Raw genomic sequence first — 526,663 nt, forward strand, 5'->3', positions numbered from 1 at the left:
CTGGATTTTAGTGATTTTTTTGGTTGAAATGGCATTTTAAGGATCAAATGCTAAGCAAATTATTATACACTTTCAAAGACATCCCATAACCACTGGAAACAAAATCATCCAAGAACATGAGTGTTCTCATTTCTATCCTGCCCTTAGTTTGATGCTCCTTCATAGGTCAACCTATAGGAAGAGGTTCAGTGGTGGGATTCAGCAGGTTCGCACCACTTTGGCAGAACCAGTTGTTAAAATGGTGCTTGTAAACAACCAATTGTTAAATTATTTGAATTCCACCACCGGAACCAGTTGTTAAATTATTTAAATCCCACCACTGAAGAGGTTCCACAGCAAAGGAACATTAATGAACAAAAGACATATTGCTCCCCCTTTCCTTTAGAGCTAAAGTGACTGGCTACGGTAGGTTGTACTTACTGTTTGCTCTTGTTGTGTTGAATAAGGTGCAGACCATACTGAGCACAGACAACCATACCTGCAGAGGAGGGTCCATTTCTTCTCCAGAATCAGCACCTTAACTTTGATTGCCTGGACTGAATAACAGGCTTCAAGCATTGTCCTGAAAAAAGAAATTACCCCTCTCCCTCTGACTGCTAAAATACTTTCTCACTGTTTATCAAAGTTGCTAGTATTGTCGAAGGCTTTCACGGCCGGAATCACTGGGATGCTGTGTGGTTTCCAGGCTGTATGGCCGTGTTCTAGCAGAATTATCTCCTGACATTTCGCCTGCATCTGTGGCTGGCATCTTCAGAGGATCCTCTGAAGACGCCAGCCACAGATGCAGGCGAAACGTCAGGAGAGAATACTGCTAGAACACGGTCATACAGCCCGGAAACCACGCAGCACCCCAAAGTTGCTAGCGTTTCTAGTTTAAACCATAACATTTACTGAGGCCCAATTTGTGTTGACAGAGAGATTATTTCCATGTGGAAATGTGGAAATAATTTCTATATGGAATTATTTCCATAGAGAAACTTCTAGTTATCATCAGGGAGAAAATATATTTATGATATTAGACTAGGAAATCTATCTGCTTTAAAAAAAAGAAAAGCTGAGCCAGCTGAGAAAATAATCCATATTTTCTGCTGGCTTTCAGATACAGTGTGAAATACTCAATGTGTCCTATGAATCTCCATCTGAGTATTGTGATTTGATCATGGATGGTCAATCACCGTGTTTTTGCCATTTGATGGGAATCGGGGCCATTGACCGAGGAGTGGCTATGGATATTTCCTAAACAGAAACTAATTGTTTGGAGAAGGTTCCCTGATGGCAATGTCTTTTCAAATGCAATTTCTATTGCTATTTAGAGAAGGAGTCACCCCTGCCCCCTCCAGCGAAGGACATACGAATACATTGGAAGAAACATTGGTTTGACTTCTTTGGAGAGAGAAACTGAAAACACACTGGTGGCACTGTGGGTGTGAGGGGGGGGCACAGCCTGGGACAGAGGAGACCTGTCGTGTGGAAGCACTGATCCTGCTGTGATTCAGCAGCAGTGCAGCAGCAAACTGGTGGTGGTTCACAACAAGATGGTAGCCCCTCCCTTTCCCCCTTTCCTTCCTAGACCAGATGATGGCTCTCCTTTCTCCCTCCCTTTCCCTCTAAGGTGGGTGGGCCATGTGTCTCAAGAAACAGCACAATTATGTCAATTTATGAACAAAAAATAATGCGGCTAGAGACTGCAGGAAGCCTGCTGCTGGCAGATGAAAGTGCAGTTGGTAGATGCCATGCTGAGTTTATGTTGCTTGCTTCTTGTTTTTCCTTATGTAGAAAAGATACTAAGCTTGTAATGAGCTAGGCCAGGGGTAGGGAACCTTTAACACTCAAAGAGCCATTTGGACCCGTTTTTCCACAAGAAAAGAAAACACTTGGAGCCGCAAATAATTTTTGACATTTAAAATAAAGATAACACTGTATATATTGGGTTTTTTCACCTTTTATTCTGCTCATTCTGAGAAGCACATGGATGCAGGATGAAGCCGGCAGCTTGGCCTCGCCGGCCGCCGGGAAAGCGCCCACCCCGCTCCAACGGGGCGGGCGAGAGGGGAAGCCCGTGGTGCGGCCCAGGCGACTGCGGGCAGTTAGTGCGCCTGCCCTGCTGCCTGCAGGGCGGGCAAGGAAGGGGCCGGCGGCTCGGTTCATGGAGCCGCAGTGCAAGGGCAGAAGAGCTGCATGCGGCTCTCGAGCCGCAGGTTCCCTACCCCTGAGCTAGGAAGAAGAACACAAATGCTGCTCTGCCTTTACATCAGTCGAGGGCCATTGCTTCTGTCCTTGTTTGCTGGAGTCACGCATGTAATGTTAATTCACTTCTAACTCCACTAAAATATTAAATATTTTAAAACTGCAGTTTTGTTGCTGGTTGAGCATGATTTTGCAAAATAGCTCTGAGTCCTCCTTTTTAACTATCTGTACATTGAAAACTGATTAAATGATCCCAAGCAACTACAGACTCCTCACAGGGATGGACTACAGGCATTTCCCTAAAAAAACAAAAGAATGGTAGCAGCCTGCACAAAATTGATATAAGGAATATCAATAATACATTTAAAAGACTAACCACCCCCCACCCGCAAACAAATCCGGCAATCTTCATTTTTGGCCTGGAAGGGAGCAACCCAGAAAGACCAAAACCCCAAAGCAAGAGGAAACATCGGGGTTTCTCCACTCTTGCTAACTATGGAGCTTCGGGAATCTATTGCTATTTGCTTACATTTAAGTTCCTTGAATGTAAGCACGTCTGCACAGAAATCTCTGCTGCAAAGCAAACTTTCCCTCACTGCACAGAAGAGCAGCAGCGTATAATCAGCCTTACATTTGAGTCCAGTATCATTTTAGAGACTAAAAAAAGCTTTAGGGTATAATCTTTTGAGAGTCAAAGTAACTTCAGTATTCAGGTGCCATCTAGTGGCATTCTAAAGTCCTTATGTGCACCATATACATGAAAGGAGGCTCTGAGGAGTAACACACTACACTGCCAATGTTGCCCTTCTCATTACTGCAGAGGACACAGGCAAGTCATTCAGGCAGCAAAATGGGAAAGCTGCCTGAGAACCAAGAGAGAGGTCTGGTCTATGAAGGCAGCAGAATCAGGCAATGGCATACCCGGAGGGAGGATATGGGGGGGCTTGAGACCCAGGTGCTACTCACCTGGGTCACACTTACCTGCCCTGCTCACTGCCTGCCTGCACGCCCACTTGCTGCTCACTTACTCGCCTGCCCTTACCTGTCCACACTGCTTGCCCAACCGCCCCTCTCACCACTCACCTGCAGTCCACCCCACTCACTCACCTGCCCCACTCATTTGCCCACTGTCCACCCCATTTGCCCACTGGCCTGCCTCAATTTGGCAAGGGGCACAATTTGGGGTGCATGTGTGTGCAATCAGTACTTATCCCTGGATTCCATTTCCTACAGATAGGCCACTGGAATCACGTGATGGAATAAATTGTACAGTTTCAAATCAGAGGATATTATTTACCATGTTGCCTTATACACTGAAAAGTCCTTGCAAATTGATGACGTGTACAGTAGGAGCATACTGTGATAGCGATTTTTCACTCTCAGGTTCTTTGTAGTATGGAGGGGAACCTTATCACAGAATTCCTCACCTGGAGTCTAAATAGCTCACTTATTAGAAATGGGGAATTTGGGACCTGTCCTACCTTTCAGGGGTGGCTTGCAAAAAGTAGTTCTACAGGTTAATAGTGCATCAAGATGGAGTTCCTAAGCTCCAGGGGAAATATCTTGTCAGTGGTTTAGGGACACAGAGGCAGCCTTGTTGTCAGTGATATAGCGTGGGTTGCAGTGGTGGGATTCAAATAATTCAATAACTGGTTCTGGTGGTGGGATTCAAATAATTTAACAACTGGTTGTTTACAAGCACCATTTTAACAACTGGTTCTGCCAAAGTGGTGCGAACCTGCTGAATCCCACCACTGGTGGGTTGCCAGTGCCCAGGGCAAGACAAATATTGAGCTCCCTAAACCTAAGTTTGCTGCTTCTCTAGTTCTCTGCCAAGCCTACCATTCAGATGCTTTCAACACTAGCTTGCCCCATTCTCATTTTACATTTTCAGGGATACATTAAATCTTAGGTATCCACCTGAAATCACAGGGCATGAAGGCACCTGTTATGTCTTAGATGGGCCTGTAAGAATTGTGCAGACCTGGTTTTCCCAGCCTTGTGGCAAAATCTCATTACCTGCATATGTGCTATCAAGTCACAACTGACTAATGGCGACCCCAGCAAGAGACTTTCAAAGCAAGTGAGAAGCCGAGGTGGTTTGCCGTTGCCTTCCTCTGCAGAGGTTTCTTTGGTAATCTCCCATCCAAGTATTGACCCTGCTTAGTTTCCAAGATCTAATGCGATCAGGTGATACTATGCTGCCTTCCATCTCAAAATCTCATCCATAAGTATAATATCTTGGGGGAAACCCTGCAAAGCAGAGCATAAACAATAACATTATGGCTGTTGCATGGATTCCATTACTTGTGCAAATATCAGTGGTACCTTGTGAATGAAACAGAGGGCTTTGCTACATTCTAGTTGAATTGTGGTCTGCAGTGATACAATGTCGGATAGGCATATTATGCATACAGATAGCATATTATGCATACAGTCTTCACACGCTGACGTGCAAATGTTCTGAATATTCTTTCAGCTAGCTTCCCCTTTCTCTTTAGTTTCATTGTTATTCTGTAGTACAACCTTTATATAAAGAGTAAAATTCCATCTAAAATAAAAAACAGAATGAATGAGAACTATGAAGGAAACACCCTCCACCACCCATGCACAAAAGCTACAGATTTTAAATGATAAACTCTGTTGGATGGTACTTACTGTTTGCTCTTGCTGGGCTAAATAAGATGCAGGATACACTGAACACAGGAAAGAACATCTTGAGAAACAGGTACATTTCTCCTCCAGAATTGCTCTTCAACTTGTGTTGCCTGGACTGGAAGAGCAGGTAGAAAGAACAGGCTTAAAAAGGAACTGCCCCTGACCACCTAAGCAAGGATGCAACAAACTGCAATTCCACTTGTCATTATATCATTATTATATCATTATATCATTATATCATTATATTATCATTTGTCATTATATCATTATTATTATTATGACTATTAGCTAAAAGGAACAGGAGATTTGGACCTAACCCCACGACTGAAAAACCATCCCAAAGTACAGTCAAAAGGTAATCAAGGGGTTTTAATTTTTCCTTTCTGGCTGATCTACAAATCATCAACCCTAACACTCAGACACCTCTGCTAATTTATTTTCCTTTGCCAGTTGGATGAATGACATAATGGTTGTTAAGTGAAAAAGGTCACTGTGGTTTGCTGTCTTTGCTGATATTTTTCCTTAAAAGCACTTAAAAAATTATTGAAACACATTAGCCATATAATGGGTACAGATGTCTTTGCTGTGGTTCAGAAATCTTAGCTGCTGGGATAACCCAAACTTGCTGCTTAACCCAAACTTGTTAGACCTTGGAAAGTTAAGCTCATGGTTTATACTTGGTTGGGAGACCGCCAAATAAGACTGGAGTTGCTATGCAGAGGGAGCCAATAGCAAATTACCTCTGCTTCTCTCTTGCCTGGGATGCCCTGAGATTGAGATCACTATGAGTGAGTCATCCTTCCCTCCTCCTCCTCCTCCTCCTCCTTTTTCTTCTTGCTTTTTCTTCTGTTTCTCCTCCTCAGTTTTCTTGGGGGTGGCCGACCTCAACATTTGAACCTAAGTTAATGACATCATTATTTTGAAATGTCCAGAGCTCTATCTTCAGTGCGTAATGTTTTTATTGTTCATCTCATTGATCATTACAAGGATGTTGAATTAAATCAACTTGTCCACCCATGACACCACCCATGATGCTACATATCTACATGTCTAAGCAGCATTTTAAGAGAAATCTTCCTGGTATCAGACACAATAATCTTCATTACACACCACACTGAGGCTGAATTGGAATTACGCTATACCTTGTAAAATACTATAACCATCATATAAGAATTAAAAGCTAGATAATATAATTAAAATACTACAAAGCAATGAGAAATCACATGAAAACCTCCACGGCTTTGCTAACTGCATGTATATTTCTTGGTTAATAAAACATTTTTTATTTCTCTTTCACTGTTGCAGTACTTCCAATAGTTTTTACCTGACATTTTTATCTGAACTTCTTGACTAAGAACTGAAACAATTTTCAAATACAGCACTTCATCCCTAACACCACAAAAATTCTCAAATATTATCAATTATATATAAGTTTGTATGGGGTGCTGTGTGGTTTCCGGGCTGTATGGCCGTGTTCTAGCAGCATTCTCTCCTGACGTTTTGCCTGCATCTGTGGTTGGCATCTTCAGAGGATCATATATATAAGTTTGTTCGTTTGTATTATACTATTTTATTGCATGTACTACCCTTAATATTGTAATCCTGTTCTACTGCTTTCTTGGCTATTCATATTATACTGCTCTGATTGCTATTTTAATTATGTATTCTACCATGATAATCAGGGAGCTGTAGCACAGAGGCGTATGGGGGCCATATGGTGCCCAGAGGCAAACCCTCCCTCTGGGCGCCCCCCCCATGCAGAGCACCACTTACTCGTGAGTTAGCCCTGCTTACTCACGAGTCAGGTTCCAGCCACTCTTCCCGACCCAGCAGCCGCAGTGTGACTTTCTCTCGTGCCCTGGCTGCTGGGCCGGGAAGAGGGGCTGGGGAGCCTGACTTGCGAGTAAGTGAGGCTTACTCATGAGCAAGTGCTTACTTTAAAAAGCACTTACTTGTGAGTAAGAGCCAGGGTCAGCCCCTCTTCCCAGCAGCCTCGTGCCTGCGCAAGCCGCTGCTGTAGCCTGATAGATACATCAACTGAAACTAAAATCTGAAGCACTCAATCAAATTGAAATTGTAGTTTACCTCAAACCTGAGAAAGAACATTTAGAATCATAGACTCAGAAGGGGCCATATAAGCCATCTAGGGAGCAGCAGTGGCGTAGGAGGTTAAGAGCTCATGTATCTAATCTGGAGGAATCGGGTTTGATTCCCCGCTCTGCCGCCTGAGCTGTGGAGGCTTATCTGGGGAATTCAGATTAGCCTGTACACTCCCACACACACCAGCTGGGTGACCTTGGGCAGGAGAGAAAGGGGGGATATAAATCCAAACTCCTCTTCTTCTTCTTCTAGTCCAACCCCCTGCTCAAGGCAGGATCAGCCTAAAGCATCCTGACAACTATTCATCTAGCCGCTGCTTGAAGACAGCTAGTGAGGAAGAGCTCATCATCTCCCTAGGCAGCCACTTCTACTGCTAAACTACTTCTACTGTGAACATTTATTTCCTAACTAGCGGGGCCCAGCCACGCATTGCTGTGGCAATTGTCCTTCTCATCACAGTCCGCAACCCACACAGATGTCTATGCAAGTCAAGTGATCCCAGCATAGCCTTTTGGGAGCAGCAGTGGCGTAGTGACTAAGAGCAGGTGCACTCTGATCTGGAGGAACCGGATTTGATTCCCAGTTCTGCAGCTTGAGTTGTGGAGGCTTATCTGGGGAATTCAGATTAGCCTGTGCACTCCCACACACACCAGCTGTGTGACCTTGGGCTGGTCACAGCTTCTCTGAGCTCTCAGCCCCACCCACCTCACAGGGTGTTTGTTGTGAGGGGTGAAGGGCAAGGAGGTTGTAAGCCCCTTTGAGTCTCCTGCAGGAGAGAAAGGGGGGATATAAATCCAAACTACTACTACTACTACTACTACTACTACTACTACTACTACTACCACCACCACTTTTGGGGTGGTCAAATGGAATCCCTCTTTCCCTTTTCAATTCACGTTATTATATGGGGCTGTTTTGGTTTTTAGTATAAGGTAACCCTTTCCATTCCACAACAGAACTGTCCAGAGTGCGAATCCCGCTGTCCATGAGGCTGGTTGACACGCACAGTCCTGGCTTGGGTAAGGCAGAACTGGGGCAAGAAGGCTATCCCAGTCAGGCAGCAGAGGCAGGGTGGTGAGGCGCTCAGATCGAGGCCAGCCTTCTGGGTTCTTAAAGGGCCACATGCAACAGAAGTGGAGCCAGTAATGTTGGTTCGCCCCCACGCCATGGATTTTCTTAGAAGAAAAAGGCAAACTCCAGCTTGCTTTTAGTAAAAGAGAGCTGTGGCGAATATGGGTGAGGAAGTGGGTAAGTAAGTGGTGGTTGGATGTGAGGGAGGGCAGAGTGCGGTGTGTGAGGATGAGCTGGATGTGTATTGTGTGGTAGCACTGGGTGAGGCACAGTGCGTGAAAGTTACCTGCGTGTGAGGGGGGGAACCCCACCTGACGTCTCACACGGCAAAGTGTGTATGTGTTTCACTTCCACTCGTATTACCTAACAGTATTACCTATTCACTGTTTTCACTGCTCATCTCTGGCCATCTCTGCGAACATTCTAAGGGCATACCAACCCCTCAGGCCACAGACAGGCTGCACGAACATTCTAAGGGTGACAGTTAAACAGAGCCAGCTTCATGGCCTGGTGCGCCAGGAAAAAGACGTTTTACCTGACTCAGGTATGGACTTTTGGCAATTTGAAGGTCTGGTTACCTGCCCACAACAGGGAGGGATGTCATGTGAAAATTTGGGGGCAATCCGTCCAGCTGTTTCAGCGTTAGGGCAAGACCAACAAACGAATGGTTAGCTTTTTATATATATAGATATCCAGCCAGTACCTTGCCACCCATAATGTAAACTGATATTGCAACTCCTATCTTCTGCTGCCAACAAGGACAGCTCCCTGCCCTCATCTGACAGCCTTAAGAGAGCAATCATGTTCCCTTTTAGCCCCCTCTTCTCCAGAATGAACATTCCCAAGTCCTTCAGCTTTTCCTCATATGTTTTGGTCTCTAGGTCTCTGATCATCCTTGTGGCTGTCTTCTGTACCCGCTCTATTCTGTCCTCATCCTACTTGATATGAGTCCTCCAGAATAATACATAGTGCTCCAAGGGTGGTCTGAGTGATAGCGGAGCCAGGAGAGAATCCCGCTCCTGGACTATGTCTGAATTAAAACGATTGGAGGATTTATTCCGTTTTGTATTTATTTAGGTAGAAACTGGTTTGTATTAGGTAGAAATAGGATTTGTAAGTTTCCCTGTATTTGTGATTGTATGGAACCTCCTTGGCCCAAGGCAGAGAGCCATCTCTGCCCCACCCGGACCCTTCCCATTCACGTGTAAAAGTCTCCTGATGCACGCGGACAAAGGGAAAACCTCGGTCGAAGCGCCTTGCCCTGCCTAATCCCGTCAGCAGGCAGATAAGGGGACTCACGTCATCGCTCTTTGCTTCCTGACCCCGGACACCTGGAGAAAACCTTTGTGTGTCCCCCGTCAGTGGACACGTCATCGCCTCGCCCTGCTCTGGCGCGAAACTTGAGAAGGGGATGCCTATCGGACACTGATTGGTTCCTGCATGTTGCAAATGAATGATTGGTTGTTTTGAATTTTGTTAATGAATGGTGGTGGGCTGTCTTTGGTTCTCCCGGGCCCCGACGGGAGAAAGTGTACTTAAGGGGTTGCAAGGCTGCTAGGCAGCGCAGTGTTTGTGCGGAAGGGAGGTGCTGACACTTAGGTCAGCATCTCAATAAATCACTTTTATTTATCCAAGCCTTGTCGGGTCTTGCTTGGGTTCCTGGGCGCTGCCGAGAGCGGGATACCTCTGGAACGGAAAGTGTTATCCTGAGCAGCGCGATAACATGAGGAATATGGTGTACAGTGTAACTATGATGTTACCAGACAGACCTGTGGTAGGATGGGGGGTGGGGTGGAGTGCTGTTTTCAGACAGTACTCTACCCATCCCCTCTAGAGGTGCTATGCACAGTACAGGCTAAGATGGGTGCCATAACCTGGACCTGGACTCTGGTGCTATTACGAAGGAACTGACTGGGCAAGTCCCTCAATCTCTCATTAGTATGTATACCTGCCAAGGACACCTTTCCTGCAGTCTCAGTAGCACTATTTAGAATACAATAGCCACAGCCATGGGAAAGGGCAACAGCCCTGAAACCAACACACTTGCTGTCTAGTTAACAAAAGATATGCTAAACCTAATACAATCAGTTCTTCCTGCCAGCTATTCTTACCTCACTAATCCTATCACACCCTTCCTGCCCTGCTCCCAGGAACCACTCATCCTTGCTTTGAATTGGAATACCTCCGGAGTTGTGATTTCATCAACTCCATCGAAAATCTAATCAACTGCTGGACACTCCCTGACTTTGACTCATCAAGCCTCTGTCCACTGCATTGTTCTCCTCAGAGTATAGCTGCTTGTGACTCTCTTTATACAGACTTGCAGATTTGGTGAATATTGGGTCAGAGGGTCAAATTTTGCTGGTCCCCAAATGAAGAAAAAAATGGTAACCAATAAAATACGAAAAAGGGAACAGCATATTTTTAATTATTTCCCTTTTGTCTTCTTCCAGAGTACTGATAGGCGTAGGAGGGATGCTAAAAGATTTTTCCTTATGTGAGTAATGAATGGCATTAAAGTAGTAAGTGAAAACACTTAGGTGGTTTGTTGCATTGAGGAAGTTACTAGATCTTTCTTTTCCAGGAGAATTTTTTTTAAAAAACCAAGTTTTTGGTAATGCATTAGGATACAGCAGCCTTTGCTATGGTTTTGAACATATCATTTCCAATAAAAAAGCTAATTCTTATTAAGGAAATGAAGTTATTCTTTTGCAATGCTTAGAGCGCTTTCTCCATGCACAAAGTGCTTTGTTATTAAACTAATTGAATCTCAGGAAAACATTAAGTGAAAATTATATCTAAATATTCTGAGAGCTTTGTGGCTCAGCTGGGACTTGCAGTTAGATCTTCCCGTTTAACTACATTTCCACTACATCAGAACTCAGGCCTGTCACAATTCCTTGTCTGAGTTTCTACTGCTGGGATACAAGGATATGAAGTAACTTCTTGGAGGAGTTTGACCTACCATTTAACCTTTATTCTTTGTGGTTTAGTACATAAAGATTCCCCACCACCCAAGGAGAAGTAAACGTTCCTGGGTCCAATTAGCTGGACAGCTATTATCCAGCAACAATAATCCCCAACGGAGAAATGCATGTTACTTTGGAGGGTTGGACTGTAGAAAACTTTCTTCTTCAATTAAAAAAGAAATCTTTCTTGACAGAGAACAGATCGGGGGAGGCAGGGGTAGCATGACAATTGCTCTAGAGCCGTGGTGGCGAACCTTTGGCACTCCAGATGTTATGGACTACAATTCCCATCAGCCCCTGTTATGGGCTACAATTCCCATCAGCCCCTTCCAGCATGGCCAAGGGGCTGATGGGAATTGTAGTTCATAACATCTGGAGTGCCAAAGGTTCGCCACCACTGCTCTAGAGCCTCACCCAACCATGCTTTAGAAATGCTAATGCAGACTTTTAGAACAGGAATATCATATCTTGTTGGGGCAAGCAAATAAATCATGCTCACCCCTCTCTGTCAGAATAATACTGGAACAGGAGCACATAGCCAAATATCTTGAACTATTAACTGAACCCCACAGAGATGGATTATCACAAGGGCCAGATCCAATACCTTCCCATCGGCCATTACAAAGGGTCGTTACTTATCCATCCCTCTCCAGGATCGGGTTTGTCCACACTGTAAAAATCAAGTGGAGACTCTTGCTCACATTATTCTTGACTGTCCGAGATATGTGGGCATTAGGAATTTCTCTCCCAGGCTGGCCCTAGACAAATCTGAAAGAGACTCTGACAGTTCTGTTGTGGAGCTTCTGTGACAGAACTTTCTAAGTAATGTATACTGCTATATACAGTCTTCCTGTCTGCGTTTTGAATGTACTCTTGATTTGTATTTCAAAAATGTCTGGCAACGCTCTAGAACCTATGTTAAATGCCAAATAAAGGTGGTGGTTGTTGTAAATGCTAATAGCAAGCTTGACCAGATATTGTGAAATAACTTATACTTTCAAGATATATTAGTCTAGTGTGTTCATTTGAAGACTTAAGGTCACATGTTCAAGTAGACTGTTCAGTTAGTTTAGAGTGCTTGCATGAACCTGTTAGAGTTATTCCTTAGATTAAAGCAATTTGATGGAACAAAAACAATCCGCTGCCAAGAACCAAAAGTTTCAGTGGCCAGATAGTGAGCATCAAAACCCACAATGTACATGTTTCAATAGACTTTTAAGAAGCAGAGCACGTTTCATTTTTTACAATTGCATAGGTGTTTTTACTATCTCCTGTGAATATGTCCAGTACTTAATGTATTGTTCATCTAAAATATCCAGAAATAACAGACTGAAAATCAATCTGAACACAATTCAACAACAACTTTTACAGCTTTATGTCCCTGAGACACAGTGAACAAAATGGCCTAAGTTCTTGTTCCCCACCACTATATGCCTTTGTAAACAAGGTTTCCTGAGGGTAGCCCTCATTTGTCAAGCAGTAATCACCTTTTATGGCCAGCCAGAATCATAAACTGGTTCATACAATGTTAGCAATTACCCTTTATTTGTTTCCATTCTTCTTGCCCTCCACTTTGCTTGAAACCTTATTGGAACTTTGCATGTGTACTTGAGATAACTAGTACTTCTTTGCTTGTAAGAGTTTTATTCTGGTATGTCCCTATTAACTTTTGATATTTTCTTTGTGTAATTGTTTTGCTCCTTGATATGTGTTTCACTATTATTTTAAGTTTGTATTTTAGTACGTCACTTTAATACATTAAAAAATTTTTTGGTGTCTTAGAGTTCCTGGTTCAGAGCCTTCGGTGCTCGGATGCTATCATCCTGAACACTGGGTGAGGTTTTCAAGAGCTTCCACCTCAAGTTTGTAGGCAGGCACTCCATGGCCTGGGGCTCAGACTTACACCACTCAGTCCATTGAGCCCTATGGAGGGCTTTCCGATGGCAAGGGTTTTTTTGGGGGGGAAGGGGGTTCTACCTCCCTGCATTGGTACAAAGCCCTTTGGAGGCAGTGGAGGCAGCACTGCAGTGGTGTCATCCTTGGCCACCTTGGGCTGAGAATTGTGCTGCCCATCATATTTTGGGGGAAATGCACACACTGCACCATTAATTGCTGAAAAGGTTGATAAAAAGCATCCTCAAACAATACATAATCCACCCTTAGCCTGAGTCATAAAGATAGACAAAGCAATTATCTTCTGTTCATCTGTTTTAGAATAGAAGACAGCATACCTAATGTAGCATTAGATGTGTCATAAATGGTAGTAATAAAAACACAGTTGGCTAAGAAACATATTTTAGGTCAATTGTGCTTACCGTAATGAATGTCTCACAGTTGTACCCTCATCCTTCTTGTTCTAAAGCTCAAAATAATGATGGTTTATACTTACTGTTTCCTCCTGCTGTGCTCTCTGACGAGCAAATTACACTGAGCAGAAAGAATATTATCTTCCCTTTGAGGCCCATATCTCCTCCAGAACTGCATCTCATCTTCTGCTGCAAGGGTCTGCCTGAAAAGAAACTCAATTCTGACTGACAGAGCAAGTATTCACTGAAATCTCATTTCATTCTCTATGTCCCCTTCCTTCTAAAGACAGTGGTGTAGTGCCCAGGGGACCAGGTGGGGTGCGACGTCCCAGGTGCGCACCTTGCAGGTGTGTGGCTATGATGTGGCGGGCGGGGGCATTCTGGGGGTGCAGGATGAATGCGCGCACTGGGCGCAGTTCCCCCTTGCTTTGCCTCTACCTAAAGATCCTTGGAATTTTCATGTAAAATAACATGAAACCCAGAGTGAACAGTACCAGATCACCTCAGCCTGTTGAGAGAGAGAGAGAGAGGCAGCAAAAGCTCTTGAATTTCTGTCATCTGGCTGATCCCAAAGTTTCACATTGACATTCTCAGGAACCATGCTAATCATTCTTTTTGTCACCAGGCTAACGAATAGCAGCACATAGGGCACTTTCACGCATGCAGAATAATGCACTTTCAATCCACTTTCAATGCACTTTGCAGCTGGATTTTACTGTGCGAAAATTCTGAAAGTGGATTGAAAGTGCATTATTTTGCATGTGCAAAATGCCCACAAGTCATGCATGAAATGACCATGTACTTTAGCATCTGCAAAGTCTTTCTTGTCTTCTCTCCCAAAAGATGCTTCCAAAACAAAAAGCAGATACATTATAATGTGGATTATGTATACAGGTGATGGGTTAAAAAATATTTGTTTTTGTTTTAAATGTATGAATTAAACTTAACAACAGAATAGATTTGGGCAATACCTGTTGCACTTCCTCAGTGCACAATATTTTTGGTAATTGTTTCTCACAACAAAACCTTAAAGTTAGTTTTATATATAATTTCCTTTGCAGGACAAAAACCAGCAGGCTGTTGATTCATTATTTATTTAGGGGTGGGTTTTTTCCCCCTCAGAAACAAAGTCCAAAATGAAATAAGTTTATGAGACCCCACTCCCCCTGCAAGATAACCTTCCACTTTACTTTACAGTTTCTACAGTTTTATTTTGTAAATTTAAACCAGCCTCTGATATAAGCAGGAGTCTTGTGGCACCGTAAAAAAGAAAAGATTTTTTATTTTAGCATAACAGTCCACGGACAGGAGCCTACTTCATCAAGAGCTTCACTTGATAGACAGAGACTTGTGGTCAGTTATGAAGAAAACAATTGTAAACAGCAGTGTTGTTACATGAAATGCAGGAACAACTAGGTAAACTTAAAATGTAATCAAGAGAAGTATATAGATTCTTTACAGTAACAATAAAAAATAACACAATTTTCATCATTTTGCAGTCTCATTAACTCCTTAGGTCCTTGTTCAGTTCTCAGGAGATGTTACTAAACTTCATGACCAGTTGGATGGCTGTCAAAACTGCTTCCCAAACTTCAATAGGAATGATCTATTCTCATCCTCTATAGCCCAAGCTGACAACTGGGCAAGGGGGAGAAGAGCATGGGGATTAATTGAGCTTCTAACGCACAAACGCAAATGCACATGCATTCTCTCTCTCTCTCTCTCTTTCAGGCTGGGAGATCAGTAGAACTTGACTTCCAGCTGATCCCTACAATCAGCTGAGAGTCAGCTCATGATTCCCTCCTAAGTAGTCTTCTGAGTATACAGCACGATTTGTACCTGTCCATCCTGACTTTCAGAAAGAATGGATTTTGACTGCTGGAGGATTTCAGCTGGAAGGGTAATATCTGATAATTTGAACCAATGCTATTATTGGTCAATCATGGGCAAGGTATCTGCTGAGTGATTGGGGTGGGTCGGTGAATGTCTGGCACAGCAAGATTTCTTGTATGGATGTATTTCCTAGAGACCCGCTTTCACTTTCCATTCTTTCCATGGCAAGTAAGACCACTTCTAGCATGACTTTTAATTTGTTTCTTGTGCAGATTTGCCAGTGAGCACAGCTTTGCCCCAGACATCTTTCCTTTGCCCATGGCCAGGCTACCTAGCTTCACCCTGATGTCCTTGTCTTTCCCCTCGCCCCACCTCTTCCATGTTGCTGGCTCCTTCCTGTTTTTCTATGTGCTCATATCGAGATATTGATATAATAATGGAGAAGTTTTTTCCAAAGCACAGTATAAGCAGCGTCTCTTTTGGGCTTCACTCCACCTCTCCACTGTACTTCCACCCTTCTCAATGATTGGGAGGGCATTTTAAAACTTATTTCACAGAAACCTCTATTTTAAACCAAGTCTCTCTCTTCTCCTGCAGCACAGACAGACAGACAGAGATAGGGAGGTGGGAGGGGGTAGAATATTTACTATAGCACATGGTCCCTCTCTTCAGCAGCATATTGCCCAGGAAATTGCTTGGCCTCTTTCATTTGTGTGTGTGGGGGGATTATTTTTGGGATTATGGAAGGACTACTATATCTATATAACTGCCATAACAGATATATCAATATAACAGCAATTTAAAGAGCTTTAACAAAGACAGCAATCTTGAGACCTGTGCCTTTAAGGCTAACTTGGTGGGTGGAGTTAAGAGAACCAGGGAAAGGAGAAGCCTGGCAGACTTCAGCAAGTAGCAGCAGGGTGGATACTGGGCTCCCTCCTCATGTGTAAGGAGAGAAACAAGGAGACCACACTAGAGCCCCAAGGTAAGTGTTCCATGTATTTTGTGTAGTATCACTCACTGTTTGTAGTATCACTCACTAATCTCTTCAGAAATATTTTTACACAATTTTAATAAATCACAAAGTATATCATGTGATGTTTTGTCTTCAGGTGGCTTCAATCTAACTCTTACCAGGGTCATTGTTTTGTGAAACTCACTCTGCAAGTGGTCTACCTTGCAGGGGTGACTTTCTTGGCTTTAATCCAAGGAATGTTTGAATCTTGTCCCTTGGCTTCTGGCTGTTTGAGTAGTGAAAAGTGGCAGGTGGCAGCTCCTAAGAATGAGGTGTAAGGATATGTACCCCAGGGATTTTGGTAGTGTTGTGTACTGATGGCCCATCCCCCAAACCCTTTAGCTTAGAAGTTCTTTGACACCCAGTGCTAATGCATTGCTGTTGTCACATTCCTTGACCCTGAATTGCAATTGTTACATTCCTTGGCCTTTGTCTTGGTGCTCTAGACTCCAAACATTACAGCACCATTTGTTCATCATAATTAATATTAAGTGCTTTTAGAGATTTCTTGGAAATAATTTGGCCATGCGTGAAAGTGCAGGAAATGAACTTTTGTTTAAAGACGGCTCTAATGAAGATTAACTCCCCCCCCTGCAAATTAGTTCAAAACCATAGCAAAGGCTTCTGTATCCTAATATGTTCTCAGAAATAATTCGTTTTTAGAGAAACCTTTAAATTGGGGGGGGGGGGGCAGTCACCAAACATTTTGTTTGAAAGCTACATCTAAGAAATGACAAATATCCTGTTACTCCCATGCCCATTACGTTACCTAGTTTTGTCTTGAAAAGAGAATATACACTAGGATGAATCGATCAGTGCAATATTGTTTGATGATCAGTGCAATACTTTTCCCAGGGGTTGGCAGTGATGGGCAAGCAGCCCTACTCAGACGAAGGTTTTGCTTTTTCCCACATTTGCTCAGACTTTCGTTTATCATATAGGACGTTCCCCAAGTCTGAAGAAACATCTGTTTTGCATAAGGGTGTCCCCTATCTGTGGATTTAACTATCTGCAGATAGGGAACACAATTCGGAATTAGGTATATAGATGCTAATTTAGCCCTATTTCCCCAAACAAAACATATGAACAAACTAGTCCAATATTACATTTTCCTTAAATATTATACATATTCCATTTTTATCCCATTTCTGGCTGATCCTGCCAATGGAACATAACCTGCTTCTAGCCTCCATTAGGCAGGGTCAGCAGGGGTATCTTATGCCCCAACATCCGAGGATCGACAATGGCTCTTCCGGGGCCCTGCCAGTGCCCAACCATGCCAGCCTCCGTTGCTGGCCTCAGAGCTCAGGGAACTTATGACACTGCCCCATCTTGCTTCTCTTTGTTATTGCACATACATAAAGATGTACGGCACAATCAACAGAAATTCTGGCAATTACAAGTGACACTATTAACTATAATTCAACATTTATTATCAAATAAATATTTTCATAGTACATGATGCAATGTTAGTCTCCAAACGAGATTCATGTGTTGTAGTTTAAATGCCGTTATTTTGAGAATTAACTGTACTAAAAGTTATTTCACAAGCCCGCATTACTCCTTTTTTGAAGGTTCTGATCAAGATGGCTAGAATTTCGTATGAGTAAGTTTTGCAGCTGTTAACAAGTTTAGTACTATTAGTATTATCTATATATATAAAAAGCTAACCGTGTATGTGTTGATGACAGGGTACCTCAGTAACTGCTGGGCCAATTCCTCTGAAAATTCCCAGCCACTATAGTCAGTCATGCGAGAGTGTTTTCAGATGTTCACATACCTGAAATTTCATACCTGGCCCAGGTAAAAACGCCTTTTTCCTGGCGCTCCCTGGTGAAGGACATGCCTGTGTATAACTGTCACTTTTAGAATGTTCGTGCTGCTTAGAATGTTCACTCAGACGGCCAGATATGAGCAGTGAAAACAGCACATAGGCAGTCACTCGAGTGGAAGTGAAACACATACACACACATACACATGAGGGAGAGGGAAGGAAGGGAGAAGGAGGAGGAGGAGGAGGAGTTTGGATTTATATCCCCCTTTCTCTCCTGCAGGAGACTCAAAGGTGCTTACAATCTCCTTGCCCTTCCCCCCTCACAACAAACACCCTGTGAGGTAGGTGGGGCTGAGAGAGCTCTGAGAAGCTGAGACTAGCCCAAGGTCACCCAGCTGGCATGTGTGGGAGTGTACAGGCTAATCTGAATTCCCCAGATAAGCCTCCACAGCTCAGGCGGCAGAACGGAGAATCAAACCCGGTTCCTCCAGATTAGATACACGAGCTCTTAACCTCCACTGCCACTGAGAGGGAGGGGTGGCATCAGAGATGGGATCCAGCAGGTTCTCACAGGTTCCCGAGAGTAGGTTACTAATTATTTGTGTGTGCCGAGAGGGGGTTACTAATTGGAGCTTTTGCCACGTGAATTGTGCCCTAGTTATGCCACTCCTATCAGAAGTAGCGCGCCGAAATTGGAGCAGTCTAGCAGGGCGTGCACCGGTGTCCTTGGCAGCCCGCGCCTGCATGCATCTCGTTTCCCACCCAAGGACCGGCGCAGCGGCTGTGTCCTTGCCACAGTCCTGCCCAGGAATGCCCCGCCTCTGAATATCCAGCCACGCCCCTGTCAGGTCTCCTCCGCCCAGCCCCATTGGTGCTACGCCACAGTTTGAATCCCATCACCATGGGAATCTGTTACTAAAATTTTTGGATCCCACCACTGGGTGGCATGCAAGGGAAGAGAAGGAGGGAGAGGAAAGGGATGGTGGGGGAGGCATGCAAGGGAAGAGAGAGGGGAGACAGTGTGGGGTGGCATGCAAGGGAGGGGAGGCAGGGGGCCCAACATCTTGATAGGACCCACCCACCCTAGCGGAGGGAAAGGGAAGGGAGGGAGGGGGAGGGGTGGCATGCAAGGGAAGAGAAGTGAGGGAGGGAAGAGAGTGAGGGGTGGCATGCAAAGGAGGGGAGGCAGGGGGCCCAGCATCTTGATATGATCCACCCACCCTAGCGGAGGGAAAGGGAAGGGAGGGAGGGAGGGGGAGGGGTGGCATGCAAGGGAAGAGAAGGGAGGGAGGGAAGAGAGTGAGGGGTGACATGCAAGGGATGGGAGGGAGGGGCCAGGCACCCTAGATTCCCTGAATCTAGGGTGCCTGAATACTGCAGTTACAGTTAAGAAAACCAGGCACGCATTACTCAGGAGTAAGCTCAGTACAGCCACCATGACATACTTTGAATGGCTGCGTTGCGCCCCTCAGAGGGTTTCCTCAGAAGCGACACCCATTGCCACCAACCAAACTTACTCCCAGGTAAAGGATCATGACCAGCCAGCCTAGATGTGTGGGAGGGGTGCCTTTCCATCCCCCCCCCAAGGAATGTGGGCACACACATCACTGACATCGCACAGTATCAGGCTGCGTGTTTGCATGAGCATGTACTGCTGGCCTCTGCAATTGATTTGCTGCTACTGTTCCTTTCCCATTTCACCACAATAAGCCACAGCAACGCGTGGCTGGGCCACGCTAGTACTGATATAATTTTGTATTGTACTGTTCATTCTGGGTATATGACATATTTTACATGATACTACCCAGCTTTTATTTTCATAACATTCTTTCAAGGTAGTGACTGTGTAAAGGTAACTCAGTCACCGAGGAGTTTATTTTAACAAGGTCTCCCTGGGCAAAGTCTAACTCATGAAGTCATACTGTCTCTTCTTATCCGCGAACCTCATTTGGAATTTTGCAGAGGTTTTCAACTCTGGAGGTCTTTGTTACACTAGTGAGTAGGGCAGAATGAGCCCATGTTCCTATTTGTAGGTAAAATGAGACAGGACTAGCTGATCGAATGTAAATGTTTAACCTTTATAGCTTCCCCCAAATGAAACTACATTTACCAATTATAAACTTTCAGTTACAACTTCCTTATCTATATTACAGCTGGTTCTGTGATAGTTCCTTGCCAATGAACACTCTGACCTCATGAGATAATGGGGATTTGAACCTGTGCCTGACCACATTCAGACTGAAAACATTACCCACTGTACCATACTATCCTCCCATTGCAGCTTCCAGTGTTGACTGCAAAAGTGGCTTCAGTTGACAGCATAATTGTGGCTTTCTGTTAGTAATGTTCCTGCCTTTTTTAGTCACTGTTTCCTCTATATCATCTTTCTATTTCTTTGAAGAGTTTTCTAGACAGTTGATGCCATGGCAGCCTCTAGTGGCCCTCGGGCAAAATTGCAGCTGTGCCAGATGAAATCAAGCCTGAACTCACCTGAGAAGCTAAATGGCTAATGTAGGACTATCATACTTTGGTCACATAATGTGTTCAATTGATTAATATCTCACCATCCTTCCCAATGGAGACCCAAACTGGTTTATGCCATTTTCGTCTCCTCCATTTGTTGCAGCTAGTCTGGGGGGTGGGGGTCAAAGGAACACATCATTGCAATGTCACTGTTGCCAGGTGTGATTTTGATGCACAATAATTGGTTTGATGCTTCAGTGGTCATATTCAAATGCATGTCATACACAACATTATGTGGATCCTCAACTATATTGTTTCCATGTTCTTTTACCAACCCCTCCCCCCCCAATGGATTCTTCAACTAGGTTTTAAAAACTATACTATACAAATTTAGTGTTTGTAAAGAAAATATAGGGCTGGCACCAAAGCAGCTAGGTCAGGGCATTTAAATTTATGGTTCATGTGCAGTGATTGTGCCACATCCTTGTTTACCAGGGTCTCACCAATACTGTATAATACACTTACTTAGGTTTTGTTATGCGCACTGGCTGAAACAAAATCTTGTTTGATGACACTCTAGGGCGTAATTCAGCGATATTCTATCTCCTATCAGCTATGGACTGTTCCATCAGCCTCAGCATTGGCCATTCTGGTGGGGGCTGATGGGAATTGTAGTCCATAACATCTGGAGTGCCAAAGGTTCGCCACCACTGCTCTAGGGTCATTTCGGCATGGCACAATTATACTGGGTTACAATCGGTATCTTACAAGCTGGGTCTATTTTATCCCGGTTTCGCCCTTTGCATGGCTGCCCGTTTCTGTGAAGGAATCGAGTGAAGACTGGGAAAACATAACTCCAGTTTGTTTCGCACGAACACATGCACAAACATCCTTGTTACCCTGCATTCTGATTAGCTGTTGCTTTTGGGTGGCAGCTTGAATGAACATCTCCGCTCTGCCTTTTGAATTGCTGGCCCACAAAAAGGCTGTGCTTCTCATTGGTCAACCCACAGCGAGTGGGGGAAAATGAACCTCCCACTTTTCCAGTTCTGGAGAGGGCCCAGTGCGGGCTTCAGCACGGCAAGTGGCAGCAAAAAACAATGGGGTACAGCATCACATCACATTCCCACTCGCATTCTTATATTTTTGTGGAAAACGAGAGACTCCCCTCCCCCCATGGTATGCCCACTAACATTTGACCCAAAATACACATCTCCCTAGCTGTGTGCTCCAAGCAACAGTACATGTACAGAAAAGAAAAAGGGGACATTTTGGGACTCCACTTCTGATTAACCCAAGCAAAATGGCACCCGGTCGATACTATGAGCCGAAAATGTGCTTGGGGGAACATTTTGGGAAGGGGGGGGCTGCAACAGTCGGCGGCTCAGCAGAGTTGAAAACTGACATGACGTCAGTAGGGAGATCAGGGGGGTGGGCAGTGGGGCGGGGAGATCAGGTGGCTGGGCATGAAAAATAAACTGGTTCTGCTCCCATGGTGTTTGCACAGTAGTGGGTTCAATGCGGGATTTTTAAAAAGAATCTCCAAATTGGTGATTTTTGAAAATCCCGAGATGAACACAGTACTCTCGGTGCGGTCTGACCAATGCAGAGTATAGTGGTACAATTCCTTCCCTCGATCTAGACACTATACTCTTATTGATACACCCCAGAATTGCATTGGCTTTCTTGGCTGCCACATCACACTGCTGACTCATGTTCAGTTTGTGGTCTACTAAGACTCCCAGATCCCTTTCGCATGTAGCGTTGTCAAGCCAGGTGTCACCATTCTATATCTGTGCATTTCAGTTTTTCTTCCTAAGTGTAGAATTTTACATTTATCTCTGTTGAAATTCATGTTGCTAGTTTTGGCCCATTTCTCTAATCTGTCCAGATCATTTTGAATTCTGCCCCTGTCCTCCAGAATTCAGTTACCACACGAAACAAGTAAAACTATCCCAAATATGAATGATTGCTTCACAATACATCGATATTGTCAATTGCAGCTACACTTTGGAATCTTTTGTACTCCCTGTACTAAAATAGTGCAAGTATTGATACAGGTTTCACTAAGCCACCAACTTATTCTGCATTCCCTTAACCCACCAACTTATTTATTGTGCAATAAAGCGAGCACACAAACCTCTTCTGGTAGCACTCCCAAAGTAAATAGTTGAGAAACTCTCATAAAAGATTACAAAGAAGTTTGAGTTACAAACCAGCAAGTGTTTCAAAAATCACGCAATGAGCTGGCTCTACAGACGTCTGGAAATGGAAGAGTACTTCTCAGTGTACAAAAGATCTTTGCTGCTTCATCCTTCCTGCTGCAGGCCCACCACATTCCCCACAACAGCAAACCATCATGAATAGTGCAGCAGAGTCTGCAGCATGAGGAAGAATCAGCAAGTATCACCCCCCCTCCCATATACCCACCTTTGCTCAAGTGGAATTGCTCTTCCAACCCAAGAGTACTCTCTAGTCTGGCAAAGGCAACTTGGGATTCAGTGAACTATCTGGGCTTTATATCATTTATGCCATTACAGTGAAAGAGTAAACATGTATGGAAGGTATATGTATGAAATGAAAACTAAGTGCTTTAAAACAGTCACATATACAAAATGACAAACTAGAATGTTTGGCAATATTGGTTTAGAACATCAACTTTCTACTATTTCTGTATTAATAGGTCTGTACTTAATGCTTTCAAAATATTATTTTTGAGCAAAAATTTGCTAGGACTGTGCCAATCTGCAGTAGAGTTCTGTTTTCCTTACTGATCTGGCAGATAGAAAAAGATGTGAGTTTAAGAGTTTTCCCTTCTGTGGGTTAACACCTCCATGATTGGTCTAGGTTTCAAAGAAGGAATTTTAGGTAAACAAAACTATCAGATTGTCTAAATTGTAGGGTAATAATGCATTATGTATGAATATGCACACAGATTAAAAGTATATAAATTTATTATTAGTTTTTAACCAAATGTCCAAAGTAGGAAAATAAAATATAAAACAGTTTTCAACACAGGATAACCAACAAGCAACAACTATATTTTTGGCTAATTCAAGATAATATTATGTTAAAATGCAAAATATATACATTTTACTTGTAACTGTTGAATTATTTTATGCAAAATGTATTTTGATGTTCACATACCGTGTTTCTCCGAAAATAAGACAGTGTCTTATATTAATTTTTGTTCCCAAAGATGCGCTATCTCTTATTTTCAGGGGATGTCTTATTTTTCTGTGTTCTGTTTGTTGGGCATGCATCCAAACAAAAACTTTGCTACGTCTTACTTTTGGGGATGCCTTATATTTCGCACTTCAGCAAAACCTCTACCACGTCTTATTTTCAGGGGATGTCTTATATTTGGGGAAACAGGTTAGAAAGGAACACAGAATGTCAAAGCTCACATTCATTTAGGATTCTTCCCATAACTACAGGTATTCACAAACTAAAACAGACTAAAATACTGCTGGTATTTTAACAGTAAACCAGTGCAGGAAAAACAATGTCATCACATAATTATTGTCAGAGAATTAATGTCAAAAAGGCAGTAATACAATATGTGAAAAAAGATCAAGTGCTATAAGCACCAACTATAGAAGAAACAGTTATTTCTTTTCAATTTTCAGGTGGCTGTTTATGATTTTGGATTTTTAAAAAAAATCTAGGCATTTTATACTGAATCAGACCTTTGGTCTATCCAGCTTGTACTATATACTTTTGTCTTGAGATTCTCTAACAGAGATGCCAGGCACTAAAGACAAGGCTTCCTTCCTGTCGCCAAGCCACAGACCCTCCCCTTTTTCTTCTCCTATTTGCTGAGCATCATTATCATCATTACTATCTATGACTCTCATGACCAAATTGGTGGATTCTGAAATCTGGAAACTGATATGACAGATCTTGCTACAAACCTGCAAAAAAGCTCTAGGTTTGCAGAAAAATCTGAAACAAAACACTGTGCGGTGAAAGTGGGATATATAGGAAGTAAATAAATAATGTAGCAGATAATGGCAGAAAGATAAAAATGTTCATTGATGGGTGGGTGCTTGGGAAGGAATAAAGAAGCACGAAAAGGAGGATTTGGAAGTTGCCATGAGGAGGGGATTGGGATATATGGGGGAAAGTGAGATGCCCTCTGCAAATCCTTGTGGATTCCCTAATAAGCTTAGCTCAGCCCAGCCCAGTGACTGGAACTGTTCATACTCTGCCCAGGGATGAGCTTCTGGGGAAGGGAATGCTAAAAAATGTTGTACAAACCAAAGTGCACAAGATATACATTTGTCCCTAGAGCAGTGGTTCTCTGTGGGTTGGGACCCCTTTGGGGGTCGAACGACCCTTTCACAGGGGTCGCCTAAGACTCTGCATCAGTGTTCTCCATCTGTAAAATGGATAAATGTTAGGGTTGGGGGTCACCACAACATGAGGGACTGTATTAAAGGATTGCGGCATTAGGAAGGTTGAGAACCACTGCCCTAGAGGATCATGTCAGTAGCTTCCTGTAGACACTATTACCAAGTGTACTGGTGCATGTATCTCTTCGACTGGTCCTGATCACTGACTGGCCACTGATGCTGCTACTGCAGGGCTCGGAGCTCTGTTTACCACACAGCAAACTTCTAAGTTGTTGCTGACATTCAGACGAAGCATAGTAGTAGATCAAAGGATCAATGCAACAATTTATGCTGCTAATACAGACGCAGAGCAGGTAAGCAAAATAGATATTTTCCAAGTAGTTGTTGTAAGAGAAATGTATGTAATGGATTAATAACAGAATATTTGTGGGACCAAAACATATAATAAAAACAGAAAACACAGATATAGACAAGAGTACAGCTCGGGTCTTTTTACTCTGCTTTGCAACGATATCAGAAGACTTCAGACATTGGATGATGCACACATAGCAGACAGAAGAAATGACAAATGGCACCAAAAAGAAAAGTGAAGAAAAAATGGTGAAAAAATGTAAGTAATACCCTTTAAGATCGAGTTCATCCAACACATCATGACAGGTTGTAATGTTCAAGTGACGTATTCTCTTTGTTTGTTCTGTGATAAGCAGGGGTACAACCCCAGCTATGGCTATAACCCAGATGGTAAAGCACACCATAGAAGCACGCCCCAGAGTGCGCCATGACAAAGCTTGCATTGGATACACCACTGCCAGGAGCCGGTCAATGCTTATTGCTGTCATCAGCATGATGGAACAGTACATGTTGCAGTAAAAGGCAGCAGTGACAAAACGACACATTTCTGGTCCAAATACCCAGTTGTTTCCAGAGAAATGGTAGGAAATTTTAAAAGGCAGCACGCTTACGAAGAGTACATCTGCAGAAGCCAGGTTCAGCATGTACACAACGGCTGGCTTTCTAATCTTCATTTTTACCAGGAACATAAGAATCGCCATTATGTTCAGAGGAAGACTCAGTGTGACTACCAGTGTGTAGACTGAAGGAACAAAAAGAGTTAGCCACGGACTAGTCAGGTATTGCTCAGCATCTCTGGAAATATGTTTAGGAAACTTCTTCTGCATTGCTCTAATGATCGTACTTTGATTTATGGATCCTGATCCAACATCTGATTCATTTTCAGTGTCTGAGTCTGTGTACTCCAATGGGAATCTTTCAATTGTTTCATCGCTTGAAGAATAGACAAATGTTCTTGGTCCAAGACTGTTATTCGTGGGAATAAATCCTAAGAAATCAAGAAAATGATTATATGCATTAGAAGGTGAGCTGGGGTAAATAAATTTCAACATTTTTGTGAGTTATAGAACTCGGGAAAGGCAGTTTCACTTAATTTACACTGTAATTACTTTTCTTGTTCTTTTGATTTCTTCTAAGGTCTAGGCAAGCCTGATTTTGTCAGATCTCAGATGCTAAGCAGGATTGGTCCTGATTAGTACTTGGATGAAGGAATAACAGGGGAAAGCACTGGCAAACCACCTCAGTTAGTCTCTTGCCTTGAAAACTCTATGGGGTTGCCATAAATCAGCTGTGAATTGATGGCACTCTAAACTCACGCACGATTAATATACTTTCTAAGTACTACATTTTTCGTTCTTATATTTTATCATTGTGATTTCTATGTAACATTCCACTGACATTCTTAATAACATACATTATGCTAGCAAAAAAATTTTTGACATCAAATCACAGCTGGCTGCCTCTGCATCATGACCCTGGTATTCTTTGGAGGTCTCCTCCAGCGTGGTGTAGTGGTTAAGAGTGGTGGATTCTAATCTGGGGAACTGAGTTTGATTTCCCATTCCCCCACTTCAGCGGTGGACTCTAACCTGCTGAACTGGATTTATTTCCCCAATCCTGCAGGGTGACCTTGGGCTACTTACAGTTCTTCAGAACTCTCTCAGCCCCACCTGCCTCACAAGGTGTATTTTGTGGGAAGAGGAAGGGAAAGGAGTTTGTCAGCCACCTTGAGTCTCCTTACAGGAGAGAAAGGCGAGGTATAAACCCAAACTCCTCCTCCCCTTCCTCCTCCTTCTCCCAGCCAAATACTAGCCAGGGGCGGGGCTGAAAGTATGTGAGTGGTCCAAACTCACGCAAGAAGGCTTCCATGGCCCAAATGGGGATTTCAGCTTGAGTTTTCCAGGTCCCAGTCCAATACCTCAACCACTATACCAAGTTCTAGTCCAACACCTTAACCAGCAAATATATACTCATCACATAAAATGCATACATAACTGGATATATTTAAGTACCAACGTTAAATTTCATGTGTTGTTGTGGCAACCCCACTGCCACTCTACACCTTTTTATCACTATGAGGCAGATTTTCCCACTTTTTTCCTTTTGGCCCCATGGGACTGAGTGGAGTTTCTGTTGGTGTGTGATGGTTTCAGGCTACAGTTCTAATATTATCCAATGCTAATGCCTTTTTCTTTTTAAACCAATCCCCTTTAAAAAGGCACTGAAGAACTGAGACAGGTTCAAACAAATTATGAGGAAAATTTATTGAACAAAGATGGATTATGAAGAAAATCAGCAGATGTAAATCAGGCAGGAATAAACTTTGTACAATCTTTGGTTTCTGCCACAGTCACAGGACTTTATCAAGCTTTCTCAGTTGTTATATTTCATATAAAGGTGCATTTTTGTCGAGTTATTCTTAGGTATTATCAACTTATGAATTCAAAAAACACTCTGGGTTCTAACAGGCTGATACCCTTTCTCTTGTACACACTGCCTCTCCACTATTAGACACCCGTTCTACAGAAATCTCCCTCATGAGGTAACTTAAGCAGATCACTGACATGGATAGCATGAAAGACTTGCAGTTCAACAAATGTAGTAGAGATGTAGCCCAGAGATGTTTCGCAAAAGAGGTAAGAACATAAGAACAAGCCAGCTGGATCAGACTGGAGTCCATCTAGTTCAGCTCTCTGCTACTCGCAGTGGCCCACCAGGTGCCTTTGGGAGCTCACATGCAGGATGTGAAAGCAATGGCCTTCTGCGGCTGTTGCTCCTGAGCACCTGGACTGTTAAGGCATTTGCAATCTCAGATCAAAGAGGATCAAGATTGGTGGCCATAAATCGACTTCTCCATAAATCTGTCCAAGCCCCTTTAAAAACTATCCAGGTTAGTGGCCATCACCACCTCCTGTGGCAGCATATTCCAAACACCAATCACACGTTGCGTGAAGAAGTGTTTCCTTTTATTAGTCCTAATTCTTCCCCCCTAATTCTTCCCCACCAGGGGCCTTCTGGTATCAACCCATGGTGACTCTGCTCATATCAACAGGAAGAAAAGGGGGTCTCCATTAGGAAAGATACTACAGTGGAAATACACCCCTTTCAATCTTGTTACAAACTGAGCTGCTTAAAAGGAAAAAACACGCACAAAGATTCCAATCCTAAATTCCAGCTGTATACTCTTTGTGATTTCCTGCTATCAGCACCGTTGTGTAAGAAACAGGAAAAGAACAGAAGAGGTTTGACAACAGGAAAGGAGAAAATGATTTAGCAATTCAAGTAGGAAGAAAAATAATGTAAAAATATTCATTTGGCTTCATTAAAACCCCTGTTCTATTCAATGTAATATTCAGAGGGTCATTAGTGAAGCTATACCTGCATTTTACATTAAAATTGGCTGCGATAAACTGTTTTCTAAGACAATTCACAATATAGACTGTTTACTAACTCAGCCATGCAATAAATAGCCGATAGAAGAAAGCTCATTAAGACCAATAAAGAGAATGGCATTCAAACTCCAAAAGAATGGATTAAAATATCACAAGAATTTTATTCAGCTTTTATCCAACTATGATTGCAATGACAAGCAAATTCAGTGTGATTGTAGACTGGTGGTTTTTTTTTTTTTGGCTTATCAGCATTCATTAACAATTGTGATTTTTCTCTGTAGCTGATAAAAGCCTCCCCCCCCACTCAAAACTAGTTGATTTCCTGTTTAAATGTTTCACTTTACTTTAAGCTTTACTTGAAAGTAAATGTGGCCAGGGAACTGTAACAGTGACATTTTTCTATGGTTTGTGCAGTGCAGAAAAGACAGGATGCTTCACAAACAACACCTACAACCTATTTCTTACAAAATAAGAACAAGTTGCTTTTGAATTTGAAATCTACTGCTTTATGAAATATAATTTTAAATAAAGCATATGCTGACTAAGGTATGTTGGTAAGTTATTTAATTCTACAACTAAATTTACACAGAGCAACAAATCGCAGTCTAATTATTTGTGCTCAACAAAAAAAATGTCCCACTTTATGGTAAATGCAGCTTGGTTGTTCCTCAAATCACATTTTATAACTTTAAAAACCCTTGTTTTTAATAGTTCTTGGTACTAAGAGGCTCCAAATGTATTTGACATATTCACTTTCAGGTGAAAAAGATATCTAAATAGAAATATCTACAGTGAAGTCCTATGTAGAGTTATACACCTTTCTAAACCCATTAACTTCAATGTTCTCAGACTGCTGTACCTGTTTATGACTGCACTGTTAGGCATTAAAGAACAGCATTCTAATTCTCATGTGAAAAGGGTATGAACAAATACAGAAAGGACAGAGATATTGTTCAAACCCAGACCTACAGATCAAGGCTATGCAAGTCTTGCACTGTACATGTCCAGGAATACACTCATAAAACATGAACATTTGCAAATTGCTGTTGAGACTACAGGCCAGGATGGTTAAGTTACAAAATATCTGTGGTTATGCACAAAAAAGGACTAAGGCTACTACTGTTTGGGACTTTGGGACTTCTTCCCATTCCACAGATGAGGTATCTGAAAAAAGCCATCATCCAGACTCAAACCAAAAGCCTATTCCTATTAGCCATTCATGCTCCAATGACAAATCTTTTAAGATTCTCTACATCTTTTTTTGTGCTTTTAAGTCATCATTGCACTGCAGGCAAGAAAGCATTCAGTCTAAGTATGATCCTTCACTTTAATTTATTTACAAACACTGATACTTCATGAGTGCCAAAACCAAGTTTACTAGGAGCAATTGCAAACACTCAAAAACAAACATAAACTACATGCCTGCCTGAACCAAGTTTCCAAATCCTCCTTCTTAATCTGAATATGAGGCCCACTGACTCATCAAGAGCAGTGCTGTGCTTTGAGTCAATATTTTCCCAATTTATCAGCAGTACAAGAAGTGCAACAACAATGGAGGAAGATTAGATAACAAGAAAGATTTTCGCCTTCCTATATCTCCATACCACTAACAGAAAGAAAATCCAGTAAACTCAGAGAGTGAATATGATTGTTTACCACCACAGAAACAACTTACAACTTTCCAAGTTTTAAAAGGAAAAAGGATTCCTTGTCTCTTTCAAGTAGCTCCTTTCCTGGTAAGATCCCGTATATTGCCCATGTATGGTACTATTTACTGAATAAGTGTGTGTTTATTCTCACAAACAAGCAAGAAAAAAAAAGAATACTACATGGATATCTATTTCTCAGTTAGTTGACTAGGCACAGCAAACAACTGATATCCAAAAAGTAAGAAAACAATCCCATGTTCCTCATCTGTTATGCATTATGATTTTAGGGCACTGCTCTACCTGGCTGTAACCCTGCAGTTTGGCTGGTTGCCTCCCGCCACCCACTCCGGAGACTGAGCGCCAGGAAAAGGGATTCCTTATCTCTTTCAAGCAGCTTCTTTCCCGGCCAGATCAGAACAGAATTGACTGTGACTCATTGAAGACATTTAAAAAACAACCCCAAAAACAAAGTATAAGGATTTGATGGGAGAGGGTACAACTAAGAAGCGCACTCCTACTTTTAACAACTTTTCAACAGAAACAAAACCTTCACAAACGCAGTTCTCTCGCTTCTCCTCGGGCTTTGTTTCAGCAGGTCAGCTTACTTTGGACACTGCAAGGAGCTTAGCTCGGGTCTCCAAACAAGACCTCCCCCCCCCCCACCCGGGAAAACATCGGGAGGGAAAGGAGCTGCTCTTCTCTCTTATCCCAAGCCTCTCTCAGCCTGCACTCGAAGGAAGCATATCCAGGGAACAAATGCTCGCCCAGGAACAAAAGGTGTCTTTTAGCATCTCAGTTGAAGGCAACATAATGGTTTGTGGTCTGGGGTGTCCCCTGCGTCAGGCGCATGAAGCGCGTTTTGAGTTGGCGGATACATGTTTGGGGCCAAAGACAGACAGACTCTCCTGCCAGCTGCATCTGAATACCGCGCTGTAGGAGCTCTCTCGCCTAGCTGCGTGTAAGGTGCGGTACCCAGCTTCCGTCACACCCAATCACCCACGAGGAGGACTTTCCAGCTCACTTGCAGAGCCCAATCCTAAACAGAGCGAGTGACCCACTGAGCTCAGCGGACTGCAGCTCTCTTTAGGGCAGTGCCGCGAAAAGGGGAGCCGCAACCCGAGCCAAGTGCTTTCACCAAACCCTTGCCCGGAAAAATGGCTGAACCGCCTTCCCCAGGAGCGACCCCTCCACAACGGAGCTCCCCGCCGACGCCACTTACCCCCTTGCCCGGAGGGGAAGGAGAACGCGAGAGAAACCAGAGCTGCGCTGCAGCCCAGCAATGGGAAGACCGGCGGCAACCCCATGGCCGCCTCGCCTCTGGGAAGCGCCCAGAAACTTGCAGCCCCAAACTTCTGCACGCGCGTCTGATGGGAACGCGACAGCCAGCCCAGAAAGCCCCCCCCCCCCCACCGCCGCGTGGTTGAGGAGGGACAGGGAACAGTCTCCGCCCCCAGCCGGCGTGAGAGGCGACGCGAGCACAGGGAGAATCCGCTTGGTACTTTCATCAGCCTCAGCCCTTCCCCCTTCAGAGGGCAGCAAACGGCCCCGCTTAACTTCTTGCTCATCTTTGCATTCCCTTCAGCATTAAACTGAATGCATTGATTCTAAATTAGTAATTGCTGAAACAAGCCCTGTGGGGATAGAGCTTGGAAACTAAGCAGGGTCAGTCCTGGTTAGTATTTGGATGGGAGGTACAAGTGACATTTTTAATGGAGGGGGGTTCAGGAAGGGGGCCATGCCCCACCTGCCCATGGAGTGTGTGGCCACGCCTGCCCAAGGCCCCCCCCCCCAGTGTTTATAAAAGCAGCTCTCCAAGGCCAGTGACGGCAGCCTGCCCTGCCCCCCCCCCCACTGGCTGGACTCCCCTGCCCCACCCCCCCACTGGTTGGACTCCCTGCTGGCAGTCCCTCTGCCCTCCCCTCTGGGCAGAGGCGTAGCTAGGGAAAATGGAGCCTGGTGCAAAATCTGAGATTTGCACCCCCGCCCCCTAATGGGCGGCTGTTGTGATGCTGGAATCCACCCCCAAACAGCATCACTTTCAATGGTGTTTAAGTTAGGGAGCCCAGATTCTCCTTTTAAATCTACTTGAAAGGGAGAATCTGGGGTCCCTAGTTAAAACAACATTGAAAGTGATGCTGTTTTGGGGTGGACTATCCCCGACCCTGAAACAGCATCACTTTCAATGTTGTTTTAACTGGGGACCCCGGACTCTCTCTTTAAATCCATGCCAAAGAGGTGGATTTAAAAGGAGAATCTGGGGAAACTTGCGGGGGGGTGGGGGGGTGCCTGCTGTCAGGGGTGAAATTGTTAAGCTAGCAGCACCAAACTTTCAGGATATCTTTAGGAGACTCTCCTGATGATACCACCCAGGTTTGGTGAAATTTGGTTCAGGGGGTCCAAAGTTATGGATCCTCTTCTATTAGCCCCCATCTTCTATTAGCTCCCATTGGAAACAATGGAGGATGGGACACCCCCTTTGGGAGTCCATAACTTTGGACCCCCTGAACCAAACCTCACCAAACTTGGGTGGCATCATCAAAAGAGTCTCCCAACAAATCCCTGAAATTTTGGTGCTGCTAGCCTAAAAACACCAGGTCTATGTACAGAGGAAGGCAATAGTAAACTAGTGAACTTTAGAGGGGGTCACCGATCATAAATCAGCTGTAATTTGAAAACACTTTGTGCACACATATATAATTGCTGCTAATACAAGTAAGAATCTCGTTTTGACACACTTGGTGAAATCAAGAGGTTGGGAGAAAGTCAGACACTTTTATGACTTCACCCTTACCTATTTCATGTTCTTGAAATTTATAAAGAGGACTCAGATAAGTGGAATGAGCCTGATAGGGCCAAAAACATTGAAGTGCAGCCCCCTGTTACTGTATTGAAATTACTGAGAATCAAGTCACACTCCTCTCCCCAACCCCAAATGGTGTTCAAAGCAGTTTGCCGCATTGCCAGGAGTCCGGAACAGGGTGAGGAGACTGAAATGGGTCCACTGGGTGACAGTAGTTAAATCTCCCTAAAAGAAGCTTGTAATTTCAGTCTAGCACCCCTTGAAGGTTCATGGAATCATTCTTTCTTCTATTAAACATTCACCCACCCCTGAACTGGTTCACAAATACAAGCCAGAATGGGCAATGGTTGAGCATAAATGTGGTAGGATGTATGTCCTGTCTTTGATTATACCAGTTGAACTTCATTCATAGAGACTTTGTAAGACTGCACTCCAGTTATATTCTGGGACTGACCTGCCATAACGGAGCATTATTAGAATACCCCTTTACTTCCTGTTTACTCATAAAAATCATGTTTCATATTTGGAATATTCTTCATTTTTCCCCATTACTTTCTCTCAAAGATGACAATGAAAATGTTCTCTGACAAAAACTGCAGAAGTACCCAATCACAGTGGGCAGCAGACTTGAACAGTAGTGGATGAAATTGAAAACTGCCTCTCCTCATCCCAAATTATCTAACTAATTTTTCAAAGGAGGTTGCCAGAAACAGTTGCTTTTCTTGCCAAACCAGTGATCAGAATACTATTAGAAATTCACATGGTAAATTAGTCCTGAATGGAAAATAGCAAAAACAGTTGGATGAAATGGACTGAAATGTCCACAGGTTTATCCTACAATTAATATTAGTCTAAAGAATTGCAAACCTCCCTTTTTGTTTTTCTTGCAACCCAGCTATCTCTCTGGAATGTGTTGAGTAACTAGACTTTGTCAAAGGGTCCAATGATTTGGCAAAAATGAAGAGGGGGTATTTTTTAAAGATCTGCTCGGAAGTATGTATACATTGACCTTGGTTTTGGTATTTTTGTCATTGACCCAGGGACAAGCTAGATAACAGTTAGATACTCTCCTCAAGAATTCTTGAACTTTCAATAATTCTTTACTAAAGAAATTCAATAAGGCAGTGATTTCTTGTATGGAAAGCCATGCAAGCATTTAGTAGATTTTTAACAGATATTAAGAAGCCAAACTTTTGACATGTTTTTATTCTCTAGAGGTCAAAGATCTCTTCCGAATCAGCTGTGCAGAGCTGTGAAGTACTCATTGGATTCCTTGATGACTACCCCAAAGAGAAAAGGCTGAGCTTTACCCAAACTGGTCTTGTGAAAGGAGTCCTCTGTAGAAGCAAAGAATAAGACTTCTTTAGCTTTGTACACAATCCTCACCCCTTTTAAGTTGTTAATGTTTCTTTGGAAGATGGAGTGAGACTCTTTCTTCTAGCAACATTTTGAGGTTCTATATTAGAATAGATAACTACACTACTCAGTTACAAACATGTAAATTAAATAATCAAATAATGTACAACAACAAAAGCAATTTAAAATAAAGTAGATGCTGATTTATTGCATTTTATTTATGGATTTTACCCCCTCTTTTCTTACAAAAAGACAGACACAATTTATTTCTCCAAAATACGTCAAATACATTGCAAAAAACTGATCACTATTTAAATTGCCCCTTTACACTTAAATTAAAAGGTTGTATATAGATGATTTTATTGAGGCAGTAGTGCATTTTTAGTAGGAATGAATTGCAAAATATATATTTTTATACAGTAAATGTTAAATTTATAATTACCTATAAAACTTTGAATTGCACAATAATTCACTTTACAATTGACAGGTTTCTGGAAAAAAGCAGTCCGCATTTAAGCGAAATATTTGCCAAAATATTTAGAGACACAATCAGGATTTTTCTCTACGAGTAATTGTCTAAGGAAAGCTATATTTGGGATATATTTTAGTGGAAAATGATTTCTAAATATTCTGTTCAAATAAGTGTCTTGCATACTTTTTTTAAAAAATCAGACATGCAATGTTTGGATGCCACTAAATCAGATTCTTTTAAATACAGTACCAACACCAGTGAGAAATCAGGAATTATTTAGGTTGATTTGAATGTTCTTATTTTCCTACTGTATTATCAAAGGACTAAAAAGGCACATAAGTACATTCCTCTGGACTTCCTTGAAGAAAACATCTGCTGTATAATAGCTTTGAATGGTTAAAAAGCAGAGACCCCAAACTGGGATCCTTGATTTGATTTGAAGATGAGTCCAAGTTCCCATCCGGCTTTATTTTCCATAGAATTTTTTGTTCAGGAGGAATATGAGAAGGTTTACATTCACTTTAGCTCTATCAAACATTTTCATTACAGAGACACCTTCGTACTGCATTTGAAGCAAATCCTACAATAAAAAAGAAAGAAGTTTAAGTATATATCTCCAAGTTTAAATTACATTTTTTTCATATGCTGTTACACATAAAAGAGAGAAAAATCTAGGTACACATAAAAGCTTCAAAGCCATCCCCTTTCCAAGTAGTAGCAAAAAAGTCAATATTTCCCATTCAAATCTCACATCAACCAAACTCAGTAGCAGTGCCATCCTAAGCAGAATTACACCTTTCTAAGTCCACTGACTTCAGTAGATTTAGAAAGGTGTAACTTGCTTAGGATGGCACTGTAGGTGGCTTGAGAAAAACTACCTATTCCAGTGGCTGACTCCTGCCCTAGTCTTCAATATCAGATTAATAGTAATTTATAGTATTACTGGAGTGATTATTGAGAAAATGTATATTTTCTAACCTCGCTAAAGGGTTGCAGTTACACTATCTATGTAAAAACCCAAAAATGGTGAGGCATTACAGGGCACTAGAGCATCACAACTGGCATTTAGAAGAGTGTGTTCATGGAAACATACATTGTAAAGGACCTTCTCCTCTCTCCTGTCACCAGGAGCCGTCCAAAGTCTTCTGATTGCCACCTTTTAGTTATTTCCCTGCTTTAGTTTTTCCCTACTTGGCACTTACTACCTGTTCCTTTTCCTACAGCGGTTTACACCTTGTGAAAAGGTTTTTCTGAAATGGTGGGGGACAGAATCTGTCAGGGCATCTTATTAGCAAGAGATTTTAATGAGATTCAAATGCGCAAGCATTTTCCTGAGGAGTGGGGGTAAATGGAGTTTTACTGTATTTTGTTTAGAACTTTAAGGCTGCTTGAAGCCCAAAGGAAAGCCACTACCAAGCAGCCAGGCACTTTAAATGGAGATTTTCTTTTCAAAGCAGGGGATTTTCCTTCCTATCCTTAATCTCTCGTAAAATTCAAACATCACGATTACCTCCTTATCCACCAAAGTGGCAAAGTGTACCTGTCGCAGAATCACTATTTACCTGAAAATGGAGCTGTACCTTATCCATGTCCACTCCCAAGAACTTTGCTTTGATATCAAAATCACCTACTTCTTCACCAGGCGTAATATCGAAAGTGACATTCTTAAATCTTAAAATAAAAATGACAATCATGTGCATGGATGAATATGTTTTATGCTAAAGTAATGAACAGCTACAAATGAAATAATAAAAATGACAAATTAAGCTGTTACCTAAAATACCTTATTTTTTTCAAAAAAAATCAGACCAGTTAATGTTTAAGTCAGTGGTTCTCAACCTTCCTAATGCCGCGACCCTTTAATACAGTTCCTCATGTTGTGGTGACCCCCAACCATAAAATTATTTGTGTCTCGGTTCCTAAGACCATCAGAAATATGTGTTTTCCGATTGTCTTAGGCGACCCCTGTGAAAGGGTCGTTCAACCCCCAAAGGTTGAGAACAACTGGTTTAAGTGTTGAGATACTGGGATGCGAAACTTACTGATTCGGCTGGACTTCATCAATTCCTAGTATAACCCCCTTTTCATGCAGCCTTGCTGCTGTATATTTCAGTGAAATGTTCTTAAGTTTGTTTCCCTTCTCTTCCGCCTTTCCACTTAATTTGATTGACCGCCGTGAATTTCTGTAAAACAAAGGATGGAAGCAGATGTTAGCCTATGAAAAACTGCATGTTTTTCCTTTCCCTAAGAAAGGAAAAGGTAAATAGATGTTATTGGGTTCAGATTTAGAATAACGAATAAAGGCAATCCCTCCTAAATTGTTTGTAAAAACATAGGCAGTTATATAATCCTGCAATACAAAATTTTGTTGGGATTATTGAATGCATTTCATATTCTTAAGTAAAATGCTGCTCTGAACCTCAAACCAATTAGCAGTTCTATTCACTCAGTGGCTGTTCTCCTAATCTAAAAAGGAGACTTTCTAAAATAATACGCCCTTGGGCTATACCTGCAAATGAATGATTGGTCACTTTTAGCATTTATTTTCAGGTAAAGCAAATGAGAAGAATATCAGCTTGTGTTGCATAGATTACAGCAAAACATTTGAATGTATGGATCATGAAAAAGCTATGGCGGGTTTTAAAGGAAATGGGTGTGTCACAGCATTTGATTGGTTTGATCTACAACCTGTACTCTGGACAAAAGGCTACTGTTAGGACAGAATATGGTGAAACAGATTAGTTTCCAATTTGCAAAGATGTCAGACAAGGCTGTATTTTATTTCCTATATGCAGAAGGTTATCATACAGAAAGCTGCATTAGAGTTAGATGAAGGTAGTTAAAATTGGTGGGGGGAACATTAACAATTTGAGAAAAGCAGATGATACTGCATTACTGGCAGAAAATAGTGTAGACTTTAAATGAATCCTACTGAAGGTTAAAGCAGAAAGTGGGAAAGCAAGGCTACCAGCTGAATATCAAGAAGACAAAATGGCAGCCCAATCCAGGGGCGGGCGAATCCCCCTCTGGAGGCTGTGTGGGCCTACACCAGCAGAAATGCCCTGCTTGGGGCACATACCCCAGCAAAGGAGCAAATTCACTGGCATCTGGTCACTGTGGGGTCCTATGACACCTGGCTACGGTGACCAGCTCTGTGTTGGTGCTCCCAAGCCATGTCGGCGTGGTGGGAACATGGTGGGGCATTCCTGGGGTGGAGCCAACGTTGGTTGGCTTCCACTTCCTGTTCAGTCCCCTTGTGCCAGCGGAGCTGGCCTCGTTGATATAAAACGTTTTCCATGGCATTTCTCTGCTTTCCCCTATGGGGCATTCTGGAGGGCTTTTAAAAAACCTTTGGGGTTTCCTGCACTGAGGGAAAGCCCTTTAGATGGGGCGGGGCGGCACCAGAGTGGTACTGTCCCTGCCTGCCAGCCCACCCGGATTGGGTTGCAAGACCTGAGCAAGGCTGTTAACAATAGCACATTTGGGAGGTAGTTAATTTATAGGGTCATTGTGAATCAGAAGCAACTTGATGGCACTTAATATGCACACAGAGCAAATCACATATTGATTTCACTTGCAGCCACCAACTACTCCACCAGAGGGAAGACCCAAATTTTGTAGCCACTTGGTCACTGAAGTGCCAATCTTCAGGTTTCTATTTTGTCTTTATGTATTTTACTAATGTTATTTATAGTCTACCTTTCTTGCTGAGACTCATGGAGGATTACACTGGATAATTAAATACAATAAACAGGATGAGATATCCAGTAGACAATGCAATAGGATAAAGTAGCTCTGATTTTTGTTAGCAGCTTACAGCATATTAATGAAAAACAAGATACAAATTTAAATAAGCGCATTTCGTTCATACATCTATGAATTATTCAAGACAGTTCAGAAGCATGGCAGGATAATTCAAATATATTCAGTAATTTATCCAAATAATGATATCTAGTATATCCATATTTTTATCTGCTTTGGATAATTTGGGTTTTACTTTCCATAATATGCTGAGAATGGAGTTTTATGCTGGTAAAGGATTTTATAATCTGCCTTGAGTCTCAGTGGGCTATAAGTGCAATAAATAAAAGCTCTACATATTCATTATACAAGAAAACAAATCACTCACTTCCTTGTTAAATTATCTAAACAGGTTTTAATGTAGGTGTTGTAATAATTTACTTGATCTTCATAGAAAGCTTTCTTGGAATTGAGTGCATTCAACGTCTGTTGGAGTTTTACCAACTCTGCTTTTCGATGTTGTCTGTATCTTCTTTGATTTCTAATATCCTAAAGTTTTGGAAAAACAAACTGTTCATGAATAATTTGATTTTTTAAAATCTTGCAAGTACAGTAATAGTTGGTCATTACTTAGTTGGTCATTGTCATTTAGTTACAGGGAAATGGCAAGAGCACAACTTAAACTCCTTGAGTAGTCCCACAGACAAATATAGTCAAACTAAGGTGTTCAGGAGTAACAGATAAATCACATAATTGTATTCTTGTGTTTTATTCAAGTGAAAGCATTAAGTGTTGAACAACGGTTCAGTTTTTATTTACGTTAACATGCAAGCGTACTTGTCAAATACCTATTTTCAAAGCCAGAAGCTTAACTCTAGAATACATAAAAACAGATGCAGATCCCTGCATAGCTGCAGTATTTTCTCCTTATTACTCAACAATTATAGAATCTACACTATAGAATCAGGGAGGTTTCATAATTAGAGCAAAATGTTTCTAGAGACTTGGGAGTTCCAGCATCTTTTCCACAAGTTAAACAGTGATGCTACACCCATAGCTCTGATCACTTCTGTTGTCAATACATTTCACAACTCACTACAACATCAGTGTGTTCCAGAGAAATAGACAACACTGTATTGTCAACGGCTTTCATGGCCGGAATCGCTGGGGTGTTGTGTGGTTTCCGGGCTGTATGGCCGTGTTCTAGTAGCATTCTCTCCTGACGTTTCGCCTGTATCTGTGACTGGCATCAGATCCTCTGGCATCAGGAGAGAATGCTACTAGAACACGGCCATACAGCCCGGAAACCACACAAGATGCCATAGACAACACTCATTGTCAAAGTTTACTGCTGAACATTGCATTTGAAAGTTGGAAACTTATACTCTCAGAAGAACTACCACTTATTAAATTAATTGACCTATCATTGTGTACAACTTGTTATTTTCTTGATAACAAATAGTAAATATGTTTTACAGGAATGTTGTGTTAACATGAATTTGTGCTTAGGGTAAGACAGCAAACATTTGGCGAAATGAAAGAATGTTCCAGCAACCTTTGCAATTTCATTGATGATTTCCTGGTATTTATTTTCAGATGAAACCAGTCCAGCCTGTTCCAGTGTCCTAAGGTTCCTCTGGATTTTCCTTTTCTTTTGTTCTAATGGTAGCTGCCCTTCTTCGAGAATAGATCTACTGTGTTTCATTTTCTCTGGTGTTTTAGAATCCAAGATTACACGTTTTTCCACTATTTTTTCGTGTTCAGCTTCCTGAAAGAAAAAGTAATCGACACATTAGTACAAACAACCAACTTTACTAATTATGAATTACAAAAATGGGAATCACGGTATCATTGTATGGGTTTGCCCAGTTTTTAGTGGAGATCACGCAGCTTGGAACTGTACATGTGTTTTTTCGGTACATGCATACCCAAGAACTGAAGTGGTGGATAATCTTTCTGTACTACAAGTTAAAATCCCAAATACTGCCATTCTTGGACACTGCAGTATAAATACCCTCCTTCCGGGTGTCCTGCTGTAAGTTTAGTGTGTGTCAGAGAGCATGCAGCAGTGCAGAGTGAATAAAACAGTGAAGTATATATCAGCCTTCTCTACTTCTGGTGAAGTGTAACCACAACTTCCTTCTTGTGGCATGCCTGATAGAATGTCTGATAGTAAACTTCCTACCCAAGTTACTTTTTTTAAAGAAGGGAAGAAATTATACACGCTTTTTAGGTAATCTGCTCATTACTCAAATGTTCTTGCAAACTCTTCCAAATTCCCAGCCAAAAGCTCCCTCTCTGCTTGAAATCCTTTGCTTCTGGTACTATTCTCAGAGAATATGATGAACAACTGTTCCTATTGCTCTGCCATGCTTAAATATAGAAAAATGGTCAGCATGTTCTACTTTAGTCATATGTGGTGGGTGTGGACCGTCACAGTACATCAGGAGACTGGAAAAATAATACATCAAATATCAGAGCTGAGTGTCACATTAACGAATTTCCAGATAATCAGAATATTTTGTACAGAGACATTATTAAATAAGTTCCTCATGTTAGTAGCTGAAATTCCTCCACTGTCTAAACATGAATGAGTGATATTAACTATTCTATGGGGGACATCTTCTGGATTCTTTAACACCAATTTGATAACTGAGGGACAATTAAATCAGAAATACTTGTTTTGCAACCTGAGTCCTTCTTGGAAAAAAATAACTGCAAAACATTTGAATTCTGTAATTTTGAATGTTTACACTCTGATATAATCTGCATGGATTACAAATGTTCTTATTAACATGATGCTGTATATTATGTTATATTATATTATCTATCTCTTCTTCATCAGATTACCCCCTTCTATTATATTTCTGCAGATAAACGTGTTTTACATTTCTTCAACAAAAAAGTATTGCAAAAAAAAATCCCTTTCTTAGCTGTTTTTTTTTCAGGTTAAATACACCTAATTTAATATATTTACTCTACATTTCACCTGAATTGGCTCCTCAGTTTTTAACCTTTCCCGTTATGATTAATCTTCTAGACCTTTCTTCCCAGACTTTTCAACCGCTAAAGGATAAACAGTTATTGTATGCTTGTTTTTCTACTGTGATTCTTGATGGTCATCATTGCAAAGTATACTGAAAATATAAAGTCTATGTCCACAGAGTTTCCACATATTCTTATATAATAATATATAATTAAAAATTACAGCATCACGTTAATATGAACATTTGTAATCCATGCACACTATATCAGAGCATAAATATTCAAAATTACAGAATTCAAATGGTCTACAGTTATATTTTTCCAAAAGTACTCATGTTGCAAAACTCATCATTGCAGAGGTTTCCACACAGTGTCCATATCTTCCTAGACAATTGCTTATGCTATATAAATAAACTCAAGTTCAAAATATTTTATGCACAAAGCCCATAAAAAGTTATTACCAACAAACATTTCGTGAAGCATCAGTTCAAGATGTTTTTTACATGTTAAAAACAGGAGTACAGTGTAGAATACTGGAAGAATCTACAATCATATTCTGAAGGCCTCAGAATTACAAAAAATCTCTTGGCTTTACAACCTCATCTTAAACATGCCCGCTTAAAAGTCTCACAGAAATAATTAAATTCAAAGAGGACATTATAGAACAAAACAAGGATGTGGATTTGAAGGTATTCTTAAAAGTTGTTTACAAGGATTATCTTTGCAAGTGACTTATTCAGGAATAATATTATGAAGAAATAGTGTGGAAAATAGACTAGAGTGTCAGACTACATCTAGGAGTAGTCAAATTCTTGCTTAACCAAGACAGTCTTACCTAACCAACCTTACAAGAACAATGAAGCACTTTCAAGACACATGTTTATCGTGACATGAGATTTTGCGAGCCACAGGTCACCTGACAAAGTAAAATCTAGATGATGAAAGTATGAGAAATCTTTCAAAGCCTTGTATGATTTCAGAGAAGTAGTAAGCAGAACCCCAATTTGGATAGTGGGTGGCAGTGCTGGGCAATAGGCAGAAGTGTAGCTGGGCAGGAGTGTGGCCAGGGCGCACTCTGTGTTTTCTGCCCCCCCCCCCCCGCCCCTTCCCCTGTAGCCCCCCACTTACCTTTTTCCAGCTGGCAGAAAACAGCTTTCTTCTAACTGAAAAAGACCAGGCTGGTGGTGTGGGGCCAGGCCTGGCAAGGCAGGGCAGGGCAAGGGGGTCAGGAGGTGATTTTTGCGCCGCCCAGGTGCAACGCATACACCCCATCCCCTTGTAGCTCTGCCACTGGCAATAAGTTAACCTTTTCCACCCACCCACCCACCCCCTGCTATCTCTCAAGGACAAAGTGTGCGGCTGGGGTGGATGGAGAGGGTTATAACCTCACTTGCTCTAAGGACTACTTATTTAAGACAGCTAAAAATCAAGGGACCCAAACAGGGAACTCCCATCTCCCATCCAATTAAATCCTAAAACAGCAATCTCTCCAGGATCTACTTAACCAGATAATTTATAAGGATAAAACTGGGGGTGGGGTGGGAGAGAGACACACAGTACACAAGTTCTCTGAATGAAAAAAGCAGTTACAGTTGTTCACTGAAAGGGCTGGGCTAGCTCTGTTATTTGAAAATATAAGTTTCATAGGGCTCTCTCTGGACTACATCATGATATTCAAACACTTAAAGGAGAAACAAAATAGAGAAATGTTAATTGATTTAAGTCCTGGTTACAAAATAACTAGTTACCTGATGTACAGTTGCAGGCGTTTCCAAGATTTTTGCAAGTGTCTCTCCTGGCTGAGCTCGTATCACATCAACAATAAGTCTTTTGGTCCTGAATCAGGAAATAAATTCTTTCTTAGATCCCTTTTTGTGTCATAGAAGATGACAGTCTATAACACGTACACACAAACTGAAAGCATCTTCTTGCTGGTATTATTCAACATATATATTCATAAAATAAATCCCTCACGTTGTGCATTATTTTACTTATATTCATAAAACAGATGTGTGTCTGTATATGTGTGTCTATATACACAATCTGTTATACTAATGGAAGTATCTAAACTGTAATAAACTAATCCAACAGTTTCCATAGGGGACTTTGCCTGGACGGTAGCTAACCTCTAGCTTAAACCCATGTAGGGTTCATTGGGATTATTTGCACCAGCACTGTTTCATAGAGTCTATTTTAAAAAACCTCCTGTGACCACATGGACTTGGTGTTTACACAACAGTAACTGTACAATGCTGGGAAGCCTGCCCCTTGTTTCCGCTTTCCTTTCTTCCCAGACTGTGTAGTAAAATCATTTGTACTTGTGTCTGACTCCCCTGCCACCTATTATGCAGAACCAAGTTATCAGAATTCTCCTGTGTTTCCCTATATAGACCCTCTAATGTCCACTATTTTGGAACTCCCTCCTTGTGGAGATCCATTTGCACCATGTTTCTCTACAGCTTTCATCATTAGGTCAAGACATTTTATTTCAAAAGGTTTCTAGCAGGGATGGAGAACTTATGACATGTGTGCCAAAGGTGACATGCCATGCCATTTTGGGTGGCACATCAGCGTTCACCAATACCTGACAACTATTCTCCCTATTTGAGTCTTAGCCATTTTTGTCATTATTTGATATTTATTTCTATAATACATAGCATTACATATGACTATTTTTTTAAAAGAATAAATGAATATGTAAATAATTTGTTTTTGACACACCAAGCCCAAAAAGTTTGCCATCATTGGTTTACAGGTTAGTTGCTTGCCATCTTTCTGTCTTGTGGCATTTTCTCAGTACAGGTCAGTACCAGTATACACATTTTTCATACAGAAATTCCTAGTTACAATCCCTAGAATCTCAGGTTTTGAAAAAACTGCTTTTGAAGATCTTGGAAAGTTGTCAGAAAAGGTGATTCTTATACTGACAGGTTCAGTGGAACTGTGACTAAAATGATACAACTGGTTATAAAAGCAGCACAAAGAACTTATCACATACCTAAGGCCCTTTCCGCATGGGCCAAATACAGCGTCCCAGGGACAGCAAAAACGCTGTTCCTGGGAGAGCGTTCGCACAGGATGCATTGCTGCTGTGCAGCAGCGCCGTCCTGGCTTTCCCCAGGTGGCATGAAGCCGCCCCTGAAAACCTCGCTCAATGAATTAGGGTATTGATAAACAGCGTCTTCCCGACGGTGCGGTGAGAAATGCACCGCCAGGAAGCCGCTGCTTTTCCCGTTGGCTCCACTCACCTTCTTGTGCAGCGTCCCTCTGGAGGGCTGCAGAGACCCATCCATGCTGCCATGCAACCTCTGGAGATCGCAGGGCAGTGTGGGCGGGTCCCTGCAGTCCTCCAGAGGGACGCTGCACAAGAAGGTGAGTGGAGGGGGACCACCAAGAGGCGGCTCCATGTGGAGCTGCCTCTCCGGCTGCAGGGGAAGTCAGGACTGCACACACACTAGCATGCGAAAAGTTCCTGACCCTCCACCGGCATACTTCATGCTGGTGGAGGTGCGTTTCCACACATGTGTGGAAAGGGCCTAAGAAACAAGGCAGAAAATGGATGACCAGTTTGAGACTCAATACTGGCACTTACAAAACCATCTCAAAGTGTCTGATGCTTGTCTGAGTCAAATGGGCGCATTCTTGAATCAATGTAACCAGCTGTACATGGTAACTCAGTGCCTCTTTTGATATATGTAACCAACTCTGCTATATGTAACCACTGCCATTTATGCATTCTTTCCTTGACTTGTGCTTTATGGCTTTGCATGCTTTATAGTAAAGGAGGCCTCCCCTGTCTTGCTTGTCCTGTGAGAAAAGTTACTGTGTTAGAATTCCAAAGCTCAAAAAGGATGAGGACTGCTGATCTAGTGTTACTACCCAATTCTCTCTGACTTTTCTGGAAACAGTATTGCCCTTTGCTGATGCTCTGCGGTAAAGTTAAGCTATAAAAGCAGCCACTGGCATGGGGCTTTGAAAGAAATTAAGAACGAGGAGATAGAGCTGTCAGAACATCCCTATTACTGGAAATGATTAAAGAACAAACTTGGGAGTTGAGAATGTTAATTTTTAAAAGAGCAAGTGTTCCGAAACTTCTGCTTGCACCACGTCAGTTAAAATGGCAGTACAGGATGAATGTGCGTGTATTAATTTTGGCCACATTTTGCAGAGTACATGTGCCTATTTTAAAAAGAGGCCACAGAATTACTCATTGTCTCCTTCTAGAAAAGTAAAATCCAAGACAGATGTTTCCCTCTGTTTCCTGTAATGCCTAATCTATATCCTAATGCTCAGCTTCTATTTCGTAAAAACCTTATCAGTTACTGCGTGTCCTTAATGCAGCTTTTCGAAGAGCATCCGGTCAAGGACATGCTCCGCAACGTCAGTACTGCATTTTGTGATATCAGCAGCACACAATGTGATTATAGTAGATAAAAAGCAGAGTGTTGAAACTGTTGTAGAACAGTCTCCAGATTTGGGTTTTGTGTTTGGGTAGAGAAGATAACCGTTATGAGAGCTAAATGTAAAGAAATTTTAGCATGGCAACGATTTGGGATAAAACCTCCAGTGATATTCTGAGGTGGAAGAAAATGTTCTATCTATAACAAGTCAAGAATCACAATGCATTCCAACTTATGTATAACCCTGAGACCTAGCCCATTTGCTGCAACACAGGTATTAGTAAATTTTAAAAGTTTCCTTAGTCAGACACAATTCTGGTTTTTGCCTAATGCTGCAGCAGCCTATGTTACTGAAGCCACCTTCAAGGACAGACATGGTAACAATGTTTTGCTATTTCATCTGCCACAGCTACTGTATTTTCTTAAAAGGAAGATGATCCTGAATGTTAAGACCTTCAATTTTAAACAAAAAGATATTTTTCATATTGTGTACACTTTTATGCAAAAATAAGCCAACCCCTTTTTTTTCTTAAGGGCACATCTGAAAAAAAACCTATTTTTTTCCTTTTGGACAAATACAACAATTCTCTACAGCTTTCATCTGACTACTAAGTACAAAATAACCTCTGGAGCAGATACCTGGAGAGGCAGGATATAAATGTAATAAAGCAAACAGCAATTCTGTACTGACATGGTTAAATAAGTAAATGTTATTAAATTTGAATTTTGATAGGACTATGTTTTATAAAAATATACATACTTCATCATCAGGCCTTTGATGTCCTGTTCTTCACCTTCCCGTAAGTCAAATTTCCTTGTCAGTGAAAGAGAAATTTCTGTCTTTATAAGCTGACTTAATGTATTCTCTTTGTTAGAGTCATTGGGATCAACAGCTCCTTCGCCTGCAGAAGGTGAAAAGACCAGTGTTAAAACAGAAAAGTACACATACCGGAATTGGATCTAAAACATGCTGTTCTGCTGTTTAGCAATGCTTACTTTACTACAAAAGAGTTGAACGTATAATTCCTGCTGCTTCCCTGCTCCCACTGTAGACCCCATACATGCTGTTCCTGAGACTCCCACAACCCCCCTAGGAGCAGAATTTCAAAGAAGGGGGGGGGGGTTACTGCATGGCAGGATGTGCGTGCGTGCGTGTGTGTGTGTGTACATGGGAAAGTCCCATTTGGAAAGCTTTGCTCCACTTGCAGTAATTTGGATCTAATCCAGTGTCTTTTCCCATGGTCTTTGAACATTCAGAAGCACATTAAAACAACAGGAATGAAAAGATCAAGACTCTATAGCAAGGTCACCCAAAACTAGCTACAGTTTATGCAGGCTTGCACATAGCTGTGCAATTTGTATAAATCACACTGCACCTGCTAATCATGGGAGTGACAAAGAACTGCATGGCACACAGTATCCCAATATTGTTCTTTTCTTTTAAGATTTTACCCACGCTGTAAACACAGTTTATTCAAATGACTGTAACAGTAAAAACTGGAACATAACTTAAAAACTACATAACTACATCCTGTATTTTTGGTATGGCCACACCATGGAATGCACACTGCCCTGACTTTGTTTTCTTTCTATCTACATAAAAGTTATAAGAACATAAAAACAAGCCTGCTGGATCAGACCAGAGTCCATCTAGTCCAGCACTCTGCTACTCGCAGTGGCCCACCAGATGCCTTTGGGAGTTCACACGCAGGACGTGAAAGCAATGGCCTTCTGCTGCTGCTGCTCCCGAGCGCCTGGTCTCCTAAGGCATTTGCAATCTCAGATTAAGGAGGATCAAGATTGGTAGCCATAGATTGACTTCTCCTCCATAAATCTGTCCAAGCCCTTTTTAAAGCTATCCAGGTTAGTGGCCATCACCACCTCCTGTAGCAGCATATTCCAAACACCATGTCCAGTTGACATTCCCAATTTCTTTTGTTTTAGGGGCTTACCAAGGAAAGTCTCCACATCAGGAACTTCCCCCAGCCCAGTCAGAAGTTCGTTTAAGACATCTTTTGGATCAGGAGCAATGGCATCCTGGTGCTCCAGCAATAACTGTAAAAGAGACAGTTTCAACAAACTTTGTTTGCAAAGCACATTGGACAATTTCCAGATTCCAGGATCTACTCACACATAAATCATCACAGAACTGGAAGAAAAACTGAAACAAGGACTGTAAGAAGGACCACAGGGGAAAAAATGGTGGAATCTCTCTTGGGGAAAAATGACAACATTAGGAAAATTGGCCCCATGTCACATGTGCCAAAGTAAACAAATCTCTGGAATCACACAAATGCTTAACAACACCTTGTGCAGCCAAAACATGATTCAAAACTACAAGATAGTGAGAATTCCAACCAAAACAGGAAAGGAACATATAAATCTGTAATCTGCTCACAATCTCATAACTGCTGTTGTAAAGCAGTGTCACAACTGTACCAGTACTAGTTCTCTCCTAGCTTAAAATCTCACTACAAAAGACATTTTGCTACAAAAATGCTCAACTGTTGTTAGTGCCTGTCCCCCCCAAAATCAAGGAATTACCATCAAGAAGAATTTTAGAAAAGCATTTTTATAAAAGCTTTCAAGAAAAGAGATGCAGTGAATTACATCCATTTCCAAAGAAACTTTGACATAAATTATGTTTTAAAATTAGCTTCTTGTAGAACAGCTGAAAAGAGGGAGTTATCTTAATGCTTCCTTAATTTCAGCTCCACAAGGCAACCACTTCTACATTCAATCTTTTTACCAAACAGAGCTGCTAATAGATCCTTTGGGAGTCTACCACATTTTTCATTCTGAAAGCGATAGAACTTCCCACAAACAGTGACAAAATCAAAATAGTCTCTTGAGTTCTACAAGCCTGTAAACTAACATTGCTGATATTTCAAACATTTCAGTATTGCTTCCACAGACTAAGTGATAAGCTTTCCAAATTCAGAAATATACTCATAATAATATAACTAACCTGATTAGACAAAATCTTCAGCAATTTGAACACTTGTCAGATAACTTCCACAAGATATCATAATGGATGTTACTAGGTCCTAACAGCTTTGTTAACATACAGGCAACTCCAACAGAAAAAAGTGATGATACATTTATTCTGTAGGCAAGAGTTTAGAAGAACTGAAGAAATTTCTGCCTTATGTAGAATAAACAGAAATTCAGCCAGATGGTTAATGAAGCTGGAAACATACATGAAGGATTCCTCTAATGATATGCTTTGCAAGTCCATGACTTCTTGACCCTGTTTGTCTTCAAGACAGATGTTGAGTGGCACTACACCTAGAAATTTTATTCCAACCATTTTTGGTCTTGTGGTGCTCTTTATTCCTTCTTAAAAGGACATTAGCCTACATTTAAGTTATGTGTGTGGCTCGTGCGTGTGTGTGTGTGTGAGAGAGAGAGAGACAGAGACAGAGACAGAGAGAGACAGACAGACAGACAGAGACAGAGAGAGACCACAATCAGCTCACATAACCAACACAAACCCAGGTACTAGCCCGAACAACTAATTAAAAATGCCACTTATTTGATCAATCTGGCTACGGTCTATACAACAAATTAATCTGAAGTAAACAAATAAGAACTGCAGACAAGCCTTAAATACTAATACAGGAAACATCTGGGTATTTCTGGATCCTATAAAATTAGAAGGCATTCAGGAACTAAGAATCGCTGTCCCTATTCTGTGTCTGTATTCAAAAGTCCCTAGAGGAGAAGAAACTGCCAGGATGGGTATAACATTCTGCTTTCACTCTAATCCATGAAATTCCATCACCTCTTTAAGAAAGAGATTCAACTTATGGTGTCCTACTAAGCTTGGGTTACAAGTGGCAGATCAGAGGCATAATAATGAAGGTGTTTGAGGTTTTAACAAATATGCAGCTGAAGATATACAGGAAAAGTGTCCTAGATTATGGTGTATTACAACATGTTCCATACAACTAAAAACAACAGTAACAGTTTCTCCACATTCACAGCATCTTATGCAGTGAAAGCAACTTTTCACGCAAGAGATTTTTCTTACTGCTGTGAAACTTCAAGGCTGTTTACAACTGAAGAAGGAAGAGATTACTAAATGCATGATGATAAACGAGAGGAATGAAAAGCAGCTGTGCAGGAAGATATAACTTTGGCATTGCTTAACTTTCAAAGAATTTCACTTGACAACATAACATATTACATATGGTAAAACATTGACTCTGTAGTCTTTCAAAAGCCAAAGGAAAAAAGTTTATATTAATCATATACACACGCACACGTTGAAGTTGCAGTTTAGTCAGCTTATCATTCATCTTCAATGTTCACAGACATAAAACTTGAATATTGTTGTCAACATCTGCATTGTTTTGCAAGTGAAAGATATACATAAATGTGCACTATTATTTGGTACTCTTAAATAAAACAGCACATCATGAAAGTGCAGGGACAAATGATTCTAAGAGTTTCATTGTGAGGCTACTCTGAAAGGAGCATACATGTTGCAAACCTAGGTAAAGAAGTCACGGTTTAAAAATGTTAATCTGTTTCTGATTCAACCCAAACAACCTACAGGGCATCAGTATTACCCTAAATCATTGGTGGTCTATGATGTAATGGCAGTCTGTAAACCCAGCTGGAGGATGTCATGTTATTTCTTCTAAAGGAAATGTCACTTTTCGCGCTAGACTCTTGCAAACACTCTCGGGAAAAACTGTCTGGATATTTAAACATTTCATCTTTCAGACAGTTCAGTCTGCTGAATCTGGTTCCCTTTATAATACTTTGGCTACTAAACGGTCTTAACAGCTGGACCTGCAGGACAAACAAACTTAACAGTGGACAACTGATTTAATTTTTAAAGAGGATTTATTTCCAACAAGATCTATGGTATTTTCAAGCCACTGAATCTTACATGCATTCTTGCCCAAGTGTCACTCCTCTCAAGTTAAAATACATAAATAAATATTTAATCGAAACTATGCTTTGTACACTTACTGAATGAGTGTTGATAATCTCTTCAATAGAGATATATATAACTGGCTTGCTGAGTGTCACCATGTCAGAGTATTCATCAATGTTGAATTTTTCTTCAGGTTCAGGAACAATACATGCTGTCTGAAAAAAATTCCTAAGAGGGAAAAAACACACATATTACTTTTCCAAAGGTAAGCAAACAATACAGCTCTCTTAACTATCACCCAAGTATTGCAGTTTGTACACCATTGCTCAGATTTCTATGTATGTTGCTGTTGTAATCTCCTTGCCCTGAAGTCTACTGTGTGGTTGAGAATACACAATATCAAACAGTGCATTGATCCAGTGCAAACAGTTACTTACAGTGAACTCCCTGGGATTTTCATCTGCCAACCCATATACAAACCTGTGAATGAGATCAATCTCCAGAGATATAGAACTGTTTACATAGTCAACTTCCTAGATGTTCTATTGCAGGAAGTGTACAATCTATATATTTACACAGGAAAAAGTGTCTTAGAGGAAGTGCTATCCTGCTCACCCTTGACATTTATATTTGTTCTGCAAATTATGACATTTAAATTGTAATGCAACACCACAAATATGAATATACATATGTTTAAAGAGATTATGTGGACTGAATACAGTCTTTCTCTTTATTGCCAGTTAACTTGAAGAAGAATGTTACTGCTATCATTTGAGCATGTTTTGATAACTTGGAAATGATAACATAAGAAGAGCACCACTGGATCAGACCAGTGGTCCATCTAGTCCAGCATTCTACTCATGCAAGTTACTATGAAGGGCCAAAATTGCTATCAAAAGTTGAGCATTGCGGAAGACCACAGGACACATTGACAAGCATGTTTGAAAATGTGGCAAAAATCTGTAAAGTTGGCCACCTCCCCTGAACAGGAGCATTTTACTGTGCTAGGTGAATGTGGTAGAAGATGGAGAGGGTTCTTTACAAGCAGAAGTGTGGCCAATACGGCAAGTCTTAAGTCTTCCTAGGTCTTTGGGAACAACCTAGTCACTCAACAGATCAATGGCTGGTAGAGCCAGATGGATGCTGTGATGTAGTTAAGATGGATGCTGTGATGTAGTTAAGATGAAATGATGACAAGGCAGGGTTTAATTTTTTTAAGTAAATTAATACAATGGAACATTTTGAGACACTATATAAGGAATCTGGCCCAAAGCATCTACACTTGGCCTTTTCTGACTAATCAAAAACAACTGACGGCACAGAGCAGACAGAAGGGAGCAAACAACAAAGCCAAGATTTTCAATCCCCCCATTGCTAATTACCTAGAAGGAGGAATCACTTGGAGGATATTTAGTATGTTTTGGTAACTGTTTTGGTGATTGTTATGAAAAAGTTAGAGTTAAGTACACAAGGACAACATCTTGCAAACTGGTCAAAGAATGTCTAAAGTATTCATTCAACACTTAAAATGTCAAGCAAAATCACACATACTGAAATAGTTGGCCCTTGTAGCATGAGAACGAGTGGCTAACAACAGACCTGATATCCAAGCTCCATAAAATACATTTCACTAAAGCTATTTTCATACAACATCAATTACAATTCAGACGCTAGAGAGTCATCCAGCTGTAGGGGCAAAGAGCACATTTTCCCTAAGACATATAAACAAAAATCTTTTCCTGCCATTGTCTAAAGAAAAGACAGATAATAATATCACTCAACTAGGAAGGAGTTGTGTATATCTTCCTGGCTGGGAAATACTTCCCTTATAAACAAACAGAGTTGTGTTATCCTTGAAGAAACATAACCTTTGTTATGACAATCACCAGGGTGGGATAGTTTATTGTTAAATATGAAAGTGAAGGAATGAATGTGTCTAGGTAGGAAAAAATGAAGTTTTTGATACATTCCCATAAAGGAAGTGGATTTCAGTAAGTAATCTTCAGGAAGTAGCCTTAAAATGATGCAACGACCACCTACAAAAGAGCACCACCCCCTTGACATACAGTTTATCCATTTGCTTCATCACTGGCACAGACCTGAATTTCTCATATGTCTCAGAGAGGTAACTGTTCATGGATGAAAGATGTGCGTTTTCTCCTTCAAAGAGATTGTTTGAGGCTGCATGCTGTAGAACTTTGGCCACACAACCTAAATTTCTCCTCTGATCAGGGTGGATCTGGCCTCCAGCTGTCATGTCAATGATGTCAAAACCATCAGGGGCAACAATGGCTGGGTTCATGTACCGGTAGTAAAGGAGATTCCCAATAATCTATAGGAAAAGGAGCATTTTCAGATTTTTCTCCTCTTTATATTCATCCCACTAAACAGCAATACTGCAATGGAATATGCATTATTACAAGAACAGAAGCAGAGAGAGTCCCAAGGAGATTATTTCCACCAACTCCATGGCAGCCCAAAACAAACTCCAAAATGTTGTTCTTGTGGGATAGCAGCCTTCAAAACCAGCTTAGAAAAATTAAAATATTCCCTGCAGGAGGGGATATTGAGAAAAAAATCCTTGCACCCATAGAAATCTAGGCAGGATCCAAACCAAAATCTAGTAAAAATTGTACTAGATCAAATATAGAAAGCATATGTACATCTCATAGCCTGCCTAAAATGGCATATACTTACAGCAACTGCCTAAAATGGCATAGATACTTAGAGCAACTGTAATAGTATAGAGAAATTATTAATGATGCATAATTCCCAGAAATTCTCTCCAAACAGTTCAGCCTGAGACTGATAATTTAGATTATCAGAGGTCGATTCCGCACAGGGTGTAGGACTCTATATATGTGTAGCAGATTTTTTTTAAAAAAAAGCAGAAGCATCTCTGTGCAAAGGTGTGAAAGCAACCTGGATTTTTTCCATGGGCTCCAATCGCTGCCTGCATGGCAGGCATGTGAATGGGAAAAAGGGAAATGGGTTCCTTTATTTTGCTGGTGGAATCAACCAGAGTTTAACTGCAGCTTCTCATGACACCCTCACAGGGACATAAACCCGTATATAACTAAGCGATATAAGTTCGAATTCTCGGCATTTAAGTCGGTGGGCACCTAATTTTACCACAAAAAACTGGGAAAACTTATTGACTCGCGTATAAGTCGAGGGTGGGAAATGCAGCAGCTGCTGGTAAATTTCAAAAATAAAAATAGATGCCAATAAAATTACATCAATTGAGGCATCAGTAGGTTAAATGTTTTTGAATATTTATTTCAAAGAAAAACAGTAAACTGGCTCTGTAAGTGGAAAAGAGGGTCAACAAGAACAATATGGTCTCAACAATAACTTTTAAAAGTACAAAAAACCTTAGGCCTCAACCAGCAACCACAATGGCCTAAAACACAAGAGTTAAAATCATCCAAAACTGGATTTCTCATCATCATTCACTGGCATCATGTCCAAATGTAATCCAACTTAGATTTTAAGAGGGATATTTATCAGAAATGGAAAATGCACTACTATTAGCTTCCATAGTAAACAATGGGGGATGGGGCATCCCCTTTGGGGGTCTATAATTTTGGATCCCCTGACCCAAACTTTACCAAACCTGGCTGGTATCATAAAGAGACTCTCCTGATGAGACCAGCCAGGTTTGGTGAAGTTTGGTTCAGAGGGTCCAAAGTTATGGACCCTCAAAAGGGTAGCCCCATCTACTAATAGCTCCCATTGAAAACAATGGGGAATGTGGGCACCTCATTTGGGGGTCCATAACTTTGGACCCCCTGAACCAAACTTTACCAAACTTGGCTGGTCTCATCAGGAGTGTCTTCTGAGGGTACCCTGAAATTAGCTAGCATAAAAACTGCGCCCCCTGCTGGCCGGCAAAGTAAAAACACACAAAATTTTTAATGACCCGCATATAAGTTGAGGGGAGCTTTTTCAGCATTAAAAATGTGCTGAAAAATTCGACTTATACATGAGTATATATGGTAATACACTTGCATTTACACATGCTCCCTTCTACTTCACCTCTCCCCTCATCAACGTAATGAACCCTGTCAGTGTTGAGTGCACTGACTACTCATCACAGCAGAATTGGGACCAGTGTAATTGTGAGACGTTTTAGAAAAGTATTAGAAAAGGCCTCTTAAATAGAAAGACCTAATCAACACATACTTAGTCATCTTTATCTCCGATGTATCTTTTGTTCCACACAAAGATAACAACAGCAGCTTTTAGGAAGAAGAAGAAATTTACAATCCATGGAATGAGATGGGAGGAAAGGGTTAAATGACCCCTTCCCTCAGCAAAATGCCCTTGATCAAATTGGCAGTCACAAGCAATGGCTTGGATGTAGCTTTAAAAAGAACCAGAAATCTTATCACAGATCTCATATCCCACAACTAGTTTCGGCCCTTACAGACTGCACATCTGCCAACCACATCATTTATGGGATGAATGGATTCCAAGAAGATTCTGCATCTCCTAAATATACCGGCTCTTCAGACTGGACAAAATGTCACATTCTCAAAGTATATATACACATAAACATAATAAAAAACAAGGTTATTACAGTATTTATTCTAATGCTATTATGATCATAGACACATTGATTTTTTTAAAAAATGCATTCTAGCTGGACCAGAATTTTTTTTTAAAAAACAAACTTACGAATCTACGAGGACTATGCTACTTGTAAAGGTAGGCATTTGATTCCTACAATGATAACATAGTCCATTTCCTTGTATTCCCATCCAAGGGTCTGCAACCTGCGGCTCTCCAGATGTTCATGGACTACAATTCCCACTAGCCCCTGCCAGCATGACCAATTGGCCAATTGTGTGGCCAACTGGTCATGCTGGCAGGGGCTGATTGGAATTGTAGTCCATGAACATCTGGAGAGCTGCAGGTTGCAGACCGACAGGAACAGCCATTGGTGATTTGTGATATTCCTAACCACAGTCATACTGCTCACAGATGAAGGGATGTGGATAGAGATTCTTAACATTTGTGAGGTCTGGAGGCACAGATGTTGAAAAGAAACCAGAGGAGGATGCTACAAGTTTTTTTGCAAAAAGGGTGGAGGGAGAACAAAAGCCTAAAACTGAACACTTTCTGAGAAAGCATTTTGTAAAAACGCATCTCCAAGTCTTTACGTAACAAAACATTGAGCATCTTCTCCCTATTCCTTGAGTTACCTTGTTTCCCAATGCAAATAATTTTTCCTTGCAGCATAACAATGAACAAACAACAGGCTAACAAATCCCCCTTGCAATCTACCTTTAATAGCTCATCTTCTGTTGCATCTGGGAATTTCTCATGCAGCGAGTTCTTCAGAACTTTGGCTATATATCTCATTCCATAACTATATGGAAAACATATGAAAAAGGAAAATAATGGGTGAAAGCAACTTATTCAAGTCAACCAAAAGGAAAATAGAGAGAGAGAGCGCATACACCTTGTACATTGCTTTCTTAGAAACAACTAAACAAAACATGACAACATGAGAAAAGGAAAATATATATGTGTTTAGATGTGAACTATTTGGTTTTGGTGATATGGAGAGACTGCTCCCCTCTGCTGGTGAACTGTTCTTATAAATCAAAACATGCCTTAATTAAGGCTGTTACTTAAATAAGAGAAAGATCTTGCTTTTAAAAGATTTTTTTTTAAAAAATGCATAAAGGGTTTTCTTCAGTCCCTGTACTTACGGCATTAAGTTCAGAGAAGAAAATATGGAAGCGAGAACTTTATCAGTTACTGCTATGAGGCTCTGAATTGAGGACTCCAGTCGATTCACTACTTCAGGATGCATCAATGCTTGTTCTGTTGTTACATCATAAGGTAATTTGCTACAAGAAAAGAAACAACAATAAGTAAACATGAATCACACTTTGAATATGTTATAACATAGGGTTCAATGTCTCCAGCAGCAGTGGCGTAGGAGTGGCGTAGCAGTGGCATAGGAGGTTAAGAGAAGTGGCATAGGAGGTTAAGAGATCGTGTATCTAATCTGGAGGAACCGAGTTTGATTCCCAGCTCTGCCACCTGAGCTGTGGAGGTTTATCTGGGGAATTCAGATTAGCCTGTGCACTCCCACACACGCCAGCTGGGTGACCTTGAGCTAGTCACAGCTTCTCAGAGCTCTCACAGTCCCACCCACCTCACAGGGTGTTTGTTGTGAGGGGGGAAGGGCAAGGAGATTGTAAGCCCCTTTGAGTCTTCTGCAGGAGAGAAAGGGGGGATAGAAATCCAAACTCTTCTTCTTCTTCCTCTGAAGAACAGTTCGGATAAAAGGATTTCTTATATTTATATGAAGAACAAAATCCAACAGGACACAGGGAGTTTTCATGTTCTTAAAGGGGAGTGGGTCTTTCTGCCACTTCTTGCTGCAGCAACAGCCACTTGAATATCTGTTTGCAGGGGCCAGATCACATTTTAAATGAAAGCACAGAAGGCATGATTAGCTGCTCAACCACTCCAGTGACATCCGCATCCAGAACCTTAAGATGAGCCAGTAACATAGAACTAAGTCAATAAAACACTGCCCAACACATTTCAGAGATTCATCTAACCTGATTGCATGTTAAAAGACTAAGATGTACACTACACGTAGGAACCAGACAACTGGTTCTCCCATAGTCACAGCAAAGAATCCTCCTCCATATTGCTAGAGGAAAGTACCACTGGAATCCAAAATCAGATGAACCAAACTTCGCCAAACCTGGGTGGTATCATCAAGAGAGTCTCCTAAAGATAACCTGAAAGTTTGGTGCTGCTAGATTAACAATTGCACCCCTGACAGCAGGCACCCCCCAAATTTCCCCAGATTCTCCTTTTAAATCCACCCCCTTTGGCATGGATTTAATGGGAGAATCCGAGGTCCCCAGTTTAAACACTGAAAGTGATGCTGTTTCAGGGTTGGGGAGAATCCACCCTAAAACAGCATCACTTTCAATGTTGAAAGAATTCAGACCCCAGATTCTCCCTTTAAGGGGGATTTAAAAGGAGAATCTGGGCTCCCTAGTTTAAACACCATTGAAAATGATGCTGTTTGAGGGTGGATTCCAGCATCACAGCGACTGCCCATGCCGGGGGGGGGGGGGGGGGGGGGGCAGGCACAAAACTCAGATTTTGCACTGGACTCCATTTTCCCTAGCTACGCCTCTGCCCAGAAGTGAGGGCAGAAGGAACTGCCAGCTGCCAGCTGGGAGCCCAGCCAATGGGTCGGGGGGCAGGGGAGTCTGCTGTCCCTAACCTCAGAGAGCTGCTTTTATAAGAACTGAGGCTGGGGGCGGGGCTTGGGGAGACATGGTCCCCCTAATCCCCCCAATAAAAAATCTATACCTACGTTCCTGACCAATAGTGAAACAAAGATGACAGAAAGTTACAGATAGAAAGTTAAAAATAGTTGTAGGAGTAGATAAGCCAAGGAATACAAGTGCGGTGGAGGAAGGTTTACACTACATGGGACTTGTGTTGATAGCGAAGGATTTGTCATCCATTATATCTTTCATCACTGGTGCCAAAAGATGTCGCAGAGTGTTCTGTCCTCTGGTACTTTGATTGATGTTTACAACCATCTTGATGACTGTAGGATTTCCAGTGACAACATCTTGAACCTGGTCTACTTTGGGGCATTTAAAGCATCAACTTCCTTAGCAGAAACTGGTCCCTATTCTCCACAGACAGAATATGTAGATATTAAAGGGGACCACACAATTTCCCAGAATGCCTACTTCATTCACTTTTTGACTAATGGGGGCCAAGTCTCCTGTCTGCAATTCTGGCATCAATACCTCTTCTCAAATATATTTCAATGATTTACCGGCACAGTTCTGATTATTTTATTTATTTATTTATTTATTTTTTCAAACTTATATACCGCCCAATCCCCGAAGGGCTCTGGGCGGTGAACAACATAAAATTCAAATACAAATAAACATAAAATCAAATGCCCCCCCCCCCCCCCGCCCACAACCCCCATGATTACATGCTGCTTTCCCATTATTGAAGCACAATATCTATGAATGTCTTTAATCAAAGGGAAATGGAATTTTACCACAGCTTGAGAATCTGTACCTTTGAATCAAATGCAAATTTCATGAAAATGTGTCAGCCAAGACAAATAAGATGAAATGTATTTCAGATTTTTATATTAGATTAGTCTAAAGATAATGACACTCTCTCAGAAAGAACCTTAAGGATACTGAAAATTGAGCTCAGTTGGTGCACTTACCTGGCTTCTCCAGTTTGCATTTCTAATTGGTTTACCCATGCCTTGTAAACTTCCACAGGACTTGTGTTGATAGCTAAGGATTTGTCATCCATTATATCTTTCACCACTGGTGCCAAAAGATGTCGCAGAGTGTTCTGTCCTCTGGTACTCCGATTAAAGCTTACAACCATCTTGATGACTGTAGGATTTCCAGTGACAATATCTTGAATCTGGTCTACTTTGGAACTGCAGTAGAGAAGATGACTTTTAAATATCATGACAAACTATTGGAAAATATCACTTTTAAATATGATGACAAACACTGTTGCTTTTGGCTGCACTTGTTAGTTCATTAGAAACCTGTTTTTCCCATTCATTTGCCATTAAATCTTTTTAAACTTAGCAGCATTTTTTAAACTTAGCAGCACTATTCTATTCAGCAGAAAATAGATTGACATAAAGATTTTTCTTGAGCTAAAATATAGAATTACAGCTTGAAAAAATCTGTTTAGGATTTATAATGTGATCTTGCATGTCTACTCTAAACTATAAAAAATCCTCTGGGTTGGATTCAAAAGGGTCCTGTTAACAACAGGAGCCTTTTCACAAAGAATACAGCACCTTTGGATCCAATGTCACATGACTAGTAACTAGTGTTTACCTTCCCCTACCTGCCATAAATAATGTAAAAACTGGCATTTTGGTTGAGCAGATACAACACTAACTTCCTGACAAAAAAGCTGAATATGGGGACTTTGGTTCATTTAATGTACACACTTTATTTCTTCTTCTAGAGCAGTTTTGAAGAGCTTCAGTAGCAAGTATTCTTCTCGCTGGTTAGATGCATAGTTGTACAGTGTGAAGATAACTGTGTCCATAAACTTGGTGGATTTATTCTGGGGCATCTGGAAAATCAGCTTTGCCAGGTAAGTTGGGTTGGTCTATGGAAAGAATAAAAGAATGACAGTGAATTCACATTAATAAAAATGTTCAAGTGTTGCACTACCTACTTTATCAACAATCAGAAACCTGAAGAATCTGCATTACACTTGCAATTCAAGTTTGTTTTTGATTGAAAACTTGCTTGCAGAGGGATTGTAGGTACCAGAGAAAAGAAAAGATACTAAGATACTGAGCATCAACATTCTGCAACAGATAGATAACTCTTCGGTTTCTTTCATCAGCCATGACTGATGTCAGTTGCAGTTCATGAACTGTTTGCTTTTGTTTTTTAAGTGGTATGAGTTTACTGACCAAACCCAGAAGCACTTGCTTGCATTACTAACTATGGCTGGCCTGCCATGACACCACCTCTTCTATCCACAGAGCTGCACTGATGGAAGTATGAGGAAAAGGCAACTTTTCTCCGATCTTCCTTCTAATTGTGGCCCCCTGAAGAATGTAGCTATAAGTCCACATGAGTCCCAAAACTCTAAGATGCAGCTTTTCTGGGATTGGAAAGGACTACACGGGGACACGGATCAAGAGATCCATGGATCCAATCCAGTAAAGTAATTTTATACAATAATACCAAAGGTTCACTTATAAACAAAGTAAGGCAAATGCAAAGATGTCAAATTTAAACAGGCCGCAGGTCTCAAACTCCCCATCTATGTGCCCAGGAGCCACACCCATAATTTCAGTCAACTTTGATAAAAGGAGCCCATGAATCAGATTCTAAAAATATTTTTTCCCTAACCAACCTCAATATGCTACCTTTCCATATCTCTTCACCAGCACTGCGCCACGCGAGGCCTTAGCACCCTCCTGCAGTTCACAACCCGGCACCATCTTTCCTTCTATTCTGGAACTTTTGTTGCTGGAACAGTCATATTTCTCCACTCCCGACAGACTACACATTCCCTTCATCAAAGTCCCTTTCCAGTCACCAAAGATTTATTGATGGCAAAGAGTGGTAAATTACAGATTCCACATGTCTTGATTAAAATGTAACTTCTAATTTAATTCCCAATTTAAATGTAATGTGAACAGAGGTTCAGGCAATAGTAGCCACTGATAAAGGCCCTTTGCCTTGCCAAGAACATTGTTTCCTCATGCTGAATTTGTTCCAATAATATTGTCTGGAATGTGGCAGCAGCATTAAAACTGCACACTGAGGACCCAATAACTTAATAAGGTCCTCTGAGAATTAGATCTGACAAACTTGCACTGCCTTTGAAGTAACTTAAGCTCAGTTTTTCATGAAATTGAACAAGAAGAAGAAGATTTGGATTTATATCCCCCCTTGATCTCCTATAGGAGACTCAAAGGGGCTCACAAACTCCTTTCCCTTTCCCCCTCACAACAAACATCCTGTGAGGTAGTTGGGGCTGAGAGAGCTCTGAAAAGCTGTGACTAGCCCAAGGTCACCCAGCTGGCATGTGTGGGAGTGCACAAGGCTAATCTGAATTCCCCAGATATGCCTCCACAGCTCAGGCGGCAGAGCAGGGAATCAAACCCGGTTCCTCCAGATGAGAGTACATCTGCTCTTAACCACTACGACACTGCTGCTCCTTTGAATTTGCATTTGAATTCCTTATATTGTATTAATAAGGGTTACCAGTGAATGAGAACTGATAGTGTTGTACCACCCCTGGTATATTCTGTGCTTATAGTTAGGGACCACAAGACAGCAAAGCTTGTGAAAATGGAAACATAGACACTTACAGGTAGGAGACAAGTTGCCAATTTTAAAAAACAAACCAGAATCTTCAGTAATGCAACAACTCACTTGGAGAAGGTAAAACAAGTGCTGATAGGCTTCCAACTTCTTCCTCCTCTCTTTGCTCAATCCTTTGATGCCCTGCTTCTCCCCAGTCACCATCTCTTCTGCTCGATTTTTGTTCTTTTTGTCCAGCTTCTTGCTGTGTGACACGACATCCTGTAAATACAATTGAGAATGTCAGATAATAGTCACAAATGTTAAGGTAAATGAAAACTGCAGTTACATCAGCACCCGAAGAGTAAAGAGGCAGAGGGAAGACAAATCAGTATTTGATATGGTTTATGGTTTATTAGATTTGTACACCGCCCTCCCCCGAATGGCTCAGGGCAGTGAACAACAGCTGCATAAAGATAATATCAATAGCATAACAGTAAATAACAACCAGCAAAAACATAACATCAATGAACATAGAATAAATAATATAGCATTATAACATGTCATTCTAGCTACAATGCATATAACAGTTCAAACCTCATGTTATATGGCCAACCATAGCTCAGGATACTGTAATTTTATGCGGTGTTCTGTTAAGAGAAGACTAGAATGGCAGAGACTATGAAATTATCGATATAATACTGTGTTATTATAATGCTTGCTTGGGTATCTTAGTTTTGGAATTTCTACTACATTAGCCTGAAATAATTGGTATGAATTAGCTTCATGGGAAACAAGAAATATACATTGAGCAGAACTTCAACCCCTTGTTAAAAGAATCAACATACACTATTAAATATTTTTTCTATTATAGCCAAGAAATATAACAAGGTACCTCAACATGGTGCCCAAGGCCACCTGGACACCTGCCAGTACTTCCTCTTGTGCCTACCAAGCTTTTCAGAAAGCGAGTGGGGTCATTTATTAATTGTAACTCAAACGAAATGGTATTCCTTCACTGCAATAGCAGCTGCACCCACTGGACCACCAGGGGTCCTTGTGAGAACTTGTAGTTTCCTAAGTTAGTATATGGTTCCATACTTCCTTCAGGCTTCTCCGCATTTCTTTTCATTCTTCCTTCTCTTTCTTACTCCCTCCTTCCTATGCTTGGGTTTTCTTTCATTTATTTTTATTCCTCTTCTGCAATATTTTGCAAAGTCAGAAGCAGCGTGATTGGCTCAGCTTGCAGCAGCCATTTTGGGGCTGAGCTCACCACCTCCTCTCAAAATTCCAAATGTGCCAATAGTCTCAAAAGGCTGCAGATCCCTGGCATATATCAACATGTGGATTGCAATTCAGGTCTCAATTGATTACATAGGTTGTTCATTAAATGTAATGGAAGGGGAGTAAAATACAAGCTTTTTAACTTGTAATTATAATAAATATAAACTTTATCATTTCATAATTATAACTAATTATGAGAAGTGTTGGAGTAAACTACTTTCCAGTCATTGCAGGAAATCTCATGCTGGGAACTCTAGTTGCCCACGCGGTCCATCTCACCATTGCCCCTGGGTTCTGATCTGGTCCCTCAAAGGCAAATATTCCTTTCTGAGAAGAGATAGCTGGAAGTTGTCTTAACGGTTCTCTTCCTAAGAAACCTTTGAAGCAGGAAACTTAAATTGATTAGGAAAAGGCTGCTATAAAAGAATGGTGACGAAGGGGCCATTTTGGTTGATGTCACAGTTCAAGTTTAATATTGGTAGACCCTATTCTCTGGGGAAGAGAATTATGGGAGTTTAGTAAGTTGTGATACGGAATTAGGCTTACCTTGCAAATCACCACTATATGGCTCTTCTAGGAAAAGCAGCAATGGCGAAAAGAACTGGTATAATTTGGTCTAGCCTTGGGATGTATGTGTTGTGCAAAACCAATCAAGCACAGCTGTAAAACCCATTAATGAAATAAGTATAGGAAAAGACAGAAAATACCAGTGGGTTTAAGACATCATGGGAAATCTTTAACTTTCAACAAGGTACAAAATTTTTGCATGTCCACATGTAAGAATAAAGAGAAAGTGGAACAGTGCTGACAGATCACAGTTGCAGACTACATGCACAAATAATGTTAGCAGAAAACCTGCTGAATTCGCCAATCTGCGGATGTCTTATTGTTCAATGTATCGTACTGGCAACTATCTCATTTTCCAGAACAAAGCTACTGAAACCTACCTGCAGAGTAATTCTGTTTTTCACCAACAGCCCGATTTTGATATCCATCAGGTTTAGATCCTTCTCCAGCTGTTGACTAGATCTGATATTTGTGACCACCTCTTCCCTCAACCGTGTGACTTCCAGTTCTTCTTGAAAGTCTAAATCACTCTGATCCATGAGATAAGCAAATTTGCGGAGGACATTCAAAGGTGGATTTTCAGAACCAGCTAGAAGCAAAGCACAGACAAGTCAGAAATTAAAGTCAGAACAACTTTAGACATTTGACTCTACATTTAAATTCAACAAACAAATAGTTGCAACCACACAGCTGGTGGTTGTGAAGGCATTTGCTACTAACTTAAATTCAGAAAATTAAATTCAGTACTTACTCAATGTTCTATAATCTTCCCTAGCTTTGTTTGCTTTAATAAAGGCTTGAATTTTCACAATTTCTTCATTCTGAAAAAGATCGAAATTATGCATTTTTAGACACTTTGGAATTGAAAATATCTATAATATGTATATAGCTAATTGTAATATCAATGAGCATTGTTACGGATAATTTTTCTTTCTCTAATCCACTTCCCCAGCTGTAACAAAGGCAGAGAATATGAGTTTTACTGTGAGGTGTTGTTTTTCTGAAGCCAAATTATGGCATTAGGGGCCAGAGGGTTTACCAAGTTTTTTTTTAATGACTTACATGATCTTTGAAGTACTGCAGTCGTTTTCTATATGCTCTTCTTGCTAACCACATTTTGACCCATGACTGAATCTGAAAGTCAGACAGGAAGGTAAAAGCTATTCAACTCAACAATAAGTAGCAGTGGCTTTTATTTTGCATTTTAAAAATTGAGTATCAACAAAAAACATATTGGCAAATCACACAGATTGCAAAATACACACCATGTTTTAACTCAAACTAAACTGATCATAATAGTTACTATTCTGAAAATTATACAGTACTATGGGAAGAGAGAAACTTCTCCTGCTGAGGCAGTGGCGATAGCAGAACGATATGACGGACATGCTACAGAAGCATGTAAACAGAAGAGATAGTTTAGGAGCCTTCCTCAGTATCTCCCCCGCCTCCACCGGCTGGATGTTTAAAATATCTGTACGCACAATTACTAGACTGGTTCCAAGTTTGTGAGGGGAGGCAGGGAGAGTGGCTAGGCCCCTCTCCTGTCTACTGTCACATCTCTGTTCAAAGCCCCACCCCCATACGTCTTTCCCCATCCATTGGCTTGTCTGCAAGCCCTCCTACTGCCTGCATTCCAAGTTGCATGCACACCTTTCCCCTAGTGGAACTGGACAGTGTATGAGGCTGGGAGCCACTGCTGAGCACCATTCACATGTCCATCCCCCTAACAATGCTACATAGCACATGCAACTGGAAGCGCAGATAGTAAGAAAAGGACATGCTGATAAGGATCATAAATGGGAGGGCAGCAGCTGTGAGCCCCACCACAAGCCCTAAGCCCTCACAGCTGGCTCACCTCAGAATATGCTGATGCCAGCCCTGAACTCCACTTACACATGAGGACAGATTGCTGCAGAATATCTTCTGACCCTTCAGCAAAACCCAAGTTGGGGGAAGGCAAAGATACAATTAAAATGTTTTATATAGAGGTTTGCCCAGACCTAGATAATCTAATGCCCTGAACAAACAATGAAACAAGTAGCCTGCGAATTTAAAGCAGAGGTCCCTAACCTATTGGCATTTTAGGCATTCTGACACAGTGTGATGGGCATAGCCACAAAATAGCTGTTGCGGGTGGATCCAATCACAAAATGCTGCTGTGGCTTTCCTTCATTCAACCAGTGAAGATTTTTGTGCTGTGGTGCGAGGTACTGCCAAAGCATTGTTCTTAAAAATCTGAACAACCAATCAAGTTTCCAGCAGCCAGTCAGAAGCTTTGCTAGGCAAAAGCCCCACCCACTTTCTAAAGTATTTGGCAATCACCATGAAAGGTGTTGGTGGGTGCCATGGTCCCCAAAGTTACCATATTGAGGACTCTTGATTTAAAATATAGACAGACACTATGGGGCTCTTGAATGAAGAGTATCCATTAGAACATGGAGTCAATATGGCTAAGTCCATATTCTTTTAAAGAAGCATATTCTTTTAAAGAATCCCAATCTAGGCTCCTTTAAGGCAATTTTCATATACTGTCCAATCTGAACACCACTACATAGCCCTCACTGTGACTGAAAGCTATGTACCTCTCACTATAATTTTCTCTTTCATAGCATTCCTTGAATATAGCTTCCATACATACGCCTACATTATAGAATTTTTAAAATTAAAGTTAGCATTACAATCCTCCAAATGCAGATTGCTTACCTTGATGATAGAGGCAACATTCTTTTGAAGCACCTCAAGTCTTTCAGAGTAGGCTTTCCTTTGCTTATATCCTTTCCAGGATGCCTTTTCAGGATTTTTTTTTAAAGAAGGAGGAGGAGGAAGATATCAGGATTATGATTCTAAATATTGATTCTGCCTAAATGTTTTTACAGTTTTGGTTGTGGAGAACCCCAAAACATATAGAGTGTTACTCAGCTTCAACTTCTACACCTTCAAGATTACACTCCCTGATCCAGTCAAAGCTCTAAAACCTATATAACTAACCATGACCTGTCACCAGATGCTGGAAGAGATGCTCTTTGCTTTAGATGACCAGAATACCACCTTGTTGAGCTGCCACTGAAGACAAATGAATGCTCCCTACAGGCACAAAGTCAACATCTTCTTTTTTCTGAAACCCTCCCAGAGAAGCAAGGGAAAGTGGAATGGAATCTTTCCTTTGGGAAGAGATTCCGTTTGCTTTTAGATTTTAAACAAACGTAAAGGTTTTCTCTCCATATAGTTGTGATGTACCTGTCTGAGATGAGCTCAGAACTTAGCCAGTTAGTAGTAAGTGACCCAAAGCTGTTTTTCCCCCCCTGTTCTATTCAAAACCCTTTGAATTTTTTTCTACAGGAGCAAATAATCAAGCAGGCTCTAGGAAACATATCAGTGACCACTGTGGCATCCCTGTACGCCACATTGAAGTTCTCTGGCCCAAAGAGTCACAAACATCCTCTGTCAATGTGCTGTAAGTATGATTCTTAAGCAGCACACAAGACACAGCCCTTATCAAATTGTAACACAGAGTCAGAGGTCAATTTGGACAAAAGCAAAGGCAGAACTTGCCAGAGTGTCTGGAAGGGGTCCCAATTAGCTACTTCCTGGCTATGACAGCCAGCAATTGGCTTTATGTCCATCTAATCCTTGACTGTCTCTATGATAAAGAACTCTAATTGTACAGTTATTAATGCTGTCTTACTGCATATATGTTTATGTTTTCAGATAGAGGCCTTTAAAGGACATTTTTGGCCTCAACACAGAGACAACTTGTACACTTAAGGCTACAAATGTTAGTCTGTCTAAACTCACTCAGCAATAAACTATTATTGTTTATTAACAGTCACATGCAATGCTGATGTTACTATAAATGACTATACCTGTATTTTTATCACAGATGGCTCCTGGCTTTGAATGTATTCCTTTCTTTCCTTATATTTTTTCCTTACTAGGAATCCCCTTGCTTGAGCTTGCAGTTGAATGATCAGGTCCTCATTTGCAAACCACAGCTGTTCTCTGTTGTAATCAGATGTAATCTGGCTAACAATATTCTAGGAAAAAATAATTGTGGGGTGACACATAGTATAAGAAGCCAAGAAAAAATTATCAGCCTCTAAATTGCAATTTTTCAGCTAAGACTAAAGCTCTCCACATGGCCTATACAACATTACTGATGATATGATTTTCTCATCTTAAAAATGATGCCAGGTCATTTATCAGTACATTTTACAACACCATGTTTCCCTGGTGTGTAAAAAAAACTTTGTATTGTTATTAGCTGAAAATGTCTGGTTGATTTTTAAGGCATAAAATGCTGCAAAAGCCAAACTTAAAAGTGCCTAGAGCTCATTGCAAATGCTGCATACTTCAAAAGTGATGAAACATTTCAGGATTAACAAAACACACCATAGCTCTGTCTTCAAGTCTGCATAATTCACTAATCCCAAAGAGTATTAGCCTGCCAACACAAGCTTGTATCACATCAATAGCCAAGACAAACCCACTTTTTAATAATGAGAACCTTCTTTCCTTGGCCACCTACAGGCAATCCTTATTTGCTACGGTCATTTTCAAGTCTGCAATAAGCTCTGCATAAAAATTAATAAGAAACTAGAACTGAAGAGAGATGAATGAAATCGTGTCTCACACTGTACTAATCTAGCAAATGAATTTGTACAATGGCATTTGTGCAGGATTTACACCATGAAAGCTATACAAGAATAAGCAGAGGATACTTCTAGTTTGCATTCTAGGTATCCATAAATGTTTATTGAAGGAAAAGTCATACTTTCATTTCCAAATGAAAATTATTTGCCTTTGCTATCAGTTTGCAAAAACTTTACTCTTCTTCAAAATATTTTTGAAGTACAGTTTTAAATCAGAAAAATTCTCAAGTACTTTCTGAGACAGCAGCAGCTTCTCTACAGTATGCTTAATAAAAAAAAGTTCAAAGCATGTGGAGAAATGCTCCTTACCCTAGAAACCACCTTGATGTTTTATTAATTGAGAGCTGCACTCTACACATGTCCCAGAGGCTTCACAGGTAGCAAAAGACTGGAAAAAGGAAAACTACTGGAGATGAGTCATCTCTCTTCCAAGCATAGAACACTCCAAATTTTAATTTGCAAATGGCTCTGGCTGAATTAAGAACAAGAAGGTTTAACATCTTACGCCTTGCTCGAATGTCAGACTTAAAAGGGGTCAGAGACTGGGGCCCCTTCCGCACACGCAGAATAATGCGTTTTCAAACCACTTTCACAACTGTTTGCAAGTGGATTTTGCTATTCCGCACAGCTTCAAAGAGCACTGCAAGCAGTTTGAAAGTGCATTATTCTGCATGTGCGGAATGAGCCTGGGATAGCAAGGAGCCACTATTTTTTTTCCCTCTTGAAACAAAAAGGAAATAGACTCCCAAAAGGAAAGCTTTTAATTTTTAACACATGAGAAAAATGCTGTCTTATTTCTGAGGCTCTTTTGTATACAAGTCATGAAGGACTAAGTCTTTACCTAGGGATTCCAACTTGATCATGTGTCAAGATCATGTGTCAAGAGAAAAAGGAAAGGTAATGATGACTTTTAAAAGCTGCATCTTCAAGATTTATTGTGTGCATATGTACATGCATGTGTGTGTGTGTGTGAAGCTTCCAACTTATGACGACTCTGTGAACAAAAGACCTCGGAAAAATTCTATTGTTAACTGTCTTGCTCAAGTCTTGCAAACTGATGCTGTGGCTTCCTTGATTGAGTCAAGTCCATCTTATGTAGGGTCTTCCTCTTTTCCTGCTGCCTTCAATTTTTTTTCTAGTATTATTGTCTTTTCCAGTGACTCACGTCTTCTCATAATGTGATCAAAGCACGCTAGTCTCAATTTAGTAATTTTGGCTTCTAGGGAGAGTTCAGATTTGATCGGATCTAGAATTGACTTGTGTTTTTTTTTCCAGGTTGTGGTATCTATAAAACTCTCCAAGGCTAAGATTTGTTAGCCTATGTTAATTAAACACTGTTCAGTATAAGAATGGAACACAGGGTAACAGGACTGCACATTGTCTCGTTTTCTTTGTATTCCTTGCCCAGCCTGATGCCTGAACAGAACAAGCATATTGTTTTCATTTTTGTTTATAAAACTTTCTTATAGTTTAAATGCTTGAAGCTTTATTTCTGTAAATAGATCATGCCTATTCAGTCTTGCCATTCAAACAGCAGTAAAGAGAAGGGCCACAGGTGAGTTTGCCATCTTTGGAGCATGAGAGCTTGAAATCACCAAAATGCAATGGATCATCCTGTGCTATCTAGTGAAGCAAAAGCTGAGATAACTAGGCAGGGCCTCTAAATGACAACACAGTCATATTCAAGGGGCCAAATGACAGCATCATTTGCAAACACAACAAGGTATTACCTGGATCTCTTCATCGGTCAGCCAAGACGTTTTTGGCACAATTCCTTCAGGGGCAACGCATGTATCCTCTCCTGTTTCCACATTAAAGTAATAATCATACACGCCTTGTATTGAAGATTTGATCCATGGGCCTTCATCGGGATCTAAAAACGTTAAAAGGAAAAGCTGTTATTCCATCATACCAAAAAAGTATAAATGTGCCTTTACCCATCTTTTTGCACTCTTCCGCCATTCCACAAGTCCATTCGTCTGCAGAAAAATGCCCATTCCTGGCTGAACAATGCTGAATGCAAATACAACAGCTAGTGGGTGTATTCAAGCTTCATGCGCCCTCCATATCAGAAAAACTCTGGAGGAGTATACAATCAATAATACAATACAATCAATTAGTAGACATTTATTTTGAAGCTATATACCCTAGCCTTTTGATCAACTCATCTTCAAAGGCAGTTTACAATGACAAAACAAACAATCCTAAATAAGAAGAAGTGTAAAAGGAGAGCAATAGTCTTCATTGCAGGAGCTGGACAGACATTGGAAAAGATGCAAATTTTTCTCAGGGCTATCATGTTTGGATTGTCTATCCTCATTCTGCGTTTATTCTGGGACCAAAAATCTAACAGCCTTTTTATATTATGTATTTAGTTTCCTTGGCTCCTTTCTAATTTCTGCTTCTGCTTCTTTTCATTTGATCTGCTTCCCTTATAGAAGGGTGTATTAACAGACATTGTACTGAAGCTACTTTAAATTTATCTTCAATGCAGTCTCTATACAGCAAGCTAACAAAGATCTGCCAAGTAGAGAGATATCTTTCCTCTGTATCATCACAAAGCTAAACGTAACTTTATTTTTTAATTTCTCCCCTTTTCAGTTCCTTCAAAAAATAGAACAGGAAAAAAGAAATAAACTTAAGAAGAATATGCACAAAGTAAAGATAAAAATATAACAGTAGCTGTGGTGGAACTACACATAGGTTTCTATAAATGGTTTCCAAATATTTAAAAATAAGTCCATGAGCAATTGCCGGCTATATGCCATCTATTCAAATATAGAATTTTAAGGTCTTCAATCTATCAGTTTGCCAGAGTTGGGCTTTTATATTCCTTATACCGTAATATGAGTCTTTTAGATGTAGTAAGAGCACACAAGGTTCATTTTCTTTGCCCATTTTTAATCACCAAGAAACAGATACATAGTTGAAAAATACATAAACATTTTCAAAAATTAAAAAAATATTCTAAGGGATGAGCCTGGTGAATTACAGTTTCAACAATCAGACACTTAATCCTTTGCTAAAGAGTCACTGTGGTGCCCAGGTACATCTTGAATACATTTTTTTTTGCTGAATAAATCTCAAAATAAGATCCATGGAGAGAGCAGGTATGTGCTTTAAGGCCATTTTGCTTTGGCAAAATAAGGCCATCTAGCTCCTTATTGCATTAATTCCTGAGATTCTGCATGCCATATTTAGTAATCAACATCACATATTTATAAACAAATATTTTAGGTTTTGTTTTCTGCCTTGATTCAACTGGAGCTTCCAGAAATGAAGGGGACTCTGAGACAATGCTGTAGGACTATATTTAGATACACCAAATGTTGCAGCTTTAATGTAACATTTACATTAAAAGGCAAGTAACATATAACCCTCTACTCAAAAAACAGCAAAAATTAATCGTGATAACCTATCAATTGGTCCAGTGGAAAAATTCCCCCTTATTGGTCCAAGCTTTCCACAGAAAAGATTTCATCCCAATTTTTAGATCTGGATTGGTCTATAATATTCATTTAGCACTTGCAAGTGTATCAAATTGATATTGTTGTGGCATTATACACTATAGTTCTCTAATTTCAAAAACTGCAAGAGGAAGGGGATCCACTCTAGCAAAGATACACAATGCATTCCACTTAGAGAGAGGGGGTCATGAGACAAGAAGTATCCAAAGGAGCCCAAGATGGAGAGTCAATTGCAAGGAGTGATCCCCATACTTAGTACAAGCTAAACAAAGATCAGGGAAACCAAATCCTACTTCATTAATTGGAAGTTGCATTCTCATTACATAAATTCAAGGTGGTGAGAAAGCCTACGTAAATTTCCAAAACAAAGTATTAATTTATGAATAAAGGAATTATGAATATAGAAAGGAATTAAACATAAAATATAAATAATCCTGGGTATAATATTCATTTTAACTTTGCCCCATAAAGATAAGTTAAACTTGTTCATCTGTCCAAGTCCAATGATAAATCAGCAATTAGTATACTGAAATGATCTCTAGGAAGCAGTATTCCAATATGACATCTGGGCATCACTGAAAATAACCATAGGCAGATACTCTCTGTGATATATTGTCTCTCCGTGGCATCAACTCAGATTTTGGCCAATTAAATGATACCCGGATAAGTCTCCATAAGTATTAATCATCTTCATTAATGCAGGAATGGAAGGTTCCAAAATAAATAATAAAAGAGCATCTGTATAAAGAATCATTTTAAATTCATAAAAATTATGCATAAAGCCACAATTATTATTATTTTGCCTAATGGCGCAGACCAGCGGTTCCAGACATAAATAAAAAATAAGAGTACAAAGACATCAACCCTGTCTAGCACCCCTATCAAGAGGGAACAGTTCAGAAAATATGCCATTAGCCAGCACCCAGGATCTAGGAGATGAATAAAGAATTCTAATCCACTTCAAAAATTCATGAGGAAACCTGAATGTAGTCAATGTAGCAAAGATAAATTTCCGGTACATTTTGTCAAAAGCCTTTTCAACATCAAGTGAAAGAATGGCAACTTGATCAGATATCATGCTATTTAAAGCAATCAGATCAGTGACCAGGGTAAGATCAAAAGCTAAATGTAACTTAAGAAGCTCAGCAACATTATGAACTGAGGAAAGCGGCTCAGTCGCAAATCCCTGTTCCAACTTCCTACATACAGCTAAATCAAAATGAAGACCAGGATGTTCTGCTTATATCTGTTGAAGGCCTACTGCTAGATGGATCAACAGAAAAGGAAGGGAGCAGATACAACCAAATACGATACAACAAAATACTCTCAATGAAGGCTTTCTGGCAAGACATAATGTCATAAGGTGCGTGTTTTTTTCCAATAAAACACAGATTTGGATAGGGATAAAAGAAGAGGCAGAGATCTACATAGCCCCCTGGGGTGAAACAGTGTCTGAGACCAATATCCAGAATTTTGCCTCATAGCTGCCATTTGCACCTCCACTGAAGTCACACCTCATATCCAATTTGAAACATTTGATCTCAAAGTAATGCTGACAGAAGTCAGAAACTGCTGAGTAGCAGTTAAATATTGCATTATTGTCCTGCACCTCTTGTTGCAGATATTTCACAAGACAATAAAAAGCTACTCACTGTGAGAAACAGGATGCCCTGCTAGATGACTCATTGGTTTGATCCAATAATATAGTTCCTATATTTTTCAACAGTCAGACCTATTTCTCTGTTATAGGAATTGCAGTTATAAAACATGTACACAAAATCCCTCAGACATTTAACTATAGGGGTGAATCTGTGGAGGAACAGACACAGCAGTGGGACTCTGGAATGTAGAACTCCAAATGTAGCTTTTCTGAGAAAACTTAAATGAGACCAGCTATGGAGGCAGCAAGAATTTACATGCGTTAAGAGCTACAAATCAGAACAGAGATCTGAATCTTAAGGGGAAAAAATGCTCTTTTCAATTTGTCCCAATTTGTTCAATTTGTGCACTTTTAAAATGGCAATATACTCCTCCCTTCCCCTGCCATAAGAGTATCCGGAAATATCTTACAGAAATAGGTGAAACATCAATGATATTTCTTTCAAGGACTTACAAACCCATTCATACATATTCAAAACAGCACATCATTAATGCATTAGAGATGTTAGTTATGAAGTGTATAAATCTAGCCATCCAAATCCATTCACCGTACTGTGAATAATGGCCAAGATTGAGATATTACCTTTGGGTTTCAGGCTCTTGTCTTCCAGTAGTCTATTGTAGTAGATTTCAGCACACTCTGGGACAGCTCTTAAATTGAAGTTAGGAGACTGTAATATGGCTACAATCTGTGCAGAATCTCCATTTTCCAAACACTGGTTTATCATTGTAGTGCCAGTGGCCACTAAAAATGACAGAATTGCATTTAATATTAGTAAATATGAATTTCAAGTGATGTGCCACAGATGCAAACCTATTTTCTAATGATGCAAAACTTTTCTAGTGATTTACCAAAGTATATTCTATATCAAGGCAGAAAATGTTCCTACGGATCAAGTACAAAAATAGCAAATGGAATTGAATCACCCAACGTTCCTCTTTCCTTCCCTTCCATGTCAAGCTTGGGTCCTGTTCATATTGTTTCTTTCTGCTGAAGTGGAGCTATCAGACAGATGGGAGGGAAACCAGTGTTCCTTAGATTAGAAAGAGGCAATATATCCACACACACACACCCATAGTTGAATGTGGTTGGAATCACAATTTCCCCTTCTGTTTTGAATAAACGAAATTCAACCCAAATGTGTGAATGAGTGCCCTCATTCACAAAATTTTCCTTATTGGTCTGATGAAGTCTGGCCTCAAATGATGGTTTTTAAAGGAAGGTAGAAAATGATTGGAAGGAGCTATTCCTTCCTGAAGTATATGCAGATGTTTCTTCTGTCCCACATATGCAGAAACATATGCAGATGTTTCTTCTGTTCAGGTAAAACAGTCCTGTCATATTTTGGAAATAATACAAGACCTATTCAACTCCCTACTTAGTTAAGCATAACATACAGGACAAAACTCCTAGGACTGTGGCAACTGTAGGTGAATGACTGCACACATGAATGATCCACCATTCCTTTTTCCCTGAAAAACTTATTCTGTGGAAAGTTAATTTGTAAGAAAGAAGGATTCTAATCTTCCCTGTTACCCATTGTGCTAGATTTAAGTACATATACATTTTTAAAAAGATGGGCACCTATCCAATGCCACAGCTCCTCTGTGAGGTGGTATGGTCATGGAAGGCTTTACCACATACTTCTATACTTATTACAACTACTTGTTTTGTTAAGAGACTATATAAACGTAAGGAACAGTAACATCCAATTCATCAGCTTGACATCCATGTATTTACAACTATTTGATTCAATATTCCAGATGCACATGTTGTTGTCTTAAGAATGTTTGTGTCCGGGAGCGGGGGTAGCCCCCACCCCCTCCCCGGACTTGTTCCCCATTCCATGGCCGGCAGGCGGTGCCCCGCAACGCGGGAGGCCAGAGGGGAGACCCGTTGCTGCATCGACGGGGGACTCATCCGGCGCTCCACTCTCCCCTTGGCCGGCGTGGCGGCCGAGAGCTCCGGCGACGGGGGAAGACGTGTTGTTCCTTTGGTGCGGGAACGAGATGCCCAGGAGTCCCATTGCCGTGGCAGCAAGAGAAGGGGCAAGCCGGAGGAAGAGGAACAGCCGAGTCCTGTTGGGCTGAAGAGGAGAGACGGAAGGGAGCGCGGGGGAGCAGGGGCAGGGTTTTCAACCCCTCGGCAGGCAAGGGAGGGGATAAAAGGGGGAACGCCCAGGAAGGAAGGGGAGAAGGAAGAGAAGGAGGGAAGGGGGGAGAGCGTGTGTGTGCAGGGAGAAGAAACGGACCGAGAGAAGCAGGGAAGGGACCAACAGAGAAGGTGTGCAAGGAGAGGAGAGGGTGAAAGGGGTGACTGCCCTGGAGAGCAAGAAGGGCGGAGAACCACCATCAGAGGGGGAAGGTACTGTGGGGAAGGGAGAAGCCACCATTCCAGGGGCTAGCAGGGAGGCTTCCCTACTCTCCCTTCCAAGCATGCTGCAGGCCCTAGGGCAGCTGTGGGCAGTTGGGCCATCTGTGGCTAAAGCAGCTGTCCCACTTAGTCCACTCCCCAGAGAACGGGAGTGAGGCCGGCAATTCCAGCAGCCGGGCAGGGGAAGGTGGGTTGGCAACAGGGGTCCCGGAGGGGGCCCCGCCCCGGGTGCAGGACAGTTTGTTATTTCTAGACCATCGCTGGACAATGGAAACACATGGAAGCTTAGTTAAAGTCATTTTTGTAAGGCTGTGTTAGATTTGGTCTTGTCAGTTACTAAACAGAATTATACACTCCAGAATGCAATTGCCTGTGTTTGTGCTTCATTTTAACTGGGGTCAAAGTACCTAGCAAACAGGTATAAATACTTGGTTTCAAGGTTCACATTTTCCAAATGTGAACAGCGGGTCAAACTGTGGCCTTTGACAATGAAGCTATATAAGCTACTGGACAAAATGTAATTGTAAAACCACGCATGCCCACCAAAGTCTGAAATACGAAAACCATCTATCAACTCTAGCTGGCTATTACATGCCAATACAGCTTGCCTCTATTTCATTTCTTGTACTATTCAATATTAATATTAATCCCAAGAATATTGTAATTTTTTTCAGTTTTTACAATATTTGCCTTCACAAAAAACCATGAAGTGAGTTTGCCTTTCCCCCAGTTTTATAGGGCTATGACCTAAGGATTTAAGAGAAATCTGAAGAAGTCAAATAGTAAGTCACTCCTACAAAGAAAGGTACACCCCCCCCCCCCCATTCTAAACCAACTTTCCATCAACTGTAACATCTTAGTTTTCATATAAGGAAACAAGTCAGTTTCAGATGTTAGCCAACACAGCAAAAATAGTTCAAAGAGCAGTTAGATGTTGAAAGGATGTGTCTGTGGCATGGCGTTTTGTTGATATTAAATTTAAGAACAAACATTTTTGTACCAATATTATTCTAGTAATCCAGACATTTAAAGTATTTAGACTGAAGTTTATCAAAGCATTAAAGCAGCATACTCACAAAAGCCAGTATGCGTAGTGTTCAAGTGTTTGGTTAGGATCAGGGAAAGTCAGCTTTGAATCCCCATGGATTATTACTGGGTGACATTGAATCTGTCACACACACACAGCCCAACCCACCTCATAGGGTTGTTGTGAAGATTAAAAAGTGTGTTTGGATTGTCCCATGCACATGTCCACTTTACCATTTAAATTGAATCTTTTATGTAGAACTATGTTAGATTTGCTCGTAGATATTTGGATTTGCCACTGTTCTATCTAGTGTAGCTGTGTTCCTACCTGCAGGTAAGTGTGGCAGGAATAAGGTGCAGAAATTCAGAAGAGGCAGAATTAATTTCAGTACAGCAGCGAGAAGGATGCTTTAGTGCTAGCTTTCTCTTTACAGGGAGATGCTGAACATTAAATTTGCAAAATATGATCTCTGCAATATGTGGGAATAATCTATTTGGCCATTTCTGCATTCTACCACTTCATTCCCTTGCATGTGTGAACTAGACCCGAGTACAATACCAGCAGCAGGACAACAATGTTCTAAAATAACCCTAGTTATCATCAGTAGTACAAACCAATATGTCTAATAATTCAAGTACACACAAATCTCATTTTATTACAGGACATGACTTTCCCCTTGGTCTGTTCTTTCCATTATTTGGTTAATGAAACCTTCCCAGCCAGGGGAAACAGATTCCAATGCATGCACAGTCCTGAATTTTACATTGTGTGTAGTTTAGTCTTTATTAATATGGCAGTCTTTTACTGTATGATCTCAGACACTGAGATAATTTGAGTTACAAATAAAAAGGCATAGTCCTTCTCAGTTCACTCTGAAGCAGTCTTAGTCAATCACTAAGTTTTCATATAAGGTTATGCTAACAGTCCAAAGAACACTGCACAGTTTTAAACTTAAGAAATTTTTTTGCCTTTACTGCCTTTTGTGATACTGTTCACACATCAACCTCTCTACAGAGTTTTTTAACCCTCTAAAGAAATTGGGGACCATAAATGAAAAAAGTTTTTTTGTTCATTTCTATAGTTCTATTCTCTGAACCTTAAAGTACACCACTTTATTCCTTTAGTCCTTCATACTGTATCAGCAGTAGGAACTTCTCCAAAAATGATGATCCATCCAAAATGTTGATGTTTCAAGGGGAGGGTGAGTTATCACACTGGAGTCATTGAGGACAATCTCACAAGACTGCCCAAGGAGAAAGTTGTGAAATAACTTTATAAGCTTGCCTCTGCTACAAAGAACTAAATTCGTGAACTAAGAAAAAATCTATTCTTTAAAGCCATCCATGTAACCAAGCTACCAAGCCACAGTTGTGTCTTTGCAAAGGAGCATAGTGATATGTAGTGATATGTGTACTATTAAAGAGGCGTTATGCTTAGAATCAAAATATTGAGTCATTCTTTACCGCTGGTAGTGCTGCCATGATAGGTGCTAACTCTTTTTAACACTGATAAACCACAGCAGTCAAGTCAATATCCATCGCTAAATTGTGTATATGTATGTGGCAGAGATAAGTGCCTTCAAGGAGGGAGACCAGACCAAGCTCCTCACCTATAGCAAGGCAACTGGCTCTCATTCCTCAACCCTTCTGTAGAGTACGCTGAGCAGCTGGCTTATGAGGTAAGAAGGCTCAGAAGTTTCAAGACTAAGATCCAGTTTTTACAAGTTTATTCTCAGCATATATAGGCAAATAAAGGAACTACAAAACTCAGAAAACAAAATAAAATATAATTTATAGCAATTCAAAAGTTATAAGGTTTGGTTTTCATACCTTCCTTATGAGGCACAGTATCAATCAGAAAGGGGAGGGCTTATGCAACTATTCTCTCCAAGAAGATCAAGACCGACAAACTATGTCCCCAGATTCATGTGGGTTTTGCATTCTGAATCTTGGGGATTGTATATAGAAGGGAGAACCAGCATAGTATAGTGGTTAAGACCAGTGGACTGTAATCTGGAGAACTAGGTTAGATTCCCTGTTTCTCCACATGAAGCCTTGGACCATCACAGCTCTTTCAGAATTCTTTCAACTCATGCAGAGGCAGGCAATGGCAACCCATCTCCAAATATTTCTTGTCTTAAAAACCCTACAGGATCACCATAAATCAGCTGGGCCTTGACAGCATGTGTGCACGCATGCACACACAGAACTAAGAACAAAATCTGAAATAGATGAGTGAGCTGCAGCCTTGTCAGGAATGGTACCAGGGACGTCAGACAGAAGCCATGATACTTACCCTAGACTTTGTTACAAGCAAAATAAAAGATTCTAATGAGTGCTTACATTTTGAGGCATCTTCCAAGTTCCTGTTGGAATTATCAATTTCTTTTTGTATTTCATCAAGGCCCAGGAGTGATGAATCATCCTGAGATTCCTAATTGAGGAGACAAAGAGAAGCAGCCCCAAATTAAAATAGTTTCCTGATGTCTAAACTTCTGTTGATTACAAACATGCATTCTGTTGATACAGACTTCTTCACAATCCTCTATAAGCCTCATTTCCTGTAATTGCAAACCATCTAAATTTATACCTGTACAGTGCATAGACTGGTTGTGTGGTAGTATTATGCCTATAAGTTCAATAATTTCTTGCAGTGTTGAACTTTACCCTTTCAACTCTATTACTTGATTTGAAAAAAAAAAACACTCATCATTTTTGTTATGTTAAATAGTTTTATTTGACAGTTGAGATGTGGGTTGATTAATTTATTCTAGAAGGCAGAAAATCGTTTAGAACACACTTGACAAAACGCACAGGAAGATGAGTCAACATCACAGAACAAAACTTGTTTAGCAATTTCACGATTTCTCCAATCGGAAGGAAACGTGCGTGAAGGGAAAAAAGCCATGTCATCCAAATGTACCATAAAGAACGAACATCTACCATCAAAAAAAAAAAGTGCTAGCTCATACTTAAAATGTAGTTGCATGGTTTTTGGCTGTCTTGTTGGTTATATTTACCAGAATTTGGCCTGTTAGCTAACAACTACAATTGTAATTTACAAAAAGATATAAACACAAGTACAACTAACTTCGTAAACACTGGCACATGAAAATGAAGCTGAAGGAGCAAAGGTCCCCGTTTCAGATAGGTAACAACCATCTCCTAATTTGCCAACATGAGGGACAAAACATACACAGATTTTCATTCTGCCAGGAATTCACTAAGCAAGCCAACAGAGCTGTTTCTTCAGCACCATTCTGGGGGGAGATATCTCTTGACAGTCTCATAGGGCAGCTTAATTGACAGACATCAACTATCAGGCCTGAAAATCCCACATTCCCATTCTCCTCGCTTCCGGAAGAAACTAAATGCCACTCCTGAAACAATGCCTCCACCTGTGGAGAGATTATTCCAAGAACAAGCGTTTCCTTTTCCCTTCCTCTGCTTTAGAGTCACTAGAAGGGATTATAAGGAAAAATAGATGTGAAAAACGTTATGTTTGAAATTTGAATCTCTAGATGAGCTATTTTGAATTTTGAATCTCATTATTAATCATGCTAGGAGATCTTTTCTAGTTAACAATAACACTAATACCCAAAGGCAACATGGAAGAACAGCAAATTAGATACAATGAAACACTACCGTATTAACTACCAAAGACATTTTTTTGCTACCAAAGACATTTTTAACTACCAAAGACATTTAATAACGCTGTAATGCAATTTCTATGTGAACAGTCACCAAGTTCTTAACAGGAAATAAATTCTCTTATACATGTTTCCTAGGTTGCTTTGTAAGCTTGTTTATTATACAATCCTGCTAAACACAATTTTATTATTGTGGTTATTACATTTAACATGGTTATTAAATGTAACAAATAGGCAGTGATGCTCAAATGAAAAAATAAAACACAAACAGGCTGTAATTCTTAAATAAATTAAGTTTCCCACCTGTATTAAGTAAGTATATCCTTTGGGTAAGACGTGCTTACATATAATACTATATCTAGACATATTGTATGTACAAATGCTGTATAAATGACATGTGAATGCAATGTTTTTTTTCTTTACAGAAAGGAGCAGTGCTACACGAGAGGTGTTTTCACCTACTTTAAGTGCTGACAGTCCTTCCTGATCTGGAAGGACTGTCTGCCTTACTGTTTCCTTTGAGCACTACTGCCTGCTTTTGTCTCATTACCTCTTTTGAAAACTACTGCTGAAACAGCCATTGAAAACAACATTTTGTCGAAGGCTTTCACAGCCGGATTCAACTGGTTCACCTCTCAAGGAACAAGATCTACCAGATCTACCAGACCACGGCCACACAGCCTGGAAAGCCCACCACAACCAACATTTGAATTACTTTACTGCACTTTTTGAGAACAACTACCTGCTTTTGTATGACTTTCCATCTGCTACATTTGCAAAGTGCATGTAGATTTATGGATATTAACAGAGACAGGTACTGAATTATTTTAGAATTACTGCCTGTGTGTTTTATTTTTTCATTTGAGCATCACTGCCTATTTATTACATTTTTAATAACCATCTTTGAACTTCATTAGAGCCAAAATTTAGAGAAACTGTATAATGAACAAACGTATAAAGTAACCTAGGAAACATATACAATAAATTTTATTTTCTATTAAGAACTTGGTTGCTATTCACATACAAATTGCAAGCGAGTTCCTGGAAAGTCTGTGTTCATTTCAAGTCAGCAAAATCTCCCTATGGCTGATTACCCACAGCCAGCTCTGCCCCACCCTTGCCCCACTCTGGTGCAAAAATCGTGCCAAAAGTGGTCTTACTTTCTGCAGGGAAAGCGAGAAGCACTTGCAGGGCAAGAGGAAGCATGTCAGGAAAAGACATCTTGCCCCGATGTGCTCCCTCTCTCAACACACTTTCTGCCCTGACACGCTCCAGCTGCCAGGGTGTAGCAGCTGCCCCATGGGTAATCGGCCTATGTATGCTTCTCACTACTAATTGCAGAAGCACTCCCAAGGAAGAACACAATGGATTAATTCAATGTGCTTCTTAACAAAGGTGTACTAAATTTTGAGGATAACAGTTATCTGACAACTATATAACTTTCATAAATTTCAGTTCTTTAATCTGGCAAAACTGACAATCATTCCTCCTTACACATTTCTAATATCACCTTATATTTTATTCTGCCAGTACTGTAACATCTCATTCTAGCCTTTATAAGAACACCTGAACAATTATTTTAAAATTATAGCGGCTGAACTCTCCCTCCTTCCTAAATTCATGGCAGTTCAGGAGTTAATTTATTCTTGCCAAAAAAAGGAAAAGGAAAGAATGGTTTGTGTGTTGACTAAGGCTCAACCGTCAAGCCTGTTGCCACATACAGCTGGGTTACGCCCTTCTCCATATAAAGAAAGTAGCTTTGCTTCCCAAGACAGCATATACAGAATGATTCTGGAATGTAGATTGGAAGCTCCAAGCAATTCTTTTGCTGAAGTTTGTTTCAAGATACCATTAAACAAGCTTTAAGACGCCATTAGACACTCTTGAAAAATCTGAACTGCCACAATGAAAATTTTGTTCCTGTTAACAAGTGGACTGCTTTTTCTGTCCTTTGGTTTATGCCAGAAAGGTAAGACATTCACATTCTGCGTTATGTCTCTAAGTGTTTTTTTTAAAAAAGGTAATATTAACCAAGTTAAAGTTACATATGTATCATACACAATTGGTATGCATGGTTGGAAGGCATACAATGTATAGTAACTTTTTGAGCTAAGGAAGTAAAAGTTTGATCTTTGCCTAAATGGGAGACCTCCTGAAAACCTACACAATTGGGATTGATAATAGGCAGAAAATGAGGTATATATAACACGAGTTCATTAAATAAATTATAGCCTGGATTATGAAACAATCTGAAATGGGGAAGAATTCCATAATAATATTTTGATGGGCGATGTACTTAATTTTCATTTTCATTAGTAACTTTTAGCTAAGGATCGTCAATAAAGCATTCAGTAATGTCCCCAAGAACAAATAAAGTAAATGACAAGAAATTATTGGAGAAAAACCCCTCAATACATAAAAACGATACTATTTTTATTAGCTAATTCCACTTCCCAGGGATTATTAATGCCCAGAAAAATCCTGCAAATAATTTCTTTACATTCAGCGAAAAAGCATTTAGCACAAAAACAGTCGTGAACTAATGACAAGATACCTGGATTCATGTGTTTGGCACATTCACACAGAAAATGCTTAGGATTGTCCTTATGCTAAAGCACAAACAATTTGAACGCTTCAGCCAAAAGGAAAATAAATTCCTACCACTCAATATACTCTATACCAGTGGTTCTCAACCTTCCTAATGCCATGATCCTTTAATACAGTTCCTCATGTTGTGGTGACCCCCAATCCTAACATTTATCCATTTTACAGATGGAGAACACTGATGCAGAGAGTCTTAGGCGACCCCTGTGAAAGGGGTCACGACCCACAGGTTGAGAACCGCTGCGCTATACTATGCATATACCTTGCACAGTTAACATGCTTCTTTAAATTTATAATTAATCCAGACAGGAAAACTTCAAGTGGGAACAATGTCACTATTATGTGATGCTGTAATCTTAAAAGAGTTTATCTGATAAGGAAGAGGCCTTTCTGGTGATACTATACTGACAATCTGGCTTAATAGAATATACAGCTCTTTTTAAAGGGTTGATTAGAAACTTCTTCCTAAGTGTTCAAATAAGCATGGGATCTGTTGTTTTTTATGACTGCCACAGTGAAATTGGATGGCTGCTCTGTCCTTACCACTTGAGCTCTGAGGTGCTTGGGTGATTTAAAAAAAAATTATCAGGGAGTAGTTCTGTTTAGCACGGTTCTGCGTACTCCACCAGCAGAAGTGAGGCAGATGGTGACCACAGGCGCTTGCCTTTAGACTGGCCACTTTGAGGCTCATCTGATGTTTTATCTTATTGTCCTTCTAGACACTGAACCACCATATTTCTCTTTATCCAGGTTTTTAACTGACCAGTTCCATATGCTTTAGCTGTTTTCATGGCCCGCATCTCATCTATGGACTGTTTTATGTATTCAGTTTTGGCCATATAATGTTTGCATGCTGTTTTCATGCCACTGCCTTGTCTCTGTGGCTTATTTATTATCCAAACATCCATATATTATTATTTTTATTACTTTATTGCTCTGGATTTACTCTGTGAACCACATTGAGCAGATCTTTGAAGATTTGGCTCATTTTCTAAGTGACAGTACTAGATTTAAGTCAGTGGGACTTTGTGGGACTGGATTGTAAGAGTAATAAGAATGACAAGACATGAAGTGCACAACCACCAATTTCATAAGCAAAAAAGCTTTTTCCCTTTAAAAAGTAAAGCACACAAACAGGACTTTTAGCCGCTTTAACGGTTTGTCTTTAACTTGCAGAAAGCAAATGTAACAGCAGCAGTTTGGACTGTCAAGGCAATACGTCTCATATAATCAAGACTTTCCGAGGCACTCCACAAGACCAGCATGAGGAGATCCCTCTTTCAGTCATAGACAGTCCGACAAAGACAAGCCACAACAAACAAAAACAAAACAAGGATTCTGCGGGGAAGTCCAATGCCTCCTCACTAAAAGTAAACAATTCCACAGTGGAATATCTCACCAGCTCACTGAGCACAAAACTGATCCCAGCTGTTTATTTAGCTGTGGTTTTAGTAGGGGTGCCATCAAATGCCCTCACGCTATGGATGCTGTTTTTCAAAATGAGATCAGTCCGTACAGCCATATTCTACACAAACCTAGCCATTTCAGACTTTCTATTCTGTGTTATGTTACCATTCAAAATCACATATCACCTCAATGGTAATAACTGGATACTTGGAGAAGCCATGTGCCGAATCATGACTGTGGTCTTCTATGGTAACATGTATTGTTCCATTCTACTCCTCACCTGCATCAGCATCAGCCGTTATGTCGCCATTGTTCATCCGTTCACTTACAGAACTTTGCCTAAGCAACATTTGACAACATTTGCCTGTGCGATGATCTGGACTGCTGTCTTCTTATACATGTTGCCTCTGACCTTAATGAAGCAAACCTATTATTTGGATCAACTAAATATTATTACTTGCCACGATGTTCATAGTGACTGTGAATCGGCATCACCCTTCCAGTTTTATTACTTCATCTCTCTGGCAGTCTTTGGATTTGTGATACCCCTTTGCATTGTTATTTTTTGTTATGTTTCAATTATACGAACTCTCAAAGCTTACAATCAGAAGTGGCTCTGGTACATTAAAGCCAGTTTCCTCATCCTTAGCATTTTCGCTATTTGTTACACACCAAGTAATATCACGCTGATTGCTCATCATGTGAATTACTACCGCAATGCTAGAGACAGTCTGTATTTCTTTTACCTTATTGCTTTAAGCCTGAGCAGTCTGAACAGCTGCCTTGATCCACTTCTTTACTTCTTCACATCCAAAGTCAAAAGAAAGACCAGTGCTCATCACACCACGGCTAAAAAGGCTCAGGATGGACGCATGTTATACCCTTGACAAAATTGTGCATGTATTTTTGTTCACGAAATGCTATTTACGAATTTTATTTTTATACTGGTAAAACTTTAGCAATAGACAAATATTATGGAGACAAATTCTGATTGGCTAAATGAACAGTTATTCATCTAATGGTATAGCTGACTACTTAGGTGGTGAGGCTGCAAGTTGAATATATTTGTTTCACTTTCCTATGGAATAAAAGTCCTGCAAAGACTATACAGAGAATATATACCTCAGTGGATAACTATACACAGGGCTGCTAGTAGGGAGATCTCCAGCCCCCACCTGTCATTTTCTGCTGCCACTCAGCATAGCAGCATGCAATTAAAAATAATTTATAGAGCCAGAGGCATGATGTCACTTCTAGGGAAATTCAGTCCTCCCTAAATATCACCAAAACCTTTATTGTTTTACCACAGAGGTTCTGGCAATTCCTAGAGAGTAGTGAAGTCACTTCCAGATTTTTCTAAAATAATAGAAGCTATTCAGTCAGATAGTTGCATTAGGAAACTTTGTGTTTTTTTAGCCATTTTTGTGAAGGGAGGAGGGATTGACTAAAGGAAAGGCCAGTGAATGGCATAGGTAACTTTAAGGCTCTTCTGGTTTGCAGAAATCCAGAGGGGGTATGGATAGAACACACCAAGAAAGAGAACGGGGCAAGCCAGGATAGAAGACTCTGGAAGGAACAAGGGAATAATCCCAGTGTTATGGTGGTGGAAAATGCTGCTAAACCCCATAGGGTTTTCATGACGAGACAAACAGAGCTGGTATTGCCTTTGCCTGCCTTTGGCTTTCCTGGTGGTCTTCCATTCGAGTACAAACCAGGGCCAAATCTGTTTAGCTCCCAAGTCTGATGAGAGTGGGCTAGCCTGGACCATGGTAACAAATGTACACTAAGGAAAGGAAATATGTCAGAGGTAAAAAAGAAAACACTGCCAAAACTAAATGGGTGTGCATTATGGGTTCTGTGTGCATTACGGGTTCTGACTTATGAATTAATGTCCTCCAAAATGTCCCACTGTCAACAGCCTTACTCAGGTCTTGCAAACCAAGGGCTGAAGCTTCCTTTATAAAGTCAATGCAAAGACAAATACATTAATAAATGTATCCTAAGCATTTATGTATTACCAAGGTGCACTGTGTTCAGTGGGACTCACTTTTGAAAAACAGCTTGAAAATGGCCATTTTAATATTTAAAAAATCAGTATGTACGAGGTTTCTTCAAACAAACTAATGACAGACATTGGCCTATTCACAGATAGCATGGCAAGGAAGTAGAATGCTCAAATAATAAAACAAGGTTGCTGTAAACATTTTGGTATATGCCATTAAAGGTTACTTAATATTTACTTGCAATAAAAGTATGTGTCCTTGTGCAATTCTGAACTAATTCTGCTGTGACAATTTCCCAGAAAAATATGATCTAGTCCACTGTATTGTCAAAGGCTGGCAAGACCGGAATCAACTGGCTGTTCAGGATTTCCTGAGCTATGGGACTGAGGTCTGGTAGCTTTTGTTCCTAATGTTTCGCTCGCATCTATGGCTGGCTGGCAGCTTTAGAGGCGTGTCACTGTGAGATGTGTTTCTATTCACGGCACAGAAACCCATCTCACTGTGCCATGCCTCTGAAGATGCCAGCCAAAGATGTGGGCGAAACATTAGGAGCAAAAATTACCAGACCATGGTGACACAGCCCATAAAACCGACAGCAGTGGATCGAGTACATTTTAAACACTCACTGTTCTCCCCAATGGAGCTCAGCATACCCAGTTCTCCCTTCTTCATTTTATCTTCACCACTATCCTATGACATAGGTTAGGTTGACAGAAGTGACTGGAGGCCAGTGCCATTAAGCAAGGTTAATGACAGAGTGGAAATGGAGTATCCCAGGTACTAGTACAACTCACTAACCACAGCACCACTCTGGGCTCACACGTCCATCAGCAAGTGCATAAAGAGCAGAGGCTGAGGGACAGTGGAGGATCAGCTGGCAAATTAGAAATCAAAGGATATTAGTCAGCATATTCTGCTGACTAATAAAGTCTAAGGAAGCACTCAGCACGAACATATAAAAAGAAAAAGAGCTATACAAAGCTCTGCATACAGATTTTGTTATTTCTATCTGCAACTTCAACATAAGTAATCTACAGATTTGTTTGTTGTATGACACAGTTGCTTAATGAGGCATTTCTTTGTGCAAATTATGTCTTGAGCATGATTGCCTGTGCTGGAGAAATTTTACCTCTCTCAAATCCAACAGCCAAGGACTGAAACCAAATGGCTAGCCATTGAACAGATGAAATGTTTGCTACAGAGAGAACCAGGAGGACAATAATCAAGACATAACTAGGGAATTTGCTACACATGATCTTTTTATAGGTTCTCACTTCAAACTGTTTCAGTTTATCCCAATTTCCAAATTTTTGTGCCTTTTGTTTTCACTTTGAGTTTTTGTTTTTCTGCCATTCTTTTCTGGTCCCTTTGAGAGAACTTTTACTCAGTTTTTTTAGAAGCTTGTTTTGATTCACCTTTTCCCTCATACATAATTTTTCTGCCAGTTTTCTTTGTCCTGCCCGCTCCTATCCATCTCCAGCCTACTTTTTAATTATTGGACTGCTGTCGTCAAACAACTTCCTCTTCACCACACCACTCTGGAGACAACTGGTTTCTTTTTTAAAAAATACTGTTATCTCACTGGAGGGTTGTATTAATAGGCTTATGAGGTTCTCTGAATTCCTAACTTCCATTTTTTAAAAATGGAAGTATCTAACTTCTTTCCCCTCAGAGATATAAGGAAAAGGGAATATATCCATGAGGGAATGAGCTGGAGACTTACTTGTTAAAAATGAAAGCTGATAATTCAGAGGATCTCCTAGGCCTACTGATACAATGCTCCAGCAAGATATCAATATTTTAATGCCTATTTTTTGAAAAGGGGAGGTGTTGCAATGCCACCACTGTTGGCATGCGTGGAAGACAATAAACTGATTCCACAAGTGTGAAAATACTTAGGGAGGGCAGATGTGCAGAACAACCATGCCTAAACCAATTCCAAAGCTTGTGGATCAACTCCCAAGAAAATTAAAAGTAACTCAAGTGTGCAGAAAACCTATATACACGTGATCCCCACCCACCCCAAGGTCAGCTTCCATTCACAAAAGTACAATAACCAAATTTACCTGATCAAATATCACTGGTATTAAAGAGGTAATATGCAGATACTGCAGAAGTGTGGCAGGAAGGAATTACAGACTGTTTGGTATTTGGAAGCTTGCAAGGCAGGAAAGAAAACTTGGGAAACCTTACCTGACATTTGAGTGTTTTTGCATTCTTGAGTACATCTTGGTAATGCCAAGCATTTGCTGTTCTCACATTTTGGAGCTTCACTGCAGGTAGCAATAGTGCTTCTAGTGTTTTTGTAGGATCTCCATGATCAATGGCTTCATTAATGAGACCAACTGCTACAGTCCCTAAGCAAGAAAGAAGCAGGAATGAACTGAAGCACAATACTATAATGCATTATTTAATATGCTATAATGTGTGCACATGCAAGAAAAAAATTGCAACAAGGCTGTGGTGGAACATGCCTTTTCTAACGTACAGGCCCTATTCCACCCCCACCCTCTCCCACGGGTTTCCAACTCCCCCAGAAGGGGCTGCTCTCTCTCTGTCTGTCTCTCTTGAGCAACTGCTGCCACCATCTGACTGTTGTAGGAACTGCCCAATGGGAGGGTCAGAAATGGATCCACCAGCTTCACTTCCAAACTCTGAGGCCCTGCCTCGACATCTCCCAGGGATGATTTGCTGCCTGGAGTGCCCCTGGAGGAATAGCTGCTTGTCAACTGTCAGCCTTCCTTCCTTAAAATAGCATGTCAAAGACAATGGAGATCTATGTGGTACAGAGAACCACTACCAGAAAACGTTCTTTACAATACTCAGTACTGATGTTTAAATCAGAATGATTTCCTCCCTGATTTATTATGCAACTTTTAAATTGTTAAGTGGGATTCTTTTTCTTAAAGTCATATTTCCTTACAGAATGACATTTTAGTTGCTGAGAGATAAAACACACATAAGTGATTCCTATGTAATCACACATAACCTATTCATAAATGACCTGGAAGTAGGGGTGGGTAGCGTGGTGGCCAAGTTTGCAGATGATACCAAATTATGTAGGGTGGTGAGAACCACAAAGGATTGCGAAGAGCTCCAAGTGGACCTTGATAAATTAGGTGAGTGGGCTAAGAAATGGCAAATGCAGTTCAATGTAGCAAAATGCAAAGTGATGCACATAGGGGCAAAAAATCCAAACTTCACATTATCACGCTTTACAAGGGTCAGTGCTATCAGTCACAGACCATTGTGAAAGGGATTTGGGCGTCTTAGTTGATAGAAGTTCCATGGGAATAAGTCAACTCAATGCATGGCAGCTGTGAAAAAAGGGCAAACTCTATGCTGTGGGATCATTAGAAAAGGAATTGATAATAAAACTGCAAAGATTGTCATGCCCATTATATAAAGCAGTGGGATGCAAATCCGCACTTGGAGTACTGTGTCCAGTTCTGAGTAAATGCCAAGCATCTTCAAAAAGGATATTGAGGAGATAAGCAGAAAAGCTGCAGAGAAGGGCAACAAGGATGATTGAGGGACTGCAGCACCTTCCCTATGAGGAGAGGCTGCAGCGTTTGGGACTCTTTAGTTTGGAGAGGAGACGGCTGAGGGGGGATATGATTGAAGTCTATAAAATTATGCATGGGGTAGAAAATGTTGACAGAGAGAAATTTTTCTCTCTTTCTCACAATACTAGAACCAGGGGTCATTCATTGAAAATGCTGGGGGGAAGAATTCGGACTAATAAAAGGAAACACTTCTTCACGCAACGTGTGATTGGTGTTTGGAATATGCTGCCACAGGAGGTGGTGATGGCCACTAACCTGGATAGCTTTAAAAGGGGCTTGGACAGATTTATGGAGGAGAAGTCGATTTATGGCTACCAATCCTCTTTGATCTGAGATTGCAAATGCCTTAACAGACCAGGTGATCGGGAGCAACAGCCGCAGAAGGCCATTGCTTCCAAATCCTGCATGTGAGCTCCCAAAGGCACCTGGTGGGCCACTGCGAGTAGCAGAGAGCTGGACTAGATGGACTCTGGTCTGATCCAGCTGGCTTGTTCTTATGTTCTTATGTTCTTATTACTTGATCATTCACAGTATTCACATCACATTCACCCTTCACTAAAAATTGCTGTGTTGAGATGCTACGATGCTCATATTTGTGGCATTCAGCTGGCAATGGCCCTTACGACTGCAAAACAATATTTAATGCTAAAGTCAATCAGTGATCGATATTTGGAACAAGGCCAGCATTAGGACTTCCACTGTTATCAATGTATGTTCCATTTGCTTCCTTACCGTCTTTTAATAATTTTTAAATTAAAAAGTGATGAATTTGTTCTAAACTAGATTATATTCTGAAGCATATTCAAAATTTCTAAAAAATTATACATGAACCAGTCTTCAGAAATAAGACCTTACTTAGTTGAACTTGCCCTCTATTGAGGCAATTCAGAATGGCACTATTGTTTTAGAAATAATTTACATAGTACTCTTGAAATCCTTGACTTTCTCCATTCTTGGAAATAGGTGGTGATGGGGACTTTGGCAACTGAATACCAAATACTAAACTTCCTGTACTTCCTGTGACCCATTTAATGTAATTCTATGCTGCCCCCTAAGTAAAACCCAGGAACTTCACAAGAATTAACAATGACTAAGTATATATTCATGGTTAATATTATGAGCAACAAGCCAGGTTGAATCTCATAGTCAGAAGCAAAACCAAATTTGCAATTTGAACATTCCAGATCAATCTATTAATGTACTCCAACAGACAAGTTGAAAACTACTACTCAGTTACTATAATTTGTAATATTTATATCATGTCCTACGGAAGTCTCCTATCCAGGCAAGCATCAGATCCAGAGTACATTAGTATCAGCACAGATAATGTAACACACACCTGTAGGCCACATCTCTAATATGTCTCTTAATCCATCCTATTCTTAAAGGGCTGTTGTGGAAAACATATCTGAATGAACTGAATAAAACTATGAACAACTATACACTCAGATTTATAATTTACCAGTACTCCTTTGGACAAAATTTAGAACCCAGGCCTTAAAGGAACTACTTACTGTCATTTTCCTCTTGTATTTGCATATTAACCATGTCGATGCAGTTTTGGATATCATTCCAGCTTAAATATTCTTGTCCTTGAGATGAAGCTTCTAACTTCATAGTCATCAGAGTATCAGCATAGCTGTAAGCAGTTCATTAAAGTCTGTTACTATACACTTTTTGCAGGATTATTATTACAGGTGATTTATGGCGACCCCTTAGGGTTTTCAAGGTAAGGGATGGTTTGCCATTGCCTGCCTCCACATCACACCTGTGGTGTTCCTTGAAGGTCTCCCATCCGAATTCCTGTCAGGATCAAGGCTAGACCAAGGTAATCCAACAAGTTTCCATGGCAGAGTGAGGATTAGAACCTGGGTCTCCTAGCTCCTAGTCCAACACCTTAACTACTTCACCAAAGACCCAGCATTAAATCTGTTTTCAGTCTTGTTAGAGGAGAACATAATTTGATATGCCCAGTTACATAAACAGGTAGAAACACATAAACATACATCCCAGTGTGTCTAGGTTTCTGGCAATCTCCTACACTGTTAGATTCTGGGACCATGTGAACTGATCCTCGCTCCTCCATAGAAGCTGGTCTGGAAAAAACTTGAGCTAAGCTTTTACCGTTGTAAATGCTCTTCTTCCAGGTTATTAAACCCAATGGCTGGATTGCTGAGGTGAGTTTTTGTCGCTGCAACATTCTTGCTTTCCAAAGATTGGTTAAGTAGTACCACAGCTGATAGCATCTCCACCGCAATAGAAAGTTCATCATGAGCCAGGTAGTTCTACAGAAATACATTCAGACCAGCATGTAAACTAGATTTCCACCAATATTTAAAAGAGAACTTGTGCATTAAATTAATTTCTAAGACCTGCAAAAGGGGTCATCGTCTGCCACAGGAATGCTCAGAAAAGGAAAGGCAGTTCAAAGGCAAAAAATATGTCCTTTCATATGCTTAGAATGGGAGCAGCCAAAAGCAAATAAAACACATTACTTTGTATGTCTGATGAAAATATAAATTAAAAATTATATGAATTATATATGAGCCTTGCTGGATTACAAATTGCCATTTTTTCTTGAAAGTACATATGGAAACAGCAACTAATAGAGAATGGCCATGAATTCTAAAGTGGTGATTCACACATGGATGCACTATTCAGTCAAATGTATTTTGTATTATAGTATTGGCACACCAACAGATCACACTCATGAGGGTCATATGACATGTGAACATACGTTTTCACACAGCACTTTCCCATAAATATGTTGAAATCGCTGCAGCTATTTAGACAGAATGAGTTGCTTCAACTGTCCTAAAGAGTTCCAAGGAAAACTGATTTTTCCTTCCATGATTGGAGAAACTTTTAAATTGAAATTGTGAAGACAATAACTCACAGTGTGGTACCCTATCAATACTTTCCTGAACAAAGATTATGTGACTAGCCAAATGGTAAAAAGCTCCCTGTTAAGTCAGAGCACACTGGGCTTATTTGCACCCATAGATCACCTACATTAGTTTCTGCTCCTGCTTATGATTCATATAAGTTTATTGCATTTAATTGTATGCCAAAATAACAAAGAAATATGAAGAAAATGTGGAGAAAACAGCATTCTTCCGTTTTGCTCTCCAGGAGAATGTAACAGAAACCGTTTGCCCCAACTTGCTAAGCCTGAGGAAAGGACCATCCCCTTTCTTCACTTTTTAAAAAGTATCATCAAACAACTATATAAAATCATGGAACTGAAGAAAATTTGTGAAGTTGTATATTTTTAAGGATAAGTCACATAAAAAATCCAAAAGGGATTTCTAAGCAGTGAAATTTTGCTTATTTTTCTATGATTAACCCTTTGTAAAATGTAACCCCCGTCAGCCTGAATGGTAAGACCAATCTCAACAATTTACGTTTCATTTACTTTTTCTCACTATCACAAGGTAAATAGCACTCCTTTATAAATGGCAAATACAAAAGAATGAAAGAAGTTGTGCTTGCAATTAAGACCTGTTGTAGTTTTTAAAAGTATGTATAAACTTACCCAAGTCATAAGGAAATATACATGTGATAGAATAGCAGAGATTTAGAACAGGTTGACTTTCTACTCATTTGAAACAACAGAGCTTTGGTACATAGAATAGTTCATTTCTGAGTTATACAGCTTCAAGGGTGCTTTCTGAACTCACCACAGCATTCTGTTGTTGTAGATTGAAGAGCTCTGTCTGGTACACAGTAGCAGCAGATGGGTAAACTTCTGGCAGCTGGGCCTCAGGTTTCATAAGAGCAGCAATTGTTTTATTAGGGTCGCAGTTACGAATAGCAGTATTGATGTGATCAACTGCTATAAGTTCTAGGGGCAAGAGAAAAAAAATACCTTCAGAAGTCCCTATTGAATCCATTTCATACTGTGCAGCTGATATTTCTCGCAGTATCAGTGTCAAACACAGCATCCCAAGTGAAATGTGCCACAAACACAGAAGCTATTGGGAAACAATAACTCAAAGACACTTCAGCTATGCACCAAGGAAATAAAATGTGCTCAGAATCATAGGAAAAATTAACTTGTAGGTTTTGTTTTGTCCTGTGTGTCTTTTAACTTTCAAAATATTTACAAGCACTGGTTCCAGGAGGCAAAAGCAGCAGCTGGAGACATTTGACTGGGAGTTGCTGGGACTGATGAAGATACTTTAATGGGAGACGCCATTAAGGATAACCACCTGCAAACTGGCTGATCATCTTGGCTGATTAAATTTTGCAGCAATAATTTCACAGCACCACTCTCCAGAATTAAACATTCTTCTGTAGTAGCAGGAAAATTGTCAGTCCTTTGAAAGAAAGCTGTTCTTATTTCTACACTGGAAAACAAAAATACACTTCTGGCAATGGATGATCTTACCAATTGTAGGCTGGTCTCTAAACTAACATTCTTGGATGAAGTGACTGAGCAACTGATAGAACAACCTCAGGTACATGATACATACATTTTCTCTCGACTGATTTTGATCAGGTTTCAAGACTGGGACAATTTCAATCAAACTGCTGGATGACCTGATTACTAAACTGATAAAAGGCAATGCCGCTGCGTTAGATTGCACAGAAATATCAGCTAGGTTTGATACAGCAAACTATAAAGAGTAATCAGAACATCCTGAAAAAGAGGCAGACATTGTTAGAACCACCTTCAGGTAGGTTTCAGTCTTTTTTTTTGTTAAAGCATACATGAAGAGGCTGAGATGAGTGGGGAACTTGTTGCCCGTTCCCTGAGATCTATATTCGCTCACCGACTCAACATCTGTAATAAATCAATCAATAAGATCATCTGCCGTTTCAGAGCTGGGCATCATCAACATGCTAATGACATTCTGCCATGTCTGGCATTAACAGATCCAGTTCCCAAACATTGTGGTCACATGAACATGCATGAAGCTGCCTTATACTGAATAGTCCAGCCACCTCAGGATGAACAGAGGCAGAGTATGAGGATGCTCATAGACCCAGTCTTGATGATAAACAGGCAGGTTCGAGCTGTTATTAGAGCACCTTCTTTTATCATCATCTTATTAATAAATTACTCTCCCTTCTTGTCTCAGTTGACTAGGCTACACTGATCCATGTCTTTACAGTATTTCTGCAATTTATTCTATAAGCCAGTACCCCTGAAGACAGTTTGAAAGCATTAGTGGGCATCAATGAAGCATCCTATCTGCTTGACTAGGACCATGCTACACCAACAGTAAAACAAAACCACAGGCTGTTTATACGCTTCCAGGTTCAATTCAAGTGATGGTGCTTACCTGGAAAATCTACACTGCCTGCGACCCACATACCTGAAGGACCACCTCTCTGTAAATGAGCCTATACATCAACTTAGGTCTGCTCAAAAGCTTCTCCCAGTTGTGCCTCCACTGTGGGTGGCCCACTGTGTTTTGGCCTGCCCGGCAGCCTTTTTCATTGTTTCCTCCATCCTTTAGAATGGAATCCTGGAAGCAGTTCTGAGAACCCTTACTCTTTCAGTATCTAGAAGACTAACACAGGAATGATTCTGTTGATTCTAAACCCTCAGCAGAAGGCACTCTGACGTACATTGATCTAACCTTTCGTTTCTTCATATTATATTGTCTGCTGTGAAAATATGATTTTTTTTCTGTCAAAGGCTGCTTTGAGGGAAATGAAGGGTAGAAATTCTAACCTATAATTGTCTAAGCCTTTGAAACACCCAATTACGAACCCTCAGTGAATCGCTGCGCAGGACTCAGTTCCAGCCAAGCTGTGTCTGGAAGTGAGTCCTGCCCGGCAATTGGCCCCACCTCCCTTCCCAAGACCAGTGGTCTTCAGGAAGTGTGCTTGATCCTGCATGCTGGACTCAGTGCACGATCGGCCCCCACCTCCTTTCCCAAGATGCACTGCCACGCCTGCCGCCAACAGCTGTCTAGCGTCCATTGTATTTGTTTAGCACAACAGGCTTTATGCTAGTCTTTAAACAAAATAATATTGATGGCCATTGCCTAAGGAGAGTAAGTGCTGCTGTTGATTCAGATAAAGTGGATTTGTTTAGCAGTTAATTCTTTATAAAACAAGAATTCAAAATGCTGATTACCAACTAACCTGATCTGGTAGAAACCAATATAATTTGATCTGAGGGTTCTCTTCAGTTGTCCCGCACTATATGCCCCCTTAAAGTAAATCTAACCAATGTCTGAATCAACTTAGGGAACTGAGGTGATCCCACTTTCACACAGAAATAACTTTTTCAAAATTTAACAAATAAATAGTATAATTTTATTAAACAACTGAAGGGAATATTGGTGCTAATAAAAGAAGCAGTTCTGTACACAAGTACGAAGTCATTTTCAAAGTTCAGCACAGATGGTAATTGCTTTTTGAAAAATGTCAGTTTGTCAGAGTTATTCCCTGATGCTTCACAGGTTGAACCCAAGCGAGCACTCAGACGTTCACATGTTAACTCTGGTGCCTGTAAACTATATGGAAAGGAGAATTATCCCAATTCACTCTCCCTTCACACTTCTCAAATTTTAGATCACTTCAGTGTTTGAATCAAATCCTTCTAAAGAACTAGGTATGGGGAATCTTCGCCCACATGCAGTGTAAATTCCCCTTCTGACTAGAGAATGGTTCATTTCTGAAACAATCTCTTTCACTGTCAGTTCCCTCAGCTCTATCCACTCTATCCAGAAGGTGAACTAGCTCCGTTCTTAGAACTTGGGCTAGGAATTCTTCTCTCCCTAAAAGATAATTTCCCTTCTTGGCTAGAATATGATCCATTTTTTCCCCAACACTCTCTTCCCATCAACACTACAGGTCTTTCACAGACATGTAACACATCTCTTTTCTTTATAACTCATCGCTAAAGCTTTGGCTTCTTCTGCTAAAACTCCACTCAGGCTCTGTGAGGTATTAACACTTTAGATTCAGCCTTTTCTGCCTCTGCCTGCTCCTGTCTGTCACACCTACTTATACTGATTAAAATATGCAAATATACCAAGTCCCGTGCAGCAATGCGTATGTATAAAACATGCAAACAGTTAGATCAATGAATTAAACAGGAACAACAGAGAAGAAGTTGCCATTAGCCAAAGTCACAAAAGCATTAGAAAGCATGAAAGTGTAGTTCAAGATGAATCTCCTAGAAATTTATACATTCTTGTAGTCCCAGAAAAAGCTACTGACAGAAATATGCAGTGGCAAATTTGGAACCCCTTTAAATGTAGTAATTTTTGTTTCAAGAGTGTGGAAATCAACTATTTAAGAATATTAATTAAATTCTTAAAGTCTGCGCTTACATCCGTATATCTGTGCAAACCAAGTTTACTATACTCAAGTGAACCAAGTGTCAGCATTTTGTACTCTGAATACAATGCAATGTATTTAGCAGATAAAGGCATAATTTATACACAGTTACTGATTATAGTGTGTCGCTATTGAATGAGCTGGTATTTGCGTGTGTGTGTGTGGGGGGGGGGGATCCTTGGGTTTGTTTGCTTCTTTCACCTATACATGTGGCTCTAAATCAAATGCTTTTGCAGCAATCCACAGTTAGTGGCATCACATCCAAACCACAAACGATTTGTGCTTTTCTCTGACGCTGGCTAACCCAGAAGCTGTTTCAACCACACAGGGAAGAATGCAGACCACAGGCTTGTGTGCACAGTGAAAAGAACACCCCCAGTGCACAGTGAGAAACCAAGGTCTGAAATTACTTCTAAATCATGTCCTATGATAGAACACTTTGGCCGTGTGGGGCAGGGTGGGGGGAGAAATACTGGAAATATTAGTAATTTTGTAATGGTGACAACAAAACTGTGTAAACATGCAAATGGGTTGAAGAAACAATGATTCCAAGAATGGAACAAGGTGCTCAGCCCTAAGGTGAACCAAGTGATGGAAATCCGAATGAAAAAATTTACTCACTACACTTGTGAGTCTCTGCTTCCGCATTGGCAATACTAACTTCATTCTGTATCTCACTTTTGTCAAGCATAATTGGAAACCCTGCCATCTGATTAGAAAAAAATGTTTCATTATATTTTTATTAAGCTAAAATCACTAGGATACAGCTAATGCTACTTTCTAAATGTAACTGTTTCACCATCAGAAGTGTGATGCTATCTACTAAAAATTCTTGCATTAATCAAAAGATTCCCAAACATGGACAAATGTGTGGGTTTCTAAAAAATCAGTTTTCCCAACTAGGATTAAATATAGTTTTTTTATTCCATTTATAACCAGTTTTAGCCTCTGTTCATGACTCATATTGGTTATTCAAAAGGACATTGCATATAGCAGTATATAATATTTTGCTAGTCTCCTGCCCTTCAACAATTCATGTTGAAATAATAAATTAACAAGTTCAAGGCAAAAGTATCAAACTACCATGTATTACATTGAGTTACCTGTGTTCTCTGATCTTTAGAGTCAAATAACTGTGCTAGATACCATGAGGAATTTTGCGGCAGAACTTCAAGCAGACTCAGAGTAGAACAGTTCAAGCCTGCCATAAGTGCCATTTCATCTTGCCTGTCAATTGCCGTGTTCACTTGGTCTAAAGCTATGTGAACTGAAAGGAAAACAATGCTTAAAAATGGCAAATACTCTGGATTTTGAAAGGTCAGCATCAGTGGAGAGATTGTGCATATGAACTATCAATGGTGGTCTTTATTCTCCAGGGCACCATAAAACCTTTAGCAAGCTCAAAACTTTTCCTGTTTTGCAACAGAGCTTGCACTAAAGCCTCTTGGATTTGAACCAGCACGCAACAACATATCAGCTCAGATACTTTTTAAGAGTCTGGGCTAAAACGTATTACGTAAGAGGGGTCAAAATTTACTGGATTTTGCAGCTAGTAGAAAAGGAAAACAAGCAAGCAAAGCAGATTGGCATTCCAATTAACAAGTTTGCTGTTACCAAGAATGCAAAGGATGAAGAAGAAAACATCCTCACTCACAATTGTTATTAGAAATAACAATAACAACTCTCAAAGAATTCCAGCTAATTGCTGAAGCCCTACGTAAAAGTAGCAGAAAACTTCAGTGACAGCAAAACTGAACTTCACAATGTTTTCCAACAGACTTAAGGTTAAGTATACAGCTCTTGAGGTTTCAGGAACAGGAAATAAAGATTACTCACTGTTGACCTTATTGATGTTTCCTTGAATCTCAGCTTGTGTCAGCAACTCTTCGTATACATCTCTTTCTTCCTCCAAAATTGAACCATTCTGAAAAAAATTATTCCATTATTGAACAAATTATGCTTTGGAAATGTATGCTAAGAGGTAAATTCAACAAAAATAAGCATAAGCTTAAAGGAGGTTTAGGCTTACCAGATGTACAGTTATATTATCTTACATGTAAATTGGTGAGAGGGTGACTGAAGCCAAAAGTATTTTTATAGGATATTCAGGAAGAAGCATTAATTGATTAGGGAATGTAAGTGATATCACAACAGAAGGTGGGAAAACATTAAAAATAGGATTCATTTACTATTTCTGCTACTTTGTCAGTCTGGAAAACCACTGAGAAAGTGTGTGAATGTAGGACTGAATTCTAACATCAATTATCTATAATCAGGAATTTTCTATGCGTGAAATGTTTACTGAAGTAACTTGTGGATGTTATTACAAGTTGACTACGGCAGAAACATTGATTAGGATTAGAGGAAAGTCAAAATTTTTCATACAATGAAACAGTAGAAAAAATAGGTGGGTATCATTTACCTTTATTTCAATATTTTCAATTAAACTACTATAGCGCTAGGGATATGGAATAATCATTTATTAAGACAGAGTTAATTTCACTATTTATTCCATGAAATGAGCTATCTGACCTTAAGTCTTGAATTCTCTTCTTTTCTCTTTTTAGCTTCAGAAAGTTCCTTTTGATATGCATTGGCAAGATCTTCTTCCACACTGACCAACATGGCATTGGGATTTTTCAAAGTTATGATAGTTTGATTTGCAACTCCCTTTTCAATGGCTTCATTAATTGCAATTACTGCAGCATGCACTGAAAAGAAGAATCTAATATTTATAAATAGGCATATTATCACAGCTTCCTTGTACGTACCTTCAGTTCCCCACTAGTTTATACTTCACGCTTCGATTAAAAATTGGAATCTACCTACTCTTTAAAGAGAAAGCTCATGCTAAAATAAATGTATTCAATCTTTAAAATATCACATGACCTCTTATTTTGGCTCAAAGAAAACTCACTTTGAATTCTATGTTATTCATATATTTGATTCCTGTAATAACTTGAAAGATGTGTGACAAAGCTTATTTAGATTTTGTCCTTTTGCAGAAGAAGTGATTGCAAAGGGAAAATCTATGATTATTTTGATTATTTTTCCTCTATGAACAACTACAATAGCTGAATGAGTATAACTACACATGAAATAGATAACTACTTGAGAAAAATGTACCAAAAAGAAGACAAACGAAGTAAATACAACATAAAGAAGAAACATCAACTAAATAAACCCATATTAAGAAGATAAGGACACACGCACAATCTAAACGTACAGCAAGGACAAGTAGAAAGACCTATTTTGATTTGACTTCATTGTTTTGTGGGGGGGAGGAGATGTTTACAAGATACACTAACAGTCTGGCAATTTCCATATGGCAAGAATTTTGCAATTTAGACATGTCAAGTGAGAATTCACATGTTCAAGCTATTTGTGTCAGTGTTGATAGCAACCATGCAGTAAATGTTAACAAAGTGATTGTTCATGAAGGCACCCATGAGAGACACAGATGTTGATTTCAGTGCTATTCAAAGGCTTTTTGTGAGTTCTGAGGAAGTTAAAAGAAGCATCGTGTATAGTAAAAAAAACTTCAAAGTGTGACAATTTTTTACAATTAAGGATGTACCAAAAATGTTAAAAATTAACAAGACGTCTACTTCAAACAGAGACGTAACAATACGAGGAATAAGAGTGTGTTCTATTTTTTCCAGAAAGCAACAAAAATGCACTAAGCCACATTAGAGACCAAAGTTTAGAGACCCATGGCTTCTGTTTTCAAATTAAAAAATCAAGAATGTTAAGCTTATAAAATAAAACGTATTATTGACTTGAATTAGTTGACTTCAAAGTCATTTTCAGTATTATAAATCATTAAGATGGCATTACAGTCAAGGGGACCAGCTGAAGTTAATTTGTATTGTAGTAATACAAAAGACAACTGAATTACAGAGCACACTTCAGAAAAATGACAAAGATCAAAAAGTCTCATTTAAAATCAAGAATGAGATTTAGTTGGGCCTTTTACCATGTACAGTGTCACAGATAGTGTTTATTGACAAACTCCTGTTTTATCAAGAAAAGAACAAGCCCGGCTTCTCTCCTCAAGTCTCATAAATTCTTGCCTGTCATTGCATATGCAACTCAGATTGAAGAATTTTTGGTCTGAGAGCAATTGTAGTAACAGCCAGATTTGGACACTTTAAAAACTGGGTGGCGCAGAAACCCTAGAAATATGGTTTCTTCGTAAAGATTAAACTATGGGATTAGAATCTCATTTTGCAGTCAAGAAACAAACCACAATTAGCTAAACTACCAACAATCAAGCATCACAATAAGCTATGGTTTCATCAAACAATTCAATGTGTAACCTCATTTCCAGATGTGTTAGGAGGTGGAAGGAATGTGCCAGTCCAAGATAAACAATCCTTGTTCTTGTCACAAGCAAACCAGAGCTTGTTCATGGCATCTCAATGTAGCCATAGCAAAGTTTTACTTAAGGGCACATTTTTGTTGAGGTTTTTTTTAACAGTTTTGACTCAAGTCACATAACACACAAGTTCAGTAATGTTTAAAACTTTCTATCTAAAGTATTCTACACTTGGATCAGTTGACTTACATGCAGCTTCATCCACAGAAAGTTCACTAGCAAGGATCCCTCCAATTTTACTAAAAGAGGGCATCTGTATGCCATACTTCTCCAGTTCCTTCCGCATGTTACTGATTTCTTCCTCTAATTGTAAAAATAAAAGAGGAAAAGGTTAGAAAACCTAATGGCTTACAATTCTTTAGGCAATAATGTAAACAACAGAAACATAATAATGGGGGGAGGTGTAGAATCCTGTGAATATCATTATGCCTATAACTCCCAATTCTATTTGATCCTCTCCTGTTTTGGGAAATCCATGAAGATTCATTACATAGATTTTACTATATAATTGAGCAGTGTGTTCCTGATGATAAACCAGAAAAAGCAAAGGACTCTGGGTGCAATTTCTCATGTATAGAGGGACTGATTGAACTACAACTCCCAGACTCTCTCTCATGAAGCCAGTTTCACTTCTTAAAGCTTGCAAGTCTGTCCTATTCCTTGCCTGAGCCAAGTCTCTAGTAGGGATCCTCACATGGCTGTGCTATTCTTTGTCTGATCCCACTCTTGAGTAAGTCAACAGCAAGCCCGGTGCTAGAAGCTAGGACTAAACAGGTCACTGTTTGGGGAGGGGCGGCCTTGCCGCACCCTAAAGGGCTCCAGCTGAGGTGGTGAGTGTGCGGCTGTGGGGAGAAGGGCCTCATCACACCCACCCAGAGAACTCCAGACAAGCTACCAAGAACTGGGTGGGGTGGGCCGGTGGGGGGAGAGAAAGAGTTAAGAGTAGGAGCAGAAAGAATGAGTACAGAAAGAGAAAGCAAGAGCTAGGGTAGGCGGCCAGAAAGCTGCGGTAGGGTGGCAGAAACAGAGAGAACAGAGAATTGGGGTAGGAAAAGAGAACAAGAGAGCTGGAATAAGTAGGCAGTCAGAGAGTTGATGTAGAGGGGCAGAAAGAGAGTTGGAGTAGCAGGACAGAAAGACAGAGAAAGAGAGAGCTGGAATAGCAAGGCAGAACATTCAAAACAGTGGGGATAGTGGGGCAGAAAGAGAGTTAGAATAGCTGAGCAAAACTAACAAAGATTAAGAGAAGGGGGCAGGATGGAGAGTGAGAGGCAGAGAAGAAGGGGGAGAACAAGAAAAAAGGTGGGGGTAAGGTCCTCGAGTTCTCACTTGCTGGAGCCGATTGTATTTTCTCACACAACGGGCTCCCTATCTTCACTTGATGGTTCTTCCCCTCCCTATCTTCACCTGATGGTTCTCCCCCTCACTTTGCAAAGCTGGAGGTTGCCTAAGGAGTTGGGGAGGACTCTCCTCATCTTCACAGGCATCCTGCTGCCCCTCCTTGAGATGTTTTGTGGGGGGGATGGTTGCAATTTCAGTGTTTATGCAAGACACTGTTTCCTGTAGATATGCCCCAGCCATGTCTCTTTCCCTGGAAGGGTTAATTTTATACCGTTCATTGCATTTTTCCTGCATAATGGGCTTTATTGCTAGTTTTGTAATAAAACTGTGTGTTGTTTATATAGCTCACTTCAGCAAAGACACAAAAAGAATGCTGGCGAAGCAGAAAAAACTAATATTATTGGAAACTGTGATACTGTACTGCCTCCTTGATACATGAAAAACAAATATTGAAAGTACCTGTAAAGTCAACTTTCCCCAGCAAATCCTGGATTTGAGGAGCAATTCCCAGTTTAAACAAATACAGACTGCAAAGGAAAATGGGAAGAATGTTAAGCTTCAAAATATTTAAACCTGAATAATATTGTTGCCTATGAAAGTTCATGCTATTAAAAAATTGTTAATCATTAAGCTGTAAAGTCTCATTTTTTCTTTAAGTGGAAGACAACCCTCATTTTACAATGTCCTACCTTCATGCCAATACCAGATACAAAACAAAAAATAATAACCAAGCTAACTTATTTCAGTAAGAACTTAGCTTGACTCAGGATTTTCCAGAATCTACTTTAGATAAAATGTAATATTTTAATGTAAAGAAAATAATGTGTTTCCAAATCAATCTAGACACCCCTAAATATTATTAAATAAAAATACAGATAACACTGTGAGAACCCCTATTTTTATTTCAGTGTTGCATGAAAAACCTATTCTACTATAATTTTAAAACTGGTGTAGTAAAACCATCTGGACAACAGCTGAACAAATTCAGGTCTTCATTCATGTCTTCCTGCCATGTGAAATTAACAGCCTGTTAAAGATTTGGGAATTCATTAAGATGACACAAGGGACTAATCAAAATTGTTATTAGGGGTCAGAGAAGCTGGAAACTATTTAGAAAGCAAACTGGGACAAAGACATTTTACAGATCCAAAAAGAAGAGAAGATCCCAACTTAAAATTTCAAAAGTTGGACAAGACCGACAAAGAAGCAATAAATTGAGAGATTAAGACAGTGAGCAAATATAGTTGCGTGCTGACTTAGCTTTGTTGCTAGAAGTGGGTGAATACAGACAGCAGGAAAACATATAGTAGTAAATGGAAGTAGTATATTTGATGACACTTGGGAGATTTGTATGAAAAATAAGGACTCTCATAATACTGCTAGACCAGGGGTCTGCAACCTGTGGCTCTCCAGAAGTTCATGGACCACAATTCCCATCAGCCCCTGCCAGCATGGCCAATTGGCTATGCTGGCAGGGGCTGAATGGGATTTGTAGTCTATGAACATCTGGAGAGCCGCAGGTTGCAGACCCATGTGCTAGACAATTCAGCTACCCCCTACAACTTCTAATACAGGTTCTTCTAAGAGGGAATTGCTAGAAAAGTTGAAAGCAGTGAATCGTGCAGCAATGAGATTCTCAAATCTCACTACAAGCAGGTGACACCATCACAACTCTTCTCTAACCATTATACCACACTGGCTCACTGACTCCTCATCTTGTTCTTTCTTAACAGTGGAATTAGATCATTTTTTAAAAAATGACTCTACTTAGCCCTACAACCAATTGTTCAAAACTTAGCTAAGCTTTTAACTGGCACCGTTGATTCAACTAGTAGGTACTTTGATAACTTCACAAACAGCAATCAAACAGTGTAAGCTATGATTCCTGCAGGGCAGGATGGCGTCTACTGACTAGACAACAAAGCTTGAGAAAAATGCTAATATAGATATGGTTTACCACTAGAGGGCAATGGAATTGTGTTTTTCATTGTGACATTACTACAAAAATAAATTCACAATAATGTCGCTATTGGAAAACAGAAATTTGGTACATTCCGTTTTTAGATGTATGTTTAAACTTTAAGTGAATAAGCTTCTTTACAGATCTGTAATTGTAAGTATTTTTCACAGTTCTGTACACAAACACACAGAAGATTCAAGTACTGATGCTCTTCAGAAAGTAACAAATAGCTAAACAAGCTGAAAAATTTTAGCATCAAGATTAAATTCAGGTTAGTAATAAATCCAGGGATGTGATAAACAAAAAAATCTCAGAGAGTTAGATATTGCTAATTCTTCCAAAGATTTTTTCATGGCACAGCAGGCGAGGATTATTTACAAAACTGCTAAGCCTGTTTTACAATATGATACTGAGACACAGACTGCTTTTGTTGTACTGGTGGATGTTCTATGCCAGTGGTTCTCAATCTGGGGGTCATGACCCCTTTGGGGGTCAAACGACCCTTTCACAGGGGTCGCCTAAGACCATCGGAAAACGGTCTTTTTATTTTTATATATATGTATACCAATTTTGTGGTTGGGGGTCACCACAACATGAGGAACTGTATTAAAGGGTGACGGCACTAGGAAGGTTGAGAACCACTGTTCTATGCTGAGGGATAGAGGTTTTGTTTTGGAGGTGCTTTGAGATCCAGTATTGGTCCTGAATGCCCAGATTACAGTGGCCAGGGGCATCTTTACCTGCTGGAAGCTGATTAACCAGTTGCACCTTCTTTTAGAGAGCAAACTATCAGTTGTGATTTAGTAAAATTCAGGTCAGATAGCTTGTCTGAGCGCTATGCATTGCTATTTCAGAAGGATTTACGAAACTCCACAAGATCTGGAAAGTATTGGTATTAACTAAGGCTGATTTTACAGAGTTCTATATTGTTCTGATACTTTATTGCCTCCCAATTTTTGGAAGGGTAGGTTGATTTTGGGAAGGATAGAGGACTGATGTTACTTTTAAAGAGCTGGTGCTACACTTAGAGAGCTGAACAGTTTGAGGCATCTGAAGAAGTGTTTATGCACACGAAAGCTTATGCCAAGAATAAAACTCTGTTGGTCTCAAAAGTGCCACTGGCCTAAACTTTTTTCAGTTTGAGGTGAGTATTTCTTGAGAACTGCCCTCTCCCATATGAAGCTGCTCAGTCTTCTGAAACCCAACTAAGAATATTCACTTTCTGCAGTGAATTTGGCAAAAGGTTCATGAGATGGAACCTTCTCAATAGAAACGGATACAGATTTTCTCCATATTCTTCTTCTCCTTCAACAGACCCTTTCAACCACCTGGAAAAATTATTCCTGGTGTTGTGGGATTAGTGGATAAACTGGAATGGGGTTAAGGGGCTACAGTGAAGAGTTAAATCAACCCTTCCTCTGTCAATTGAGCAGCATATCTTTCCACGGGAAAAGCAACGGCTGTAGCATAGAGGAATTGAGGAACAACTGGTTACCAGCCCTTATTTCTTTCGGAGAGTTTTTGGACTAGTTGATAGACAGCAGATAGCTATTTTTTTGTTTTGTTATATTTATTGCTGCCATTTTATTATGTTGATTTTATGTTGTACAGGCATTGTACCACACAGATTGTAAATTATTCTGTAGATAATTTCATAGCAAAATAGAATATTCCAATAAAAAAGATCAAATAGCTTGCTGACAATGCAGTAACTATGTGTTAAAGTTTTTAAAAATCTTATTAAACTTTGTGATGTAAAAGTCACACCAGACGTTTAAATATAAAATACAGATGCTTTCTCTACTTGTGGTCTTAAAGGAGAACTACCCAGTAAGAAACTGTGCGATCAATCCCCAGTAGACAAGAAAAGCAGATTTAAAAGACAGTGATCCTCTGTTCACTTTTTAATGTTAATTATTTTATAATTGTAACAATTATATGGTTTGTTTGTGAACAAGCTTGTCCACAGAGTTTTCATCTTACTTCAAACACAGCCCTTTCATAATGGAAGCGTTGACACGTTCAGCAGGGAATTATTACAGAGAGTTATATGACAGTATTATCTTAAACATCTGAAGCTAAGCACATGTACCTGGGACTAAATTCCTTTCAAGCTAGAAAAAGATCTTGCATCCAAGCAATTTGCAATGGCAGCCTGAAACTAAACTAAAATTTCTTGTGTGTTAAGTGGATTAGCATTAGACTATATCTGAACAAGGTCCAAACAGTGAATCAACAGTAAATCTCAGGCCTGCACAGTGTTAAAATCTGGAAAAAGTAAAAATGATACCACTGCACATATATACAAGAAAAGCCTGCGTAAGGCTCTACCTTTATGTTTCATTATGGCAGTTGAACATTCAATTAACCATCTTAAAGTCATCAGGAAAATATAAATATTCAAATTCCATATTCCATTCAACATCTACCAGATCATCTGAACAAAGACTGTGACATCACTAGAATGGAACTTGGCATGCTGATTCTTCATAAGCAGCTTTACACTTAAGAGCCTCCTGCGTCCATTTCAGGAAACTGCTTCAAACTTTGATACTAGATATCAAAAATTCAGCTACACAGTTTAATCACCCTTCCAGTTTTTTAAAAATGTTCTAAATATTTACTTGATCAGTGTAATTTCAAAAAGGTACTTCTTTTTGGAAGTATTAATTCTATATGCAACACAAAAAGATTTAAGCATGTCTGTCTTAAAATAGCAAATTAACAAAAAAATTAGGATTTTGTAACAACTTTTTTTAAAAAATCTGCCAATTCAAAGGTATCCTGAATTAAATTTCTAGTCCTTTCCCAAATCTGGAATAGATTCACAATAAGGTATTTTAATTACATCATAAAATCATGCCTCCAAACCATCTTTACAAGTCTGAATTTGCTAAAAAACAGGGAGGCTCTCAGAGTATCCAAGCCAAGAGAGCCCAGAAGAACAGGGTGCCAACGTGATTACAAATATTACTTGGAAGGCAACCCTAGAGGCTTAATTGAGAAGAATCATAAAATTAAAGTTACACTTTCCATTTCAAAAAGCTGAACAAATTTTTTTCCTATGTTTACCTATAATTGAATAGGTGCCCAGATAAGGTAATGGGATGAATGAAGGCCAATATCTCCATAGGCGGTACACCACTGGATAAAGGGGACCTGGTCACAGTGTTACACTCTCTGGTAACCTCTTGATTGGATTACTGTAATTTGCTCTACATGGGGCGGCCTTTGAAGACAGTCCAGATGCTGGAGTTAGTGCAGCACGTGGCAGCTACACATCACACCGGTCCTTAAGGAAGTATACTAGCTCCCAATTTGCAACCAGATCCAATTCATGATGTTGGCACCGACATACAAAGTCTTAAACAGCTTGTGTCTTACCGACCTAAAGGAGCGCCTATACCCATACGTACCTGCCCAGGCACTGAGATCACAGGGGAAGGTGCTCCTGGTGGTATTTTTCCCTGCTGCAAGTGTATGCAGGAGGGATTTTTCCATGATTGCCCCCAGGCTCTGGAATAGTGGCCGCTCTGAGATTTGCCATGCGTTTACCCTTTATGGGTTTACGTGCATGGTGAAGACCTTCCTCTTCGCCCCAGGCATTTGGTTAGCCTCCCCAGAAACCCCCTCTACAGCTGCGTGTATGTGTGGGGGATTATTTAAATGTGATTTTTGTTGCTGTTTTAATTGTATTTTACTCACTATGTTTTTACTGCGGTTTTATTATTTTTTTCACCTTTGTAAGCCACCTAGAAATGATAGTATGGGACAGGATATAAATATAAAAAATGAACAAAGATTGTTTGAAAGTTAAGTCAATAAATAATAAATATAGCCAAAGATGGGGGCGGATAAAAGGAAGGCTGGTTGGTGGATGGAAAGGAGGGAAGCACAGAAAAATGAGGTTATAGGGGAGTAAGGGGGAAATAATATGGGGAAGGAAATTCAGGAAAGATGATATGTTTCCTCCAAATCCTTGATAGTTCTCCAACTTGGCCTGGCCAGGTGGTCAGCACTGCACAACTGGCCCATAGTTTTTCCAAGTAGAGGCTGCCAGGGGAGAGAAACAGAGAAACTGAAGATAGAGGTAAAAAGAAGTTGGATCGTAGCTAGGAAAGACAGAAGGAAGCAGGAAAGGGGAAAGAGACTATAGTAACATTCAGGGAAGAGAAAGAAGCATTAGGTGGAGGAAATAAGATACCCCCTCCCCAGAAAGTCCTTGTGGGTCTGCTTGTAAACTTATAGATCTAACGTACATATGTGTGTTTATATGAAGTAGCTTTTGCATGCCTTTGTTTTCAAAACTTGTAATTCAACATATTATCTAATTTCACTGATATCCACTAAGAGAAAAGCAGGAAGTTAAAACTGCAAAACTAGACAAAAAATTGAGCATAAATCTGATTGTAGTCGCAATTTACCTTAGTGCATGTATGCAATATATCATCCGAGGTATGTTCTTTCTATCATAGACATCTGTGGTTTCTGGATAAAAGATCTTTAAAAAAAAGTTATTTTCATAGTCAATAATTTATATTGGTCAAATTAGATAAATTAATGACAGTGTTATGCACTGGATCAGTGCCAAACTTGTCAATGAAAACCAGTTCAAATTCATGCTCAGTATGATGCTTCACTGGATGTTTTTGGGCACACTATTATCTCAGACCTTTCATATTCCACTTCAGATGCCGTGAAAAGGGACCACACGAAAAAGGATAGACGTTGTATCAAATGAAATGAATATAAATTGATGTTATAGAAGTGGTCTTGAAAACAATGACTGCTCAACTACATACCTTGAAGAAGCTTCTGTATTTGTGTTCTTTGAAATTAATACAATCAATGATTATACAAAAACTGACAGCTGCACTTTGTTACAGTATATTATATCTCCCAGTATTACAAAATGAAAAACTGAAAGGCTATAGTACCCAACTACATGAAGAAGTAAGAAGTTATATACCAAATAAGTTCTTAGACATTTAAACTTCAGAACAGATACCACTACTTGGACATAAATAAATAATTATCCAATTTATGTTTATGCGTGCGTATATTCATACACACACAGCAGTTTGGGGTCTAGTCTGTGGGTAGTGGACCATCCAGTGTTGTGTGCAAAGCAGCACTGTGAAGTTCCCATTACAATTGTGACCTGGAAGAACAGCAATTCCCTCCATAGGGGCAGATGACAACCAATGTGGATATTACCTTACTGGGGTGATTGCAGTGGCACGTAAGGTCAGTGTTACAATATATATTTTGTATATATAAAAGGTGCAAGGATTAATCCCCAACATTTCCAGTCAAAGGTTCTCAGATAACATGCACTAGGGAAAAGTCTGCCAAATCTCTTACAGATTTGCTGCCAATCACTAGACAGTGATTTAGCTAAACATATACGTTGCACAGTTGTTGTATTGTGGTTAACTTGCTCTGCATATCCCAGGCCCTTCCTCTATATCACAGGTGTCAAACTCGCGGCCCTCCAGATGTTCATGAACTACTATTCCCATCAGCCCTTGCCAGTATAGCCAATGCTCATTATAGTTCATTAACATCTGGAGGGCCGCAAGTTTGACACCTCTGCTCTATATAGCCTAATCCAGCATCCAGTTTCTTGATCACGATACACTATGGCGGGCAGAACTCCACACATTTTTATATATATATACAGATACATATAATGAGGGTAACAGCATGGCACTTCAGAAAACTGACTAGGAAATGACACTGCAAAGAACGACAATAGCATCTGAAGTTAATTTTTTAAAAGAAGTATTGGTGAAGGTATGCAAAATCAGTATATACAGGGTTAGAGTGAAATATACTAAGGCCCCAAGTTATGCTAAATATAGTATTCCTCCCCCCATTTTATTTTAGTAATTGTTAGTAATTTTAAAACAAATTTACAGGCCCTTAATAATATGAGGTCCTAAAATGTCACTTACTTAATTGTGCATAAATCTAGCACCTGAGAAGGTGGGAGAAAAAGAAAAGAAGACATACAAACTGACAACACCGGATGAAGTCAACAAATAGTGGGCTGAAGTTTGTGATATGAGTGAGCCCAAAGGCAGTAGACAGACTCATACGAGCAATGAAAGAAAGTGACGAAATCATGCTTTGTAGCACTGATTTCATAATTCATACTGTTAACACTAGTGTAATGAGCTAGCTCGTTAATCTCTACAGCAGAGAGATGCCATGTAATTCCCTTGTCAGAGACTTGGGCTTCTCCTATTGTTCCCAGCCTCAATGCCAGGTCTCTCAAGCGGTTCACATATACATGACCCAACAATACCTACTGCAGCCAGCTGGAATGTGTGAGAGCCTGCTCACGTTCTGCATGATACCAGCTGCCTTGGCAAGTACAAGAATTCCATCTCCTTTACTCAGATGCTTTCCCCTTCACTGTCTACAGTTGTAATTCAATGCAATTTTCAGCTTCTCTCCACATCAGTTGCTAAGCTCCATACAAGAGTCTTCTTACTTCAGCAAACATTCTAACATGAACCCAACGGATGTTCAAGGTTTAACTACTTACTTTAGGTAATCCAATGGATTCCATTGCTCGTAGCCACTGCACTGTATTATCTGTGTGTCGGAAATGAAGACCTGATCGCTAACAGAGGAAAAAGGAAGGAGAGAGGTTTAGTTGAGTTACATGGCTCTGCAACTGAAATCTAAAACCTGTCCACTTCTACATGAAGTTTTGATCATGATTGGGCCTGTTAAAAGTCAACCACTAAACAATTATTTTAAAAAGCTCTTCTACATCAGCTAACTTCTCAGCTAGTAAAGTTAAGTACACAAGACCATAATTTACTTCAGGCAGCTCAGCCCTGGAGGAGGAGGATTGATGCACGGTTGACAGGCATGGTGCAGCTTTGCTGCCTCCACAGAGGTTTCAGGTGCCACATCCAGAAAGAAATCAGGCAACCTCCTCTGAAGGCAGTGAAAAGCCCTTTTGCAGCCCTATGGGCTGAGCCACCCTTATTGCTTGCCAAAGTCCACATCAGCAAAATGGAGCATTCCTGAGCTGAAAGGGCTCAGGAAGCTAACAAGTCAGAGAATGAGAATTCTGAGATGCAATGTTTCAAACTCATGATGCATGAAGTGCTCAGATATTGCAAAATTCATGAATAGAGTCATCCCACTGGTATTTACCGTATTTACTTGCGGATAAGTTGAGTTTTTCAGCCCCTTTTTAAGGCTGAAAAATGCCCCCCTTGACTTATACGCGAGTCAGTGATCCCCCCCCCGCGATGCCCCCCCCCACTTACTTTAACAAGCTCAGCAGGCTTGAGAAGAGGCCTTGCCTGTGTTTCCTTCCAGGCTGAAACGGCCTGCTGGGGACTACATTTCCCAGGAGACCCTGGGAAACGTAGTTCCACCAAGTCCAAGCAACTTCCTGGAAGGGAACACAGGCAGCAGGCCTCTTCTCAAGCCTGCTCCGTTTGTTAAAGTAACTGTGGGGGGCGGGGGGCACTGAGCAGGGAACCCCCTCTGCCCCAGGGAAAAGGTGGCTGCCTTCTCCCTGGGGCAGAGGGGGAATGGTGGCGTCGCCCTGCTCTGGGCAGGGAACTCCTCTGACCCAGAGAAAAGGTGGCTGCGCCCTGCTCAGAGGGGAAATGGCGGCGGCGTCCTGCTCTGTGCCACTGGCTGCTGCATTTCCCACCCTCGACTTATACACAAGTCAATAAGTTTTCCCAGTTTTTTGTGGTAAAACTAGGTGCCTCGTCTTATACTCAGGTCGACTTAGACATGAGTACATACGGTAACTGCAAATCAGTTTCACGAAAAGAAAGACCAAGTTCCTACAGTGCCAATTTCACACAGATTTAAACAGAGGTTAGGTTTTTTCTTAAGTATGTGCATCAGAGTACAATGTAAGCACAGTTAAGGTTCACCCTTAATTGTAAGAACATGCACAAGTAGAGTCTGGTGCTTTATATTAATTTGCCTAAGGCAATGAAGAAATTCTCTGACAAGCTAAAAGAACTCCTTCATCTAAGGACCCTCCTTTTTGATGCTTTACAAAGGAAACTGGTGTAACGGTTAAAAATACTACTACAGTCAGCACAGTTTTCCTGATGACAGTGATATACACCATTTCAAGAAGAGCTATCAGACTTAGCTGGGTATGCTAGACTTTTACACGTCAGATATTATAAAAACTCCATTGCATTCCATTCTGTTTTATACTCTGTATTAAATGATTCAATCCTTGTACCATCTAATTGGAAAATTTCTGCCTTGGGAACTGAGTTGGGTTCGCAGTCTGCATTGTTTTGTATTACTTTTAGTATGTTTTAAATTGGTCAGTCTTATTTATTGTTTTGTAATTGTTAGAAGTAGTTTCAAGCCCTCAAGGGGAAGAGTGACATACAAACCTAAATAAGTAAGTAAATAAAATAAAGTGGTATTTGTTTGCCAGAGATGGAGGAGGTCTTCTCAGGGCTTAATTTGCTCTAGAGCTCAACTCTGGCATCTATTTTCAGTGCTGGCAACCAACTGCCAGAGACAGGAAAAAAATACCTTATAACGTGTTTGCTCCACATCATAGATCTTCTTGTCTGAGACCAACTTTGGTGCAAAAAACTTTGCTAATTTGGCAAGGTAAACACCATTTCTTAATCCTTCCTCCAATTCAGTTGTGGGTGGCAGCTCTTCATTTAAACAGACTTCTATCCACCTGCAAATAAAGGAGATGAATTATCAAAGGGCACTGAATCTGCTTTTATGTCATACTGGGCAGTACTAGATGAAGTCAACACAAAGCTTAATTAATTTCTTTTTAATATATATTTATTCAAATAGCATCTTTTGAAGAAATACACAATAAATATGCTTACAGCAAACAGAACTGGATAAACACTCAAGTCATTATAGCCACTGCGATTATAAAGATTACTGAACATATGTTGTTCAACAATGTTATTTTACCACACCTGTAATTTCTGTTGTTTATATAAGGAGAGCAAGAGTAAAAAAGCAGTAAACAGGAAAACTAAACAGTCTACCTCCACACATAAGGTTGTTTCTAACTAGCTATACATTGATCAAACTTACCTAAGTAGTTTCACATCTGAATGTACTTAGGAAACAGAGATGCTTATTTGGATTCTTAGAGCAAAACAAGTTCCACCAATTAATACTTCAAAATGCATCAAGTTAGTGCCTCTACTCACAAGTATCCATCGTAAAAAAAAAAAATTTAGCTGCAAGAGACCCATTCGAGACTTTCAGCTATTTTGGTTCAGCCTGTGTTCAACTAGTCATGTGCATGTATGGCAATTATCTGAATTCACTCCTAGATCCAATTTCTGGTGTCACACTGTAAACCACTGTCAATATTGGTTAGCAGAAGCATGATAAAAGCCAAGTAGATTCAGCTTCAGGCAGTAGCATATGCACAACTGGCTCACTGTGGGATAAAACAGCTGGTAGTCAACACAGATTATCTGTTCCCACCACTGCCAAGTTCTGAAGTAGCTGCATGAATTGGCACTCAGTGTTGAAAATCAAGGGAAGTACTTGCAGGCATTAAAGTGTCAGCCCAATGTTTAAGCAAGAGGCACCTAAGGAAAGAGACATCAACACCTACAAATATAACAGTCTAGTGATATTAAATTACTCTTTTAATTCAACACACACTGGAGTATATCTTAAATCATGACATTTGATTAATATGGAAAAATACACATACACCGGATATGACAGAGTGTCTAAAATAAGCAGAAGACAAACAGGAAGGAATTAAGTATGTCTTGACACCTGTGAACGTTCAGACTTTGTACAGAACTGTTTGACAGTTTTAAATACAACTGTACAGAAAGCAGAAAAGGGACTTGCAAAGTTTAACACTACCAAAATGGCCCATTACCCAAGGAACGCTTACCTCGGAACTCTTCTCTGTGCAGTGGGCTTGCAGAGGGCTCTCCTCACATTTCTCTGTTTACATGTGAGGAGGCACTCCCTGCTTGCCCCAGAGCTTTTCTGAAGAGCTCTCCAGGACTGGTTGTCTTAACTCCGCCCATCAAGTGATTCTTATAGGCACAGATCTAATTACACCTGTAGTCAAGACTGGAGGCTTAGCTCTTTAAGCTGCACTATATTACTATATATGTACCAACATTACCATTCCAAAAGTAATCCCCCCAGCCCCCCAAATGAAAGTGACAAAGCAGTTCCCTGGATCACAGGCCACTTTAGAAGGGGACCATCCTAGAGCAATTCTCTCCCCCTTCCCTCCCCTCCACACAAAACTTCCTACTGCCTCCAGAGGACAGAGGCTTGTTATTTACAAGCTCTCTTTATATCAAGAATTAGAGGTTGGTGTTGTGTGAGTTTCTTTTCTGTTACTTGAAGCAGCCGACAAAGTGGGGGGGGGGGGGAGGGAAGGCGTGCAAAGTGGTGCAAGGTAGCGGGAAGGCTGGCCATGGCTGGAGGGAAGATCTCCGAGGCAAAGCTGTGCTCACTGGCAAATCTCTCTACTCTGGTGGCAAAGCAAATTAAAAGCTGTGCTAAAAGTAGTTTTGCTTGCCATGGAGAAAGCGGAAAATAGGGCTTGAGGAAACAGGTCCGTACAAGGAATCTTGCTGCGATGGTCATTTGTCCCACCACACAGCAAGCACACTGTGCATAATCGGTCAATAATTCGCATACGACTGCAGTCAACTATTAGAATTACATCTACTAAAAATAGCGGTGATTCTATAAATACCAAATTGCATTCCTTGTTAATGCCATTGCTATATAACAGGGTAGAACTGATCATTTATTGAGCTGATCTATAGTTTGCTGATCCAGGTGCAATGGTAGCTGCCTGGCAAAGGGGCAGGGGAATTTGTGTTAGAAATAGAAAGGGAGCAAAAACTCAGCACATTTGTGTCCCACTGCTTAGTATCTGGAGCCTTTGCACATGGCCTTTCAGCTAACTGCTCACTGGTGTTTATTTCACTGACCGATCTGCTGGGGAGGCTGCCAACTTCCTCACTGGCCCCTTCTCTCTGCTGCAGTAGCTTGGTTTAGACTTGGTCTTTAGCAGAGACGTAGCTCCAAGGGGAAAGGGGGGTTTGCGTGATGCACCGGGCGCGCACCCCTGTGGGGGTGGGGTGAGGGTGTTCTGGGGGTTTGACAGGGGCGGGACAGGACAGGGGTGGAGGACGCACCGGTGCACTGGGCGCTTTCCCCCCTTGCTATGCCTCTGGTCTTTAGACTTTGTTCTCGGTCTCCCGATACTTCCTTCCAGTTCAGTAAGTTCCAACAAGCCTTTTGTTTTCTAGCTGGACGCAGCTTTCATCTTTCTCTGCTTGTGTCCCTTCTTTGTCACTTAAATGCTTTCCTCTTAGCCCAAGTTCTGGCCATCCCTGGGCACTGCTGTATTTGAAAGCCTCTAATTCTGCGCACAGATGGGAATTGACTCTCCTGGGCAGAAATGAGGAGAAGCCTGGCTCCCAGCCAGCTAGAGAAGAGGAAGCCAGGAAGTGACCCTCTGGCTCTGAGGATGATGAGGACTGGTGTTTGGAAGATACTTCCAAGAGGCAGAAACATGGCAACAAGATTGAGAACAGAAAGTGTTACTTTTCAGTTAATGCCATCTGCAGAAGCTGTGCTGCTTACAAAAAATAATCACCCAAGTTCTGTACATGAATATGCCCAGAGTACAGTTGGATGTCATTTGGACAAACTATTGTCCAAGTCATACAAGCACATTATACAGTGACAAAGGTAAGAGTGATCATATGCATTTGAGGGTCATTTTCAGGCAACATGATATAGCAGTTAAGAGTTTCAAACTGGGATGTGGGAGCCCAAGATTATATGATTTTATTAGTATGTTAGCCACCCTGAGTCTGGAAGGGAAGGGACAGCCTATTAAGTCAAATAAACTGAAATTGAATTGAATTTCAATCTCTGTTCTGCCGCAGAAGCTTGCTGGGAAAGAGAACACTCTTACAAGTGGAAGATGCAAGCATGGGCATTGGTGCCCATGTTTCAGAGGTAGGTCAGTGAACAGAATCAGCATGAACAGTTGTGTAGACTTAAGGCCCACAGAAAAATTATTGGTCCTAAAACAGAAAGCCTTTTCCCGCCTCAGCAAGACTCACTTCGCATAAACTCTCTCATTTATGGAGCTTTTTACATTTTAGCCAACAAGAATGAAGCTGTTCATTGATTATCAAGTTGCTAATTATAGTCAATTGATATTTTCACATAGGTTTGTATTGTAATGCAAATTTAAATATATGATAAAGAGACATGCAGCAATCATACTTTTGGGCTGGCAGCAGCTATCATGATTGGAAAGGAAAAACTACAGAGAAAGGCATGTAGTCTCTTAGCCTCCAATATCATAGAAGTTGCTACCAGTCTATTACCACAGATTAGCTGCCATGAGATGCAAATGGAGCCTTCATGCTCTTGGATGATAAGACAACAGATATTAAAAAGGGATAGTTATTACATTTCATCAATGAATTCAAGATGGTGTATATTATTTTTCCTTTCTTCATTTTATCTTCATAATTACCCTAGAATGGAAGTTACAGAATGACTGGCCTAAGGTCACCTCATGAGTTCAGTGGCAGAATGAGGATTGGACTCTGGATCTGGTTGCAGTCTAACACTCCAACAATCACTATACTACAATGGATAGCTATCTGCACTGTACTTTGTTTGAAGTTTATGTTTGTTCAAAGTTGGGAGGTGGAATGCTAGTATACCCTACCTAGAGAAGCCTTTGCTCAGATCTAAGAAAGAACGTGTTTTAATGAGTATCTCCATCAACTTGTGTGAACATATAACAAATAACCAAACTATACTCAAATTTTACATTGGCATTGCAAAATTCTCAGAAAAAAACAAGGAAGTTAAATTTGGGAATGAAAAAGAGTGATGGCAAAATGTGGCACTCAGGATGAAGGTGACAGTTGCATGTGAGCTGAAGAGAAAGGCCTACATTTCCTAGAATCACTAGGATGATTCACACAATTATTTCCCCCCAGCCTGACACCAGATTTCTCATATGGTTGTACTGGAATATCCCTTTACTTGCAAACTACAGGATCAGGTGTCAAAAAAATTTGGGGGGTCAATAACTTTCATGAAGTTAATTTTGAGGCAGTTTGACTCAGAAACGATATATCATCCTCCTGTATGAATGGACTGAAGGGAGAAAATGTGTGTTTGTACAAGACACGAATTACTCTTACTAGACAGTTTAACAAGCTTTCGATTGGATATGATTACAGACAGGAAGCCTTGAAAGTTTAAGAGCTCAGTTTAAAAAAATCAAGAATTAGTAGTATGCCGATAACCTTGTGCGTTAAGTGCTATCAAGTTGCCTCCAACTCACGGAGACCACAAGAATCAATGGTCTCCAAAACCTTCTATCGTTTACTTTTCTCAGGTCTTGGAAATTGAAGGCCGTGGCTTACTTTATAGAGTCAATCCATTTCATGTTGGGTCTTCCTCTTTTCCTGCTGCCTTCAGTCTTTCTTAGCATTATTGTCCTTTCCAGCGACTCTTGTCTTTTCATTATGTGACCGAAGTATGACAGCCTCAGTTTAGTCATTTTAGCTTCTAGGGCAGTGGTGGCGAACCTATGGCATGGATGCCAGAGGTGGCACTCAGAGCCCTCTCTGTGGGCATGCACAAATAGAGTCCCCTCCACACACACATCTAGGCTGGCCTGAGTCACTGGGCTCGATTATTAGCATTAAACCTAAGAGTTTTGGGGAAGCAGTGTAGTTAACCCTGTTAAGCGCTGTTAAACCCCACTGATTTTCATACGAAGAACTAAAGTGCAGTCCTTTACCTGGGAGTAAGCTCAGCCGCTGGAAATGGGGATTGCTTCTGAGTAAACCCTCCTAGGGTCGTGATTTACCCATTGGAAGAGTTGTACGGTTACTTCAAAGCAAAGCCACCAGCTACCACCAAGCTTACTCCCGAGTAACGCATGCCTCGAAGCCAACTGTTTTTTCTAAACTAAAACCTCAGTATTGGGGTTACATTGCTGTGTTGGCACTTTGTGATAAATAAGTGGGTTTTGAATTGCAATTTGGGCACTCGGTCTCGAAAAAGTTCGCCATCACTGTTCTAGGGATGGTTCAGGCTTGACTTGATATAGAACTCACTTTTTGGGGGGGAGGGGGAAGAGATCCACAGTACCCATAACACTCTTGTCCAATATCGTATTTAAAAGGAATTCACTTTCTTCCTATCAGCTTTCTTCATTGTCAGCTTTCACACACATACATAGTAATAGGGAATTCTATGGCATGAACTAACTTGATCTTGGTTGCCAGTTAAACATCCTTACACTTAAGCATCTTTTCTAGCTCCTTCATGGCTGCCCTTCCTAGGCTCAGTCTCCTTCTGATTTCTTGGTTGCAGTCTCCCTTTTGGCTAATGATGAAATCCAGAATTACAGCCTTCAACAATTTATATTTCCTCACTGTCCACCCTACAGCTGAGTAATTCTCTAGTAGTCATTCGTTTTGTCTTCTGGATTCTCAGCAGTAGTCCTGTTTTGGCACTTTGGCATTTCTGGTCTTTACTACTTTCTGCCAGTGATGTAGCATCGTTGGCATATCTCAGATTATTAATGTTCCTCCCAAGTTTAACTCCAGCTTTCCTTGTGATATGTTCTGTCATTACCTTACCAACCATCTAACTAGCATATTCAGTTAATAGTCATGCCTGCTCTAATAAACATTAGAAAATGCCTTTGAACAGGCAGAACAGAATATATCTTGGTTGATAGAATAATACTCATAAGGCCCTGCTCATACCCTTGAACTTTTGCCATATTACAAAATTAATTCTGTGCCCAGAAAGGCTAACCATACTTTTTAAAGGGAATGCTTGAGAAGCTTAAACAAAACACTTGCAGGGTATTTAGACATGCGCTGAATTGAATTTTTTGTGGACTTTGTATCTCAAATACCTACAGGGACATAGCAGAGATCCTACAAAATACCACCCCAAAACTTGAAGATCTATTCGGTTTCTTCAAGTTTAATGCATACATAATGCAGAAATGCCAGATTTAAACTATGATATTGTTGAAAGGAAGCTGAACAGTCTTGAGGCAGGAAATGAGAAACCACCACTGACTATCTAAAAGGGAAAAAAAGTCAATTTTGCAGTTTTGCAGCTTGCCACATAAGAATCCAAGATGAAGCAATTATCTCTGGAGATGTCTAGAGGCTCAAAGTAGATGGCAGAGCTCAGGCACAAGGAAAGTAATATTAATCCCCAAAAGTTCTTCCAGTCTACTTAAGTTGCACTACAAACTGTCATGAACTATAAGATTTAGAGGAATAGGCTGGGGGGGGGGGGGGGGAGATGTTACATGACAAAAATTAATGCTACGTGAAACGTTTGCCTGTTGCGTTTTGGATGCTAGGAAACTGCTGTGAAGGACAGAATGTTTATTTGAAAAATTCCCAAATATGAGAAAGCAGTTTTTGGTAGGATATTACCAGCCATTAGATTCCCTATTTACTTTTGGACTGCAAGTAAGATCTCAATTTTTACCACTGTTTTACTGTTACTTTAATATATGGTTTAAAAAATGGAGACACACACTTACTAAGAGCAATCTGCAGCTGTGAATATCATTTTGCCCTAAAAAAATTATCTGAAGAACACAACTTGATCCTGTTGTCTTGTCTCCTAACATAAACACTTCTGACTCGAAGAAAGAAACCATCTCAATTACACCAGCGTTATTTTTTCTGTAAGGCCCCTTCCGCACACGCAAAATAATGCGTTTTCAAACCACTTTCACAATTGTTTGCAAGTGGATTTTGCCATTCCGCACAGCTTCAAAGAGCACTGAAAGCAGTTTGAAAGTGCATTATTCTGCATGTGCGGAATGAGCCTAAGTTAGTTACCAGACACACAGTGATGTACTGCCACAAAACAGCGGTTCAGTCCCTGGACTTCATGCCATGGGCCCATCTAGAATTATGGCACTCCTATGACTCTCAAACCATAATCTATGTTTTTTTTAAAAAATAGTCATGGAAATTATGTGTGTAAAGATAAATAAAACTGTATATATTTATATTTATTACTATTAAAACAGTATTTATTTCTAAAAAGAAATGTTATATGGGCATACACATCAGCGAAAAGATTCAGGAAAAGCATTACAATGTCTAGCTTCTTTTGAATGAAAACAGGCACTATCGAGATTTATGGTAATTTTGTTCTATTTGTTTTATTTACAAGTACACAAGTGGTGCACAGGAGAAACTAACTAGATAGATACAACAATCACCCGGTTGAAAATTTCCAGAGAATATCTATTGTAAGCACTGGCACTATACTTCAGTTTCAGCTAATTTCAGCAACAACTTTAAATTCAAGCCCAAATTCAGAACTAACTCCGAACTATTGTCCCATGTCTCCTGAGCTTAAAAATGTCATCTCCCTTAAGCAAGAGGGGGATTCCACATTATCAGGAAATATCTCCAGTCAGTATGGAACTCTGCATTCATTTGTTGAGCCCCTGAACTTATCAGGCAAAACAAAACACAACTATAGTAACAGTCTCATTCATAATAATTAAGATAGCCAAATTTTTAGTACATTTTTAACTTGAACATCTTAAAATAAAGTTTAAAACACACCTTTCACTCACTTTAAGCAGGTAAGTGGATATTTGCTACAAATTTGACATGAATATGAATATTAGTTCAAGCTTCAATTAATCCAAGCTGTAGAAGACAAATATATAACCGATTACTATTTCCAGTGGAAAAAGTCGTCTGACAAAGTATTCTAAGCCAACTTTCACTTGAACTTTCCCTGTGATCCAATGAGAGAGAGAGAGAGAGATTCCCATTCTATAGTTCCTAGTGCTTTTAACTTTCCTCCCATTTTTCAGAGTCTTTAATGAAATTTGGTTTTGGCCAGCTGTGTTTATTTAGGAAATTTATATGCTGCTTCTCTAGAATCCCCCTTCTTGCAGGACAGATGGTATAATTAAGATTTCATGGAATTTCAGTGTTACGTGTTTCTTTTTCTTCTACACTGGTAAAAGAAAATACCTTCTTTCATTTAAAAAATGAACAAAGCAAACAAATCTATTTGAAACAAAAGAAAAAAGGTTCCTGATGGTACACCTGGTATTTCACAAATGAACTTATTCACTGCCATGAAAGGCCTGAGACAATCCTATTTCATAACAGTATGTTATAAAGCAGGGGTCTGAAACCTATGGCTCTCCAGATGTTCATGCACTACAATTCCCATCAGCCCCTGCCACAGGTTGCAGACCCCTGTTTTAAAGTATACCATGGGGGCTAGCAGGCCTCCCAACACCCTATATGGTTCATTCTGCAGAAATTAAGAAGCCTTGTTGTAATCAACATTAAACCAATCAGAGTACTAGCTGGCATGTGGAGAGAATGGAAGGAAATTTGGCTCCTTGACTATAACAGATCCTTCAATATGGAACTTAAACAAGGTTTTCCCCGTGTGACAATAAAAGCAACACATTTGCCAAGGTGCCAGTAGGACAGACTGGTCCAACAAATGAGCCAAACCACATCGAAAGTTAGTAGTCAAAAAGAAAAGAAAACTCTAAGGACAGTATTGATACAGGGGAATTCCTTTTGAATCAAACAGAGAAGAAGAGGCTTCTGAACTTGCAGATAATTGAGTCCACCAGTTTCATGATACTATAAAACAGTATCTCAATATACGGATCCCAGCTTATTCCATTTTTGCACAGTGCTTGTAAATATCATGGTGATGTAAGATACATAGTTGTCTGGCAACCAACAATGACAGACATTTTCCAAAGTCAAGGAGAAAATTACACTAATGTGCAAGTCAATGCTTTTTATTGTTCCAAGAGAAAAATAACTGTGTTATCTGAGATTAAGTTTTATGCTCTTTGCAGGAAAAGTATCCGAAATTACTGAAATGTTAATAGCTTGATCAGAAAAAGTCATCTCCAACAAAAGCTAGCTAAAAAGGTTAAACAATGTATACAGAATTCAAGAATCATGAAGAATACATAGCCTAGGCTCAGAAGCTTAGCTCCAAAGGGGCGGTGTGTGTGAGCAATGTACCGGGCGGGCGCCCCTGGGGTGTGTGGTAAGGGCATTCTGGGGGCGTGGTGGGGTGTGACGAGGGCGGACGTTTGCGTAGTAGGGGCAGAGGATGCACCAGTGGTAGGGGCAGAGGATGCTTTTCCCCCTCGCTCCATCTCTGTCTAGGTTCCAGCTACTCTTTGAAATACCCATTCTATTAGAACGTTTTGATGACTTCATGCTGTTCGTTAATTCCATGCACACACCAGGACAAAACATTAACCAGGGCAAATCCCCTCTCACCCGCTTCAGGACAATGTGGAACAAGTTCAGGGGGGAAAGGATTTAGTTTGGTAAGCCATGACAAATTAATTAAAATAGTTTTCGCATCAAACCCATACAAAGTTAGGTTTTATTGTGATTCTTCATATCATCAGGAGATTAAAGATTTCCTGCTCTACTAGAACTACAACTTTCCATCCACTTCCTTCAACTCCACCAACCCCACCAACCCCACCATTCCCTGTCCACTGCGTATTTGTAAAGTGCTGTCAAGTTACAGCCAACATGTAGCGACCCCTGGGGAAGTTTTCAAGGCAAGTGATAAAGCAGAGGTGGTTTACAGTTGCCTTTCCCTGCCAAGTCTTTCTTGGAGGTCTCTCTTCCAAGAAACAGACTAGCTTCAAAGATCAAGATCAGGATATATTATCCCATTCCACATCTCCCCAGCCTACTAACCTCTCCCGAAAGCTTGCCTAGGAATGGCAAAAGTAACAAAGAGATCTGATGTTGCGAAGGCTGTTGACAGCATGTTGAGTCACATACAAGGGACTATGGGAAATTCAGTTCTGGTGGCCTGGGATACCATCATGCATACTCAGAGAAAGTTTTAGGACCCAACAGGAGCCTTGCAGCATGTCTCTGTCTTCACTGTAGGGGAAATGTGAAAGTGTAAAGAAGGGAAGCAGAGTAAATGATCAGGAGGACGGGAACAAATGAACTCTGAACCTGAGGATGGCTCTGGATCTAATTTGACACAAACATGTAGAGAGCAGGGGATTTTATTACAGAAATCTGTGTTTCAAGCCCTCTTAGGGAACTGGTATGGCATAATGGATGGCATAATGGATAGAGTGTTGTCCTAGGATCCTGTGAGATCACCCATGGTGAGACCACCCATGGAAGCTTGGGCTCATCAAAAAAAAAATCTTGGCCCGGTCTACCTCACAGGGTTTTTGTTGTAAGAAAAAAGAGTAGGGGAGAACCATGCTCCTTTAAGTTCTTTTGAGTCCCAACTGGGAAGGAAAGTAGTGTGTACATAAATCCTATTTCCTGATCTCCCCAATGGCTGACACTGCTTCAGAGAAAAGGTTCTTCTGCAAATGTGGGGATCTGGGGTGTTGTTGTTGTTTTTGCAAAACTATAACTGTAATTGACCCAACTATGCAAGATTTGCCTATCCACCCAGGATCAGACGCTACGTATTAGATATAAGGATTATTAAAGCTGGATTGTGCTACAGCAGAAGCGTAGCTAGGGAAAATGGAGCCCGGTGCAAGATCTGAGCCCCCCCCCCCCCCTCCCCGGTTCATTTGTGTTTTATGTATTTTTAGTGTTTTTCAGTTTTTGGCATGCAGGGGGTGCAGTTTTTAGGATAGCAGCACCAAACTTTCAGGGTATTTTTAGGAGACTCCCCTGATGATACCAACCAGATTTGGTAAAGTTGGTTCAGGGGGTCCAAAGTTATGGACCAGGGGTAGGGAACCTGCGGCTCTCCAGATGTTCAGGAACTACAATTCCCATCAGCCCCTACCAGCATGGCCAATTGACAGAGGCTGATGGGAATTGTAGTTCCTGAACATCTGGAGAGCTGCAGGTTCCCTACCCCTGTTATGGACCCTCAAAGGTGTAGCCCCCATCTCCTATTAGCTCCCATTGGAAACAATGGGGGATGGGGCACACCCTTTGGGAGTCCATAATTTTGGACCCCCTGAACTAAACCTCACCAAACCTGGGTGGTATCATCAGGAGAGTCTCCTAAAGATACCGTGAAATTTTGGTGCTGCTACCCTAACAACTGCACCCCCTGCAGGTTAAAAACTGAAAAAAACACTGAAAAATACAAAAAACACAAACCTGAATTTTTGCGCCCCCCAGGCGCATGCCCAGTACAACACGCACCCCTTGGCCCCCTTGTAGCTTTGCCTCTGTGCTACAGTTTCTAGTACTTCTATTTTGATCTCGTGAGAATTTCTCCAAGCCCAAAGAAGCAAGTGCAAGTTTCACAAATACAACCACATTTAAGAGTTAATATAGCATAGCATGATTTTGCAAGCTACAGGGAAGCTGGTTTGCCTGAACACACACACACATACACACGCATATATACACCCCTACCTACCTCTGAAAAATACTGTGAAACTTTGCTGCAGACACCAGAAAACATTCTAGGAAGATAAATGTAAGAACTGCCTTTCTTTTTAGGAAAAGGTAAATCAGTTGCTCAGCCATTGCCCCACCAGACTCTCATTTCAAGAATTTACATCCCAGATTTGTGCTAAAGCCATGTTACAGGCACTTTTGTCTTCCAGATGACCTGGTACATTTATCAAGGAAATAGAACCACTTCTTACTCAATTTTTCCAATGCCTGCGTTTTCACTGAGTAATGCATAAAATTGAACTTTGGCACTTCCTACAAGACAACATGCATTTTAGAGTCCAGCTAGCTCACTTAAGAAACCTTGTATATGAAGAGCATTATATAATGATTTTCTTTGTACCTACCACACTGTTTCATTTTTCTGACATTTGGCAGAAACAAAACAAAAACAAAAACTACTTTCTAGCCTTTCAATTCCAGGATGCAGCACAGCATGCTTAAGTGTTTTGGACTCCTGCCACAAAGCATCTGGTTTTCTTCCAAACAGAAAGTCCCCTAACCACACATCATATCAAGTTAGAATTAATCTGACCTAAAATGCACGGGGCCAGATTTTGTAGCCCAATTGAATTGCACTGAGAGAAGGATCAGAAAGGAACGAAGCTAGTTTCAAAGTTCCTTTTCATCTTGACAACTGTCCAGTCCACCCCAGACAACTCAGGCCAGACAAAAGGGCACTTGAAATTGAGAAGTTTAACCATTGCTGAACAATAATCACACCAGAGCACAGAAACGTACAACTCACACTCTTTCTGTCTCTTCTCGTTTTTTAGAGAGAAATTTAGATTGTAAATACACACTGCAAGAAAGGATTTGGACCAGGACTGTGGCATGCATAGAGAGTGTGATTAAATTCTCATAATATGCAACATACAGATGCATAATTTTCTCTACCTGAATGGCTCCAGGGAGCTGTTATTGCCCAGTTTAGAAAATTCACATCTACCAAAGCCTATACACAAGCTTCAACACAGTAAATATTGGCTCCCAAGGGTTGTTTCTGGCCAGGAAAAAAGCACACCAAGAAGCTTAAGCACCTTCTTTCTGCATTTGGTGGACCTCATCTTAATCAGGTCTGTGTGTTCCTGGGAAGCAAAGAATTCCAGAGCACATCTTCCCAATGTGTAACTCTGCCTCTTGTTTGACTTCTCTTATCTCACAATCCAAGTAATAAAAAGAGACAAGTTCCATTATCAAACAGAACTGTTAAAAGCCATATTTATTTATTGAATATATTTCTACACCATCTTTTTAGAGCACTGCTTGAACGACTTACAATAAAAACATAACAATATAAAAACAAGCCATGAAAACAATATGATGCACTCTAAGCTATTCATACGTTCTCATTGGCAGAAAAAGGACAGGGAGGTATTAAGAACAAGATTCAGAATGAAAATTCTTAATAGTTGTTTGTGCATGTTTCTTCTGTACGTTAGAATTTGGTCTTTACCAATTATTCCAAAAATTTAGATTTAAAATGGCCCCCTCCGCACAACTGCTCATCTCCTGTGCAAAAAGAGGAAGCAAACCTCTCAGATTTCTTAGTATTGGAACAGTGGCTCCTGTAACAACTCATATTACCTGCACCAACTGTGTAAGCACCTTTTTAGGGAGGGTGGGGGGAATAATCTGCAACCTCATACAATGTTTTCCTAGAAAGAATTATCACATTTTGAGTAATCTGGAGTTTTTGTGGCCAATCATCAGTTGGGATTTTGCATGTGTTAACATTATCAGATGCTATTTTACAGGGAAAAAATACAATCATGGCCTTTCTAACCTGACCTACCATACAGCAGTATAATTAGAATGTGCAATTGATAAAAAAGGAGTAGTCATGGAAACTCCATAGGAATTTGATGTAACTTTATCATCATCAGAAAGACAGGGTAAAAAGTACACCTTTAGCTGGCACCAAAAAGTTGCCATACTTTATAACATCTGAATATCTGTGGTGAGATGCTATGGCAGAATAAGCCCTGTCATGCACCTTATTTTAGATAATGTTGGAACAGAGAAGAAAGAGTATGAAAGTTCTTAACAGGGTAAGTTCAGCGGGAAGTAGGAGTTCCACACTATGCAGAACTTTAAAGGTCACAGCCAGCACTATGAATTGAATCCAGAAGCAAATAAAAAGTTTATTCCGTAATCCTGCCGCTGCATTTTTATTAAAGTTTCCGAATAGTCCTCCATGGTAGCCCCATGTACCTACTTTGGCTATGATAAGAACATGAAAAACTGGTCGAGCCATCCCTCTCAAGAAAGACAGAACCAGCAAACCAACTGAATGCCGTGTCACAGAAGAAACATGAGCCTGCAGTTTCAACATGCATGTCATAGCTAAGAATTACAAACCTGTTCTTTCAAGAAGTGACCAACAAAGTCCACCATTGTCTGATTTGTCTGTCCCTGATTTAGTACTGAAACAACCAACATCTCCATTTCATTTGGATCAAGCTTCAATTTATTGGACCGTTATCAATGTCAGGTTCCCTTCTGAAGTATCTTCTGCTTCACCTGGCAATACTAACTCTAAATCACTGAACATAGCCCAGCAGTTTCTTGTAGATTTGAAATGGCATGGGGAATATAATCAAGCATTGCAGTACCTGCAGCATCAGATGCCATGGACCCAAGCTATTCTTCAGCACTACCTTCTGGTACTGGTCAGAAAGAGAAGAACAAGGCAAACAAAACCTGTGAAATATACTGTCAAACTGTTCAGAAGGATATTATGGCCTTGAAGAATTTTAGCAGAATTTTATGCTGTCTGGTTTCTATCCCTGGAACAGTTTCCATTAGAACAATCAAGGCAATTTAAAATGGAATCAGATATTAATACTGCAAGTGAACAGAACTAGTATGGATAAAGTCACATTGATGCAAACACGCATCTGTGTCCCCTAGGGTCATGACTTCTAGAAGCTCTGGGCAGCATGTTTAAAGTGTTGGAAACTTTGAAATGTAACACACATTTCTTGGCTTAATCTAGTAAATTTGAACATATTACTCATCGCTGTTATTTCAAATGAAAAACAGAAATACCAAGTAGATTGCAACAGCGTCCACAATCCTGAGTAAAAAGGCATGCATTGTTTTAAGGCTTGGAAAGTGTTGTTCATTTTTAGTACACTTCCCACATCTGGTGCTACCAAGCAAGCATACAAGAATCAGTTCAGTATTAAAACAAGGATTGATCTGTAAAGCCCAAAGCGATTCTCTGTGAAACCCACTTGCAAGAATTCATATTCTATCAGGTAACTGACCCTGGGCTTTTGATGCTGATGACATTAACTCATTTGCGTTCATGAACTACCGTATTGGGAAGAAGATTCAAATTAAACAAGGAAACACATTTATTTAAACATGGCATTTATTCACTGCTTTTCCTCCTTCAAGGGGTCCAAAGTAGCCCCCAGCAGTACAATACTACAATAAAACAAACAAATGAACAGATTCAGAGTTGAAGAAACATACTGTGTTGGGCTAATAGCCCTTGCTGTGCCAGTTAAACCAGTACCAATCAGGATTTTTGTGCTGGAATAAGTTATACCAGTAAATATTTAGATGCTAATCAACCCATACTCATCTGTTGTAAAGATCACTTGCAAGAACTGTAGCTCTTTGTCTTATCATTTTGCTTGCCCATAGTGATCAATGCTATAGCAACATGCTTTAAAAAGTATTACAAGCTACAACGTAGAAGACAAAATTATCCCTTTATTTCCAGAACTGGAAAACCTTAGTCTGATTTGGTTGTACAACCAACAGAGTACAAAGGAGCTAAGGAGTACCATGGTAACCATCCAATTCTGCAGTTTGGTAATGCAAAGTTTCAGGAAGGGGGTGGGGGTTGCCTCTTGGTTGTTTGCCTTCAACAAACCAAGTATTATCGGCATTATCTGTAAAAATATCCATGAACACCCAACTTATTTATTCCTTTTTTCAGTATCTTATGAAATCATACTTATAACACATGCAAGCCTTTTCTGCTTCAACTCACTCTTTGTGGAATATATTAGCAGGGGAAGTTTGGAAGGCTTATACTGTGTCTCAGGTCTGTAAACTTTGGAAAGCTGTGGTATTCCAACATGCTTCTGGCACCTGATTTAATAATTCTGGCTTGGTGACTGAGCATTAGAACACTGGAGCTGTCTCTTATTAGGGTGTTGTCTTTTAGTCATTTTAATACATTGTATTTTTCTGTCTTGCTAGCTACTTCAAACACCTGTGAAGAAACAGGGTAAAATTCTTAAGTACAGATTCGTTTTAAAATATTTATAGCTCACCTTCCTGACTGGTTTGAGATAGCTTGTAGCACACTACAGTATAAAAAGCTGATCAGTCAAAAGCAATCACAGCTGAATTCAGGTCTAGTTCATATTTTCCAATAGTCTTCAGAGGCAGATTGGGATCTATATTACATTTAGAGCCCATGGGGGGGGGGAGAGGGAATGTGGGTGCCCACCCCACCAGCGCTAGGACAAATGTGCTGGTGGAGGGACCAGATAAGCAGGTGCCTGGGAGTTATAACGCCTGACCCTGGAAGCGATATTCCAGAGGTGTGGTCAGGGCTGGAGCCCATCTCAGTTGATTTCTACCCTGCTTCGCCTCTTAGGACACTGGCACCCAGGGAATGGACTTATAGCACGCTTTTGGGTGGCATAAGCCCATCCAGCACAATGGAGGATTTTTCAGTGGCGAGGAGGGGTTTTTTGTATTTTGCTTTCCCACACCACAGAAAAGCCCTCAGGAGGTGGCGGAACCATCACCACAGTGGCGCCATTCCTGGCCATCCCAGGGTTCTGGATTGGGCTGCCTATTAACCTAAACTGTATGTTACTAAAGTTTGAATAAATAAAATGAAATTACATTTTGAGGAAGGGCTGCAGTTAATGTACCAGTTCGGGATAGTTAAAGACACTTGGCACTACTGATGACATGCGTTGGTCCTGAGGGCAAGTACAGTTTCCTGGTGATCCCAGATATTGAGGCGATTAGAATACCATGGTTAATGATACTAAGTCATTGAGGAGAATCAACTTGGTCACATTTTCCATCTATCACAGAACAGGTCAACATAACAATTTCTGAACCAAATCAGACTGATGATCATGGTGAATTTCATTTATGGAAACCTGGAGTTGAGCATCACCTGCTCAAGGAGGAGATAATTGCTAGTTGACTAAATTACTTCTGTTGCAGCAACAGAACATCAGATGGAGGTTTGTTGTCAACAGTGAGAAAGTCTATGCAGCTTTTGACCTGGGTAAAGGTTTAATCTATACTCCATCCAGAGCAAGCAGGATTCAGAAGAGATTTTCAGCCCTTTATCACTGTTTCATATTGTACCATGAGCCCAACAGTTTGCCTCTGTGCAGAATTTATGGAACTTTAAACAGCAATTGATTTAATTCCTACATACCAGCAGAGGGAGAAACCAGGATAAAATAGACCCGGTTTATACGATCCTGGGACTACCCCAAGATATTTGGACTGTGTGGAAAACATCTATGTTTTATTTTTGTGATGGGGGCTCCCCACTTTTTAACCCTTACCTTGTATTTGAATTTTCTTACAACTCACAGCCTCCACTGCACATTTATTCTAAGCAGACTAAATATCTTGCCAATAGCAGAACTGAGGAGGCGCTTAGCGAAAACTCCATGTTTATATAGTCTCTGCTGCTGCGCTTAAGGGGTGCAACGTTATCACACAGCAGCCATTAGTGAAGATTTCCCTGAAATTGCTTCCAAAACAGTCATATTCAGGACCCAAATGCAGTTGCAAAAGAAATCACACTAAAAGTTTTGCACAGTTCAAGAAATAACACAAGACACTGAGCAGGAACTTGTATTTGCACCTTGTGGTCCAACATGTTTTCACATTTGGTAGCATGCACTTTCCATATTCCACCAGAAGCAGGTAGGAGAGGGTGGATTGATAAGACTACTGTAATAACTGTAATAAGGGACTGTCTTTAATAAGGAATTTTTCCATTGATTTACATTATTTATAGTTTTATCTTTCTCACTGAAGAAGCAAGGATTTGCTGCACTCTGTAAGTCAACACAATAAATAAGAGAAGACACAAAATAAATTATGACCACAGAATTCTGAAACAGCATATTAAACATATGTTAAACAATGAAGAAAATAGTATTACTTAAATAGCAAACAATGCAACAAGAACAAGATAGTACAAACAAAAATAGATAATACATACTAGACACAGAGGATAGCTCACAGTCCTGTTCTCTTTATTAAAGCACCTTTCTGAACCACTCTATTATAATATAGCCTGATGGCTACATTATAAAAATGTAACAATTCTGTTTTACACAAGTTGAGAAATGTCAGAAGCATGGGGATCTTCCTGACCTGCTCAGGTAGGCCACAAGATAAGGCCCACCACAGAAAATGAACATGTACTGCAGGGCATTGACCTTTGCGAATGACCCCTGCAGAAGCTCCTTCCCTTTCCAATATGTAACATATCTTTTATGTATGGGGCTATATTTTCGGATGAGTTGGAACGTCTGTTACATTCAGAACTAATCTACATTTTCTTTACACCATATAAAACAGCAGAAACAGTAATAGCCACAATATAACAATAAAGGATTCAAGATCTAAAGCTTAGACACATACAGCATTTCAAAGACATTGTGCCAGGAAACTTGGGGAAATAGCAGAAGCATTATTTAGAAAACAAAATAGTAAACATTTGTATTTACAGACAATAGTAATTGTAGCTGTCTAAATACTGTATTGCCTTACAGTTCACACTGTCTGCTAACAAGGCCAGAAATACACACTTCCTACAATTGTTTTTCAAATGTACAGAATGAGGCAAGAAAGAATAAAAATACTCAGAAGGTTTCTAGAACTCATTAATATTTAATCCCTTTTCCAAAGATCCTTCACAAGTGAATGCTATATTATTTAGCCCACTGAACTCTGACCCTTTTATTTGCTTTCATATTTATATTTGCTGGTGCCTTATATTCAACTCCTTTATGTTTCAACACTGAGTAAGAACTTTCAGTACGCAAAGACAAACCCCAAAGTTTTAAACAAAGAATCAAAAGTTCTGTCCCAACAACCTTTCAGTGCCAGAATTGCACAGATGGCGACAAGTGATTAGGAGCTTTAGATTCAACCTTTTTGATCCTGTGGTCCATCTATGGAACTTTGAGAGAGGTAGTGAAAGGCAACCCAAAATGGTAGCACCACCTTGTGAAAATGGTTAGGTGCAGAACTAAGGCTTGCTCAGGGAAACTTCATGCCTAACTGGGAACATAGTCGTCTTTGGTCCAAGTCCACCATTCTACACAGTTTGAACAATTACTCAAAGCAATTACTCAATTACTCAGTAATTTTAGGCTGTTATCCCCAAACCTCAAATGGCTGTCATTTAATACAAGAATGAAACAAAACCAGATTCACACAGCATTATAGAACAAGAGAAGGGTTTTTGCTCATAGATCAAGTACACTTCTTCCAGTTCCTCCAGGGCTTGGCCTACATGGCCAACAGCAGTGGCGTAGGTGGTTAAGAGCTCGTGTATCTAATCTGGAGGAACCGGGCTTGATTCCCCACTCTGCCACCTGAGCTGTGGAGGCTTATCTGGGGAATTCAGATTAGCCTGTACACTCCCACATACACCAGCTGGGTGACCTTGGGCTAGTCACAGCTTCTCGGAGCTCTCTCAACCCCACCTACCTCACAGGGTGTTTGTTGTGAGGGGGGAAGGGCAAGGAGATTGTAAGCCCCTTTGAGTCTCCTACAGGAGAGAAAGGGGGGATAGAAATCCAAACACTTCTTCTTCTTTCAGAGGACACCAGATTGCCATTAATAAAGGCAATTTTTGACTTCATGGAAAATGGTCCAAATCCAGTCTTGTCATAATGGACTGTGGTGCTTATTTCAGAAAGTGTTGGCTATAACAGAAAGTCCATGCCAAAAGCCTTTGTAACTGTACTGTGGATATTAGAAGGTTCTCCTATGGTGTTAAACAATGGCCCTTGCCACACAAAGTTTTAAAAATATTTTCAGGCAGGAAATAAAGTTTCCTCCATGGAGTTCCACGCGATTTTCCCCCACCACCTTTGATTCTAAAAATGTTTTATTTCAAGCCTGGAAACATTTTATCTGAATCCACTTTTAAAACATTTTCAAGACATCTTCCCTTGCTGTGTGGGTATATTTTAAAAGTTTTATCTTTCCTGCTGCCATTTTCCATGCCTCTGGGCTGCCCACAAACTTTATTCTCAGCGCCATTTTATCACATCCTTGAGCTCTTTATTGCAGCCCTGAACTCCCCTTGCCTCTTTATTTTCACCATTTCTGGGGTTTTTTTTCTTTTTTTTGGGGGGGGGATTAAATCTTTGAATCATTGAATACACACAGCTACAGAGAATTGCAGCCAGGAAGCATTGAAGCAATTAAGCATCAATTCTACAAATAACCAAAAAAACTGGGTGTGTGTGGGGGGGCGGGGGGAGAGAATGATTCTTGGCAGCCATGAATCATTTTGAGGGGGTGAGTGTGGACAAACATTGAGGTAAAGGAGCGGGGTGGGATAGAAAATGTTTTGCAAAAGTTTTAGGTGATTGGTGCAGATAGGGCCAATAGATGAGCTCTTGAAGGAAGAGGTGCTGTATGATGTACTTTCAGTTCAACACCTGAGCACAGCATTATGAAGACTCGAGTTTTGCTGTCCTTTTAACCACAAGTTACCATGACACAGCAACAGTTCTCACAGACTGTAGCAAATCCTTGCCTCTTCTGTTCATCATTCTCACACATTTTTCTCCTGGACTCTGAGGAATATGCTGTATTTTTTCTCTGTTCCACAAACAAATGCTTGTACAGCACAGACTCAGTATGCTGATAAGCAGCATTCTTAAGAGACGTGTTATAACAGCAAATATTTAACTTGCCAACAAGTTTATTTATCCCACTATATCGACCATGAAAACCGAACAGAATATTTGTACAATGGAAAGGAAAACTTATGGTCGCAGAACAACTATTAGGTTGCAGGAATGAGTTATCTACTAAAGTCACATGAACTGCTGTTCTACACAATAACTTTACTAAAGTGAGAGAGCGCTTCTTTTACAATCTCTAAAACCATATTATCCTTTTTTCTATCCATTCAAATTCTGTAAGTGCAGGAAGATAGTAATCAGCTGAATATTTACACTAGTAGGTGTTAAGTCACAAATTCTTCAAGCACTGTGCTAAGAAGAAAGTGTTTTTATTGCAGTCATACCATGAAATTAAAGCAAACGGGACACTAGAAACTCCATGTTTGCCAGACTGATTTCCCCATCAATTGTGCAAAGCTTATAATTAGATATTCTTACTCTAGTAGCCAGCAGACAAGCATTCAACCTATGTTCAGGGAGCCAAAATAGATGTTTTCTTTCCAACATTTCAAGGACTAATGGAAGGTTTTGAAGATCAAATTAGACCCTGGAAAACAGATGAGAGACTATACAATTTCAGTGTGTCATTTATTGTTGCATCTCACCATAACTTTGTGAAGAAATTTCACAGAGTCTAGTATCCATAGTTCCACCATAATACAAGTTGTGGTATAAGCACTTCTGATCCCAGATAGGCTAATGAGCTCATCTGAAGAAGCATTTAAAGGAAGTTAACTATAGTGGAGGTGAATTATTCAGCATTAAATACTGCACATATTTCACAGTTCACATACTTGGTATAGTCCACAAAAGAGAAGGGTCTGTACTTTGACCTTGCTAGATAAAGGCCACATATCACATCTTACTTGTCTTTTTGGTTTATGATAAGGTGACCAGATGGTCATCTTGTAAACCCGGGACGGGGGTAGGCGGCTGCGCGCACACGCATACGCGCGCAGCCGCAGGAGCACACTGCCTTCTGGGGCGCTGCAGTTTGCCGCCGAAACGGCAGCGCCCCAGAAGGCAGTGCTCCTGAGGCCACGTGCGCATGCGTGCACGGCCACAGGAGCGCACTGCCTTCTGGGGTGCTGCCGTTTGCCGCCCTGTCACAGGGAGGGAAACGGCAGCGACCCAGAAGGCCGTGCTCCTGCGGCCGCATGCGTGGGAGGCTGCCGCACTGCCTTGTGCCCCAGAAGCCAGTGCGGCAGCCTCCCAAAAATCGGGACAATGCAAGGAACCCGCAGGACGTGGGACAAATTATGTGAAGGCGGGATTGTCCCGCCAAAAGCGGGACGGCTGGTCAGCCTAGTTTATGACCCAATGGCTCTCAACCAATCTGCCCTGACAGAACCCTTTCCATGTGGAATTCTGTTGAGAAACATTACCTGTCTCATCGAATGTATGCATTCTGCATATTATTCTAGGTCACATACCCAACTCATGCAGGGAAGATGGACTAGAATACACTGTAAAATCTGCACACACCAAACATTCCCCTGCAGCTTCCAGGGCAAAATCACCAGCTGGTGAGAAAGCAGATTGTCTGGTTCCCCCACTAAAGAATTCTAAAGTTTCTGTAGAATCCAGTTTGAAAAGTCACTGGCTTGTCTTGAGGTGCAGTATTCACTATTCTTTAATTTCTTATAACGTGTTCTAATAATGGGCCTTCAGTTTTACAAATTTCACTTTAATTTTTCAAATCAAAATTGGGAGTAATCATGTCATCAGAAATCCCAAGCTCTCTTAAAGACTGTTGTTTCGTTCCAACTCCTGCTACCTGCACATTATAGTACAAAGCACACGCTTCAAACCACTACTCAATACAAGCAGCAACAGAAAAATTCTTCCAAGTGTTTCTACTCCTCTTCAATCTGGCTATATCAGACTTGGAAACAAAGTGAAAAAATAGGCAAAATTCAAATGAAGTCTATGTCAGCTCAGAGCAGATTTCAGTGCAATCCTGGGGGTGGGGTGGGGAGAAACTGCTGAGCTGGTGGCATGACTCCAGTGCCAGTGCTTATGTTGGCAAAAGGGGCATTTACACACCAACGCAGAGGCACCTATGCCATTGTATCACACAGCAGCACAGCATCTGGGTGCCAATGCAACTGTGGTGTCAGCATTCCTCTGGCTCAGGAGACTGTGCTGGGGCCAAAGGAGGTGTTCCCAGGGGCACAGCCAGCTTCAGTCAGCTTTCAGTTTGGCAATGGCCCTATTTGCTGGCACAGACTTATGGCAGAAAAAAGAGAGGTGCACAGGGGGGATTTCACAAAGGAACACATAACTTTTGGCTTGTTGGCCGCAGACAGCAAGTCTCTTAAGCAGTGACATGGCTGTGCCATCCCCAAGCAGGCCACAACTACCCCCCCCCCTCAGGAAAACATTGCCCTCTTACCCCAACACTAGCTAAGTGCACTGGAATGGTACTGCTTGTTATAAACCTCATTGGATTGGACACACTAACACTGGTTGTTTCCTCCCACACAAGGAACTTCCACTGACTGAGTCTATTATGCAAGCAGAAGGCTCCTTGTATCACAGGAAGCCACCACTAGTGGCAGAACAGATACAGGGACACACTATTTTATAACAAAAACAAATAAAATACATTCGTTATTGGGATATTATAACTGAATAACATTAGTTATTGGGCTATTATAATAAGAAAAGCTCTTCATATCCTTCCAAAAATATGTGAATGGCCTCACAGCAGGCACCTACTCAACCATTAATAATTAAACAGTTGCTTAAGAATCAAATTACAAAAGGTCCCTGCTACAAACCACCACCCTCCTGAAAATGTCTTTCCGCCTAGATCTTGAGTATACAGCAAACATAAGTGATTAATTGGTGGATTTTAGTGCATGTTTCACCTCCTGCAAGTTCCGTTTCAAGTTAAACATATGTATCTTTTTAATATTAGCATGAGGAAAAACATTAAGTGCACTTTGGGAGTTAAATATTAATATTGCACAGAAATGTAATGACTGATTTAAAAGTCAACATAAAAGCTTATCTAAGACAAATGCAGAAAGCCGTTTTTCCCACCTGCTAAAGTTCTTAGAAACCCTCCAGGTTTACATTTTACTCCCACAACACTGCGTGTAAAGACATGAGCTGGATCCAGACAAAGGCCCCTTCTGCACACGCAAAATAATGCGTTTTCAAACCACTTTCACAACTGTTTGCAAGTGGATTTTGCTATTCCGCACAGCTTCAAAGAGCACTGAAAGCAGGTTGAAAGTGCAATATTCTGCATGTGCGGAATGATCCCAAGTTTTTTAACAGTCAATGAAACTTTATTATCCACTCCCACACAAAATCCACTGATATCCAAAAATGTTTCTCTAGGGATATAATACCCCAAGGAATTACATGAAGGGGGTCTTGTTGAAGTAAGAAGTATCAATGGAAACTGCCAATACTGTCTGGATCCAACCCAATGAAAAAATTCAAAGGCATTCATTTAAAGTTAGCCCCCCCCCTTCCACAGTGAAACCCTCTGTGTTAACCTCTAGTATCCCAAACATATACTTGAAAAGGTGACATATATTGGTCTCTATAATCTTGAAACTGCCTATGTCCCTTTGAACCTACCTGACTGCTACAGGAATCTCTGGAGGGCCTGCTTTGGATGCCCCCACCTTCTCAGTCATGGCACCAACATTTTGGAATTCTCTTCCCAACTTGGAATGGAATACAATGGAATTTTTATTTATACCCTGCCCTCTCCTGGTAAGCAAGGTTCAGGGAAGCTGTTCTCTTCTGTTGCCATTTTCTACCTGTGGGTGAAGACTTTTTTTTTCATTTGGCATCCCCTCAATTCATTTGGCATCCCTCTGTCTGACCCAATATTTTAATTTTTCTTTTTTCATGTATTTTAGCTCCAGTTTTAATTTTTAAATAATGCATTTTCATTCTTATTATGTATGTTTTAATTTGTTATCTGCTTTGGAAGCCTTTTTTGTGGCAGAAAAGTGGGGTACAGATTTTGTAAAGTAAATATTTAATCTTAAGAGCAATAAATATTTAATCTTAATTCACTAATAATCAATACACTAATTATGTTCATGCACAATTTCTCAACTCTTGTGCAACTGCAATGCAAACTAGCTGAAATTACTGTTGTTATGGGGGAGAGGCGGGTCATACATATTTTATTTTTCAACAGGCTGAGTGTGTCTCTTTCTTCTAAGAGCATGCCTCTTAGTTCACAGGGAGGGCAAGCTTGAATGTTTCATACTTCCTTTATTCAGTTTTTCCCAGAGATGCTGCTGTGAACATTTGAAGGCTACAAAACATGCATATTTCTGTGGTTGGGTAAATCAAAGGAAATATCCACATTTTATAGTCTTGCAAATGTCCAAAGCAGCCTTTGTGAAAAAAGTAATCTATGTATGACCTTTGTACCTATACAAGATAACGTGACCTTTGCATTTCTATAGAGCCCTTCCTTCTTGTGAGGTAGCCAGTAACTGCATCCACATTAATCTGCAAAAAGGAAAGAAACGGACATGAAGGTCACTTGGCTAAAATCTTCAAGGAAGTTAATCTCACACATGAAATTTAAATGAGGAACTTCCCACCTAACATAGTCACTATACCAGATAAGATGGAAACTGGATCTAGTTCTCACCAAAGTGGTAAGCTAGTATGCAATCAGTACCATTTCTGGTTGCATAAGAACAGTTTTGGCTGGATCAAACCAGTGGCCAAACAGTTGCCCTGCATAATCAAACAAGCAGGGAATAGAGACTGAGGCCCTCCCCTACTGCTACCTCCCCTGGTATTCTGCCTCTGTATATGAAGGTTCCTCTTCAGTAACCGTGACTAGGAACCACTTATGAATTTCTCTCTTCCAAGAATCTGTCTAACCCCCTTTTAAAGGCATCTTTTAAAGTCATCTACACTACACTCATGACTGTCACTAGCTTCACTGTCAGTAAATTCCACACTTTAGTTACTAGCTGAGCAAAGTAGTATTTCCTTTCATCTGAACCCAGCAGTTTCAGTGGATGTTTCCAAGCTCTAGTATTGTGGGAGAGTGAGAAAAGGCACCACTTGCTCCATCTCAAGCATAATTTTATAAATTTTTCTCATGCCTCCCCTCCCATGGAAACATGGCAACTCACATGGATCTTCTATTTGGGGGAATGTTTGTACATGGAAAACTAGCATGTCATGGAGAAGGGCTCCAGCCTGATCTTTTCCCCAACATACTATCATAGTTACTCAAAAAGGAAAACTACTTTGAACATAAAATGGGGGAGATCATAGAACTCCATATAAGATGTCGCTCTGCCCTGAGAATTGGGTCTTGGTTCAAACTTTTGCAGATGTATTTTTGGTTCACTGGGTATTTTTGTTCAAGGGTAAGTAGTGATTAGGAATATTTCAGTTCACCATTCATTACTGGACAGGTAGCTACTCCAGATACCTGGAATAGATATTTATACTAGAAGAACTTACTATGGGGATTTCCAGTCATAAGTCAGAGAAACATTTAGGTCCATCATCCAATTACATACAGTACCATTTAGTACAGAGTTGGAGGGAAGGCTGGAATAATCAAAAAGTTAACTTTTGAAACTGTGCAAGTTCAGGGATCAGATTTTGAGATCAGGGTATGAATAACTTTTCTGTTTGGCGTCTCTTCAAACTAGGGAGTCTGCTTTAAGTACCATCCTCCTCTACTGCCTCCCCTACCTAGTAGAATCCAAGGTGGGTTGCAATGCACTATCCTGAGCCACCAACTTCAAACAGCTCTGAGGTGGCAACAGACACAAATGAACAACTGCTATCATCTACTTTCAACGTGATAGCCCCGTGATAGCTTCAGCATGCTTCTACTGAATTAGCACTTAATACTTGGCCTCAGTACAAATACACACTTTATGACAGTGGCTTATTGTGTATTCTTTCCTTTATCATTATTTCTAGAATAACAAAGATATCTGGCTTCCATGAGCCAAAAGTACCTATCTAACCATCAGCTTAATGAAATTAAGGAGGGGAACCATTTAGGATTCTGAAGAAACATGGCAAAAATAGAGGCAGGCTGGCAATTTCATGACATAGTTTGTTTATTTTAGGTGCTGGCAATTAGCAAAGTTTGGCCAATTATAATCTGCACGATCAACAGGCTTAGCATATCATTTCAACAGACTAGAGTAGGTGCCAGACTAGAGTAGGTGGGCATGCTGCAATTTCTTCATGGTACAATTCTGAAACTAACAGCCTCCAATGTATGAAAAAAAATGTCTTGAATCAGCCATTACTGAATGTTGTGTGGGGAGACAACTATTTAAATACACAATGAACTTTGCCTCCATTGTAGTATTTACCATTTCTAATATGTGAGGATTTGCCATTAAATTGTAAATTCCTATGATGAAAAAATGCCACAATGAAGTCATCTAATAACCATATAACTACATATTACCTATTTCAGAGCACAGCAAAAACTGCAGAAGCAATGTTGGTGCATGAGATAGAAGAAGAGGCACTGAGTCTATGAATTAATACAGAATTGGGTGTTGTAGTAGGATTGAGAGTAGTCAATTGAGACTAGTTCTGCCCCAGGCTAGCTTGACCTCAGCAGATCTCAGAAACATAAGAACATAAGAACTAGCCTGCTGGATCAGACCAGAGTCCATCTAGTCCAGCATTCTGCTACTCGCAGTGGCCCACCAGGTGCCTTTGGGAGCTCACATGCAGGATGTGAAAGCAATGGCCTTCTGCTGCTGCTGCTGCTCCTGAGCACCTGGTCTGCTAAGGCATTTGCAATCTGAGATCAAGGAGGATCAAGATTGGTAGCCATAGATCGACTTCTCCTCAATAAATCTGTCCAAGCCCTTTTTAAAGCTATCCAGGTTAGTGACCATCACCACCTCCTGTGGCAGCATATTCCAAACACCAATCACACGTTGCGTGAAGAAGTGTTTCCTTTTATTAGTCCTAATTCTTCCCCCCAGCATTTTCAATGAATGCCCCCTGGTAATCGAGCAAGTCAGGGCTGCCTGACTGGAGGGGTTGTGGAAGAGGACTACTTTGGTTCTAAGCAACAGCGGCAACATCCTTAATCTCTCTGTAGTTTAGGCAGGGAGAAGGAATGGGGCTTGGTGTTTCATGTACAATTTAACATTTTAAATATCAGAAGCTATGGTGCCTTTGTTTCAAACCAGGGTGAGGTTGCCCAAAAAACTGAGATCCGGAGTGTCGGACCTGGATGGGAGACTACCAAAGAATACATGGTTTGTCAAGCAGAAGGTGATTGCAAACCACCTTTGATCACCTCTAACCTTGAAAGCCCTCCTGCATTGCCATAGGTCGCCTGCAATTGATGGTACTCTCCACCACTACCAGTTCTGCCTGGGTGAGAATGCTGGTTCAAAGCAAATAACTCTTCTGGCAGCAGAATCTTCTCTTCTACATACTACAGATTAAATTTTGTAAGCCAGTTCAACAAAGGTATGATCCTGTCTTTAAAATGCAAGAAGTTTTGTTCTATATCAGCAGCATATGGAAGGCACAAGGCTGGACTAAGTTGCAAGGAGATTGAAGTCTTTTGTAGAGAGGAAAAGAAAGCTAAAAATGGATTTGAAAGCCATTAGCAGCAATTCAGTAAACTGTACCTTCTGACCGCTATAAGTTAATTCACCCTCTGCATACAAATCCACAAACTTCCAGTAAAGCACATGGCAACATTCCTCACAAAAAAATGAGAAAAGCCTTTTTAAAATTATGATGTATCCATATAGTTATCTGCATTCCATTTCAGAGGAATTCTCACCTTTACAGATGTAGGTTTGCACTAATGGCCTAGGTTTCTTCTCTCCCACCCTCTTACCCAATGAATGATTTTGCCAACTAAAAAAATCACTTTGACCTTGAGGAGCCAGGAGTACATGTTGAAAGTGGGACTCTGATACTGGAAGATCACATGCAGAAACATATTTATTTAGTGGCAACAGATCAAAGTCTGCTGTCAAAGGACGCAAAACAGAAGGGGCGGGGGGAGAAGGGACAGTTTATAGAACCCTAAACAGAAGTTACAAGAAAGCGTATTTTTCCACTTCGCCCAGTGCACAGCCAGCAGCAGAATACTTTGTTTCCCACACAATGGATTAGTAGCAATGTTGCAGGCACACTTATTTTTTGCCCTCCAGTCACAGGTTTGAAATAGGCAAACAAAAAAGAAGCAGTATAAAGGTATGTCTACCTTTTAAAAAAAAGTCACTGCTCATAAGTAACACACTAGGGAGCAGCATATATTCTACACGTTCATGTGCCAGGGTTTGAAATGAAAAAATAAATAAATAAAAGCAACCCAGAAAACCACATGGCCTATACACATACTCAATAATGTCCTGCTCAATAATGCACTTAACCTCTATGCTGGACTCCAGATACTTAATCACTCTTGTAAGTGTACTCCTAGAAGCCTATGTATGGATTTTGAAAAGGGGTTGTATACCCACCACTCAAAACATGGCTTTTTAAGAATCCCTTTCTTTTTAAACCCAACTGGGCCTTTATATACTTGTGAATGTAACAAACTATTCCTGCAAAATCGCTTCAGTCATGCGTTTGTACTCTAATGTTCTAACTTTTCCTGGGGATAGGGATATATCTATGGCAGGCATGGTTGGTATCCTAATGGGCACTGTCTGGAATTGGTTAAAGCATTTTCCTTCCCTTTCCAAGTACTGAAGGGGAAACTATCAAAAGGGTGAAGATGAAGGTAGACAAAAAGGAAGTCATTACTCTTGCCAAGCCATTTACTTTAAAAAGTTTTTAAAACTCTCTAAGCTTCTAATACCACCAGAATCACACAATTTAGGTCAAAGGAAACATACCAATGCTGGTAACATGTCTAATTGCAATGCTTTGCATAACCATCTGAAGTACTTCAGCTGTTCAAGGGTTACTTGTAAAACAGTACAAAAACATAGCTCCGAATCTCAGAACCTGAGGTGGAGAAAATTGCTCTGAATCTTGAAAGGAGGGACACTTGAGTCTAGTTCACACAAGCAGCAGGTTAGATGGTAAAACTGTTCTGGTGGGTAGATACCTCTATTAGACTACAAGAAGAAGCATATGATTGTGTATACAACATAAAAGATGCCCCTGCACATAGATTTCATAGCTGGAACATTATACCATGGGATCTAGTCTTCTTTCCAAAATACTAGTTTGGTGCATGCAAAGTATTTTTTTTTCTTTGAAAAAGCCTTCAGTTTTACAATCCCCATCAGAAATGGAAAATCAAGTAACAATGACACCATCTTGTTGATTGTTTGCATGGCCTAAAAGACTACACAAGTGCTCTATTCATGAACATCAAGAAAACAGCTGTACAGTAAAGCTATAGTTGCAAGCTCCCCAACTTTCTCATCTTCAAAAATGCCTGTGGTCCAAGGAAGGACCTTCCTAACATGTCAACATGCCTTCCTAACATGTCAACAAAAAAGCGTGGTGTGGTGTGGCTAAGAGTGGCATCTAGTATGGAGAACTGGGTTTGATTTCCCACTCCTCCACAAAGAGCCTGCTGAGTGCCCTTGGGTCAGTCACAATTCTCTCAGCACTCTCAGCCTCACCTACCTCACAAGGTGTCTGCTGTGGGGAGAGGAAAGTGATTATAAGCCACTTTGAGACTCCTTAAAAGTACAGAAAAGCGGGGTATAAAAACCAACCTTTCTTCATGTGGCTACGTTCATGTTTGGCCTTAGCCCACTATCCTTTTTACCAACATTTTCAATAATGTTGAAGTCCAAGATGCTAAACCAGCAGATTTTCTTCAAGTAATACACTAAACTGCAGCTGTTCCAGTTTTCCTGTATTATGTTGAATTATGAGCTTTGACCTGTGAAGACATTTACTAGCCTTAATACAATTCATGAATAACACTGTAACTATCAGTAGGATCCAAATCAAACTGCAACTTTGCTTTACTTGCAGCAACTTTGCCAGGTCATACAATTTATAGCTATTGCAGGTTATGATACATTAATTTCTAAATTACACAAAACCCACTAAATATTTTCTAAATTACACAAAACCCACTAAATTATTTGAATTGTTTGCATTTGCAATGCTAAACCTGCAATAAAAGTCTAAGACACTGAAGTTCACAGCTACATTACAACTGTGTTATCAGTATCTCTAGTTCCAACCAGTTTAAGTCAATACCAAGTCATTCCTTCCACTTGATAACACACGTAAGAATGTTGCATGTGCTTTAATTGTCGGTGTGGCAAGTTAAAAAGGGGAAGGGAAATCCCAGGTTGCAGAGACTTCTGCTAGTACAAATCATGCAATTCAAGAAAAGCAACTGTAAGGCTGATATTTTAAAGTTTAGAAGACACTAGAGTAAAGGGAGTCAGAGAAATAGAAAGCCTGAAGTATCATTTTTACTGAAGCTCAACACCACATTTGAATTCCAAATGCCTAAAAGCCACATTATTTGACATTAACTATTCAAAACAACATCACCCAACAGTCTTGTCAGAATTCTCGTCCTACATAAATCCATTTTACATTTCCTTTTTGTTTCCTCAACAGATCCCCAGCCTGCAACTGGACCCTCCCTAGACTAAAATCCAGCACCACACAACTCCGACAGAATTTCCCTGTGAGAGGGTGCCAGGGGAAGGGAAAGAGGAAACCTGAAGGCAGAGGGAAAAATAAAGATTACCTGGTGACACAAAGAAGAGAAGGAAGCAAAAAAATGAAAATGGCTATGGGAGAATTCAGGGGAGACAAAGAAGAAAAAGAGGGGGTGGAAAGTGAGAGTCCTCATGAGTTAGCTATATCAGTATAGCTAATTCTCAACATGGTCTTACCTTTTGATTTTTAAACCTGAAGACAAGACCAATCTTTCAGTAAACTGGAAAAAAGACCCAGATTTCCAGAAAAAATAGAAATTTTTAAAAAATCATAAGAACATAAGAACAAGCCAGCTGGATCAGACCAAAGTCCATCTAGTCCAGCTCTCTGCTACTCGCAGTGGCCCACCAGGTGCCTTGGGGAGCTCACATGTAGGATGTGAACGCAATGGCCTTCTGCGGTTTCCACAATGTGATAGAAGCAGTGACTGTAGCTTTAAGAAATAATGCCCTTTTTGGCCCTTTCTAGGCAACCACAATAGCATTGCCAGCATTGAAGCTTCAAGTCTTTGTGGGTCCCCAGCTTGTTATGATTAATAGCTGAAGAGAATAAAAGTTGATTGCACTTTAGAGGCTATGGATTCTTATAGTGTTCCGAGCATATCCCTATCACAGCAAAACCTTACAAACTTTAATTAGTAAAACCACTTTTCTACTGTAGTTTATTTTTTCCCTTCGCTTTTTTCCAAGGGCAGAAGCCCATGGGTATCATTGTGTACAGTAATGTGATCTCCTGATCACTGTAGAACACTACTCAGAAAACGCGTTGATTCATTGCTGGGACAAGAGCTATGAACTCAAACTAATTTAGTGGCACCAAGAAGGTACAGTCTTAATGTTATCATAACAGCACAAAATTAAATTTAAAGCACTGCACTGGGTAACATGAAGATTTTAGGTGCCATTTTCAGGTTGTCAGGTAACCCCATACAATCCCTGGGATGGGAAGGGGCGGTGTACAAAGCACTCATCTTCCCTGACAAGGGAGGCTTCAAGTCTCCCTTAGAAGCACAGCTAGCCCAATCTGAGCTGCCCTTTCAGTGGGGAAGATAGATGTACAAATTGCCCAAAGGCCAGAAACACTGCCAAGGAGTTCTCCATGCTTCCCTTGGCAATACTGGGGCTTTACCTGAGTGTTGCTAAAGTTTGGCAACTTTGGGCTTAGGGTCACATGCCGTACAGCTCAAAGAACAAATACACCCCCACTCCAGTTTATTAACTAACCACAGCATTTTGAAATTATACAACCATTAGTCAGCTTTTTGAATCCTGAACATAGCAAAGCACAACTCACAGCCTGGAACTAATAGTACTTCTGCTAAGAAGTTGCCCTTGAAGGTTGCATTTGGTTCAACAGTCACAGTTTCAATGAAAACTTGAAAAAACGAGAAAGTTCTTTGGGCAGCTGCAAGGACAGTAAATGGCCAATAGTGAAAATCTCGAAAATTTAAAACAGCTGATTGGCAGTGGAATGAGCCACCTGGGAAGGTTGTGCAAGACCTTTTCCTAAATATTCTAAGGAAATTGGGGGATTGTTTACTGTGACAGAGTGTGGCAGGAAGGTTGACACAACTCACAGTGACCTTGGACCCAACATCAGTTTGGTAGTAGGCCACCACCTGAAGTATATTAACCCTTATTTGACATTAATAGTCTGTTATAGGTTAGTCTGAAATTATGGCCATGAACATGCATCTTTGCCAGAAAAGAGAATCTGGAGAATCCCTTCTTTTCATAAAACAATCCATCTCCCCTTCTTAATATTCTTAGTAGATCAGTAAAGCAGTAATAACATTTCAAAACATCAATTCTAAAAGCAAATGAGGGGGAACTAGGAAAGGGAAATATAGAAATTTCTATATTCTAGCTGACTCAAAGTTAACAAGTTTCTAGCTGACTCAAAGTTAACAAGGCTTCTCTGGTAGTTTTCTTTCCCTTGAGGTAGGTCAGAATTCAAAGACTGGAGGTAAAAGCCCTTGTGAATAGCAAAGGTAGCTAAATGCTACTGACAAGCTCCTTCCCTGTGAGCCTGCATTTCAGGTATTTCCTGAAGGGTTCACCTTGACCAATCACAAGGGGGGGGGGCAGCTTACACAGATGTTCACTCCAAAAAAGTGGAGACCACAGAATTGCTGTCCTGGCATCTGGTGGGTTTGGCACAAAACATTTTTAGGGTGTGTGAAGGGCATTCAGGTGGTATGCAGAGGTCTCTGGGAAGGGATGCCCTATCTTGGTTGCTTTTGTGACCTTCCTATCTTAAAAGAATGTTGTTTGTTCCAGTGATATCTCCACAAAAAACTGCCCCCCCCCCCAAAAGTCAGACCTGTGTTCCAAATGTACATTCTGTATTAGAACAAAGAGTCTGTCAACCACTATCAATTCTGAATCAATGACATCAGTAAACAGATAATACTGCTATGGCAACACATATATATTATTGATAAGATTCATTTTTTAATGCAGTTAGAGAAATCTTTCTTCAGTCTAACCAACATCTAAGTTGCCAGGCCTTGCCTGCAACCCCATTGCTCCAAGAAGGTTTAGGAGAAGAAAAACACAGCAATGTCACTGACATAATTTCTGGGTAAAACCCAGGAGTAATATATGGTAGCTCTAGAAATTGCCAGAAACTCAACAGTTGTACTGTAGCAGCATCATTTATGTCATATGCTCCCCCTCCCCCCTCCTACAGGTTGCCAAGCCCAGCCTGACAACCCTACAACATCACTGAGCTATCATGAAGCTCCTCAACAAGGTGTCTTGGAGGAAAAATGTAAGCTTCAACACCAGTCTTCAACTTATGAGTTGGGAACTCTGGTGGTTCATGACAGCCTTTCCTGAAGGGTTACACCCTTCAAGCACTGTTGTTTTTTGCTGCCTTTTTGATGGACCTGCTGCATACATACACAGCAAATGTACCCTGCTTGGACAGAGGCAAAGAAGAGCCACAGAACAATGAGGCAAAGTAGTAGAGAGGATTCCTTCAAACTCTGAACTGCGACTTGTTCCTCACTGTGGTAAACCCTTCACTGCTTGACTAGTTTCCTGACCCCAGCTCATCTGAACTTCTGTCCATTATTGTCCAAACTGCTGTCATAACTCTGTCCTGTTACATTACATAACCCTTCCTGTTACATTATTCTGATGTCATGTGATATGCATGTGATTACAGCCCATTTTGGAAGGATGAAAATCTTTACAATATGTAAGAACATAAGAACATAAGAACAAGCCAGCTGGATCAGACCAGAGTCCATCTAGTCCAGCTCTCTGCTACTCGCAGTGGCCCACCAGGTGCCTTTGGGAGTTCACATGTAGGATGTGAAAGCAATGGCCTTCTGCGGCTGTTGCTCCCGAGCACCTGGACTGTTAAGGCATTTGCAATCTCAGATCAAAGAGGATCAAGATTGGTAGCCATAAATTGACTTCTCCTCCATAAATCTGTCCAAGCCCCTTTTAAAGCTATCCAGGTTAGTGGCCATCACCACCTCCTGTGGCAGCATATTCCAAACACCAATCACATGTTGTGTGAAGAAGTGTTTCCTTTTATTAGTCCTAATTCTTCCCCTCAGCATTTTCAAAGTATGCCCCCTGGTTCTAGTATTGTGAGAAAGAGATAAAAATTTCTCTCTGTCAACATTTTCTATCCCATGCATAATTTTATAGACTTCAATCATATCCCCCACTCAGCCGCCTCCTCTCCAAACTAAAGAGTCCCAAACACTGCAGCCTTTCCTCATAAGGAAGGTGCTCCAGTCCCTCAATCATCCTCATTGCCCTTCTCTGCACTTTTTCTCTCTTCAATATCCTTTTTTAGATGTGGCGACCAGAACTGAACACAGTACTCCAAGTGCGGTCACACCACGGCTTTATATAAGGGCATGACAATCTTTGCAGTTTTATTATCAATTCCTTTCCTAATTATTGCCTTTTTCACAGCTGCCATGCATTGAGTTGACATTCCCATGGAACTATCAATTAAGACGCCCAAATCCCTTTCCTGGTCTGTGACTGATAGCACTGACCCTTGTAGCGTGTATGTGAAGTTTGGATTTTTTGCCCCTATGTGCATCACTTTGCATTTTGCTACATTGAACTGCATTTGCCATTTCTTAGCCCCCCTCACCTAATTTATCAAGGTCCGCTTGGAGCTCCCTCGCCAATCTTTGTGGTTCTCACCACCCTACATAATTTTGTATCATCTGCAAACTTGGCCACCACGCTACCCACCCCTACTTCCAGGTCATTTATGAATAGGTTAAGAGCACTGGTCCCAATACGGATCCTTGGGGACACCACTCCCCACATCTCTCCATTGTGAGAATTTCCCATTTACACCCACTCTTTGTTTCCTGTTTCTCAACCAGTTTTTAATCCATAGGAGGACTTCCCCTCTTATTCCTTCATTGCTGAGTTTTCTCAATAGTCTCTGGTGAGGAACTTTGTCAAAAGCCTTTTGGAAATCCAAGTAGACAATGTCCACTGGTTCCCCCTATCCACATGCCTATTTACATCCTCAAAGAACTCTAGTAAGTTTGTAAGACAGGATTTGCCTCTGCAAAAGCCATGCTGACTCTTTCTCAGCAGGTTTTGCTTTTGTACATGTTTTATAATTTTATCTTTAATGACAGATTCTACTAATTTACCAGGAACAGATGTCAAACTGACTGGCCTGTAATTTCCCGGGTCCCCCCTAGATCCTTTCTTAAAAATTGGTGTGACATTGGCCATCTTCCAGTCTTCAGGGATGGAGCCTGATTTCAAGGATAAGTTGCATATTAAAGTGAGAAGATCAGCAATTTCATGCTTGAGCTCTTTAAGAACTCTTGGGTGAATGCAATCTGGGCCAGGGGATTTGGTAGCATTTAGTTTATCAATGGCTGCCAGAACTTCTTCCATGTCTACCACTATCTTCGTTAGTTCCTCGGATTCGCCTCCTAAGAAGCTTGGTTCAGGTGCAGGAATGTTCCTCACCTCCTCTTGGGTGAAGACAGATGCAAAGAATTCATTCAGCTTTTCTGCAATCTCCCTGTCATCTTTTAGCACACCCTTTGTTCCTTTGTCATCTAATGGGCCTACCGCTTCCCTTGCTGGCTTCCTGCTTTTGATGTACTTGAAGAACTGTTTGTTGCTGGTTTTGATGTTCACAGCCATGCGTTCCTCATAATCCTTTTTTGCCTCCCTTACAGCTAACTTGCTTCTCTTTTGCCACCATTTGTGTTCTCTCTGGTATTCTTTATCAGTTAAGTTGGACTTCCATTTTCTAAAAGACATCTTTTTTTCCCTAATAATTTCCTCAACGTCCCTTGTTAACCATGGTGGCTTTCTTTTGGACTGGGCGCTGCCTTTCCTAACCTGTGGAACACATTCCAGTTGAGCTTTTAAGACTGTGTTTTTAAATAACCTCCAAGCATCTTGGACATTTTTGACTCTCTTGATTTTCCCTTTCAGCTTCCTGCGCACTATCCCCCTCATGTATTGCAATATTGACAGAAAGAGGGGAAGGAAAGTGTTTTTGAGGGATCAAATACTGTACTTTACAACTGAAATTATTGTGTGTCTGCTCCAAAACAGAAAGCTCGAGCTATAATTACTATCACTTTTCCTAAGCCAACCTGATGAATTTTCATAGACTTAATGGAGGACATTAAACAATCCATCGGTCTGTGGTTTTACTGAAGCTAATTACTTCTCCTAATTATTGTTTTTCCCCAGCTTAAAAAGATTTCAGAAGCATTTCACTGACCATGAGAAGGGTGAAGGGGTGGGATGGGGGTTGTGTGCTTAATTATGTTGAAAGTTGTGATTTTGCATTCTGAGACATCCAGCCTACACACTGTAAGTCAAAAACATATGATTGAAAAGGTATCTGAAAACATATGAAAATATAATTTAATGCTAATCAAAATTCATGTAGAAGGGTACATCATAGTCTCATGTTTTCTATACAGCCTGCCAACACAGTTCACCTCTCTACTCACAGCAAGACATGCGCAATGTATTTTTACAGTTGATATTTCATTTACATTGTAAGCCACCTTGAGAGCCAAAAGGTAGAAAGGTGGCTAATAAATGTTTTAAATACATTTCCAAAAATTGTGAAGTCACGAGGAAAATTTAATATACTAAATTTTCCCTGCCAAATTTAAACCAATTTTAATGCTTTATCAACCTAAAATGCATCATTAAAATGCATACATGCTGACTAAGGAGGGAAGGATATGAGTGCATGAATTGGTATATATGTGTAATTTAAAGCTTAAAAGGATATATGCCAGCCAATACAATCTGGGGTGGGTGGGCGAGATGGTACTGCCATGGCGTAGCCACGCTGCCTCCTAAGAGGCTTGCCGAATTGCAGACAACAAGCTGAAAGCAATGCTGCCTCTTCCTTTGTGAAAGTGACCTACGCAACACAATCGGCTGCACCACAGTTTGGGCCAGTATAGGCAAGTGGGGATATTACTGGGCCAAAAGAGCTCAGGGAGCCAACTAATGCCGGCCCTGCCCCAGGGAATATCCCTTTGGCACAGGCATGAGCTCTTGTGCTGGGGAGGTGGTGCTGCTGCAGCTGCATTATCACCCAAGCACTGTGCTGCCGCACGGCTGTCAATCCCCAGCATAAGTGTTCGGGCGCTGGCATAAATGCCCCTTGAGCCAGTAAAAGTAGCCATTTACAACAGCACTGGAGTCACATCCTCTCCTGAACCCTTTTGGGGCCCCTTCCAGATTGCACTGTTATGTTTTCTGCAAGAACAGATTACCCAATGAAAACTGACAGACTATATATCTTTACAATTGACCCAGTTAACATATTGAATTAATTATATCAAATAATGATGGCCATCAGGTTAACTGAAACCAATTTATAGGGAATGACGTTACTATGGTTTATAGGCAATGACCACTAAATAGAAACACTATGGCATATTAGCCCAAACATCTTTAAAAACAAATAGGGAACGGTTACGTCTACGTTTAAACATCTCCCCATGTCATCCGGATGAAGATGGAATATTTAACTAGGTAGCTCCTGACCCAGCAGGCCTATTTTTATATTAAATTGCTTTCTAAGTAATTGGATAAATCAAATGATGGGTCATAACTTTTCAAAATGCTACAAAGTCTTAAACACGTGATTATATAACAGCACATTAAGAGAATGGCACAAAGACTTGAAGGAAAGTATACCAAGAGAAAATAAAGTCAATTTACGCTGCGACTCTCTCAAGATTACCCTCGGTGAATTAAGAAAAAGGTAGGAAGGCAAAAATCACTTTTAGGAGCAATCCCTATGCATATTCTAGGCAAAATTGATGGGAATATTTTATCAAGGTGCTGCACAATTGTTTCCAGTTCAAAAGTGATTTGGAAAAGTCATGTTGGGTTGATAATCAAGAGACAACAGGTTAACCTCAATATCAGTGTCAATCACATCAGCTTTTTGGCTTTACAATATTGCTTGAAGCATTTAAGGAAATACCTTTTCGCTTCTTCTAGGTGACATAAGTACTCATAGGCAATATTCTGACGGCGTCTTTCATCCATCTCTTCTGCTGAAAGCCGTTCATCATCCACAATTGCTGTTAAGCACAAAAACATGCTGAATTATAAACAATTAAGGATGATCAATGTATATATTTCGTGAATAAAGTTCTTACAGATGAGAATAAACACATTAGCTCAATTCAGACGTAATGGTCGCACCCACCCACCCGGGGGGGGGGGGCATCTGGTCAGAGCCCACTGACCTTGTGGAGAAGGAGGAGGGGTAGGAGCTTATGTATTTACTTCATTCATATCTCATCTTTCTCCCCGTGGCTTATATCATTCTCCTCTCCTCCATCTTGTCCTCACATTAACTCTATGAGATAAGTTAGGCTGAGAATGCAGGAGTTGTTCAAGATCACCTGCCGAACTTCCAGCAGGAACTCAAAACCTGAATCTCTCATATCCTAGTCCAGTGGTGGCGAACCTTTGGCACTCCAGATGTTATGGACTACAATTCCCATCAGCCCTTACAATTGGCCATGCTGGCAGGGGCTGGTGGGAATTGTAGTCCATAAAATCTGGAGTGCCAAAGGTTCGCCACCACGGTCCTAGTCTGACACTCTTAACTGCTGTACTACCCTGGCTCACTAAATTAAATGTTGTTTTAACAATGGCTAGTTTGCTTTGATAAATGCTGGTTTCATTGCTTTCTCTATGCAGCTTCAGAGGACATCAGAAAGAGCAAGCCAGGATAGTAACCATTCCCCAGCAACTGAAATTCAAATGGATGGTGTTTTTGAACATGGAGGTTCCATTTTCCAACTGTTAACAGATGCTGATAGACCCAACCATTTTCTTTTTAAAACCATCAGCCACCATCATCATAACTTGCAATACTAATTCCATAAATTGCAAGTTGCATCAAGTAGTACTTTTTGGTCTTTCCTGGATCTGCCATCAAACCCAGTCTTCTGAGAGATGAATGCATACTGAAATTTTGTTTAACGAAGTCAAGCTGTGATTTTAGTAAATTTATTTATCAAATTTGTTTTCTACATATCAAAAAACAGAAAGTTATCACACTCATGAGAACGTCTGACTTTCACAGCTATATACACTATGACTTTCTAATTTATGATTGCCTGGGGAAAATGCTACATGATTTTTTTTCATAGCTATCCATTTATCTCAGACTAAAATAACATCCTTGTGACTCCAAACTGTCAGATTATAGATTACACACAGACAAAGAGGTTTCATAAACTTTGCCTTTATAATTAAATGCACTTTTTATACTACTGTAGGATGGTTTCATAATGGACTTGTGAATAGACTTGCGACTTACTTGATGCAGCCAAAAATGTTCCCAAACTGAACTGATAAACAGGAGAGAGAATGAGTTTTTCTCAATTCTATTCACCTACTAGTTTCATCTAGTTATGCAATATCTGTGAGGAGTGAGAAGCAGTTTTTATTTCCTTTCAATCATCACAGATAAATGCATTTATGTTCCCCAGAATACAGTTTGAACTATTGGGTGCGAACTGACCTTGCAAAGGTATGAGAAAAGCAGAACTGGGATACCAATTTCACACTTATTCAAAAACTCTCAATCCTGCACTGTCCAAAAATTGTATGGGGTGGCTAACATAAAATGAGGCACATAGTACAACATTTACGCACACCCCACAAAGTAAAACTCAATAAACTAAAACAGTGGCCATCTTCAAATGGTGAGCATTTGAAATCAGCATAAAAGCAACAGCATATAAGTGGAAAGAGATCAGGAGGAGGGAATAGCGTTATTTAAATATGCCTGGATGAGTGTAAATCTTCTGACGTGCCATGTAAAAGCCAACAACGTACAGAGCAGGTAAACCTCAAGAGGATTGACATAAAGGAAATACGGTTGTTGCATAACGAAATGGTTCAGGAAGGGTCTTTGATAAACTGAATAGGATTATAGTCTGTTGCACTGCTATCACCTTGCTCCTATTCTTCTACTACTGTAATCCATTCTGTATATTGGTTATAGTATGTCATACCCTATATCAGTGGTGGCAAACCTATGGCACTCCAATTGGCCATGCCGGCAGGGGCTGATGGGAATTGTAGTCCATGAACATCTGGAGTGCCATAGGTTCGCCACCATGGTCCTATATTTTTGACGGGATGCAAAATTTAGAACTTTCATTTTTTCAAAAAAGTTTGCAGGTAAAAGGGGTCCTCTTGATTTGCATTTCTTGCTGTATAATTAGAGAAGGCAATAAAGAAAAAGGTAAGCCCTGGGGAGTCGGGTTCCATAAAGGCGTCCAACCTGTGTGACACAGATACAAATGACACAAACAGCACTTGCCTCATCTGCCCAGGGCAGTGATTGACAAAGGTCAGTGACAAAACAGGGCATTGCTGTCTAATTGTGTAATTGCAGACCTGCTGAATTATTTATTGGATGTCTTATGCTCGTCACATTATTTTTCTATTCCATAGATTGGATGCCACGATCAAGAAAGCCCCATCTCTAGGTCACTTCTGGGAATGGAAGCATCAGGAGTAGTACTGGAGAGGAGGACCTTAGATGGTAGGCTGGACAGTACAGGAGGTGACAGTCTTGCTGCTAACTCAGTCCTAAGCTACTAAGGCCTTAAACGTAAGTCCCAGAACTGTGAATTATACCCAACAATGGATAGGCAGCCAATGTAGCTCTTTCAGCACAGGAATGACAAAATACCTATTTCCTATCTTATTTATTTATTTATATTTATATATTCGGTTTATAGACCGCCCTCCCCCTAAGGGCTCAGGGCGGTGAACAACATAGATAGAGCACAATATATCAAATCAAATTAAAATTTGTTAAGTTAAGTAATACAGGCTCTAAAAGATAAAATATAAACCTTCTCCATTAAAATGCAGCATTAAAATTAGTATTAATACAAGATGGCATCTACTGTTAACTCCTCAACCCCCAGGGGTGGTAGGATTCAATGATGTTATCAGAAGAGGGGGGAGCGAAGAGGAGGGAGGGGGCCCCTCATCAACGGCTGGTCTCCCCGAAGGCCCAGCGGAACAGTTTGGTCTTACAGGCCCTGCGGAACTCAGCAAGGTCCCGCAGGGCCCGGACAGTTGGTGGTATGGCGTTCCACCAGGATGGGGCAAGAGCTGTGAAGGCTCTGGCCCTGGTAGAGGCCAGCCGTATCGAGGGGCCAGGGATCACCAGTAAATTGGCCTCTGCTGAGCGCAAAAGAAACCTGGCCACCATTACTGAAGTTTCTCAACAGTCTTCAAAGAGAGTCTCATGTAAAGGCCATTGCAGTAATCTAACCTGGGTGTTATCAGAGCATGGATCACTGAAGCCATCCCTCTTATCAAGAAATTGACATCACTGGAATATTAGCTGGCAAAAAGCACTATGTACCACAGAGGAGACCTGTACTTCGAACCATACGCTACGATCCAGTAGCAACCCCAGATACAAGAATGCCTTGCAACACCTCAGTTAATTTATTTATTTATTTTTATTTATTTATTCCACTTTTATAGAGAGGTTTTCCCTCCCATTCTAACCAGTTTGTGGCAGATTCTAGCATCATTCAACACTGCTTGCCTTTTTGCATAATTTTTTAATTATTGGCTGTTTTTAATCTGCGATGTTTTTAAATTTAATTATTGTGTTTGTTTAAAATATTTGTTAGCCACCTTACCCCCTGTGGAGCTCAAGGCAGCTTAAAATGTAAATAAACCATTTAAAAGGGGTACTGGTTCAAGCACCAGGTCATTACTGACCACGGGATGACATCACATCACAACATTTACTAGGCAAACTATGTTTACAGGGTTGTTTGCTATTGCCTTCCCAAGTCACCTACACTTTACCCCAAGCATACTGGACACTCATTTTACCAACCACAGAAGGATGGAAGTCTTAATGAACCTTGAGCAGGCTACCTGAATCTGACTTCTGTCAGGATCAAACTCATTACAAAAACACAATAAAAACACTGTTTCTTTTTTATTTATATTTTAAGCTGCCTTGAGTTCCACAAGGGAGAAAAGGAACTAACAAATGTTTAAAATAAATAAATCACCACCATGAATCGAGCTTGAAAACAAATAGACAGCCAGCACAGAGTCTTCTAACATAGAAATAATACAGTTACAGCAGCTAGCTCCTAAAAGTCACCATGTACTTGTATTTCATAAGAAGAAAAAGAAGAGTTTGTACTTATACCCCACCTTTCTCTCCTCTAAGGACTCTCAAGGTGGCCTACAAGCTCTTTTCCCTTCCTCTCCCCACAACAGACATCTTGTGAGGTAGGTGAGGCTGAGAGACTTCAAAAGAACTGTGACTAGCCCAAGGTCATCCAGCAGGAATGTAGGAGTGCGGAAACTCGTCTGGTTCACCAGATAAGCCTCCACCACTCAGGTGGAGGAGTGGGGAATCAAACCCCATTCTCCAGATTAGAATCCACCTGCTCTTAACCACTACAGCACGCTGAATTGTCTCCAAAGGCACCCACAAAGAGTATATTGCAGTAGCTTATCTTACAGGTTATGGTAACATGAATTCACATGACCAAATCCATGCTATCTGAACCAGACTTAATATCAGGAAGTGTTCTTATTCAATTCATACATTTAATCATACATTAATATTTTAATCACTACTGTTCTGTGCCATATTAGGTTGGAGAGGATATGTTATTTATACAAATAACCCACTGAAGGCAATTGTTAGCAGATGATAACCAATACACCAGTGAAGAAATGTGCAGGTGTATGAACACTGGATAATACGACTGGACATTGGGTACATAATGACAGAATAAATCTACTACGCAACTTGGTTCCAGGTGGCCCCTGAAAAACATGCTATTAAACAGCTGGGTCAGGCTAAGGTAGGCAGATAATTAAGTGTCTGGATGATGCTTACCATGCAAACTAAAAACAAAAACCCACTTACAGGCTGAAAGACTGTGAGAGAGCAGCTGTGGGAGAGCAGCAAGCATAATAGCTCAACATCATCTCTACTCAGCTAGAAATGTAAAGCAGCTAGAAAATTTGAAGCTGAGGAGAGGAATCATAGTTCTCCCCTGCCCCCTTCCCACAAACACCATGGAAATTCTGGCAAAAATTAAAAAATAAGAAGTCGCATCTAAGTACTGCAGACTGATAAGAACATAAGAACTAGCCTGCTGGATCAGACCAGAGTCCATCTAGTCCAGCACTCTGCTACTCACAGTGGCCCACCAGGTGCCTTTGGGAGCTCACATGCAGGATGTGAAAGCAATGGCCGTCTGCTGCTGCCGCTCCCAAGCACCTGGTCTGCTAAGGCATTTGCAATCTGAGATCAAGGAGGATCAAGATTGAAGACAACTGAGGGGAGTTCGTTTTCCCACAGTTTATATTTGGATTGGGACCATGGCACTAGGGAGGAGGGGTTCTGCCTTCAATTCAATGTCATTTTCACGAGGTAAGACAACCTTGGGAGTGCGTGATGTGCTCACTTGAGAGGCTGCATATGCACTGAATACTACACATGCAGTCCCCCAGGGGGTAAGTGACCTATTGGGGGGATTATTTCAAGTTAGAAAAATAGCATAGGGGATGGAAGACACTCATGTCCCTCAGCACATGCTCTGTTCCCAATTTAAATCGGGGCCTGCAGGGCTCACTGTGTGGACATTGGATTGGGAGACTGCCAACACAGCCCATAGACATACACCTCATCTCACTTGGGTTTTAGTTAGCATATAAGATTGTGTTTTTGGCGTATTTATGAAATCTGTAACTACTACAGTGGCGTAGTGGCTATGAGCAGGTGCACTCTGATCTGGAGGAACCAGGTTTGATTCCCAGCTCTGCCGCTTGAGTTGTGGAGGCTTATCTGGGGAATTCAGATTGGCCTGGGCACTCCCACACATGCCAGCTGGGTGACCTTGGGCTAGTCGCGGCTTTTCGGAGCTCTCTCAGCCCCACCTACTTCACGGGGTGTTTGTTGTGAGGGGTGAAGGGCAAGGAGATTGTAAGCCCCTTTGAGTCTTCTTCAGGAAAGAAAGGGGGATATAAATCCAAACTCTTCTTCTACTAATGCTTTATCTTTCTGCAACCAAAATATCCCAGTATTATAAAGAGCAAACTACAAAACTATCGTACCCCTTTGGAAGATGCATCTTAGTTTCTGTCCAAATCACATACTTCGTTTACATCAAACCTGTGCTTTCTATTTTCAACTTTTATTTTTCTTTTCTCTCAAATGAAGAAAGCTGTCTCATATAGTCATAACAGAATTTGCAGAAGGTTTGGTTACAGAATTAAACTTTACAATGTTAGAAACATTGAACTCTTCAGTAGTATAGTATACACATTATAACATTATAAACAAAGATTGTCACACTGACAGAACAGTTGTATAGTGCATACAGAAACTATTGTCTAATTTGCCCATTCTATACATTTTCAGCGAGCAATTCAAGAATTTCACTCATTCCAAAAGATAAGCATTTTCATTGGATTTTTTTAAAGTTTTCCCCAACTTTCATTCTTTCCCAGGGAAATATGTTTTAAAGAAAGCTTCTTAAAAATAAACAGAAACTTTCTTACAGATAAACAGAACACATACTTTCTAACCTCCCTTAATTTTTCCTTTTCTAACACTAGCATGATCCATTAGACATCATGGTGAACTATCCAACAATAAGCAAAAATAACCTTTACTAGCTAGGTCTAAGCTAAGCCTGTAATCCAGCTCCTCATCAGGCCTGACCAAGTGGGATGAGAGGGAAAGAGAGATTACTGAATTCTAGAGAGCCTAAACTGCAAAAAAGACCCATTTGAACAGGTGGGTACTAAGAATAAGACCCAGTCATTTATCCAGGAAGCAGCAGTTTAGGACTTTTAACCCATCTGGGGAAATGACTTATAGTGAAAGGTCTTCCATTGAGCAAGGAGAACATCTTGTGGATGTTTCTCACCATCCAATTGGGAAGGCAGGAAATAAACTTTTTTTTCTCCTTCCTGTTTGGGATGAGACTGCCCATTTTCCTCAGTTCAGGAACTCCCTAGAGCCTTGAACTAATTAGAACAACAACGTCTACCCCAAACTCATGAAATTCAACATTAACAATTACAAAAGGAGAAGGGCACAGTCAGGAAAGACTAGGAAGGTTGTCTCAAAGAGTTATGATGATGAGTTATGATGTGGGAGGGGCAAGGTGCGCTCCCTCTTCAGAGGAGAAGGACCTTTTATGGTATGTATCCAACAATCGTTCTCCCACTGAGCGGAGGTCATCTTATGTGACCTCCCAGAGCAATGTCCCAAAATATTGGGTGGGTCATATGTAGATAGAGGAGTGAATGTGTTGCAACACTTTTCACCCAAAGGCTGTGTCTGAAGTGCTATTGGTGTCAATCTTATAGTGTTCAGGGAAAGTTGACACTGATGACCAAATGACAGCCTTGCAAATTTCTTCAGTGGAAGCATTTTTGGCTAAGGCGGCATTGGCAGAAGCTCTGCGTACTGAACAGGCTGTAGTTCCAACTGGGACCTCTAAATACTGAGATCAGTATGCCTCTACAATGTAAGTCAAGACTTTTGCTAATGGTATTGCTGGAGATGCTCTGACCCAAGTTCAGATGAGTAACAGCCATGAACAGTCTTGTGGATAGGTTGAGTTCTGACAATATAAACATTCCCTTCTCACTAGACACAGTGTGTAACAGACTTCTCTCTGTGATACACCTCAGAAGATGCCAAACACAGATGCAGGCGAAATGTTAGGAACAAGACCTACCAGACCATGGCCACAACAACCACTTGCGCAGTTGGTTCTGTGGTCTAGACTGTCCCTAATGTTGCTCTCACCTTCCTCTGATAGCAGACCTGAAAACTGTAGGGCCGCCACTGGGCATCCATTAGGGGTACCTTCAAGATACTATTAGCATAAGTGGGTGAGTCATACAACTTATTGACAAAGGAAAGGAAGTGGCTATTTGATATGGGGTTTTCCCATTCAGCTTTTAGTCATTGCTCAAAGGACTGTGGGAGGGGAAAAACCTTCTTCCCTGATCCAGGGTTGGGAAGGAATTCCACACCCAATATCTCACAGTCTAGCTAGCCTAACTGATAGGATTGTTAAATAGTATAACAGATAAACCACAAAGTTATGTTGCCATGAGCTCCTTCTGGAAGATTAGAGTACAGATTTGTCAGAGCACGTTGGAAGACTGGGTTTCTTGTATATCTTTGCAGGTAGCTAAATTTTATATGTTAACATTTATTAAGCACAGATCCATGCTAAGACAGGGAGCAGTATTAGATGATGGAGATTGTAATAATGTTGTAAGTTGAGCAGCGGTGGGATTCAAATAATTTAACAATCAGTTCCGGTGGTAGGATTCAAATAATTTAACAACTGGTTGTTTACAAGCACTATTTTAACAACCGGTTCTGCCAAAGTGGTGCGAACCTGCTGAATCCCACCACTGAAGTTGAGGCTTGTTTTACCATGGATTGCTGTATATATGAACAATTTGAATTTGTATTGTTGAAGGCTTTCACGGCCGGATTCAACTGGTTCTGAAGGGTTTTCCGGGCTGTGTGGCCATGGTCTGGTGGATTTTGTTCCTAACGTTTCGCCTGCATCTGTGGCTGGCATCTTCAGAGGTGTATCACAGAGAAAAGTTAGGAGCAAAATCCACCAGACCACGGCCACACAGCCCGGAAAACCCTCCAGAACCAATTTGAATTTGTCTTTGTTTTCTTTTTGTTGGTCTTGTGGCCGTAATAAACTACACATTGGCTTGGCATATACATATGCATACATATAAAACGTGGCGCTTGATTCTTGCTCTGCCATTAAGCTCTCTAGAAGATTTAGATCAAAGTCCCTATCTCAACAATTTATTGTGTTGCAAGATAATGAACACAATAATGATAATGAATGCAAATGCAGTGGAGGACAAGGGTGCACCCTAATCTGTGGTTACACAAATTTTACATAGACTACTTCAGGCAGCAACACAGTTTACCCCAGAGATAGAAATGAGGAAGATCTTGCTGGCAGCAAGCTATCAGCAGCTGAGTTCCATCTGGGCCAAGTTTGTCATCATCTTCTCACCGGTACTTAAAAGCTTGAACAAGAGCTATTCACCCGCAGCTCAGTCAGAATCTGTTTGATTGTATTGTTTAACTTGATTGCTTTTATTTTGGTATCTGCCTGTGAACTCTTTGGGGAGAAAAAACAGCAAACAAATGGCATACAAGCACACAACCCATTTTTGATTAGCACTTCTTTTCAGGGTACTGTTATGAAAGCTTGTACCCAATCAAGAGGTAGAAATCCAAGATTTGTGTAAAAAGGGAACTTGGAGATCTCTTCCACACTATCCAAAAATCCATATAATATTGTACTTATTTACCTCATCTATACCTTGCCTTTCTCCCCACCCAGGACCCAAAGCGGTCTTCATTGTTCTCCCCTTCTCTATTTTATCCTCACAACAACCCCATGAGGTATATTAAGCTGTGAGCATGTGACTGGCTCAAAGGTCACCCAGCAAGCTTCCAGGCAGCTTAGGGATTAGAACCTGTGTCTTTAGGATCCTAACCCCATACTCTAGCCACTATACTACATTGGTTCACTGACCAGAAACTGAAATCATAGGTATTTCATAAGTCCAAAATGTCACTGTTTGATGCCCAACATCCATTTCAGCATGCTGCTGTTGTTGGACAGAGGCTTGCTGCTTTTCAGTTGTCTGACTACATTTAATCCTTTGTTCTCTTCCTTCCTCCTGATGCCTTATTTAAAAAAAAAACAGATAAGACACAAAAGCTATGTTGATTCACTCCCCCAGTACCATGGCACAAATCTTTCATATAAGAACTTTCATATAAGATTTATTCATAATATCTGAAGTGTGTATCCTTAGCACGGAACATGAGCAAGGGAAAACAAACACAGATGACTCAAGTAAACTGCTCCAGCAACTACCAGTTTGCTAATGGATGATGCAGTTCGAGATTGTCAAGGACTAGTTTTAACTGGTGACTGAAATTACGTCCTGCAAAGTGTGTATGCTCTTTGCTAATAAAGGTTGTTAGTTTTGATCTAAAATATTCCGAGCTCTGCATGAGGCATGCGTTCAGTTGAGCCCTTTCATTGGGTTGCTTTTTTGGTTTTGCCCTTATTTTCCCAGAATACTCTTCCATACACAAGTGATGGAAAGAACTGCCACCTAGGTTTCCAGGTATTCTTTTTTCAACAGTTAAATTGGTATAATTTTAATTAATTATTAAATCTATGGATTAAAGTATTTCTATTCTCCCATTTTATTTATCATCCCATACTAAACACATCTGGTTGCGTTCTTCAGACAAGGACCTTAGGAAATCACAAGTGACAGGAGGAGCATAAGCAGCAAGTAATACGAACTAATGAGGAGTATTAAGTATAATCCTCAAGCAATTCATGGCGGAGTCTGAAAACTCAGTGCCCTGGATCCAAAGAGCCCTATAACTAGCTTCACTTACTGAATAGTAACCCCCTTTGCCTTTATGGTTAACTTCTTTGGAAAGTAGAGGGAGGAGTTAGAAGCAGTTGAGAATCTACCATTCAAAGGAAAGAAAGAATTTGTATTGGGTGTCCCAAGGTAATCTTTGACCTTGTCCACCAAAATAATTTTTTGAATCTTTTCTGTCCACATTTCCAAGTAACCGTATTAAAATGGGACATGTTCTATAACTCAGACTGAAAGTAATTCTGGCTCTTTCCATCTGCCAAGAATTTGGGATCCGTTATGCATCCAGCTCTTCCCCGTTACAACAATGGGACAAGAAGGTATTTCATAAACAGCAAGCAAAGCTCAGAAGTATACAGTACCTCTCTGGACACTTCAATTGCTAAGTAAGACAAGTACAGTGGCTAACTAAGGCTCATTCCGCACACGCAAAATAATGCACTTTCAAGCTGCTTTCACAACTGTTTTTGCCATTCCGCACAGCTTCAAAGAGCCCTGAAAGCAGCTTGAAAGTGCATTATTCTGCGTGTGCGGAATGAGCCTATGTTAAAGGAGGATTCTAGAGACTCAAGTTTAAATCTCGATGTATTGTCAAAGGCTTTCACGGCAGGAATCAACTGTCTGTTGTGGGTTTCCAGGCTTTGTTGCCGCAGTCTGGTAATTTTGGCTCTTAACTTTTCACCCGCCACTACGGCTGGCATCTTCAGAGGCATTTTATAGTAAGATATGTTTCTCTCTGTGGCACAGTGTGGAGCATTTTGTGTGGTTGGGTTATTTGTTTTGTCCACATGTGAGGTGGAAGGGTGAGTTGTATTTGCATGTATCTGGGTGGAGTTAATTTCGCAGTTGAAAATTTGCATTTGTGTCCTGGTGGTTTGAATATGTGTGACATTCTCAGAAATCAGAGTTGAGATGAGGCAATGGCAGAGAAAAGGGAATGAATTTGTAGCACCTGGTGAATTGTTGAATGGTGTTTGAAAAGTCCCCTGGTTTTGATATTTTATAGTACTAGTAATCAGGTTTTGTTTATTAACAGACTCTGTTCCTTTTTGTTGAGATGTCTTGGTGTATTTCAATGACTTCCCTGTGTAGTCTGATATAGTAGCTGTCAGAGTTGTCAAGAATTTCAGTGTCCTCAAATAAGATCCTATGTCTAGCTTGGTTTAGAGCACGTTCAGCTAGTGCTGATTTCTCAGGTTGGTTTAGTCTGCAGTGCCCAGACAAGTATAGGTAGGGAATGACAAAACACAGCATTTTGACAAGAATAAAAGAACATGAAAGGCATGGCAGAGAATCCACAGCTCATATATGACTGTGTTATATTTAATGTGTGATGGCAGCTCTAGACCATACCTATGAACTCTGTAAAATGCAAATCAGCTCCTAGTTTAACTTCTAAAATAATTTAGTAGATAACATTAATGTAGACACTTTTGTGATCCACTGAAGTACTGGAGAAATTTCCATTTGCAGTGCAATTATGTAACTATTATTGTCATGTGAAGCACCCAGAGCAATTAGGCAGAGTACTATATAAATACAAAGTATAATTATCAGATAAAACTGTTTCCTTGTGGCTACAGGTCCCCGTCCCCCCACAATTAATGAAACATATTATTTTGTTTTCACAATGGCAGTCACATGCTTGCTGTCATCATCTTACCAACTCTACAGGTCCCTAAAAAAAGATGACTTCACAATTTAGGAAAAGCTCTGCCTCTTTGAACCAGACTACATGGACATCTAGAGCACAGAAACACCAGCTTTTCAACATTACCATGGCAACCAGGACATGGTAGGCATGTATCAAGTCAAGCACTATGAGTGACAAGGGGTTTTTTTTGAAAGCCCTGTGCTGCAAAGGATAATCAAATACCAGCGTGGCGAATCTATAATTTAATTCTGCCTACCCTCACTACTCAAATACCTTCTGGAGGTGGAAAAAATAGAACAGACATTAATCCTGCCTCAAAATGTCGTAAGGCAAGAAAACTAAAAATATTATGAAGCAGCTTGCAAATAAGCTACTGGTTGGAATGCTTTTACTCAAGCATACCCCCCAGCAGATTGTGGAGGATTGAAAGGCTTCATCAATAAACTGGAGACTGATCAATCAACATGGATTAATTCAGTTTTCTCAGGGAATCAGAGAGTTTGGAGTTTGTGCAATTGTTCTAAACAATCTATATATAACAATTGGAGTAAGGCAATGGGGGAAACAACTAGGATTGCTAACCTCCAAGTAACTGGGGATCTCCCAGAATTACAATTGATCTTCAGACTACAGAAATCATTTCCTCTGGAAAAAATGGAGGATGGACTCCTCAGTATTATATCCTGCTGATACCCATCTCCTCTCTAAGCCTTGGCCCCACTCCCATATCTCCAGGAATTCCCCACCCAAGAGTTGGCATCCTTAGGAACAACCCAGATAACTGTATGCAAGTACATTTACATAGAATTCAATCCATATTTGCCTAGCCATTTCACAGCAGGACACCTAACATACGGTAAGTCCCTTCAGATAGATAATGCTGTGCTCTTATCCAGAACTCTGCTTGGGCTCAGAAGAGAACTGAACAGTTTTACAGTTTACTGTGAAATCAACTTTAATAAAACAAAAGTGGTGGAAGGGGAGAGTTGTTCTTCTGTGTCACTGATGACATATCATTCAACCTCATTTTCTATTTCCCAATCCATGAGAAGCTTGCTTACGTTTTACTGTTTGCACCTCTCACATTCTTTATACCAGTTAGACAAAAAAAAATATTCCATGCATTTTTGCACTGGAAAAGTCCACATTCATATGGTAACATACAACAGAATAGCAGGTGGATACAAAATAAAAGCAAAAAACAAACCACTCAGTGGGACTTTTGAGAATGCAATGATAAAGGTTTTCTGTTTGTGAACTGTTCTAAAGATATGGAATTGGAAATAAATCGTTATATGTCATTACATTGCTTCTCCTCCTTTTTTCAAGTCACTGTGGAACACAAAACCCATACTAATACTTTTCTGGCCAAATAAGCCATTGATCCTCCACTTCTCTTCTTGAGCCAACTTGTATTTAGCTCTTGATCACATGAATTAAGAGCCTATGCAGTTCAAAGGTAATTTGTTACTGGAAGAAGGCCAGCCAACTATTAAAAAATCAAACAGTAATTTACCAAATAGTTGGCTTACTTTTGAAAGTCCAGAAGCAAGTTTAAATAGGTTAAATTACACCTAAACTTTATAGTGGGATGTCACAAGTTTTTCTCAGTGAAAAAGATAATCACTGGAAAAGAAGTAGCATGAAAGCTGTCCCTACATTTAATACACACCTTTTCCCATAAAACATTTCCTGCAGCCAAATGCTACATTTTTAAATTGGAATTCTGAACATTTTTCCCTTTGGTCCTGGAAACGTTCCCACTTTACTTTTCCTTGGTTCTCTTCTTGCATCCCTGCTACTGCTATACTTTTACATTTTATTTTTATTTCCATCTACTGTTCAATTGTAGAATATTTTGTGGTTCCTTTCTTTATCTCTGTCTTCCTTACCCTCTAGTAGTTTAATTTTCCATGCACTTGAAATTCTTTGTTTATTTTTTCATTCTCTGGCTTAATATACACCTTTCAAAGGCCCCTTCCGCACACGCAAAATAATGCATTTTCAAACCACTTTCACAACTGTTTGCAAGTGGATTTTGCCATTCCGCACAGCTTCAAAGAGCATTGAAAGCAGTTTGAAAGTGCATTATTCTGCATGTGCGGAATGAGCCTAAGTGTCAAAATGTTATACCTCTTGACAGGCAAACAGAATCCTTCTTGCCATCTGTAACCAATGACTAACAATCACAGCTTCTCTAAGAATGTTGTTCCTTTTGGAACAACTTCCCCTACATGAATTTTCTCCTGTTATTGCAATATGTTGCACCTTCTTCCCCATTTTGGTCTTTAAAAACAAAAAGGCTGGTAAGCTGCTGAGTTTGTATTTTTTGCTATTTGGTATTTTTAGTCCTCACAGGCACATACTGATGCATTCAAGGGTCTCCCAAGTTCATAGCCAAACCAAATCCTGCAAATAAATCCTGGGAGGGAGGCGGAAAAAAACAGTTCTTGTTAAATTTTCTTGCAACACAGTAGCAACTTCTAACCACTTCTTTCTGAACTGATAAATTATATCACTGATATCAGAATGGCTTTGCCGCCCATATCTATTACAATTTTTTAACACAAAAATGTTAAGCCTTATGCCAGTCTAGGAAGCACTGATCTCATTTTGCAATATGTGACTGTATTTCACTGCAAGTATTAAAGATTAACAGCTTTGCTACAGCTCAAGACCATATGATTTAAAACCAAATTCTGAAATATACATGGTAAGATTAGCTCCCAATATTCTGCAATGGAAGCTTATTTATTACCGGTATGTACAATTGATATAAAACTAACCTTGGAAGTCCTTTGCTAGGGTGGACTTATTTACTCACTTCATTTGTACCCCATCTTTTTCTCCCCCAATGGACATCAAAGCTTCTATCGTTCTCCTCTACTGTAGTTTACTCTCAAAACAAAACATATTAGGTAGGCTAGGTTGAGAGTGTGTGACTGACCTAACGTCAATCAGCAGGCTTCCACAGAAGAATGAGGGTTCAAACCTGGAGATCCCCAGATTCCAGTCTGACATTCTAACCACTGGTTCCCACTTCAAAAGTAGTTTGTGAAGGATCACTTCAGATTCTTCTGCCTCGATTACTGTACATCTACTCTCAAAAACACCTTTTGAAGAACAGTTCTTAGTCCTCATGCTATATTGGTACAAAATCCTCCTTCAGTAATGCACGGAATTGTTTCACTGCAAGAATTACACAGATCTGCTTTGATATATGTCACTCAGTTCAACTGCTCCATATTAAAGTCAGACTAATTGGTTGGAAAGGCTTTTGATTTTCCAGCTCATAAAATTGAAATAAATCCTTTTAAAGCACAAAAGGTCACTTGCTGCTCCATTTAAAATATTGTTTAAGTCTTCCCAACTGAATGAATATAAGTATTTAATTTTCCTGGGAAACCTACAAAAGCTTCTCTTTTGACCTGATTAAATAAAAAAATAAAACTAAATAAAATTGGATTTTAGGTTTTTTTCACAGAAATATAGATTGTAAATGTGATATACAATAAAGTATCCATTGACAAAGGGGAACCAAGGTCTTAATAATCAGATTACAGTCCCAAAAAAATCTGTTCAATTTGTGTCTGGAATGTAAAACAATCAAAAAGTTGAATAGGACCAAAGCAAGAACCAGATTTAGGCACTGCTTCTGTGCTGTGGTCACCACTTCCATGTGGCACAACTCCTGAGAACAGGAGAAGTTCAAATACAGTGGCGTAATGTCCATTGGGCAATGTGGGCAGCTGCCCAGGGCTCAGGAATTTTGCAGGGCATGCTCCTGCGTTTTTATTTTTTGGGGTTTTTTCACATTTCAGCCTGCATTTTTAGAGGTATCATAAGGAGATGGTCCTGATGATGCCTCTCAAGTTTGGTGCAGTTTGGTTCAGGGGGTCCAAAGTTATGGACCTCTAAACGGGTTGTCCCTATCCCCCATTGTTTCCAATGGGAGCTAAGGAGATGGAACTGCACCTTTGAGAGTCCATAACTTTGTCCCCCCTGAACCAAGCTTCACCAAACTTGGGGGGTGTCATCAGGACAGTCTCCTGAGATACCTTGAAATTTTGGTGTCACTAGCTTTAAAAATGCTGTTTTTTTGTGGAACCCAGCAGGCTTCATGTGCTGGAGCAATGGTATCCTGAAATTTTGGTGCCAATATCTCTAAAAATATGCCCCCTGAAGGCTGAAATGAGAAAAAACACCAAAAAATAAAAACGTATCCGAGAATCTCAGATGTTACCACAAGTTCGGATTGCGTAGAGTTTGGAAGGGGTGGGCTCGGGCCCTTGGCCCTCCAAGCGCCTCTGAACTGGCTCAGCTTGGCCTGATCCACAGATCGGGCCGAGCCGAACTGTCAATCCTTGCTGCCTGTACTCCGCCTCTTGTCAGCCCTGCTGCGTCCTCAGATGGATCTTTGTGGGGTAGCAAGACTAGCAGTCAGGGGTGCACGCACACCTGGCCGACCCACCGACTGTGCCGCTCTCCCCTGGATGCCGCCATTGCCCGCCACCGCCCACCCGCCCCCTGCATCTCATGCTCTTTCGCCGGTAAGGGGGGTGCCTAAGTTCAGCCAGCAGGGAAGGGGGAAGCCACAAGCCACCAGGGGAGGAGGATGGGGGAGCTCGGCCTCCTTCCGCCGCCCATGGGGGGCATCAAACTCAGGTTTTGCCCAGGGCTCCAGTTTTCCTCGTTACGCCCCTGTTCTAATAGAAGAAGAGGAGTTCGGATTTATACCCACCCCCTTTCTCTCCTGTAAGGAGATTCAAAGGGCTTACAAATCCCTTTCCCTTTCTCTCCCCACAGAAGACACCTTGTGAGGCAGGTCAGCTGAGAGAACTGTGACTGGCCCAAGGTCACTCTGCAGGAATGTAGGAGTGTCGAAACAAATCTGGTTCACCAGATCTGCTGCTCATGTGGAGTGGGAAATCAAACCCGGTTCTCCAGATTAAAGTCCACCTACTCTTAACCACTATACCATGCTGGTTCTCCATCTCTATATATAAAAAGCTAACACTGTTTTTGTTGATGATAGTATAACTCAGTAACTGCTGGGCCAATTCCTCTGAAAATTCCCAGCCACTCTAGTCAGCCAGATGAGAGTGTTTTTAGATGTTCACATACCTGAAATTTCACACCTGGCCCAGGTAAAATGCCTTTTTCCTGGCGCTCCCTGGTGAAGGACACGCAGCTGCCTGTGTGTAACTGTCACCCTTAGAATGTTCGTGCTGCTTAGAATGTTCATTCAGATAGCCAGATATGAGCAGTGAAAACAGCACATAGGCACTTCCACTCGAGTGGAAGTGAAAACAGCACATAGGCACTTCCACTCGAGTGGAAGTGAAACACATACACACACATACACACGAGGGAGAGGGAAGGAAGGGAGAAGGAGGGATGGCATGCGAGGGAAGAGAGAGAGGGAGGGAGGGAGGGAGGGAGAGGAAAGGGATGGAGGGGGAGGCATGCAAGGGAAGAGAAGTGAGAGAGGGGAGAGAGTGAGGGGTGGCATGCAAGGGAGGGGAGGCAGGGGGCCCAGCATCTTTATATGACCCACCCATCCTAGCAGAGGGAAAGGGAAGGGAGGCAAGGAGGGAGGGGGAGGGGTGGTATGCAAGGGAAGAGAAGTGAGGGAGGGAAGAGAGTGAGGGGCGACATGCAAGGGACGGGAGGGAGGGGCCAGGCACCCTAGATTCCCTGAATACTGCAGTTACAGTTAAGAAAACCAGGCAAGCATTACTCAGGAGTAAGCTCGGTACAGCAACTGTGACATACTTTGAATGGCTGCGTCACGCCCCTCAGAGGGTTTCCTCAGAAGCAACACCCATTGCCACCAACCAAGCTTACTCCCAGGTAAAGGATCATGACCAGCCAGCCTAGATGTGTGGGAGGGGTGCCTTTCCATTCCCCCCGCCCCCAAGGAATGCGGGCACACACATCAATGACATCGCACAGTCTCAGGCTGCGTGTTTGCATGAACACGTACTGCTGGCCTCTGCAATTGATTTGCTGCTACTGTTCCTTTTCCATTTCACCACAATAAGTCACAGCAACGTGTGGCCGGGCCCCACTAGTTTATAATATAATGCTGAACCCACCCCCCACCCCCGGTGAATAAGGGTTCTACATTATCTAGGCTTGGCAGACCTGTCTGGACACTCCTCAAGTTATCTGCCTGAGGTGTGTAATTTACCATTTCAAACTTGTTTAACAAGTCAAGAAGTTGGACCTACAAATGGCTTTTACAATCCCTCAAAATGCAATGCAGTTGGAGGCAGGGGCTTCATGAGAAAGCAGTAGAGCACTTAAAGATACCCCACATACACACACACACCACAGAAGTAACTCATCAGGCAGCCTTTTTGTGAGAGGAAATCAGCACAGAAGTGGGTTATGCAGTCCTTTCTATCAATCCCTGTAAGTGCCCACCTCCACAAGAACAGCTTTTAAAATGTGCATTTACTGAGATATCATACAGAACTGCTAAGGTAAAGCATCAAAGACCCTAAAAGAAAAATTCTGCCAGAACATCCATTGTGGGTTACAAAGAGGCATGGAGAGAGAAGAGGTGATCCCTCAGCCAAAGGTCACCAACAGAACACTTCTAAATCCTTACAGAAACTGGTTATTGACTATGGGCTCTATTTCCACAGAAATAAAACAGGGTAACTGACTACAGTTCAAATAACACATTTACACAAGGAAGACAAATGTAAATATAAGACTATTTTTAAAATCGTTATGCAGAAAATGGGTAATGATTACTGTGCATAACGAACTCATGTACAAATTTAAAGACCACTTTTTCTTGATGACACACGTGGAAAAAAATCTACTCTTCCTTCCAAGTAAATAAAGGTATTGGCTGTTGTTAATTTTCCTGGCTGTGTGGCTATAGTCTGGTAGTTTTTGCTCCTAACATTCTGCCCACATCTATAGCTGGTATCTTCAGAGGTATGCCATGATGAGATTGTCTGATTGTCTGAAGATGCCAGCCGTAGATGCAGCCAAAAGTTACAAGCAAAAACTACCAGGCAACAGACACGCAGCCCTAAAACCCCACAAAAGACAGTTTATTTTGGCCTTGAAAGCCTTCAACAGTACAAATAAAAGTATGCTTCTGGCCTGCCCAAAGTAAAACTTCCATCCCACCCCCCTATTTTTTCCCACCAAGGTAAATGAAAGAGCCATGTGGAAACAGATGCATGTGCAATCATCATTTCACTTGAATAATACTTTAAGTAAAGAGCTTACATTTCCAAATGCACTGCTTGCCAACAGCACAGTATCGAAAGTGACATTACAATAATCACATTTACTGTTACAGTACAGGTAGAAAGGTTAAGGAGCAGGGGAACTATTTGTCGTAAAACTTGAAGCACCAATATAAACAGCAGGATGCAGCTGACCATTTCCACACTGAACAAGCCTGAATAAAATAGTATCTCCCTAACACAGTAATGCTATCGCCATGTCCTTGAAAAAAACCATTGCTCCTCATAGTCCTGCTAACTTTTTTTTTAAAGAGGCTTCGGATTTCAAGTTCAAATTGATTTCTAAACTCAGAGTGACATCCAAAGCCATGTTCACCCCAGACAGCATGAATGCTTCATCATAAAGTCAAGATTTGTCAGGAAAATTTTTCTTAAAGCAGAACACCATACTGGGCAGAGATTCATAGCTCATGGAGAAAAAGCTGTTAGAAAGCAGACTGCTGCTTTAAAGACAACAGACCATACAATCTGTTACTTATTGATTGTTTTTGATTGGAGTCTCAGGGTGTTTTGAAGAGAACAGCTGAAAACTGTCACTTTGAAACACAGGCAACATAGCAGGAGGATAACCATTCCAACTGAGCCATGCTGATTATAAGGACGACGCATCTTCCTTATGGAACACTTTTGTCTCTTGTTCTGACACACAAACACACTTAGGCACAACACACTTGAGGCCATAATGTACTCCTACAAGCAGGAAGCAGTTCATTACAAATGATTCTGACATTCAGAGGTGGTTAGCTGTTGCCTGACTCTGCTTACATATGGCACAGCGATACGCTTTTTGGAAAATGAAGTCTTCTCCACAGCAACAATGTTTATCCCTGCCCAAAAATACATTTTGAAGTCTCATTCCTTGGTGCATTGAGGGGATGGGGGCGGTACAGTGAGATCTGCAACCATTCTGAACAAAGTTGGGTGCAATTCTATTAGGATGCTATTAGCCCACAACTACTACACCACTTTTAACTACTGCAGTTCTCAGCCATAAGCAGTTTCCTCTCTGCTTATTATTTTTTCTCCTTTCACACTCTTCTGCCTGTGCCTCGGACCACGCTCTTTGAAGAGTCAACTCTCAGTTCTTTCACCGAATCCTTAGGCTTGGTTCTCTTATCTTAAGGATTCAAGCATTCTAGCCAACAGCAGCTAGATATTACGTAATAAGTTAGTGTGATACCTTCTGTTTTTGATAATGGGGCTGATTCCACACCCCCTTGCAAGAGGGTGACGTGATTAATCCATGGGCTGTGCAATGAATAAGTTTGTGCAAAACTGATATAAATTTAAATTTGTCTAAAGCGTCCAAGTGATGTTCCAAGGCAGAAAATTCTGTTTAAACTCTTTGATGCATACTTTATGTTCACATAACAAAGAAATATTCCACCTAACTTCAAAGAGCCTGAATGAGGACATCTTAAAAGACTGGGGCTCACTTTCTCCAATTAATCAGGATTTATCATTGAGATCAAACATAAATTAAGAATTTCAATTACCAGAAAAGAAACAAACTTGGATTTGTTAAGGAGATCTAAATTTAGACATCAATAAATAGGAGTTAGTTGAAGATTTCTATACTATGCAAGTAGGAGAAGGAGGGAGTGCATAAACCAACAACTAATTAGATTTGTGGCAATCATTAACAAATTCTGACTTGTCCATGGCATTTGAGTTGAGCCCAGCTATTATATGCATCTTCAAACTGCATAACATCTTCTTTGATGGTCAGGGGCTTCTATGAGCCTTTCCTCCCAGTCTTTTTCCTGCTTAAAAACTGTTGTGCAGCTGCCTATAAATTGAAGGGCGAGGTGGCTTTTTTCCAAGGCAAAGGAGACAGTGGTTTAAAAAAGCCACTCTTAACTCCATACTATCATCCTAAAAATGGTTCTGCACCTGTTTTGAAAAAGGAAAACACTATTTTGAAATGATCACAGATTTCAAAATTGGTCTTTTTTTGTAAAACGTAATATTATTCTGAACCCTGATGTGTACCACTGCACCTCCTTCCTTGCCACATGCATCAGGAATCCACAACAGGCAACACGACACCACTACTCTCAGATTTGCTGGGCATGCAGTTTCCACACTAATATAGTCTTAGATTGACCAACAGAGACATTTAAGATTAAAACCAGTTATGAGGAAGGTTCAAGGCCAGTTTGCAACATCAGATCCTTGTGCAGTAATGCTACTCAGACAGTTTCTTTTGAAGTGTTTTTATGAAGCAGCTTCCTATATATGCACAATCTAAACAGTTTCCATAGAGAAGTTACAAGTTCAAGTGTTTTCTTTTGATCTTAAGAGTTGCAATCTGTCCATTTTTTCTCCCTAATGGTAGAAGGAGACAAAAAAAATTAAACCAGGCACCAGGAGCAAATTTGGTTCCAGACACCTAAAATCCAGGAATGAGGGAAAGGAATGTATTGGTTAGAGTCATGTGTTCCCCTCCCAGCTCAGCTCTTTTCTTTTTGTCTTTTGGCTCACTGGGGTTCACACTATATTCCCAGTGACATATATATATTTAGGGTCAGTGGTCAGCAATCACAGAGAGGACTTAAGACATCACAATACTGGCTTGAGTTAAATGACAAAAGCAGGATTCAGTTGAAGGAAAGGTAACATCCAACTCTTTCTCTCTCACCATCTGGACCCAAGGCTTGTTAAGAATAAAAAAAATGGCCCTGTGAATTACATCAAGGGTCCATCTACTTCAGCATTCCATCTCAGGAACAGGCAGCCAGATGCTCCTGAGAATTTTAGCAGAGGAAACACAAAAGTAACAACGACCTCCTGTTGGTTCCCAACATCCGGTTTTCAAATGAATAAAGGCATCAGTTCTATTAATATGACTAGTCACTTTTTTGAAATCTATGATAGATTACCCCTTTCCAACTCTATCTCCCCAAAGATCATTAGGTAGTGCTCTTCCCCACAGCTGATCTGCACTGTACAAATACCTCCTTTTTGAAATCACTCAAATATTGGATATGGCAGTGATGAAACCAGAGCCAATGTTTCTTAAGAGTTTGAGTTTTAAAGAACAGTGATGTCAATGATTATCATAACTGAAAATGTAAAGTGGTAGATGAACCAGTAGCTTCAAATATGCAGACCTGAGGCTGTACAAACTTTTACTAGGCTGAGAAGTACATAATATCAGTGCCTGTTGCTATTACTATAAAAAGTGCATGTTTTATATAATAGTTAATCATCATCAAGATGTTAAAATATAAGTTTAATTTGGGCAGATCTTGTAGGGACTTTCATGACTACATATACCAGAAAAATATTACTTGATACTGCCATATAAAAAAACCCAGCATGTGAAATTACTGTGGAACTTACACCTATGCATCTTTAACACTGGATACAGATCTCCCTTTAGTGGGGAAGACAAACAGAAGCCATTGTGACAGCACTTCACCTCCTATAATTCTTCAGGCTGGGAGCGGGCTTGTCAAATTTTTCCACCTTTTTTCCTTCAGGAACTGCTTCAGAAATGGTAGCATTTGGTAACAAGAAGCACTTTCCCTCAGTCCTGTTATACTACTCAGAAGGCAAAGGATGCCCGTTGACTTTTTATTCCTTTCCAGGCACTCCCCTCACTAGGCACACAAAAATAAATATATAGCAGAAGTCAACTTAAACAGTAACTCAGATTTATTTAATAGACAGAGGAGATGATAAAGACAGGAATATTAAGTTGGAGATAGATGGATGAGGCAAATAAAGCAGGATGTAAGAGGAATACACTCACACCACTAATTACACAAAAGCTTGACACGGAGGTTTAGAGTTCTTGTTTTCTTCAAGAAATTTAAGATTACTCCGTTATAGTTCAGCTTAGATGTTGGTTTCATAGATGTTACCCAGTTTGTACAGTTCCTTTATCTCACATGGTACTAGCTTATAGTTTCTACACACAAGGTCCTAATGTAGGCTAGGAACTTATCCACAGTACACTCTCAAAAATAAAACAAACTCTTCACCAAGGTAAACTTAAAGCAAATCCCTATACCCCAGACCCACTGGAACTCTTCTCTACCTATAAGATATTCCTATCCTGGTTTATATGATCTTCACTTGGCCCTCCTATAAACCTAACCCACCAGTATACTTGTTCAGTGTATAATTGCTTTCTCCCAGAACTCAGGCTGTGAACAATGTTGTGGCTGTGAACAATGCCCGGCTGTGAACACACTATAACAGAACTATCCCCTCAGAGATGTTTAGTTTTCACTCAGTTGAGGCAATCAGCAGAATGATTCAGACCAAAAGTCTCTCAGATTGTACTCACAAAGGAGATAACGTCCTTCCTCCTCTGCATCACACTGTTACTTGCCCAATCAGAGTGCAGGAGCCATAGCCAATCAAGTGGTTCCACCGGTTTCTAGGCTTCCTGTGCCACAGTTTTTTCTTAGAACTGCAGTTTAGTATTATACTCTTCCTAACAGTCCATCACAGCCATGCCTACTTGGACTGATTCACAAGCACATCTCACAACATGAAAACACTGTCTTAAGGCAGAAGCACCAGAATCGCAGCAAATTACTTATCACATATGAATCTAAGTACAATTTACTGTTGTCAGTTCTCTTCTGGTTCACAAATGTACCAGTTCACTAGAAGGTCACAAAAAACAGCAGTAGCATCAAGGCATGTTTGACTCCTCCTAATGCAGCTTTTGACTTGAGGTTGTAGGAAAATAAGTGGAGTATGACTTTAAATTGTGGGGGGATTGATATATATCAGGGAAGTAGAACTTCTTGTGAAGGACTGTGATTATGTAAACATCAACACAATGAGAGCCAATCACATTTTAGACTATAGCCAGAATGGGTGCAGATTTTTTTGGACCTTGGGCACAGGATATCTCTGTGGACCTCAATCACAGCTCCTCCTCTTCTGCAATTGAGGCTATAATATACTAGTGTGCTTTTTTTTAGTTCCAAAGACACTTTTTTTAGCCCCAAAGACAAATTTAAAATGAGCTCCTTGCAGACATTATAGGAGCCTCTGGCAATACCTTCCGTCTTGGAGGGACAAAACAGACTATGCAATACTTTTGCACATGCTAGCTAGCAGAAGGCACTGGATTGTCTTCATGTCTCTAACCAACAGGTGCTGACAGTACTAATCCCTGATACCAGAGCTGGACAACTGGACCTGGAGTCAAAGATGGTTGTTTTAGGGTACTATCTTTCAGTTTCCAACTTAGAGGCAAGAGGGCGCTTGGATGCCAAACAGCTCTAGACATGGGACTTGCCTCAGTTTTTTCTTAGCATGAAAGAGAAGAAAACTCTCAATTGCCTTCTAGAATTAGAAACAAATTACTGGGTCCTTAAAGTGAAGGGAAGTTGCAGCTTGGAAAGCAGAAAGATAAGGGAAAAAGCTTAAATATAGGATTTCTAAAGCATAATTATCTATCAACCTGAAAAGTATCACAACAGTCCTCCACTCTCAACATCAACCAAAGAGCAGTTGCTTAGAACAGTCTATGGCAGGGGTCTGCAACCTGTGGCTCTCCAGGTGTTTGTGGACTACAATTCCCATCAGGGGCTGATGGGAATTGTAGTCCATGAACATCTGGAGAGCCACAGGTTGCAGACTCCTGGTCTATGGGGCTCAATATAAACGAGCCACAGTCACACCACCTATCCCTACTGAAAACAAGTAAAAAATATTCAGAAACCATATTCTGCACAAACATAAATATTCTGTAGCACAGGGATTCTAGAAGGAAGGAGAAGATAAAATATGTAACATATGTGTCGTCCTAACCGTCACATGCTGCATACTTCAGCATGTTTTTAGCATATGTTGATAAAGGGCAAAAAAAGAGGAAGTGAACACAGCATATATTTTTAAACTAAATTGAAACCTGCTGGAAATTATTTTTTTAAAACTAAACTGAAATATTAGCACTTCCTGTTTTAATCAAAGTTCATAACATTTCAAAAGTTCCCTGCATATAAAAGAAGCTAATAGAAAACAGAAGAAAACTGCTTATGAACAGACAAGCAATTGTGGGGACTTTAAGTGATTTTCCTCCAGCAGAGTTCACACAACTTTACACAGTAATTCTGAGTTAACTGTTACTCATTAACTATGAATAAAAGGAGCTAGTGAAGATAAACATGATGGCCTGGCTGCCAAAATTACACCCACCAATACATATGCCTTACTGGGAATTATTTGCAGAAGCCACAGTAATCGTAAGCACCAAGTGTACACCTTAAAAGTACACAGCATACACTTAGATGTAACTTCTTAACCAGCAAATGCATTAGAAATTCTACAAAATTAGTCTCATTAGCTACTATGAGAATCATATATTACTAAGCATTTCATACACACTGAAAGGCAAAGATACTTTTCACTTTATTATTTAGGAGAAGGAACAATCCGTTTTTCACCTTGTCAAAACAGCTGACAAAAGTCATGGGAAAACTACTGAACTGTGAACACCTCGATATCACAAATTGGAGAGTGTAATCAACAGGACTTGATAGCGCTTCACTTTGGATAGACCATGCTTAACACTATGGAAAATGGAAGGAGCACTTTATAGAAGAAGAGTCTGGATCTACATCCTGCATTTCTCTCCTGTAAGGGGGCTCAAAGCAGCTTCCCTCCCTTTCCCCACAACAAACGTCTTGTGAGGTAGGTGTGGCTAAGAAAGTTCTGAAAGAGCTGTGACTAGCCCAAAGACACTCAGCAAGGCTTGATGTGGAGGAACGGGAAAACAAACCTAGTTCACCAGATAAGAGTCCACCACTCATGTGGAGGAGTAGGGAATCAAACCAGGTTCTTCACCACTAACTATAAGTGGCAAGGCTCTTCCCCCTGAGTTCCTAGAGCCCCTGAATTATATAAATACTCCTTTAGTGTTTTGATGGTAGCATCTTAAAGACTAACAAAACTTATTTGAGCATAAACTTTCCTGAGACACAAAAACTTATGGTGGAATAAATTTTGTTGGTTTTTAAAGCGACACTGGACTTCTGTTTAATTCTGCTACAGCAGACTTAGCAGGCTACCCTTCTGGAATCCCATAAGTGTTATGGGACTTTCATGAAGCCAAGAACTTGAATCCAGCTGTTTATATAAAGTCAAGCATCAGTGCTTAAACTGAAAAGTGATCACAGCTTATACAACCATATTGCTTCAAAACTGCAGTAACAATCCAATTATTATTATTATTATTATTATTATTATTTATTATTTATTTAATTTGTATACCGCCCGATCCCCGAAGGGCTCCGGGCGGTGAACAACATTCACTACAACATCAAGAGGAGCGGTCGTACAAATATAAACACATAGGCTCCATCCCATAAAATAGCTTAAAACTCATAAAACAGCAAAAAACCATAATACATAATAAAAAATGCTTAACCGGCACTCTCAACTTAAAACCTACCCCATGCATGGATGGCCAGAGACCCCTCAATATGAGAGGGGGATTCCTGATGATGTAACTGCCCTAGGGGGGCAGGGCAGTAGGCAGGTGCACCATGTCAGCAGCTGGACACTCCAAGGCGTCCGTGGGAACAACACAGTCTTACAGGTCTCATGGCGAACTTCACCCAGGAGTCCCCAGAGGAACCCCGACAACTGGAGGAAGGGTGTTCCACTCAGGCCGGGGCCGCGCCGCAGCTGTCCGAAGGTCCTGGCCAGCGTGGAGGCCAGCCAGTGACATCAGAGGGCAGCCGGGGCCACCAGTAGGATTGGCCTCTGCAGAGCACTTAGAGGCCGAAGTTGGGACATATGGGGTGATCTTGCGTCCCCGAAGCGGTACGAGGGGAGTCCCAGGTCACAAGAAAGCCTTAAATAATAAAACCCACACCTTGAACAATCCAATTATTATTATTATTATTATTATTATTATTTATTATTTATTTATTTCTTGTATAATCACCGATCCCCGGCTATTCAAGGTGGAACAACATTCACTACAACATCAAGAGGAGCGGTCGCATAAATACATAAAACACATAGGCTCCATCCCATAAAAATAGCTGCTTAAACCCATAAAACAGCAAAAAACCATAATACATACTAAAAGTGCTACACCGGGACTCACTTAAAACCTACCCCTGCATGGATGGCGGGAACTCCCCAACATGAGAGGGGGATTCCTGGATGTAACTGCCCTAGGGCAGTGCAGGTGCACCATGTCAGTAGCTGGACACTCCAAAGCGTCCGTGGAACAACAACACAGTCTTACAGGTCTCATGAACTTCACCCAGGTCCTCAGAGGTCTGACAGCTGGAGGAAGGGTGTTCCACTCAGGTCGCCGCGCCGCAGCTGTCAGAAGGTCCTGGCCCGGAGGCCAGCCAGTGACATAGAGGGGCCGGGGCCACCAGGTTGGCCTCTGCAGAGCCGCAGAGGTCGAAGTTGGGACATATGGGGTGATGCGTCCCCGGCTAAACGAGGGTCCCAGGTCACAAGAAAGCCTAAAGGTCAAAACCCACACCTTGAAGAATCCAAGGTAATAAATCTTAAATTTTGAACAAAGATAATTTTATCTTGTTATGTGTATATGTTCAGTGCCAAGTCACTTCCGACAGCACATCAAATAGATATAGTAAAGGCACCCATGTAGAGAGACAGAATTATTTCATTCACATTGACATTTCTGTAAGAACATGCATCAGACATCTGATGCGTCACACAAACTCATTCTGAGATTGTGTTAGTAAAATAATGATCATTTACGATATTCCTACATAGGCAGACATGACTCATTTTCATCTATTAACTGCAAGCTAACGCTGTAGATATAAATATATATAGCTGAAGATTAGGCATCATGGTAGAGTTTGCCAGAAAGATTTGGGACTGGAGAATGTGTGAATGTTCCCAGAAACACCTTTTCCAGCTTGTATACTGGCATGTCAACCACAATTTCAAAAGATTCCAGATAAACACTAATACCTTAAAAAGCAATAAAAATTACCGCACATTTGAAGAATATCAACAACCTGTTGTTATCTGTAATTTACTGTTGAAAGGATAGTAAGCTGATCTACTGGAATGTGGGAACATGTGAAATCAGGAGAACAGTGTACTAAACGTTGTCTTGTTGAAGGTGGTACCACTTCTTCTCTTTGCCAAACTAAACATACCCAGCTCCCTAAGTCTCTCCTCATAGGGCATGGATTCCAGACCTTTTACCATTTTGGTCATCCTCCTCTGGACCCATTCCAACTTATCAATATCCTTCTTGAATCGCGGTGCCCAGAACTGAACACAGTATTCCAGGTGAGGTCTGACCAATGCAGAATAGAGAGGTACCATTACACCCCTTCATCTAGACCAGGGGTCGGGAACCTTTTAGACTCAAAGAGCCATTTGGGCCCATTTTCCCCGGAAAAGAAAATTCATGGAGCCGCAGGGGATTCTCTCCTGCCTGGGCGGACGGAGGCGCTGAGGTCAGCTTTCTTCTGGGGGGGGGCGGTAGAGGCCACCTTCGGCAGGTTTCACTTTCTACCGGCCGGACATTGCTGCGGTTGCCAGTTTCTTGCCCCCCCTCCTTTGCTCCTGTTCCTTCCTTCTTCGCCGATCTTTGGCTGTGTTCGACTCTCGATAAGTTTAAAACTCCATCAAAAAAATCCCTCATGCTGCTCAACTCCTGGCCGAGCTGGGGATTTTCCTGGACCGTTTCGGGATTTTGGGCTTAACGGGTTGGTGCTTGGCTTTTCTTTCCATCGCCCCCCTTTGAAGAGAAAGCTGTGCCAGCACCCGTTGCCTCGCCCAAAAATCCCCGAACAGTCCAGAATCCTTCCAGCTCAGCCTTCTGAGTTGGCAACGAGGGATTTTTTAATAATTTCGCTTATCAGAAGTCAAAACTGGAGCTCGGAGGTGGAAGCGGGCGCTGGCGCTGAGGTCGCTTTTTTTCCTAAGGGCGGGCGGGCGGGCGCTGAGGCCGCTTCTCGCCAGTGGCAGCACGGAGGCCGCTTTTCTCTTGAAGCGGCGCGCCGAGCCGCTTTCCTCGGGTGGCGGCGGCGGCTACGCGCTGAGGTCGCCTGGGCGCGGCGGAGAGCCGCTTTTCTCTGGGGGGGGGCGGCGGTGGCAACGGATGCAAGCACGCTTCAGCGCGGCGGGCGGGGCGCCGTGGAGGTCGCTTCTCCGGTCGGCACGTGGCAACGGGCGGCAGTCTTCCGCGCTGGGGAAGCGTGGGCGGAATCATCATCGCTGCTCCAGGAGGAGGGGCGTGGAGCCGCACCACAGGCTCTAAAGAGCCGTTTGCGGCTCGCGAGCCGCAGGTTCCCGACCCCTGATCTAGACACTATACTCCTATTGATGCATCCCAGAATTGCATTGGCTTTCTTGGTCACTGTATCACACTGCTGATTCATATGCAGCTTGTGGTCTACTAAGACTCCCAGAAATCTTTCACATGCAGGGTTGTCAAGCCAGGGGTCACCCATCCTATATCTGTGCATTTCATGTTTTCTGCCCAAGTGGAGTATCTTACATTTATCTCTGTTGAAATTCGTTTTATTAGCTTTGGCCCATCTCTCTAACCTGTCCAGGTCATTTTGAATCCTGACTCTGTCCTCTGGGGTATTAGCTACTCCTCCTAATTTGGTGTCATCTGCAAATTTGATTAGCATGTGCTCTATTTCATCATCCAAGTCATTGATAAAAATGTTGAACAGCACAGGGCCCCGGGCAGAATTCTGTGGCACCCCACTAGTCACTTCTCTCCACGATGAAGATGAGTCATTGATGAGCACTCTCTGGGTTCGGTCAGTCAACCAGCTGCAAATCCATCTAACATGACAAGGACTAAACAGGATTTTCTGCCCACAAAGTCTATGCTCTGCCATCTGGTCAAAGTTCTTCCATATACACTACCTTGCATCTCTTGGCAGTCTTTACAAAGGACATCCAGGAGATCCACCTTAGCTACTATATTCCAACGTTAACACTGTCCAACCCTCACTAGGAGTGTTCTTTTTAAATAGCATTCTTTCACAACCAGCAATTGAGAAGCAGCAAAATGACTACATGTTAGTTCTCAATGAGACGGTAAACTTTTGTGTACCACTTCAGCAGTGAGCAACAGCACATATGAATGAATGCTCCTCCATATAAATTAAGGGCAAGGCTAAGGTACAGTCCTTCTCCTAGACATGCTAGTTCTATTTGAAATGATATAAAATAGTGAGTCATATAAACTTGATGTCATGAGTGCTACAGCCCATACACATGCTTATCACCTCAGTAAGAGCTAAGCCATAGTGACCAGGGATCTGCAACCTGCGGCTCTCCAGATGTTCATGGACTACAATTCCCATCAGCCCCTGCCAGCAGAACTGTGACCAGTCCAAGGTCACCAAACAGAAATGTAGGAGTGAGGAAGCAAATCTGGTTCACCAGGTAAGAGTCCACCACTCCTGTGGAGGAGAGAATCAAACCTAGTTCTCCAGATTAAAGTCCACTACACCACGCTGGCTCTCGCTTTCCATAGTAATGAGAAATTTCAGGTACATAATTGAGTGATATGGTTTGTACATGAGAACACATGTGATTTAGGATTTGAGATGCCTGTTCATTTACAGAACTCTTCTAACTGTAGCTTGAGTTGGTAGTTAGCCAAAATGGAAAATTGTCGGGGACCTGCTCTTAGCCCACAGCAGGGGAGAAGGGAGAGAAAGGTAGTTCTGGAGGTGGTCAGAGTACCTGAGAAGTACAAGTTCAGGTAAAGGTTAATCCCTTGCCCAACTTACAAGAACAAAAGAAAAGTTGATGCTTCTTTGTGTAATACTGTGTTTCAGCCGTATCCCTTCACTTTGTTTTGTAACTGTATTTTGGATTAAATGGTTTCTGCTGCCCATCAAAGAAAAATTCTGAGGTATCTCTGTTTCAGAAGCAACTGAAGTAAGAACCGCGGGGTAGAGTGTACATGCTTGACTGAACTACATACTTTTTAAGCACAGAGTACTTTTTAAGCACAGAACATTTCTACAATCTAACCCAAATTCATGAGAAGAACTGATTTTCATCAGAGACACAAGGGCAAGTGACTATGGATCCCTGATTGTTTATAAATAGGTTAAGCACGGAGAAGCCAACAGAATAAAGGTAATGCCAGTCTGAGGAGAAGCATCGGTTCCCTCCTCCAAAAGTTACTTCAGTCCCCATGCTGTTCTTTCCTGCCAGTTGAAAACCCAGGGTGTTCTCTTGCTAGCTGTACCACCTCACAAACTGTTTTCTCCTTGCTCGCAACCTTACCAACCTACCCATTCCCAAGTTTACAGCAGCCTTGATGGTCCACTGGTGAAACATTTTCCTGGCAACAGTCATTGCTCCATGATTCTGCAATCATATATATTTATGAAGTTCACTTGACAACTACAAAAGTTTTTCAAAAATGAAATATATCTGATATATGGGCTCCTATGGAAAAAAATCACACAATAAATCACTTAGGTGCTACAGAACTTGTTAAATCTTTGAAGTATCTTCATACTCACAAGCATTCAAGGAACCATACATTATATTGTACAATCCCACAAGGCAAATGATATTCCTTTAGACTGTAGTTACAGCAAAGCAATTTTTTATAAAATATAATTAATTTAAGCTAAATGTATAGCCATGGGAACAACAATCCAATGTACCTGTAACTTTTCTTCATTTCCTCCAGAGCACTACCAGTCTCTTAAAATACAGAACTATATTTTCTGACTCAAGTTCAACAGGCATCTAATGGCAACACCTGCTATTTAGCATATGCCAGGAGGCATTTGTCAGAAACAGCACTGGATAGAGATAGTTTAATTGGTGCTGCCTGTAGAAGAAGAAGAGTTTGGATTTATATCCCCCCTTTCTCTCCTGCAGGAGACTCAAAGGGGCTGACAATCTCCTTGCCCTTCCCCCTCACAACAAACACCCTGTGAGGTAGGTGGGGCTGAGAGAGCTCCGAGAAGCTGTGACTAGCTCAAGGTCTCCCAGCTGGCGTGTGTGGGAGTGTACAGGCTAATCTGAATTCCCCAGATAAGCCTCCACAGCTCAGGAGGCAGAGTTGGGAATCAAACCCGGTTCCTCCAGATTAGATACACGAGCTCTTAACCTCCTACGCCACATGATCCAGTAACACAGTAAAGAATTTAAGAATCCTGACTTGACACACAGATACAAAAATCAAGGGGTGCTTTTGGGAAAGTCACTCTGAGGACTATTTTAAACATTATATCTGTATCATGTACAAATTAAAAACAAAACGAGTTCAATATAGAAACACTTGCTAAGAAGACAGGATTGGATATGGCTCTCTGCTGCTGTGTAACACCTTAGAGTGGATGTAATAACCATCCAGTCTAATATGAACCTACTTGACCATTAAAGTCATATTTAATAGCCACCTACTCTAATATGAACCTACCTGACCATTAAAGTCTGCTTTGGTGCATCTGCCATCTGAGTCTAGATGCATGGCAACTCAAAAATGTCATGACACCAAAATTATGCAATATCTTCATCAGAGAGATTAATCTGCCCCTCTCTATCATTGTCTTCCGCCAGCACGTGAAGACTTTTCTATTTCATTCTCCACTCCCTCACTGACCCTGCTTTCCAATTATGTGTCCTATCTAATGGTTTTACTTTAAAAGTTTTGTTTACTCACTATCTCGTGGACTCCACTTTGGCTAGGAAGACGGCATGATGGAATATTTGAAATAAATAACAAAATTTAAAAATGTGCAATTTGGGTCTTTGTACATTGCATTTACAGGAAGGGAGGGCAATGAATTTATATCCTGCTTTTCTCCCCAGTTGGAACTCTAAGGCCCCTTCCGCACACACAGAACAATGCATTTTCAAACCACTTTCACAACTGTTTGCAAGTGGATTTTGCTATTCCTCACAGCTTCAAAGAGCACTGAAAGAAGGGTGAAAGTGCATTATTCTGCATATGCGGAATGAGCCAAAGTGAGTGGGAACATTGTTCTTCACTCCTCCATTCTTATGTCTGTGAGATAAATCAGTCTGACATGGAATGGCTGGGCACAGGGTCACCCAGCTAGCTTCCATGGTAGAAATGCAGACCCAAGCCCAAATTGCCCAGGAACCTAGAGCCCCACTGTATCCACCCACAGGTGTCAAACTCGTGGCCCTCCAGATGTTATAGACTACAGTTCCCATCATCCCCTGCCAGCATCATGCTGGCAGGGGATGATGGGAACTGTAGTCCATAACTTCTGGAGGGCCGCGAGTTTGACACCTGTGCACTGCACAACAACAGCTCTCAGTGTGCTAACTCACCACCACATAAGTAATATTTTAGTGAGAACAAAGCTATTACTACAAAGCTACTTTGGATATTTTTGAAGTAATATTATTTGAATTCATATAATTATAACAGAAGAGCTGCAAATAAATTTACTAGTCTCAGCTGCAAATGCAAAATCCATCCTTTTGTTAGATCGAGATAATTCTGGTGCTCTGGCATGCTGGGTGGAGGGGCAGGCAGACGGCCATACAATGGAACAATTCAGTAGCATGAAGTAGGCAGCTTTTTTAAAAAAGAAAAAATTCTCATTACAGTAAACCGACTTGTCACATCGTCCGCGCCTATACGTGTGCTCGGTATCTGTGTCTGCACACACTTCCCACAATAATCAAAGGAAAAACAATAAATAATCATGAAAATGAGGTGCAGGGCCAGACGAATTGGCAAGACCCAGATAGTACTTTGAGCTCTGTTTCTTTCAGGATCACATGCAATACTAAACAGTGTCTCTTTTTTAAAGCAGCTTGCTGGTTACTCCGTGAATTGTTATTCTGTCCCTGTGTGCTACTTTGCTACCAATAGTAATACCACGTATAGTGTTCGATACTCCTGAAACTTAACTAGAATCTGCTCTTGAAACTGCTCACGGCTGCTTGCTTCTGCCAAAGGAGAACAACTGTTTCCTCTGTTTTCAGCTTTATATTACTATCATATCAAAAGGGACACCTCTTTTCAAGCCACTTCCTGGCTCACTCTGAAGGAGGACTCTGAACTCCTGCCATACAGCCACATGGTGTACTTTATAGTCAGTTATTGCCAGAGAAAACAGATAATGCTTAACCTAGGATATTAGGTTTCTTGAGGGCAACAGCAGGACAAGGTGGCATCAATTAGATACAGATGACCCAGACTGAGGAACAGGAACCCACTGCACTTTGGCCATACTTATCATGTGGTGCCACTCCACAAAGTCACAGGAACTTCATGAAACAAACCAGAATCCCCAGCAAGGGAGAGTGTGTTTGGCTCATTCCGCACATGCAGAATAATGCACTTTCAAACTGCTTTCAGTGCTCTTTGAAGCTGTGCGGAATAGCAAAATCCACTTGCAAACAGTTATGAAAGTGGTTCGAAAATGCATTATTTTGCGTGTGCGGAAGGGGCCTTTGTTAACTTGAAGTCACAGATAATGAGGCTGACCAGAAAAATGCAACTGAGTATCAAAATTGTTCATTATACCCTATGATGGAATGCAATCCTGAAAAGTCAGTCTCTTGTAAGCAAAACTATGAACATTTTACATGTTTAACGTGCACCTAGAACCCATGCAGAAACAAAATGCAGCATGCTCTGGATCATAAAAGGGTTTTTAAAAAACTTGTTCTGCCAGGATGGAAAGTATGGAGATGTAGAAAAGTTTATTTGCCCAACTGTCACAGTTATCACAAACTTAGCTGCACATGCAAGTATGGTGTGGTAAGCAATTCCAACAATGGGTTTGCCTATTTTACAAACTCAGGGCAGTTAACTGTCATGACTCCTCCCTGTCTTGAAAATTATAGCTGAGAGGCAATGTCAAGATACGGAGTTTCTAGCACACTCCCAATACTACAGACTACAGAAATTTCCTTAAAGAAAGAAAAAAGTGAGAGTTTGACTCTAGTTCCAGATTTTCAGCCCTCACAGATGGAACAGCAAAGACTTTTTGTGCAGCTCAAGTGAGAAAAGGTGAGGGAATTCCTTCTGGGCCAAATCTTCTAAAAGAGATGAGCAGTTTTAAGTACAGGAAGTAGAGAGCCATTTTATAAGCTAAGGCCACTTCCGTGCATTATGTTTGTTGCAAACACCTATACTATCCCCACTAAAAAACAACCCCTAAAACGTATATGTCCTATTTTCATGTTCCAAAACTCATTGCAAAATGGGTGTATGCAACAGAGATCATGTCACGTAACTTTATGTGGATAAAGCCATGATTTAACAGTCTAGACATTTTCAAATAAATCAATTGATACTCTGAGCAAAAAGTGCATGAGACTGAAGTGACGGAATAAGTTTTGTCGGCCAGAAACATCTGACCTTTAAAACATGGCATACACAAAAACTTCCTACAGAGCCAGCCATCTCTCGTGTTACACGTCAGCTTAGGATGGGTTTTCTCACGCTACTTACTTCTGTGTAGAAACTCTATCAACAGCGGAGCTTCTCAACAAGGAGTCAGACAGACTCTGTCGCTTGCTTTCTGCTTCCATGTTGAGAGGTCAAGGAAGGCAGAAGCCATGCAAACACCTGGGTAATACGCTTGAGAGTGACACCTTGACCTACGGAATCCTTCCTGCTGCAGCCATGGAGGCAGCAGGAGGGCCAAGCCGCTCAGGTGACAAGCTGCCTTCTCCAGCGGCAGGTGTCTCCCACGTCGCCACCCCCAACAACACCCCAAGGACCTCTGCCTCTCCCTACGGGGCCAGGACGCGCTGCCGAAACCAGTTCCTCTAACTCAGACAAATGGGACGGGGGGGAGAGAAAGTGGCGGGGGTGTGTGTGTGTGAAGAAAGGAGAACGGAAGACAGGAAACAAGCGCCAGGTGCCCCATTTTGGCGCAAAGCTCAACCCTCGAATGGGCGGCAAGCGAGCCAAGGTAACGCCACCAATTCTGGCAGCCAGGTGGGCTCTCGGTGGCTGGCGAAGTGAGGGCTCCTCGAAGGCATTCTCCTGGCGGAGCCTGGAGCCGCGGTCTTCACAAAATGTTCGACCAGTAATCCTGCGTCCCACTAACGCCGAGAGCTTTCCGCGTCCTGCCGTCGCAGCTGCTCCAAGAGCGCCGCCAGCCAGACACACAAGCGCGGCGAGGGGGAGTTGCCGATTCCTGCCGCGCTCTCGCCTCGCTTGCCTCTTCCGCAACACAAGCCCCCTGCCCGGGGCTCCCTCGGCGGTGGATGTTGACGCCAGCCGCGGCTGGAAGCTTCGGGCTGCTGGGCGATCGCTTGCAAACTGCTGCGGCAGCGGCGGACCCAACTTGGTAGCCAGGAGCGGAGAACTGCAGCGCGCGCGCCGCCCCCCTCTCTCCTCCTTGCTCTCGGAGTGCAAATGAAGTTGAGTGCAAGCACCGGAGGGCGGCTCTTGCCTTATCCTTTCCCCGCCGGTCTCTGATTTGTTCCCGAGCCTCGTCCTTTTTACCTGGATGTGTTGCACGCAGCGCCCTCCCAGGCCAGGCGGCAGCCTGTTGCTGCGCGCGCTGCCTTAGCTCTATCCTGAGAGAAGCCGCCAAACACAACTCCTTTCTCCACCCTCGGCGCGGTTTCCTCTTTCTCTTCAGCCCCGTTATTCACCAAGGGGGAGGAGGAGAGGAAGGGGCCCCCGCGTCTGCTCTATAGCGACTCCTGCAGTCCGCAATAAGGACCCCTTTCGCGCACCCCTTTCCTTGCTTCAGTTTGCAAGCTGCACATTGGGGTCCTGAGAAAAGCTGTGTCCAGTCTTGAGGTTCGCGCTTTTCTACCAAGTGCCCTCTGTCGCCTCAGCTCCAGCGTGTGGTTGCACTGCAGAAGTAGGATGATGATGATAATAATAATAATAATAAATAATAAAAGGGCTCACGCTAGAAAACAAAAGACAAAGCCAGCTTCGTCCTATTTCTGTCCCAGGCAGTTGCTCGGTTACAGTGAGAACGAGACTCCTTCCCTCCAAAGATATTTGGCCAATGAGAAGCTACTTCCAGAAAAAGAAATTATTACCAAGCATTATGATGAATGTTTTCTTCACATGATATATGGTGTACAGGTATGTCAGGATTTCGTTTATGCCAAGACCTGTTGCTAATGCAGGGTCAACCTGGAATATATAAGACAATATGATTAAAGTGCTCCAAACCTATTCAGAGAGATTTCTCCTCATTATTGAGAGCCCACAGCTAATCCTTGCAAATCCTAAACTGAGCCCGCAGTTCATCACTGAATAAAGGATATTCTTAACTCTGCATAATTGTAGGCAAGGGTGAAACTAGAAATTAGAGTTGGATTTCAGATCATCTTGACCTCAAGTTTCTTTTAAGAAATGTAAATGTATACAGATACATATGCAGTTGAAATATTGTAACCATACACAGTAATAAGCTATAACATGTTAACAGACCCTAATGGAACATTGACAACTATATATTTAAGGATAACCTCTTGTGGAGTTTTTGTGTTGAGAGAGACCTGACAGCTGTAAATAAAAGGGGGAAACTAACCTATGTATTCTGGCAGTTGGATTCTGACTCACCACTTTAGTGTTTCGGCAGAAAAATAAAATCTCAGTTATTGATTGCTAGGCTGTGCCTCTTTTATGGAAACATTCCTTAAAACATAATTCTCCCAGAGGTTGTTCTCCCCACCCCCCAAAAAAACCTCTTGAAGATTGAGAAACTGTTGAACTGCAGCCCAATCAACTAAAACAGCCAAAATGTGTTGTTTCCCTAAGTATTCTATCCTCATTTAAATTACAAGATATTTAAGTCAGCCCCTTCCATTCATGGCCATACAGAAGCACAAAGAACAACTTTTGTTTCTTTCATATACCCTGGCCAACATATGGTGCTCCAGATGTTAATGGACTAAAATTCCCATCAGCCCCTGCCAGCATGGTCAATAGGCCATGCTGGCTGGGGCTGATGGGAACTGTAGTCCATGAACATCTGGAACACCATAGGTTGGCCACCCCTAACTTACAACATTCATTCTCCATTTTATCCTCACAACAACTTTGAGAAATAGGTTAGGCTGAGAATGTGTGACTGGCTTAAGATCACCCAGCAAGTTTAAATGACAGAGTGGGGATTTAAACCCTAATTTCCCAGTTAGGGTTGCCAATCTCCAAGTAGAGCCTAGAGGTTTCCCTAAATTATAACTGATCTGCTGATCAGGAGGACATGGCAACTTCAAAGAACAGATTGGTGTATCCCAGATGTAAAATCCTTCTCCAAATCTCCTGGAATTTCCCAGGCAGGAGTTGGCAACCCTATTCTCAGATCCTAGTCTGACATACCACTATATCATACTGGCACTTGTGGATTTCCCCACACTGCATCTTGTCCAGGCACCTGACAAGCTCCATGCCAGTTTAGCTTTAGCAAGTTTGCAGTATTGTGTGCCTTCCAATCACTCCCTGTTTTGGAACCATCAAAGGCAAATAAAAAATCTTAAGGATATGTCTGTGAGTTGCTGGTTTGTGATTTTGGAGAGAACGCCAAACAGTGCTTCCGGTGTGGTGTAGACTAAGATCAATTTCCAATGGGCTTGTCAACTGCCTTTGGCTTCTGAGGAGAAATGGACTTTTTATTTAAGTTGCACACACCTTGAGTACAACAACAAACTTTAACATAAGCTTTTCAGAGTTTGGAACCTAAGCAGGGTAGGCCATGGTTAGTAGTTGAATGAGAGACCACCCAGGAAGACTGGGGTTGCTATGCAGAGGAAGGCAATGTATGCCTACAACTAATGGCTGGTCTTTTTCCTACATGATCACTTCTATGCTCCTCTCTTGCCTGGAATACCTCATGCTCTGCATTGCTGTGAGTCAGTTGCAATTCAACATCATGTTCTTTTTTTACCTCCAGGAATTACTGTATAGAAACTGAAGTGTGATTGGGGAGGTATGGAGAAATACAGGAGAAAGAAAGAGCCATCATATGTTTGTGTGTGTGTGTGTGTGTGTGTGTGTTTACAGTACAGATTCAGTATGTTACAGGTGTGAAACATCCACTTAAGGTAAGTCTTTTTTATAAACCTTGAAAAATAATGCTCAGAAGAGCTCATTTGAAGAGAGTTGAATCATCAATTCAAGAATAGAATGATAGCCAAAAGAAGCTTGAACACAAAGGACACACACACGAACACACACGAAGCTTCTTTATATTTTATCAGACAGTTTATTAAGGTCATTGTTATCTATGGTGCATGGCAGACAGGTCTCCAGAATGTTGGATAATGATCCTTTACATCACTTACTCCCTGATCCTTTTAACTGGGGATTGAATCTGAGAACTTCTGCATGCCGTGCAGATTCTATCACTGAGACACAACCCCTCCCCAAAATCTTCAGGACAATAAAATAAAAGTTCATGATGTACACTTTCCCAAATGATGCTCCTCTCCCTTTCTGTCCTGCTCTAAAATCTTTTAGTATAAATACACTAATTAAATGAAATACACCCTGTGTGGATCATATTGCCTTTTGCGACATGACAACGGACAGATTTCACTAGTATGTCAAGTCTTTTCCAAGAGAGGAGTGGATCAAGCCGTAAACTGGAAGCCTGCAGTTTAAAGCTGGACCTAGGCGAGCTGAGACTAGTATCAACTGGGCTTGCCCTGCCCCCAATCTCCACATGGCTGTCCCCACTCCCGAAATCCATATGGAGCTTGGGGGGTGGGGGAAGCCCATGCGCCAATGTTGAACTGTGCCCCTGCCCCAAATGCCACAGGGAATTTAGGGTCAGGCCACAGTTGTGGGGAGGACAGACCTGCAATGAGTACCCCCAAGGAGGGGGCACCCAGAGCTCCAGCCCCCCCTTCATGCCCCCTTGTTTCGCCATTGTTCCTAGTGTGTCACTATAATATTTTAATTAAATGTATGCCTACAACTAATGGCCGGTCTTTTTCCTACATATAAGCAGCTAAAATTTTGCAAAAACTGTTTGGTTGCTATTACTGAAGGAGAGTTTAAACATTTAGAATGATCACTTCCTCTTTTTTACAATAAACATTCTGAAACACAGAAAGAGAAACTAACCATTTTAATCCCATTATTTAGACAAATGTCTGTGTACCTTTCATTCCACCACCCCCAATCCATTAATTCATGGGAACACCAGAGGTTTTTGCATGTGGAAGACTCTTGCTGTTTGAAATTCTTTAGTGACTTTAACAGAAGTGTTGCAAATGCATGTAACTAATTTGAAAAACTAGTCTTGTTTAAATAATGTTAATTTTACTCTTGCTGTTAAATTACACATATTTTATAGTTGTCATGTGCTATAATGAAATGCTATAATGAAATGCATTTTCTCAAAGGAAAAAATCATTTTTAACAACTGTTTTCTTTAGATTGATACAGATTGCCATTAGATTGATAGATTGCCATTGTTTGAATTAGTTTATGTGAGAGGGCAGCTGAAAAGTCCATTTATTTGCACAGGGTTTGGTAGCTACTTCTTGGGTGTGGTTGTTTGTGGGGTGTTACTTTAAGGAAAAGATCATCTTAATGAAGGCTTTCAGAATAAAAAAGAACTTCCAGATTGTTCTAAGCAAACAGATAATTAAATCTGAGAGTCAAAAGGGTAGGACTTGCTTTTCCAACATAAATATTTGTGCAGCTTAATTATTGTGTACTTGAACAGAAAAAAATATTGTGTGTTGTAGCAGAAAATCTTTGTCCTCACTTGGAATACAATTCTATGGATACTTACCATGGAGTACCAGTAAGTCCCAGCACACTAACCTTGCAAAGTTTAAATAGAAAATTCTTAAGACTGAATTGTACATCTACAACCAAAAATCAATAGTTAAGGACAAACGTCTGAATGCAGTGGATACCTAGGTCTTATCCTATAGTCAAACAAGTGGCTTTACTACGTTTGTATATTACATTCGTGAAGGAAAGGTGGAGCTATGGCATTAGCCTTTGAGAATTACACTACAATCAATTAATCCCACTGATGAACTTAGAAGCATCAACGATCATTTAAGAATTTCCTAGCCTCAAAGTTTGTAATTTTTGGTTAAGAACCCAGTGCTATGCACCCTTTCTAGGGACTGAAGCCCTTCCAAATAAACAGGATCACGCGGCAGATGTTTTAATTGAATGAATGGAAAGCACTAATAATGGTGGACGTAGAAAGTGCCATTAAGTCACTGCTGACTTGTGGTGACCCCGTTTTCAAGGCAAGAGTCTCATAGAACACATCATAGACAACAGGAAATGTGGCATTGCTAGCAGCTGAGATACTCTCTCTTGTTCATCACCGTAAATGCTAGCTTTGTAGCAGCCTTTTACAAATGTGAGGCCATTCAACAATTCTAATGGTTTTTTAAACCAAATATCCAAATTCAGCACTCTGGCCGCCTTCACCTTGGGTATCTTACAATTAATTTAAATTCTATGTACAGACACCCTCAAGATGGTGTTTGCTGTGAGTCTGGGCCTCAGGCTACTCCAAGTCTTCAGTAATCTGTGGCAACAATAATTGAACTATCATCCTTGTTCACCAGAAAAGTATACCAGAAAAATGCGGGCGTATCTAATATGTATATCCTATGGAAACTGATTAGAGTTACACAAGGATCCTCTGTCAGATGACATGGTTAAAACAGCAGGACACATTCAGCTGAGCCAGAGAGTAGCACACGAGTTGACACAGGCTTGCTTTGGGCTAGTCTGTATACAGGGGCCCAAAACTTTTTTGAGACTGCAGCCTCCTTTGGGATTCAGACAAAGCCAGGTGCGTGCGCCGCAAAATGGTTTCCACATTTACCTTCAGTGATACAGTGAAGATCCTTGTACTGAGGTGGCAGGTATTGCCAAAGCAATGTTTTTAAAAATCAGCACAACCAATCAGAACCCTTGCTGGACAAAAGCCTTACAGGGCTTCACCCACTTTCTAAAAGCACTCTGTGGAAAACATGGTGCCCTCTATGCTATTATATGCCTGATCCAGATACTTGGCCTTCTGGTCCCATTTTCCCAATCCTAGTTCTGTCCACCCAGTGACTGATCTGAGGTTCTGGTTCTGATTGCCTTCCACCTCCTTTGAGGTTCCAGTCTGGATCATGATTGCCTTTTCTGAGCTCCAGGATCATAATCCTGCAAGGGCTATTAATCCAGTTTTTCTTTTTTACCTCAGTCTGTCTTTGTTGCCTGAGGGGAGGCTGTGGCTCTGGAGCTGATCTCTGACAATGGTTTAGTTAGAACACTGGAATTTCTCTTCATTCATTAAAATAAATGAATCTGTCAATGGACGAACCCATATTCTCATTTAAACACCACAGCTAGCCTTATTATTTAGAAACAGCTTTTCTTTTCAGTTGTTTTCCTCCCTTTTTTGGGTGAAGAGATCAAGATGCAGGTTTTGACGGCTTCCTCTGCAGAATTACAATCCCTTTACTTGGTGCACTTTCCACAGAACTGTTTCTTTCTGAAGTACAGGAAAATGGGCATGAACATGAAAAAGGGGCATATTCTTTTTCTCCTGTCATGACTCATCTTACATTCTATCCCAAACTGATTAAACAGTCAACTTTGCTGTTAGGTTCATTATAGAACTATGGAAATCTGCTTATATATATATATATATAAGATATAGACAGCAATTCTAAGCAACTCTACCTGGCAGCCTACACCCCATTGTTCCTAGACAAATTTTTATCCCTAGACAAATATTTTTGTCCACCTTTAAGAGTATCCTTCTTAACCTCAGTTATATAAAGCTCTGTATTGCTCTGTGTTTTATAGAAACCCAGGGAGATAGTTATTTAGGTCAGTGAGAACCAAGGACTATTAAAGAACCATCTCGCAAAGAAGCCTCTAGTCTATTACCTCCCACACGCACTCAGCCAACCTTACCTGGCTTGATACTATCAGCTGTGAAGGGCAAGGTTCAGCCAAGCCATAGTACGTAACATTTCAAAGCAGCTTGTCCATTTCATCAAGTGTCACCAACTGGAAGTCTTCCATACCGCTAGGACCAAACTCCTCTGACAGCATCCTGAGATCAAACTGAAACAGATTTGGCATCTAAATTGCAGCATATGACTGTGCGTTTATCTGCAAAATGCATTGCAAAGGATGTCATAGATGACCTGTATGTTTTCCAAATCTATGTTTCAGAGGGCTGAAACAAAATCCCCCTCACAGCTCCAAAAAGATGAGGTGGGTGGCACTGTATTTAAGCAATGGTGGCAAAAAAAGCAAAATCACTTTGCTGCTGCTGTTGCCACAGCATGAGAATGTTTTCTCATCCATGATCTTTAAGACGCTCAGAGTATTCTTGGTGCTCTGTCTGCTCAGGTGTTTCTACCTTCTTTTGCAAACTGAAGTCATTCTGGGCTCTGTGGGAGAGGAGAGGGTACTTTGTATCTACCTGTCTATTCTGGAGTATTTGTGTTTTACTGTCACAGGGCACAGTAAAGGTTACCTTGCTGGCCAGTGAGGTCAGAGATTGCTCAGTTCTGCGTCTCCTTGGTTTTGGAATTTCAGCTTTCTATCCATAGACTGCTCATGGTTTAAATTTGCACTAGGCACAAGGATTTTTCACTGGATTTCTGCATCTACTATAGTTTTCAGAGTGTCTTCAGAGGCAGCCTCACATACTGTAAATCTAATCAAGAGATTACCAGGGCATGTGTGACAGTAGCAAGATCTTTATCTCCTAGGAAGAGCCACAACTGACTGACCAGCCAGAGCTGCTGAAAGGCACCCCTGGGCACTGCTGTCTCTTGTTTATTCAGCTGCAGGAGCACTCCCAAACTGTGAAGGGAAATGCAACCCCATCCAGAATAGTTGTCCCAGTTCCTGGGTCAGACCCTCTTCTCACCAGTAGCACCTCTCATTTTGTCGTGATTAAGTTTCAGTTTGTTTATGATAGCAAAAGGAGAATGACAGGTCAGGAGATCCTGTATGAAAGACTTCTTCCTAATCTTGGGCTGTTTCTGCATGGCCAAATAACAACGCCCTAGGGATGGAAAAAACACCATCCCTTTGATGCTGTTTGCACAGGAGGTACTGCTGAACCGCAGCAGCGCCGTCCTCACCCCCCCCCCCAAGTGGCACAAAGATGCCGCTTTTAAACCTCGCTCCCTGAGCGAGGTTTTTGAAAAGCGGCGTCTTCTCGCTGGCATGGTGTGAACTGCACCGGCATGAGGGCGCCGCTTTTGTCTCCCCCCTCCACTCACCTCTCCATCCAGCGCAGCTCTGCAGGGCTGGAAGGACATGCCTACGCTGCCCTCCGACCCCTGGAGGTTGGAGGGAAGCGTGGGCGTGCCCCTCCATCCCTGCAGAGCTGTGCTGGACGGAGAGGTGAGTAAGCTGGATGAACCAGGGCGGCTCTGTGTGGAGTTGCCTCTCTGGTTCGTTACATCTTCAGGGCCGCACACACGCTACCATGCGAATGGCCTCCGAGCCTCCACAGGCACAATACATGCCAGTGGAGGTGTGTTTCCGCCGCCATGCGGAAACAGGCTTGGTCTTCCTCCTGTGCTAGATTGGGCATGCAGGATATATCATATTATGTTGTATAATTCTCCAGACTGGTCTTTCTCCACTGGAAAATTAGATCCAAGAAAGCATCATCTGTAACCACCATGGCTCCATCTGTGCTTTATGCAGCGGAGTCACTGGGTGGGGTTCCTCTTGCCTTTCTCAAGGCCAGCCCACCTAAGCTGCTTCTCCACCACTGTTGCATGTAAGAACTTGTCTATCAGAAACTGTACTGGAGGCAACTCCCTGTCACTTGCACACATCAAAACCTGTTCTTCTCACTGTAATCCAAATATATGTGAACTTGGAAACTCAGCCCAGATCTGCCTCACACAAGATTCTAGATAAAAACAATTTGCATTAGGCACTGTGGGACAGAGATTAGGGGAAATATCATTCCTTCCTACCTTCTTGTCCTGAATCTTTTCATCCAAGCAGGTACATTTAAAACTATCACGGAAACGGAGGATAGGAGCTGAGATTGAGCAATAAGTCACTGTTGCTCCTTGATTTCTTCCCAGATCATAACTAGTACATTAGTGCACGTTTCTTTCATCTCCCAAGTTGTTTCCTGCATAAGGATGCAAGCAACATTTTTAGAGCTTCCAATACAAGTTGGATGGCTAATTTATTTTCATATTGGCCATGAGCCATAACATACAGATACACACATTTTGCATTATAAATATAAGCACAGCATTAATATAACATCAGATCACCATGACATCCAATCTACAATCAATAGCAAATGCATCCTAAAAACCCTGATGGCTTTTGGTTGAAGCTAATGCAGTCACTGATCTCTTTCCTTTACAATAAAAGCTATGAGTTTTTGGAGGTCATGGGTCACAAATCAAAAACTAGAAAAAAAATTTAGAACCCAGTTCAAAAACTAGTTTTACTTGACCCAGTTAAAAACCCAGCATTAGTGAAGAAATGGGAGCATGAAGCTGTTGTAGGCAGAATATTGTACTTTCATGGTTCTTTCAGAAACCTTCCTTTTTTAGATTGGACTGGTTTAATAACAGGGCAAGGACAATAGAAAGCAAGGATAACAGCTGCCCCACACTCCCCACCCCAAAGCAACCAAGACTGAGTTGGGAATTCAACTATCAAGCCATCTGCCAACATTTTAAGTCCATTGTTTATGCTACCCTTCCTTCAAAGAGTTTAGCATATATGTATATACAGTTTTTTACTCACAACAAACCTAATGTCTTAGAAAAATAAATAAAGTCACCTAAAGGCAATTCCAAATGGTAATTTTAAAATATCTTATAAAATCTGTAGCTAAAAACCTTACACATAATTTCTAGCAGTTTTCTTAATATTATACACTGCCCATCCAAATTTAATTATCTTAAGCTCACAATTCTTGTTGGCAAGGATGAGTGAAAAAAGAGTCTTCCTATTTCTCCCTGGAAAATGAGCAATTATATATTGTTAATAAAAAGTTCCCTAATATTATTATAGATCTTACAATCAAACAGGGTATGTTCCAATGCCTCAATACTCCTGTCACCACAGGGTATGCTCCAGCATCTCAATATTCCTGATACACTCTTTAAGAGGAAGCCTTCTGTATCTGCCCTCAAGTATGGCAGAGGGAAAAACATTCAGCCTTAATAAGGTAAAGATTCTCCTATGTTCTGGGTTTTCTAGCTATTTAACATAAGGCATTATCTCAAACTTATTTAACATACATATCATAAAGATGGCTCCAAATACTATTAATATCATGTTGTCTGTCCACATCTAAAATTATTTGTTTAATTGGTGTCTTAGCTTGAATATAATTCATAGACTGATGGAATTGTTATAATAAGCCAGAATACCTCCATTTCTGCTCCAGTACCTTTTGCCATGGGAAAATAAAGGGATTCAATAAGACAAGGTGAGCAAGACCATTCGTAAAAAAGAACAATTTCAGCCGTAGAGAAAATGCAGTGATCCACAGTCTTGCCTCCATCATAACCGTGCTCGTCTCAGTGGATGGCAGCATTTGAGACTCCTAGAGGAGCTTGAAATATAATTTATAACAATTTTGATTGAACTCTTTCAAGCATAACTTATTAGCAGCAATGCAGAGGGGGTGCCCCATAAAGAAGTTGTACTAAAACCTTCCTAGAAAATAATTCAATGGCTGCTGCCACACTCCTTCCTCCTCTACCCCAATAAAACCTTTGGATATCACCTGAACTCATTTGTACCTTTGCCGAAACCTGTGCTATATGAGCGTTCATGTGGTCGGTCGCTTGAACGCTTACCAATGGCTATGGAAGAAAGCAAGATGGCGCCCGGAGCAGATTGTTGTTTAGGAGCTCTGGTTAATAAACATAGCCTAGAGCTGGAAAGTGATTTTTATTACCCTTTTTTGATGTTTTGGTCCATTTGAGTAATGAAGCAGTTCTGCCTTGTTGTGAGTCCCAATTCCAATACTGGCACCAGAGGGGAGTCAGTGACTGTGCTCCATGGACTTTGGCGGTGGCAGTGGGCAGCTGCGGTGGCGGGAGGTGATTCTGAGACAGGACGTCAGCGGTGTGAGGGCTGGCGCCAGTTCTTGAGGCTCGTGCAAGTTTTTGAGACCTCGACTCTTGCTCGGTGGGCTGTGATTCTCCTCGCCAGGGTTTGTGCTGAGCTGACTGCAGTTGAGGGCGGTGACTGGGCGGGGTACAAATCTATTAATTAATTGTGAGTCTTATCACCCACTGTGTTAGCATCAAAACAATACACCCAGCCTGTAATTTTAAACTTTTAGCACAAATGTAAATGTCTCGTGAGCTGCTCTTTATGACTCTGGAGTATAGATAATGCAAGGTAGTACATTTTGTGTGTGGGTCAGTGGCGTCTACATGGCCAGGCGCCATGACAAATGCTGTCAACAGCCATGGTAGTGTATCTTCCACTTAATACATGATAGGCTATAAACAAGAAAAGATCAAATTCTTGCAAAGAGTTCCGTTTCCCTGGTATATATGATGCAATGTTTGAGAGGCAAAACAGACAAGATGCTGAACTGGGAGATCTGTGACTGATCTGCCCAACATCTTTTCAAGATTAATTACAACTGCACAAGGCCTTGACTCCATGTGGGTGGAGGAGTTTTAACCCTTAATCCCCTACCATTTCACTAAGAAAGCAGGGTAGTGGAGTGTGTAGATTGATGGATTAGGCTCTGGAAGAGCCAAGTTTGAATACCTATTCTGCCATGGAAACTTGCTGGGTGACCTGTTTCCTTATGATATTGAAATACTAGTTAATAATTACACAGTTTGGAGGTATCCATATGTTATAATGTATTTTAAAATGTTTTGCTCCATCTTCATTTTAGTGTTTGTTATAAGGAACAGAACAGAAATGACGTGTAATGTATGACGATCATACACGTGACTAAGTTGCTGTGTGCACTTAGTGAAAGTGTAGTCCTGGGTTCCCCAACCTTATTGTAGCCTGAAAGCACCTTTCAGATTCTGACCCGAAGTGGTGGGTGCAACCACAGAATGAATGGCTGCTGCAGAAGGCAGAACCAAGCACCGAATGTCAGAGACTGCGGTTATGTACAACCCTAATAGTAACTCATCAACATTTCAGGTAGATGCTCTGTTTCACAGGATGCCATTTAAAATGTATATATTGTTTTAAAATATTTTCTTGTATACACACCACTTATCAGAAGCTCTGTTAGGTAAAAGCCCCACCAACTTTTCAAAATATTTAGTGGGAACTAGGAAAGGTGTCAATGGGTACAAAGGTACCCATATGTTCGGGGTCACTGGGGTAGCCAATGAAATAGGTTTATGTGCAACTGTCAGTCATGATGCTCTGCATGCAATTTACATAAAAATGTTTCATGTATAGAACTATCAACATTTTAAAGCGACATTCAACCTTGTGAAAGTTTCCATGGATTTAGCAATTTACCTTTGTGTAGTCATTAAAACAAAATAATAAATGTTTTTGTTGTAACAATGAAAAATGCATGTTAATTAGCAGAATGTCCAGTGATTCCTCATTCCAGAGAAAACTTCTTTATTTGAATATAATGGATATTCTTTTTTTTTCAATCTGATGTACATTAAATATTTTTGCATTTATTACATGAATAATAGATATTTGGCAGATAGATGTATACACACTTTCACACTGTATAGATTTACACTGTACATTGTCATCCTACACAGAACATGCCCTTTCACAAGTATACAAACAGCTTTCCCAAGGGGATTTTATAAAAATACACTTGGCCTAACATTTTTGGCAGTTGGCAATCTGACACAGAGGAGCATACCAGAAATATGAGTTCACAAATGTACCAGCTGTATTTGGAATGAAAAATCCAGAAATCTGAAAATGAGGATTGATTGATGTACAGACATGTAAGCACACACATATATATACACACACAATGGGTTCTACCAACTAGAATTACAGGGAGAAATAATCTTGCAAAGCGGTAAAATATTTAAGGTGGTGAGAACCATTGCCAATTTTTCATTGCAAAAGCTTCCAGTCTTTTACAACTGCTTTTTCCTTACTTGATTCCTTCAACCATGCATCAGGAAGCAGGGAGAAAATGAGTAAAGATAATAAATTGGTGGATTCTTTCAAAGAATTTGCCAATTGGATGTTAGGCAAGTTGCCTCAGCAATACTCTCTACCCTTCACATCGTTATAGATACATTTATAGGACACTTGAAATTATTCCTAACAAAAGGAAGTGGACAATTTACACGAAAATGTTACTAAACATTCGTGCCAGGTTTTTTTTTTCCAGTCATACCCTAATCATGGCCCTGGATGTCTTAATATGATGGTAGAGGAAGTTCTGATTCAATAATCAGTGTTCACTCCATGTATCTAGGTATTTATCTGAAGATTCATGTGCTGCTAATGCTGTATAAAATGAGTTGAATCCAAACATCTGTCAGCAGAACTTGAAAGGGGGATATTAGTTGCCTTCCTCATCTCCTACCCTATCTCCTGTCCCCCACCCCGACCCTCCTTCTGAACTTCAAGCAAGATCTGTGGTGTGGTATGGTGCTGCAATGAGAAGGGGAAATCCGCAGAAATCACCTCCTCAAGCTCTAGGATCCATGATATGAACACTGCAACTAGCCATTATGGAGAGCATCTTAACAAGGGCTAAAACAGAAAGGTCATGGTGCTGCTGTGACTTTCAAGCAGCAGTAAGTAAGGGAATAGCAGCACGTGCAGGGCTAGTGCAAGACTTGTCTAGTGCCATTCCACAACTTGAATGAATGAATACAGTTCCCATTTTAGAATTATACAATCAAGAGTTGTTGACCCACTGATTTCAGAAATAGGACTAAAACTCTTCGTGTGTCTTGGACCTTCATAAATTCAGGGCAGGGAGCTGCACAAAGAGTGCTGCAATTGGCTGTCTCTCCCACCCGTAATTACGTATAAGAACCCAACTAGTGTGAATCATGGTTGATTCTAGTGGAGTTTCCAGACCAGAATTTGGGGCATTTATACATCGACACTTAAAACTTCATTTGAGCCTTGCTTGCTGTTAAGGTGGTAGAAAATGTTCTTCTCAATCTAAGTAGATTTTACATTCATATTAAGTTCAAAATTTAGCAAAAAGATTGTGTAAGCCACCAGTGTTCTTGGTGAGGAAAGAAACCTGTGTGAATCCAAAATGGTAGATTACAGAAATGCCATATGGTCCCCAAAAATCTCATCCCTGAGACTTTCCTGCTACCAAGATGGAACCAGCATGTTCTCATTCATTACAACTGCAAATTACAACATTCCTCACCATATACATTATTAAGACCTATATGAGGTCTTGTTCAGAATTCCCTATTTGTTGCAGATTAATCTTATGGCTTAATAATTGGTTTTCACTTAGTATCCTTATGTTGATATTTATGGGATCCTACTGACTGTCTCTCAGAAGACAGAAACCAGATTTTAAATTTTATCATGGCATAAAGTTGAGTGGCCAGAAATTATCATGACAGATCGGCAACTATAGTCAAACTTGCTTCTCATGTGATAGGAATATATGCAGCAGGAGGGCAGCTACTTGCCTACCGTAAACTTATCATTTACACACCACATGGCTGAGTCAGGAAGCTTCTCCTCCCTCCTCATAACTTCTTGTGTTACGCAACCACAACTAGCTATCACATGACAACTTTAACTTCTCTGTCTTTGAGCCAGTTTACACAATCCTGAGATGGCTGAATAACAGCATTCTCAACTGCAATTTTCCATTCATAATGGAGGGCTTCAGTGACTGAGGTGCCAAAAGAACAAACAAATGAACTGTCAACAACAAAATGTTGTGTGACTAGGCTCTCCCTGAGGTATACAGAAAGACCCTGATCCATAATTCAGGATTCTCTCCAGGCACTTTCGCACATGCAGAATAATGCATTTTCAATCCAATTTCAAATTTCAATGCACTTTGAAGCTGGATTTTACTGTGTGAGATAGCAAAATCCACTTGCAGACAATTGTGAAAGTGGATTGAAAGTCCATTATTCTGCAAGCGCGAATGTGCCCTCTGTATCTTTTAGCTGCCACTTTGCAGATGACAAGTGCAAATGAAAGCATATATTCCAAGGTCTTAGAACTTAGACATTCTGAAATAGAACAATACACTCTTAAAAAAGAAATCAGGATTTTAAAAGAATAAATAAGGAACATCTTGGTATGGCACTGTCATTCCAGTTGCTAGGACACAGCAACATACATCAAACCCACTTTTCTGGTCTTTGGAGTGTAAACAACCAGTGTTGACAGCAGCATTAGTTCAAAGGGCTAAGCTTTTGCCAAACCCTGTTCTACCTTGTAGGCAATACAGAAACTCCATTCATCTATTGATCAGAACCACATTACTACTAGCAGCATGCCAAAATTTGGAATCTTCCAATGTCCTTTGGTCGACAGGTCTTATTTGCTAATGCAGGAAGAAAAATTTCTTGCTGAACCTTCAGTCAGCAAGTTAAACACACACACACACTCCCCTGCACACACTATTGAAATAACTTGCATAAGGGAAAAGAGGCTTGCAATGAATGCTCGAGATATGGAATAAACTCTCTAACCCCTGCTCCCTCTAGATGTGTTTCTATTAAACAATTGTAGGGTGAGCTGCATGTGACACTGGTATACTGGATTGGCTTTTATGAAAGGTAAAAGTTCATTGAAAGGCACCTTGGCAATGGCTCTGTTCCTGTCTGGTCAAAGACCAGTGATTAAAAACCCTAACAAGCAATTGATAGCTGAAAGAACATTACTACAACAATAGCAGCCAGTTGGCATAAACCATATAGGAACAGGAATAGAACAATGTAAAAGACTGATATTCCCTGTTACTTACTATATAGATGCTATTTTGTTGAACTGCAGAGAACATTAGTCAGAACATATAATGCATCCAATGAGGAAATAAAAAGTATAACACTCAAAAGCCTTTCCTTATTTGTTGAATGCTTTCTCACTGTCTGTTGCTTCACTTTTTGTCATCATGAACGAGGCAATCAAAGTATATGTGATAACAGCCAAAACTTGTGACAGATCCATTACATTATATCTTTTCACAGATCAAACAATGCAAAAAGTACATTAGTTGCAACACCTGCGTTTTTTTATGCAGTTATGAATGTTGTACCAGAAAGGGCAGTTTGATTTTCTAAGACTGAAAGAAATTGAATGATAGCCCAAACGAGAACTCTGGCCAAAATCCAGCCAGTGTTAGACAAACTGAAGTTAATGGGAGAGCTTTAAAGACGTGGTTAACTGTTCCACCTAAATCAAATTCAAGTTACAGGTGTTTTTATTCTGTCACACCCTTTAAAAATATTTTGAGGCAGATTTGATAATTTATAAAGAGGGGGGGCTGATGCTCAGTGTAGAGGATCTGCTTTGTAAATCCCTGGTATTACCAGCTAAAAGGATCAGGGTAAAAGGATCAGGCAGTAGGTAATGTGAATGATACCTAGCTGGACAGCCTGGACAGCCAGTGCTGGTTAGAGTAGACAATACTGACTTTGATAGACCAATGGTCTGATTCAGTGTAAGGCAGCTGAATGCATGTTCACACCATAAACACACACTGAATACAACTATGTACATATAACCATTTATATATAACATGTCCTCTACTTTATTCAATGTTTTATTGTATGGGGGATGTTATTAAGAAATAAGAAAAATGTGAATGATGAAATTATTGGGAAGTATTGGTTGTCTGGTAAGGTGTTCCTCATCTTTGTGTCAGAATTTGTTTAGCAATCTCCCTCCAGGTTTTCTACCAGAAATGCAGATTTGGCGTTGTTCAGCGTGGCAATCCCATCCTACATGAAAAGTTAGTTGTGTGCTTTAATACAAGGGCATGGCAATGGCTTGAGTAAGCTGACTAAAAGCAGGGATAGGAAACAAAAAATGATAATTATATATCATCTGCTAAGGGACAAGATAGCAAGAGGGACTATTAAAAAGGTGTTTAACAGACCAATCTAGTAGCCCCATGCAGCCGGGGACGACACCACTACCATGCTGCCCCACCACCTCCAGAGGACTTTGAGGCAGTGCAGGGGGTCAGGGAAAGCAAACAAAAAAACCCCTCCCTGGCCACCATGGACTTACACCACACTTTTGGGGTGCAAAAGCCCAGGTGGGACCTGACTATAGTCAGCTCCACTTCCAGGAATGTCCAGGCCTGGTCCATCCCTGCACTGGCGTCAGAGCTGATGCCAACACAGCTCAGAATACCAACCTACCTCCCTGGTTGGGTATTGCCAAAGTCTGAGGAGCCCATCTACCTCCCAGTTTGCCCATTCCACAAGCACATTTGCCAAATGTACCAGCGGGATGGACAAACGCACCAACACAAGCTTGTGCCAGCTCCATTGAACCATTTGCCCTCTCCCTCTTTGGACTGGGCTTTGAGAAAAGCACTGCAGACTGCAGATTTTTTTAAACCGTATGATTGTCCATCTCTAGGTCTGTTCCATGCTATTCTTTTCTATGTAGTTTTGTGAACTGATAATGCACTAATAAGGCAGCAGAAGAATTAAAAGCAAACTCTCAGTGTAAACAACAAATACTTTGTTAAGAAACGTTTGGAAAGGGACTAAAATTTGAACAGTAAATACTCGGTACCAGTCTATGACATGCTCAAGATTATTGTATGCAACCCACCTTTTAAAAATAAAACAGACAAGAAAGAAAAACTAAATGAGGTGGGTATGAAATAGCATCCTATGAGGGAAATTTTTTTCATACAATATGTAACCTACCTAGAGGATTAATTACCACAGGCTGCAATGGCTGCAAATGGATTTTAAAATGGGTTGAATTAATACATGGGCTGGAATCCAGAAAGCAGTTTTAGACACATCTGAAGGGCTTGCACAGATTTCAACATTTCTTCTTTGAACAGCAGACCTCCCAGGCCATATCACAATGTATTTTTGAAAATTCAGTTGAACTTCTGATCTAGTTTTCAGTGTACCCGCTGCTGAAGAAACATAAAACCAGTGGTGGGATTCAGCAGGTTCGCACCACTTCGGCAGAACCGGTTTTTAAAATGGTGCTTGTAAACAACCAGTTGTTAAATTATTTGAATCCCACCATCAGAACCAGTTGTTAAATTATTTGAATCCCACCACTGCATAAAACCCCAATGGATGTGTGTAATTGGTCACATAGCCATGATGGTTTCAGCTGTGGCTACTAGTCACAGAAGAACCTAATTTTAATGAGAGACAAAGATCATTTGGTGGACAGTATAGAGAGATACTATCATAAATCCCAAACCCCTATATTATTATTCCTGATCACTGCTGGAAAACTCAGTGTTACACTAGGATGGCGTAACGGTTTCAACATCTAAATTCGTTCATTCTTAAACTGTAAAATGTAGATAAGGAGAAAGAAATCACAGAACAGGGAGAAACATTCAAGTAGAGTTTCTAGTAAAATCATCACATTTCCTGCCATGTTTCCTGACTGATAACTGTAGACATTATACAAAGCAGGGGTTCAACAGAGGAATTGGTGCATAGGCAGTCAGGAAATTCAGAGAAAATGGAATTGAAGAACTTGTTTATTCCTAGTGATTCTTTCTGCCCCCTATCCCTAGAGGTAAAATAGCAGTTTTTCATGTCTGTTGTTTACTATGTCTGTTGTTTTAAACATCCTTACTAGAAAGTTTTGTATGCCTGCATGAATATGCGTATTAGCTATGGAGAAAACAAGGGTGAAGCATTATTGTCAGACAGATTATTTAAGATGTGACTAACTGAGGCAGTCTTTGAACAAGTGTTTTAAGATGTGACTAACCAAGGCAGCCTTTGGAAAAATGAAATTTCCACTTATCGAAGGACTGTAAGTTGGTTGGACACATGTGATTAATTTAACATTGAAACACAGCTAAACATTATTTCTTATCAAGACATCATGAAATGGAAGAAAGGAGAGACATGTATGATGCCTTTAGCTCTCTAGAGGGGCAGCAGGATTAAGAAAATGTAATAGTATGATAGATAACCGACAATTCAGTCAATACAGATGATCATGTAGATGGCTCCTGGTACAAAAGTGATCAAAAAAGAAGACTCCCATGAAGAAATTTCACTAACCTGATATCAAATAGTTTTGTAGGATGCAGTGGAGGAAAAGGTACCCTTCAGTGAATTATCAGGTTGCCCAAAAACTTGTGTCATAAATGAAGACCAAGGCAGATTAAAGCGCTGTACAAACTTTCAACTCATGTGAGATAGTAAGGCAGTTTTAAATCAGAATTTTAAAAATCAATCAATAGTCAAGCAAGAAGGTGGGTCTACAATCAACTTTTGCACAGTTTGAAAGTCTGCCTCTTCCACTGTGAGCCCATGTGACAACTCTGCTTAGTACAGCAACAACCTTTGGTGGTGCAATCAACTGCTGCCTGCTTGGGGGCTTCATCAGTGGCTGTCCCTGGTGTAGAGAGTGCCCTTTCAGAAACATTGAGGAGGAGCTCTGATTGCATTTTGGAGGGGTTCAAAACCTGGGTTTTTAAGAGGCTCTGGGTCTCACTTAAGCCCCCTCCGCACATTCAAGATAATGCACTTTCAGTTCACTTTCACAGTTGTTTGCAAGTAGATTTTGCTATTCCACACAGCTGCAAAGTGCATTGAAAGTGGATTGAAAAGGCATTATTCTGCATGTGTGGAAAGGGCCTTAGTGATGGATAAGATTCTTCAACATCAAAACTATTTGACCTTGTAGGTTCCTACTGGCCATTAGTCAGTCAAAAGAGCATCATTACTTGGTGGTAGTGGAGGAAAGTGCTGTCAATATCTAATGCTAACTGGTTTTGATGGATTGTTTTAATTTGTTATTTTAAGTGGTTTTAATTTGTTTTGGGGGTTTTGGGGTAGGTTTTATTCTTGTTACCCACCTTCATGAAACAAACAACTGTTTGCAGTTTTTAGTCACCTTCCCAACATTTGATCTGCACAACTGCACATATTTGGGGATGGCTTTTTCATGTTTTTTTTTTCCATGAATGCAAACATGAGAACAAATCTTGCCTTTCATTAATGCTGGTTTATATTTCTGTCTTTCTTCTCTGCTCGTCAGTGAAACAGAACAGGGTTTTTTTTTGGGGGGGGGGATCTTGTCACCTTTACCATTCCACTTTTATTTACTGTCTTTGAAACTAATACTTCTGGAAGAAATCCAGCTGTTTTCACCTTTTTCCTGCCTCCACTGCAGGTGCTATTAAGAAAGAAGGGGGGATTTTATTTTTCCATCTAAAGGGTTGTTTGTACAAGTGACATTTTAATTTTTTTAACTGATAAGACATAGTTGAAATTAGCTTCCTAGTTTTCCATGGGAATTTCACTAGAGATCAGGGAAGTGGTAGCCACATCAGTGAAGTGGGTTAAGAGAAGTCCTGTGGGATTGTATCAATGTTAGTTGCAAATTAATATGGCCCAGCCTCTGAGAAAGAGGCAAATGGGAAAGGTCTTCTGCAACAGCTATGACATGACATTTAAAAGAAGAAAGATTGTTAGGTCCTGTCAGATCTATTACCAGATAGATTTGTTTAGCCCTGGATTCATGTAAACTTTGATTATTATTCAGAAATCTTTTCTTGCTCAAGTCAATACAGAGTCCATATGTACCCCTTATGTCATCATGATTTCCTCATTGAGGATTATAATGAAAGTTCTTATATGATCACTGTGATAAGAGAAAATATGTCAGAAGATAACAGGCTAAGATAGCTGGAGCATTTTTTCCTGGGATTAGCTGTGTCATCCTCAGTAGATTTACATTGTTCTAAGCCCAATGACTTCAGTGGATTTAGAAGGATGCAAGTATCAAATTTTCCCTGACCAAAAATAATATAATAATGATAATGTCTGGTGAAAACTGAGTGTTTTAACTACATCCAAGCACAAGACAAAAAGATTATTTACTAGGCAACATGGCCCACAAGGACTTAGAAGTTTTCTGACAGAAACATGAATCTAGAATGTAAAGCTGTAAATGCCATTTTAAGTAGCACTTGCGGCATTGTTTTGGAGAGCATTTCTGCACATTGCAACCAAGTTGTAAGAGAAGGTGCTGGATGTCAGGTGAATCTTTTGTAACTGCTCAGTTATCATGCAGAATGGCAAGTTGGGGGTCCAAGGGTTGCACATACATCTGGAACTCAAGATGCTCTTTATGGGGAGCAGGAAGCAGTGAGACATGGCCATTAGCCCCACTTTGCATGTTACGTAGGAAGGGTGTAAAGAGCAAAGTACTTGCAAGTTCTTTCCTCCCTACTTATTTGCAGTGTGCAAAGCCTCCTCAAGATTGTGAGAGAAAGTGAACTTCTTTAGAATGATAAACTGGCACAGAGTTATAAGTAGTTCCTATTCAGCCTTTATATGAATCCTGAAAATGGATAGTACAGCTCATGGATGTCTAGTTTTGTTTCTTGCATATACAGTGCCTGGATATAGTAAAGAATCAATACTAACAATTGTAACAGCTGCAAACTGTCATACATTGGGACGATTTCTGTTCTCCAGTTGGGTTTTAAATGTAATGTGTTGCAGTGGTGTACTTTCTCTCAGTTTTCCAACTTTCCTGTTACCTACTCTTATTACACCTGTTGAGTCTTGCTCTGAATTCTCCACTTTAGATTCTGTTTTCTATATATGCTGGGAAGTGAGGAAAGTTGGCCGTGACAAGAGTGATAGTCTACCAACTCCATGCATAACACAATTTGGACAAAATAAATGAACATTTATTTGGTCATTTTCTCCTGCTTCCCTCCTTGTGTCTTAAAGCTTTCTTAACTTACTATTTAATATTCCGGCAAGACTTTATTCCGCCACAAGGATGCAGGCTGGTTTCAAAATCAGTTCTATTCAGTTCTAAGAAAGTAACACACTCATAATAATTATGACATTTTAATATGGTGGTCCCGTTTCGGAGCTGGTGCTTGTTTTTCCTTTAAGTTTACTTATGGCTCTGGATTTTTCAGTTGATTAAATTCATGAAGAAAGCAGACAGAAACACCACAGTTAGCTAAATAGATGGCTATATCAAAAGCATGGTTTACAGCTGGCGGCTGATCACCACTCCCAATCTGTTACAGAAGCTTCAGATTTCATTGTAATAAGTGTTAAGAAAATGGGGTTCCTTATGACTAAAGATCAGGTTTTAAAGTTCTTCCCTCCAAATGAAGGAGAAGCTGTGACGTTTCAGATTTAGCTATGCCACCATCTACAGGCACAGTAGATAATGGGGGTAGCAGCAGCTGAGTATATCTAATTGGACTTTGATCTCCTCCCACTCCACAGGTATTTAAGGCCTGAGCATGCTGGAGGCACAAGTCAAAGAGCACTTAGCCTGAACGCTGTAGCCTTTTGATAGTGGAGGAACAGGGGGAGGGGCAGGGAGAGGGGGAGGGGGGAGAGAGATCTACACTGTGTTCAGAAGCCCCTGTCCACCCATTGTTTATTCTATTGCATTTCCCTTTTTGTACTGTACTGGATCCCCATTGGGGAGAAAACAGACAATACAATACAATAGTCTACTTCTAACAAGTGGTGAACACTATGTCTGACTGTTGTGAAACCACTTAATTCAAATATGAATGTTGTAAATCCCTACTGAAATTTGGACATTGTGAAAAATTATCGTTTTGAACTAGATCTTTATATTAGAGTGCTCACATCTTATTAAAAATATCCTGGAAATGAAAATGTTATTGTTTCCACTTGAACAAGAGAATGGTGGACACTTCCACCCAATTTCCTCTCTTGACTGTAGTGGCCTGTTGTTATTCTGTCATCCTGTTTAATGCTAGGTCACATGGTGTCTGTAGAATTAACATATATTTGAAGAAAAGTCTTGGACAATTTTATTGACACCTGTTATAATTAAACTGAACTTGTGGCATTCAATTATGTTCCTCCCAGTAGGATTTGTATTTGTTATGTTCCTCCCAGTAGGATTAAATTACTAGACTGGCTTTCAAACTTCAGATTATTTCAGTTTATAAGGCTGTTATTTATGTAACATTTCCCCTACATACTTGACTCTGAGATAAACTAAACACTGCACAGAAGCAGTATCAAACACACTCCTACATGGACACAATGTCCATGTGAAAACATGCTATAAGGGCAGTTCTGACAACCAAATGTCTATTTAGTTCAGCATTTTGTTTCTCATAGTGGGCAACCAGAAACTACAAGTGCAGAAATGGTAACAGCATTCCTTTCTTGCTGGCCCCAAGCATTTTTTTCAGAGGTACACTGACAGATTCATCCTCTGTGAACCTGTTTAACCTCTTTTTAATGACATCTAAGCTAGAGGTCATGACTAGTTAAATATAGAAGAATATGAATTATAGATTTCAGCAATGACCTGGTAGCTTACAACATGGGGAGGGGGCAATTCATTGTTTAAAATAGGTTGAGAGAACTATCTCAGATGAATTCATTGCCAAACTATCCTTTTAGCCTGAAATAGAAGGGGCTATACATATGTTTTTATAATACTTTAACTAAATATGTTTCCTAATGTTTAGTCACAGCTCTTTCATTGCGAGAGGAAGCTTTTGCTATATAGTCACCTTCTATGCATTGAGAATCTGAAGCCTTTGCCCTTCAAGTTAGGAGATTTTACGCTTAAAAAGAAAGGAAAACAAACTGTAAATGGCTTTTTATCCATAATCTTTCCCAAGTTACATCAACACTTGGGTTCTGGTGTCAGGAAGTCGAAGTCCTACCAAACCTCCACATACTAGAACCGTAGAAGCCAACAGAATAGGAATTGCTTTGGTGATGACTACAAGGGAACCAAATATTAAATTTCCAAGAACAGCTGCTGCTTTGCATAGTGCATTTAAAAAGCCAAACCCCGTTGCCCTGAAAGAGAAAAAGAGAGGGAGAGAGAGAGAGGGAGAGAAAAGAAAAGTTAACCATTTGAAAGAAATAAAAGGCTCAAGATGGAAAAGTAGAAAGAAATAAAGGATTATACAGTATTTGAAACTGACTACCAGCCAAACAGTTCCAAAATGCTGTACTACAATATAGAAAAAAATATACACCTGGGGGTCTGAAACCATTCTCCTTTTGTGTGTTGGAAATGTAAACATCATGAAAGATCATTTTACTATTTATGATGGATGTGTAATAAAGCTAAAAAATTTGGCTACAAATACACTCAATAGTCCAGATAATTTTAAAGACAAATGAAACCAGTGGCTTGCCTTTTGAGTCTTATAGACAGATAATTTGAAAAAAGATATGGAATTTTGTTTTTACATATGACATCAGCAGCAAGAATATTATATGTGCAAAAATGAAAAATTTCATCTATGCCCACAATGGAAGAATGGTTTGTGAAGTTTTAAATTGACTGGGATGGCTAAGCTTACTTCTTTGATCAGAGAAAAGAACTTACCTAAGTTTATCAATAACTGGAAACTCCTGATATATTGTCGAAGGCTTTCACGGCCAGAATCACTTGGGTGCTGTGTGGTTTCCGGGCTGTATGGCCGTGTTCTAGCAGCATTCTCTCCTGACGTTTCGCCTGCATCTGTGGCTGGCATCTTCAGAGGATCCTCTGAAAATGCCAGCCACAGATGCAGGTGAAACGTCAGGAGAGAATGCTGCTAGAACACGGCCATACAGCCCGGAAACCACACAGCACCCAACTCCTGATACACTTTTTTGCTAAAAAAAATGAACTGACGACTTATGGATTTGAAAACGACGAGAATAAGAAAATGGATATAATATAAAAAAGTTTGCATTTTATTTGATTAGTAAGAATTAAGTGAATTTATAATTTTATAATTGTAACTAGGGAGCAAGTGCTAAATTTGTACCTGTGTTTATAATTGGTGCAGAGTAAATTGGGAGTCCTCACTTTTCCCCTTGTTATTTCTGGTTGTCTTTTTTGTTTGTGTGTCTTTTTAAAAAGTTTTAATACAATTATATATGAAAAGTATGAAACCATTCTTCTTTTGCATTGTCAAATGCTTTCATGGCTGGAATTAAGTGGCTGTTATGGGTTTTCCACACTGTGGAGCCGTGGTCTGCTAGTTTTTGCTCCTAATGTTTTGCCCGCATCTCTGGCTGGCATCTTCAGAGGCGAGATGTTTCTCTTTGTGGCATGGCCATACAGCCTGGAAACCCCACAACAGCTTCTTTGATCAGAGAAAAGAACTTACCTAAGTTTTTCAATAACTGGAAACTCCTGATATACTTTTTTTGCTAAAAAAAATGAACTAATGACTTATGGATTTGAAAACGAATGTTTCATAGAAATGCTGAGACCTCATCCAACTATGGCATGTGTTCTATCAGTTGAAAAATTGCTGAATCAAGAAAGGGCTTGAAAAAGCAGTACCGAAGTGATTTATTATTTATTTATTTATTCATTTATTTAATTACATATGCCGCTCTTCCCCTCACAGGCTTGGAATAGCTTCCAACAATAATGACAATGAATACATTTAATCAGTTTAAAACATAAAAACAACCTAGATGGCAACACTTAATTCATTTACCTAGGAGAAAAAAAAAACAAATGGACCTATGGAAAAGGATGGGATGGGGGATGCCAGATGGGAAAACCATAGCTTCTTCAACTATTTGTTAATTTATTAAGATGTTTAGACCCATGTTTCTCCCTAATCAGGGCTGCCAACTTCCAGGTGACACCTGGAGATCTCCTGCAGTTACAATTGATCTCCAGGTAACCAAGATCAGTTATCCTGGAGAAAATGGCTGCTTTGGAGGGTGCACTCTATGAGACATTATACTGGTAATTCATGGCGCTTTAGGTTATTGATCTGATTACAATTCCCATCAGCCCCTGCCAATGTCCATAATGAAGATAGCGGGGCTGATGGGAATTGTAGTCCATGAACATCTGAAGCGCCAGAGTTGGGCACCCCTGAATTATACCCTGCAGATGTGAAAAGAAGGAAAAACTAGTATTGTTTCAGCCTGTATAAGGTTCCCATAACAATAATAGTGAGATGTAGATAATTACTTTTTTTAATTGAACAGTTAAAAATACTACCAGGGCTTTATACTAATGCAATCATTGCCATGCATAGTGTTATAAGAGATCATAAAGCAACAGGGCTGGTGAGGATGCTTGACTCGTAATAAAAAACAGAAGGAAGCAATGTTGCTTTTAGGCCATGACTGAAACCTGGAAAAAACAGTGATGCACTACTTCCACAAGGTGGCAGTAGACATTCACTGTGCCCATGTTTGCAAAAGCAGGACACCGGCAGCTCATTTTATAGAGCAGGACTCCAGTCTAAACAGACAGCAATCATTAGGCTTAGACTGGAGTAACTCAGCATAGGACTGCACTGCAAAACATCCCTTCCCTGACAGAGTGAAACACAAAGTTTTCAGTGGTGGGTTTGACTTGAAGCAAATTAATAAAGAACAGAAACTGAGGAAATAAAACACAGAGCAATGGCAGGATTATTTTTACATCACCAGAAATTTAAAACACAAAAACACGCAATGTAGTACCCCAACAAAATTGCAAATATATTTAAGTAACCTAGTTTTTAATTAATTGAAGGAAGTACAATAAAGAGAGCCAAGTGTCCACCATGAGCTAGGAGGAGAAGTGCCACATGAGCAGAAATATAATTTCAGAACTGCCCTGAGGGAATACTAATCTGTTGGATTAAGTGTCAGTTCTTGGGATTACATCTTACACTGGGTGGGCATTAAACACTTGACAGATATCATTCCATTAATTTTTTACAACATGGCAGCCAAATTTTGGATGTCACAGAGCTGAAAAGCTGCATTTGAAAATAGTTTCACAAGGTAGCTGTGAGTCAAAGCTCTCCAAAGCTTTTATATCCCCAAAATCTTGTTGATCTTCAATGTGCTGCTGGACTCAAATCTAGCCATACATTAGAACATGTATGACATTTTGATGCTACGATTCTTATCTCACTACAGATTCTGATTTTCTGTCTCCAAGCATTTCCCCTCTACTCTAATCAAGCTGATCACAATATGTGTGGTAAACATTTGCAACGTTTACAAGCCATCTTTAAAACACCCCTGCCATATTCTGACTAGGATAAAAGGTCTCAGAGGTCTTCATTTGTATTTGTGTCTGACAAAGGGAGATTTGACTCTCAAAAACTTATGCCATGAAACATTTGTTGGTCTCTGAGGTGGAACTGAACTCAAATCTTACTGCTCTACTGGAGACCAATACAGCTATCGTCTGAGACATTCGGATGTATTAATTTTGAGTGTGATATGTCAATTTCTTTTCAATATGTCATGTCAATTTCTTTTCAATTTCACTGGCTCTATCTCTGCAGCCATAGACCTTCAGCATGATTTTTTAAAAAAGAAAGTCATAGAATCATAGAGTTGGAAGAGACCCCAAGTCCAACCCCCTGCAATGCAGGAACATATAATCAGAGCACTCCTGACAGATGGCCATCCAGCCTCTCTTTAAGAAGGAGACTCCACCACACTCCGAGGCAGTGCATTCCACTGTCAAACAGCTCTTACTGTCAGGAAGTTTTTCCTGCTGTTTAGGTGGAATCTCTTTTCCTTCTCCTTGAAACCATTACTCCTGGTCTTAGTCTCTGGAGCAGCAGAAAACAAGCTTGCTCCCTTACCAACATGACCAATCCCTTTCAAATATCTAAAGCCATGGCTACTCAGTGTCTCCTTCTTAACTTCTTTTCACTCAAAATCTAAAATTGATGATCCAGCTCCCTAAGTCTCTCCTCATAGGGCATGGATCTCAGACCTTTTAACATTTTGGCCGCCCTCCTCTGGACCCATTCCAACTTATCAATATCCTTTTTGAATATCCCTCTTGCCCAGAACTGAACACAGTATTCCAGGTGAGGTCTGATCAATGCAGAATAGAAATGTACTATTACACTCCTTCATCTAGACACAATATTCCTACTGATGCATCCCAGAACTGCATTGGCGTTCTTGGACACCGCATCACACTGCTGACTCATGTTCAGCTTGTGGTTTACTAAGACTCCCAGATCTTAGTAGGGCTTAATCCTGCTCCCTTATTGGTGGAGAGTTCGTTGTGGAACGTTCTATCCCTTAGCGCTTTATTATTGGTAAGATAATTAATGGTGGTTGAGGATAGAGGTAAAGCAAAGCACAAATATACCTTCTGTCCGTTGGATACAACTCCACGGTAATGACATCGAGGGAGTTCCATGCTGAGATGGTAAGGCCATTGTATAGACACAGCATGCCAATCATCATGGATTCGCTCGTGCCAAACCACAGGAAGAAACAGCTAATTCCAGAAAGAATCATAGACCCACCTGCATTGCAAGGCAAAGGGTAAGAATTACCACTGATTCTGTTGTGGGCTTCAGAGTATAGCCAATTTTATATAACACTAGAAAGCAGAAAGTGCTATCTACGTTTCAGATTAAATCCTGCATTCTGCTATCAGTACAGTCAGCGAGTTGTGAAGATGAAGCTCAAATTACAGGTGCCTACAATGTCTTTCAAGAGAAGAGTAAATGAATGTAAGCTATTATAGTAGATACTTCAGAATTGTTTGGCAAAATTTAGCTGCAAGTGAAACAACTTTTATGTCCCCCTTTCAGTTGAAGATAAATATTTCAGTGTGGAAGAGTTGGGGTTCTTTTTTCTGAGGGAGCTTATTTATAGAGCTATCAAGATTTACAACTCAGGGCAGAATGAGACATTACAATAAAAGTGAAACTGACAGCAAAAAATGTGTAAAATTTTGCATGTGCCCCATTCTATAATATGTACACAAAACACACCTCTGTCCGGATATGCAGTTCATTTCCCCAACCCAGCTGCAAATGAAGCACAGCTACAACAGGAACACGCGCAGGGAAAAAAAATCAGGTTTACTATACTTGGTGCTGGGAAAAGGGAGTAAGTTGGCCACACTTAACAGCAGCTCCATGGCTATCATAGCTTTTGTAGAACTGCCCTCATAACCGTGCCTCTGAATTATTTTATAGGTCCATCTAATTTGGCTGTTATCTTCACAAGTAAACAGGTGTCTGTGTGAGTGTAAACTCACAACCAACTTATGGCAACCCAGTGGGGTTTTAAAGGCACAAAAAGGTTGAACTCCATTTTTTCCTGTTCATCTGCATGGATTATTTTCAAATAGTTCTTTCTGAAAAAATTTAAAAATCCCTTCCCCAGCTCTTGCAATAGTAAACTCTTTAAAAACCACTTAATGGGGTTTTTTATTTTTTTTAAATTAACTGCTTAAAGTATTTTTTTTAATACAAAGATCATACCTAGCATAGTTAAACGCCCAATTCTGTCCATCAGAAGAGCTGAGACGATATTTCCTGGTAATACTGCTAAAGTCCCCAGGAAATTAACAAAATAAATCCAATAGGCACTATAATCATCATCAAAGGAAATCTGACATCCTGTCTTGTTGTGATCAAATGTGCAGTTTATAAATCTACTGTCGGAGTATTTATATGGTTCAAGATCTATGGAATCAAAAAGAATAACCAGAAAAGTATCACAAAGTCATGAAAATGTCCAATTATAAATTATCAAAAACTGATTGTTTCAGTAACATATGGAGCAGCCTGTTCTCGGTTCATGGAAAGGCAAGGGACAAAAAAAAACTTGTTAAGAATAAGATTATGTATACTAGCAAAATGAATCCAAATACTACGCCCAGACTTAATGCATTTTCATAACTAATGTAATCCTGTATACACTACACTGGTCTGTATCCAATCATGCATATATTGAATACAGATTTTTCCATCTCAGTTCCTGCAGCCCTTACCAGTTCCTACCTTGAAAGACCACAGAACCCATGCAGAGGAATAGCCATGTCGCCCAGGTACAACAGGTGATTTCAAGCAAACACAGACCTGTTTCTATGGCAGTGTAAAGAGAGAAGAGGGGGGAGCTATCTTTCCCCACACCTACTTCTAATCCTCCATGTTTACTGGGAGGGATCTTTGTTAGGTTTCAGGTTCAATTCCCTCCATTTCCCATTAAAATGACTAGGCAATAGGTGATGTGAACGACCCTGGAAAGCCACTTCCAATCAGAACAGACAATAGATCAGGGGTAGGGAACCTGCGGCTCTCCAGATGTTCAGGAACTACAATTCCCATCAGCCTCTGTCAGCATGGCCAATTGGCCATGCTGGTAGGGGCTGATGGGAATTGTAGTTCCTGAACATCTGGAGAGCCGCAGGTTCCCTACCCCTGCAATAGACAATACTGTCCTTGACAGACAGGTGGTCTGGCTCACTGTAAGGCACATTCATATATTCTTTTGTACGTGGGTCCCATAACTCGAAGAATAGTATTTCTGGGGGTTGGAATGGGCTGCAGGAATGAAGTGAAATGCAGGAACCTACACACACATAACTAGGACACATTGATAGATACTGGCCATCAACCAGGAGTTTCACTCAGGGTTTGGGGGGCAGGAGCTACATTTATGGGAGTTGCAAAGAAGCAGGGAAGAAAAGGGTTTTCTAGAAAATACAGGCTTTTCTACTGTATCTGAAAAGTTATTCTCTGATTAACATTACACTTTGTATGATACTCCAACATATCTCTTCAGAACAGCCCACATTATGTCTTGTTTCTACATCACAGATAAGATTGTTCGCCTATACCTGCAGCTTTAATTTTTAATAGGCAAGCCCTAAAATCTTTTACTTGCCAGGAGGGGTCTGAAAAGAAAGTAAAGTTTACAACACTGGAATGCAATTATTAGGATAAAGAAGGTAGGGCTACCATATGTGGCACTTTAAAAAAAACCTTAAAAAGAAGTACAGAAACTGTTCTATAATTACACAGGACCTCTCAGGTTCTAAAGAATAAAAATGATTCTTTTCAAAGGTCACAAAACAGCAAGGATGCTGGGCTGCATCCATCCAGCATTTCCACTCAGTCTCACACACTTATGCCTCCTTACAACAATTATTCCTCCTTACAACCAATGGGGCTCTTGTATCTGTAGTTCCTATGATCCACAGCACAATCTGTTTGGAAGGTAAAAGGGGATGACTGCTGCTTCCAACCTGAGTTAGTTTCATGTCTAGACTTTTGTGGGAAAGCTTTAGGATAAAATATGAACTACATATTTCTATCAGCTCCTCTACCTCAGCATGTGTCCATCCTAATTGGCTAATGCTGACAGGGGCTGATGGGAATTGTAGTTCATGAACATCTGGAGAGCCGCAGGTTGCAGACCCCTGCATTAGCTGAGTATAGGTGTTATTGTTTAAGGATGTCATTGACTCCATGCTATATTTTGCATGTGTCCCTCATGCAATAACATTCTGGCCATTCAGCATTCACTATTGAATTTGACGTATATAAGGAAAAAGTCCATTCCTTATTCCATCTGCAAAATAGACGGCTGGTGGGCAGCACAAATAGTGGGGAACTGACGTGACCTCCCAAAAGCCTGACATAGTTAAGGTGGTGAAACAAACAAACAAACAAAAGCTTTGGTGTGTTTCAAAAAAGTAACCAAGAAACCAGCCCTTTGAGTTTCCAGAGTACAAGCATTTCACAAGAAGCCGCCACAGACTAACAGGTCCTGTAAATTCATTATTATTTTAATTATTGAAAATTAAGTCTAAGTGGCTAATAAAAACAATAAAGCTATCACACATCACAATAAGGCATCATAAAACGTTTAACATGCAAACTGCTAAAGCCAAAAACACAAGTAACAAACCTAAGAACAGTAGCTTCAGTAGCTTAATGTTTGCTCCAAAAATTCTAGTAAAAAATGCCCCATTCCTGAAGGGATGCAACAATAAGGAGACATTCCTCAATCCATCTTATGTGTAATATGGCTCATACAATTAGAGAGCTTCAGGGCCAAATTACACATCACATTTGACATGTCGGATCACAGGTGTCCAACCCCACTTCTAGCTAGAAGTACCAGTTCTAGTAGATCAGATAAGAAACCTTTATTAGGCATCAAATGAGAAAATCAACACAGTAGAGACAAATGTTTAGTAAAATGGGACCCCAGAGTCAGAGAGCAATACCTGAATCATGAAGCATACCTGCGTTGAAGAACTTGGTATCCATAAAAGTACAGTTTCTAAAATATGTGCTCAATGTAGTAACATCTTCAAAGTAACAGTTCTTAAAAAGCGTATCTTCAAAAGTAACCGATTTAAATTTCATCATTGTAAACCTGAGAAATAAAGATAATTTGCACAGTCAGCTTAAAGTACCATAAACAGCAGGATGCCTATGTGACCTTATTTTGCAAGTAATTTTTCATTCACTTGGCAATTTTATGAATTTTACAGTCCTCTAAGCCTAGTATTTATATCTTCACAAGAACCATGATTTTGAGGACAAATATATGCCACAGACTTGAACGTGTTATCTTCCCTTCTTGCAACAGTCTCTCCTTCCTTTTCTTGCACAATCACTCTGTGGCAACATCTGCGTCAAGCGATGGTTAGTATTGAAGAGGGTTTGCAAGATCTTTATATCTCAGATCAAGGTACTTCATCACACAGAAAATCTTCTGTCAATCCCATAATCCATCATGTTTAAGGCCACTTCAACGAAGGCATTCTTTATAATGGCTCCTGGATTGGAAGACTCCGCTCTTTGCTGAAACACATCAGTTACAGTATCTTGGCTTTTCTAGAAGGGCTGCAAAAGCATCTTTTCGGCCAAACTTTTAATAACAGATTTACTGAGCTTTACTGGCTAATTGTAATTGTCTTTTTTTCTGTCGATTATTTTTTAAGCTGTTGGATTGTACTTCATACTTGGATTGTACCTCACCTTAAAATGTTTGAGTTGAAATTCCCATTGTATAGTTTCTGGCTAAATTAATACATTTAACTATAGTTTACCCAATAATGTCTTAAAAACTATAATTACCGTAAGCCAAAAAAAGCAAAAAAGGATTCTTTGATAGGAGGGAGAAGTATGTTAAGCCTCTGGCAGGTTCTCAGTTCTCTACCTTGGTTTGGGTGGTGGAACATACCCTCTGAATTGAGGCTGCGTCTTTGATGTTCAAACCCTCACAGTAGGGGTTGTTCAATCCCTCACAATCCCAAACAAAAGAGTAATCCTTGGATTTTTTTAAAAAAAACCAGTACTTTCGTTTTCTCTGTCTTGAATCTACTTCCAGTCAGTTGCCCAAGATAAATCTCTTTCAATAACCTTTTTGAAAATGAGTGACCAGAATTGAACACAGTATTTTACATTTGGACTTCCTGAAGGACATTACTTCTTTGGTAGTTTATTTTCAATCCACTTCCTGATAACACACTGAGTTAGCTATCTACCACAACCCCAAGATCTTTTGCTTTGTCTGTTACTAACAGTACACATGCACAGTGAACAATTTCACCATATGAAATTATGCATTTTTTAATCACTTCACCTGCCAGAGGTCCTGTTTGAATTCCTCACAATTCCTTTGAACAACTGAGTGTTATCCACAAACTTTGTTGTCTCCCTTCCCCCTCTCTACGGCCACTGATTACTTTCCTTCTGTTGCTAATACTGCCGGTTTATTCCCACGCTTTGCTTCCTAACCTGATACCAATGCATGAAAACACATGTTTATATGGTGAAGCACCTTGTCAACGGCCTTTGGGTCACTCCAATCTATATGCTCAATAAATTCTAGCACGTAGGGGAGGAGGGCTTCTCTTTATGGAAGTCATGCTGATTCTTCTTCAGCCAGGCTTGTTCTTCTATACATTTAACAATTTAACAGGCCTTTAATGCTTCCTTTGTCAGTTTAATATACTTCACAGAGTTGCTGTGAAGATAAAATATGACAAACCTGCAGATGGTATTCTGAAATTCTTAGCAATTAATCAATCAATATAAATAATAAGCGAGTGATACAAGGTGGTTCAACAGTGATCATGCTGGAACTGTTGTGTTCTCATCCCAAACCCTGTAATGCAGGAGTCCCCGACCTTTTGAGTTGGTGGGCACCTTTGCAATTCTGACACAGCATGGTAGGCACAGCCGCAAAATGGCTGCTATAGGAGGATGAATCAGCCACAAAATGATTGCCACCACTAAATTTTAGGAACACAGTGCAGATCTTTGTGCTGTGGTGCAGCTGTTGCCAACGCAATTTAAAAAAACAGCCAATCAAATCTCCAATAGTCAACAGTAAAGTCTCCAATTTTCCAGGCAAATGCCCTACTTGACTGTGCCCACTTCCTAAAAACAGTTGACAGACACCAGAAAGATGTTTGCGGGCTCCATGGTTGGGTCCCCTACTGTACCAGGTTGGGTCCCCCCATGGTTGGGTCCCCCATGGGTAGACACCCATGGGCACATGACTGTCTCCCATGTTTTCATTCCCAGCTCATTTATACATAGATAAATCCAGCAGTCAGTTTCTGTGAAAAACTAAAAGTTTCCATGTAAGACTAAAAATTGAGATGACAATTATCAAATAATTCTCCAAATGCACAATACAGTATTGAAGCCCACCAGAATTTGTTTCTAAAGACAAAGTATTTGTTTCTCTCAACCTGTCATTGATGAATATTCCATTGGAGTAGACTTGGTTTTCCAAAGTAAAGTTGAAGTTAATATCTTTAACTTTCTCAAATTCAAAAGTCTTCCTTCTAGTAGCATATTCCTCTGCTTGTAGATGTTTAATCACATCTGGAAACCAGACTGACAATCCATAATAGCTGTGAAAAATAAATGACATAAAGTCACCAGTTTAAATGGTGAATTAAATTTTCTTAAAGTTCAATTGATTCCCAATATACAAGCTGTAGATTAAAATGCACTCAGTGATTTGTTGAATGAGAACAGATAAAAGAGTAATATATACAAATATAATTGATTAACATAATTAATCTGCAATATGTCCAATGAAGTGCAAACACATTAGTATTAAATATATTTCAGTTTTAATTACAAAACTAATTCTTATCTGGCTGTTGTGGTCTTCTGGGCTGCATGTCCGTGGTCTGATGGTTTTAGTTCCTAATGTTTCACCCGCATCTGTGGCAGCATCTTCTGAGATGCATCTTCTAGTTGTGAATTATGGAGAGAATCACAACTTACCATGAAATGCCTCTGAAGATGCCAGCCACAGATGCAAGTGAAACATTATGAGCTAAAACCACAAAACCATGGCCATACAACCCAGAAAACCCACAACAGCCAGTTGATTCCGGCCATAAAAGCCATCAACAATACATAATTATTATCTAGTAAATTTTTGTCTTGTCTTGTGAACCTTACCCAAAAGAAAGAGTAAACCATACTGCTGCAAGTTTAGTTGTATTATCCTTGACTGGATAGTTGAAGCACCTCATAAATGTTAACCAAATCTGGAAGACATTAATGAAATTATCATTTATTTGTCATGCTACAGTTAGGTTACTATGAAGGGACTAACCACAATGACAAAAGAGACCAGTCCAAGAGAAATAAGACAGGCAGTAAGGCCCAAACTAAGGTCAATTATACATTGTTGCTCTGCACTGCACTGAAGATTCTCTTAGGGGTAGAGCTTCTGTTATGGATGCCTTTTCCCCCCTCTCACACTCACTGCATGGCAGATCCCATAATTTCCACTGTTTGTGACAGTGGGTAAAGAGTGACTTTTACCCCTGCTTCTCAGGGAAGATGAAACAAATGGCTCTGCATCATTCTTTGCTTTGGGCTTTTTTGCTCCACCCAGCTCTACTTCTGCACTACGCAATGATTGGAAGAGTTTTTTAAAACTTTATTTCAACTTCAAGCATTTGAATCATATTAGAGCTATCAAAAAATGATCGATCTAATACAGGAATATTGAAACACCAAGGAACAAGCCTCTCTCTCCTCCCGTGGCAGCAGCAGCAGCAGCATGACGAATGTATGTGTGTATGTTGAGGGGGAGGAGAAAATATCAGTTCTAGAACATGGTTCCCTTCTTCAGCAAAGGGTGGTCCAGGGAACTGTTTTGCCTCTAATTGGGGGGGGATTATTGTTGGAAAGGGGCTACGATACGACAGGAATAACAGCAATATCAATATAACAGCAATTTAAAGGGCTTTAACAAAGCCAGCAATCTTACAACTACCGGGTGTGATGAGATTTGTGGCTTTAAAAGGGAGCAAGGTTAGGAACCAGGAAAAGCAGCCGAGACCCAGCTGCTGAGACCCAGGAGACTTCAGCAGACAAGCTGTGCATCAGGTAGTGGGGTGTTCCCTCACGGGTAAACAGAGAAATGCAAGGAGACCCCACCACAACCCCACTGCAAAGTTAAGAACCTCAAAGAAAGTGTTCCATACCTAAGAGTTCACAAACAACTTGGAATTGGCACCTAGTGGCTTCATTCCTCTTTACAGTCACACAATTGCACATTTCATTGTAACAAACAGTTCAGACATAGCTCATTCAAAACAGGCATGAAACTAGATATGAGCCTCAATCCCAGCACTTGTTAGCTTTTGAAGGTGTTCATACCTCCACTGCTAACGACCTCTCAGACCACAGAAGAGGATGGTGGATTACTCCATGGTTGACATACACAATGTGGATTAATCCACCATCATTTTGACTTTAGGCCAGTTCTATAAATTCTATGCATCATAAGATGGGGACTAGATCTTAGGCTTGAATACCTCCTTTCCCACCTCTCCTAGCGCCTTCACTATATGAAGAAGGCAACACTGTACAATAAAAGAAGATGAGTTTGAAATTAATGTATACACTGATCTTCAGAACAACTACATAAAGATACAGAGCAAAGTCAAGAACATGGACTCTGTTGGTCTCCTGCCCATCTACATCATTGAGAACAGCCAGCACAGGCTGTACCTCCACTGCTTTCCAACTATCACAGCAGTTGTATCTTGAGAACAAAAGTATGTACCTTTTCTTTGAATATTTCCCATGGAACAGAACAAGAAGTGCAAGAATTTCTAACGGGTGGGGTAGACTATTCCTTCCTATTCCTTCATTCTTTGTAAGAAACAGTGAGGCACTCCCTTCTCAGACTAAATTCTCTAAAGGTTGATGACAACAACAACATTTCTATTCTCATGTTTGTGTGTTTAGTATAAATAATAATAACATCACTTACACCATCCAATTCTGTACGCACTCTGACATAGCATCTCTTGTACCAGGTTCCTGTATCGTTTTCAATTTCTATAAGCTCATCTATCTGCTTGGGAGTTTTAATCCTGTTAACCTATAAAGTAGAAGAATACAGAAAGTATAAATAATAATAACATCAAGAGCAAAAATGTTTCATTGTTAAAGACAGCAAGTATTCTCTCCTTCCTCCAAAAGAAACCAGACAAACAGCTTGTTGCTACACACTCCTTGGGTTAAATCACAGAGCCAGAACTAACAGTGCGATTCTAAGCAGAGTTACATCCTTTTAAGTTTACTGAAGTCCAAATGACAGAAAGGGAAAGCTGGATGTTTCACAACTGAACTCGTTACAAAGAAGGATGTGCAAAACCGAATCCTTTGAGAATTGTGACAAGCTTTCTAAAAAATTAAACTACAGAACTGATTCCTATTGTATAATTGCCTAGTCTCATTGATGGCTGAACAATAACTAGCAATTCTATAATTTTCCAAGATATTAACAGAAAATAAAGAATGGAAACAAAAATAAGTGAATAAAGAAGCTGGAAAATCACAAGTCAGTAAGAAAGCAAAATAACAACATTGTGGTTAATACTGTATCTAGTACTTCAAAGCAAAATAAAAGAATATCCATTAGGAATGTCTAAAGTAATAGAAATTATCGTCTACAGAATGTCCTTTAACGAAGAACTGATAAAGACAGCAAGCAAAGTACCCTAGTTATTTTAAAGGAGACTAGCTTTTTCTCAGGACAACAAATACTGGAGGTGGGAGGTCATCTTGAATTTACATACAAGTTACAGCAACAAAAATCTTTCTACATGCAACTTTTTTTGGGGGGGGGGGCGGTCATGTTCCTTTTGTGTAGATATAGATGGCTATTCCCTAGAATGTATTTTCCATGACTCCATCCAAAGCATTCATCACACCAGATTTACACACAAGGAAGAATGTAACTATACTTTATGAGGGACCAGGAGCTGATGCCATAAACAAAGGTCCAAAATCGGTCCAACTGATAACTATCCCTGGCAAATTTAATGAATGCCTCAAAGCTATGAGACATCAAAGTGACTACCGGCAGTCTCCTAAATTAAAGTTTCTCCATTAACTTGTACATGGTTATAGAAAAGTGTGTGTGTGTGTGTGTGCGCGCGCGCGCGCGCGCGCGTGCGCCAGGGATCAGATTACATTCACTGTTTTCAGGCATTTACCACTCTGTTCTTTTCCCATGTATTGCAAATATCAAAGAAAAAAGAAGGAAGGCAAGCAGCTAGCTATAGACCTATGCTCCAATAACCTGGATGGAGAGATTTTGGAGATGAGTGTAAATTTTGAAGATTAAGGTCACTTTAATCACCCTTCATTGTTGGAACTATAGTAAATGTTCATAGTAGCAAAAGGAACTTTTAGCAAGATATGGCCGTGGAAAGAGACATGTGAACCTAGGGTTGCCAGGTGTCCAGTTTTGAACTGACGGTCCAGTAAATACATTGAAAAAAGTACTAGATATATAAACATCCAGTGTTTTCTAATTAAGTAAGCTTGCAACTACTGCAACCAAGTTCCATTCATGCACTCTTTCTTCAGTCTGCTGAATGATAAAGAAGAAACACCCCAATTGACTTGTTCTTCATCACAAGCAGCCAGGGTTAAAAAGAAGTGAATCCATTATTCAGTAACCAGTCGACATGCTTCCAGAAAAGTCCTGTTGGCTCAGCTGAAGAAAGTTGGAAAGGGAAAGACTTCTGCAGCCAACAATTGGCTTCCCATGTTGGTTCCACTGATTATGGGGGTAGATGGTGGCACTGTTGAATCTTCTAAATAAAAATGAAAAAGAGATCTTGGGGGAAGGGTCATGGGGGGGGGAAGACTGGGGTCCTTTAGAGGGTGGGATATATGCCCAGATGTGTGCCTTTCACTTTTTTATTTTGCACAGTTCTGGCGACAACAGGTGCTTTATTGCTATTAACTGTTTTAAGGCTGCAAGACTGTGCACATTTACCCAGGAGTAAACAACACTGAGCTCACTGAGGCTTACTTCTGAGTCAGCATGGTTAAGATTCTGTGGTAATTTTTCCAATGATTTCAGTGGGAGAGTTAAACGTGTTTCCCTATCACAACAAAGGGGATTTTAAAATACCTAGCTTTGACTGGATTGTGTCTCTTATTATGCCTTTTTATACTGTATAAAATATTATTTGCTGGCTATCTGTGTAATTCTATGCAGATGTTTTCCTTTCTAATTATGTATTGATTTCAATGGCCTTAGGCTGCAATAACTGCATAAGATTGCACTGTATATCATGTCAAATATATTCATGATGTTAGACAGGTGTTTTAAATTTAAAAATGTCTAACTACAACGCCACAGTATATTTGTCAGGCTTTAAGATGCCACTGGGTTCTCTGGCCTAGTTCCCACAGATATGCCAGATCTGGGTTTGGATTGTACCACTGTCAGATTCAAAATTTAACACTCTTCCACACTCACAAAGAAACAAAAGAGTGAGCCAGTAGGAGATGTGAAGAAATGATGGGCGGGGCGGCAGAAGGTCCGCAAGCTGGATGCAAGGGACACGCAGGGATGGGAAAAGAGACATGGGGCAGGCCAAGGTAGGCAGCTGGTCAGCCCAGAAAGGGCTGGTGGAGGGAGAGCCGAGCTGCACTCAGGCCAGGGCCAGCATGGCCCCAGTCTGTGCAAGCGGTCTTGTCAACCTGCATCAGCCTCTAGCGTGCAAGTCTGATGAACAGACAGGGACCAGTCCTATGCCCCTGAGGGAAGAGAGGGAAGGGTGGCTGGAGGGGAGGAGGCTCTTAAAGGCTCTAACGGAAGAGCCAGCTAATTGAGCCAGGAGCCTGCACTGGGGAAGGGATATAAAGAGGGCGACGGATTGGACAGCCAGTGAAAATTGTGCCACATAACCTAGGTCCACTGCAGGGCCTATCAACCATGGGAAGGACTCAGAGAAGCTAGCCAACATCAAGGAGCCCTGTCTGAGGCCAGAGGAAACAGCCTCAGATCCCATGGAGAAGGGTTGCAAGCAATGCCAGGATCCAGGACCTCAACTCAGAGAAACAAATTTAATTCACTTTGTGACCAATATGATATGATGGTATTACAATGTGATATGATGGTATTCACTGAAAAACAGGAAATGGGAAACTTGCCTAATTAATTTCAGTGTCATACTGGAATATATAAGCCCTCATTAGGGAACTCATGGAAGCATAATCTTAAAATGGAAACAATGCTCTACTTTTTTGCTACTGAGGAGATGAGTTTTCCAGGAAGCATAGAAAACAGAAAAGAAAAATCCCAATCCTCTCATGTCATTTACTTTGGCATACACAAAAAAGGTGAATGAAAATACAATTACTTTAAAAGATAAAAGTTAAACCAATATAACGTTTTAGTTTAATATGATTCTCAGCTTATTTCTTCACTGATTTGCAATAATAAAACTAGCTATGGTACACAAGATGTAGCATTGCATTAGTAGCAACAGCCAATACACAGGCACCAGAAAACAGTACGGATTTGACAAAACACAGGAACAAATTTATCAGTCAGAAATCATACTGAGAAATTCAGTTTCTCTATTGCAAGGCCATGGGGAGAAAAGGGTGACTGGTGATTGGGTCTCTGTAGGCCTGGGCCCAGGCATCTGACCATGGGGCAAAACAGTCCAAGGCAGACCAGAACATGTAAAGCAAATGTGGCGAGAATAGATAATAGAAGGCTAAGGATCCAGATGATGGCTGACAAACCTAACAGCAAAGAAATGGAGCCTATTCTAGAAGTAAAACCTTTACCCTGATTCAGTGTTCTTCCACAAGAAGAAATAGGCAGCTTTAGTAGACACTCTTCTGTGCATCCTGCTCCAACAGCTTTTGGCACACCCTGGGCAAGCTGATATAGTGGCCCCCATCCTGTCATAACAGCAGGCACCCACACACAGCACCCAGAGGGGCAAGAGGGCATACACAGCATGGTACTCCTTCTTCAGAATGCAGTGAAAGCATTGTTGACACTGTCAACTGCCCACCTTAAGCTTGGCAGAAATGAACAGCTGGCAGGAAGTGGAGGAAGAGAGTGCCTCACCAGTCCCCTTGAACCAGCACATTGTAAGCTGGACTAGGACAAGGGTAGTTTCTGACCTCGTATTTCACCCTGCCTGGGCAGGGAGGAAGAATAGAGTTTCCTAGGATGCCTGGAAGGGTCCACCCTCCATGCATCTCCCAAGGGCCACCAGAATGCCAAGGTAACTCAGATGCTTAATTAGTGAGCAAATACATCCAGCCTTCCATGTCCTGCCGCGGTTTCACCTATCCTGCATTCTGCCACCTTCTCTCCATGACAGCCCTTAAGGCAGTGGTGGTGAACCTACGGCACTCCAGTTGTTCAAGGACTACAATTCGCATCAGCCCCTGCCAGCATGGCCAATTGGTCATGCTGGCAGGGGCTGATGGTAATTGTAGTTCATTAACATCTGGAGTACCACAGGTTCGCCACCACAGCCTTAAGGCTTGGTCATTGGTTCAAGAACCATGGAAGGAGTCCTGAACATGCCCTCCAGTGCAATGGAGTACCATCCCATTAGGACGGCTGCTTACCCAGTTAGCCGGCTGATGACCTTCAAGCCACACACTGCCAATAGGTAACCTTCTGTTTTTCCATCCGCTTAAAGGTCAAAGAATTGTTTCCTGAAATGTCCAGGTCTAGTCTCTCACATTCCCAAGGTCAAAGTCAACCCTAGTAATCTGACCCACTGCAGGAATGAGTCGGCCATCACATTGTCTCTGGCCAAGACAGTCATGTGTTTGCTCAGCATCTGACCATTGATACTTGGTGCAACGCCCAGCCATACCTGACTTCTCCCTTCCTGCCTGTCTTCTGCTAGGACAGAAAACCTTTCAAAACCCTGAAGTGAAAAGGTATTTCTCAACAGGTTACTACATCATTAATGGTCTCTTTGTGATTCTGTGGCATGCTTACAACATAGATAAGGGAGTAGCATTACAACTTTATAATATTTGTTACAAAAATAAAGAAGCAAAAATGCTGTTTATTAAAAAGTGAGGAATTGATAAATCTGAAATAAGCACAATTTGGCCAACAAAAAGGAGAATTTCTTAACTTTACAAATTCTTCATTCTGCAATATTTTTCCTGAAGTATACATTCACAAAGAGAACACTCAGGAAACAGACTTTGAATCTGATGGAGATTTGGTTATTTTCATGCAAATCTCATTCAGAAATTCTTTTTTTCAATTCGTCCACAATGGCAGTTTTAGTGGTTAAGAATAAAAAGGAATCACTGACTTTTAAACGTAAGGTAAAATCCATGGTTAATATATTTTTTAAGAGTCTTATACATTAAAAGTTCCAATTAAATTCTGGTCTTGTCTGATGCCATAAGCCAAATAAAATCACAGCAACTTTAATGTCTCAAAGGCTATTTAAAAAATTAAGATCAAAAACCCTTTAACAAACTGTCAATGCTTCGGTTAGGTAAGAAAAGAAAGTGTCATTCAGAAATTCTTAAATGTTGCTTGCCTAGTCAATATGCAGCAACACAAATAATCAGAACCCCCATCTGACTGCATTTGGAAAAAGTAGGATCTTAAAATACTATGTAACTGTCTCTAGACATTCTTGCAATGCTTTCAGTAATTTGTTCTCTCTCTGTTCTGACTGATTTTGTAAACATACTCACCGTGAAAACTTTTTCAGGCTGACCACGAGCTCGCATATTTGTATCATGAATTTGTTTGAGAATCATCCAAGCTTCATCGTGTTTCCCAGCCTACAGATACAACCAAAATTGGTAAAATAATTCAAAATTTGTAAAAGAAAAAGAAGAAGAGTTTGGACTTATATCCCCCCTTTTTCTCCTGTAGAAGACTCAAAGGGGTTGACAATCTCTTCCTTGCCCTTCCCCCCTCACAACAAACACCCTGTAAGGTGGGTGGGGCTGAGAGAGCTCCAAATAGCTGTGACTAGCCCCAGGTCACCCAGCTGGCATGTGTGGGAGTTCACAGGCTAATATAGTTCCCCAGATAAGCCTCCACAGCTCAAGCGAAAGAGCGGGGAATCAAACCCGGTTCCTCCAGATTAGAGTACACCTGCTCTTAACCACTACACCACTACTGCTCCTGCAGGAGAAGCTCATGCTTGAGAATTAGGTAAGGGGAAAAATGGAGGCTTCCTCACATTTACAGAACCTGGAGATTTGGTTGTATGATAGGGGGACATTTCCATAGCATTTTCCACCTCCTCAAGTTCCCTAACTTATAGGAAATAGCAAAATGATTAACATTCTTCCCCCAACTTTGTAGGATGACCTTTCTGAGTATGTCATGGGGCACCATCTTTAATGATCTCTGTAATGATCTGTATTTCTTTAAGTAATTTTGTTGAAATGATATTTTACTGATGCTTTAGAACCGTCACTTTGGAAAAAAAATCTTGTGATTTGGATTGGTAGTTAATATTTGCATTGTTTCTGTGTCACAAATTTTGATTGCTAATTTTTTAAAATAATTGTTTTAATTTTTGTTATTGATACCAGTTACCATCTTTGTCTAAGCCCCTGCGGGGATATAAACATTTTAAATAAAGAAAGAAGCTTTGTAGGATTGTAGAATTCACCAGCCACTCACCCTACTAGTTTAGGGCACAATAATATTATAGTTGTCTTTAAAAAGACAAAATGCAGGCAAATGGCATTAGGGGAAACAAGAGAAAGGATTTAATACTTCCAGTCCTTGCACAGTTTCAGTAATAAACTAATAACACACACACACTCAATGATGTCTTGACTTGGGAGAGAAAGATTTTGTCTCCTGGTTGAGATATAGAAATCAAAGGAGCTGGGACCCCCCCCCCAAAAAAAAAAAAAAAATCATGGTGGCGGGCTGTTGCCACCAGTTGGGGGAATAATGTTTGAAAGATCTGGTGTCTTTGGCCCATTCAGGACCCTGGACAGCACTCCATTTGCCAGTTTCACTGAAGCACAAGAAATATCAAGATGGAAAGTTAACCTTTTTCACAGTAGGGCCTATAGGTCTGCAGGGTGGCTGCAGAAATTAGGAGAAGATAACAACACTTATTTGGAGTAAAAGCAAGGAAGTCTGTTCACTATAGAAGCTGACAGGATGGGGGTAGGGGAGGAATATCTAATTTAGAATCAGCAAGGGCCCTGGCAGAATCCATAAAGGAGGGAGGAGGAGGAGGAGGAGGAGGAGGAGGAGGTTGGATTTATATCCCCCCTTTCTCTCCTGCAGGAGACTCAGAGGGGCTTACAAACTCCTTTCCCTTCCCCCCTCACAACAAACACCCTGCGAGGTAGGTGGGACTGAGAGAGCTCCGAGAAGCTGTGACTAGCCCAAGGTCACCCAGCTGGCATGTCTGGGAGTGTACAGGCTAATCTGAATTCCCCAGATAAGCCTCCACAGCTCAGGCTGCAGAGCTGGGAATCAAACCCGGTTCCTCCAGATTAGATACACGAGCTCTTAACCTCCTACGCTGTTTTCCTGGTGAGAACCTGGCATCCATGGCTGAGTTTTTCCACCTGTTCAGTCCTACCCCCAAGCTGTAAAAGGACTTGAAATTTGGTACTATTTTGTTACTCACTGATTAACAATCTATTGTTCATATTTTATCAGGAGACTAATAACTGCTACAGCCTTGGATGTTCTTTTTGAACCTCCAATGAAAGTCAGAAACAGTACAAAGGACAATTGCTATGGGGGGTCTTCTTTTATAGACTGTTTGTAACAGTCATCTTGTTTAATTTGCAGCAGAAAATTGGGGTTCATTTCTTCTCATCTAGTCAGGTGTGTGGGGAGAGGGGGTTGCTGCTGTCCCTAGCTAGCCAATCACAAGTTGTTAGCTGGCCTGCTTATTGTGCACAGACCAGTCATAATTTTGGATATCTTTGTTCCTCTTTCCTGGAAATGATCTCTCCCCCTTCCCCAATACCAGCCGAGTCTTAGCACATCCTGGGTTTTGACTTCACAGAATAAACTCTTCATCTAAGATACCGAGGAAAGAGGGATTATATGGAAGGGTAACTAGCCTGTCACCCAACTGGTATTAATCATTTCAGGAAAAAGATGTTTTAGAAAGAAGGTTTCTTTGAGGTTCAGAGTTATCACTTTGCCCTGAAGCTCAAGGCAGAAGTGAGGAAGAGACCATTAGTGCCATCCTAAACAGAGCTGCACCTATCTAAGTTCACTGAAGTTGTGGCATATGTGCACTGCATGGTAGCACCATTTCTGAGTTGATCTGAGAAATCACCCTTCTCAGCCCATTGACTTCAATGGATTCAGAAAGGTATGACTCTCCTTAGAATTGTACCATAAGAATCCCTTCCTCTCCCACTTTCCAAACTTGATTTCTGTTGTCAAAAATCATGGCAAAGCTCAGTTGTGCATGCTTCCATACAGATGCACAGTTAGCCCTATCTGGCCTTGAGCAAGTCATAGACTTCTCTCAGCCTAACCTGCTGTACCAGGCTGTAAGGGGATAACACCCAAGAACCTCAATTTCTTTGATCTTCAAAAACCTGTGAAATGATACAGAATTTTTACCTCAAGCAGGAACCTTGGACTTTCTGGCATGAAAGTGAGTGCTACCACAGCCGAAACACAGGGGAGAGCACACATAACAACAAAGACTCGCCAGCTGTGAAACTGATAGGCAGACCCCATGCTGAAACTCCACCCTGGATAAGGAACAGAAACACAAGGTGGGACAGAAAACTTAGGATACTAAGAATGATTCTGTGGCTTTTTAGTATCAAGGAAAAGAGCAACATTTAGATAAGAAATGTCCATTTTGAAAAGCATTTTCAGCTACCCTATTCAGTTTGAGCTATCCCATTCAATTTCTGTTAGCATATTTCTAAAACTTTTACCCTTAAATAAGATGTATTCAGAAGATAAACACAACTGAAAACTACAAATTCAAGTGCCTTCTCCAAAAACTCATTTAAAAGCAAACAATAATATTAGTTTTGTTGTTTGTATTTTGCTAGGTTTATACTGGAAAAGTCTTAAGAATTAATGCTAGAAACAAACAAACAAAAACCCTGAAAATTCTTTTTTCCATGTTTAGTGTATCTTCAAAAGGGAGGAAAGGCAGAACAGTATAGCAGTTATTACAAAGATACTCATGTTTACAGAGTTTGTAATTTAATCATCCTACAGAATATTACTGTTTCATAAAATAAAATGCTCTAGAATTCATATTGTTAATTTCATTGTATAACATATTTCTATTTTTAACCACCACAGAAACAATAGTTCTTATTTAAGGTGTCAGGCAAACTATTCAGTTTTTTGCATTAGCCCTTCTAGTCTCACACTACAAACATCATTTCTGACTTTTCTTCACATTCTGCATCAAAAATCCAATCTGTAAATGACCACAAGTGAACAAGTCTGTGTTCCTGTATCATGTGATTAATAATTCTGCCAGCAAATTCTATGACAGTTCTAAAACTGTAACAACCATATTTAAATCGTACTTATCTCCATAAGACAGCACAGTGACAGTCAGTAAAATTGAAGACCTGCATAAAATATCTATTTTAGGCCCACAATTACCAGACTTACAGAATCCACAGATTAGTTGGTACTGTCACATAAATTATTCACACTAATTTATCGAAGGTAAGGATTACATTAAACAATTTCCATCACTCAGCTACAGTCATATTTTGACATGCCAGATCATGTTCAGTTGATTTTAACAGCAGGAAAAAAAAGTTTCATTAGAAATACCACCAAAAATGGCACCCCTGGGGTACTTCTCCTTCATACTTCATCTTGTAATGTTTATTTCACAACATTTATACCACACCTTTCTGCCCACACCTTTTAGCCCCCATAAGCAATGCTCAGGTTATGGCGAAGCATGGTTATTGTCATAGTGAACTTTGAGGCTGTGCTTTGAGGCTGTGGTCAAGGGGCTAAGGCAGAACAGGTAAAAGCTGGATCCAGACAAGACAGAGGTAATGCTGGTTAGGAAGGCTTAAATTGATTTCTCAGAATACTCAGAATACTTTCTCAGAATACTTGGAGATGCTGTTTGAAAAGCAGGTTGTCACAATGCCCAAGAGTGCCTTCTATTAGCTGCATTTGGCTCTCCAGGTTTCCCCTTTCTTACCGACTCAGCTATGCTGATCAATAAATTTGTAACATTGTGGTTGGACTGTTAATATACTAGATGTTGGACGAGCCTCCAGAATGTGGCAGCCTGGCTACTATCAGGGGCAATTCTAATTTTGAAACAGTACATTGGCAGTCAGTGTTGTGTTTCCAGGGTCAATTCAAGATGCTGTTTTTGATTTAAAGCCCTTCACAGCATGGCCAGGGGCCCACAAATCTCAATGACTGTGTTTCTCCCAAATGGAGAGGGGCAGAGCGATCAGATGACCTAGGGATGACATTAAGGTGCCATGTGGGGGTGCCATTGAGCTGGTCCCTCCCACTGTCTTTGCCAAAACAGCCCCTTTGGCTAGTGTATCTTTAAAATCCCAGAGTTGCTGGGTCATGGCTGCGGTGGTGGCAGGCTGCTTTCCCACCCCCTCCAGCCTGCAGGAGAGGTAGTGGAGACAAGCGAAGCAAAGAGTGAGTGGGCAAATGAGTTCAAGAGCTGGGTAATCCCTGGGCAGTTCCTTGGCCAGACCCTCCCTGGTGGGATGGCAGGTTACCCTTCCGCATGGTCACTTCTTTGTCTAGCTAGCTTGCCCACTCTTCTTCCATTTTGCCCCACAACAGCCCCAGCTCCGGCTGCCATCTTGGAATTACCGTATATACTTGAGTATAAGCTGGGGGGGGGGGGTTCAGCATAAAAATGTGCTGAAAAAGTTGCTTATACTCGAGTAGATACGGTATTCACTTGTCCTGTGCCCCGCAGTGAAAGTACCTTTCCTTTGAGGCAGAGGCCCCTTCCGCACACACAAAATAATGCGTTTTCAAACCACTTTCACAACTGTTTGCAAGTGGATTTTGCCATTCCGCACAGCTTCAAAGAGCACTGAAAGCAGTTTGAAAGTGCATTATTCTGCATGTGCGGAATGAGCCCTCGATTTTTGTAATAATGTGCTTATATTTATGGAACAAAAGAACTTGGAAGCTGTGCAATTAGCAAAAGAAAGGAAACTCTGATGTTTTCTCTTGCTGTGAGGTTTCACTCCTTTTGGTCTTTCCCCACCCACTGCAATTTCTCACAGATATTTCCAGGGATTGAGGGCTGGCATTTTTTTTAGAAACAAAACTGCCATATCAATATTTTTCAAGCCTGCACAATAGAGATATGAGAAATATTGATATGACAGTTAAAAGCTAAAAATGCCTTTCTGAAGGGATCTGCTCTCACCAACTGTGTTGTGTTTGGAGTGTTCAAGCTTGTACTTCCTTCAGATTCTCACATTTTCAACAGCATGGTTATAAAAAACAAAACAGACAGGGAATAATGTCAGGGTCAATTTTTTGAGTCTTGACAAGCTGTGTTGGTTCATGTTTCTCACTTGATTAGTAAACAGAAGCATTATGACATTTTTTTAATTCAATGGTTCTTTTCATTATTTTTAATGTACTTAAATACACATTTGCATAAACTCATGACTAAAAATCCCAGAATCTATGGCCATTTTCTTACGATTCTAATAATGTATTTCAAACAGATTATTCAAGGATAAATTGTGGTGCCAAATATAGGTATGTTCTTGGTTTCAGTCCAATTTACATCTGCAATTCCTTCTCTGTGGCACAACTGCAAGATATATGCACTCTTTGTCTGTTTCATTCAGAAAGCAGTGCAGCTCTGCAGAGTTAAACTTCACCCTTGCTCTCTGCAAATGCTGAATTCCAAAGCCATTAATCTTGGAAACAGCAGCCAGTTTCAAGGGGCAATGGGTTGTTAAAACAATAGGCCCAAGTGCATCTTGGGAACAGGTTTCCTGGGCTGTGGTGTAAAACAAAACCTATAGTAGCTACATTTTCCAGCCTCTGCAGTAGCTTCACATTGAATATCACCTTCTCACTCTACTGATTACAAGAAATGACCAAATGAATCACCGAACCTGCGGTGACAAATTACAGAACAGTATTAGCGTAGGACAGATCAATGGCAAAATGTACGAAGATTCTAATTTATACAGAGCCATTTACTTATATATCAAACTTTAGCTAAAATGTTTCTTTTTCCAGACTGCTTTCTAAAATTTTGAGCAGTTACTAATCTATAATTAAAAAAAATTACAATAGACATATTCCAAATTAGTGTTTTGCGTATAAAAATGGTTATGTACACAATGGTGTTGTGTCAGATTGCATCATCCAATGGGATTCAGCACTCAGCAGTGTTGGTCTGATGTGTATATTGCTGCTAAATAAAAATACACCCCATATTCAGAAATCAACAGAAGACATAAAGAAAACGTAGATGTAAACAGAAGAAAGTTAGAAGAAACATATTCTCTAATTTGGCCAGTATTCTTGGCCTACAACATATCCTACTGATATACTGGACAAGAGGGGATTTGCAAGACTCATGAGAGGGGAGATCTCAATTTCCCATAACCAAGCTTAGGTGGTTCCACCACACACCTTTGAGCTCAGCCAAGGTGGCACCTTGGAACCACTCTGAGCTCAGAGCAGCTCCCAGTATCTGCCACTGCTGGACCCAGAGCCTTTCATGACATCTTCTGCTGCCACAGCCCAGCCTGGATCCTCTCCTGACATCCTTTGCACCTAAGTCTAGAGATGCTCCTGGTGCCTACTACCAACACAGTCAGGCCTGAACTGGCTCCTGGCATCCACAGCCACTGCAGATGGGTCTGGAGGAACTCCAAGAATCCAGCATTGCCGCTGAATTATTTTTCTCTCTCCTGGATTATTTTCTCATTCTTAATAGGCAGGTCCTACTTGGAGATCATGGGCATTGCCTTAGCATCTGCAGATCTGCAACATGGTAGTTATATGGGGTCTCCAGAGTTTTCTCCTACCAATTCAATTTGCATTATTAAGGGTCTCATGTTTAAGAAGAACAAAACTGAGTGCTGCAGCAGGAGACAGAAGTAAATTTCAGCATCTTTAGACAATGAAAATGCTTAAAATCACATGGGTCTTCGATGATTTGTGGACAAGGCTTGTGCTTTTGGTATACCATAATACGCTGTCATAAATAACTAACAGTGCTATCCTTGGGGAGGAGCAAAACCGCCCAGGAGGTGGCATGATCCCTGGTGCAATGGGCATTTACGCTAACACAGAGACACTTATGCTGGCACTGGGAAACCGTGCAATTCCCAGTGCCACCAGCAGGAGCCCACGGCAGAACCAAAAGGGGTGTTCCCCGAGATGGGGCCAGCTTTAGTTGACTTCCTGAGCGCTTTCAACCCAGGAATGCCCCCATGGGCCCATTTGCCAGTGCAGACTTATCCCAGCAAAACCAGTGGCACAGGTCGCTGAGCTGGATAGGCCACTTTCACAGGGGAAGGGGCAGCATTGGATTTGGCTTGCTGTTCACACAGCAGCAAGCGCAGCTGTAACATCCCCAGTCACAGCGCAACCACCCTCCCTCAGGATTGCACAGCCTAAGTACCTTCATTGTGCTGCCTATATCTAAGAAAGGTACGAATGCTGCATTCTTGGTGGGAGTGCAGTTCTGGGATGTTCTCTTTCTCACACTCCTCACCATGCAATATCACTTGATTTATTTCTCTTTCTCAGCTTGTCACACTCAATGGGAATCTTCTACTTAGCCTCTGTGGTCTACCAATGGTTCCTCTGTTTCAGAATGTGTTGAATTCATTATAGAAAATAATTATTGGCCCATTCCAGGGGGGTGAGGTGAATCAACACTGGGAGATGGTGTGGGCCTATGCCAGTAGATTTGACCTCTCTGGGGCACTTACCCCAGTGGAAAAGTAAATCTGATGGCAGATGGCCGACACAGTGCACGGAGACACCTGGACACAGCTCAGAACTCAGCAGCAGTACTTTCGCCTTACTGGGGCATTCTGGAGGCATGGCCAGGGGTGGAGCCAACCTTAGACAGCTTATACCCAGACTTTGCCTTCAGATATGCAGTGGCTTGAGATCAGAGCCATCCTACATTCATTGAACCCAATGGGGGTTCAGCAGCAGGTAGGTTTTGTTTTGTATTCTGCCTCCCCACGCCACTGAAAAGCCCTTTGGAGGCAGTGGGATGGTACCACAGTGGCCCTGCCCCCGGCTGCCGAGGGATCTGCATTGGGCTGCCCAGCTTCTTACTTTTAGTTGAAATGCTGTTTTTTTTACAATGCTGTAAATGTTTTTTTTACAATGCTAATTACAATGCTGTTTGTTTAACTAACCCTTTATTAATGAATCCTTGACGTATGCCAAGATTTTTGACAGATAGTAAACGTTTTGGCACTTTGATCATTTAGATTCTCTTGTAATATTCTTATGATTGTTAAAAATTGGTAAGGGATACTCATATAGATGCTAGCAACGTTTCTTAGAGGATTTAGACACATTGCTACTGACAAATTTAAATGCATTGTTATAATCTGAGATGTTAACTGTACTGCCACAGGGTGTCACTATCACAGCATTAAGATGGAAATAACCAAACTAAATTTCAATTTTTCAGTAAGTTAGCTGTGGGATTTATTCTTGGCTAGTTCAGGACACTTCGCTTACATTTACTCTTTTTTTTATTACAGGAGGGTAATATTCTACAATGCACAAAAATCTGAGCTACATGAGACATCTTCAGTAAACTGCACAGTTTGCTGCACAGTATGATATGGCATTATGAAAGTTCTTTGCACAGACTGGATCAGACTGTAAACAAACTGCTAATGGAGCAGTTAGTATCTGTAAAGCTAGGGGCTGCTGAAATACAAATGAAAAATGTATTGGTAGTCCTGATCTTTTGAAGTACACCTGTCTTTGCAATAAAACCACCAGCCTCTGACCTAGGTCAGTCTGTGGCATTTGCTGTTCAACTGAGTCCAGAACTGAAACATTTGGAATTTTAGGTTGTCATGGATGAGAAGCTGTTTGCCTCAAAAAAAAATGCACATCCCAGTGTGAACTCTGTCATTAAAGCCTTAAGTCCCATATAGGAAGCAAAGCAATGATGTACACGGTTATCAGTTGCTGAGAAACTGAAGGATGCCTGTACCATGTCTCCATTTTTCAGCAGCTTTTAATATCTTCAGCTTGGAGCCCAAATATCAGTGGTGTAAAACATTGCGGAACTGGAAAACACAAGTTCAGCTGTAGTTGGAGAGCCAGACCTATAGACCTATAGACAAAGTAGACCTATAGACCTATAGACAAAGTATTGGTCCCACAGAGACCCTCCCTTTGAAGGCAAAAATTCTGTTTGGACAGGGTGCGCCAGAGTGGGGGAACTTCTTTTGCTAAGTATCCTGCCACTTATTCATTTAAAGCATGCCTATGTTAAACGTAACTATGCCAAAACATAACATTAAAACATTTCTGACATTAAAAAGCATTTAAAATACAAATATCTATAAAACAATTAAAACAACTGAATGAAACATAATATAAACACATAAAAATATAAATCCATAAAATTTAAACATATATAAAAACATTTATATTTTTATGTGTTTATATTATGTTTCATTTAATTGTTTTAAATATTTTATACAGACTGTCAGAGAGGAGGGCTAATAAGAGCTATTCAGAGAATTCCCAACAAAACAAAACAGGCTTCATCTGCTGGCAGAAGACAATAGAATGAGACAGATGAATCTCTCTGGGGAGGGAGTTTCAAATTTTGGTGCCGTGATAAAGAAAGCCCTTTCTTAGGCTGGCACTTCATCCCTGTTCTTGGGAATGGGGTGAGCCTTGAATGCCAAGATAGCATTACAAGAAGTTTAGGATAGTTAGCTATTCTCTTTTAGCATTACTTCTCAGCATTCTGTAATCTCTCTCTTTATAATTGATGCATTCTTATTTAATCTATAATGGTCTTATATGTAGGTTTTAGGCTAGTCAATAAAAATCTTTTATTTTAAAAAAGTTGCTTTGACTACATTGAACCTTTGTCCATTTGCTTAGCTGATTGGACAGGCTTATATGCCCACACATCTCCCTTTCTCATGACTCAAACCACTGGGATGATTTGGGGGAGCAGAGTATTGGGAATACTTTGAATGATGGCAGCCTACCAGAGTTCCCAAAGTCTCAGGAGGAGATTTAGGAAAAGGAAGGGGGGCTGCTCTTAGCCATTCAGTATCTTAGAATAAAGGTGGTGGGGAGAGAGGCTGAAAAACCCCAGGGCAATCGTGATACAGGTCACACCAAGTATATTAATGCTGCAAGTAGTCCTGTCTCTTTCTCAAAGATAACAGAGGCGTAGCTGGGCCAAAGTGCACCCGGTGCGCACTGTGTGTTTTCTGCCCCCCCCCCCGTCGCCCTGCCCCCCCCCCCACTTACCTTTCTTCAGCCTGGAAAAGCAGTCTGTTCCCTTCAGTCTGAAAACGGCCTGGTGGGAACTCCATTTCCCATGAGACCTTGGGACTCACAAGGTCTCCTGAGAAATGTACTTCCCGCCAGGCTGTTTTCAGACTGAAGGGGACAGGCTGTTTCTCCAGCCTGCACTATTTCAATGAAGTAAGTGTGGGGGCAAGGGGCTGCCCCGGGGGGGAGGGGGGTGATGTGGGGGGATTTTCCACACCCCGCCAGGCATGTGCCTAGTGCAACGTGCACCCCCCGGCCCCCTGGTAGCTCTGCCTCTGATAACAGATAAATGGGAAATCCTGTTTGTACTTGTTCAGACTGCATATAACTAATGCTCTTCTAGGCGCTGGGGTAGGGAACCTGTGGCTCTCCAGATGTTCAGGAACTACGATTCCCATCAGCCCCTGTCAGCATGGCCAATTGGCCATGCTGACAGGGGCTGATGGGAATTGTAGTTCCTGAACATCTGGAGAGCCACAGGTTCCCTACCCCTAGGGCAAGTCCTTCCTTCCTCCAACAAACATCATTTACCTTTAAAAAAACAACAAACAACCTAGGCTGGTACACGTACTCTAACTTGACATATAACTTTCCATGCAGAAAGGTTTTTTGAATGAATTAACAGTGATCACTTGTCATTCACCTATAGAGGTACAGCCCATAAACAGGATTACGGCCTCCTCTACAGTTTCTCAGACTGTCTGGCTTTTCTATTGCTGATATCAGTTTCTTACATTAAAAAGCAGTAGCAGTTTAATAAAATAAGGCAGTAATGCATTTAAACTGATGTCCTCATGTGGGGTCATTTATACAGCTTATTGAATTCATAGCTCAGCATGGATTTTTCTGGCATTTAAAAACAATTATGACTTTTAGAAACATTTTCCCAGAAATCTAATTAGATGTCTCAGCTGTTACTAAAAAAAAATGAGTGCTAGGGCTATCATTGTTGTAATGGAACGAGCTGGAGTCATGCAGGCTTACGTCCAGTATCCTCCTAGTAATCTAAATTTGGACTATACAAGATTGCACCAAGAGAATCCTGAGATACATTCCATGGAAATTAGGTTGCTTGCAATGCATAGGTTAAAAGGAAATGCTTTTTCACAACTACATTTATGGCCTCCAAAAGTGACTCTTTCCACATTCTACTTCTGCAGCAGTGTGAAAATAATCACTTAGAAGATCATCTGGATCCATGCAAGTCCTACAGCCTTTCTAGACCTGCACAACATGCACTAGCTATGTTTAAGTCAGATGTAAATGTACTGAACTATGAATAGATTCTGGGTTTATTGAGCACACACATATTAATCCTAATCACATGATAAGTAAGTGTCCAAAATAGTGTACATGTAATATATGAAACAGAAGTAAATCAGTAGACTCATAATTTATTTACTCATACTTGGCTTTGATATCATTAATTATTTTTAGCATCTTTAACATGAAAATTGCTGAACAGACAATTTTTCCAAGTATTTCACTTCCCCCACCCATATTTTAAGGTTTAGAAAACGCACCCCCAGTAACAACATAATTTGACAGTCTGTGCCAGGGGTCGGCAACCTGCGGGTCTCCAGATGTTCATGGACTACAATTCCCATCAGCCCCTGCCACCATGACCAATTGGCCATGGTGACAGGGGCTGGTGGGAATTGTAGTCCATGAACATCTGGAGACTCGCAGGTTGCAGACCCCTGGTCTATGCAATATGTCAGGAGATACTTGGATTTAGCCTACCAAAATATCTGAAGTTCAAAAAACCTGTTAAAGGAGACATTATTATTTATTTACTTCATTTATATCCCACCTTTATTTATTTATTTATTTATTTATTTATTTATTTATTTATTTATTTATTTTATTTTTTAAATTTATAAACCGCCCAATCCCCAAGGGGCTCTGGGCGGTATACAACACTATGTATGCAAAACATAACAAGGGTCACGATAGTGACCAAATACACTAAAATCCATTAAAACAATTAGAACCATTTAAGCAGCGGACAGAAACAATAACAATAGTAATGATGGTGATGGCGTCCCGTAGCCCAATTCCTTTAAACTACCCCCAAAAAAGAGAGGGAGCGGCCAAACGCTTCCTTAAAATAGCAATAAATATACAAATAAAGTATAAAATAGTGAACAAAAGCCCAAGGAGCGAAGCAAAGGAGGGGGGGCGGGGAATGATCTTTATTTCCAAGGAAGACCCAAAAAAGCATATATTATTCTCCTCCCTTCCAATATATCCCATAACAATTCTGTGAGGTGGGTTATGCAGGTAGCGTATGACTGGCCCATGGTCACCTACAGCCTCATCCTCATCCTGAGGTGCTGGGACACTGCGCAGCTACTGCCCCAAACCACCATCAGGAGAGGGCCTTTGGGTGGCATGGGGAGGCAGGAAAAACAACAAACCTCCCCAGCTGGCCAAAAGTCCTCCATGGGGATGAATTGACTTGTGCCAACCTTTTGGTGGCATATAGCCACGGGTGCTAGCCACAGCATCTGCAATACAAAAGCCCAGGTGGGAGCCAACTGTAGTCAGCTTCATCCCGGGGACGCCCCAGCCCACAAACCCTGCATTAGCATCAAATGAGATGCCAACACGGCCCAGAACAGTCAGCCTCCCTTCTGGCTGAGGAACCACCAAGGTCTGTGTCCCCCAGCTGCCTCCCAATTTGCCAATCCTGCCACCACATTTGCCAAATACATTTGGCAGGGTGGGCAAATGTGCAGACACAAGCTTGTGCCAGAAACATCGCTGCCCCCCCCCCTTTGGATGGGGCTGCTAGTGCTAGTGAGCTTCCATGGCACAACTGGGCTTGAAACCTGGGTCTCCCAGACCTCAGTCAGACACTCTTAACCACATCAGACTGCATTGTGCTTGAGCTAGAGCATTTCCTCCTTTTTTTCCATCAAGCTGCAGCCAAATTATGGCAACCCCACAAGGTTTTCAAGGCAAAAGTCATTCAAAGGTGCTTTGCCCCTGCCTCCCTCTACACAGCACTCCAAAACCTTTTTGGCAGTCTGCAAGGAGCTTGTGAGATGAGACAAGATTGAGCGAGCCTGGGCAATCCAGGTCAGTCAGGGCATTTCCTACATAAACCATGTCAATGTTACGAACAGAGCAATCCATGAGATGAGGGCCAAAGAACATGGCGGCGCCTACATGATTCCAACACAAGTCTCAGTGCCAGTCTATGTGGTGTAAGGGGATGGGTGCACCCACACCAGCGTTTGTGAGTCACACAGCTTCACATTGCCCTGGGGCTTCCACTGCTGCTGCTCCAGTGCCACAGGACACCCCCCCCCCAAGTGCTAGTGGGGGCATTCTCAGGGGCAGAACCAACTTTAGTCAGCTTCCTGAGACCTTTCAGCCAAGTTTTGCCCCATTTTGTTTCTGGAGATTTATGCCAATTAAAAGTGAGGTGTAGTTTATTCAGTTGCATAGGGGGCTTGCAGCCCAATTGAAGGACTTCCTGTTTTCCTATTTTCTTCCAGCATGTGCTGCCAGGAACCTCTTTGGAAGCAACAGGGTTATGCCGTGCCCAGGTGTGATGAAATCCCACCATCACATGGATTGGGCTGTAAGACTTTTCCAGAGCCTTGTATATTTGTTATCAAATGAAAGAAATTACTCATCTCAGATAAAGGGACAATATCTGTGCAACCTGGCATATCTAAATTAGAAGTAAACTGTTTTAGAATTGTCCCTCGTTTCTCTCCTGCTGCTTGTATTTATATGTTAGGAATATGCAAAGTAATATATGAGGGAAAATCAAAATGGCAACATTATTTTGTGGTTTCCTCCTACAACAGGTTTACACTCTTCAATATCTGCATTCTGCAAGAGATTGCTTCAGGAAAAACAGAAGTGTGCTTGCTTACTATCATGCGTATATACTGCTACATACATTCAGTGAAGCATTGACAATTTTTATTGCAACCCCTAGAGACAAAATTCCTTAGTAAGTATTTACTTCTCTAAAAAGCATGCAACAGCCATAGCACTGGATCTAGGTGAAAGCTTGCATAAGGAATTGGTACAATGGCTCTTTCCTGTCTTCCCTTTCCCCAAGCAGCTGGCACTTTGTCCCAGAAATCCTCTCTGGGGATCAGAAGAACAAAATGCACCACTTATGAACAAAATGCACCACTGAACAGGGAACTGCAACACTGAAAGGAAAAATCAGGTAAAATTTCATCCTTCTCCATCTTCCACTGACAGCTTATATCAGTGGAGGAAGAAGAAAAAGGTGATTTTATCCAATGACTCTGTCACTGCAGCTCCCTCTACCATGGCACATTTTCTATTTGTGAGGCTCTCCCAAAGCTCAGGAAATATCAGCTTTGGGACAAACAGCCTGTTCGGAGAAGGCAGGAGAACAGATCTGCTGCTTGAGACAAGCTTTTCCATTGGATCCACAATCGCAACACACTTATAACATACATCTTACAAGCTTAGTATTTTACATAACTCAAGTACTAATCTTATTAGGCCATGTCTTATTTCAGAATCCTACCATACCTTGTTAAAAGCTGTCTTTAGAGTCAGGAGTGGAACACAAATCTTTGCTGGTCTTTTTATTCATCTCTCTTTGAAGTTCACAATTTAACTGTACATGTTTATTTTCCAGAAAAAGCCATTGTTAATGTCTAGACAAATGTGTATAATCTATTTTTAACAATAGACCTTTTAAACCTAAACATAATCTACAAAATGAAATTATATTATAAAACAAACAAAAAATTGTATCACCCTAATGTTTATTCAATCTACATTGGGTACATCCTTCTAAATTTACTCAAATTATACACTCAAATTTTTAAACATAGTTCACCAACATAATTACCAAAAAACCAGTGTAAGAAACATTGAATTGCTGCTTTATCTGAGTGTGTAAATGTGTGTCCTCAGCTTCCTTCCCCTGTAATTCCAAATTCCATAGTCCAAAAGGACGTTTGATCAACAGACAGTTTAATTATATAAAGGCTGAATGAAGCCTTTATTTTGATCAATATCCATAACAATTAGAGTTTTGATACAGACACAGCCTCTCACAGCCTCTTTTGGAATGCACTAATTTATTGATCTCTCCTTCTGTTAATCAAAAGGCATTCTCTCGTCACAGAAAGCAGATAAATTTCTAGCAACATAACTGCGAATAAACCAGTGTAAGAAATAGCGTGTTGCGGTTACATTGTACAACATCTTTTTAAAATGTTCAAACTGTACCTATAACAATAAAATAGAGAGGCAGCCAAAAGTATTTATTAAAATAAATAATTCAAAATCATTTTGCTTTTCTGTTTGGTTTCACAGGTCTGTAGATTTTGGTCCAAACATTTCAACACTGAAGAAAATGTAATGCATAGGAAAAACCGGAGAAACTGCAAGATCTTGTGGAGAAAAGAGGGAACCATCTGTCCCATTTTGGCAGGTGGGAAAGGTGGCAATGGTTGGCTAATCGGGAGGCTGTTAATGACTGGAAAACACAAGGTCTGGTTTCTCCTGCTGGCAGGAGGGAATGCTCATAATAAAAGACTGGGGAATTGAGCCACACACTGCACCAAGACTGCCCTGATTTTGCATCTGTATGGACCACCTTCAGCCAAAGCGATTGTTTCAAACTCAGACTATCAAAGAAAACTAACTATTAGAATTGTCTTTTTGTTCTCTTTTTATTCTTACATACAGAGCAAGATGCAATGAAGGGAAAACAGCTGGCCTATCCTGCACAAATGAGAGATGAGTCAATCCTTGTGTGGTCTAGCTATTTGCCCTAATCTCAGTGTCTTTGATTCTGTTGAAGGTATCTATTACTCAGTCATGTTGTATCACCTGCTGCTAATACATTACCTCTACTGTTTAATACCTTGCAGACAGTAAGAAAAACTATCAGCAAAAACTAATATACTCAAAGTGCAATCCTAACCAGATTTTCACATTCTGCAGAAAGGGACTGCAATGTTACCTGTAGATCTGTAGATTTTATAGATGTTCCCTAATGATACTATGGAGACAGGCAAAGTCCCCCAGCCACCAGACTTCAAGGGCCCTCCCCTGCTTACCTTGCTGAGTAGGGAAGGGTGGTGGTGGGCTGGGCTGGACTCCAGGGCTCAACCGGAGAGCAATGTGTGGCTGGGCTGGCAGGGTGGCCCTGGAGAGAGGATCCCATGGCTGGGGGAAAGAAGGGAGCGAGACTGGAGATGCGGAGGAGCATCAGAAATGGTAAAAGGTGGGATATAGGAGAGGTGGAGAAGGTGCAGCAGGAGAGGAATGTGGACCAAGGAACTAATCAGGACATGGGGGAGGGGCTTAACACAGGATCAGGCAGGTGCCCAGGATTAGGGAAACAGCACAGAGGGACTAATGGGGTGTGTGTGTTGATCAAAATCCTTAAAACCAATTCTGCAAGCTGAGACCAGACAGGAATCAGGCTGGGACAAGTTCTACCAGGACAGGCGACCTTGCATCCAGCGATGGAGAAGACTCTGTTTTGTCCTCGCCTGGCAATGCTGAGGCCAGAAATGAGCTTCAAGAGACATCGTTAGTGACCCTGGAGGGGCTGCAAGAGGTTTGCGAGGGAGGGAGAAGCTCACAGAAACTCTCTTAATGATACTCTGATTGGCCAATTTAATATCTTTAATAGTATTCTAATTTGGCATTTTATTACTAAGGTAGTTCTTTCCATTCTCTTTACCAGTCATCTTATTCTTCCTTTCTATAAATATAATGGTTGAATGGTAAAAAAAAAATCTATTTCCATATTCCAGAAACACAAGGCAAGAACACAACCTCAAGCCTTCCCTTCAACAATAGAACAATACTTTCCCCTTTTTGTTATATAACGTTATAAGACTAAAGACTTCCTGAACTCTCCTTAGAAAGAAAGGACAGAATTACACTCATTTCATCCATTAACATTTCAGGATCCTATTGTTCAATATACTATGGCCACAATCAAGCTCAAGCTTCAGTAACTTAAGCCAAATGAACTGTGAACTCTAATAAGAACTATTATATTATTTTCCCTACTGGACACAGCTAGATAATGAGGCATGGAAAAGGTAAAAAATCACTTTCACAGGGCCAATATCTGCTCATGATTGTAAAGATGTTTTTCCCTATTATAATTTTTATTATTAAATTGGGGGAAAGAAGAAACTGTTGAAATTAGCAGAAGAAGTGGCATGCAAGAAGTGAAGGTAAAAAGAGTGGGGAGAGAGAAAAATGAAAAGGGAGGTGATCTAAAGAACTGGAATAATATAATCATGGGAAGATATACATGGTCTTGTATTGTTTTTTTGTCCTTTCTTTATAAATTATGGAAGCTTTTTTTTTTCATTCAATACAGATCAAAGTACTAGACTTTGTCCCACACCTGGGCAAAGATCAGAAGCTGGGTTAACTCACATTTATACTAAATATTTTATCCTGAACAGGGTAATTCCGAGGTGAAAGAAAAACTGAATTCCAGTCGCTCAGTAGTTATAATGAACTTCCTATCACTAACAGTTCAAGGCAGATCAGAGACAACATGAACTTGGATTGATAGTGCTCTAATTATACAACAAAAAAGGCTGAACAGGCCACCATGGGTTAATGCAAAGCTGATACCATTGAAAATCTCATTACAAGGATTGCAGCACATAATAGAGCTGACTCTATGGCTGAGTGAGTCAGCGGCCCCCGAGATTTATATACCCACAATCTCTCTGCAGTCCTTGATTGGGTCTGGCTCAGTGCTGTTCTTCAGTCAGAGCCCTTTAAAATGCATAAAAATAGAGACATATGAATCAGCAGCAAACCTATATGAGATCTCTCCAAAGTATCCCCTCCAGCTTTTCTCTTGCACCACAAAATACAGTTTTGATAACCCTGTACACACAAAAAAACCAATAATCGGTAACAAGAAAATAAAGGCTGCAATTGAAAAGCCCTCCAATTGTTATCAAAATGGTTACTTTCTATTTCCAAAGACCTTGCTTGGTTAACATTTTTCTTCAATCATTATACTTTTGTTTATATAATTGTACAATTCATCCCATCTTGTGTTGTACGACATTGCTTTATTACAGATGATGTCCACCCCCACCCCCTTTGTAGGATGGTGGACATCATAAACCCCTGTTAACTTTCTCAGAATTAAAAAGCTCCTATAAAATAAGATTGTAAAAGCTCCTATAAATAGATGTTTACAATTTAGGACAAGCTTGTTTGAACAATGCTTCAGCAATAAATTATAAAGGAAAACAAATTCAGCTTTAAGAGTTTTGATGCTGACAGATACTAAGAGTTTTGATGCTGACAGATTTTTATATCTTACTCTGAATAAATATATCTGATTCTGCAGAGTGCAGAGCAAAAAATTCACCCAATGCGCCATGTACAGATAAGGGTGATTTTTCGACTCATCTGGGGAAACGTCCACATTTGTACAAAAATACCCAAACTTTTAAAAAAGAGAGTTAACCTCCCCAATAATGGATAGTGCTGAATCAGATCTTGCAGCATCTCACGTAATCACAGTAAGCACTGCGGTATTGCCTAGCAATCCTTGCACAATTGTACAGAAGCAGTAGTAAGGGCAGTGGGGAAGGGCAGACAAATAGTAGAAAACAAGGCAAATGGGTGAAAATGAAGAAGCTGGGAAGAGGGGGGTTCCTTGATATTTAGCAGAGTGTGGAATAAGAGACCATGAGACAGTTGCTGCTTTATATAAAAGAGCTTACTTACTAATAAGGGAAGTATTTACATGGAAAAAAATAAAGAACAACTTTCTATTCTAGCACTAACTTGGTTACATTGCTTAGGACCATGTGCTCTCCAGCAAGGCAGAGATTCACCTCTTGTGGAGATCTCAACATTGTGTGTGCGTGTGTGCATGTGTGTGAGACAAAAAAACATACTTAACTTTATAACCTCTGACTTACGTGACTTGTCTCACATAGGCAATGCCGGGGCTAGATGACCAATAGCTTAATCAATAAACTAGTCATAAAACTCTGACCTCAGTAACTAATTAGCATGCACACAGTTAACTCCTTCATGTCTGAATTGTGACAGACACTTGCAAATCCCAACAGCTCTGAACCAGCCAATAGAAGGTGGGTAATGAGAAACAGGTGTTGATCCAATAGTCTGAAGCTGAAGGTGAGGAGGAGATAAAGTGTTGTTCGTTCACCTTCCCGCAAAGGCATAGCTAAGAAAAATGGAGCCTGGGGCAAAATCTGAGTTTTGCAAAGGGGGGGGGTGTAGACGACCACAACCAAACAATGATTTTTTGCACCAGGTTATTTCAAAGTCATCATCATATTATAGAACATGCCCCAACTCACAAATCTGAACACAGCTATGGTCCTGTGATTCATGGGCAGGGAGGCGTGCTGGGGCTGGGGGGGGCTGGGGGCTGGGAGAGCTTGCTCTGCCCATGGATCCTTTGATCTGGGGCTTGGGGGGATTAGGAGAGCATGCTCTGCCCATGAAGCCTGTGATCCATGGGCAGAACAAGCTTGCTGGGGTGTGGGGGCGATTTTCTGCCCCCCATGTGACTTAACGGGGGTGCAAGGGCAATTGTCCCTGGATGTTCCCGTTATAGCTATGCCACTGCCTTCCCCTCAGCATTCTATTGCTAAACTTGTCCTTTTTTAAAAAAAAAAAGGCACTTCCACCAGGCGTTCTATAGAGAGACTGCTTATGTTAATTGCTATTACTTGTAGAAATAGTTTTGCTTCATATATTATTTTAAATGACTCTATTTAATGCAGGCTTGGGAGCCATTTTGTTAAGCATTCTCTTCTCCAACCCTTCCACAAGTGCACTGATACTCCAATCAGTAAACAGAGAATCACTGATGTCAACAGTTTTGGCGGAGGAGGAAGTTTCTCCATGTGCACACAGAAAGGGTGAGTTGGTGCTGTGATGCCACCAGTGATGCCCAGCACCCTTGCTAGATATTCCTGTTTATTTGGCCACAAGAAATATGCTGACTCCACATCAGAAGGTATTCTGAGGAAATAGCATCTGCATGGAACAATTTCCCCAAGCCCATTTAAATGCTTTCAGAAAAAAAAACAGGAGTAAATTGGAGTAATATTTCTGCCCACTGGCAGTATTAAATTATAGATTTTAATTAATGGTTTTTATATATTTTATGTATTTTATGGTAAAGGTATTTTATTATTATTTACATTGTAAGCTACCTTGAGTACCTATAAGATATATACCGTATATACTCATGTATAAGTCGAATTTTTCAGCACATTTTTAATGCTGAAAAAGCTCCCCTCGACTTATATGCGGGTCATTAAAAAAATTTGTGTGTTTTTACTTTTGCCAAGTGCCAGCAGGGTGCAGTTTTTATACTTCCGCTGACACCAAAATTCCCCAGGGTACCCCTCTAGAAGACTCTCCTGATGATACCAGCCAAGTTTGGTAAGAGGTCTTGGTTAAGGGGATCCAAAGTTATGGACCCCCAAATGAGGTGCCCACATTCCCCATTGATTTTCAATGGGAGCTATTAGTAGATGGGGCTTACCGCCCTTTTTGAGGGTCCCATAATCTCTTTAACCTCTGAACCAAACTATCACCAAACCTGGCTGGTCCTCACTATCGAGAGTCTCTTTATGATACCAGCCAGGTTTGGTGGAAGTTTGGGGTCTAGGGGATCCAAAGTGTATTGACCTCCCAAAGGGGATGCCCCATCCCCCCAATTGTTTTACATAATGGAAGCTAATAGTAAGATTTTTTTCCATTCCTCTGATAATATCCCCTCTTTAAAAAATCTAAGTTGGAGTTACATTTTGGACATACAGATGATGATGAAGAATCCAGGTTTTGAAGGATTTTTTAACTCTTGTGTTTTAGCTTGGTTGCAGCTGGTTGAGCTAAGGTTTTTGTACTTTTAAAGTTATTGTTGATACCACATTGTTCTTGTTGACCCTCTTTTCCACTTACAGAGCCAGTTTGCTGTTTTTTCTTTGAAATAAATATTCAAAAACATTTAACCTACTGATGCCTCAATTGATGCTGCATTTCCCACCCCTCGACCTATCACTGGCGAGATCAATAAAGTTTTCCCAGTTTTTTTGGCTGAAGTAAAATTAGGTGCACTTATCAGGCTCTATATGGTCAATTCTATACCAATTTGTATATATACGGTAGGTGACTAATAAACATTTAAAATACAATAAAATAAATTATCCTCCTAAAACTGGGGTTTTAAAATAAGGTTAAGTAACAAATATAATGCATACAAATGCATAGTTTCAAGAAAAGCTCTGACTGGTGACAGTGGAAAAGGAAGCAGAGATGGGTGGTAGGACGGGGAAGGTGAAACACCCTCCCTGGATCACATGGTGCAGGAATCATGTCTGTAACATACATGGTTACCCAGAAAGAAAACAAAAGATTTGTTAACACTTCCTTTCCGTTCTGTCCAGAATACACCAGTCCTTCAACACAGCCCAAGAAAAGAATTGTCTGTTCCAACAGATTCACATATACACTGGCTTTTTAGTGGGAATTTTCCTCTGAGTAAACAAATCCCTGTTTACTTTATACTCAACCTACAGAACCACAGGAAAGGATAATTACTGAACTCACTAATGAAGTGTTTTCAGCCTTCATTAAGCAGATGTACTAAATGCTACTTAAACTACCCACAGTAGAGAGAAAAATGTAAATGGCCACAGCATTTTTTTTAAAAAAGTCAGGACAGATAAAACAAAGATAAAGAAAGGATTTGTTTACCACAATTTACATACACATCTGTTCTAAATTCTGCTGGTCTCTGTAATTGTTATTTCACACTCACACACATTTTAACTATACATGTTGAGTACAATCAAATTTCACAGGATTTTCCAAAATAAAAAGTAATTCATGACAGGGTGCTGACAAAATAAGTTATTGTCATATGCCTATATGAATTATCTCAGACTACTGAGAACTACAGGCAGAACTACTCAACACCTTCAATGCCTCAGTATTTTCCCAAATAGGAAACGGTGCTCATCCTGGAGAAAATGAAACAGAAGCAGGAGGAATTCAGCACAAAATAAATAAAGAGGTAGTGCAGGAACACCTGACTACTTTAAACGAATTCAAATCTCCAGGGCCTGACGAACTGAAGAATATCCCAGGATATTAAAAGAACTGGCAGAAGTGATCTCAGAACCACTTGCTATAATCTTTGAGATCTATCTATCTATCTATCTATCTATCTATCTATCTATCTATCTATCTATCTATCTATCTATCTATCTATCTATCTATCTATCTATCTATCTATCTATCATCTCTCTCTCTCTCTATCTATCGATCTATCATCTCTCTCTCTATCTGCTTACATACAGATGCTTCATTTCTTTCAATGTAGATGTTAGATCAAGAAACCTTCTTAGTGTTTAAACATGTGTGTTCTTCATCTTTATTACATACCATATTGTATGGTTTTAGCCTTTCAAAATCATAATTCCAATAAAACATAACATAAGAATCATCCTATTGGATCAGAACAGTGGTCCATCTAATCCAGCATCCTGTCTAGCACAGTGGCCAACCAATTCCAACAACAGGTCATAGAGGCCAAGGTCTTTCCCTGATATAGCCTCCTCGCACTGGGATTCAGCAGTTTGCTGCCTCTGAATGTGGAGGTTCCTTTTCATCACTAGGGCTAGCAGCCACTGGCAGACATATCTTCCATGAATCTGTCTAATCCCCTCCTAAATCTATGTCTGTGTCCAACAAACATTCTCTGGCAACAGATTCCACATTGTAATTACTCTCTGTATAAAGAAGTATTTCCTTTTGTCTGTCCTAAATCTACTGCCCGTCAGCTTCGCCAGATGCTCTCAAGTTCAAGTACTTTGAGCAAGTACTTTTTGCCAACCCTTTCCACCCTAAACAATATCTCCAGTGTCATTAGACAGCATTAAACCCATTCTCCACTCATCTCAACTCATTCAATTAAAAAGTAACCAGGATATAATTTGCAAAGTCCTTTATTGAGGTTTGGCACATATATCTAATGGCTACCACAAAGTTATAAAGCAACAAAAATATATCCTTCTTACCATAATGAGGAATTATTGCCCAGGCCATGGCAGATGCATAGATGCCTCCAATCATCCAAAACATGCACAGCCAACTCAAGTGTTCTCCACGTTTCTCTCGAGCAAGGAATTCAGAAAAATATGAGAACACAACTGGAACAGCTCCCCCAATCCTAAATGAAGACGCAAAATTAATGTTAAAGATGACAGCAACAGAAACCACATACAAGCTCTCTATTTCTTTGGCCATTTAATTAACAGCATCTGCGTACCACGCTCATTTATGCATACCTGGAAGCTACTGTGGAAGTCATGCACTGAATCTTTTGGAAAAACTGTGACGAATAAACTGGCTACAAAACTGAAGTTGGAATTCTACACACATGTTTACTTGACAGTAAACCTTATTGGGCACAGATGGGGCAGAGATGGTAGAGAGGTGCAGAGCGGCACATGTGGGATTTGCTGGAGGCTACAGCAGGCTGGCCCCTACTCGAGGGGGTTATTCAGGTTAAATTGCTGCGTTGGCACTTTGTGATAAATAAGTGGGTTTTGGGTTGCAATTTGGGCACTTGGTCTCAAAAAGGTTCGCCATCACTGGTGTATATGATGTGGACACTGTTATCAATAGGCAGAAACTGAAAAACAGCACCAATTCTGCACATGCTGTTTCCCACTAATATGCCTGGGGATCAGAACTCGATTCCAATATGAATCGACCCAACCACTACAGTCTTCTTTAGAGGCCTGTTATCTGAGGCTGGACAAGTTGAAACCTGAGAAACAACCTTCTTGGTCACAGCTCCAAAACTGTGGATCTTCCTCCCCAAATTGGTCTGCCCCCACTACCACTGCCTTCTGCCAGCAAGTGAAGACTTTTTTCCCCTCCTACAATTTAATTGCTGTTTATTACTTCTAAGGTTGATTTTTAAATGTCTTTTTTTGCTGTTAGCCACCTTGAGGATCCTCATGTGGTAAGATGAGAATGTTTTAAATAAATACATAAATAATCTGTGTTCAGTTCATAAATGATGGGAAAAAACGAAGAAAATTGAAAAAATGGGAAAAATGGCAAAATAAATGTTTCTGATGTTTGTATAGCTGATAATGGTTGCTAATGTGAAAATGGAAAACATACTATGGGTTGCTGCAAAACAAAAAGGAATTGAGATTCTCTTTTATTTTTGACCCCAAAAAATTGAGATCTCCTGAATCAGAATATGAGCATGTTAAAAGGCTTGATAAAGGTTGGTGTTGCCAACCTTCAGGTAGGGTCTGGAGGTCTCTCAATGTTACAACTGAATTCCATACTTGTTTCCCTGGAGAAAATGGCTACTTTGGAGGGTGGGCTCCATGTTCTGATAGCCTGCTGAGGTCCCTCCTCTCCCCTCCCCTTCCCCCTCCCCTTCCCCCTCCCAAACCCATCTGTCCCAGGCTTCACACCCAGGTATTTCCAGGTATTTCCCCAGTCAGAACTGGGAATCCTAATGAGGTGAATAAATTAAAATCTAAGCCAAGTAAGACTGGAGTTGGTTGATAATAAAGGATAGCTGAGCACTATTTTGGATGTGATTACATTATTGAGCAGGTGCACAGCTTGAGGTTACTTTTAGATCCAGGGCATCAGACAGGCTTTTGCCATTTTGCCAACTGCAGCTTGTCTATATAGTTGTTACTTACAGAGATCATTTGAAAAAAATCTTGGGCCGCTGGATCATTTCTGGGCACTAAGAAGCATTGATATTTTACTACAAAGATCTACATGACCTGGGTCCGTGGTGGCGAACCTTTGGCACTCCAGATGTTATGGACTACAATTCCCATCAGCCCCTGCCAGCATGGCCAATTGGTCCATAACATCTGGAGTGCCAAAGATTCACCACCACGGACCTAGGTCAAGCATATCACCACCTCCCATAAAAGCCTGCCTACTGATGAAGATCCCCAGCGAAGGCCCTGCTCTATATGATCCCACTTCAAAGGATAACTTTGCTGAAGATCAGAGACAGAACTGTTTCCTTAGTAGTACCCAGGCTAATGGCCTAGCATACTCAAAGCAACTCATCTGGCTCTGAATTTACAATCTTTTGGAAATTAAGAGAAGTCATTATTACCAAGTCTTCACTTTTCTACTCCACAAGGGTAGATTAGTGGTGCAACTTTTTATACTACTGAATTTAGAAGACTTGCTCTCTACTTCTATATTTTAGGTTTGAATGTTGTTAAAATCATGTATCCTAATGTTTATCTGATTGTTTTATCTATTAATCTCTTAATTGGATTCCATTTTAAACTTTCTTTTTGGTCCACAGATATATTTATAGAGACAGGTGAGGTACACATATTTTAAACAATCTAAGTTTTAATTTACATGATTAAAAAATACAGTGAAGTCAAATAGTGTTGATTACCTGACAGTTCAGCATTAAATACCTGGTATAGGAATTAAACTAAAATTGCCTCTGATTTTTCCCAACAGTTATATTAAAGGCTTACTATGGTATACTAACTAAATTTTGTAAAGTGGATAAAATTAATAAGTTTACTTTTCCAGCATTATAGATTGAATCCATCCCTATGCAATTTTGTTAGGAAATGGGATTATCATTTAAACAGAAAACGAGATCTGAGCAGGAAAGAAATCTGAACTCTGCCACCCTGACGGATATGTTCAGGTATGTATGTGCTGGATGCAAATTCTAGTAAATGGAAGTTTTGCTGAAGCAGATCTTCACAGCCCCCCCCCCCCCCCCGCCGCCCCACCACAGTAGCTTTTAACACTTTAGTAGATTCAGAATGATACATAATTAGGAAAAAGTCACAGTTACCTGGAAGTGTGAACACACACAGGCTACAATGCTAAGAACACTTTCCTGGGAATAGGCTACACTGAATAATATGGGACTAAGCAAATCTGCTTTCTAAGTTTGCCCCTAAAATAACTCGCTTTTGGAAAAAAATAGCTGCAACAAAGTATAAGAACAATATTTCATTAATCCATTAGATATTTATTCAGGATGTGTTTAGAGCTGTAGGCAGGAAAACACAGAATTAGCAAAGTTATTAGGAATAGCCATTAAATAACATCTACCTGGAAAAATGATGTGCTTTTATCTCCTGAGAACTGGTTAAACCAATGATAGGATGCATCAGTGAGTGTAATACTTGCAAAGCATCCTTATGAAGGTTTTTTTTAAAAAAAAAATAAGTTCTCTACCAATGCAATCCTATGCAGTTTTTCCAGTGGATCTATTCTGGATTAACTCTGCACAGTATTGCACAATTAGTCCACTAATTGCTGACGTTCAGCCAGGTTCACTGTAAGTATCATAAGGAAAGACAAATATTTTCCCTTTGATTTCCCCTCTTTCTTGGCTAGACTCTTCCACCAGGACACAATTTGCCAGCCACAATGCATATATGGGGATCAGACACACTGTGGGCAGGGGGGGGGGGACCATTCTGTGGAGCAACAGTATAGTCAGCCACACTATCCCCAAATCTGTCTTCCTGAAAGGAGGATAGTAGCAACCATTATCAAGATTTTTCTCACATCAGAGAAATAAATGTACAGTAGAAAGCAAAAAAGAGCTTACCCAAATCCAGAAAGTAAACGACAGAAGAGAAAGAAGCCATAGCCCTGGACAAATGATGAAAGGAAGGCAAAGAATCCATTGACAGACATACATATCAGAAGAGACTGTCTCCTTCCCACCTTGTCTGCCAAGCCTCCCCAGAAGAATGCCCCTACCATCATCCCAAGGTATACTATGCTACCTGAAACAAACAAAAAAAGAACATGTTACATTAAGAAGGACACTACTGAATCCCAATGAACGGTAACTTTGCCATTTAACAATTATCTGTGACGTAACACACAGAAGATATTGTAGGTGGAAATTTTGCATGCATATTTGTGGGTAGATCACTCTGAAAATATTCTGTTTATGCTTGACTTACTGAAGATTAAGTATTATACAATTAGATGCCCACAGCTATAAGAAAGCAAGTCACAAATGAAAATACATGGGACTGAGAGAAAGTTCCTAAAGCAACAAAAAGTCCTCAAGAGGTCTGCTTTTTTCTACTTAAACAATATCTCTTTCAAATGTAGATGAAAAGGCATTTCTGACTGCCTTGGCAGCTGTCTATCACTGACGATACATTTCCCATAAAATGGGACTCGTTTTGTGAATGAGTCAATGAATCAACGGTATAAGCCATTTGATTGACATAATTACTATTATAGAGTCCAGGGAGTACAGACACGATCTGTTGCTGGGATGTCGTACACAAGAAAAGGCCTTTGACATGCTGACACCGGCATTTCTATACAGTACAACACAAGCTCTACACTCCCACTACTATCCAAGAGATTATTCACTGGATTAAGGCCACACTTTAAAAACAGAGACACAGGTTTTGATTTGGTCCCAAACCTGGAAGATCCTACATAAATAGCATAGTTTCAGTACAGCCATGTGATACTGACCCAGCTCGGTTTAGTGCATCATCTTGAATGTTTTGTAAGACAAGAAGGTACAAGCAGGCGCCAACCATTTAATCACATGGGGGGGCACAAAATTGCCCCCACACCCCTCTGGCAGGAATCCAGGCACTGGCTCAGCAACGGGCCCTTGCAGTGCTGCCTCTGTGGCCAGGGGCTCCCTCCTGCAGCCATAGCTGCGCTGCCAAGCCTGGAGGAGCCACATTCCCCCCTCTGAACTCCCACAGACAGGCGGCTCTTCCACCTTCGCCGGGCCCAGAGCTGAAAGCAGGGAGGGGGACAAGCACATTGTTGATGCTCCGGCTGCTGTAGGCTCTTTATGAGACCGGGCATGCCACAGGGGCTCTTCTCAGGGCGCCCTCCCCAAGCCCAGGCTTGCAAGTGCGCTGTCCCATGATTGCCTCCTACCACCCCTAGCATCCGGTGGCTGAGGAGCACAGCGGCCTGGCTGGCGGCAACTCTGCCTCAGAACCAGGGTGAGGGAGGATGGCTTCTCCTTCCGTCCATCCCCCCACCCTTCCTGGACGGGTCTTGGGGAGCAGAGCAAGTACCAGGCCATGGCAGCCCCTCGGTTTAATGCACAGCTTTGCCTCATGCAACTGCTGCAAAAATAGACAGACACCTTACAAATGATTTAAAAAGAAAATCTAGCATAAAGCTTCACTGGATTAGAGTCCACTTTATTGCATCAGATAAAGCAGGTTGCAGCCCATGGAAACTGATACAGCTGGAATGAAACATCCAGTTAGTTTTCAAAGTTTGTGACACTCATCCTGTTTGTTTTTGCTGCAAGGTAGGCCATAGAAATCTCATGCAGACATTTTTTTAAATGTGTTGGCTTTTAAAGGGCCATATGTTTGGGGGGCATATTAAAGTAACCTGCAGCTGCCCATGGGGCAGAAAACTCAGGTTTTGCCCTGGGCGCCATTTTCTTTAGATACGCCTCTGGGTGCAAGACATAAAGAAATATGTTGTTGATGAAGGAGCAGCTATTTAATGAAATCTCATTTTTTATTTACAAGTCAATGAAGATGCAGGAATATCAATCTAATATGCCTCTCCTTCTACCAAAAAAATAGGCAGCATTGGGAACCAGTTGCTCTTTCTGCAAAGTCTAAAAGGGCAGTCCCAAACAAAATAAGTTGCCATTATGTATGTAGCAAACCAGCAACAGGTGCAGTTTCTGAATTAGCTGAAGCTAATAAAAAACACTCCTGACTTGAACTCAGTGAGTACATCATTTTGAAAAGCAAAACTGGATCCAGGAGAACTCCCAAGATGCAAGACCTTTCAGGTCAGTGCAATCTCATCTAAAACAGCCATATCTCCAACAGAACATTTTCTAGCTCCACCACCATTACTATATCTGTCTTTTCTGGATTGAACCTCAGTGTTTCATCTCATCCACTTCATTTTTCCACCTCAGACACCAGTTCAGAACTTCAATTATGTCCAATGGTATCAAATGCCACAGAGAGGTTCTGGAAAATCAACAGACAATACTTCTCCTTTTTTTCTCCCAACAATGGTCTGTCTGAGCAACCAACATAGTGGCCCAAAATCAGCTCTGAAACCTCTGAAATGGATCTAGATAATAAGTTTCATCCAGGGGTACCTGGACTTCACCAACTGCCATTGACTTGTTCAAAAATGTGCATTAGAAACTACCCTGTAATTTCATAAGTCAGTGACATTTTATTTACTTTATTTTAAATTTATTAGCCACCTTTCGCCCTTGCAGAACTCAAGGCAGCTTACAATATAAAGAGAATATTATAAAAATCACAATAAAACAACAGTTATAAAATTCATCAAGAGTTTAAAAACTCTATGTGGGACTGATAATAACAAAAGCTAATCAATCAAATTGAAGTACTAAATAAAACTGTCTTCAACAGCCTTCTGAAGATCGACAATGAGAGTGCCAGAGTTCATCTTTCTGGAGAGATTATTTCATAATTGTGGGGTTGCCAGTTGCCACAAAAAAGGATTTCTCTCATGTCCCACGCCAAATACGCACCTTAAATTGGTGGGACAGTTGGGAGAGCATCTCCCCTTGATCTTAATCCCCAGGCAGGAATGTATGAGAGAAGACAGTCATTCAGATACCCCTGTCCCAAGACAAGTAGGGGTTTAAAGCACAAAACCAACACGGGCTGAGGGACAGACATCAGGGACAATGTAAATTCTATAGTATTGGGGACAAACGTGTTGGTATTTTGCAAGTGTCTGTCACAACTCAGTCAGGAAAGGATTAACAGTGTGTATATAAACCAGTTACTGAGGTCATTGTCTTATGACATGCTCTATTGATTAGCTATTGGTCAGTCAGTCCGACATTGCTTACATGCTTGTAAGAGATTATAAAGTTAACTCTTTCTTGGTTTGCTCACTGGTAGCATGATGTAGCATAGACAAGATGTAACCAAAAGTGTTGTAATGTATATATTTAACAGGAAAGAAAGGATTTGATATTTTTCTCCATTTTTCTCCCTTATAGTTAGTAAACTCATTTATATATAAATAGCAACTGAGAATCTGTCTCTTCTGTCCTACTCTGCTAATTTATGTATAGAATTTACCCCACAATATGCTCCAGATAGCTGGCTCAACCAGCAGTCTAGCCATAGCATTATGCACTAGCTGAAGCTGCTGAACACTCTTCAAAGGTAGCCCCAAGAAGAGCACATTGCAGCTATCCATTCTAAATATAACTAAGGCATGGATCACTATGGTTAAATCTGGCTGAGCCAGGAACGGAGGCAACTGTTGCGAACCTATGGCACTCTAGATGTTCATGGCTACAATTCCCATCAGCCCCTGCCAGCATTGTAGTCCATGAACATCTGGAGTGCCATAGGTTCGCCACCACGGCACTAGCCAAAGCTGGACAAAAGCTGTAGTAAGTAGGAGCATTGACAAGGACAGGACACTCTGCACATTCCTAGATAGCCAGTCACACTCTCAGTCTAATTTGCCTCACAGGGTTGTTGTAAGGATAAAATGGAGGAGAGGATGATGTAAGCCCATTTGGAACCCCAGTGGGGAGATGGGGAGGTACAAATTAAGTAAATAAAAAGGTAAACTATCAATTATTCAGAGAGGGCAAAGTAAAATGTTTGCACCTAAAAGGTGTTTTTCTCAAAATAATGTGTTCTTCAGCAAATAAAGGGGGAAAATGCCAGATGTTTGAGAAATATGATAAACACAAACCACATACAGTTATTATAAGGAAATTTAATTGACATATCAGGCAGACAGAGACTGTCTCCTACCCTGAGCAGATGCCATTCAGATAAGAGTTAAAAAGTCAAACACCAGTACCACACCACAGTCCTACGGGCATCTTTCATGAATATCATAAAATATAGAATGGTTAAAGATTACGACTGTTATTTCTGCAGAGAAAAAGTGTTTTTTCTGCTATTATAAATTAAGAACTGTAGAACTTGCAAAAATAATGTATATCTAGTAATCACAGCCAGTATTTTATTATTTATTTATTATTTTTATTTTATTGAATTTCTATACCGCCCTTCCCCGAAGAGCTTCCCCGAAGGGCTTAATTTTGACAGTAAAAGCCAACACTGTCTAAAACACTATCTTTATATATTTGTTTACTGTATAAAGATAAAACAACACAGAACACAGTTATCAAAACTCAGTTAATCCCAGGTAATGATCTGAAGCTACTAATGGATTGTTCCCGCACTAGCACTGAACATATTATTTTGAAGATATCTTCTCTTATCCAACAGTTCCCTCTGGCATTAGGGAGAAAATCCTGACTGGCAAGACTGAGATAAAGTACACTTTGTTAAGGATAATACCTCTAATGCCTAGTTTCACTTTTCTCTGCAATTGAAGGGCTGCTGGTATTTTCTCTCTCAGACCTTTGATGCCAAATGCATTCACATAGCTGTACACTGACCCTGTCATGGTAGTAAATTGGCATGACTGCAATTTGAAATGCACTTTTATGGCAATACTCCAGGCTCAGAGCAATTATGAATGGCATATATGATTCAACAGCACAAAGCATTTCTGATACAATGCTCCTGGATTACTTCTGTTTTACAAACAAATATATATATATATAGCTAGTTATTGGCCATAGGATTATGCATCTTATATCAACAGTTGCTACTAAGCCATTAGATGTGGAGAACCCTTGATTTTTTTTTAAATCAGACCTTGTCTGTTGTGGCCCCCACCTTATGGAATGCCCTGCCTGAGGCAGGAAAGCTCCTACTCTCCTGGTTTTTCTCAAACTATGCAAAACTGAGTTATTAACAAAGGCTTTTCTACACAAGCAATCGGGTTGCACTGTACAAAATGATTTATCAAATCATTGGACTTTGATCTATACTACTATGTGTAGCTTACTTTAAGTATGATCCTACTATGTAATTTTTGCACCATTTAATGTGTTATGTTAATGCTGATATTTTGCTTCAATTCTGTTTTCAGATTTCTGGTAGATTCTACAACCCTAATCCTACTGCATTATTTACTGAATGTCCCATCCTGTCGATTGTATTGACTCACTTTATGTAATCTTCTTTGAGTTCAAGTGAGGCAGGCAGACTATAAATAATATAAATAAATAAATAAGTTTCAGGCTGTAGAGGAGAGATCATTTTTTCAAATGGGGTTTCTGAGACCAGTTTTGTGAATGTTTCTAGAGTACACATCTGCAGCAACAAGGGGTGTCTTAACTCTTTTCTGACAGCCATTTTCATTCTCAAAAGAGCTTCTTATAAAACTGATTTGCCATGTGCATTAATGAAAACAAATTAATGTTTCAGTTCCCATGACCTATATATATACCACTCAGTTTGCAACACTGATATTATATGAACACCAAGTTAAAAAGCTATCAATGGATCATTCCTTCCATGTGAAGTTCTGACTTCTTTGTACTGCCAGGAAGAAGACACGTTTCTATTCTGCCTAATAGTGAAAAGAGCATTTTATATTTTCCGTTGCCAACAGAAATTGGCCAATAAAAGCCAGACTTGTTAACTGCATTTATTTCCATAAGACACTCAGCCAGCAAAAGAAAGTATGGGATTTTCTTGGCTAGCAAATTGTGTTCCTCTAAGAAATGTAAAAACACTCACTGGAACGAAGGTCGTAATCCTTAGCATCAATAACATAATGCCTACTTTGGAGTGCTCTTTCAGGATGAAGCCCCACTGAGCTGTTATATTTTCAACCTTAATGCACACTGTTGATTTATATTATACACGCTTAAAGCCATCCATATGAATATACTGACATGTTCTTGCATCCTTTGAGGGTTTTAAACATATCTCCTCCTTGTGCAATGGCCTTTTGGTTTTCTTTTTGTTTCGAGAAAATGTTGCTTTCAAAATAATGTACCCATATGAGCAATGTTTCCCACCAGAGACTCTCAGATTTTCAAACACTGCATACATTGTGAGTAAGTAAAATGTGCTAAAATGGTAGTTAGCACTCTATGATTATCTCAGCTTCCACTGTAAGAGAGGGATAGGATTGTTTAACAGGCCTCCTTAAGTTTAATAAAAAGTGAGCCTCTCTCCAGATGTAACAGAGAGTACTCCAAAGTAAACAAGGGGATTTTTTTTGAAGATAGCATTTTCATGTTATACTATCTCAGTCTTGCTTTGATGTTCACAGCATGCTATTACATACAACATGAACACAGAAACCTACAGCTTAAGTAGCACTATAAGGAGAATGTTTTGGTAATATGCACATTTCAAGTGTAATAAGTAGTGCATTGCTTGGCATGTCAGACTACAACCTAGAAGTCCAAGGTTCAAATCCCTACTCTGCCATGGAAGCTTACATGATGATTTTGAGCCAGTCACTAGCAGAATAACCAACCTAAAATGGTTGTTGCGTGGACAAAATGGAGCAGGGAGAAAAACACTGTAAACCACATTTTGTCCCCATTTGGGAAAAAAGCAGTTCAATAAATACCATAAATAAACATATAAAATGCAGTCCTTTAAAGAAGTAGATAAGCAACTTTAATTTCCACTGTGTAGATGTTGCATCTGATTTGCAGGCCATCCTTGTATAAGCCACTCAGGACCGTTCCAAATGGACCCCTGGTGTTTTGCAAAAGCCTCGCTCATTGAGGAACAGATGGTTGAGTTACAGAGCCACCTGTTGGATATCATCAATGGCTCTCTTGAGCAAGGAGCCTTCCCAGGTCAGCTGAAAGAGGCAGTGGTCTGCCCCCTTCTGAAAAGACCAAACATAAATCCCCAGGATCTGGCCAATTACCACCCAGTATCAAATCGATCGTTCCTAGGTAAGGTAATTGAGACAGCGGTGGCAGGTCAGTTACAGGAGTTCCTGGAGGATGCCAAGGTGCTGGATCCCTTCCAGTCCAGTTCCGCCCTGGTCATGGGACCGAGAAGGTCTTGGTCTCCATTGTGGACGAACTCAAGTGCCAACTAGACAGAGGAGGTTCAGCGCTGCTGGTGTTGTTAGATCTCACTGCAGTGTACAACACTGTAGATCATGACCTTTTGGTCCACCACCTCACCGAGATCGGAATATATACCACTCAATATATACTCTCAAGCCTTGCACTGGATGAACTCGTTCCTCCGAGATCGGGGACAGTGGGTGATGTTGGGGCATGAGAGCTCCAGGTGATACCCCATTGATTGTGGGGTGCCACAGGGGGTGACCCTTTCCCCGATGCTTTTCAACATCTATATGCACCCTCTGACCAAGCTGGTCAGGAGTTTTGAGCTGCCGTGCCATCAATATGCTGATGACACCCAGCTTGTTCTTACAATGGCGGGACAGCCAGACTCAGCCCCTGAGGCTCTCCAGCAGTGTTTGGAGGCTGTGGGTGGCTGGTTGAGAACTAGCAGGTTGAAACTGAACCCAGCAAAGACAGAGGTCCTGTGGGTAGGTCATGGGGAGATGCTGGCCAACTTTGGTCTGCCTGTGCTGGACGGTGAGGCCTTATACCTGGCCTTAACAGTGACCAGTCTGGGGGTGATCTTGGACTCTAGGGTTTCCCTGGAGGCCTAAGTTGCCAGAATGGCCCAGACTGTGTTTTATCACCTCTGCCAGGCACAACAGTTGCCTCCTTATCTCTTCCATTCTGATCTGGCCACAGTGATCCATGCAACGGTCACCTCCAGAATAGATTATTATAACTCACTCCATGCTGGTCTGCCCTTGAACCTAATCTGGAAATTGAAGTTCATACAGCATGCGGCCACGAGACTCATGGCCGGAGCCTCGAGTAGGGACCATATAACACCTGTCCTGTTCCATCTTCATTGGTTGCCTGTCAAGTACCAGGTTATCTTCAATGTACTGGTTCTGACCTTTAAGGCTGTGAGTGGACTTGAAGCTACATACCTTAGGGACCGCCTCTCTCCACATTGCCCTGGTAGACCCCTCTGTTCTTTAGAGGGGAACCTCCTGGAAATTCCTGGCCTGAAAATCATCTGGCTGGCCTCGCTCCTAGCCCCTACCTGGTGGAATATGCTCCCATCTGAGATTAAGGCCCTGCAGGATCTGAGTAGTTTCCACAGGGCCTGCAAAACAGAGCTATTCCACTAGGCTTTCCCTGAGAGCTAGCCAGAATAACATCTTTTTTGGCCTCCTGGGGGTGGGGATATGCGGGTTTTAATAAGTCGCCATCAGAGCTGAGTATTTATAAAGTATTTATCTGTTTTAATTGTATGATGTTTTATTATTGGTTTTAAATGTTGTAGCTACCTGGACCCCTTTTGGGGAGAGGGCAGGATAGAAATTTAATAAACAAACAGACAGACAGCTTTTTAAAGGGACAGGGTCAAAATAAGATTCCCTCCCACAGAAAACAGTACAAAAAGCAACTAAACCCATTCTGACTAAGGGTACGAGGCTTAAATAAGGAAAATAGTGAGGGTGTCTCCGGGCACATGACAATAGAAACTATCTAATATTGTGGCCGGTCTTACATAAAATTTGTCATGATTGATATTGTGGTAGAACCTGGTCTTAAACATTTTATTCTTTTTAAAAAGAAAATAGTTCTTAACAATTTTCAGTACTCTACAAAGAACCCCAATTTTTCCACCACAAAACAAAACTTCTAATTTTTTCAGGTTTCACATCTAAACCAGGTTTTAAATTAATAAATATCATGTCTCAAAAATGGGTAAATTACAAAAAAAAGACTGCAGAAAAATCTTAATAGCTCTGTATCTTTTCCTCCATGAACAGCAGGTCTATAATCTTACTGGTCTCAAGTAATATAACTAAAATGGTTTTGTGCATATTCCACTGACATAAATAATCCTCTTTGGTACAGCTTCTATCATCTAGCAGAGCAAATCTACATGCTTAAAAACACTTCTACACTTGTTGGATTAGCAGCCACAAGTATAAATCAAATATACAATGATATACACATAAGCAAATACATCTAAATGTGGACATTGTCCATCCACACTGGATTGGTTTCAATGAGATGCACGTTCTAATATATATCCACATATACCTCCCAAAGACATTCAGCTGCATACAGAGGAGGAAGAATTGTTTTTTACATGGAATCAGAACAAGTAAACTGATATTGAGACCAGCTAATAAACGTCTCCATCCTCTGCATTACATCATAACCATAAATGCCAGCAGCTTGGACCCCACCTAGAATTTCCACAAGTGCAAGACGAACATGATTTTCACCAATTATCCCTTTTGTGGGAGACCTCTGATTTCCCGCCAAGCCACTATTAGAGGTCCTCCTTTCCTTGGGATGTCATAGACCAGCATATAGTCACCTTCACATCAAGTGAAGAGGCCAAAGACTCAGAAGAGGAGGAAGCTGGGTACCTAACACTAGTGCAAAAGGAGGTATTTGAAACACCTCCAGCCTCCTTTGATGTACAGAATAGCCCCAAGAGTCTGAATCTGCCAGTTTACACTGAGAAACAGCCCTGGGCTCAGACTCAGACCCTGAATCTGCCACAGCCACACCAGAGGTGTTTCCCCAACCAACCACTGAAGCCTCTCAATGTCTTGAACCAACTAAGTTACATTAACAAGGCATGGAACGTTTCAATATCAATAGCCTGCTCTTGGAGAGGAGAAGTCTGTATTTCCATCTCCTTAAGAACATAAGAGCAAGCTTGCTGGATCAGACCAGAGTCCATCTAGTCCAGCACTCTGCTATTCACAGTGGCACTCTGCTATTCGCAGTGGCCTTTGGGAGCTCACATGCAGGATGTGAAAGCAATAGCCTTTTGCTGCTGCTTTACTTTAGTATTTAAGGTGTCAGTTCATCCACAGCCTTTGCTGAAACAATATCTCTGATGTACAGTTGGCTCCTGCTCAAATCCTGCCTTGAGCCTGACAAATGAGCAGCATTTTGGGCTGCCACAGGAGAGGGAAGTAGGCAACAATAGTTCCTGCCCTTGCAGATATGAAAATTCTGCGTAGGATCTATGGGCTGCAGGAATAATGCAATAGCAACTTTACCTGTAAAACTGAAATGCTCACAGCAAAATAGCCAGGAAAGAGTCTCACAACTGACACATCAGGACTATCTTAGTTGCATGTGGCCTTTTAAAGCTGCAAATAGTTTTAAAGTCTGGGGAAACAGCAACACAGTTCCACTCTCCCTAACCAACTCCAGCTTCAAAGACCTGTTAGTCCTTTAGAACAAAATGGCAGGCGTTCACACATTCCTCCCTAATAGCAAGATACATTTTACAACTTTACTGATATACATCTTGGGTACAATTCCAGGAAGTTAACCAATAAAATAACTATTTATTCTGGCTTTTAAAAGTTTCATGAAATTTATTGTGCCTCTCTAGAGTCACAATCACTCTCCTCCAGAACACTGTTATTCTCCTAAAGGGCAGGCCAATCACTTTGATTAAGGGGCGTCCTTTTTTGTCAATTGGCCATAACAAAGTAGAGAATAATCAAAGCTTCTGGTTTATACACTAAAAGACAGAAAAAATAACATTAGCACATCAATACAGTTTTGGACCTATCTAAAAGGGAAGAAAGGTTTTATTTACATAGCATAAATATGTATACAATTATACAAATATTTATACAATCAAGAAAGAAATGATGCTCACCAAGCCATCCTGATCCAGAATTGGGGATACAAATGTCTGTCTCAGCACTGGGCAATACAAATCCAACTACAAAAACCTCCACCCCATCAGCCATTAGAGCCATTCCTAGGACAAAGAAGAGGGCCCACTGAAAGCGCCCATGACCACACTCTTGAATGATTAGCTCATACTGCTGTGCTAGCTCTTCTTCATCAGCTTTCCTTTCTGTCTCCAGCTCATTACGGTCCTTGTAATCATCTCTCTTAGTAGGTCCTAATGCTGCTACCCCATCCTTGTTCTGTGCTGTACTGGGGATTCCCTGATATTCTCCTTCATAAACCTCATCATCTTCATCATGTCCTTCTGTTGCATCACTTGATCCTTCATCCTCATTTGCTTCTCCAGCATAATTTCCTCCTTCAGTATAGTATTCAGCATCTTCTTCGCCTTGGAATCTATTGTAAGATCTTTGTGTATACCCTTCTTGAGCTTTGTCTACAGTTTTATTCACTTTCTTCGCTGTTTGCTTCTTTACTTCCTTGGCAATGTCCTGGGCCCCTTTTACTAATGAAGTCCTATCTTCCATCTTGTAAGCTCCGTCCATTTTGTATTAATCAGTGTGTCACTGAACAGACAGCAAGCAGGACAGCTTTTTAACATCAACAGCAGCACATACCAACATACGCTAAGTTTCAATGCAATATCTGAAAAAGAGGAAAAAAATATTTCAGCTTTGTTCATTCTTTACAGAACTGAAGTTTTCATAGGTTCCACATTAACTCTGCCTAAATTACAAGACTGCCCACCCAATCCCCTACAGATGATTCTACACAATTCTAACCAAAATGCATGACATGAGAGTTACTGCACTGCAGAAAAGCTCCTGCAGAGCGAATGGTTTCAGAGGACAGAAGAAAGGGAGCCAAAGTGCTTGCCAGAGGAGAAGAAGAAATCTTCCGTGAATTCCTGCCAGCTTCTATTTTCAATATACAAAAACATGAACAGCAATTTAAAAGCAGAGTCCATTTCAAAACAGTTCTTCCGGTGGGTACATATCTTTTTGTGCCAATCACACAGAAGTGGATGTCCAGATAATGGATTATAAAAATGTAACTGAAATGCTTCCAGAAGAAAAGGAGTTTGGATTTATACCCCACTTTTCTATCCTGTAAGGAGTCTCAAAGCAGGTTTCAAACTCCTGCCCTTCTTCTCTCCTAAACTGACACCTTGTGAAGCAGGTGGGGCCGAGAGAGTTCAAATAGAACTGTGACTAGCCCAAGGCTTTGTACGTAGGAGATTAAATATTGTTCACCAGATAAGAGTCTGCCACTCATGTGGAGGAGTGGGGAATCAAACCTGGTGCTCCAAATTAGAGTCCACTGCTCTTAACCACTAGTGTCTTATTTGATACTATTTGCTGTTCTTCAGCCATCTTTGCTCTCCTATTTATTACAATAACTATGTTATTCTTCTTAAAATTAGATAGCAAACAAACTCAAAATGAAATCGTGTAAATTTGGCCTTCACTTCAAATCTTCCAGCCACACAATCATTCCGATCCACATTAACCTCAATGGGTGGCTCAGGTGTTTGCTAAATCAAGTATTTAATCTAGAAGAGATTAATGATACTCCACTGCTAATATAGAGTGAAGGCAGTTTAATAAGATAGAAAGCCATCTTCATTCCAAGGACTCAAAATATAGTCCTAAATGCTTTTATCACACATCGCAATTCAGCTAAGATGGCAAAAGGGTGAAAATACAAACACACAGTAATGTTTTCTAGTGAAAACCAGTTGTTGGCTGTTCAGCAGATGCCAGCTACAGTTGGAAAAGCCTTGGAAAGGGGAAGGAAAGACAGTACTAGGCACTTAAAAATCTCCTAGGAAATATCAAACAATTTTATTAATTCTGGAGTTACTGGAATGCTTTTAAGCCTTCCCTTTTATCATATTTCTCAAAAAATGCAAGGGAGGCTATAGTTTCCATAGCTTCAGAATTTCTGGAAATTTTCATTTCTAATCTTCTCCATGTCATTCAGTCTCAGCCTCACACCCCTGTTTATTAAGTGTTAAACATGAGCACCATACTATCAGACTTTTTTACAAGTTGTTGCAATTAATTACTTACACAATGGATGTTAAGGGCTTTGAACTGCTAAAATAAAATGCTATATAAATAAGTCACCCTTGCATATGTGTCACTGCAATGTTGTGGCAATATGCAAGCCAAAACCGACACTAAGAGTTCTTTGGAAGTAACTCAATTAATTTTTCTCTTCACAAGCAGGCATATTGAAGCCTGTCTTTCCCAAGAGTCCACCTAATGGCAAAAGGTCTGCTTGTAGTCAGGCCTAACAATTGGGTACTCTCTTGTCTCCCATAAATAGAGCTAAGCAACTGTGCCACACTACCAGTCACCCTTCACTCGGCAATTTTTTCTGAGCCAGGCTAGAGGTGTCACCGCTGTCTCCCTGAGGCAGATCTCAACTAACTCCTGCGCTTCCATCTCCCTTCTCAAATGTGATTGGATGCAGGAGCAGCACTCCTACGGGCTCACCTGAGTGGCTGCTTATAACTTCAGGTGCAGGTCATCCTCCTCTCCATCACAGTCCCCATCACATATTGCTTATTCTTTCTGCAATACTGATATCTAATCCATGCACAGATTTTGCCATTGTTCTTGAGATGTTTAATAATTAACTACCTTTTATCAAACAACTTACATACAACTTTAAACATGGTTTTATCAAAGAGTGCACATGGGAAGGAGAAGTTTAAGCCTTCCCCCTTACAATTTTCCTGACATGTCTACCACAAAATAAAAATACTGCAGGGTTGTTCTGGTCAGGAAATCCATGTGAGGAAAGCTCAAATCCCTCCCTCCATGCCTTTGGCTTTATCTACATTGGGGTTTTGCACACCACCTATTTGAAAGGAAAAATTCTGAGAGCTCCAACACAAACTACCAGCATCAATGCACCCTGAGGTGTTTCTTTTGTATTTGTATTTAACTTTTCAGAAACATTAATATACTTTCTTAAACTAATATAATAACCTTAATATGTTTTTAGAATGTTGTTTTCATGTTTAAAACCTTCCAAAAAGCTCAGTTTATAATATATTTTAAGGAATCAATGAAGGAAAAACAGCTGCTCTTTTTTGCCTACAAACATAGCAATGCTCTTTAAAGATTTTTTTCCCAGTGAAGAAACATGTCCAAACTTACAAGTTCTTTTCAACAATGAAACCAAAATATCATTATTATGGGCTTGTTAGTGCCTGTGATGCATTTCACAGTTTCCCTGTCAAAAACTGAGTTCAATGATATTATTAGGAAAAAAAATAATTGGCGTATGTAGATGATTGTCTTTTGGCAAAAAACTGTCCCAGTACTGGAAAGAAGGAATAGTACAACAACAACAAAATTCACTTAAAGAAACCACTTATGGTGAAATAAAGATTAAAAAGAAGCAAAGTAAGGGCATCAGAGAACGGATCTATGCATGGAAGGATGGTTCCTTTTGCTTGGAGGGATGAAGAACAAAAGAACCAACAAAGGCGGCAAACAACATGATAAACATAGATCCAAGTAATGCATAAGTTTTTCTCTTCTTCAACAAACACAGTTTGCAACATTTTTATTTTTATGGCATAAAAATAGGATTTTTGTAGCTACAGTCCTAACAGTGCAATCCTATAAAGAGTTATTCCAGTCTAAGTCGACTGAAATGAATAGGTTTAGACTGGAGTAACTCTTTTTAGGATTGTACTGCAAACAGTTACATCCTTCCGAATACACTAAAGTCAACAGACTTAGAATGGTATAACAGGATTACATTGCTGATATTTCACTGACTGATGACTGAGGAACAAAACTTTGCGAACGAATCTATAATTAAACAGCTGTAATGTATTGTCGAAGGCTTTCCCGGCTGGACTCAACTGATTGTTGTGGGCTTTCTGGGTTTGTGTGGCCATGGTCTGGTAGATCTTGTTCCTAATGTTTCTCCTGTACACAGATACAGCCACAGATACAGGCGAAACGTTAGAAACAAGATCTACCAGACCACGGCCACACAGCCTGGAAAGCCCACAACAACCAAACAGCTGTAATTTTACAGTTAGCTACATCACTTATGAAATGTGCATGGTATATTTATAAGGACTCCTGGTGAGTACTGCTATAGAAGAAATTTTGGGTGTTTGGTGCTGGATGGATTTACACCACCCACTTCCATTGACAGTTCTCCACCAATCATGGGAGGTTGGCATCAGTTAGCACAGATAGTTGGCTGTTACCGACTGTTGCTTTGGCTGAGGGAGTTGCCCTTAGGGGTTTTAGGATAGCAGAGTTAGTGAAGAACATGCTGTATTGGGTGTTTCTCTTATGTTTTGGTTATTCTAGGTTCTGCCTGAGGGGGAAATACATTACAAAGTTTCTAAATTGAATGTCTGTCCAAATAAAACCTCCCTATTTTGGTTATCTTTTTAAAAAATGTTAACTTTGTGATGAGAGTAGTCCTTTAACTTTCTCAAACTATCCACAATCTTGGCCATGCAGATATAAAAAGGAGAGTGGAGTTTTTCTCACTTACTTGGGGAGAGGGGTGTTCTCAGCCATAAGGCAGTCACTCCCCTCTTTTTATCCAGAAATGTACAGGTCCCATCTGGGAAGTAAAAATAGGGTCCTGCTGGTGGCAGCCATCTGTACTGAAGGAATCAAGGGTGGGCTAGGGAAGTTAGCTGTCCTTGAGAGCAAACATCCATTGCAAAGGGGAATCACCTTCCCCTATTATGAGTTGATCGCTACCCCCAATTCACCACAGGTGTGTGTGTGGGGGGGGGGGGGTTGCTACAAGAAACTGTGCACCCCTGCCCAGTTTTAGTCTATGTTATGTAATATGCTAACTGAAGACAGCAAGAATCCTGTCCAGCAATGTCTGTTGTTTTCAGATGATGAATTCAATACACCATTGTCTTTTATTGCAGTAGTCTTTCCAAACTGCAGGCCTGCCATGCTGGCAGTTAACATCACCTTTATGAAATTTCCACAGTTCAGTCAAGGAGAAGAATCATAATTGCAATTTTAAAATACCTGACAAAGTAAACTGGAGCAAAATGGAAATGCTATTAGTCAGGACTCTCTCCAGCAAGACAAATTAATTTTTATTTTATTCACACTCTTTTCTCCCTGTCTATGCATATATAAGTTGTGCTGTGTATTAGGAAAAAACACACAGAAATGGTAACAATTGAGTTGATTAATTTCATCAACAGCTGTACAAAAACTGAAATGTTAAAATGGAAAAAGCAGATATTTAATTAGCAGACATGCTCTACAGATTTTAAACAAAATAGAATCTAAAATACAATAAAAGAACCACCCAAGTGTCTAAAACAATTGATATATATTTTTTAAATCTACTGGATTTAAAAAGAACTACAATATCTATTTAGGTATGTCTAAGAAAGAATGTAAGGCCATTTCCGCATGGCCACGCTAGGGGGCGCATCTGCATATATGACGCCGATGCACACACCCCACCCCCCGGGACCGTTTGCATGAACAGTCCCGGTAGGGGCGGGGAAGACGGCGCAGCGCTGCGCCATCGCCCGAACGCCTTCCCTTCCCTCTGACCTTCCGGTGCGTCGCCCAGGCCAGGGGACATGCCCCCCTGCCCTGTGCAACAGCTCTGGAGTCGCATTTCTAACTGACTTTCAACTGTCTTCTGTGTGATGTTATACTGTACCAGGTGCTGCCTAAGGTCAGTGCCTGGCTGTCTTCACCGTTATCTCTTTCACAGTTCCTTTTGGACGCGCATTCCCATGATTGGGGGGGGGGGTGCAGTTTGCTTTAACTACTGGGTTTTGCGTGGGCAAACCTTAGTTCTGCCATTGATGAGATAAGATCTCAATACTCAATAATCTACTGTTCTTTTACATGAGCTTGTTTCAGTTTTTGGGATTCTGACATTGTGTCCCCAGGCATGGGCAACACGCCGGAAGGTCGGAGGGAAGGTAAGGCATTCGGGAAAGGGGGGGAATGGCACCTTACAGCCGCTGCCATTCGCATGGCAGCGGTTGGAAGCAGCTGTTTTTGAAAAACCTCGCCCAGGGAGCGAGGTTCAGAAACAGCAGCTTCGCACTGCTCGGGGATTGCGAGGCTGCCGCTGCTGCGATGTAGCGGCGGCAGCCGTGCGAACCCCTCCCCAGGGACACTGTTTTTAGCATCCCTGGGTCACTGTATTCCATCTGTGCGTAAACAGCCTAAGTGTTTGAGTATGTAAGCCTAAGCATCCCTCGCCCAAGACATTCCTCGCCTTCCTTTTTGTTTTCCTGAAAGAGAAAGCGCAGCCCCAAATACAACATACACAGAAGCAGAGGTGTAGCTAGGAAAAATGGAGCCAGGGGCAAAATCTGAGTTTTGCGCGTACACGCACACGTGTAGGTGACCGCTCTCCCCCACCATGACCAAACAACAATTTTTTTTGCCCTAAGTCATTTCAAAGTCGTCATCACATTATATAACATACCCCAACTCACAAATCTGAACACAGCAATGGTCCATGCCACACAGCAGAAATACAGTTTTTCGATATTTTCAAAATGCTTTCAAAATGTTTTATTACTGCTGTGTAAAAATATAAAAATAAAATAAAAGGACCCCAAAAGGCAAGGAGGCATGCTAGGGATTGGGGGTGGGGGGCTGGCAGAGCTTGCTCTGCCCATGGATCCTCCCACCAACAGCAGGAAACAAAAATAATGTGTTCTTGCCTCCCAGGTCAATGGTGGAAATTACCGAGGAAGATGTCCTCCAAGCTCAGAGGGAGAGAGAGGTCATTTTATTTGATTTCTCTTCTATCACTCCAGCTCCAGTCCCATTGCGCATTTTGCTTGTAAGGCTCTCCCAATCCACGTAGAAGAATGTCAGTACAAACAGCAGCCTACTTGAGGATCCTCAGGGATTTTTTTTCCAATTAATCCAACCCAATATATGAAAATATACCTAGAATGTGATTCTTTAAAACTGTTCCAATAAGACAAAAACTATACAAACAAACGTATCCAGACTTACAACTCAAGCTATGGAAGATTTGTATTGTGTTTTACCTTCTCAGCCTACACTATTTTATACATTTATCTTGCTATTTTCTATCCACTATACATTCTTAAGTAAAAAGCTCTCACTCTAAAGGTCAGTAAAGTGAGAATGTGGTAGGGGAAAATCAAATAAAATGAGTCAGTCCTACATACATACTTAGTAGTTGTCATAATTAGAACAAACATTGAATGGCTTGTACAATTTCTGCTTCACAAGGCCTACATCTTCACAAACTCAGTTGCTTTGCCTGACCCCCCTCCCTCCCACAATCAAATTCCTGGACATGGGATACCACAAGGAATTGTTTGGGTGGTCTGCCACAGGATATGAGAAATCAGAAAACAAAAATTCTTCTTTAACACTTGGAGATTTCATGCAAGATCCAACCCAGTATAATTCTGGGGTTTTGTCAGTGGCGTTCCTGCCTAGGGACAGGGGGTACCCTATGTCCCCGGGCGCCCCCATTTGGTCACGTGGGGGGCGCCAACATTTCAGGGTCGTTTGTGTGCTTTTAAAATTTTAAAGTGTCTTTTCACGTTTTGGCCTGCAGGGGGCGCATTTTTAAGGCTAGCAGCACCAAAAGTTCAGGGTACCATTCAGAGACTGTCCTGATGATACCACCCAAATTTGGTGATGTTTGGTTCAGGGGCAGCAAAGTTATGGACCCCCAAATGGGGTGCCCCATCCCCATTGTTTTCAATGGGAGCTAACAGGAGATGGGGGCTACCCATTTGAGGGACCATAACTTTGGTCCCCCTGAACATAACTTCACCAAACTTGGGTGGCATCATAAGAATAGTTAACAGATGATACCCTGAAAATTTGGTGTCACTAGCTTAAAAAAATACACGGCTTCCAGGCACCCCAAGAAATTTGCCCAAGATTCTTTTGTTTTGCAGTGACTTTACGCTCCATTGTAGCCAATGGGGAATTTCTGAGAGAGAGTGTGTAGGCAGGCTGCACATTTTTTGAATGATAGGCAGCACCAGACTTTCCGTGAATTGGCTCCAGGAGGCCTCCTGGTAATAGCATCCTGTTTTGGAGAGATTTGCTTCTGGGGTTCAATTTTATGGGCCCCAAAAAGACTTCAGCCTGTTTCCCCACTCCTGCACTTGTGAGAGAGAAGCCTGTGCCAGGCTGGAGGTTCTCTCAGAACTTTCTCCTCAACTCCCGCCCACCCACCCAGAGGAAGCAAGAAGCTCACCAAGATTGGATGCTATTACTCCAAGGGCCTCTTGGAGCCCCCTTGAAAGGCTCGCGCCACTATCTTCAAAAATGTGCAGCCTGCCTCAGAAATTCCTCATTAGCTACACAATGGAGCAAAGTCACTGCAAAACAAAGAATCTTGGGCAAATTTCTTGAGGGATTGCCCTAGAAGGGATGTATTTTTTTAAAGCTAGTGACACGCAAATTTTCAGGGTATCATCTGTTAACTATTCTTACATGATGCCACCCCAAGTTTGGTGAGAGTTATGTTCCGGGAGAGGGGGACCAAAGTTATGGTCCCTCAAATGGAAGTAGCCTCTCCATCTCAGGTTAGCTCCCATTGAAAACAGTGGGGATGGGGGCATTCCATTTTGAGAGTGTCCATAACTTTCCTGCCCTGAACCAAACTATCGCATCAAACTTCGAGATTGGTATCATCCAAGAGGCCCAGTCACTGGATGATGCCCTGAAATCATGGTACTGCTAGTTTTAAAAATGCACTCCCTGTAGGCCGAAAAACACCAAAAATACCCCCACCAAAAATACCCCACCCCCCTCCAACCCAAATACCTTGCATTCGCATTTGTTCATTTTGGGGCAGGACATAATCGGACAATTTTTGTCTGAATGTGATTTGATTTGATTTATTGTATTTATAAACCGCCCTCCCCCGAAGCCCAGATTCCAGCCTAATCTGCTATTTGTTTCATCTGAATCTCCAACCCTCAAAAGCGATGCTGTTTCAGGGTGGAGGAGAATCCACCCCCAAACAGCATCACTTTCAATTTTGTTTTAACCGGGGACCCCAGATTCTCCCTTTAAGGTGGATTTAAAAGAAGAATCTGAGCTCCCTAGTTTAAACACCATTGAAAGTGGATTCCACTGGAGGTGTTTTGTGAGAGATGATGCTGACATTTGTTTGGTAAATGTTTTGCTGGGGGTGATTTGTGAGAGATTTACAAGCTTAATACCCACTTGCACTGGCTTGGAGTTGTTTCTCAAGCTAACAACCTACCTCATAGGGTTGTTGTGATTAGGAAATTAGGAAAAGAGTTGGTGGGTAGAGAGCCATGTATGTTTTGATGGGAGTGGGAGGTGATTTGTGAGCTGGTACAAAAAATCATTGTTTGGTCATGGTGGGGGAGGGTGGCTGCCCATAGGCCGGGGGGGGGGGGGCGCCAAACTCAGGTTTTGTCCCCGGGCGCCAGTTTGCCTAGGTACGCCCCTGGGTTTTGTTTTAGTGGGGGAAATCACAATGGAACAGTTTGTCCATCTTGCCTATGTCTGCTGAATGTTCAAAAAGCATTACATGGATCAGGGAACGTGGTCACTGTTAAAATTCATTAGTGTAATTTTTCATTATTAATTAAAACATGGGGCTGTAGGTTTTGCCCTATGACAATGTTCTGCATTTTGAACGTTCATCACCATTGTGGTGGTGGAAATGCCGTCAAGTGGCAACCAATTTATGGCAACCGTGTAGGGATTTCAAGGCAAGATGAACAGAAGTGGTTTGCAATTGCGACCCTGGAGTTCCCTGGTGTTTTCTGATGCGAATACTAACCAGGGCCAACACTGCTTAGTTTCTGGGATCTGACGAGACTGGGCTACCCTTGACCATCCAGGTCAGAGCTGTTCATCAACACAGATACTGCAGTTCCAGGGGTACTTTTTACTTAACAGGTACATTATTATAATCAACACACGGTCAAGGGTAACACTGAAATTTTAATCTTCATTAGTTATTACAAACACAGACCTAGCAGAGTAGAAGTGTTAGCTACTCTGGATTAATTAATGCAGAGTACAACAGTGTGACCTTGTATGTGGCATCAGAGAGACTGGCAGAGAAATGAAGATATATGCAGTGAACTCAACACCCACCTTCTCTCTACCTTCATTGGGTGACAGCTTTGTTCCTAGCTCTAATTGCTCACGTACACTTCTCCACTTCTCTCTAAGACATCTGTAACAAATTCAGCACAGCAAGCCCTTCTTACTCAGCCCCAGTATTGAAGCTGACAGATATTTGATATACTCACCACCATATTTAATGATCCAACTGAAGTGGCTCAGGTCTGTCATACCCCAATGCAGTAGGGAAAAAAAATCAGAAGGAAAAGAAGCTCTTATTGATAGTCCACTCCTCTGCCCTTCAGATCTATCTGCTCTGTAACAAGCAAAACCAATATATATATCTAGTTGTATTGCTAGTAGCATGCATTACCAAGGACCTTTCCCCGCTACATATGGACTGTCTGCCCCAGCTCCCTCTTGACTATATTAGTCTTGGCAGCAGTTTTTGGAGCTAGTAAGGCCTTGTCAGTTCATGACTGTCCTTCGCCAGTCTATGTTAACCAAAAACCTTGGGCAAAAGATTGATTCACTGATGGGACATTTGTACAACTGCCTGTAGCAGCAGGAACTCAAAAAGTTGAACACCCACCACAGTATCAATGTAATTTCGTCAGCAAATGTAAATCTTCATAAGTGTAAAATCTAATTGCTATCAAGACACCAGGTGGGCTTGATGAACTTCCACCTTGCTATACTCTTTGTATCCACCCATAATGTTCCCCTGCCGGATGCAATCACCTTTTGTGGCCTTCCTTGGGAAGGCTTCTCAATTCAATCAGAGACAGGAGATCTACAGATGCTCACCCTGGACTGATTCTAAATTCCTATTTTTGACAGCCAAAATTCCTTTGTGAATTGCTCTTATAATTATTGCTACTCTGACAGCAAAAAGGTGTGCGGTGGCAGTTCCCTCCCCTTCGCTTGTGTGGATGTTGCCAATGCCACTTCTGTTCTTTGGGACTGGGAAGTTTCATTGCCACAACAGAGTATGTCTCCATTGCCTTACCTTATTATTTTTTGTAACCTTTGGAAGCTGTGCCTAAGTCTCCTATCCTCAATTTCCAGATCATCAAAAGTACAACACACTCTTCCTACATCAGTATACTAAAGATAAGTAATTCTCACACAAGAGATATGAGAGTACCATATCTCAGATGGCGCTAAGTTAGCTGCAGCTGAGCTCTCTCCACTTAGCTCAGGTTTTACATATTTATTTTGCCTTTTATTCTCCACTTCATTGTGCTACAGTCTACTGTTGTGGCATCTGAAGGTTCCTGATGTTCTTTCTCTGATCCAGATAACAACTGGACTTTGGAAAACAGAATTTTATCTTACAGAGTTTTGGCAACCGGAGAGATACCGCAGCTCAAGCCAGGACAATCTCATACCTTATTAGGGTCCATCTCCAACCTGTCATGGGACACCCTATACCTCAGAAAACCTAATTTTTTTCACAATATAATTCACATTTTAACAACTTTACAAACAACTGATTAACCATCAACCTTTTTAACACTTCCCACACCAGTTTAACATGTTCTCCCATAGTTTCTGTATATGTCAGCCCATTATCCAAATACACCCCGGAACAATAAATCATGCATGATTTCATTGATCAAGTTCATAAACACCCCTGGGGCCCTACTCAGTCCAAAGGGCATAACTAAGTACTCAAACCAGAGGCGTAGCTACCATGGGGACATCCGGGGACAAGTGCCCCGGGCGCCACCTTGTGGTGGGCGCAAAAATTGCAGGTTCGTTAGTGGCTTTTTCTATTTTTCAGGGTTTTTCCCATTTCTGGCCTGCAGGGGGCGCAGCTTTTAGGCTAGCAGCACCAAACTTTCAGACTATTGCCAGGTGACTCTCCTGATGATACCAGCCAAGTTTGGTGCAGTTTGGTTCAGGGGGTCCAACGCTATGGACCCACAAAATGGGTGACCCCATACTCCATTATTTCCAATGGGAGCTAATAGTAAACGGCGCTACCATTTTGAGGGTCCATAACTTTGGATCCCCTGAATCCAAACTTCACTAAACCTAGGTGGTATCATAAGGATAGTCTCCTGCTGATAGCACCCAGGTTTGAGTACCCAGTTCAGTTCAGGGGGTCCAAAGATTATGAACCCCCTAAAGGGGTGCTCCATCCCCCACTGTTGCCAATGGGAGCTAAGAGTAGAAGGAGCTACACTTTTGAGGGGCAATAGCTTTGGAGCCCCTGAACCAAACTTCACAAAACCTGGGTGGTTTCATCAGGAGAGTCTTCTGAAGATAGCCTAAAAGTTTGGTACTGTTAAGCTTAAACATTGCTCCCCTGACGGGCACCCTCACATTTTCCCCAGGTTCTCTCTTTAAATCCACCTCCTTTGGAGTGGATTTAAAGGGAGAATCTAGACTCCCTAGATAAAAAAAAACATTAAAGAGTATTGTTGAAGGCTTTCAAAAACCAGATTCAACTGTTGGTTGTGAGTTTGAGGCTGTGTAGCCGTGGTCTGATAGATCTTGTTCCTAACATTTCACCTGCATCTGTGGCTGGCATCTTTAGAAGTGTATCACAGAGAGAAGTCTGTTATAAGAGAAGGCTGGACACAGTGTATAATAGACTTCTCTCTGTGATACACCTCTGAAAATACCAGCCACAGATGCAGAGTGAAACTATAGGAACAAAGATACCTCAGACTACTGACCCACAGCCCAGACAACTCTAATAACCAACATTAGCGAAAATGATGATGCTGTTTGGGGTGAGGGAATCTGCCACCTGAAACGGCATCACTTCCAATAATTGTTTTAAACTAGGGAGGCAGAGTATCCCCTATAGGGTGGATTTAAAAGGAGAATCTGGGCTCTGTAGTTTAAACAACATTAAAGGTGATGCTGTTTCAGGGTGGATTCCCCCTCCTTAAAAAAAATAGCATCACTTTCAATGTTGTTTAAACTAGGGAGCCCTGGGTGTGTTCAGATTTTATTGATGTTGGGCCATGTTCTATAATGCAATGGTGACTTTGAGATGACCTGGTGCAAAAAATGTTGTTTGGTCGTGGTGGGGGAGGGAGGCTGCCCAAATGGGGGGGGGGGGCGCAAAACTCAGATTTTGCCCCGGGCTCCATTTACCCTAGCTACACCCCTGACTCAAACTGGCCATAGCAGGTAATGAAGGCTATCATCCATCCTTGCCCCTCTGCAATTCGGACCCTGTAGTAGGCTTCCCATAGGTCCAGTTTGGTAAAGATCTTCCCCTAGGATAGGCTCCCTAGTAGGTCCTTGATCAATGACAACGGGTACTTGTTGCACATTGAAATTGCATTGAGACCCCTGTAATCAGTACAAAGGTGAAGCAACCCATCCTTCTTCTTCCAAAACAATACAGGGGCTGCTAAGGGGGAAGAGGCAGGGCGGATAAAGCCCCAGGCCAGATTTTTGTTCAAAAACTCCCTGAGAGTCTCCGATTCTTGGGGACTCATAGCATACAACCTTCCCTTTGGCAGTTTGGCCCCTGGCACTAGCTCTATTTTGCAATCTGTTTTATGGTGAGGTGGTAGGACATCGCACTCCCCCTCCTTGAATACTCTCCCCAAGTCTTAGTACTCCTTAGGTATTGCTTGCCCCTTCAATGCTAGCATTGCCATGGGGCACTCTACGTCGGCTCCGTGAGCTTTTGTGAAACCGATGCCGTTTGCTGGGCCCAGTCATACAACCAACACAAGGTGAATCCAAATTGCATCAGACTGCTCCTCCACTGTACCTCAGGGTGTGTTTAGCTAGCCGGGTCATTCCTAATATCACAGGATATTTCCCGACTGCCACTATTATACATTGTAGTCTTCCCCAGTGAGACCCGCCACCCACCAGTACAGGTTCAGTCTTTCTCCCTCCCTCATCTGGCAGACAAAGCAGACCAAGGGGCAGGGCCCTTTTTCCAGGGGCATTTTTTACTCCAAGTCCACCCTACTCTTGTGTAAGAATTACGCCATTTTCTAGTTTGTAATATTTGTTCAAATGATATGTTTATCAGGGATAGGTGCAGATGGGTTGCTGTGTTGGCTTGTAGTAGTAGAACAAATTCAAGTCCAGGAGCTAATTAAAGACCAACAACATTTCCCAAAGTATAAACTTCCATTTCTCAAAGCTCACTTGGCTCATAGCTTCATGAGCTATGACTCATAAAGACTTACCCTAGAAAATTTTGTTGCTGTAAGATACTACTGGACCAGTGGTGGGATCCAAAAATTTTAATAACAGATTCCGATGGTGGTGGGATTCAAACAGTGGCGCCACCGCACACACGCACCTCCAGTCCCTATTGGGTAGGGAGGTTGCTTTAGTAACCCCTTCTCGGCACTCAGAAAAAATTAGGAACTGGTTGGATCCCACCTCTGTACTGGACCCAAATTTCATCATGGTACACTTATCAGATTAACTAGGGCTGCACTAGCAATTGTAGTTTAATTCTGCATGGAAAAAATGCTTGTGTAGCAATGACCCCCTCTTTTACATGGATAGTTACATTGTAAATTAAACCAACTTGCTTGCTACTCCAAAGAGTTTTATTTTAGCATCAACCAAATATAATTGTTCTTCTGTTCAACAAATAAGATAGACTTTTCTCTGTTGTAAACAAGCTAATTTGGCTTCTTAATATTATTAGCTTTCTTCTGCTACTCATGACTGCCAAATCTAAAGGGACCAGCTTTACAAGTTATTTAATTTGTGGAAATTTTATCACCCATAATTAAGTAATCTGCCTGTATAGTCATCCATCCCAGTTTAACAACTATAGAGTCTTGACACAGTGGAGACAGTCACCAGCTTTGTTAAAGGAACATGCAACTTCTCAGCCATGACATTTAGTCAAATGCTTATACATATTGCAAACCAGTTCAACACCTCAAGTCAAAACACACTTGGCTGGTTGCTTCACCTGTCAAATAATTTTTTAGCATAATGTGACTGGGCCTTGGGCCTCTGCCTGTGCATTCTGATATGCTTCCACACTCTTTGGCATAGTTGCTCGGTTCAAACACAACAACTATACTTTGGTTAATGTTTTGGCATTACACTCTTGAAAGCAAATTCTAGTTACAAATCTTTAGTGTTTTAATGACTTTCAATTACAGTAATAAATTTCCTGGAAAATATCATGATTTTATACAATACATTCAGATGAAAACAGCAGTGTGAAGTGCACTACAAATGAAATGAACATATAAATCAATCCGTATTTGATATATCCATTTCATTTATAGTCTACTTTTCCTGCTGAGACTCAATGCTGATCACACAATAAAAATGCAAACATTTATTCAAAACATTTTTGTGCCAAACTTAGGGTTCCAAGGCAGTGAACAATCAGAAAATTTAAAGCAAACACAACTAAAACAGCAATTAAATAAAATACATAAACAGGAATAAGGATCAGTGAAGGTACACCAAACAAAACAAAACAGGCTTCTCCTGCTGGTAAAGACAATAAAAGGGAGTCAGATTAAACTCCCTGTGGAGAGAATTCCACAGTTTTGGTTCCATGACTGAGAAGGCGCTTCTTTGGGTAGCCACTCATCTGGCTTGAGATGACAGGGACACCTGAGTGGGGTACCTGAGAATGGAGCTGTAGTGGTGGGGTGAGGACATAGCGCAGGGCAGGCAGACCAACACAAGTGCAGTCCCACACCTTTGGACATTCAGGGTTCAATACAGGCAATTTTGGGTGGATCCAGAAGCAAACTGGAAACCAGTGTAGGTAGAACAAGAGATGAATAACATCCCCTACAATCTATTTGCCTTATATTAAGGAATCTCCCCTGTCCAAAGTAAACAGCCATGTCAGGGTCTAGAAGTATAGTGCCGTGGGAGCCGAAGAGTATGTGAATAACCTTAAAGCATGAGAACAGGTGGCATGGTGTAAGTAGGGCTGAGTCTAAAAGGGGTGAGTTGTAATTTATTGCACTGTCTATAGTACTTAAAGATCTCGCTTGAACAGCATTGTTTTCTAATTTTTGTAGTCCATTTGTTTGTGCTGTGTCTTATTTTGCCTTGCTTATAGCATTGGGTTTTCCCCCTTATTTTATAATCCAGCTTGAATCTCAAGGAGAAAGAACCATAAATAAATAAAAACCTTATTTGCAAAAAAAAATCACAAACATATATTTTAGAGCTGATATTTTGTTTACTACACCATTTGCCACACAACTGTTGTTATTCAGAGAGCTACAGACTTTGTATTTGGCTCTCTTCTGTAGTCACTGTTCTCACTTTTTTATCAGAGCGCATTTTCTCCCTACAGCCAACTATTACACTTTTGCTGCAGAATTCCCTGTTTACCCACCTCCCTGACTACAGTCTATTGGAGTGACATTAGAAATACGCAGGTAACTCACCAATTCTATATACCTGTGATTATCAGCTGGAACACACCTAGCCATAGTCCTCTACTCAGTCAGACTGTTATGTCTTCCACCACCAGGGAAGCAACACAGCGGACATTATATCCCAAACAGTTCTACTACCCTGTGCAGTTAATTCCTCCATTCTATGTATCACTTAGCCAATATATAAATACTTTCTGCTGAATGTCAAGAACTTTTCAAGACTGATTTTCAAAACAAATTCTACCTTTTAAAAGTCTTGGAGACATGCAACTGGTTCTATGTAACTGATTACACTAACCTGCAAAATTAGAAACATTTAACCATTAATAATAGTGAAATATAGTAAAATAATAAATTAAAGCAGCAGCAGGCTGTGCATTTTTCATTAATTGCAAACCACATATTTTAACACTTTGAGAGGCATGCATGGTCCCCTAAGTTACAGAGTCCACTACAAAATTCGACTATTTTGTAGACTGAATAATGCACAGTGATAATTGAAAATGAAATAGTATATTGGTTAAAATAGTCATGGAATTAATGCTATTTATGTTATACATCCCACTGATTGTTTAATGTGATAAATCACGTTATTAGTTTGCTAAATTATCAGTGTGCTGCTCTTCTTCTGACTGATTTTGCCTTTTCATAGCACTGTCACCCCATTGTCCTTTTTTGGTTATTCTCCTTGAGCATTGGAATACACAATCTTTCTTGGTGGTATTCTTATTTTCCCAAGCATTCTTTTCTCATTAATCTATTTGGCCAGTCATTTACCCTTGAATGGTACTTCATCTTGTTTCTGGCTTACAATGGTTGCTCCTTAAGGAACTGCCCTCTTTTATTTGCCTCTTCTTTCTCTGTCCTCTTATAAATTTAAGTATTCATTATCTTGATGACTTTCAGCTCCACCTCTTCTTCTGACCTTTGTTCTTTCTAAAATCTGACTAAAATGTGACTAAAGAGAACATCCATGTTCAGAGGCCTCAGAATACTGGTTCTAGAAAGCAACGTCAGGGTAATACTTCAACCTCTATGTCCTGCTGTTTGACCTCTGGAGAAACAGGTGGTCACTGTATGAGATGCTGGATTAGATGGACCACCGGTCTGACCTAGCCAGGTTCCTTTTAACACAGTTGTCTGAGGAACCTTCTAAATATTATTTCTCTTGAAAGATTCACTTTAAAATAGATTATCATATTACTATAATCTTTATCAAAAGAGTCAGCACAACAAAGCCGTCATCTGTTCTTACCCACAAACTGTGTAATTACAGCTAGCCTAACACTTCCCTTTCAGCCTGAAGGTTTTGCAGTCGGTCAGAACATTCATGAAACTCCTGGCCATAAAACTGGCAGTACCAAAGGAGATAATACATTCTGTAAGACAGGCAGAATTCACCTTCCAGTATTCTCATAGATGGGGCACCTACTCAGAAGACACAAATTATCAATTTGTTTTTCAAGCTGATAAGTTTGAGTGGGCTATTGCAATAGAATGGTTAAGAGTCCAATCTACCATTTTAAATAAAGTGATCCATCACTGACAATAACCAGGATAAAGGCAGAACGAATTCTGCTTAGACAAAGAGGGAGTACAGAGCACAGTCTGGGTCTGTACTTATTAGAGTACAGTTCGAATGTTCTTATCCCTTTTGGTTTGCATATGACAGTTCAGGATTTCCTGAAAGCAGATTTCATCTGCTCTTTGTAGGGAATTAAAACAAATAGTATGCACAGTGAAAACAATTTTGCTACCAAAGATAAAAGCAGCCTGTTGTAAATGGAGGGATAAAAGAAGGCAGGTTTTTTTTTAAATCATGGAACAGGATAAAAGGAGAAAGAAAAATACATATTATAAGAAAACAAATGGCACAAAAAGAACTACATTAGAAATACATTGGTATATATTTTTGTATACTTTTATTCATTTTTTAAACTTATATTTATCATATTATTTGATTGTAATAAGCCGCCTTGAGCCTGGCCCTGGCCAGGAAACAACAGGATATAAATCTAATAAAATAAATAAAATTCTAGACAACTATTATATAACCATCCAATAATTATCTGCATTTGTCTCTTTACCACAAAGTGTCCCCCTGGTGTAGTTTTGATAATCAAAACCTGAAACTAACAGATAAGTGAAAGATTGATTTAATTACCTTTCTCCTTGATTCTGTTAGAATGAGTACCTAACATCTCAGTATGGTAAATAGTAAACTGTTATTGTGAGACCTAACGTTACATTAAACTGAACCCATATAGAGTAAATATTGTCTGTGTATATATATATATTATACTAGCAGGGCCCAGCCATGCGTTGCTGAGGCTTATTGTGGTGAAATGGGAAAGGAACAGTAGCAGCAAATCAATTGCAGAGGCCAGCAGTACGTGCTCATGCAAACACGCAGCCTGATACTGACACATTGATGTGTGTGCCCACATTCCTGGGGGGGGGGGATGGAAAGGCACCCCTCCCACACATCTAGGCTGGCTGGTCATGATCCTTTACCTGGGAGTAAGCTTGGTTGGTGGCAATGCGTGTCGCTTCTGAGGAAACCCTCTGAGGGGTGCGATGCAGCCATTCAAAGTATGTCATGGTTGCTGTACCAAGCTTACTCCTGAGTAATGCATGCCTGGTTTTCTTAACTTAACCGCAGTATTCAGGGAATCTAGGGTGCCTGGCCCCTCCCTCCCATCCCTTGCATGTCGCCCCTCACTCTCTTCCCTCCCTCACTTCTCTTCCCTTGCATGCCACTCCTCCACTCTCCTCCCCTTCCCTTTTCCTCCGCTAGGGTAGGTGGGTCATATCAAGATGCTGGGCCCCCTGCCTCCCTTCCCTTGCATGCCACCCCTCACTCTCTCCCCTCTCCCTCCCTCTCTTCCCTTGCATGCCACCCCTCCCTCCCTCCCTCCCTCTCCCTCCCATCCCTCTCCCTTGTATGTATGTATGTGTATGTGTTTCACTTCCACTGGGGTTACTGCCTATGTACTGTTTTCACTGCTCATATCTGGCCATCTGAGCGAACATTCTAAGCAGCACAAACATTCTAAGGGTGACAGTTACACACAGGCAGCTGCATGCCTTCACCATGGAGCGCCAGGAAAAAGGCGTTTTACCTGGGCCAGGTGTGAAATTTCAGGTATGTGAACATCTAAAAACACTCTCACCTGGCTGACTATAGTGGCTGGGAATTTTCAGAGGAAGTGGCCCAGCAGTTACTGAGTTATACTATCATCAACAAAAACACTGTTAGCTTTTTATATAGATAGATAGATAGATAGATAGATAGATAGATAGATAGATAGATAGATAGATAGATAGATAGATAGATAGATAGATAGATAGATAGATAGATAGATAGATAGATAGATAGATAGATAGATAGATAGATAGATAGATAGATAGATAGATAGATAGATAGATATAGCCTCACATGTTGAAAAGAATGCACCAAAACTTTGTACTGTTTAGCTGCAATGCATCTGCAAATGGGGAGGGACAATGGTTGGCACACAGGGGAGACAGATTTCCTCCGGCAATTTATCTGCTTTTTTGGTAATTAAGGTATGATCAAAGGTATGATAAAAATCTCTCCTTATGAGCAAATTAAGTAAGCAAAATATTTTCAAGTTGAAAGAAACAGTAACATTCCCTACTTCAGTGTTCCATCTGTCTTTGGGGTTTTATGTGTCCTCTATCTGTATATAAAGCTGAGCCTGAGTCTATATAATCAATAACTGAAAGTCACTTATTAGTGAATGCAGCAGCTTTACTGGTGGTGGAAAGTGCTGTCAAGTCACAGTGGACTTATGGTGACTTGGTTACATCAGGTCATTAAGTGAGATCCTGTGGAGTTTGAAGTTGAATGTAATCAACATATTCTAAGCTGGTTAGCCAGTTCCCCAGATGCAGCTGTCTGTGTCCTAAACCTGGATTTAGCAGTCAAGTAGAAGAGGTAGAACAAACTGAAACTGAACCCAAACAAGATAGAGGTGATGGTGGTAAGCAGAGGGGTCGACTTTCCATTTTCAGACAGGCTGAAATCTTCAGAGTGTATAAATAGCCTCAATTTCTCTTTGTCCTCAGTTTCTCTTTGAAAAACATGCATACCATATCAAGGTATTTTTTTCCAGCTGCATTGGTCAAGAAATTGTTCTTCCTTCTAGGTTCAGTATATCTGCGCTACTTGTAACTCGTACGATAGAATACACTCTACATGGGGTTGGCTCTTGAAAATAATTCAAAAGCATTGGCCAGTGAAGCATCTGGTAGAAGAGCAGCAAAAGCAATGCAAATGAACTGGAAATTCCCATTCCCATATATATAAAGGACCGCCACTCCTGATATAACCATGTGTGCATGCTTAGATCAACCCAGCAATCTCTAACAATTTTCATCTTTGTACAGAAATTCAGTTATTTCTATGGATATCCTACTGTTTTGCAATTTCCTCTCTGAGGCTATATGCAGGCAGCCCAACCCAGAGGTCACAAAGATGGCTCTGCTGCCACACAGTCTCCTGAGGGCTTTCAGACTGTGCAGGGGTGTAGCCAAAAAGGAAAAAACAGGCTGCTTGAAAGCCCTCCATAGAACTGAATGGAGTTATGCCACACTTTTAGGTGGCATAACTCTGAGGTCCAGGTCACAGCGTTTCCAACTTTTAAGTAGAAGCCAATAACAGTCAGCTCCACCCATGGGAATGCCACCAACCTGCCCCAGCTATGCCAATAAAGTCATCAATCTCAACCCTTAGAAAAACCAGTAAAATACAGCTGTTCAAGAGAGGTGAATTTCCCATTTTTACCATAGAGATTATTTGTTTTTAATTTTGCTGCTAGCTTTCCTGAGTACACTGAATAAACACTTAAATTAAATATATGAGGATCACTTTGTACAGAAAGGTATTCTTCTGACTCTTGCACCACTGTTTGGCTCACAAGGATAGAGAAGTTGGCAATCTGTACTCTAGGTTACAGGATTTTATGTCTTTCTCTTGAACACTAGAGAGATGTCATGACTAGTTCTAGATATTATCCTTGAATAAAATCAATCCTGTTCCTTAGACGTCCCTTGGATACATTAGGCTGTGCAGTCATAATTCACATCCACTGTACTGAAGGTTTCTTTGTTCAACAACAGACATTGTGATTATCTGTAAATCAGAAAAGCACTTCCTCGTCAATAATGTCCCCTGTATGCCATAGATAAGGTGCATTGTGCCCTTATCAACACCTTAATTATACAAGCTCACACAACCTTCTACTATTTACAAAGCTCTTAAAACATTTTTTCATTTATTGCTGCTAATATTTTAAGCTTTATTCTTTTGCCTGTCAATCTATTCACATTAATTAATAATTTTCTAGATGAATTTGTTTTATGGGCCCCAGGGTCCAGATCTTTGTTTCAAAGAAACTTCAGTTATCAGCTGCACTGGGGGATGAGTCACTGAGAAGATGCATTTCAGTCCCAAAGCAACAACAAAAAGCAGCTATCTTTTACACAGACATGACCTGTTTGACAAATTAAAGGAAAAGCTGCAAAGAAAGCTTTCCATCTCCCATCTTACAACTGCCAAAAGCAAATTCTATACTGGGTTGCAGGTTACACTCTCACAAGATCAGCATGTTCAAACATTCAGGACTAAATCCTAGTCCAACCTCTGAAGTCAGATGCTACCATGCTACAAAAATCTCTCTTAATCACACATTCTTTGATAGAAACCACTCTTTCTTATGTTTGAGAAACAGATTCAATTTAACCTATGCATAAGCGCACTGCCACAAAAGATGCTTCCTAAAACTTTTTAATGTGGATGCCCAAGAGATATGTACACATGAAGCTGAAGAACACACAATATCTTCCACAGATCTCTAGAGGCTTAGCTACGGTTCTTGGGCTCCAAATTTGTGGGAATCTGCTGGGGAAGAGAACTTGCCCTATACACAGGATTCCTCAAACTCTTAAATACATATGGAATTTCTTTTGGATGCCTGGGAATTACAGTGCTTATTAGGTTAAATAAAAAGGATGCTTGTTAAAGAATTGGGAGTTATTTCCTAAGATGGTGGCAATCTAGTGACCCTATCTTTTAAAAAAAGTTGGATTACACTTACAAAGCTGATTTTCAGATTATTACAGTGTATTATATATACCTAGGCTTTGAATATATTATCTTTTGTTTCCTATTCTAATTATATAGGAAAATGTAAGCTACACTTTTAACAAATACTACCCCTGTTTAACAAAGCCTCCACTTACAAGCATGTCTATTATAAAGTAGGATTTGCATTTTAATTGAGGGCCTGTTTTGCCTTCCAACTAATTAGATTTGTACTTAGAATCAAAGTGTTTCCAAGAGTTGACACTTGCATAAAAGTAAATTTAAAGATTAAAGGCAACATGGGAACTTCTTACATTGCCATTAAAGACAAGCTACCATGTATAGGGTACAAAACAGCACTAACATTCTTTAATAAAATTACTCCCATATGGCTTTCGAGTTCTATAGTGTACATTATAATATTCAAACTCTGCAGCACAATCCAGAGCCCCAGGACAAACAGGAATGGTGATGCTCTGGCTCCACTCTGCTGCCTCCAGGGGGTTTTTCATGGCACAAGGAGGCAGAAAGCAAAAAAAAACCCCCATCCCTGCTGCCAAAAAGCCCTTTATTGGGCTCAATGGGCACAAGGATCTTCATTGTGCTAATGAAGTGGGAGACCCCAATCTATGGTTTTTAAACACTGGAAGGGGCTCTGTAAAGACTACCAGGGAATTTTGGTTCCCAAGAAATACTTTTTCTGCCATGATATCCCACAGAAATTATTTTTTGGAAAAATAATTTCTATATGCATCTTTTGTTTCCAAACATAATGACTGTCAAGTTTAAAATATTACAGTGAGCAGTAAAGATGTAAATATATAGAAGTAGCTGAGTTGTAAAGAGAAGTTGGTTGCTAGAATCCCTTCTATGAGTCCATCAGGGATTGGGGCCCTTGTGTTTTTCAAACAGCAGTTCCTCTACCTACGCATGCTACCTGCTAAACTACTTTCATAATTCAGGATTCTTACTGTTTTACTTTTTAAAAAAAAGAATAGTCAAAAGCTCAGTGCGTGAGTATAAAGTAGTTCTTTGGATTGCAGTCTCAGAACCCAACCAGACATGCTCAAAATGTTGCAATCCACCTTTCTAGCAAGTTTTAAAAACTTAACTTTTGGGTGCATGGGGACCTAATTTGCACAGAGACCCTGGCACATGGGGTCAGGGAGGGGAGTTAAGCCTGACTCCCAACTGCTGTTTTCCTGGCCTGAAATGGTCCCCCTGGACATGAACAGTGGGAGACAGGTCAGGAGAGGGAGACACCCACTCCACTGGCCAGCCTCCCTGACCACAAACCTCACATTGTGTAGCAAAGAGCCTCATGCAGATCACAAGCCGCAGTTTGGCCACCCCTGGGTTTTAGAGTGTCAAATTAGGATCTGACAGACACAGGTTTGAATCACAACTGTGCCATGGAAGTTTACTGGTTGACCTTGGGCCACTAACACACTGTCCATACAATTTACCTCACAGGTCTGTTGTGAGGATAAAATGGAAGAGTGATATCAGGTCCCCTTTAGGTCCCCATACAATAAAACCAGCTATAAATCAAAGCAGTTCACAAAATGGAAATCACAACAGCCTAATTTTTTCAAGGAAATTTAGAAAGTATATTGGCTTAGGGACAACTTCCGTTCAGTTTCTTCTCAGAAATATGATTTGTAAAGTTACTTTGGAAAAAGCTGCAGCATCAAGTATACCTTACACCTTTGTAATTGCATAAATACTAATAAATTACGATAAATTTATTGACCTGTATTATACAAAAGCATCTGAACAATGCTTTCTTGCCTGCTTTCAGCCACTGTGAAACTGACAAGATGTTCCAGACTCTACCCATAGACTAGTAAATTTCATCTTCTCTGAACCTTGTGTGACTCATCTGTAGCATGTGAACAAGCAGCATGGACCCTGATTGTAGGGATACCGTGGAATTATGTGTCTTTGTGTGATCCACTAAAATGGTGTAGTAGGGGAGTAACGAGGGCACAGCAGCCAGGGCTCTTACCCTGGGCACTAGATGGCTGGGGGGGGGGGGGTGTCCTGGCTATTAATACAGCCACACATCTTTATCTTCCCCATCACTGGTTTACCCAAGCAGTGTTTACCCAAGCAGAGTACAGGAAGTGACCCATTTGAAAATGATGTCCTCTCCAATCATTACAAGGATTAACCAAGCTACAAAGGAAGGAGAGGCCATGTTTTCTTTGTTGTGATTTTGACAAGACTTATCTCTTGACCTTTGCTCCAAGTGGGCCTGGGGACAGGCTTGCCACCATTCTTTCGCTCTGTAGTGTTCTACTCTGCTGTTGACTATGGTCAACCTAAAGATGACCGAAATGCATTAGACTTTTACATATGCATAAAAAACCCAGTGAACTGTATGTTGCATCTGAACATTGTTCAACTGTTACTACATCATGCTTGCTTACATTCCATTCTATACCATGTAATATATTCAATAAATGTAATAGTCTTCTTTGAGTTGGATTCCATACACTACTTCAGTTCTCTATCTTTCTATGTGGACTGGTCAGTGGCACAAACAATTTTAGCTGTATTCATTCAGCTTACTTCTCAGAATGATATTATGCACACTTTCCTCAACACTTAGGTAATTCAAATAAGCAATAGTAATTATGTTTTATGGATGTATTAAATAATATCCAAGGTTCTTTTCTGAAACTATTGCTCTAACAAACACATTGCATGATGAATGTAATATATCTAAAGCTTCTGTATTTTAAATTCTTTGCGTGCTTCTGTAAATCTTACAGAAAGTACTCTCAAAAAAATCACAACAGCTATTTTGCTTCTTCTTTTGGACTTGGACACAGTCTCCTTTGGACTGTGGGTAAAACTAGAGTGGGAAATAAAAAAACATTCCTTTTTCATGAATTCAGCTTCAGGGCTGACAATGCTCTTGGGGCACTTAACTCAATTTTTACGGTGCATTCATTTATTACACTAGCAATGAAATCCTAAATATGCTATCCTGGGAGTAAGTCCCTCAGATCAGACTTGCAAAGGATTCTGGACAGGACTGTTCAGCGACTGTACTCTACACAATACATTCAGGTTGTATGTACATTATACTAATTTGCCAGGGAAAAAAGTTAGTCTGCCTAGCGCAATTTATTGACTACAATGAACTTAAAAGGGTGTGACTATACTTAGGATTGCACTGTAAATGACTGCCTTCTCCCATGTAAACCGCTTCTTGTCAAATAAAGCAAAACCGAAAGTCTAGTAGCACCTTAAAGACTAACAACATCTTGTTGGAAGTAACAATGTCAAGCATTCAGAGGAATTGAGAAGAAGACCCAGCAGAGGGAGGGCAAGTGGTCAGCTAAATAGGGCTGTAGGTTTAGGGAGCCCTCCATCCTTTTGTGTCATTTCTTTGTTATCACTTCTTGATAATCTCAGGTCTAATTTCTTGGAAGCCTCTTCTCACTCCTTGTTAATTATGCAGCTGAAGACAATCCCTGCCTCTCAGCTTTCCTATCTGAAATGCAGGTTCCTAATAAGTATTTAACTTCACCTTTAATCGGAGTCTGTCACTTCTCTGTGTAACTAGCAATCTGCCAACATCACTAAGTACCCATGCCATTGTAAATTAAGCTGGTGGTGAGCATGGTAAGATTATTCCCAGTTGTGGGGGCCCTTGGCTTTTGTCCTCTTTTCCCAAACAGGTGTTTTTGTCTACTTTATTCTCTTCTTATAAAACCCATTTTAACTTGGCAAACGTTTATCATTTCTCCATGTACATGCCCAAAACAACCTATGGTAAAAATCAAAGCTAATACAATTCAATAGATTATTGAAAATGATAAAACAATGATACACTGTGATGTACTACCATTATTTTAACATGTTTATATTTCATAGTTCACTTGGAATTGTTTTAATCAGCTTCATTATCCATCTTCAATATGCAATTTAGAGAAGTGATGTAGTAATATTGAAAATAAATAAATCCCATCACAATAAAACCTATTTACTTTCCCCCTACTCTAAAAACTTAAAGACTTCATAAATCAGAACAATGTCAGGTTCACATTCTTTTTTCCTTTTTAAAGAATAGATTACAAATTATTTTAATAACGTAACTCTTCACAGAAAGCTCTCACATCTTTCAATCATTGTGTTATCTTATAACACTCAATCTCCTGCAATTTTTAAAAAAATTATTTATCACGGTTTTTTTGTTATGCTGGTATTCTATTACCAGGAAAAACAAAATACCAATACATTTCAATAACAGTGGATTTTAAATTAGTCTTTTAAAATAATCTTTAAAATTAAAATATTTTATGAATTTACAGTAAATACAAACAGGAATTCAAAATAGGTTATGTGTTGCTTATATATAATGTATATATAATGTATATAATGAATCCTGATGAGCAAAATATATAGTTATATGTAAAGACTGATCAGTCTACATTGCAAACAATTATTTCATGAGTATAAATTTATGAGGCACTCTTTGAAACAATGTTCTAGTTTTCATTTTTAATACTAAAGCATGTTTATACGTATGCATACAAATACAACCACACGAAACACCTTGACTTAAAAGGAAGCTTTACAAGTTTAGCATACGTCATTCTCAACATCTTCTGGTACATAAGCTCACAGCATTCTATATACCGCCCTTTAATCATAGCATAATTTAGCGATATATAAATAAATACTTGATAAAATCATGCTGTAAACACAATTACCCCAACATTTTAAAACACACTCCTGGTCTGTTTCACAGTGCAACATATTGTTACACAAAGCAGCAGCTGCCACAAGGACTGTTCATGTGTTCACAACTTCCGTTAATTTAACCACTTATTTATTGAACAAGGTTTCATAGAGAACTAAAAAAAACTGTATATCTTTATTTCATAATTTGACTGCTGCTTCAAAGAGGCAATGAAGTCAACGTTGTCAAGACAGGACTATGAAGCGAGAATGAACTTTCACCATTCACACAGTATTAAATTCCGTTGAAAACTATGTTTCCAGTGAAATCTGTCTAGGATATAGCTGCTACTTAAAAATTAAATGTAATGTAACTTGCATTCTTCACTTTGGACTACTGAAAACTATTTTGTTATTACCCCGACATATACGTTCTTTATCAAGCTCCATCATTCTTCTACTAAATTATATACCAACATGCCTATTTTTAATGGGTTCAAAGCATTTGAGGGCTATTTTCTTTTCTATGTCATGAATTATACTGATTTTCATTCATTTTATCTTATCCTTTCACATGTCTCCACATAGAAACATTCTGATCACCCCAGCCACACACCATATTACATCTGCAATCACCATATTGTCTGAGAATGCAGCAATGTACTTTATAGACGCTTTTGTTCTTTCATTCTCCATTCTGACGTATTTGCTCAAAATAAAAGGGAAATCCGTTCTTCTGGTAACCTCTTTTTAAATTCCATTTTTGGAGGAATATATATATAAATGAAGTAAGCCTTATTTATAGCTAAATTGTGGTGCTTTTTTCACAAGGTATATTTTGTTACATAAATGCAGATGATGAGAATCCAAGCCACACAAGTTCTTATTGATTATCAATATTTGCTTTATTAAATTAATAAAGGAATATACAACCATTAAACCTTTTGGTTCTTTTCACATACACTCTATATTCATGACAATAACCAACAAAATCAATTTCGTTTACTCTGCTTATAATTACTGTAGGTATTCTTATAATCATATAGAGTGATAACTATTTGATTTTGTAATAATTAAGAGTGTTCGGAGCACATTGAATTCTATTGAAAATGAAATTTAGTCAGTACAAACATATACTTGGGGAGGGTATGCAATACAAGAGATTTTTTTCATAAAAATTAATTTAGCTTTAAATGTAACAAAACTTTTAATGTAGAGGGTGTTTTGTTTCGATTTTATTATGTGTTTGTTATAGATGAACAGATGTGCTTTCTTTCTGAAGCGATCATTAATATCCCACAGTGCTCACTATATACAGAAATGTACATCAATGTAGAAAATCACTTTCTAACAAAGAGAAATATGCTGAAATACAATTTAAAGATGCTGCTTTTGTACAAATGGTAACTAGTTCTCTATGGACAGGGCACCTAGGCAAAAAAGCTATCCTTTTCAATAATTTCAACAATTTGGGCGGGTGGGGGGGGGGGCAAGGAGAGAAACAATTCTCTTTAGTGCCTGGCTTTTCTTTGGTGACTTCCTTGTTCAAAACACGCTGCTGATTTTTCCCAATCTCCATATACAACATCCTCAGATTCCAGCATTTCTGAACTAGTGCTGTGGTCACCTCACTCCAAAAGACCACAAGATCACACAACATCAAGATGTTGTCAGTTCCCTGCACTGCAGTGTTAATGCAGCTCAATTGAGGGCCTTGGCACCAGAACATATATAGAGGCTCCTTTATGCATCCCGTCTTATCAGGGATAGTCATTTGTCCCTTATTTGGGGGGTGGGGTGGAAGAGGCAGGAAATATACCACAGCTCCATAACTCCACTGAACAGGTGATTGCAGGGGATCTCTTGAATGTCACATTGTGAGCTAGTCCTTCCAGCATCAGACCAACCCTATGCTGCAAAGATCACTGGACCCTATCCACCGGTAAAAACCATAAATGCTCAGAAAGACAAGGGAGGAATCTGCATACTTTCCATCCTCTGGCTTTCAGCTCACGTGCCAAAGTGCTAAGCCCACTTCCCACCATCAGCATGCAGTGCGGGAAAGGGGATTCCCAACAGGGAATCCAAGGAGATGATGGCACTGCCTTGAAGTCCCAGTCTCCTCCATGATCTCCCCCACCCCAAATGCCTGCGTCAGCGCCTTTCCACCCTACCCTCTCCTCTGTAGTCCCCTACCACAAATAAAACAGTCAGAACACAAGGGTGCAAAAGTTTCACAGCTGCTAGCAGTGGGTGGGTTGTGCCAGTACCGGGCTTATCCCTTTTTAAAAGTGCAATGCTATCATAACCTGCACAACCACCGCACAGCACCCCCAGCTCTTTACTCACGGTTTCCTTTGTTTCCCCCGAGGCCGTTAATGACGAGCCCCCTGGGAGGCGCGGGTCACTGTGAATAAGACTACTCCGGCTCCCCAGCAACAGAGAAAGATGCAAACACGACACAGCCTCGCTCGCTCAAGTCCAAGCCGATAACTTCGCCAGCTTCCGAGGGAGGGAGGGAGGGAGACAGCAGGCAGAGAAGAGTCCTGGCGATGCAGCCGAGAAGTGCAAGCGGCGCCCGGGTTTTAAAGACACGCTTTGAAACGCCCGGCGGCTTCTCCGGGCGCCCCGCGCTGCAAAGGTCCGCCGAGGGCTCGCGCTGCCGTCGGGCACCTTTCTGTATCCTCCGGACACGCTGCATCGGCAGGCACCCAGGCGTCTGCAGCTCCCGCGCCCGCCTCCTCCAAGCCGCTCTCCGTCGCCTAACTCAGCCACCTCTGTCTCTTTTCTTCGCCCCCCTACAAAGTTATGCCAGGCTTCCAAAAATAAAGAGAGAAAGAGCCGAAAGACTGGCCGGCCGGCGGTGGCTTCGCAGATCGCACTGCATGAGAGGAGACGCGTAAAGCCGGACTTCGCCCCTCCAAGCCGCAGCTCAAGGCACACTTACTTACCTGGGAGGAAGCCTCGCAGAACAGGACGGGACCGGGCTGGCCTCCGAGCAGACTTGACAAGTGGGCTGCACCGGCCGCCCCCCGACAAAGCCCCTCGGCCGAACTTGGTCCTCATCCAGGCGGACAGAAGGCACGGCTTTGCCCCCTCCCTGCCCAGCGAGCGGGGTCGCTCCCGCTTCTAGCGGCACTGAAATAAAAGTTGGCACCCGAGCCCTCCTCCTCGCAGCGGCAGTCCGAAGCACGGCCAAAAAGTTTCCCCAGCCGGCACGCAGGTCCCTCCCGAGCACGAGCCGGGCGCACTTACCCTCTGCACGCGCCCGCTGCAGCCGCGCCGCTGGCTGAGTCTCCGGCCGCCCGAGCCCCACGATGGCTGAGCCGCAGCTTGCAGGAGGGGGCGGCAGACTGAACTCCCCGCTTTGGCTTCCCGAGGAGAAGCCGCCAGGCGTGGCCGGGCCCGAGGAGGGGCGGGAAAGCGTCTGGCGTGGGCTGGCCCCCTCCCTCCGCTGCTGCTGCTGCTGCTGCAGTGCTGGAGAGGCCGGGAAAGAAGCAGGCAGGCAAGCAAGATGCGATCGGTAATTGGCAGCGGAGGAGGATGCCGGGCCGGGCAAGCCCCTGCTCCGCCCTCCCCCTCGAGAAAGCAGCGGGAGCCTGGAGGGTGGGAAAAGGGGGCGGGAAGAAGAGGCGGAGGCGCGGGAACGGGGCTCCGCACGCCTGCACGGCGAATTTATTGGGTATATAATATATGTATTAGCAGAATAGAAGAGATGAGACAGATTCTCAGTTGTTGTTTTATAAATGAGTTTACTAACTATAAGAGAGGGTTACATGGAGAGAAAATAAGAAATCATCTCTTTCCTGTTACACATCTACATTACCTTTCGTGACAGCTTGGTACCTACCTGCTGTCTCACATGATGTCCCCTCTGCTCAAACGAAGGTGTCCTGTCTGCTCAAACGAAGAACCAGAGCTAACTTTATAACTTCAGATGTACCTGCTCACTTACGTGTAAGTGTAACCTCTGCTTGTGGGTTCTGTGGGGCAGAACTTGGAAGGAGTTTGCAACAACTACATTTTAAACAAAATGCTTTACTTTCTTTAACATATGATACTTATCAAACATTAACATTTAACTTAACGCTCCAAGGTCCTGTTCAAGTTTCATTCCAAGTCCTTCTAATTACAGTCTGATAATGCCAAGTCCATTCTTCCTGCTGGTGGTTGGCTCATGAAGGCTCCAGAGGCTTCGTGAACTGGATTCAAGATGATGAAGGTCCCCAAAAGAACTCTCACCAATTACATACACAAAAACCCTGAAACACTAAATTCTAACGGTTACAATGTAGCAAAAATAAACAACTCCCTTCCTGCTAGTTCCCAGCAACATTGCAGTTACCTTAAACAAGGGCTTATAAAAATCATTCAAGGTCCCAGCCTGGTAGCCTTGCTTCTTCCAACTTCATGAGTTTTTCAGCCTTCTCCTGCTTCTCCTTTCTGGGTCATCCCATTCTGAACATAGGGGCTACATAAGCAATGGCTATTGGACTGACCAATAGTTAATCAATAGATCAGGCGATAAACAGTGACTTCAGCAACTTGTTTACATTCCAACAGTTAACCTTTTTACAACAGAGTTGTGACAGGCACTTGCAAGATCCCAACACATTTCTTAGACGAGGGAGGGGGGTAGGAAATGTTTGCAATTCCAAACGGGATGTTCTGTGACATGGATGGTGAAACTGGGGGAGGACTGGGGCCATACCGAAAAGTGCACTGTGTGAGAAGTTGTTTCGGGGGTTGGTGGAACCGGGGTGCTCCTGACTTGCATATCTAGGCACAGAAGAGTTACCCTGAGGAGAGGAGATGGAGGGACTTCAATAAATGATGCTGATCCCAGGGTGGGGATATAGAAAAGATCATCTATCCAGTTTTGATATAAGGACCTGGAAAAACTGTGAGGGGCAATGACACAAAATTGATCTGTGTATGTTCTCCATACATTGTGCACAACCAGATTTTTGCTTAGGTTACTTAGTTCTGTATGGCATTCTTGGGTGCACGGCCAGAGGGTATTAATAACTGTAACCATTTTATGCTAAAGACACGACAGTTCCATGATCACATGCAAAGTTTAACTGAAGAAAAGTTACCAGCCTATGGGTAAGTGTGGTTGAATGAAGAAGAAGAAGAGTTTGGATTTATATCCCCCCTTTCTCTCCTGCAGGAGACTCAAAGGGGCTTACAATCTCCTTGCCCTTCCCCCCTCACAACAAACACCCTGTGAGGTAGGTGGGGCTGAGAGAGCTTGGAGAAGCTGTGACTAGCCCAAGGTCACCCAGCTGGCATGTGTGGGAGTGTACAGGCTAATCTGAATTCCCCAGATAAGCCTCCACAGCTCAGGCGGCAGAGCTGGGAATCAAACCCGGTTCCTCCAGATTAGATACATGAGCTCTTAACCTCCTACGCCACTGAACGTTCCACATGAATATGCCATTGAGTTGCACCTGATTCATGTTGACCCCTTCCACAAGGCACTGCAGGCAGGAGATAATTTAATACAAAATTTAATTTGGCAATTTTTTTAATTTTTTTAATGCAAAAGTTCTGCCAAAACAAGAGTGTTGCAGGGCAGACCTCCTGTGGAAAAGCTAGTAATTAGGATGCCTTAAATACCTCCTGCAGCAGCCCATTCCAAAGGAGCCATCATTGGAAGGCATAGTCTGCAGTCAAAACATGACTAGAGGCCTTCTGATGATGACATGCAGAATAATGCACTTTCAATCCACTTTGCAGCTGTGTGGAATTGCATGTGTACTTGCAAACAGTTGTGAAATTGGATTGAAAGTACATTATTCTGCATGTGCAGACGGGGCCTATGAGCATAGCCAGAAGGGTCTCTTAAGCAGATGCAAGCTCATAAGGCCGTCCTTCAGGTCTATGTGCTCCAGAGGACCTTTCTAGATAAGAAACAGCAGGAACCAGGAAGCACACTAGGAAGCAATTCTCCTGTTTCTAACTAGAATGAAAAGCTCATTCCGCACAGGCGGAATAATGCACTTTCAAACTGCTTTCAGTGCTCTTTGAAGCTGTGCAGAATAGCAAAATCCACTTGAAAACAGTTGTGAAAGTGGTTTGAAAACGCATTATTTTGCGTGTGCGGAAGGGGCCAAAGTGTGTCTGCTACCCAGCAATAGCTAAACGCTGGGCAGCTACATTTTTAATCAATTAACACTTCTGATTTACCCTTAAAAGTAGCCCCACATAAAACATATTGTAAGGCTGATTCCGCATGAGTAGTAAAGGTACGTACCTTTCATCAAACTTGTTTTGACAGTACCATTCCCTCCCCTCTGTAGTCCCCTACCACAAATAAAACAGTCAGAACACAAGGGTGCAAAAGTTTCACAGCTGCTAGCAGTGGGTGGGTTGTGCCAGTACCGGGCTTATCCCTTTTTAAAAGTGCAATGCTATCATAACCTGCTCAACCACCGCACAGCACCCCCAACTCTTTACTCACGGTTTCCTTTGTTTCCCCCGAGGCCGTTAATGACGAGCCCCCTGGGAGGCGCGGGTCACTGTGAATAAGACTACTCCGGCTCCCCAGCAACAGAGAAAGATGCAAACACGACACAGCCTCGCTCGCTCAAGTCCAAGCCGATAACTTCGCCAGCTTCCGAGGGAGGGAGGGAGACAGCAGGCAGAGAAGAGTCCTGGCGATGCAGCCGAGAAGTGCAAGCGGCGCCCGGGTTTTAAAGACACGCTTTGAAACGCCCGGCGGCTTCTCCGGGCGCCCCGCGCTGCAAAGGTCCGCCGAGGGCTCCTTTGCTGCCGTCAGACTTCTGTATCCTCCGGACACGCTGCATCGGCAGGCACCCAGGCGTCTGCAGCTCCCGCGCCCGCCTCCTCCAAGCCGCTCTCCGTCGCCTAACTCAGCCACCTCTGTCTCTTTTCTTCGCCCCCCTACAAAGTTATGCCAGGCTTCCAAAAATAAAGAGAGAAAGAGCCGAAAGACTGGCCGGCCGGCGGTGGCTTCGCAGATCGCACTGCATGAGAGGAGACGCGTAAAGCCGGACTTCGCCCCTCCAAGCCGCAGCTCAAGGCACACTTACTTACCTGGGAGGAAGCCTCGCAGAACAGGACGGGACCGGGCTGGCCTCCGAGCAGACTTGACAAGTGGGCTGCACCGGCCGCCCCCCGACAAAGCCCCTCGGCCGAACTTGGTCCTCATCCAGGCGGACAGAAGGCACGGCTGCCTCCCTGCTAGCAGGCGGGGTCGCTCCCGCTTCTAGCGGCACTGAAATAAAGTTGGCACCAGGCCCTCCTCCTCACTGGCAGTCGAAGCACGGCCAAAGAAGTTTCCCCAGCCGGCGCAGGTCCTCCGAGCACAGGCCAGGCGCACTTACCCTCTGCACGCGCCCGCTGCAGCCGCGCCGCTGGCTGAGTCTCCGGCCGCCCGAGCCCCACGATGGCTGAGCCGCAACTTGCAGGAGGGGGCGGCAGACTGAACTCCCCGCTTTGGCTTCCCGAGGAGAAGCCGCCAGGCGTGGCCGGGCCCGAGGAGGGGCGGGAAAGCGTCTGGCGTAAGGCTGGCCCCTCCGCTGCTGCTGCTGCTGCTGCTGCTGCAGTGCTGGAGAGGCCGGGAAAGAAGCAGGCAGGCAAGCAAGATGCGATCGGTAATTGGCAGCGGAGGAGGATGCCGGGCCGGGCAAGCCCCTGCTCCGCCCTCCCCCTCGAGAAAGCAGCGGGAGCCTGGAGGGTGGGAAAAGGGGGCGGGAAGAAGAGGCGGAGGCGCGGGAACGGGGCTCCGCACGCCTGCACGGCGAATTTATTGGGTATATAATATATGTATTAGCAGAATAGAAGAGATGAGACAGATTCTCAGTTGTTGTTTTATAAATGAGTTTACTAACTATAAGAGAGGGTTACATGGAGAGAAAATAAGAAATCATCTCTTTCCTGTTACACATCTACATTACCTTTCGTGACAGCTTGGTACCTACCTGCTGTCTCATGATCCCCTGCTCAAACAGAAGGTGTCCCTGTCTGCTCAAACGAAGAACCAGAGCTAACTTTATAACTAGAACACCTGCTCCATACGTTAACCAAGTGTAACCTCTGCTGTGGGTTCTGTGGGGCCAGAACTTGGAAAGGAGTTTGCAACAACTACATTTTAAACAAAATGCTTTGCTTTCTTTAGTAACATATGATACTTATCAAACATTAACATTTAACTGGCTCCAAGGTCTGTTCAGGTTTCATTCCAAGTCCTTCTAGTACAGTCTGATAATGCCAAGTCCATTCTTCCTGGTGGTTGGCTCGAAATCAGAGGCTTCGTGAACTGGATTCAAGATGATGAAGGTCCCCAAAGAACTCTCACCAATTACATACACAAAAACCCTGAAACACTAAATTCTAACTTGCAGTTTACAATGTAGCAAAATAAACAACTCGCCCTGCTAGTTCCCAGCAACATTGCAGTTACCTTGACAGGGCTTATAAAAATCATTCAAGGTCTCAGCGGGGTAGCCTTGCTTCTTCCAGCTTCACTTTTCCAGCCTTCTCATAGCCTCCTTTCTGGAATCATCCCATTCTGAACTATACAAGGGGCTACATAAGCAATGGCTATTGGACTGACCAATAGTTAATCAATAGATCAGGCGATAAAAAGTGACTTCAGCAACTTGTTTAAATTCCAACAGTTAACCTTTTTACAACAGAGTTGTGACAGGCACTTGCAAGATCCCAACACATTTCTTAGACGAGGGAGGGGGGTAGGAAATGTTTGCAATTCCAAACGGGATGTTCTGTGACATGGATGGTGAAACTGGGGGAGGACTGGGGCCATACCGAAAAGTGCACTGTGTGAGAAGTTGTTTCGGGGGTTGGTGGAACCGGGGTGCTCCTGACTTGCATATCTAGGCACAGAAGAGTTACCCTGAGGAGAGGAGATGGAGGGACTTCAATAAATGATGCTGATCCCAGGGTGGGGATATAGAAAAGATCATCTATCCAGTTTTGATATAAGGACCTGGAAAAACTGTGAGGGGCAATGACACAAAATTGATCTGTGTATGTTCTCCATACATTGTGCACAACCAGATTTTTGCTTAGGTTACTTAGTTCTGTATGGCATTCTTGGGTGCACGGCCAGAGGGTATTAATAACTGTAACCATTTTATGCTAAAGACACGACAGTTCCATGATCATACAGGATTTAACTGAAGAAAGTTACCAGCCTATGGGTAAGTGTGGTGAATGAGAGAAAGAGAGAAAGAAGAGTTTGGTTTATATCCCCTTTCTCCTGCAGGAGACTCAAAGGGAGACTTACAATCTCCTTGCCCTTCCCCCCTCACAACAAACACCCTGTGAGGTAGGTGGGGCTGAGAGGAGGCTTAAGAAGCTGTGACTAGCCCAAGGTCACCCAGCTGGCATGTGTGGTGTACAGGCTAATCTGATTCCCCCAGATAGCCTCCCACAGCTCAGTGACTGAGCCAGAATCGACAGTTCCTCCAGATTAAGACAGAGCTCTTAACCTCCTACGCCACTGAACGTTCCACATGAATATGCCATTGAGTTGCACCTGATTCATGTTGACCCCTTCCACAAGGCACTGCAGGCAGGAGATAATTTAATACAAAATTTAATTTAATTTTAATTTTTAATGCAAAGTTCTGCAAAACAAGAGTGTTGCACAGACCCTGTGGAAAACTAGTAATTAGGATGCCTTAAATACCTCCTGCAGCAGCCCATTCCAAAGGAGCCATCATTGGAAGGCATAGTCTGCAGTCAAAACATGACTAGAGCCCCTTACGGACATGCAGAATAATGCACTTTCAATCCACTTTGCAGCTGTGTGGAATTGCATGTGTACTTGCAAACAGTTGTGAAATTGGATTGGTATGTCTACATGTAAACTTGAAGACTATGAGCATAGCCAGAAGGGTCTCTTAAGCAGATGCAAGCTCATAAGGCCGTCCTTCAGGTCTATGTGCTCCAGAGGACCTTTCTAGATAAGAAACAGCAGGGAGCCCAGAAACACTAGGAAGCAATTTCTCCTGTTTCTAACTAGAATGAAAAGCTCATTGCTGGCCGGAATAATGCACTCAAACTGTAGTGCTCTTTGAAGCTGTGCAGAATAGCAAAATCCACTTGAAAACAGTTGTGAAAGTGGTTTGGCTTGATTATTTTCGCGTGTCTGGAGGAGGCCAAAGTGTGTCTGCTACCCAGCAATAGCTAGCCTTGTTTTATCAATTAACACTTCTGATTTACCCTTAAAAGTAGCCCCACATAAAACATATTGTAAGGCTGATTCCGCATGGGCCAAAAACAGCAGTGTGAAAACGGTGTGAAAACAGTATAAACCCTTTTACACCGTTTTAAACTCTTTTACACCGTTTTCACACTGCTGTTTTTGGCCCATGCAAAATCAGTCTAATATTCCAGTCTGGAAATAGCATACACTGAGTGGCAAAGTCTCCAGAATCCAGAGAGAATTCTTACTTTTGGACAAGTGTAAATAAACAAAAGACAATCTGAAACCAATAGAATAACATATGAGTCCAGAAACACCCTTAGACTCTCTTTGTTCAAAGCGTAGGGGCAATCTAAAATCTGTATGAAAACATATTATGGAGCCAGGGCTCAGAGAGTCAGAAAAGAAGTGGAGGAGGAAGAGATGCAAATGTGGAAAAACTGCAAAATGAGAGCTGAGTGCTCCTGACTGCAGCTCTCATCTCCAGACTCTTCAATCAATTTAAAGAGTGCTACAAAACAGAAATAGCATCAGCATGGGAAACAGCAACAAAGATTCTTAAGGAAATGGAGAGGTCTCTTTGCAAAGCTGCTAGAAATAGCTGAGCCAGCCATCCAGGTAATACACTTACCGGTAAGTATATACCACCAACACAAATTATCACCTTTGACAAAACCCACAGATTAGTTGCAACTAAAACATTAAGGCCTCAAAAACAGAAACTGAATCTTCCCATTCACATAATTCCAGAATATGGGGAAGGTAGGAAAGATATTTTCTTGTTCCTACAGACCATCTGATTTCCTTTCAGAATTTCTCTTAGTATAACATAACTTTGAGCATGCTCATAAAAATGTCTTGCCTGAGCTTTCAAAATCAACCCCTTCCTATAGATATTATAGTGTGGTTTGCAAAAATCTCTTTAAAAAGAAGCCATGTTTAAAGAATTATACACAATCCAAGCTATTTTTCATAAGAATGCACCAACTGCACTATTTCAGGACTTATGCCCAAGTAAACAGAGGCCCACATGTGCATTCCACACAGAACGCTTGTATGCTACAGGTAGACTTTCTAATTGGTCCAAGAAAACCAGAGAGAAACAAAAGTTTAGAAAATTAGACCTGCATCTTTCCTCTTCAGGTTCTCCTGGATTACCTCTACTATCCTCTAATACCTGTAACAAACAGAAGATCAAATTTCAAGGAAAAACTTGAAAAGAAAACAGTGACCACGCTACTACATATCAAGTACTTTTGCTGCCTTGTCACCTGCCCCTGCCTTCCATACCTGAGAATTCTTCCTCAAGGCTTCCTCAAGGCTTTTTTAAATGAAAAAAGAAAAACATAAGCTACTTGCATTAGCATCAACATACTTTTCCAAATCAAATGTATTTTCTTTAGATACCCTTAACAGCTTGAAGAAAAGTAAATAAGAGGAGACTTAAACGACATGTCTCATTCTTTAGATAAGACAATAAATAAAAGTTGCACTTCTAGCAGCTATTTTTAAAAACTGGTCTCAGGCTATTCTTGATTCTAGGCATGGCTTGGTAACTATTTCAGACTACATTCTGGTATAAATCCCTTTCATTGCAGGAACCCACAGCCTGCATTATATTTACAGTGCATCATACTCAAACCTTCTGTACCATTAAAAAAACACATTTTAAATCCACAAATCATTCTCTGGGATACCAAGACTGTTCTAAGAAGAGTACTAGAACCATTGGGGTATAGTGGTTTGAATACCAGACTAGGATCTAGGACAGAGGTCTGCAACCTGCAGCTCTCCAGTCCAATTGGCCATGCTGGCAGGGGCTGATGGGAATTGTAGTCCATAAACATCTGGAGAGCCGCAGGTTGCAGACCCCTGATCTAGGAGAACCAGGTTAGAATCCCCACTCCATCATGGAAGCTTGCTGGATGATCTTGGGCCGATTACACCCTCTCACATTAACCTATCCCCATAGTTGTTGTGAGGATAAAATGGAGAACGGGGGATGTTGTAAGCTGCTTTGGGTCCTCAGTGGGGGAAAAGTAGAATGTTTTTTTTTAATTAAGCAATTGAAAAAATATTCAGCTTCAACTAATAAAAAGTGAAATGAAGCTTCCAGGAAACAGTAGATCAGTAAATGGGGGGGGGGGGGATGCAAGATTAGACAATAATAAAATGTATAGACAGCTTATTAGAAAACAAGCTGAAGCATTGCTAATGGTCCCCAGTATCTCCAGTTTAAAAAGGATCAGGAGGTCATTCAAAAGACCTTTGCTGCTGATCTGTAGATCTGCTGTCCATTTGAGTAGCCAGTACTGAACTTGATGGATTTATGGTCTGATTCAGTATAAGGCAGCTTCATGCACTCAGTCTCAGAAAGTCCAGACAGCTGTAATTAATCTCAGTCCAAACTAGTATGAGTTCAGCAACTAGTAGCTTAATTCTAGGCAGGTCTAGACAGAACCCTACTTAAGTCTACCCAGTGGAGCTTGCTTCCAAGATAGTGTTTTTAGGATTGCACTGAAAAACTCTAAATTTCTGGCAAGGTGCTTAAGGAAGAAAATAACTAGAAATACAATAACCCTTATAAACAGTAACTGAAAAGAACATAAGTGATACAAAAGGCATTAGCAAGCTACATCATTTTATAAGCAGTTATAAGGTAAAATGTGCCTTCAAGTCATGACCAACTAATGGCGACCCCATGAAGTTCTGCCTTGTGGGGTTTTCAAGGCAAGATATGAGCAGCTGTAGTTTGCAGTGTTCCTTGGGGCTCTCCCACCCAACTACCTGCTTCCAAGCTCTGGTGAGATCAGTCTGATCTGGGCTACACATCCCATAACTCTTCAAAACAATATTCATTCTTATCTGAACAAGGGCCGTTTCCGCACGGCCTTTTTATGGCGCCCTGGGAACGGTAAAAACGCCGTTCCCAGGGAGCCATTTGCACCTGGCCAGTATGCTGGCTGTGGCGTGGCCTGGCATCGCTCCCCTCCCCAAAGGCGTCGAAGCATGGCTTCAACCAAAGTTTGTTTTCCCTCAACAGCGTGTTGTTCGGCGGCCTTGGTCGCGGTAGCACCGCCAGAACGCTGGCCCGTTCGACTCACCTTGTCCCGTGGGCCTGCTGGCCGTCGAAGCCCTGCCCGCTGTCCTCCGACCCCTGGAGGTCGGGCAGTGTGGCGAACTCAGCGACCAGCAGACCGGCGCAGATAAATGGTCAGCGAAGGGCGAAGCGACTCCATCGCGGAGCCTGCATCTGCTGAAAGCACTCTCCAGAGGGCCGTCTGCATCTGCATCGCGAGGAAGCGATATCGCCTCCGCCCGGCAAATTCTTGCGGCGATGGGCTCAGTAAACGTGCAGAAACAGCCAGAGGCCGACTCATAACCAATGCAGGAAGACTGTTAAACAATCATCTATCAAAAAGATTGGAAGAAGAAATTAAAAGGGAGTGCATGCCACATGGATGACTTCACAAATGAATTGAAATAAATCAGACATTTTGGCTCCTCTTTTAACATGTTTTAACAACGTATTGGAAGAGGATATAATCCCAGATACCTGGTAACAAACTAGGCTGACATATTAAAACAGGGAAAGAATACTAGCAGTCTGGAATTGTACCAAACTCATTGTCCTTCTCAATCAGGATGCTAAATTACTTAAAGTGATTCTAGCATCCAACATAAATCCTATAATATACTACAAAACAGATAAAGACTAGGCTGGGCCCATTCCCAATAGACAGCTATTCAGTAAGGAATGTAGTACATCACTAAAAAGCCAGTGACTATCTTTGTCATAAGACGCATGTAAAGCATTTGACAAGCATTTGACATCTTAATTTATTAAACAAAGATGAATTTGGGAGAAAGCGTCTTATATGCTATCTTGCAACTACACATCCTTTATACTTTGATACTAACAAATACACTGGATTCACCATCACACAAGGCTTTTTTTGTGCCTAGAATGGTATGACGGGTAAAACTGTAGGCGTAACTAAATCTGAAAAATGGCATCAGGGTGCAATCAAAACACCCACACAGTGTAGCCATGTTCAGATAGAGATTTGTCTACATATTTGAGACAGTCTCCAGATTTGCACAAATATCCAAAAGGTTTTGAAAATGGCAGAGGAGGGGTTAAAATCAGGGGTGAGATTCAAATAATTTAACAACTGATTCTGGTGGTGGGATTCAAATAATTTAACAACTGGTTGTTTACAAGCACCATTTCAACAACTGGTTCTGCTGAAGTGGTGCTGAACCTGAATCCACCGCGTTTGAAATCAGCACCATAATGGAGAGCAACACCTGACATCTTGAAAAATCTTATGAGATCACAGATGGTATTGAGAGGTTGTCTAGCACAACTGGGAAGAGTTCATGAAGATGTCCAAAAAAGGATGTAAAATGACAGAAAAACAACAAGGGAAGAAAAAGATGGAAGGCAAGGAAGGTGAGAGAAAAGGATGCAGTCCCTACTATTTCTCTTGTCTTTTGCTTTCTGGTTCAGTAGAACCTCTGGCTACAGCTATTAGGCAAAATGAGAGCTCTCTGCAAGCCCACTGGGAAGAGAAGAAACCCAATGTAAGGTGTTCCACGCGTAATGGGCCTATAAGAAACTACAGAGAAATCTTGGGTTAAGATGGAATTATTTTAATTGAAATCCACATGAGCACACATGGTACAATTTTTACCTCAGCATATGAAGAGGGCAGGTGAAATTCCAAATCCACTTATGAAATGTCGCTACACAGAGGCAGGTAATGGCCAACCACTTCTGTAAGTCCTTTGCCTAGAAAACCTCACATGCAGGGACTTGAAAGAAGAAAAAGCTAGAGAAAGATGTCATTTGGCATAAATAATGCTCATACTTCCTTTACATTTTCTAAAATGATAAACTATACAGTCAAACTATACAGTTTAAACTATAAAACTGTAAAGAAAGATAAGTTGTTACTATATGTATTTAATATATTCAAATATATGCTTTTCTGTCATTGTACAGGGTGCTATGTAGGTATACAACATCACATAGAACCAGAGCTCTAAGGCAACCTGTCCATGTTTGAAAATAAGTCTCACTATTTAATGTAATATGTACAAATAAATGTGCATACAATTTAATCTAATTCAGTTTTCCACTAATTTATCTTTCCTTCATGATAGCCCAAATTTGCCAATAGCAGGAAAAAATTAGTGTCATTCATCAAGTAGCTGTAAGGTAGGATTAGCAAAACAGATTCAAATGGCTCTAACCAGCAGCAAGATCACCCAAATGTTTGACTTCACTCTAAGAATTATAAATCTAACTAGAACAGAAAGAGTGGCACTGAGAAGAAAGAGTGGTATGGGGATGCCATTGCCATCCTGAGAAGGCAAGTTTGTCCCCCTGTGCTGGCTGCAGGGCTCCAGGTGGGCTGGGCTGTTTGTTGCTGGGGCAGTGTGGGCACGTGGAGTCAGCATGGGGGGCAGACCAGAAGCATTGCGCCTGTAGCAGCACAAAGGCATTCCAGCCTCTCTTTGGCTCTGGCCCTGACGATCTTCCCACCTATGTATTTTCATGCATTGTTTGTGCTGTGTTTTTAAATTCTGTTCTGGATACTGCCTTTGTAATGCTGTTCATTTATTTTTTGTCACATATTTGAGTGAGTTGCATGGGGATGGATCATACGAGACGGAGGCTAAGCCTGCATGCCTGCATCTCCATAGTGGGAGCCCCCCTAAGGAGCCCTGGGGGTGGGGCGGACCTCAAGGCTGCAGGCCCAGGTTGTGGGCTGCTGGTGAACTACACCCTCAGGTGGAAGGAGCTTCATCCCCAGTAGTCAGTGCCCAGAAGGCTTCCATCAACTTGCTGTTCTGGATTCCTGAACTGTGTGTGTTAGGTTCAGAATTCCTGCAGAACACGTAATTTTTGAGCTAACTACAGGGTAACATAATTATCTAGTTTAGTAGTAGAAGTATAGGCCCCTTCCGCACACACAAAATAATGCGTTTTCAAACCACTTTCACAACTGTTTACAAATTAGTTTTGCCATTTCGCGCAGCTTCAAGAGCACTGAAAACGTTTGAAGGTGCATTATTCTGCATGTGTGAGGAATGAGCCTAGACTATAACCAAGTTGTCTTTAAACATTTATCAAGTCTCGCTGAAGTATTTTTTGGAGAACACTTAATCTGGTTATAGAAGGAACAGATATATCAAAAATAAAAAAATCCAATGGCTTCTCAAAAGTAGAACATGAGTGAAAAAAGTACACAAGTACTGAATGACATCATGGAAAAGTCAGTCACAAATAAAAAAACTGGAAGCCTAATAGTGTATATAGTTGCCTTTGCTAACAGAACTTTTCAAAACATCTTCAGATAAATACTTCTTTTTCTTCAAACATGAAGAACATGAACTGTGTTTATTTATAGCATGAAGTCACCAATCAAATGAAGACCTGAAGATATCTGTTTCTAACAGGCTCACTCAATGCAAAGACATACCGTAGCTGTGTTTTTTCCCTTTTATGCTTTTGCCTTTCTTTGCAGGATGAAAGAAAGGAAAATGCTGTGAGGCTCATATAGTCCATACAAAGTATGTATAGAGAGACCAAAGCATCACAACATCAAGCACTACTGCTCAGTTACTTGTCATTCTCTGCTATTTCATTAATGCACTATTAATAATGAACAAACAGGAGACCCATGAGGGAATCACAGGTGAGTGGAAATAACATCCTCCCATCAGTCCCTATTTCCTCTCCTTCTTACCTAGCTGCCCCTTACTTACTCTTCCTAACACCTGCCTCTACTACCAGAAACTCTTCTTCCCTCTATCATTGCCACCACCTTCTAATTCCTCCATCCTTCCAGCTAAGCAATGTACATAGGCCTGGGATGTCCAACTGTGGCCTCAGATGTTCCTGGTTCTGGTCCCATCAGCCCTTGCCAGCATGGCCAATTGGACATCATGGTACCACACATTGTTTCTCTATTGGGGAGGGATTAATACCTCACTTTCTTTAAACTTGGGAAACCCCAGTTTTCTGCACCTATCCTTGTTTTGTAGATTTAAAAAAATTGTGTCCATTTTCATAAAAAAAAATACTTGGAATGAATCCATTGTTGACCTAGAAAGTAGTGATGGAGTGAGTAGACCAGAAGAGCCGGTTTACAGGGAAGACAGCAGGAAATGGTTGTTGTAAACTGATTGGCTAGCATTTTGAGTGGTATTTGGGGTGTGTGTATAAAGATACCATCATCTCTCAGCAACCCATAACCAAAACCTGTAAGGTTTTCAGGTAGAACAACTATAAAGACGTGGTTGGAAAAAGCGGGACTCAAAACCAACTGATAGAAACAGTAACATGATATTATGCTTCCAATCTTGTCCCAAGCAGTAATGAAATTATCAGTTTCAAAGCAGTAGGATACATTTTATTTTTTTGGTCTATCGGATCAAAAAGAGCAAAAATGGCTAATTGCTCTATAAATGAAAGTAACTTGGAGAATTATTGACTATTTAAAACTAACTGTTTGAATCAGAAACAGGGATTTCAACTTCTCTTAATTGCAGTATACTATAAGGGAATGCTTGATTATGATACAACTAAATAACTTATTAAGTTTACACAGATTTTGAATATCCAGTTAAGTAACTCATAATCTAGAATATAAAATCATTATTAGATCAAAGTATGGTTTCAATATCTGTTTATCCAATACCTAATTAATTCAAAGACATTTCCCTTGGCATCTTAGCTTCCGTGGTAAATCACTGCAAAAGATATGAGCTAGGCAAGAAAAAGACTTAATGTATGTATGAAACAGCCAGTGGTCACAACTGGAGGAGTTTCTGTTATGACATTGCTACAACAAAGTTTGGGAGAAACTTTGCAATAGTAGCAAAGGCAGAAATAGTAATGTTGAAATTATTTAACATTATCTGTGTCCTGAGGATTTTATTTATTTGCTTTAGGCGGAATGCATGGCAGAATCAAAATACAATTACAGACAACTGCAGATAAATATAAAAATTAATTTCTCAAAATTTGCTGGCATTTTTAGACCATGGGTGAAAATACTACCTGTTATATTTGAGTCCATCAACTAACTGGTTATACTCAACTATAAGTGTAAAAAGTGTTAATTGCTACTGCACAGTGCAGCTGGTTTTACCTTCCCATCTTCCTTTGAGACATGAACTATAGAAACAATTCTGTTTTCAAGTGGTACTGAGGAATCTTTGGCCATGAGTTTGATTATAGCGTCAGACTCATGGTTCTGATAAGATTCCATATGAAACACAGAAGTACTTAGGATTTCTATCTTTTCTTTTTTCTAGTTGATCAACTTTGCACATGTATTACCTTCTGGTCATCTCAATTTTCTTCCTCCCCCATAAAAAACATTTACCTTTAAGATCAGTCAGTATAATCCCTTCTCAGTCTTGTTTCCTCAGCTGTGACATGCTATCTGGACTATGACATGTTGCAGTCCAAGCCAAAATTGTGACAAGATACATTTGTCACTTTTCTGACAGCCAGGCCAAAGAGGCACCATGAGCACAAACCTGCTTCTCATCTTTATAAGTTGTTTACATTCTGTTGTATCCCTCACACATTGTGTTCTGTCTGAGGAAAAGCTAAAATTAAAAGAAGGACCTGTCTTGTTTATTGATGATGCAAATAAATTTTCTTTCAATTCTAGGTGATTCATGCTGTTATGTGTACGGACAAATAGTAATGTGGCATCAAAACGCCAAAGAAAAATGTATTGTCAAAGACTTTCACAACCACAGCCACACAGTCAACTGGCTTTTCTGAACATATTGAAACGTGAATCTGGCAGTTTTGCTCCTAACAAAACACATATATGGATGGCATCTTCAGAGGTATGTTGATGTGTTTCTCTCCATGACACAGTGTTGAGTGATTGTATGGTGGGGTGGGGTATGTATTCAAAGGAAAACATTATTGGGTTTTGTCTCTATATCTAAAGTTTGTCCTCCTATTTTCAAACCTATTAGTACTGGAGGTGACTATGGATGGTGCTCATGGGTCTCCCCCAGCTCCATGAATGCAGGCTCTTCCTGCAGGATGGCTGGGAGCTTCACTTTCCTGATTTCCCCTGAGTATGGCAGAAAAAGGGATAGAAACCTCCTCTGAAGAGATTCCAACAGTAGCTGAGCCATGGCTGGTCCCTATACAGTGCAATAGTTGCATTTAAGAGGAAGGTTCCTCTGATTGGTTACAAATTAGCTTCCGGGTTTTGTTCAAGGTGCTGTTATTACGTGCAAAGCTCTCCTAACATCAATAGGATTGCCTCACTCACTTTGTTCTGCTGAGAAAGCTTAGTATGAAATGAACACTGAGATTGTTCTTTAAATAAGGCATTACTACAGAGAGCATTTTCTTCATACCCATACTTCCAGATAACATACAGCAGCCTCTGATTTAAGATTGGTTGGTACAATTTGTCCAGAACACCACAGAATTTGTAAATTCTTTGATTATTTATTAGGCACAAATTCAACACACAATCAAAGACAGAAATTACATGAATTAGGTTATTGAATCCAGTATTCTGAATAAGGTGGCAGCATTGTTGTATATAGTCTAAACTAAACTAAAACTAAAATGTGATGACAAAACTAAAATGTCTTGAAGTAAATGAAATTATTTCCATTGCTTGAATGGGCACAATGGTTTCTACTGCTTCTCTCTCTTTCTCCTGCCTCCTCTCTTTTAAAAGCAACACTCTCATATCCAACCTGATCTTGAAAGGGGAAGGTGATTGTAAGGAATTCCATAGAAGCAGAATAAAAAGGCTCTTTGGTGAAAAAAGACCGTTTATTCAGACATCTTAAACTCAAGTACAATTAGCAGGAATGAAAACCTTCCCAGGAAACTTTTAAGGTTATAACTCTGTTCATCCCATCCCCCTCCTGCTTCCATGAGACGGAGACCTCATCTCCACATGAGATAAAGTCTCCGCCCGATGAAGCTGGCCATCGCCAGACTGTGGAATGTGCTCAAGGTTAGGCTGACTGCCTTACCATCAACACCATTGAAACCTTTACACTCTGCCTCCTTAAAGACCCCTCCCCCCAGGTTTATACTTGAGGAAAAGTAGCGGTGGAAGCTTAGAAATAAGAGGGTGAGAAGCGTCAATATTTTTTGGAATAAACCCATTGATTATGCAGAATATCAGCCAAGAAATGCAAATATTGCAGCGTTCGCGATTAAAAGCTGAGTCCGGGTAAAGCGTCAATTTAAGTAGTGCTTGTGGCCATCAATAATAGTTGGTGGGAGTCTCTCCGGCAGGTCGTGTCAACATCAGGAAGCAGAATATCCTTGGAAGTAAACTGATTGGAAGACCAGGATGAATGTTACAGAGATTTAGGCAAACCCGATCGGGCAGTGACATCATTAATCGCAAAGGTAATCTGAAAAGGTCCCACGAATCTATTGCCTTGCCTAGTTTGGAAGAATTTATGCCGTCTCTGAGATTTTGGTGACAGTACACTAGCCACACGCAGAGGAAAATCCCGGTGATTGTATCCGCTTGCAGCTTTTAAGTCCTTAGCCTGTTGTAAGAAGCGGTCTGGACCCGATTCCATCCCTACGGCTAGGGGATGAAATCCATTGTTGAAGCTCTGGAGGATCAAAGCTGTGGTGGATGCGGCAGCAATGAGGAAGCGGCGACCAGACACAATTTCAAAGGGGGTTTCTTTGTACTGCTATGAACCCGCATTGTTATGAAGTACTCCGCCAAGCGGAATGAGCTTTCGCACCAATTGTCTTTGAGTGGTAGTTAATGTAACTCGCGTAAATACTGTCCTAGGAGTTCTGTTAGTTCTCTCCGACTCACCGTCACTTTGAGCGTGGTAAGTGACGGCTGACTAACAACTAAAAGCACTTCAGAACAGAATGGAGTGGGGCGTGATCGGAGACCATAGCAGAGGCGAGTGTAGGCGGTAAACATGTTGAATGAACAACCCGTGCTAACTTTAGGAAGCGGAGGATGGAAGCGCATGGGAACTAAAAATGGGCTTGTTTAGAAAATAAGTCCACCACCACCACAAGACCGTGTTGCCATGACTTTGGGCAAATCTGTAATAAAATCCCATGGAGATATTGACTTCCAAAGTGAGGCCACGAGGAGGTGCAACCCATGGGGCTTTCCCGGAATAGTTTTGGCTTCTGCACAAACAGAGCAGCCCTTTAATATCGCCTCAATGTCCTTGGCATTAAGCCACAGAACAGCCGGGCCAAATGCAGAGTTTCAAGCCAAAATGTCCAGCCCGGCGGGTGGCCGTGGCAGGCTTCAAGAACACTTGAGGAGGAGCGCGTGCCAACCTCCCCTCCAGCCAAACTCCATTCTCCAAACGCAATTGGGAATCACTTTCCTCCGCTGGAGGCTCATTGCAGCCCGCCTCCTCGAGTTCCGCCCAGGAAAGGAGAGGCAGACGCAAAGGAATGGGGCGGTGAAGGAGGAGTGGAGCGTTTGAGATGTCGGGTGACCAGCCAGTCCCTAACTGGGAGGGGAGAAAGGAGCAGTCGTGGAATATACCGTAAGGCAGCTCCACCCCTCCCGAGGTAGGCGTGAGCGTCAGCCAGTTGGTTTTTCGAGGGGAAAAAAATGGACTGTGAAAGAGAAGCAGAAAAGTAGGCCCGATTTGTTTTGCGGACCTCTTGAGGGGTGGAAAGGCATTGAGTTTTGTGGTCGACCAAACCTGAAAGGGTGTTTAGCCCCTCAATGGTAGCAAGTGGAAGTGCTACTTTGATGTGCAGTCTCTTTATCCCCACAGTCAGTTGAGTTCAACTACGGAGAATTTCTTTGATAAATAAGCTTCTGGAACCAACCTACCATCTTTATTTTTTTTCTTAAACAGGGCTGCCCAAAGCTTTGTCGAGGCATCCGTGAACCACAAAGCGGGAGATCTGGGTCAGGGTGCTTTAGGATAGGTTCGATTGGTAAAAGCAGACTTTAAGAGCTGAAAGGCTGTTTGACATTCTTCAGACCAGGAAAGGGGGGGCCCGGGCTTGGCCATGGACAGTGGATCTTTACCCTTAGTGCTGCAAGTGAGGTCTGTGAGAGGGGAGAGTCAGCTCAGCGGAGTGGGGTATAAAGTCACCGATAGAAATTAGCAAAACCCAGAAAGATTGGAGTTCTTTCTTGGTTGGTGGGGTAGCGAGCCATTTGGAGGACAGCGTCAATTTTAGCAGGATCCATTTTAAACTCCTCGGTGAGATCCATTAACCCAAATGGTCAATGGAGGTCTGGTGGAAACAGCATTTGGAGAGTTTGGCAAAGAGAGAGAGAGTTGTTGAATAAGCGTTCAATAGCGCTTCCCGAACCAATGCTTCATGCTCTTCTATGGTTTGTGAATAAATTAAAGCGTCATCTAAGCATTAGCACCACAACTCCCTTTGTTACAATAAAATCATGGAGAACTTCGTTGATGAGGGCCATAAAAAAGCCCGGGGGCCCACTTCTAACCCGAATGGCATTATTAAGTATTCAAACTGTCCAAACTTTGTGTTAAACGCGAAGTCAAGTGTTCATAGGCCTTCAGCAGTTCTGGACTCCTGTAGTAGCACTTCTCTCAAGTCTAATTTAGTAAAGATCGCCCTTTGCCCAGTGCATCTAAAGGAGTCCTTGGATCAAAGGCAAAGGATATTTATTGGACAGGGAGACTGCATTGAAGACTCCTCGGATAATCTGTGCAAAGCGTAAAGACTCCATCTTTCTTTTTTTTACAAACAAAGCGGGGCGAAGCGTGTGTGTGTTTGGTAGCCCGCTACGTATGAACCAGCTGAAGCGGAGTTCTTGTCCAAAAAAGGCACAGTTCCTTCTCCTCATTGGGACCTCATCTGGTAGATTCTACCTTTAGACGATTGCGCCCTGGCTGTATAACGATTTTGCAGTCAGTGTCTCTCATGGGGTGGCAACTGATACCGCATCTCTTATCCTGAAAACTCTGGCTAGATCTTGATGCGCCCGATTGGGATGCCAATAGAATCGGGAGCAATGGCTGATGAAGCCAGGGGGAGGGTGTGTCAGGAGAAGTTGAGTTTTCCCCAATTCATGTGTCACCGCGAGGAGGGTCAGGTGAATCTTAAGATCCGTTCTTTCCAAAATGAACTTTGGTTCATGTAACAATAACCATGGCATGCCCAAAACTATGGAGTGTTTGGCCACGCAATTACCAAAATAAAACTAATTTTCTCCCAATGGTCGGTATAGCGGAGAGAACCGGTTGTGTTTGAACTGGGCCAGTCCTTCGTTCCCGAGAGGGCTGCGATCCATTTGGGTGAATGGTATGGAAAGCTTAACCAGAGAATTTGGTCCAGACCTAGCTCCTCTGCCACCCAAATGGGGCGCATTAAGCAATGGGAGCAGCCAGAATCCCACAAAGGGCGAGGCTATGTCGCGAAGAGTATACTTTAGCTGGGTTGGCCAAAACGCTTGGACTGTAATAATGGAGCTAGCTGCCTTCACTCACCTTTCCAGAATTCGGTTATCCATGGGGGGGGGCTGAAGAAAAGGTAAACAGCTGCTTCCCTCCTCCTCTGGAAGTAGCCTTCGATGACGCCTTAGAAGAGCCCGTCGGGAGTACGGGCCTCGACTTCGTGGTGGCTTGGCGAATAGGGTCGCGTGGTGGAAGCCGGTTAGTTTTGTTTCGCCGGACAGTTGGCGGCGACGATGACCTGGTCCTCCGCGGTAAAGGCACAATCCCCAGTCGGTGACGGCTACGAGAGGCGAATGTCTCGGTGCCAGAGCGGCTACTGCCTTAGTACGACGCGTGGCAGGCTTCGGGCGTGGGCGGCCTCCGACACGGCGTATTCCAAGCTTAGAGGCATACCTGGGATCCCAACTGGATCCAATCAGCAACAGTCTGAGGAACCCTAATTAAAAACACCGCGTTCAACGCGGCTTGTCAGCAGCATCTGAAGTAGCATTCGCGAAAACAAATGCGTTCAGGCCACTCAGGAGGGGAGTCGAGCAGCCTTGCCGCAGACGGTAAATTCCGCGGGCAAATTCTGCAAACGCGAATGATTTGCCCTGCTGAATAGTTTTGATGAGATGCGGATAGCCTCATTTCGGCGCCGGATCTTTGGAAGGCAGCTCTTAAAGGCCCAGAGGAATCACCGGGCACCCAGAGTCGAGTCTTCATCTTGCAAATCCAAAGGTCATGCAACCAGTCGGCTGCCTGCCCCATCCAGGACTGAGCGATGTCCCGTATTTTTTCAGCTGGGCCAGACCCGGTATAAATCATCACTTAGTCCTCCCATGTGGGCATCCGAGTTGCAAAATGAAGCGTAGGAAGTTGGAAGCTTAGGCGGTCCCATCAAAGCGGGCAGGTATCGGGGCTATAGTAACCCTTTCCACGGCTCTTGGCGCCGGGTAGGGCAAGCGGTTGCACGGTTGAGCAGGTTAGGCAGACGCTGATTTGCACAGGGGCCGGAATGCGAAGGCGATATCAATGCCGGTGCAGCTGGCGTTGGGTGAGGACCCTTGCCACGTTGCCCCTCTGGCGCCGGCAGTATCAGTAACCAGCATAGACTCCAACTTGGGGCTTCCTGGTCTGCTGCCTCCTCAGTTCCCTCCAACGCAGCCGGCTCTCTCTCCTTGCGGGTCAATGCATCCTGAATTGCGCATGCAGGACTCTGCTTTCTCGTTCAACCTTTAGCCAGTTAAGTCCCGTTTAATAGCTGCAGTGAGCTCACTTCGCGATGCGCCAAAGCGCCTGAAGCAGCTTTAGCTGTTGCAGCTGTAAATCCAGTCTGGAGTGTTCCAGGACCTTATCATGGACTGACAGGTTCTCGCGCCAGTATGCGTTGGGCGCGCATCTTTGTACGGTCCAACTTTCGAAGTTGAATAACTGCGTTGCTGTTCCCCGGGTCCCTCTGCAGGTTTCCAGCTCTTGCTGTGTGAACAGCACAACGTTCCTCCTCCCATAGCTGGCTACGCCTTCATCGGGTCCATGCTTCTTGGCATCTCGCAGTCGGCCCACTTCCTCATCCCAGTTTTCTTCGATGGGAGAGGAACAGATCCGGCTGGGAAGTGCAGGCTTTCCCTCGGACTCTTAAAATGCGTCTGGAAGCTGCAGACGCCGGAACACCCGTAGCCACCGGTGGCTCCCTGGGGGTGCCAACGCTGACCCGGAATCCAGGGTCCACGTCCGGAAAGACGGTCACGGACACCCCCCTCCCAATCAGGTTTGGTCCTGTAGTGTCAGCGGACGGACTGAGTGCTGAAATACCCGCGGTGGTTCTTTGGGAGCATCACCAAATACTGGCGAGTCGAGGAATCGTTCAATGGACTTCCTGGGTTGCCGCATGAAGGTGGTCAGGCCCGCCTCTCCATGACAGGTTGCATCTGGAGGTTTGTAATCCATCACGAAAACGGGTAGAGATCCGGGATCCACAGGCGCTCGATCCATAGACAGCGCCCCAAACGACTCATGTAAATCCCCATGGTCGCTGCGTCGTCCCTCGTTCCAGCGGGAGTAAAAAAAAAGGAAGACTCGTGCTAACGTCTGAGGGCGGGAAAGTAGTCACTGGCGAGCCCGCTTCTCCCGCCCGGTTCCTCCAGATCCAGAAGGGAAAGGTCGAACCCACACCTCTTTGGGGGGCTACCGCGACCTTCCGCATAGTAGTATCTTTCAACCCTCTCCAATGCCGAGACACCTCAGAGGTCCACACTGCACTAAGGGATATAGATGAATCTAAGATTCCTGCCACAATGTATGGGAATTCCCATAGAAGCAGAAATAAAAGGCTCTTTGGTGAAAAAAGACTGTTTATTCAGACATCTTAGGAAAGCTCAAGTACACGAGTGGCAGGAATGACACTTCCTTACCAGAAGTACACAGGTTATAACTCTGTTCATCCCATCCCACTCCCTGCTTCCCGTAGGAACGGGAGACTCCTCATCTCCACAAGCAAGAGAGATAAAAGTGCCCTCACTGATGAAGCTGGCCCATCACTGGCTGTGGAATGTACTCAAGGTTAGGCGGCTGCCCTTACCATCAACACCATTGAAACCTTTACAGTGATAATACTAATTTCAAATTGCAAAATAAAAGAAACAACTAAAATACAAAGTAATAATAAGTTTTGTGATAACAACAAATGTATTGTGGCACATTCCTCTTTACTTAATCAGATACATAAAGTATGTTGTTCAGTGGGCAGAGAAATTTATACCCAAAGTGGTTGTTCATCTGCTGTTTGTAGCAGTGTGTCTCTACCTATTGAATGTCATACTTCCTATGAACCCTAACTTCAACACTGCAGTATTGTTCTTATATTCAGCAGGGCACATGAGGGGATATATAACATAATCCAATAATTAAGGAGAGGAATAAGACAAAGGAATGTTGTTATTTAACAAGTTCTATTTTTATTATTTTATTCATCAGATTTTTATCTCACCTACTCCCCAACCAAGGTCAGGCTCAAGACTAACAGTGTTAAAATAATCAAAATTTAAAATAATCAAAATTTAATATACATTAAAACCACAGCAATAAACTATCTACTGGTGCTGTAATATCATTCATTACCCAGGCAACTAACTAAGGAAAGGAAACCTAAAGGAATACATCAACCAAACAACTTAATACTTAGAACATACCAATACATTATAAAGGAGTACATTCAGTTAAAACACAGGAACGTAGGGTAGGATGACCAGCCAAGATGTAACCATTGCTACCTCAACCATAGGGCTGAAGGAACATCTCCATCTTACAGGTCCTGTGGAATTGAGTAAGATCCTGCAGGGGCCCAGTCTCAGCTGACAGTGCCTTCCACCAGGCCAGGGCTGGAACTAAAAAACCTCTGGCTCTGGTTGAGGACAACAGATGCTTCTAGGGGCAGGCTCCACCAGCAAGTTGTTCCCACAGAAGCAAACTGGAGATAAATCAGTCATGAAGCTCATTGGGAAGTCTCGCATCAGTTTATACCTCCCAAGTGTTGTTGGGAGGACAAAAGGCCAAATCCTCTTTGGGAAAGGAAAGGATATCAATGCGATGAATAAAAACAAGTACTGTCAAATTAATTTGGGTCTCCGGTCTAAAGGTTGAAAATGTGCTGAGAGAGTGGAGAGCATGCAAAGAAATATTGCCTTGTATAAAGATCCCTGCTTTGACAAGAGTGATAATTGTATATTTAGTATATTTGTAGGGGCAGTCTTGGAATACTGCCAGTGTAAGCTAGTACAGGTTAGCTCAGTTCATAGCAGTGGTGCATTCTGTACTGAACAAGGTTTCTACAAATAAGATACTTATATAACTGGCAATATAAGCAGGGAAAGACTTACTCATCCTTCTCATATCAGCTGTATAAGAGATTCAGTACCAATGTCTCTGATGGGTAGTACACAAATAGTTGGTACTGTCTTTCAGCTGAGGAAATTCCCTTTACACATTCCCTTTACTTGGAAAAAACAAATTATTAAACAACTGATGAGAGGAAAAAAAATTCCAACTGGTGCTATTTTGATGATGCAAATGGGCCTTTGAGGTTGAAATTTATTTCAAAACAAATTAGTCGGAATAATCCGTTGAAAAAGACAAGGAATTGTGTGTGCCAAGATAACCGAAATGTGTTTTCCATATATGTGTTTTCCAGAAACATACTTATGTATACATTCCTGTCCTTCAAGTGGTTGTACAGTGTAGGAAATAAAGACATTTTTGTTTTGGAATAAGTTTAAAACATAATGTTAGGAATATAGAGTATATCCTTTTAAATCAACTAGATCCTTTTTTCATATCATTAAAAAAATTGGGATAGTTTTTTCAAAAGAAACATTCAAAATGAAGTATGTCAATTCAGATTCTTGAAATCTGTTTTCTAGCTGTGCATGAAAGGAGAACAAACACATCCAGGTATGTGGAAAGATCAATTTGTGCCAGTTGCTTCCTTCCATATATAAGGGTTATTTATGAAAATATAGTGTTGTCTCAATTTATAGATTGTAAACAGAACCTGCTAAAAGCACTGTATTTGAGAGACTGATTATAAAACCCCAATATCAGGTCATTTATTCTCACTTTAATTTCTGTGTAATTCATAAGTCTTCCAAAAATCAGCTGTATAAATATTATTTTTTAATCTCTTATCTTAGCTTTACTTTACCCCAGTGTCATTTCCTGTCTTGCTTATCTAGAACTATTCATAGCCAAATAGTTTTTTCAAATAAAATCTAAAAATCTTCACTGGACTTTTCCCCTCTTGTCATGGTGTTGATTTTAATTCAGGATCTGGTGTTTTCATGATGTATTAAAAAAAAAAAAAAAAGCTTCTCAAATTATTTTCTTATTCCATCCTAATTATCCCTTTTATTTGTCTTGAACAATTTTCTCTACTTCCCTTTGCCTGCTTCTTTCAATTAACATTATTTTCTGATTTTGTCTTTTTAATCTGAACAGTGTTTCTTTCCCTGGAATTACATGCATATGTTTCAGAAACTGCAATAATATTGAAGTCCAGTGGCTTGATGGTTTTCAGAAAACTCACAGTTAAGAAAGGGGAATCTGAATATTGAAGTAAAGACTAAAACCTAAAATTCCAGATTAATAGCTGTGTTTTTCTATAGCAGCAAAATGAAGCAGAAGGCCAGTTCTTAAAATACCACTGGACTCCAGATTAATTTAGCTTGTCATGACCCAAGGTGTCCCTGAGTGGGGTGTGAAGTGTGGGAATAGCCCCAAGAGAGGCTGGACTTTGAGTAAGAGGAGGAGGGGATAGCAGGATTGGAGGTTGAGGGCACCTAAAGAGGAAGTGAGGCAAAGATGTCCAGGTTTAGCCTACTCAGGTGTAAAGGCTGTCTTATGAGTAGAGTCCTCTTGGGTAGTAAAAATATATAGGCCAAGAAAGCCAGAGTGAGTTTGGTAGGAGGAAAGAGACCAAAGGGCCTGTGCAGGAAGAAGGAGAGGAAAGACAGCTGGCTGGAAAGGATTAGAAGATAGCTAGAATAGTCTGGGGGCTTTTATTTATGCGAGGTCTCCTTCACTTTGAACATACATTCCCTTCAAGTTTGATTCTTCGTTATGCACACATTTCCCCCTCTTTCAAGAATCCACCCTCTTCACTTAGATCAGAGCTCAGATAGGTTTCCAGAATCCTGCAGTGTTTTCCAGATGTTCAGGAACTACAATTCCCATCAGCCTCTGTCAGCATGGCCAATTGGCCATGCTGGTAGGGGCTGATGGGAATTGTAGTTCCTGAACATCTGGAGAGCCGCAGGTTCCCTACCCCTGCCTTTGATCAAAGAATCCCGGCAGTTTCCAAAAGTTCATAAGGTGCGACTTTTCCTCTCCCTTCACAGGAAAAATGAAGCAGATCACCATGTATTAATCTTTCTTTGGGTTTTCTTACTCCTCCCCACCATCCCCCTCAAAAATGTGGGAAACCTCACTGCATAGCAAACAGCCCCAGGGTAAATAATGCTTGCCTAAATGGCCTGGGAGATCAGGAGGGACAAAGGGAGCTTATGTTCCTGGCTAATGCAGCAGCAGGTTAGTCTTTGGATGACTGATTACCCTAAAGACTAACCCTGTGATAAGGGTACAGTGGCTCAATCTCAGGGAACCTTGGGTAGGAGGCTGTGCCTGGGAGTATAGCAAGAGTCTCAATGTAGACTGGCAGAGAAGATAAGGGGTAGCCTGATCTGCAGGCTGTGATCAGTTATTTGAACCTGTTATTTGGGAAACTAACAATAAACTATAGTCTAACCTATCCCCTGGGGTCAGCCTGTTATTAAAGAGTCTGGTGAGTAAGGGAACACATAGTTGGAGAAGCAGCCCCCCCCCCCCCCCCAGCTCTGGAGCTCTATGGAAATTACAACTAAGAAAATAGCATGTTGAAACTAAGGCCCTTTCAGCACACGCAAAATAATGCGTTTTCAAACCACTTTCACAACTGTTTGCAAGTGGATTTTGCTATTCCGCACAGCTTTAAAGAGCACTGAAAGCAGTTTGAAAGTGCATTATTCTGCATGTGCGGAATGAGCCTTAGAGTTGACAACACTACTGCAATCATTGTTTTGCCAGAAACTCTCTGGCTTTTGTCCTAAACCCCAGCTAATGCTGGAATATCACCCAACAGGATGAGATAACTTCTAGGTTATGTGAGAAGTGATGTAATGGTATTGGGACACCATTTTTGCCTCCCATTTCCCCCCTCTGCCCATCTGAGTGGCAGCAGAGAGGACAGTGTTCTACCAAAGCATGAGACCTAGCAAGCCTGGTCTGGTCTCACTTTTGTTCATTTCTTTTTAATGATACGTAACAACAGCTATACATAAATATTCACTACAAACATATGAATTAACAAATACAGGGGTTTTTTTGCACACATGTGCATGCAAATCTGTGGTTATAGAATTAGAACACTTAAAGAGAGTAAAGGGCACTGGAAGGTTAATTACATTTCTTGACATTTGAAGAAACTATATGTACTTGATGAAGTTCAAGCATGAAGAAACAGCTAGTGGTGGACTGCACAGCACTGAGAAATCAATCAATACACTATCACCATGGGAAAACTACCCTTTAAGGCTAATTGGTAAGGCATTGTAAAAACAATTCCATTGATAGATACAATATTAGCTATATAAAGAGAGGAGCCCAACTATTTTCTTTTTTGCATTTGTAATTATTCTTTTGTTTTTAAATCTCTTTAAAAGAGTTGGGAGAAAAGGGCTTTTGTTTTACTAAGAGCAAAAGAATGAAAAAAGACTGTGGGAGTGGGAGTCTGATCTCAGAAAGGAGAAAAACAACCAGGGAAAGGAAAACTAATGTAAAGGTTTAAGATGTGTTTTATTTATTCTGCTTTCTTCTCCAGTGGGGAACCAAATATGCTTGTAGCATATTTTTGTACTCCTGCATATTATCCTTACACCAACCTATGAGGCGGAGTAGTGGGAACTTGATCTGGGGGGCTGCATCAAGCTGATTTCCATGCTTCTAGTCCATTGTATTAAAATGCTTATCTGTTTTCAACGTGGCATGCCACCTGGGCATATGCCACCCAGGTCAGGCATCATAGTCATATTATTCTGTCCATATGGGGAGCCTCCTGAGTATACAGAGATCCCGCATTTGTCCATGATTGTGGCTTGATTGTGTCTGTGAGTGGCCTAGCCCTAGAGGATAAACCCTTTCCTACTGGAAATAGTGATACATTCTGGGAAAGCTTTGGGTGCTAACCTATAGAAGTACTGAATGTGAATGAGAGACTTGCTTTTGCTCAGACCAAATGTGAGAGAAATTTGTAGCAACAAAAGTTTACCTTCCTTGTGTAGATACAGGTACTAGATCATTTGTCAAACTCTGCTCTAATTCTCATTGAAGTGGTGAATTTACATCTGGCCTTACTACTTCCAGCTATACACTGAATGTTTCTGATACGAAAATATTCCCTCCATATGGAGAGTAATCATGTCAAATTGGATGGCCTAAAATCTGTTCCCTATATATCTAGTTCTCCTCACATATGCACTAAATATTCACCCATGCAAGAACCCTACCTGCTTTTTGTAGCCTAAATGCTCAGCTGGAGCTAACGTCCAGTTAACTATATTATAATTATATACTACTCATATGTGATATGATCAGTTTTTAATGTTCATCCCACTCTTTTTCCTTCACTAAATCGCAGCAGACAGTTTAGGATTAAGGCTGTCTTTTGCAGTCTTATTTCCTCACCATATGCAATCAATCAAAAGCCAACACTCGTGAACAAAACCTGTTATCATCCTGGCTTGTGTGCCTCCATAAAATAGCTGGCATATGTTGGTACAAACTGAAAAATATTGATAACTAGGTTAATGGTTGTACTATATCTTTCCTACCCAGACGTACAACGGAAGAGAATATTCAAATCTGCAGACCCGCATTTTCTGTGATAAAAAGCAGTGACATTAATTGGTAGACTTCAAAAGCTTGAAGTAAGAGCAATGCAGAAAAACAAATATGCTGCTTGTGATACCATCAAGCAGTCAGAGATATAGATATATGTATGTATTATATTTTTACATCACCCATCCTCCAAGGAGCTCCAGGTAGTCTGTATAGTTTCCCCTCCTGCATTTTATCAGGGCAGCAAAAGCCCTGATCTGGATAGGGCAGCAAAAGCCCTGATCTGGATAACTCAGGCTAGCTCACACTCTCATGAGATCTCAGAAACTAAGCTGGGTCAACCCTGAAAAGTATATGGAGAGGAGACCTCCAAGGAATGTCAGGGTCATGACATGGAGGCAGGCAATGGCAAAACACTTCTGAATGTCTCTTACCTTGACAACCCTACCAAGGTTACCATAGTATACATGTGATTTGAAGGCAAAAAAGAAAAAGAAGAAAAGGATACACTGAGAGAGAATAACTGGCCCAGTGTCAGCCAGCAAGCATGAATTTGTATCTGGGCTTGCTTGCCAACATTCTGCCACCATACAACACTGAACACGAAGTTTTGTATCTACCCATTATAGGTAAATTACCATTCCAAACTCAGCTGAGGTAGTTTACAGATCACTTGTATGTACGTCTAACAATTTATCCACTGAACCCTGGAGAGAAGTTACACTTTCATGTTTCAGCAAACTGGAGACTTGTGTGAGGAATGGAGAGGGAAATACTCTCCCCCTTGGCCCCACTTTCTCACCATCATGCCCATTCCTTTCTGCCCTCTGTTTCCTCCTACCTCTGTCTCTTCTCTTCCCAAAAGTTCCCATCCCTTCTTTTTCTCACTCACACTCTCTATTTCCTCTGCTGTGTTCCCACAAACCTGCTGTCATGTTGCCTAGGCCCTGGCTCCAGTGGTTTGGATGTTAAACAACTACACAGTGCCGCCTATGATTTTGAGAAATCTCATTCGGCATTCTCCCTTGAGAACCCCCCTATACATTTTTTTGGAGGGGTTCAGTTTTGAAATTTATCTGTAAACTCAGAATTCCAAAACATCTACATGTGGCCTCATTGAGGTTTCATTTGCTTGTTTTTGATCTACACATTGGGGCATAGGTTGGAATTATCTATAAAAGGGAGGATCTGGAAGAATCCTGGTAGACTGTGACCTTTGCTTCCAACCATTCAAGCACCATGTTGCTTGTAAACAGTGATGAAAAGCTTGGTGTTAATCCTTAGATATAGAAGAAGGTTCCAAAAAGAATTTTGATAAGCATACTTAGTTCAGAAGATGAATCTGAAGTCTGGAAAGAAGCCAACATGATATCATTATAAAAGATGGATCTAAAAATACAGCAAGCTTTTTTAATTTAAGTAATGGACAGCCATAGGAATTATTTTAAGAGATGAATTCTTAACCAAGGAAGGTCATACTTTGTTTAAAGGATAGAATTAAACATGATGTTCTTTATATTTCAACCTTGCTAGAACTTTTCCACGTACATGAGAGTTTGCTGGACAACATGTATTTGTAATACAGCAGCAGCTGGTAAAATAAAAAAAGAAATGTTACTTTATTCAAATTTCACTATCAGTTTAGTTAAAACAGGAAGTGCTTTAAGAATGACACAGAAGAGTAAGAAGATGACAACTGGATTTGTAAAAAAATATGGATTGTCAACAGAGATAAATACCATAACAATAACCAGCAAAATGTCTGCCACATAATAAGAATTGGACTAAGGTTGTTTCAGAATAGTATAATACTCATTCTCTGTCTCTTGTACCATTTGGCTAAAACCCTGCAGAATGTGTCACTGCTCTTCTAAAATTATGCAGTCAGTGTGCTGATCGTTGCTCACTTTTGTATGCAAACATTCATTGCTGATTATTTATTTCCACCCAAGCTATGCTTGCTCTGACCTGGATAGCCCCAGCCTAGCCTGATCTCATCCAATGAGACCAAAGCCTGGTCAGTATTTGGAAGGGGAAATACCAAGGTAGTGATGTGGAGTCAGGCATCAGCAAAGCACCTCTGGACCTCTCTTGTCTTGAAAACCGGATGGGGTTACTATAAGTCAGCTGTGTCTTGACAGCACAAGAAAAAATGCCGTGCTTGGTATCCATTGCCTAAGGCATCTCCAAGCATGAACTTTTTCTTCCCTGTTTTCTTCATCCTGCCTCATTTCTGACAGCTACAATTTATCTTCTGATGGCTCTTGTAATAAAAACTTTTAAATGTTAGCCACTCAAGGCACTTGATTCTTTGAGTGCTGAATAGTCTGCCATGGTGTATGTGAACTTCATCCAACTATATGTTATAAGCATGTGTGTGTGTGCGTGCGTGCGTGCGTGCGTGTGTTCATTATGGTTGAAATGAAATCCTTCTAAGGTTGAATTCACATGTCTCGGGGGTGGGAGGAGGATTGGGGCTTTGGGGGGCCTGGAAGTCTGACTCTTGATGAGGTTCAACTTTCTGTGGTGAACTTGAGGTCTGGTGAAAAGCCTAGGGGTCTGGCTTGATGCTTCACTATCACCGGACAAGCAAATGTCCAGGGTGGACAGATCTGCATTCTTTCATTATTGCCAAGCATCATTACCAATTAGATCCCCTATTTGTCTCAGTTGGACTTTGCCATGGTGATTTATGCGATGGTCACTTCTAGACTAGCCTATTGCAACTTGCTCTATGCAGGATCACTGAAAATTATTCAGAATGTGGCTGCTAGCCTTTTGATCAGTATATCGTTGGTCTATGCATATCCAACCTATCTTGAAGCAGCTGCACTGGCTTCCAATAGGTTTCCATATTAAATTCAAGGTGCTGGGATCATCATATTTGAAGGACTGCCTTTTCTATTATGGCACCCGCCTCTCATGTTGTCTGCATTGACATCTCGCAGTTTGCTGGTTATACCTGACCCTCGATTATCTCTGCTCTCCACCACTTGGGCCAGGGCTTTTTCTGTGGGCCCCTGTATTTGTGGGATGCCTTGTCGGAGGACTTGTGTCCTGCAGGACCTAGTTAGATTTTGCAGGACATATAAAACTGAACTTTTTTACATGCTTTCACCTGATTGTGTTTCTATAGGTCAGTTTCTGTTCAGCTCTGGTTATTTCTTTCCTCAGTGTTTCCAAATTTGGGGGGGGGTGTCCATTTTTTATTCTGATATTTTTACAATTTTATGCTGATTTTTACTCATGTTTATTTACATTGCTTTTAGGATCCCTTGGGTTAACTTCACTCCAAAAAATTTCATTTACAAATAACAGAATATGAGTTTATGGTATTGTACAGTTGCTTCTCTAGCAAGGGGCAAGCCTAATTGAAATTTCAAACATGCTTTCAGAACCAACAAACTGAAAGCACAACTGAATCTTAATTCCATTATGCTTTTCCTAGATGCTTTTTTTTAGTTCTTTGGTAATGGGAAAAGGCAATAATGATGTATGTAAATAGCCTGTTCACTTGCAGCAAAGTATATTACATTACATTCCTTTACCAAACACTCGAGTAGCTTGTGAAAGGGCTATCATAAGCTGTTTGGTAGAAGAATGTAATTCCACATCTCCTTACTACTGATTCTTTGATGTGTATACTGCATATATTCTTGCTATGAAAACTCGTGGCATTAAGACCATGATATAAAATAATTCACTCTGACATGATATCAGTTTTTCTAATTACATGCTTCTTTTTTATTAAGCACATAGTATTAGATATTCCTTTTTCTTTTCAAAATGGATGGCACATTTCAGAAAATTATGGGTAATCCTTTTAGCTGTATCAGCTAAACATTTTCTCAGAAGTCAGATTCTGTATGGATTTGTCTTAATTGTGTATGTAATAAATATGCTAATCTAAGCTCACAATCCTATGGTATAACAAAATGCCTGTTCTGTACAGAAGGAAGTTCTTAGACCAGCTAGAAACATCACATTTTGCTATTTGCATAGCTTTTCATAGGCTTAGCTTTCCCACTGAGTTCAATGCAAGTTTAAAACTGCTTAACCTCAGCCAGCTGCGTAGGCCATCCATGTTAAAGCTTCCCTCAAAATTAAAAGTTCTCCTGTCAATCAAATTGTCAAACAGTGATTAAAATATGAACACGAAATCAGGCCAATTCTATCAAAACTCACCATTCTACTAGACACAAATTCAGCTTTGTTTTTGGAAACATTAATTTTCTTGATAATGGACTCCCACCACCCCACCACCCCAAAAAACACCTCCCTTCATCAAGACTGAGAAATACAGGTTGGAGGATGGAAGGCACATCAGAATAATCTGCAGCTTTTTATTGTGGGTCGCCACTGATGCCTGCGGAAGCTTATTAGGACCATACAAATTCTAAAAATTCCATTGAATTAAGGCACTCTTGGTCTTTGTCCCTAAAAGCTGCCAAATATTGCTGGACTTCTCTGTGTGAGAAGTCTGAAAGTTTTTATATGGTAGAACAGAAGAGAACCTGTTTTAGGCTTTTATGGATTTTAACTTCCGAGCCAAGCAGAACACAGAGCTGATTTTAAACTGCAAAGAAGTTCTTAAGGACATGACTGAAACCTCCCTCTTTAGCTAAAGCATAGAATCCCAGAAATATGTTTGTGAGGTAACCACAGATCTGGAACCCTGAAAGAGACAAAAACAGTTGGGAAGGAGATTTCAGAACATGACAAGCAGGGCAAGGCTTGAGCAGTCTTCCCTTCTGTTCAGTCTTTCATGCAAATCTATCTCTCTTGAGAGTCACTTGCAAGAAAAAGGATGTAATTTTTTATTTACTTCATTTATACCCCATCTTTCCCCTCAGTGGGGACCCAGAGTGACTTACATTATTCTCCTCTCCTCTATTGTTTCAGGACAACAATCCTGTGAGATAGGCTGAGAATGAGTGACTGGCCCAAGGTCGCCTAGCAAGCTTCTGTAACCTCAGCTTGTGGGTTCTGTGGGGCAGTACTTGGAAGGAGTTGCAAAGAACCAAATATAAACAAAACAGTTTACTTCTCTTTACAATTAACATTAAACATCAACATTTAACATTACAATTCAAGGTCCTGTTCAGGTTGAAATTTCAAGTCCTTCTAGTTACAGTCTACTGATACTGCCAAGTCCAATTCTTCTTTGCAAGTTGGCTGGCTCCTGAAGACTCCAAGGGCTTGATGAACAGGATTCAACATGCTGAAGGTTTCCAGGAGAACTCTCACCCATTACAACCACAAAAAGAAACCCTGAAACAATAAACTCCAACATTTACAACATAGCAAAAAATAAACTACCTTCCCAGTAGTTCCCAACAATATTGCAGTTTACCTTAACAAGGTGTCAAGGGCTTATACAACCAAGGTCCGAGTCTGGTAGCCTTGTCTTCTCCAAAGAGCTCTGCAGCCTTTCTGCTGCTCTGAGTCTCCACCCCCTTACTGGTTCAACCCATTCTGGGCATGGGGGTTACACTTCCACAGCAGAATGGGGTTTGAACCTGGGTCTTCGGGATCCTAGTTCAACACTGTGATTTCCCTCAAGATTAACTTATGATACTTTCTTTCCCCAATGGGTTTCCATCTGCACTCATAAATTGGGAGGTTGGGGCAAGTTGGAACAAGAAGATACATTATCTTACCTGGAAAACATTTTCACATTATTTTTTCAGTGATATGGCAGTTTCCATTTAAATTTTAAAAAGTTTGTTTTTAGAATAGGAGAATGTTTGGTAAGAAAAAAAATCTTTCTCAGCTCCTAATGACTGAGCATGACTAGGGGCATATGAGGTAACTTAAAGAGAGATGAACAACTTTTGCATCCTATGGGATGGCTCATCCCCAATTATGACATCCTTCCTTCTTCCATGCAAACTTACTAGCAGGGGTCTGGAACTATTACCTCCCTATCCAGTAAAGAAAAGTGTCCATAGGTTTGCTTTAAAGGCATGAATATAGCCACAATTCCTGCAGTCCTTTTTCATTTTCATTGGAAATTGTTTCTCTTCTGTTTCACCAGTTACAATGTTCTCTGCAAAGCTGACTCTTTGAGTTATGGAGGCAAACATAAGGAAGTAGCCCACAACTACATTTAATTACTACAACAGGGCTATGAGCTAACTACTAAGTGTTGCTGGAAAATACTTTACATTTGTCACTGAGAAGCGATTTGCAACACAAACCAGCCTTCGATATGCAGCATTCTGAATTCATGGGCACCTGATACCTGTGCTGTGGACAGACTAATCAATATGTGAAAAGGCACACTGCCATGAAAACATATTGTTGTGGGCAATGATAGCCAGAGAGTTCAGCTATGGAACACAAGTCTCTGTTGACTTGTGGCATTATTCCCAGCCAGGAAAGCCCAAACACCATCTGTGCTGTTGGAATGGGGCTAAAACTAAAAAATGTCCTGTCAGTCATCCATTACGGTTCTATGGCACCATCCGCTGTGACTTTCTCCCCACACATGCTCCACTGAGATGAATGCCAGATATCTAACAGCCAGCTGTGCTTTTTGCAGCTGGCCTTCATCTGAATGCTGCTTGTTCAGGAAAACAACCCAGCAGATTTTGTCCCAGGTGAATTACAATATACAGCACATTTCTTTTAAATGTATGCAGATCTTCAGTCACTATTGTGTGAGCTGTATTATGCCTGTATTAGAAATCATGTCCCTTTTTTATACTACAGTCACATACCTACTCTGGTGGCTTTGTTAATTACTAGATTCAATTGGATTCAATGGACTTAGAAGGGTGTAACTGTTTAGGATTGCACCGTACATCTTGCAGTTTGGCAGAACATGGGAAAACGTCTGACACATTTCTTAAAGAATCTATAGGTTAAAGAACTGATGGGAAGTTGATGAAATAAATAATATTCTCAGTGGCAATTTGTAGGCTGCCTTGATTTTAAAATGAGTTTTCAGCTGGACAATAGGTCATTGTGGTACTGTTTTTTTCCCCACAGTATTGCCATTTTCCAGATGGGGGCTGAAGTTCTCCTGAAATTACAACTACCCACTGGCCTACTCAGTTCCTCTGAGGGCAATGGCAGGTTTGGAAGGCTGACTATGGAATCACATTCATCTGCTGTGCTCCCTCCTTTCTCTGAACTTCACCATGTTCCACCTTCAAGCCCGAGGAATTTCCCAAGCCAGAATTAGAAAGCCTATTTTTTTCTCATACTTTTTATACTTTCCTACCACATTTAGAGTACAGGCAAGTTCTCCAGTCGTCAGCCAGCTGCCTTCTGTTTGCACCATAGATCAATTTGATGAGAATAGTTTTAAAATGTAATCACTTTGAGTTCCCTTGAAACTATTCTGTTAAACAGCTAATAAAAAAATGAATTGTAGATATTCCTAGGCTGAGTCTCCTTTGTTATAAGCATGGCTGTAAAATAATTTTACTGGGAAACACTGAATTAAGTTTCAACAATTTTCTTTGAAAAACACACACAACTAAGGAGAGCTGCATTTGTATCTCAGGCATTCTCAATTATCAAGAAATGGCCCATAAAATAGATGGAAGAGGATGGAGGATTGGGGCCTTGCACAGCTCTTAAGTCACTTGAACTGTTCCATTCTTTGTACTATAAGCAATTCACAGAACTATCCAATTTAATGAAATTCTTAACATAGTAATGATTCAATTTGATCTATACGTGCCACCAACTCCAGTTTCTTCCAGTGTAAATGGGTGTGGATGGTATAATCTAGGTCTCAATCCCAAACCTGCTAAATTCCAGTGGCAACAGATCTGGCCTCTTCAGATACCATTAATCAGCTTCAACTTTTATCCTTGATCAGCATTTAGGTTATACACAATAAACATAGGCTACAGAAAAATTCATAATAATTCGCTGTCTACTTTCTAACTTTAATGATTTCCACAAGAAAGCAAACATAACAGTAATCTCTGGAATATGATCATTCAGTAAAATTTGGACAATACTGTCCCTATTTGTGAGATCTTCAAAATGGATACGGGGAAAGATAATGGTATTATGTGGAATTGTGTGGAACTGGCAGTCCAAGGTAATATGTTGGATTGTGTTAAGGCAATGGTTCTCAACCTGGGGGTCAGGACCCCTCTGAGGGTCGAATGACCCTTTCAGAGGGGTTGCCCCTTTCACAGGGGCCTGCATCAGTGTTCTCCATCTGTAAAATGGACAAATGTTAGGATTGGGGGTCACCACAACATGAGGAACTGTATTAAAGGATTGCGGCATTAGGAAGGTTGAGAACCACTGTGTTAAGGGAACTTAGGGTGCTTCCGCATTGTCGTGCTCGACCTGAGATCGACTAGAGTCCGACCCGAGTCCTCCGCACAGACGTAGCGTCGGACTCGTGTCTGACTCGACTCACCTCCCTCTCGCCATTGAATTTCTCGACTCTACTGGGGAGTTGAGTCGACTGGCGGACTCGGGTTGCACTCGAGCCGAAGCCGACGGAGTGCGGAATCTCCGTCACTCGACTCTGCCATGTAGCCAATCACAACTAAGTATTTCGCCCATGCGCAGAAGGGGAGACTTCGGGCGGCGAAAAGCTTTGGGGCATCTGCGCCAGAACGGGGGGACACAGTTAAACCAATCCCGGAACGCGCCCAGCACAGGGAGGTGGTCCACGCCCTCTGAGCTTCCGGCTCCGAGACACGTAGTCGGCTAAGCAAAGTCTGCTGGAGGGAATCGGGAGGACTCGAAGTCAAGGTAAAGATTCTACACGCACGACGAAGTCAAAACCTGAGTGCGACTTGCGTTAGTGTGTCCGGAAGGGCTCTTAGAGAACGTAAACATGTTCTCTCTGCCAGCAGAATCTTCTGGTATCTCTCAGGGCCTTTCCCCACTTACCTTCTGCTGCGTGCTACTCTCCCCAAATAGCGCGGGGTCCCACAGCACTCCCCACTACAGGGGCGGCGACAATGCAGCCGCCCTGAAGCTGCCGCTTTCGCGCCCCCTCCGTGCGCATCATTCCTGGCGCTCTTCAAAACAGCACCTTTTGATGACCCCGCGCAGAGCGTGGGGTCGTGGGGAAGCCCAGGCACGCGCCTGAAATGACGTGCGCACGTCATTTGTTGTCAATGTTGTTGTCAAATGCTTTTAATCAGAGAGGAACTCTGTATAGCGATTGTGACAAGATTTTAGCTTCAAAGATTTTGATAGCAGCCAGGATAAATTGATTCCCTTTAGGGAAAAAAATGCTTGATTGAGGCAGGCAAGCATGTTAGTAAATAAATAATTCTGGACTTAGATAAACACAACCAGTTGAATCCAGCCATGAAAGCCTTCAACAATACAAACAATTCTGGTTTCATGCATGGTCCAGCTGAGATTGTCCTGGAAGGTAATGCCCAACTACTGAACGTTCTTAACTTGGGTGAGTATCTTGTTCCCCACAGTCCATTTCTGAGGTTTCCAACTTTTGGAGAACACCAGAATTTTAGATTTCAAATAATTAATAGTAAGCAAATTTTCCAGGCAATAAGTATCAAAACGTGCAATGGTGCCAACTCTTGTGATGAGAGGATAGTGATATCATCGGCAAAATATTGAAAATCACAGGAATTTGTCTTTTGATTAAAATGTGCAATATAATTGGCTTTTAAAAATTAAGATAAAATACATGAAAAGTGATAATGAATACATGTAAAAACCTAGCTTTCACTCTACTGTTATAATATTCTGTATGAAGGATGTTCTTTAAAACATGGAAAGAATTCAGTCTTCCATTTGTATTCTGAAGTGTTAACAGTTTCAAGTGGTATAGTGCACTTCACAATTTGGATTAATTCCTAGTAATGTTATTTATGCAACAGTTTGGTGGTTTGTGGATACTAGCATCTCCCTAATTATTCCCATCTGCTTTTAGATGGACTGTATCTAGCAAAATCATGATAAACTGTGTGAAAAAAACTAATAACTCAGACTTAAAATGGTAGTGCCCAACATTTCGGCAACTATGCTCCAACTAGTCTATTCCAAAAAATTAAATAGTACCACACTACTGAAGACTGCAGTATACATGCACTTCTTGTGACTTCTATGGTTTTATTACACCACGCTGCATTTATCATTTTGATAGCCACCATGACATGGATAGTCTCCATAGTCACAGTGCACATTATTGTTGGTTGCAGAAATAGACACTTTTTATGTTATGCTAGCCACCCATCTGGGTGTATTTGATTCTATTTTAATTTATTCCTCTTCTAGATGTTATCAGACCTGTTTTCAATAAATATAGTATGCAGGTTGTAAGAGAGTGGTTCCTAATATTAGTGAGTAGAACTGGAAGATTTCTACAAGATCAGGAAGTATCACATGACCAGAGGTGGGATCCAACCAGTTCTCACCACTTCTCTAGAAGTGGATACTAATTTTTTCTGAGTGCCGAGAAGGGGTTACTAAAGCAACCTCCCTGCCCAATAGGGACTGGAGGTGTGTGTGTGCAGCGGCGCCACTGTTTGAATCCCACCACCATCGGAACCTGTTATTAAAATTTTTGGATCCCACCACTGCACATGACCCATTGGTAGAAAGAGACTTCCTTGCATTTCTTCCCTTCAGGCAAAGTAATGGCATGTGCAATTTCTGCCCATGATATACTCCACAAGCCAAAACTCTATGTGGCTTGATGCCTAATAAATCCACCAACTGCACATTGTCACATCTGATACACTGAGGGACAATATGGACAGAGGATAGAGCTTTTCTTCCCTCACTCCTGACAAACATTTCCTATCAGCAGAGGAAACTTATTACTGGCTATTTTTACATACCTTCTTGTAGAAAATAAGTGCCATGATGAAGCTATGTGTATTTGCTGTTTTCCTCTAATTATGAAGTGTTTCACCTAATGCACATTCTGACTAGAAAATGTTTGAATCATAAATCCATGTACACTACTATCATTCCTGGATACAAGCCAAGAAAAAAAGTGCTCACATGCATTAGACAGAGAAGATTTCTTTGTGTAGCTGATTAGGTTAGCATAGCTGGCTTCAGCTGAAAGAAACTGAATTAATATTGCAAGGCAGATTGATATAAAGGGCTGATTAATGGTCGTGGGAGTTAATTCCTAGTCAAGAGCATTATCCTTCTATGATACAGCAATGGTTCAACAAACTAGTAACCACTGAACTGAAACGAAAAGCAAAAACAAATGCTTTTTGTTTGAAAATAAGAATGACAGATATGTCTGATGCTCTCAAAAGAGAGATTCTCTGTCCAAAGAAACCATTGGGTTGTTTCATTGTCCCAGAGAATAGGAAACAAAAAGAAATATGGGCCGTTTCCCCACTGAGAAATTAAAGCCGGATACAACCAGATTTCAAAAGAAACAGCACCTTTTCATCGCGGTTTCTCCCTCCCCACTGCAGCGTGTATCTAGTGAAGATCTCGATATCTATCGTGGATTCAAGCAATGTAACACTCCCCATGAAACATGTGATCTGCTTGGCGAGTCTGTTCTTCCTCATCCTGATTGGCTGTTGGGGTGGGGTGGGAACTTTTTTAAAAAACTTTTTTTTTCTGCGCAGCTACATCATTATGTAGATGCGTATGCAGAATTTCCCTGCCTTCTGATTGGCTATTGTGCTGGAGCGGGAACACTACTCCACTCCTGATTGAAAATTCATGTTACTCTTCTTCTCGTTTTTACATTCAAATGGAGCCATGCAAAAACAATTTATCAAAATCGTTATACTGTAGCTTCCTATTTACGTTTGCTCGTGTGGGGGAAAAAGGCTGCGCACACTCTGCACACAGTCCACTGCGCTCTGATTGGCTGGAAGGTTTGAAGGGCGGGAAAAATAAGCCTGTCCCCCATTTCTCCCCACCAATCTGGCTTTGGAGCATGATTGGGAAAAAAGGTGTACTTCAATTCAGGTTCTGAAAAAACGTGGGATAAGGGGGGGAGCGCATGCCAGAACTGGGATGAATCTGTGTTCGGCACTTAAGTGGTGGGGAGTTCTTGCTTAAACCATGTTTTTTCTCATTAGTATCATGCGATAAATTGACCGTGGGAAATCGACCACGGTTTTCAGTCCCTGCTGTCCAGGTGTCCTTGCATTTAAAAGTTGCCTTTTTAACATTTTATTGATTTATTTTATGCTTGCATTTTTAATGTGAAGTTTTAATTTGGGATTTTTTACACTTTAGAAAGAGAATAAGCTATAAACAGAAGAAATATAACATTTTAAATTTGTGCATAAAATGTACAGTCTTAATATTATTGCAAGTGTTGTATTAAGGTCAAACCACCCATGAGCAGTTCTCTGGGACTTATTTATTACTAAGTCGCTGCATGGCCTTTTTTCAAACCAGGGTGTAGAAGTAAGAAATTTCCCCCCCCCCCTCCCCGCACCCACCATCTTCTCAATCTGTTGGCTCTTTGGTCAAAAACCTAGTGTCATGGAACTTCCAACACATTGCCTGGCTTGACAGTAACATAGCCCTGAGGGTAATATTTTGTATAGAAAGTGACCCAAATGTAGTAAATAATGCTACTTCAAAACCACAGTTGACCAGAGCTGATGATCACCACCTTGGACCAATTGGGGGGTTTTCAAACTGCTCTGGAGAAATCTGAGGTTCATCAGAAATGTTTCCATGTAGAAAAATATACAATTGCTGACAACTTTTCTACTAGTAGTAATCTCCTCTGAGGATGTGCTTTACAAATGAGTGTGAAGTTACTGCAGATGAGTTATCATTAAAGCAAGTCCGAAAAGCCACACACACACCCCACTCCATCACTTTAAAAAAAAAATTCTCCATTACAGGGTAAACTCTTTACTCAGAGAGAGAATTAGTTACTAATGGAAGCTTTTAACACTCAGTCCTGGCAGGCTTCCTAGAAGACAATAATAAGACATGAAAGTTCTAAGATTTATGTAAAAGGAACTTTGGAGATGACTGCTAAGGACTTCCTTACTCAGAATACTGGAATACGTAGCAACACAATTTCTTCAGCTTTGTTACAGAAATGTTGGAGCTGTTCCAGCAAAGACATTTGCCTGCATAAAACAGCACGTACAATGAATAAAACTAATGAACTACATATCTTATGGTGCCACATATCAGCTTTGTTGCTCATTATTTTCCATCACAAGATGAGGTACAATCATCCACACAGTAGCTGAGGAGTAGTTTCATTCATATCAATAAGATTTACTTCTAAACAAGCAGACTGGTGATAGAGGCTGCCATTTAGATACCTGCAGAATATTGATCATTCTGATTGGAAAAAGTCATGTTGGTGCTTTATTCCAACAATGATAGTCTCTGCCGAGGGTGAAAAACCTCTTTGGATCAAGTACCCACTCAAAACAAAGAGAACCTTTATTAGGCATAAATTGATCATACATAAAAAGTGCCAACTCCCTCCCACAATTATTACCTAGGCAGGTGTTGGTGTGCTGGCAAACAGGGAAGAGGAGAGTTGTACCTGACCAGCCACACACTGAGTGGGAGCAGGCTGAGCCCCGATAGCACTGTCAGTACCTTAGAAGTTTGTCTTGAATGCAGTGATGGTGTTTCTGGGAGGCCATGGAAACCATATGCCATGCTATTGCCTTCTCCTACATTACCAGGCCCATACTGTTGGCATGCAAGCCCATGACAAGATGGTGGGGCAGTTTCTGAGATGTACTCTACCAGTCATTTCTCTATTAGTGTCATAGATCAGTGGTGGCGAACCTATGGCACGGGTGCCAGAGGTGGCACTCAGAGCCCTCTCTGTGGGCACGCACAGAGTCGACCCTTCCCCCCACACATCTAGGCTGGCCTGGGCCGCTGGGTTCGATTATTAGCATTAAACCTAAGACCTAGCTTTGGGGAAGCAGTGTAAGTAACCCTGTTAATCACTATTAAACTCCCCTGATTTTCATGCAAAGAACTAAAGTGTGATCCTTTACCTGGGAGTAAGCTCGGTTGCTGGCAATGGGGCTTGCTTCTGGGTAAACCCTCCTAGGGTCGTGATTCACCCGTTGGAAGAGTTGCATGGTTGCTTCAAAGCAAAGCCACCGACTACTACCAAGCTTACTCCCGAGTAACGCATGCCTCGGAGCCAACCGTTTTTTCTAAACTAAAACCTCAGTATTCAGGCTAAATTGCTGTGTTGGCACTTTGCAATAAATAAGTGGGTTTTGGGTTGCAGTTTGGGCACTCGGTCTCAAAAAGGTTCGATATCACTGTCATAGATGGTTCAAACTAAGATGGATGCCAAATCTTCATTCTGGACTTGGATACTAATGGGGGAGGGGGGGCTCTGTTCACCACATTCCTGTCGGCAGAGGTAATTTAACACAACGGTAGAACTCATGGCAAGTAGAGAGTGGTGTAGTCTTCTTGCACACAACAGGAACCTTCTTCACTCATGGAAATAAACACTCTTCAAACATGTTCTTCTTTCCATAGGAAGGCCTTTACTTAACAAGTTGCAATAATATACAAGACAACTAATATAAACTACTCTAATTATACAGAACACTTCAAATCTAAATACAGCACACAGCTTTCTAAGCACACAGCTTTCCCTTCAGACAACTCATTACAGAAGAACAATATGCAGAGTAGGAGGTTACATATAAAGGTTCCCAACTCCAGCTTAGGCTCAGTCTCATACATTGGATACATTATCCTGCCTCAGCAACAAGCCCTCGGTTGGTCCATAACTTTCCACCAATCCCTTCAAAGATCTACGTTTGTAACTTTTTACTGAAGCCTAGCTGTCACTTGAACTTTACATACCGTATATACTCTATATACTCGGGTATAAGCCGAGTTTTTCAGCACGGTTTTAAGGCTGAAAAATGCCCCCTCAGCTTATACATGAGTGACTGCTTACCAGCTGACTCTTCAGGCCTCTGCTGAGGCTGGGGGCGTGGCTGGGACAACCTCCCTGCGGCTGCATAAGCTGCTTGTTGCTGCCCTCCTCCAAGGGTGAAGGGGAACCCTGGCTGGCTGGGCTTCCTCAAACCCTGGGAGGCAGAGGGAGCTCCTGATTTGGGCATACCCCCTGATGTCATTGCCTAAATAAGGAGCTCCCTCCACCTCCTGGTTGCCTGAGCTTCCTCAAACCCAACTGGGAGGTGGAGAGAGCTCCTTATTTGGGCAATGACATCAGGGGGAGTTACTGCCCAAACAAGGAGCTCCCTCTGCCTCCCGGCTTCCCACCTTTGGCTTATAAGCGAGTCAATACATTTTCCCAGGTTTTGGTAGTAAAATTAGGTGCCTCGGCTTATACACGAATCGGCTTATACACGAGTATATATGGTAACCTTTAACTTTATGATGCTTTCTGCTGGACTGAGAAGCTGAACATATATTCATCCATTTTGTTTCTGTCAGCAATTTTATTATCTCGATTACTTTCAGGAAACCACTTGATGTATATAGTGAATACGTTCTTCTGTTTTCTGTAGCTTATTTGATATACATAACATGGAAAAGCCTGTCCTGTTGTGAGCTACAGGACAGGCTTTTCCATGTTTGTGGCTTTTGTTATCCAGATTGAAACTGCAGAGGCTTCAGGAGAGGCATTGTTCACTGCTATGCATGCTTAATTTGGGAGTGAGACACAGAGGAATTGCAAGCACTAATCTACCTCAACAGAATCAATTTACCTGAGTCCTTTCTTCCCTTGCCAATCCAATCATAATTTTCCTGTCCCACAACTAGATGACCATCAAACCTTATTTTGAATTGGAATGCCCTGAGTTGTAAATTCATCAACTCTGTCTAAAACTCAATCATGAACTAGACTCTCCCCAGCTCTGACTCATTCAAGCCATTTTCCACTACATTGTTCTCTCTTAAGAGCAGAGCTCTGTTTCATCCAGGAAGATTTCCTCTCTTTAACATCAATAGAGGGTCAAATTTTCCTGAACTGCCTTCAGTTCAGTCCACTGTGCCCGACATTGCCCCCCTCTGTGCATCCAATTCAGGTGTTGGATCCTGCCCTCTCAGAAATTTCTTCTGTAACTGGTAAATAACCTCCCTGGTGACTTCTACTATTTCCATCTGTCCTTCACCACTACCTATATCCTAGGCCAAGGATGGCCAATCTATGGCACTCCAGATATTCATGGACTACAATTCCCATAAGCCCCTGCCAGCATGGCATATATATATGTTTTGCCAAACTGTGTGTGTACCTTTTATTATTTTTGTTCTTTAATAAAATTGTTAAACTTCACTTAAATTTTGGTTTCTTGAGGCTTTCTAAAGAGGAAAATTCCTGTAAAACATAGATGGAAAAAGATTCCAGTTATCCTTCTTTTTGCGGTACAAGGTTGATCCCCACTAATTCCCCAACCTAAAATGGTACAGACTCCACTAATTTGGGTAACAATACTGCCAACATCTCCAGGTTTCACTTTGATTGCTTGGATGGAGAAAAGTGCTGAGCAGAGTAGTCTGGAATTCTTCTGGTCAGCAATATGTTCAGGATAACCTATCCCAAGTCTATGCAACAGAAATAGGCAAGTCAGAGTTCCTGCTATGCTCAAAGTTCTCAACCCTGGATCCCCTCCCAATTCCTTGCTGCCACTTGACAAGGTAGTGGGAAAACATGGAAAGTATGATTAGGTGTCACAATAATGCGTGACACAACTTTTGGTGTGGACCTAGAAGTGACATCAGCCCAACTCTGGGGTTCAGGTGAATCTTGGAGTGTCACGCCAACATCTTCCTTGATAGGTCCCGTGCATGCAAAAAGGTACTGCATAGAATAGTAACTCTATGTCTAGTCCAGGGGTCTGCAACCTGTGGCTGTCCAGATGTTCATGGACTACAGCTCCCATCAGCCCCTGCCAGCATGGCCAATTGGCTGAAGACACAGGTGCAGAATTACTAGTGGATTGACAATTCCTAACAAACTCTATGGTCAGGTTTGACAATGCTGATTAATTTTCCGAGGGAGTTTGTGCTATGAAAGCTGACTGACAATCATCTATAATAATGAGTATATAGAGGCATTGCTGCTGTTTGCACAATTGTAGGGAGAAGGAACTAAATATTGACATATGATACATATACATTTTCAAAAGTACATGTTGTTTGATCCAAACCATTTGAAAATAATCTGTGCCACCAGACCTAAAGCTTGATATTCAACTGGGAAACAACTGAAACGCTTCCATTAAAAAGTACAATAATTCAATCATGTATGCAAATAATAATTGTACTAGGTTAAAAAAAACCATTGATCAATAGAAAAATCCTAGGATGTTATGGATTTTCCAGGTTGTATGGCCATGTACCAGTAGTATTTTCTCCTGACGTTCGTCTGCATCTGTGGCTGGCATCTTCAGAGGATGTGCCAGTCACAGATGCAGGCAAAATGTCAGGAGAAAATACTACTGGAACATGGCCATACAACCTGGAAAACCCACAACATCCTAGTGATTCCAGCCGTGAAAGCCTTTGACAATACACAGAAAAGTTCTACTTTATAAACTTTTCTTGTACCTATACAATTTAGTTCACTGAATCTGTAAAAGTTAAAATGTCCTGCTTTCTGAGCTTCAGAGATATTCACTGTACTATTCAATTCAACTGACACAATGTTAGGAAAATGTGTTTTTCTCCTCTAGTTTAGTTCAGTGTCAGCTCACAAACTCACAGACTATGTCATATAGACATATCTTGCACCTTCCTTTGCAGTAAACGATTTAATAGCTAATCTTTTGAAATGGTGCAACAAAATAGATTATTGTTTCCTCATATAATCATGAAGGTAATCTTCCAACCACAGCAGTAGCTGAGTGTTCCACTCTTTGTAACCTTAGCAACACAGATCCAGTCCTCTGCATCATAGTTCAGTGTAATGCAAATGGTCACATCTTTCCTACAGGGAAAAGTATTGGCGAGTCAGACCTATGGCATAATAACACAGGGAGGACATAAAGGAGTTTAGCAGCTCATTAAAACTGTGTGTTATTTCAGAGGCTATATAGTACATTAGTCTTGAGATCACAATGTATACAAACTCATCTGGTGATTTCATTTCTTATGTGCAGATCAAAAAGGTACAAGATGTTCCTAAGGTTCAAGTATACGGTTACCTATCTGTAAACTTTTATTATTATTACTTAGCAAATGAGAAAGCCAAGAAGAAAGTTTTTGACACATTATTTCCTGCACAGAATTATGAGAAGAGTTGTTGAACCCCCACCCCCAACATTTCCCCATGTCGTACAATGTTCTGCCCCCGGCCACTGCCACCAAAGCTCTCTCTTCCCTCCTTTCTTTTCCACTTTCCTGCCTTTTCTCCTTTCTCTCCCCTTTCCCCCTTACTGTCTCCCTTCCCTCTTACTCTCTTTCTTCCCCTCTCACTCTCCCTTTCCCCCTTCCTCCTTTCTCTACCAGAATGGTCAGGGCAACCTGAGGATCCTGCCTCAGTGGAGTTGAAATCTTCCTGTTGCCTACACGAAAAAGGGGACCGTTGTCATCTAGGAGGGTTGATTCAAGGTCATTGATAAATAAAACAAAAAGAGTGTGGGCCAAGACACAACCTTGTGTGGCTCCCTTTGACAAGAGAAGACAGCCTGTCAGTGCAGCAGCCAGCCAGGTTATGCCTACCAGCAAGAAACAGAAGTTTGATATAACATCTGGATGCAGCCTTTGCCTGCATACACTAAACAAAACAAAATCGTCATCCTTGTCAAACCAGAAAGATGCAAAAAACAAATGGAGATATTGGTTATTTATGCATGCATAATCTCCTCTGCACATTCCCTTGGGGTTTGATTCTTGGTTACATCCCCATTTTCCCCTCTTCAGCATTCACCCTGCTCTCAAATCTGAGAATCCCCATGGTTTTAAAAATTCTGTAAAGGCAATCTTTTTCCTCCCTTCACAGGGAAAATTAAGCAGATCCCAGTGTGTTACCATTTCCTTCGTTTTTCTCATTCCTCCACGCCTTCCCCTGCCCAATGCCCACACAATAGAAGTTCCTCCCACTCTACTGGCCACCATTTCAGGATGATCAGAAGGTTTGGGGAAATCCGCCTGCTGACTTATTTTTTAAATTTCCCCATTTAAAGTCCATCACTGAAGCAGTAGACTGGAGCGATGAACCCAAACTTGCCAGCCTTCCTTGACTCCTCCCTCGCACCAGCTGCAACCACCTTCTGTCTTCCCTCCTCTCCTCCAGCAAAATTTTATGCCTGTATTGCTGTGCATGGCAGATCTTGTCATCAAACTGCTTCAGGATTCTATCAGCAGGCAAAAGATGTCTCCCCAAAAGGCGGCGGGCAACCTCCCAAAGTGGAAGCTACATGGCTACAACAATGAGGCAGGTGGGTGAAATGGCAGATCAGCTTAGTTAGGGAAACAAAAAGCCACAGGGGAAAAACAAAGGTAACAATGGTGTAAACAAGAAAATCCCACTGTGAAACAAAGTTAGAGAATCGACTGCTTCTCACGCAAGGGTTAAGTAGTGCATGCATAAATGGCCATTTACACACGTCTGGAAAAGGCATTGTTCTTATTTCATCATAATATGCTTTTTCTTTTTTTCAAATGAAGAACTCAGCTTTCAGGCAATTGTAAATTACTACAAAATAAATCTGAACAATAAACCAAGCCTGAAGAAATACAAAACTTAATCTGAGATCAAAATAGCTAAACAAAAATTACCTATTGTTAAAAAATGCAATTGTAAATGAGTGTATGGATTTGGAAAGTTCAATCATAGTTACTGAAAAAACAGTATATTTCTGTACTCTCTAGGTTTCCAGAAATCGATAATATTCTTTCTTTAAAATCAATATGTATTATAATCACCCCTCAGAATAGATTATTATGTTCTGGAATAGCTGTATCTTCTTTTAATGTAGTCCAAAGAATACCTCATCTTTCATTTTTTAAGAGTGAAATATTAGATCTGTAGTCACTAAGGTAAATCCTTTTGCTAAAAGAATGTAATAAAAGGCCTTTTTATTCTTTAATGAACAATCTGAAATGTGCAGTTTGTGACAGAATACAAACTGATATGCATGAAGAGCTGAACATCTTCTATATAGCATACTTTTTAAATGTATTTCCCCATCCAGTTGTGGTGGGTTTTCCATGCTGTGTGGCTGTGGTCTAGTAGTTTTTACTCCTAACATTTCTCCTGCATCTATGGCTGGATCTTTAGAGTCATGTCACTTAGGCCCTTTCCGCACAGCGGAAAGGGCGCTCCTCCACCAGCAGGAATTATGCCGGTGGAGGGGAGGGGGCCGTTCGCACGGGAGCGTGCAAGCGGCCCCCGCAGAGGCCAGCGCAGAAGGAGCCGCCTCTTCTGTGTCCCCCCCTCACCTTGTCCTCCAGCGTCGGTCTGGAGGGCTGCAGGGACCCGCCCATGCTGCCCTCCAACCTCCAGGGGTCGGAGGGCAGCGTGGGTGGGTCTCAGCAGCCCTCCAGACCAACGTTGGAGGACGAGGTGAGTGGGGGGGAGATGGGAAAGCGGCGTTTTCCAAAAACCTCCCTCAGGGCTGCACAGGACGGCGCTGCTGCGTTGCAGCAGCACTGCCTGTGCGAACAGCTGCCCAGGGACCGGTGTTTTTCCGTCCCTGGGCCGCTGTTTTTGGCCCCATGCGGAAAGGGCCAGAGTCACAGTGAGATGTGTCCCTCTCCATGGCACAATGTGGAATAATTGTGTGGTGGGGTACATGTTCTTTCCACCTTGCAGGGGTGTGAGGCACATTTGCATGTGTCTGGGTGGAGTTAATTTACAGTTGCATTTCCTGTTGCATTTGCAATCACATTCACAACTGCAGCTGCAGTTCCATCCGCAACCTCACTTGCAATTACATTAGCATGTGTTTGGGTGGAATTCATTTCCAGTTGCCTTTGAATGTCTGTGGTTTTTGGTTTTCGAATCTTTAGTGAGTTTTTTTTGTTGATTTTCAGACTTTCTTCCTTTTTGTTGAGACTGTCCTGGTTTTTGTGGATTTGAGCGGCTGCCCTGGGTAGTCTGACATAGCAGCTGTTGGAGTGATCAACAATTTATATGTCTTCAAATAAGATCCTATGTCTAGCTTGGTTTCGTGCATGTTCCGCTACTGCTGTTTCCCAGGTTGGATTAGTCGGCAATGACTTCAGTGTTCTTTAATTCTTGTCCGAATGCTGTGTTTTGAGGTCCCTAGGTATGCTTGTCCACAGCTGCCTGGTTATGTGATTGCAAATGCAACAGCGAATGCAACTGTAAAATAACTCCACTCAGACAATGCAAATGTGCCTCATAGGTCAAAACTAACAATTTACAGTTTTTAAAGAGTGCTTCCCTGCTTTTTCCCACCCCCCACCCCCACCCCTTCTTCCCAGGTTTTCCCTCACAGTCCTCTGTCTACACATAGGACTCCCGAGCACTTGGGAGGATTTGGTGTATTTGCTGCAGGATACCATAATTTAACCCAGTAATTGAGAAAATATACTTGCTGCATTTGTACCCTGTCTTTCTTCACAACAGGGACTCAAAGGGAGAAAGAGGCCCCAGTTTTAATCTCTTGCCCAGGATCTACAAAATCCTGGAAGTGGTCCTGTCTGGGCTTCTCCAGGATGGCAGAAGTTGGTGGTGAGCTGGTAAACACATGGCTCCAAGCCCTGGTAGGCCAGAAACCAAAGCTGGGCCTTTGCAGCCTAATGATGGCCAGAGAGAGTCAGCTCAGGGAGGGGGCCATGGCAAAGCTAGCCACAAAGGGAGAGTAGTCTCTCTCAAGCCTTTTCTGGGATGGTATGCAACACCCAGGATTGGCTGATTTCCTGTGCACTTTCCATGAACCAGAGGAAGGGGAAAGGACTTGAGGGACCATGAGAAGTTATTTAAGCTGAGGTCTTTGCAGGGGTGGAGGGGGAATTCAGTACCCTCAGTACTGAACTCAATACGCCCCCTGATGCCTTCATCTCTGAGGAACAGAATATGTGACACTTTTGCTCAATGACCCCACTAACCACAGATTGTGTACAACCCTCTCTTTGTTCAACTGGCACTGGTCCACCTCCTCACACATATACTAAGCATATGACATATCCTATGTAGGTTCATTCAGAAATGAGTACCTCTTCATTCAATAGTACTTAATTCCTTGTATTTCAGTCCCATTGAAATTAGTAGTGCTGACATTCACAGCCCTATTGTTAGGATGGAGCTGCTACCTGGAAGTTTATTTCTATTTAGCCGAAGGGGAGGGAACTTAATTTATTTCTCAGCAAATGAGTTCAGGATTATATGATGATGCCCATGTACTTTCTTCTTAAGTGTGATAGCAGAAAGTAATCTTTTTGTGGGGATACTTCACGAATCTGGTGATTAATGACTTCAAAACTCCTTGAACTGGGAGAGATAGTACTATATATTTTGCAAGCTGAAATACCTTTGGGTGATCTCCATTCCTTTCTTATTTCAACAGAGCTGAACTGCAGCTCACTTCATTTGACATACTTGCTGCCAAAGATGATTCATGAGTAATAGATCTAGCTAAGGGGTATTTCCTACACTTTATGATGCTCAGCATATCAAATGGGGAAATGTGTTACACAGAAACACTTCAGAATATTATATAAATTTAGGCTATGATTCTGCCTACAGTTATTGTGCACAAATGTAATTATACTTCACGTGGACTTGAGACAGACTGCAACCATGCACAGGACCAAAGGCAATAGCCATAGCACTTAGGAATTTTGTACAGCACTCACTCATCACACCTGTGCCAAATGTAAATGCTTGTGACATTGCATGCCTATTGAGTTTCTTATCAAATTACAGTGAAGCGTGCAGTCCCCATTTTCCTTAGAAATGACTTTGATAATGCTAATCAAATTATAGCATTCTTTAAAAAGCCAGTTTCCCCACTCCACAGATGCATTCTTGTGTACTCAAATGGGCCCATGGGTCTCTTGGGCATGCAGGTCAATGGAGGAAAACATACCTCAGGCATATTTATTTTGTGTACATGGGTTGACGCTCTGCATAGGACTGAATAGGCAAGCTGAAATAGGAGCTCCTTCTACAAAATGGAGCTTCTGTGCCCAGAACAAACAATAGAGTTGTGTGATGGATTTTCTCAAAATGTACCTGTTTTATTTTATCATAGATTTAGTGAAACCAATTACTTGTTTGTTTGTTTGTGCCTTCAAGCCACAGCAAGATGTTCAGAGGTAGTTTGCCATGACTTGCCTCCGCATCGCAATCCTGGTATAGCCTGGGCTATGCACACATCTAATATGCATTGTTCCTAAATGCTCAGGGGAACAGCTAAAATTATCATAGGCGTATGTAATGACTTCCAAAGAAATTATGCCACAAACCTACGGATGAGTCAGTGTATGATTCTCAAACAGCAGCCCTCCACATTTCATGACCATCCACTTTTGAAATAGAGGGCAACATTTCAAGCAGATTCTGGGATGACACAGGAGTTTGTTATTTAAAGAAAAATATATCAAAACCCTTAGTGGACATGTCCAAGTGTCCCAGGACGGTGATTACCCTGGCCTCTGAGGCAGGAGCCACCACCCAAGACTCAAGATGCCTGGTTGACAGCTCAACCCCTGCCCTCCCCCATGCTGCAGGGAATGAGCCTTACTTCTTGCTGCCGCACAAACTGCAGAGGGTGGGAACAGGTAGCAGTGACCACAGGGGAGATGGAAGGGTCACAGGCCAGCATCAAGGAGCCAGCACACGAGAAAGAGGCCATGAATGGTAGAGGGGGATGAGAGGGCAGGACATTCCCTATATAAGGGAGGGGAAGGGCCAGGGTGAGGAGGAAGCCTGATCCCAAGTTCCCAAGGCTAGGGAACTGTATGGATCGTGAGGGAAAGGCTGTTGGTGAGCCCTCCTTCCTCATTTCTGAACCAAGACTCAAGGTGCTGTAACCCCCCGTCCAGGGGGGGCGCCACACCAAACCTTAGGAATATCTAAAGCACATCTTTGGATTCCAGTTGATAAACCTGATTCAAACCTGATTAGTTTATCAATGTATATAATTAAACTCAGCACCAAATGGAAATATCACTAGCTTTGAGATGGAAAGAATCACAGATACAAAATTGTATATTTTCATAAGTATTCTAGATTCTTAACAATTTTATCACAGATTTATTTATTTGTTCCATTGCTCCTACACCGAAGTCCTAGGGCAACTTACATAGTGGGGTTAAAAGCCCCATTAAAACATAAAGCATTGAAAACCACCATAAAATATCCTTTAAAACAGTCAATAAAAACATCCATTAAAAATTCCCACCCTTCAGCTGGCATCGATACGGGGAACCCTGGGATTGAAGGCCTGGGTAAAGAGGAAGGTTTTAACCAGATGCTGAAATCCATAAAGTGTCAGCGCCCGGCGAATTTCTTCAGGGAGGCTGTTCCACAGCCCGGGGCCTGCCACAGAAAACGTCTTCCCACGTGCCCCCTCCCGCTACACCTCAGCAGCAGAAGGGATCACCAGGTCTGAATGTGAACCAACTCCCCACAAGACCAGCACATAAAATCTACTACTTCTCAAGTGTTACTTTTCAAACCAGTGATATAACTCTCATATTCTGCCAGTACATATAACTGGGCAGGTGACATCCTCTGGGTCTTTGATTGCATACAGCAATGAATTATTCATATCACAACAAACAAGCGAAAACTTTTGACATGACACACTCCTGTACTTTTGGGTCTGGCAACCCTATATCTGAGGCACCATCTAGGCTGTATTTTGATTGGGGAAACTGTTTACTCTAATTTGATAGAGTGTGAGTTCTTTTTAGTCTTTCATTTGCCCATTTTTGCAGTTCAATCTGACTGAACGCAGCTTTGTGGGAAGGATGAAGACTGGGAAGAAGAGTCAGACCTTGAGCACCTGTCATTAGCCAGTGATGTAACTTCCTTCAGCTTCTGCTTTCCAAATAACATCTCTTTGTCTATGTTCCATGGACAATTACTTTTGAAACTGAAAGGAATTTCAAAAGCAGATTGTGTGGCATGAAATAGAAGTTTAGTGTTCATATAAAATTAAAATTAAAAAATCACACAAATTCTACAAGAAACTTCTTGGGTTCTTCAGTGTAGTCACTTTCATCCTAGTTCATTAGAAATACAATATATACAAAAGGAATATATAAAGGGCACCATAGGGATATCAAGGAATAAAACAGAACAACTGCAAACAAATAGAATTCATGCAGCCATTCCTTATGAGAAGAAGATAGCACCAAGGCAGAATATAGAATTTCATTTCATTTCATTTATTGATTTTGTATCCTGCCTTTCCCTCAAGGGCTCAGGGTTGATTCCAATATTTACATAAAAATAGTATCAACAGGATTTCCATCCAACCATTAAACATTTCCTAAACCAGATGGTGAAATTTATAATAAAATCAGGGTACTATAGGAAGATAGGAGGATAAAAGAATGGAATAATTGGAAACATGATGAAATATAAGAATAAAAAATAGAGGGAAGGTAGGGAAGGTAGGGAGGGGGAAGAGGGAAGAGTGGGGCCAGATGGTAAAACAGTAGCTTCATCAACCATATGCGGAGTGGAACAGCCTGTCTTACAGGCCCTGAGGAACTGCATCAGATCCCACTGGGCCCGGGACTCACTTGACAGAGCATTTCATCAGGTTAGGACCAAGACTGAGGTAGATACTGCATGGGCTAAAAACAGCGGTGTGAAAATGGTGTGAAAATAGTGTGAAAGGGTTTAAAACAGTGTAAAAGGGTTTTTGACCTGTGACATAGCCACCAGGGGACGAGGTGGTGCACAATGCACCGGGCGCACGCCTGAAGGGGGCGCCAAAACCTCAAAAATGCATTTAAAAATATTTTAGTGTTTTTGCTTTGTTGGCCTGCAGGGGGCGCAATTTTTAGACTAGCGGCACCTAAATTTCAGGTTATCATCAGGTGACACTCCTGATGATATCAGCCAGGTTTGGTGAAGTTTGGTTCAGGGGTTCCAAAGTTATGGACCCCCAAAAGGTGTGCCCCCATTCCCCATTGTTTCCAATGGGAGCTAATAGTAGATGGGGCTTCCCTTTGGACCCCCTGAACCAAACATCACCAAACCTGGGTGGTATCATCAGGATAGTCTCTTTCTGATACCTCTGGTTTTTGACCCATGCGGAATCAACCTGAGAAAGCCCTGACCTGGCTGAGACAAGCTGGACATCTTTCAGGCCAGGGATCACCCAAAGATTTTCATTCATTGATCATAATGATTGTCAGGAGACATAGTGGGAGAGACGGTTCTAAAGGTACACAAAGACTGTTTAGGGCCTCAATAAAAGAGCAATTTTAGTGGTGAACATCAAAGTGTGACAAGGGTTGTAACAAAAACTCAAGAGATGCATTTCCATCTATGGAACTTATTTCCTATTGCGCCTTAAGTGCTTCCTATTCTACTTAGTCTGTTCATGCTAAAAATAATTCTTCAGACTACAAGAAGGGGTTGCATCAGGGTCATTGTGAGCAATGAAATGTCTCTCTTCTCTTTTACTTATCATGAACTTAAGAAACAACCTTATCTGAAATGAACCATAGGTTCATCTGGTTCAGTAGTGTATATTCTTACCACCTGTGGCTCTCCAAGATTTCAAATAGAATGTTTCCTAAGTAGAACTACTACAGATCCAAATAACTGGAGATGCTAACAACTGAACTTGAGATCTTCAATATGCAAACCACATACACTCTTCACTAAGTTGTGGCCCATCCTCCATCTCCCACTAAGCTGTTTTTAATTGTTATTTCTATAAAGGAGGCTGAATAGCTAACATGGTGCTTCTGGATCAATGTCACAGTGATCAAACTGTGTTGGATACTACACGCCTTCCTGGAGGATTTTGATCCAGTAGTGAGCATTCATTCCCTTATAATCATGATTAAAACAAAAAATAAACAAAAACCTCCAGGGCTATTTTTACCATGAGAGACTGTAGCTATAATAGTTTTTCTCTGCTTTTCTTTTCAATACAGTTTTCATGCTAAAAATGGAATATGAAGTGATCACTGAACAATGACTGAGTCATGAGTTAATCTGAAATTTCTTGTTTAAAATATATGTAATCATTTTTATGTGGCACATGGTGCTGTCAATGGATATATAGCTGCAACACAGACCTAATTAGTCAAATAACTGATTCAGCAGAAAACTCTCAAGAATCATTAATAAAATCAAACAAGGCACAGACCTTTGGTATCTGCATGACACAGGAGAAAAGACACGCCAGCTGGTAATGAACCACTGTTTTATCACGGTATTATCCAGTGGTGGGATCCAAAAATTTTAATAACAGGTTCCAATGGTGGTGGGATTCAAACAGTGGCGCTGCTGCAGACACGCACCTCCAGTGCCTATTGGGCAGGGAGGTTGTTTTAGTAACCCCCTTCTCGGCACTCAGAAAAAATTAGTATCCACTTCTAGAGAAGTGGAGAGAAATGGTTGGATCCCACTTCTGGTATTATCATTTTAGGGTTATCATCCACTTTACTTATAAAACAATTTTTCAAGACCTTACTCAGGTGAAACATCTGTTAAAATTCAGAGGATGTTTTAAATTTGTTAAGTAATTTTTCTAAGTTTCTGTCTGTATTACAATTGGAAATAAAATCCATCCAAAGTGAAAACAAACTGTCTTGCTCACTCTGGCAGAAGAAACCCTATGAGGACAGCACCTTTGTAGTGTTTGAAAGTTTTTAATGCAGCCAAGCTTGGGAAGAGAATGATAGATAGTGTGAGAACCCGTTTTATCAGTGGGACAATCAAGCTCAGCAAAAATCACGTCAAATATATTTTCTCTCAGATTTCTCTCAGTGACATTTTTTAGTTAACTCAGCAGCTTTTTAAAGTCTTTGTCATTCTTGCCTATTTAAACCAGCTGTAATGTTCTTCATGGGAACAATACTGCATATTTAAGGCCAGAGGAGTATGGATAACCTAAGCCGTGACAAGTACAAAGTTCAAATCATCCCCAAAAGTATGAACCAGGACAACAAAAACGATCAGAGATGAAAAACTTTCACAGAACCAACCTGCATCATAGCCAAGAAGTGCATTTATCAGTCAAAAGCCTCCTTCTCCATACTGTTAAATTAAATATTTAAAAATTGATGACTGAAAAAGAAAGCATCTTCGAGCAGAAGCAAATGGAAATTTAAAAACAATAGCGATGACACTTTAAAAAAATTAAATAAAAAGATGACTGGAGAAAAGATTTTCAAGCACAATGGAAGAGTTCAGTATAAAAAGCACCACCTGGCCAATAACTGCAGTATGGTAAGCATAATACTGTGCTTTGATTAAATAAATCCTGAGTCCAATTCACCTACTACCTATGATTCATTTGATCTTTACCCATGAATAGTTTAAAATATAAAAAAAATTAGCCCCTTTACTGGACTCCTGCAATTAATTAGATAGACATTATACATATATCCATTTCCATCAGTTAGGTATGACATGTTGAATATTGTACACACATACCCAAAATTAGATTTTCCTTGTTCTTTATAATTCACAATGGGTTTTTTTAGTATGGTGGATAAGAAAAGAGAGACTGTCAATGTATGTTAGGCAGCAATAGGCCTGATTAATGGTTACAATTACTGTATTCATTAGTCACAGAATTACAATAAAAGTCTTAATCAGAACTGACCCATGCAGAGAAAATTTGAGCTGATAGTGACCCTATAGACCATTTAGTGGGTAGGAGGGAAGAGAAAAGAGAACCACCTGGCAATTATTTGGCTTTTGATTTTTTTCAAAAATGTCAACCTTCTCCCTTAGCTTTTGATTGAACTTTTCTAACATGAACAAAAATGTTTTTGTAAATATGTGCAGTTTCAAAGTAGTATCCCATCACTTTTTAATGTTGAGATAAATAGGATTTAAATACCTGCTTAGATACTAGGGCTTTGGCGGCCCTGTGAGGGCAGAAAGGCAGAGTAAAAATCTTGCTAATAATAATAAATAATGCCATATCAACTCAATCCAGCCAAACCTAGGGCTAAACTAGATAATATATTTCTCCACAAACCATCTCAGGGTTCTAAATAAGTTTGCCAACCTCCAGGTAGCATGTGGATATTCCCTGCTTTTCCATTTGATCTCCAGATGACCAAGATTAGTTCCTTGGACAAAATGGCTGTTTTGGAGGGTACCTCCCCTCTCCTCCCCAAACCCCACCCTCTCCAGGCTCCCGTCCCCTCAAAAAAAATCTTCATGTTGAGCTCCAAATTTTAATCATGCTCTGGTGTGTTTGGGAATGTAGTTCCCATTGACATATGTCTGGAGAGCTGAGACTGGGGGGACCACACCCAATTTATTCAGAAACATAGCATCTAGTTAAGCTTTGAGTCATCAATAAGGCACACTGATTGCCAAGGTGCTTCAATTGAATAATCAGTTTCATTGGTTCCTATAGAAAATAGTCCTGAATACATTAATTGGATAAGTACAGTATTTTTAAAAACTTGAAAAGATGATAATTACTCTTTCTTCCTTTTTCCTCTGCTTCCTACATTAACTGCATCAGTTTTTCACCTATGTCTTTCAGTCAATATGTTTTTGGTAGTGAAATGTTTGCTGATGAGCTGTTTTCGTTAAATGGTCTCAAAATAGCACCTGAAAGGAAATAATAGCAATATTTTGTTAAATTATGTAACTGATTAATGGATCCTAGCAACTGCACCAATAAATAAATATTAGGACAAGACAGAAACACTGCTTGTACCAGTGCAAGAAAAGGGAAATTGTCCCAAATGAAATGGAAGATCGTCTCAAAAAGATTTACACCTCAAAGTCCTCTGAGGTGATCTCTGGTTGGGAGGGGTACCTGGAGAAGAAGAGAAAAAGTGCCCTCTATTGTGTGCAATCTGAATAACAAAAGCCACAGCCCTGGAAAAACACACCTGTTCTGTAGCCCACGAAGGCTACGCAAACATTCCTCAGTCTTAACAAAATCAGCTTTAGATATACATGTCCTGCTTTGCTCCACATTGGAGATTCACTGTGCTTTCCAGCTTGTCCATCTTCTTCTCACTACAATGGCCAAATGAGATAGGATACGGTGAGAGTGATTGGCCCAAGGACACCTAGTAAGTTACCATAGCAAAATGGGGATCCAAACATGCTAACCACTTCACAAAGCTGGATACCAAAAGGAGTTGTGGGGAGGGAGGAACAATTTAGAAATCCCACCCCAGTTCACATCTCTTGCTCCTTTGTTCTATATGCTCTCAAGGGCTTCAGCAAGACCATTTTTAAAGAGACTCAACTACTTTCCATTCCATGGTGCTGGAGTATATTCACCATCAAGTTGTGTGTGTGTGTGTGTGTGTGTGTGTGTGTGTGTGTGTTAGTTAATTTACAAAATTGTAACTTTTTGCATATCTAGAGAATTCTCCAGTTAAGTAGATATGCCCTACCTTTCATGATTGGCACAGGAATCACCCTCTTTACCACTAGATAAAATGATAGCATTCTTGCATGATGTTTCTCTTCTTAAGTGTTACACACATCCAGAAGTTGTGAGATGTCCCAGGTGTATGGTTACATTTATGTCATTTTTTCAATATTTATGTATTTGCAAATGTACAAGCTGAGGATGGAGGAACAGATGGGCACCTATGGACAGTACTAGGCTCAAAGCAGCAGCTGTTGGAAAATAGTAATGTGATGGAGAGTTGCAATTAACCCATGTAGCCTAGTTGCACACTGTTAAATTAAGAGCAAGATTTATTGAACCAAATAAAAAAAATATCAACTATCAAAATAGCAAATGGAGACTTCCAAGGATCACTTCCTCGAAGATCCCCTGAAGATGCCAGCCACAGATGCAGGCGAAACATCAGGAGAAAATGCTGGAATACGGCCATACAGCCTGGAAACCACAAAACACCCCAGATCGCTTCCTTCATCAGTAAAAGGGAGAGAGGAGAAAGCAGCCTGGAAATACTCACAGCCCGGAAATACTCACAACAGATGTGCAGACGCAAGCAGCTGGCAATGTACATGTTCCCTCCTTCCTTCAGGAAGGCAAGTGGGGCTCTGCCCATTTTCTTCTTACTTTTGTCATACCTTGACTAACCAGGCAGGGGAGGGTGAGGAGGCAGGTGTCAGCTTTTCATTGTGGCCATCTTCCTTACAGGAGCAACAGTGGCGTAGGAGGTTAAGAGCTCGTGTATCTAATCTGGAGGAACTGGGTTTGATTCCCAGCTCTGCCGCCTGAGCTATGGAGGCTTATCTGGGGAATTCAGATTAGCCTGCGCACTCCCACACACGCCAGCTGGGTGACCTTGGGCTAGTCACAGCTTCTCGGAGCTCTCTCAGCCCCACCTACCTCACAGGGTGTTTGTTGTGAGGGGGGAAGGGCAAGGAGATTGTAAGCCCCTTTGAGTCTCCTACAGGAGAGAAAGGGGGGATATAAATCCAAACTACTCCTCTTCTTCTTCTTCTCCTCCTCCTCCTCCTCCTCCTCCTCCCCTCCTCCTCCTCCTCTTCTTCTTCTTCTTCTTCTCTTCTTCTTCTTCTTCTTCTTCTTCGTCTTCTTCTTCTTCTTCTTCCTTTTCCCCACAGTGCACAGGGAAGAGGAGCATGGATGCTTTCTTCCCATCTCCTTGCATTGTGGGGGGAGATGAGGGTAGAAAGTTCTGTGAAGGCAGGGAAGAAGTTCTATGAACTTTTCCCCTGCCTTCCTGCAGCACGAGGCATGGAGAAGAAAGCAGCTGCTGTCTTTTGCCTCCCCACAAGGTGTGTGTTTGGAGGCTTGGGGCCAACCCTGTCTAATACAATTGCTAATTCAAATAGGTTCCAACTAAGATGCTATGGAACGGTGGGCATATTAGGCCACCTCTGCATATTATGGTTTTTTAGCTTTTACTGGAGCAATTTTGCTTATGTTACAGAGACTTTATCATTTATCTCATTAATTTCAAGTAACTGACCCAGTCTCAAATAATTCTCAGAAAACACTGGCTGCACATTAAATAGTTAACTTCGTGCATCTAATGAAATAATCTCTAGCCATGAAAGATTGTGCTACAATTCTTATTTACGTTTATTTATTTTCTTCATTTGTACCCTGCTTTTCTCCCCAATGGGTACCCAAAGTGGATTCTTCTCTCCTCCATTTTATTCTCAAAACAACCCTGAGGTAGGCTAGACCAGGGGTCTGCCTAGCAGGGGCTGATGGGAATTGTAGTCCATGAACATCTGGAGAGACGCAGGTTGCAGACCCCTGTCCCAGGGTATTCCAAAATCACCCAATTGGTGGTCCTTTAAAAAAAATCTGGGGTGAGCATTCTAGAGCCTGCTACAGAGCAAACACTGATCGGGTGCAGGACTGTTTTATTTTTCCCGCCCAGCCGCCTGATCTCCCTGCTTGATGTTCATTCAAGCTGCCACTCAAAAACAACAGCCAATCAGAACACAGGACACTGGGCATGCTCAGATAGGCTTGCAATGTAAATACAGAACTCCCAGGCTCGTGCAAAAGTAGCTGGAGTGTTTCCTCCCAGCTCCACTGGTTTCCTTCAAAAAACGGGCAGCCATGGGAATGGACACCCCGGGATAAACTAGACCTAGGTTAAAAAAAAAGGTGGTACACAGGTATAATTTGCCTTGTGGAAACGACCTAGGTGAGGTCTGACCAATGCAGAGTAGAGTGGTACAATTATTTCCCTTGATCTAGACACTATACTCTTATTGATGCATCCCAAAATTGGGATTGGCTTTTTTTGGCTGTCATATCACATTGCTGACTCCTGTACAGTTTGTAGTCCACTAAGACTCCCAGATCACTTTCACATATGTTCGGCCTGTGGATCATGTACATGGGATACTCAGTTGCGCATTCCCCCAATTAATTTTTATTTTTACAAAATGCAGCTGCAGCAGCAAATTAGTGCAATGGTGGAGCTTCTCAACCATTTTTCATCCAGTGGGTTTTCTGCCAGTGTGGTGAAGTGATTAAAATGTCAAACTAGGATCTGGGAGACCCAGATTCAGATCTTCACTCAGCCACAGAAACTTGCCGGGTGAACTTGCGCCAGTCACACAAACTCTCAGTCGAATCTTCCTCACAGGGTTGTTGTGAGTATAAAATAGAGGAGAGGAGAGTGATGGAAGCCAATCTGGGTCCCTGCTGGAGAGAAAGGTTGGGTATAACAAAAGTAAACACAAATAAATAAATGTATCCCTTCAAATTCCCTCCTGGATTAGATTAGTCTTCTATGATACACTTAACAGTTTATGTTTAAGTGCATAGGTTAACACTGGTTAAGTGAGATGTGAAAACATAATGGCACCAATCCATTATGCCCCATTGGCTTCACAGTATAACTAATTTTAGCTAGATCAGAGCTAATGAACTCTTTGCTCTTGGGAATGCTTACGTTATGTGTTTTTTGACATGAGTAATGTGATACATGATTTTAAAAACAGAAAAGAAAATATTGGGGGAAATGATGAATGAGTTAACCAAATCAAAAAAACATTTTAAACAATAAAACATTTTAAACAATAAAACATTTATTACTAAAAAAATACAGGAGAAAGGTTTCAAATATACCACAATGCAAAAATTAAAACTAATTAATTAAAATTGAACTATGGCCCTTTCAAGCATTTCTCTGGTACTTGATATAGCCTTTATGTGACTGTATATCTCTTCAGATATATATGAAAGGCATCATGTACCTCAGGGTACACCCACGAAATATTCCTACATGTGGCAAAGAAAAGAGGTTAGAAACCTTACACCTGATTCACAAGGAGAGATTTCAGAAGCTGGTTCCATTCTCAACTGAGGTGCACCTCAGGCATGACACTGATGGTAATGTAGGAAAACCTGGAACCATGTATCTTCCCTTCGGAAGCATAAGCAATGTCTTTTCAAGGCCCATAGGACAGATGAGCCATTAATGTCTCCACTGAGGACAGCTCAGGCCTGTTACTGATGGTATATTAGGCAAGCATGCGATATTTTGTCTTTTTGTCTGACATCATTAAAAAGCAAGCTTCCTGTTTCCAATAATATTGGTTATTACTTTTCACAAACCCTCCAGAAACACAATAGATGGAATGCAATTAATACTGTAACATGCAGCAATTGATCAAAATACAGCGTTGTAATTTACTGGTGGTCATTTTGTTGAATCGTTTTTTAAAAAAGAGAAATTACAAATGTCATTCTTGGACAACAAATGAAATGCAAATTATTATCAATACAAATTCACAAGGGAACTTAGCTATATAATATGAAACAGATTTTCAAAGGATTTAGTATCATATATTTCTATAGATTATGTGGAAGTCTGAGAAACAGCGCAATTTGGAAATTTAATAGTATTTAAGAGGACTGTGTTCAAACTTAAAGTGTGGCTTAATTTCAGTGTTGTGTGTATGTGGGCAGTGGTGGGATTCAAATAATTTAACAACCGGTTCCAGTGGTGGGATTCAAATAATTTAACAACTGGTTGTTTACAAACACCATTTTAACAACTGGTTCTGCAGAAGTGGTGCAAACCTGCTGAACCCCACCACTGTATGTGGGTCACAATGACTATTAAATGACCATATTTTGTATGCTAGATTGCTTGCTTGCTAATGGTCAATGTCATCAATAGGTGCTAATGTCTAGAAAATGTTTTTCCACCTCAGTTAATAGCAGCTACCAGCCAAGATACATCTGTCAGTCAGAGTTCTATGGCATGAGGGACAGTTGCTCTTTTTCCCAGGAGACTCAGAGCAGTTGGCAACATTATTCTTCCATTTTCCATTGTATTCTCTCAACAATCTTTGAAATAAGTAAGTCTGAGGAAGACTGACGGACCCATGATCACTGAGGAAGATTCCATGGCAGAAAGTGGATTTGAAGCTGGGTCCCCAGATCTACTCTAACCACTACACTATACTTTTCATACATGTTTCCATTTCTGGAGTTTTTGTTGTCTCTCTACCCCTTTCAAATAATACATTATGTCCCTCCTTATGCAATCTTATATTGAGAAAGGGACACCTAGGGGACACCTAAAACTTTATTTAACATAATCATAGTCTGCTCTTTCTCAAAATCTTCAAGGTGATATATATGACTTGTTCCGTTTTATCCTCACTATGACTCCACGATGTTGGAGGACAGAAGGGAGGGAGGAAAATGGGGAGAGGGAGAGAGAAATGAATGAATGAATGAATGAATGAATGAATGAATGAATGAATGAATGAATGAATGAATGAATGAATTGAAATATTGTCTTAAAGGCAGGATCAAGGCATATGAGTAGTTAAGGTCCTGACTAACTTGCACTCGTCCTTTTCTATACACATGACATTGTTCAGTTCTGGTTTCTATGTTGATAAAAGTTGTCCATTATCACGGTTACAGTGGTATCACTTGGATGTCTTATCAGCACAGGATCCCCAACACCAGCTTGTCTTCAAAATGTGCCAGCACAGGGAACTAATTTTTTGCCCTGTTAGTCTACTTGTGGTAGCTGGACTAGTTCTCAACCATTATGCAAAAGGAACTGTCTTATAAAACCAGATGTATAGCTAGGAAAAATGGAGCCCAACACAAATTTTGAGTTTTCCATTCCCCACCCCCACCGCTCGTAAGGGCGGCCGCCCTCCCCCACCAAGACCAAACAATCTACTAGCAGCAAAGCCCATTGCTGGGGAGATGCAACGGGCCCTAGAAGAGGGTACAAGAGGAAGGACCTCCCCAGCTATGGCCTTTAGTGGGCGGGGCAGGTGGCAAGATGAGGGTTGGAGTGGGGGAGGGTTGAAAGGTGTGGCCAGGGGGAGGATTGGTAGGTGAATAGGAAGGTGGAGAAGGTGGGGAGTTAGTATTGGTGTGGGGGAGAGAGGCAGAGTGAGGGTAGGGGTGGGGAAGGTTAGAAAATGAGGCTTGGGTGGAAGAAGGGTGGGAAGCTGTAGGTTAGGGTGGAGGATGGCAGGGCCCGGGCTTCCTTGTGGAGTGGGGGGGGAGGCAGGAAAGGGAAGGGCCCCCTGTTCCAAACTTTACCCACCTTGGGTAAATCACCAGTATCTATGTTGCAAATTTGGGGCCTCTACCTAAAAAGCAGCCCCCCCGCCCAGCCCTGCAAAAATCTCTCATTCAGCTTATTTGCAGCAAATTATTTTTTCTAGGTCCCCATAGCTTTTAATAGCGAAAAAAACAGTATTTTTTGCTTCAGGGAAATAGAAAAGATGTACATCTATAAACGCCTACCACAGGTTAACACTTCCCACCCAAAGAACCAGCACAAGCCCAACAGAACCAAACCAGAAACTTTAAAAAAAACTTCCCCGTGTCCTTTAACAGGGGTTGTGGGAAAACTGAAAAAAAGCCAATTTTTCCACCTTTTTAGTTGTTGCGTTTCTACTTCATATGGAAAATGGTTTTTAAAAATGTTCTTGTGACAGGAGTCAGGAATCCAGAGTCTGGCTGTAATTCTGAGCCTTTTGAAAGACAGAAGCAGACTTGAAATTAAGTTCTGATGCACTCACAACCACCCCATTTCAGCTGCTGGGCCTTTTACCTGTTCAATGCAGAAAGGAAGGGACTCTGCTGTACCTCTACATTCCAAGGGTCTTCAGCAGGACAATGAAATAGGCAGAGATTGTACAGCAGCTGCATATCATGGGCTGTACTTTGGGTGTGAAAGTTTACCCTTTTTATCATAAAAGATAAAAACATGATACAATTGGTTTTTAATGCAACGTAATTTTAAATTGCTTTTGAAATGAAAAGATTGCTGAGGATTAGCAGTCCAGCGCAAGATGAACAAAGACAAAGGCCACACTAATTAATTAGGATTTTTAAAAATTAAGCTTTGTATTCCTAGGATAATTTGGCTTTATAAAATGATTAAAAGAACCAGATTGTGTTCTTATCATACCATTCTCCATTTTAAAGCTCATCTTTCAGAGGCCCCAAAGGGAATAATGCATGATTCATTTCATGGCACCATTAATAAATACTTGACTTTTTGAAAAGTGGTGGTTTAGGAAATAAGTGGAAGCTACCTACGATGTTATTTTGCTTGATTGCACTGCTGTTGCTTTTGTGACACTGACATCAAGCTGTGTATGATTGCTTTAATTCTTATAATAACAAATAAGACGTTGTTGCTGTACTAATGCAACATAGTTACTCAATGCACTTGTGTTTGTAATTATTGACCATAATATTTGTTAACCATAATTGTTAAATGGTGTGAGTTACCTGACTAATATAAACCAGTTATCTAAACTTGTACCACACACTTCATTTTAGAGTAAGGGAACAAAGCAAAGCTGCAGAGATCATAGGGTTGCCAGCTTCCAGGTGGGGTCTGGAAATATGGAATTACAACTGATCTCAAGACAACAGAGATCTGTTCACTTGGAGAAAATGGCAGTTCTGGAGAGTGGGGTTGATGGCATTATACCTCACCGAGGTTCCTCCTCTTTCCAAACTCCACCCAAGCTCCACTCCAAAATCTTCAAAAGTTTCTCAACCTTCATTCGGAAGCTTACTATGTCAGACTGCGCAAGGAGGCCATTGAAATTCATAAACACCAAGACAACTTCAACAAGAAAAAAGAGGCTCTGAGAATTAACAAAGCTTGGATACCAGTACTTAAAAACACCAGAATTAAAGGCTAAGGGCATGCTAAGTTCATGGACAATGGACTCCACCCAGACAGAGGATTTGCATTCACCAATACTGCTGCTGCTGCTGCTGCTGCTGCTGCTGCTGCTGCTGCTGCTGCTGCTGCTTCTTCAGGGAATGCAAATGTGAATCACTCCCTGGACTGAAAAACCCCACCTGCGATACAATTCTATCAACCACACCTTTGCATAACAGTTCCACTCAGACACTTACTGATTGGTTCCCCACCCTGGGAGATGGACAATATATACTCCACTAAAACATTTCCTTCTCACTGGACACAGTGTGCAGCAGACTTCCCTCTGTGATACACCTCTGAAGATGCCAGCCACAGATGAAGGCGGAACGTTAGGAACAAGTGTTCAGTGTATTGTCAAAGGCTTTCACGGCCACATTCAACTGGTTGAGGTGGGTTTTCTGGGCTGTGTGGCCGTGGTCTGGTGGATCTTGTTCCTAACGTTTTGCCCGCATCTGTGACTGGCATCTTCAGAGGTGTATCACAGAGGGAAGTCTGTTCCACACTGTGGACACCAGACCATGGCCACACAGCCCAGAAAAGTCACCACAACTAGTTGAATCTGGCCGTGAAGGCCTTCGACAAGACTAGTGATATCTCACTGATGTTGTTTTTTTTATAAAAAAAAAACTGACCAGAAAGCAATGCAACTGTGAAACTGAAGAAGAGTTGGCTTTTATACCCCATTTTTCTCTACCTTTAAGGAGTCTCAAAGCAGCTTACAACCACTTTTATGCCCTACTGCATAACAGACTCCTTGGCCGTTTCCGCACGGGCAGAAAATGACGGCCTGGAGATGGTAAAAACACCGTCTCCAGGCCGCCATTCGCACGAGGGGCTGCCCTTGCGCCGCCCGCCCAGCCTGGAGCCGGCGTTTCCCCAGAGCGCTTCCTAGCGCTCTTTTTGGGGAAACGCCGCAGTGAAGCCGCTGCCGAGCGAACGGCAGCAGCTTCACTTCGACTCCCCACCCACGGCACTGCACCTTGTCCTATATGGGCCTCCGGCGCGTCGCGCGGAGGCCTGGGGACTACGCCCCCCCCTGCCCTGCCGCCGGTCGAAAGTTGCAGGCGCCAGGGCCAGGTTAGGCGGTTGTCCCCAAAAAAAACCTTCCACGGCAGCGCCAGGCCCTGCGCTGCGAAGTCATCGTTCCAGCTCATCGGCGACTCCACTTTACAGCGCTTGGCTGCTCGCTTCCTCTTCCGGGACCCGTCCATCGCGGGTCCAAGCGGATTTGCCCTGAAGTCTTTGGAAGGTCGGTAGCGCCCGGAAAACTAACGTTCGCTGCCATCGGAAGCGGCCCTTGTAATGGTAGAGTGTGGAGCAAGGGCATGTGTGGAGAAGAAAAAAACCCCAAAGCAGTTTGGGGCCAAAACTGACAAAAACAAACAAACCACACAGATCCTTTATTTGTCCTTCCAAACAAGTGCAGGAGGAGAGTCTACAAATTTCCTAAGAACTGCTTTTTCTCGACCCACGTGGTCAGCGTAAGAACGAGACGAGACGCGGAGATAACATCTGGTGGAGATCGCCAGCAGCGGGAGCCCGGAGGTCCGTGTTCCTAGCGGGGCCTACAGCGTGCTGGTTCCTGGCACCTTTATTGTTATTCGCCGGTGTAGGAGGGAGGACCGGGGAGTTCGGGGAAGGCGGGAGGTCGGAGATCATCATGTGATGCATGATCTACCTGGCTACGTCGCGAGGAGGAGAGGAAGCGTGCGCGTCTGAACTAATCCTCACCACAGAGGCAAGACCATTGTCCCTCGCCCGATGACTAGGCCAGACAGTTCATGACCATTGACCTCATAGAGGATGAGGTGGGGGGGTGCGAGATGCGACAAGAAGGCCACGTGGAGTCCGTTGGCGTTCAACGTTCACCGCGGTGCTGCTGGGTCCAGCAGTGCATTACTACATCTCCTCCTTTTTTACATTTTAGAAGGGGACGAGGAAATGCTAGGGGTGATTTAAAGGGGCGCTTGTCTCCTCCGCCCGTCTGGTCAAACTGACTGAGCTGCTTGTGTAACATTAGAACTTGGATTTGCGGGGTAGGGAATTGAGGGGCTTCTTACACCGCGTTACAGGCAATAATAGACACACATTGAGCAGAAACGGAATCGATGTGAGGCACAATTAAACCAATGCAGAGCTGCACAATAGCACTCAACCATCCTCCCGGCAGCCAGCTCCAGAGGGCTGACCATAAATAGACAAACATCATATTTCAGATTAGATACAACTTCTTGCGAAGCTCCACACGTGCTTTCATAGATCAGTTAGATTATCAGAAAGATTAAAACAACACATGTATGTACATTCCTCACAACCTTGGTGTAATAACAATAAGTAATCAATAGCGGCGGGTATCTGGGGTCGTGATTCCTGCTGCTTTCGAGGAGGTAGAGCATCAGGCAATGGTCGTTGATCGGTCAGGGGCACGGGCCTTGACCAATAGTCTTGCCCATTGTGAAGCCCGAGTCAGGGACCACTAGGAAGTTCTTGAGGCGAACTCCGGCAGGAGGCGACCCAGCATTCATCCGACAGGAGGTCGAAAGGCAGAAGGCGGGTGGCGTCAGAGCTCCCGGAGTGGAGCCTGGGGTAGAGACGATAATTGAAGCGACTGGGCAACAAAGTTCCGAGCAGAGAGTGGTGGGAATGTAATTCGCGTTCTCTCCCATGAGTCAGAACCAACCCTGGGGAGGCAGGATGTTTCAGTTTCTGGGGAATGTCCTCCATGTGCAGTTCCATTGGCCGAGCGATGATGAATGGTGAATTCGGTTCCCCGTTGGCTCGCGGTGTCGCAGGCGCAGGTGTTAACGCGTCCGTGGTGCTTGACAGTCTTGGTGACAAAGGAAGCCAGCCGGGGTTTGGGCGGCAGATTCCCAGTCGGCTCATAGAGTACCTGATGGATGAGGCATTCATGAGGGGCTTAGCGAACTCCGCTAGAAGTCTCAGCGCTTTTACGGAGCGAGGAGCAGGCAGGGCAGCGACCGACTCTAAGTACTAGCCCAGAGCAGAAAGATTAAAGGCGTTAGCGGCGGCAAACATCCCAGATGTTGGCGTGCGGTGCTTCGTCAGGGTGGCCGATGCATGTGACGGGAGGCAACAGAACGGAGCAAGGATGGTGGCCGCCCGAGTTGGCGGTGATGATGTCGCGGCACAGAGGTTCGAGGTGTCTTGGTGAATGCTTGCTGGGCGACTCTAGGAGGCTTGGCTGGTGGTGTACTTGGCGTCTCCCAGGTCATTATTCGGTCTTTAGGCGTTAGCGGCAGCGTTCCTATTGAACCGCTGGGGCGGAGGATCCTTTAGAAGATGTGTTCCATCTCGGGATGGGGTTGGTTCCTCCTGGGCCATTCCATGGGTTGTCATGGCGAATCCGGAGTCCACAGGGACCTGTGGAAGGGACAAACACCCTTTCCCCAGCAGGTTGTAGAGGCCGAGGTCCTCAGAGCTCAGTTTAAATGAGGATGGGAGATCCAGGATGGAGTTTTGTTTGAGTTGGGGTTTAGAGTTTAGAGTTTAATATAAGAAGGCTTGTTTGCAGCCTGTGAAGGTTGCACAATACCAGTAATCCCTGCGGTTGCGCCCTACTCCTCTTTCTTTAATTGTTTGACAGGGGAGGGCAGGAGGTGGCTGACCTGAGTGGAGGTGTGGCTAGGCGTCATCGGGAGTGCGCGTCAAGGCGAGGTCGAGCCACCGAGGAGGGACAGAGGCGGGTCCTGGGGGGAGTTGTGGGTATGCATGCTTAATCAGCAACAAAAGGGCTTTAGGCGCCTTTTGGGGGGATAGTGCATCAGGAGAATGATGCAATCAATTAGAGGCAGATTCCACCATACACAAACAAAAAAAAGGGGTTTCTTTGCAAGGGAGTTGCACCCGTGACATGGTGGCTACTTGGGAAGCTGGATGGTGCTAAAAGTTTTGTGTCCGAATTATCTTGGGAATTACCGCCTGGGAACCCGCTCCTTAAGAGGCGGTTTATTCGCCTCTAACCTTTATCGTGGTATTGATAAAGTTGCCAGGCTAGACATCAAACAGGTTTAGGTATTAGGGGCATAATGGTGGCAGCCCTTGCAACCACAGGAGCCTGTCCTGGCAGTGCTCTGCGGTATCCAGGGCCGGGCCAGATTTTATCCAGGAGAGACCAGTCAGCCCAGTGGCCCACTCCATACTCTACTAGTCGAAAAACAGAAAGAGAGGGGAGGAAACAGTTTTCGCTACGAGTAGAAAGTAATTTTGAACACGATGGGATCAATGATCTGTAGCTGACTTTACTCATCCCAGACAAAGTCGTTTGACCTGACTCATAGGGTCCCCTTCCCAGAGATTGACATGGATGTCACAAGCATTAGGCCGGACTGTGACTGCCTTCGAGTCCTGGGCACCAGTGACCGTGGCCCGAGGCCCGGATGCTCCGATCTGTGGTTTGTCTCCCCACCCCCAGATGTGCGGGCAAGCCTCGGTCGGCCACTGGGTGGGCCACTCGGCTGCTCTGATAGCCCAGTAACATCAGCGCCGGTGTCCACCAGGCCCTTGAACATACATCCCCTTCTATGGCCGAGCTCAGGTATGGCGGGAGCTCCCGATAAAGCGTCTCCACCATGCAGCGGTGGTGTAAAACTGCGCCATGTGTTAGCTGCTGGGGCTTGTAGCCTTTATTGTGGAGTGCGGCAGCAGGCAGCGCATGGGGCAAGAAGAATCAACTGGCGCAGCTGGCTCCGGCAGGCAACTCCTGTGGGATGTTTGTCCAGACTTGGAGATGGATGGGTCCTTGGTGCGTGGAGTCGATCACTCCGGAATAGATGAACAGTCCCTGTTCAGCGTAGAGGCTGCTGGCAACACCCAGCCCAATAGTCCCGGTAGGGATGGGCTCGTCATACTGGGTTGGGGCGACAAGAACCTCGTGGGGAACTTAAAGGAGATGGGCTGGGTGCATCTTGGCTTGAGATACCACGAGAGGGGTAGTTTTAGCAGGGAACCTTGGTGTTTGGGTCTGCTCTAAGTATTCTCCTCCTTGAGGGTCCTGGGCTGGGGGAGGCGCCAGGCGGAGTTTTCCGGCGGGCAGTCGTTCTCAGTGGAAACCTTTCTGGCATCGTGGGCACCGGGTTTTAGGTGGCCTTCTCCCTGGGGAGGACCCTCCCTCCATCGGGTTGTAGGCCCCCACCCGGGCTGCCACACTCCCCTTAGGAAGTGTGTCGGGTCTGCAGCAGTTAAAAGCAGATCATCCACAAGGCTGCCTCCCGCCCGGTGGGAAGTGCTGTGAGGAGGCTAACTGGTGGTGAGGAGGATCGATGTCTAGCAAGCCTTAAGCATGTCTGACCCAGTTCAGGATTTTTTACCCAGGCCAGTGATTGCTCCTGGGCACTCCGTGCGTTCTCTTTCGCGCATGAGGGAGCGCGGAATGCCATCTACCTCTTGGCGTTTCCTGGAGCCTGTTCTAAACTTCGGCATATTAGGAGCTCTTAGGGTTTTGCCGGATGGTGGAAACTCTGGGTTGGCTGGCGGCATTAGGGACTTTGTCCACAAATGCCTTATAGAGGCACTCAGAAGGCGACCGTAGAGGTGGTACTCAGAGCAGGACAATCTGATAAGTTGGGGTTGGCAGCTTGTGAAACCCGTAAAGCTGGCGGCTGTGTAGAAGCGCCGCCGGGCCTCCCACTACTGATACATTGCTAGGCGAACCGGCACCACAGATCCTAGAATTATTGCAGGGAGCTCAGGAGCATCACGAAGGTGGTTTTCAGTCGTCCAGGTCGTGGGGTGATTCCCTCGCGATTGCCTCCAGCATGCCTCGCGTAGGGGCTAGTGATTCCTAAATTCGCATCGCTTTTCGCGGAGCTCAGTGAGATGTTATAGCAAAAGGCGATTTTCGACAACCCGCTTGAATGGCATACCCTCCCCTACGGTATCTGTGAAATGGGCGGGGCACAATGCAAGAGATGCTCCCGGCGTCGTCTTCCGTCAGGGTTTCTTTCTTCACAGATGGAAGTGGCTAATGGATTTAGAGTTTTGAAAACCAGCCATTACGATGGCGTAATGAGGTCTGATGGCAGGAAAATGAAGAACAAGGGGAGGCGGCTGAGCTTATGAGGAGAGAGTTTAAGAAATGGCCCGAAGGAGCAAGGGGCAGAAGGAGGACGAAGCGTCCAATTTAGTGGATAAGAAAATTCCGGGGTTGAAATTGAAGATTTGAAAGATGTCGAAGGAGAATGACCTACAGCAAGGGGAGCCACAGGTGCTACAGACTGATGGCGACATAACATTATCTCCACGTCAGTAGCAGTGACATGTTGTAGCGAGGCTCTGTGTCGTGAGAAGTCGCGCCCGATGTTTTCCCAGTCCTTAGATTCAATGTCCCCCCCTCTGGGTACCATGGACACTGAGCTTCCAATCTCCCCTCAACCAATTTTGCGCAGCTCCCTTCTCTTCTGAGGGGACCCTGCAGCATTTAGCTAGCAGCTTTCAGTTCGTCCCAGCGTGCTTGTCATAAGCCCTGCTGCAAGCTCCCATACTCACCGGTGTTCGTCCAGGGGCCAGAGAGAGTGTCCCTAGGGCCAGCGTGTCTCTGAATCGCCCGATCCAGAGGGACAGGCTGATACACAGCAGTGGAGTCCCCTGAATGCGCCGATCCAAGCGGACGCCGAGCCATCGCCGAAGCCCTTTCCAAGCGGCAGTGAAACCGGGTGGAGGTTGAGGATTCCCGGGTTTTGACACCAGCTTGTAGTGGAACCCGTGGTCAGCGTAGAAGCGAGGCGAGCGGAATAATCTGGTGGAGATAAGCCAGCAGCGGAGACCCGGAGGTCCGATGTTCCTAGCGGAGTCTCAGCGTGCTGGTTCTGGCACCTTTATTGTTATTCTCCAGTGTAGGAGGGACCGGGGGGGGAGTTCGGAGAAGCGGAGGCCCGGGGAGGGCGGGGAGAGATCATCATGTGATGCATGATCTCACCTGGCTAAGTCTCGAGGAGGCGTGGCGTCTGAGCCTAATCCTCACCTGGGGCAAAGACCATTGTCCCTAGCCCGGTGGCAAACCAGACAGTTCATGACCGTGACTCATGGGGGGATGAGGAGTGGGGTGGAGTGCGACCAGAAGGCCGTAGGTCCGTTGGCGTTCCAACGTTCTACCACGGTGCTGCTGGGTCAGCAGTGCATTACTACAACCCACCATTCATTTTACCATGATGAGGAAGCCCTTTCCTAAGAGTCCTGCAATCAAGAAGGATTTTACAAAATCAGTACTGGAACCTGAAGTGTTGTACAGCTTTAAGAAGTGCAATGTGACTTTTTCTCATTGCAGGGCATTTTTTTAAAAAGGAGTGATTCAAAACTAATGAAGATGTATCAAAAAGATGTGGAAATATCCAAGAAGGCTGACATGTCTAGGTGCTTCCGGTTACCACCACACTTCCTTGTTTACAATGATAAAAGGGAAAAAACAGATCAATGCTAAATTTAATGATAGCACAAGTAATGAAATTAGAGTTGCTGCAAATAGAAAGCTGAATGTGTTTAGTGGAATAATGACAAAATTAAGGAAGTGGATTTTTAAACATAAAACTTCATAAATAAATATAAGAAAAATAACTATGTTTGCATTTACAGCCTGATGCTATGTAGAGTAGGGTGAACCTATTGACTTAAATGGGAGTGTGTGCTGTGCTGCTTAATTTTCAATGGGAATCATGTTTCCAAGGATAACAAAAGAATAGCTTAATTGGGAAATGTTGTATCTCAGTGGTAGAATAAGAGATATCATAACTGACTTCCATAGGCAGCAGAGGGTCGCCAGAACAACAGTCTTCCCTAACTGCCTCTTTATTTGATGTACATGTTTCTTCATGAGCTGAGTTCCCTCTACTCACCTGTTTCTACTCCTTTAAACCTCAGGGACCGAGCTATGCCTCTGTCTTGGGGCAGTTCCACCAAGCTAGTCCCTGTTTGATAGTTTTATCTTGCCTCAAGTGCCAGCTCCTCTTTTAGGATCTTCTTTTGCCCTTTTTTGCACCCTCTCAATTTTGCTCAGCTAGTGTGTATTCTTTACCCTCCTTGTTTCTCATTCCTGTTTTTATCCCTGGGGTTTGCCCCTTGCTGGTCAAGCCCAGCATTGCCCCTACCTTCTCAGAGCTTTGTTGCTCTCTAAACCTTTTTCTTGCCTCACCCCACTCCAGGACTCTGACTGTCTTCTAGTGATGTGCCCCATCTCATGAGAAAGGGAGAACACATGCTGCAAGCCACATGGAGTCCCCGTTGGGAGGGCTAGGCAGAGTATAAATAAAAAGGTGGGCATCCTGAGAGAGGTGTAAAAACACTCTAAAATAACTGGAGTGCTGTGTGGTTTCCGGGCTGTATGGCCGTGTTCTAGCAGCATTCTCTCCTGATGTTTCGCCTGCATCTGTGGCTGGCATCTTCAGAGGATCTGAGGTAGGAAAGGAAAGCAAAATTAGGTATTATATATACTGCTGAGTCAATAGGTGAAGGCCATCTGAATAGTAGCTTGGCGGTAACAATATGAAGTCTGTAGCATGTGAGTCACAATGAAGATATAGGTCAATGTGACTCACATGCTACAGGCTTCATTGTTACTCATGTAACTACTTCTATTCAGATAACCTCACTCCTGTTTCACAACTCTGCCTGCTCCTTCCAATCAGATCCTCTGTACAATCTAGCAGACTGTAGCATGAGAATGCTAACTAGAATTCTAACCAGCTTCTTACCCTGTTCCGACCCGGCTTGATGAGAAGCCTTTGACAATACTCTAAAATAAGTTAATAGAGACAAATAAAGGCATTTATGTAGCCTCCTTTTACGCAAGAAAAATTCTGGGTTATTTGCTAGGGTAAAGTTAGAAGGGAATCTTTGCTCTTACCCAAAGTGAAATTTGTTCCAATCATGAGGAAAACAAAAACTAACGAATGCCCTTTTCCTGTTCTCTTTATTATGGGGGGGGGGGGGAACCCGCTCATTACAAGGGGAAACCTGATCATGCTGATAAAAAACTGGCCAGCAGGCAACCCTGACTTTGCAGAGATTCAGTAAATAAACTGTAAATATGACTGCCATGATAGAGGACACTTGACAAATCAAAGCCTGTTCTCATGTCCTTCTCCTATATGCACAGTTCTGTGTGACCCTAAAGAACTTCGGTCTCAAAAACACTTATACACAAAAGAGTCCGACCATAGTACACAGATAAGGGCATAAATGTTTAATCAGTTTCTGTCTCTCCTTCCTCGGGTTCCACTATTGCTTCAGTCTTCTTTTTTTGCTAAAGATAATAAACTTTCAAACAACAGAAGAGAAAACTTGGAGAGATTCTGCAATAGCTGTCAGGAGTGCAGAGCAGAAAAATGGTACATATAATTAAATCCTATTTAATGGATGCTAATTCCACCCACAAACGATCTCTAGGGGAGGATCTTTTTTGTGTTGTTATCAAAAATGCAATCAGTTTCCAACTGAGGTTTGTTTCTAAAAACATCCACCCACCTACTGCAGAATCTCTGCAGCACTTGAAGGTGGTAGGTCTGAAAAGAATTCTGTAGAGAATGCAAAGCTTAAAAACCTTTCCAGTAGACTGCATTGCCAAACAGTGGATCACTACAAATTAGGGACAGAATCTACATAAATAGTGGAGGTATATAATGTATATGCCTTCTCTTTCTTTCTTGTCTACTGCACCTGGAAATTGTAAAGAAATAAAATCTTGCAGAGCCTGCTCACATACATTTCAGTAGGAAGGAGACATGCTAGGGGTCATCTCTCCAGGGAGTACAGCTAAATGTCTGCCTCCTGACCTATTTTCACCTCTTCCTGATCTGCAACAAACTAGTATCTAAGCCAATGACAGAACAACTAGGTAGGCTTTTAGATGACACTGAGGACTGTTGACAGGGAGGACTGACCACCTTCCGGCTGAAAGTTTACCTCAAAGACATGATGGCCATGGCTGAAAACTAGGAAGGAGCAAATTTTATTGCATGCTAACGTGGGAATTTTGGGTGACAAAATAACATATAGATCATCCCGAAACAGAAACTCATGTCCATGTTTATAATTTTCATATCAAATTGTTTGTTTGGCAAGGTGAACTATTCTTTTAGTACAAGTAACTGTACTTTTGGAGGCTAAATCTTTGTAAAATACACATTTAAATCACACATCATTTAAAAATAGTTCCATGGCAGTCATTGTGACCCGTCAGTGGGCATTTAACTTTGAGATTGGACGAAGGGGCACTAGCTGAAGCTGCCCACTGACGGGTCAGCTCCAGCTAGTGCCCCTTCGTCCAATCTCAAAGTTAAATTAAAAACAATTATTTTCAAGCAATAAGTCATAGTGAGCATGAGCATTATTCTGCATGCGCAGAAGGGGCCACACACACACACTGCCGCCACCTTCTTTTCTCTCTCCCTCTCAAGCCTCCTGAGCCTCCCCCAAGACTTTTTGCTTTTATTGCTCAGCAGGCAATCAAGCGAATCAAACTGCGAACCAAACTGTTTCAGTGAACAATCAATAGTCTTTTAGATGCGCCCTCCCCCTCCGAGATGGCAGGCAGCCTCCCAAAATGGAGGTGGTATAGCAACAACAAAGTAGTGAGAGCCAGAAATCAGAAATGTCCAAGAAACAGATGGGCTGGAGAGCATCCAGGAGAAGGGCAGAAGAGCACAACCCAGGCCCAAACTCTCCACATACTGAATGTATTAATTCTTTCATTTTTTTCAGAAGTCCACCATAAATTATCATATAGTCTTGATATTCACATTTCCAACACTTATTGAAAGCTTTTTTGTACATCTTTACCAGTATGTCTTCTTGAAGCAGTATGTAAAAAAATGTTTTTTGCTATGTCAAGATACAAGTCTTCTGGGACATTTCAGCAGAGAGGCTGAGAAAGTATCAACAGCTTAAATTAATCACAGTATCCTTTAAGTGTAGAGAAATCATGCAGCCTTCCTTGTCTGTGCAATTTCAGACAGCCAGTATATGCCCTCCATGTTAAAACAAAAACACAAGCAAATAAAAACCCCTGCCTGCTCATAGAAAAATAGCACAGAAGGGTTCTAACCCCTCATTCTCCCTTATTGGGATCAGAAGGGCTCAGATCCCTTGTTTTGCTCTTGCTTGCCTGCAAAGTAATGATTAGACACCAGGCTGTCTTGAAATGGAAGTCATTTGGCCCATTGCTACATTAAAAAATTACCCATGGAACAGTGCAGAATCTGGGTCTTAATTGGCTGTAGTTATAGAAAAACAGAGAGAAGAAAGCAGTCCAGCAAGGACAGGTATATAGGTAAAAATGCATAATGAATGTTGAGCACCTGAGATGAGGAGATGATAATGTCTCATTTAAGTATGGTTTGGCTAGCAGCATCCAGAATATGATCCAGGCTCTTGGTAACACCATGTTAATCTAAATCAAAGGCATAGCAAGGAAGAATGGTGGAAGCTAAAAATACCAGCAATGAGGGGAAAGCATTCATCATACTGTCAGTGTTATCAGGAATAAGCTGGTGGCACAAAAGCTGAGTTATCAAGCAGAAAACTATAGAATGTATTATGTTTGTTTAGCTCTGATGGGAAGCAGCAGTAAATCAGTGCTGAATGTGTCTCCTTTTAATTCACAGATATTTCCACAATAGTATGTGTAGCTTAACAGACAGCCATAATTCACCCTGAGATGCTCTGCTTTCCTCATGCTTCAACTTTAAGGATTGCATATGCAAAAAAATACATACAAATATTTTTATACAGCAAATTTGAGCACTAATACAATAAAAAAGTATAGTAACTCAAAAGTGCAATTAATTGAATATGTGCGTGTGATTAGTTTTATTAGATTTTTTAAATCACATCCTTCCTTCAAATGACTCTAACCCCATCATGCGCATCCCCCACCACAGACTTGTGGCTAAAGGATTTGAACCCATGTATTCTGAACTTTCTGCAAAGAGCTGGTTTTATTTATTCCATTTTTTTATCCTGCTCTTCCATGGAGGAACAGAGGGGGCCCTACAACATCACCCCTTTTAGCTGCCCTGTGAAGTAAGGAAGGCTGATGGGTCCCAGCCCAGGTCACTCAGCATGTTTTATGGTTGGGTCAGGATTTGAACCTATGCAGTATCCTTGCCTCTATAGCACAAATGACTCACAAATATTCAGCTACTGCTAAGCTTGACTTCACAGAGGGACACTTGGGTACCATTGTCATATAGATAAGTATAGACTTTCAAAAAACAACAACAACCCCAGGTTCCTTGGATGTGACTCAGGTTCCAGCCAGCCTTTCAGAAACAACTGTCAAGGATCTTTTCCAGAATAATTTACTAAATGCTTATGTTGTAGACCTTACGGAAACTATTAGAGGAGTTTGTACATTGTCTGCGACTTTTTTACTCTGCAACATGCATTTTTCCAAGGAATACATGAAAAGATTATCAAGGTGTCAGAAAGGAACATAAAGCAGTGATTTACATCTATATTATTAACAGTACAATGCCATTACTCAGGGTTCTTCCAGCCTTCTTTGTATATATATAATTTTTCCATGTAAAAAAGGGAAAATACAGAAAATAAAAAAGAAGGGAAATGAAAGAGGGGAAAGGCTGGGGCCGCGTTTGGTGGCACCTGCCTGGGTCACCCCCCACTGAGCCCTGCCCCCCGGCCTCCCTGCAGGCTGACTCCTGCCCTCCCCAGGGCCTGGAGCTGGCTTGCCACTGTGGTGCCTGCTTGGGTCGCCGAGCCCTGCCCCCCCAGCCTCCCTGCAGGCCGGTTCCTGCCCTCCCCAGGGCCTGGGGAGGGCAGGAACCAGCCCTACTGCCCAGGCTCGCCAGCCAGCTCCTGCCCTCCCCAGTCTCCTTCAGGGGAGCGGGAGCCGGCCTGTACCCATGGCAAACATCTCGGCCAGCAAGCAGCACCTCAGCACAGGGGGAGCCGCCAGGTGATGGCTGGGTCGGCACACTGCAGGAGAGGCTGGTCAGCACCCGGCACCTCCCCCCCATGTGATGAAATGACGTGCGCCCATGGGTGGTACACCCCTGATCCTGAACCAATTCTGCAAATTTCTGCAATGTCAAAGCACTTCTCATCAGCTGAAATGTATTTCTGCAAAATCTTGCCAAATTCTTTTTAAGGTCTCTTGTATTTATTATTTCAAGAGCACCTAGTATTTTCCCTCTTCCTTGAACTTCTGAAACTTCAACTTTCTGTATTCTTTTCTCATAATTGTCTGTTTGGTGAATATATTCCAGTTGAGTCTGGGCTATTTTTACTTTGTTGTGTGTGTTCCTTTGGATTCCTCTATTAATTACTGATGTTAGTTCTGATCTAATATTTTGTGACTCCTTCTTTAGCTCTGATCTTAAATTAAAATCCACTTGTATGATCTCCTATTTTAACCTCTTGAGATTTTGCCTGATGTTGTTTTCTGATTGACTTATTTGCAAAGAGAGTAATTGAATAATTTCTCTTAAGCTTGTAGGCATTTTTAAAATAATTAAGATACTGTTTTAGAAAATCCAAAAGATGGCAACAATATATCAGGATGAATAAATGCAACTACAAAAGTCTTTAGCAAAGCTGTAGAAGTTATCTGCTTGTATTTGGGTGTATAGCATTATGGTAATCATTGCCCGTCATGCAGACTATTTGTTAGAATAAACGGTTTTGGTATGCGGCTTTGTTTCAAGCCAAACATGCTGGAGACCAGTTTAAATCGAGCTGCCGGTTTCCATGACAAACTTTCGCGCCAAGAGGATCGCTGGTAGCTGCGAAATAGTCCAGATCTCCTCTTTCACCACTCCTTATAACCAAAAGGTTAGTCCTTAGTGCCTTTAAATCCAAAGAGCCTCGTAAGCAACTCCAGTAAAGTAATCTCAAATGATGGGGTTTTGCAATGCTTTTGAATCACTCCAAAAGCTTCTCACAACGAAGAGAAAGTCCACTGCTCTGTCGAGGCGAGATGAGGTAAACTGTTGGCGACTGGCCAGTAAACCGTCGGGAACCGACAGACAGAGAACCGCTGGGTTGCAGCCGGAATAGAGTTTGCTGTTCATGTGGAGAGGTGGGAAATCAAACCCAGTTCTTCCGGAATTTCGGGAATCCACCATTCGCCATGCGCCGCGACGTTGGTTGCGGAGCATTGTTAAGATTGCATGTCTTATTTTTTGCCAAAAAAGGAACAGCGAGTATGTTTTAAGTGAATGGATATAAGGCAGTGGTTCTCAATCTGTGGGTCGGGACCCCTTTGGGGGTCGAACGACCCTTTCACAGGGGTCGTCTAAGACTCTCTGCATCAGTGTTCTCCATCTGTAAAATGGATAAATGTATTAAAGAGTTGCAGCATTAGGAAGGTTGCGAAACCGCTGATATACGAGGAATTCGGGCGAACGACGGGCTGGCTGAGGCATAAGAGCATAAGAACCAAGCCAGCTGGGATCAGATGAGTCCAACCAGCCGATGGCTATCTCTTCCTCGCATTGACCCACCAGAGTGCTGCTTTGGGAGTTCACATATGGGATGTGAAAGCAATGGCCAACTAAGCTGTTGCTCCCGAGCACCCTGGACTGTTAAGGCATTTACCGTCTCAGATCAAAGAGGATCCAGATTGGTAGCCATAAATCGACTTCTCCTCCATCGTCTGTCAAAGCCCCTTTAAAAGCTACCCAGGTTAGTGGCCATGACCACCTCCTGTGGCAGCATATTCCAAACACCATCACACGTTGTGTGAAGAAGTGTTTCCTTTTATTAGTTCTAATTCTTCCCCCCAGCATTTTCAATGAATGCCCCCTGGTTCTAGTATTGTGAGAAAGAGAGAAAAAATTCTCTCTGTCAGCATTTTCTACCCCATGCATGTTTATAGACTTCAGTCATGTCCCCCCTCAGACGTCTCATCTCCAAACTAAAGAGTCCCAAACGCTGCAGCCTTTCCTCATAAGGAAGGTGCTCCAATCCTTCAATCATCCTCGTTGCCCTTCTCTGCGCACCGTCGCTGGCTCCTTTTTGAGATCGTGGTGAGCTAGAACTGAACACGAAAGTGCTCCAAGTGCAGTCGCACTACGACTTCTCTCAGAACGCATGACCAATCTTTGGAACTTTATTGTCAGTTCGCACCATAATTATCCCCAGCATAGTTTTGCCTTTTTCACAGCTGCCATACATTGAGTTGACATTTTCCATGGAACTATCAACTAAGATGCTTTGATCCACTTTCCTGGTCCGCGACTGATAGCACTGACCCCTGCCGTGTGTATGTGAAGTTTGGATTTTTTGCCCCTATTTGCATCACTTTACATTTTGCTACATTGACCGGTTTGCATTTTGCCATTTTCCTTTGGCCCCACTCACCTGAATTTATCAAGGTCACGGCTTGGAGATCCTCGCAATCCTTTATTGGTTCTCACCACCCTACGCAATTTGGTATCATCTGCAAACTTAGCCACCACTTACCCACCCCTACTTCCAGGTCATTTTATGAATAGGTTAAAGAGCACTGGTCCCAATCACGGATCGCCCAGGGGACACCACTCCCCACATCTCTCCATTGTGAGAATTTCCCATTTACACCCACTCTTTGCTTCCTGTTTTCTCAACCAGTTTTTAATCCATAGGAGGACTTCCCCTCTTATTCCTTCATTGCTGAGTTTTCTCAAATAGTCTCTGGTGAGGAACTTTGTCAAAAGCCTTTTGGAAATCCAAATAGAACCAATGTCCACTGGTTCCCCCTTATCCACCTGCCTGTTTGCATCCTCAAAGAACTCTAGTAAGTTTGTAAGACAGGATTTGCCTCTGCAAAAGCCATGCTGACTCTTTCAAGCGAGTCTTGCTTTTTTATCTTTGTAATGACAGATTCTACTAATTTGCCAGGAACGGGTAATAAACTGACTGGCCTGTAATTTCCCGGGTCCCCCCTAGATCCTTTCTTAAAGTTGGGTATGACGGTAGCCATCTTCCAGTCTTCAGGGATGGAGCCTGATTTCAAGGATAAGTTGCATATTCAAAGTGAGAACATGGCAATTTGTGGCTTGAGCTCTTTAAAGAACTCTTGGGTGAATGCAATCTGGGCCAGGAAGTTTGGTAGCATTTAGTTTATCAATGGCTGCCAGGCACTTCTTGTATCTACCACTATCTTAGTTTAAGTTCCTCGTAGTTAAGCCTCCTAAGAAGCTTGGTTCAGGTGCAGGAATGTTCCTCTCACCTCCTCTTGGAGTGAAGACAGATGCAAAGAATTCATTCAGCTTTTCTGCAATCTCCCTGTCATCTTTTAGCTTACACCCTTTGTTCCTTTGTCATCTAACGCGATTTCCAGCTTTACCTTGCTGGCTTCCTGCTTTTTTGATGTACTTGAAGAACTGTTTGTTGCTGGGTTTTGATGTTCGCAGCCATGCGTTCCTCATAATCCTTTTTTGCCTCCCTTACAGCTAAGCTTGCTTCCTCTTTTGCCACCATTTTGTGTTCTCTCTGGTAATTGCTTTATCAGTTAACTTGGACTTCCATTTTCTAAGAGAACATCTTTTTTTTCCTAATAATTTCCTCCAACCTCCCTTATTGGTAACCATGGTGGCTTTCTTTTGGACTGGGTTCTGCCTTTTCTAACCTGTGGAACACACATTCCAGCTGAGCTTTTAAGACGCTGTGTTTTTAAATAACCTCCCGGCATGTTGGACATTTTTGACTCTCTTAGTTTTCCCTTTCCAGCTTCCTGTACATTATCCCCCTCATCTTTGAGGCTGCCTTTCTGGAGGCAAATGTAACTTCCACGGTAGTAGTTGTCACTTGTTAATGCAGAGACCAGATCCTGACAGCATTGTGGTGGCTGTTCTCTATCGACTCAACAACACTGACTTCCCGCACCAGATTTCGGTCCCACATAGAATTAGATCTAGGATCCACATCTCACCTGATTTGGTTCTACGGCCATCTGCTCTAAGCCACAGATCATTTTAACCATCGAGGAATGTTCTCTGCTTGCTATGACCTGAACATGCATTTTTTTTCCAGTTTATATGGGGATAGTTAAAATCGCCCATTACCACGACATTTTTGCTTTTGTTGGCCTCTCTAATTTCTTTTTTTCCATCTCCGGAGAATCCTCTTGTGCAGCTTTGGTCAGGGGGGGGCGATAATATATTATTCTAATGTTAAACTATGCTTCACCCCTGGTATTGGTATCCACGGTACTTCTGTAGAGGAATAAGCTCCCCCTACGTGTCTATTTTATGTGACACTATGCTCTCTTTGATGTAGAGGGCCACCCCACCCCCCCACACGCCTCTGTCCTATCCTTCCTGTAGAGCCTGTAACCTGGGATAACAGCATCCCACTGGTTCTCCTCATTCCACCATGTCTCTGTGATGCCCACTATCAATGTCCACTCCTTCAAAACTCTGTACCTCCAGCTCTCCCCATTTTAGGTCGAATGCTTTACTACATATTAGCATAGAGACACTTGTATAACTCTGTCTCTGTGTCCCTAACCTGCAGGATTTATGTGTTTTGCCCTCTAGCCTTTTAGCCAGACACTATCACTTATCACATTGCTATGTTCCTCCCACTTGTATCAGTGGTTGATTTAAAAAAAAAACCTCCTTCTCTGTCTGCATCCCCATGGACTCTGTATTCCGAACCCAGTAAGTCACCTCAGCTCCTGTCGTAAAACTTTCCCCCAGGGATCCAGTTTTCTTAAAAGCTGTTCTGCCACCTTTTTTTTTTTTAATGTTGAAGCGCCAGCAGCCTGGTTCCCTCTTTGGTTAAGATGAAGCCCGTCCCTTTTGTACAGGCCTGCTCTTTATCCCCAAAAGGTTCCCCAGTTCCTGACAAATCTGAAACCCTCTGTCCCTTGCACCACCTTCTCATCCACGCATTGAGATCCCCGTGATCTCCGGCTTGCCCTGAAGCTTCGCCCTCTTGGGCTGGCTGATGGGAACAGGTAGCATTTCAGAGAGAATGCCACCTTGGGGAGGTCCTGGATTTTAACCTTTTTTCCTAGCAGCCTAGAATTTGGCTTCCCAGAACCTCCGGCTACATTTTCCCAATGTCATTGGTACCAATGTGGACTCACAACTGCTGACTCCACCCCAGCACTGTCTAACCAGCCTATCTAGACGTAGTGACATCCGCAACCTTACGCACCAGGCAGGCAAGTCACCATGCGGTCATCACGCCTGTCACAAACCCAACTCTCTATATTCCTGATGATCGAATCACCCACTACAAGGAGCCCCCCCCACCTCCCCGAGGGGTATCCTCAGTGCGAGAGGATATCTGACCACTAGCTAAGGAAGGGGTCCCATCCAAGGGACCATCTTCCCCCACCTCAGACTGGCACCCTCTGTCACCCAGACTCTCATTCTCCATGACATCTGAAGAGATGTCACCTTGGGAGTGGGACCCGGCTGCTAGGTCCCTGAAAGCCTTGTTTGTTGCCCTCTCTGCCTCTCTCAGCTTCTCCAGGTCTGCCACCTTGGCTTCAAGAGAACGGACACGTTCCTTGAGTGCCAGGAGCTCATTGCAGCGAGGGCACACCCACGACTTCTGGCCTAGTGGCAGATAGTCATACATGTGACACTCAGTGCAAAACACTGGCAAGCCCCCCATCCCCCTGCTGGCTTCCTGCCTTCATATCTGCTTTTGTTTAGATATTTAGATATTAAACTTTTAGTCAGTGCCCCTTGGAGCTATCTGTTCCTACTATCCCTCAAGAAATGTCCTTATTAATTAATTTATTTATTTTTTAAAAAAAGAAAAGAAAGAAATTGCGGCGCGCGGCGCTGGTTCCAGAGACTGAACTAAAGACTGAATGACTCACCTCAGGAGCCCCACCTTTAGCAGCCCAGGACAAAGAGTAACCTCTGTTAACCCCTGTTAAGCCCCACCTCCAGCAGTCTCAGCTCTTAGCAACCTTACAAGGAGAAAAAGAGATAACCCCTGCAAACCCCTGTTAAAAATACACTGTTTTAAAAGATGTGGCTTTGAGAAAAGCCCTCCAAAATGAACACCAGAGTCACTCTGCTCTTCCTGGTCCAGTTGCCTTGTCCACTGCTGCTCCTTTCTGCACTACAATCATCTGAACTACAATCTGCACTACAATCTGCACTACAATCTGCACTACAATCATCTCCTTTCTCCTTTCTCCAATCATCTACAATCATCTCCTTTCTCCAATCATCTCCAATCTCCTTTCTCCAATCATCTACAATCTTCTGCACTACAATCATCTCCTTTCTGCAAACTACAATCATCTGAATAGACAAACATTATGTACAGTCAAATATAAAAATTTTAACAACATTTAAAGAAATAATGAATGTGGTCTATTATTACCACATCAGCAAAGTTGAACACAATATGTCTGCCAAATCCTACTGTAGGCTATGGGATTTAGTGACTTTGTTGATTCAACTGAACATCATGGATGGAATGTGAATGCGACAACCATATGATATCTGACCACTATGGATTCCTTATGACATTTATGCAGCTACTTATGCAGATACTTGCAGCATATAAAGGGCTGGTGACTACGCAGATGATATCCCACAATTTTGATAACAATTTTGGGAATGATGACAATAATCAAGAAATAATGACACAGTGACATTATTGTAATGTCATTAGTAGTTGATCCCAGCAGCACAGTCTTGATGATTACCATATATGTATTTACCATACATAGTCTTGGATACCAAACATCTTGCTAAGACAATGTTAATGTAATATTACCATCCACAGAATCTTATTAACAAATTAATCACACCTTTTATATATGGAATTTATCATTGCTACATCAATGTGTACTCAGAACACCCGAAAGCACTATACAATGCTATTATCTTTACAGTACCTATAAACATTTTCCAGCAGGGCTAGAGCATTTTGGGGATATCAGATTGGATGGGAAAAACATCTTGCACCAGTGGTCCTCTTTAAGCTGAAACCCCCGTGGCTTTCACAGATCCATGGTGTGGCGGCATGTGGGATATTGGCTATCTTCTTGGTTCAGTTCAAAACATTGGTTACTACCTACAAGCTCTTCATGGCCTAGACTCCACACATTAATAGGACTGCTTCTCTCAGTATGAGAGGCAGCTGTAATCTGAGCAAAGCCTTCTGAAAGTGCCATCCTGAAAATGAAGTGAATAAATTAATAACAGTTCTGGTCTTTGTATCTCAAAAAATTAGATTTCAGACCTGAAAAAGGTACAGAAAATGGTAACCAAAATGATGGAGTTGGCATACCTTTCCTTTGAGCAAAGGCTAGAGATTTTCAGTACAGAAAAAAGTATGACTAAGGAGACATGGTGGGAAGGTCATAAAATTATTTGTGGTACAAAAAAATTGGTGGATTAGTTTTTTCAGCCTCTCCCAAAATACCAGAAGTTGAAGCAACGAAACTGTAGGGTGGTAGATTCAGGACAGGCAAAGAAAGTACTTGTTTATACAGTACATAATTATAATGTAGAATTCGCTGTCACAAGCTTAGATTCCTTTAAGAGGGGGTCAGACAGTTTTATAAAGATCTGTTAGAACTGATAACTTAAAGAAGAAGTTTAATATGCAAAGGCTGCATACTTTTAAATTGTTCTTACTTTGGGCATTAAAGGATTGGTACTGTGTGAATCAGAATGATCTACTAGATAGACCACTGCAGCTATGAAGCTGTAGATGAGCCTTAAGGAGTTTCCACATGCCACAGTAAAACAACATTGACATTCAAGGATTTCTCGGGGGAGCCCATGAAAATGTACAGAAAAGCACTGCAAACATTTTAAGATGGAACAAATGTGTCCTTAATATAATACCAATGGTGTCACACATAAACTAGCAAAATGTTCAATACAAATTCAATTTTAAATATAAGCTACACAAATTGCTTTTATTAATCCTTATATCTCAGCAATGAAGAAGAAGAGTTGGATTTATATCTCCCCTTTCTCTCCTGTAAGGAGACTCAAAGGGGCTTACAAACTCATTTCCCTTCCCCCCTCACAACAAACACCCTGTGAGGTGGGTGGGGCTGAGAGAGCTCTGAAGAACTGTGACTAGCCCAACGTCACCCAGCTGGCATGTGTTGGAGTGAACAAGCTAATCTAGTTTACCAGAGAAGCTTCCACAGTTCAAGTGGCAGAGCAGGGAATCAAACCCGGTTCTTCCAGATTAGAGTGCACCTGCTCTTGACTATTACACCAAGCTGGCTCTCTTGAAAATGACAATTAGTAATGCTAAAAACAATTCAAGTCTGAGCATTCCAGTTCTTGCAAGAAAATTAAAACTTGGAGAATTTGATAATTTTCTCCTCAGTAATTTTGGAAAGCTAACTTCCACTGAATATAGTTATTGGAAAAGTTCTGATGTTTTTCTTCAAAGTATCTCTGGCTATTATAGCATCCCACATTCTTTCCATACCATTGACCATTAGGTAGGCTGCCTCAAAATTCTCTGAAAATTGAATCTTCTTAAACTTAAAGCATTCTGTTTTATTTATTGAGATGCTCAGAAAAAAAATTAAATGCAAATGTATTGTTTCAATAGCGTAACAAAAGAAATTTAACTGATCAATGCTTTTCTGGCAGAGAGACAATTACATTTTTTAAGTTTTAAAAGCTGGTTACTAAGCAACTGCACCTAGCCTACATGTATTGTCTATTTCCAATCTTTAGAAAAGAACAGAAAATGACAGGCTGTCATTATGGAAAGGAGACATACAGAATCATAACATTCCTCTTCTCTATGTTCCTCCTACAGGCAAAAGATCAATTATATCCTATATATAAATATAATGGTTAGGCTAAATAACTGCACAAAGCATAAAATGCTAAGGATATCCTAGACAATAATATGAACAGTAGAGAAAAGTTTTGAAGAAAACAGCCGCTATCAATACAACTTTATCCTTCCTGAGTTATGGTCAGGAAATGCCCCAGGCATAGTTGTGATTGTGGAAACATGTTATCAATTTTCTCAAAAGTATGAGGGTAGAGCTAGCTTTCCAGTATGAAAACATTAGCATCGATATATTGTGTTTCCATTGCTGCTTATACATAAAAGTCATCATCTACATCCATCCATGGTTTGTATTGTGATGGATATTTCCTATCTTGGAAGTTTGAAACAAGCACCAGGTCTTTGCTGGCCCACATTGCTATAGACTCGTAAGATGGAGTTATAGCTTCCCACATCCAGGATTCTGAAGGGTTGCCATAAGTCATAAGCAACTTGATAGCACTTAACACACACACACACACACACACCCAATGTTGATCTGAATCAGCATTCAGGTGCAATATTTAAAAGGCATTTATGGTGTATTGACCCATAAGCAGTGTGGTAGCAGTTGTGTGCACAGGGTAAGAGACTTTTAAATAACATGGAAGTTGCTGACTGATATCCAGAGAGGAATGTAACAAGTGTACAGTGCTCTCTACTTTCACAGACATGCGAACTAACCATTTGTCCCTGTACCTAGCGGGTATTGCAGTAGCGTAGTGCCAAGGGGACAGGGGTGTGTGATGCACCAGGCGCGCGCCGTGTGGGGGCATTCCAGGGCATGGCAGAGGCACGGGGCTCAAGCGTGCCCCAGGCGCAGTTCCCCCTCACTCCAGCCCTGGGGTGTTGCCCCCAGAGAACACGGGACAGCCACTCCTTATACCAAATAAACTCAAATCCATTCAAAAGTCAGTGAAATAGCAATGTGGCTGGCATAAATAATGCTCTTATAGGAGAAATAGGAATAGATTTTTTTTAAAAAAATGATGAGTAACAGTTATACGTGTGTTCTTTAAATGTATGAGATAAACTTAAATGCAGTAGTTGTTAAGGAGGCAGTAGGTTCTCCCTCCCTGGAGGCTGAACAAGATGTGGCTGAACAGTAATCTGCTGGGGATAATCTAGTTTTGGATTGCCTGAATTGAGTAGGGAGTCAAATTAGATGGCTCATAAAACCCCTTACAGTTCTACAATTTCCACATTTAATGCCTAGAAATTCACCTGGGATAGAGGAAATATGAAGGTAACTATGGAAATGGAAAAGAACAGTGATTTTAAAAAAAATAAAACCCTTCAGTACTAGACGCTCTCAAAGCTTTTAATTACAGATGTAGCTATTTCATACGTTTACTATAAAGTAAGACATAAACCAATGAGAAGTGCTCTTCAATGAAGTTATTTGCTACTATCATTGAAAGGGGTTTAAGAGAAGAACAGACCTTTGACAACTGATATTGTGAATTAAGATGCTCATGAAAGCAAGTAAAATGCTCAGCTTGTCAGGAAAGCACTTGATGAACAAATTGAAGTACCTGGAGTGTTACAGAAAAAAAGAAAACTGCTCTAAACAGCCATTAGACTGGCGAACCTTTTGCACTCCAGATGTTATGGACTACAATTCCCATCAGCCCCTACCAGCATGGCCAAACAGGGGCTGTTGGGAATTGTCCATAACATCTGGAGTGCCAAAGGTTCACCACCACGGCATTTGAGTAAGGAATATGCAATTGGGGGGAGGGGATTTTTTAAATTTGGATTTTGAAAAGGGAATGAATATGTAGATTTGGGAGTATTTGAGTCCCCAGATATAATTTCAGGATTTGAATTCACTTCCCCCCGCCTCAAGTTTTCAAAATTATTAGTGTTCCAATATTCCTTATGGGGGACTTTTTGTCAGGTGCTGGAATGGCTGTTTTTCAACCAAATGGCACCAATACAACAGGGGTCCCAGCTTTGTCTGTCTACTAAAGAGCCTCCAAGTTTCAGGTGAATTGCACCAACGATTCCAGTTCTACACCAGCAGAACACCCAACTTTCCACAGCAACTACACCAGGGCCATACAATCAATACTGGTGATTGTTGGGATGGGGATTGACCTGAAGGAGAAAGCCTCCCAGATGAGCATCGCTACTCCCTCCACCCCAGCCCTCCATCCAGGACTGATGGAGAACCGAGAAGCCTGGCAAGGCAAGTTCTTTCAAGACAACAGTTTCGCCCTATCTAATCCAGGTCTTGGTCATGCATGCCAGGTCTACATTCTGGGCTACCACATAATTATGTAGCATCATGGTCTTGTTATTACTGGACCTGGCATTGCACAACACCAGTGTCAGAGAAGGGTGTATCCTCACAGACCCTCTACCATTGTGTCTCGGGATGGAATTAATACAGTCATTGAGCAGCATGCATCAAGAACACTAGATAAACTTAGACTGAAACATTTATATAAAACACATAACACAAAATTTAAAACCCTTTAATATTCTAAAAAGTTAACACATAATTTTTCTTTTATGTACACTGAGAGCATATGCACCGGAGACAAATTCCTTGTGTGTCCAATCACACTTGGCCAATAAAGATTCTATTCTATTCTATTCTATTCTATTCTATTCTATAAAACTTTACCCATAAAGGTTTGTTGAATTTTGCACACTACTGCACAGAACTTTGCAGTATGTGCTCAAATCTGTGAATTTTCATCTGATAGTAGCATTTTGGCCAGCACTGAATTAGATTGGCCAGGGAGCCTATTAAGCAGAGGAGAAATAAACTTGAGATCAGCCTTGTAATAAAAGAAACAGCAAACTAAAATATGTCATAAAGTTTCAGTTTCCCCTGAAACAAATATGTTCATATGTTACAATGAAGGGTTAAAAATCTCTACAAAATAAGTTATATTTCAGTATTAATGCAGGATCAATATTCTGGAAGTAAGCATCCACATATTACTGCTGTGTGAAAAACCAACCTGGTAGTTGTGCAAATGGTAACAATATAAAGATACTGTCATCAGTCCATTATGCACAGAAGGCTTACTTTGGAGCTCTTCACTGGTCAATGGGCTTGAAGTGGGATCTTCTTGCATTTCTCTGTTTACATGTGAAGAGGTAGCCCATACCCTGCAGTGCAGTTTTTCTGCTGAACTCTGCTGGCTCTCAGTTCCTGGTTCTTTTAATTCTGCCCATCAAATCAGTCTTAAAGGCACAGATCTCTCCTCTTCCCCTCCCCTCCCTTCCCTTCCCTTCCCTTCCCCTCACTCATACATACACACATACACTCATTCTCTCGCTCTCGCTCTCTCTTCCTGCCACTACTGCTGTGGCAGGGAAGAAACAGGTTTGTTTTAAAAGAAAGGTTGGGTTAAAACAATTTTTAAGCCCTCCTGATGATCAGGGAGGGTGGAAGTAGAGTAGGGGAGATGGAGTGTAGCCAGAAAAGGGCTCTGCTTGTACTATTCCTTGGAAAAGTCCTCTCTTTTATTATTACATCAAGTTATCAATATCTTGATATGAACACTTAAGAGAAGCAGGAAAAAGCCAGCAACGTGAAGTGGTCTCACTTGCCATGGAGAGAATGGAAAGTAAAAACAGGGCTCCAGAAAATACATCTGTACAAGAAATCTTGCTGTGACAGACACTCTCCCCCATCGCACAGCAGACACATTGTACTTAATCAGCCATCTAGTGTATCATACCATACATTTCATAGAGCTATTTTAGCTTAAACTCACATGTGCCACTTCAATCACTTTTCTATTAATTTCCCACTGTCAATGTGTCAGTGTGCAAAATAGAAGCGCAGTTCTAAATGCACATGTATCCATTTTTACTCCATTGTTGGCTGTGTAGGAAGGTTAATTTACATTTGCACAATCTTCCTGCACTTTCCAAAGACACATGATTTTATTTTAAAGGTCCTAAAACAAATTTAGTCCTGTTTTAACTGTGATTAAAAACCTCAAAAGGGAAATTTATTTGTTTTGTTTTGTTTTAACACACTGGAGTCACACTTAAACAGGGCCTTAAACTCAAAAGCATGAAGAACATTTCACACAAGACAGTCTCCAGTGACCTCAAGTCATATGATGAGCAGATGCGGTTTGTCATTGCCCTCCTCTGCCTAGCAGCCCCAGCTATCATTGGTGGTCTTCCATCTAAGTACCAAACCCATTTAGCTTCCAAGCTGTGCTGAGATTAGGCTAGTCTGGGCTAGTCAAGAAATATCTCAGGAGGTTAAGGAATTAGATCATTGGTTCTAGAAAATTCAGTATAACAAGCAATGATCAAAAAGCCCAGGTGAGGAGAATTTTAAACACAAAATTATCAAATAAAGCTAAAAGCAAAGCGATGGGACTAAACCGCATCTAGAAGCTGGATACAAACAAATTGCTGATTAGCATCATAAAACATACTCCATGGTGCTAGCTGTTCAATGTATTTTATCTTAATTTTTTTCCTGAAGTTCTTTTGCTGGTCCTTCCTGTTTGGTATAAATGGAACAGAGATGGCAATGGTAACTTGAGAGATTCATCAATGATCCAGTCCTTAGGAAGTAAGGGGAGAATGTTCACAGCATCTCTGGGGCAGGAGGCTGGTGTCCAGTCAATGTTGTAATTGAATTTCCTCCATGACACAGTTGTTTTGGGTTTCCGTTTCACTATACCTTTGTATAACTTCCACTGCAAATTCTTCAGGCTGCCAAAGGTCACTAAATCTGCTTATAAAAACAAATAGTTTCAGATGTAAACACTGCACTGCACATTTTATTTTACTCCACTGCCAACATTTCATTCCATCAACTTGCATCTCAAGACTCATATCATAAGATGCACATATCTTGTTCACTTAAGAAGACGCACGAGTTACTTTCACTGTTGAAATTCCAAATACTTTTCTCTACATCTCAGTGGGAAAGGACACCATGCTTGCACAAAGGTGACATCCATTTTAAGGGCCAAACTACTTGCCTGGAAATTCACATATATAAGTAGTTCATCATGTGTCTGCCTTATTAACATACTGAGTGGCACTAAGGGAGGTATTCCCCGTTGTTTGCTTTTTTTACACATAAAGGATTGTGCAAATGATGGGAAGTAGCCTTCTGCCTTAACTGGCTGCATGCCACTGCCTTAAGTTTTAGCACTTTTATCACACTCTAGCTTTGATACCTAAAGTGAATTTAACTGGGAGAAAAGCATTGAATAGCAGAGCACAACAAAACTGGGAGAAGAAATGTTGAGCTCCCCTCCCTATACAATTTATTTTAAAAACAGACTATCTACTCAACAATCATATAATATTCAGTTAAACCATGCAATAGTTTTCTCAACGGGCTATACTTTTAAAATGACTTAAAGATAGTGAGATGTATCTAACCTTGCAGTTCCTTTGACAGAATGGCATTTTTGCTTGCAGAAGAGGGGTGTCAGTTTCTGCTGATCCCCTCTCCGCCCGCAGATCATCATCCCCCCCCCGCTTGCTGTTCCTAAAGATCTGCTAACACCCAGATACAAAATACTAGGATGTTCATTAGGTTGCAGTGAGGAGAAGTTGGAAATCCCACTTCACAAAGTCCACAGATGGCTGGATACAGCCCAGTAGATTCCAGCTTGTTAGTTAGTTCTTCCTGGTCAGGGGTCTGCAACCTGCGTCTCTTCAGATGTTCATGGACTACAATTCCCATCAGCCCCTGCCAGCATGGCCAATTGTCCATGTTCCTGGTGATCCCACAAATGTTTTTCCTCTTTTTTGTTTTGTTCTAAATGAGATATCTTTGAAGCTACGATGTCATGATATGAGAATTGCAGCCCATTCTCATACTGTGATGTTGAAGCTTTGAAGATATCTCATGTAAACACACACAAAAAAGGAACAACATGTGTGGAGGATGGCCAGGAAAAACTAACTTTATTAATGTTCTTTCTATACAGAAAGGACATGTGGGTGAGCTGCAAGTGAAGGAAACTCCACGGGAACATTCAGCAAATGGCAGCAGTACACAGGTTCCTGAAGAGGAAAGGAAAAGGCAGGCATGAGCTGCGTAGAAACTGAAACTCGGACAGGAAAAATAAAACGCTTCTTGTTCTGCACAGCCAAAAGAAAATGACTTGACCCTTTTCTGGGGGAAAAGAATGGCTAATTTAGCGTTTTCTGAAAAACCTGAGTTGAGCAGAAATCAAACATCCTGAAGTCATGTTGAGGAAAAAGCTGCACAGTGTTCCTCACCAAAACACTTTTTTCCCTGTCCTCAAAATGTTTTGTTTGTGCTGTGCAGAAAGAGCCAGTGCTTCAGATAACTAATACTTAACTCGAGCTTTCCTTTGAGAGACTGTTGTCAGCTCTTCCCTTTCCTCCCTATGAAGTTAACAATATTCAGTCACAACTGTCACAAACTGCGCTTGCAATTTAACCTTCTACATTCCTTGACACTCAATTAGAAATATGTTTACTTAGAGGAAGGTCCACTGACTGAAAAGGAACAATTTCTGGTATGTATGCTTCAGACTGCAACCACATTTTCAACCTTTTGAGTAGCTAACCAAGGGCCACACAAGTCAAAGTAGTTTCACAATCCCACTGACTTTGTTGGGTTCTACATCATATAGTTCTATGGTCATGGTGTTCAAATTTACTTGTTTTTACTTGTATTCAAATGCAATTGGCTAACCTTGATCTGTTTCTACTTTCAAAGTGGTTTGTTTTGCTGATACAGGTTGAGGTAGCAGCTTCTTCTTTTTGCGTCTCAGTGTAAAGCACTGTATCCTGCACAATATCTTTTTTGCAAAGCATAGGTTTTGGATGATGGATGATGGCAGAGGAATACTTCTGTTTATTAAAATCACATAAGGAGTCATCTGTGCTGGTGACAGTTCTTCACACCTCAGTATTTGTTGCTTTTCAGCAACAATGCTTTTGCATTTTGATGCAAGCTGTTGTTTGGAATGTATAGTTTTGCAGACATCATTGTCTTTTTGTGTATCTTCAGCCAAAATAGGATCTTCTTTGGCCAGGACGGAGCCCTCTTGGCCCTCTTCAGCTGAGACAGGACATTCCTGCCCTTCTTTTGCAAAGACAGGATACTCCTGTGTATCTCCAGCTATTACTGGAACCCCTTGACCATCTTCAGCCACAACTGGACCCACCTCCCCATCTTCAGCCAAAACTGGACCCACCTGCTGGTCTTCGATCAAAACTGGGTCCACCTGCTGGTCTTCAGTCAAAACTGGACCCAACTGCTGGTCTTCAGTCAAAATTGGACCCATCTGCCCATCTTCGGCCAAAACCGGACCCACCTGCTCATCTTTGGCCAGAACTTGAACAATCTGCCCATCTTCAGTCAAAACTGGACATACCTGCCCATCTTCAGTCAAAACTGGACCCACCTGCTTGTCTTCAGCCAAAACTGAACCCACCTGCACATCTTCATCCAAAACTGGACCAACCTGCACATCTTCATCCAAAATTGGACCCCCCTGCACATCTTCAGCTAAAACTGGACCCACCTGCCCATCTTCAACTGAAACTGGATGCTCCTGTCCATCTTCAGCCAAAACAGGATCCCCCTGCCCACCTTCAGCCAAAACTGGACCCACCTGGCCATCTTCAGCCAAAACTGGACCCACCTGGCCATCTTCAGTCAAAACTGGACCCACCTGGCCAGCTTCAGTCAAAACTGGACCCACCTGGCCATCTTCAGCCAAAACTGGACCCACCTGGCCATCTTCAGCCAAAACTGGACCCACCTGGCCATCTTCAGTCAAAACTGGACCCACCTGGCCATCTTCAGTCAAAACTGGACCCACCTGGCCATCTTCAGCCAAAACTGGACCCACCTGGCCATCTTCAGTCAAAACACAACCCTCCTGCCTGTCTTTGCCCAAAACTTGACCCTCACGCAAGTCTTCGGTCAAAACTTGGCTTTCTTCTGTGCTTTTGGCTGAAATTTGGTTTTCCTCCATGGCATTATCATCTTGTGACACTTCTTGGCAAATCTGTCTGGGTTTTTGGATTTGATCATTCTCTGGAGACTTCTTGAAAGATTTTATTATTGAACAGATAGTATGGAAAAGAGATGCATGAGATTCCATAAAACCCATCCCATCAGAGTCCTTTTCCTGTCCATAGTTAAAGGTTGCAAAGGCCCGTCTCAGTTCTGTAATCTGCATAAAAAGATAGTGTCCTTCTATCAAACAGTAATCTGAAGCAGGTAGTTATGGTTTCTAAAACAGTAGAAAAACAATCCCCACCCAAAGAATTCCTGAGAGTCTTGCAGTATATTACATTCACAAGTGACTTCTCCATTTTTACAATGCTTCCTGTACATTTTCTCAGATCAACAGCAATTTCAAAGGCAGCTGCAGACATACTGTCTACAGTTTACCTGGCTGCCATTTTAACATTTTCAATCTATACCAGGAAAAAACATATGAGGTAGAAAATGTAGTGCAAGATTGCTATGCCCTTGACAAATACAATTGCTGCACAAAGCATGGTGCAGAGTTCTGCATTGCAGAGCTCTACAGCAGGGGTGTCAAACTCATTTGTTACGAAGTCCAGATATGACATAAATGTGACTTGATCGAGTCGGACCCCAGGTGGGGTATGTGTGACTGCCTCAGCTGGCCCAAGAAAGGCACTGGGGGCTGCCCAGTGTGGCAAGACTGCAGTGAGGAGTGGTGGTTGCCTTGAGAGGGCTTATCAGGCCTGTAACCCCAGACAACCCCATCTTTGCTCCTGATCTGGCTTGGTGAGCCCAGTGGGCTTGCCAGGCCATATTGGGAGTGAGGAGGGGGTTGCCACAGCTGGCTTGCGGGCCTGATAAGCCCTCTCAAGGGGTCAGATTCAGCCCCCAGACCAGTGGTGGGATCCAAAAATTTTAGTAACAGGTTCCCTCGCCAGTCCCCCCTCAGCAAAGGGGGTAGAGGCATACCCTACGCAAACCTGAGCCCTGGGCAAAACCTGAGTTGGATGCCCCCCCATAGGCAGCCACCCCACCACAACCCCCCAAAAATTTTTTGCACCAGGTCATTTCTAAACCATCACATTATAGAAAATGCGCCAACTCACAAATCTGAACACAGCAATGGTGAAACACACAGGTTCTTTGATAGAGACTGGTGAGATAAAAGGTACAAAAGGCTGAGAATCAATGAATTGCAGTACCTGAAAGGGATTAACCCAGTTCAGGGAGTTACATTATTAGTCACAATTGCTGTATGGAACCTTCATGTTCAAAGGAAGTATGCCACTTGGGGAGGCGAGGGCGTGTAGATGGAAAAGCGGGCCCAATTAGTAACCCCCTCTCGGCACACACAAATAATTAGTAACCCACTCTCGGGAACTGCTGAGAACCTGCTGGATCCCACCTCTGTCCCAGACCACATGCTTGACAACCCTGCTCTAGAGAGAACCATCTAGTGTTGGGATTCAAATAATTTAACAACTGGTTGTTTACAAGCACCATTTTAACAACCGGTTCTGCCGAAATGGAACGAACCTGCTGAATCCCACCACTGGAACCACCATGATGTCTTAAAAAATGAGACGGCTAGTAGAAACTTATTCTGAAAATGAGTGAGAAAGCTCTCATTAAAAATCATCTACAGAGTTTAAAAGAGAAATAGAGGGGGACAAAAATACAAGAAACAGAAAATATTGCTGAAGAGCCTTATTGTGAATCACTCACGTTGCAGTTTAAAGGAAATAATTCGTTCTTCTCATTGTCTGTTGGTGACTGATCATCTTTAACTTGACTCATTGTGCTTAAGCATTGCTAAAAAAGAAAAAAACAAATCAGTTGCGGGAGGGGCAGAGACACAGGGAGCTTTAAAGGCAAATCAGGTTATCAGAAGTTGAGTTTTTATAGGCAACAGAGTGACTGCACTATGTAGACTGAGAACGTTGTGTGTGTATATAACACACATACAAGTTGTGGAGGTTCTGGGGAGGAAAAACAAATTAATGAGGCGAGGCCTAAATATTACAGAAGAACAAAGAAAGAATCCAGATACATAGAGAGAGTTTTGTGAAAGAAAGGGAAGAAGAAAAATAGAGTGCAAAACTTTATATAAAAATAATCTTGAGCATCACAACAAACTATGGAAGCAAAACTGTTAGCTCATGTATAGAATTGCTGGCTAAAGTTCTCAAAGGATTTGAAGCCAGGTCCCACTTATAGATGGATAACCTACAGCTCTAGTTTTCATTTTAATCTGTTGAATTTGTAGTAGACAAGCTAACTGAGTAGCTGGAGGCAATGTGCCAGATAGCAGTGAATAAACTGAAGTTCAGGGGAGGGGAGGGCAAGAGAAGGAGGACACCGCCAGGGAGGCCATTGGCCTAGATTCCCTTCCCTTCACCATGGGCCTGCCCTTGAAGAGAGGGCATTGGTAGAGTCCAGGATCAACCCACCCCAGACAATCCTGTATTAGGTCAGCTGAGGGAAGGTCAAGGAGAGAAGATCAGACTGCTCCAACAATGGGCAGGAAAGGGTGGACAGATAGCATGTCAAGGGTGAGCCACAACTCCCCACCCCCACCAATTGAGGATTAACTAAGACTGGGTCAAGAAGAAAAATTCTGGAGGGTGCTGACCACTGCTGGGGAAGTCTGACATAAATATTCTGAGATATAAACATTTCATATATGTGGAGTTACCAGGTCTGCCCTGGTCATCTGGGTGTGGGTGGGGAAGGGCTGCTAGCTCCAGGTTGGGAAACTCCTGGAGATTTGGGAGTGGAACTTGGGAACAACAAGGTCCTCAATTGGGTACAATTCCATAGTCTACTCTCCAAATCATCCATTTTCTGCAGGGGAAATGATCTTTGTAGTCTGGAGATGAAGTGTAATTTCAGGGAATCCCCAGATCCCACCTGGATGTAAGTGACATATTACATAGGTAAGTGACACATCACAGAACCCAGTTCACCTGTCGGGGGGGAAAAGACAACCCATGAAGCCAGTAGTACATGTGTGACCTGTGTACAAGTGGATTAAGACAGAGATGGTTAGCATCAGGAGTTCCTCTAAGTGGGATGGCTAGCCATTCAACATATTTGGAGGCTGGCATGTAAGACAGGAGCAAACTCCCCTTTCTTCTTTCAAGGGAACTGGCTGGTTATATGGTTACAAAAAGGAAACAATAAAAAGGTCCTGTTGAGCAGATAATCACACCAATTTACAGATCTGCATGGTCTATATAAGGGTTCTAAACTAGAATGGAATGGCAGCCCCTCCTTAGCTTGCTGCAGCCAGCAAGCCAGGCTGACCTCTGGGGGACTACTGAGAGGGGGCTCACAATAAGTCCTACCCTCTGTGTCACAATGGTACCAGCCAAGAGGGCCCAAGACAAGGCAGTACAGATGGTAATTTTCCAACTCCAAGAGGTGTTGTGATTAGTCCATTATGTGCCTCTGAGAGAGCATCTAGTGCTGGAAAAGACATAGAAATGAATTCTATGGCCTTTCTATTGGCCCAGTGAGAGGCAGCAGGTGCAACAATTTTGCATCTGCTGCCCTGAATGCCAAGGGACATGGAGCAAGGGCCTCTGAAGACAAGTGCTTTAAGAGCCTTTAGTGTGTGTTCTTTCTGCTCAGTATTGTTCAACTTCTGAAAAGGTCTGCAGGAGACTACAAACATATCTTGGTTATGATATTTGATACCTGGAAGCCATATCAGTATAAAAGCAGATGTAATAGCCCAGGAACTCATGTCAGTATTTGCCCACATAAGGTTCCCCAGAATGGTGGCTCTGATCAAGGGATCACCTTCTCAGAATGGGTATTTCAAGGGATGTGGAACTACCTTCAAGTGACCCCAATTAAAACATCCGTATATCACTCCCAAACTAATGGGCTGGTGGAATGTTTTAATAACACACTAACACAGATCCTATTAAACAGATCCTGTTTACAAGAGAAGCTAAGGTAATGGCATGGAATCCTGGGGAATCCTAGTACAAAGAGTTCCTGCAGATGAGATGGCTAACCATTCAGTGTAGTTTGGGGTTAACATGTGAGAGGTTTTGCACCTCAAGCTTCTACTGATTTTCACTGTTTAAGTTTTTGTGTGGATGCCACCCCTTGGGAGTGCAAACCACATAAAGGAAGATTAGGAAGTACAGGGGTCCTCCACAAGACAACAATGGCCCAGATCCCTAGAGGTGCTAGGGGTCTGGGCCCAAGCAAACCTGATCAAGTGGTTGCACTGACTTACAGTTCTATGTGATCTATCAAAGCGCCTGACCAAAATTGAACAACAGCCCCTCCCCAGCTTGCTACATTCAATGTCATGCCCCCACAGAGGCTTTTCTTATTTCCCCATTAAGATTCAGTGGCCCCATAGTTAGCCAGGGTTTAGTTCATTGTTAAGTCTTCTAAGGGAGGGTATTTTAGTTAGCCCCTGTCCCTTTAAAACATTTCCCAATAGGCAGTTTCCCTCTTTACCCAGCAATCCCCTGTTTTAGTTCTAGCCAGTCAGTCAGAATGAGGCGCCAAGAGTAGTTGGAGACTGGAATATTCATGATGTACATATTAGTATATGGTGGTCCATAGAGCACAAGTTAAGTTTAACAGCAGTTAGAACCAGACTGAAAGGAAGCAAGACACAGTGGACTTTCTTGAAAGCAGCCAAGAGAAGACACAGTCTACAGCTTCAAACCTGCTCAAGAAAAACAAGTACTCTGACTTAGATAAACCCAAGGGAAGAGTTAGCGTCTTGATTCTCTCCAGTAATAAACCTATTGTTGAACTGTTGGCTTGTGTCTCCCCCACTCTGATCTAGCCAAGTACAGGGCACCAAAACCAGATTCACTTGTGGGGGCAGAACATTCAATACTAACCACTAGAAGGTCCCAATGGCAGTGAAGCCCACTGGACATTCCATGCCAGAGGTCAAGTTGTGAAATAAAATGTTTGATAAAATTAAACTCATGTTAATGGAGTAGAGCTATAGACTCCAGTCAGCTGCTAGGGAATGCAGGATCACAATGGGGATGGTGGTGGTAGAAGCCTCAGGATTCTCCAGTTTCAAACAATATGTCACTATTCCTCAGGAACACTTGGTCTATGGCTAACAATACATTCCTCAATCCCTATGCACATGAGAAACAATTTGGATTAGTAGCACAGTAATGGGGAGAAGGGACTTGAGTCTACCCTTGCCATTATTCTAACTTGAAACAATCCTGGGAGGTGCTATTTGTTCTGCTAAGGAAAATCACTTGTATGTCAGGGAACCCACTATACTTCATAATGTGTAAATCAGCCCAGATTTTGAGTTCCCAGGTCAAAACTTATTCCGATACCAAACACCAATCTTGTCCCTGACTGGGTTTAAAATGGTCAGGTGATAATTCTACTAATGGAAAGTAAAAAATTTCCAGAAATTCCCCAGAAGGGGAAAACAGAGCTAACAAACACACGCAAAAGGAGAAATGGCATCCTGGATGAGCCTTTTGTTCACTCTGTGCTGATCTTTCTTTTTAAAGGTTGCTGCAGATTTTGATTACTTAAAGAGCCTTTTTTCCTCATTATGCACAAGTTACTGGTGTGCATCCATGACAGCTGCTACAGAGAGCTTATTTCTTAATAATGATAATTATAGCAAAAAAAAAAACCACCACTCTTCCCAGCTTTCTTAAGGATTTCTAAACCTTGTCTTTTCTATCTCTTTGTTCAACTTAACTGTACATAGAAAGCGTGTTAGCTTAAAAGGGATCATTTTAGCTCTGATACTAAAATGTGTGTGGCATAGAAGCAGTATAAAGAGGATCCATGACCCCACTGTCTTGCAGGCAAAGTTTCCAAATGTATTTTGTGAGAAGGAGCCAGCAGGTAAATATGGTCTTGCTCTATGGGTTTTTGTTGACCTTGGCAAATAAATTAACATTTCCCCCCTTCCATTTTGCAATCCTATATGCAGAGTGGCATAATAATGCCATATTAAACTAGCAAGAATGGACTGAGATAAGATTATCTTATTTTCATTTTAAATTTTAGTTAAACTACTATTCTATTATGCTCCATGGTTGGCAGTTAACATGATCAGGTTTTTCTCATTCACTTGAGTCACTACAACTGATTTATACCCCTTCGGGGCTTCTTTGGCAGTTTCAATAGACTGTGTAATGAAGATCTGCTTTATACAGCTGAACAATTTCAGCAACAGTACAACAAAGACATCTTAAAAGATTTCAGTGATGAGGTCATCTTTCATAAATAAAGGTATTCCACAAATTTTAAATTGGATTGTAAGCCAAAGTATCTACTTAAAGAAAATATTCAAACTTGAGCTATTTTGGGGCGCTCCCTAGTATAATACAATTGCATTGTATATTTTTATCAGTTTGCCTGCATTACTGGATTCAAGTGAACTTACCTTTCTATGTGATTTTATTAAGTTGTAAGCCGCCCTAAGCCCTTTGGGGGAGGGCGGCCAATAAATCGAAAATATAAATAAAAAAATAAATAAAATATGTGCTGAAGCAGATGAAGAACTATCACCATTTAACTCAGTCAAGGATATTTGAAAGTATTCATGATTAATATTAACTGAGATGTTCCATGAAAATTAAAATTTTCCTCAATAATTGTTCACTTATTTTGTTCATAGCCAGATTTTCTCATTGAGACTCAAGGTAGATCACATACACAGAACTATGACATCTAATATTCACTATATTCGTGCATTTACTCAGAAAAAGGCTAGAAGAGCTCTTGTTCAGTAGATTCAAATTATATCTCACTTTTTTTTATGCCTTGCTTTGCCGTCACTTGTCATGTTTATATCCATTATGGCTAAGGTTCTTGAGAGCTGGAAATGGCCCTAATCTTTCTGTTAATATGATTAAAGTGTGGGCTATAAATAATGAAGTGAATAATACGGCTATGTCTGATAAACAGTATCTACAAGAGCATGATTGTGAGTGTGGTCAACATAAATCTTATCAGTTTCCAACTTGATAAGACCCACAACCCAGTGGTGGGATCCAAAAAATTTAATAACAGGTTCCAATGGTGGTAGGATTAAAAAATGTGGCGCCGCCGCACACATGCACCTCCAGTCCCTATTGGGCAGGGAGGTTGCTTTAGTAACCCCTTCTCGGCACTCAGAAAAAATTAGTAACCACTTCTAGAGAAGTGGTGAGAACTGGTTGGATCCCATTTCTGCCACAACCCTGCTGGTATGTATATATGTTTCATTTCCTTATGCACTCTTCTTGCCTGTTTGAAATAGGTTTAAATTTAACCCATTTCATTTTCTTCTTTCTGTCCCATGATCATTCTTTCCACTATATTCTTATTGTTAAGTATGGTCTAATCTGTGAATACTTTTATCTGTGGACTGGGGCCACACTGACTTAAGCCAGATCATTCTGCAAACTTCAACCTGAAGGATACCCTTCAGGTTAGCGGAAAACTCTGAAATAGTCAAAGACTACATGCAGGGAGGGGGTAAAGCCCACCATTGTCTGCACATACAGAGACAACCTTGGTCAGCAATGCTAGGGGGCGGCTGGCAGCCTCAGAGGGCCTGGCATTGCCAGCAGTAGTGGGGGTGGCAGCGAGCTGTGGAAGCCCATCAGTATAAGCAGTGGTGTGGGGAGCTGAAGAGGGTCTGGCAGTATCGACAATCACAGGGAGTGACTGGGAGCCACAGCAAACAGAAGTGGGGGCTGCCAGGAGCCATGGCAGGCCAGCAACATTGCTGATGGTGAGAGGAGGAAGGAAGCCGCAGCAGGTCTGGGGTAAGTGTGGGGGTGGGGAGGGGAGGAGGTAGAAAGCTAAGAGGGCAAAGAGATTGCCCACACAGGTGTCATAAGTCCCCACATGTTATAACAAATTCATTTTATTTTAACTGTAATACAGTTCCTGGTTTCTATCTATGTTACCTAGGCTTTCTTGAGGGGCTGTCCTTCCTTGGAGGTTTTTAAGCAGAGGCTAAATAGCCTTCTGGCAGCAAGGCTGGTTCTGTGAACTCAGGCAGATCATGACAAGGAGGTCAGGAAGGGACGAGTCTGTGTTTGGCTCTCGAGACCCTTCCTTGCATGCCAGGCACCACTTTGGGGTCAGGAAGCAATTTTCCCCCAGGCCAGATTGGCCAGGGATCCTGAAGAGTTTTGTTGTTGGTGGTGGTGGTTTTGTGTGTGGGGGAGGGGTGTTTGCTGCTAAACAGACTTGGGAATGGGTATTTAAGGGTCTTTGGTGGATTCTCAATATCTAGGAATAGTTGAGACTAGTGGCAGTGATAACTATAAGATTTTCTGGCATTTTGAACCAGCTCAGTGTATAAAGCATAGAGATTGCATAAATACCTGCTTGACTAGGTTACGACCCTACTCTACCAAATGAGCTTCAAGAAGACAGCTCTAAACAGTAGCCCACGTCTGAAAACTTTGCCCTTGAGACTGGATGTTAGTTCTTTACTTCCTGAAATCTTTTTTCCTCAGGGGGAAAAAGAGATTTTTTTTTCTTTATATCCTGGCCAAAATATTTCACCTTGTGCCATCTTCTCTTACTGAGGTGACAATAAGAATTCGTTTGTACATTTCAAATTGGATGATTCATCCCTTCTTCTGCACACTGTCAACTACTGTATGTACGAAAGAAATGACTAATGACCTTTGTACGCCTTGAGCAAGTCTCTGATAATACAAAACAAAACTCTTAACAAAAGGAAACTGGAAAAGGTATTGCACTGTGAGATAGAAACCTGATTAAGAAATTTATGTTAAGCTATTTAAAGCTGGTATTTTAAATGAGAATATAGAGCTTAGCCCAGGGGCGTAGCCGGGGGGGGAGGGAAGCGCCTGGTGTGTCCTCCGCCCCCGTCCCACCCCTGTCCCGCCCCAGAACGGCCTCACCACACCCCCACAGGGGCGCGTGCCCAGTGCATCACACACACACACACACACACCACCCCCTTGGAGCTACATCTCTGGCTTAGCCAATAATAAGGAAGTGTAATGGGATCAGAAATGGTGTGGAGGCAGGAGCAACCAGTGGAAAAATATACGATTTTAAAATTCTACATACCAAAGGATACCTCTATGACGTTCTGTGATCTTTTGGTTTCTAAATGTTTATTGTGTGTATAAATATCACTTAAGACCTATAGTTTAATAGTTAAATGCTTAGAACTATTATTTCTGCAAGCATTTTTATTATTGCACTTTTTCCTTGTATGAGATACTCTTTCCCATTCTCTCATATCTAATGAATATTTGCCTTTTTGTGTCTAGGGATCATTTCTTTTATTTAGTGATGCAGCTTTTCAATAGATAATCAGCTAATATCTGCATATTGGCTTCTGCTTTGTTTCAAAATTCAGTTCAAAGCATTGGGGCTTACCCATAAACCCCTAATGGCCAGGGTCCTTTTCATGATCACCTTTCCATATGTGAGTGTGCCCAAATGTTCAGATGCTGTTGCGTGTGGAACCATTTTCTGAAGTCAGGCAGGTAACCCCAACAACAGGGCCTTTTCCATTGCTTCTCAAATTCTCACTCCACTGTCATATGCTGGGCATCTTCATTGTCTAGTTTCAGGCACCAGGTTTAAAAAAATCTATTTTACCCAGCTTTTGATGCTTTGTTTTATGTTCTGTATTACTGCTTCTCTATCTGTTGCTGAAATGACAGCATCACACATACATGAGAGATGGAGGTATGTGTGAATCCCTTAAACAAGGCGAAAGAGAACAGAGACACTATCATACATGACAATTCAGGTGTGAAAGCTGTACTCTCTTGGTCACTGTGAAACTCCATGCTGCCTGTTATGAAAGCATTAATATTTTTTTAATTCAGTTGAAGTTCTTTCTTTGAAATGGCACATCAATTTAATGTAATCGCCCTGGATATTTAAATAATGAGAGCTGTTCTGCCAAAGTAATATGCAATTTTCCTTCGGCAGAAGAGGATAAAAAAGAAGAGGGAAATCATAATACCATCCTCCAAAATGAAATCTTAGGAAAGCATCTCTGTATCAGAGGCCAGTCTGGTAATTTGAAGAAAATGCAACTGAACTAAGTATAGAGGAATATTGTGGTTTTCTTTCATGTGCTTAGAAGACCATTCTTCCTTTTCATATTTAAGGATCAGTAGAAAAAAGACATTAGATAGCATGCTCTGATAAAATTGTTTAAAATGCTATTTGACAGTATTAATTTTCTATCTGTTTAAAGGTATATGGAAATCTTTGGCCAGTGAATCTAATAGATACTCTGTTTCTCCCATGGCATGCCTAACTAATCTTGAAGTACTTAAACAGTGGAGAGCTTTTACTCTGGCTCAGTGTCAGGCCTTCCCTTCAGCTGTACTGGAAGGCTGATACAGGAAGATTCCTTATCTGGAAAGAAAATATTCCTGTGGATTTGGGCACACAGAGACAATAGAACATGTGCTTCTCCACTGTCACTATTATACAAATAGACGTGGTCATTTTATTTTACTTCTGCTGTACAAATTCCTCAGCCACACTAGACAATTTTATATTTCCATGCTGCTTACAGATACCAATCCTGACATAACATTTAAAGTGGCCATGTTCTGTGTAGTAGTACCTGAAGTACACTGCAGGATGATCTACAATAAAGTAGATTCAATGATTTGATTCAGTACCCTTCAAATTACCAATTTTATTGTTTTTTTTATGTCTATCCCCCTTTTATAGTTTCAATTTTTTAAATTCTCATTTAGTACTTATGCTTATATTCTGTTTCTTTTATATTCCCATATCTTTTGTGCCTCCAACTGCCTTTTACCAGTAGGTTTTGCTTTTATTCCTTTTAGATGCATATCTGTTTTACTATGTTTTACCCTGTAATATGTTTTATCCTTAACTTTATTTACCTTATGCTGGTCTGTGACCATCATAACGACATATTGATTTTGTTGGCCTTTACAAAATTAAAATGGTAACGGTACCCACAGGTACCCATTAGCAAAAATAGCAAAAAATATGGGATGCTGTGATTATGTGTAGATATTAAACAGCTGATATAAATGTAGAAAGGCCACTTTTCGCTGTTCATCCATGAAGAAAAGTTTGGTGAAATAGCAGGTCTCAAAACCAATGGATGTATCTCCAGGCTTATTGCCAATTCCATTAGAGAAATAGAATTCATTTTTCTGCATCTTGGAAGGTAGTGTTCCATTTGAGTATAGTTTTCATTATGGCAGAAGAAAGGGTCTGTTAAAAAGACATACCTTCAGTTCTTTCAGTCAATGCTTCACCATCAGTTTGTACTTGAAAGGCCCTCCTCACTGTGTGATCCCTGCCATTATGTAGTGAACATGTTGACGTCACAATATCATGTGGCCAATCAGATCTGGATACATGAGCAGATCACCTCCATTCAAAATTGATGGTGGCATGGACACATCCTTATTGCCCTAATAAGGCAATATGGCAAGTAAACAACATATATACAACATTTTCTCCATGTAATGGTTTACAAAATTTAAGTGGAATCCAAATACACTAAATTATTGGTTTTATCTACCCAGCTTTTAACAATAATTATTTGCTCTCTGATTACTATTTTATACACAGACAGGAGAAAGAGGGAGTTTTCTTTAGTGATCAAAGCTGAAGGTGGAATAGAGGAGGAGGAGGAGGAGTTTGGGTTTATATTCTACCTTTCTCTCTTGTAAGGAGACTCAATGTGGCTAACAAGCTCCTTTGCCTTCCTCTCTCCACAACAGACTTGTGAGGTAGATGAGGCTGAGAGAGTTCCAAAGAAGTGTGACTAGCCCAAAGTCACCCAGCAGGAATGTAGGAGTGTGGAAACACATCTGGTTCACCAGATAAGCCTCTGCCACTCAGGTGGAGGAGTGGGGAATCAAACCCGGTTTGCCAGATTAGAACCCACCTGCTCTTAACTACTACACCACGCTGGCTCTCTTAGTGGTGAGACTTTTCACAGGTGACCATAAATAAAAGGGAAGGGAATATATTTTCTGGCTGAAGAATTCCTAAGCCAGTTAGTGCAGGAATTATAGGCCCTTTCCACACGGGCGATATACAGCGGCCCAGGGACGGCAAAAACGCCATCCCTGGGCTGCTGTTGCACAGGAGGTGCTGCTGCATTGCAGCAGTGCCGCCCTGGCTGCCTGGAAGCGGCGTGAAGCCGCTGCTGTAAACCTCGCTCAATGAGTGAGGTTTTTGCAAAGTGCCGTCTTCCTGCCGGCGCGGTGCGAACAGCACCAGCGGGAAGACGCCGCTGCCCCCCTCCCCTCACTGTCCCGTCCAGCGATGCTCTGGAGTGCTGCAGAGACCCACCCACGCTGCCCTCCGACCCCTGCCCTCCGACCCCTGCCATTAGCCCTCTGCCCTCTGTATGGGGCCGCATCTCTGGCCGAGGGGAAAGTCGGGGCTGCTCGCACGCTAGTGTGCAAATGGTCCCTGATTCTCTACTGGCATAATTCATGCCGGAGGAGGTGCATTTCCGCATGTATGCGGAAAGCGCCATACACACAGGTGGATTCCTAGACTGGCATATCGGTGTTCTGCTAAAGTTACCTAAGGAGGGAGATTTATGTGAAGTGGATAGTTGACACATGCTAAGGCTATATGTCTACTGTTTGAAAGAGTACCAGCCTGTTAGAGCCCAAAGTCAAAATGAATCCATTTGCCAGTAACGTCTAACTGAAATATCTTAGAGTAACAACTGAACCATCTTAAAGTAAAGAACCTCTCATAACATCTAAGCAACTAAAGAAATTTATAAAGCCTGAATTAAGAACTGTGCCTCTGCCAAAACTGATGTTTGTGTATAGTTGTCTCTTGCCTGGCTTCCATCCTTTTGAAATAACTCCAGATCCCATCTAGTTTGTTTAATCCATTTTATGTCTGTTTGATGAACTTGCCTCAGTCCTCTGGTGCCTTGAAAAGGGGGATTTGCCATAAGGGAAAAAACATATTCCTTTTTGGAATTCTTAAGGCTCCTCATATGCTCCCATCAAAACAGCTCAGTCTTACAAAAACACACACACACAAAACACCTGCCCAGAATAATTAGAAGGCTGCCTGAGCCAGCCCAAAATAATTAGCAGAGTGAGGAGGCCTTCCACAGGGTATTTCTGGTCCTGCAATTCATTTGAAATTTGCTGAGCCATCCCTATAAGTAAGCCTTGGAAAGCAACATTCATTTTCAGAGTTAAAATCTTCAGAAGGATGTTATTTGTATCAGCTTGTTAATGATGATTCTTGGAGTACATGGGCAAAATTACTTGATGACAAGCTACAAAAACTTTTTATTTCAAGTTATTAAAGCAAATGGAATATATGTCTATGCAGAACTTGATTAAATCTACTGAGCTATGTTTGGAAAAGGGAGTGCTTGTTTTGGAGTTTGAAGGCTGTGCTCCCTGTAGGTCTCCCAGTCCTAAAGACTCTGCCAGCTTACTGAACTCAATTATTGGATACCCAATTTCTGAACTAAAGCAAAATAAATGTGTTGCTGTTAAGGGAAATAAAAGGTAGGTTTTCAGGGATTCTGTTTTCTGAATGGCTTTTTGATTGTAAATCTGGAAAACGAGATACTGCTGGCCTTTTAATTGATTGTAATAAATATAGTTTTGCCCAAGAGCTGGAGATTGTAACTAAGTTGTTTGTTGATGTTGACCCTCACATGACTCTTGTTGTGGTAAATGTTTTCCTATGGCATTTAATAAAGATATCCTATAATGTAAATACTATATTTTTAATTATGTATATTGTATCTGTCTCTGCTTGCTTATGACCTATCAATCTGTGAGCATTAATAAACTGACAAGAAGGCTGCGTAAAGCAAACAACACATTTTTAATCTAGTTGATTTTCCTCATTTATAATATTACAACATTTACACATTTTAAATGGCCTTGAGCACGTAAGGGAATTTTCCTTCCAGCTAGCACCTCCCCTCTCTCTCCATCTAGCAACTGTGGAAGCACATTATGGTTTCTGCATCTCCAACCATCCAAGTTTAGATAGTCTTAGAATGCTGTCTCTATCTTGTCTAGAATGGAGTTCCTTCAATAGAGGACTCTGCATGTGGACATTATTTCCCTAAGTAGCAGCTTAACCTATATTCTACTGCATAATGTCCCTTGAGCAATCTGCTAATTCTGTCAGTGATATGAGCCACCATCAACTCACAGGGCTGCTTTATACTTATCAAATGGGTGGCTAGCTTTGGAAAGGTAGGGTCATCTTGAAAATGTTGGTCCTGCATCACAAAATTACAATGCTTTTCCAAGTTTAAGTTTGGAAAAAAAATATTGGTTGTGTTTTTTGCTATTTCTACACACAACCAGAGGTTTTGCTGAGAAACAGATGACTGCAGAATCCAACACATATTAATATATAGGCAGTTCTGCTCTGAAGTTTAATTTTTCAATTTGAATGCCAGCATTTCCTTTGGCTTATACACAAGTAACTTCAACCATTTAGGAAGAAAGATACAGCGACAGATTTATGTACACATAGGAGCTCAATTTCAAACTCGAGAAATATTATTTGAGGAACTAAAGTTATCAGCACTTTAAATATTTTAACTGCAACACAGAACAGTTTCTTATTTGATTCAAAAAAAGGAATATTCTCACTGGTCCCTTTATGATTTGTGCCCTTCCTTAATTTCTTCCTCCCTCCTCAGTTCTTGTTTTTTTTGCTACCAACTAAAAAACCCCTCTCTGTCATTTAAAGAAGTAAAAAAAATGCCAGCTACCACAGTTTGGGGAGTTAATAAATAATTTTCAAATGCCTGAATGCAGATAAGAAAAAGCATTGGTACTTATTCGTCTGACTAATGGTTAACACATCTGATTCTGATGTTAGTTCAAAAAGGGGTTCCCCTTGCTGTTCATTTTGTTGCTTTAGGTCTGTCTGCTTGGTTAGAGGTGTGTTCTGTCTTAGGAATACTAAGCATACCCTAATGAAGAGCAAGACTCACTAAATAAACCTAGTATTGTGCTGTAATCATCTTTGTTATCAGTATCTAAATCTCATTGTGACCAAGTCTGTGGATACTTAAATCCAGAAACTGGAGCCATGAACAGATAATAAGATCTTTCTACAAACCTGTGAAAAGTCCCATGTCTGCAGAAAAATCCGAAATAGAAAAAATACATTAGGGTTAGCCCACCCAAACTACAAGAACACCTGCAGCTTTAAGAAATGAATGCCCTCAGTGGCCATTGCTAGTCAACCACAACAGCATTGTTAGCTTTCATATTTTTGTTTCTGTCAGTAAAAGGCCCTTTTTAGGGCTGCTTTGGTCTTTGAGGGAAGTTTCATCATGGCCATGCCCACCAGCAACCACTGGGCTACTTGCTACCATGTATGACTCATCCACACCTGCCTGCTTGTTACTGTTCAAAGACAGTCAGCCAATGAAAACCAGTGTGGTGTAATGGATAGATTTTCAGACTAGAATATGGGAGACCCAGGCATGAATCCCCATTCTGCCATGGAAGCTCACTGAGTTACCTGGGGCCAGTCACATATTCCCAGCCGAACCTACCTCACCTCACATGATTGTTCTGAGGATAAAATGGAGGACAGAAGAAAACTGTAAGTCATTGGGTACTCATTAAGGAGAAAATGGAGTATAAATTAAAATATAGCTGAAGATAGAGGCAGATAAACGGTTGGTTGGTACGTGGGTGGGTGATAAGGAATCAAGGAAAGGTGAGGATTTATGAGTTACCAGGGGGACAGGAAAAGGAAATAGTATGGGGAAGGGGATACAGGGCGAAATGAGGTTCATCTCCCAAAGTCCTGGCAGTTCCCCAGCCTAGCAGCCAGCGACATGCAATTGGGACATGGTACTCCCACATAGAGGCTGCCAGAAAGAGAAAAGAAGACAATGCTAAAGATGGGGAAGGAAGATAAGGCAGGTTTGCTGGTAGATGTGAAGGAGAAAAGAAGTCAAGAAAAGGGGAGAGGCTATGAGAGCTTTCAGGGAAGTAAAGAGGCAATAATAGGGGAGGGGAAATAAGATGCCCCCTGCCAGTGTTCACAGGTACCCTATTATACTTATATATTTTATTGCATAATCTTTCATTTTGTAATCTAGTTTTGTTGTTGTTCTTTAATGCTGTAATCAGCAAGCAATGGGTACTAGATATTATAAAAGTAAATAGGTACTCCCTGAATATCTTGTTCTTATTCAGATTCCTTCATGTTAACTTATCACACTTTCACTTTTCACTCTCTAGTGCATTTGCTCTTATTTGCAATTCCAATAATCTCTTTCTTGCTAAATCACCAGGTCAGCTTTTTGTTCTTTTATTTGGTATCTTCAAATTTGAAACCATTAATCATCCCTTGCTTCTTTCTTCACTGTACTTTTTGAATCTTTGGTAAGCTTGTATTCTTGGTTTCATTCTTATCTAAGAAGACTTTGAATGTATATTAGTTAACTCTACATCCCCTCTGTCAGCTAGAATTCCTCCTTTACCTTGACACTATTCTTTCTTTAACATTCTTTAACCATTCATTATAACTTCTGCGCTAATATTATTCAACTCTATTTTTTCTTCTGATCCAGCTTTGTCTTCTTGTTTTCAAATTTCAGGTTGTCTTGTAGATGTTTCGGACCAGAATCAGCTCACTACTACCAACAGCAGTTGGTCTCCACTGTTTCTTCATCTACCCCATTTACCCCGTCTTTCACTCTGGCCAAAGTTGTATTCTTCCCAGTGGCATACCGCTAATGAGAACATAGGGTATCCCATGTCCCTGGGCGCATGCCATTCCATCGTGTGGGAGTGATGGGGCTCGGCAGTGGGAAGCCCGGGAGCTGACCTGCTACCGCAGCGCCCTTCTGAACCCACCCCCGAGGCCTGGCCTCCCCTGGCCTCCCTGCTGGCTTGCTGGCTCCCCGGCTCCCGTAAGTGGGGTGCGGGGGTGCAGGGGTCCAGGGGGAGTTCAGGGAGCCAGAGAGGGCACGGGGAGGCAGTCATACCTCCAGGCACAATTTAGCCCTGGTATGGCACTGATTCTTCCGTCAAGAATAGAGAGCCCTAATTCCCACCTCTTAAGTGTAGGTCAGGTTCACTATTTTTGTATCATTCTGCTTAATAAAGATTGGCTTAACGCTTTATTCTTTACCAGGTTGAGTACTAGGGAGAAAAGGTCTCCTGCTTTGGTGTGTCCCAAAATACAGTGCCTGAAATACCTTACAAATCTAGACATGGTCATTGGATCTTTCAAACATAGGAGAGTACCATATAGCTTATGGAAATTTCAGCTAAAAACTTCCATTTTAGAATATCAGAAGCTAATACTCATAGATACCTGGTAAAGAGTCCTGGCTTGAAACAGGATGAAATGGACACAAGTAGGCACTGCTTCTAGGGGAAATGATGGAACATTTTGTTAGAGAGTGCATGCCTTTTTTAAAAAAACTTGGGAAATATGAGACTGGACAGAGAAACAAAATCTAACCTGACTACATTTATTGCAAAACTGGCTACTCTCTTCAAAATTCAGAAATAAGATGGGATTAAAAACTAATGTTTTTCAAGTTTCTGTATTTTGTATTGTGTTTCATAACCATGTGCATTTTTGGTATCTTCAAAAATTATAAATATTAAGAAGAATTTTCTTTGCCTGTTAAAGGTAATATTGTATTGTTGTGTGTTTTCCGGGTTGTATGGCCGTGTTCCAGTAACATTTCCTCCTGATGTTTCACCTGCATCTGTGGTTGGCATCTTCAGAGGATCATTCACAACACCCTAGTGATTCTGGCCGTGAAAGCCTTCAGTAATATTGCACTGTTTGCAATGGAAACCCTGACCTGCTTTATGTATTGACCTGTAGAAAAAAATTACATTAAATATTTTTCCTTAAAATAGCACATAGAAAAAAAGGGAATTCATTACAGTGTGGAACTAACTTAAAGGTATGAATATTTTGGCTGCATGCTATCCTCGAGAAACAGGTGAATCCTTTCTACTACATATGTCTATATGGATGTGTGCCTATGTGTGTAAATTAGTATCAGCAACACAGAATAGCAGGAAGCAGGAAGACAGCTTTTGTTCCTTCAAGCTGTCTCATGCTGTTGCAATCAGTCCTGGCATTCATTGAGCATGCATTCCCAGTAAAATGCACTGCTGTGAGGAAAAATACTTAGCATTCCAGTATCTCCTGTCACACTGAGTACAAGCTGAAAATGAGTGAGGATCAGACCAAAGGAAAGAGACAGCTATGTTGCAAAATAATGGACATTTCTACTCACAGGACAGTCCAGGGGGGAGGGAGCAAAAGTGCCCAGGAAGCTGACTAGCAGTATCTCGGAGATATGCTGGTGTAGTGTCCTGCTACTCCACCATGGCCCCTGCCAGGAAACTGTTGGTACAACCACCTGCTCTAGTGGGGAAAGTGGCAGGACAAGGGCATGGCAACAGGCTCTGTAAGTCATTTCAGCCTGGGGATTCCCCTCCTCAAGAAACAGAAGCTATGCCAGCAAAAACTACAGCATGGTGCATGGGCACCCATGCAACAGAAAAGGCCCCTAGTGTTCTAATGAAACTGCTGGTCAAGCAACCCTGGCACCTGTTGCCTTGCAGGATCAAAGCTCTACGGATGGATAGTGTTATTTGGAATGGACAGGCACCAGAATTCTCTTTTACGATGTATGGGTGTGAAAGCAGGACAGGAAGAAAAGGTGACAGGAAGGAAGTAGATTCCTTTGAATTGCGGTGTTGGAAGAGAGTGTTATAGATATTGTGGACTGCAAAAAAACAAAGTAAATAAGTGGGTTTTAGATCAAATCAAATCTGAACTGTCCTAGAAGCTAAAATGACTAAACTGAGGATGTCGTACTTTGCTTAGATAATGAAAAGACAAGAGTCACTGAAAAAGTCAATAATGCTAAGAAAGATAAGAAGGTAGCAGGAAGACCCAGCATGAGTTGAACTGACTCCATAAATGAAGCCGCTGCCCTCAGTTTGCAAGACCTGAGCAAAGCTGTTAACAATAGGAAATTTTGAAGAACATTGATTCATAGGGTTGCCATGATTCAGAAGTGACTTACCAGCAACTTAACATAGACATGTCTAAAGATGACATTTGCCCATGATGAAATCAGAGGCTACTGATTTATAATCAGAGGCTACTGATTTATAAATCAGAGGCTACTGATTTATGTATTAATGGACACCTAATATCAAAAATGTCATCAAAAAAGCACAACAAAGAATGTTCTTTCTGCGCCAACTCAGGAAGCTCAAACTGCCCAAGGAGCTGCTGATACAGTTCTACAGAGGAATCATTGAGTCTGTCATCTGCACCTCTATAACTGTGTGGTTTGGTTCTGCAACCCAACAAGATCGACACAGACTTCAGAGAATAATCAGAACTGCAGAAAAAACAATTGCTGCTAACCTGCCTCCCATTGAGGACCTGTATACTGCACGGGTCAAAAAAAGGGCTGTGAAAATATTTACTGACCCCTCGCATCCTGGACATAAACTGTTTCAACTCTTACCCTCTAAACGTCGCTACAGAGCACTGCACACCAAGACAACTAGACATAAGAACAGTTTTTTCCCGAATGCCATCACTCTGTTAAACAAATAATTCCCTCGATAATGTCAAACTATTTATTATATATTTATTATATAATTACTGCACTACTTTTTCATCATTCCTATTACCCATCTCCTCCCAATTATGACTGTATGACTATAGCCTGTGCTGACATTTCATTTTATTTTATGATTTTACATTTTATGTTTTTATTACTATTGATTGTTTCCTGATTGCTTACTAGACCTATATGACAATCATTAAGTGCTGTACCTTATGATTCTTGACAAATGTATTTTCTTTTATGTACACTGAGAGCATATGCACCGGAGACAAATTCCTTGTGTGTCCAATCACACTTGGCCAATAAAGATTCTATTCTATTCTATTCTATTCTATTCTATTCTATTCTATTCTATTCTATTCTATTCTAAAACTTATTTTATTATAGAGTGAGTTTTTTTACCATGCAATCTGATGCAGTTACTATAGTCTGAGCTCAATAAAAACATGGATAAACTGAAGTCTGCTTAGGATTGCACTGTTAGAATTTGTTGACTTTTTCTGTTTTTATTCTTTGTTATTGGCTACCTTGAGACGATCAAGGCTATAATTATTTTCAATAGCCTTCACCAGGCTTATTTATGTATGCCACCATCTTAATTCAGATATCTACTAGTATGGAAATACGTTAAAAGGCCAACTGATATTTTGGCTGTGTTGAAAATGCAGTATAAGCTGCCTGGTGGTGAATAGATTTTGAAATGTAATTTTAGAAATTACTGTAGCTATTATGTGTATATTCTACCCTTTTTTTTCCAAAGATCTCAGGACAGTATTGACTGTTCATTGCCTACTTATTCCACTTCCTATCTGGTGAGGCAGGTTAGACTGAGAGAAAGGTTGACTGGCCCAAAGTTACCTAGCTTCATGGCTGAGTGGGTGCATATGAACCTGTATGTTACCATTTCTACTCCAGCATTCTAGTAACTCCCCCACACTGGCTCCATGAATCTGGAAATTCCAAACTGGAATGGACAGGCACCAGAATAAACAATCCAGCTGATATAAAATTGGTGTTTGACAGATGTGAGTGACTGTGCTTATGAAATGAAAGTAGTTTCCGTCCCCTATCCTATTTTCAAAGCATCAAAGACAATTGTAGGCAAAAGTGGAATAATTGGTTCAGTGCTCTGTCTCAGAGCCATTCCATGCAACAATTTTTCATCACAGAAAAGGCTCTTACAAGCCCTTACTTGAGACAAAAACCTTAGCATGGGGAAAATGTTAGGGGTCAACTAAAAAGTGACACGTGAATATGGCAAACCTCTGATCTTATAGTAGTACCTTGGGAAACTATCCTTAACAAAGTGTAGTTATGTTTCCCCCCCAGCTTTTTTTGTGTTTGTGTAAGGAACACCATTTTTTGGTTTTACATTCTAAACACGTATTCATTAAAGGAAAACAAGTAGACTTAAGTGCATTAGACAGGAAAAATTCACTTTGATTTTGTGAAACTCCTTACAGACATATGAGGGAAAGAGTGCTCTCTCTCAAACACACACATGCACTCCTACAGTATCAAATGTAACTGGGAACAAAGACTACAGGGAACAGAATTTAATGGATTGCGATTACTGTTCTGGAACAGAGTGAACCTCTTTATAGCCCATGTGAAGAGGATGTGAACTGAATTCAAACAAAGGGTTGATAATGGATTTTACTGCAAGATACACAGTGTTTTTAAGGTGCTCTTGTTATTCTTCTCTGTAAAACAGTCCAAAGTTTAAAAGAAATAAAGAACTTTATTCGCTAGAAAAACAAGGCATTTTGTTCCCCCCAATTCAGTTTATATTTTATTATCATGTAAAAAGAATGAACATTCCTATTTTGATAAATGCTAATATTGTCCTGTTTGGATCATCTGAAGCTAATTTCCTTTCATGTTGTTTGTTGGAGAGACTCTTCTTTCTTGTTTATTCTTTCTTTCTGTAGTCAGCACAGTTTTTTTGTTGATAATGAGGCTAATCAATTGTGCCTCAGCCAATGATTTAAGACGAGGCATAATCTAGTTGGCAGTTCCATCTGGTTGTCTCCTGTCTCACTCCAAATCATACGTGCGGACATTTTGTTCTCCTCTAAGCAGCACGGCAATAGAAGAAGAAAAAAACCCCAACAACGATTGCTTCGCAGCCTTTGCGACCTGCTTGTGTCTTCCCAGAATCATTTGGCAATTAAAAACATGTTGAACCTTTGGTCTTATCTGACTCAACAGGACTACATTTAAGATTTGTATATATATATATATATAAGAACATTATATATTATATATATAAGAACATTAAGCACAATCCACTTGAATGTTCTCCCAAGCAAGATTCCTTTAACTGCAGAAGAGCACTACTACCCTGTTTCCCCTAATATAAGACATCCCCGAAAAATAAGACATAGTAGAGGTTTTGCTGAAGTGCGAAATATAAGGCATCCCCCGAAAGTAAGGCATAGCAAAGTTTTTGTTTGGAAGCATGCCCGACGAACAGAACACAGGAAAAATAAGACATCCCCTGAAAATAAGACATAGCACATCTTTGGGAGCAAAAATTAATATAAGACACTGTCTTATATTCGGGGAAACACGGTACTCTTTCAGTTCAATGAGGCTTGCACAGGATAACTTGGTACATTGCACCTCTTACTGCTTCTTGATCAGCTGTGGGAATGAAAGGAAGAGAGGGAAAATACATTCTAGTGTACCCTGCCTTGGCAAATGCCAGGAGATTTGGAGGCCAGTGCTCAGGGAAGGCCCAGTTTGGGGAGGATTTGTTATCACTTTCAGATGATGCCCTACACTGCCTCCTAGAGCACTACTATGGACATTTTTCTCCTGCTCAGTTCCTGGAGGGTAAAAAATTGAGGCTGGGGACAGGTAAAGGGGGTGACTGGTATAATTCTTACAAAAACAGGTTTCATCCTAACAAAATAACAGCATTGTCCTACTACTGTTAATTTCCTCAGTAACCATTTGTGTTTCATTCAAGTAAGTTAAAGATGGTTGCTCAGTGATGTCTCTGAACCACAATATCTCTACAATGATTTCTTATGGAAAGCTTACCAGCTTACAGCAAATGATTATGTGGCAGTTGCTCTGTCAATAATCAAGAAAAGCCAAATTCGCAATATTTAGTAATACATGCTTTTGTGTTTCTAGGTAGTTTAGTATACCATAGTTGACAGAAATTATTCCACACCACTTCCTTGTTTGTTTGATTTATAGCCCACCCCCGAAGGGCACTGGGCGGTGTACAGATAAAACACTTAAAAGTTCATAAAAATAATTAGAACGGAAATAATTTTAAAATAGAGGCAACACAACTGGCAAAAATCTAATGTAGGATGCCAACCTGCAAAACCTCTAACCCCCTGGGAGAGGCCAGGCATAGTAGATAGCAGCCCACAAAGATGGGTACAAAGATGGGGATATCATAGACCAGAGCACTGACTGTTCCTCATCAAATGAGGACACCAAAGATTCAGACCTGGAACATCCCAGATGGAGACGGCTTCAGTCATCTCTAGCAACTCCTTTCAATGTCCAGGAGTCTGAGGGGCAAGGATCAGCTCCCTTGTCCTGGGATACAGCCCCACCTTCTTTGACTCCCTGACCTGAGCTCATTCCAGACTTCAAAGTCTCTTTCTGACTCCTCAAGCCCACAAGGCTAAGAACCCCCCCAATTCTGTTTAAGTGCTCATGATTGTAACTATGTCTTTAAGAACTAGTAACTTGCTTCTAGACAGGTGGGGCTTGCATCCTACTTTCCTTGCAGAGATATTTAAGGCCTTAGTCCACCCGCAGCCTTTGACAGAAATCACCTAAGCTTGTTGTCACCAGTTCCATTAATATGGTGCCTTCTTTGACTCCTGGATCTCAGCCTTGAGTAGGACATCTTGGTCTGGAATTGCTGTAATTTGTTCATGTAAATACTGAAGAGAATCCAAATGATGTTGCTATCAGATGGTCGTAGATCAGTGTTTTCTATGCTGTCCTCCTATCTATTTTTCCCAGACCTGGTTTGTAGCTATATTTTGGGCTTTGAATGGAGCTGCGGCACTAGTTTGTGCTGAGCCAAACCTCAAAGCTCTATGGCCAAGGGGGCAAACCAATGGCACTCCAGATGTTCATGGACTACATTTCCCATCAGTCAATTGGCCATGCTGGCAGGGGCTGATGGGAATTATAGTCCATGAACAACTGGAGTGCCATAGGTTCTCCACCTCTGCTCTATGGGATACACATGATAGGGAGAGTTGGTCTAATTGTGACATGATTTGTAATGCCCTATCATTTCCTGGTTGTACTGCCATTCCAAAATGTCCTGCAGTGAAGTCCCCTCCTGGCTTACAGTCTATTATTACGAATAGGAAACAAGATGAGGAAATTTTTAATTAAAATCCAATACTCTCTGAAACCAGTATGACACAGAGGGGGAGCATAAGCTCATACTCTCCTCCCCCCCCACTTTGCAAACATAGACATTTTAAAAATTACTTTCAGTCCCATTCATGCGTATCAATGAAGCAGCACGACTGACAGGTTTTTTTTAATGAAAAAGTGGTGAGATGGCAAAGAAGAAAAGATGAAAAGAGATATGAAAATGATTAATTTAAGGATCAATTACACCAAAAGTGCTGGTGGGCCATGGATCAGTGGTTTTTCATGAAGGAGACACTAAATTAAACCCTGGCATCTCCAGCTAATCTCTCAGATAGCTGGTGCCAAGAAACACCTTTCTGTGCATGATACTCTGCCTGTCACAGTAGACAGAAGTGAGTTAAATGTTCAGGGGAGAGCTGTTTAGAGCCTCTATTTGTTAGTAACAGGGAATCCACTTTCCAGAGTGGTGCTTTGTCATGGACAAAGACACTGGTACCTCCACCCAAAGAGAGAGAGACTCTGAAAAGGAAGAGGATGAGGGCATCTCCAGAAGCCCCCTTCTGTGTCCAGGTGCCAGGATAGGTTGGTTTTCTCACTTTGGGAGGTAGCCAAGCCCTTCTCCTTGGCTCTGATTCCAAACCCATCATTCCACAACACACTGTAGGCTGAGTGATGTAGCCAGGCCAAGTGTGACAACCGGTAGGAGGGCTGAAGGTGTGGACATGGGAGGGTCAGTGATACTAGTGGGGTAGTGTCATTTCTGGCAGAAGAAAATAGATTTTATCAGAGACTTCCCAGTGGTTACTAAAGGTACTGGTACTGCTTTTGGGCTTTCCCAAGAAGTGATGCTGGGGGTGAGTTTTTTATTCCCACCCCCCACACTGCTATGACAGGAGGTGATCCCCCCCCCCCCGCTCAAACCAGGGACTTGACAAGGCCCCTTCTGAACTTCTCTCTCAATGACTAAGATGCTAAGAAGCATTCTAGCCCTTCCGCCATAATCAAACACAACACCTTTAAATTTTTGAAGTCTGTTCCAGACAGAATGCCAGCACTTGAATGCTTCCCTGCAGGGGTACTTAATGCTTCAGTCAGCCTCCAGTTTTTTTTGGAACAACTTCCAAGCTCCTTGCTATCTTTAATGCATTGGTTTAAGCCTTGACTCTGCTGGTCTACTCTGCTGGTCAGCCTAAAGCAGAAGATACTCCTTCAGGTTCTTGAAAGAGAGGAAAGGACTTTAAAAGCCTCTGTTCTTGAGAATCCCATAGGTCCAAAGGGAACTGGTAGGAGGGGGAATGAAGAGTGTCCCAGGACTAGTTCAGTGAGTATGAGACTTGCAAAACACAACAACAAATTAGAAAAAGGAGGTTGAATGTGAAATAAAAGGAAAGATACTATGAAACTAGTTTCTCTGACAAACAAAGCTAGGCAGGGTAATGCTGCTAAGGAAGAAGCCAGAAGGAAGCAGGTCTGCATGAATTGTGCTGACAGCTCCTGCAGAAAAAAAGTTTGTGCAGCTTGGGAGGTGTCTGGTGAATTCCAACGCTTCCTCTAGCCCCAGATCTAGGAACACAGAATCTGCTTTCCTGCAGGGAGGAAGTCCAGGTCAATGTGAATGTATTTGTACATCTTTCTTGGGGAAGATAAAGGATTATTTTCAGTATTGCTGGTGGCCAGGAGAAAACAGTTCTGTCTCATTGAATGGGATGTCCGCCTAAGTAAACATACTTAGGATTTCATTGCTTGGAAAAGGGCACTAAGGATTTAAAAAAAGAAGGCACAGTCATTTCGGGTACCAAGTTTTAATAAGCTGTGCAGGATATAGTTTTTTTAGATATTAAACGTGGTGTGGACTGTGGAACCATAGCTATGATTCTGCTTCACCTGATGAAATGTGTCTCCGCAGTGGAAATGGGCCCATGTGTGGAAGCAAGGCAAAGGCAAATTATGGGCAGCCCAATATTGATGGGGGGGGGGGGGAAGCCAGAAGCTGTGGAGGGCTATGACAACATGTTCCCCCCTTTGCTAGCATAAGGGACATCCCCTGTTAGTGTCTTGTCATCTCCCAGCTCCACGGTGGGCAAACCCGGAAATGGGAGCCGCTGTGGAGCTATGCTAGTGTCCAAGTGGATGCCAGCATAGAGGGAGGGCAGCCCGGGGGTGGATCCGATCGTAGTCCGCTTGAATCAGCATTCCAGCCGTGGAACACCAACCTATTTGCCTATGGGGCAATTCAGGCAGCGGGAGCATATTCGAAAAACCCTCATTTCCACCCCAGCTGCCTCCACACTCTCCCTGCATCTGGACTGCAGTGTCAAATATCGACATATAATAGAAAACTGAGATAATGATCCCTTAGGATGCATCTCCAACTGAAACAAAGTCTGTGAGTTTGTTCAACTGAATTTGTACAAATTCGTTTTTTGTCACTCAGACTCCTCAGGCCCATTGTTTAAATGCTGCTACAGATGAAACTCTGCAAAAATGGGCTGCAGCTTTTAAATCTTCCAAGTATTAAGAAAATAGGACAACACAAATAATGGTGGAATTATCATGTTCGTGGACACGTTATAGTTTGTTCCTTTATTAAAACAGACCAGGTATAGTTTCTTTCCCCCAGAGTTTGCCTACTCTCTCAGCAACGCCTACACTCTTTTCATACTCTCTGCCAGCCTAACAGGCATTTCTAGTAGAAAGACTCATACAATTACCTAATGGTGCAGAACAAGCACGACAGCCCTCTCTGCTGCGTGCCCCATTTCAGCAAGGATGTGTTCGGCATGACTCAGAATGAATCAGACCGTAGAAAGAGAACAGCAGTCTCACAAACAATAGATGACAGTCTACAATTTAGAGCCAGAATACCACATTGCCTAAACATCATTACCCGACCACCAATTGCACTGTTCATTGTATGTCTGTAATAGAATTTGTGTGTATACCCATGATTATGCCCAGAAAAATAAAAGCTGTTGATTAACAAAACTGTGACCAACATCAGCAATAATCTATGGTTGTAAAATTCTCAGCTTTATTAAACCCTTATTGTCAATGACATAACAGAGCAAAATTCAACCTTTTGGAGCCTATGATTCGAGCAAGCAAGGGAAAGAGAGCCCCAAGTCATCTTAACTTGCTTTTATCACAATCAACAACAGTAAATAAGCACCCCCCTGAAATCCATTTCATATTCCTACAATATCATCACAAAGATGCACTAATTTCTATTTTGGGCCCTGTTCCAGGGCAGTTGAAGGTGAGGGCGATCTGTAGACAACAATATCAGGTCTCCTACCTGCTCAAAATTAGCCATTCAGCAAATTTCACCCACAATCATTTTCACAGCTCTTTGCAAGTATCACCTAGCCGGCTGTGGCCCATTAGTTGGCACAATGAATCTTACTGGACAGGACACCTTCCTTTAGTGCTCACAATGAACCCTTGACTGATGAATCAGGTAGCCAGCACAAGATTTATGGTAGGCTCAAGTCCTGACACAGTGAGAGCAAAATCAGGGCAGGGAGGCTTATTTCCTTAAGAGTAGACAAAACAAACATATCAATGCAAATAATGTGATAAGAGCAGGAATAATACTCTTATTATTACACTATTTGCATTGATGCAATGATCTTTAGGGGGCATAATGAGAGAGGCGTCCAAAGATACAATGGTCCTGAATTGTTATTTGATCCAGAGCCAGGGCAGCTGGCGAGGAACAGGAGTTATATATTCCATTCCATTCATTTATTTAGTGCTCATAGACCAACAAGTCATGAGCAAAGGGGAAAGGGTACACTTATACACAACATCTAAAAATCCACATGTACAAAATTCTATTAAAATTACATTTTCAGGTTGTAAAAACTAACATAAAGTTATAAAATATGTCATTATTCAGTTAAAATTTAAGGAGGAGTGCCATGGACAGAAATGTTGTGACCGCTAAGATCATCTTAGGATCAGTATCTGCTATTAACTTAGCTATGAGCTCCTGTTTTGTGCCAGGGCTTCATTTCTGGATTTATCTATTGATTCATTTTTTCATGTGCCACATTATATTTCTTACAGTCAATAAAGACATTCCAGATAGTATCTAGATCTCTAGATATACAGTCACGAAATAATTTAGAAAAGGGAATCCCTTGGAGTCTGCCTGTTAGTTCCCCTAATGGCAGGACATTTAGTCTTGCCTTATAGAATAATATTCTATATTTGGGAACTGTTAGAAACTTACAGTATGCAGTCTTCAAGGTTGAGAAGCCCAAATAATGTAGGGAGCATACTCTCTGTGCTCTACGGTATGTGATCCATTTATCGAACTACAAAATACTAAGTTCGATTTGTTTGCATATGGAATAAAGTTCCATTTGGTTGAGGTTTCAAGGGAAAGGCCCAATTTTGTAATCCGTCTTCAGCCAGCAGCAAAGGCACTAGAGGAAGATGAGGCAGTCCCTGCATGGTGTGAGTGGTTAAGAACAGGTGGATTCTAATCTGGAGAACCAGGTTTGATTCCCCACTCCTCCATCTGAGTGGCAGAGGCTTATCTGGAGATGTGTGTTTCCACACTCCTACATTCCTGCTGGGTGACCTTGGGCTAGTCATAGTTCTTCAGCCCCACCTACCTCACAAGGTGTCTGTTGTGGGGAGAGGAAGGGAAAGGAGTTTGTAAGCCACCTTGGGTCTCCTTAAAGGAGAGAAAGGTAGGGTACAAATCCAAACACTTCTACTCTTCTTCTTCATGTCCAGACTCAAAGCCACAGTCAGGCACAAGCACAGAAGCCCCTCAGCCCTCCAATGCCAGACCCGATGCAGGGGACCCAACACTGCCATGCTCTCCCCTCACTTCCCCAGAGCTCTGTGAACAGCACCGGAAAAAGCTATGCAGTGACATGAGAAGAGACACAGTGCTTGCTTATCTGCCTATTGGTTAGGCTTCAACTCTGATGGGGAGTGCTTGGAGGAGTAGGTCTGAGACATGAGCCAGGTGCACAGCATCTCCGATTACCAGGTGAGTATTTGGCTTAAAAGAGTCCAAGGGAAGAGCTGCTCTGTGGTAGCAACACTTCTCCTACATGCCTGTAGTGCCACTGATTTTGTTGCATTGAACCCTGTGGCTCCCACCCTGATCTCAGCTTGCGCTACAGCTCCTGCTTACTGTCTCCAAACCTGACTTTGGCTTGTAAGCTTGACACACTTGGAGAAATGTGGCAACATGGTCTAGAAGATGTTAGCAACCAAAAATTCAGGGTATTGTGATTGTTAATAGCTGTAATCAATCTTTTTCAGCTCTCTTTTAATAACCTTTTTAAACCAAATTAGGTCTTTAAATAGCCTTTTATAGGCAATCAAAGCTGTCAGCAATCTCAGAGTTAGTATGCCCGTAAGCCCTGTATATTCCATGGGTTTCCCTGAGAGTAAGCCAACATCACTATCAAACTGAGGTTTATTCCAAGTTTGAACCCTGGGCCTTGAATGAATCTCTTTTTTAAGTAATAGATGCTCAAAAGGCTGAAAGTTTTGCTTGAAAATTATTCTCAGGGAATGAGATCTTCTTAGTGAGTTGAGATATGAGACTCTGGCATACACTTGAGTAGAAGATACTGCAAGCCTCATTGGACTTATTAGCAGTGGTGTATCTGCCTAGGGACAAGGGGTACCCTCTGTCCCCGGGCACCACTAATTTAATCACATGGGGGGTGCAAAATCGGCCACCCATGTAACCAGGAAGAAGGCAAGGCAGCCGGAAGCCCTGCTGCCTCATCATTGTTGGGCACCCTTGGCCCCGCCCATGTCATCAGCAACATGGGCAGGGCCAAGGAAGCCCAAGGACACTGACCCCCCCCCCAAGCCTTTCCACTGTGCTTATAAAAGCAAAGCAGCCAAGGATGGAGCCTTCCAGTCCCATCTGCTCTCCCTAGAGGGAAGGGCAGAAGGGACTGCCAGCTGGGAGCTGGGGGGACAGGGCCTCACCCCCCTAAGCCCTGCCCCGGTGTTGTGGGGGGCACCCGGAGAACGGCTGTCTCCAGGCGCCATTTTCCCACATTTGCTTATTAGTATTTTAGCCTTTGCTTATTAGTATTCCAATGAGATCTGTTTACTACTTTATCTGAACATATTAGATCGGTCTTGTGAATAAAGCCTCCCACCAAAAGGCTCTGTCAATTTTACATGAAGAGGTAGATGACTGCTGCTCATTGATTCACTCACACGAAATTTGGAGGTCAAGCAAAAAACCAACAACACAACCTCCATACTTACTTATGAAGTTCTTCAAAGTCTCCTACATCACTAAAACGATTCAGAATATTAAATCCTAATTTAAGGGTGGAATGGAAAAGCATCTTATTCTGGCATTTATTTTAGAATCTTTGGAAATCCTACCAATCATTAAAAGTTCCAAGGTGTCAGAATCTGCCCCATGCAAAGAGAGTAATATTGACTGATTACAACCTCCTATGTAGGCATTCATATCATAAACTATTCTGGGATTAAAGTATGACCTCTTGGGTAATTTAAAGTATGACCTCTTAACTGTTCACATCTGTCCACTTTTTCAGTATGTTCAGATCTCACTGAATTCTACCTTTCTCTTCCTGAGCATTCGCTACTCCTCCCCATTTGGTGTCATCTGCAAATGCAATGAGTAGACCCTCACTCCCTCTTCCAGATCATTTATTAAAATGTTGAAAAGGACCAGGCCCAAAACTGAGCCCTGTGGATACCTCCCTTCCGATGCAATTACAGCATTTCCATTCCCCCCTAGGTGGATATTGATCGTGAAGTTCTATCGTGGAACTTCAGTTTATTTTCCATACAAAATGAAATTATATGCCCTTGCATACCAAAGTTCTTGGGATTAGTAGTCTGAGATGATGGTCTTCCTCTGTGCAACTTGTGCAGCTATCTCCAATGGCTTGAGACTTTTACCAGCGATATCAGACACAAACACAAGGCCTTTATTAGCATTAAAAGAGATAAAAAATTAATATACAATAGATATGAGTATAATACAGTGACTAGAACAGTTTGAAATCGACTGAAAAAATGTGCTACATTCCATTCACAATATCTAATTGCATTACCAGAGAGATAAAAATGTAACAACCTTTACACTGATGTGATTTTCATCATGTGTAGCTGAAAATCTTAGTGCCCTCCCTTTGATCCCCCCTTACTGTTATCAGGCTCATAACAGTTGCTCATATCAATTACAGGAACAAAGCCTGTTTGACAGTACTAAGGAATCTTTATCACCTCTGTTCTAGTAACAGCTTTGTAGCTGTTTCTCCTCACAGTTTCTTATGTATTCCAGTCACCTCCCCAGTCACTACTCATGATCATCTGTCAGTTCACTGGTGCCTGAACAGTATGATGTGTTGCCACCTGCTGTAGAAGCAATGAAAATTTCTTGTGCAAAGGAGAAGTACATCAGCTGGATACATCCAACTCATTCAGTGGGCTGAGATCATGTTTATAATAGGAGAAAGGTTCTCAGGTTGCAAATAGATTATTATAAATATGCTGAATACCTGGAACAGAGGAAATTGCAACTCCCACAGCTTACAATAAACAGGGCTGCAGTTTGCACAGTCTATACCTAGCAAATTCATTTATATGTGCTTTTAAATGGAGAACTGAGTAAACACTGAGGTGGAATTAGCTTTATGCTACCACTTCACTGAGTTAAGTTTATTTTTAAATTTTTATTAAAATATTTATACCCCCCTTTTTTTCTTTTTGCTCAAGTTTGAAGACTTCCTTCTGACTCCTGAAATAAAGCATTCATGAATCTACCCTCAAAGGCCAAAACAGTCCTGGGAAAGTGGCCACGAATTCCCCACCTTTTAAGGACAGAAACCAAAGCTTGAAGGTTGGTGATACTGTTGGGATTGCCAAACAAAGGCCTGTGGGGGCATTGGTTAGTTCAAGAATTGCTTCTATCATTTTGGAGAGTTTTAACTCATTTTTTCCTTTTTAGATTTGAGATTTTTCTGCAATCCTGAGACTTTTTTCCTGAGGAATGTAAAAACATCAGCCTTTTTTTTTGTACCTAATTTCTGGATATAGGTAGCCATGTACTTGGCCACACTGAGAATCTGATATATTGATTTGATAGTCTAAGCAACTATTCATCTTCGAGTAACAAATGGACAGCTAATATTGGTTGAAGACTGGTAGGGAAATAATTTCAGGTAAATGACTGCATAACTATATGAACATATTTGCGCTATATGCTGTTATGTTCATACATACTTGCCTTCAAAGCATCATTAACTGTTAGGTGGATAGTATGCCTTTTTAAACTGTCTTTTTGTAAACATAAAAGTGATGATTACACTTGAAATGATTTGCATGTATTTTGCCATGTGGAGAGGAAATTAGATGTGTCTTCTACATACATTGTAATATCTTCACTGGAGAAGTGTAACCAATTTTGCTTAAGAGAGAGATACAGAACATCTGGGAAGGCTCAAGGCTAAATAGCCAAGGCAGTGCTGCCTCAGACCCTCTCTTAATAGTCTATCTTGATACATGGAGATTCCCATCTGGCAGTTGTGCTGTTTCAGTCTCTCTATAACAGAATTATAGCCTTTGAAAATGCAATTCTTACTGTTTTCTTTTTCTTACTCATCATACTGTGAATAGAAGAACATTTTTAATGGACATGTTGCTCTGTTCCAGCTACCCAGTCATTACGTACAAGGATAATCTTTGAAGAGCTTCTTTAAGTTGCATGGTGGAAGGGCTTGAAGTCGATCTTTAAAATGGTACATCAACTGCTGCAAGCAAGAAAAGAAAAATAAAAGCAGATCTTTCATAAACAATTCTGGACAACAGATTTTAACAGAAACCTCAGCTCTGTTCTGAAAGGTATTGCTAATGTGTATGTTATGGTCCTTCGTTACTTCATGGTTGTAGCGAAAATCCGTGGCACTCGAGGCAAAATATGTCATCACAAATACGTTCTTTATGTACACATAGCCATTAAGTCAGTCTCCAGAGATGCCGATCTTTTGATCACATACCCAAAGTGATTTAGTTAATCACAAGTTCTATTTTAAAAACAGCTTTTCTGTAGAAGTATTCAATTGACCACTGACCAGAGTTGTTCTTCTGTGATGCAATTATATAAAAGAGAAAGTCTTAACTGTAAATAAGCAGTGAATTCTTTCTAATATTATAATTTTTTAAAAGTCTCTATGCTTAAACTTTACTTATTTTTTGAGTACGTGCTAATTAAGGAATCAGGTTAAGAGCTGAATGGTTCTTTGTAGATTAGCAAAATTATTTTTCTCTATACACTCACTAATATCTATCTAGAAAATACTTCAATGGATTTTCATTTTTCTAAGCTTAAGCTTACTTATGTTGCTAATGGGCTAATGCTGTGTAATGCCAGAAGCCCTGACAATAGCATTGAACAAATTCAATGATCATGTACACCAATAACTCCCTTCACCAGACCAGAAGCAAAAACCTGTCCACACAGATGAACTTTCATAATTCTTTCTTTAGCAACTAATGCAGACAAATAGGAAAAATCACACTTAAGGTCATTGTGCTAAGCTACCCCACATGAGCCATTTTCTCTCCTGTATTTCTAATATTTGCATTCTAAAACAATTAGTCCCCAACTGAAAATGTTAAATATTTAAATAAAAATAAGCAATGTTCAATAGGTAAAAGAAGACAGTACTCTGTGCATACAGCTACTCTAACTGGAGCATAAAAGTACCAAAACAAAGGCCCTTTCCGCACACGCAAAATAATGCATTTTCAAACCACTTTCACAACTGTTTACAAGTGGATTTTGCCATTCCACACAGCTTCAAAGAGCATTGAAAGCAGTTTGAAAGTGCATTATTCTGCCTGTGCGGAATGAGCCAAAGAATGCGTATGAAATTAATGTATGAAGAACTATTTTCTTTAGACAACAGTGGTATATTGACTGTCCTGGATGGGGTTGCAGTTGTCAATTCATTTCTTTATAGACCACCTTATCTCCTTAAACATAAGGTCTGGCCCCATATGTCCCGTCTGGCCCCATATCTCCCATCTCGGCCTCTGCGTTCGGCAGAGGCCAATCTGCTCGTGGTTCCTGGCCCCTCCATGATGCGGCTGGCCTCCACCCGGGCCAGGGCCTTTACAGCCCTGGCCCCTGCCTGGTGGAATGCTCTCCCTCCAGCTGTCCAGGCCCTGCGGGACCTTAATGAGTTCCGCAGGGCCTGTAAGACTGAGCTATTCCACCGGGCTTTTGGAGAGACCAGCCGCTGATATGCCTCCCCCTTATTTAACAATCTGGGGCTCTGCTGTTCTCCTTTAGGGGGAGTTTTAATTATTGGATGCCATCTGTTCTGCTGTGTTGCTGTTTGACATGTTTTACGATTGGGTGTCGTATTTTTAAAGTGTATTATCATTTTTAAGTGTATTGCCATCATTGTATGATGTGCTTATTATTTTTGTTGTAAACCGCCCTGAGCCCTCTGGGAGAGGGCGGTGTATAAATTCAATAATAAATAAAATAAATAAAAAATAAAAGGTCACTAACAGGGCAAAAGCTGAGAATGCATAAAACAATAAAACAAGCAAAATAAAAAACAAGCAAACAAAAAAATCAAATCAGCACAACCAGAACTGCAAATACAGTCTATCCTTCCCCAAATGTTATTTGAAATAAGACCATTTCACAAGCCTTCTTTAATGGAAAGTCAAGACTCCTCCTGCACTCCTCCTTATTATATACCATGCCAAAGGACCGGTCCTAACACAGAAGAAGTCAGCTACCTGTTACCAAACAGATAGAGATGGGCACCACAATGTCTAAAGAGCAAAGCTGGTGGGTGCATGAGAATAAGAATGAAGACCCCAGACTGCAAAAGGCTTCAAAAATTAGCACTTTAAATTTGATGCAGAGCATACAGGTAATTAGTGCAATTGACAGAATGCCAAAGTTTGACGTTCCAGGTGGCTGGCTCCAGATGGAAGTCTTGCTGTTGTATTTTGCACCAGTTGAAACTTCTGAGATTTCTTCAAAGACTTTAAACATTGCCTTTTAGAGCCATGTTATAATAGTCCAATATTAAGATTATGGGAACATGGATCAGTGGAGTAGACTTCTCAGTTTCTGGGGGTGGGGGAAGAGAGAGATGGGGCTAAACTTGGTCCAGGCCCATACTGTAGTAATCTATATTAAATTATTTTAAAGAATATTTAAAATACATGTATTAAAAATGTATATGGAGCTAATACAGACAGTTCCTGGAAATGTGGGTGAATGCAAAACATTAGTCGTGGAGTAGGTAGTACAAAGCAAGAATATATCAGCATTCACTGGGAGTCCGGTCACTGGGATGCACATTTAAGGTCCATAGGTAGATTGTCCACATTGGGATGGCACACATTAAAGGGCCATTAGCAACTAGTTCGTAGCAAGAGATAACATATGTTCCAGGCCTGTAAAATCACAGTCCATGGTAGGGGAGCAGGCCTCTCTGCAGCAGCAGATGGCGGCGAGTCTGGAGGTCCATGGTGTAGGCCACTGTCTGGTCTTGGTCTCCTGTCTCTCTGGGCTTGTCTGCTCCTTTTACATTATTTATATTTCCAAAAACCATATGCTTATCAACAATCAATCATGTGGTTTAAAAAAAAACAATCACTTGTAATAGTCTGAATCTCAGTAAAAAAAAGCCTCTGTAAGAGAAGAGGTGTAGGATGGGCAAATGGCATCAGGAGACAACTAGGTCACCCAGCACTAGCACACACACACCCCTCAGAAGTGGAGCTCAGGGGCATGGCCAGTGATGGGATTCAGCCTATTCGTACCACTTCAGTAGAACCGGTAGCTAATCCCACCACTGAGTCCCACCACCAGTTGTAATCCCACCACTGAGTTCCACCCCCGGAAGTTCAGATTTGGTTGTTAAATTATTTGAAACCCACCACTGGACATTGCCCACCCCCAAGTCCCTTTCTGGAGCCCAGAGAGAAAGCACTTACAGGCCTCCAATAACATGCTTTTAAGAGCCCATGGTTGAGGCAGGGGAGTGACAGGGCCATACTCCTTGCAGGGCCACCCACCACCACCTACTGGGTCAGGAAATATGGTGCCCCATTCCCCAGTCTGCACAAAGCAGCCCTGTTCAACAAAAACCTTGCCCTTTAGCAGGCCTAATCCAGCCTCTCAACTATCTTTTCAAGTTATGGTGAGCATATTTCAACCACACACCCATGAGCCTTTGCTAAATATGCAAATTAAAAATGTAGCAAAGGTTAATGGGTATGTGGTATAGAAGGCCAAGTCCTGCCTTTCAACTATCTTTTCAAGCATATTTCAATCACATAGAGAGTGTCCTGACATACTGCATCTGTGCATGGTTTGCCAGTTGCACAGTGGCAGATAGAAAGGCGCTCCATAGGCTGATTACTACTGTCCAGAGAATAATTGGATGTCCTCTCCCACCTTTGGAAGAACTCTATAATTCCTGCTGCTTAAAGAAAGTTCAGAATGTTCTGAAAGACCCGTCTTACCCTGCATATTCTTTTTTTGAAATATTACCATCTGGCAGACAATATAGAATCATAAAAACAAGGACAACTAGGCTCAGAGACAGCTTCTGTTCTAGAGCTGTGGCTATGCTGAACTCCATGGTGTCGCATTGACGTGGCTGTGACAATGTAGGGATGGTTGGAAGGGGGACTGTGGAAGATGGGGTGTGAGGATTGCAGAAATGTGCATCAGGGGATGTTTGTATTTTCGTTGTGCGTGCACAATGACATTAAAGTTTATCAAATCAAATATCAAATGAGCCTTTGCTAAATATGCAAATTATGAGCTTTTGCTAAATATGCAAATTACTAATTGGTTGAAATATGCTCACCATAACTTGAAAGGATAGTTGAGAGGTAGGACTAGCCTTGCTAAAGGGAAAAGATTTTCATGGCACAGAATTACTTTGTGCAAGCTGGGGAACAGGGGCACTATGTTTCCTGACCCTGACAGGGTGGCCCTGTAGGGAGTGTGGCCCTGTGGGGTGTGGCCCTGTCACTGCTCTGCCCCTGGTCTCTTAAAAGCACATTGCTGGAGGCCTACAAATGCTTTCTTCTGGGCTTTTGGTAGACCAGTAGGGGCTCCAGGGACCCTGGTGGGAGGAAAGCTCTCCTCCTCCTGTGTTTCCCTGGAGGCTGGTTCCTGGGGGGCACCAGCTATGGGTGCATACCTGGCGCCCCCCACGTGACTGCACCTGGGGTCCTGAGGTTCCCACACCTCTGGAGAAGAAAGATGTTATGAACAATATTTCATTCATGTATGAAAATTAATATTTCCTTCCTCTCTCTTTTCCTCAGAACTTATGCTGAGTGTGTGACTGACCCGAAATTACATAGTATTCTATGGCTAAGGCTTCTCAGAAAGCAGTGTAATATCTGCACAAAATGGCATTTGGGACTCCCCCGGGAGCCGTGCAGAAAGCCAAACTTCCTCCACTGTTGCACCTGTAAAAAAAAACAGAGGGAGAGAAGGCAAGCAGCAGGTTGCCTCTTTCACTCCATCCCACAACATAGCAAACACAGGTGCAAAAAGCCTGCCTGGAAGCGCCTGAGAAAAACAAATGCATGCAGCTGGAAAAGCAGAAAAGTAAAAAGGAGGGTGCACACACCAATGAAAAGCTTGTCTGGGCACAAGACCACAATGCAGGCTGGGGCTTGTATAAGGCAGCTATTCCACTCCCAATTTGCTTATATATATATTGCACAGTGCCACATACTACACAAAAGCAAAAATTCTTACGTCCATCCACATACCGTATATACTCATGTATAAGTCAAATTTTTCAGCACATTTTTAATGCTGAAAAAGCTCCCCTCAACTTATATGCGGGTCATTAAAATTTTTTGTGTGTTCTTACTTTGCCGGCCTGCAGGGGGCGCGGTTTTTATGCTAGAGGCACCATAATTTCAGGGTACCCTCAGAAGACTCTCCTGATGATACCAGCCAAGTTTGGTAAAGTTTGGTTCAGGGGGTCCAAAGTTATGGACCCCCAAAGGAGGTGCCCCCATTCCCCATTGTTTTCAATGGGAGCTATTAGTAGATGGGGCTACCCTTTTGAGGGTCCATAACTTTGGACCCTCTGAACCAAACTTCGCCAAACCTGGCTGGTCTCACCAGGAGAGTCTCTTTATGATACCAGCCAGGTTTGGTGAAGTTTGGGTCAGGGAATCCAAAGTTATTGACCCCCAAAGGGGATGCCCCATCCCCCATTGTTTACAATGGAAGCTAATAGTAGATTTTTCATTTCTGATAATATCCCTCTTAAAATCTAAGTTGGGTTACATTTGGACATACAGATGATGATGAGGAATCCAGTTTTGAAGGATTTTAACTCTTGTGTTTTAGCTTGGTTGCTGGTTGAGCTAAGGTTTTTGTACTTTTAAAGTTATTGTTGATACCATATTGTTCTTGTTGACCCTCTTTTTCACTTACAGAACCAGTTTACTGTTTTTCTTTGAAATAAATATTCAAAAACATTTAACCTACTGATGCCTCAATTGATGCTGCATTTCCCACCCTCGACTTATACGCGAATCAATAAGTTTTCCCAGTTTTTTGTGGTAAAATTAGGTGCCTCGACTTATATGCGGGTCGACTTATACACGAATATATACGGTAACTAAAATTAAAAAACAAGTCTCGTTAACATCCTAATTAAGTATATACTCATTGGATGCTCTTTCAGTGTATAACACTTAAACAGTTAAGAATGGTTACACACATGCAATGCTACAAAGGACCCAATGCATTTTAACCCCCCAAAAAAGTATTCTTCGGAGGTAAGTAAAATACAAGTATCTTTCCTAAATTCATAAACTAAAATGTTTTATTTAGGCCAGGAAATTTATATATGCATCTATAACAGTAGTTCCCAATAAAGATACAGTTAGATATTACACATGCTAAGGACCATTTCTTCTGTAGATTCTTTTAGATTAATATGTGAACAGGCCTTCTTGCTTGTTATCATGTATTGAATTATTACTCCTAGACAGCATAAGGAGGAAATGTCATCCTCCTGTGGTTCTTCCTTTGAACTGGGTTCACATATCCTCAACAACTGTTTAATTTTCTGTCCTCATAAGCTGTTGGTTACGTTAATAAAGAGGAAACTTAATTAAAAATAAGTAGCACAATTGGATGGGAATTTAGTTGTTGGAACAGATGCGCCCTGTGTGAGCTGAAGCCCGAACAGTAACCTTGTTTGATAAGAATATAACAGTTTACATGTTAGATCATATTAATCAATGGTTCATCTACCTCTGTGGTCTAACTGCTTCCAGATGCCTCCACAAAATGCAGACTGCGTTTACAAAGCAAAAACACAAAAAGCCGGAAGTATTTTTGTAGGAATTATTAGGGTGTGCTTTACTCCTTGCAAAGATCACCTACTTTAAAAACAATACATTTCCTCCTCAACCACTCTATATTCAGCAAGGACATATAGAGATAGCCTGGAGACAAGTAGATGAACAGAGGCAACATGAGCAGATGAAGAAGAGTTGGTTTTTATACCTCTTTAAGGAGTCTCAACGTTACTTACAATCACCTTCCCTTACAATATTCACAGAAACAAATGCAAAAGTTAATGTTCTAAAGAGAACCCTAAATTATTTTTACTTCACATGAAGTTTTCTCAATAGCAAAGGTACGTAAGCTAAAAAATGCTAAGGAATTTATATTTGCTAAACTGAAATAAGTTTGTCGGAATGTTGCCTAAGGAAAGTTCAATGGCATCTGTTAGCCCTGTTGTAAATTCTCAGTGTAAAGCTACCAAGTTTCAAGATATGGACATATGGGCATAAAATGGTTTATGCTCTAGAAATATACAAAGCCTGCACAGATGACTATTTCACTATACATTGATCGGGGTGTGAAAAAAATTATTTTTATTAAACAAACTCACTCTTTGTTGGAATGATACAAATGATCTACAGAAATATTTTCCCCCTTCATTTTTATTTGACATTTGCAGGGCTTATTCTAATGTCAATAACAGATTTCAAGCTCCTCAGTGCATCCCTGGCTCAAATTAAAACCAGCTGCTACTTCACTCCCTTCATACCTAATCAAGCAATTTCTCAAGTTAAAAATGATAAACTGTAAAAGTTAAAAAAGGTTTTAAAAGGGGGATTTGGCAAAAATGAATATACTAGGATTCCGCAAGCTTTGGGTAATACCTTTTCTCTGAAAAGGTAAAGCAGAAAGTGAGGCAATTTTTTCTAAGGGAGACCTCCTATATCTGTAAGGAAACAATCTATATCTGTTTACAAACTCCTTCCCTTCCTGTCCCCCCAACGGACACTTTGTGAGATAGATGGGACTGATAAGAGTTCTGAGAGAACTGTGACTAGCCCAATATCACCCAGCAGGAATGTAGAAGAAGGGAGATAAATCTGGTTCTCCAGGCAAGAGTTCACGACTAGCATTATTAACTTTTCTAACATCTTCTCGCAAAGGAATAAAACATGTAAATAATGTCGAATAAATAAACCTAAAACCAGGCGAGTGTCAGTAAAAAGAACCACGCCCCCTTGACTCTTCCACACGGCTAAAAAACCTTCTCACTTCGCCCACCTAACAACCCTCCACTCCCTCTCGCGACCTCGCCCTAACTGCCTGTTAGCTACCCGCCTCACAGGCCCGGCTAGCATCAACCGACCAATCAGCACGCGGAGCCGAGAACACCCTCTTACGTCGAACCCCGGCACTGTTAGACCTTAACAAAAACCCTTAACCAAACTCTGCGAATTTCTTGGCTTTCCATTGGATCTCGTCATCGACCAAGTCCCGCCTCTAAATGATTAAAGCGGCCTGCTGATTGGTAGCTAAGCAAATGGAAACGATTGCCCTGTCAGCGTGTGTTTAACAAAAAGAGGGAGACCAATCGTGTCAGTTTTTTTATTTCGGCTCCGGTGGTTTGAAACTGCCAGGGTTTTTGGATTTTTTTGCGAAGAGAGAAGAGGTGAGTTTAAAGTGAGGAGTTAGGGCTGCTTCCAGTATGGGGTATGTGCGTGCGTGTACGTCTATTTCTGTTTGCGGGTGAGGAGCAGGCTGAAGAGGTTGGTTGCTGGAAGACAGCCCTGCGGGAGGCTTGTTTTGCCGTCTCCTTGGCTGCCAGGTTAAATGCAACCTGTTGAAACTCGCAGGATGCACCCCACACTTTGTGCTTGCCACTCAGGTCTGCTGATGGCATTTCCGTCATTGATTTTCTCGATGCAATTCAGTGTCCTCCTAATTGCGCTTTGTTGATGCAATTGACTCGTGGTGTTTGTTTGGGGAGGCTGCTTTTTTTGTTCGTGTATCTCCATAAACCAGTGTCCGAGAAATCAATAGAGGCAGTGTAGGCGGAAGGAACAACTTAGGAGGGTAGGCAGATTGCTTTTGGTTTGAGGATAAGTCTCAAGGAACCCACGTTCACAATACGCGCACACATGTGTGGTATCTAAAAGTGTGTTTGTCAGTTCTGTAATCCTATTGCACAGTAATCCCTAATCTTCCTCTCGCACTCCTGTTGCCTATGCATTCATCAGGGACGTGTACATTGCGCTACCCTTCTCCATTTTATTGTCACCACTCTCGTGGAATGAATTAGGCTACGCAAGGTCACTGCAATATAAGTGGTTAGGACTGGCAGACTTTAATCCGGAGAACAGTGTTAGATTCCCCACACCTGCAAGTTAAGTCAGCTGGGTGATCTTGGGCCAGTCACAGTTCTCTCAGAACTTTTTGCCTATGTAAAGTCAGGCAATGGGAAGCCACCTGTGAACATCTCTTGCCTTGAAAACTCTACAGGGTCAGTTGTGACTTGATGGTGCACACACACAAAGTCACCCAGCAAGCTTCCATAGCTGAGTGGTGATGTAAACAGGTTTCCCAGATTCTAGCTCAGCATCCTAACACACTGTCTGCCATATAAATTACTGTACATCCCTCTGGTTATGTTAGAAAAAATTCATGCTTACTCATGTGCCCTAATATTAACAGCACTAGCACGTTGGCTCAGCTTCTTAAAGTTCTCTACCTTTCCTAAGCCTAGTCTCTTGCTACGTCTTTTCTTTACCTATAAACTGAGTGGTGGTTTTAAGGAAGCTACTCTCTCAGGTTCAGTTCCTTATATGAAATATGGAATTACTGTATTGAGCTATTGTGCAGAATTATTCATGTTTGTGAATGATTTGCAGACACTAAGGTGGTTTAATTTATTGCTACTGTTATTATTGTTACATGTACATGTTCCTGAAACACGTACCTGTGTCTGTGGTTGAAGACATACATTTCTGCAATGATTTTTGCTGAATGGCTCACTGCTATTTAGCTGGAATAGTAAACTAAACTGTGTTTTCATGTTTTACATATTTGTTGCGTGACACTGGTAGAAAGATGTGTTAAGAATTATGCTGTTTATGTTTGCATTTTTTATTTTTGCATTCTTGTCTTTTTTCTGTTTTTTTGTCTGTTGATCTTCGCTTTTTGTAGTGTCATGCAAAAGAGATCAGATCAATGTCTACCCAAATCTGAATACCTATCCCAGAAAGTTTTAAGGGTTTGGAGTCATTTTATTGGGAGTGATTTTGTTAAGCATTAATATTCATTTAATGTTTTAGGATTTTATCCATACTAAATTCTTGCTGTGTAATGCATTAAGTTCAAAATGGGGTATACATTATGTGAATCCCATATGTTAATAAGCTTTCTGCTTTACCCATGAGAATGATCATAATTGTGTTTTGAATAGTTGATTTTATTTTTTAAAATTGGGTTTTTTGTATGCAACAAAGGAAATCTTGTTCGTGCTCACTTTAAATCCCGCTGGAAAAGGTGAGGTTTATTTCTGAACATAAGATCAGCTTGCTAGATAGAACAAAACAAGATAGCTTGGAATATTCACTTGTAATCCTGAAGTGCATGCAGCCTAAAGAGCTTTTTAAGGTCCCCAAGATAGGGACATGAGAGAAGAAACAAAATCTGTGAACTATAAATTGCTGCCAGATTTGTTTATTCCAACACAGCTCTCTAATACAAGTAGAAAGGCAACTTATGTTCTATTTGTTTAACCTTGGAAATCTTATATTTATCAAAAATCGGGATAGAGATGTCTTAGTTAAATATATTTCAGGATAGTATGAAGAGCAGACTAATATTCTGCTTCCTACTCAGTTAACATACCAGTAGTATTTATTTGCTTTATTTATATCCCACCTTTCTCACTGAATCTCAAGGCGAGTTACAGAATAAGGGCAATGTGCTCCTATAGTGTAAGTTGTCCAATGAACATTGCAATAGTACAGAATTAAAAGGCAGTGAGAACAACCATCTGCCTCAGGCAGGGTATTCTATAAACCATGTAGTAACTAGTATTACTAGATTAGAAGACAATGCAGTAAGAGCAGAAAAATGCCTAGCATATACAACAATTCTAGTTCCCGTACAGGTGTTCTCCTGGACTATTCCGATCACCTAGAGTTCTAATCTCTTCATTAAAATGCCCTTTTCAACATTTCTGTATTGCTCACTCTGTGGAAAGATAGAGCATATAGGTCTTCCTGACCTCCTTGGGCAGATCATTTCCAAAAGTGGGAGCCACCCCAGGGAGTGCATGTAAATAAGCAGTTGCTGGTTTTGCGCATTTGAATGGAGTTTAGTGACACACCGGGGCGGCGGGGGGGGGGGGGATGGTGGGAAAGGTGGTCCTGCTGGTATGTGGGTGCAATACTGAACTGTAGCTGTTCACTGAAAATTTTGGGCTGCTTAGGAATGTGCTCTAATTTGAACATTACTGGATATTTTGCAGTGTATAGCACCAGTGGAATTTTGGGGGCAGTCACAAAAACTGTGTTTGAGTTTACCTTCTGGAATTTGTTATAGGACTGTGTTAATGCGGAATGTCATCATCTGAGGAGAGAAACACAAGTCCTGTTTTGCCAAAAGACTCTGACCGAGGCAGTTCTGTCTCTTCAGATCTTCAGGTAGGTGCGAAATAGCCTCTCTTGAACTCACATAGTGTTTTGTGACTGTGCATTTGTGACCGTGCATTTTTATAGGTCTTATATGGCTTTTTAACGTAAATTCAAAAAAATAGTAGAAAGTTAGACAAAATATGAAAGAAGTTGCGTGTACTTTGCATTTTTTTTACAAAAATATGTAGCATGCAGACATTTCATATTGGTGACACTCTGGTGTTCAAAATTTATTTTTCTGCTACTGATCTTTCTTGTGTAATGGTTAAAGTTTTGGACAAGGATCTGGGAAAGCCAGGTTCGCATCCCCACTATGCTGAGGAAATTTGCTGGGTGACCCTGGGCCAGTCACACACTCTCAGCCACAACCTTGGCAAGTATTTGGATGGAAGATCTCCAAGGAATACCAGACTCCTGACATGGAGGCTTGCAATGGCAAATCACCTCAGAAAGTCTCTTGCCTTGAAAACACTATGGGGTCGCCATGAATCAGCTGTGATTTGACAGCAAAAAAACCCAACAGCATATTAATTGTGGTAGCCTAAGAAAAGATTGGAGGTGAACATCTGGTGGCTGTTCTGCATGTGCTTGAGCAAAGCATTCTGTTGGGAGTTTTGCACGTGCATGTGTTTGTATGCTCACTGAAGGAGGGAAAAGGCCTGTTCCAACAGTTACTATCCAGGCCCAAGGATGTACAGTTTTAATGTTTAGATGCGCTCCCCCCTCCCCAATTGGTTCTTGGTTCCTTGCCAAGTAAGAGAAAGCCGGAACTGAAATATTACAGTGGACAAAGGTGGTGATATATTGGGATGGGGGGAGAGGTTGGTAAAGTTGATGTTGTATCTGTGCAGTCTGATGTATATTACATCATTGCCTCCTCCACCCATACTATTGTAGCTTGCACTTGGAAAGCTAGATGGGAATGTGGAAAGGAGTTCAGGGTCCAGTCCTCGGACAAGAGTGAACAGTTAACCGATAATTTTGCCTTCAAGGTGTGCATCCATTACTCTCCCTGCTATCCATCTCTGTTACTCATATACCTGGCCTAGTTTGGCTTTGCCCTACCAGGTCCTGTGTAAAGGTGAAATGTCTGAGCATGAGATGGGACTCCTTCCTTCACTCTACCTTATCCCCTGTTTATTGTCTTGCTGTCCAGCCTGTTGCAAGAGTAGCCACAGTGGAATTATGACTGCCTCCAGCACTACAGGTTAGTGAAAGAGAATGAGGGTTGGCATATGTGTATCTGTGGGCTGAAGTGTGTTTGATCATGAGAATACTTCAGTAGGACAGTGAGAGGGAGACCGTGAATTTCCAGCCTGTTCCCATGGGAGGATACATGAGAGAGTGTTTGTTCAGGGAAGGGGTGCAAAAGGCTGTCTGTAAATTCTCAAGTGGCTCATAAGCATGTTAAATCCCCTGTGAATGTGCCTAGTGCTGCCACCTTAGAGTCGCAGCCTTACATTTTTGCTGCGGCTATTACTTTGTATCTGAGGTAGTCTTGGGAGAAGAGAATAGACAGGTTCACTGGTTGTCACTGCTTTGGGCCCAACACATGTCAGGTCATGGGAGTGTGACTTATAGTCATACATCAGGGGAACTCATCTTAAACAGTGCTTGTTTGCTCTGTACTATGAAACTGTCGGGGAGGGAAGGCAATGAGAAAGGACTTCTGGTTTCCTTCCTGCCTGATTTTTATCAGTGGAAATGGCAGCAGTGAAAGAGTGCGTACTTTTTCTCCGGCTCCTTGTATCTTTCCGAAGTCATGTGAAATCAGAGGCATATTACCACCCGCCCCCGCCCCCCAGCCATTTGTGCTACAACATGAGGGCTTCTATATGTGGATGCTTTTGTTTCATGGCAGGAAACTTGAAAAAAAAACTGCAGCAGCAGACCCTTTTGTAGTTTTTGAGTCCATTTCAAAGGACAGATATATCTTCCAATAGCTGTCAATAGCTATTGGAATTATACAAACACAATCGCTGTGTTTGTAATCTCTAAAAATTAAGAGTTTATAAGCTATAACTCTTAGGTTCTTAAATGGAGAGAGGCCAGCCTAGCAGAGATGTGAAGGAGATAAGGTTCATGGTGATTCATAGACTGCATTAAAGCTCACTTGGATATATTTTTAATATACTACAATTGAGTAAGAGATGGAACGCTTATTAGTTCCAGTGAGTAATTGTGGTATGATTCTATTGGTAAGCATACAGTTTGTTCATACAAAGGACTTAATATTGTGTTTTATGTATTTTGCATTTTTTTCAAAAGATGTGGTTGAAATAGGACCAAGCACAAACAAACTTTATTAATCCAGGGGCTACTTCTTCTTTTCTAATAAATAAGTCTTGCTAACACCAAACTAGTTAAAAAAAAACCCTAAGGATTTGTTTTGTTTTTTCCAACTGACTTTTAAATCCTTCAGATTTTGTAAAGATGTTTTGATGCATTAAGTCTTTCCAAAAAACTTGATGGCATTTGAGGTCAAGCATCAGTAATCATTTGTTGAAACTTAAGCAGGCAATTACATTTTCTATTTTTTTTTCATCATTGTATTTAACAAAATAAAACCTCAGTGTCTCTTTGAATATGTATCATCTGTATCTCAAGTCGTTGAAAGACTATGTTTAGGGTTGCACTATACACAACAATTTCATTAAGCTTTATTCCTGTCAAGTTTTAAAAATGGAAAGTTGTATGCTGGAAACATGCTATATAATGAAATGACTGTGATCTTTCTGAACAAACATGGATTGGGAGCGTGGAGTTCTCAGAATGCCTGCTTCAGCCTTTTGCATCCATGCTCAGGCATCTCTGAGGCCCCTTCCGCACATGCAGAATAATACGCTTTCAATCTGCTTTCAGTGCTCTTTGAAGCTGTGCAGAATAGCAAAATCCACTTGCAAACCATTGTGAAACTGGATTGAAAATGCATTATTCTGCATGTGCAGAAGGGGCCTGATAGTCATTGGAAGGAAAAGCTGAAATGTGAATGAAGCATAGTGTAGCCATGGCAGTGAAGGCCAAGCAAAGAATTCAAGATAATGTTTGATCTAGTGCTGATGTCATCAGAAGTCTACATTTCTCTCCTCATAGGGCAAACGAACCTTTAACACATATTTTATTTTCTTAAGCATAGCAGTCAGTGATTCTTCTTATGCTGGTAGAGTGAGATAGGTAAGGTAGTAGTATTTTTAAAAGTATGTTAAGAAGAAACTATATGGATTGTTTTTCTGTTGGTTATAATTTGGTGCAGTATTTAGTTGTCATGGTGTTATTGGTGTATAGGCTCGTGCTTTTGTTTGCGAAGCTCTCATCATCTTGAACGTCCATGAATGTAGACGCTTTTCTTGATCAATAAAGAAAAGAGTTTGTACTTTAGTTGTTAGTAGTGGTTTGGACCCAGCTAAAATTTGTAATTTCCCCATCATGGGGAAATTGCCTGGGTATTTGTGCACACATAATATTGTGTCATGTGTGCGTGTTTAAGTGTAGTTCCTGCAAGCTGACATAGTGGAAACTTGAAGTAATTCAGAGTGTAGTCTTTCTCGCCTTGGCAAGTAAATTACATCCAGAGGACCACAAGTGATTAGGATGATAAAGAACAGAAAGTCCTTATTTACACAAAATTGTCTCATCAGGATTTGGGAGGAGTGAAAAAAAGTGAAGAATGTCTGACATTTTGGGCATTATCCTGTCGTAATGATTTGGAGAGAAAAAAGTTAAATCACCCAACAACCTAAGTAACTCCCTCAGATGTCAGCTTTGAAGCTTGCTATTGTAAAGCAGTTTATGACTCAGTTTTGTGACAGAGTGCTATGAACAAACCAGTTGAGAATTGATTTTTATAAGCTCATATTTTAAGTTTTATCCTTTTACTTTGAGATCAATGGTTATGTAAAACCGAGCATAAGGGATATGGTACCATACTGCTGGGTTCCATGGTTCACTTTTAGCTGTCTGTTGGGCAAAGCAGGCTTTTGTGTGCATACTAGACACATGGTGGGCCACTGCAAGTAGCAGAGCTGGACTAGATGGACTCTGGTCTGATCCAGCTGGCTTGTTCTTATGAATCATTAAGAACTGACAGCATACAGCATATGTGTCAAACTCATGACCCTCCAGATGGAGGGCTATGAGTTTGACACCTGTGGCGTAGAGTGAATGTTTCTACTTAGAATGCTTCTAAGTTGTCTGGGAGTGGCACCCCCCTCACGCACTTGCTCCAGAGGAGACTGTAGCAGCATAAAGTTTTGCCCAAGCATTACTGGGCCAGACAGTCCAACAAGAGCCTGAGGGGAAAGGAGCAAAGGCAAGACCACACCTGGACATGCACTGGTAGCAGCCTCAGCGCCTGACAACCCCAGCGCAGGCCTCAGATGGGAGATGGTGGTCAGGGTGCAGGGTGTATCTGTACTAGGACCTTCTGTGGCTTGTGCAAGTGGGCAGAGCAGCCCCTTGAACTTGGGGGGGGGGGCTAGGAGAAGGGGAAGCCAGTGATCACCACAGGCCTTCTCCTGAGAAGAGGGCATTGGGGGGATCCAGAGTCAGCCTACCGCCAGTCAAGCCTTTATTTAGGCCAGCCCAGGGAAAGCCAGAAAGAAAAGGACAGACATATGGCATGTTAGGGTGGGAGAGGCTGCTGGTCAGAAAGAGGGGTCAAGGTTGTTGTTAACCCTGTCCTCTCTGAGTTCCAAGACCCTCCTTTAAGGCATGACCGGCAGAAAGGGGGACCTGGAGGATACAGTAAGATAAAGAAGAGCTTTTTTTCTAAATTCTGTGATTTTTGTTCTGTGTTAACTTGCAGTTTTTCCTCCTGTTTTTTTTGGTCAATAAATCGTGGGGATTATATTTTGGTGAATGGGACCAAAGTAGAGCTTGTTCCTGATGCTTTCTTCCTCCACGGTGACAGAAAAACGACCAGCTTCACACTTTTGGATGTATACTCTCCTCTTGGGTGCTGTGTGGTTTCCGGGCTGTATGGCCGTGTTCTAGCAGCATTCTCTCCTGACGTTTCGCCTGCATCTGTGGCTGGCATCTTCAGAGGATCATACTGTCCTCCCTTGCTGCTTCCAGGATACTCTGTCTGAACTTCTGATCTTTTTTCGTGGTCTCCACTCCAACTTCCCCATTCCAAATTCATGCCTTGGCCTTTACTTGGCAGAGGGGACCAGAAATAACCACAGGTCACTTTTTTGCCATTTACAGCATGACCTGGTGGGGTTTTTAAGGCAAGAGACACTCAGAGGTGGTTTGCCACTCTACTCCATGTCACAACCCAGTTGTAGTCTCCCATCCCAATATTAATTAGGGCTGACCCTGCTTAGCTTCCAAGTTGTGACAAAATTGGGCTAGTTCAGGCTGTTCAGGTAAGGGTCACTACAGAGCAAAAAAATGGTGCCCTGAATGCTCAATACCTGCTGAATTAGCTGAAAGAAAAAGGAGGAGATCGTGGGGCCATGCAGAACAAATGGCTTGTGTTAGAACAGTTCAGTTGTTCCCATTCCTGGTAAATACTCCAAAACCCCCTTAAACTTTTTCTGAAGCATAAAATATAACAGTCCTTTGTTCTCTTGGAAGTTTTAAAAAACCTAGTTGTAAATTCAGTTATAATGTATCATATTTAAAATTTACAAGCAAGCAACTTTTTTTTGTTGTTCAGTAGTTTTGACTTGGCGACAAATGTTTGTCATGCTTTAATTTTAGGATGAATATGAAGAGCTGCTTCGTTACGCTGTAGTGACACCAAAGTTTGAGCCGAGTGTATTGCGGCAGTCCAGTCATATAGAGGCGCATCAGAAGGTTCCAGGTAATGTGGGAGAATTTGATGTTTGTTAAGATAAGTGGGTCAGTTTTTATGAAAGGAAGGAAGCCAAGTAAGAGGCAGCCAGAACAGGAAAAGCCATTGCAAGAACAGGGCTTTACCATTGAACATAAAAGTGGGAAACCCATCCCATGCTCTTTTTTAGAGAATGGACTTTCCTGAACACTGTTCACATGAATGAATAAGAATCACTAAGAATCATAGGGTTGGAAGGGACCATACAGCCAAGTTGTCCAACCCCCTTATTGATTCCTAGAGCATCCCTGACAAGTGTTTGTCCAGCCACTGCTTAAAGGTTTTGGAAGTGTAGGGGATCTATACTCTGTTTCACATAAAGATGTTAGATTGTATATTTGTCCACCACAGAACAAAGAATCCCGGACCCCTTCTTTGTTGTAGAATGCTCTGCCTGTGTCCTAGTGCCTACCAAGGCCTGTTCCCTCAAACCATTTGAAAGTAAAAACACATTTTGGCATACATGCTCTTGTATCAAAGTACTATGTTCCATAATGCACAAAATAATGGTTTTGACAAAGGCAGTGCATAAAAATGAAAAGTAATTCTCATATTTGTTCAGGGCTATAATCTAATACAGAAGCATACAATTTGCTCAATTGCTGCACCTCAACTGACTGAACTAACATCTTTTTGAGAAACAGAGTATAGTCATATGATCCATGCCTAGAGCCAAATGGATGCAAATGGTTTTCTGATGTCTCTAGTGATCCTGTTGATGGCTCAGTTGACCTCTGGAATAAGAAAATGACCTAGGCAGTCGACATGATTTCTCTAATATGCTTAAATGTTACAGCCCAAGTAGCCCCTTGGTTTACTGAGGGACAGGGATGATGAACTAACAAGGGAATTAGCTACAGTGACAGTAGAGAAAGTCTCAGGCAAAGTTCAGTTTAAATTGTGCCGTGATGCTGGCAAAGAAGCAACACTTTCCCATCACATTGAGCCTGCACAGTATAGACCAGAAGAGCTGTTCCAGGGTATCAGAGGCCTATTGGGAGGTATACTCTGTCTCAGGGAAAGATGACAGTGTGGTCATGCATGCTGGGATGGAAGTTGCAGCAGCGTGTTTCCACATTTTGAAGTAGTGCAAATTCTCTTTCAGTATTAGAGAATTTTATTTAAGCATCGCCTTTGTCAAAACCATTGTTGTGTGCCAAAGCAAACATCAGACTTTGATAAAAGAGCATCTATGTTGCTCCAGATGGCTAGTAGTAAGACTTGCCTTTCTGCACAGTTGCACTTGCCATTTTCTTCCTTGCAGCACTGAATGGGGAAGAAAAATGGTGGGCAGAATTTTACCTAAAGGCAAGTCTTGCTCCTAGCCATCCGGAGCAATAAATGGTCTTTTATCAAAGCTCAATGTTTGATTCAGCACACAACGATGGTTTTGATGAAGGCAGCGCTTAAATAAAATCCTCTAACAATGAAAGAGAATCTCAAAGGGACGGGGGGAGAGAAACAGAACTCAGCAGGCACTAAGACCCTGCAGAGAATTTCAGCACAGGAAGGTGTAGTAGTTTGACTCACAGATCTCCTTCCATCTTTCCCTGAGACTGAGTATAGACTGCTTGGTCTATACTCTGTGACCATGTTCTTATCACTTTCAAGGTAAAGTTTGTTCCAACTTAGGCTCTGCATCACCAAAGGCAGGATCCAAAAGGTACCAAGGGTGCTGACCTGCCCAATTATTTGGGATCCTTTTCAGTTGAGTCAATCTGAGGATGTGGACAGGATCCTTGGACGTTTGAGGCCCATGACTTGTTTGTACAACTGTTGTCCTTTGTAGTTACTTAACTCTTCTGATCCTAAGAAATCTTTTTGGTGAGAGGCATTGAGTTCCACAGAACTTCTTCTTTTTTAAAATAATTTTTTATTGTATAGTTTGAAATTTCATTACACTTGTACATTCTCCATATGCATTTTTGTTAACATATTCCAAACCATACTTTCCCCTCTTTTTCCCCTCCCCCCAACAATTTTCTATCTCGCTTATTTAAGTAAGCAGCAGTAAGTTCATTCTTTGTACTCTCTTCTCCCATATTTCTTCTTTGTCTCCAGTTTCTTTCATCCAGTCTACGAACTGTGTCCATATCTTTAGAATTTCTCTGTGTTTATCTTGCCATAAATTATTTCTTAGAACTTACTTCTGAGTAGACTCATTTAGGGCTGCCTTTAAAAGGTCTCCCAGTTCTGCCTGAAGAGAGATAGGGAACAATCCTCAGATCCGTGTGCTCATTTCCCCTTCTTCCCCTGCCTCACCATGGACAGGAGGTAAAATAAGTGAAAATGGGGCTATCCTGCTTTTATGGGGGGGTGGGGAGTTTTTTTCAGTTAAATAAAGTTAAATCATTCAGGAAATAACATACCTCTGCATATGTGAATAAGTTTTATGACTGCATACTGAGTGAAGGACAAGCATTGTGTGTGTGGATGGGTGGTGGTGGTAATTTCTCCTTTTGATGTAGAACAACCATGAGTCAGCGTTCCCACATACAGAGAAGCCTTATTCAACCACTGATATGTAAAGTAACAACACTGCTAGGATTCAAATGATGCCAGAACTCTAGAATTTGAAAACAGTTCCAAGAACAATTGCAAGAAGATCGGCTGTTGGGTACTCATTCCCTAACTAGAGATGAACAGTTCTTAAAACTTCAACTCTTTATTTGCTGCGACATTACACTCCCAGTCTATGGGACAAAATTTTTCTCCTCTTTCCACAAGTCTTGTAGAGATTCAGCTACAGAACTGTCATTGTGAAGTGTTGGAGATTATATCAGCTTTTCTGTTACCAAACTGACATTATTCTACCAACTATCTGTTGAGTGAGCCTAGCTTTATTTTTGCCGACAAATATCCATACAGTAGGTGAAATCATTTTTGGCTCTTGTTGAACGGCAGCAAGGAAATTAGGGGACTATTCAGTGAGTAACTTTTGCATGTCTTTAAAAAACCCATTAAAAGCAAGGATTGTGAAATGATACATAACACAGTTTTCATTTGTGTACATGTTTTGATCATCTGTTCAAATTGTTTTTTCCCTTTAAATATGGATTTATGTCCCTCATGTAACAATCCTTCCGCTATCTTCTGCCTTTTTGTGGACCTCGGTAACTGACTTAATTCACAAGCCTGAAAGCACCAGTCTTCAGAATGTGAAGACAAAGATAATGTAACACTCCCTTATCTCAGGATTTTTAAAACTAGAGTTTCACATGTGCTTGTCTCCAAACAGTTGCTCAGACAAAGGATGTGAAAAGCCTTATATGAAGAGTGCAAAATATGTGGACTGGTAGTACAGCAAGTGGAAACAGATGAATATGTTTTCATCATACCTGAGAGTGTAAGATAGGAACTAGGTTGGAATGCTTTGAGGAGTCTTTACGTCAGCATGGAAGTAAATCAGCATGATTTATTCAGTAGTTCAGTTTTTTAGTTATAGACTACCAGTACTCCAGAATTCCTGGAGTATTGTCGAAGGCTTTCACAACTGGAATCAACTGGCTGTTGTGAATTTTCCAAAAAAAAAAGCCCACAACCGCCAATTATTGGAGAGCTAGGGGATCTGGCAATTGGGAAAAATATTCTGTGAACTAGCACTAATAATAGAAATCTGGTTACTAATAAAACGTTTTCCTTTCAAATAACAGATCTGGTGATACAATTGAAAAGAGTTTTCCTGTCTTCTGAGAAAAATTAATTAGAATTGTTGAATCTAGCATTTGGATGCTTTTAACGCTGTTCGGTTAGGTCATTGAGCCTGGAAATTTATCAGACTGTCCCAGTCAGTTGAAGTAAATGTGATCGTGGTAACTCATCTCCAGCTGAGTAATGCTTCTCCCAAAGACACTAGGCTTCCAGACTCGTCTATTGTGTTGAATAAGTTGACTTTCAGCTTTTGTCTTTAAAAGTGTAATGCTAATTTTATTCTGGCTTTTGCAGCTTTTGGTGCTTAGTCTAAAGATTGGCATGTATTTTACTTTCATGGGAAGTAAATGGGAGCGAAATCTCCCATTCACTAAGAAAATGCTTGGAGAGAGAGAGTATCTTCAGTAGCTTGTGATCATAGGGAAAGTGTGTAGAATATTCTACCCCAGTTCAAAGCCTGTATATAACCTAGTTGATTTATAGAACTGCTAAGAATTGCAGCCTGCCCTCAGCTTTCACTAGCATCTTCATCTCACACTCATACTCCTCCCTCATTATGACAGCAGATAATAAAAGTACAGGCAAGGGACCTGCAGTGACTTGCAGGGGAGCATCTCCTTTAACCATCTCACACTTTCCCTTCTTTCCCTTCCCTGGCAACCCATAGCCTGTTCCCTTTTTATGCTTCTTTCTGTTTCTCACCCACCAATCGACCTACTCCAAGTCTTCCTCCCCATCTTTGGCTACACTGAATAATATTTATTTACTTCCTTTATAACCTGCCTTTATTTATTTACTTCCTTTATAACTTCCTTTATAGACTGCCACAGTGGGAACCCAAAGTAGCTTACATCATTCTCCTCTCTTCCGTTTTATCCTCACAATAGTCCTGTGAGGTAGGTTAGACTGATCTGAGAATGCGTGATTGGTCCAAAGTTACCCACTGAGCTTCTACAGCAGAGTGCACATTCGAACTTTGATCTCACTTATCCTATGCTGCAACTGTAGTCACTATACCATGCTAATTTTCATGGAGTGACTGCTGCTGAACAGTGAGTCTTACAAGTCATGTGGCTGCAAGTTGTTTCAGTGGTTGCTGCTAAGCCAGACCTTATGAAGCTTCCCTCAAAAGGCCAAAACAGCCCTGGAAATGGTCTTGCCCCTTTCATCAGCCTTTCCCTTACCAGAACCAAGGCTTGAAAGGCAGCAATACTATTGTGGTTACCTAGCAATGGGCATTCGTTCCTTAAAGCTACAGGCACTTCTTTCATTTTGGAGGGTTTTAACTTGGAGCTTTTGTAAGGTTCATAGAAAAATCTGGCTGTTCATGGCTCAGGTTTTCAGATTTAAGTATCCACAGAAATAGATATTTTGATGATGATATGAGGCCATTCATTTCAGAGCTTATCTTTATCTAACATGCTTTCCTCCACCCTGTTTCTTCTAACTGTCTAGGACAGACTTGGTTCTGGCAAAGGCTACCAGCTGCTTGCCCTAATATAAGGAATTTTGATAAATGGCAGGAGAAATGCAGAATGCTGACCTATTTTACACCAGCCTCTTAAAACTTGGTTATTCCTCATGTTTGAAATAGGGAAAAGTCCAGTAATGGATGAACGTAGGCAAAGAACTGTATCAACAGGCCAGAGGAAGCCAGGAAGAAGTTCTGCTTTTGCAACATCTACTCGGACAACAAGGATAGAAGGTATAACTCTACTGAGGATGGGAACAGAGTGTTAGTTTGTAACTTGATTATCGAAAACCTGAAAAGAGGTTCAGCTTAATTTACAAGTCAGTCCCATTAGGGATTACTTATTCATTTTAGAAATTAATTCCAGTGGCTTAGCGTAGGCTGAGGTTTAATGAGAGAAACACCAGTGACCTTCATGGGCACATGGTAATTTAAGCCCTGGTCTCTCCAATTACAACATTGTAATGCTCCTGATTTTAAATCAGATGTCATGCATATATGGTGTTTGTATAATTGTACATGAAAACTACACTATAAAGAAATATTGGGAGCAGCTGCAAGCAACTGGGAGGAATGGGAAGAAAAGCATCCTTATAGAAACCTCAGTCTAAAGGAATCCTCTAGTAGACACATCTTCTGTGTATATATGTTTTTGTGTAGATATAAACAAAGAAAAAAGCAACTTTTCCCCTCTGTAAGTAGCTCCAAAACACTGTGGAGTATACAGATTTTTCTAACATAGCACAATCTTTAGCACAAGGCCTTACAATTAAATGGAAGAAGACTGTCTTAGTACCCTTTCCCCCTCTGGGAATTGCTGATGAGGATTAAAGGACTAATTTCTTAATGCAACACAGTTTTACATTACATTAACATATAGGGGTAAAATAATTGGCCTTCTAAATTCTCAACTTTTGATTAGTTAGATTTAATAATGTTGTTTGACTAGACAGTGCTACTATTAGATGGATTTCTAATTGGTTGACTGATTGAACTCAAAGAGTGCTATTCAATATTTTTATCAACGACTTGGATGATGGAATAGAGGGCATGCTAATCAAATTTGCAGATGACACCAAATTAGGAAGGGTAACTAATAACCCAGAGGACAGAGTCAAAATTCAAAATGACCTGGACAGATTAGAAAGCTGGGCCACAACAAATAAAATGAATTTCAATAGAGATAAATGTAAGTTACTACACTTAGGCAGAAAAAATGAAACACACAGATATAGGATGGGTGATACCTGGCCTGACAACACTACATGCGAAAGGGATCTGGGAGTCCTAGTAGACCACAAACTGAACATGAGTCAGCAATGTGTTGCGGCGGCCAAGAAAGCCAATGCAATTCTGGGCTCCATCAATAGGAGTATAGTGTCTAGATCCGTGGTGGCGAACCTATGGCACTCCAGATGTTCATGGACTACAATTCCTATCAGCCCCTGCCAGCATGGCCAATTGGTCTAGATCAAGGGATGTAATTATACCTCTCTATTGTGCGTTGGTTAGACTCACCTGGAATATTGTGTACAGTTCTGGGCACCGCATTTCAAGAAGGAAATTGACAAGCTGGAACGGGTCCAGAGGAGGGCAACCAAAATGGTAAAAGGTCCGGAGTCCATGCCCTACGAGGAGAGACTTAGGGAGTTGGGTATGTTTAGTTTGGTGAAGAGAAGGGTAAGAGGTGACATGATAGTCCTGTTTAGATATTTGAAGGGATGTCATGTTGGTGAGGGAGCAAGCTTGTTTTGGGTTTGAGTAATGGTTCAAGGTGAAGGAAAAGAGATTCCACCAAAACATCAGGAAAAACTTCCTGACAGTAAATAAGGGCTATTCGACAGTGGAATGCACTACCTCAGAGTGTGGTGGAGTCTCCTTCTTTGGAGGTTTTTAAACAGAGGCTGGATGGCCATCTGTCAGGAGTGCTTTAATTATGTGTTCCTGCATTGCAGGGGGTTGGACTTGATGGCCCTTGGGGTGTCTTCCAACTCTATGACTCTGTGTCTGAGAGCCAACTTGTTCTTTGTTTTCTTTCAGTTTCGACATCTGTAAAAGAACCTGCTTGTCAGAACATGGAGGGACTTTGTCCAGTCCATTCAGAAGAGACTTCTGGAGAATCATCATCTAGTCAGAGAGAGCTCCAAGAGTCAAATGTTACAGAGTTGAGTCTTTCTGATGAAAGAGTGACCCAAATAGAGAGCATACTTGATCTTTGGAGCGGAAGCCTGAAAGTATGTATGTCTGCTAATTCATAAAAAAACCCTTTGTAATTTTTGTCAAGATCTGTCAGCAGAATGGAACTGGACTATCCTGAGAAACTGTTTTGCTAGACACAAAAAAGCTTTGGTAACAGTCCCGTACTGGTGTGAGAAAGAAGTTTATTTTATGTTTGCTTCTATCAGTGGAGCTTAGTGGTTCTTAAAATATAGCATCAAAGAATTATCCTTGATTGAATGGTGCCTATATTTTAAAAAAATAATATTTTATCTTCACAATTAGTATAATCTTACCACTGATGTTGGCTCAAGGAAGAAAGCGAGATTTTTCACACACCCTGTAGTTAAGCATGTGCTCTAGAACACTTTTTTCTGGTTTTTAAGCAACAAAACAGCTGTAGGAGAGGCAAATTTAGAGTGGAGAAACCCTATGCCTCCCCAGTGGGGATATTAACCCTTTCCCGCTTCTCTTTCTACATTGGTATTACATACAATAGAGCTTTGGGGGGTGGTTACTTCAAAAAATGGTCTCGTCCAGAACATCAACAGCCAATCCTCCCCTGGTTAAGGAATACTGATGTTTGACATCTCGTTAATCATGATGACCTCTTCCTCCAAGTAAGAATGTAGTATTCATCTGCTGAGATTGTTCATTCTATTTAGAAGAGGGCATCCTGCCTCACACTGAATTACAGGGCGGAATGTTCTCTTCCAGTATATTGAGTCAAGACATCTGTGGTCATTATGGGAGAAGGCTGAGTAGGATGACACTCTGAGGCAACTGTACTCTAGGCTCAGGCCTTGATTGTGTTTAAGATTATGATGTATTGAAACACTTCTGGTTCCCCTTTGGTTGCCTGGAACTTATTTAAAGACCCTTTCCTCAGACTTGCCTGTCTTTATTTCTGAATCACCTGAAGTTTTGAGAATGGGTGACGTGAGTTTATGATGAAGAGTTGGTAGTGTGAAAACGCCCCCCGCCCCTTTTCTGGGTCTCGAATTCAGATGCTCTTATAACAATGCTGAGTGTATTCATAATGTAAATTTACTTCCCCTTTTTCTGTATTTGACTGGACACATAAAACGCAAGTAAAGGCAAAACATGTTTATTTAACAGAAAACAACAGGGTATTCAATGGAATAAATGTTAAGTGTGGAGTGTTTCAGTTTATCAGGATAAAGTGACTGTCCAGTGCTACTCAGCAATTACAGCTTTTCTCCTACAAAATTTAATATTTTATAACTGAAGTAAACAAACACTCAAGAGAGATTCTTGCTTTCTTTCCTTTAAAAGTTTACCTCACTTTAGGAGATTTGCTAGAACTAGTTACCAAAATGCAAAGTGTAGGTTTCCCCCTTTCACCGTACCATCTCTGGTTCTCAGAGACTCTCAGATTTGATGCTTCTGGCTTTTAGCAAGGTGCTCATTTATTAAATAAATATAAGCTTTCCCCACTAAGCCTGCTCATCCCAACTTTAAAAAACCCTAATACTTTTAACGAGACCCTCCAAGCCCCTATCTGAGGAAACAAATTCCTCCTTTTTTAAAACTGAAGTTTGTTCACCCCCTCATCCCATAGAGTTCTGTGGGCTTTAACTGACTCACCATCACTTGGATTTGCCTGAAGCTATAATCACAAGGGTTGCTTCTGAGCCCTGGAAGAGACACAAGACTTTTAGGGATGGTTGCCGCATCATCTTGCCATGTCTTTTCTGTCAGAGGGATTGTACGCGTTTTCAATTGTACATAGTTAGCCTCATGCAATTAATTCTTCCATGGGTCAAGTTTGTCCCACTTTGAACTCTGAATAACAGCTGTAAGAGACTCCTGGTTTCTCGTGATTGGATTTTACTGAGCAGGGCTCAGTAAAGCAGAAGAGAATTTGAATGAACTGTTTAAATTTGGCTTGGCACTGTGGAGTGCCGTAAGGTAAAACCTGAATTTGAAGATAATTGTGGTCTTAATACATGAATTCTATATACACACTCTCTTGCTGAAATGTGATGCTTCTTTCCTGTTTTGATTCAACATTCTGTCCTGTCATGGCTGAATTTTCAGTAGACATCTCTTTGTCAGGAGAATGCAGTTCGTTTTAAAAACAGTGATGTTGTACATCAGTATGTGTTTTGGTAAGCTTGATCAGTCACAGATTATCACGTATTGAAAGTATGGACTGATCCTTGTTTCTTCATTAAATCTGTTCCTTTGATTCTCCAGACAAATGTTCTAACTGAACTGAGGAAATGGAAGCTTCATTTTATTGAACATCACAGGCTGGAAATGAGTCAGGAGAGAGAGAAACACGCGGCACATGTGAGGCAACTGACAAATCAGCTGGAGAACCTGAAGGAGCTGCTACATACGTATGAAATTTCAATAGGGAGAAAGGATGAGGTAATGTATTCTGCTGATCAATTGTAGTAACTGCTACAAAAACCATTAGGGCAGAACAGCACATTAAATTTAATTATGTGATTACTTGAAGACGTTTTCCTGCCCAAATGCAGTCACTGGGGCTGATCTTTTTTTTTCCCTTGGGGAAGAAAGGCATGGTGGGAGAAAGGCTTAACTCTTTCCTCTTCTACAGTTTTTCTGCTGAAAAACACCAGCCCAGGACCACCTCTGCCTCCACTAAAGAAAAGTTAAGCAAGCTGTTAATTGTTTTCCACTCAAGTGGGAGTAAAGGTGGCTCGGGTGACATTTTAGAGGGAAATGGAATGAAATGATTTAACTCCCTCTTCCTTGCTCCCCTTTGAGAAAAGCTACCCTAGTGCAGTATCTGGAAGAGAAAATAAAATCTTTTGAATGATTGTGGATCTTAAATGGAATGTGCAGTTCCAACTTTATTTAAAACTAACTGCATCTGACAATTGTCTCCGCTGGTTCCCCCCCCCCCCCCCTTACAATAAATCTGCAGCTAAGAACTAATGGTCTTTGCAGCTTATTGGTAACTTAAAACTTGCCTCCTAAATGGAACTTAGACCTGAGGTCTGGCATGATGCCTCCTCTGAAAGGGAGCTGCAGGAAGTAAATATGAGAATTGCCTATTTTTTATGTAGTTTCCTCTATTAGCTTGGCCCATTTCAATTTAATGCCCTCTATGCTCCTTAAAGGCAGATACCAACGGATAGATAAACAAAAGAGGCTATGCCCATGCAACTCAGGCCAAGTAGAGACACTGGAGCACACTCTGTTTCATTGTGCAAGATTTGCCAAGATCAGGATGACCCAACCCATCATTGCTTCACTTCTATACAATCATTTAACTGATGCTCTTAGGATTCCTTTAATCTTAGATAATCTCGATCCTTACTTCTGCGAAAGCGTAGCAAAATATATTTTAAAGATTATAGACGCAACGCTAGATGGATACTAAGCACTAGATTGCTATCATCATAACAACAACAATGCTGCTGACATTAACTATTTGCTACTGGCACACAGTGCCTACCTCTGCCAGCAACCTTTGGGTTCACAGTCACGGTCACGGTCACCCAAAGTCAAATGTGGGTGATTCATTGAGGGGATGTCAGTGAGTTTCCTGTTATTGATTGCTAGGATGGAGTGAGTGACAACTGGAAGGCTGTGGCAACCTATGGGAGTCAAATCAATTGTTTGCCCATTTCCTCGCCCCCTATCCCTTGTTCTGTGTTAGGTGCCACTCTAACAAACTCTGTGTTTTATAGTGGAGTGTTGATATTGTATGCTGTTATGATGCCTGGGCTCTGTTGGTGGGTTTTCAGTCAGGTCTGTGGAGTGGTGTATAGGAATGGCACTTTTGATGAGTCCATTTGGACTATTGATGAGACTCTGAATGGCTGCTGTAACTATCTGTCTTTTATGGACAATTGTTTTATTGTATTTATTGTTTTATTGTATTTATTGTATTTTGGAATGCCAATAAAGGCTATCATATATACATGTATATATTAGCTGTCTTTGAAATCATCAGAGAACTACCCAGAATCTATCTGGGAGGGAGTGTTGCATATTGTTTCTTGAAGCTTCCCCCTTTTCCCATCCCCGGACATATATTGTCACAATCAGATTTTTTTTTAGCCAAGTCAGCTTTGGGAAAGGAAATAGAATGAATCAGTCTCCTTTCAACATTAGCACTCAGGTTTGCTGATTGCTATATAAGGTAGTTGTGATTTTCTCCCGCAGAAACAGAAGAGTTGGATTTATATCCCTCCTTTCTCTCTTAAAGGAGACTCAAAGGGGCTTACAAAATCCTTGCCCCTCCCTCCTCACAACAAACACCCTGTGAGGTAGGTGGAGCTGAGAGAGCTCTGAAGAACTGTGACTCGCCCAAGGTCACCCAGCTGGCCCCCAGCTGGTCCCCAGATAAGCCTCCACAGCTCCGGCGGCAGAGCAGGGAATCAAACCCGATTCCTCCAGATCAGAGTACATCTTCTCTTAACCACTACCCGACTAATTGCACACAGCCCTTGCACTAAATCAGCTTGACCATATCCCATCTTTATTTCCCCTTTCACAGAATAGTAACATGCATTTCAGAAAACCCTGCCACAATAATTACATTGTTTGGATCAAATCATATCACACATCCAAACTGGACTGTCTCAATGCAGTATTTTGATGCATGTAGCAACAGTGATTGGACTTCTCACAGTAGCTTTCCTGAATGCCATGCTATTGTGTGGCAGGATCTAGCTCATCTCAACTGCCAAGCACTGATTTTTGCTTTTTTGTGGTTTCTTTATATAGATGGAAAAAAATCTTCAGGAGAAAAAACAGAGGTGAAATAGAAAAAAACAGAGGGAAACATTCTTTCTGAATGTTTCTGGGGTTTTCCCCCCTCAGGCCTTCACACTTGTATTTGTTCATGATTTGCAATCCTGATTTAATACAAATATTGCATTTGAAGATGAATAATTTATTCTCCTGATTAATTTCATATAGCTTATCACTTTCATTTTCCAACTACTAATGAATTTCAGTGATTCTTTTAAAAATTGTAGTGATCACGTGTAATTCATGCATTTGCCAAACAGAATGATATTTCTACTTCTTTAGGTCATTGCCAGTTTGACGCATGCAATTGAGAAACAAAAGGACAGGATAGAATTAATGAAGAAATTCACCAAGTGGCGCCTTCAGCATTTCATGAGTAAACAAGAGTCCAGACAGGAGGTAAATACGGGTATTTTAATTAAACTTAGAATAGAAAGAACAACTGCATTTCTATTTTCTTAATTTTATTTTAACTCTTGCAACCACAGGCTTGAGCATCAGAATTGAACATTAACATCGGTAACATATACAAACATAAATTGAACATTCACCTCATTGTTTTATACAAATATATCCATCTCAGTGACCAAAAAATATTTGGCCTAACAGATGGCAAACATCCCTGTCCCAGTCTGATCTGTTTGCTAAATATAATTACATATAGAAGAAATGTTGCAACAGCCAATGTAGTTTGACAATCTCTTCATTCCAGAAGGATCTGCAGATGGGTCAGAAAACCAGCCAGATCTTTTTAAAAAGGAGAGAGGAACAAAATTCTGTATTTATAAAACTTTGGCCAGTCCAGTGAACAGTGGAGCAAAACTTCAGTATTGTATGGATCACAACTGTAGAATCTGTTGGAGAAAGGGATCATGCAGTTCTGCTGTCAGAATAGCATTTAAATGAACTAGCATAAAAGCTTGATGATATTTGGGAACCATCAATAAATCTACATACTCTGGACATCCGTTAAGGTATGGCAGCTCCAAATCTGAAGATGAGCAAAGTCTGTGAGCCCTTGTTCCAGCACTGAACTCTTCTGGGGCAAATTAGATTTGTTCTTTTCATAAAGGTCATGCTTGGACTGTCAGTGTTGGGGGAATCCCCATCCACATCAATCAAGAAGTTTAAAACAAAAAACCACAACTTTAATTGACCAAGTCATGAGTTTCAAGATGTTCATAGCACACATGCTGCATTGCTCTAGATCTTAGGAAAAACAGGAGTATGCTCCTATATTCTTAATTCTGCCACTTCATCGTGCATTCTGCAATATAACCAAGTCAACTGTACTATATAACCAAGTCAAATGTTTACGTCTTGTTAACAGAAAGATATTTAATATCTTCAGCAGCCGTTTCCAGGGTGCAAGAAACTCAGTCCTCACAATGGTCATGTATTTCAGGTATTTGCAGATAAGTTGGCTAATCGGCTTTATGAAAAAGGTTTGTTGAAGAAAGCCTGGGGAATTTGGCGCTCTTCTAGCCATGCAAAGTGGAAAGAGACCGTGGAAAGGGCCTGCCAATCTGACGCTGAAACTGTATGTGTTGAGCTGTCCAATGGCTATGAAGCTAAAATTCAGGAGGTAAGGAGGTTTCCAAAGGAATGAAGTTTTGATAAATACTTCAGAACAGGCATTTCCTTCCACTAGAGCAAGAAATAGTGTCCAGTCCCTCTGCATGAATATTATGTTATAGTCCAGACTTGCTTCTGATAAAAGTGGAATGGTTAGTTCCAATACCAGCCTAGTCTCAAATCATTTGACGGTACACTTGAATTTAGTTAGGGATGCCAGAAATAACACTAAATCGTATTACTTTTCAAAAGAGGACAGTAAATATAAAGAATATTGTTATGTGCTGGGTACTCGGCCCTCATTAATGTGGAAGTGTTCTTATTTCCTTGGTAGTTAAATGCTGCATTGGAGGAAGCAAGAAGTAAGCTCCTAGAAATGCAGAACAAAAGGCAGGAGTATGAAGATGCCATGAAGAAGGCCTTCATGCGTGGCGTCTGCGCGCTGAATCTAGAAGCAATGACCATATTTCAGGGCAAGGAGATCAAGTTGGACCATGGTTAGTATTACGCAGAATAGCGAATAGGACCAGCCAACAGCTTGTCAATATCGATTGGCTTGGTTATGTGGCACTTTTTAAAAAGTATTTTGGCCATAGAAGTCATTTGTTCAGACAAGCTGGTGGGAGAACCAACATGAGTCCTATCATTGTCCCCCTTTCAGTGATTTTAATAGGAGGAAAGCTGCAATAAGGAGTGTGATGCTTGCAGGATCTCCACTTGAATCTTAGATGAGGCCATGGATGTGCAAACACTCCACCACAGAACTGACTCGCCAATAAAATGATTGCATGATACCCGTCCATGTTTCTTTTCCTTTTTTAATCAATGCCATCAATTGATTCTTGCATTTTTTAAATTTTTAAGAGTTTTTCATAACAATATAAAAACTGCTACACAACAAAAAGAAAAAAATTGAAATAGTTTAATTAGAGAGAGGCAACAGAGTTGTACAAATAGTATTCTATGAGGTCATAAGTTGATCAACCAAAGATCGTATCTGGCGTACAATCGCTATAATTAACAGTCTTGATCTGGGCCCTCTCTGCTGCTGCCAGTAAGGAACATGGAAGTGGGGAAGAGTGAAAGCGTGATTCACACATTCCATTACCTAGTGGTGTAATGGAATTTATTGAGAAGTATCCATTCACAATCATGAATTAATAACCCATCAATTCTAACCATGACTTTCAAAATATAAACCAGTTATGTAGAGTATTTGCCAGCTGAATCTGTTCCGTGTTGTGGAAATAGGAACCCTGTTCTGTTCATTTTCCAGAGCAAGAGGGGTTGACTTGTATGATTCTGACCATCAGGATAATAATGTACTGCTTTGTGCATGTGCTTTAAACCTCTGTGTACAATACCTCATATTCTCAAAAGAAAAAGGAGATCCGATAAGGTCTTTCCAGTGGCTGGGGTGATGAAGCTTCAATGTCTTGTGTGGTTCTTTTAGCCAGTTATGTTATACAGAAAAGGCAAATAACTAATAACAGATCATTTATGCAAACTGGAGGATTCAGCCTTTTCTGGTACAGTATTTGGTTCCTTTATCATGTATTTTAGCATTTTGGTTTTAACTGCTCTTGCTTGTGGTTTAAGCAGAAATATTTATTTATTGCTTAGGTCATTTATACGCTACCTTTCTCCCTAGTGGAGACCCAAGCATCATTCTCCTCTCCTCTGTTTTTTCCTAATGCAACAACCCTGTGAGGTAGGTTAGGCTGAGGGATTGTGAGTGGCCCAAGTCACTCGGCAGGGTTCCATGGCACAAGTGGGGATATGAACCTGGGCCTTCTTTGCCGCTTGCTGTTAAATTTTCTGATAAAAACAGAACATCAAAGATGGTTAAGTAACTAAAGTCTGAGGCAGTATTTGATACGTTTTAGACAGGTGTAAGTAACAGCCACATGGTGGCGCCGTCATCATACTGAAAGGTGCTAAACCTTGCAAGAGTTAGCAGAAGCTAAGCATCTGCTTGGTAAGGGCGTGTCATGCTCAGTTACATTTTGTTTTGGCTTGGCTCTTCTCTCTGAAGGTTACTTCTTCGATTACACAGCCACATGGAGATTTTCCTCTTTTGTATTGTACATAAAACAAGATTCAGTGGAGAGCAAATACATCAATTCAAGGCAGGATGCCTGCTAGCAAGTTTTGGGGAGACTGCTGAGTCTGATACTTGAAGAGCATTCCAGGAGGGGGGGGTAGGGGGTACTCATGGACACCGTGAGGGATACAGTTCAGTGTTTGAGCAAATATACTGCATGAAAAGCAATTGTCATAACCAATCTCTTCTAGACTGGAGTGACTCGTCCTTTCTCACATCACAGCTCTATTTCCAGTGTTGAGGTTAGTGTTGGCATCAGCTGGAGGTCTTTTTATCCCAGCTTGGTCTGGTGGAAACTAAGAGGGGGCCTTGTTAGGGGAAAGGGTGACTGAGGTATGAATGTTCTGTCAATCACAACCTTGTATTCTTCAGCTGTACAATAGACTACTTCTAGTTCTTCCTTGAAAACTGTTGTTCTGGAAACTCCCACCAAAAACTGCTGCACAGTGTTGCCTCTACCTTGAAATCTCAGAGCTGATTGTCTGAAGGTTTTTGGGCTCCCTTAGTCTGTACCCACCCACCCACACACACCGCAAGCAATCAAATGTGTATGATGTATATTTGCGACCCCTGTCATCCAGTCTCCGATTATCTTGTTCCCTCTTTAAGTCTAGACTGTAAGCTTTTCAGGCAAGAGACCTTTTCCCCCTTAGATTGTTCTGGGAAGCTATACAGATTATGGTGGTGGTACATAGATGGTATTTTTAGCTGTCTTAAGAGCTGTCATATAAAAGGCTTGTTTTCTACCACACAAGACCAGAGCAGTGGGCCTATCTTAAAGGATAGTAGATTTTTACTGAGTGTGAGAAGAATATTCCTTACGGTAACCATGGCTTGATAGTAAAACAAATTACCTGGGGTGGGTGGGCTCTCCCTTGGTGGATGTTTCTAAACAGAGGCCGGACAGCCAACTGTTGGGGATTATTTTAGACTTTCTTTTCCTATCCTGGACCCTTTTGAACTCCCCTGTCTAGTATATATTTCACTATATCACATCACCGGGAAAGTGAGTGTATGGCCGATGCTGTTTTTATTACTTAAAGCATTGCTCGACTGCTACTTCACCCAAAACCCTGTAAAGCAGCAAGACTTTAGCTACCACTGTGACTTAAACAGAAAATTTAAATTGCTGTGCACGCAGCTTGTTAGTGTTCAATGTAACTCCAAACAGCGGTCCTTTCTTTTTGTATTTTGTTTATAGTGTTTGATCTGTCAGATAAGAAAGCAGAACCTGGAGCTGGTGCTACAGCAGCGCAACTCCCCCAGTCACAATTTGATTCCCCTTTACCTCCTGCACACTCCTCCTTGCCGCCGCCGCCGCCTCCACCTCCAGCAGCAGCATGTCCCATCTCTGTCCCTGCTGAGGATCTGGTAAGTAAGGAGACATTGGAAACCACCGTTCTCAGGAGAAAGCTCCCACTTCCAACAATCCTGTGCATTCACACACAATAACAATGTGTGTGGTGTTTTTTTTAAACCCTTCTTTGTAAACCCTGGTGTGAAATTGCAAAAAAACCTTATATGAGTTTTAGCAGTAGAGACTGAAAGGTCAGTGGTCTTAAAGAATAGCCTGGGAGGTTAATGGTAGTGGCCATACCTGCTAAAACGGTTCGTGGACAGTCTAGCTCAGGGGAAATTCCGTGCTCTGACGTTTCAGAACCATATTCCCATCAGTTTCCTTTACCAGCATGGCCAATTGGCCATGCTGACAGAGGCTGATGGGAATTGTAGTTCCTGAACATCTGGAAAGCCGCAAGTTCTCTACCCCTGTTCTAGGTGTTGTGCCACTACATACAGCAAGCTACCATACGTTGGCATTGCAGGGATATTTCTTTTTCAAAGCAGGCTTATATGTTGGTGATGATGGTTGGGCTTGAAAACATAGTGTGCCTTATTAGATATTATCATGAAAGCAAGCCTGGGAGAGCCACGCTTGTTTCATTAAAACCTGGGTTCTTTTCTCCAGTAACTCCAACCAGCTGAGGTATCAACGATTTTTACTGAAAAACAGAAATCAAAGAAATAAAACATGATTGCGGTTTTAAGGGATTGCTTAGCTGATTATGTCCCTTTTGGTTCTTTGTCCCCATTCTGGGAACCCATGGCCCAGAGATGCTTCTCTGACCAGGTCTCAAGATGGAATTCCAAAACCTTTGTTTTCCCCTTCCAAGGAAAACTCTGTTCAGGCCATGAGGTAACTTAGGCCTTTGAAGTTTCATCCTAGCACCTCTGCATAGTTTCCTGTCCTCCCTCCAGGAGATCAAAAGGCAAAGATGCTTTTCACAGTCATGTGTGATTTTGCTAGTTTTACAGTACTATTCCATCACAGATATGTTAGGGGTTTTTTCTGTTTCTTTTCAGTTTTCTTCCCATCAAAGCCATGCAATTACCTCTCAGACCAGATTAGACTCAGCCAGCGCATTGATAGGCCTTGGTGCTGCAGGAGCAGGTGCTACAACGCTCTCAAATCTGGTAACAACAACCTAGATCATTTATGTGTCTTGAAGTGTGTGTCTTGTGGCCTATCCACTGGGAATGGTTCCAACAGACCCCTTTGGAACAAATGGGAGTTGGGTAAAAGTACATCCATAATTTTGAATTTGAAAAATGTCCAGGCAGCTGATATCCCATGTCTTATTTCCCCCATTTCCCCCCGTTTTTGGGTATTTGGGAAAAGGTATACATCATTATGAGAAGTGTTTTTAGAAAGTTGAGTGGGTACTGGGTAATGTATTGTCAAAGGCTTTCATGGCCAGAAACTACTGGCTGTTGTGGGTTTTCTGGGCTGTGTGATCATAGTGTGGTAGTTTTTGCTCCTAACATTTTGCCTGCATCTATGGCTAGCATCTTCAGAGGCATGTCGCTAGACCATAGCCAGACAGCCTGGAAAATCCTCAACAGCCAGGTAACCTTGCAGGCTGTAAATGAGGGGAAGGTCAGTGTTTTAGTGTAGCTGAACATCTTCCATTTCTCTTTGTTCCACTGTGCTTAGCTCATTAATAGGCACCTTGCATCTGAAAGATTCATAATTTCTCGTAAAGCACATTAGAATATCACTTTACCAAAAGCATTAGAATATCACTTTATCAAAAACGGCCCTGTTGGCATTACACCCTTATGTATGTTACAAGAAAGTATTTTTTTAGGGATTACCTGAATGTGTGCTTGAGAGGCAGGGGAGAGAACCATGTTGCAGACCGCCCCCATCAGTATTGGAATGGATAAGAGCATCTGGGAAACTGCACAGAGTTTGCTCTTGAATTAAACAAACTGCACAGTTTTTTTGCATTCTCAAATATGCATAATTAAAAATAAGCATTTATATTTATTATATTGAAATGTGCCTTGTTTAACTTTCATACATTTGTATATTACTCTTTAACAATAATTTAAGGGCAGTTTATGGTCCAAAGGGTAAAAACAGTGATTGTGGAACAGTCTACTAAAAATGCTGATGATTCCAAAAACCTCAAGCTTAGTTATATGGTCACATTTATTTGGGTCTTAATTCTAGAGGAGACACAGTGAGGAACATAAATATATCAAACAATGATTGATGGGTTGATGTATCCAGTTTTAACCAGTAAGGCAGATCCTGTTTCTTCTTTGGGCCTCCAGATTTGGGGCTTGTAATACAATCTCTAATTTACTGTTTCCCGGGAAAGTTTGATAAGTTTCAACTTTTTAAGCAATAAAATAAAAACAGGGACATGCATAACTCCTCTCTCTGAGCATCTGCCGGTAGAAGGGATCCCAGCTATTCACTTAATATGTGACCTAATACCCTTTCTCGTGGGGTATTAGGTTGTGTGCGAGATCTTCCCAAGGGTCCAATCCCAGTAAAACCATAGATTAATGATTAAAGCAACTTTATTAACTACACATATATTTTAGAAATTTGGAAACAATCTATAGGCAGGAAGCATCATGGCTGAATATTGGTAAAAGAACATACAAGGTAGTTGCATGCTAATTCTTACTTACTTCAAGCTTACATGTCCCTTTCTGTAGGAGTGGTCCAGTACTGGAATGTTAGAGTCTAGACATCCAACAATTCCCATCTGTCCCTTGACAAGTTCCTTACTTAGTACAGTGAAGTGAGAGGGTCAGGATTGATTTATCAGGGCAGTTGACAGTCTGGTAGTGAAATTTTGAGTGAATAGTCTGACATTTCCCAACTCATCTATTCCCTTGCCATATTCCCCTCATCGTTGGAATGTATTTTGGGGATCTCATTTTCCCTCCAGCTCCAACAGATAAGTGTTACTCTTACAGCATATTTATCCACAACTGGAATTACCAGCATTTATAACATTGAAAACATTCAATAAATTATCATAACCAAACATACAATAGCATACTACTTGTTGCAAAATTTCTTATATACAAACAATAAACATATCTTTGAACATATGCTGCACATATCTATATAAATTTTATATATCTCAGGTTTATCATTATCTAGTGCAGTAAGCAGTCTGTCAAAACATAAACACACACTGTGCTCCATACTACTTGAGCAAAACCTTATCTTAAAAAGTATTTCAATCATATCAAAAGAAAAAATAGCTTTTTTTCTGGTATTGCTCCAAATTTCCCCCTTTTCCCAGAAAGTTCTGAATTAAAATAGTAAAGTCCTTGGGGGTCACATCCATTTCCCCCCAGAACTTCACAGGTTTATTCCTGGCTGTCTTCTCCTCTCTGTTGGTAGAATTCTCCTAGGTTTATTGAGGAGCTCAAGTAATGGCATGTCTGGCCAAATGGTTAGACTGTAAGCAGAGGAAAAGTTGGGGTAAATAGAGCAAGTTTTGGAGCACATTGTCATGCCTGCTCTGTGGCAGTGAGGATGGTGAAGCAGGCTCACTTCTCAGCCAATTTGATTTCCATAGGACTGTGATGGTGAACCTTTTTGAGGCCAAGTGCCCAAATTGCAACCCAAACCCCACTTATTTATCGCAAAGTGCCAACCAGGCAGTTTAACCTAAATTAGTTTAGAAAAAACCGGTTGGCTCCCTCTTCCTCTGCCCCACCCGCTCGAGCAGGGGCCAGCCTGCTCTAGCCTCCAGCAAGTCGCTACAAACGGCTTCTGTGCATCTCTTTAACATCTCTCTGCCTTCTCTGGCCCCTCTCCTCGGGCAGCAGCCACCAGAGTTAATGGCAAAGCACCAGGCCCACCAGCCGAGTCCTCCCTGCTCACCGTGGTGCATGCACGTCGTGCTCAGTGGCCCAGGCCATCCTAGATGTGTGTGTGTGATTTTTCCACTCCCACATGATTCGAGACTTCTCGTAATGCTGAGTGCCCACAAGAGAGGGTGACCTCGAAAGTGCCGACCGTCTGGCACCCGTGCCATAGGTTCACCATCACTGCTCTGAAAAATCCAGTTGGAGCAGAAAAGCCATAGTGACAAATGGCAGCATCAACGTCAATTAATTGCTTTGCAGTTCTTTTACCCTAAATCAGGGGTCTGCAGCCTGTAGCTCTCCAGATCTTCATGGACTACAATTCCCATCAGACCCCTGCCCTAAATCAACCAAATGCCTGTCATAAAGGATCTTCACTTGCCTCTAAAATTATATCAGTGAAAGGACTGAGCAAACAACACAGGAGAGGGCATTCTGTAACTTTTCAGTTTGTTTTCCTGTCTGAATTCCAGGTACACCAATTCATAGAATGATGCAAATATCTATAGCTGTTGGCTTCGTTTGGTAGAGTTTTCTGTATGGGCACAAGATCTACAAGCCCTCATAGTCACACTGTAGGCCCAATTAATGATGGAGCTTGAGAATATAATTTGCTTATGTAAGTGATTAAATGATCCCAACAATATTTTGCACAAGAGAAGTTAACACCATAAAGAACCCTAAATGTTGGATTGGTACAGGTGGCAAACTCAAGCTGACTGTGAAGTGCATTTATATATGAATTAAATATTAATTGCATTGCTGTTTTTTATCATAGCCCTTGACAAGGGTTGTGACGTCTGCACAACAGAAGGCTGGAAGGACAATCACTGCTAGGATCACTGGGAGGTCTGATTTTGCATCAAAGAATCGATACAGTAATAATTTAGCTGTATTTGGAGTTTCTCCTCCCATGAACTCGGTTGTTGTGGAAAAACATCATCCAGTAACTCAAGTAAGTCATGCAGTGTTTATACCAAGTTGGACCTTTTTCTTTCGCTGCCCAACAGATTCGTTCATTTATCCCTTAATGCAGCCGTCATACTAAGTTGGTGATTTCTGAAATGTTCATAACTCCAGTTATTTTTGAGCAAGTTAAATCTTAACACTCCCAGTAAAAACCATTGTAAAACACCCACATCTTGCTTTTCTGTGCTGTGCAAAACTTTCCTCTACTTTCTAGGTTTTACTGTTATAATGCTTTTCATTTAAATAGCACGTTTGGTGTTGGACAGCCCAATCCGAAGGGGGGGCAGTTGGCTTTAAGAACCCCGGCATGTTTGTCCACCCTGCTGACATAAGTGGCACTTAGGCCAGCGGGGAGGGCAAGCTGGGAGGTGGCTGAGTATCGCAGGGGCCCATGGCGCCTGGCCCAAAAGAGAACCCGGCCCCCAGAACTGTGTGAGTATCCTCCTGGACGTCGGCATAGCTGGAAGCATTCCAGGGGCATTCCCTGGGGTGGAGCCAACATTAATCAGCTTCCACTGGATTTTTGTGCTGGAAACACCCCCAGCTCAGCCATCAGAGTTATTCAACCAAAAATAGTGGTGTCAGTCTCTTTCTTTGATGTGGGTCTTCAGGTGGCAGAAGGGATTTTGAATTTCCAGCCTGTTTGCCCTGCTTGGAGCCCCTTTGGAGCTCCAAGCTGCCTTCCTGCCACTGACCCCAGCTGCTGCAGTGCTCCCTGGGATGCCTGGATTATGCTGCAAAACACTTCGTGTATATTATTGTTAGAATCCTTATAACTGCCCTGTAAGATAGGCTAGTATTATTGTTACCCTTAATTACCATTCTCCTTGAATGTGCCCTACTCTCCTGGGGTCAGGGTTTTTGGGATGCAGGTGCTACCCCTTTAAAGCAGCTAATGCACTTGCTACTTTCCTTAGTCAGACCATGTAGTCTGAAATTGGCTGAAATTTGTGGGGTGTAACAGTAGACTCTAAACAAACCAAGTTCATGGGGAGACTAAATCTCAGTAAAGAGCAATCTCACCTTTGGTCTTAGGGGTTGGGTAGATTTGGGTTGATAAAGCGATTCAAAAGAGAAGAGCAAACTGCTCTCATCAGCCATGATATTGGCTTAGAGACATAATGGAGAGAGAGAGAGCGCTAATGGGGCTGGGGGCAAGTAATACATTTTGGAACCTTCTAAAACTGAGCCTGGGGGTGGGGGGTGGGGCAATCAAATCTGCGATAAGAGGCGTGGGACTCCCTTGCCCACTTTAATTGGAGTTTTTAAAACTTGAAAAAGCTGGTTCTCACAAATAGCAAATGAGGAGGCCAGCATGTCAGACAGAAGAGCAAGCAAATAATTATCTGCACACAATAAGGCTAGCAGTCATAGACTATATAACTTGTGAATTTACTAAGTCTACAATATATACACTTGTGAGGCCTTATCTCAATAAGTGCCCCAATGCACCTTCAAGTATTTTTCTCATACAGTAATAAGTACATTCATAAGTACTATTATCACTTCTACAATTGCTTCCCTAATCTCCACAGGGACAGCTATTGACTTAATGTTGAAAACCTAATATGTGTTGCATGTATTGTAGACTTAGTCACTTCACAAGTTATACAGTCTATGACTGCTTAGCCTTATTGTGTGCAAATAATTGTTTGCTTGGTGACTTCAGTCTCACACTCTCTTTTTATTGTGTATACTATGCCATAGAGGACAGGCTAGAAACATGGTAGTTTTCTGTATAGAGAGACAGTTTTTATGTGAAGAAGCACTCAGTCGTGTGCCGCCCAGACACAGATTCATGGCCTTATCCATGGATTCATGAGAACTAGGTGGTCCTAGGTCTGTCTCTCTTGCCTTTTTTGCAAGGCAGTCAGTACTTAAGTGTGGTGTCTTCAATGCATGTACAGAGAAGGAAATCAGAAAAACAAAATAGTTAAGAAAAAAATTGAGAAAAAAAGACCATAGGAAGTTAGTATGCCTTGGAGATATTCAAACGAAGGTCATGTAAGGTTAGCGAAGGGGATGTTGAATCTCTTTTGATTGACAGGGCATTAGAAATTACTCTAGGTTATTCAGGCGGTGACCTCAAAAAATACTTCCTGGAGTTCGTGCATGCTTTGCCCCTCACTCCTTCTCTTTAAGTGTATCTGTAGATGTCACTCAGATTCAGGTTTCTTTTCCTGTCTCTTTCCTGTAGCTGCTGCTATAATAGAGGTCATCTGAGGCCTTTTTTTGAACGTAATATTTACTGTCAGTCATAGTATACATTCCTGGGTTTGAGTGAACAAGGATGAGCAAAGTCAAAAGCAGTAAGATTGGGGTTGACAGGAAGGTTATGTATTTTTTCCTGATGATGAGATGTCAGTCAAGCTAATTAACAAGGCTGACTTAGGGTACAGCAAGATTTCATACTTATTGGGTACAGCTGGGGAGAAAGTGTGCCTAGAAGGGTGATCTTTGTGAACCCAAAAAAGCCAAAAGGCTCAGTGCTATGGTTAAGTAGGGAGAGGACTGCCTTATTACAGAACTTTAGAGTGAGAGGCTTGACTATTTGACTATTTATAATGGTTCAATTGTGAATTTGAATTCTTAACAGCACAATCCAGAAAGTGGAGGCAGCTGGGGACTGTGCTGCACTGCCACTGCACTGCCACCTCCAAAGGGCTTTCTGGAGGTGCAGGAGGGAGAAAGCAGCAAAAACCCTGCCTGCTGCTGGAAAGCCCCATTGGGGACAGTGGACTGACACCACCCACAAGGGTGGCATAATTCCAGGAACGGGGCTGCCGCACAGTTGGCTGCCAAGATGGGGTAGGAGCCGACATTAGTCAACTCTGCCCTGGGGAATGCCTCCCCCACATGCCAGCGTCCATTATGGGCCTTCTGGCTTTTGCAGCCACGGGGCTGAGGGGAACCTGCCCGCATGCCTCCTCTATCCGTAAGTGCATTTGTTCCTCCTAAAGTGAGTCCATCCTTCCCCTGATTGGGCTGTAAATTACTTGTTGGCCAATCTATTCACCCTCCTGTTGGTTTGATACCTTTATGCAGCTGTTTCAGTCGAAGTAGTTTTCTTGGAAGCTCATTATCATTCTTGTGTATTTTGATATTAACATTTTGAAATGGTTTTGAATTTGGAGAATAAAGCAGAAAATACATAGCTTCTTCTTGCTTTTTTGTTTCAGCAAACTATATCTCAAGCAACTGCGGCGAAGTATGTTCGAACTTCGCACCATTTCCCCAGTAGTGCCAGCACAAGGCCTCCAGGACACAGCGGGAAAACTCCCCAGCCCCACAGCACCATCCAATCGATCAAGGTTGTTGATTAGATTGACAGGCTGAAAGGCCTATATTTTACCTTAAGCAGGTAAAGAGGATTTTCCAAGTTGCAGCTTAAAGTACTCCCTAATATTTCCACGTTGACATGGGAATGTCCTAAGGATGCATCATGGCTTTTCCGCCCTTCATAAATGTGATACATATAAAAATGTTTGAGACATAAAAATAAGCCCCTTGAGTTGTACAGTAGTTCTGTGTAGCTGCAAATAACGTCTATGTGAAATTCTTAGTTTCTTAACCTATTTTGGTATGTGTGTGTTCTTATTTAAGGAATCAACTAAATGTTTTTAATAAAAAGAATGAACTTTTTGAATCATCCTAGGGCTCATGAGTAATTTACATAGTGCTGGCCTAATGGTGGCTATTATGCATAACTTTTATTTTGTTCTGAAGTGGGTCCTTAATAACTGATGCATTGATCGGAGATGAAGTCAGAAATACGTTTTGCAGAAGGGAAAAATGATCTTTACCCAAATTTAATTGAGAAGCGCTTTTGTTGCCAAAAGAGAACCTGAGACACACATACAACATGAAATAAATATGTTTTAAATTAGTTATGAGATGTAAGTAGATGTACTAAATGTAGATAAGCAAAATACGTACCATAAACATCTGTACGGTGTTCCCTGTTTCTTTTGTTTCTAGTTCATCGCAGTTCACATTTGACCCATCTGTTTATTGCAGCTCACACAATGCATTTTTCCATCGTGAATTTCTGAGTGTAACTTGGCCCTTTAGTACAGCCTCCTGGGAACACTAAAGGATTGCATAAAGGATTAGATCCAGACTAACATTAGCACAGCACAAAGATTTCTGCCCACAGTGTGTGATTTTTTTTCTACTCACCATTCCCACAGCAGCCCAAAATGCCTTCTGTTTCTGGGATGCAGTTCTGGGATGCGGTTCTGTTTCTGGGATGCAGGGGACCACTGAGAACAAGATTTCAAGGGGCATTACAGGTAGCTTTGGAAGACAAGATGAAGGAAAATGACATCCTTTGGCTTGTGCCTGTGAACATGTCAAGTCTGGACCCAAGCCAAAAGATTATGATGAGTATCAGTGCCCCAAATAAAAAGCTTCAGCTTGAGGAAAAAATGAGTCCTCCAGTGTGTTCATGTGGCTATTTTAAGGTCCCTTGTAGTATTGTCTCAGCAGCATGAAGACTGCTTGTTTCCTTCCCATACATCCCAAGTGCATCAGATGCCTGGTCAAGTAGGAGATGGTAATCCAGCTTGCTTAAGAGGTGATAATATTATGGGCAATACCTATGGCAATTCCTTCCACATGATCTTGGCCTTCAAGATTATGGAACAACTGCAAGACAGGGCAGAAACTCCACTGTACTAATATTGGTGGAGACCCGCAGGCACATTCACTCCTTGATGTTAGATGATGGTGGACATAGGTCAATGGTGGCAAACCTATGGCACTCCAGATGTTCATGGACTACAATTCCCATCAGCTCCTGCCAGCATGGCCAACTGGCCATGCTGGCAGGGGCTGATGGGAATTGTAGTCCATGAACCTCTGGAGTGCCAAAGTTTGCTACCATGGACATACGTGAAAGGCTACCATGGATTAAATATTGTGGGCAAAGTTTTGGTGTCACTTCAAGCATGATAGTTTTCAGTGGAGGCAGTTAATACTTGCAGCTATGAATTAGTGTTGGACAAATAAGACATATGTGAAGTTATGTATGTGAGTGTGTGTGTGGCCTCATTCCCAAAGCAGTTTTACTTGAAAGTTTTTTCTTAAACTATTGCTGCGTGTTGATGTTTGCCGATTCTTCAGTTGGAGATCCAGTTGTCACTGATCTCCTAATTCTCAACTCTTGTCTGCAAACAATTCTCACTAAATTTTAATGTTCCGTTCACTCGTGAATATGAGTTTAGCTGTATACTTTTAGAACAACTCACAGATTTGGTGTATAGAATTCCTGGTAAATTGATGAAAAAAGCTATTGCTGCTAGACAATGTTGGCAACTTTGAATATATGTCCAAAGCTGTAATCAACTTATGCCTAAATGCTCATTTGCGTACACACGCTCTTTTTGCACTGGAGCTGCAAAAGGATGTTACTACTTCACACTGTTGGTGACCTTACCCTAGCAGCACCCAGCAGCCCCGCTGGAACTGCTGATCTTGGTCAAATAGCAACAAAATAGAAGATGTGAGCCCTGGTAGCATGTTACAGTGAACAAACGCACAACCTGTGTGTTCGAGCATACCATATACCAGTTTACAAGAAAGAGCGGACATACATTCCATCTACAGATGAAACTGGCATCCAGTAGCTGTGTAAATGTGGGATTTAAATCACATATTTAGCTGTATATGTGTTGAATATAATGTAAGAATTGCTGAAGGCATGTATAAAAAACCCCACGTGAACAGGACTGGAGAGGAAGTGAACTGGTGAGATTACCTCAAAGAAATGTAGCCAGGGCTTGGGAGGAGTGGGGGTTGGTAGAAAAGACTCTCATGACAATTGTGGTAGAGTTGGGCATCTTTATTCCCCTTAATCATAGCTGAGGTGTCTCTAGCTTTCAGAGTTCCACTGAAACCAGACTGCTGACACAAGACTAAACCCGGCGTTTCAGTGTGGTTCTGAAATGTAAAGGTTTTCACATTAACAAACTTCATTGATTATTTACTTAGGAATAACTGAGCTTCAAGTGACACTGCTAGAAAGTATACATAGGCTGATTACACACAAGGCATCTGCTGCATGTTGGGGGCAAATGTCTCTTGCAGCAAGATTTCTTATATGAACCTATTTTCTTCAAGCCCCACGTTCACTTTCTAGCCGCCCTGCGGCACACAAGACCACTTCTAGCACTAATTTAATTTTGCCTTGCCGCCAGAGCAAGGAGATTTTCCAGTGAGTATAGCTTTGCCCCGGACCTTTTCCTTCCACCCATGGCCAGCCTTCCTAGTTTCACCCTTCCCACTCTTCGCATTGCCGTCCATGCCTTCCCTCTCCCCTCCACCCATGTTGCCGGCTCCTTTCTTCTCTAAATATACCAATGTATTGATGAAACAAAGTTGGCTTTTGCAAAGAACAGCACAAGCAGGGTCTGTTTCTGGCTCCAGCACATCCCCCTGCTCTGCTGCTGCCCTCCCTGATGATTGCGGGGAGGGCTTTTAAAAACTTTTTCAGACAAGCCTCTTTTTTAAAGCAAGCCTCTCCTGCGTCAGCAGAGAGAGATGCCGGAGGGGAGAGAGAGAGACCAAGAGAGAGTGGAAGGTGGGGGGGAATGTCATCTCCATAATATTGTAACTACTGTGTGTTATGAGATCTCTGTCTTTAAGAGGGAAGTAGTTAAGAGAAACAGGAAACAGAGGCCCCTTGTGACTAGCTGTGGGGCGGTCTGGGCTGCCTCCTCGCATGTAAACAGAAACGCGAGGAGACCACACTTCAGCCCCACCGCACAGCTAAAAGGCCCAAGGTTCCATGAGTAAGGGGTCATAATATTTAACATGAGGCTGTTATCTTCACTTAGCTATTAGACTAACACTCAAAGGATTTCCCTAAGGGGCTGCTGTTTGCATAGAGGTTTTCAGTTTCCTTTTCTAGCAACAATACATTTGATGCTATACAAAACTGCCCACAATGTCAATGAGCATGTTTTTGGCTGAAACAGAAGTGTCTTCAGGGAGAAGGGGCCTGAAAAACCCACATACCTACATTCCTTTGGATTATGGATTTTCAGTTGAGTATGTAATAACACCACAAAATTATGCCTGTCACATTGTTCTGGAAAAACATTTTATTTATATTGGCAATAAGGATGGTTTAAGGGTATGTTTTCTCATATACACAGTGTATTTAGGAGAGGAATTTCTGCATTTAAAAATATGTATACAGGAACAAACTCTGCGTATGCAAGAAATTATAATAATTTTTGTTTCTTATAGCACTAAATATTAGCCAAATCTCAAACAGCTTCATGTGGTTGCCCACCTAATTAAAAGGTGATACTTGCGATCCACAAATTTTAGCTGAAACTTGCCAAGTATTTGTTCCATATTTAACACTAAGAATATAATGTAATTAACATGTTCAACATGAGGTAGTTTCTCATCAGATAAATTTAGTGAGGGAAGAGAACATTCTACATTTATCTGACCTAAAACAATCGGGCCTCAGTGAAATATGAATTGTTTTTATCACAAATACATACATACATTAAGGTTCAGTAGATTGGAAGAAAAGTGTTTGAATTACAAAATTTATCTTATACCAGTTTAAGTACAGAAGGAGTGCAGGTTGCTTGCAGCAAATAAAAATTATTGCTTCAAGTTTGCTTTGTGGATGAGTTTATAAGATTACACATTTCTTGGATTCTATGCCAGCATCATTCTCTGCTCGGATCTTATCTGGAAGAGAAAATATTCTGAATAAAATTTTGGGGGTTTTATGTCTATATGACACTTGTAAACTAACACGGCTGGGCCTATAATATTTAGTATTTAGCCTACCTTATGCTACAAACTTCATATATTCCACATTGAAGTGAAACCAGAGGTAATTATGCAGTTCTTTAACTAGCTTCCCACCCCCCACCCCCACAAAAAAATACCCATCAGTGTTGGCTGTCTAGCTATTAATACATTTCAGAAAGGCATATTTTGCTCTTCCACCTTAGTTCCCATATTTGGCTTGTTTGCTGACTTAAACATCAATTGAGTCCTTCACAAGTATTTGCCGTGCTCTGGTCTTTAGCAACTAAATATTTTGTACCAGTTTTAGACATCTTCTCCATAGGTTTATAGTAACCCACTGTCTATGACAAGTAGATCAGATATGACACTAGATCATGCCACAGTTAAAATCTGTGTTTTCAATAATCATCAGTCCTTTCTATTGTAAAAATAAACACATGCTGGTACTCATAAGATTGCATCAATTTCCACCAATGTCTTCCTCAGGGCTTGTCAGAGCTCCCCGCACCTTCCCTGCCAAGAAAGGTGCTAGTACTTAATATCGGTGAGTACCACCATACACACCCCAAAGCCCTGCTGATTGAGAAAGACCAGGTTAAGTGCTTCCTATATCTCAAAGAAAATCTGGATCCTCTTTTTATCATATAAAAAACATATTCTAGCTACAGGGCTTGTGTTGCTTACTTGTAACTGTTACTCACCAGCTAGTTGTTGGAAACCTCCTGTCCTCAGATCTTCATATAAATGTTTAACTGGATTTTGACCAGCCATTTGGATGCCATGTAACCAGATCAGAAACATTCTATGCCCATGTTCCTGGTAGCTCTTTTTCCCTAGATATTAAATATAGTAAATGCTAGTTTGCTGAAGAAAACAACAGGTTTCCGTAACTAGTTTGTTGAATGATTCTCTGAATTCATGCTGAGGTTAATTTCTGCCTGTACAAAGTTATGATTTGGAAACTTCTAGAACTAGCATTTAGAGGCATAAATATCTTCCCTTCAGAGATGCGGCCCTATAGGCGCATGCCCAAGCGGGCCAAGTCATACCTTCTCTTTTGGGTAAGTATGTCAGAGCACATTATAAAGCTAAGAGCTCCAGATGTTTGAGATGAAGCCATGTCTTTTGAGGTGATCATGACTGGTTGATGGTATGCCTGCCTACTACAGTAGGTGCCTTATTCCAACAATAAGGCATCTATCATGATTCAAGTCCAGAAGCACCTTAGAATCCAACAAGCATTTGGGGGTATATATTTTCAAGAGTCAAAGCTCCCGTTGCCTGACCAGTGGAGTATATGACGGAGAATAAATATTTTAAAAATATTATGGGGTAGGTGTGGGAAGTTGGGCGTTCCCAGAAAGAGTCTAGGACAGGGGTCCCCAATCTTTTTGAGACTTGGGGCACATTTAGAATTCTAACACAGCATGGTGGATGCAGCAACAAACTGACTACTGCAGGAGATGCAGCCAGCCACAAAATGATTGCCACAGCTCAACTTCAGTAACACAGCGTAGATTCTTGTGCTGTGGTGACAGCTGCTGCTGAAACAACATTTTTAAAAACTGCACAGCCAATCAGAAGGCTTACTGGGCAAAAACCTTATCTGGCCCTTCCCACTTCCTGAAAACACTTAATAGGCACTAGAAAAGGTGGCAGCAGGCACCATAGCACCTATGGGCACCACACTGGGGGATCCCTAGCCTGGGGTCACCTCCATGAACTGAAGATTCCTTGCAAAGTTAAGGGTATGACTTTTGAATTAACACATACCTAAAAGTAGCTAGCATACATGGAATAGTACACATTAATTATTCACAGCATTTGGTAAATACCCATGGTGTGGTGTGTAATGGGCATATATCCCATAGCAAACTGACTGAATTTGTGGTGTGGTCAGAGTGAAGTGTACCAGTACACATTTTTGCAGTCAATAGAAGTCAAGCAGGCTTGTGGTGACAAAAGGGGACAGATAGGTGGTAGGGGTCACCATTTTGTGGGGCCTGGAATAATTGATGACCTATTTCAGGTCAAGAGTGGGACCTGAAAGTCCTGTATCTTTTTTGGAGATGATGAAATATCTTGAATGGAATCCCAGTTCCCTTTGGGTTCCATCTGTTCTTTCTGCAGGAGAGAGTCTATCTTGAGGAAGGGAATGGAGCTGGTAGGAGTTCAGTTGAAGGCAACTTTGTTCTGAACTGAAGGCACCTTTTTGAAGATTCTTGTTACCGCCACAGGCAGCAGAGCAGCAGAGAAGCCAAATGAAAAGGAGTAAGGAAGCGAGAAATTAGAGGGTGGAGGGAGACGGATTGGAAGAGAGGACAATACTATTTATTTTAAAACAACATCCTAATCGTCAGAAGGCACCTCCGGTTCCCTGACATTGTTTTTTGCTGATGCAAATGAAAGAACTGAGTAGGAAGGTGTGATGCTATCCTTCTGGCATCTGCAAACCGCTGCATGTAAAGAGAGAGAATTTTTACACCTAGAAGTTTCCAAACTAGCTCTGCACAGGCAGAAAGCCCACCAGCATTACATGCAGAAAATACAAAGCAATAACACATCTTTACAGCAGATATTATTGGGGCATGTTCTATAATGTGATGGTGACTTTGAAACGACCTGGTGTAAAAAATCATTGTTTGGTCACGGTGAGGGAGGGTGACTGCCCATGGGATGTGTGATGTGTGTGTGTGTCCCAAGGCTCTGTATTCCCTAGATACGCCTCTGGCTGGGAGCCCCCTTCCGCCCTAACACGGGCTGAAACTGGGGACTCCTTCCTGCCCATCCCGGTCAGCAACTGCGGCCGCACTATTCATGGCCGCTCTATGGCATGCAGTAGTGTTTTTTAAACCAGAACTTGAGCTTCTTTTTAAAGCACACAAACAGAAGCAGGAATATGTTTTGGGTGAACTGTTTAGACCAGCAGAAAATAAACTTTAACTAGAACATCCCATTTCGCTGTCTTCAAAAAGCATACAACCATTTTCAGTCTAGTATATTAACCTGTCCACTGTTCTTCGATAGCTTTGATTTGGTCATCATTAAATTGCCAGAACTGCGCAAGTTTTTTCCATTCCTCTATTTTTAACAGTTTGTAAGACAGATTCCAGAGGGAGGAACGGATCTGTTTGGTCTCCGTTCTGTGATCTTGTTTAAAAGATAAGATTTCATGGGGCAGATCACCACCCCTTTGGAGATATTCCTAGAAAGCAAAGAGACCATAGATAAGCTGTACAGATTTAACCAGGATACTTTTCAAATGATAAGTCTTTACAGATGTTGAAAAATCTCCCATGAATGCCAGTGTTTTACTAGGAAAGCCCCAGTCGTCATATCAGTGATATGATCGCACATCTCCATCCCACCTCCAGGAAAGGAAGAGAATAAAGGAACATATCCTCAAACAGATAGTAAGAGCACACCAATACAAATGAGTGGGTATGGACCATGATTTCCATCCAAGACACCCAGAGACTCAGATTCCTGGTAGCTGAACATCACTTCGGCACCTCCGTCCATTTGTGCAGCATATGAAAATGAATGGACAGAGACAGACTAAACAGTTCTAATGGGTTAAATCCAGATTAAAATTTCCAGTCACATGGTGCACTTTATTCTTTATTCCCTGCCTTTGCTGCAGCTTCCCAATGATCTCCCCAAAATGCTGCTCCTGAGGGAAAGGGAGCACCAAGAACTGGTGGAAATTACCGGGACCCAATTTCTTCTTGTTAATGGGGAATATTTGATTGGAATCTAACCCCAGGGATCCTTCCAAATTCTGTTCAGATGCAATGGTTTCCCAAACACCAGTGGAAAGCAATTAAGTAAACATGATTGATTGCTCTCAAGGGGATCTTTAGGGACTGTCTCCAAATGTCAAGGCAAAAAAAAAAAGGGAGGGTGCTGTGTGGTTTCCGGGCTGTATGGCCGTGTTCTAGCAGCACGGCCATACAGCCCAGAAACCACACAGCACCCCAGTGATTCCGGCCGTGAAAGCCTTTGACAATACAAAACAATGGTTTTTTAATTTAGCATTAACATGAATTGCCAAAGGACATCCAACTCAAAATTTACAGTGAAGGCAACCCCTGCAAAATGTATCATCCAGTTCATATTCTCTCCTTTACTGGTCCAAAGAAATGTGTATTTATTTATTTTTTTTGCAAAGTGTTACTTTTTAACTAATTGTTTATCTTCCAAACCATATCCTTTCAGAACTTTCTGAACAAAATTACTATAAATACAACTTTTAACTTTGGGTGACCTCTAGTTCATATCCTCTGGCTGCAAGCCTTAGAACGCTTTTCTGGGTATAACCCTCACTGAGTAAAACAAGACTTACTTCTGAGGAGTAAGTAAGGATTTCTCCCTTTTATGACTACAACAGTAAGTAGGATTTCTCCCTTTTATGACTACAACGGTAAGAAACTTACTCTGTTTCAACAGTCATTTACATGGTAGTACACACACTCTCAAAACTTGCAGATATAGAAGTCCATGGCAAAATTTTATGACCCCATTCATAGTCTCTTATATATTTTATCATCATCCAGGCTATATTTTCTCATTTATTCAATTTCTGATTTCCCCAAGGGATTCATTTTGTTATCATATTCACCACAATAAAACTCTGGGTACAGGTTGCTATGGCATCCCATGTTTTCCACAGAAAAAGGGACTTTCCAGTTCTCTTTAAAATTAAGTATATTGGCTTATATCCTATGAGATTTTTTAGTAGAGCCAAGTGGTACTTTCCTGCTTCCCTTTCCCCAAGCAGCCTGCTGAGCCCTCCAATTTTTATCTGGGAGTGTGCCTTCAAGAATAACATATGGTGAAAGTTGGGGGATGGGTCTGCAGCGGGAGGAGGAAATGAATTAATCCTTTTCCTACCAGGGTACAGAAACATAACATTGTTTATGAATCATTACATATGAAGCTTTTTAAACAATAAACTTGGCTACATAAAATGTATGTGGTTAACCGCAACTGCCCCAGTTGAATCCAAATAAAAAACCAAAAAATACCAACACAGCAACATCCATAAAAACACTGGCTTCAAACTCTTTACAGAAAGCAACTGTTCTCAGCCATTAGGTGCCAGGAAGTTCACAAGGAAGACATTTGTTAACCTTGCAGCTTTATCAGCAATAAGCAGAGGTATTTCAAAAATACAACAAAACAATCAAGTCCTAATGACATTCTGAAGGAATAGGCGAGAACCAGAATATGCTGCAGTTATTACACTGTGTGCTGAGGTTTTCAATCAGTGGCACATCCTAACACAGCCATTCTCCAAGGTTGCAATTTATTCATCAGGAAGTCACAAAGTCAGGAGAATGAGCTACAGAGACGGCTCTGGGAGCTCAGTAGCAAATTTGGATTTTTCTTTGCACAATAAGTAAAATGCTCACGAGATAAAACTTGTTGCTTAGTTAGGTAATAAATAAAATACAAAGTTTATCACTCAAGGATGTGAGGTTGTGTTTTTTGCTGATGTGAGAAAGTAACGAGGAATTACTTTTTAGGACTTATAAATATGTTTAGAAGTGGGACCCACTTCAAAACATTTGAGAACCATTTACTTAATCAATGCATTGTAGGGCCAAGCCAATTTCTGGATGCTCTTAACCTTATAGCCCTAGCTAAGGCCTCAGATGCATTTTGAATTCTCAGACTGTGTTGAACTGTTAGAGCCATTACAATAAAACAATCTAAGCATTATACTTGCAAGTTCATGGCATTGACACACGAGTCAGTTCTCTCAGCTCACGTAGAGGCAGGCAATGCCCAATCATTTCTGAACGTTTCCTGCCTTAAAGATTACTCAGGGTAGTCACAAGTCAAATGTGACTTGATGGCACTTTGCACTATCAGCCAAGCAGACAGCCCACCCACAACACCCAGGAAAGGAGAAGTCAAGATGCAGCCTGTGCTCAGTTTGGAGGCTATATGGTATAAAGGCAAGGAAACGTGATCTGTGGCAGAAAAATCTGTTAGTAGGCTTACAGCCTCCTGTTTGCTGCTATGTCTGCCCACAGCTTTGGTCATTTTCCAGATCTAATTTTCAATCACTTGTCAAGGCCAGTGTAACCAAAGAATACACTGTTACTTATGGTAACGGACTGGCTGAAATTTTCTGACACTGAAAACAAATGATTAATTTCATAGAATATACTGTGCAACAATGACAAAATCATTGAATGTTGTGAATAAGTGACCGAAGAATTTCAAGACAAATGGACAGCGTATTATCTATATTATTTCCCCCCACATACACCAAATATGGAGAAATAAAGGATATTGTTGAAATAAAGCATGTACATTATCATTAACTTTGAGGATAAATGCTAGAATGGAAAGGGATTAAAAGAGAAACAGAAAAGTGATCAATTGTCAATTATGATAGGAAAAATAAGAATAATATCTCAGTATAATCTTTATTTGGTGAAAAAACTAGACAGTTATAAGGTAAATTCTTAATCAGTGTTTTTTAAAATTTATGTTGGATTATTAGAATTCCTATTAAGTATAGTCATTATTAGTAACCTTGTTCTGATTGTTAAATATGGTTTTGTATTTGGGTCTCCAGATCTAATTGTAACTATGATTTGATTTTGGTTTCTTTCTTTTGTTTAATTCATTTTCAATCGTAAGATTCTATTTTTAAAATTCATAAAGTTCCCATAAAAGTATATTTTTATTACCTTACACTCTTGTTGATTCTTTGCAACAATAAAGGCTGGCACTTTAATAAAACAAGAATTTCTGAGAAAACTCTGATCATTTGTCTGGGACACAATCCCAACCCACCTCAATAACTGGATGTTACTGGAGATCCCACTGTCAAACCTATTCAGACCTTTTCTGCTTCCCTGTTCAACAGCTGCATGCAGTAAAATGTTCACTTTCTTCCTTCGCCCATTTCAGTTCTAAACAATCTGCAGATACATATATTCAGGTGACAATAACCAGGCTCCAAAGCTGTATTGCCAGTCTCTCCAGTAGAGAATGTAATCCCCAGGTCCTTAATCTCATTTCCCTATATGGAAGAGAACTGTGATGATTTACTCTCTCCCTCTCTCCTTTTATTCAGTGAAACAAGAAGATAAAGATTCTGGCCCCATCTACAGAACACAGAGTACTTTGATGATGCAACAGAAGTAGTTTATGTATTTGATTTCTAGACCACCCTTTCCCATCAAAACAGGCCCAGGACCTTTCCCATAAAAACAGGCCCAGGACAGCTTACACTTTACAGTAATAAAATCATAGCTAAAAGCCAAAATCTCTGTGCCCAAGAACTAATAGATAGAAGACCTTGAAGGTAAAGCAAGAAAGAAAATCAACCAGTAAACTAAAAAGGGACATGAAGGAAAAGAAGGGGAAGGGGAAGTTCTTACAGCTGTGGATAAGTTTGTACATGTGTTATGTTTGCTTATCTGTTACTGCTTACATTTTATCTTCACAACAGTGCCTTGAGTTTGGTTGGGTCTCTGGCAACCAAATTATAACACACACACTTGCAAATAGAAGCATGCAAGTAGTATGCTGCCTTTCAGATTCAGTATCCCAGTGCGATCTGTGGTTAATATTTTGCCAGCACATATATCCAGGTGACAATGACCAGGCCTCAAAGCTGTATTTCCAGTCTCTCCACACAAACTCACTATTCTCATGTCAATACAGAGAACTTGGCTGAGGGCCAAACTATATGTGCAGCTCTGAAATGGAGTAAATAACTCTCCCCAGGCTCCATTTTGCCTCAACAAAACAGCAGGGGAAGTCACAGGAGCTCCTGCACCATTCCTCAGCTGGAATGGGCCTCTGCAGATCTTTAAAACACCTGCTTCCAGGGGCAGTGCAATATCTCAACTTGCTGCAGACTCTGCAAGAATTGGGCCCTCCTCACATCTCTATCCTTCACAGCCATCCCCCATCTGTGGGGACGATCTACGTCACCACTCGGCTACACCACCACAATTTAAGGAAAACTCACATGACCACCGTATAGCTAGCTGATATTTCTTGTGCCTGGATTGCACCATGATCTGCTCAGTCTTGCAGGCTGCCTGGAGAAAAACTGTCCTGTCTGTTTAATAGAGGTTAATTTACCAGACAAAGCATGCTGTAGAGCTCATTGGAAGACTTATGAAGGAGTGGGGATAACAGCAAAGAAATGTTCATTCTCTGCCATCATCACATTAGCTAGTTCATGACCATCACAACTGTTTAATGTATCCTGGCATCTGCTGACTCCTACATCTGAGTTTCTGTTGTCTCAGGAACAGGAAATCAGTTACAAAGCTTTGCAAAGGTTTTTTTTAAATTTTTTTGCTGATAGCATCTCTTGAATACATTCTGAGTTGGATGTAACACTGTTCACACAGGAGATGTGTCTAATGCATTGTCTGGTCCATTTATGGACAATGGCAACCCAATTACCATGATGGCTGTTGACAGGATCTTGGGATTTATGAAAGCCACCACTTGTACTCAGGATCCCTACCCATCCTAGCTGCTAAAATCATGTCAGGATTTATGGGAAACCAAAGTCACTGTGATTTGTTGCATGAGATCCCGATACTATCATCTAATGGTTCCCAGCTCCCATTGTTTGGTTCCCAGCTCCCATTGTGGGCTGACATTCAGCTGGGCAGTGAAAGGAAATGTTCAGTGAAATAGTGGATGTGATCAGCATCCCCAGGTAAACAACACCTCTTCCTGTATGACTGGAAATGACATTATCATGCCAGATGATACAACAAAATCTCTGTGATGACATCTCTTCTGTGTCATGAGGGAAGTGACATCAGTGCTACCAATCATACTGCCCGGCAATCCAGAAGTCCCTGCACCAGCTGCCAGGCTGTGCTTGGCGATCCTCGTTCACATCTTCCTCAACAATCCATGCAGAAGCCCACTTCAGATATCAGAAACTTAAGAGTCTGGTATGTTTTATACCCTAAAGCAATTGGTAGGTAGGTTAATGAATCCAAGTACTTCTTACCTGTTTCCACTTGAAATACCTCTCAGCTTTTATGATCATATCCACAATCAAGGCATGATTGCTCCTGGAAGCCACAGCTAGTGCAGTTTTTCCTTGCTGAAAATGCAAACAGTGGATAATTGAATGCACATAAGAAACTTCACAGATGACATGTAACCACAGATGACATGTAGACACAAACTACAATCCATAAAGCACAGGAATCTAACTGTGGACTACACAATCTAGTGGCTTCATGAAAAATTTAAAAAGAATGCAGTCCACATGGGTAGTTATGAATAGCAATGTAAGGTTTTTGCTTTGTTTATAATTCCACAGACTGCAGTGAGGGATTTTTACGACTCTTGAGTATTAGCCACCCATTTTAAAAAGACACCTTAAGGCTTATAATAAAATCCAAATGCAATACTATGTCTGGATGTGGAGACATTAATGGCCAGAAGTTATACCTTATGCTTTCCTCTTTAAAAAAAATGAGCACTCATATGGTTATAATCTGAACCACTTTTTCACACCTGCATATCCCTATTTCACAGGAAAACAAGTAACTGGGCACTTTTCCATACTATTAAAGTTGAGGACACTTGAACATTTTTTTCTCAATAACAGAAGCACAAATTCAGTCAGAAAGTTGATGTATCTTTATTTTGAACATATTACAGTAAAAATTAAATGTGCTCAGACAACATACACTTGATGCATTTTTATCCAACAATTCCTTCATGGGGTTAGTCCACATTATCCAGACACCATTGCCCAAAGATAAATTAGACTGAGAAGTAATGACTTGTCAAAAGTCAGTTCGTTCCCCTTCCTCACTTTTTGTCATTCTAGTTTCACACCTGGCCCTTGAGTTAAGTTCTACCTGGTTCTCCTCTGTTACCTGTCCTGTCTTCAAATACCTGAGCCCAGAGGTTCATTATTTTTGCACCCAGGCTTGCTCCCGGCCTCTGCACCATTGGTGCTTCCCTGGATAAAACCACAGAGGCTGCCCTGTTGCTGAGGCTGTCCTGACTGCAGCTTTCTGACCTTGGTTCCAACCTGCTCCACCCAGGTGAGTCTTGCTGCTGGGCCCAAGGGCATTGTTTGCCTTCCTAGGCAGTTTATTTCTGGATTGCCTGCCACAGCTCCATTCACAGAAGGGGAATTTCCCTTGGGACTTGTGGTGTGAACCTACTGAATCCCACCATTGGATGGATCCAGAATGTTCCACTAGCAGAAGGGGTGTGCTAATTTCCACCAATTTCCACTTCCTATTGCAAACCTAGTTTGCCTCTTTGCCTCTTGTCCCCAAAGAGCAGCACCTTGGAAGACCATTGGGCTACAGTGCATGGCAGGGTGGGGGTGGGTGGTGGATGGGGTGGGGTTGGATTGGGGTGGGGTGGGGTGGGGGAGAACATTCGGTTCCACTGATATAAGTGTATTTCCCCCAAAAAAGGATGTCGTTAATTCACCTTTGATAGTTTGGGCTGAGGTCTCTATAATGGTGATTCACTCAGCATCAGTCATCTATTCTGACAGAAATCAGTATGACATAAATTGCTCCACAGTATCATCTTAAGCAGAGTTACTGTTGGTGTCACTCTGTTTAGGATAGCACTGTTAGTTTCTGGTTTGGGTTTACATGTACTGGTAGAAATGGAAAAACTGAACTATGCCTGCACATGCTGTTTGGATTACAGGTTCTGAAATGGCTGCCAGGTGGCACCAAATGAATTGAAATGGGAAAGCCCTTTTTCAAAGAACAAGAACTACATTATAGAACAGGGGTGGGGAACCTGCGGCTCTCCAGATGTTCAGGAACTACAATTCCCATCAGCCTCTGTCAGCATGGCCAATTGGCCATGCTGGTAGGGGCTGATGGGAATTGTAGTTCCTGAACATCTGGAGAGCCGCAGGTTCCCTATCCCTGTTATAGAACAAGAACTACATTGGTCTTACAAGAAGGAAGAGTAAGAGTGTTTGACCTTACAGACAGCTTTTTTGCTAAATTAATTGCAGACCTTTGCAGTTTTCAAAAAAGCAGCCTAAATCAAAAGTTATACTCTAATGATAAACACATGAAAGGAACAATCTGTTCTAGGTACTGGGACATATAAAACACTTCCATCTTCATAAAAACATGGAATAAGTACATACTTGATCCACAAGGTTGAGATCACAGCCTGCCTTCAACAGCATTTCTGTTACTTCTACATTTCCAAGGTCTGCTGCCAGGTGTAAAGGTGTTTGATGTCTCTTATAGATAGAAGAGAAAGCAAAAGAATATTAAAATGGCAGGAAAAGTCAATATTCGGCTCAAGTAAGAACCCACATAGGAATCTATATAACAGAACTACAGTTGTAATTAACTATTATATTGAAAAACATTTATTTTTTTCCAGGTAAACCTCCCCCTGCCCTCCACAAATTATCTATGTTTAAACTGTATCAGGTTCAATCCAAACTAGCCCTTGCACAAGGGGACAGCTCTCACAAACTACTGCATGCCATCAACTCGCTACCAACACCCAGCAACCTCAGGACCATGGGGTTTTCATACAAGAAGTGAGTAGAGGTGATTTGACATTATCTTCCTCCTAGCAACCCTTGTGCTATTAGTATATACACACATCTCCAACATATGCCAGGATGGTCAAGTAGTAAAGGACAAAAACAAATCTTTGGACATGTAATGGGGGGGTTGAACCCGGGGGGAGGGGGGGAAGAAACCTTACCTACGTCCTTGCATAATACCCCTCTCCATTTTGTACCTTGACCATGCTGAGAATATCGACACAAAGAAAATGCTATCTTTCATCTCAAAATTGTAAGTCATTAAAGCAAATTTTCTCACCTGATTAAGAGCATTTATGTCATGCTTAGAATCTATTAAGCTGTTTACCACTGCCAGGTTATTTTTTGTGACTGCTAAATGGAGAACAGAATGCTTTTGCTGTAGATAGAAGAAAAGGTTATTATAATAGTATGATAAAATAACATGCCATTGCCTCAAGCCTGCAATATATTTTACTGAACCAAACTTTTTGAGTTTAGTAGGGGGGCAGGAAGGAACCAGTGAGATCCAGTGTGGTGCAGTGGTTAAGAGCTGTGGACTCTAATCTGGAGAATTGGGTTTGAGAATGGGGGGAGCAGTGAACTCTTACCTGGTGAACTGGATTTATTCCTCTGCTACTACACATGAAGCCTGCTGGGTGACCTTGTAACAAGAGGTGTGATACGTTCTGTGAATTTTCAGTTTTCATTTTTTTACCTAAGTCTTTAACTTTTTTTGCTTGTGGAGATATAAGGGAAAAGGGAGATCTTAGCACAGATAACGTAAAAAAATAAAAACTGGGAATTCACAGAACCTGTTAACAATAACATTTTAGTGCCACTATTTTAATTGCAAAAGCCCTGGTGGCCCCAGGTAAGTGGGGGGGGGGGGGAATCCATTGATAGAAAGCAAGGCAGGGAAATGACAGGGAACTTGCCCTGTGGAAGCCCAAGTCAACAGGAAGGCCTCAAACAAAGTGCAATTCTTTGAAACCCTGCTTCAACTCTCCCTTTCATTCAGAGAGAGAGAAAAATTAGAGAAAAGAATAGAATGACAAGGAATGCCTCATTCAAACATTTTACCACAAAACAAACTATGGACAATTTAATATGAACTAATACTATGTGAAACTCCACAGCCTGTAACCAGTAGAGTTTTAATACTATTTTCATTAGGATAACAGTACTGGCCTAGCTTGCTGCCACAAGCATTTCTGAGATTATGTACCCAAGTGAAGCATTACCTCAATATTGTGCATTACTACTAATATGAATAGTAAAGATTTGTGAAAGTTTCTCATAGCCTTAGTGATCAGGCAGGAATTAAATCCACATAAATGGCAAGCAAATTTAACTCTTAATACTGAACGCAAACAGCTCATTTCCAGTGTACTCCTTAGAAAATGATGTCATAATTGCTTTGGGACCTTTCCCCTTATCCTCCCTGTTGTTTTCACTGTTAGGTGTCTACCTTCATACTGATAATGTACATGATCTCACCACAGCAATCTGAAGAAAAGAACAGCTGTCAATTCTTACCACCATCACCCCTTTTACTAAATTATTTCAAATATCTGCATGCTTTGGAGTTCCTTCCAAAATCAATCAAAAACATGTTTTCATTTCAGTGATTGCCACCACATGTCAATTTTAGAAGCAGTATTAAAATTTTCCTGTAGGAATGAAGCACTGCTGAACCTTATCTACCATTACCAGCTGTTAGGAAATTAAATAAACAAAATTTACTTCAGCAACACTGGAAAATAGGAGGAAAATCTCATAACACCACACCATATATGTTATTCAAATGATACCAGGGAGTAGTCTGTCTTTACCTTTATTAAGCTGGCATATTGAACATATATTACTTTGCTTATTGCATATGCTCCAAATCTGCCAGAGCATTGAATTATCTTTCATTAAAATCTTTTTCTCACATGTAAACAAGACAAGTTTTAATTTTACACGAATAGCTGACTGTAACAGTAACACTGGACTATAAACATCTTTGTGCAAGAAAACATTTACATTGTATGAAATTTAGAAGGCTAAATATTTTGTGTTTTATTTGCAAATACAGCATTCTCAAACGTTAGCATTTATTGAGGCATCAGTTTTCATGGGCAGGTGTATGAAGTGCATTCTCTGTTGGCACATATGTATACATAGCCATAGGAAAAATAAATTATAAAAAGCAATAAAATGCAAAAGATATCATCTTTTGGCACATTTCTGTGCCAAGGTATGAGGTAAGGTTAGTGACCATTCATAATACTAGTCATATGGCAATCTTCACTCTCATTATTTATTGGCGTGCTTCCTTTTGAATCCTAAGTTTTTATGCATGCAAACTTGCTTCCACATTTCTATCACAACATGTCTACTTAAAGAACAACAGCGATGTTGCATCTTCTGAGCTACAGAAATAAAGGTCTAGGTACTGTACATTCCCTAAGATTGCTTCAGGTGAGTAACTGTGTTCATCTGTACTAGAAGAGCAAGCCTGGAGTCCTGAAGGACTTTAAAGACCAACAAGATTTCCAAGGTATAAGCTTTCAAGAGCCGAAGCTCCCTTTGTCAGATCCAAGGTGTGGATACTTGGATTTGACAAAGGGAGCTTTGATTTTTGAAAAATTATACACTGGAAATCTTGCTGGTCTTTCAAGTGCACCTGAACTCAATTTTTGATCTTCTTTACATTTACTAAGGGTCCAATCGCGCGCGCGCACACACACGCACGTACGTACGTGTGTGTGTGTGTGTGTGTGTGTGTGTGTGTTGTGGAGGCAGTGCGGGCCGGCGCCAGCCAATTTGCCCTTCCTGGGAAATTTACCCCATCGGAGGGGCAAATATGTTAGTTGGTCAAACACAGCATTAGTCCCTGAATCAGCACTCCCATGCTGCTATTGTCCTCTTAGGTGTAGTGGGAGCATGCTGAAGGCATTCCCAGGGGGTGGAGTCAACTTTGGAGGGGGTGGAGTCAGGCATTTATACTGTGGCCCAGGGCTTGGATTTATGCCACTGGCAATGGGCATTTTTTCCTGCCTCCTACTCCACTGGAAAGCTCTTTGGAGGTGATGGGGTGGCACAGCAGCGGCACCATCCTCTGCAGTGGCGGAGGGCCAAGGGAGCAGGGGGTGCGTCGTGCACTGGGCGCACGCCTGGGGGTGCAAAGTCACCCGGCCCCTCCCCCTTTCCCCACCGGACACACACACACACCAACCCCCTTCCCACACTTACCTACATTCCTTTTCTTTTTGTAGTACTTTTTGAGGCTGAAAAAAGCGGCCTAGTTACAGTTCAGGGGAAAAACTGCCTGAGGAACTACAGTTCCCAGGAGACTTTGGGGCTCACAAGGTCTCCTGGGAAGTATAGTTCGTCAGGCAGCTTTCTCCTTGAACTGTAAATAGGCCGTGTTTTTCAGCCTCAAAAAGTACTACAAAAAGAAAAGGAACGTAGGTAAGTGTGGGAAGGGGCGTGGTGTGTGTGCGTGTGCCGTGGGGGGAGTTGCGGGGGGCAGGGGGGCGGAAAAAACACTTTGTGCACTGGGCGCAGTTTGGCCCAGTTAAGCCTCTGATCCTCTGCCTCCTGGAGCTGTGAATCAGACTGCCCCACTCCGTTTTTGCAAATGGCATTTGTGATGGGTGTCTATAAGGCCAACAATATCTAAACAAATGGCGACAGACAACATTTACATACTAGTATCACCCTCATTACTTTTACATTAAAAAAAAAACAAAGGATGATATTTTCCCCCTCACTCCCTCTTAAATGTGGCTGGTGTGGAGGGGCCCACACATTGGCTGGATGTGATGCTGAGGCAACACCAAATTTTTCTGCAGTGTCTGGTAGACTGGATTGACATGAACCCAGATCAGATGACATGGCTGCCTACAGAATGCTGAGCAGAAGGGAGCTTGAGTCCTAAATCATAAAAAGCTACTTCCATTTAAAAAAAAAATCTACAAAGAAAGTGCTCAGCAATATAGTGCATAATATGAAAAAACTAACAGCAACTCAACTCACCTCAGGTTTATGATCAAGATATATATTTTTATTGATAAGAAATGTGACCATGGATGTATGTCCATTCTCAGTTGAAATATGCAGTGCACTGATATTATCCTGAAAGAAATACAGTGGAGAAAAGGGAAAGATCAAATAAAAGAATCCTCTTTGAAGGCATCTTTAAACAGATGGAACTACATTGTATATTGTACAGTTACACTTTTCTAAGTCCATTTAAGTCAATGGGCTTAGGAGGTTGTTATTCTTTTCACGACTGCACTGTCTTCAAACCAGTTTGATGGATGCTACTGCACTGCATAGGTGTTTTCAAGAGCTGCCATGCCCTACCTGCCAGGCCACACACAAATCACTAGATACACCTCTGACATTTTAATTCCTGAGATTTCCATGTAAGGGATATGTCACAGAAGTTCCTTGTCATGTTAAAATGAAGCCTGTACCATATCTTAAAGCACATGACTAACTGAGCCTCTGGTAGACTAAAGTCACAGGACCTACCATATTTATTGATGAACTTCAGCTTCCAATTCATGATTAGACTGTAACGGGAAAATAAAGCTTTTAAAAACAGAAACCGTTGTTTTTAAATAATGGGTTGGATCCCTAGTATCATGAGTGGAGTGGATTTTGCACTATACATATAACCTTCACCGTCCCCCTCAAGCTTAAGCCCACTGAAATCCTTTGAGGGGTCAGAGGTCACTCACAAACAATGTGATGGGCAAAGGGGAGGGGGATTTGGCAAATATTTTCCCTCTACAATAGCAGCAGCTTTCACCTGTATAAGTGCTGTTGTGTGAGTGGATCCATCTTTTGATCCATCCTCATATTTAATACACACACACCATTGTGGCTTCTGCACAGACCACAGACTATGTGTTCTGAAAAACACATTGTGGCTTCTGCACAGATTATGCATGCACAGGCCAGCCTGCAGAAATGCAGATCCAGTGTGTGCCTGCACAGAAGAAAACTCAATGAACAATGGTGACAGTTAAGTGCAACCCTGTTTTCTGCACTTCAAGCACAGAAGTTCCAGTCACCACCTATCTCTTAAGTGGTTGCTTCCCTGCCAGCTATTGCATACCACCAATGCCAATTAGGCCAAGAATGCTTTAGCTAAAGAGACATCATTAGCAAGTAATTAGCCATTCTGATTTATATGCTTTTTAAAAAACCTTGCTAGGAAAAAATATCCCTTTCTACTTCTACCAAAAGCAAGTCAGGCATGAGTTTTCTTGAGCTTCCACATCACTGGAAACCAAAAAGATCGGGGGGGGGGGGGTTGCAGCTATGAGAAGAAACAATTAAAGAAGGAATCTAACAGTGGCCAGAGTAGTACTTGGAACAAAATGGAAAGCAGAAGAGAGACTTGGGAAAATGAATTAGTGGAATGCGTAACAATGGCAAAATTGATGAACGTTCTGAATAAATTATCAATGAAGGAATTTCAGGATAAAATGGAAAACATTTTATATATATTATTAAAAAAGAATTAGTGAAGTAATATTGCTGAAATGATGTATATAAATTATCAATAACTGTTATGATATATATTAGATTGAAAAGTGTTCAAGGGAAAATAGACAAATGATTAATCACATGAAAGAAATAATTATAATATGCCAATACAGCTTTTATTTCATAAGAAAATTTGAGAAAGGTATAATAGTAATAATTTATTAGTGTTTTTAATATTTTTGGATTGCTATATTTTTTATTAATATACTGTAATATTTTTGTTTCCTCTCTTTGACTCCTGAATTAACTGTAATTAGATTTTATTCTGATTTCTTTTCTTTTTTTATATTGCTAATTTCTATCTAGAAAAAAAATAATAATAAAGGTGGAAATGGTATGTTTCAGATCCAAATCTATTAGACTCAATAAAGAGTTTTAAATGCTGGTATACTATTTGAATCCGGGGGTCTGGGGGTTTCTGATATTTTTGTTTCCATTATTCCCTGTGGGAATCTTCCAGAAGGCTGTTTTTCCAGGAGGCTGGGGAGTGTTTTTAAAGGCATTGGCACCAAAATTTCTGGGAAGCGGCTGGTGCCTGTTCTGTAAATAACACCAACATTTCAAGTCAATTGAACCGTGATGCTCAATTCTTTCAGCCCCTAAACAAGGTACCCCAGATGTAACCTCCATTGTTTCGTATGGAGAGAGAAAAACCAGCAAAAGTATAAAACCTGAAAATCACCCCACATCTATGGCTAGCCATTGCTAAATCCAACCAATGTAAAACCCAAGAATCTAAATCTAGGCAAAACCCAAGAATTTGAAACTATGTTGAATGCAAGAAACCACAAAAACAACCCAGCAACCCAAACATAAACCAACTCCAGCAAAGAACAAAATTTTAAAAACCCAATAAAAACAATTAACGCTATCAGAATTTTATTTAAAGCAGCCTTACAAGCTCATACCAAGCCCCAGGAGACACAGAAACAAAGGAGAGGGGGGGGGGAACAGTCCTGGGAGTCTGCCAACACCAGTTCCCAGTATTCCCAGTTAATCCCAACTATTTCAGGAATTTTTCAGAACACATGTTTTGGCATTCTGAAAAATTCCAGATATATTTGGAAGCCATGATTAAACCCCCCAAAATACCTAATTGGTATTTTTCAGAAATATATTCAGCTTGGTTATATCCAAGCTACTGCAAACCTCTTTGGGAAACATGTCTAAAAACCGGTTTTTCTAATATCTGCTCAGAGCTGGTTACACACTCACAGTGTTCAAGCTGCCATCTTTCTCTCTTCCCAAATGTGAAGATTCTCCAAATCCGAGCAATTGTTGGAAAATCAAGGGAACAGAAAATGCACAGGTTCAGTACTGATGCACATACTTTGTTTGAGGTGTTGATATCACTTCCTGCTTCCAGCAACAGTTCCGCACACTTTTCGTGGCCTCCTTCAACAGCCAGAAAAAATGGTGTTTCTTCATTCTGAAAGACGGAGATACATGGGAAGGAACACAGTTCTGTTTCATTTAAATAGCCTGTCATTAGACTTGCAGGTAACTTCTCATCTGTGACAGGTAACATTTGCATTCAGGAGAATATGCTGTGTTCTGGTAAATCTCAGGAGAGTGCTTCTTTTTATTCAGGCTCCTGATGTGGCAGAAATGTGGGGGCTTACCCGCTAGGCATGTAACTGTTATGGACTGGGAGTCTAACTAGATATTCCACTTTGCTGATTTACTTCATTCATGACCCACTTTTCTCCCCAGTGGGGATCCACAGTTGTTTTCAACATTCTCTCCTCCTCCATTTTCTTTTCACAACAATCTGTATGGTAAATTAGGCTAAGAGTCCACAACTGCCCCAAGGCTATTCAGTGAGCTTCTGTGGCAGAATAGGGATTCAAACACAGGTCTCCAAGACCTTAGTCTGATATTAATTGCTACATCACCCTGGTTGCTTGGCCACTATACTGTAGCAGCTATACATACAGTTGAACACCATTTCTTAACTTTGCCCTCTCCTCATTCATTGCAGCAACTGTCTTTCCCTCATTCCCTAATATGCCATGATGTTGCCTTATGGGGTAGTCTGCATGCTGTCCATCCTTCCCTGCCTTTCTTCTCCTGACTCTTGACTCTTCCCTCTTTCCACCCCACTCCTCTTCCAGCCCAAGGGAGGCAGGGACAATATGAATTTGATCCATTAACATTGTGGACCAATCCAGACATAAACATTGGGAAGAAATCTTTTTATGGAAAGTTTGAATAGAGAGATTTTGACATCGTTCCAGTCAATAGATTGCAATGTCACCTTCTGCAGCAGTCATTTTGTGTTTGCACCCACCATCCTGTGTAGGATTGTCAACCTCCAGGTGGGGCCTAGATATATCCCAGAATTATAAGTGATCTCCAAACTAAGAAGATCAATTTCCCTGGAGGAAATGGCTGCTTGGAGGGTGGAGTCTATGGAATTCCACCCCACAGAGGTCCCGCCCCTCCCACAAATCCCACGCTCCCCAGGCTCCACCCCCAAACATTTCCCAACCAAGAACTGGAATGCCTAATCCTGTGTCAGAATTCGAAAGATTCCTACAGGCTTGAAAAGTTTGGGAAACCCTGATGTATTTGCTTCAATTTGTTTTTACCTGATTGAACTCGTTAATTTCTTCCCACTGTTGAAGAAGAATTTCCACCACTTCGCTGTGGCCATTTTTAGCAGCTAGATGCAAGGCTGTGTTTCCTTGCTATAAAATAAAACATGCAGAAATATACTGTATATTCATAACATTTTTAAAGAAGAAAACAGTAAGTACATCCTACAAGCAAGATTGTACATATACTCTGCATTTTGAGGTATGGCACAGAATCTGCAATGTGGCATAGAATGTAACAAATAAGAATGACTATAAAATGCTCAAATGGCAAATTTGTGTCTTTAATTATTTGTATTTTGTAAATATTTAAGTACATCATTGTAAATTTAGCCTCTGTTATAATTAATAATGGTATCTTATGTGATTTTAAATTTCTATTGTTTTTAATTGTAGTTTTGATGTGCTTCAGTAATTTATCGGTTTTACTGTATGTTTTCTGTTTTAAACCTGTTATCGGCATTATGCTGTTTCTCCTCTTCCTCCCTTTCCCCCTTCATTTTTTTTCTTTAAGTCTAGGATGTTCTCAGCATTCTGCACTCCTGGAGTATATTTCGTTTTCCTCAAACCATTTTGAGGAAGTGTTTTTCCTCCCGTTTGGTTAATCTGAAGTCATTTGTTTTTAATACCTCAGGGTGTCCCTGGAAATACAGCAGGGGTGCATTGTCAGTGGATGGCTTCTTTTTGATGCATTTGCATTTGGTAAAGGTAGAAATCACTTTATAATAGCACTATAAAGCTATTAAACTTCAACATGCATCATGTGGGGCACTGTGTATATAAAAAGCCACATTCAAATCTAGCATCAACAGCTCTAACATCTCTGAGGCCCCTTCCACATATCCAGAATAATGCATTTTCAATCAACTTTCACAATTGTTTGCAAGTGGATTTTGCTATTCCGCGCAATAAAGTGCATTGAAAGTGCATTATTCTGCGTGTGTGGAATGGGTCTCCGAGATTTTATTACCAGATTTCACTAATTTCAGTACCTCATCATGGGTAAGTTTACAGTTTCCACGGTACCATCCTAAGCAGAGTAAGACCCTTATAAGACCAGTATGTTCATTTAAACTTAAAGTTGTACCTCTGCTAAGGATGGTCCCGTCAGATGTCACTTATCATGTAGATATCACTTACTATGAAATATACAAGTCACTATTGAAATTTATTTTCATAAACTTACATTGTCCTTTTCTGAAGTGAATAAGTTAAGGAAAATCAACTCATTTATCATTTCCACATGGCCCATTTCAGCTGCCAGAAGGAATGGCTTTCTACCTTTCTAAGAAACAGTGATTAAAGAGATGGTTAGCGCTGAAGATGGAATAAACTCCATCAGACATTTTGCTGAGACTTCTAATACACATTCCAGGACCAATCCACAGGACTATAAACAACGGCACATATATTTATTTAAAACACAGATATTCCGTCTCTTCTGAGCTCTTCTTGCAGTAGCTCACAAACGTCATTACCATATATACTCATGTATAAGTCGAATTTTTCAGCACATTTTTAATGCTGAAAAAGCTCCCCTCGACTTATATGCGGGTCATTAAATTTTTTTTGTGTTTTTACTTTGCCGGCCAGCAGGGGGTGCAGTTTTTATGCTAGAGGCACCAAAATTTCAGGGTACCCTCAGAAGACTCTCCTGATGATACCAGCCAAGTTTGGTAAAGTTTGGTTCAGGGGGTCCAAAGTTATGGACCCCCAAAGGAGGTGCCCTATTCCCCATTGTTTTCAATGGGAGCTATTAGTAGATGGGGCTACCCTTTTGATGGTCCATAACTTTGGACCCTCTGAACCAAACTTCACCAAACCTGGTTGGTCTCATCAGGAGAGTCTCTTTATGATACCAGCCAGGTTTGGTGAAGTTTGGGTCAGGGGATCCAAAGTTATGGACCCCCAAAGGGGATGCCCCATCCCCCATTGTTTGCAATGGAAGCTAATAGTAGATTTTTCATTTCTGATAATATCCCTCTTAAAATCTGTTGGGTTACATTTGTACATACAGATGATGATGAGGAATCCAGTTTTGAAGGATTTTAACTCTTGTGTTTTAGCTTGGTTGTTGGTTGAGCTCAGGTTTTGTACTTTTAAAGTTATTGTTGATACCACATTGTTCTTGTTGACCCTCTTTTCCACTTACAGAGCCAGTTTACTATTTTTCTTTGAAATAAATATTCAAAAACATTTAACCTACTGATGCCTCAATTGATGCTGCATTTCCCACCCTCGACTTATACGCGAGTCAATAAGTTTTCCCAGTTTTTTGTGGTAAAATTAGGTGCCTCGACTTATATACGGGTCGACTTATACACGAGTATATACGGGTATATATAATACAATCCTTAGCTGAGTTACACACTCTAAGATCATTGGGTTCAATGGACTTAGAAGTGTGTAACTCTGTTCAGGGATGCACTGATTATCATTGCCAGAGCCTTAGGGCCTACTTTCTGTTCACTACCCAATCTCTTCTGCAGCAGATGGTACAGAGTATGTAGCACTATTTTTAAAAATTCATGCAGATCTAAGGTTGCTAACCTTCAGGTGGGGCCTAGCGATCTGGAATTACAACCAAACTCCTGGAGAAAATGAGTTTTGGAGAGTGGGATCTATAGCATCATACCCCACCGAGATCCCTCCCCTCTCCAAACCCCATCCTCCCACGCCTTCATCCCCAAATCTTCAAAAATTTGACAACCCTAAGCAGATTCTATAAACCATAGGTGTCAAACTCACGGCCCTCCAGAGGTTATGGACTACAGATCCCATCATCCCATGCCAGCAATGTGCTGGCAGGGGATGATGGGAACTGTAGTCCATAATATCTGGAGGGCCGTGAGTTTGACACCTATGCTATAAACAAACAATTCAGGAATTGTGAAAAACTATATTCATATTTACACTATTCTTAATGAAAAGTGTTCAAATATTACTAACAGTGCCTACAAATGTTCCATAATGTATTGTATGCATATATATCTATATAGTCAGTACCTTGTCAGGTTGATTAAGATCCATCAAATGAAGATCTTGGATAAAATAGTCCACTATTCTAACATTATTGTTCTGAGCTGCAAAGTGTAGGACATTTCTTCCTTCCTGAGGAAAAGGCAGAATAAATCTGTAAAATGGACCAAGAAAATCTTCTATTTGGCAAGCAGCTGATAGCAGACAAAGAAGTTAAATTTACAAACCTGATTCTTAGCTTTCTGATTGGCACCTGCTTTAATTAACATCAGCATGGTGTCCAGATTTCCAGACCAAGCAGCAAGATGAACCGCAGTAAGTCCATGCTTGAAATTTAAAAAAAAAGCAAGATGTCACAAGGCATTGCGAGGTCACAACATCATTCCACACTATTCTGTTGCATTTCTGCAGTATAGCCTGTTATAAATAATGAGCACAACAACCAATGTTTAATCAGTTTACTTCTATATCATGTGGAAATCTCCTCCACTTAAAAATATATAGCTGGGAGTAAGGCTTGGTCTACATGGAGCAGAATGAGGTTATATGGTGCTGAGATGGTACAATGGATGGACTTCTGATTGGTTCACTTCTCCTCTGGTAAATACAGGGTTGTTGGGGTTAATGATTAAAAACCCAGCCAGGCTACAAAAACAGCATAAAGCACTGAGTGGCTCTCAAAAGAATCTCATAAAAGAGTTCTCAAGCTTAAGGTGGTTTATCAGTATTCAGTTAAAAGATGAAACAGAGAGAATAAAGTAAAAAGGACAACCAGAAGTAGGGAAACTAAGAACAAAACAGGTAAATAAGCAAAGTAAATAGTTTGTTAGATTATAGGCAAAAGCTGTGACGTAACTGACAGTTCTCCAGAACACTGAGACTGAAAGAAGAACCCAGACAATACTTGCTTAACGCAGAGAACTCTTTGACGTATTGTGTAACTTTACCAGCTGCCCAGTTTCTAAACTAGCAACTCTGCCTCTGCAAAGGCAGACCTTACCCACAAAAATTTGCCAAATTATTGCCACTGACAGGGAAAATATTCAGTTTCTACATTTTTCAGTCAGAAAATGGGCGTTTGTTAACAGGGAGGGTAAGAATTATCTATCACTATCAAGGTTATACAGGATTCCTAGAGCTCAGTGTCAGCAAGGATAAGCTAATGAAGGGACATTTTTGCTTACCTTGTCAGCTATATCGACTGTAGCTTTGTGATGAAGAAGGAAGTCCACTGAAGAGAGGTGATTTCCAGCAACAGCAAAATGGAGTGCTGTGCGATTCAGCTACAATAAAGAGGAAAATTATGAAAATTTAAAATATGATAGAAGATCAAGCACAGAATTTTGTTAAGGTCCTCTGGTCAGTGCCATTAACCAATTTATACATACTCCTGTATTTTTTTATTGATAATTTGATGTTTAGTCTGCCCTTCCTCATAATGGGCTCAGGACAGTTTACAACAGTAAGTCAACATTTAAAACTAGTAATCAGTACAACAATGGCACCACAAAATCCATCCCTAACTAAGAAGAATGAATTAAAGGGAAGGATAGGGAAGGGGAAAGGAAAAGAGAGGGAAAATGGCAATGGAAAAGGGAAAGGGAGGCCAGCTATGTTGGATGCCGCTGTTGCCCTCAACGGTAGGCCTGATGGAATAGCTTCATCTTACAGGCCTTGTGGAACTGTGTTAGGTCCCACAGACCCCAGGCCTCATTTGTCAGAACATTCCACCAGGCCAGGGCAAAAGCTGAAAAAGTTTTGGCCCTGGTTGAGGTCAGCCAGATATTTTTTAGGCCAGGGATCACCAACAAGTTGTTAAAAATAGAGCGAAGTGCTTTCTTGGGGGGGGGGGGGTGTTTGGAGAGGCACTCTTGCAAGTATGAAAGTTCTAGACTGCTCAGGGCTTTGAAGGTTAGTACCCAAACTCGTAACTTGATTTGGTACTCCACATGAAGCCAATGTAGTTGTTGGGACACATGATGGATATACTCTTACCATGGCATCCTTGTGAGGACTCAAGCAGCTGCATTTTGAACTAGTTCAATCTATCTCAAGGGCAGCGTAAAGGGAGTTATAATACTCTAGAATATAGTTTATCATTGCATGGATCACTGCAGTTAGGTCCTGGTGCAACAAGTAAGGGGCCAGTAACCTTACCTGGCAAGGATGGTAGAACACCAGTTTGGCCACATTTTCAACCTGAGCCTCCATAGACAAGGAGACATCAAGTATCACACTCAAACTCCTGAAAGTCAGCAAAGGCGTTAGCTGCACCCTGGCAAGAGTTGGAAGGTGGCTACCTCCCTCAAGTTTTCTCAATGTAGCCACAGGACTTCCATCTTAGATGGATTCTCCAGCCAGCTTTGCTTTACCCTGGCATCCAGATAATTGGCCATAATATCCAGCCACTGATCAACAGATACAGCTGGATATCATCATCTTAATAGTGACAGTCCAGCCCGAAACTCTGGACCAACTAGGCAAGGGGCATGTGTAGATGTTAAACTAGGCAAGGGGCATGTGTAGATGGGGACAGAACTGACAGATTAGTGCAACAGATCAATGGATATCATAGTGAAGTCGTCTCTCCTAGCACCACCCTGGCCCTAGTGAAATTAGACTAGTCACTGTAAGGCTGTCCCAGCATTGGCAAGATGGTAAGCTAAGGAAGATTGTAATTGACCGTGTTGAACACTGCTGTCAGGTGAAGCAACAAAAGCAGTGGCAACCCGCCCTGATCCAGTTGTCTCTGGAGACAGTCTGTGAGGTGACTGGAGCCATCTCTGTCCCATGGCCAGGACGGAAGCTGGATTAAAATGGGTCAAGCACTGATATATTCTTCAGGAAACCCTGAAGCTGTTCCACAGTTGCTCTCTCTAGGAATTAAAGATGGAACACTGGGCAGCAGTTGGGTGATTCAAGAGGATCCAAAGATAGTTTCTTCAAGAGTGGCCTTGCCACTGACTCTTTCAACCACTCCAGAAAGACCCCAGCCAAGACAGGCACACAACTAAGGGGCAAGTGGTAGGCTTCACAGCCCCAGAATCCTATCAACCTTGGACTGGGAGAGACCGTTGAATTAGTCCAATATCTGAAGATGGCCATGGGGCCTTCAATTCGTTAACTGTATGAACATTGGTGCAGAGCTCTTGGCAGAGAGATAAGATTTTATCCCCAAAAGAGCAAAATTTATTATAATGGACATCTTCAGAATTCCAAATTTCTACTTTTTCTTTTCATTAGTACTGCTCAACTGCTGTTTAATTTGATTTCTCATAAAAGAAAGTGAAAATTGTACTCCCAAAAAGACAAGTTTCCGAGGGTAGCCATATTGGTCTGAAGTAAAGATTCAAGCCCAGTAGCACCTTACATTCAAGCCCAGTAGCACCTTAGAGACTAGCAAGATTTTTAGGTTATAAAAAGGGAAATTTGACTCTTGAAAGCTTATATAAAAGTCCCAAAATCTTGTGGGTCTTCCAGATGCAACTGGTCATGAATCTAGCTCCAAAAATACAAGTAATGTTACCAAGGTAACTTACTGCAGAACATAGAATGGAGATAGTCAAATAAGTAAATATTTGTATATAAAAGTCAATGGCTACTGTGGAACAGTAAAATATTTGCTTATAAGGAGGCTGAAGAGTATGTGCAAACAAAGCTATTTTAGTGCATATCAAACTCTACAGCCAGATGGACAGATAAGAATACAAGTACCTAAGTGTTACACTACCACAACAGTACAGATGCTGATGTAACCTTTTATGAGGTGTAGGAAATATTTAAATGAAAATAATGTGAATATTTTGATATTATTAATGAACTTGGTCACCAATATGTATTTTAATACTAAAATAATAAATAATACATTCTCCTCTTCCTCCTCCTAATTTCTAAAATATGCATACAAAACTAAGACCCTGTCAGGGATTTTTTTAAAAAGACACTTGACATGTAGCTTGCCTTGGAAGATGATTCAGAACTGTTAGTGGCTTTGAAATGTGGCAGGAACATCCCTGTCTGGCATTGAACACGGGCAACGTAATTCACCAGTGCCCAGATCTTCAATAGCTGCTGCCTGTTCATTTCTGGGGCCCAATCCAAGATACTGGTTTCATCACCAAATCCCAAAACATTCTAGACTTTAAGGAGGAACACCAGCCCTAATAAGCCTGCCCAGGCTGTATCATTGTGTTCCCAGATCCTGCTTTTGTCCTCTCACCTCCTGAGGCCCTGTGAGTGACCATGGCTTACTGTACTTTCTCAGACATGGTACTGTGCTTGTGGAAAGCCCTGCCTAACCAGACTTGACTCTCAGTCAAAACAACATTAAAACTTTCTTTATTCTGTCAGATGTTTTCACTGTAGCCCACCATACCAAGTCTTCTATACTTGTATGCTGAAATCATATTTACATTTTCTTATCTAGAGCACTTAATGCTAGCTTGCAGTTTCAGAACCAGCTGTGGAACCTGCTGTTTTAAATATGTTTAAATATGGTATTTCAATGTTTGAAATGTTTGTTTCATTTGCATTTATTGTTTATGTTGAAAACTGCCTCAACTTTTCAGTGTGGTTTATAAATATGTAAATAAATAACTCGAGAGCATTGAGCCCACTTTTAACACAAACATAAACTATTTTTAACTAGGGATGCTTTTTCACAAACCAGTGAAGCTTGAATACTTTACCTTTCAAACAGGCCTGATAAGTGTTTATTTCCATACATGTGAGGTTTCAATTAAATTGGACTTTAAAACAGTTTTTACAATGTAAATGTGAAAACTAGATTACTTTTGATATACTTTCACTTTCTCTTCTGTTATTCTTTCCTGCATTCACATGTAGTACAAACAGAATGAGAGAATCTCAGTTTTCCACAAACACACACACATGCATCCAAGTCACATCTGATTCTTGGGCTGTTTCCGCATGGACAGAGAAGCGGTTTCCCACCGGCTTAAATAAAGTCAGTGGAGCGTCAGGACCACTCGCACGGTCCTGTGCGGGCAGTCCCAACGACGCCGCTGCCAGCAGGGTCAGCTCCGCATGGAGCCGCTCAGGGTGTTTGCGAGGCACTTACCTTTCCTTCCTGTACAGCTCTGGATGGCTGGAAAGACACGTGGGCGTGTTTTTCCAGCCATCCAGAGCAGCACAGGAAGGAAAGGTAAGTGCCTCGCAAACACTGGAGGGGCCAAAAGCGGCGCCCTCACACCGGTGCGGTTTGCACCGCGCCGGCAGGAAGATGCCACTTAAAAAAAAACTTGCTCCCTGAGCGAGGTTTAAAAGCAGCATCTTTGTGCTGCTTGGGGGGCGCAAGCACGGCGCTGCTATGATGCATCAGCACCAGCTGTGCGAACAGCGCCCCAGGGATGGCGTTTTTTTTCAGTCCCTAGGGCAGTGATGGCGAACCTTTTTAAGACCGAGTGCCCAAATTGCAACCCAAACCCCAGTTATTTATCGCAAAGTGCCAACCCGGCAATTTAACCTGTATGCTGAGGTTTTAGTTTAGAAAAAACTGGTTGGCTCCCTCTTCCTCCGCCCCACCCGCTTGAGCAGGGGCCAGCCTGCTCTAGCCTCCAGCAAGTCCTGCATGCACTGCTCTGTGCCTCTCTAGCATCTCTGCCTCCTCTGTGCCCCCCCGCCCTGGTAGCAGCCATCCAGAGCACAGGCACCAGGCCCGCCAGCTGTGTCCTCCCTGCTCACCGCGGTGCGCGCATGCCATGCTCAGTGGCCCAGGCCAGGCTAGATGTGTGTGTGTGGGTGTGGGTGATTTTCCGCCCCCCACATGTCGAACTCTGTGTGTGCGTGACCACAGAGAGGGCTCCGAGTGCCACCTTTGGCACCCGTGCCATAAGGTTCGCCATCACTGCCCTAGGGCGCTGTTTTTTGGCTGTGCAGAAACGGCCCAAGTGACCCTTTGTAGGGTTTACAAGACAATATATGCTCAGAGGTGGTTTGCCATTCCCTGCCTTCCTGCATTCCCCAGTATTTCTTGGAGGTCTCCCATCCAAATACTTGCCAAGTTCAGCCCTGCTTAGCTTCTACGATGTGATGGGATAAGCTAACCCTGGCTATATACAAGAGCCTTAATATCTTGTTAGTTTTTGAAGGTTTGGGAGGGGTTTCAAAAACCTACTTGAGCAGATGCAACGTGATAAAATAAACTAAAGTATCACACACAGCAGAGGCTCCACGGGTGTATTTTTAAGAACCTTAAGAGAATTTGCCTTTAGCCCTAGATAACCTTGAATCCCTGTCTTGTATACTGACTGCAGTAGATAACTTTCCATGAGGGATTAATTCCCAGGATCACCACAAATGGCAAAATAGGTTCTGCCTGCCAGTGGCAAAACAACCAAATGTCATGCAAAATTTACCTATGTAATGATTACAGTGATGCTGCAGTAATTGTAAAAGCAAATGACATCACATGATTGTCCATCAAATAAATGAAACTGTGAAGCATACATCTTCAAATGGCAAGGGCCCACTGTACCATTTTACAACAAAAAAATTAAATAAGGCACAGAAACTACCAGTTGTTAAATTAAACAGAAAAAAATGGAAGAAACATAATTTGCTTGCTTCTGAAATTCATCATAGAAAATGTCTTCTTTATTCAAAAGTTGCATATAGTTGAGTGTTTCATAGCCTGCTTAAGGTCAGCTGAAATTTATATTGCTGATTGCTGCATTAAAACTTATATTTTATACTTACATCATTTGCAGCGTTAATATTGACCTTTTTCCTAAACAGTCTTTCCATAGTGTCCAGATTATTAGTTTTAGCAGCATGCTGAAATTCTCTCTCTGCTGGTAGCACTATAAAGCAAAACAAAACTCATGGTATTAAAGAAATGGCCACAACACGCTTATTCATTATGTCCTGCCATTCTCCTCAATGGGAACCCAAAAAAGGGAACCCATCATTCTCCTCTTTATCCTTACAACAAACCACTGAAGTAACTTAGGGTAAGAGTTATCCAGTGAACTTCAACGACAGAGTGAAAATTCAAACCTGGCTCTTCCAGATCACAGCCCAACACTCTAACCACTATACCACATTGCCTCTATGCAAGCTTCAATGACTTCTTCTAGCTATTAAGCTGTTCCAATTAATGTATTATTCACTTATTTTCTCAATATGACTCATAACCATGTACAGCTTTATGCATCTTCAGAATCTGAGGCTACGTTGCTAAGAACACTTCTCCAGGAATAAGCTCCACTGAATAAAATGGTACTTGCTTCTACATAAACATGCCCAAGAGTGCCCAGACAGTTGCTTAGACTGGACATCTTCAACAATGATTAGTTTGTAAAGCATTTAGCATATAAGCAAGGAAGAGACATTTCAGATGATGAAATACCTTCTAATTTAGAAGTTAAACATTTGACTGGCAAGTTTGACTTCAGCAAAGAAATGTCTGAGAGAGAGAGAAACAGACCCCCGTCCAACTTTATTAAGAACTAAAGAAAACACATCATCCAAATCAAGTTAGATCCAGATGAAGAAAGTTGATATTTCTGAAGCAGCAGTATTCCTATTTCTAACGTCAAGTCTCATAATACTACTAACAAGCAAAGTAACAAAAAGTCTTGTATCATCTTAAAAACTAACACATTGATAGCAGCATAAGCTTTTGTGAGCCATAGTCCACTTAACTCAGTATATTTGTTGATCTTTAAAGATCTATGTTTGGGCTGGAGCAAACTTACACAGCTACCCTGCTGGAATTAACCGCAATTAATATCCACTTGATATTGTAGAGGAAAAACAACTCTCACTTTACAACCTCTTTCATTGTTGTATGTTAAAATTATGTGCTATGATAGTGTTTTCAACCTCCAAGTAATGCCTGAAAATCTCCTGGAATCACAATTGATCTCCAGATGACCCAGATCAGTTTCCCTGGAGAAAATGCTGCCGAGGAGGAGGAGGAGGAGGAGGAGGAGGAGAATTTGGATTTATATCCCCCCTTTCTCTCCTGTAGGAGACTCAAAGGGGCTTACAATCTCCTTGCCCTTCCCCCCTCACAACAAACACCCTGTGAGGTGGGTGGGGCTGAGAGAGCTCCAAAAAGCTGTGACTAGCCCAAGGTCACCCAACTGGCGTGTGTGGGAGTGCACAGGCTAATTTGAATTCCACAGATAAGCCTCCACAGCTCAAGCAGCAGAGCAGAGAATCAAACCTGGTTCCTCCAGATTAGAATGCACCTGCTCTTAACCACTGCGCCACTGCTGCATTATATCCAATTGAGGTCCCTCCACTTCCCAAACCCCATCATCCTGATGCTCCTTCCCCACATCTCAAGCAATTTCCTAAACCACAGTTATCAACCCTATTGTTCTCACACATACACCCTCAGAGAGAGAGAGAGAGAGAGAGAGTGTTTTCCCATTCTGTTACGTCATGTACTAAAACAATGAAAATAACAGAAAAAGGAAAGGCTATTTGTTTTTCCCTCTCCTGGACAGGAATGAAGCACCAAACAGGAGAGTCTGGTACTTCAACATTCTTTCAAGTGTTATGTTCAATAATGAACTTTGGCCTATACCTTACTTTTAGTTTCTTATTTTCCATCTACAAAGAAAAGCCAAATGAACATCCCACATACAGATTTTGGCTGTTGCAAAAAATTCTTAGGAATTCTTTATAACTGAGGTATTACTGAAGAAAATATGACAAATTAAGGGTGCCCTTTATTTCTAGCTTGAACAGAAAAAAAGAAAAAACCTTCCAAAACCTGCAGATTTAAATTCCCTAACTGGGGAAATCATTTTCTACATTTGTTTGGGAGGAATAGCCCAATGTCCCAACAACATTCAATGATTTTCTTTCAGTGTAACTCCACTGGATCAGACCAAAGTGGCCAAGAAGATGATCCCAGAAAGTCTACAAGCAGGACATAAAGGTCAAAGTCTTCCCATATTGTGGCCATATTGTTGCCTTGGCCATCCTGGTGCCAGGGCTGCCAGTTTTCCCAGGGGTGTGAGATTCCCTATCCCAGCCTCCTGTTTCCCTTCACTGCTGCTGCAACCGACAGGAGAAAAATCATAGGGGAAAATGCTGTCAGAAACTGCATAATGTTGCTTCCAGGGAAACCCAGAAGTGTTGTCAGTCTGCTCTGGAAATCAGTGGAAACTTTGTGGGTTTCTTCAGAAGTGGTGCCATGCTCTCACCAATGGCTCCCCCATGAATCTCCCCTCAGACTCCTTCCAGTAACTGGTCAGTGGCTGGCAACCATACCTGGGCCCACAGAGTTAGGAAAGTCATACAACGTTTTCCAGATGGTGCTCAGGTTGAGTGGTGGTATAATGGGGGATCCATTGTGAAACTTTGTCTGGGGTCACTGCCTGTGAACGTTGAAAAGCCTCTAGCATGATAATCTCTGAGATCACATGAGCGAGAAAGTGATCACCTCAGTTCCTTAAACAGGTTCAGTTATACATTTACTTTAGTGAGGTATGAGGTGAAACAATTGAATAAAATCTGCCAGAAAGTTGTATATAATAAAGCTAACCAGAGAAATGGTTAAAAAAATGAATTACAAATAAATTGGGCAACATTCTTGCCTGTGGGTATAAGGGAGGTGGGAGATACCCCAGGGTGACAGTTTGGTTTGGTCATTCTTTGAAAGGTTACCCTTAGAAATACATAACAGGACTGCATTTCAAAGAACCAGATTATTGGTATTTTACATGTTTATCACCTTTTCTACTTCTATAAGCTGCTCTGATGGTTAGAGTGGTGGATACATTTAAACCAATATGAAAAATTAATTCCACAGAAGTTCTGATACCTTTGTGTAACATAATGAAGAAAAATAAAACAAAAAATCTTTCCCTATATTAATTTTTTAAAAAATTAAAACATTTTCTTATAATAAAGGAACTGTTACTTCTTGTGGGGAAACAGTTTGCTGATGCAGGAATGTGTGCTCAAATATATCTGGTCCAACAATATTCCTCAGAATGCTTTATCAGTACTATTGCTACTATCAAGGGCCAGTGTTTTAAAGCACTAAACTTGACTCCTGGACAATAGGAGTGAAGAGGAGGGAGGCAAATGGGGTCACATGTTAAGGGGAACTTACTAAGTCACATGTTAAGGTTGGTTCTGCTGGAATGCAGTTGGTTCTGCTGGAATTCTGTGGTTTGATGTTGGTTCTGTTGGGCTTCTTTGGATTTTGGCCAGAAGTTTTGCTTGCTGTTGGGTGTTTGGCCATTCTTTGCCCTGAATAAAGCATGATTTCCCCCCTCCCGCCCCCCCCCCCCCCATATACAAAGAATGAGCAGCAGAGTGTAGGTCTATAGGGGACAGACAGAGCTAACTCTGTTGCAATTTTAGTGTCATTTACTCAAAAACTGCCCTCCAGAAAATTTTCCTACAGGGAATAATAGATCCAAATAATTTTGGAATCCTGAAAAACAAACCCAAATACAGATACCAAACCAGTATCTAGGACCCAAATAACCCAGAATACTGATAATTATGTCCTCTCTGATGTCCAGATCAGACAAAAATCTTTTTTCCCCCTGGTGTATATGCCTATGCTGATCTGATTGGGTAATGCAAATAAAGTCATCTATTTCAGACTGTTCAGAAAGCCAGGAGACTTTAAATTAAATCACAACAAATCTCCACAATTGAAGGGAAACAGCATATAAAAACAAGAGGCTGCCTTAGACCTGGTTCACACAGTGGAAGAATTAGAAACAGAGGGAACAAAGCTGCAGAGATGGTAGAATGAACTGTGCCACTTCGGACTGAGGGGGTTGGATTGCAGCTTTAAATGTTCTTTCATGTCAAAACTTCCATGCAAGCTCAGAGGAAGGAAAAGCTCTGCCTCTCCTTGATGTTTGATATGATGGCTTCTATTTGCAAGCTCTTTTGAAGAAAGAGGAGGAAGAGGAAGAGGAGTTTGGATTTATATCCCCCTTTCTCTCATGTAGGAGACTGAAAGGGGCTTACAATCTCCTTGCCTTTCCCCCCTCACAACAAACACCCTGTGAGGTGGGTGGGGCTGAGAGAGCTCCCAAAAGCTGTGACTTGCCCAAGGTCACCCAGCTGGCGTGTGTTGGAGTATACAGGCTAATCTGAATTCCCCAGATAAGCCTCCACAGCTCAGGCTGCAGAGCAGGGTTTTCCCAGTTCAAATGTCAGCTCAAGCAGCAGAGCAGGAATCAAACCCCGTTTCTCCAGATTAGAATGCACCTGCTCTTAACCACTACACCACTGCTGCTTAACATAGGGATCCTGCATGCAATCTGATCCTGAATGATCCTCCATTTTTAATCTTATGTGGTCCAGTCCATTACATCATCTCATCCACCTGCACATTTAAACTAGGTTTTAAATAGGATGTGCATGAAGAGAAATGAGGTGCCAAATAAAGTGACAGAAAACCAGGTGGTACAATGGAATGCACCGCTTCAGATTGCAGTGGGAGGTTCATATTTTGCTCCATATGTTCAAAAAAAATTCCTGCAAGTAAAAAACTCCGTACAACAATCAAACAGACATGCTACTTTCTATTTGCATAGTTTTTAATGCAAAAGAACTTCAAAAAGTAGAATCTGCCACTTGTAGTTCAAAATAGTGCAATTTGTTTTATTAACTTCATTGATATCCTGTTATTCTCCCCAATGGGAACCCAAAGTGACTTGACATTTTCCCCTTCTCCATTTTAATCTTGACAATCCTATGAGGTAGGTTAGGCTGAGAGAGTGTGTGGCTAGCTCAAGATCATCCAGCAAGCTTTCATGGCCAAGTGGGGATTTGAACTTAGTTCCTAGTCTGACACTCTAACCACTAAATTATAGTGGCTCTCCATTCTACCATCTCAGGTCTCTGCCATCTAATTCTGCAGCAAGGGTAAACCAGGCTGAGTATTAGTTCAGACAGCCCAATTCAGAGTACTCTGACAGACAGCAGCTGTCCATGGTCTCATTTGTTTGCTCAGCTACTTGAGATCCTTTTAAACCAGGGGTCTGCAACCTGCGGCTCTCCAGATGTTCATGGACTACAATTCCCATCAGCCCCTGCCAGCATCTGGAGAGCCGCAGGTTGCAGACCCCTGTTTTAAACACAGAAGCTGGGACTGAGACTGGGACCTTATGTGCCCCTTTCCCATTTCCATTGTTTTCCAAATGTCTGCTTGCTAGGGAAAGATAAAGGTATATAACAGTGGTTCTCAACCTGTGGGTCTTTGGGGGTCGAACGACCCTTTCACAGGGGTCATCTAAGACTCTCTGCATCAATGTTCTCCATCTGTAAAATGGATAAATGTTATTGTTGGGGGTCACCACTACATGAGGAACTGTATTAAAGGGCAGCGGCATTAAGAAGGTTGAGAATCACTGGTATATAAGAAGTCTAGATTTACTATTTTCCCCCTTGAAAGCATTCTTTAAACAAGTACCAGAAATACAAATTCTTCCCAACAATGGGCTTTCCATTTTCTCTGTAAATATGAATGGATACTTACCATCATGAAACTTCCACAAAACAGTTTCTGAGGAGAATAGGAAGAGTGACTATTTATTTTGACTTTTAAAACTCCCACTCTGTTCCAAAGATTTACAGTGCAATCCTATGCAGTGTTATTTCAGTCTAAATTAACAAGTGAAATGAATGACTAGAGTAACTCTCCTATACTGTAAATAGGTAAACAATCCATATTAACTGATTGGGACTACATATTAGTGTTATGGTTTTTTAAAAAAAATATTGGGGCTATGTTAACTGGCTTTTGAATATTTTCTACTTAATCCCAGATTGGGGGTGAGAGGCAAGGCTATAATTTCAGTGACATTGAAAACCAGATAGATCTTGGGATCAGCATACCTTAGGGACTGCCTACCCAACCATTACGGTTATCTTTGGAGTCCCCCTGGCCTCTGAGGTGAGGTGGGTAGCAATCTAAAAAGGGCCTTTTCAGTAGTGGCACCAAAGTTGAGAAATTCTCTCCACAATGGGATTAATTTGTCTCCCTCTGCTGAGTGAAGAACTTTGACATTCCTTATTCTCTTTACTGCTTGTTTTTGGGTGCATGTGTAAGTTTAAAGTTGGTTTTAATTTTTTAACAGTTCAGCTTGAGAGCCCATATTGGGTTGAAAGGTGGTATTAAAATGAATTAAAGAAATTTAATTTAATTTGAAATTATATGGTTAATTTACATTTGGAACTGCAACCAAGTTTTACCAACATGTTGCAGTACACTTATCACTCCTTACCATGGTCTCTCCCTTACTTCTGTTTACTTTCTACTGAAATTTATTTGGAGATAAGGATTTATGTAACTTTATATGACTACAAGTTGGCACTATGCAAATATCCACTGACTGATGTTATGAAAAATACAAAGAAAACATGAATATGAAATACTTTCCGCTGAATGCATCAGTATCATGGCTGCTGACGAAAAAAGCATTTTGCTCATGCTTACTTTCTTTAACCAAATATTAGTCCTCTGTGTCTGTGTGTTAAGTGCAGTCGAGTCACTTCTGACTTATGGCAATCCTCTAGACAAAAAAAAAATACTAAGGTGTTGTGGGTTTTCTGGATTGAATGGCCATGTTCCAGAAACATTTTCTCCTGATCTCAGAGGATCCTCTGAAGATGTCAGCCACCGATGCAGGTGAAACATCAGGGGAAAATGCTACTGGAACACTGCCATACATCCTGGAAAAACCACAACATCCTAAAGATTCCGGCCATTAAAGTCTTCAATAATACAAAAAAGGTCCTGTTTTTATAATAAAGGGTAATTAATGTTGATTATAATAAAGATGTACACATTGTTCTTTATAGGGCATGCAAAATGCTGTCAGGGTTGCTATCTATGGCAACCCTGTAGGCTTTTCAAGGCAAGAGACATTCAGAGGTGGATTGCCAGTACCTCCCTCTACATGGCAACCCTGCTTGGTGGACAGTTTCACATCCAAGAACTAATCAGAGCTGATCCTGCACAGCTTCCAAGACCTCATGACATCAGGCTAGCCTGGGCCATCCAGGTCAGGGTGGTCTACAGCAGTTCAATTTTGTCAGAACTGAACATCAGCAATTGAAAAAATGGGGGCACAAGCCCTCCAATATATATCTTAGGTAGCATTTCTGCTTCAGTGTCCACCAAATCTAGTACAGATTTATTGGTAGGATAAATATACAGAGTGCTCATGCCTAACTTACACATGCATGGGGTGGCAATGATTTGCAGGGCAATCCTAGATTAGACACACTTCTAAACTCATGGTTTAGAAGAGTGAAACTGCATAGGACTGCCCTACTGTGCAGGTGTGGGATGATAATATTTTTAATGGTTCCCTGGCTCTGGGTTAAAAAAAAAAACCTGCCCACCAAGAAACCTATCACAGCAGAAAACAGACTCTAGGCTAAACACTCTTTCAGCGCTGGCTTTCTTTTCACATGAGTAAATATTCAGCAGAAGCATTTCCCCCACCCGCAGTTTGAAACAACACTACTCTAGTCTAGAATCCCTGTTTGTTTTAAACTGCACAGAGACACAAGGGAGCGCGAAATCCCTGGCGTTGAAACAGCCCACACTTTTTAAACTGTCCCTCCTCTGCGACTCTCAAGGGTTTCAGGAAAAGTAGACCCCCCCAAGTCACAGCACCCTGGGGAAAAAAGCTGAGCTATTTCAAATCCAGTTACTTCCCTCCTTTTGCAGGAGGTTTCTTTTCAGAACCACCCGCGGCACCTCCAAATACAGGACCCGCAGCACGGAAAAGGCGAGGGTTAGAGCCCCCACCTCACCCCCCTCAGCCCCACACTCACAAGAGTCGGCAGGAGCTGCCTCCGGACTATTCTCTTCTCTGGGGCTCAACCCGCGGAAGCCGCTCAGTTCAGTCAGCCCTTGGATTGCGCGGCTCCAGCTTCCCTCCATTGCGCTGCCTGCCTGCCTGCCTGCCTTGCCGGAGCGCCGGGCGCAGTAGGAACAAGCAGCGCAGGGAAGGGAGGTGCCTCCTGTGCGCGGCTGTCCGGCGTGTGCAAGCACTGGCCACCAAACCCTGCTTTGTTTGGGATTTCTTTTTGGCTTTTTTCTCTTCGCCAGCTCGTTAAGAATGTGCAGCTCTGACGGAACAAGGTGGAAGGCGGCTCTGCACATGGGCTCAGGTACCCGCCACTTTTTAGTGGAGAAACCCCCGCCCCCCCCAAAAAAAACCTGTATCAAATCACATGTGGGAATCTGGACTATTGGATGGACTATTTTAAAAAGTGGATCAAACACTTTATGGCCCTGCAGCAGTATAAAAACATGGGTCTGAGGCACGGATCCTCATAAATTCTTATGATTTTTACAATGAAATGGAAGGAAACCACAATGATACTGTCTGTACAGCAAGTCTTAGTCTATGGGCAGAGTCACGACAATCATGCATCTGATGCGCAATGGGGTTGCAGTGGCATAAAAACGTGGTTGCAAAACACGGATCCTCATGGATTCTTATGATTTTTGGACTAGGCAATCCCCAAATCACAATCAAATCGCAGATCATGTCCCTATCCTATATCATGTCCCTGACCACAGATCTGAGCACAACAGTCATGGATCTGATGTGTCGTGGGCCACAGTGGGGTGCAAACATGGTTGCAAGGCACAGATTGTCATGGAGCCTCACGATTTTTGCACTACGTCACCCTAAAGTCACCCTAAAATCACAGGTCGTGTCTCTAGTCACGTATCTGAATATAGCAAAGATGGACCCAATGTATTGTGGCACCAGTGGCATAAAGATGTGGTTGCAATGCACAGATGCTCTTGATTTTTGCACTACGTTGCCCTAAAATCACCATAAAATCACAGGTTATTTCCCTAGTCACAGATCTCAACATAGCTATCATGGATCGAATGCATAGTTTTTGTGCCATGATGCATTGGATCCATGATTTTTGTGTGCAGATCTGTGACTTGGGACATGATATGTGATCTGAAAGTGACTTAGTGCAAAAATCATGAGGATTCATGAGGATCCATGCTTTGCAATCACATTTTTGCACTACTGTGATGCCACAACACATGAGATCCATAATTGTTGTATTCAGATCTGTGGCTAGGGACATGACCTGTGATCTGATAGTGATTTTGGGGTGACCTAGTACAAAGTCATAAGGATCCATGAGAATCCGTGCTTTGCAACCATGTTTTTGTGCCACTGTGGCGCCACAAAACATTGGATGCATGATTATTGTGGTTCTGCCCATAGACTGTACAATATCATGCTGGTTTAATTTCATTCTAATGTAAAAATCGTATGAACCCATGAGGATCTATTTAAAATAATCTGGATCTGTGCGGGAACATGTCAGGTCAGGAGATGAATGCCTGCATCCAGTAGCAGTGAAATGGCTGATTGACTGAGTGGCATGGAAGCAGAATGAGATGGTGGCACAGCAAACTGGCTTTTCACTGCCCATTGGACACTCCTAAGCATGTAAAAATGAAGAGGTTTAGTTGTTTGATGGTGCGGACAACTGGCTTATTAGAAAAACAGGGCAGGAAGCAGGATGGAAATTGGCTGGTAGGGAGTGTAAGTCAGACACACACACACACACCAAATCTCTCAAAAATATGCTGGTTAAATGTGCTGGAACTGCCTCAGGTGCCACACCAGTTCCAGACATTAGATTGGAAACAATATGCACAACACAACTAATTTTGTGACAGTTCCAGTAACTGCTTTAGATGAGGTGGAGACTGAACTCCCCACTGCTATGATGTGGGAAACTTTTTTTCTTCAATTGAGTGAATAGGTGATGTTGGGCACAGTAAAAGCAGTCAAATGCTAATGGCATGCACATCCCTTAATGACTGTACTGTTCTTTCTCATGTTGCTATGACCTCTGCAGTTTATACATAGCATTTCGTTTCCTGGTGTGGCTTTATTCAGAGCACTGGACATATGGCCCAACTACAAGACTGAGCCATTTTATGATGGAAATATTAAGGTCATTAGACTCCAGTATTAATTGTACACCCTCTAGATAAACAATAGAAGAAATGACTCAGTGCCAGAATAAATACAGGTAAAAATGCACATCATACATAAATTCAGGATAAAGTTACATGACAAATTACTTGGGATATGTCAGCCATACAGGCAGTTTCAGAAGCTGCTTGAAATTCCTAGTTATAAACTGCTCCAAGATGAGTATATTTTGAAGAGGAAAAGAAAAAACAGGCTAAGGGGAAAGGATAATCTGAGATTTCCCCTCCCCCCGCTAGTCTCATGCTCCAAATTTCATAGGGATACTACTTGCCCTGTAATGAGTTTTAACAGTCATATCTTGGTTCTTAATGATCACTTGACAATCCCAAGTTCAGGATCAAGCTCATTGAAGGAAAGGATGGACCAGAATAAAGGCTTAATTTAAGATCCTAATGAGAGAATCCTGATCGCTTCAGTGTGTTTTATAATCAACATGCAGACAGTTCTGGTGTTCATTTTAAATGTAAATATAGTTTTTGGATAAGAGACCTCCAAGGAATACCAGGGTCATGACCCCTCTGAACATCTCCTGCCTTGAAAACCCTACAAAGTTGCTACGAGTCAGCTGTGACTTGACTACACTTTTCAGCATACGTTCAGTTTTTATTCTTCTGTTCTGGGAGTGGAGGTCATGGGTCAGTGCTAGAGCATCTGCTTTGCTTGCAGAGGTTCCTCAATTCAATCTCTAAGCTTTCCAGCTGAAAGGAACAGGCAGGTGACATGTCTCTCCCTGAGATGCTGGATACCTGCTGCCAGAGTGGACAATATTATCCATGATAGACCAGTGTTTAACTCCTTATAAGGTAGGTTCATGTGTCTGTATCTTGACTACAGACTGAACAGAATCAGACTGCTCCAGCTTTTTAAGTAGATAAGACTCTGATAGAAGTACACAAACAGTACCATGAACTACACAAGTACACAAGTACACAAACAGTACCATGAACCACACTCAACCCGGCTGGCAAGGACGTAGGTAAGGGGGTTCATGGGTTCCCCCCCCCCCGCAAGGATGCCATCCATCTGCTCCCAGCTGGCAGTTCCTGCTGTCCCCTGCCTTGGAGAGCTGCTTTTATAAGCACTGAGAGTGTGGCTGGGGGCGGGGTTGTTATATGGATAAAAAGGAGAGAATAGTGCAAGCTGCATAGGTCCCTAATGTGGAGAAAGGCAGGTGTAAATGAAGTAAATAAATAATAAATATAGCTGAAGATGGGAGGCAGATAATAGGTAGAGTGAATGGCTGAGAAGGAAAGGCTGAGGCAGAGTAAGGTGAGAGGATATGGGAGTTGTCAGGAGGAGGGAACAAGGAAATAGGATGAGGAGGGAGATATAGAAGAAAGTCAAGTGCTTCCCCACAAGTCCTGACCCAGTGGTTGGCACCGCAGAACTGGCTATAATTTTCCTATATAGAGGCTGCTGGGAGGGGGAGCTGAAGATGGAAGGGCAGATAAATGTAGGTCACCTGTTTGGGTGGGAGAGAAGGAAGCAGAAAAAGGGTGAGGCGATGGGGACTTTCAGGAAAGGGAAAATAGTGTGGGAGTGGAAAATGCCTTTTGGCTTCTCACGTGATAGTTTATGTATTTGTTTTTATAATCAGTATAAATATCAAGCCAATGCTGATTATTTTTGCTGGGTGGGTGGGGGTGTTGTAATAAAATTAATTCTTTAGAATGAGAACAGGATCCTGCAAGAACTCAGTCCTCCTATGATGTTGCTGTTTCTAGTTTGAAGCCTTTTACCATATCGAGTTGCAATATGGGCACTTCTTTTAATACTGAGCTTCTGCCTTTGCCTCCTTTGTGCAGCTGGCCTGTCACTTAGCTCATCTGGGTCTGCTGAAGATTCTCCCAGCTGTGCGCCTGGGTCGTGCATCAGACCTGCTCCTGCAAGCACTCTCCATCCTAGCTGAAGCCTAGCCGATGCTGAGCAGTCATGAAGCACTGCGTCTCCTCTTATGTAAGCTGTCGTGCACTTTGTTCGATGCTGCTCATAGGGCTTGAGAGAAGGGCAGGGGGAGAAGTGGGGAGAAGTCTTGGATCCAGTCTGATCAATCTGATGCTGGGGTGCTGAGGAGCTTCTGTGCTTGTGCCTGGCTGAGGGTCTTCTGTGCTTGTTGCTGGCTGCGGCTCTGAGTCTGGTCTTGCATGGAATGTTTCATCTTCCTCTTGTGCCTCTACCATTGGCAGAGGAACATGTGTGATGTCAAAGTCTAATTCCTCATGTGAGGAGTCCTCAGGGTCCCCTGGTGTAGGGATGAGCCGCTGACCCAGCAGCACCGTAGGCAGAAAGCTGGCATGCCGGCCCAACTACGGCCTTCTGGTCACACCCCCATCCCCCACCCCCTGGTGAGTCACAGGTCATGAACTACCTGGCTCACAGCCACCAGGTGTCCCAGACAAAGGGATAATGGGGCCCTTGCCCCCAGGTGTGGATTAGGCCCAGACACGGACGCTTCCTCCTGCACGTACCAGCCCGATGAGATCATGCATCACCTGACGATCTCCCGGTCTCCCGGCCTCCCGCCGATCCACCCCTTTGCCCGCCCCCAGAGAAACCCTAATAAAAGGTGCCAGGAACTAGCACGTGAGAGAGTTGCCAGGATCACGGACCCCGCGCTCCCACTGCTGGCTCTCTCCACCAGATGATATCTCCTCGTCTCGTCATTGCGGTGACTCTGCGGGCACGACTACATCTGGTGCCGAAACCCGGGACTCCTCGAACCTCCACCCTGCTTACCGTCGCCTGGGAAAGGGGTCACAGTAATCGATGTCCGCTGGATCGCCATCCAGGGACCCACCTCGGTAATCACTCATCCCATTGATCGGCGCGATTCAGGGACCCGAAGTTCTAGGACACTCTCTCGTCCGACCTAAACAACGGTAGTATGGGGGCTTGGTAAAAAGAGGGCTTATGACAAGCACGCTAGCCAATTGAAAGCAACAGCCAGGTGCTTGCGGGTCTCCGTGAAGAGAGGGAGCTGGCGCAAATTGGTTGAGATTGAAGCTCAATGTCCATGGTACCCAGAAGTGCATTGAATCTTAAGGATTGGGAAACATCGGGCGACTCTGCACAGAGAGAGCCTCGCTACCGATGTCACTGCTACTGACGTGGAGGCAATGCTATGTCGCCATCAGCCTGCAGGTCTATGGTATTCTTGCCATAGACGCTTCCTCCTTCTCACCCTTCAGCTTCAATTTCACCCCGAACTTCTATCCGCCAAATTGGACGCTTCGTCCTTCTGCCTCCCCTTTGCTTCCTTCAAATCCTCCCGTGCTGCCTCGCCGCCTCCCCTTCGGCCTTCCGGCCACTTCATTTTCTGAAGCCACCGGCATTCTCCGTCAGCTTACACGCACGGCGCTGGTTTTCAAAACTCCTAGCAGAGCCGTGATAGCCACGATCTGCAAAAGGAAACCCTGACGGAAGATGATGCCGACATCCCTCGCCATGTGCCCCGCAAGTAATTACACTGATCATGAAGCGGTAAGATGGCATCGTTCGCGAGTTGTCTAGGCAATCACTCGTAGGTTACAACATTTTCACTGAACTCCCAGCAATGCGGGACGAGGGGAATCACTCAGCCCCTGCGTGAGAGGTAATGTTGGAAGCAGTCGCGAGAATCACCTAATGGTTCCGAGGACTGAAACCACCTTTCGCATGCTTTTAAACCCGGCACAGTATGTGGTCTGGGGAAAGCTACCGCCAGCAGTGCATAAGCAGAGGAGCAGGCCTCTGGCGGGCGCTCTCTACACCGGGCCACAAGAGTTTTACGTACAAGGGCTGCTAACTCCTAATGATCAGATTATTCCTGCCGAGGCCACTCCTTACGATCGCTTCTTCTGAATGCGCCTTATAAGGCGCTTAGGAAGGTCCCCAATGCCGGACAGCCAGCCTAAGCAAAGTTTCTAGCATCCGACAAAACCCCAAGAGCCCTATGCTGAATTTGTGAACAGGCTCCAAGAGGTCTCAAGAGGCAGGTAGATAGCGAGGTGGCTCAGAACGAGCTCCTTACTGCCAAAGAGAACGCTTCCACTGAGTGCCGCAGAGTGATCACAGGCCTAGGGAGGGACCCCGGTCTGGCAGACATGCTTAAGGCTTGCCAGGACATCGGGTCCTCCTCACCACTGCCAGCTCTCCTAGCCACAGCACTCTCTACTACCAGGGGACAACCCCAGGATGAGTGCTTCACCATGGCAAGCCAGGGCACTTCCGAGGGAATGTAGGCTGCTCCTCGGGCGGGGGCCTACAGTCTTCGACGGAGGGGATTCCCCAGGAGGCTTAAGACCCCAAGACAGCCTAGAACCAAATGCCCCCAGTGCCAGAGGCTTCCACTGGAGAAGCTAATGCCTGTGTCGGGAAACTCACACTGGCATCTCCCCAGCTCCAGGACCAAGGAGGAGATTACACAGAACAGCCCCAAACACCAAGCCCACATCCAAACCACCTCCTTCTCGCGTATCTCACCACCTGCACCCAGCCTATATCTCCTTTAAGTTCTCCAGATTCTCATTGCCCTGACTCCAGTATAGCTTAATTCTATCCCCACGGGACCATTGGGCTGGTAAGGCTGGGCTTCCGGCCGAGCAGGGATTGTTCATCATCCCAGGGTCATCGACTCCACGCACCAGGGATTCATCCACATCCAGGTATGGACAAACATCCCGCAGGAGTTGCCTGAATGGAACCAGCTGCGCACAACTGATCCTCCTGCCCCATGCGCGCCGTTCCGGCCATCGATTCAATAAAGGCCACACGAGCCCAAGCAGCCACCAGGGCACAACCAACACCACCATAGCAGCGTGGAAACACTCCATCGGAAGCTCCGCCCCATACCTGGAGAGCTCACCATAGAAGGGTGCCCGCTCAAGGACTGGTGGACACTGGCGCATGCAACCGCCATCAGAGCTAGCCGAAAGGGCCTGATCAGTACAACAGAAGCTTGGCTCACAGATCTGTGGAAACAACCGCCAGACGGAGCATCCGCCACATTTGCTTGCAGCCCGGACTCGAGCGACAGCTCACAGTCCGCCCCATCGCCTTGGACATCCATGTTAACCTTGGGGAAGAGACCTCATGAGCCAGGTCAGGATCTATTTGGTCTGGGATGGATACAATCCACCCCCGCCACCTTCCCCCATCGCATAGATCACTGATCCCGACTGTGTTTCCTGACCCCGTCTCCTGATTTCTGCCCAGGAGCTGTCCCCCTCTCCTCCCTCCTTCTCCCTCTGTTTTTTCAACCAGCAAAGGCGGGAGGGCCAATTGACTGACTGGCCCTCCCTGGATTAAAATCTGGGCCCATCCTGGTACCGCAGCACTGCCAGGACGGGCCCCAAGTTAAGGGGAGGTCGTCAGCTGCTTGCACCTACCACAAACCCGCTTAAGCATGGACGCCTGCATGGCGGGCCTATTCAGCACCTACCACTCTACCAATACCATGTTAAAGGCCAGGCGCCACGAACCGCTTCTGTAAAGAGTGGTGGTTTTCAAGCGTATGCATTCTCAAGATAAACTAATCACAATCTAGCACCCCCCACAGCTCCTGTGAGCTAACCACCAAGGTCACGGTAAGTGCATTCCCCCCCCTTTGCAAGGAAATCCCTCCCTTTGTGTTGAAATTTTACCTCCAAGTGCCTGATCGCTTTATCCCCTGATGCATCTCCGTGACTCCAAAGCGCCTTCAAAGTCCTTTGTACTACAAATTAAGTATGCATACCCATACCCTAATGGTCCGCTTGCCCCTTCCGCCTTGACCCTCACCTTTGACGCTTCTGATGACGTTTTTGAAGCCAACCTTCATCAGGATCAGCTTACCTCCTGCCCTCCCCTGTCAAACAAATTAAAGAAAGAGGAGTAGGCGCTCCCCCAACAGACTACCGGGCGCTTAAAAGCAATGTTCACACAGGCTGCAAATTAAGCCTATATCCATATTTAATAATTATTTAGCAAATCACTTCACTTGAACTCGAACTTGACCTCCGCCAGCTCCAAGACCGAGCCTGGCGGGACCTCGCCCTCCCATAACCTGGGAAGGGGTGTGCTTCAGTCCCTCTTCCTACAGGTCCCTTTGTGGATTTCGACTTGCCATGTCCGGGCCAGCCCATGGAATGGCCAGGAAGAAACCAACCCCATCCCGAGATGGAGCGGATCTCTTTGAGGATCCTGTCCCATGCCTTCGACGAACTGGGCCAGCCAGCTCGGATGGTCCAAAGACCCGATGACCTGGGATGTCAAGGCCACTCACCAGCCAAGCTCAAGAGTTGCTGTAACAGCGCAGGCCACTCCCCGAGACACCCGAGGATCTCTGTGTTGCCATCTTTATATCATCACTGCTAACTCTGCAGTCACCATCCTCTCTGCCTGTTCTACTGCCTCTCCTGCCGGGTGACAATCGGGTCACCCCTCAAGCAGCCTTGGTCAGACCAACACTTGGGAACCATCTGGGCTGTCAGCTGCCAACGCCTCAACCTTCTGCCTGGGCCAGTACCTAGAGTAGGAAGTCTGCTGGGCTCCTGCCTGCTCCCCGCTTGCAAAGCCCCTGGAGATTTCTAGTGAATCTGGGCTGAGTCCCTTTTATAACACTCACCATCAAGTACTCCATGAGCGCTGACTGGGGACCCATCGCTTCAAACCCTCCTACCGGGCGCCCCTCCTCACGAAGACGGTCACCAACCACAAGTCCAACACCTGTGCCCTGTCAAGGCGCGGGCGGGACGAGAGGGCTTCCGCCCAAGCCGTCCACCGCCTCGGCTGGAACTGCACGCGATGTGGAGGACATTCCTCTGCACGGAACATCCTGCTCCCCAAAGGCTGGTTCTGGACTTGCGGAAAAGAACCTTCAACTACATCCCTGCTCGACTCTCTGCCGAACCCTTTGCTGCCTCAGCCGCCTCACCACATCGTCTCTGCCTCAGGCTCCACCCCGAGCCCAGGCTCGCCGCCCACTCTCTCTCTCTCACCCTCTTGCCGGAGCGACACGCTCTCTCTCCGGGAGGCAGAGTTCGCCTCCTCGCCGCTCTCTAGTGGGAGTCCCTGGACTTGCTTCTTATAACGCTTAAGACTATTGGCCGGCTGGCCTGTGCCTCATGGTCCATTAATTCCACCTCCACTGGCCTGGATGCCCTGGCCTCCCGAAAGCAACAGGAACTTCGCCAAGCCACTTTAGATAATCGTGGCCGGGCTATTGATTATTTGCTGTTACTGCATCACCAAGGTTGTGAGAATGTACATAATATGTGTTGTTTTAATCTCTCTGATAATTCCCATTTAATTCATATGAAAGTGCATGAGTTGCAAGACGTTGTGTCTAATCTGAAATATGATGTATTGCCCCACTGGTGGTCAGCCCTTTGGAGTTGGCTGCCAGGGGGATGGTTAAGCATTACTGTACAATTCTGCATTGGTTTGGTTGTGTGCCTTATCGTCGGATCTTGCCTTATTCAATGTATTTCTAATATTGCCTGTAATGTAAGAAACCCTTTGACTTCCCCTTACGTCACAACCAAGTTCTCATGTTGCACAAGCAGCTCGACCAGCTTGGGCAGAGTGCTGAGGAGGTGAGCGTCCCCTTGTGTCATCCCAACCAATTCGGGTTCCTTCCTAAAACGTAAAAAAGGAGATGTAGGGATGAGCCGCTGACCCAGCAGCACCGTAGGCAGAGCGCTGGCATGCCGGCCCAACTATGGCCTTCTGGTCGCACCCGCTCCCCCATCCCCTGGTGAGTCACAGGTCATGAACTACCTGGCTCACAGCCACCAGGTGTCCCAGACAAAGGGATAATGGGGCCCTTGCCCCCAGGTGTGGATTAGGCCCAGACACTTAACGCTCTTCCTGCACGCACTGTGCCCGGATGAGATCAGCGCGCATCACCTGATGATCTCCCGGCCTCCCGTTCTCCCGCCGATCCACCCCTTTGCCCGCCCCCAGAGAAACCCTAATAAAAGGTGCCAGGAACTAGCACGCGGCAGAGTTGCCAGGATCACGGACCCCGCGCTCCCGCTGCTGGCTCTCTCCACCAGATGATATCTCCGCGCCTCGTCTCATCATTGCGGTGACTCCGCGGGCACGACTACACCTTGGCACAGCTAAGTCTGGCTGGGCCATGACACCCCCCCCCCCCGCATCACCACCTCCACTGTTGGGGCTTGGTTTCCAAGGGTAGGCTTCATGGAACTGCTGGACCAAAGCGGGCACATGGACATACTCAGCTGGCTTCCATGATTGGTCCGTGACAAGGTCATACTCATTCCAGTCCACCAATTGCTTCAGCCACCCCTGCCAGTACCGACAGTCCAGGATCAGCTTCACCTCAAATTCCTCATTGCCTTGGATCATAACCAGTTGCAGGGCGTCTGTAAAGGGTACGGGGTGGGGGAGGGGGTGACCAGTACCAGAAGGGAGAAATGGAAAATGGGATGGATCCAAAGCATAGGTGGGAACTGCAGGCAGTAGGCGACGGGATTTTTTATGGTCGATGATAGGAAAATGAAGCAGGCATCCACCTTCCAGGTAAGTTATAAGCTTGGGAGATGTTGGGCTAATAGCCAGACCTGGTCTCTGACATTCAGGTCTGCTCCTAGGACAGGTTATGCTTGCTATCAGGTGCTGTCTTGTAGGTCAATTTGGCTTGTCACAGTTGGTCTCAGAGTACTTTGTATAGTGCCTGAAGTTCCTAGACCAGACCATTGGTTGCAGGGATTGCAGACAGTGGTGCCACATGAGGGATAGAATCAAGGGGTTGTTTCCAGTGTTTGCCATGAAAGGTGTCTACTAGATGGACATATGCAATGTACTATTGTAGGTGAAATCGGCTAGTGGCAGAAGGTCAAACCACTCATCTTGTTGGTGGTTTAGGAAGCACCATAGGTGTTGCTCAAGGATGGCATCCATCTGCTCAGTCTGACCGTTGGTCTGGGGGTAATGCACAGAGGATAGATGTACCTGGGTCCCCAGGAGGCAGTGTATACCCGCCAAAGCTGGGAAGTGAACTGTGTGTGCTGCTGGCAGGCATCGGTTATGGGGTAGTCAGGCTGTCCAAGTTCAGGTCAGGCAGACGGCAGATGTGTGGTCAGGCAGGTGGCAGGCAGAATATTAGGTCTCAGAACCTTAAGCCAATAAACAGACTCTGGAGTACCAATCAGCAGCGTTTATTGATGAGTTATTCAAGCACCATACTTGGCAAAGCCAGTTCTAAAGAAAATGGCATTTGCAGACACATATATCATCCCCTAACAAATCCTCCCTCTTAACTTCCTAGAGCAGGGGTAGGGAACCTGCGGCTCTCCAGATGTTCAGGAACTACAATTCCCATCAGCCCCTACCAGCATGGCCAATTGGCCATGCTGACAGAGGCTGATGGGAATTGTAGTTCCTGAACATCTGGAGAGCCGCAGGTTCCCTACCCCTGTCCTAGAGTAAGCCTCTGGAACTGAGACCCAAGGTCTGCAACAGACAGCGGAGCCACTTGGTCTTCTGCCTGAACAAGATAACAGTTGTAACTCTTTTCTCATGGGACAGGAGATGCAGGGAAGCCTAGTCTACTACAAAGCATGCAAAGCCATATAATAGGTCAAGAAAAGAATGCACAGATGGCACTGGTAACATATAGCAGGCTGCTTACATATATCAAAGAGGCATTGATTGGTTATATCTGGTGATTACATGGTTTCAAGAATGCATTTCATTTACTCAGATACGCATCTTCCTGACACAGAGGCATGACCAGGCAGGTCCGAAGTCAGGGCAGGTGGCAGGCAGAGGCATGGTCAGGCAGATCCAAAGTCCAGAAATGGAAGCAGGCAGACAGACTAGGAACCAAGGTTCAGAGGAACAAAGCAGGAAGCTAGGTGGTTGCACCCAGGCAAAGCCAAGCCCAAGACAGGGTTTATGTAAGTGGATTTTATGGCAGAAAAAGGGAAGATCCTCTCTCTTCCCAACTTTAAAATAATAGCTTTTATGGCAAATAAGTCTGTTCCACAGGACTGGACTAGATTCGCCAATTGCCTTGAGAAAAAATGTCTGGGTTGTTATTCAAACTGTGATGGATTTATCTCTATGCCATGAAAAAGCCATGGCAACCCTAGACTGGGCTATTAGTCTTGCCTCAGTAAGGATCATTTGCAGAACTACAGAAGCTCAAATGAGTCTTTCCTTACAGTCGCAGAAAAGTTAAAATATTGTATAATCACTTTAAAAGCTTCTGAAAATTTTCATTTCACCGAGTTTATTTTATCAATTCAAGAAATTTGTTTTATGTATTTATTCTTAAATTTCTACCTGCTCTTTGCCTATCAAACTGAGCTCAGGGCTTGTGATACATTGCATGTAATACAAATATTTTGGAAATTACTTGCTATATATCAGCTTATCTTCTAATTTTTCAAATACTACTGCTTTTTGCGGGGGGTGGGGGGGAGGGAATGGGACTGGACCGGACATTTCTATCCAATAGCCTTTGGAGCCTTTTTACACCTACTTTACACCCAGTACTACCTAATCCAA

The 526,663-nt window shown here is 41.6% G+C and overlaps 6 protein-coding genes and 1 long non-coding RNA gene across 16 annotated transcripts; 3 read left to right on the forward strand and 4 right to left on the reverse strand.

Moving 5' to 3' along the window:
- Positions 1–23,312: 23,312 nt before the first annotated feature.
- On the reverse strand, positions 23,313–31,523 carry LOC125437278 (proteinase-activated receptor 1-like). Its single transcript, XM_048504753.1, has 2 exons — positions 31,343–31,523; positions 23,313–26,070 (listed from the first exon to the last, which is right to left on the reverse strand). Exons 1-2 carry the CDS (start codon positions 31,425–31,427, stop codon positions 24,860–24,862), a joined length of 1,296 nt encoding a protein of 431 aa, XP_048360710.1. The 5' UTR covers positions 31,428–31,523; the 3' UTR covers positions 23,313–24,859.
- Positions 31,524–34,460: 2,937 nt separating this feature from the next.
- Positions 34,461–195,748, reverse strand: IQGAP2 (IQ motif containing GTPase activating protein 2). 2 transcript variants are annotated; one of them, XM_048503984.1, is made up of 38 exons: positions 195,730–195,748; positions 152,428–152,527; positions 113,379–113,535; positions 111,385–111,462; positions 109,256–109,332; positions 103,331–103,398; positions 101,720–101,833; positions 99,685–99,863; positions 98,989–99,076; positions 98,256–98,419; positions 97,774–97,861; positions 93,531–93,694; positions 91,975–92,135; positions 91,365–91,489; positions 88,478–88,641; positions 78,964–79,054; positions 73,804–73,965; positions 69,825–69,967; positions 67,309–67,479; positions 66,149–66,232; positions 64,505–64,576; positions 64,194–64,263; positions 63,823–64,031; positions 61,724–61,873; positions 59,770–59,933; positions 59,014–59,238; positions 56,486–56,626; positions 56,055–56,139; positions 52,865–53,097; positions 50,861–50,993; positions 47,830–47,932; positions 46,638–46,779; positions 43,226–43,313; positions 40,048–40,260; positions 38,881–39,041; positions 36,794–36,934; positions 36,314–36,422; positions 34,461–35,331 (listed from the first exon to the last, which is right to left on the reverse strand). In XM_048503984.1, the coding sequence occupies exons 2-38, from the start codon at positions 152,490–152,492 to the stop codon at positions 35,218–35,220; spliced, it is 4,896 nt and encodes a 1,631-aa protein (XP_048359941.1). In that variant the 5' UTR covers positions 152,493–152,527; positions 195,730–195,748; the 3' UTR covers positions 34,461–35,217. The 2 variants fall into 2 exon arrangements, with proteins under 2 accessions (XP_048359941.1, XP_048359942.1); XM_048503985.1 differs by lacking the exons at positions 97,774–97,861; positions 98,256–98,419; positions 195,730–195,748 and adding an exon at positions 188,791–189,466.
- On the forward strand, positions 82,104–86,532 carry F2RL2 (coagulation factor II thrombin receptor like 2). The gene is made up of 2 exons (XM_048503990.1): positions 82,104–82,239; positions 84,051–86,532. The coding sequence occupies exons 1-2, from the start codon at positions 82,176–82,178 to the stop codon at positions 85,166–85,168; spliced, it is 1,182 nt and encodes a 393-aa protein (XP_048359947.1). The 5' UTR covers positions 82,104–82,175; the 3' UTR covers positions 85,169–86,532.
- A 2,120-nt stretch (positions 195,749–197,868) lies between the features above and the next one.
- On the reverse strand, positions 197,869–300,909 carry SV2C (synaptic vesicle glycoprotein 2C). 4 transcript variants are annotated; one of them, XM_048503988.1, is made up of 13 exons: positions 300,735–300,909; positions 270,164–270,846; positions 259,150–259,330; positions 255,575–255,726; positions 234,585–234,718; positions 231,707–231,796; positions 225,969–226,079; positions 224,138–224,226; positions 223,411–223,575; positions 220,945–221,078; positions 218,171–218,374; positions 217,042–217,201; positions 197,869–197,932 (listed from the first exon to the last, which is right to left on the reverse strand). In XM_048503988.1, the coding sequence occupies exons 2-13, from the start codon at positions 270,744–270,746 to the stop codon at positions 197,914–197,916; spliced, it is 2,022 nt and encodes a 673-aa protein (XP_048359945.1). In that variant the 5' UTR covers positions 270,747–270,846; positions 300,735–300,909; the 3' UTR covers positions 197,869–197,913. The 4 variants fall into 4 exon arrangements, with proteins under 4 accessions (XP_048359945.1, XP_048359943.1, XP_048359944.1 ...); XM_048503986.1 differs by lacking the exon at positions 197,869–197,932 and adding an exon at positions 201,357–212,759; XM_048503987.1 differs by lacking the exons at positions 197,869–197,932; positions 300,735–300,909 and adding exons at positions 201,357–212,759; positions 280,496–280,611.
- Positions 300,910–338,024: 37,115 nt separating this feature from the next.
- LOC125436147 lies at positions 338,025–361,984 on the forward strand. Its single transcript, XR_007245006.1, has 3 exons — positions 338,025–338,154; positions 346,056–346,059; positions 361,974–361,984. It is a non-coding gene; the product is annotated as an uncharacterized LOC125436147 (long non-coding RNA).
- Positions 361,985–437,845: 75,861 nt separating this feature from the next.
- On the forward strand, positions 437,846–472,346 carry POC5 (POC5 centriolar protein). 5 transcript variants are annotated; one of them, XM_048504699.1, is made up of 13 exons: positions 437,846–437,947; positions 440,851–440,951; positions 446,646–446,748; positions 452,024–452,134; positions 453,941–454,134; positions 456,338–456,514; positions 459,158–459,274; positions 460,281–460,460; positions 460,785–460,947; positions 463,756–463,925; positions 464,916–465,026; positions 468,514–468,690; positions 471,884–472,346. In XM_048504699.1, exons 2-13 carry the CDS (start codon positions 440,868–440,870, stop codon positions 472,025–472,027), a joined length of 1,731 nt encoding a protein of 576 aa, XP_048360656.1. In that variant the 5' UTR covers positions 437,846–437,947; positions 440,851–440,867; the 3' UTR covers positions 472,028–472,346. The 5 variants fall into 5 exon arrangements, with proteins under 5 accessions (XP_048360656.1, XP_048360657.1, XP_048360658.1 ...); XM_048504700.1 differs by lacking the exon at positions 437,846–437,947 and adding an exon at positions 437,963–437,988; XM_048504701.1 differs by lacking the exon at positions 437,846–437,947 and adding an exon at positions 437,965–438,044.
- Positions 472,347–475,800: 3,454 nt separating this feature from the next.
- Positions 475,801–514,159, reverse strand: ANKDD1B (ankyrin repeat and death domain containing 1B). 2 transcript variants are annotated; one of them, XM_048502721.1, is made up of 16 exons: positions 513,954–514,081; positions 511,645–511,671; positions 505,872–505,975; positions 500,339–500,437; positions 499,382–499,480; positions 499,182–499,286; positions 497,362–497,460; positions 496,170–496,268; positions 494,909–495,007; positions 492,055–492,153; positions 488,330–488,428; positions 487,633–487,731; positions 485,494–485,589; positions 479,490–479,688; positions 477,185–477,316; positions 475,801–476,417 (listed from the first exon to the last, which is right to left on the reverse strand). In XM_048502721.1, exons 3-16 carry the CDS (start codon positions 505,917–505,919, stop codon positions 476,359–476,361), a joined length of 1,431 nt encoding a protein of 476 aa, XP_048358678.1. In that variant the 5' UTR covers positions 505,920–505,975; positions 511,645–511,671; positions 513,954–514,081; the 3' UTR covers positions 475,801–476,358. The 2 variants fall into 2 exon arrangements, with proteins under 2 accessions (XP_048358678.1, XP_048358677.1); XM_048502720.1 differs by lacking the exon at positions 511,645–511,671 and having other exon boundaries at positions 513,954–514,159.
- Between the last annotated feature and the right edge of the window lie 12,504 nt (positions 514,160–526,663).

This window comes from Sphaerodactylus townsendi, linkage group LG07 (genome assembly GCF_021028975.2).
Source record: "Sphaerodactylus townsendi isolate TG3544 linkage group LG07, MPM_Stown_v2.3, whole genome shotgun sequence".
NCBI lineage: Eukaryota > Metazoa > Chordata > Lepidosauria > Squamata > Sphaerodactylidae > Sphaerodactylus > Sphaerodactylus townsendi.

Bases quoted from the DNA above. Each gene is read 5' to 3' on its own strand.
- IQGAP2 (XM_048503984.1), bottom strand. From the start codon at position 152,492: ATGGATGAAAGACGCCGTCAGAATATTGCCTATGAGTACTTATGTCAC. The intron at 99,077-99,684 runs GTCAGATAGCTC...AATTTTTTTCAG, and splicing joins AAGAGAATTCAAGACTTAAG to AATGGTTCAATTTTGGAGGA. The intron at 61,874-63,822 runs GTAGGTTTCAGT...TTGTATTTACAG, and splicing joins AAAACAGAATTACTCTGCAG to GATGTCGTGTCACACAGCAA.
- LOC125437278 (XM_048504753.1), bottom strand. From the start codon at position 31,427: ATGGGGTTGCCGCCGGTCTTCCCATTGCTGGGCTGCAGCGCAGCTCTG. The intron at 26,071-31,342 runs GTAAGTGGCGTC...TTGATTTCTTAG, and splicing joins CTTCCCCTCCGGGCAAGGGG to GATTTATTCCCACGAATAAC.
- ANKDD1B (XM_048502720.1), bottom strand. From the start codon at position 514,062: ATGGAGGGAAGCTGGAGCCGCGCAATCCAAGGGCTGACTGAACTGAGC. The intron at 497,461-499,181 runs GTACTGACTATA...ACTGTTTCTTAG, and splicing joins ATCTTAATCAACCTGACAAG to AAAGGTAGAAAGCCATTCCT. The intron at 485,590-487,632 runs GTATGTACTTAT...TTGCATTTTCAG, and splicing joins ATCTCAACCTTGTGGATCAA to CAAGGAAAAACTGCACTAGC.
- SV2C (XM_048503986.1), bottom strand. From the start codon at position 270,746: ATGGACGGAGCTTACAAGATGGAAGATAGGACTTCATTAGTAAAAGGG. The intron at 226,080-231,706 runs GTGAGTATGTTT...TCTACTTTATAG, and splicing joins AGCCTGAAAAAGTTTTCACG to GTTAACAGGATTAAAACTCC. The intron at 217,202-218,170 runs GTATGATCTTTG...CTTGCAATGCAG, and splicing joins TGGGCGTTTAACTATGCTAG to GTGGGTCTATGATTCTTTCT.
- POC5 (XM_048504699.1), top strand. From the start codon at position 440,868: ATGTCATCATCTGAGGAGAGAAACACAAGTCCTGTTTTGCCAAAAGAC. The intron at 446,749-452,023 runs GTAATGTGGGAG...TGTTTGAAATAG, and splicing joins GGCGCATCAGAAGGTTCCAG to GGAAAAGTCCAGTAATGGAT. The intron at 468,691-471,883 runs GTAAGTCATGCA...TTTTTGTTTCAG, and splicing joins AACATCATCCAGTAACTCAA to CAAACTATATCTCAAGCAAC.
- F2RL2 (XM_048503990.1), top strand. From the start codon at position 82,176: ATGAAAATTTTGTTCCTGTTAACAAGTGGACTGCTTTTTCTGTCCTTT. The intron at 82,240-84,050 runs GTAAGACATTCA...TTTAACTTGCAG, and splicing joins CTTTGGTTTATGCCAGAAAG to AAAGCAAATGTAACAGCAGC.